Raw genomic sequence first — 534,906 nt, 5'->3', positions numbered from 1 at the left:
CGTGGCTGTATTGACGTTTCCGATGGTAGACTGGTCGCCAGCCAAGGCACGGAAATCGTCGAAGAAGGACTGCCATGAGGAAGGGTATAGAGCTACGAAGAGATAAGTGACAGTCTGCATCAGCTTGTTCTGGATATGGCTTGTGTCTGCAGCTCCACTGCCCGGGACGTAGGATCGGTGGATATGGCCCATGAGGGTATCCTTGATGTACGCAAGACTCTGCTCATCGAGGCGATGTTCTTGGATCGCGTTGTTCACAAGGTCGAGCGACGTATGGCGGACAAAGTCGGTGGGACGAGGGTCGCGCGCGAAGAGTGTGAGGGCAGCTTGCCATGCGGAGCCTTCGGCACGGAGCTGGTTCAGGTATTCGATAGCCTGACCGCGCAGCTCCTGGCTCGACGTCGGATTTGCGGCGATCTGGATGGCATTTTCGACCTTTGACATGGAGTGTGAGTATATGCTTCATGGATCGGGCAAACAATGGCACGTACCTGGGCCTCCATTTCCTCGTGTTGTCAAAGCTGAGCAAGCAGGGTTGAGTCACAGGTTGAGTCGGTGTGGTCTGCCCTATAGATTGTACATCGGACGTGGTGGGGTAGGAACTATGAGCGGATTGGTATGCTACCGGACCATGGAGCAAACTGTGGAAGACTGCATCACGAAAGCGTTACAGCGGTGTAGGCAGAGGCGGGGCACGAGGGGCTGACGTACGGCGTGTGCAAGGGTTCGTGCGTGAAAGAAACAATGACCAGAGCTCAGGGTCTATGTGCCAGGCGATTAGGGTACCGACTGGAAAAAGCAAAAGTTGTTCTCCGTCTTCGTCGAGGCGTCGAGGCCGAAAACAGCTGTGCAATGACTGAAGTGGCAGCGCCAAGCCCGGGCCTGGTGGGATGTTCTCGCGCCCAATTTGACCGTGTGACACGTGCGCACGAGATTTTGGTTTCGACACCGCCACGCGCATTGCTGGAGATTTAATCGTCATTTACGCTGCTTTCAGACAACGACCAGGTGCCCGTCGAGTATGAGAGCCCCCAGAAGGAGGGCCAGCAACGCAGTCGTCCCTCTATCATGCTTATACATTTGAAGCCCGCACTCTATAGCGAATTCACGGCGGCAAGAGCTGAGATACAATTCGGTGTTCACGTGCAAAAAGTTGATCAACCCAATAAATCACGAATGAGTAGTCAAGTCTTTCCAGATGTGTACGGATTCTATTAGGTTCTATAGTTTCTCTCTGATACACGAGCCGCTTCTGTAGTAGTGAGCAGACTGCTATTACAATCGGTGTCACGTCTACTTACTATGCGCCTAGATGCTTCGCCGCCCACTCGACGTGATCGTCAGCAAATGTGGCCATGAAGTAGTAGCTGTGATCGTAATCGGGCTGCATGCGCAGTTGAATGCCCTTGTCATTGCCAGCTTCCTTGGCTGCCTTGACGAAGTTCTCCGGTAGAAGCTGGCCTTGCTTATAGAAGTTGTCTCCAGTGCCCTAGCTCAGTTAGTAAAACGACACAAGACTGTCGCATATGATACGCACCACATCGATGAGCATCTCAAGAGGACCCTTCCATTGCTTGACCAGCTCTGACGCATCATGCTCCTTCCACTTTTGTTGCTGGTCCTCGCCAAAGTATCCCTTGAAAGCTTTTTGGCCCCATGGGCAGTTGATGGGGTTGGCGATGGGTGCGAATGCAGAGACAGACTTGTACATGCCGGGGTTCTTGAGGAACTATCGATGGTGGTCAGTCTAGTCCTCCTGGTATGCAAGCAGCTGACCAACCAGTGTCAATGCGCCGTGTCCACCCATGCTGTGCCCTGTGATGCTGACTTTGCTGGAATCTAGCTCTTTGAAAGACGAGAACAGCGCTTCGGGGAGCTCTTTGGTGATGTATGAGTACATGTTGTAGCCCTTTGACCATGGCTCCTTGGTGGCATCGACGTAGAAACCTGCGCCTGACCCGAAGTCGTATGACTCGTCTTCACCTTCGATCTGTAAGCCCCCTAGTGAGTGGGTTAGTCAAATGCTCCGCGTATAGTCTCACGGTAGGCACGCACTCGGTGAAGTATCAGGGTACACGACAGCGATGCCATGTTTGGCTGCGCCGTGCTGGAAAAAACCCTTTTCTGAGCAGTTATTGCCGGTGCATGTGAGGCCGGAAAGGTAGAAGAGAACTGGGACCTTGGCGCCGGACTTGAGTGCTTGTGGAGGCAGGAACACGTTCAGCTCCATGTCGGTGTTTGTGCTTGAGGACTTGTGCTTCAACTTGAGAAGCTTGCCGCCGAAGGATGCGATGGTGCCTGTGGTTTCGAAAGACATCTTGGACAATGTGGTATAGCGAGAAAAACGAACAGTAGGAGGTTGGAATGCAAACGCAGGTCGAGGGGCCCTTGGAAGTTTTGTGAGCAGGCGCATTGAGTGACGTTGTGCCTGAAATTAGTGCGGGGGACGAATAGCTATGTCGAGCTACCCCACCTCCCTCTAGACTTTTGGCTTGTTACAGAAATCTTATCCGCGGATCCGCACAGGCAACGGACAAGGCTTGGAATTAACGGAGATCGGGTGAGACTCGGGATATAATTGCGCAACCACTCAGAGACTCCTTTCGCCGAAATACCCCATATTTAGCCAAACAAAACTCCATAGCAAATGCAATCAGCCACACCACGCTTCATGTCAGAAGCTCTTCGCAAGTCCAGTCCTCGTAGAAACCATCGGGGAGGTACCGCCGTACAACAAGGGGAATCTTCTTCTCTTGGAGCTCTTTCGCAGCAATTTGCAGAGGGTCCGTCATTCCCTCTACGTCGATCAGCACGGGAGCGTTACCACTGCAATCTCATTAGTCCTTGTACATGCAACCTCCCTCTGAAGGTAGTCTACCTGATCTGAAGTGCTCTTGTGCCCAAGACGCGTGCCTTCTCGTACTTTGTCATGTATGGGGTGGTTGTGCGCTTGTCGTTCGGAACCTTCTTGTCCTTTTCGCTTGTGACTGTGTTCTTGGAGGCTTCCTTGGCAGCAGCTGCCGCGTTGGCATCGCCAGATACTACTACGTTGTCGTCGTTGGGTTCGGCATTGTCTGGGTCTTCACCGCCGCCAGGCTGGTCGTCTTCGTCGTCCATCAGATCAGGCTCGGCCTCTTCGTCGAACTCGATGAGGGGCTCGTCACTACTGAAGTTAGAATCGGCGGGACTGTCTCCTACCGTTCCCCTAGCTGATGCGCCCGGTGGAGGAAACCCAGAGATGGAGCTGAACGTACATGTCACCGGCGCCGCCGTCGTAGTCGTCACCGCCATAGTCGGACATGTTTGCAGCAAGTTTCTACGCGCGTGCGTGTCTGAGGAAGGGATGCCGAGAGATGGAGAGGTACGCGTGGAGTATGGGGTGTATGCCTGGTGCGATGCGACTGGCAAAGAAAGTTCGCGATCAGAAATCGCAGGGGTCGGCGTCTGCACTAGCGTGGGAAATCTTGGCGGTCGCAAAATACAGTGGAGCTCGACTTTCGTCCATGGTTCTGCGCATCCACGAGCCGCCTTGCAACCACGCGCACGTTGTATGCAATACTATGGCGCCGAAGCGGAGAAACACCGAAGACGCTGGTGTGGCGCCACAGAAGAGGTCTCGCAACAGTACCGTAACCCCGAGCACCGTGACGTCGATCCTGAAGGCTAACATTCTCGGAGGTGTTGCGGAGGACACACCCGACCAGGACTATGCGACAGACGACTCTGCTGATTACAAGGTCAATTTCACCGACAACGGCACTTTGAGGGCAGAGAGCGAGGCCCGTCGCCAATGGAACTACGTCTGCCCAACCTGCTCGCAACGCTTCAACCGACCATGTCGCCTCGAGACACACATGCGAAGCCACAACAAGGAGCGACCATTTATCTGTACCGAGCCCGGCTGCAACAAGACGTTCCCTCGTAAAGACCACTTACAGCGTCACCTCAAGAACGCCCATCGCGACCCTGCGACCGAGCGGACATTCACATGCGATTGGACCGGGTGTGGCAAGAGTTTCACCTCCAACGGCAGGCTCCAGAGGCACAGAGACGTCCACGAATCCAAATTCTACTGTACCGACTTCCCCCCGTGCAACGAGGCTTTTAGGAAGGCGAAGGCGTTGGAGGCACACGTCAAGATCCAGCACATGGACGTCAAGCCCTTCACTTGTTCTCACGTGGATCAAGAGAGCGGCGAGAAATGCGCGAGTGGCTTTCAGACTGAGGGCGCATTACAACGGCATATGGGCAAGACACATGCAGACATACAAGGGCAGGGCCACTTCTGCATGCTGTGTGCGACGGCTGGAGTAGACGCGGACACAATGCAGAGCGAGTCTGTTGACACATTCACCATCCCGCCACACTTACCGTCTTTCGCGACAAAAGACGAGCTGAACGTGCACACAGCCGAGTGTCACCCACCTGTATGTACACAGTGCGGTCAGAAGTTCAAGACTGCATCCAATCTCAAGACACACTTCGACACCGTCCATGGGCACCCACAAGAACAAACGCAGTTCGCTTGTCCCAGACTAGGCTGTGAGAGTGTCTTCAATCGGAAACACAACCTCACTGTTCACATTCAGACGGTCCACGACAAGCAGTTCAGGTACTCATGTACCCCCGATGCTCTGCAGAATTCAAAACACCCAGATCTCCAAGCCTGGAACGGAGAGAATGCCTGTGGCGCCTCCTTCAAGGCCAAGTCGTCTCTCGATCAGCATGTTCGGAAAAATCATCTTGGTCTCGGCAACCGCAAGCAGCTCCGGAAGGCCGCAAAGTCAAAGAAGAAGCCGGAGCCTTCGATGCTTACCATGCTTACCGGTGTTGGCTATGAGCAAGGCCGCGAGGTGCCCTGTTTGGTGAAGACGTGCGAGTACCGCTTCTACATGGACCGTGATTTACGCCGTCATCTGCTCGCAGAGCATTATATTCCCGAGGACGAGATCGAAGACATGATACAGGAGCGCGATGCTGTCAGTGGAGGGCAGTTCTGGATTGGTGGGTTCGACGACTCAATGAGCATGTTCGACTCTGCTACGCCCAGCATCCCAGAGACGCCTGCTCCATACCTCATGGAGAGCAACATGCCGATGCTACCATATTCTGACTTGAAGAGCATGGATGGGCAAAATGCTTTATTCGATCAGCAATTCGACCAGCTCTCACTCATAAAGGATGACGCTGAGATGGACATGGCGATGGGGTTGGGTCACCTGCCACCAGCCACGGACGCCCAAGAGAGTTTACAATGGGACATGCTAGCCCCCGTTGAGCAGTACAACAGCGATCTCTCTCGTGGCTGAGACAGCGATGCCTGTCAGAGCTGCCGAATGCAATCGTCTGTGGAAGTTGGTGGAGGTTTTCCCATGCCCGATGTGATGGCCGTCAATGATGTTTTCACGAGTTTCACGAGTTAGCAAGATACCCAAATAGTAATTAAATCATGTCAAATACGGGAGCGTCCGATACTCCTGCCATGAACCCCAGATCGCAAACTTCCCCATTCGGCCTGTCAATCATGCCAAGCCGTCGATTCTAGCGAACGGCGTTCGGTCGCTACTCGATCGCCGTAGGGGCGGGGAAAAGCTCCGTAGGATCCAGGCGATCGGGCTGCTAGTCCTAGTCTGCCACACCTTTTCTTCACGCCCAAAGCTATGGTTCACTAGTCGACGAGATTGTATTAGCAGAGACCTTATTCTAGTGTGGGCGCCTGGGTCAGACCAGATCTATGGGAGTATCGTTACATTTATATTTTGGCTTTCCAGAGACGGTGGGTTCAGTGGCTGCAGACTTCATTGTAAACTATCTCATTACAATATAACGTATAACTAGTTATCCAATCAAACAAGATTGGTCTGTTACATATAAGCGGAGCATTTCCCGTTTTAACAACATCTAAAAACCGTGTGAAGAAAATGCGTCTTTGCAAAGGTACAAAAAGGGTATAAAGTCGCGAAGATGGAAACCCGCCGATGCCGCAAAGGATGGAGAATGACTGTGCGTCTGAGCATTTGTGTTCAAGTAAACGCCTCGCTACGCTGTAAGATGCTGACGAAAATGGTGGTGCTGCCCAAATCGATGTCAATGGGACGAACAGATATCGCACAGACGGGAGGTGCGATGTTTCAGAAATCAAGAGCAGCCAAGGCCGTCGCATCATGCCGCAGCCTTGATGTACTGAGCTAGCAAACTTGCTTCAGGTATGGAAATCGTGTGATCTGCTTTGCGAGGTGGCCAGTCTTCGTGTTCGAGTTCTACCGTCAGAGTCGTGTCGTGCTGCGCTTCCCAGTCACGTCGCCATATTTCAAACCTGAGATCCCACCTTTGTAGAAGCCTCTTTCTTCTTAATTCGATAACGGTTTCAAGCCTTGCCAGCTCCTTGTGATATTCCGCTTCTTTTGCAAACTTCCTTTTCTCGTGCTCAATGCCTAATTGCTGTAGCTCTGCTTCTTGTGCTTCTAGTCTTCGTGCGGTGTCCATCTCTTGCCTTGCTCGTAAGACGTTGATTGCACTCGCGTGTCGTCTGGGAAGATCCTGTTGGATCAATCTTTGGTGGTCCAGCTTCTTCAAGTCTTCCTCCGACACAGCATGCACACGCTCTTGGTTGCTTCTCGTACGTAGGCAATACGCCTCAATATACTTTAGGGCTGTCGCTACGTTCTGTGTCTCTTGAGCTTGTGCTTTCAACAGGTCGTGTTCAGCGAGAAGTTGTCGTTCTTCTAATCGCTCCAGGTCCTCATTGTGCTACATCGCTTGAGTCAGCTGACGTATATCACATCAACACGAATTATACCTACCTGTCCGATCCGTTCGTTCTTATCAATCTCAAGCTGTTCTCCCAATTGTTGCATTGAACAATATTGGTACGCTGACAAGGCTTTTCTTTGGCTGCACTCGAACAGCGAGACACGTGCAAGCTCTTCCTTCTGTTGTGTCCTGTAACTTGCGAAAGCCTCTTTAGCTAACGCCAAGCCGATGCTGATCGCCTCGTGTCGGGTGCGCCTCATTGGAGATTGTGGCAAAGCGGAGGAAATGTCTGAAACTAGAGAGTCAATTATGGGATGGGAACTGTCAGCAGTTGAGGTAACAATTTCGCAATAGTCAGAGTCACGGGAAAGAGGCTCAGGCAGCTCGGTAGCAGTCTCCATAGCGAGCCTCGGGTCGTCTTTTGCTGGGACGCGCTCCAGAATGGATTGCGGTAATGCGCTTCCACAGCAATCGGGCGCTACGTGTGCGCCTCTCTTTAATGACTCTTGTATATGTGCGCGAACGTCGGCGTCAGACGATATGTGACCGCATACCAGCTTTGCGCCTCGAGGCCTGCTGTGATATCCGTGGTGCGGCGCGGACGTGGTGCAAGTACTACTAAAAAGACTTAGTAGGAAGCTGTCATAAGTCACTGTCCATAACGTACCCTGAATCCCTTCTGAACATGGAGAAAATGACGGAGCCCCGTTTCTTCCTTGGTTGCGCTTGCTGTGACGAGGCTGAGCTGGAGATGGCGGAAGGTGTGATGGACAGTGTCGATGATTGTCTTGACTGGAAATCAGATTCGGGACGGTCAACAAAGTCTCGAGACTTCTCAACAGGTGACGTAATCTGTGAGCGTGCTGGAGGTGCCCTTCTTGTGGTTGAGCCGTCAGTGGAGAAAATGAGGTCTCTGGAAGTTCGGGAAGGCGCGGATGTGAAGCTTGTTGACTGCGTTTCTTGAGAGTGAATTGATCTGGAACTTCTCTGATCGCTATCCAGCGTCATAGTCGAGATTGCGCGAGAGATGGTTTCTGGCGGGGGTACGAAACGATAAGAATCGGGGACACCAGATTCGCGAGCAAGCAGCGCCACCTCGGCGTCGAGATGGTCCTCATTCTGATTCATAGGCAGACCCAAGGCTTCGGCCAGATATATAGCATCGTCGAATATGGGAGCCGTGCCGAGCGCAACGGTTTCGTCCCATATACGGTCAGGCATTGCGCCGGAGCGCGCATGCACTTGGCTGTTGACTGATGTCAAGAGGTCGCTACCAAGACATGCGAGCGGCGCAAGGGTAGTCTCTTCTTGCGCAGGACAGGCGGCACCGTTGGGAGGGCGGCACACAAGCTTGGGCGACTAACAGAGGGGTGCAGCAAACAGAGGGCGGGTCAGGTGTCGAGGACGCACGACGGTGTGAGAACCTTGGAAGTGTGGTTCACATACGGATGGAAGGAGTGGGCGCTAGAGCATGGAAGACGGGCGCCCACACGCCCACTCTGCAGCAGGTGGATCATCTGCTGATGCTGCATTCAGCATGTCGCCTGCAAGCCATCCCACCCACCAAACACCGATATGACATCTGTCCATGGCCCGCTAATGAGTTTGCGCGCGCCCGTCGAACGCGGCTATCCGACCGACGTTGCGCCGTCCTTTTCGTCATGTCGCACGTTACATGTTTCGCGCCGCCAATCAGGCCCGCTTAGTGACGAGCTAAGTACCGTTGATATCACTTCGGCTGTCATGGCGGTGACGTGCATAGTTCGGCGCCTGTCAGTTCTCCATCTACGACTCGTAGTGGTGTAGCCGGAATACTGTGCCGGGAGCCCACTAGGTGGTTGGAGGATAGCTTCGGCATTGCCGCTTAGTTGCCATGATTTCCGATGTTCTGATGTTCCACCTAGGTGGTAGCCGTCCGTGTCGGGGTCATCCTGGAGCATGTGAAGATGATAATTCGGTTGCGACGTTGGTGATACTGCGCAGGGGCTATCGAGAATAAGAAGCGGTCGGATACGCACAACTGTCCAATTTGGTTTCAGCCTGTAGTCGTCGATCACACCGCCGCCTTGATGACGCAGGTGGTGGTCGTTGGCGCATGCTCCACCTGAGTGTACGAATTTGACCCAGAGTACACGCATTTGTATTGCAAGCTTCGTGATGGGCACTACTCTACTGTCCTAAGCGACTACCAAATCGCATGTTGTACATATGCAGCCAAGGCACGCAAGCAAATATGGTACAGTACACAACAGACATGGACCGAGCTACCGGGAAGCCTTCCACACCCAGCAAATCGTCCTGATGTCGCAAGTGAAAAGACGGGTTGAATTCATTAATAGTAGCTTATAACGGCTCGCTCATATGACGTAATGGTGATCATAAGCCAGGCCCAAAAGTGAAACATGCGACAAAAGAAATATATATAGATACATGTGAGAAGTGCGCAGCCTCGTATGCAATGGCTGCTCGTCCAGTTCGATGCCAGACCGAGCTGGTAGAAACGCCTGAAAATGCCGTAGCCATGAAGCGCAAATCTACCCAGAGATAAGGACCCAGAGCAAGAAAACTAAGACTTGTTAGTATGTTGTCAATGTACGAGTGTGCGGGTATACGTACAAATCATCAGCACACCAAACATCTTTGCGACAAGCCACCTGTTGCCTTGCACGCGGCTCCAGTACTTCATCAGCTCACGCTGGGCACCCTCGACGTTGTCTACAACGTCTTCGGTGTTGGCGTCAATGCGCTGGATCTGTTCTCCTTGTTCGGACACCATCTGGGCGAGCTGGCTGAAGATGCCTCCTAGTTCTTGAATAGTAGACTCTATCGACTCAATTGCTCGCCCCCTCTCTTGAATGTATGCGTTCTGGGGCTGGGCCTCTTCCATGAGCAGTAGTTGTGCGTCCGATTGCGGTGCGCCTCGCGTCAGAGCTGACGACCCAGAAGGTTCGAGCGAGAGCAGGTCTTGCTGCGCTGCATTGGTATTCCGGGCGAAGCCTCCTGGTGATCGACCTCGCTGGGGTGTTTGGTAAAGTGGAGAATCTGTCCGGCCTGGCTCGAGGTTGCTGTGGGATTGCTGCGCAGCTGTTGACAGGAATTGCTCCGTGCGGGATCGCGATGCCTGCATGTTCTTTGTTCGCACCTCCAAAACGTCCTTGAAGTTGGTCCCCACGTTGGTTAGTTTGTCGGACAACAGCTTGACGACTTGGCCGTTGTGCTCTCCTTCTTGGTCCACACCGGGTTTCGCCTTGGGGTGTTGCTTCGAGTTCATCTGCTGCAGTGCCCGCACCTGGCCTGACAGTGCAGTCATGTCCTGCTTGATGACAAAGGTGAGCTCGTCAAACTCAACTGGCCGATCGTCAAACAGCGTCTTGCGCTTGGCCAGCTGTGAAAGGCGCTCGAGCTTCTGCATGGTGCTCGCAACACCCCGCGCGACGTCGGCCGCATTGCGCGCAAATTCAGAGCGCTGACGCCGGGGGTTGGCATCTGCCTGTGTCTTCTCTTGTGCTGTGAGGAGCGACTGCCGTTGCGCGCCCGTCTTGGATTGCGCTTGCCGCCGACGAGCCTGTGCAAGAATCGAGCGGAACTCGTCGGTGCGGTCCTGTATCGACACAGCCATGTTGACGATTCGTTGTGGTGGGAGGGAGGGCGAGGGCGGAAAAGGGGAGGCGCACCACCTGTGGGCAGGACAGCAGGCGCTGCGGATGCACAGGCGACGTGGAAGTTGCGCCGAGGCGGGTGGCAGATTTGTGTGCAGTCGCGGATTTGCTCAGGCCCCGTTTGCTCGAGGATCCAGGGCAGCCACGGGCGAGATGCAATTGTGAGGTGATGGCGCGCGACACGCGGTTCGTAGACGGGGCGTGCGAGAGCTGGCGGCGGCGGCGGGGTTTGGCCTGCAGGAGTGACGAGAGACGCGGGATGCAGTCGTGCGCGGCGGTGAATCGGAAGCGGCGTGTTCCTGGCGAGTCGGGCAGAGAAAAGCGGAATGTGTTGAGGGTCGGGGTGAAATGGGGAATGGGGAAACGTAGTTAGTTCCGCGTCGGCCAAACTTGGACGCCCTGCGCCACACCTCCACGGCGCGCTATACTGGCCGTAGACCCGTCAGACCGCGCGGAGCAGCTGCATCAAGGGGAGTTGATCGCTAGCTCTCCTTACTCCTCCACCGCGTCCTCTGCGCCCATCCTCGCCTGCCCAGCTGCTCCCGTCGAGTGCGCCGTTGTCGTGATCACGTCGGGCCTTTCGCACGCGCAGGCAGGTGACGTATCCCCCGGAAGCTTGGTCGAGCCCTCATCAACCCTCCCGCCCGGCTCCAGCCACGCTGTCTATCACCACTCCGGCCACCTGCACCACCACTGCCTCGCTCCCCCGGCCCCCACCGTTGTCGCAGACTCCATCTCGGCAGGCTGCCCCTCGTGTCTCCCGGTTGCATGCGCTGCAGGACATAGCTGGCGTTGGGCTCGGCCCTAGTAGAGCGAGAGCGGTGCATCCTAGCCATCTCCGGACCCTCCTACGCCATCATGTCTGGCCCCTTCCGCTTCCAGCAAGAGGAAGCCAGGTCGCCGCTGTACGTACCGCCTCTGCACGCGCATGTCGCCTGCTGTCCTGAACTGACTCGTGTTAGCGATCGGACCGCGTCGCCCTTCTCCGCCGGCCAGCCTGTGTCGTTCAAGACCAATGTCAACCGTGCCAAAACGAAGAAATGGGTACAGGCGAAGAAGAACGCCTACGACGGCGACGATTGGGGCGGCTACGACGAGTACGACGAATACGGCGTCAACCAGGAGCCCGAGCAGCCACAGCCTCTGGCGCAGCGTTACTATGCCCAGCGGACGGAGCAACCATCGCGCAGCTTCACCGACCCCTCCCAGCAGGCGCCCCTCCCACGACCCCGAAGAAATTCCTTCGAGCACGGCGAGGAACAGCGCGCCTTCTCCTCAACAATACCGCAACCCCAACATGGACACGGCCACGAGCATGAGCAGGGCTACTCTGCCATACCCCCGCCTCTCCAGACTCGCATATCGCAGGTCCCTGCCGATTTCACCTCGCCGCTCAACACACAGTTTCCCCCGCGCAAGAGTAGCATAGGCCAGGGAGACATGCCAATGTCTACTTCGCCACGATCACGCAATGGCAGTCAGGCATCTGACAAGCCGCTACCCTTCATCAGACCAGCCGACATATACAAGCGGCACCAAGAGGAGCGGGAGCGGGCGTCAATGGAATCATCGCGACCAAGCCTGGACTCTCTTTCTTCTCCGATACAGGACAACGTGGTCTCTCCTCAAGAAGGCGGGCGATCGCTGCAGCCTATGGAAACCGTCGCTGAGCGCAAGAGCGAGTATCTGCCTGATTATGATGCAGCAGCCCCGCACGACAAACAACAACCCCAGCAAAATCAATCCCTTGCGTCACCACAGGATGACAAGGGTCTGCGCTCTGTTGTTGATCAGGCATTTACTCGCGCTGACGAATCGCGTTCCGTTCCGCCAACGCCCATATCAAACGACAACGATTCAACTTCAGACCTTCTGAGGAGCAATACTGGAAGCACTTCCGGAATCAGCCCAATCATGAGCCGCGTGCCCAGTTCAGCAGCCTCAGCACTGAGAAACCGTGATCAAGCAGAAAGCACCACACCCGCCATCGCAGAAGAACCAAGTGAAGTCACGACGCCCGTTACCCAGCCAACCTCTGCGAAGATCGTCGAGCCCATACACCACGTTCCACGAAAACCGTCCCCAGGTCACAATCGCAACTTCTCCAACTCTTCTCTACCGCGCAGCGGCCTCGCTACGCCCACACGCGGTGACAGTCCTGCACGATCCCCTATCTTAGCACCGAGCAGAGACGTACCCGAACCCTCCTCCGCCCTTGTTACCATGGAAAGCAACGAAACTCCGGGCGCAATGGAAGGCGGCCTTAATGGTCCATCCCCTGCATATGCTACTCGCGAGGCTGATATTGCTACTGCTGTCAGGGATGGTCCAGACAATGGCGCACCCGGACTGGGCGCTTCAGAGCTTCAATCACAGAACAACTTCCTCGAGTCGCATAACGCGCAAAGCCCTCTCGATGATGGCTTGCCGCGCGATCGCTCAGAGTCTCCAAGCAAGGGTCGTGTGCAGGCGTTGGCTGGCAAATTTGGAGAGGTGGCATCGTCGAGACGTGGCTCTACACAGTCCAATCGCTCGAGGAACAGTGTTCAATCGTGGGAACGGAGCAACGATAATTCACGTGCGGCGTCTCCAACGAAAGCTAGCCCTTCGAAACCCAGCAGTCCTGTCAAAGAATTTCGTCCCCATCTTCCAGGCCAGTGGGAGTCTTATGCTACTACCGCTATGACACCTTCGGATCTGGGCGAGCAAGACCGTCGATTAAGTTTCGCGAACAATGGTCCGAGTGCGCTCAACAAATCCGATCTGACGGCTACAACGGATAAGAAGCCACTTGCCGGGGCATTGTCGGCAGAGACGGACACTCCGGATCCGCTCGCCGCTCTTAGAGATGCTGGAGCTGCAATGGTCAATTCTATCCGCACAACCTTGGGTGCCGATGACCAAACATCCGAGACTCAACAGCAGCAAGCACGTCGTACTGACCACGGAAATATCTATTTACCAAGGCCTCTTCAGCTAGATCGTACTGGCACTTCCGGCTCAAGCGTGCCGCCAACTCCCCCCGCGAAAGACACCCCGGAATCAGAATTTCCGCCACCCCCGCCTTTGAAGGAGAGGCCCTCACAGCCCTTCAAGAGTCAGCCTAAACGACCGAGTCTTGATCCTCAGTTAAGTACTGACCCTTCTGCTGAAGACCAGGAAAGTGACCGTCTTCGCAAGGAGATTGTCGCCAGTCTCAGCCCTTTCAAGGCTCCAGCGTCGCCGGCCAGCGAGTCTAATCAAGCCTCGCTCCACCCCGCCAGCCCAGGCACAAATCGTGCTAGCTCTATTCTGCCCAGTGAGTATGATACCTACTGGGCAGATGAAGATCGGGCTTCTCGTCGATCTTCGCAGGATACTGAGCGCTATGCTCAAGATCAGCCATCCGATGCAGCCATGTCTTTTCTCCCACAATCGGAAGAACCGACCAAGCCTGTGATACTCAATCGATTTAGCTGGGAGGCAAGCAACCCGCAACCGCAAACACCAGACCAGCAAGCGCACGGTGTAGCCGCTGTTGAGCCTACAAAAGCCTCACAGGCAACGGAGAGTCGCCTTCCCACTGTGGAACGAGCTGCAGATCAAGAACGACAAGAGTGGTCAGAAGGCCTTCCGGACTCGTACTTTGGCCCAGAGCACACTTTCACGGTTACTAAACCTGACCCTAGTAGTAGCAGTGATATGCCGCAACGATCTGCTTCTCCAACCGTCGATACTGCGCGCCCCGGAACTAGCCCTGCTCGAGAAGAAACACGCTCCCCGGGACTTCATGTTGTCAACACAGAGCTCAATCCCGAAGCCGTGGATCTCCCACCACGTTTCAGTGCGGAGCATGAGCAGACTTCGGGACTCGGAGGATCCAGCTTGAACGAGAAGCAACGGATAGAGCAGCCTGCGGAACATCCCGCAATCGTAACATCTGACGACGAGCCGAAAACACCCATTGCCGTACAGGAGGAGCCTTCGCCGAAGTCGCCAATTACGGACAAGCCTCTGGGCGCTCGAGAAATAGCAACGCTTAACACTGCTGCTGAGCGAATTGACACCTACAACAAGACACGCGAGTACTGGGCGACAGTTGATCATGGCCTTAATGACTGGCTACGCTCTGCGCTCGAAGCAAACCCCGAGCTGGCTACGCAGACGTACCCAGTACAGCGTGTGCCTACAAGCTCGGCACGTCACAGGCACACTGGCTCTCTTGCACTGTTTGGCAAGCTTGGTGGTTCGAGTAGCTACGACGTGAGCGCCGACCAAAATAACAATGCTAGCGTACCAGTCCCCGCGAGCTCAGGCTCTCCCACTAATCCTGCATCATCTGGTTCAGGATTTGGCGGACGAATTGCAAATCAGCAGATGCAATTGAAAGGCAAGGACTTGCTTCATACTGCTAATGTGTTAGGAGGGAAAGGCATGACCAGTGCCAAGGGATTGTTTGCGAAAGGCAAGAGCCGTTTCGGCCGCGAAAAGGTAGATAAATGATCTCTTCTACCCATTTTCTTTGCTTGGCATTCTCATCGTATGTCACGACTACCATTTTCCTTGGTCCATGGACTACAGCGGGTGATTGGATGTACTCGTATGGACATTGAATGTGGCGTTTCTGACCTTGCTTTGGGCGTTTTCATTCTTTCGCCATTTACGATCGTAGTCCTCGCCTGTAGCTTCATAATCATCTCAACGTAATGCCAAGTCTGACTGAGGCGGCTCAGCTTCCTTACGACGGTGTTGTTTGCTGATGTGATGCGTGATTCAGACCTCCTCGTATAACCGGGCCGACTCTGCTCCTTCTTCGCGCGAAGCTTCTCAAGAGCCCGAGCTCGTCACACGAAGATCGAGAGCATCGTCAGGAGTGCAACTGCTACGCTCCATGACGGAAAAGGAAAAGAAGGGGGAAGTCTCGAACGAAGAGAAGAAGAAGCGTCGATTTTCATTCTCGTCCCAATTTCGGCGTGCCAGTCGCTCCAGAACCAGACCGAGTAGTGTGGCGCTGCCGAAAACTACTCCATCCGTCCTTGACTCGACATCTAAGACCTCGCCTCCCCGCGAGCTCCATCACTACCTGATGGGGGAACGTCGGCCGCATTCTTTCCATGCTCCAGACTCTTGGGTCGGCACTCCACCGGCTGCTCTCAACGAGTACTTCAATACTACAGCGATGCGAAGAAGCTCTTCGCAGGCGCATTTGGGCATATTGCCGTCGCCAGCAAAGAGTGCCTTTTCAAACCAGGACAAGGACGCTGAAGACTATGTTCCGCCCGTTCCCCCCATTCCAAACGAGGTTGCCATCAAGCATTATCGACGTAGGTCTAGTCAGGACAGTGCCAGCCATCGGATGTTGCAATCTGTTATTCGGCATTCAACCCCTCCTATTGTTCTGAATAGACATTCGATGCCAGCAGCGATTACGAGAGATCCAAAAAGCCTCGATTATCACCCAGCTTTTGCTGACGATAATAACATCTCTGGTGCGCAAGAAAGAGCGAATGACTATAAGACAATGCTTCGTGCCCCAGAGGGATCTTTCCAACCAGACCTACCTACAGCAGAATCTGATGATCTCCGACGCGATGGGTTTCAATTCGGGTTCAGTGACGAATCGCCAAAGAGGGTCAGAGATCATCGCATCGATGATGACGATCAACCGCCACAGTTGAATCACGACCCATTACCAACATCCTTGCGACATGGCCAGCAACCGCCTCCTATGTACACTAACAGACACATGGATGTGAGCGATGAAGACAGCGACAGGGAGCTTGTTCGTGGAAGAAGCTTGGCACCAGTGATAGCACTGAATGCGAAACAGGGATCTGACAGTGTCAGCCCTGTACTAGCTCCTGTGGGCAAATCTGCCAGTATTACATCAGATAAGAACGGGGATGTGGGGGATGTCGAGCGCGATGACCAAATGCGTGGAGCCCGGGTCATCAGGTATGAAGACACACCCTTTGTGCTGGCGCGACAGCCACCAGACAATGTCGCTGCTATAGAATGGCCGTCTATGGATCCTCTCAATACCCTAGGTTCGAAAGAAAGGGCCCAGGAGTCTGCAGAACACTCGTTCCTGGACATCGGACACGAGACGTTTGTTTACGGCAGCGCTTCGGTTCCGCAGCACCACACAGTCAACGAGCTCGCCAGCGCAGAACAAACGATCCGCCAGGGAGAACGTGCATCTAATGTTGAATCGCCTACTCTCGGTCTTCTTGATGATGCCTTTCGTACTGGCAAAGTCTGGCGAGTATCGTCGCTCGAAGCTAGTGTACCTGCATCCGAGGCGCCTTTTGATGTCAAAGACGACGAGGGCATGTCGAGAGATGAAAAGGCGGATGCGGAACGCGCTTTCAGTCCTGTGTGGTTTGCTAAGAGCGACTTGCAGCTTCCGACAAGCACTCGGGATCTTGGGAATGCAGATGGAAGCGCAGAAATCCGCGCGACAACATCTGGAGAAGAACGCGACGCGGACGCAGGCAGTCGAGTAATGGCCGTTGGCGCGATTGCAGCCCCAGCCCAGCAGGAAATACGAAGACATGGGGACCGGGAGCCTTCGCTTAGCCATACCCTTGCGGGGGCCAGTGCTGCGGCGGCTGACAGCGACACCTCGACGCGCTCCGCGCCGCCCTCCTTAGTTGTCGACGCCGCTGAAAAGCATACCGCCTCTGGATCACTTAGTCCATCATGGGGCCGCGGACACAGCATCATTGATCCACGCGTGGCTGAGCGCGCTTCCGATGAGATGGGGGACGAAAGCAACCTCGTCACGCCCGCCGGGCAGGTTCCGCGCATTACCACCCAGAACGGTCCGGAGACACCCAAGGCTGGACAACCGTACAGCGAGCATTCACGTCCCGCCATGTCAAACAGCCACTCCCATGGCCAGGCCAGCTTTCCGGACTTCAAGCACCAAGCACAGCAACTGCAGGTTTCAAATAGCGCTACGGCGGCTCCAGAACGGTCAAGATCCATGCTCTCGCAGATATCTGCCATGGTTTCTGACGAGGGAAGCAACCCTTACTCTCAAACATCTACTGGAAGATCAACCCCGTCAACAATTCGTCGCATGCAGCCAGAGTCCACCGTGAAGCCTTCGGCAGTCCCACCACAGATTCCAGAGGAGATTTTGATGTCGTATGGTGGCGACGATGGTTTTGATCTTTACGCAGATCATAACGGAGTCGTCAAGGATGTGCAAGACGAGCATGGCCAGCCTTTGCGACTTGGACATCTCCAGGTGCGAGGGGCAACTACCCAACAACAGCCATCACAGCCTTCAACTTCCGGTATTGCGACAGCGCCATCATCTCGCGATGGTGATCGCCCAAGATACAGTTTTGAAAGGCCAATGAGCTTCGTCTCAGGACCTGAAGACCAAGACGGCAAACCTCAAGATCAGATCAACCAGACCGCATCTGCAAATGCAACGCAATCTTCCCCTGTCGCTATGCAGCATCGTAATCAGTCCCAGCAATCACTACATATGGACACAGTGTACTCACCGAACCCGCTAGCAAACGTCGCACCGCCCTCGGATCGGAGCGCATTGAGGCACCAGCCAATGCTTGCATCTGGCCCATCTCCATCCAAGAATATCTTCCAAGCGGTAAAGTCAATCGACCCCAGTAACAAAACCACTCAGATTACCGTCAGTTCTTGGCGTCCTGCGGGCCATCAAGCTTCCCAGCAAGCAGTTTCCGGAAGTCCTGATCTTAACTGTCAGTTACCACAGGCCACTCAAGCTTCGGGTCGGGTTCCGCTAGCAGAACAAGAGAGGCCAGCAATTTCGGGGCCGCAGAGCAACCCGAATCGCGCACAAGGGCAGATGGAATCTCATGGACCCAGAAATCAATTTGAACTGCAACAGCAATTGTTGCAGAGGCAAGGGCAATACCAAGTTGCCGCGTTTAGACCACCCGCCAATTCTTCGTCTCAACCTGCCGAGCAAACATCAAGAAACCAGGAGAAGTCATCTTCGAAACCTCGGCTTACATCAATGTTCAAGAGCTTTGGTGGTAAGACACAGGCGAACCTCCAGCATACGACCAACTCTGGCAATACAGCCATAATCTCCCAGTCCAAGCCACTTCCGCCGGGTCCTAGTTCTGGTACTCCGCTTCACTCTGTAATGGACAGATTTATGCGCCCTAGGGAGGCATCGGCAGAAAAGCTTATCGACCAGCAACATCCTTTCTTGCCGCATAGTCGCCCAAACATGGGGCAGCCACCGGAGTTTGGGCAGGCTTCGTTACAGGTACACTCGGTAGAACCGCGTGTCGATTCGAGAACGCGCATTGCATCCGACCTTCCCAACGACTTTTCATCCCAGCAGCCACCGTCAATATCCAATGTTCAAGTCCAGGCCCATCAAGTATCATACTCGAAAAGACCAGAATCTGGCAAGAAGAAGAGATTTTCTGCGTTGGGCGCTCTGTTCATTCGAGGTGGTGTGAATGGTGATGGATCGGCTATGAAATACAAGATGTCAAAAGAAGGAAAGAAGGCACAGAAGAGTATACAGGCGACCGCTACTCCAGCTACTCCCAGCGCCTCTCATAGAGTACCTCAGCATCAGCAGAATAAGCCACAGCAGTCTGGGTTAGCATACTATCCTCCCGGACAACTTCCGCCTCATACCATACAAAGTAGGCCACCCCTGGGTCAAAAGCTTGGGCCATCGCAACCAGCACCCAACATGCATCCTCAAAAGCTACCTCAGCCGTATCAGCAACAAACGCAGCAAGTTCTGTCATCACGAGAGCCAATCTCTAGTTTACATTCAGAGGAAGCGTCTGCATTCCTTAAAACAAAGCAGCTAGCGATGGAACACCAAGCTCGGCAAAGCAGCTTACAATTGAATCAATCCCAAGCTTCCAAGCCTGGGATTGAAGCACAGCCCTATAGTGCACCATTCCAGAACACTCTTGCACACACGCGAGATCAAGATTCGGATCCACCTCCTGGAGGATACTATAATCATCGTGCTGAGCCAGCTCCAGCTGGGAGTGGAGCCTACGCAGCTTCTTTAGCCGCGCGGGGACAGGTAGATCAACGTAATCAACCGCAAACAGCTCACCAAGGAGTTTATACGGTCCCACAGGCTGAGCGACAGCAGCAACCCCCCGAAAAACAGCAGTCTGAGTACGAGCAGAGTGTTCAGAGGGACCATCAATATGAGCGACAACTAGAACAACAAGCACACCCCGAGACATCCCAGGACCACCTTGCCCATCATACCTGGCGAGCACAACGGGAGGAACTACTACGACAGGAGCGATCTGCACCAGAGCACAATAGGCCATGGCCGAACGACGATGCGTGGGTGCAACGACCGCGTCAGCAGCAACAACACCAATCTTTGGTAGAGTGGCAACCGAACGACTATCAACCTCAGCTTCCGTACCACAATGCGCACGGCTCAGGACCTCTTTTTGCTTCTCAAGATGATGAGCCGATATCTCCACCTGCAGTGTCCCCTACGCAAGAGCCGAGTTATGACGCACCTCCAATACCTGCGGCGTATAGTCATGTATCTGGGGCATTTGTATCGCCGCTTGATCGGCAACAGCAGTCGTTGTCACTCAGTCAGACGGATGCGCCCGTGCAACTTTCAGTGGATCAACACAATCGTCCGCTTTCGGAGTCAATAATGCAGGCTGTGTCGCCGCAAGTGTCTGCACACTCACAAGTACCTCCAAACGGTCGAATGCACTCGGATGCTAGCACAATGTCCCTCGTGTCGCCAATATCAAACTCTCCAGCAATGCCTAGCTACTCTCCAGCCCCTAGTAGCCAACGGTACCAGAATCCAAGGATGAGCAGCATATCAGAAGTCCATCAGCAGGATCTTCCATGGCATCTCGACTTCCCAGCAGGAGCAACCGAACAAGACATTGTTCGAGCACGACAGGGACAATACATGCAAGAACGCTTTACCGCCCAACAACAACAGCAGGACGAGAGAGCTGCCGGATCACCATCGCCTCATTTATCGCCCGAGCAGACTACGCTAAATACTGTACCTCCACATGCTCAAGCACACGGCGGTGGATTCAGGGAAATTCTGCCGCGAAGTTTCACGCAGCCCTATGCGACCTCGCAGGCAGCACAATCAAGTCAAAATCTTCAGCCCATTATCCGCCGCGACGCGACACCTGTACAGCCAACACCGATACATCCGGGACAATCCCCGCCACCCGCAGCGTATCCTCTGCCCATGTCTCCCGACCCTACGGTGATCAATAGTCCCCAGAATTTCATTGCAAGCGAATTTGCCCCACCTCCACCACCAAAAATAGCCCAAAGTCCTATGCGACCCGGACCTTCTAACGCCCAGCCTTTTTCATTTGAGGGTCAACGGCCGCATTCTCATAGCCCATCGTCGCCAAACTACGTCTATACCTCGTCACACGGGAATGGATCCCAGTATGATGTGAAAGCTCAAAATGAAGCCCCACCATCATATGACGGTCCTGGTGTGCCTAATAGTGGTTTAGATAAGAGTCGCCCCGAAGGACTTCGACCGCTCAATATCACAACGGATCTAGACGGTGAACCGCGTGATAGACAACCAGATTCTCGTCCACGTCAACCCTCGATTGGTATCCTGCAGCATCCACAACCCGCCTCAATGGCTGCTTCACCTCAACGCACATCACCAGACATGGGTGCGGAGTCGTTACGTCGCCAACTCCTACAGCAAGAGAATCTCGCCCACATGGAACGCGTCCAGCGCGAAAAGGAGAAGCGCGAGAGACATGAACGCGATAGGCAGGAACGCGAGGCTGCAAGAGCAAGAGCAAGAGAGCTTGAGCGCAGCGCGTCTGGTGGCGGGCAGGTTGGCAGCCTGAGAAGCATTGGCGGTAGCACTACCGGAGGAGCTTTAACCTGGGAGAGACGTGGGAGTCACAGCAATAGCAGACAGGTATTTGAGCTGCCTGCCGTGGAAGATGACGAGCCCACTATGAAGGCGACTAGTTATCCTGGACAGGAGTGGGTACCTCCCATGTGGGATGGTGACTGAGCCCCAGTCTTTAGTTCGCCCTTTTTCCTTGTGATCATCCCAAATTTGGTCCATTCGCGCTAATTCCCCCCGTTAATGTATTCGACGCGAAGTGATATGGTCGCACATTTCCTTCTGTGAATATCACACATCATTGCATCTTGGTTGATCTACGCGTTTTGAGCGAAATTCGGATACCCTCATCGTTTTTCCTGGTACACATTGGACAGTCTCGGTCTTCATCTTCTTTTCTTCGTCCAGCTTTGTTTCTACTTCTGTAAATTGTGGGTAATAGTAGATAAACCTTTTTACCTAGGGCAGTGCAGCGCCAGTTCCGCACTACACATCCCTTACAACATCGATTTAATTCACTATCTGCTCGGCAAGACAACGTATCCAGTTTCTTCCACAGTTCGGACCTGATGGGGAGTCAAACTCGTTGCCAACACCAAGATCTCTGTACCGTGGTCCTTAGGGGCCCACCTCTGACGATGAGAGAAGAGCAGAATATTACCAATCCAGACACAAACATTTGCTCAATCGACAAAGACGTAAAAGCTGCAACACACCATCTCGAACGTTTCGAACTTCGCGATCCGGCCGGGTTTTAGAGAGGCAAACACTAGCGGCGCCCAAACACTGTTAACGCATACCTACCTCAAACTTTTCACTCGTGTCTGGACAACGCTATGCGGGTATTGTGTGCGACGTCGTCTATACCAAGGGAAATTAAATCCCCTTCGCCCACTACCGATGGAGCCTTTTCCGCCGACGCTTGATCTTTCTAACGGTACAACTCACTCCTCTTTTCATCAGTCATTCTGCTCAACTCCGATAAACCACCCGTACGAGAACCTCTAGAAATAGCAGGCATAAATCATTCAATTAGAACGCCACAATGTTCCGCAAGATCTTCTCTGTACGAACAATGCGTCAACGCATAACACCTAGCGCCCAACCCATGTCGCGATTCGACAGTCTCCGTCCAAATACTCTCGACGCTGTTGAAGCTTCAAACGCCGAAACCGAAGAAGGTTTCGGCTTCATAGTCGCCTACTCAACTTTCCACCCGTGCTCAACGCGTCCCCTTTCTTTTCCGCTATGCAGCGGGATGGTAACGCCAATGCCTACAGTATTGGAATCCACGTCTCAAAAAAATGACATGAAGGAGACTATGAAGGATAGTAAGAGAGAGAAAGAGGAGGGTGTGGAGGAAGTAGCCTTTAAACCATGGCCATACTCCCTCCCGTCATGGCTTCGACCAAAAGCTAGTACAACCTTTTCACTCATGAGCGACAGGACCCTTCCGATTTCTGCTGTAGTAGATTCTGAGCGCACAGGCGTTCTACAGTTCATTCTCTACGGTGTCCCGAATCCAGAACGCTTCTCTTACAGCCAGGAACTAGTGGCGCCGGGTAGTCTTTTGCATAAGGTTCTCCATGGGATCAAGGAGATGGATGAGTGTGAGGGTACTGTTGCTAGTGTCACCGTTGTCGAAAGTGAGAACGTAGACTTGGGCGAGGAGAAAATCAAGAAGGAAGAAGATGAGGCCATAGTGGTGAAGGGTATGCAGAGCAAGGTTACAGTGGAAGATGTGCTGGAGAAGAATAATCATATGGGGCATGGGATGATAGCGAAGCAGCGCTTAGCTCCTTCTCAGAATTTAACTTATGATAAGCACAGTGCATGTAAATAAGGATGAGGACGAATACTTGCAGCCTAGAGCTGACATAAAGCTCAGATCGAATCTAAGCAACGTTCGTTACACCATGTGTCTACTGACTTGTATGTGGGCAAAGAAAAGTGACTAGGCAGCAGTTTTCCTGCTCCTAAACAATAAGTGTACGACACATTACACTAAGTTTTTAAACAATGTATCAGATAGCCATGAACGTTAAGATAAAATTCCTATTCTTAGCGCATGTGTCTTTCGCTTAATATGTGTTAGTTTCCTTCTATTCTAAGTTATATAGAGTGATACTAGTTCTAGTTAGAACTATTATGTTTGCTCTATACATGTATCTGTCGTAGACACGATGGCTTCTTTCTTATTCTATCTTTTGTGACACTACTTTACCTACCAACCTCAATTATCCTAAAGACATACAGATATTATGCAAGAGACTGACAAGCTCTCGGCTTCACTCACAGAAGGCACGGCTTAGCTGCATTAAGTCGGAGTCGGTCTCTGCAACTTTGTTATCTCTCGCGCGTTAATCTTCCCTTCTAATAGAAGCTAATGTGAACACTAACATTTAAATTAACAGCACTAATTTTCACCCTGCTACTCTCCAGTGCCGAAGAACTTAGAAAAGGCGCAGGAGACCGACGACCGCTGCTTACTCCGGCAGCGATGAACCCAGCATGTCTCCGAAGCTCCGTCAACTCGCGCCCAACCCTGTCCCTGCCAGTGTTCGTTATGTGCTAGCCAACTCTACTCCACCAAGCCAAAATGTTTCAATTCAACCCGACAACACTGCTATTGCGTCTGATACAGGCCCATCGAGCAAGACTGCCGAGAGACTCTCCATTTTACGCAAGAGGTCCACATACAAACCCATGTCCAAAACTCGCAAAAGAAGAAATGTGGCAAAAGATGCCCCCACAACACGTGAGTCGTCGGATAGTCCAGTTTGGCAATTGGAACGGTGACAGCCGGAGCAGTGAAAGACATGGAACCACACAAAGCGATGGAGGAACTACTGAGCTAGTTTGACGAGCATCAGCTGGGTTGGCACCGACATAGCGGTTCGTATGGATTGGCTAGCATGCCCTACATTGAGAGGGGACTGCCAGTGACATGGGCATGTGTGAAAATTGCGAAGAGAAAACAGCAGATGAGGGACGGCGACCTCTAGGGAGGTGATTAGAAGCACGACTGGTATAGAGAGAATTCATCGGAAAACATGAAGTCTACGACCGGAGGGGAAGCTACACAGTGGATGGAGCCGAATATGGGTTGAGCTGATGTGTGTTTGCGTAAAGATGACGTGCAAAAATGGGGCTATGAAGGTTTTTTCTCTGGGGCAGCCTTTCTCCCTGGTTTCTTATGCTCAGTGTCGTAGATGATGACACCAAGAATACCAGCATTGACGAGGAAAAAGAGTATGCTCGAAGCCCAGAGTCCGGGAACAAAGGTCGAACAACCGTTGAACTCAAGTTGAAAGCCCTGCTGGAGCCAGGCAACTTGGCCCACAAGCCAGAGCAGAAGTGCTGTGATCCCAATGGGCGCTGAATGCAGGAGAGTCGAATCTGGAAGGTAGTATGGGAGAAACATCATGTACCAGAGGAAGTACTCGACAGAGTTAGTATTCATGCAAGACCGACAATCCATCGTATCGCTTACCTGGCTTGTGCAGACCTTGTTGAAGGTAACGAAGGCAAACGTCTGGGCTAACATCGTGTTCGGAAGATCCTTCTTCGCTAGCGCTAGTGGTATAAAGAAAGCACTGAGAAGCAGTTGCGGAAGGAATGCCAAACGCTCCAGTCCGGAAGATAATGTGGTCGGCTCCAAGTTCGTAGGCGTTGGGGACGATTTCAGGTAGAGGAGCGTATTGTAAGGCGAAAAGTTGTGGCGGTGGTCCGTACGAGTCAGATGGTAAAAGTAACTGTGCTCGAGGAATGGCCATCCGTAAACCTTGTACATAAGCAGGTTCAAGCTCGCAAACGCAAGGAGACTGTAGAGTGCGAAATATATTCTCATGGGATTGAGAAAGTTGCGCGTTCTCTCAAGCAAGGAAGTCGATGGTTGCTGTCGGATATCTGCCCTTGTTGCGACTTGCGTGTCATCGAGGAACCAGACAATAGAGGCTGCGTAGATGAACGGGTAGATTTTGAAGTGCACTGCGAACCCGAGCAAGAACCCAGTAAGTGCTCTTTGCTTTGCCAACACCGCCCAAAGCAATGCAGTCACGAATACTCCAAGCAGTCCCTCGGAGCTACCTCTTGTACTGATAGTGGCCACCATTGGATTCAGCAGCCAAATGCTGGCAAATTTGAGGGCTCGCTCATTGCTCATCTTCTTGTACTGTTTCAAAATACGAAACATCATCCAACCTGTAGCGACATCGCCGATGGCGAACAGGACCTTTCCGAAAGAAAACCAGAATTGCCCAGACCATACAGTAGGGTAGATGAGCCACGCCAGGAGGGGCGTATAACGATACGTGTCCCGTGCGTAAGGGGATTGGCCGCGCGAGATGTAGCGCGCAGCATCCGTGAAGACATAATAGTCAATGTCGGTGTATTTCATAGGTGAATTCGCATCCTGCCAGAGTCCATATAACAGGAAGACAACTCTTAGGACGATTGACGTTGTGAAGACCAGTGGTGGACTGCGAAAGAAAAAGAAAAGAGCCATGTTGTCTCCGGCATTACAAAAGCCAAGTTGACCAGACAAGACGCTGAAAAAAGCGAACCCGATGATAGGAGGATCGGAACTGATTTCGCTGGGTGGTGTGTTGATGAAACCCTACAGGATGGACTCTCCAGGAGTGAGAGCAGCCGAAAGCGCCTTAGTCCGTAAACGCGATAGCGTCCACGTGAGGACGTGCACTAGCGGACAATCCCAGCGTTTGCCTGACGTTGAGTATAAGCTCACCATCCACGCAGATTCATGGGCCTCAAACGACCGAGAGACGCAGCAATGGCGGACGAGAAGCCAGAGCAATCTCCATCGCCCTTTGTGTCGATGTTTGAAGGCTTCCGCGCAGAGCTGGATGAACACCATGATCGACGAGAGAGAATCATCAAGGCGTCGCGTGACATCACCGCGTCGAGCAAGAAGATGTACTAGGCAATGTTCGAGGTTCTTGTGGCCGATTGCTAACAACTGTGCAGCATCTTCACTCTCCAGAGGTAGGTCTTCATGATGGCCTTACCAAACACACACTGACCTGACAAGGGTCCGCGCTGTTGGCCAAGCAGTACCACCATGGGTCACCAAGAAGAATGCGGAATACTGGGAGACGATTGAAGATCGCTACAAGAACATCGCCGCCGACCTTCAAGGCCTGAATGCTTACCGCTACTCGCACAACATCACGGGCGGCAATCAAGAGTTCATGGAAGCGCTTAGCTTCCAGCATTACCTTGAAACACAATCACTGATCTCGTACAATGAAGCCAAGGCCCGTATCGCTGCTATGAGCGGCGAAGCTGGACCTATCTCCTTTACGCCAGAAGACTACATTCTCGGTGTCTGCGATATGACTGGCGAGCTGATGCGCTTCTCTGTCACGAGCATGGCGACAAACGGCAAACTTCCGTCTGGCAAGCAAGCAGAGGCGAACAAAAGGCTGAAGCAAGGCAATGGCCAAGACGATGCTGGCGACAAGATGGACATCGACGAGGAAGCATCAGTTGCGAATGAAAGCCAGAAGCCGCGGACTGTCTTGGATGACCTGAGGGCGATCCGGCTGCAGCTCGAGATGTTCGACGCACCGGGAGGGTCCAAGTTTGCAGCAGAGTTGGAGACGAAGAAGATGCCCGTGATGCGCGAGTGCGTGGACAAGGTAGAGAAGGGTCTCTATGGTTTGACTGTGCGTGGAAACGAGCGTCCCAAGGGCTGGATGCCAGATATGAGCAGTGCCAGGGAGGTAGAAAGTTACTGAGCCAGACTACCAAGGCGAATGAAATGCAAGATATCATTCCTGTGCAGTTGTTCCGGTGTGGCTGGGTGGGTGGCGCGGCGCACCCCACTTGGCGTGGGCATCATGGTGCGGTGATGCAGGCCCGAACTTCACACGCCCGTGTCGGTGACAGTGACACCAACGACTATGGTCCTCTGCACCATGCCCAAGACTGATGACCTCGCTCCCGCGCTTCGACTGGCCAGCGCAAATCTAATGCGCACACCCTGAAATCCTGCGTCGACACCCATGGCACGTACTGGCGCCCAACAACAAACCCGCACTTAGCCCTGCTCCAGCCGGAACCGTGGTTCACCAACCAAGCTGCCTACTACTCCCATCCGCGCACCGCCATAGCCGATCGCTACTACACCCTCACTACCCGCGGCTGCGAGGCACATCGGCGATAATCATGCGTCGCAGTACCTGCCCCTCGCGGCCTGGCAAGCCCGAGGCCGCCACGCGCGCACCCGAGCCACCGAAGCGCAAGGTATTCAACTGCATCGTCGACGATACCGCTCTGATCGCCGGCGTCAAGAAGAGCACCCGCGATGGCATCCGCAAGTGGATCGCCCAGGACGCTATACGTCTTTATGTCCCGCTGCACAGTAGGCCATAGCATCGCAGCTTCCCTGTCCCCTTGACTAACGCACAACAAGCCCTTACCCAGCTCCACCGCCTCAAGAACGGCACTGAGCGCATCCACGCCGACGCCCGCGAAGCCGTCAAGTGGCTCGACGAAGTCACGTCCAATGAAGCCGCGAGCCGTGTCCAGCTCGAAGGCGTCGACGAAGCCTACACGACGTGGGGAGAGGTGGAGCACTTCCTGCTACCCGACACATTGCTCTCCATGGAGGATAGCGAGTCGGACGAGGACGACTACCACGAGGATCTCGAAAGCTCCTTCAACGCCCTCGACATGTCCGATGGCACATCCATCAGCTCTACGCACAGCTTCGAGAACGTGTCCAAGACTCCCGAGTCGCCTGGTTCGCGTTCGAGCACGGCGTCCGGGCCAGTCGACGCCACCCCACACACAGACAAGGCAGCCACGCTACTCAGAGCGTCCCCCGACCGTACCGCACGCAGCAGTACCGATATGGCTCGCGCTGACAAGACGACCAAAGGCTCCGTGCCTGTCTATCTCCAGCCCCTCTTCAATCACATCATGTGGCGCATCAACAAGGAGGGCAATCCAGATGCGGCCCTGGAGTCCTTCATCCTCCTCACCAATGATTCTGCCAAGCAGGCCATCGCTCAGAAGTTCGGCATCCGTGCTAAACGCCTTGAGCAGCTCCGAGATGCTGTTGCTCGTGAAGACCGCGAATACAAGAACCATCTGACCATCCACAAGCTAGAGGTCGAAGCGACCGCTGCTAAGAGCGCCTCTCCAATCGCACCCAAAGCCGCAGAGCGACCCAAGTCCAGCCCCATCCACACGAACGTAAACGAGACTAAGCCCGAAGACATCTCCGATGACGAGGACGAGGTACTTTTCAAGCGCGCCCCTCGAGGCCCTGCCGCCACTACCGGCAACCAACACGTCTTCGACCCCAACGATTTTGCTCGCACAAACCAGCAACAGTCCCTTCGCGGTGGACGTGGAGCTCATGCGGCGCCCCGCGGTCGCGGTGGACCAGCCTTCCGGGGCCGTGGTAACTTTGCATCGCGCGGCGCATACGTTCCTCCAGGCCCAGTCTTCCGAGCTCCACCAGCTCCTCGACATGATCCGAATGCGCCTCTCGATCCAGACTCTTTCTCTCGCCCTGCCCCCAAAGTGGGCCCCGTTCGCGGCGGTGGACGGCGAAAGCTATGGGAGCCCAACTAGCAAACCGAAAGATGAGCGTCAGTAGCAACGCAGTAGTCGAAATTCACAACGCCGCCATCGAACGAAACGTTGAACGCGATCAAGACATGAGCCATCAGCACACAAGGGGCTTTGAGCAGGATAGGACAGGTACTGGACAGTACGGTGACCTCGCGGCCCCTTAGTCTACATCACATCATGTCAACGCTGAGCGAAAAATGATCGCAGGTCTTAGCAACTGGTCCAACGGAGCATCATGTCCCACATCCTTCCACTCACAGTCAACCCAGAGCTGTCGCTACATCTAACGACTTGACCGGGGTCGACTACACTTTTCAAGAGCATACCTTGTTATTGGGTTTGTTCTCTACGAGCACTCTCTCCTTGTGTGGTTTTGCGCTCATTCTTGCTTTACAACAAAATTGCACAATTGCCTCGTTCGCTACATGGTCATGGTACTTCTGCCGCCCATTTACGGCTAAGAATGTTACCATCCACTTCGAACGAGGTTCTAATATTTGCTTTACCGCCTTCTTGTACGCTTGTCTGTGAGACTGAACGATAGTCTGCCGTAGGAAGCGCGTGCGGTATAAGGGAAGAAACGCCATAGCTATGATCAACTAGGAATAAATGTTTTGTTCTTGGAGGTTTCCACTCGCATGATAGGCTTGATGTCTCTTCGTGAAGTATCGTCAGATTAACTATATAGACACGAAAGAAAGGGCCACACGCCTCGTTCTCTCCTGCAGTACCATATTAATGCGCAAGAGAACGTGCATACCTAGGTGCCACGGGCGGCTACGTTATTATCCAGTTTGCTGCCTGCTCTAAACCTGATGTATTACAGTCTGTCAAGTAGCAGCATAATTAGTATTTATGTAACGGTTCAGTTTCGTGCTTGCACAAAGGAACATGAACACATCAGTATCGAGAGAGCAGCATGTATTTGAAATTATACAAAGAAGAGATAGACACAAAACTCTCTCAGAAACAAGACAAATGGCTATTTTCGCCATTCAAACCCCTACTTCAATCAATTTACTCCCTCACACCCCTTAGCAACCTTCCAAAAGCACTTTGCCTTTTCCTCTTCAGTTCGTTGAAGCTACCCTGTTCAACCACCCTTCCTTGATCCAACACAACAATGTGCTCAGCAATAGCCATCATCTCCCGCGCATGCGTAATGATGATGACTGTCATCCGTTTCTTCGGTCTGTTGCCCATATTACTACCACTGCCCACAGTCATCCGCTGCTGCAGGGGATATCCAACTTTGTAATCCCAATTCCCCTCTATCTCATCCCAAAACCAACCTGAACGGTTCCAGGGTGATGTGGGTGGGGATATAGTGGATCCAGTGTCTTCGATGCCGTGAACGAGACTGAGGATGGTGTCGCGGATGGTCTGAGCGGAAGTTACGTCTAGCGCGCTCGTTGCTTCGTCGAGGATGAGCACATCGGGGTTTCTAACGAGGGCGCGTGCGATTGAGACGCGTTGGGCTTGGCCTCCGGATAGACATGTGCCGCCTTCGCCGATAAGCGTGTTGTAGCCTTGGGGCAGGCTGTCGATGAACTCAGCTATGCCAGCTGCAGAGGCGGCTGCGCGGATGCTTTTGATGCTTGTTTCGGGAAGTAAACGGGATAGGCCGTAGGCGATGTTTTCTGCGACAGTGCCGGGAAAGAGGACGGGCGTTTGTGATACTATGGACATCCGGGAACGGAGGATGGTAGTATGCAAGGTCTTGATATCGTAATTCGAGACGGTCATATCGCTTGACGGGTTGGAGGATGCGAGTGGGTTGTTGCCTACTTGGTAAAGTTTGAGGAGGAGAGAGGCAATTGTAGATTTGCCTGCCCCCGAGGATCCGACGATAGCGGTGCAGCTCCCTTGTGGAATTTGAAACGACACGTCATGCAGTACTCGGGTCTCAGGTCGGGCTGGATAACTGAAGGTGACTTTGTTCAGCGAGATGTCACCTGCAGACTGTATCTGAATTTCGCCGGTGAGCTCGTGTGAATCCTTTGGTAGTCGTGCGAGACGTAGTAATCGTGACCCAGCATCCCTTGCCATGTTGACCTGAGTGACGTAGTTCGCCATATAGCTAACTTGATTGACACTGAGCATGAGGACCAAGAAGCATTCCAACACTTCATTGACAGTGTACTCATTTTTCGACATGAGATAACCTCCATACCAGTATAGCAGGATAGTTACGAAGATGACTCCAGTGAATGAAAGTCCGTGGATGGATGCACAGTATATTGCGCGCTTGATGCCGACATTCACGGCTTCGGTGGTTGCGTTGGTATACCTTTCCTTGAAGTAATCTTCCAAAACTAGGCATCGAACAGTCTTGATATTGACGAACGCGTCGTGGAGCACTTGACCAACCTTGTCAGCGGCCTCATTCTCCAATCTTTCCCAGCGGCTGCTGATAACGTTGTAGCACTTCGTGATTACGAAGAGAACAGGACCGGTTGCGAGAGCAGCCAGGGCCAACTCCCATGCTATGACCATGCTCCAAAAGATAGAAATACAAACCATAAGATTCATAGTGAGAAAGACACAAGCAAACCGGCCTGGAAGATTTCGAGCCTCTTCAGCAAAATGATCCAACGTCTCGGCAAGCCGCGACACGCTGTTTTCTTCCTTGTCGAAGAACTTCCGTGGTTGCATGAGGATGCGCCGCATGGCTTCCTTCTTCAGCGAAAGAGTCCACGCCTGCGCTACTGTATCTGAGAGGAAGAACATGAGGTAGCACGATAAACCATCGAGAGCGGCAATACCAAGAATGACGAGGGCATATTTTTGGGACATTTCCTTCCTAGCGCCAGACACGTAAAAGGTAGTCAAAAGCTGGGCGAAAACCCATGCAAATACTGGTGTGCATGCAGCATGAATCGTTGCGCTGAAGGATGCCGCTAAAATGAGGAGACGCGGACCCCAGCCTATAGCGGGCCACACAGACATGACTATCTCTTTCATGGGAAGAGAGGCGGCCGGGAAATCCTTGTCTTCACTAGGGTTCTTTTTGCGGAAGCGTTTGATTCTCTGAAGAAGCTTATCGTTTCTCGAAGATTTCTTCGGTGCGTCCGAAAGAACTGGGACAGACTCGTTGGTCGCAAAGGGTCGCGAGTACGGACCGATCGGCGAGACCGGTCGCGTAGATAGTTTGGGGTCTGAACGTGAGCTATGTTCTTTTGAAAACGACAGAGAGCGTCTGTGGAGATTCGACCTTGAAACAGGTCTCGAGCCATGGTCTTTCGATAAGATCCTTTTCTTGACAGGAGACGGCATAGACGGGAGATGTCTCGATGCCACAGAATCTGGAGATGCTTGATTCGTCTCAATGGGCTCCATCTTACCGCCTCTATCAGCCGTCTGTTCATGGATGGATAGCCTTGGGCCTGGGCCTACATCGACCGGTACAGTACAGTCCCAAGACGCGCGGGTATTCTCGGAATAAGTCTCCAGCACTGACTGTCCAAAGTGAACAGCAGATAGCGGACGTGTCATAGAAATGATCCGGGCTGTCCGTGACTCCTCGTGTAACACATTGCCGTCACCAGCTTCAGGCCCCCAATAGGAGTCGTCCTCATGATCATCAGACTCATCGTCTGTGTCAGCCTCGGTGTGCGTATCAAGAAAAGACTTGAAAGATCCATTTTGTGACTCGAGCTCTTTTCGACACCCCTGTTGTACTACCCGGGCGTTGTCCAGCAAGTACAGGAAGTCGTTGGGTCGGATCTGCGAGATGTCATGGGTAATGATAATCGTTGTCTTCCCTTTCCGCCAGCTTCGTATAGCGTCAAGCATCTCGGCTCGTGTAACGTAATCAAGAGAACTGGTTGATTCGTCCAGGATCAGCACCGGCGAGTTCCGAATCCTAGCTCGAGCTAGAGCCATTCTTTGTCTCTGCCCTCCACTCAATGAGCCGCCCTTCATGCCGAGTTCAGTATCCAGTCCATTGGGAAGGCTCTCCATAACAGGTTCTAGCATAGCAAACTTGACTGCATTGCGGATATCTTGCATATCCACTGCATCACCTAGCTGACCAAGAGCGAGATTGTGGCGGATAGTATCATTGAACAGTACGCTGTGCTGCTCAACAAGCGTGACATTCTGTCGTAACCATTTGACATCCAAATCTTCGAGTGGAACGTCATCCAGGAAGATCTGTCCTAAAGAAGGCCGATAGAAGCGGACGAGAAGTTGTCCTAGTGTGCTCTTTCCGGAACCGCTTTTGCCGACGACAAAGGTCGTCTCTCCAGCCCGGATCAGAAGCGAAGCATCTCGAATGGCAGTCTCGTCTGCGCGTGAAGGATATGAGAATGTGACCTGGTAAATAGTTAGTAAGGAGCATTGACGCGGCGTGAGAAGCATTACCTTTCGAAATTCGAGCTGGCCCGTACATCTCTCAGGCCGCAGTTTGCCTTGCGATTCGAATTGCTGATCGCTCGTTGAAATCAGCTTCATAAGCACACTTAATCTTGCACCGGCCATCTTTCCTTGCTGCAATACAATCAGCTGAGGCATTATCTGGGTCATCCCAGACATTGCCATAAGTGCTGCCCAGAACGTCGTGAGGACCTGTTTTGGGTCACTTTCCCCGGTCTCGACGAGGTGACTACCATACCAGAACCCTTGAACAAAAACGCTGATCGTAAAAAATTGCATAATGCCGATCTGCATAGAGCGGAAATTGGCCACGCTTCTGTATAAGCTCGCTGCAATGGTGACGATGCTGGTAAAGACGTGGAGTTCGTATCTTTCCCCGTTGAAGCATTTAACCGTCTCAATACTTGTTACTGCAGTCGTAATATATTTCAGTGCCGACTTCAAGTTCTCGGAATGCTCGTGTGCTCGTAGTGACAACCGCTTTGCCACTGAGGATTGAACCAAGTATAGAACTGGTATTGTACACAAGACGACCAATGTTAGATTCCACGAATAGTAGAAAGCGACCCCCAAGGATGCGACACCTTGCACGAGCGACTGGACAGCTTCGCCAAAAGGAGATGATACTGCAAGCTGCAAGTCGCGCACGTGCCTGTTCTTCGTTAGCGAACGTATTCCTACGGCGATTCCGACATTAGAGTGGCACCTACATCTGTACTGTCGGCAGAAATGCGGCGATTCCATCCTCCCGCGTATCGAACCAAGCCATATCCTTTTTGATAAGAGCATCGAAGATTCTGTTGCGAGCACTCCTCGCCTGGAGCTCTCCGAACATGAGAAAGAAGAGATAGTAGAAACTATTGGCAATCCAGTTGAGTGTTGCGAGAGCGGTAAGAATTACGCAGAACCTGGCCATGTTGCTCATGAGTTGGCTGCTGCTTATCGATCCTTCGCCATAGCTTGTGTATTGACCAAATACGAGACCGTAGAGGATTGCGAAAGCGGGCATGGACAGCGCAGCGACGGACGCCATCGCAATACCGCCAAGCAGTGCGGGCATATGCTGTTTTGTGGCGAAAGTGAACAACGTCCTCCATCCCACATTCGTTATATAATCCTGCTCCTCATCATTCAGAGATGGCGGCTTTTCGGAACGGGCGGTCGCATTTGGATTAATCGTCGTCGCCATCTTGGCCACTCGACGGCAGCGACTGCGAAAAGAGAGTGTAAGGTGGTGGAATCGACAAAAAGTAAGAGCGACCCGAAGGCGAGATGAAGTGAGAACAGAGAATAGGGAATTACCACATATGGACTAGTCGGTGGCGGCCATGTGGTCGTAGCCCTGGAAAGATGGTTTCCGCGCACCTGCTTTCGTCGCTTACTTTGTCTTTCCTTAACATTGTTCTCCAGCCACCAATCGCCGCCTTCACGGAAAGCCCAAAAATTGCATCCGCTCATGCGATCACTTTAGAACGAGATGAAACAGTGGCTTCCTCCGCGCAGGTCATCAGCGGATGGTGAGCTGAGAGCGACACACCTGATTCAGCGCTTTGTTGGTCTTGTAGTTGACATGCACAGTATAGGCCGGCGACTGACGAAGATTATACGTTCATCAATACGTCAATTATCAAGCCAATATGGTACTCCACCGATGATCCAGTGGCTTGCATGACAGATATTCATAGACGGTCATAGCTGGGCGGCCGACAAAGAACGTGAGCTCGTAAGCGACGAATAAGTGACGGGCCGGATGTCGACAATGCAGCCGCGTATTGGCGTCCCTTGCGAACAATAACTTGGAATTTAGAATTTCCAGGATCATCCTGCGGTGAACTACTTGCCCTGCGCCTTCTCGTATATCCAGTCATTCAGGCCTTCTCGGTTACTGCGCATGTCAGCATCGGGCGCGCCGCTAGATCCAGGGCATAGCTTACCGTGCGATTTCGATAGCGTAGAACTGCATCCGAACAGCGAATATTGTGCCTTCCTGGCTGTATTCCATCTTGGGACTTGCGCGCAGCATTGTGCCGAAATTGTAATCCTCGACCTTCTTCTCGTACTCACTGATGAACTTGCGCCATCGCTCCTTCCCCTCCTTGCTCTTCATCTCATCCTCGTTTAGTGTGGCTGATGCGTCGAACTCGGGGAATTCCGTCTTGAGGTGTTCGTAGATTTCGTCGTCGATCTTGGTGAGTCGCAGCTTGGAGCCGGGTACTTTCTCGAGGATCTTCCAGTATGTTTCCATGTGCTGCACAACTGTGTGATACTGTCAGCATGGTCGCGACCGGCAGGTCTCGTGATCTGTACCTTTGACCGCGAACTGCTTCTCGATCTGTAGACGCGGTTAGCGATGACTGTCGACGCGCTGGCTTTGGGGTACCTGCATCCTCAAAGTTCTCAGTCTCCTCTGGATTGATGCTCGTGCCTAGTGGGCCTGCGAGAGACATGTTGGCGATTTTGCTATGGAAATATTATCTATGAGCAGGTTGAATTGAGAGTGTAGAGAGTGATGTGGGTGCTTGTAGCAGCAATCAGCGCGGTGAAGGCCGACAAAAAATCGCGGAAACGCACTCCGTCATTGCCCCGCCACGCCCGCCACACTTCGCGGGGCGGACTCAACCCCAATTTTCCCATCATGAACACCAACCTCACATATGATTCTGGCGAGCCAATGTTGCCAACTCTACACGTGAGTCTGCGTTGCATCGAGCCAGACAGCAGCTAATCACCGCAGCATGAATGCATTCGCGTACCAGTGACAGCACTGGCCTCTTGCGGCGCTCTGCTGATCGCTGCAGAAGGCCCCTTTTTACGCTTCCACCATGCCAGCAACTCGCGGTACATCTCTTCGGAGCGCGTCTTCAAAGCTCAATCAATCCATGGAATACGCGTCTTTTCGGAAGAGCATGCGCACGTTATCAAACTGGTCATCTGGGGTGGAAGACTGATCCGCGCCCTTGAGATTGACTTTGCAGATCAAGTTGGCCAACAAGGCCTGAGCCTATGTTTCTCCAACGTCGCGAAAGCTTCAGATTGGATTCTTGATCTCGCTCCTCGTCCCAAAGGCCTGGATGACGATGCTCAGTACCGCAAAGGATCCTGCATTGCTGTCACTGCTCATAACGCACTGCTGCACGTTGAGATGGAACAAAGGACATCGGACGACTTCCACATAACCAAGTGCGCATACCACACATTGATCTGCTGGAGTATCATTTCCTTGCTGACATTTTGATTTCAGTTACATCGATGTAGCTGTATCTGATCTAACTTCAAGTTCTCGATCTATCCTCTACTCCGCTCACCTGTTCTGGGAGAATCTAAACCAGGTCCTCGTTGCTGCTGGTACAGCGTTCGGTGAAATTATATACTGGTCATGGTGCGACAATGGCGGCGGTGGATCCGCCTCCCGTATCCATCGCGTATTTTTGGGTCACGAGGGCTCAATTTTCGGGGTCCAGATTTCGGAAGAGCTACCCACTGAATGTTGTCAAAGACTGAGGCGGGTGGTAGCAAGCTGCAGCGATGACCGCACAATCCGAATATGGGACGTCTCGGATGTGAACACTAGTGCCACTACCTCGGAAGCTCATAGCAATGACTTGGAGATTCTGAGAACTCGTCATACCGGCTTTACCAACGAGGCTTTCGACTCAAATGAATTTAATAGCTCGAGCTGTCTCGCCATCGGGTGGGGTCATCTTTCACGCGTTTGGACGGTCCGCTTTCTCGAAGCATCGCCATGCAATGGATCACTGTTACTCCAGTCTGCCGGTGAAGATGCAACTGCAAGGACGTGGGAACTTGCGCCAAACCCCGGAAGTAGCACGAGCTTTCCTTACAGGTTGCTAGAACTTGACTGCACCGCGCATCATAGCGGGAAGAACTTGTGGTCGACTGTTGTTTCCAATGACTCAACAGGAATACAGCAGGTTATTGCAGGTGGCGCTGATAGTAAAGTCACCGCTACCCCGTTATTGCGCATCCTGCAGGCAGAGAAGAACTTACGTGGTGCGATCGCTGAGTATACTGTACACGACATATTATCATGGGCGCAAGTGGCCGAACCTGATTCAAACAGGCCTGAATTTGTGGACGGTCCAAAGTCCCCAAGGAAAGCAGAGTTCTTCAGAAGCTATTGCTTTGTCGATGAAACCTCATTTTTGCTTACTACTAACTCTGGAACCGTACTTATCGGCTCCATTTCGTCCAGGACAGCCCCAAGTCAGTCAAGCCTCCTTTCGAACTCGAAGTTAATCGATGAACTGGAAGATCTTTCTGGTTACTCTGTCTGCACGAGTGGCTGCCGTCCTGGTTTCGCTTACATCGCTGGTAGTAGCGGCAACATCTACGTGTACAATAAGGAGTCTAATACCCTGGCAAATCTGCATGCCATTGGTAGCAAAGTTGGAGACATCTTAGCTGTGGAGGTATCAGACACGGATGGTCCAAATACGGCGGCATTACTTGTGACCCTTGTTGGTCAAGGTGAAGCGCAATTGCTATACGTGGACCCTGATAGCAACACGAACGTTCTGAGAGTTGTGCAGATACCCATTGCAGAATCTTCGGCCGGTTCGGTCATCACGAGTATGACTTATGCAAGAATACCCGGGAGAGACATTCTCATCATTGGGTTCCGTCGGGGTTCGATCGCACTGTATGAAATCCGTAAAGGTGAGGGGGGTACGGATGTTGCTATCTTGCTACGGATCATTGAGAAAGCACACGGTGCGGAAGCAGTCACTTGTCTTACATGGTGTCCCTCATCTGGAGTCTCCGTAGGCTCCGTACACGGCCACCTGTTCTCCGTAGGAAGAGATGGGCGTCTCAGCGTACACCAGTTCGATGCATCTGCAAACGTTGTCGAGCTGGTGCATGATCTTGCGGTACCATTCGGACCAAACATTGAAGGTTTATACTTCCAGGACGGCCATCTCCTCATACACGGCTTCTCAAGCAAGAAATGGTATCTATACGATGTCACTAGCGAAGAGCAAGTCATGAGCATCGAAACCGGAGGAGCGCATAGAAGTTGGGCCTTCCGGTCACACTCGTCGCTAGGAGGTATCCTAGTATGGACTCGAGCCTCTAGTATGCATATATGCAGTCAAAACAGACCGAATCATGCTGTCGTTCGACGAGGGGGTCATGGACGCGAGATCAAGGCGCTCGCAGTTACATCGGAGATGAACGGTAGATCTCACCCGCTCATCGCCACAGGCGCCGAGGATACCGATATCAAGATTTTCCGCCATGTTGATGATGATCTGATATGCCAAAGGACTATTCGCAAGCACACCACGGGGATTCAGCATCTACAATGGTCGCAAGACGGTGACTATCTGTTCAGCAGTGGTGGCTGTGAAGAATGTAAGGTTTGGGTACAACGCTGCAAAGCTGCTGCTGACTTCCTTCACAGTCTATGTATGGCGGATCCGGGACTTACCCGCCTCCGCTCTTGACATTGGAATCGTGTGCGAACATGTGTACACCCCAGAAAGTGAGCACGCAGATTTGAGACTCATGTCTTTCGATGTGATCACGTCGGGATCCGCACATACTATCACGATGGTGTTCTCAGATTCCAGCATCAAGGTGAGCTGATCTCCGTATTCTCAATGTAGCATGGCGCTGATGTGACAAGATCTATCGTTATGATCCTGCCGCTACTATCACATGGCAGCCTCTTGGAAAGGGTCTCTACTTTACATCCTGTTTGACACAGTGCATGTTCCTCTCTAGAGAAAAGGTCTTGACAGCTGGTACCGATGGCCATATTGTAGTATGGCCGCTAATGGCAGATACCGAACGATCGCGTGGAAAATTCACTGGGTCAAATGATCATTTGACATGGCACCATCCGGCAAGGATACATCAAAGCTCCTCAAAAGCCATGACATCCCGAGCCATTAGTGCGGATACCTGGCTCATCGTATCCGGTGGTGACGATGGCAGTCTGGCGTGTATACTCGCACAGTCTACGTCTTTGCCGTCGTCGACTTCGCCTACGACAACCCATGTTCCGCCACCAATCCTCGTCAGTCGCGCACATGGCTCTGCAGTAACGTCGTGCGCTCTCTTCGGACATAAATCACACATTTTCCTTGTCACATCAGGAAATGACGAGTGGATCAGATTGTGGCGGATTGTACTGCGTAAGGCAAACTCCGAAGCTGGAGCTGAAACTGCAGCACAGCATGAAGGCGCTCTGACGGTCCAGAGGATAAATAGAATCAAGACCAATGTTGCAGATGCGTCGAGTATGGCGGTGCTTGATGAAGGCAATGGTGGTGGCGATGCGAGGGTGTTGGTCTGCGGAGTGGGCATGGAAGTCATACGTATAGCTTTGAATGGGTGATAGACAATCGATAGGCATGATGGTCATTCGTCCGCACCCAAGTGTCTGCTGCTGTGAGTTTGCACAGGGGCGATTGGCGGCCAAGCGATCCATGGATTGTTGCTGGAGCAACGCGTGTCCCGATGCGGCTAGTCGTCGTTCGCGCTTTGACAACACAACACGGCAAGCACGTCCACAACCTCGACTGAACCAGTCTCACCCCAGACCGACAACGACATACCACCAAGACAGCGAACATCGACAGACATCATGGTCGCTACACGTCGCGGTGCGAAAACCGCCCCAGAGGTCGCCTCTGCACCCCCCAACACGCTCAACGCCCCTCCCAAGCGCGGCAGGAAGAAGGCAGTCGAGGAAGCTGCTGAGCCAGCGCCTGCCCCGGCCAAACCCACAAAGACAACTGCTGTGAAACGCAAAGCCAGGGCTGAGCCTGAGGATGCTGAGCCGCCCATGGCCAAGAAGACTGTTGCGACAAAGGCCGCGCGCACCATCAAGGTCCAGACCAGAGCCGCACCCGCCCCTGCTCCAGCAGTGAGGGCGACGCGTGGTCGCAAAGCCGAGGAGCCTGCCGCTACAGAGGAGCCCGAAGCCATTGAAGAGGCCCCTAAGCCAACAGCCGCCCGTACGCGCAAGATCGCAGCAGTGAAAAAGGCACCTGTACCCAAGGTCGAGAAGCCTGCTGTCGCCCCAGAGCCTGCCGTCGAAGAAACTGCCAAGCCAGTATCAAGAGCTGTACGCAAAGCACCCGCAAAGAAGACACCCGTTTCCAAGAAGAGCGAGCCTGCATTTGTCGACAAGACCGTCGCCAGCGAGCCTGCTAAGCCAGCTCCCCGTACACGCAAAGCAGCAGTGCCAAAAGCCTCCGCACCCGCACCCGTCATTGTACCGAGAGCCACACGCGGTCGTAATGCCCCTGCAGTCCCACAGGAGTCGCCGCTCAAGGCTCCGGCCCGCAAGCTCACAAAGAAGGCTGCTGTTGTCACTAAGGCGAAGTCTGAGCCAGAGCCGGACGCTCAAACAGTCGAGGAGCCTGTTGCGGAGATCATCGAGCAATCTGTTGTAGAGGCAGATGAACATGCAGTCATGGAAGAGGTGGAGCAGCCTGTCGTGGAGGCAATCGAGAAACCGTTCGCAGATTTCCCTACCTACCCGACAACCCCCTCCCACATCACTGCCCCCATGACCTCAAGAGAGGCCATCGCCGAGCTTCCCGGCTACCCCACGACTCCCTCGCATATCCTCGCACCTTTGTCGAACAAGGCCGCTCTTACCGAACTCGCAGGATATCCCACGACACCTGCGCATATTGCTGCACCTGTCGCAATCGCTACACCCGAGGTTCAGGCCGAAATCATCGAGCAAGGGTATAATGATGTCGCCATGAGCGATGTTGAGGAGAAAGAAGCAGTCGACCAGATTGAGGCTTGTCATACTTCTACAGCTGCAGAGAGCGCGGTCGAGGCCACAATAGAAGTGCCAGAGGGCCCTCAGCTCGTCGAGAATCCGCACATTGTTGAAGAATCTGACTGCCAGGGCCGCCAGACTACGGCCGATGTCTCCTTGACACCGGATGCCAAGACCCAGGTATCGGTCCAGCTAAAGACACCATACTATGATGCGACGCCCGCCCAGCGTTCGTGTTCGGAGATTTCTGGCACTCCACCTGCACAGATCGTCTGGGGCGTCACCGATCAGGAAGCATTCGAGGAGCTTCCTGAGGCGTACCCTGCCACACCCGCCCACATCATCGCGCCCATCACCTCCAAAGCAGCACTGGCCGAACTCCCGGGTTACCCCAAAACACCAGCTCATATCAGCGCGCCTGTGACCTCCAAGGCAGCATTGGCCGAGCTCCCCGATTACCCCAAAACACCAGCTCATATTAAGGCACCAATGACTCCACGTCGCGCTCTCGCTGAACTGCCCGACTACCCCACAACACCAAGCCTGGCTCTCGAGGCTGCTCTCCAGGAAGAGATCACTGCTTCAGTCAAGAAACAGACACCGTCACCTATAAGATTCTCAACTCTGAAGAACGACTCGTTCGATCTCGAAGAACCAAGCGAGCTTGCCGACTTCACTGAGCTCACCGAAGCTAGCAAATACAGTGAGATCGCACCTACGGACACAGCTGTCGAGGCTTCTCCTTTTATTACTAATCCCACCATGCATCTGGCTCCGCTCAAACTTGCACCTACTTTTGCAGCCCTCGAGCCAGTGTCACCGAAGAAGTCCGCCTTGCGATCACCTCAGAAGGTCATGGACGCTAAGACTCCTAAGAAGACTGTCGCTTGGACAGACGTTCCAGCAGACGAGAGCGATCTATTCCTCTACGAAGGCATCCTTCAGGGCATGGTCTTCTACGTCGATGTCACACGGAACGGTAGGGAGCAGAACTTCTTGTTCCGCGGTCTGCTCGAGGATCTGGGCGCAAAGGTAGTACAAGACATATCGCATGCGTCTCTTAGCCACGTTCTCTTCAAGGATGGAAGCATGTCCACACTGGAGAAGTGCCTTGAAAGCAAGGGAGCCATCAAGTGTGTCAACGTGGGGTGGGTGTTGGATAGTGAGTCAAACAAGAAGCGTATGGACGAAGACCATTACCTGGTCGACCTATCCGTTGCGAAGCCAGCAACTCCTCTGCCTACTACTACGGCGAAGCCATTCACACCTTTCAAGACTCCTTCCAAGTACGCGCTGCCTCCTTCATCCCAGTGCAAGATGCCTAGCACTCCGACAAGTTCAGAGTTCGATCGCTCTTTCAATGACGACAAGGAAAACTGCGAAGTTGGCATGTTCTTCGACGACAAGAGCCCGCTTGCACCTCGCACACTTCCCGTCAAGAAGTCGTCTTTCTTGTTCAGCAGATCAGCCATCAAGACCCCATCAAAGTCCATCTTCCTTGGGGCGACGCCATCGAAAGCGACCTTGTCGGCTATGAAGCCTGCGCCTCAGGCCTTCACCACTGTCAAGAAGCGCCCCGCAGAGTCTTCCTTCTTCAACAGCTCCCTCGGTCCACCCAAGAAGCTGCGCCTCTTGTAGTCATGTCATCGATTCTGCTGGCATTCAAAATGCTTGTTTTGTTTACGGAGTTTGGAATATCATGCAGGCATTGGGTAGGCGTGGATGGATCAAGGTGTTTGGTATCCGTTTCGCAAAGTTTCGGTCGTGCTGTTGTCATCCCTGTCATCCCTTCATCGCGGCTTGAGGGTTTCCATTGAGTGCTGCCTCCCTTAAAGGGTTGGCCTTCGTGGGAATCCAACATAGCCAGATGAGGGCGCACATATGGCGTCTTTGCATACCTTGGCTCTTGCTTGTTCATTGTCTTTCTCTTGTGCGGTTACATGGAGTCTTGCATGTTATGGATGGACGATGCTGTACGAAACACAGTTGAGCATTCTTGGCGTTCCTGGACACACGGGCACTCCAATGGAGACGACCACGATTAGGGTCACCTGCTTTTGTCTTATATTACCTATTGTCTCGTTTCGGTACGAATGACAGCACGAATGCTCCATGCTTTTACTCAATGGGTTGGGCTTGCGTAGGACCCATTGTCAACTGGCGGCCTTGCGAGTAACTAGTGTAATTCATTCATTGTACTAGCATTACTTCTCATTCGAGAGCGCTGGTCGTATGGGTGTAAATGCAGTCCAATATGGTGCAGGCGCAAACACATCGAAAGTAACATCCCTGCAACATGTGCAATAGATGCATACTTTCTAAGCACGTTGGATTATCAGGGCTCAGGTGCTCTTCATTGTGATCAACTCGAGGGTCTAAGCCCTCCGATAATCCTATCCAAGCTACCGAAATTGGTCTAGTAGAAACACAGGCTGTCTATGTCGTTCATATCGCATGTAATGAAAATTTTGCGGTCCAGCGCCTGGCGCATCAGTATAGTGGTCGGGCGCATCTAGGCGCTGCCGTTGACCTTGCGTCCCTGGATGAGACCACGAATACCGCCCTTGCCACCTACTTCGCGAATGATGGCATTTATGCTCAGGTCGGCACCGATGTTGATCTGGACCTCGACCTTTCCTCCCTTCTTGACACCACGGACTGCAGCTTCGCTCAGCACTTGTCCAACCTTCCATGTCTTCTCCCGTAGCTCCTCTTCCTCTTCCTCGCTGTCGTCGTCGCTGTCATCCGAATCATCCTCGTCTTTTTCAGCCTTGGGCTTGGGCTCTGGCTTTGTGACCTTGATGTGTCGTGAGCCTTCCGCAAGCTTGATGAGCACGTCACCTCCCTCTCGTGGCGTTGCAATGGTCGCAGTGCGTCGGACAGGTAGTTGTGTCTCCGCGTCGACGATGGCATGGAAAACGCCAGAGGACTCATCGCCCGAGATGCACAGCACACCAACAGCGGTGGAAAGGTGGGGTGTCACAGTAACCATAGGGTGGGTGCTTTGTTCAATGTCCTCAAGCTCAAACTCCTGGATAAGGCTGGCTTGGATAGCAGCACCACGGGCTGACAATTCCGAGGGGTTGATGGCTGATGGGGATGTGGAAGGTGCGAGGACGGTGGTGGATTCCGGGAAGGCTGAGCGTACCGCAGAAGCGACCTTAGGAGTGTGAGAGTTACCGCCAGCCAAGATAATCTCGGAGATGTCGAGAGGATCCAAGTTGGCCTTCTCCACAGCTTGAGTGACAAGACGAGTAAAGGCAGAGAACAACTTGCTTCCCAGGAGATCGTAGCGGGTGCGGTTGATGGTCGCGGTGAAGTCGGTGCCGCCTACTAAGCTCTCGACGGAGAAGTTGGCGGTGGTACCAATGGAAAGCGCCTTCTTGACAGCTTCGCACTCAAGCTTCAACTTGGCCAACGATCGGTCGTTTTCCCGAGGGTCACCGGCCGACTTGTGCTTCTTGAGGAACTCCTTGGCGAAATGTTCCATGAGCACTTGGTCGAGCTTGGAGCCACTGACATCGTAGTCGTGTAGAGTGGCCAGGATGGTGTAGATGCCGCCACGGGACGCAACCACAGCCACGTCCGAACGGGTGCCTCCCAGATCGGCGACGACGATGATCTTGTCAGCCAACTGCGCACCAGGACGGGCATCATATGCTAGGACAGCAGCTGTGGGCTCGTGGATGAACTGTAGGACCTCGATGCCAGCGTTTGTCGACGCCTTCTTCAGGGCCTCCTTCTGGGCATCACTGAAGTTTGTGGGTACGGTGATGACGGCGGCGTTGACCTCCTTTCCAAGGTAGTCGGAGGCAGAGCTCCGTAGTCTCTTCAGGTGACGTGTTGTGGCATCGATAACGGATACGGTGTTCTCCTGCTCGTCGGCGGTATCGCGGATGTTGAACGCAACGCCGTCTTCGTGCTGTACGGGATGGGCCGACTGGTGGCATGGGGAGGGGTCTATCGATTTGTAGCTGCAGGGTGTCAGTCGACGTGGTTGGACAGGTGGGATAGGATTGCCTACTCTTGGCCGAGGAAGTCGCGGAAGTAGGCGACTGTGTTCTTCGCATTGCGGACGAATTGGGTCTTGGCCTGGCCTCCGTGTAGTTCTTCTCCTTCGACGTAGGACAGGGCGGTGGGGATTTGACGGTCTTTTCAAGTGTTAGCAGTCGAGGGGATCCAGGGCGTGCAACAGGCGGCGTACCTCCGTCTTCGTTGGCGATGACCTCTGCTTTGCCTTCCTGTTATGTGTCAGAAACATCCAGAGACATCAGCGACAGACATGGACACTTACACCCGAGGTGAAAGCAATGGAACTGTACGAGTTGCCGAAGGATATTCCTATCGCGACTCGCTGCGCGGGGTCCGCTTGCGCACTCATCTTGCGCGGGGAGACGTTTTTGGGTTACGGAAAGAGGGTTCGAGTCAAACGAAAGCCGTTCAGTATCGACAATAAAGCGGCAGGGGCAGGTGAACAGAAGATAGCCGGCTGTGGTAGCGTTTGTAGCGCGTGTGTTTCTTCGCGGCTAAGAAATTCAGAGTCGTGCATTTTTCTCGGAAGCGCACGGGCTTCTCGGAATGAGCTCACTCGAGGGACGGCGCATGTTACCAGGTGCTCTACCACACCCAAGGACACCACTTTGCGAGCACTACCATGGCAGCCTCAGCCACTATCGTACTGCCTGGCGACAACATCGCGCAGAGCGCCCTGCCAACTGGCACAGGCAAAAAGAAGACGCTCACCCTCGGACCCGGTTTGCGACACACGCCGCCAGACACGGTCACGGCCACGGTCGCGGGCGCGCTCGTGACGGACAACAAGAAGAATGCTGCTTCGATTGAGTACAACACTGGAAGGGTGAGAGATCTATTTCGTCTCTTCCACCGGCTTGCTAATCCCTTTGACAGTATCTTCCTTTTGCAGGCGACCTCGTCATCGCGACTGTGAATGGCTCTGCCGCCGAGAACTTCAATTGTCTCCTCACCCCGAACACGCCAGCTGCGACCCTTCCCCACCTAGCCTTCGAGGGCGCGACCAAGAAGACACGGCCCCAGCTGCCCCCAAACTCCCTGGTCTACTGTCGCGTCGCGAGTGCCGGCAAGGACCTACCATCAGAGCTCACCTGTGTCGATCCCTCCACGGGCAAGGGCGAAGGTCTTGGTCTGTTAAAGGGGGGTATGGTGTTCAAGATCAGCCTGGGTATGGCACGGAGGATGCTTGCAGCGCGCGGAGGCATATCTCTGTTGGAAACCCTGGGCTCCAAAATCGGCTTCGAGGTTACCGTCGGCCGAAACGGACTTGTGCACGTTGATGGAGGAAACGTCAAGACGACATTGGCAATTGGGCAGGCTATACAAGAGGTGGATGCCGCGGCCCTCGGGGACGAAGCACAGAAGAAGCTTGCTGCCGCGACGCTGAAGCAATGTTGAGGAAGATACGCGGATTGCTATGTCAGACTTTGCAATCGCACGATGAAAGGATGGCGCCATTGTCACGCACGTTGGTCTATGTGAAGACTGATCGTAGGCGGGCTATCAGCTGTTGGCGGATAACTGGCTATGAAGGGCAAAACTCGACGTTTGCGACTAGCACGCGCGACGCATGAGAGATCGGCGCCCATGTCAATGCCAGAATGGGTTGTCGACGGATCTTACATTGCCAGACTCCGTTGATCATCTGCGTCTGGTCGCACTGGATGAAGGCTGTTGGAATCTAGTGAGCCCGCTTGAGTGTATTAGAAGTATTCCAGCAAGAGCGCATCTGGAGTATCACGATTAGGTGGTCATAGGCGGCACATCCCGTTGGAAGCAAGCAGGTGTCGTAGAACAATTATTCGAAGGGGTAGTGTGTTTGTAGGCTGGATGATGAACATGTAATATATTTATATTTCTCTAGTAGCTGCGAGTGACACTACGGGCCATGAGCTCCATGAGACGCGACGCCGTCAATGAATCAATTCTCAATCCTTATCTCATGCCATACACGTCCGCTCTGAGACCATCAGCCAAACTCAGGACCCTTTTTGTACGAAAGGTGCTGTGTCTGCGCCAATCATCGTGACCCATCCCTGGTAAGCCGACGCTGTCGAGCAGTGTTTCATCGTTGTCTTTTAGCAGATTATGTTTAGGGCACAACACGCTGGGGGTCTCGGGGGAACAGGCTGCACATCCTGATGTTAGGCAATCCGAGCCAGAATTGTACAATCCTCTCCAGACCGAAACCACCTCCGGCGTGCGGCGGGCAACCGTACTTGAAGCAGTCTACGTAGTCCTTGGTTCCAGCACCGGCGGGATCAATCGGGGGATCATGCTTGCGCATCTGCTCTGCGAGCAGCTCTGAGTGATGGATACGCTGCGCGCCCGAGCAGATCTCTTGACCCCTCATGAACATGTCATAAGAGTTCGACAGAGCAGGGTCGGCGGGTGACGGCATTGTGTACGCGGGGCGGATAGCAAGAGGGAATTGGTCCAGAGTGTAGAAGTCGGTGTTGTATTTCTCGAGAACAAGACGGCCAAGCATCTTCTCTTGAGGTGTTCTGGAAACATTAGTCAAGCCTTTGAGGATTCCACCTTCGCACTTACGTCAGATCATCGTAGTCTCCAAGCTCCTCACCAGCTTCGCGCAGCATCTTGATACCTTCTTGGAAAGGAATTCTGGGAACGTTTCCGGACTGAGGAAGCTTAAACTCATCGACGTGGTATACTCCTCTTACAAGTTCCGTCTCTTTCTTGTACCGTGCGTTGAGCTCGTTGAAGATGAAGAGCATGAGGTCTTCCAGCACACTCATGACTTCATGGTAGTTCTCCTGGAATTCCATCTCAAGATCCAGTCCGGTGAACTCGGTCAAGTGACGGGCCGTGTTGGAGTTCTCGGCGCGGAATACAGGACCGATCTCCATGACCTTTTGGAAGCGGGAGGCGATCAACATTTGCTTATAGAACTGTGGTGACTGAGCAAGGTAGGCGGGGCGACCGAAGTACTTCAGCTCGAAGACATTAGCACCTCCTTCAGAGGCAGCTCCACTGAATGTCATATTAGTATCGGCAACGAACCACGACACGAGTAACGTACAGAATCTTTGGAGTATGCACCAGAACGAAACCCTTCTTCGAGAGGAACTCCTGGAACAAGGCGCAAACACCGCTCTTGATAACGAAGATAGATTGGTTGATCTTGGCTCGCAGATCAAGCGTCCGGTTGTTCAACCTTGTGTTCAGACTGACGAGTGGGCGCTCGCCACCTTCCCCCTCTTTCTGATCCTCTTCCGCAGCAGTCTCGGTTGGCATGGGCCGTTCTGCGTCCGACACTTGAAGCGGTAGCGGAATCTCAGCACTGGCCTCGACGAACAACTTCTGGACATGGATCTCGAAATCGGTGATACTGGCACTCTTGATGGGCTCCTTCACACGCTTCACTATACCCGTAACGACGAGTGTGCTCTCGGTGCTAACGCTGCCGCAGAACTTGACCATCTGCTTGCTCAGCTTGTCGCTGGCCGCAACGACAGCCTGCACAGTGTTGAGGTTTTGTCGCAGGTTCAAGAAAGCGAGCTTCGCAGATTGCACCCTTGCATTCTCAACCCAGCACCTGAATGTAATCTCCTTGTCCTCATTGTTGGCGACATCGTTAAGCTCAGTGCGCGGAGTTCCCGTAGGCTTGTACTCTTTGGATCCAATGAGGGGAAGTTCGCCGTATGCGTCTGCGGAAACATCGGCGCCGTCATCGGCTTCTTTCTTGGTACGCTCAGCGAGTTCGCGGGCTTTGGCTGCGGCCTTCTTCTCTGCCTGGGCTACTGTTAATATTATGGACTTGACGGGAAAGAGACTCTACTGACCTTCTCTTTCTCTTTCTGCGCCTTCTTCAGCGCGTTCTTGGAGGGCGGCTCAGCGCCAGCAGATGCAGCGTCACTCATTGTGGTTGGATTGGGGGGTTTTTGAGTCGCGTTGTTCTATAGTCAGATGTGTGCTGGGGGCTCACATTTCCATAGTGGGGCAGCCGTGGATGAATCACAGCCCCGCTATCCCCGCGGCGTCATAGCCCACTACGGGATCCTTGAACACCTGGGCTGTCTAAGTACAATACAATGCCCGCCTGATAGCTTCAATGGTTCCGATACATGTTACAACTTTCATACAATTACTGACTAATGTAGCTGGGTATAGTAAAAATTGTCATTCCCGCTCAAACCCAATGCTTCCCAGACGCCCTGCAGCAAAACAAGCCGCTATGCTTCATGGTTCAAAAAAAAAAAAAGGTCATGTCCTCAACGATCGTTTTGTGGTTCAGCCGACAGCGCAACTATCTCATTCTTTTTGCAGTCTCTCACTGCTGGGTGTCGTTGATAGCCGATCTTCAGCCAACGATGGACGTTCGACTGGAGGTCGACGCGCTCGCATTACCATCCCAAAGTTTCACTGTCTTGACAGCTGAATGCTTTGGTTCGTGACATGAGAATATATTGACGTGAGTGTCGTTCGCAGCCGCCGCAGCAATCATCAGTCGGTGAGGGTGAAATGCAGTGACCGAGATAGGGGCAGATCGATCGCGAAGGAAACCCGAATAGGGCTCAAGGTGCGACACAGGCTGGCCGTTGTTGATGTTGAAGATCTTCACACGATGCCGTTGCGTGCCACTACACACGTTAATGTTAACATGTTTCGTAATCTTGGAATGTGATGAGCACTTACGTGGCAAAAACGGGAGCATGTTCATGAACGCTGAGTGTTCGTAGGGTGTCGGAAGTTGCTTGGATAGTCTTTACGCTTCGATCCCAGCGTATGTCCCATAGCTTGACCTCACCGCCACGGCAGCCGCTCACAAGTTCACGCTGTCCACCGCGCTGCAGGTGAACGTTGGTGATCCATTGCTTGTGCTCTTTCCAGACCTTGACCATGGCGGTGGCGGGCTTTTGGCGTTGATCGTATACTCGGATGGCACCATCACCAAAACCAGCAACAAAGACGTCTCCCTCGACTTGATCAGAGGTTAAGGATGTAATGCAAGAGCCGGATCGTGCGGGAAGGTCCTACTCATGTCAGCTACGACATCACGGATGCAGAGAGCGCAACTTACATTGGTGCATACTTCGGTCCCAGCGTTCCACACGCGAATGACCTTCACGTCGCCAGCAACTAGGATGAGACCTCTTCCTTGCTGCCAATCGAATACCAGACCGGCGTTCTTGTTACTTGAAACAAGATCAGTAAGTGCGCGGAATCCTGTCACTAGTTCTGTCTCTCCTTTACGGTCGTAGTTGCGGAATATCTTGATTACACCATCCGAGGATCCTGTCATTAGGAGTGCCTGGTCGTCCTCGTTGATGAATCGCACGTCCGTTATTCTCGACTCGGGAGGGTTCCCGTTGGAGAAAGAGTTGATTCTGTTGACCGACTTTGAGTAGTCGAAAATGTTGACGGTATCCCGTGTATCTGTCACTACGAGATGGTCCTCAAACTGGTGGAAACACATCTTGGCAGGTTGGCTGAGGTTGTCGAAATATCCTCGTGGCACATCCCAACGATTGGAAACGGCAATGTCCTTCAACGGCTGAGTCTCGGCAATGATCCTGTCGTTACGGTTCCTCCGCCAAAGTCTGCCATTATAATCGGTACTTCCAGGTTCGTCGGCTTCCGTGGGCTTCATCTGAGGTTCGCGGAAGTACTCTACGGACCATTCGAAGAATACACTCTTTAGTGGGATTTCTGGTTTCTCCGTCAAGTTCCTGTTCTTGAACCCTCGTGAGGTTGGCTGCTCTACGGTATGATACTTTTCAGGTGTCTGAGGGCGAGAGACCGCGGGAGTGTGGGCATCATCGGCAGCAGATCTCCCCGAAGATTTCTGTCGAGGGCTTGCTGAGTCTTGGCCTGCCCAGAGATTCTTCAGCGAAGCACCGACACTCGTGGACTTTCGGATGCCGCCGAAGAGTGACAAGTAGGTTGAGTCTTTGGTCGGTGTTGGGGGATTCGAGGCCTTTTGCGGCGCAGAAGTCTCTTCTACTGCACGGCGCATGGGTCGAGGAGCTGGCGCGTTTTGGAGAGCTTCGTCTAGTTGGGGCTGTACAAACTTGGCTAGAGACGACTCGATGAGTGATATCAGGATGTAATCAACAACAATTCCAGCGTCTTTTGCGATCTCCGGATGCGGATCGACTGACATGACTAGCAACTCTTTCCAAATGGCAGAGTATATGGTATTTTGCGAACAAGACGTCGATTCGGAAGCACTGCTCGTAGCTCCTGTACGTGCTTTCATGTGGAGCGCATCGGGGTTCTTGTCATCAGATTGCTTTGTATCTGAGTTGGCGTAATCCTCCGATAGTTGCTCAAATGCGGCGACGATGAACCGGGTCTTGTAGCGGGCAACGAACGTTGAGAAGAAGATGAGGAGCTCTTTGCGCACCATACTATTACCGTCCATGGTCATAATGAGGATCATAGACGCGATGGACTCTTCGATGTTGGCCACCTGTGGGGTAACATCGCGGATACCAAGGAAGGACGCCAATGCATGCAGCATTGCTGCCCGTACCTCAGCAACGGGATCCACGATTAGCTCGCAAAGTCGTTCATGTGCCATGCACCGTATGCCGACCCACTTGGCTTCTTCGTAGTTGACCCAGAGCTTGCTCAGACAAAGGCACGACCACTGCCTGAGCAACGGGTTCTGCATATCTTTGAGATGATCCAAGCAGCTCTCTACAAGCTCTGTGCTTAGTGAAGCACGTTGTCCTTGGTTGTAGTCTTTGCAGAACATGGAGACTATGAAGGCGCACATTGCGCGGTGTTCGCTTGCGTTCTGAATAGGTATACCTGTTTGAGTTTAGCTAAAGGGCAGTCTTTTGGATTGAATCTTGAATACCAGAATTGGGATTGAATATGTTGATGAAGTACTGATAGCCGTTGTCCTTGAGAAGATCGGCTTGGCAGGATTGATCGACTGCAAGAATTCGGGCCCAGATGAATACCATGACTGGCTTGAGCTCATTGGCTTGCGATTGTAGTAGCTTGAGGACGTATGGGAAGATGCCAATGCTGAGTGCAAGATTTACAGCCCAGGGGCCATGATCTAAGAAACTCGACAATAGGATCAACGCTCGGAGACGATGCACTTGACTGAGTAGTACTTGGAGCACTATAGGAAGTTGTTCCGGTACCTTTTGCTCCACGGCGCCCTGTGTCAGGTATACCTCGAAAGCGGTCAGCTGTTCAGAGAAGAAGTCGGAGTGTTTGTAGTTGAAATCTTTCTCTCCGCGTGCTTCAGCCTGCAAATCCGGCAGCTGGGCCAGGATCAGCTCAACGGCCAAGTCCCAACTGCGCCAGAGCGGGTGGTTGTGTGTTTGGGGGATCTCGGGATGGGAGACGGGATTGCAGTGGTATGCGCGCATGACGCGCTGTGCAAGAAGATAGTTGCGGAATAGAGCAGCAACCATCAAGTCCTGACGGAACAGTTTCTTGAACAGAGGTTTGGAGAGAGAGTTCCACGCAATGGTGTCGGTAATGGCTGTGAAAATCCAGTTCAGCTCACCAATAGGCGTTCTACGCTCAGAGACTTTGCCTGGAATATTGTGGGCATCTCGTAGGCTGACCTTGCTCGGGAGTGGATTTTGCAAGATGAAGAAGCGTACTGCCATGGTTATGGGGTCAGTTAGACAGGATGTGAAGATATCAGCAGGCAGCTCGGGGTTAGTAGGGAGAGACTCGCGCTCTCTGCATGCTGCCAGATGGATGCAATCACTGAAATCGACATGCTCGACGCTGGGATCTCTCCGGCGCGCCTCCTCAAACTCGGCCTGGTGTTTCTCGGCAAAGCGGTTGAAGTTGCTGATGATGAGGCCAGCATCGGAGCAGTCGTAGACGAACAGACTAGGTGCGCCGATCCAGGATTGCAAGTCGTAGAGCGACAAGGGAATGTACTGCGTGTAGTTTCTGTTAAAGACCCAGATCTCGCCGGAAGACGTTGGTTTGGGCACGCCATGGCCGTTGTAGTGGAACAAGACTCGCTCATTGCGGGCATTCCGGCGCAGAGTTGACGCGTATTTCCTCGTCTCTTCGGTTGTGGGGTCTAGCAGCAGTTTGTAGCGCGTGCGCATGCTCAGCTGCTCGTACTGGGTCTGGAGGGCCTTTCCGATCTGGTTCATGGGCGTGTGGCCGGGCGTCTGGGAGGTGACCGTCGGGTCGATCCAGCACTCCTCCTTGGCACACGGATTGGTCTTGATGACGTCTGGGGGATCAACGCCAATGTTGAGGCAGAGGGCGAGGACAGCCGAGACGGTCTTGAGGCGGTCCCGCATGCGCCATTCTTGGACGGGGAAGGCACAGTCCTGGTTCTTGGGGTGGCCGCCCGTCTCGTGTTTCTTGTCGGTGTAGTACATGAAGAAGTTTGAGGTGAGCAGGTTGCTGTACTCCTCTGAGTTGAGCTGGTCGTCCCAGCCATGGCGGATCTTGAAGTGGCCGTCGACGCTTCCCTCGTCGGTGCTCTCGGGCGGGAGGGCAGGATGGCGCGGCCCAAAGTCGCTCTTCGCGCGCAACATGCTGGGACGGGCAGACTGAGGGCCTATCGAGGCAGGGCGGGCAGGCGGCGCATGTTCGTCGACGGGCGAGGCAGGCGCGGCATCGGCGGCGGCAGCGGTGCTGGGGCGCGAGGAGGCAGCGGGCTCCGGGTGGTGGGCGCCGTTCATGTCGAGGGGGGCGTGCGAGGCAAGCGGATTGGGGTGGGTGTGGCCGCTGGCAAGAGGTAGTTGGTCGGCGGTTCTCATGGTGAGCTTCAGCGAGCAGCGACGGTCGTGACGGGGCCCATAGCGCGAGGCGGTGGCAGCGGGACGCGTGTGGGTGAGAGCGGCAGGCACGAGTATGGGCTGTGGCAGTGGACGTCACGGCAATGGCACGTCTATTGCACAGTGCGCGTGGATCTAGGGCAGCAGAGGTGAGGGAGCTCGACAGTGCATGTCGTCGGCGCTAGGCCCGAGCCAGCGCGCGGTGAGAGATGCGCTCCACCTAGGCACCGCGACCACGGAAGGCCAGAGCTCGGGTGCAGCGCGGATGCAGTCAGTCTCGCATGGTTCGGTCGCAATGCTGGCTGGCCAACGGCGCAAACACTGGCTAGCCTCTGCACCATCGCGACGCGCCTCTGGCACTGAGGCGTCTTTGCAGGCCCGTATGCATGCTCCGGTGGCTGCAGCCAATGGCACGCCCGTAGCCTCGTCGGCGTCCGCTGATCCTCCCGGTCTCAGGGGCGCAAGGTGAACAGAGCAGACCGACCACCGTAACCCGTTGTCCGCCTGGTCGTCTTTCCTTGTGTGTCTACCGGACGTGTCGCCCTTGGAACTGCTGCGCCGTCGTCTGCCTCCGCATCCTCAGCAGGCCATAATACAGCCCCCCAAAAGCTGCCGCCGCCCATCCCTACCACGCTCTGCTGTCCTGTCCTCTCCCCAGCCGTACGACATGCGCGCGCGCCCCGTCCATTGCTCTGTCTAATTACCTCACCCTCGCCAGCCCAGCCTCTGCGTGCGCTCCGCCTCTCCTCCCTCTGTCTCTGTCTCTGTCTCCCAGGCCGAATGCGTGCGCGATAGGCCCCGGCCGCTCCTGTCCCACCGCCCTCGCACCACCGCCGCCGCCATGTCCTTTCTCTTCGGCAAGAAGAGCAAGCAGCAGTCGAATACGCTGCCGCCGGCAACACGGGAAATCACCTCGTCGCATGGCCCAGGCCAACCACCCCCCGCCGTCAATGGCACTGGCTCACGCGAACTCGAGAAGCCCCGTGGCGGCCCCCCGTCCCAGACACCCACGCCCGGCACCAGTGTGAACAACTCATTGAGCTCCCTCCAGAATCCTGCAAATGCGCCCACCCCCGAGCCCAAGGCCCTGCGGGAGAAGGCCGACACCAACATTCAGGTACGCGCCATCGCAACTTCCTCGTGCCGCGCCTGTGCTGACTGCGACAGAACACGAACCCCAGATTTGCCGGCAATTCGCCAGACTCGCCTTACCCCTGGTCCTCCCGCCGCCTGAACTTCACCGCAGGCAATCCGTTCCCGCGATACGGCGCCGCCATCAATGCCACGGCTTCCAAGGATGGCACCATCTACCTTATGGGTGGACTGGTGGGCGGCGCGACGGTCAAGGGTGATCTGTGGCTGACAGAAATGGGCAACGGCAGCATGGCCTGCTATCCCATCTCCACCACGGGAGACGGCCCTGGTCCCCGTGTCGGTCACGCCAGTTTGCTCGTTGGCAATGCTTTCATCGTCTTTGGAGGAGACACCAAACTGGCTGACAACGATGACCTGGACGATACCCTGTATCTCCTCAACACATGTGCGTAGAGCCTGGAATGCCCTATACCTCCGACTAACGTGTCGCAGCTACAAAACACTGGTCGCGCGCACTACCACAAGGCCCCCGTCCCACCGGTCGCTACGGACACACCCTAAACATCCTCGGCTCCAAGATATACATTTTCGGCGGACAGGTTGAGGGCTTCTTCTTCAACGATCTAGTAGCGTTCGACCTGAATTCATTGCAATCTTCGGCCAGCCGATGGGAAGTGTTACTACCAAACACCAAGGAACAGGCCTCTCCACAGGGCAGATCCCCACCAGCCCGCACCAATCACTCGGTGGTGACTTGGAACGACAAGCTCTATCTGTACGTATCCCAATTCCTTGCCTTGTTCGAACTTTGATTGACTGATTGTTTTCAGGTTCGGTGGCACAGACGGCATCACCTGGTTCAACGATGTCTGGACCTATGAGCCACGTTCCAACGCGTGGACGGAGCTCGACTGCATTGGTTACATTCCCGTAGCCCGCGAAGGCCATTCTGCCGCCCTCGTAAACGACACCATGTACATCTTTGGCGGGCGCACCCAGGAAGGCGTTGATTTGGGCGACCTTGCCGCATTCCGGATTTCCTCCCGCCGCTGGTACATGTTCCAAAACATGGGCCACTCCCCGTCAGCCCGATCAGGACATAGCATGACCGCATTTGGAAAGCACATCGTCGTTTTGGCTGGCGAGCCCAGCTCTTCAGTCAGTGACAGGAACGAGCTCAGCCTTAGTTACATACTGGACACATCCAAGATAAGGTATCCGCCCAATGAAAGTGCTCCTCCACCACAACCGCAGAACACCCAGCGGAAGATGAGTGGTGGTGAGAGAAGCAATGTTCCTCCCGCTAAAGTCGGCTCCCCTCCAACGCGCGAGAGCATGATGTCCGGCCCCCAAATGACAAGAGCCCCAGAGAATATGGGCAACGGCATTAGCCCAGGATCACGGCTGCCTCGTGCAGCTAATCAGGGGCCCCCAGGCCCTCCGCCACTTCAGCAGCCTCCGCAACCCCGTGAGAATGGCGTTGTCATACAGGGTGCCGCGAAGCCCAGGAGCAAAACTCCCACCAAAAACGAACGCGGATACGGCCCACCTATCGATACAGGCGCTGTATCCGCCGTGGACAGAGACAACATGTCACCCATGACCCGCGACAGCCCGTCTACGAATGACATGCAAAGGAAGGCTTCGGATGCTGTAAGCCAACGTACCCCGAAGGAGTCTATGGACACTATGCGCACCGCTAGCACCACCGTTTCACGTAACACGTCCAAGTCTCACCGTGCGCAAGCTTCTCAAGATAGCACAGACCAGGCAACGAGGCAGTCTTTCGAAACACAGCAGCATCGCGGCTTTGTCCGTGACGCTGATCAATTACCCAGCGAAGGCCTGAAGAACGCATCGCTCGCCAACGACCAGAGAAATGCTGACCTGGTCAGAGAACTTGAGCACGTCAAGAGTCGCAACGCATGGTACGCCTCCGAGCTTGCACTTGCCCGTCGAGCAGGTTACAGTTCGGGCAACTCCACAAGTCCTGTATTTGATGAACGATCGGCCGACGCGTTTCGGGATGAAGACAGACCTTTGCTGGAGGCGCTTCTTAAGATGAAGACCGAGCTTGAACGAGTGCAAACGTCAATCAAAGCCCAAGGCGACGATGCTGCAAAGAGGATCGCTGAAGTGGAGAGGCAGCGGGATGCAGCCGTCAGCGAAGCCATATACGCAAAGACTAAGTTAGCGGCTCATGGAGGCGGTAGTCAGAACGGAACCCCACAGCCAGATGGAGCTCGAAGCACAAGTACACCTGATGCCGATCGCCTCCAGGACATCAGTCGTCGATTAGCTACATCCTTGGCTGCTCAGGGCGACCTGGCTACCAAGGTGGAGCATTTGACTCGTCAGATTGACGCTGAAAAGAAGGCCAAGCAGCTAGCAGAGGAAACCGCGGAAGCTGCACAGAAACGCGTACAAGAACTGGACTCGACCCGACAAAAGGCCACGGCTGAATCAGAGAGTTTACGCGCCGAGTTGCACGAAGCTGAGCGTATCGCAAGAGAAGTTTCCACTAGCGCCGCAGAAGCGGAATCGGCATCAAAGCTGCTAGCCATCGACAAGCAAGAGCTGAGCGCCAGGGTTGCTAAGGTGTCCGAAGAATCGCAAACTCAGTCTTCCGTCATCCAATCTCTGCGCGATGCGGTTTTTGCATCTACAGAGAAGTCAACATTGTTGGAAAAGAAACTGAACGAGGAGCGGACGCAAAGCGAGAACCTGCGCCAGAAGTTGAGCCAGCTTCGTAGCGAATACGAGGCACGCGTTCTGGAACTGGAGACTACGACACAGAAGCTTCGCGATGCGGAGGAGCTAGCGGAGAGCCATGCAGAAGAGGCACGCCTTCATCGAGCCACTGTTTTCTCTGGTCTGCAAACGATGACGGAACGTTCCGAGCACGATGGCGCAAATGTCGATGAGCGCGTCGTGGTGCTGCAACAGCAAGTCGAAGCTGCAAACACCATGGCCCGCAAGAACCAGACAGCAGCTGATCAAGCGTCGGAGAAGCTTCGACGAGCAGAAGAACGAATCGCCGGTCTTGAGGCCTATCAAGAGCAATCTAGTCGTGAGGGACTGACCATCCGTAAACAATTACAACAGGCTATGCGAGATGTACAGCTCTCCGAAGCTGAACGTACCGAGCTTCGCCAACAACACGAACGTCTGCGTCTTGAGAGCAATGCGTTTGAAGTCCAGCTCAAGACTCTCCGCAATCTTCTTGATGAAAGAGGTGTGAACCCTGTCGACACGCGACGCTCGAGGGTACTAGACAGTCCAAACTCAAGATTTGGCACACCGGAGTTCAACCGCGTTCGCGAGCTGGAACAACAGGTGGATTCTATGACCAAAGCACATGAGGAGTTGCGTTCCATGTTCGAGGAGCGTGAGCATGAGGTCAGTAAAGAATGGGAGGAGAAGCTACAGGCGCTTCACAACGACCACCAAGCTGCCGTCAAGTACCTCCGTGGTACAGAGAAGATGCTCTCGAAGATGAAACAGGAGCTTGATCGTTACAAGAGCGCGAACCTGAAGCTCGAGGAAGAACTCACTCAAGCGAGACAAGACAAGCGTAGCCCTGCTGACGAAGCTAATCACGCCGAATTGGACGCAGAACGCACGGCACTCCGCTCGGAGTTGGACAAGTCGCGGGAGAACATGGAAGCTACCGTTTCGCGTTTCGAGACCCAGTTGTCCAAACTGCAGTCCGACCTGGCTTCCGCTCGCGCTGATGCCGAGACGGCAACGAATGCCACGAAGCAGGCCGAGCATCAGGCGGCTCAGTTCCAGGCAGACCTCGAATCGCTTCGCCGACAGTATGCACAGACAGAAGAGCGTGCACGCGAAGCTGAGAGCCGCGTCCAAATGTTCCTCGATCAGTTTGAGACATCGGTCGATAACTACCGCCGCCAATCCCAGGTTCCGGCTGAGAACGCCCACCCTGAACACAGTCGCCACCGGGCACACGATAGCGTTGCATCGGCCGAGTCTCTGTACAGCCACAACGATGGCTCCAGCACGCCAGAAGCCATACCCCGCCCTTCATCTTCTGCTACACGAAACTCCATGGCCCTTGACAATCTTGCTTCTGAGTTAGACGCACTTAGGAGTCACTGGGAAACTACCAACAAAGCTTACCGATTGAGCGACCGTTTTGATTTTGAACGCATGCCTGAAAACGATAACACTGACGATGTGGATGAACTTTCGCAATGGAGGAAGAGGGTGGAGAGCGACGATGGTCCACAGACTGCCACAGGCAACCAGGACCCGAAATCTGTTCAGCCGGCTGCAACCATGATCTCGCCTACACAAGTCCACGGATCTTCGTAAAGGCACACACGAACCTTGAAACGCTTTGCTGCTACTTGATGGGACATGTGTTCAGCGATTTGTAAGGCGTAATTTGGTTTTTTACACTTTCTCCTTCTCATGGTACCATCGTGTTTCGATGGGATTTCGTTTTATACCATTTTTGCTATTGCAGGATCATTGACTCAAGACTCTTGAGCTTCTTGCGCCTTGGTCCACTTTCTGGCACTCAGTTGACGTTGCTCAGTTTGCGCATCAATGACGTAGCGGTTTGCAAATCATGTCATGGATGTCAGAGGAGTTTATTGATTCAGGAACAACCACTGGCAAATGTAGGATTTTGATATCTTAATGTATATGATTTGGTATTTCAAAAAGTGAGCCTTTGGCGCGCGCAAATTTGTTCATTCTATTGTTCGAGAAAGAGGCTGTTGACTCTTCACAAAAAAGTGAAGGTGAAGGGGACTCGACTAGCGCCCCGACCTCGTCGCTCTCCCACGTGGTACAATAGGAACGACGGGCTGTGATTCGCCAGTATTGACCAAACAATACGGTGATATGAGATTTACAAGCATCTTCGAGCTCCAGAATGGGACTTTGTACAGGAAAAAATCACGCACTATTGTCCGACGTCTCGACAATGGAGAAAACGATACACACGGGGCAGCCCACGGGTCTAGGGCTAGTATAACATCTCTACAGCTTCTGGTCCTTCTCCTCCTTGCAACCTACTTTCTACTCACCAACTTCTATCTTTGCTCGATTTCTTCTTCTTCTTTCAACTTGCCTTGCTTTTGACGCTGGTCGTCGTTACATTCTCACACTCAAACTTCTTTATCACTCGGTCTGGTACCGCTTCTTTCGAGCTACCATGTCTTCACCCCAAACCCCTCACTCTCCGGCTCGCTCAGAGGCTCTGGATTCAGGTGCTGGTGGACGCAACGTTTCGACTGTTCTTCCTGATGTGCCTGTCGACGGCAACCCCGAGCTACCTGCCTTCAGCCCCTTCGAGCCCATTGATTCCGGTCTTCATCAACAAGACGACGGCTTGGGTGATCTTTCTGGGTTCGAGTTCGACGCCGACTTTGCTCAACACCAAGATCTCGGTCACAACGAACAGGCCAACAACCACGCCAACGATCACGCTGCTATCCACGATGCCTTCGCTACACTTGCAGCAGCATCCACCAACAACCTCGACTTCGACATTGGAAACATGGACTTTGACCACGGCCTGTTCGACAGCAACGAGTTCACCGGCAACCAAGACAACACCAACTTCACTGACACCAACTCGGAGCTATCCCTACAGCATACACTTGCTTCGACTCAGACTCAAGATGGAGGCTGCGTATCTACCATCGAGGAGCACACTACACAAGCCTGCAACGAGAAGCCGCAGGTTCCAAAGTACAGCAGTTCCGATGCCGAGTTCAACTTTGAGGAGTTCTGTGCACGCTTTCACTCTGGAGAACTCAGTCCAGCTCAACAGGTTAAGGCTGTCGCCGCCTTGACCGCGAAGAAGAAGAACGCCGTATACCAGGATCTGATGCGCTCTTTTGGATTCCAACCGGCCAAGCCACGTGCTCCGGTCCCGGAGGGAGCTCTCACCGAGGACAACTACTTACCCATTCCATGGGAGCCCGAGGTAGATGAGGATGGATATGAGATTATCCCCATCGAATTCGACGCTCCTGAGCCTGATCCGTCGGATCCACAGCCCATCTATCCAGCATTTAGCGGCCGCTTCAAGACCGGCGCAGCCGCTAGAGCATACCGCAAGCGCGCCCGCGTTCCAAAGAAGGGTCCAGCACCAGATGTCGAGCGCGTCAAGAAGTATGGACGTAAGTCACAGCATATTCATTACTGTTCCAACATGAACTAATCAGATCTTTTTCTAGGCATGTACTGGGTACGCCGTATCTACGACTCCATCATCGACGTCTCCGACGTCCGCGACAGCGAGAAATCGACCAAGCTCGTTCGCTTTGAGAAACAGGCGGTGTACGATCCCGCGGACATCGAGGCTACGGCTCACCACGTCTTCGACGAGGCCGTCGCCGTACACACGCGAGGCTGGGTTCGCCCCAATGTCTACCACAAGAAGGTGGTTCGCGGTAAGCTCACCGATGTCAGCGAGGGGAGCGCGGAGAGGCGCTTGGCCCGTATCTGTTTCTTGTTGAAGCACGTGAAGGCGGCGTGCGATGACGCCCTGCGTGGAGGTCTTACTCTTGCGCTCTTGTGCGACAACCCCGAGGCGAGGGGCTCCACCAAACACTCGAACAACAGTGGCAACGGAAAGCGTGGAAAGAGGTTGAAGGTTGTGACGAAGATGTTGAAGGCTGGGTACACGGTTGAGACAGATGACGAGACGTCTGACGAAGAGCATGGCGAGAACGAAGAAGAGGAAGGCGAAGGCGAGGAGCGAAGTGGTGATGAGGTTTGATGGTGATGGTGGCGGCGATGGATGCCAGATCTTCACTGCTTTTCGATCCATTCTTTTTGAGCTCTCTGCCTGAGCGGCTGGTCCGCACAAGAGGCTTAGATGTCCGTTCGATATCAACTTCCATATCACGTAGCCTTTTTCAAGCTCAGTAGAACTTCACACCTCCAACGCTTTCTACTTCTTGTTTCGTGAACTTGGTACTCGGTGTCTTTTGTTGGTCCTTATCCAGTGTTTGAGCAGTCTCTTGGATAGCAGCATCTCTCTGTGCCTTCCTCCTCTTCTTACTTTGGAAAAGAGCCTCTTCGTCCTGGATATCTTTCAGAACTATGACATGTCAGCTTTCAGACTGTCTCTAAACTTTCCGCGTTCCAGGGTGTTGGCTTACCCTCAGCCCATTCTCTTTCGTCGGCCTCATTGCCCGTTCCCAAAACCGCTTCTACAGAGACGTCTTCCCCTCTCTGAACACGCTCAATGACCTCTTTTAATACCCCAATCTTCGCTTCGGCTTTGCGAAGGTTGTGTGTCCTCTCCTGCTTCAACCATAATATCTGGATAGCCTGGCTGCCAACGAGCAATCCAAGAATAATGTACGGGGTAGCGGGGTTCCATTCTTTGCGCCTAGGTCTCTCAGAGCGCGTCTTGAGTGGCGTTGGTATCAGAGAGGCCCAGAAGCTCGGCTGGACGATGCGCGGGAGGGACATGAAGCGTGGGTGCGACAGCGGGGGTGCGAACATGGCGAAAGCGCGCGCATTCGGACGCGTAGGCGCGAGTAGGGCGGTACGGTGGCCTACGGGCATGCGTAGCAGCTGGCGGAAGAGTCCGGACGGATCCATGGCTAGACGTTGTTTCGATAGGTGTGCTTAGGGCGCGTGGGATGGAACTTTTGGTCTCTCTACCATATTTTCGGATGCAGCGGCCCAAAGTAGTTAGTGCTGTTGGAGATACCGAGGTCCCGCCCGCATGCATCTCGCATCATTGACACTGCTCCATCGGCGTCATGTCTCTTTACATTCACGACGCTCGAATATGAGTAAATTTGCAAACAAAGAAGGCGCAAGAGGGGCCGCAGGAGGCGACGAAGAGGATCTGTCGCCATTTCAGAAAGTCTCGCAATGGTTTGAGGCCATACGCGACAGTGATTACGATGCATGTCACCTTGTTGAGTCCATCACGCTGCTCTAATGCTATATCTGTAGGGCCACGATGCTATCCTTGCGCGAGAACTCAAGGTCGAATCGGTTACCTATGCGCCGACAAGCAGCAATCCTCACGAGTCGCGCAACGTCATGAGCTTCACGGTACCTAAGCAGCTGTGCAACGCTGGTGGTATGCTTCATGGCGGAGCCGTGGCTTTGATCTTTGATATTACGACTTCCATGGCCATTACTCCTTGTATCCGCGAAGGGTTCTGGGACGGCGGACATGTCTCACGTAACTGTAAGTGCAACCTTGAAGCACCCAAGAGGTTGGAATATGGAATGTGCTAACTCAGCATAGTGAATACGACCTACCTTAGGCCTGCGGCTGAAGGCTCAAAGGTCTTTGTCGAGAGCTGGGTCGTCCATCTTGGGAAACGATTAGGGCAGACGAGGGGGGTGATGAGGCTGGGGTCTGAAGACGGCAAAGTCGGCTATACCTGTGAACATGGGAAAGTGAGCCTGGGTAGTAATCTGTAATGAATGCAAATGTCGGAGGCTGATAGAAAGAAAGACGGCGCAATGAAGCGACATGTTGTGAGGTGATGGGGATTGCGACTAGTGGACCCTGTATGTCATAGGCGTGTGCAGCCAGCCCCAGCGCCAATGCATAGCTGCCATGGCCATACCGTAGGCTTCCCACTGCACCTGCGACTTCCACTACCACGACACCCACACACACCCAATCATTGCGCCAATGGACCTTGGAGATGAAGGGAGCTCTCCGTGGGGAGGTACGTGTCTCTTGTCCTGCCGACGACACTGCGCACAGCTGACAAGCCTCCAGATGTGCCCTCACGGTCGAGCCCTGCGCCGAGTACTCACAAAGTAGAGCAGAACGACAGCCTGGACGCCGAATCTTCCACGACCTCGTCCAAGCCAGCGACCGATGCTGCCCCTACAGCCTCCGCCGCCCCGCGCTCGCCCGCAGGACGCGGCCCCCGGCGGCGACAGTATGGCCTGCAATCCACCAAGCTTGAGGCTGTTGATGACCCGCTGGGCCCTCTGGGTGCTCCCTCGCCGTCGACAGGCCCTGAGGTTGCTCCTCCAGCGCCGCCTCAGAAGGAAGCTGCTGCGTCGCGCACCACTCGGGCCGCCCCCGACGCCTCCACGCCTTCGCTGCGCGGCATGATGGATTCGGTCGACCTTGATGACGACGACGCGCAGCTACGCTCTTCCCAAGGAGCCAGAGTACCGCCTCCAGTACAGGCTCCTTCGAATGCCACACCCCAGCGCCAGACACAGCCAAGCGTCAGCGTCGAGCAGGCCGCGAAGCCGTCCTTTGCCATTTCGGTCGGCGACCCTCACAAAGTCGGTGACCTCACGAGCTCGCACACAGAATACTCTGTTACTACCAAGACGACGTCCAAGGGCTACCGCAACCCCGAATTTACCGTCTCGCGCCGCTACCGTGACTTCCTCTGGCTATACACACAACTGCACAACAACAACCCCGGAGTCATTATCCCTCCACCACCGGAGAAACAGGCCGTTGGGCGCTTCGAAGCCGATTTTGTTGAGTCGCGACGCTCCGCTCTGGAGCGTATGCTTAACAAGGCGGCTGCGCATCCAGTATTGCAACACGACAGTGACTTGAAGCTGTTCCTCGAAAGCGAAGCCTTCAACATGGACATCAAGAACAAGGAGCGCAAAGATCCCGGCATAAGCGAAAGCAAGAGCATGTTCGGCTCTATGCTCTCTGGCAGCAGTGGTAAATTCGTTGAACACGACGACGTACGTACAACGTTTCTCAAGATTAGTCACTATACTAACGGTACCATAGTGGTTCCACGACCGCAGAATCTACCTCGATGCTCTAGAAGCACAGCTCAAAGCTCTTCTCAAGGCTACTGACTCTGTAGTCACACAGCGGAAAGGTCTAGCTGAGGCGTGTGGCGACTTCTCGGCTTCTCTGCATTCTTTGTCTGCTGTCGAGTTATCGCCATCTCTGTCTGGTCCGCTTGATAGCCTATCCGATATCCAGATTCGCATTCGAGAGCTTTACGAGCGCCAAGCCCAACAAGACATCCTCACCATGGGCATCGTAATAGACGAGTACATTCGTTTGATAGGTTCTGTAAAGACCGCGTTCCAGCAGCGGCAGAAGGCCTACCATTCCTGGCATTCTGCCGAACAGGAGCTACAGAAGCGGAAAACCAATCAGGACAAACTCTTGAGGCAAGGCAGATCACAGCAAGACCGTCTGAACCAGCTTAGCGCCGATGTTGCAGATGCCGAACGCAAGGTCCACCAAGCAAGGCTGCTTTTCGATGATATGGGTCGTCTGATGCGCAGCGAGCTAGAGCGCTTTGAGAGAGAAAAGGTCGAAGACTTCAAGTCAGGCGTGGAAACCTTCTTAGAGAGTGCTGTAGAAGCACAAAAGGAAGTGAGTTCATCTACCACATCTGATATTCCGGCTTACTGACTGGCGTACTAGCTCATCGAGATTTGGGAGACTTTCCTGATGCAATTAGACACGGACGAAGGCGATACTTTCGTCCCTCCCGCGGGTATCGTCGCTTCGTCGAACGTGGATGAGGCACCAAGTAACGATCCTACCAATAACCAAGACTCAGAAAGACAGGAAGTGGGCAATGAAGGTGTGTCAGAGGACCAAGACTAAAAGGGTTACACGAGTCGTGAAGCCTTTGCCATGTGGCAAGTGTGGGCGCGCCGTTGTGAGGATTAGCGCTCATGTCGGGATAACAACCCCCGATTCCCGTATATACCGCGCGGGTTAGAGATACTCGGTGCTCGCTAGACAGTATGTCAAGTGAGCCGCATGTGGATACTGGATAATTCATAACCTGGGATGCGTGGAGCACCTCCCTGTTTGGATTTGCTAAGATCATTGCAAGTAATCTAGCTCATGCTGAACTGCCTGATGGCCAAACTATGTGTACCATCAGGCCTTGACTCTACACATTGACAATTCACACCATTGGCTTTGAAGTTGTTAGCTATGCGTTTCGTTACATCCTACATGACAGTGACTTGCGTCATCATAATCGGAGATGCGCGTCTATCCACTCCAGTTTTCGCTTCCTTCGGCGTGATGTTGCATGTCGGGCCAGGCGCGGGGTTGAGAACACTGTATCGTCAGCTGTTGGCCAAGTAGGCGCCGGCAAAAGAGGCGGTTCGCAGCCGGCTAATTCATTGCGGGCAGTCGCCGATATCTTCGATGAGAAGCACCGTATATAGCTGAGCTGTCATGCGAGGGTATCGCAAACAATACACATAACGTCTAACCCACCATCATGCCGCTAGTTCGTAATCCCATCCTTCCAGGTTTCAACGCGGACCCATCGGTCCTGCGTGTTGGAAATGACGGTAAGATATTGTTGTGTTCAACTTGAGAAAATGAGCTAACCAGAGTACCATAGTGAGTATTACAGTTTCTACAACTCCCCGATTTCGACTGCGGGACTACCATGAAAGCCACCGTTGGGATTTTTTGATGTGATCTAGGGATTGTTGAACCTCAGACCTTAGAAGTAGGCCATGGCACATACTAATTGTGTCAAACTAGTACTACATCGCAACATCCACTTTCGAGTGGTTTCCAGGAGTGCAAATACACCACTCCACGGATCTCGCCAACTGGGAGCTCGTGACACGCCCGCTGAGCAGGAAGAGTCAATTGGATATGCGCGGTGACCCCGATAGTTGCGGTACGTATTCGATCAGAATTGAATATATCCGCGCATTTCTGACAGACTTTAGGTGTATGGGCACCTTGTCTCACACATGACGGCAGCAAATTCTGGTTGGTGTACACAGACGTCAAACGCAAGGATGGTTCCTTCAAAGACACGCCCAACTACATCGTGACTGCCGATCGCATCGAGGGTCCGTGGTCTGACCCCATTTACATCAACCACTCAGGATTCGATCCTTCACTGTACCATGATGACGATGGCAAGAAGTACTTCATAAATATGCTGCAAGACCACCGAAGACGTAAGCAGTTCTTCGTTGTAAGTGAATGCCTTCCAGCGACAAGTCGTTGCAGCAGATACCGAGCTCATGGATCTACTTGTAGGGAATCAGAATGCAGGAATGGGATCCTGAAACGAAGAAACTTGTTGGCCCATGGAAGACTATCTTCCCCGGTAGCGACTTAGCTCTGGTAGAAGGCCCACATCTGTACAAGCGGAACGGGTGGTACTACTTGTTGACTGCTGAGGGCGGCACAGCATATGAACACGCCTGTACCTTGGCACGATCCCGCGATATCTGGGGCCCATACGAATTACACCCTCAAAAGCACATCATCACTTCCAAAGACGCGCCGCTAGCTTCGCTACAAAGGGCGGGCCATGGAGATATAGTCGACACTCCGGACGGCAAGACGTACATCGTGCATCTGGCTGGCCGCCCTACCACACAATTCCGTCGCTGTGTTCTTGGGCGTGAATGCGCTATTCAAGAGGCTTACTGGGACAAGGATGATTGGCTATATGTCAAGAATGGGCCCGTTCCATCTCTTCATGTTGAACTGCCGGCAGCGCGCGACGACACCGCATACTGGGCTGAACAGCGCTACGAATTCAACAGGAAAGATGGTCTCCACAAAGACTTCCAGTGGCTCCGCACCCCGGAGCCAGAGCGCATCTTCAACGTCAAAGATGGTGCTCTTCAACTCATTGGGCGCGAGGCCGTTGGATCCTGGTTCGAACAAGCCCTTGTTGCACGCCGTCAAACGCATTTCTCGTATGATGCCGAAACAGTCGTTAGCTTCAGCCCAGACGACGAACGCACATTCGCAGGCCTGACTGCCTACTACTGTCGCTTCAACTTCTTCTACTTGACCGTCACGGCCGACTCTGATGGTAAGCGCGAACTGCTTATCTTGAGCTCGGAAGCTTCGTGGCCGGACGGCAATTTGAAACTCCCGCTCGCGGAGCCGGTGTCACTCCCACAAGAGGGCAAGGTACGATTGGCGCTGAGCATTCGGGGTAGAAAACTCCAGTTTAGCTATGCGCTAGAGGGACAAAAGGATCTGACAGAGATTGGACCGGTCTATGATGCTTCGATCCTTAGTGATGAGTGTGGTGGTCATCAAGCGTGAGTTACTTTCCTCTATCAATTACATGATGCATGCTGACTTTGCAAACACAGACATGGAAGCTTCACAGGCGCATTTGTGGGTATGGCGGCATCCGATTGCAACGGCACAGAGAAGGTGGCGTCGTTTGACTACTTCGTGTACAGGCCGGCTCACCACGAAACGGACCGCTACGATATGTGATAAGACAGTATATATTCGTCGGCACCCCGGTGTAGCACAGCTCCATTCAATATCGAAGATGCCCTGCTTGACATGGTGCACGCACAAGTCCGTAATCTCATCAGAAATGTATGCCTACAGCTTGGCTGAGGCATCTATTGCACGAGGGCACGAATACGTGTTAGACAGGATGTGATAACCGGTAGTGTTGATACAAGATCGCGGCTTGAAGTGTTTCAGACCAGCATCCGTAGCGCCGGGTCTGCTCTAGTCTGAACTATCGGCAAACGGCGCCATGACTCGCGTAGAATTTGGTGTTACACCATGGTGAGATGGGGCTCCAAGTGGAGCCTTTTCAAAAGTACGGACTCGAGGTGTTGTACCAAGTCGGAGTTGTGCAGTCCAAGGCTCAAAAGCAATCTCAGGCTGATACGGCTGTCGTTCATCTGTCTGTGTCGCAGATCTCTGTGTCCTGACCCCTGCGTCTCAGCACCGTTTCATAGCATGACCGCGAATCCACGATGGACTACATAGAGGCTGAGTTGAACCTCAACTTATCGACAGATATCAAATTCATCTTAATTACTAAGAGATCTAGCTGAGCTCAGCTTCTTCCTTCGATTAATCCGGCCCGCCATACACGCAGACGTTGCGCAGTACCCTTCCGATCACAACCACGGCATAAGATGTGGGCACCAAACCGCGTAACTCCAGGAGCGAAACGCACACCATCTGTCCATTCTATCGCATCCTTTCAATCAGGCAGTCGCCCCGTTTCCATGAGTTCACCTCAAATGCAGAGACGACCGACGAATTACGAGTCAGACAACTACTCTGACCTGGGTTCAGAGGACGAACAGCCACAGCCACAGCAATACTCCCGTCGTCCACAAGACACCTCAATGTCAGCCATGGCGCAAATGCAACGACAACAGCAACAACCTAACCCCACAGCACCTTTGTTCTCTCAGAAGAAGGCAAACGATGTCGTACACGTAGTCAACGCGAACATACCGCAATATCAAGACCAGCGAACCTTTGTTGAGCGGCCAGTGGACGATGATGCAACATCACGATCTTCCACCCTGGACGGCAACGAGGAGGACGTCCCCTATCCGTCGAAGAAGTCATTGGCGCCTTCAGCCACGAAGATGAGCCTCACAGGCCAGGAGCCGGTGTCTCCAGCACCCGCACCGCATGTCCCTGGTCCTCTGGAGTCGCAACTTGCCGCCCTAATGTCCAAGCTTGTCTACATCGAACAATCGAATCCTGCCATATCAGTCAAGCCTGAAGAGTACGAGCAGACGATGGCGCGTCTGAAAGCGTTGGAAGAGGAGAAGAAGACATGGTGGAAGCGACACGACGCCATCTGGGCCCTTCGAGACGAAGATGTAGAGAACAACATTAAGATTCGTGTAAGTGTGAAGACGATGGATCAGCGCAAGACATTAACTAACATGTCGATACAGAGACTGCTAGCTAGCTGTCGACGCGAACTGGACGCGACCAAAAAGCTGCGCGATGAAGATCTCATCAACGTGCAGATTGTACGGAGCAAGCTTGCTGAAAAGACAAGAGAGGTGGAGCGATTGCATGCACAGACTGGACGTAGCAGTCCAAGCCGGGGACGTCCAGGTAGCTTTCTCGAAAGGCGCGACACAACCGACCTCTTTACTGCGGCCAAGGTGGCAGCTCTCGAGCAGCGAGCTCTCGAATTGGAAAAGCGAAACTCTGATCTTGTCGCGCAATTAGGGGCGCCGCGAGGTGGCAGCATCGACGATCTAAACCGATCGACCGCTCACCAAGCGTGGAAAGGGACCGTTGCTGATCTTGAATCCAAGATCAGGGCCAAAGACGCTGAGCTCGAGCGACTACGGTCTCAGGGTGCTTCGGGAGGAAGCGGGCAGATGGACTGGTACCGAATCGAAGCCCTGCTCGAGGAACATGCCACCTACCGCGAGAGCATCGGAGGCAAGCTGCAGGCTCTCCGGTCGGAGAAGGAGGGACTCATGAGGGATCTACACCGCAAGGAGAATGATTGCCAAGTGTTGGAACTCAAAGTGCAGACGCTACAGAGACGGGCGAACGTGGTGTGACGAGACGGTGTGTGACGAGACTGTGTAATGCTAGAAGCGAGTTGGCTACCCAATACCCCTGGTTATTTGATTGTTTTTATTTTCACCGTATCCACCCATTGAGGAGCCGGAAGATGTGAGATGGTGGCTGACGTGGCTGGTGAGGTCAATGCGCAACCGCTGCCTTGGCAGGTACCTGGCAAACATCGTCATATCCCGTCGGTTGTGGTCGAGCACGACCTGCTTTCGGCTTTCTCCACAGCGTACGGCACGCTGGATCCGGACAATGACATCGTTTGCGCAGCCTGGGGCAGAGCTTAAAGGCGATCATGTATCCCAACTTTCCTAGGTACGGCTCGCGCTCTAGCCTACATTGCCCACCATGCAGTCGGCCCTCGTTTCCATCCTCGCAATTGCTAATGCAGCCACGGCACAGGCCGCCTACTCGTTCGACCCTCTGCAGCATCTTGCCGGCATTGCCCCGTACTTCGAGGATCCGCGTCTCGACCCCAAGCCGCCACAGGGCTGCAACGTAACGCGCGCGTCGTACCTCATTCGCCATGCCGCCATCTACGCCAACGACTTTGACTACGAGGAGTACATCGAGCCCTTCACCGACAAGCTGAAGAACACGACGGCCGACTGGCGAAGCGCGGGACCCCTGTCGTTCCTGTCCAAATGGCAGACACCCATTAGCGACGAGGAGCTAGAGGATCTCACCTCGGTCGGAAGGCTGCAATCATACAAGCTGGGTGTCGATGTCCGTCTGCGTTACCCTACGTTCAAGGACCCTGAGCGCGTATGGACATCAACGGCCGAGAGGACCGAGCTCAGTGCATCTTCCTTCATCGACGGCCTTGTGGCTGAGAGCAACGGCACCGAGCGCGTTTCCGTCCGCGAGGATGCTGCTCGGGGTGCAGACTCCCTGACGCCATACAAGGGTTGCCCCAAGTACAGCTCCTCATACGGTAGCGAGCAGTCATCTGTACGTAAACTCACCAAGACAACATGACTCCAACTAACAATAATCCTCCAGGAATATCAAGAAACGTACACCAAGCCCATCGTCGAACGTTTGAATGCGTACGCCCCTGCCTTCAACTTCACCAAGTCGGACATCGTAGGCATGCAGCAGCTGTGCGGATACGAGACAGTCATTCGTGGCTCTTCCCCCTTCTGTTCGCTCGACCTCTTCTCCCAGGACGAGTGGCTCTCCTTCGAGTACATGAACGATATCATGTACTTCTACAACACCGGCTATGGAAGCCCCGAGCTGTCGGGTGCTCTTGGTCTTCCCTGGCTTAACGCTACTGCCGTCGAGTTGCTCGCGGACGAGGCCGACCAGGATCTCTACGTCTCCTTCACTCACCGCGAGTTGCCTCCTACCGTCGTAGTTGCTATGGGTCTGTTCAACAACTCCGCTAATACCGGAGTAAACAACCCAAACATCACAATGCCCCTCGACAGGCCCAACCATGCGAGAGCGTGGAGATCATCGAGGATCCTACCCTTCTTGTCCAACATTGCTGTTGAGAAGATGTCATGCGACAGTTACGGATTCGCCGCTGACGAGTACATCCGCGTCCTCGTCAACAAAGACCCGCAGCCGCTGGCTTGTGCTGATGGCCCTGGAGAGAGTTGCTCCAAGAGCGCGTTCCAGGATTTCGTTCAAGAGAGGGCCGACATGTTTGGCGGATTTACTGAGGAATGTCAGCCCGAGTACTCCAACTCTACCGATGTTCTCACTATATTTAATTAAGACGACGTTCTGAGTCGCTAATAATATAATGTTGTAATGTTCAATCATCTTCTATGCATGCTGCAAGGTGAATGCCGAGCGTCGCTAGTGGACCCCACGATCGCGGGCACTTGTTGAAGCGTCGACGATCATCGTGAGATGAACAACACTAATAATCAAACATCTCTGAATAATCAAGTGACAGGTGTTTGCGCATGCGCCAAGTCTTTGGACAATCTCTTGTCCGCGGGCTTCCGCTCTAAGCTGCGCGCGGATAGCATATGTGAGCTACATTCGCGTGGCTTATCGGCTTCAACATCGCATGCAGGGGGCGGAAAACCATCCAAGGAAAGATGCCGATTAGGATTCAGACAGCCAGAAGCTTTCACGTGCAGCGCAAATGTGCCGATGCAACTCAACAATTGCCCAAGGTGCAAACTAGCCCTATTGATTTTTGTAGACGTCATGACTGGCAGTCTTGGTGTGGACTGATCCAGGAATACCCGAGCGTGGCGCGCTACAACGCGTCTTCTTCACAACGCTCATCGCAATTGTGCCGCCTCTCACACATCAATCCGTCTACTAAATGGGGGAGCATATCGAGAACAAGGGCACGCGCCCTAGCGCGATCGTCGTCGGTGCTGGTGCCGGAGGTGTCGCTACCGCAGCGCGGCTCGCAGCGGCAGGCTACAAAGTTACTGTAGTCGAGAAGAACGATTTCTCTGGCGGAAGATGCAGTTTGATACATCGTCACGGATATGTAAGTCGACGAACGTGCGGCAGCATTGCACGACTCAACGCTAATCGCTACGCAGAGGTTCGACCAAGGTCCGAGCTTACTACTCCTACCTCGATTCTTCCATGAGACATTCGAGGATCTGGGCACCTCGCTCGATGCAGAGGGCGTCAAGCTGGTCAAATGCGAACCGAACTACAATGTTCATTTTCACGATGATACTACCTTCAAACTCTCCACCGACATCTCCATCATGAAGGCTGAAGTCGAGCGGTTTGAAGGCAAAGACGGGTTCGAGCGGTACCTTGCTTTCCTGCAAGAATCACATCGACATTATGAGGTGTCCATCATCCATGTGCTGAAGAAGAATTTCTACTCGTTGCTGAGCATGGTCCGTTTCGACTTCTTGTTGCATCTCTTCGAGCTGCATCCTTTTGAGAGCATCTATTACCGGGCGAGCAAGTACTTCTGGACAGAGAGGTTACGGAGAGTCTTCACGTTTGCAAGCATGTATATGGGCATGAGCCCGTTTGACGCTCCGGGAACGTATAGTCTGCTGCAATACACGGAGCTGGCGGAGGGTATCTGGTATCCTATTGGCGGCTTCCACAAAGTTAGTGTGCTCCATTGCAGAAAATCCTCTTTACTAACGTGATCAGGTGGTCGAGTCTCTTGTCAACGTAGGTGAGCGTTTGGGTGTCGAATTCAAGTTCAACAGCCCGATTCGCAATATACAGATATCCGACGACGGGAAACGTGCGACCGGCGTGGTTTTCGAAGATGAGAGCCAGGAGCCATTGACTGCTGATGTGGTTGTCTGCAACGCTGATCTGGCCTACGCATACAACAACCTTCTCCCTTCCACCTCGTTTGGACGAGCTCTCCTGAAACGTCAAGCGTCTTGCTCAAGTATATCGTTCTACTGGGCGCTGGACCGACAATTCCCCGAACTAAGCGCTCACAACATCTTCCTCGCGGAAGACTACAAAGAGAGCTTTGACAGCATCTTCAAGAAGCACCTGATTCCAGATCAACCCAGCTTTTACGTCAACGTCCCCTCCCGCGTCGATCCTTCCGCCGCGCCAGAGGGCTGTGATTCCATCGTTATCCTGGTCCCAGTCGGTCACTTGGAAGGCTCATCCGATGACCAACACAAGGGTTCGGGGCACACCAAAGGCCTGACCCAAGACTGGGACTCCATGGTAGCATCAGCCCGTGAAACCATCATCAGAACCATGGAAAAGCGACTCAAGATCTCGCTCGGTTCCCACATCATCGAAGAGACCATCAACACGCCCGTGACATGGAAATCCACCTTCAACCTCGACCGTGGCGCCATTCTCGGTCTCAGCCACTCCTTCTTCAACGTGCTCAGCTTCAGGCCCAAGACGAAGCATCGCAGCATCGAGGATCTGTACTTTGTCGGTGCGAGCACCCACCCCGGTACGGGTGTCCCCATTGTACTTGCTGGTGCCAAGTTGGTCACCGAACAGATCCTCCATGACCGCAATGAAATGAGCCGCATCCCTTGGCGCCCGCTGGACGCCAAGTCAGAGCCCAAGCCAGCTCCTGGTCCGTTGGATCGCACTCAGAACGGACCGTATCTTAGCTGGCTTGTTTGGATATTGTTGAGCATTGCCCTTGTGTTTGTGACGGTACCGGGTGTTTTGGTGTATCAGAAGGCTGGTAATGGGTTGCTGGGCGATTGGTAGTGTTGTCGTATGTAGTTTACTGTAGATACGGGCGTAGATAAGGGCTTTTAGTATATTAATGTTGTTGGTATACATTGTACTTGATTTAATGACCACTTTTTGTCATGGAATCCTGAGGGGTCACGATTGTGGGTGAATAGATATGAGCAACAAACGTTGGCTAGCCTGTTCATCAACGTATGCGCGGGACTTGGAGAAAGGGTTGCGGAAGTTATATAGTGAACGAATACGGCACGAATGGTGAAAATTAATGGTGGGTGCAGAATGCATACTGTAGGCGCAGAAACATGGGTTGTACAATCGAATCTGCCTGTGTTGGTGGTATACATCAGCGGAGGGTTGGGTGGTTAGAGTATCTGATGGTCGTGCACTAGCTGTGAACATGTCAAATGAATGTATGCAGAATCATTCGGAAACACGTTTGACAAGGTAAAATATTAATTAAGTATCTACCAAAGAGGGTATCTTGAAAGTACTCATGATTCGATCCGCGTTACAACTCCACACTCTCATCCCCGAAGGGATTGCAGATGCGAAGGTCATCCTAACATTACAACTACCACCATACCTCTGATCTCTCCTCCTTATCAGAGGTCACTGTTCACCCTAAACCCAGAGATTCGTTTAGACAGTGTTGTCGACGTGAGGAGCAGTGCCGTTGTACCCATCGGGGTGGGTGGCAGTTGCGCCTGAGGCAGCAGTCTCAGGCTTGATCTTCTTCTCCTGAACAACAGCGTCGGCATCACCGTAGTCGTGGATGGCAAGACCCAAACGGGCAGGGTCGATGTTCCTGTGGCCCCACAGAAGGAGGGCACCGAAGCAGGGCTTGGCTAGGAAGTCAAGGACACCGTAGAAGACGGCTTCACTGTCGGGAGCGATGAGGTTGCTGTTCTGGTGTAAGTGACTGCACAATTATGATCATTGTTGGGTATAACTTACGCGCCCTCGCAGACTCCCCACGCGACAGGGTACAAGATCCAGAGCAAAGTAGTCAAACTTCCGCACATCATGAAGGTCCTCTCAACATCACGGCCGAATGACTTGGCGTGGATGCGCGATTCCCATGCGAGCTGGTAGACGATGTAGAAGAGAGCGACGCAGCCGAAAACGAAGTAAGCCCACTTGTAACGGCTCTCTACGAGAGCACCGACGAGACCAGTGATGACCATGATCTCATCAACGACAACAACCCACATGATGGTAGGCCATGGCATGCCGGCAGTGAGGAGCAAGTCGATGAGCAGAAGAGGCGTAGTGATGAACCAGTCGATGTATCGGACGTAGTAGATCGAACGGTAGGTTCCTGCTACCTTGGGGTCGCTACGGGGGAATTCGACTGCGATGGGTGTGAAGCCCAAGTTGGCTCCCATGGTGACTATGAAAGTGAAGATCAGTACACGTCTCTCATATTGTAATGGGAAACGCTTGACTTACAGTAGGCGATGCATGCGACGAAGACTACGGAAGCAGTGATGTAGTGGAAAAGACGGTCGCGACGCGCCTTGCGGTATCCAAGACCGATGAAGATGAATCCAGAAAGACCCATGGCGGCGCAGATAGCGAAGTAGAAGTCCGATCCATGTGTGGTAATGGCAATGTCTGCCGTCGCACCATTGACGGTGTTGTCATTGAGGTTCAGCGCATTGTTCCTGCGAAAGAGATCCATTGCGAAAACAGTGGTAAAATGCCAAATGAATAGTATGGGCTGGAATGTACCAAGAGGACTGCTTAACGAAAACAAGAGGTAGCAGGTACTGGTTATATCTTGGACTACGCGCCCATGAGATCCAGAGATGCCATCATGACGACATACCTCGAGCGGATTGGAGCTTGATCATGCAGCATGTCAAAACCCTCAATCGACCAGGGGCCCAGACTAGGCCGGGACTTGTCACTCGAGAGCCAGTGACGGTGAGTGACGGCCAGTCAGAAGCATGCGCTGCGTTTAGCATTTCCAGTTTCTCTTGTCCAAATGGCTGATTTCAGTGACGGCTGCTCGGTGCAATAGCCATGTCATACTAGGATGGATCATCATCATCGACGCTAAAGATTCTGAGCATAGCGCCCGGCCTTTCCGTCTCACCACCTGAGCGAGCGCCACTAGGATTAAGCTTTATGACGTTGATCTATTGAGCTTACTTCGACATCGACTTGCATCTGTTGCATAACGCCAGCCGAGTCAACTTAACGCTGGCGTTGAGTTGGCTCAAGGCTAGTTTGTGTTTCTTATCGTGTGTTGAGAGTGTTTTATGATGTTGACACAGAGTTTCGTTGTGAGATCGTGAGAAGGGCCTTTTGGATGCGCATCATGAGGGGAGAATGCGCATCGTGAGGGGAAGAAATGCATGGCAGCGTATCATTGCCTTAACGGCAATATCATGGTGGTGTGATGTTCTTGTCACTCACTGCCCAGGCAGGTATCGTTCCTATCGGGTGGTTTCCAAGGTTTACGTCAGTGCGGGAGTCGAGTAGATCAACACCTACGGCAGGGATCGGCGCAACGAAGCTTTCTGTACAAAGCGGGGCAAATCTAGATGCCGCATTGACTAGGGCAACGTCGCACATCACCAGGACAACACTCGGCACATGTGAAGAGCGGTAGTATGAAGCTTTGGATATTAAAACTCGCGGAAAGAGTTTGTCGACTACGTAAGAAGGTGGTAGCGCTAACGTCTCGAAACCAGTCGATCCGTTAGACAAGTGGTCCGAACACAGAGGCGTCACTAGCCCAGACAACTAACTAGAGCTTTTCGCAAATTGCTCGATCCTGCCTCAGACTGCGTTTCTGACACGGATCGCACGGTTGCGATTTCTCGCTGTTGAGCAATGTCCTCTTCTGTAAACCAGTTCCCGTGCAAGCCGTAGGGTATTCTAGCGCCGAGTTGGATCTTGCAGACGACAGTCTGCATGTCCCGTGCATCCAATACCCATAACTCGCTCTCTGCATCTGGCTTGCATTCCCCGTCTTCATCCAACTGGTCTTCGTTGAAGACGTAGAACAGCAGGTACCCGTCTTCTTCGACGAAACCCGCATCATCACCACTTGCACTCTGCGCTGAACGAGGTACAAACCTCGCTTCCTGTCCAAAGTGATTTGGTGGAAGGTGGAATGCTTTGATAGGATCATCGCGGTCGTCTGACGCAAGTATCTCATCTATTGTGCGGGTGTCGACGCAGCCGTCCACAGCCTGTGGAGGTGATTTCTGGGCACGATTGAGCAGCGTCTGCACATCAACTCTTACGAGTATGTCGATCTTTGTCGCCTTGCCTAATGCCGCGCCAAACGATTCGTCGGAAGTGCTACAGCCGTAAATGTACCGTGCGCGTGACATTTCAGTGAAGGGCGAGATGGTGGGGAATTCGAAAGGGATCGCTGCCAAGGCAAACTCATGTGTGATGGTGTTCGATGAGCCCGGCGCGAGTGAGAACCGGTAGTAATACAGCCGACATTGTTCCTCGTCGTCATGTGAGATGGGAACGTTGTGGGGCGCTTTTGATGACTCTGGTTCGTTGTGGACTCCTAGCAAAGGCGAAGTTTCATCTGAATGAGATTTCTCGGGATCCTGTACATGCTCTTCGTCATCGTATTTGGCGAAGAAAGACATGGGTCTGCTCGCTTGCTTGTGGCTTGGGTTTGGAGGCGGTTCAATGTTTCCGGCACTGAACACAAGAGATGCGGTAGTCAACCGACAGGCTAGCATGTTGACGGCTGATATATCGCCGGCGCTGTTGTACTCGTCCCAAGTGTTGGCCGTATGAAGGATACAACAGCCGTCTGTCTCGAACCAACGTACTAATTCCGGGTGTCGCCGGGGAAAGACACCGAACCTGGCTGGTTTCTCGGGTTGGTAAAAGACAATGGGCTTGTTCATTGCCAAATTTAATGGGGTAAGGGAGAGCGGCAGGTCCAATATAACGGTATTGTGTCGTGACACACCGAAATCGTGCATAAGCTTGCCGCCAGAGCACCCGGGCACTGGCGCGTTGATTAATCTGCTTCCCTCTGAACCTGATCTCTTTGCAACAGAGCCTGCTGCTGGAAGTAGGGAATAGTGAACGTAGGGCGCTACAAAGTTGCAATGGAACAGAACCATCTCGTTTGTGACCTTGTCGACCTTGGGATGACCCGTTGTCCACTCTTTCATCCAGCTCAGCACACCAGTTCCACCAAGAGCTTCAGGCTGTTTCTCGTCGTTCTTGTCCTTGTCGCCGGGTGTAGCCTCGCCTTCAGCCCGGTTACCGTCGAACCAGCCGACGGTTTCCAGGCTTGGCAACGCAATGCGCATTGGCGGCCCGCTCTCACATGTCGCCAACGCACGTCCGTCGTGGTATAGTATGCTGGTGTTGGCGACGCTGATGCGCTTGATAGCGCGTGCAGAGCCAGAGAGATGGGTCCAGAAGACGACCAGTACTGTACGTAGGATGCGCCAGAGGATAAGCAACAAGCTGGAGGCGGGGTTGACCAGGGTCGCGATGCTAGGTAGGATAGGCGTGCGCAGACTCGGGTTCTCAACGGCGGTGCGGTACACGTCGGTGGTGATGAATTGGTTGACAAACTTGACAGCGGGCTTGGTAGGGTCGGCGACAGAGCGACTGAACCAGACTCCAGCGAGCATGCCGTCGCCATCGAACCAATGCGCTTCACGTCCCAAGTCGGAATTGGTCACGGGATTGCCGCCGTTGCGGACGTACATGCCGCCCAGCAGCTCTGGTGGAATGCGGCCGGTCCATGAGACAGGCGTAGGAGGACATGTTGTCGAGACGGGCGCGAAGTTGCCAGAGAGATATCTGGAGCGGGTTAGTCAGGGCCGTGTAGGGCAATCACCATGAAAGCATACGGGTGTTTAGGCGTCGACTTGCTGCTGTTCGGTCCAGGCGTGGACATTACGGCGGTATTATTAGCTTGGCGGCATTGGAGAACGGTTTGGTTCAGGACAACGGCGCAGGCAATCCATTAGTACAGGGCGTGCAGTCTTCACGTGTGGCCGCGGCCGTGGGGAGGCAGGGCACGGAGGCAGGATCAGGAGCTGGTGACATGATATGATGCAACAATGGCAGGGCTGCCCGCTTCCACGGGTATCCGGTTGACATGTGCTCCACGGCCTTGGTCGTGATGGCGGCCGGGCAATCGTGATGTCATGTCGAGGCTTGCATGCCCGCTAGGCCGCTTGGGGCAGCGCGCATCCTTCACAGCCGCCCGAGCAGCGCCGTCTCAACCATGTTGCAAATATTCTCCATCATGGCCTCTCTTGCGCATTATCTTGTGCCTGACGCCCGCCGCGGCCTAGTCTCTCCCCCTGCCGCATTGGCTCCATGAGTGACGCCGATTGCACATCTCTCCGGCTACTCCCTTCTGCTCCCACGGTGCCATCATGGGCTTCGACTACGCGCTCGTGTACGTGACGCGCCTCCTACGTTACTCCAACATGGCTGACAGTGACGGCTAGTCATCTCAAGTACACGATCCCTCCGGCCGTGTTGCTCACCTGGCTATACCGCCCTTTCTTTACTAAACTCGACGTGTACAAGGTCGTCTATCTGATAGTGGTTGGTACGCGCATCCTCGTCAACATACTTCGTGCTAACACATCAGGTTGCCGTTGGCTCGACTATACCATGGGATTCCTACCTTATCCGCACCGGCATCTGGAGCTACCCCGCCCATGTCATTATCGGTCCAAAGCTGCTTGACATTCCACTGGAAGAGGTCTTCTTCTTTGTCGTGCAGACATACAATACATCAGTCTTGTACCTTCTCCTCAGTCGGCCCACCTTTCAGCCTGTCTATCTAAGTCCGGAACGTGGCGCGTCCAACACCCGATGGGCATACACGAAACGCATTGGCCAGGTCTTCTTTCTGGGTGTCATCGCCTGGGGATGGCGTTGCATCAAGGATGACAGCAAGGGTACATATACCGGTCTCATTCTGATATGGGCCGGCCCCTTCCTGCTGATGCTCTGGTAAGCCAATCGCTATTGCAATCCGGATACCTACTAATCAAACCTAGGAGTCTCGCCTATCAGTTCATTCTGGCCCTTCCTCTGACCAACACCGCGATACCCGTCATCCTTCCTACGCTCTACCTCTGGATTGTCGATACCCTAGCCCTGCGCAGAGGAACATGGGTAATCAACACAGGTACAAAATATGGTGTGCACTTGTGGGACGGTCTCGAGGTTGAAGAAGCCCTCTTCTTCCTCGTCACCAACTGCCTCATAGTGTTTGGTCAATTAGCATTTGACAATGCCCTTGCAGTGCTGTACACGTTCCCGGCCATGTTTGCGAAGCCCTCTTTGCTTCCATCACCCAAAACGCTGATGGGCGCTCTGCTCACTCCATGCTCCAAGTACGATGATGCCCGCCTTATAGGCCTTAGCGAGGCTGTGCAACGTCTCAAGCGTAAGAGCCGTAGTTTCTATCTGGCCTCCGCAACCTTTCCCGGACCTTTACGGGCAGACCTGCTGCTGCTCTACTCCTTCTGCCGCGTTGCTGACGATCTCGTGGACAATGCTTCCTCCGCTGATGAAGCCAAGGCCTGGATAGCGAAACTGCGCAAGTTCCTAAACAATACGTATAGCGATTCTCCATCCAAGTCTACAGTATATGACCAAGTTCGCGAGGACTTTCCTGCTGCCACACAATCTGCGCTCCTCCAGCTTCCAGCCGTTAAACTCTCGCATCAACCACTGGAGGATCTTCTACGCGGCTTCGAGATGGATCTTGCTTTCGAGAAGGGACCCCTGATCAAGAGCACGGAGGATTTGCGCTTGTATTCAGAGCGCGTAGCGGGCACTGTAGCTCAGATGTGTATTCAACTCATCTTCAACTGGTATCCCAGCGCCTTGCCCGCCGAAGAACAGCGTGCCATAGTCACTGCTGGGAACAGCATGGGTGTCGCCTTGCAATACGTCAACATTGCGCGAGATATACAAGTAGACGCTAAGATAGATCGAGTTTATCTTCCTTTGGAATGGTTGTCTGAAGTTGGATTGAGTTACGATGAGGTATTGAAGAAACCGGACCACGCACAGATCGAGACGCTACGTAAGCATCTTCTTAAGGACGCGTTTTCTTTGTATGAGAAAACCAAGGTTGCAATCGAGCAATTACCAGTTGAAGCGAGAGGGCCAATTCGGGTCGCGGTCGAGAGCTATATGGAGATTGGGAGGGTGTTGAAACAGGACAATTTTAAGGTCAAGGCCGGTCGCGCAACTGTGCCAAAGCCTAGGAGGATAATGGTCGCTTGGAGAACACTTAATCGTTAATAATACAACTCGAGATTTTGATATCCTGAAAGCTCGGACATAATTTCGGACATAATCGCGCCTATCCGCATTTGGCCGCACGTGCAGTAACGCGTTCCCCCGACTTAGCTCTAACCTGAACTGTCTCTTCACCATCAACCATATCTGCGGACAAACCGAACAAGTGTGACATGTACCAAAACCGGCTACTAGACCCAGCGGGCGCATCTCTCGCTGCTACTAGCAGGAAGAGGAAGGGTGGGCCGCGAATCGTAAACCGACCTGCAAAGGGCAATTACAAGAAACTACTATGGTTCAAGCAGCCCTGTGAGTGCTCACGCAGGCCTCGGTCTCGCATCTCCAACCAGGTCTGACGTATACAGTTCCCGATAACTACACAGATGAAACGACATTTCTTGATCATCTCCAGCGCAATCCAAGATTACAGCCCTACGAGTTCTGGTCGCTGATGGGTGATGCCACCGTTATTGTGCAGCATCTTGCAACAGTGGTCATCTTTTGTTGCTGTTTTGTGGCTATCATTCACGACAGAGTATCGCCTGTCGCAGTAGTGGGGTGGGCTACTTTGTGCACAGTTCTAGCCTGGTTCTTATGGGATCATTGGATGGGACAGGAATTCGAGACTGTCTCCAATGTGGCATCGACGCCCGCTTCAGACTCAGACCAAGCTGCAATCAAACCATCCTCGGCACTTTCAGGACGAACTCAACAGCGCCTGGCGACTGCCAAATCAGCGTTGCTGATTTATGCGGCTCTACTTGGACTCAGTCCAATTCTCAAGTCACTTACGCGCTCTACGACAAGCGATTCGATATGGGCGCTGAGTACGTGGCTTCTCATGATGAACGTTGCCTTTTTCGACTACAGCGCAGGCACGGGCGCACAGTATGAACGACACTAGTCTTTTGGATGTACGTACGGCTAAGTTGCATGTCTACAGATTACCAGCTTCGATATCCACGAATTCGGCCATGATGGCGTCCGCTGTTCTTGCATCACGCCTGCCGTCCACCACACACGTTTTCTCGTTGACCCTCTTCTCCATCGAAATATACGGTCTATTCCCAATCTTCCGTCGGCAGCTCCGCGCTCGATCTCCGTGGGGTCATCTCGCCCTCACCATCACTCTAGTAACCGGCGCGTGGGGTGGTCTTTTTGTCACCTTGACAGGTGGAGGTCGCAGTAAATTCTTCGCAGGTGCGATCGTAGGGGTCATCCTCACTGTGTTGAGCATGGGGGTCTGCAGTTGGTGGCTCATCGGTCTTCAGAAGTACAAGAATGAGATTTATGGTCCGTGGGACCCAGCGAGACCCATCATTCGGCGGCATTGGGATTAGATGTTTTATCCACGGACTCTTCTCCATAGGATTGGCGATTCTCGCAGGCAAAGAAGGAACATTCTCCGCTCGGCGGCAACAATTTTGCGCTGTTCTCGTTCTCTGGAGCTCGTAAACCTTGCGCGGTAACGCTTTCATGTAAACCCGGCTTGGAGGTTACTTCGAGTTGTAATCTGCCGTTTTGTCGCTGCCACTTGACGGCGTTGTCGCTGCCGGTTTTGGTGACACACTTGTTCATTCGAGTAAGCAAGTCGTGGGCTCCAACATCATCTCCACCAACAAAATGGACCGGCGACCATGGCAATCTTCGTTCCATTGCCTTGCCTCTGCTCGATCCAGTTACGACAATTTTTTCCAAGCCTTCGAGCTCCGACAGCATGTTTCGAAGAAAATTCCAGAGTTCACTCCGAATTACAGCAACTGCAAGTTGAAATGCCATGTCAGTATATATCTCACATGAAGTTATGATTGAGAGTACTCACTAACTGGCCACGCCTCTAGGTTGATCCGCAGACACCGTAGACCGGCTGCGTCAGCGCGCAATGAATTCAAGCCTCCATTCTTTGCTAGCGCAACGTACTGCAGCCACTCACGCGCAAGGTGAGGACGATCGGAGTTCAACTCTCGCAAGTCAATTTCGATGTCTTGGATGCGCGTTCTGTATTCCACAGGAAGCGCATGTAGGAAAGCCCGCATCCCGGTCAGATTTGAGAAGCGGAAGGTGTTCTGCGCGAATAGTGGACGGCGGTCGATCTCGTGGTAGGTTCTACGGCATGTCTGAAGCAGAGCAGCGCCTGGTGTCGTGCGAACGGCATTGTCATCTCGCGTTTTGGAACCGTCGATTCGGGGGTCGACTATGGGGGTGTCGGCAACGAAACACAATCCAAATATGATGTGTTTGATTTCTGCTGGCAATTGAAGGAGTGCAGATTGCGGCTGGAGATTACTAGGAGGTGGAATAACGACAGCCATGATTCTAATAGAATGCAAATAACGATTGTAACATTTGAAAATGGTATCACCTCAGCTTTAAGTGACAACTAGAATAGCGCGGCTCGTGCTGATGGTCACCGCGTATAAGCTGCTGTCATGGTTTGTTTATCTATGCATCGTGGCGCTCTGCCGATACACCACTTCAGCTCGAGCTGAAATCTTTTCACCAGACGGATAGGCTAAGCATTAAGGTACCAAGCATTCCCTGGTAATGTGCGTAGAATGCTCGATATTTCCATGTCAGGTAGCTGAAGCGGTGAGTTGAGACCCACAGTTCCTGTCTTCGCCGATGGCGACGTTAATATCGGCGCGTTACGGAGCTGGAGCGGCTCAACATAAGTTTCTGATAGAGGCTTTTCGGCGTTTCTAGCGCTCGCTCGAGGCTGTGACGCAAGATAAGAATCATGACTGTGATTCAGTGCGGACGGATGTACTGGAGTTGGGAAAGCCTCCCTCTCCACTTTCGACGTACTTGCATATCAGGACCAACGACATCTTTTGCATCGTGATGCTACAACAAGAACTCACGGAGCTGCTCCACGATGTGCGCAGGCGCCTACCCGATCTCCGGTGCCAGACAGAATGGCGACTTGAGCAATGGTTTTGGCCCCCAATGCAAACATGAGCGAGGCTGAAAGGAGCGGCAATGGTGTGGCAGCTTCCAGCCATCGCAATTTTCGTGGCGCCGTGCACTGGACCGAAGTGTTCAGCGCGTACACCTCGACCACGAGAATTGACATTAGTCTCATCAATTGAGCAGTGAAAGATCAAGGCCATGTCTTTGCGGCCAGACGACAAGTCAAGGCGCTCGCGGTCCAAATCGCCTGGGCGCGGTCGAGAGGGTGCGCGCTCACGCAGCCGTGACGGGCGCGAGCCTCAGCGATACAAAGGTGCAGCTGACAACGGCGCTGCAACCCCGCAGTATGAGATTAGGCAGCCGGGTCAGCAATATGCGACGTGAGTACTGCGCGAAATGCGTCTGCCAGATGTCTGCGACAGACATTGCGGGACTTGAACTGAGATATGGCGACCAGACCAGCCAGCGAACCCATTACCATGGGGAACTACACCGATCTCCCTCCCCACGAGAGACCAGGGTATACCCAGTCCGCCTCGTTCGCCCATCCTGCCACCACGGCAGCCAACTCGGCGGGCGTCGCGTATGCGCAGCCGGGCAACGTCCAGTATGCGCCGACCGCCCAAGGCTTTGCCTATACCGCAACGTCGGCATCCCACAACGCGCCGACGCGCACCCCGACGGCGACAGCGAAGACCAACGGCGCTTTTCAGTATGCGAGTCCGCCCACGAATATCCAGTATACCGCGAAACCTGTGGGCAGCAACAACCAGCCGCCAGTCGTGCGGCACAACTCCCAGCCCATAAGCCCTTCCTACCCCCCGACGCCCCAACTCCAATATACAGCCGTGCCGCAGGCTCCTTCCTCACAATCGCAGTATGCATCGCAAGCTCCCCCATCGCAGCCTCAGTATGCATCACATGCGCCGCCACCGCAGTCCCCGTACGCATCACAGGCCCCTCCATCGCCATCTCAGTATGCGACCATGCCACTGGCTCCTCAGCCGCCGCCGCCAGCCGACCAGTCCTTCTACCCGCCTCCTCCCATGGGCAGCCACTCGCCGCGCCCTGATCATCACCGCGCTGCTTCCTACTCGGGGCCAATGAGCACACACGACGGCCGCAATGTAGTAGAGATGCGTCCACAAGGTCACCTTGGCGCAGGCGACAGGCCGGATGGGCTGCGCATGGATAGGCTGTCCGTCAGCGGGAACAGACCCGATATACAAACTATCATTCCAGGAGGCATGCCTGGGGGATTCCCCTCCGGACTACCGCCGCCGAGTCCTCTGCTCGAAGCATACCATGGAACGTATCAGTCCATCAGTCCTATGCCTCAGGCGCTGATGTTAGATGACGATCTTGACCATCTGCCTCCTCTCGATACTCTCTCCCCTCGTGAGTCTGGTCATGGCCGCCGCCGCCGTGCTCATTCCACCTCCTCGCGACGAACGCCCAGCCCTTCAAGGTCCTCCAGACATACCGACAAGCTGGCAATGGCCGCATATGGCCGCGACGAGCGCCTCCCCGAAAAGGAGAAACGGAAAGCGAGAATATACGATGCCACTGATGACGCTCTAGCCCTTGTCGACGCACTGGCGGCGCGAACGCCAGATGTGGAGACTATATGCGAAATCCTCCCAATCCTCACACACGACCAGATGCTCGAGTTGCGAGCCGAGTACAAGCGACACTGCAAAGTACAAGGCAGGGGTATCAACATCGCCAAACACATCAAGTTGAAGACCAACGGTAATTTTGGCAAAATTGCCTACGTGACGGCCCTAGGCAAATACGAAGGCGAGGGCTACTGGGCAAACTACTGGTACCAGTCCAACTCGGCGAAGAGAGAGCTCCTCATCGAATCGCTAATGGGTCGACAAAACCACGAGATCCGCGAGATCAAAGATTCATTCAAAGACAAGCGCTACAGCGATTCCCTCATCCGATGCATGGACAAGGAGCTCAAAGCCGACAAGTTCCGTAAAGCTGTGCTGATGGCACTGGAAGCCAATCGGCAGGAAGAAAGCGATGTGTGGCCGGTGGAATATCGCAATCGCGATGTCGATACTCTATACAAAGCCATTCGAGCCAGGGAAGGTGGAGAAAGTGCCATGCTCAGTATTGTCATCATGCGGAGTGACGCACATTTGCGCGAGGTGCTGAGGACATATGAGAGAAAGTACCAAGGCAACTTTGCGAGAGACGCTCTCAAGAAGAGCAACAACTTGGTTGGTGAAGTCATTGCGCACATTCTCAATGGCGTCAGTAAGTGTTTGCCCCATTACTCCCAGGTCTTGGACATATACTAACTACGCGTCCCAGTCAACCGTCCTGCAAGAGATGCCATGCTCCTCCACCACGCTCTCGTCGACCTCATGGAGCCCGCAAACGACGGCCGCTCCTCCAACAGTCGTCTGTCCTCGCGCGAAGCAACATCCAGCAAGCATGAACGCCAACAACGAGTCGAACTACTCATCTCGCGTCTTGTGAGATTACATTGGGACCGCCAGCATCTTCTTAGAGTCAAGGCGGAGTACGAGGAGAAGTACGGCCGTATCGTTGAGGAGGATGTCGAAGAGGCTACTAGAGGAGACTTCCGAGAATTTGCACTTGCTATCTGCCAGACTGCGAGATAGTGGGTTTGATACATGGGAGGTTGGGAGCAAGTGATACCCGGGTTTATGTGGGAGAAGGGCATGGGTCATGTAGACAGGATGGATAGGTCTGCACTTGAGCTCTTGAGAGTACCGAATTGGAAAATTATACTGAAGTTTGTCGTTGTACCGAGCAGTCCCCACCATGCCAACATGAGGTGGCTATTTGACCTTCTACCTTCGTTCCCCACTGCCACATGCAACACATGAGCCTATGCTAAGATCGATGTCTATACATCCCATACGTCGGAACCCTCTCACCACCCAATAACCAACTATCCGCCTCAGGCAGCACCATCCCCCTCCCACCATCCATCTGCTGCTGCTGCTGTTGACCTCTCCCTCCTCCGATAAACCCATCCATCCCCCCATCACCACCACCACCGGACCCGCCCCCGCCAGCCCCCTTACCACCAAGACTACCACCAAGCCCATTTCCCGTCGACGCCGAAGCAGAAGCCGCAGAAGTAGCGGGCAAGGCATAGAGGGACGACGGATTCGCATCTGCCCAACGGAGAATATTCCGACTTAGTGTTATTGGGCTTTCGTCGCCAACGGTGCTCATGTCTTGTGTGAGGTCGGTGTCTGGGTCATCGAAGGGGAGGGTGGGGAGGGGGTCGGAGAGGTAGGAGGAGGGGTTGAAGGGTTTTAGGGCGGGGTTGAGATTATTGACGTTGTTGTTGGTGGTGGTGGTGTTGTTGGAGATCGGACAGTGTGATGGCATGGTTGTGGTTGGTCCGTTGTTGTTGAGGGAATGAATGTCTTTTCCTAGGATGGCAATGTCGTTCTGCGAGTGGCTTGATTTCGCGTGGTGTGAATGGTTCTGGAGTGGATTGTGGTCTTGCTGTTGCGAAGAATCGTCCTGTTTCTCTTGTTCTTGTTCTTGTGCTTGTTTCGATAGTGTACGTTCCTTCTCTTTTGCTTTGAGTTTGTATCCTGCTTTGGCGTACTTGTCTGGATACCGGATTCTGAATCGATCGCGTAGGTCTGTTGGATGCCGAGTTGCAAACCCTAGATCCTCGTCGTCGCGCATCGAGTGCCACACAGACCCGTATTTTTCGAAGCCCTTGAGTAGATTAACGTCATCGCGTGCGCTAAAGGCCCGGCGTGGTCGACGGGTGGTTTTTGAGAATGGTTCTCGGATACCGAGTTCGGCCAGATCCAGCTGCGTAGTAGCCTTATTGCGAGTAGCTCCACGTTGCTGGTTCTCGGTCGGGTTGGGAGAATTCGGAATGAGGTTGTTATCGGAGTACCGTTCGCTAATGGGAAGAGAATGCTGGTGAGTGTAAATGGCTTGATCTGGCAAATCCGGTGGTGTCTCAACCATGCTTATCTTCTCTTTTCCCTTGGTCTTTGGCTGCCGTGGCTTCAGACCTTCACCAGGGCAGCATACACGAAAGCGGTCTTTTAGATCAACGGCGGTGCGATTGTTAAATGCAAAGTCTTGGTCCTGTAGTATCTTCTTCCAGTTGCCTATACCGTACCTGCTGACACCTAAAAGCAGATCTTTGGTCTCTTGTTCAGACCACTTATTTCGCTTCTTCCCACGCTTGGGCTGTAACAGCGCTTCAGAGTCCTTGGAGGCGTTTGTTGCTACATCTGTCTCATGGGACACATCTATTACACTAGAAGATATAGGCGGAACTGACGCTTGGGAAAATGATGGGGTTTCGGCATGTTGAACAGCTCTGTTGTAGTCCATGACATTCCCTTCGAGAAAGGCATGCTCGTCCACATCCTTGGTCCTGGACTCTTCAAAACGTGCATCATACCCTCTGTCGCCCGCGAAAGCATTCTTTTCTCCAGTGATCGGTGGGAAGAGCCTGCCCTCAGGCGGCAGTGGCGGGGGTTGATGCAAGCCCTGTAGCAACGGCGGGATTCTAGGTCGCTTCGCTGTCCGCTTGGGAGGCTGCGGTAACCTCGGTAGTTTGATGACAGCTGGGCTGCATCCTGTATTGTCGGGCTGAAGAAACTGTTGCTCTTGATCCCATCTTTGCCTCGCGTGATCCGGGCTATCCAGAAGTAAATCAACTAGCCTTCCGCTGAAAGGTGTTGTTGATGGAGCAAAGGTGGATGGCACGGGTTGTGCGGCCTCGAGCACATTCGCCTCATCGTTCAATACCTGTGCTATCGGAGCACTGGGCATCGATCGTGTGGCATATAGCCTCTCCTGTCCGTCTCTTCGGAGGTCGTTCGACTGAGCAGTCTCAGGAGATGCGTTCGTTAGCATGAGCGCTTTTGGGCGCACGAAGCTGTGATTAATGTGGTGTGATGGTCGTTGCGAGCCAGGTGAGCTCATGTTCGATGGCTCTGTGAAGTACGACATGCTGCTTTGGTTCGAGATGTCCAGTAGCGTATTCAGGCGTGGCTCCATGATTGGAGGCCCTTCTTGTGGGCTATGTCGAAAGAGGTACAGATCCGTAGCGTTCGCGTTGTTTCCGTAGCGCCAAGCGGAAGCTAACGCGCATCCTTCGCAATGTCGCGACACGCTTGCGGCTGTATTATTTTACAGAAGTTCTGGGGCTTTTCCATCTTGCTAAAGTTATTTGTGAGCTCATGTAGGAATCGGAGGCCTGTTGCAAATCAAGGGACGAAGACCACCGTCTTTCGAACTAAGCTTCACGATACGCGCAGTGCCATCAGGTTCAAGGCAGCATTTGATTTAAAGTTTTGAACATTGTATAGAGTGGATTCTATTGGTATGATGGGCGTAGCTGAGCCGAAGACTGCAACAAGAAAGCCAAGGCGACAGCGGCAGAACAACACCGATCAATGCAACTAATCATAGATGAAAGACGAGACGCATATGCTAATATCGCACGACCAAAGCAAGCCGAAACATTTGCATTTCAAGAAGCCCCTGCAGGAAGGAAGATCAGCACACTGTTTCCGAAACACTGAAGTCTGGCCGGCCATGATCAACGCGCCGAAGAAGCCGTACCATTTGTCTTTGCGGCGACGTCAGACATCTTGGTGTCAGTATGGAGCTTTTCGAGGTATTCCTTGTTGCCTGCGGGGGTCGCTTTGATGGTTTCGTCACCCGGGTTCCAGTTAGCAGGGCAGACCTAGTGAAACTATGTTAGCATATAGCGTACTTGGGAGTGCATGGGAATAAGAAGCAACGTACCTCGCCGTATTTGTCGGTGAATTGGAAGGCATCGATCAGGCGAAGAGTCTCGTCGACCGATCTTCCAACAGGAAGGTCGTTGATGGTGATCTGTCGTACGATGCCGTTCGGGTCGATCAAGAACAGACCTCGCAACGCAATCCCCTCCTCTTCGATCAGCACACCGTAGTCCTTTGCAATGCTGTGGTTCTTGTCGCTCAGCAGAGGAATATTGATTTTGCCCAGGCCTCCTTCCTTCTTGCTTGCGTTTGTCCAAGCAAGCAAGCTATACTCGCTGTCTGTGCTGGAGAAAACGACGCTGGCGCCACGGGCAGCGAAATCGGATGCGCGTTCACTAAAGGCAAGGATCTCGGTCGGGCAAACGAAAGTCCAGGCCATGGGGACGAAACCGAGGACGAGCCATTGCTTGGTGGATGTATAGGCTGTTAAGCTGAGGTCTACGAGTTGTCAGTACGTTGTTCTGACGGATGGGCAATCGAATGGGTGAAGGAAGGAGAAAGGTGCAAGACGGTAAACAGTCGCATACCTTCAAATGTGCCATCGACGACTGCAGTGCCAGAGAAATGAGGCGCGGGCTTCTGGACCCGCGCCTTAGGTTGGTACGCTGTAAAAGCCATTGCGATTGTCCGTACAATACAGAAGGACGACGCGACAAGATTGGCGATACAGGTGGTATCAACACTGTTCGTAGGATTCGAGATAAGACGATTCGCGGGGACTCGTTATCAGTGTTGCACCTCGGCGGGATTGGCGTAGGTAAAGGATTGGCTGGGCCCTTGGATGTTCAACGGCTGCGGTAAACTTTGGGGTTGATGTAAAGTCGGACGTCGATCAAGGTGTCGGACTAGGTAGTTTTATGCTGCGACGGACGGAAAAGGGCGCGACACGTCAGGCGAATAGGAATAGAGGTAAAAGAGTATTCAAGATCAGCAGACAATTTGCGACAGATGTCAAAACGCGATGTCGAGGGCGACTAGCCGCAGGAAGGTAAGCGTCGACGCCTTGTGCACGTTTCCGAGGTATGAGGCTACTCTAGCTGGCACAGCGTGTCTTCGGCGACTTCGGGGGTTTGCGAGATTCTCGGAGAAGGCGCAGGCATCTGATCCCTCAAAGCTTTGCTAGTTCACCCCGGGCCGCAGCCGTTACACATGGCCTGACATATCGCACCAGCTAATATGTTCTTCTATCGGCGTCTTCGGCATGTTGAGTCGAGGCTCGGCCTGCTTACAGAACGGTCCCAGACCATCTGATGACTGACAACTGCAAGCCGCTAAAGTTCTTTCACCCAATGATCTCAAGTCATAACCACCCAACTGTTGCAGGCCGCTCGTGAGCAAACCCTTGCATAGTTTGATCCTTCTTTGAGCGGTCTGAGACATGTACTGCGGCGCAAACGTACCTGCATGCGCTCCAGACGGCGTGGCTTACACTGGTGCATCAGGCCACCCACTATTGGCCGATCAGCACGCCTGGTCACGGGAGAACGCGCGAGCGCGGCACATACGTGCGCAAGCGGCTTGGAGACGGATTGTTGCCATGTTTCTGGGTCCAAAAGTTTTTGATCAGCGGCCTATAGCCGCGCAATGTGCCTTCATCTAAATTCAAGCTTCGCATCTATATCGTACACTTCGTAGGTCATCTACCTATCCAGCAATCCTCCATGCCCTTAGCGGCAACGCCTGTATGCGCATAACGGCAGGTTTGATGTAGCCCCAGAACGTCACTACACCAACCACAATACACAGAATATTCACAATGTAGTATCCGTCACTCGTGACGTTGCAGACACCCCCGCCTGCCTGGCAGCGATGTTTCTCTGCCTCTAGGGAGCAAGAGAAGGCTTGTGTAATAAGTGGCCCCTTCAAAAGATCTGCCTTGGGAACATCCGTAGGTGGTATGCAGGTTGCCGAAGTGAACATGTCGACGGCTTTGAGGACAAAGTAGCGTGGGAATGTACCGCCGAGGTTGGAGACGCTATGATGTTGTTAATAATACATAGATAGAGCAGGGTAATGGAACTTACGTAGCGAGCAGCGTCATGTAGGTACCACCGATGAGCGGGTCGGAGATCTTTGCGTGGAACGCGCTGACTGCGACGAACATGACGGTATTCATGAAGGTCGATAGCACATGCTCAGCAATGACCAGCATCAGGAAACCAGACGATGCTCCTCCAGCCGGGAAGATGGACACGACAAACTGCGCGAACCCAGCAGCCACCAGGCGGCCGATGAAGGACCAACACCAGATGTGCATCGGCGGGTAGGTCTGACACCATTTTCCGATGTAATAGCCTAGGAAGACCTCGACAGGAAAGTCTACGAGAATAACGAGAGACAGCTGCTCCTGTTTGAGGCCCTTGTCTAGGAGCTTCAGACTTGTGACAGCATCGTTGGCTTGGAACCCAATCTTGGCGATGAGGTGGATGATGATGAAGCTTTGAATGTTCTTCAACTTCAAGATGCCCCACATGGTGCGGTAAACCTCGCTGATGCCATCGCCGTTCTTATCGCGGTCTTCGCGTTTCATGACCGCCAGTCCAAGAGTGACTATCAGGTATGCCCACCCCCAGAAGCTCAAGTAGCCATCAAGCTCCATGATGCCGGTGTCTGCAGGAGTGCTGCGGAACCACTTGTTCGCAAAGTCTTTGGAGTTGAAGGCCAGGAAGACGGTGTAGGAAAGGAACTGGCCTGCGGTCAGGCCGACGGTTTGCGCAGTCGATGCGTACGCGAGGTTCTCCTTGGAGAGAAGGGTCAGCGCCCAGCCTATTTGCAATTAGCTTTGCGCATATCAGTTTTGGGTGTTGCAATGTCTTACCATCCACGGCGATGTCCTGAGTGGCGCAAAGGAATACGAGTGCAAACCACCACCACGTAAAAGTCCAAACCCCGCTGTCGGTCTCGCCCGCCTCCTTCATCATGCGGTTGATGTTCTTGCCCAGCCAGATCATGGAGAAGCCAGAAATGGTCTGAATGGGCAAGATCCAACTCTTCCGGCGTCCGACTTTGGGTGACCATACCGCGTCCACGATTGGACTCCATAGAAGTTTTAGCGAGTACGGGTAGGCTGCGAGCGAGAAGACACCAATGGCAGCGTAGGACACGTTGTGTTTGAGCAGGAATGGCACAGAGCCGTGTGCCAGGCCCATGGGTATGCCCTGGAGGAAGTACAACAGCACGAGGAGGAGGAAGTTGCTCTGGTCCTTCTTGGACAGCTCGAAGAAACCCTTGGACGTTCCTTCGTCTTCTTGGCCCAGCTTGGGCACATCGTCGTCGAGCGAAAAGTTGGAGTTGCCCATGAGAGATGCAGCCTGGCTCGATGGCGAATTACTGTCAAATGACGAATGCTTGCGCCGATGTTCCAACATGGCGCTGTTCATGGCCGTGGAATTTGCATTTCCGTTCTTCTTCTCCTGCAACGAGTCGGTGGAGCTCTGCTCACGTAGTACAGAGCCGCGGTTCTTGGATCGCGAGGCGCGTTTGCTCATTTGGGTGCGTCGGTGGTGTGCGTCCGATGAGGAGGGGTTTTGGTGGTGGAGTTGGACAAGTGGGTAGGTAATAGGAGTCGCGCGGGTGATAGGTGGCTGAAGTCCGGCACTGAGACTGGCGAAGCGTGAGAAAGAAGACGCAAACTCTGGGTTGCGACGGACGTTTAGAGAGCGACTAGTGAATGACAAGAAACGTGTTGGCAGCCGGGCAACAGTATACCTACAGTAACGATGGCCACCGGCTTTGAATTACTGGGCGGATACGGAACCGTGTCCTCTAGTCTCGAGCTCGAGGGCGGAGCACTAGGCGAGTCGCGGGCTTCCATCCCACCTCCGGCCACCCCTGCTCGACGCTTAGTCACGTGTTAGCGCGTTATCTGCTCTACGCGATTCAACCTGGACACCGATGCGCCTCCGCGACAATACACTGCTTCACCATGGAGACTCCCGAACAGCTCGACGAAGACATTAGCAATCTCCATACACGACTAGCGACACTCCGTGCCCACCGTGCGAACCTATCCTCCGTCCTGCTGTCGCAACCCCACCTCGCAGCGCGTCTTCAAATCACCAACACAAACAACAAACCCGCGAATGAAGCCAATGATGTCATCACACGGCAGTCGAAACGCAACCTCGAAAACATCTACCGCGCCTGCGCCGGCGTGACTGCATACAAAGTCAAAGATCCCGACCCGCATGCGCTGAATGACGGCAACATCCTCGGCGTCAGCATAGACGTAGCACTGGGAGGCAGATTCGTCGAGACGTACCATGTCTTGCTCAGCGTCAAGCAAAAACATGACAAGAGAACCATGAAGATACACAAGCACACCATTCCACCATGTATACCTCTGCAGCACCTGTCGGACAAGTGGCTACCTGCGAGCGGCAAAGACGAAGAGAACGATCCAGAGCAAGACCTCGTGCGATTCGGAAGACTACTTAGGAAGGAACTCTTGAGCTGGCACCTGCGCGTCAACGCGGTGGAAGAACTACGGAAAGATGCTGGTCTGGCACAACCGAAAGAGGATAGTGAGAACGACGGTTTCGCATCCACTGGAAAGATTCTAAACGCTTTCGTAAGCGAGGACGAGGCCAGTTCAGATATCGAGCAAGACGATGCCGACTTCGGGAGCGCACGCATATTGGACATCGAAGCGGATGCGGCGATTAGGCAGGTTACCATTGTCTGGTCCGACAGACGGACAGCAGTCATGACCGTTACCAAAGACGGCAGGGTCGAGAGAGCCATGTGTAGAACAAGAGATGGGGCGAGAGATGCCGTCTTGAGCAAAAAGGCCGTGGGGCCTTTGAATGGCTTAGTCCGGAGACTACGGGCATGAATAAGAGAGGTTCTCACCAGATATCATGGTCCTTACGAAGGTCTAGGGGTCTCGGATATGCTAAGCATGGCGTTTATTGTTGTTATGATACCCTTTGATAGCAAGTCGTTCATCTTCATCGTTTGCATCAATCTTTCCCTTGAAGAATGACATACATGCGCATGTCCACTTCTGAAGGCGTGAACCTGCAACCTGATGCCGTCCTTATCACTATGCTCTGGGTCTATGACAATAGTGCGAGCAAATGGTGGGCGTTTCATGGACCTGGTTCAGTCGAGCTGTCATCTTGAAGTGGTGTGAAGATACTACAGTGCAGTGGGAGGCTGAACGTGCACTGGCCACGCCACTTCAACGACTGGTCACACGAGCCATCTTTTTCCGCCTTTTGAACGACCACGCTTCTTTCTCATCAACTATCACCATCTCTACCCACTCCACGCTCCAACTCACGTTTTCTATTCGCCGTCACTACATACTCATGTGCATCGGGCACTCAGCCCTGCCATCCGTGGGGGATCGGATCGGCGGGCAGCGGCCTGGCCATCCTGCTTCCGAGGTTACAGTCGCAGCCATGATGCATCGCGACGTGCGTACTGACCCCAGCAACTCTAAATCGTTATCAAGACATGGGCCGTACTATCGCTATAGCGCTTCTCTGATCTGCAACGACCCCAGCAAAGCACCGCGTGTCTCTAATCACAAGTGCACGAACGTGGGTAAATCCTTCTGATTGCACGCGAAAATGTGTCGAGAAAGGGTTTATTCGGAGCGCTTGACGCCTATCTCTTCGCAGATTGGCAAACTACAAGGTCGCTGCATCCAGGCCGGGTTTCCTTCTGTATCTGCTCATACCTCGCGTATGCACCGCGGCTTAATGCGGCCACCCGTCCGTCCCGCATGCCATCCTTCCCGTCAAGCACCCTTTCCTCGTGCGGCTTCAGTCCCCGCTCCGTCTCTACGATACGCTGCGGTCGACTCATCATCTGTTTCCACCTGGCGCTATTGCACTTCTCACAGTATTTTTGCTCGGCCTAAGCGACTACAATGTCCGACGACTTGACACACGCATGTGCACGCAAGAAGTGGAGACATAACATCACCCGCTGAATACTCAACCTGAGCTGACCATAGTCTCCTACAGCCTAAAGCTCGAATCCTCCGTCCACACCGTCTGTAGTGCAAACACCTAATTTCCCATCCCGGCTCAGGTGGTATCTACCGCATGCACCCTACTCGAGTACACCATCATATCTACTGCGCTCGCTTTCCACTCGACACTGGGATTATGTCTTCATGTGCCTATGCATGGTTTCACCCGTGGACTACCCAGCGAAACTATGCCGTTTTGAAAGATGCGCGTAGCAAGCGATATGGGATCACAGAGCAATCTGATGGTTATGTTGTATTTTGACGTTACACATCCTAACACCCCGAAACGGTCCAACGAGCAGTATGAGAGCTTTACACTACACACTTTCCATGGAGCGCCATCGCAACGAGAACCTTGAAGCCACTTACTACCTGAGCAACTTCTACACGTCCTTTCTGAGCGACTAATGAGCTGTCGTTCCGTTCCACATTATTTACTAGAGGAGTATGGAGAAGTGCACCGAAATCGCACTGCCGCTATCATAAGAGCCATGCGTTCTATATCCGATGGAGATGCCAAGTGCATTCATGTACCGAGTGTCCAAATTCTCTTGTCGCTCTTGTCTCCAACTCGACTAGTCAGAGCTTCAAGCAGTCTGTACTAGAGGCCTTTAACCGTCGTTCCCAGATCGTAGCCGTCTGTACCTGGTCGATCAAGGGCACACTCCATAAGGCTTCTAGATCTTGGAACTGACGTATCTTGTCAAATATGTATGTGCAAACAGCCTTGCTGCCCATGCTGCGCTTGCAGCATGATAGGCGCGCGTGGGCGAAGATATGTACCCTTGAGACCTGGGTCTCTGCTAGCTTTTAGGACCTCCTTCTCTCTTCCACTGTCACATTCCTTTCAGAGAACTTTCGTAGCATTCGCTAACTGCTCCTCCCTCGCTCCTTGGCCGTTGCATGGTCGAGTGACCCTCCTTTACGCTTTCTCACACACACCTTCAGTCGACTCGCCTTCGCCATAGCTTATCTTCAGTTATTCTTTGAGATATAAATATACGTTCTTTTGCCGGATATCAACGTCGCAAATCATACTTTTCTCGATTTCACTACACACTTGAGCTTTCGGCACTCATCTCAAGCCGAGTTCGTACCTGCACTAGCCCGCGCCACAGCCACGTAGCACAGCATAGCGCGCCACTAGCGACATCATAAGGATGCGCGCCGCCAACATGCTCGCGGGAGTAACATCATTACTCTCGATCTCCACCCTTGTACAAGCCATCGCGATTCCGCGTGGTACCAACGACACCATGACTACTATTTCAAGCGCATCAGGTTACAAGAACGTTGCTTACTTTGTCAATTGGGTATGTCGGCTGGTCCAAATGCGGAAGATCTACATTTAACATTACTTGCAGGCTATTTATGGTCGCAACTTCAATCCTCAAGACCTTCCTGCACAAGAGCTCACCCATGTTCTCTATGCCTTTGCCGATGTTCGGGATACCGGCGAAGTCTTCTTGACGGATTCCTGGTCTGACACTGAAAAGCATTATGCGACTGACTCGTGGAACGATGTGGGTACCAACATGTATGGATGCGCCAAGCAGTTGTATCTTCAAAAGAAGGGCAACCCCAAGTTGAAGGTACTCCTGTCGATAGGTGGCTGGACGTATTCTGCCCACTTCGCCCAGCCTGCGTCGACCCCAGAAGGTCGAGCCAGATTCGCGAGCAGCGCCGTTCAGATCTTACAGGATGTTGGTTTCGATGGCCTCGACATCGATTGGGAATATCCTACCAATGATGCGCAGGCAGAAGACATGGTTCTACTTCTACAGGAGACTCGTCGCGCTCTTACCGAATACTCTAAAAACCATGCGCCCGGTCAGAAATTACTCCTCACCGTTGCTTCACCCGCAGGCCCCACGAATTACAACAAAATGAAGCTCAAGGCAATGGATCAGTATCTTGACTTCTGGAACTTGGTTAGTACTTTTGACTCAACAATTCACACTGACTGCTAACACCAAGTACCAGATGGCCTACGACTACGCTGGATCCTGGGACGCCAACGCCGGCCACCAGGCCAACGTAAACCCGTCCTCTTCCAATCCCACCAGCACCCCCTTTAGTACGAAGAAGGCAGTTGACGACTACATCGCGGCGGGTATCAACCCTAACAACATCGTCCTAGGCATGCCCCTCTACGGCCGCTCTTTCGAAAACACCGATGGGCCTGGGAAGCCCTTCTCAGGCATCGGGCCCGGTACCTGGGAGAATGGTGTATTTGACTACAGCAAGCTTCCCGTTGCTGGTTGCCAGGAAAATTACGACGACAGCGTCATTGCTAGCTGGTGCTACGACCCGGCCAAAAGGTTCATGGTCAGCTACGACACACCTCAAGTCATCGCCAAGAAGACTGCGTACATCCGAGAGAGAGGACTGGGTGGCGGTATGTGGTGGGAGAGTTCGAGTGATAAGAAAGGTGACCAGAGTTTGATCTCTACGGTAAGTATTTTCAATTCTTGCGCTTTACCTCGATGTGTGTGCTAGTGAAAGAGGAAATGGCTGACATGTCGATATAGTTTGTCAAGAATATTGGCGGCATCGGTGCTCTGGATCAAACCAAGAATTTGCTCAGCTACCCGGTGAGCAAATATGAGAATCTGCGCGCTGGCATGCCGAACAACTAGGCGCATACCTGCGTTGTCTTCTTGATCTCGACGCTGGATGGACGTCTGCACGTTGTCGGAAGTTTGTGACCCACTAGGCGATGTCTTAGTGGGAACTGGATTTGTTTTTCTCGGAACTAGTTGCACTTTTTGGTTGGGTGTACACGCAGGGATCCTTTCTGTACATATGACGGTCGTTTATCTTTTCTTCCGCGCGATGTTTCGCCAAACGGCGTCTGGGAGGTTGGAGAGGTGTGGGTCGTTACACAGGAGACCTTTTGTAATGGTCTATACATATAAACACGTACGAAATCTCCCTTACTCACCAATCCTTTTTAGTGTTGATCGTAAGATGCGCAAAGATGCCTTGTTTCTCGATGCTTGTTGAGGCGTCGCATGGATTAAATGCTGTCAAACAGTTTATGTGGTCAGAAGAGGTGTTGTACATTGAACAGCCTGGTTGAAGCAGACTTCTACTCAGGATCGAGTTGAGGTAATCCCGAAGTCGCATGAAAGCGATGACTTATTCCCATGAATCTCCATACATCTACATATTTACAACGTCTTGCTAGTCTCTTCTGCGACACTGAGATCTGCGACTTCGCTCTTTCCTGCGTTGCCCATCCTCCGCTTCTTCAATACGTTCTCGATAAAGGCCTCGCCGGCCTTGTAACTTGAGCGTACGAGTGGGCCGGAGGCGCAGTATAAGAAACCCATGTCGAGGGCGCGCTGGCGCCAGAGTTCGAATTTATCGGGTGTGACGTAGTCGTGGACGGCCATGTGGCGCTTGGTGGGGCGCATGTATTGGCCAAAGGTTACGACGTCGACGTTATTTGCGCGGAGTTCTGTGTACACGTTAGTTTAGTCTCGTGGTACATCAGGTTGTATAAACGTACCCCTCAACGCATGCCAGAGGTCCTCATCCGTCTCGCCCAAGCCCAGCATCATGCTGGTCTTGGTGATGAGCTCAGGGCGCGCCTCCTTGGCTGACCTCAACACATCCAGACTCTGCCTGAACTTGGCTCTCCTGTCGCGGACAAACGGTGTGAGGCGCTCGGTTGTTTCGATGTTGTGCGCAAAGACATCGACACCACTCCGTGCGACTACCTTGGCCATCTCCAGATTGCCTCCGTAGTCTCCACCCAACAATTCAACAAGCTGCGTCGGGTTCTTTTGCTTGATCTTCATAATGGTCTCGGCAATGTGATGCGCTCCGGAATCCACGAGATCATCGCGGTCAACCACGGTGATGACGACGTAGCCCAGACCCCACCTCCGCAGCGCTTCAGCGGTGTTCTCTGGTTCGTGGGGATCCAGTGGTGGAGGTGCTTTGGACGTCTTTACGGCGCAGAATCGACAGCCTCGTGTACATGTGTCTCCCATGAGCATTATGGTCGCCGTCGCCGCACTCTTGGAACTTCCGCCCCAGCAGTCTGAGATGTTGGGACATCTTGCTTCCTCACAGACTGTGGCTAGATTCAGCCCGCGCAGGTCTTTCTTGATCTGCTTGTAGTTCTGGTTTGCGTTTGAGGGTATCGGCGTCCTCAGCCACTCTGGAAGTCGTGTGATGGTCTTCTTGCGGCCTTCCGGGCCCACTTGCACCGTCTTGATCTCATATGCTTCGGCCGGGGAGAGGGGTGCCTCGGGGTTGACGAAATCGCCAAACGATGGACCGGCATTCAGTGTATCGCTGAACGATGTCGGTGGTCGTGACCGCCTTGTGGGGGCTTCTGGTACTGCGGTTTGCGGCGTATCGGAGGTCGTGGCAAAAGTTCTAAGCGGCGTCCTTGAGCGAGGGACAGCTTTTAATGTGGAGGAAGAGAAGAGACATCGCGATCGTGGGATTGAGGCTGCCATGTCGTATGTTTGAGTGTACAAAAAGAGAGGAGGACAGTGAGTGAATGGATTGTTGGGTATATCTTGCGCGGCAGAGCCTTGAATACCCGCACCGCATTGAGTTGCGCATTCCGAGCGCCAAGCCCTGGAACATGCAAGAGCAGCCCACACGCCGACATCCCTGCAGGTGCACTTGCTCGCGCTGGTCGAGGGCATCTTCAACGTCGCCAATTCCAGACGGCCAGGCAAACACCACTGCGACTTCGCCCCGCCCCGCCCACGTCTCCTCGCCCACCAATTCCAATTGCAAGGCCGCACTTGGACACGTTTGCACCCCCCGTCGCAAGAGGCCACGTTAGGCGGAGGAAGAGCGGGACCAGTTTATACACACACCGCGAGCTAGCACGCGGAGCTGCACCACAACACCATGGACAAGAAGCACGAGGACGCCGGCGGAGTCGCCCAGATCGACAAGACGTCCGTCTTCCAAGAAGGTAGGGCACCTCCCGCATGCGCCAGAGGTTGGCGGGGGACGCTGACGCTGTCCAGCACGAGTATTCAACCAGAGCCCCATCTCGCCCAGGAAATGTAGAGTGATCCTGACCAAGCTGGCGCTGCTGCTCTTCACCGGCGAGAGCTGGGGACGCCAGGAAGCCACGACCCTCTTCTTTGGCATCTCCAAGCTGTTCCAGAACAAGGATGCCTCGCTCCGCCAGATGGTCTACCTGGTCATCAAGGAGCTCGCTGGCTCCGCCGACGATGTCATCATGGTCACTTCCTCGATCATGAAGGACACCTCCGTCGGCAGCGACGTCGTATACCGCCCCAACGCCATCCGCGCCCTCTGCCGTGTCATCGACGCCTCCACCGTCCAGGCCATCGAGCGTCTCGTCAAGACGTGCATAGTCGACAAGAACCCCTCAGTCTCCTCCGCCGCCCTCGTCTCCTCGTACCACCTCCTCCCAGTCGCCAAGGATGTCGTCCGAAGATGGCAGTCAGAGGCCGCCGAGGCCGCGTCAGGAAGCAAGTCGGGTGGTGGTTTCTTGGGAGGGTTTGGAGGGGGCTCACATACCACTCTCCAGGCCAGCACAAACTACATGACACAGTACCATGCCATTGGTCTCTTGTACCAGATGCGCGCCGGCGACAGGATGAGCTTGGTCAAGATGGTGCAGCAGTACTCTGCTGCTGGTGTCGTCAAGAGCCCTGCCGCTACTGTCTTGCTGGTCAGATTAGCAGCTAAGCTCGCTGAGGAGGACCCAAACTTGCGGAAGGTGAGCTACATCATCCCCACCGAAATATATCTACTAATAACCTTTACAGCCTATGATGCAACTCCTCGACGGCTGGTTGCGCCACAAGTCGGAGATGGTCAACTTCGAGGCTGCAAAGGCCATCTGCGACATGCGCGACGTTACCGATGCCGAGCTCGTACAAGCCGTCCACGTCCTGCAGCTCTTCCTCACCTCTCCTCGCGCCGTCACCAAGTTCGCCGCCCTCCGCATCCTGTCGCAAATGGCATCCTTCAAGCCAGACGCTGTTCGCTCATGCAACCAGGATATCGAATCGCTCATCACCAACTCGAACCGCAGCATCGCTACCTTCGCCATCACCACACTCCTCAAAACGGGCAACGAATCTTCGGTTGACAGGTTGATGAAGCAGATTACTGGCTTCATGGCTGAGATCACCGACGAGTTCAAGGTCACCATTGTAGAAGCTGTCCGAACATTGGCACTGAAGTTCAAGGCGAAGCAGTCTGGCTTCCTTGCTTTCCTCAGCGGCATTCTGCGCGACGAAGGCGGCTACGAGTTCAAGCGATCCGTTGTCGAGGCTATCATGGACCTCATTCGCTTTGTACCTGAGGCCAAGGAAGATGCGCTTGCCACACTTTGCGAGTTCATCGAAGATTGCGAATTCACAAAGCTTGCCGTCAGGATTCTGTTCGTACTTGGACGTGAAGGTCCCTCAACACCACACCCTACCAAATACATCCGTTACATCTACAACCGCGTAGTCCTAGAGAATGCGATCGTTAGGGCTGCGGCGACCTCTGCTCTGTCCAAGTTCGGCGTCGGACAAAAGGACCCCGAAATCAAGAAGTCTGTCCACGTCCTCCTCACAAGGTGTCTGGATGATGTTGATGACGAGGTCCGTGATCGCGCTGCGCTCAGTCTTCGTTTGATGGACCAGGAGGACGACGACATGGCTGTTAACTTCATTCGTAACGACTCCATGTTCTCTCTTCCTGTTCTTGAGCACCAGCTGGCTATGTACGTCAGTTCGGATTCCCGCGACACCTTCGAGACAGCCTTCGACATCACCAAAATCCCCACAGTCTCGCGCGAGCAAGCAGATGCAGCAGACCTTACCAAGAAAACTGAAGGCGCTACCCCAACCCTCAAAGCACCCAGTGCAACCAAGGCACCCTCGAAAGCTGGTGCCGATGCCGCCGCAAACGCAGCATCGAACGCGCAGAAATATGCTACGGAACTGCAAAAGATTCCAGAACTGGCTGCGCACGGCGGCGTGCTCAAGTCAAGCGATGTCGTCGAGCTCACAGAATCCGAGACCGAATACGTCGTCACTGCCATCAAGCACATCTTCAAGGACCACATTGTCATTCAGTACGACATCAAGAACACTCTTGAGGACACAGTATTGATGGATGTTGAGATGGTTGTTACACCGGAAGACGATGGTGACGTGCAATTAGAAGAAGAGTTTGTCATCCCAGCGCCAAAGCTCGTCACCAACGAGCCTGGTACAGTCTATGTATCCTTCAAGCGCTTGGAGACCGAATCGCAGTTCATCGCCGCCAGCTTCACCAACGTACTCAAGTTCACAAGCAAGGAAATCGATCCTAGCACAAACGAGCCAGAGGAAGGTGATGGGTATCCAGATGAGTACCAGGTTGAGGATCTGTACCTCACTGGTGCTGACTACGTTGTTCCGGCATATGCAGGCAGTTTTGATAATGTCTGGGAACAGTCGAATGGCGATTCGGCGACTGAAACACTGCAGCTGGGTAACATGAAGAGCATAACCGGTACGTCGACAAGGTTACGAGCTATCACTAATGACGAACGAATGACTGACTCGTTACAGATGCAACCGAGCAACTCACCAAGACTCTATCCCTCCAGCCTCTCGAAGGTACAGATGTCGCTTTGTCAACATCAACCCATACTCTCAAACTCTACGGCAAGACTATCACAGGTGGCAAGGTTGCTGCTACGGTACGGATGGCCTTCAGTGCCAAGACTGGTGTGACCATGAAGATTGATGTAAGAAGCGAGGAAGAGGGTGTTGCAGCATTGGTGGTGGGTAGCGTGGCATAGGTGATAAGATGGATGTTTGTTTAGTAGCGTGTCTTGAAAGCGTAAAAGGTCAACAGGCTTCTTAGTAGGACTCTTGGTATCCACAGCTCAATGATATATGACATAAATGTTGCAGATTGAGGAATTGAACCACAAGCGCTCTGAAATACCGAATCTTTCTCGCACGTTCCTATGAAGTAAGTGCGTCGATGGCCTTGTTAACAATACCCCGTATCTGTTTCCACCGTCTCACCACCGTCTCCCTCTGGCCTTCCGCAACCTCATCTCCCCCTTCGCCCAAGTCCAGCTGCTCTACCTCTTCCAAAGTATCCACTATCTCCCTCGAATACTTAGTCAACACATCCGCTAGGTACTTATTCAACCTGGCCTGATCCCTAACTCCATCATCATCTCCTGAAACAAACGCTGAATATCTCCTCGAATCCAGCACCAACAACCGAAGCACAGCTTGCGTCCTATAGCACACAATCTCCTCTTTACCCGCACCGAATAACGTGTAGTCCCCATGAAAGCCATCCTCCTTCAGCGCATCCACCTGCTGCTTATCCAGCAAAGGCAGCAACAAGTGATCCAAAGGCAGAGTATCATGAACGTTTTCCTCAAGGATGAAACCGTACTCCACGAGCAGAAAGTCGCTTGTGTGAGACCCATACGTGACAAAGACTTCTTCGCCTGCAGAATACGAGCGGTCGGCCGTCACAGAGTAACCCTGGCTGTTGTGTTCGGGATGGCATCCGTTGTCGGAGTGGTTGAAGTAGTCGATTAGCGGGCACATGCAGTAGCAGTCGTCTGCTGTTAGTTTTGCACGTCGTTTGGGTAGGCTGGGGTGGGCGTTGGGCAGATCTGGGTATTCCCAGTAGAAGGTTCGGGTGTTTACTATCAGCCAGGTGTATGTGTAGAGGGACTTTGTGATGGCGGGAGGAAGGTGCGGTGAGAGTGTTGACCAGTCTTTTTCTAGGTTGGAGCGCTGTTTCGCGAGGAGCGTTTTGCAGGCTGGTGGTAGGAGGGACTGGAGTGATACGGGGTAGTGAAATGGCATGGTTGATGCGAAGTCTTGTTGTGTGGGCCAGACGTCTTGCCAGAGTTGGTAGCCGTGTGGTTCCTGGCCGCTGTACCATAGGGAGAGGGAGGCGGCTAGTTTTCCATGGACGGTGGCATTTTCGGGGAGTTTGAAGGCTTGGATTGAAGGGAGGGCCACATGGACGAGAGATTTGTTGGAGACGTGGACTAACTTGTCCCCTTTCTTGATGATTTAGTTGAGGGGTTTGAGTTGGGGGTAGCTTTGGTGGGTTGGACTGACTTTGATATCTTTTGCGGCTACGATGCCCATTCCTCGACCGCTGAAGCGTGCTGGGGCTATTCCATCGATTTCAACGCCGTTGGATTTGGCCCAATCGACGAATTGGGTATGTTGTTCGCCGGGGTCTAGTGCTGCAGTCATGGCTGCGGTGGATGATGCTGATAGCCCAAAGGCCTGAAGTACTCCTTTGATCCTAACTCTCACATCTGTTAGAACTGTAGCTATCTCATTGGTTGAGACAGTCAATTATCGTACCGAAGGTTCCTTCCAGAAGCGGATACACAGTATCTTGATTTGAAGTTGTTCCTTGTAGGGTCAGGATCTGAAGAATTTGGCGCGCTACCTTGAAGGGAAGCCTATCCACTACAAAGTAAAATCTCGTTTATTGAAAAAGCAATCGAAGATGTTGCAGCTGACAAGTCCGGAAGTTGGACAAAGAGTCATCTGCTAATACTTTGGTGTGGCTGGTGCATGTGGCGTATCGATAAGAATCGCGTCATGATATCGGCTCGAACCAGATGAGAACCATCAAACCCACGCTGTCCGCAACCCTCCCCAAAACGCGTAAATGGCGAGAAGTGTGCGATCATGTCAGCTTCAAAGGCTGACGTCGGGCTCAATCTTCCAAGCGTCATCATTCGCGCAATCAACACGCTGTTTTTCCGTCCTCAATCGCCCTCCGCCGAATTATGAGGGTCACATACCATTGACGCGTACGGAAAGGTTAGGGCTGGCAATCGGCTCGGGTCTTGGAAGTTTCCTGGACCCGCGAAGAGGAGGTAGACACGATCCAGAGTCTCAATTTCATGGTTCGCTGCTTACACAAGCTAGACCTCATTGCATCCTTTGGCGAAGCCACCGCGCAACCCTACTTCATCTACAAGCTCCGTGATCGCATGCTTCTCAATCCAACGGGCCGACGAATACTACGCGACCGACCACGCTTAACGTCTACCTCACTCGATATTCCACGCCTCCGCAAACTCCCCCCGAACACATTGGGCTATGCATACGCGGCATGGCTTGACCGCGAGGGCGTCTCGCCAGACACACGAGCGCCAGTACAGTACATAGACGACGAGGAGTGTGCATATGTCATGCAGCGATATCGCGAATGCCACGACTTCTACCATGCCTTGGTCGGACTACCCGTCTTTCGTGAAGGCGAGGTCGCTCTCAAGGCATTCGAATTCGCCAATACCGGCCTGCCCATGACTGGCTTGGCTGTGTTTAGCGCTTTCACCCTGAAGAAGGCTGAATGGAGGCGTTTCTGGGACGTCTATGGGCCGTGGGCTACACGCAACGGCGCACAAAGTGACGATGTAATCAACATCTACTGGGAGGAAGAGCTGGAGACGGATATCGACGCGCTAAGAGCTAGATTCAGCATTGAGAAGCCGCCGGATCTGCGAGCTATGCGCAAGGCGGAACGTGAAGCGCGCAAGAAAGAAAAGGAGGCTAAAGAGACCATGGCACGGGCTGCCGTATGAGATTTCAACCATGTACATTATCGTGTAATAACCACCTAGCACATGCATCTCATACAAGAAAAAAAATGGACAGGCCTGCAGCCTACATCAACACCAAGTCATCTATCTTGTAGGGTTTTAAGTTGATGTAGGCTGCAGGCCTGTTCAGTTTTTTTCTTGGTTGGCGTGGAATCGTTCTTGATTTCTGTGCAAGCACCATGTCCGAATTCAAGGGTCTACTCCCATGGATGCGCGAAGATTGAGAACGTACGCCGAAACCATGCGATTGGTAGCAACGATGTACTGGTGAGCTTCAACACTGTCGCGCAATCTCGGGAAGGGTGCATAACTGCAGCTGCTGAGGTGTAGGTGGAGTACATGACCGAAGAATCCCATGGAGAGAAGGTGCGAATTGCACAGAGAAGTAGACGTTGTGGAAGGCGCACACCAGTCGAGGCAGTCTCGACCAAACTCCACATTTGATACGTTCATTGGAGCACAGAACAGTCACTATTTGGTTATCGAGGCAGATTATGGAGAGGGGAAGTCTGTAATCACTCTACTCTTCCATAGCATCCAACACGGCAATCTTCCCTCTCCACAACTCCTTCGCATTCCCCCAAAACACCTTCTCCTTCTCCTCAAACCTTAATTCTCCCGCCCATGCCAACCCATCAATATTAGCATCCACATCCCAAAACCCGATGCCATACGGATAATCCGTGCCAAACACCATCTGACTAACTGGAATACCCATTCCTTCCGTCAGCCCTTTGGCCTGATTTGGCCAAACTGGTCCTGCACTGTCGTACCAAAAGCGCGTTTTGTAGGCTTCCCTTGCTGCAGTCGAGATGTTGGGGAAGCCGAGAAGGAAACGCTCGGAGATATCGGGGAAAGCGCCTGCGCCGTGGGATATGCGGAAGTGGAGGGACGGGAACTTGAGGAATGTGGATGAGGCTGTTAGACTCGAGATGGCGCGCGCGGTTTCAAAGTAGAATTCTCCGAGACCGGAGCGAAGGGGTGCTGTGGCATGTTGTCAGCTCACTCTAACCCTTGGTCATTTGTGAGCCCGAGTTTGGGATAACAGAACTCACATGGTCGAGAGTTGATCAATCGGCCATCGTCGAGCTTGATGATGGGCTCCGTTGGATGCACAAAGACCACCTCCCTCCCATCGCTTCCCATCTTTGCGGATCTCTCCTGTAGGAACTCCCATAATGGATCAAAAGTCTCGTCTCCCGGGTACATGCCCTCGTGGTTTGTTAGCACACCGACACCCACAGGCTGTTTCCCCACCATTCCAAACACGCGCTTCAACTCCGTAATCGATTCTTCCACATGGGGTAGCGGCATAATGGCCAACCAACTAAATCTCTCCGGATAGATCCTGCGAAGTTCCGCTGTGAAGGAGTTGAGTAAACGCGCAAGGACAACTGTCTTCTTCTTTCTCAGCACTTCGTCTCTTTCAGTCAAGAAGGCGTTAGCCTGGGGTGTGGAGACGCAGAGTACAGAGTGAGCGATGTGGTGTTCACTCATGAATTTGAGGTGGGATGATACGTTCCAAGACGGCGTTGCGCGGCCTGCAGCGTTCAATTCGAGGGCTCGAAACCAGTCCGGGATGGGGCTATTGAGATTAGTCAGTATTACTATAAATGCAAGTGTCTTTGGTAATGTGTTGTGAAGCAATCGAGCTTACTGTGTATGCGTATCGACCCTCTTTGAAGTCGAGAAGTCAAATTCCTTCACATTCACCATGCTACTCGCTAGCGAAGCGATACTCGCAATAGCTTCTTTGGCAAAGGGCAATACCGTCAGGTCGATCCCGTCTACATATGCTTCGTATTGTATCTGCATCCAAAGTTTGTTTTCGTAATGTTGTGTACCATCCGAGGGCGTTGAGTGCGGCTTGCCGTAAGGATACGCCTTCGTCGCGTTAATATGTCTTGTCTAGTGACAATACGTGTAGTACCAGATAGATCTTGTTTGACTTTGAAGTACTTACATTTCTTTCGCTAGACGACATTCTGATATGAGGGAAGATGGTGACGATGCTTGCAGCTGTGGTTAGAGTTGAGATGTAGACTGCTCCACATGTCAGTAAAGATAAGGAAGGGATTCGCATGTTTGACAGCTGTAGCTCACTCACAGTCTCGCAAGCACGAAGCAAAACATGGTTCATGTATTCTTGTAGAGTGAACTAATCGTTGTTGTTGTTGTTGCTGTTGGCCCAGTGAGTTAGCTGCAGGTACTTAGCATGCGCATGTGCGGGGAGCCGCCACTTGCGGAAGTCGCACCTGCCTTGTCACTCCCTACCTGTAAGCTGCATGTATTTCAACTGCACTTATTACTAGATACATTAGTCTAGCAGCTTCGATGATATTTCAGACTTGTTCACGCACAACACAGACGTCACCAAGCGAACGTGCATACGCCCGGAACCTTACACACGTACATCTTAGAAAAGCACTTCCGTTCCAGCACGTACGTCTAGCTAACGCGCATTTATCAATCATGCGACCTCGGCAGTAGTAATAGCACTCTGATACTTCAAGTCCAGCTGCGGTGCTTCTACACCCTTTCCAGGAATATCACTAAGCCCCGCGGGCTCCACATAGTCTTCTTCCTTGTACCCATTAACCTTCAGCCTCAACTTTCTACTCTCGGCGTAAACTACCCTGCGCATTCGGTTGGTGCTTCCAAGCGGTTGATGCTCCTTCAACCCATGCCAGCTGTTTACCGTGATGCGATCATCCCACCATGTCCTAAACTCAGGTAGCCACGAATCCTGCGGCGGGAACTCAATGGTAGCAATCTGTTCAAACGGATATTTCTTGGGGTCCCATTCGATACCAATGTCGTCAACGGGCTGCTCAGTGAGGTCCTGCAAGAGTTGCGCGCAGAAGCTGTAGGTTATTGTGTTGTTCAGGTGGTGTGTGCGGAGGGTCTGCGAGAGGATGTTGATTGGGTCTGAGTCTTTGACTTCGGTGTTCTCAAGGTCCTTTTGAAACTTGCTATTGGGGAAGACGCCGTATTTGGCTACGTAAGCTCCGTGGCGGTAGGCTGATTGTGAGTACTCGGGCATAGCAACCATGTGTTGTTTCGGCAGTTGTCCACCGAGGGTTGCCACGTCGGCATCAACGCGTTTGCTCTGCTCGTCTGCAAAGGTAGGCAAGTCGTTCCAGTTTCGCTCCAGTGCATCTGCAATATCGTATGTGGTTTGAGGATCACGCAGCTCCAATACCGGGTAGTTGTTGAAGGTCCAGTCTTGCGTCTTCTTATCTTCTCCCCAGAGCTTCTCTCCTTCGATACCAAAGACCTTCATGCCAATGCCACGTGGGGCTGCCAGGTTGTCAGGCAAGATCTTAGGCGTCAAGGACGAGTATCGCATGATCACGTCGTAGGTGCCGGGTTTTGCGAACATTCCTTGGGCTAGATGTTTAGGTAGGTTGTCGTGCACCGTAAACTTGCCCATTACACACTGCCCATGTTATCAGTAAAGTTTATCCCAAGAAGCCTTACGAAATACTTACACCCTGAGTCTTCAAATGCGTGCCCCTCAAACAATGCATGTGCTCATTGAAGTTCATCATTTGGAAACGATTAAACTGGGCAGAAACCTCTTTAATCTTCTCTTGCTCATTGTCCGGAATGTTCTCAACACCTGGCGCATCCCATTTGATGTGTTCGCCAGTAGCCTTCTTGTCCTGCCCACCAGCTTTGATGGTGCCACTCGGTACTTTGCCGTTGTGGATGTTTTGAATTCGGTGGTACCCCATGGGGCATGTTTCGATCTTTGTTCCACTCATGCTGATGATTCGTTGGTAGTGTATAATCTCTTTATTCCGCCGTGTGCTGCTACATGGACGGCGGCCTTCTTAAGTCACCAACACAGTCCCGGTGGTCACCCCGCGACTGCATCTAGCTTCCGCCTCGCCGACATCTGCTCTTCTTCATGCTGCATTGCGGACGGGAAAGTGCGAAAGCATGCGGGGTAGCGCGTCAATGATTCCAGTTCTTCGATGTGTAGGCGTGCGATGGATGGCCGGAAGCCGCTCCGGAAGACCCTCTCCCGTCTGCGTCGTCGATCTAGTCCGCCGCACCTGACCAATGGATGAAACTGAATTGAAGATCAGGTCTCGAACGCATCTTCCCAGTGCATGATTTGGAAGCGTCATGGTCTGTCACGAGCGATCCGAACTACTTGCTGCAAGTCGCTTTCCGGGAACACTCCACACCAAAAGCGCGGAAGCTTGCAAGTACGTGCTTTGAAGCGTCCGTTGCTATGCGTGGGTTTACCTTTTGCATACCTATGTATCTAGTGAGCCTAGTCCGCATACTTATGTCCCTGCCCTCCGCATTGCCCGATGAACCCTCATCATGTTGAAACCGTGAGTTACTTCCCAACCGAGCTAGCAGCTTCCTCCTTTGCTTTCGCTTTACGCACTTTAAGCGCCGCAGCAACTTGCTTTCCTTTGTCACTTTCCCTGTACAGCTTGCCGGCTATCAGCCGTTTCTCTCTTCCTTTGACACTCTCCCTGTACGTCTTGTTGGCTATCCTCTGTGCCTCTTGTTTTTCTGTTCGTGCTATGTTCAGCTTCCGAGCTTCTCTGTCTCTTGCCTGTATTTCTTGTTTGTCTATCCTCTCTTTTGTTGACTTGTTGAACTTCCGCTGTTCCCGCTTTCGATCTTGATCGTCCTTCCTGGTATCGGCGGTTGGATTTGCGATCCCCATAATGTCGAGAACTCGAGGGGGATGGACCTCAGAAAGTGGTGATCCAAAGTTAAGGCCTGCGTAAGGTATCTTGTTCTGAGGCCAAAGTGACTGACTCGTCAGGCTACCATACGTGCTAGGCTTGATCGACCACAGCTTAGCTTGAAAGGTACCCTCAAGGAGTAGGATGAGTGCCCGGAGGAATTGGTAGTCTAGAGCGTTACCAGGAATTGTAGTGGATGCCAGACATGATGTTCCAGATCTTGTGTAACCGTCTGCGACAAGATCCCGAATATTCTGAGATATGTTTGATGGAGTAGCGCCACGGTCAAAGAACGAGTCGTATCTTTGAAGCCTTACATTTCCACCCTCTGAACTAGTCGCAGATCCGCAATATACACAGACAATGATTTCTCCGTCCTTTTCTAGGAATTGCAGGTAAATGACCCAGGTAGAAGAGGAAGCTGCATCCGAAGGAAGTGTGCATAGCTGCAGCTGCTGAGGTGTAGGTGGAGTACGTGACTGAAGAATCGCATGGAGAGAAGGTGCGAATTGCACAGAGAAGTAGTCGAGAGCTTCCAGGATGACCGAAGAGTTGTGATACATCGAGCGAAGCAGCCGGGTGGCGGATAGGTCAACACTCATAACATCCCAAGCAATGTTAGCAACCGTCTCGTATTCTGAGACCGCCATGATGAGTGCGAGAAGGGTGAGAGGATATGAGAAGGCAGAACGAAGCGGGGTTGAGATGTGTGACATACCTGAGAGCGGCAGTGACGACTTCGTCGTTGCCAAACAGACGTTGTGGAAGGCGCACACCAGTCGAGGCAGTCGCGACCACCTCCGTCCCATCGCCTCACATCTCGGGGAGCTGGTTGATGCTGACGATTGTGCGTGAACGCTTCTCTTCGCTTTGGATGATGTAGCTTGACGCGGCTTCTTGGTGCTGGTTGCGGAAGAGGCTCACGTCGGATATGTTTACCCCGGGAAGCGACGTAGATATGAATTGAGAAGCCGCAGATTGCTCCTCAGGGAGCACAGCTAGCAGATGCAGACTCATGGGACTGGGATGTGCTCCTTCAGGGTCGTGTCGTTGCAGCTGCGATAACACTTCTAGACTGTTTGCCGTGTTTCCTCCTCTTCTTCGCGTGAGAGCTTTGGCGCGTAATTTCTCATCTTCTATGGGGAAATGCGGGACTCTGAACACTCGAGAGTTAGCAAGCTTCTGATTCTTGGGGTTGTTGCAGAGCGTTGATACATACGTCAATATGGTGTCGATGTAGACGGCGCCAACGCATACAATATGGTTCTCGGTACCTTCGGACATGTTTCAACGCGTGAAGCGGTATGCGCAAATGACCGTGGTGTTGGCGACAAGTGGAGAAGTGTCAAATATGCCAGGTGATAGGCCAAGCCACGCAGGTGAATAGGTACAGGCCGGCTACGGAAGTAAGTAAGCCCGCTCTATCTGCTAAGGATAAAGTAGAGCGTGCATAGCTAAAAAGAGGCGTCTTACACCCTCTCTTGCAGCAGCAACAGGCTATAATAAATTATAAGAGGGCTATAAAAAGAAAGTAAAGGTGTAGGCTATTACTTCGCAAAAATTACAACTCTTATAGAGCTGCTGCGCAGAAAGTAGCAACTCTATATTGTATTATTAGATATTAGATGTATTGTTAGATAATAACCTTAAAAGTTTAATAATGTAGAGCTAGAGTGTTAAAGGTTACATTCGTTACATGTCCGTTAAACGAAAAACATAACCTTGAATAGTGTTACTAGATTACCTTATACAAGGGAAAAACTAGACAATTAGAAGCCTACGTAGCTATTAGGCTACTAACTTTATAAGCTTGTATTTTAATGTAGGCTCTAGGGTGTTTGGTTTTTTTTTGTATAGGGTGAGATAGTTAGTTAGCTAAGAAATTCGTTTTTAAGGGATGTGAGCCCAAAAAATCAAGTGATATTCAGAATCTTCTACACTACCACCATCTTACCTCTGGCCATCCAGGCCTTGCAGCCCCATAGCCTCTTTGGTAGCATCTATTTTCTCGGCCTCACCCTTCTCCCTAAGTGCTACCTTCTCTACCTCATCGAAAGCCTTGAGTGCATCGCCATACTGTTCAAAGACACCCTTCCTGTAGCCCTCACAGATCTTCTTGACAAAGCCCTCCTCATTCCATCGCGCCTCAAGGAAATCCTCAAACTTCTCCTGTGGAGACGAACGTTGTACGCCCCAGGCAGCTTTGTACGCGGCTCCAAGAGCGCAAGCATTTCCTCCAATCTCAAGCTTGTATACACCGTCAGACCCACCAAGAACTTGACCGGCAAGTTCGGCGATGGCGGGGTTCACGGCACCACCGCCAACCATGTAAATTCTGCGGGGTTGCGCAGGGAGGGAGCCCTGGGGTTCGACAAGGGACTGAGAGCGCAATCTCAATGACAGGAACTGCGATTCGAGGATTGCACGGGCGTCGGCTTGAGGAACGGGCCAAGATTTGTCCTCCGTCTTGCCTTGGGCAGCTTCTGGTGCTATGGGCGAGAGCTGATTATCTTTGGAAAGGAATCGCCATGTTCCTGCCTTGACGTTTGGTACAATTTCTGGTCGGGGGAAGAAGAGACCTAGACGCATAGGATCGGAGGGTTGGGCTTGGCCAAGTGCAGGAGTTGTGAGGGCTGTCTCGTTGAACTTGTCCCAGGACTTGTCGGATGAGCCTGAGGCTTTGTTGATGGCGTCGCGGATGTGCTCGCGTGCTAGGCCACCATTCTTGTAGCAGAGCATGAACATGTAGAGGCCTGCTGTAGTCGGGTGGTTCATGAAGTGGTATGCTGGGTCGGGCCTATACTGTGGTGTAGACATGAGGAATGTTGTTGAGGTCCCTAGCGAGACGATGGCGTCCGACGCGCGTAGAGGAAGGGCTAGGATGGTCGATGGGTTGTCACCGGTGAACGCGATGACCTGAGCCGACGATGGGAACCCGTAGCGCTTGCTGAAGTATGGTGAGACGGTACCGAAGCTTGAGCCACCATCTTCCGGGACGCTTCCGAGCTTCTTCTTGAGGTCCTCGACACCGTCACTGCCCCCAGCTGCAAGCGCAAGAAGATCCTCATGCCAGCGACCATTCTTGATATCCCACAGGTTGGCTCCGCATACGTCTCCGATATCGATGGGGGCGACTTTACCGAGAAAGACGGAGGCAAGGAAGGAGGATACGAGGGAGATGCGAGCGGTCGCTTTGTAGGCTTCGGGGTACTTGTCGTGGAAGCGAAGGATCTGAGGGCCACTGAAGCGCTGTCATGGTGTTAGCATTGATAAAGACTGGGAGGGTGTTGGCAACTTACGTGATGAGCACTGCTTCCAGTAGCTAGGGCCAGGTTCCTCGGTTCTTGCAGTGTCATATCAAAAGCTTCGCACTGCTTCTGTGTACTTGCGTCCTGCCAGTTTGGGCTGAATGGGTGGCTGAAGGCACCCTTCCTCTCGCCCTTTGCACCGCCTTCCAGCTGCTCGAGCAGTGTCTTGCCAGCATCCATACTGCCAAGTAGTGTCTCTGCATCGTTGCTCCAGAACACGGTACCATGTTGCATGCCAGCACCTGAGATACCCTGGATCTTGGAGAAGTCGGCACCCTGCTCCTTCAATCGCTGCAGGACAAGATCAATGGCTTCGAGCCACAGGGCGACGGGCGCGAAAACCTCCCCCTCAGCAGGGTTTGTGAGGACACCCTTCTCAATGCCATATTTGGAAAGATCGGCATCGAAATCGACCTTGGCTTCGTGGATAAGTTTGAGATCGGAACCGACAATGATACCTAGAACACGGCAGCGTCAGTCCAAGCTGGAAGACCAGATGGTGGGGTAGCTCTAGCGGGGTATTCGCACCTTTGAGTTGCTGAGTGCTCAAATCGAAGCCCAAGAACTGATCAGCCATGGTCGAAGTGTGTCAGTGCGGTTTCGAGCTGTGAGGATAATGTTAGGGTGTTATGTTGACGAGACATGGCTAAAATAAGCAGACCATATCTCGTAGTGTTAGAGGTCCCTGCCTCACATCCACGATACGGCTACGGCACACTTACGCAAGACCCACATTGACGGACGCGCTACATCACAGGCAGTTTTGCCGGCGGTGCCTGCAGAAGCGCCAGTACTTTGGCGCGGGATTATTGGATGGCGGATAAATTCGTGCCGAGACATCGTGAGTACAGCTGTGACTTTTTGGAGTTGCATCTCGGCCAAACGCCGATGCCAGCTAAGGAATTTCGTTAGCGTGGGGAAGTACGAGTCTAGAGCGTGGGCCGGGGTTGAATTCAGGTGATGGATATTCAGAATATATACAAGTGTCCCATGTCTCGTATATGCCGCCGGGTAGTTGCATTGCCCAACTCCAGAACGCCCAGCTATGCTTGTCTATAGGTGTACACCAATCATTTCCTTCGCCTTGCGGTGCCATCGGTAGTTTCGTGATCGTGGTCGTGGTCGTGGTCGTGGTGATGTTCTGCCTCGGATTTTTGGCTCGCCGCCGCAGCAGAGTCGCCAGGGATGAACTCGTCGAGAAAGTCTGGTGCTTGCGCCGAGTTGGTTACAAAGCGCACGCGCACCTTTTTCACGCCGCGCACATTGACACCGACGCGGTCCCGGATTGCGTTCTCGACGTCGCGTGTCTGGTCAACAGTCCAAGTGCCAGAAACGCCAATCTCGATATCCATGAGGTAGTTCTGGCCAGCTTTGACACCCTGAATCGCTCGCACATTGACTGGCTCTGATGCGGTAGTGACATCCTTGACAGCGTCAGTCGCTGCTTTCCGCACGTTGTCCTTCATCTCTTGGTCCACGCCGACGTCTGCCAGTTCGAGTAGCGCTTGCTTGGTGTTTCCCCAACCAGCTTGGACAACCATGAGCGAGATGACAAGCCCACCGATAGGGTCTAGCCACTTTGCATTGTTGAGGACGTTGGAGCCGGCGATGAGGAGGAGAGCGACGAAGGCAGTAAGGGAGTCGACGCGGTGGTGGTAGGCGTTGGAGGCGAGGACCGTCGATTTGCGCTCTTTGGCGATCTTGAGGGCTGGAGTGATTGTCAGCGGGCGCTTGCTACGTTATTATGGGTGTCCTTACTCGCTCTGTAGAGCCATTCCTTGATGACAATTGAGCCAGCAGCAAGCCATATAGCATTGATGTTGGGGCCCAGGTCGTCGATGCCGTGGTGGTGGTGGTGGTGTGGTATAAGCCCCCATTGCTCCGCTACCTCAGCGGCTTCGGGGAAGAATTGCTTGCAGAGGGCCAGCAGCGCGGTCCAGCCCATGAAGAAACCGCCTGCGAGCAATATGCCACTGACACCGAGCGAGCCCAGACTCTCCACCTTTCCATACCCGCTGGGAAAGCGGTCCGTAGGGGGCTTGAGGGACCAGCCGACTGTTGCCAGCGTCATGATGTCGCTCACGAGGTCGGTGAGGCTGTGGATGGCGTCGGCAATGAGTGCTGGCAGGCGTTAGTAGACGTTCGTATCAACGCGCCTAGCCATCTCACCCTGACTATTGAAGACGTAGCCTCCGAAGCCCTTGCTGACAGCCATGCCCAGGTTGACGTAGAGGCCAATCTTGGTAATGCGCACGCCGGCGTCATTCTTGTTCTTGGACAAGAGGAAGGTGTTGTCGTGGTTATGGTGGTGATGACCGGCGTGGCCTCTTTTCTGCGTGGCGCCCGTCATGGTGGAAGGGGAAAAGAGTGGTTTGCGGTGGACGGTCGTCGACCAGTTGCGGAGAGGCGCTGTATGCGACGGGATGGCGAGGTACTGGGCACCTTTGGTCGTCGTCTGCGTGCACAGGACGCGCAATTTGGGGCGGCAGGTGGGAGGTTTGTAGGCGTGACGTGATAGGACGTGTCGTCGCACCGAGGGTTGCGTAGAGGAGTCGTGGAGTGAGACGCGTGCACGCTGGCTAAACTGGACACGCAGGCCATGTCCATTGCTGCAGGCGGTGCGCAGTAACATGGGATGTGGTGGCAGCCGTTGCGCCTCTCAGTACTGCGGGATGCCTCAATGCCACTCGCTGCGAATACTTCCAAGACAATTTGGAGCCTCTTTCGCGGTTGCTATCGGCCCTCGAGCCTGGCCTCTCATGGCGCCTTTTGCGTCAACACACGGCAATTGTGGGGGCGCCACCATCCGTCCCACTCACGCAAGATGCACACTACCGCACTTCTAATAGCAGGACCAGGAGAACATAATGCCGGTGTATATTTTCAATCTGCAAGCAATCTCATGCTCTACCTGCCACAGGTGAAAAAAGGGGACAGTCCAATCAATAGTGATGACTTCTGTTGCGACCGATCACGAACGTTACCAAATTTAACAACCGCACACTATGTCATTGCAACCTTCATGCATCACTCCCGTGCCGTCGTCAATTTGCTGCAGGGACATGGGCCTGGAGATCCTCCGCCTTGCGCCTCGGGAGCCGCGCGTGTACGTACGAGTTGGGCCAAGCAATGCACACCTAAAGATAATCGTATCGTGATTACGTTGCCAGCGCGCTTGTTTCCTATTCTAGAGAGCTTATACACAGATTCATAGCCTTGGCTTCGCACTATCGTCACCCACAGGGTCCGTCACGCGAGCCAGTACCCAGTTTACAACGTCGTCCCGGAACACATCTTTATCAGGACTAGGCTCGTCGTGTACTGACAAGGTTAGTGCCAATACCGTGGACTGGGTCAGACATGTACTTACAGCGATGAAAGTGTCCGGCGTACGATTTGAACTCCTTGTCCTTGACTTGCAAGGCATCGAACAGGCGTTTCGAGGCGTGGTAGCTAGTGATACCATCCTGCTCGCCGTGAGCAATCCAGATCCTCGTCACGCCACCCTCTCCGACATTGTCAGGTATGATGATCTTCCCACTGGACAAAGCATTGGTTCGATCGAGCAATCCCGCGAGCCCCTCGAGTGTGCCGGTATCGTGGCAGAGCTCGTCTTCATCGAACCGCTTGCAGACCTCCGGGTCTCGCGAGATGAGTTTTGGATCCAGTTTGTTGGTCAACTGACGCTTTGCCATGAGCTTTCCAGCGACCCTACCGAAGAAGACCGTGATGGGTGATGGCTTGGACTTGGGGTCAAAGTCGATAAAGGGCGACTCCAAGAGGAAGCCGCGAATGTGCTTGAGCACCTCCTCCGGACCCTGTGCGGCATAGCAGAGCGTTTCACCGCCACCCATGGAATGCCCCATCATGAAGAGCGGGACAGGGCTCGGGATCAATGTCTTGATGAAGGAGGTAATGTCGTCCAGCACCTGGGTAGTCGGGCCCGTGTCTCCTCGCTCGGCGTGTTTTGCTACAGATCGGCCCCATCCTCTGTACCTTGTCAGTAGTGAATATTGGAAGCAGTGCACGTGCGCACCTCTGGTCGAACGTATAAACTTCAATGCCTCTAGACGCTAGATGGGGGAAGAAGTCGCCGTACGTGTTGACTTGACCTGTGTCAGAAGGGTATTATTCATGTAGCCAGATGGTCTCACCGTGCTAGAGGCAACGTTAGTCATGCATTCAGTATTGTGTCCATGGGACCCGTACGTCTGAGAATCCGTGGATGAACACAAGTCGGGCTTTGGCCGGACCGTCCGTCTGCTCATTGCGTTAATGTCGATCTTATTGCTATGGCTCCACCATACTTTGAATGTCTTCGTATACAGCTGCTTGCCATCAGCCAAGGCATGGGTGCCTTCCTCGACGGACATTGTGCCTGGATCAGGTAAGAGTTGGAGATATTGGAGGTGTTTGTCGGCTGAGCAGTAGAGTCAGTGACGATATGTCGTGTGTTGGGCAGTGCACGTGCAGATGAGTTCGTGTCAAAGGAGGGTGCAGAGCAATTGCTGTCTTATGGTGTTCAGCTCTCCGGTGGCAGCCGCGGCTCCCGCACGCGTCATAGCTTGCTTAGTACACGACGCACTCGCACATGTCAAACGCGACAGCTCAGCGTGCGACACGATGGCAGTCAGCCCATTCTCGGAGGCTCATGGCCAATGCCACTTGGCTATATTTGGAGGCCCGAGATGATGCCGATGCCGTGGTGAGGGTGAAGTCAGCTAGCCTTAACGGCTGTCGTCCAAGCTCCCGCCCAGTGGATCATCCTGCATAACGCATTGGACCCCTCTACCTGGTGTCCCCACTTACATTTTCCTCGTGGTAAGATACTTTCTTCTTGCTATGAGCCTTCCTGCCCGTCGACTCTTGTCCCATCACTCATTTCAGCGACGACTCTCCTCGCAGAGAAGCATGCTGAGCAGCATGCCACAAGCTCGCTCAGCAAAAGCGATCCTAAGCCACCAAGAGCGCACCGCGACGGAACCGCGAGAGAACGACCTGCACACGGCCACCGTCGCCAAAGTCACGCCCGTCAACGACCGGATCAAGCGCTTTAAATTCGAAATCAAGGAAAAGGACGGCTTCAACGTATGACGATCTCCATCTCGCTCGCGACATGCGCTGATGGATAAGTCAGTTCCTCCCCGGCCAATGGCTTGATGTCTTTGTGCCCGATGTAGACAAGGCCGGTGGCTTCACCATTACCTCGTCGCCCTCCGAAGCCCTGCCGCGGTCGGATCCCGATTTTGTTCCCTACTTCGAGCTAGCTGTCCAGAAGAGCCCTAATAACCCGCCGGCAGCATGGCTGTGGCAGCCGGCGGAGGAGATACTAGGCAAGGAGGTCACTGTGCGTGTAGGCGGAAGCTTCGTGTGGCCTCCCCCGTGTCTGGATATGAAGAAGATTAAGCGCGCCATCTTCATCGCTGGAGGTGTCGGAATTAAGTGCGTCCAGCTCTGCCGTGACCAAGTCGCACGCCTCGCCCGCTAACACCCCACAGCCCTATGATGTCAATGATGACCTACATAAACCAGAACTACCCGAACCTCGAAGTACGCTTCCTATACTCTACCAAAGTCCCTTCGCGCGAAACCGACCCGAGCGAAGTCCTCTTCCTGCAAGACGTGCTCGACCTGTTCCGCATACCCAGATTCAAGGTGACCAAAGACCGCCTTGAGCTTTTCTTTACAGGCACGTGGGACGGGTCAGAGATGGGCACAAATGAAGGTGACTTGATACATCCACTCATGTCTCTGACGCTGCCGCAAATTGACTCGGCTACCGAAGTGCCAGTGTGTGCCTGGACGCATCGCATTGACGATATTGCCCTCTCTAGCGCAGTTGGCAACAGGAAGGAAGCCCAATCCACCGTCTTCTACGTCTGCGGGCCCCCAGACATGACCGACGACATGGTGAAGTTTATCAAGGAGCAGGATAATGTCGCTCCAGAGAGAGTGCTGTGCGAGAAGTGGTGGTAATGGAAAGGTTAAGGTAATTTACCATTGGATAGTTCAAGGCGATCAATACTAGGTTTTGCATTCGACAATGATCCCGTCGCTGCGGCAAGCGCTGTTGTATGTACGACGCTCACACCATTAACTCGAATTTACGCGCCCACAAAGACCGTAAATTCCAGACGGCTCGTGATAGTCGAGGGACTGCTCCACTAGACTAGCTCCACATTTCAAAACTCAGTCTGGGAACCACGGCCATCAACGTTATTCGCGCCACACGCCGTTTCCTGCCCGAGGGCACTGTACGGCACAGCAAGCGATCGCTTGCGCCGTGCAACCCCGCGATAAGGCCTTCCACTTCATCCGACCTCTTACCTTGGAGTTCTATATTGAATTACCCGATTCGTCGATATTAACCCACATTCCTCGGTACAAGAGCAGGGATGGCGCAAGGAACAAGCCGTCTAGCTCCCGCATGCAGCGCCGTCCTGCAAGTCTGATTCGCCGTCACACCTAACAAGCTGTGTGATCGCGCAGCATGCGCGTGCCACTCAGCGCCTGCGATGGCTCTTCGCCCCTCAGCTCCCTCACTGGCGTCGGCTAAGATGGGGGCTTACATGGCTGTTAAGAGCGTGAAAGGCCCCGGAGAGCTGGATGCTGATGCTTTTCTTGTACGTCCGGACCTCGAGCACGAACAACGACTGTGTGCGACCATCGGAGGCTTTTGGTAGCATCTCCAGCTATCGACTTTCGGTTAACGACAATTGCGCAACAAGACTGGACGGCGCAGTTCAGCCTTATTCCGCAACCGCGATTCGTCCGAGCGTAGCTGAAAGCGCAGCATCACGTATACGGCAACGCCCACCACCACACATCACCGTCAAGCGTGACGGCTTCGAACGCCCGTCATGGGTTTTTTTATATCGCGAACATGGCGCCTGCCGAAAATCATCTACTTTCTCATGATTTTTGAACTGCCATTCACTGTGGCCAACCTTGCCCTTTTCGGTATCGCATCGCCAAACCTCTATCGCACCATTTTGTGGAGAGTGGGAGGCGAGTTTGGCTTCAACTCGAAGCCAAGCACCGTTTTGTACGCGGCTGCGAATTACCGGCCAGTAGACACACCTTTAGTATGGAGTAGCTTGTAAGTAACATGTCGAACCAACACTGCAGTCCATATCCTTGCTATCATTCCACTCGACTTCAAAACCTGAATAGTGTACTGACAATCATAGCAATACCCAATACCACCTCGTAATTGGCGTAGTATGCATGTTCTTCTGGCTCGTCAAAACAACCTTGTGGCTCCTCAAGGTCTTCTTCCCCATCCTCTCGCTCCTCCTCCACATCGCACTCATGGCCCTATGGGCATACGGCATCCACATCCAAACGGCGCCCGACACCATTGACCCAGAGCACGTAAACAACGGCGCACCCTGGTACCTCACCAAGAACTGCAACATCGTGGACGACAAGCACATAAAGAGTTACTGCATGCAAGCCAAGAGCAGTTTCGCCGTTAGCATTATCATGCTGTACGTCCCCTACCATCCGTATACATCCGAGTAAAGCGCTAACTCTATCCCAACAGCACCATCTACGTCGTCTTCTTCGCCCTGTCAGCCTACTCCCTCATCCCAACAACCGCACAGAAACAAGCCCACGCCGCCCGCAGAGCCGAAAAGAAAGCCGAGAAGGAGAAGTGGGCCTCATCGCCCTACGACAACGAGATGACTGCCGACGAACAATGGCAGCACATGTGGGAACTCCAACAACTACCTCGTACACCCGGTACCATTGGCGGCATGAAGTCGCCCATGACACCGCGCACACAAGCGTTCAACAACCTTGGCGGCGAGGAGGCTGCACACGGAGGAGGAGGCTACTACAGCAATGTGCCTGCGGGAGGGAACGGCTGGTATGGGCCGCCGCAGCACCAGCCAGGCTCTATAACCATCAGTCCGGTTATGGAGCAGGACGAATACTACTCGCCACATGAGGGCAAGGGGAAGACACCGGGTTGGGGCGGTAATGCGTACTAAGCACTTAACGCTTATCGACGTGCAATCATCTTCTTTTCTTGTCTGGGTTTGGCGTTTGAGCGTGGTTGTGTGTTTTTTTCGATGATACCAAATCTGGGAACTGGGCTTTTCACTCATTATGAGGTGTGAGGTGGAAACGGATAGTCTATCCATTTCAATATGTAACGTTACGTCTTCTGTGACACTGAAATTGATGGCTGTGCTGAGTACTTTCGACGATCTCGTCTGTGTGTGATTAACGTCACACCCTATTGAATGATGGGACTGGGAGAAGAGATTGTGAGGGCTGTAGCAGCTGGAATATGGACGTGCACGTATGCAAAGCCGAAGATGGGTATTAAGTGACTAAGGCGTAGTTAACATCAGGTGTAGGGTGGTTTGATAGGGTTTGGATCGTATTGGCTGTGCCAAAGGGCTGAAGGACGTTGTGGTTGTGGTGACACGAGACAAGCGCGCGAAATACGACCCCGCTTCCTGCATGCCGGGCACCCATGGCATCGATAACGAATTGATTCCTCGTTTTTAGATAGCTCTAGGCAGCAGCTCCTGAGCCAAGGCCATGTACCCGTCTTCTTCCAAATGCTCTACGACATAACCCGTATGGTTCGGCTCCTGCCAAGATGTTATGCGCCAATTGTTCAGATATCGATCTCATTGCGATCTTGAAAGGCAATCACGAAGGCATACCGCTAAAGAAGGGACATGAAGTGTGGATCACAAGATCTTCTGACCCTACCACTATCTGGATATGGAAGTCGCAGTCTGGTTGCGAGTTCTGTGAGTTCATTTTGGCGACAAAGGTCAATTTATTCCCGCGAAACGACTCGCTACAACCACGCTATCTCCAACTTGACCGCGGGAAAAGCCTGATGAGGGTATTTACGAAGTCTGGGCCCGTGACGAAGCTGTCGTCTCATGTCAATATATTCTATGACTTTGAAGACAGAAAGCCCGAGCTTCAGATTGCCAGCCATCCTAGCTTGGTAGTTCCTTTCGGTGTGTCCGCGGAGATGAAAACTCTAGAGCTTCAACCGTCCCCGCTACGAGTAAACGAAGTTCCGACCTGGCTTGATTCCAGCGCTACGAGACAATACCTACAGAATTGCTTAACCCATCATAGTACCTGCAATCAACAGAAGGAAACATTCAGTAGCCGGCCGAGTCAGCTTAGGGTGATTGATTGTCACACACGAGCAATCGTCAGACATTCTGGCGACATCCCTTATGCCGCGTTGAGTTATCGGTGGGGCAAAAGCAAGGGCGAGTCTCAGGATTGGCAAACAGACATGCTTCCAACAAGACTCCCTTCAACGGTAGAGGATGCTATTCGAGTAACCCAGAGTCTCGGCATTCGTTATCTTTGGATCGATGCATACTGCGTTCATCAGAAGAACGAAGATGATTTCAAGCATCAAATCCGCCAGATGCACCTTATCTATCGCTCTGCTCAGATCACGATAATAGCAGCCGGTGATGCGGACGCCAGTTCAGGACTGTTAGGCGTCTCGGTACCGCGGGAGAATGTGCAAACGAAAGGTCAATACAACGAGCTCAATCTGGTCACATTTTCGCCCTGGCCTTGGGCCTTGGTATATTACACCGAAGGATGGTTCAGACGTGGTTGGACGCTTCAGGAAGGCTACTTTTCAAGGCGGAGGCTCATCTTCACCGAGAAACAAGTACTATTCGATTGCGATGAAGGCGTCATTAGCGAAGACCTACAGCATTCTCAGATACGCTATCATTCCATGTTAGAGAAGTGGCAGTCAAATGTGGACGGAGAGATCATCTACGATTTGATTGAGTCGTATACTGAGAGAGCCCTCACCTACGATGTTGACATCCTCAATGCATTCGATGGCATTTTGGGCGAGTTCGAGCAACAAGAGCCACCTATCAGATCATACTGGGGTATACCTTTGCCTTTCGATGCATCCGGGTATCTGAACGGGCTTCTCATTGGGTTGTGCTGGCGCCATGATATCCAGAATGAGAAGATCAATCGCCGGTTAGGCTTCCCAAGTTATTCTTGGGCAGGATGGTTGCACAATCCAAATGCTGTGTATCATATACGAAGAACGCCGAACACGACCCTGGTGGTCCCAAAAGACCTAGCGATCCTATTTGAGAAAAAGGATGGGCTTTTGCAGTCTTTGCAACAGTTTGAGAAAGCCAGTCCGAATTCTACCCAGCGGCACCACTATTCTCAGCGGATATTTGTTTCAGCGCCATCATTCAAGGTTATGCTACGCAAGAGAGCTGTTGTTGGAAGACACCTTGGTCGCGTGGTACATGGCCACGATGCATCGGTATTGCGAGGTGGAGGCCATAACTACTGGTCAGAGATGGCGCGCCTCGACTGCCCATTCGAGAGCCTGGAGTTCTCACATGTTGGTGCTGGAGCGATTGAGATCAGAACTTGCTACGCTATATTTCTATTTCGCGCTGTCGATATGAAAGATCGGTACAATGAACCTGTGGAGACAGTTTTTGCTTTCCTCCTCGTATCCAGAGTAGGGACGAATTGGGAGCGAGTCGGTCTATGGTTGCAACCATTCAAGGCTAAGGCAGGGGCTGAAGATCCTCCAGTGTCTTCATCCTACAAGAAAAGGGACTTCTGGATTGCATGAGCTGTAAATTGGTGCTCAAAGTAACATCTCCAAGCGTGACTTCAACATTGTACGGTCAGCTTGGTGGATATTATTGTGTATAAGAGATTACCGGCTTTCAGTCCATACTCATGGTTTGGAGAAAATCTAAGTACGGCTTCTATCTCACTCCGCACCTACACAAGACGCCGATCTTCCAGCTCAAGACTTGCGGCATGATGCATACCACACTCGCTCCCACACTCATTCCCATGCTCGTGCGAAGCCGCTACTCTACCACTATTTTCACCTCTCTCGGTGCAAAAGTCCGCAGAAAGCTCAATCGTAGACTCCGTATCGGGACAGGTAGTTGTTAATGTGCGGCTACATCCCCTCTTAGGAGCACTACCAAAGGTCGGGGCGTAGTTTGGATTGCCGTAATTACTGGGTCCAATGGATCTTTTGTTTGTTCGGAGAGTGGTGAATATACCGCCGCAGGAGCGCAGGGCGGGTCGGAGGAGAGGGAGGGACGCTAGACGGTGAATGTCAGCGACCTGGTTCGAGGAAAAGCTTCAGCATAGATGACTGACTTGCAAAGGATGCCAGGTTCACATCGCATACTGCCCATATCTGGTCGTCGATGCCGTCGTATGTGAGATCTGGATGGGGGTTTCTTCCAAGGGCAACCGTGTGAGCAATGGTACCGAGTGCTGAGCCGCAGACCCTTCGAATCTATTATTAAGATGTTGATGTATTGGTTTTGTGCGACTTACAATAGGCCAGCTGCGAACATCGCCGCTACAGCAACCTTGCGTGCTGTCGAGATATGCAGTCTGGATATCTCATAGAGCGGACAGAGTAATATCGCGACCTCAAGGATGAAATGAGGTATGGCCGCGGCAAAGAGCGACATCATCGGCGGCAATGTGCACTTGCCTGGGATGTGTTTGTGCCAGAACCTCTGAATCGGCTGACATTGCATCGTGATGAGGACAACCTTGTGAGATCAGCGCACCGTACGCAGAAGTCGATATAGCTCGCCGACTTACCCTGACAATGATCCAACATGCCGAGCAAACGAAAAGGATTCTGATAGGCTGTCGGATCTTTGAAAGTGAAAACGTTCTCCAGTAGAAGCCTAGTATGACAAACTTGGAGAGGCCGACGGAAAACGTGTAGAACCACATGTCTACCCATAGTTCTAGGAAATAGTGGTACACAATCTCATCTTCTGCCATGTCGATAGCGTGTAGTGGCCTTCCAAGTCCCCATCGCATCTCTGGTCACCGTCAGCGCTTAGTTGTTAAGACTGCAGAATGTTACGTACTGTATATGCTGATGAAAGTGAAAGCACTTCCAGTGGACTGCCGAACTGTAAGTCTTGTGTCAATAAAAAGTCGAGTACACATACAAACGCAACTGCGGCCAAAACATCTTCCCATACCAACGGGTGGCTGGTTTGACGGCGTGCAACCAATCGAAAGACAAGCGCGACTGCAGCAGCAGTATAAGTTATAAGCGCCGCTGCGTAGAGTTCAGGTTGTCGGTTGTGTCCCATGGCGGGCCACAAAATGTGTCGCAAAAGGATAACACAGAAGGTCAACGATTGATATCTAGGTATAATGAGACAACGCTCGTTTGTACACTAGCGATGAACCTTGCTCTTTTGGGACTAGCGTGATGTTATACTGAGAATGTTTGGTTTTAGAATGAATGAAACAAGACACTGCATGCAAAGCTGATTCAGAGAATCAGATCGTATTAAGATGGCGAGATTAATGACGGGTCTGCGGACGTAGCGCTTCTCGCATCTCATAGCTGATGCTGGTAACAGTCGTGCAAGGCAGGACAGCCCTTACTCAAATCACAGCCGCAGCGGCCACCAGGGCGGTCGGTTGGTGACTGATAAGCGCAACGCACTCGATAGGATGCATCTACCCCAGAGATCGCGAAGCTGCACGATGTTATGGCTTGGACTGATGTGGATCTTGCCGGGCTCAGGTCACTTTGCAGGATCCCCAACTGCATATTCAGGTGATCTTAAGGTGAGCTATGATGCAAGGCTCGTGTTTGCCGGCAGGCGAACACTTGGGGTTCAGCCAGGATGTTTCGCAGCTCGAACATCTATTTGTTCAGCACGGTCTTACTACGTAGACCCTAGGGACTGATGTCTGAGCAGTGGTGATCATGGTGGTCTCTGCTCCGCAGGCGGGCAGTTGTGTTGATCGATAGACTTGAGATAGCATGCAGGCCGTGTTCGGTGGTATTGCCGCAACTTCTTCTGCATTCTGGTAGACTGTCGTGGGGTTCTCTGCGTGTAAATTATTATGCTGGTGCCAGTGGTAGTTGTGTGCGCATCGCCACACAAAAGCCCTCTCCGTCGTGTATTCGTAAACGCGGAATGAGTGCGCAGTCCAAGAATGCCAGGTATACGCTGCTGATGACCGACCGATTTTCAAATGTGGATCAACGGTCCTGCATCGAGATGCATCTACGGATTGTGATTGTTATTCCGTGTGGGAAGGATCCCATTCGCACGGATCTGTCCGCAGGGCGCCCTGGCGTAACAGCGAAAGAACTCAAGACCAGGTTCGTATCGGACGCTCGTAACGAGGCCTCGGGCCGGTCGTGTATACCGGTTGTCACAAATATCTTCCGATTGGCATGATGTCTTTGTGGCGTGGTTTAAGCCCGTGGGATTCCCTAAATCGAACCATGCCGCATTGCGATCGGTCTTCCTACGGAACTTCAGATGCCATCTCAGGGTCCGCGCGGCTATCATGGCTTGATGCTGAACCCTGGATGTGGAGATCTCCAGTCGTTACTCGTTGCTACTGGTGGACTAACGCCAGACGCAGGCTGAGGTGATTCATCTGCATATGCGTGGAAGATATGCGCAAGATCATTCTGCTGCATTAAAATGCGTGCCCTTTCCAACCCTCGTCGAACCAGAGGCAGATGCGTCCATGGCCGCAGTAATTCATATCCGTTGCGTATATGCTGCTCCTGCTTGGTTTCTTCGATGAAAGCGAGAGCCGCATGGTTGTACGCTATGAGTAAGGTTGCGAAGCACGCAAATGTCCTAGATAAAGTTAGTTAGACATCAACATGTTTGAACGCAGTGACCATACGGGTATAGTGTAAAGTGCGTTCCCATCTTTCTTCCCATGAGTTGCTCGTCCGCGACACTCAGAAGCAAGGCTGAACTCTTTATGCAGTGTCGCGCATGCTCCCTTGTGACGCCAATCGTTTCGTTTTCCTGAGCACTGGCCTCCCCTTCGCTGTTCTCGAGTATCCTAAGTACCGAAGGCCAGCCAAGAACTACATGTAGAGCCATGTACTGAATCCTTAGGAAAGACTTCCTTGAGTCAAACAGCGGCGTCGAATCCAAGGGAAACCGAACGGCAGAAGGTAGATGATGGTACCATTCGCGCACTTGTTTACGTAGCTCGCCAACGACGACGGGTGCGAAGATGACCTGTCCTGTAACTGGAAGGGGCGGTCGCATGGTAAGTGCACGTAGCAAAATTGACTCTGCAGAGACACTTACAGTAACCGACAACTTCAAGAGTCTGTGTCAGGAACTTCCTAAGGCTGATCTGCGCCAGAAAGAAGTAGAAGCCTGAATCCTCCTCTTCGAACTGGGGAAGTGGCACCAATTCATGGAAGTGGCGTAGTCCGATGGGATGCATTTTACATGTCGCCTCAAGTCTAAGCACATATTTACATTAGTAAAGTCTTTCGCTATCGAGGCTAACGATGCAAGCCGCGCTTGGATAGCTTACTCGTGCAGCACGGTGGAGCAAGCCCAAAACGCTCGGTTGAATGCTTCTTGGTCCGATGGGCTGTAGCGTTGCATAGTTCTGGAGCTCAAGATATGCATGCAGTCTCTCGCAGCCTGCGTGATGGAGTTCCATGTCTGCAGTGGTCTGATAGCGAACTTGAAGTACGAAGCTTGCAGTATCCGACACTGAAGGCTAGCTAGTCCGATGCGAAGCGATAGGTGCTCGAGGAGGCGACATCCACGTGCAAAGTACTCCAACCCTGGAGTGAGATTATTCGTATTCTCATTCCAATCTTCAGAGATTGCACCAAGGGCCAGTATCAGAAATGCTAGGCATGTTGATGCACTAGGGTGCTCAAAGCTACTTGAGTCTGCCTGTTCAAGCGCACTGACGCAGGTTCGTTGATCGAAAATAGGTGTCCACCGAAGGAAGTTTTCCACGAAAGATTGTTGGAGTCGTCGGCACGTTCGTCGAGATAGATCCACTGGACGTGAGATGACTGCGTCACACTGATCCGCCAGTTGTTCCCCGGCTAAGATCTCATCATCGTAAAAGTCAGCTGTGTAGTCCCAGCTCTCCACATGGATATAAGAAGGTGCGTGGAAAGTAGTGAGGCTAGGTCTCGGAGTTTTTCCTTCAGTGCTTGTCTGTCGATAAGCAAAGTCATACGATACCGGTGTACCAACTGATGGGACAGACATGGTGGAGTTGTTGATCGATTCAATTGCCATTCGATTAGCGCTCGAGTGTCGTGATCTGGACTCTGGGGGAGGGTGCATATCGCTATGAGTAGACGTGTTGGGTGAGAGTGCTGCAGAACCAGGCGCATATTGATGCGTAGATTCCAGCTTAGCTTCGACCTGCGCCAGTCGTCTTTCAATGCTTGACCAGGCCTCTGATGGGGGACCGACTGATTTTGTGCGGTCGCCAACTGTTGGCTTCCGGTAGGTGCACTCAATTCCGAGCTCAGTACAGAAACCACAAGACTGTAAATGTTAACGAGGGCATATATGAAAACAATTTTGTCTGACTAACCGGCTTCTGGGCGTCACAGCGTGTCTTCCGAAATCTACAAACGTTGCACTACAAGCTATGAGTAATTAATGTCGGAAGTCAAGGGTAGTGTTGCCCACAGCTATCGCTATACGTTTTCTGGGGTAGTTCTCGACGACTGTCAGGCTGCCCGCTGGACTGGTAGAAGGGCGGCCCTCATCGAATGGAAGTCGTGATTGGTCAGATCCGGGAGATTCGCCATGCTTCCGTTTTTCGGCCATGACAGCAGTCGATGATCGGAGATTGATGTAGGCAGCGAGCAAACTGCATGGTGCGGGTGGGTCGCGCTTTCATAGGAAATGGTCGTCTGGAGTGGACGATTCGGCTGGCGGGTGTCGTCCCGTGTGGAGACCCCGCATCCTTGTGTCGCCTGCTGGTTTGAGCAAGTAACCTGCATGGGACTTATCCTACGCAGATGACAGGCCAAGGTCGAGACATATGCTAGGTGGTTATTACACGATAATGTACATGGTCACCTTGGACAAGAAAAAACCTGAACAGGTCTAGAGCCTACATCGGCGTTAGGTCACCTACTTTGCACGTTTTTGTGTTGATGTAGGCTGCAGACCTGTTTAGTGTTTTCCTAGGTTGACGTGTGGTTGTAATCTCATACGGCAGCCCGTGCCAAGGTCTCTTTAGCCTCCTTCTCTTTCTGACATCCGCCACCATTCACGACAACAACAGCACCGACAACACGACATAAGATTATCACGAAGCGCCCAGGCGGGAATCGCGCGACATGATTGCCCACCAAAAGCAACATGCTTGTTGCAGATGCGGAAATCAGGACGACGGATCTCGCGCCCCACGAGTATAAGGTGCACCGAGTCGTGCAGGAGGCTAGAAAAATTGTTCAGCCTCAAGCATGGACAGCTATAGGTAAATATGCCTGACGTTCCACAACGACTCACACTAACCGATGGTTTTACAGAGAATCCTGATGCGTGTTACAAGTCTTCTGGGCGAGGCCCCGGACGCGATCGCCCGGCGCTTGCCGATGGGCCGGGGCACTCCACCAACTCCATATTGTCAGCAGAGGCAAACATCAAGAGAAAGTCAAGATGAGACGACATGGCATCCCTCAGCCCATGATTAGGCAGTCCGTCCGTCCGTCTAGTCCGTCAGCCAGAGCCGGATCACCATGACTTCAGCCATTCGCATTGTTCGGTAATCGTCCACGGGATGACGTTGATGACAAAACCTCAAACCATCGGGCGATTTCCAACCAACGCACAGCCGCGGAGTGCATGAGCATAGACGTCGTCCGAGCCTCAGAAGTAGCAAAACGTCTACTGCCGCCAAATGATTGGCGAGACTGCCTTACATAAGGCTGGGAGGAAGAGTTTTGCTCCACCATGTACTAGCGCGAATTGCGTGATCGCACGTCTTCACCCCCAGCTATCGCACCTTGCGGAGATGGTTACAAAGCGATCCCGATGGCGGCGCCCAATATATACTCCAGGCCGTGGTCGCTCTCCCTCTTCCCACCTCCAGACTCAAACGATTGATAATAGTAGTTTCTCCTGGGAAGCCTCCATTTAGACACCAACCCACAAAGACATACTCCTTCTGGCTTCTCCGCACGTGCCTGTCATACCCCAAACTTCCGCCACACCATCTTGAAGGATGTCGTCACCATTGTTCGCAAAGGTTGACGCCTACAAGCAGCCTACACTCCGCGAGGAGTCTGGCTATGCTTCAGCCGAATCCAGTCAGGAGAGCCTACCTGAGATCTACTTCACGAAGCCTCATTTGAAGTTCATCAACGCCCAGCTCCAGAAGCTTGAGCCGCAAGGTACGTGATGGCACTTTACTCCTGAAAATTTCCTGAACTAACTTGAGGTAGACATCCTCCGATGGTGCATCACATCTCTGCCTGGACTATTCCAGACCACAGCCTTTGGTCTTACTGGCCTGGTCACAGTGGACATGCTTTCGAAGCTCGATGGACCTTTGAAGCACAACATCGACTTGATCTTCCTAGACACTCTCTACCACTTCGACGAAACCTATGCCCTTGTTGACCGGGTAAGGAGGCGATACGGAACACCGGTACACGTCTACAAGCCTGCTGGCTGCGACAACGTCAACGACTTTACTGCCAAGCATGGCGACAAGCTGTGGGACACCAATGACGAACTTTACGACTACGTTGCGAAGGTGGAGCCTGCTGAGCGTGCCTACTCTGAACTCCAGGTCAAGGCTGTCTTGACTGGTCGCCGACGTAGCCAAGGTGGCAAGCGTGGAGACCTGGACATCATCGAGGTCGACGAGGCCGGCCTCATCAAGATCAACCCTCTCGCCAACTGGAACTTCGCCCAGGTCAAGGAATACGTCGACGCCAACGACGTCCCATACAACGACCTTCTCAACCAGGGCTACAAGAGTGTCGGTGACTGGCACTCTACACAGCCAGTAGCTGCCGGAGAGGACGAGCGAGCAGGACGCTGGAAGGGCAAGAACAAGTCCGAGTGCGGCATCCACAACCCCAAGTCGCGATATGCTCAGTTCCTCCAGGAGCAGGCGATGAAGCAGCAAAACGAGGACCTAGCCAACAAGCTGCAACAAGTCTCTTTGAACGTTTAGGGTGATGTAGGATGTCTTGATTCCTACTTGTTGTACCGCATTAGCATGGGCGTTTGGGTTATTTATGGGACATGGCATAGCATGGGGTTTGGGTCACGAAAGAATGGGGTTTGCGGCAGTCGCATCCGATTATGTATATACGGGGCCGAGATACCACCGACGCAGGAGCCAATGAAGCTCCGGCATGAATCAAACGAATTTCCAGCATTGCGCTAGACCTGTCATATACGTGAGGTGTTCCTGAAAATCGCTAAAGCGCAACACAAACTGCAGGACAAGGTGCTCCTTCTCCGCTCCGCTCACGTCACTGTGGTCGCGTCGCCCAACGAAAAGCCGGGTGAGACAGGCTCTAACTATCGCGTGCAATTGCGCAATCGCTTCCAAGATCTGCCGACCCATACAACAACCCGCTTTGTGCCCTAGTCTCTGCAAGCAGAGAAAATCCAGAGAAGCCTATGGTCAACAATCGGGGACATGGCGCCTGAAGTGTCCGTAGAACCCGGGGAATAAAAAGCCCTTTCCACCCGTCCCGCCTTGTAGTCCTTAGTCGCGCATCTTTCTGTCTGAGTGACCCAAAACCTCCTTCGCGAAGCCAGTCTTGTATAGTCAGGAACGACAGCAAGTCTTCGCCGAACTACCCGACCAAATCCACCACCGGATTCCATATTTCTCACTTATTCTTTAGACATGGCGAACGCACCCCATGGTGAGTCGATCAACAGAGTCGCTGGAGTTGGTCACGAATGCTGACGGAGGTGATCACAGGCGGCGTCCTCAAGGACCTGATCGCACGCGATGCGCCCCGACGCAAGGAGCTGTTCGAGGAGGCTGAGAAGCTTCCGGCTATTGTTCTGTCCGAGAGGCAGCTCTGCGACTTGGAGCTCATCCTAAATGGAGGTTTTTCACCTCTGGAGGGTAAGTCGTCATCCCGCAGCGCTAGGCGAGGGGCAGCGAAGGCGCCCCTCGTGTTTGCGATGTTTGCAGCAGCACGGCCCCTGACAGCATGATGCAGGTTTCATGAACCAGAAGGACTACAACGGCGTAGTGTCCGACAACCGTCTCGCCGACGGCAACCTCTTCTCCATTCCCATCACACTCGACATCTCGAAACAGACCATCGATGAGGTCGGCGTGAAGCAGGGCGCCCGCATCGCCCTGCGCGACTTCCGCGACGACCGCAACCTGGCCATCATCACCGTCGACGATGTCTACCAGCCGGACAAGGAGAAGGAGGCCCGCGAGGTCTTCGACAAGGACAACGACGTAGCACACCCCGCCATCAAGTACCTGTACGAGACGGTCAAGGAGTACTACGTGGGCGGCAAGCTCGAGGCCATCGACCGCCTGGAGCACTACGACTATGTCGGCCTGCGATACACCCCCGCGGAGCTGCGTCTGCACTTCGACAAGCTTGGCTGGTCCAAGGTCGTCGCGTTCCAGACGAGGAACCCCATGCACCGCGCTCACCGTGAGCTCACCGTCCGCGCTGCCCGCGCCCGCCAGGCCAACGTCCTCATCCACCCCGTTGTCGGCCTGACCAAGCCCGGTGACATTGACCACTTCACCCGTGTCCGTGTCTACCAGGCGCTGATGCCCCGCTACCCCAACGGCATGGCCGTCCTTGCTCTTCTACCTCTGGCTATGCGCATGGCTGGTCCCCGTGAGGCCATCTGGCACGCCATCATCCGCAAGAACCATGGTGCCACCCACTTCATTGTCGGCCGTGACCACGCTGGCCCAGGCAAGAACTCCAAGGGTGTCGACTTCTACGGTCCATACGACGCCCAGGACGCCGTCGAGAAGTACAGGGACGAGCTCGGCATCGAGGTTGTTCCCTTCCTCCAGATGACCTACCTTCCCGACTCGGACGAGTACAAGCCCAAGAACGAGGTTGAGCAGGGCATCAAGACCCTCGACATCTCCGGAACTGGTACGTCAATTGCATCTCCTTCATTTAGGGTTTGGAAACTAACAATGTGAACAGAGCTCCGCAAGCGCCTCCGAACCGGCCAGGAGATCCCAGAATGGTTCTCGTACCCCGAAGTCGTTCGCGTCCTTCGCGAATCCCACCCTCCCCGCAGCCAACAGGGTTTCACTGTCTTCCTGACAGGTTACCAGAACTCCGGCAAGGACGCCATCGCGCGCGCTCTCAACGTCACCCTCAACCAGCAGGGTGGTCGCTCCGTCTCGCTCCTTCTCGGTGACACCATCCGCAGTGAGCTCTCCAGCGAGCTGGGCTTCAGCCGATCCGACCGTGACAAGAACATTGCCCGCATCTCCTTTGTAGCCGCCGAGCTCACCAAGGCTGGTGCAGCAGCAATCGTTGCGCCCATCGCTCCTTTCGAGGACTCAAGAAAGGCAGCCCGCCAGACTGTAGAGCGATACGGATCCTTCTACCTGATCCACGTTTCTACCCCGCTTGAGCATGCGGAGAAGACCGACAAGCGGGGTGTATACGCCAAGGCGCGCGCCGGTGAGATCAAGGGTTTCACTGGTGTCGACGACCCGTACGAGGTGCCCGCCAACGCTGACCTGACTGTCGACCTGTCGACCACCAACGTCAGGACAGCCGTCCACCAGATTGTCTTGCTCTTGGAGAGCCAAGGTCTTCTGACACAGTTGTAGACATGCGAAAAAGCGTTTCGAAATGTTTTTGGATTTTAACGATTATGATTTGATGGATATGGAATCGACCTGGCTTAATGGTGCCGGGTTTTGAGATGCGCAGTATAGACGATGGGTTACCTAGACACAAGGTTTAGACCATGGGTTATGAATGGCAACTTTGTTGCTTTCTTGATTGCAAGGACGTGGCGTCACAGTGATGGATGTCTGATGTCGATGTGATGACATGAAGCTGTGCGTAGGAAACAAACGCAACATGCACTTGTAGTTGATTCCAGACTGATCATGCTTTTTTGTATGTTGCTAGCAATGTCTCGCTTCAGACTTCTCTCTTGTCCCTCTCCACTTTTCAGACCAACCACCCAGCAGCGACAGCCAACCCCCCAATCATAGCAGCAAACTGCGCGTCTACTCAGACATATTAGCATGTATTCCCGGACCATCAATACTCCCAATCAACATAAATGACGCAACTGGTTGAGCAGCCGAAGTAGCTTCTGCAGGTGCCTGGGTTTGAGGTGTTTAGTGTGTACCCTGAAGCGGTTGTCTCAGCGTCGGAGATGGGCTTGGTCCGGAGCGAAGGTGAGGATGGTGAAAGAGAGAAAAGAGGAGACTTGAGGCGGATGAAAGCAACGCATTGCGGACGGGTTTTTCTTATTGGCATTATTTGGTGGGTAGAAGAAGACGATGTTGGACAGTTCAGGCCTTGGAATAAACAACAGCCTTTGTATGCGGCGGTGTACGTAGTGCGAGAGATTGGAGTTGAGATTGAAGATAAAGTACCATGCCATCACCCACTTGTACATGTATATGTACGCAATCTTCTACATGCATCCAAATCGATAATATTGCATGACTTCACCTTGTCACATTCTTTCCCCGTCGCCTCCACGTACAGTCAAACAGCACAACCCATCTACATGGCCTCAGCCTCCTATCCCAAATCGTCAGGAATACAAGCTACAATCACCTTCCTCTCCAAGAGTACAATCAATCCTGGACGATAATCTCATCGCAGCGACATGTCACGGTAGTGGGCTGAGAGGAACCGTAGAAGGTGCGGGTACACAGACCACATGCGTTGATGCAGGTCCACAAATTGCCCTCTTTTTGGTCATGTGCCGAGTCCTTCGCATGTGTGTTATTCTGGGTGGGTGACTAGATGGCGCGAGGTGGTGTACGCAACGTCAAGCACCATCGCACGTGAGGTGCATCGCAAGGCAGATTGTAGGCTGAGAAAGCAGGCGGTGGCATGTCGGCGATGGGAGCTGTATACAGCGTTGGGGGTGGCCTGTTGATAGCTGTCGTCGTTGGCTATCGTTGGCTATTTGTCGTTCGGCCCACACGCTCCGCCCGTACCGCGCTGAGCTGTCAAGGGCTCCACATCACAACAGTGCAGCGCGACAACCCTCCGACGATGCCTGTTCAACGCACGGCCAGATGCAGGCGTGGGTCTCATATTGCCGCCTCAGGGTCGCTCTCATGATAGCGTCTTTTACCGTACCTCTGTGAGTGATGTGCCATAACGCGTGATTCGTGGAACTGGTTGTGCCCTTGTCACGTGATTCCTTGATGGGTACTTAGTTCCTCCTTCCACACTAGTTAGTCGGTAGACTTTACAATACAATAATACTTGCACCTATATCTCACAGCCCTTGTAATTAATATCCACAAAACTCAACACCCCCACAGCTCAACACCCCCACAACTCAACACTACAACATCGCTAGAAGAACATGTACAAAACGATGATCTCTTTCCAGAGAAGCTCGATGGACTCTTGGGTTATTCAGTCCCGAGATTCCATTATTACCTGAAAGCATGCTGGGAGTTCTGATTTCTATATTGTGGTGGATGGAGTAGGAAGCCCAAGAGATTCTGATGACGCTCGCCGCCTTTATCTAAGGATCGCCAGTAACCAATAGGCTTTTGATGATTATATGCGGCAATGAAAAGAAACGGAATAGCTTCGGTTTTGCTGTGGACGTTTAAGGAAAGATTGCAAAGGTGATTGAACACGACTATGCTGCTGACGTGGACGTAAGAAGTACCCCTGCCTTACAACAATGGCGCCTGGTTAAGAGGCGTATATGAAGGTGTTTATTGTCTGTATTCGCACAAAGACAACGGCCTGAACTCTACTCCCTTCTCTACTCTTGAACGGATCGTCATGATGGAAGCGAAGCAGGACATTGACCTTGGTTAGCTCTACGTGTCGTATACTTTAGATGAAACTAATCTTCCATTAGGGTTGTTCAACTCCAAAGACCACAATGGTTTTGTCTGGCCAGTCAGATACAGTCACGACTACATGCCAACAAATGAAGCGTCCATGCCACCTTTTGTCGACCTGTCCTGCTTCCCTGATCTGAAGGCTGAGACTATCAGTGTTGAGCCAGTCATCAACGCAGTTCAGATTGAAACTGGATACTTGATCAAGGAGTGTGAAAGACTTAGCATGAACAGCATTCCTGTCTTTCCTGTACATGCAAAACTTCCATGGTATTCTTCGATTCACCATGTAAGACAGAACATACACTGGCCAATGGCTGTAGAAGCAACACGAGTGCTGCTACAGCATTTTGCTTCCGACCAAACTGCGACAAGTATATTGAAGAATGGAGGCAAATCGTACTCTGAGATAGCCGCTAAGGAGCTGCCGATGTTACATGATAACTGGACTCGGTTCTGTGCTTATCTGTGGCCGGCTGCAAGCGAGGAGCGACTGAAACTCATCGCTGAGACTATTGTCTACATCTTCATCTTTGATGGTAAGCGGATTCTTACAAGAAATATTACTACTCTAATCACTTCTGGTACAGATGTATGGGAGATGAGTGACGAAAGTACAGTGAGTCGTTCCAAACTGTCGAGGCTCCACATATTTAACAGCTGAATGGCAGATCCAAACATTTCAGAACGAATTCGTATCACGACTAAAGGCTCAAATGCCTTACGGAGACGATGAACCAGTCTCAATCTTGCAGAAGGCCATGCATGCTACTATCCAAGGCCTTCATGATCAAGATGGCATCATCGGTGACGGAGGAGCCGAGGTAGTTGCAAGATTGATGGATTTCATCAATCACCCCCCGCCCCCCACCGAATTCCACAGTCTGAGAGAATTTCTGGACTACAGGATAATCGACGCAGCTGTCCCGTAAGTACGGATCAATAGTCTACACATTACGAAGGAAACTAATTATGAGTTCCAGTTACGTCATAGCGTGTACGAAGTTCTCTCTTTGTTCAACTGTCGACATTTCCAGCCCCAGAATTGCCAAATTTCTCAGGCTATTTGCGGACCATGTATCGATTTCAAATGACCTTGGTTCTTTCGATAAAGAGAAAAGAGCCTACGTAGAGAGAAAGGTGCACTACCTTGTGAACACAGTGGAAGAAGTTCGGAAGACTTATTCCCTTCCCAACGACGAAGCCGCGAAATTTGTCACGTTGGCTATCCAGGTGGAAGTGGAAAGAGAAATGGCAAGAGAACTTTCACAACTCAATGTCGATAGCAGCGTTCCTGAACCTGAGAAGGAATTCGCAAATGCGTTGGTATTCACAGTCAGTGGAAGTGTTTTGAGCTCAGTTGTCATGTCTCGATATGGTGGTAGATATATTGGCGGATGAGGAGTTAACCGAACTTGTACGAATCTTCTACATCCATCCAAATCCATACTATTGCATCACCCATCTCATCCCATCCTATCCCTATCCCCTCCAAATACAGTCCAGAAACCATGTCCATGACGCCCTGTTCCACCCATCAAACCACTCAAACAGCACAACCCATCTGCATGGCCTCAGCCTCTCGTCCCAAATCGTCAAGAACAAAAGCCACAATCACCCTTCCAAGAGTACAATCGCTCTTGGACGACGATCTCATTGCAGCAAGATGTCACGGCAGTGGGTTGGGAGGAACCATAGAGGTACGAGTACGAAGGCACATGCTTTGATGCAGGGCTGTTCAGTGGCTTGGGAGTGTCTTTGGAGCTAAGGGCGTGTCGAGGAACGTGGATGGTGGCGCGGTTGTAGATCGGGGTAATGATGCGAGCTTGGAAGTGATGACGTTCTAGGGGTCGGTCCGCGGAAGCTGGTGCGCGTGGGAGGCTGGGACGTTGCTTTTCTTGTGGGCTGCGGGCTCGGGTATTTGAGAATCGGAGAGATGGGGTAAAGTAAGCTTTTTCTTTTCTTTCGATGAAATTCTTGTAATGTGACATTCGTCTTCTGCTCTACGTAGATTGTAGAGTACGCTGTGGCGTTGTTGGTGCGGACGGTGCGACACCTACCTCCAACACCCGATTCTTATCATGTCCAACCATAATTCTACATGAACGCATTCAGCGCCGCACCTCCTACACCGAACAAAGCAGCATATTTTACTTCTGCAATAGGTCAGCTTTCTGATCTACCTAATAGTATCGCCTCCCGCAATCCATAAACCACGACAAAGACCAGAAGTCAGGGTCACGTACCGTGAGCGTTCGCCGCACCCGTGCTAGTCGCTTGAGCCGATGCATCAGATGGCGAAGACGCAGATACAATGGTTGCAGCTGAAGAGTAGACTGTGGGATTGATGCCACCGAGGCTCGTGACACCTGGGGGGACTTCTTGCGCCGCGGCTAGAACGCTGAAGAAGGCGATGAATATGTATAGTGGTGTTTTGAACATGATTGCAATTGTTTAGACCGACAGAGAGAGAGGGTGATGCGGGGACGGAAGTGATAACTTAGTTGGCTGCGGATACGTCCTTGAAGAGATGGAGCGATTGATCGTGCGACCTGTTGCTGAATCAAGCCCAGGTTTGTACTTACTGTATGTATGTACTGGCGTTTACCATGACGACTGCCACGTATGACGCAGACGTCTCGGTCCAGCGACAACTTAGACTTTCCATGGGCGATGCTTCTTCTCCTTTGCAACCTTCGTACTCCGGATAATGCGGTTAGCGATCTTCTTAGTGCGTGATAGCGCGGAACTAAAACGAGATCAAGACGTAAATGACGTGGTCAAGACGGAACTCGGGCCTTGGAATTGGACCCTTTTCAATACAAGTGTACAGGCCTTTCAACTTGGTGCGAAGAATATCACACATTCATTGTACGAGTGGAGCTAAACCATTGGTCGCGATTTGGACGCGATGCTGTGATATCGCTTGTTTCTAGGAATTGACACAAGCTGATTAGGGAGTTGGAGTAGTTGATTTAATACTTAGGTTGTGGAACTGTCTTTCTCTACGTACAAAAACCTATCATAGGGCATCAGCATCCTCTCATAATCCCACTAACAACCCATTCCCACACTTAAAATCGGTCATCTTCCCCATCCCCATCCCCAGCGCCCCCTAAGAGGATTCGTAATCCCACTTCCTTGCGCAGCTTTTGCCTGAACCTTCACTGGCTGTAATTGCTGCGCTTGGGATGACTTCACTGCTGCATCTGTCTCAGATACCTTTGCAGCTGCAGCTGATGCAGGCGCTAAGCCGGTCTTCGTGGCACCCAGTGGGGGTAGTTGCTGTTGCTTCTGTTGGCTCCCATTCCCAGGGCTAGCGCCCTTCTCTCGCCCGAAAAGTTCTGATATCCTTGACGTGGGACTGCGCCGTGGCTTTAGTGAGTCTCTACGAGTGAGCGCCGGGGGTTTGTGATCAGTATGTTGCGTCGCTGGTGACAGACTTGCGTTGGCATTTGAAGGGGCTAGGGCAGCTGCCTTCTGCGGTGCCTTCTTGGGCAAAGCATACGGATCACTGGAGCTGGACTCATACATTCCGTATGAGGTCACTCGGCGCGGCATTGCTGGCTTAGCATCTCTTGGTTCTGGTCGTGGGCTTGATTGGGTTTGTTGTTCTGAGATCTGGTCTGCGCGCTGGGTTGTACCCAATGAACCTTTCGGTGGTTGCATTCCGGCAGGAGAATTCCCCCTGTCGTAAGCTGGGACTGGCGATGTTGTACCACGCGACCCTTGTGATGTGGCCGACATAGGTCCGTCTCCCCCTCTCCTTGAGGCTCCAAATTCTGGTAACGCCGCTCTGGAGATTGGCGTACCTGTTCTAGTTGCAGTAGATGACCGTCGACCTGGTTGTACCGCGACAGGCGAGGCCGCACCTCTGGACTCTTGCCGCGGGGTTGATCTTGAGCTGCTTTCCTTTGTTGGTCTGGCTTGAATGTCTGGCAAAGCTTCTGGGGAGACTGCTGTACCCCTTCTAGGAGCGGCAGACCCTCGCCGGATGCTGGCTTGTCGAGATATTGAGGGGATCGTCGCCGATCGTGTCGGTGCTCTGGAGACCGTTGGTACTTCTGTGAGGATTGGCGCTGCTCTGTCTTCTCCGACTGCTGATGACTTCCGTCGCGTGTTCGTCCCCTTGACTGAAGACGATGGCCTTCGCGTGGCGGTTGTTGAATCTTTTCGTGCAGATTGTGAGGCTGTTGCGGAATCAGGCACTCGTCCTGAGGTTGCACGACGAGTGTTTGCTCGTGCGATTTGCGCTTCTTCTGGGTTTGCACCTGAAAGTCTTCGATCACCTTCATCTCCGGTGGATGTTCTTGGGATGGTCTTTGAGCGCGAGAGGTCAACCGTGCTGTTGATCCAGGCATTGTCATCTTCGAAGGGCCCGCTTGAGCTATCGATGCGACGGCGGGTGGGTATGTCTTCATCATGTGCACCCTTGGCGTCGGCAGGCGCAGGATCTCCTTCCATAACCACTTCAGTCCGCTTTTGTTCTTCGGTTCGTGCTGTTGGCTCTTGCTCTTGCTCTTGTCCCCTTGGCACTTGAGCACCAGACAGTTCCGGAAACCTGCTCGGCGAATGATCTGACTCTCCTTCGTCTGACGGGCCTTCTTTCTGGGGAACTGGAGAAAACTTTTGCCGCGTCTCAGGCGACTGAGCTCCTTCTTTGGGCGTTGCTTCTGCTTTCGAGGTTGGGTTTCCCATTCCAGTCGGTCTGCGTACGTCTCTCCGGACGGGTTCCTGGAAGTCTTCTTCATGGCGTTCTTGATTCGTCCGAGAAGTCTCGTCCTCAGTCTCCAGCTTATTTTGGAACGTAGGTGCTCTGGAACTGACTGCAACATCTTTCTGGATGTAGAGAGCTCCTTGGGATTGTGATTGGCGGCGGGAGGGGCCTGACGAGACGCGACGGAAGTACTGCGCACGCGGTTCGTGCTGAGGCGAATTCTCGGGTATTGAGGCTGATTGTGGGATGGAGTAACTGTTCCTTCGAGATGGTGAAGGCTGGAGCTGCGAACCGTTGTCAATGCGGTCTGGAAGGATCGGACTGACTGGGTAGTAGTCGCCCTTGTTAGCGTAGACGGAGGGTTGTCTTGTTCGAGTGTCGGCCCTTCGGATAGGAGGGGCACTGGAGTCTCGACGATAGGTAGCCTGTCTGGTTTGGTTCGGATAGCTGTTTTGCCTTTTTTGCGTTCCCCCTGGGGCTTCTGGCGACCCAGGTGCCGCGTCCAGAAATGGCTGCACTTCTGATGGGTCTAGGGCAGGCTGGCTTGATTGACGGGATTTGATTCCCTCTAACTCAGAAGACTCTTCTTCTGGCTTGGCCCCGAGATTAAGCCATCCTCTCCTCTTGGGCGGACTCTCAGCTTTCACCTTTGGTGATGGAGTCCGAGTGTCCGGCTTCGTCCATGAGGGAGTCTCCCGTAGGGGATATGCAGGCGCTGGCGGATATTGCTGCTCAGGTGGGTAGTTCGCACCTTGCTTCCGCTTCTTCGTCGGGCTTTTAGTTTGAGCTCCGACTTCTATGCCTTCAAGGATGGTCTGTGGAGGAGACGCTGTGATACCAGGGGCCGCACTGCTGCGTCGACGATCAGTTGTGCGAGGCTCTGTGGGCGCTACTCTCAATCTTCCCTGTACCTGCGGGGTCTCATCGAGCACAGCTTCGGCGCTGGAGTGTACTGAAGGCTCTGATCCTCGGGCGGATGGCATGAACCCTTGAGCAGCGCTACTTCGTCTTCGATTCGATTCGAGAGGTATTGTTGACGCCCGTGGTACATCGACTGAGAGTTCAGGTGAAGCCTGTGTCCTCACTCTTTCGAGAGGGACAGTCTTTGATGGCAGGCCTTCAGGGTCGATATATACCAATGGCTCCAGTGCTGGAGAGGATCGCATGGTAAGTGCTCTATCGAGTTGATCAGGAGCAGCATTGCTTTGTTTGCGCTCTACGTCGCGAGCTATTGTTACAGCCCGTGGTATGTTCGCTGGATACCCGGGTGAAGTCTGTGTGGCACGTCTCTCAACAGGGGGCATCGTGCCAGTCGGGCTTCGAGCTTTGACATGTTCCAAGGGCTCTACTGTCCGAGAGACTTGAGTAGTCAGTGCTCTCTCAATTTGACTAGCCATATCCTCAGTGCTGTTGGAGTTCGTCGGCGCAATAGCGTTGGGCTCAGGTTCTTCCCCAAGTGGCTCGTCGGCGATGCGTTGATATACGCGGAGCGCGAAAGAGTTCGGATTCGATAATACATTAGCAGTCGGTGCTCTCTGGATTCGACTACTCGTTGCCTCAATGACGTTGACATTGGTCGACGCGATAGCGCTTTGACTTTCAGTCTCAGAGTCCTCTTCAAGCGGTTCTTCGGCAATCCGTTGATAGACGTCAAGTGCGAGTAATTCGGGATCGAATGTAACATTCGCAGTGGATGCTCTTTCGAACTGACCAGCCTGTTCTTCGAGGTTGTTGACACCAACTGATGTAGCGCTTTGGCTCTCGGGCTCAAGTTCTTCTTCAGATGGCTCCTCGGCCATTCGCTGATACATGTGGAGCGCGAAAGGTTCCGAGTCAGCCTCGAAAGCGGTCGTGGGCGATCTCCCAACCTGATCAGTGTCCTCATCGCGGCCAGGGACGTGGGTTGATGCGGGAACCTCCTGCCTCTCAAGTTCTGTTTGTTCATCAAGCGGCGCTTCAACATCTTGCTCGGGACTTCGGAAAATCAGAGACCCAGTACGTAGGGTACGGAGCGGAAGACGGGCATACAAGGTTCTGTCAGCTATGGTGAGCCGCTCATTAGGTATCGTTTCCCTCCGAATGGTCCTTTGCCGTTCGAAAGAGCGCTGTGTAACTTCTGCCTCTGCCGAAGGCTCGGATGTGGCATCATTTACTTCTCTCGACGAATCCACAGGACTTTCAGATGTAGCAAGACTGCTCGCCATGCGCGTAGGCTGGGATGAGATAGAACGCGACAAGATCGCCGGCTCAAGGACGTCCTCTGTGTCCGATGGAGGCTCAGGCGACGGTGCACGATAAATATCGGCCTCACGGATAGTTACCTTACGCGTTGGCTGACGTGAAACCCGGCGAGATGGCATGGGCTGTGCAAGCGTATCCTATTCAGCAAGCGACAGATCGGGAGATGTGACAAGCTCATCTGTCGGAGCAGTGCCTGTGCGACGAACTTCGAGCGCAGTCTGACGTGTATCAGAGTATGCATATAGCTGATCAGGCAATTCGTCCATGGCAAGAGACAGGACTGGAGAGGTTTCGAGGCTTGGAGAGTCATTTGGCTGAGCAGTTGTCGGTACTGAGCTTCTTCGACGGACCTCCACCGTAGACTGGCGTGAATCAAGAGGCGGAAACGTCTGATCATTTACGTCATCCGCAGCGAGAGACAGGACGGTGGAGATTTCGGGCCTTGGAGAGTCGTTTCGCTGTACAACTGATGGTATCGTGCTTGTTCGACGCGACACCTGTGTAGGCTGTCGCGATGCCACACGAATGATAACTGGCATCCTAGATGAGATCTCTGCCGCAGGTGAGGGGGTGCGTATAGTCGAAGGCTGCCGCTGAATAGCCGGTGTCACTGTGCTTGTACGTTCAACTCTTTGCGTAGGCTGACGTGATGCTGCACGTAGAAGAACTGGCTGCCTAATCGATTCGTCTGCAACAGGTGATGACGTTGGTACAATGGAGTTCAGCCGCCGGGCAGTCGGTGATGTGGTATTTGTTCTATGGACGGGTAGCGTGGGTTGACGAGAAGCCATACGCAAGAGAGCCGGTTGCTCAAGCGAGGGCTCTGCCACAGAAAACGTGGTGGCTAACATCGACTCTTGCCGCTGAATAGTCGGTGATGTCGTATTTGTTCTATGGATGGGTAGCGTAGGCTGACGAGAAGTCACACGCAAGAGAGCCGGTTGCTCAAGCGAGGGCTCTGCCACAGGCAACGTGGTCGTTGAAATCGACTCTTGCTGTTGAATAGTCGGTGACATCGTACTTGTGCGACGAGCCATCAGCGTACCCTGCCGAGAGGCCGCAGGCGAGAGGGCCGGCTGCTCAAGCGAGGTTTCTGCTACAGGCAACGAGGTGGCTAACATCGACTCTTGCCGTCCAATAGTCGGCGACATCGTACTTGTTCGACGAACCAATAGCGTACCCTGTCGAGAAGCTGCACGCGAGAAGACGGGCTCTTCTTCCAAATCATCCATAGCAAGTGGTGATGTGGGCCTGGCAGAGTTTTGCCGCTGGACGCTACCTGTTGCGGTACTTGTTCGACGCATCCCTAACGTGCCCTGTTGTGTAGGCGCACGTGAGATGATTGGCTGTGCTTCCAAGTCATATGCAGTAGACGGAGAAGCGGGCCTGATAGAGTCTTGTCGCCTGTCGTTGGCTTTTGCACTGCTTGTGCGGCGGGTCTCTAGTGTAGGCTGGCGGAAAGTCGCACGCGAAATCACAGGTTGTGCTTCTGAATCATCCGCACTAGGTGGTGAAGCGGGCCTAACAGAGTCTTGTCGCTGAATCCTGGCTGTTGCTGTACTGGTACGGCGCCTTGCAAGCGTTGGCTGGCGTGAAGCTAGACTCAAGAGAATGGGTTGTTCAGATGCGTTATCAGCGACAGATAGTGGGCTTGAAGGACCTTGTCGTAACTGAGATGGCGACATGGTAGCTGTCCGGCGAGTACCAAGCGTAGGGGAGAACGAAGCCGTGCGTGATAAAACGGGCGATTCCGGTAAATCTTCCACTACGGAAGAATAACTGGAAGGTATCGAGACAGCTATTGAGCCAGGTATGAACGATTCTTGTCGTTGTGCAAGAGGTGGCGCTGTACTTCTTCGGCGAATTCGCTGCACAGGAGGCTGGAACTCAGGTTCTTCTTCAATGACCGGGGATACAGTATAGTGATCGCTGTAAGTATCAGACGTGGCTTCGCCGTATCCTTGGCTCACTTGACTCGGAAGTTGCGGCTCGATTTGAGGATCGTCCGTTGTATCATACTGCGGGTTATCTTGCGCTTCATATGCCAGCTCAACATGCTGATCGGGCTCCATAACGTCACTGATCTCGTCACTGGGCGCATGTTCAGCAGCTGGCAATGTCTGCAAGACGGCAGTGATCGAAGCAACAGCAGCCGGAAGCTCGTCTCTCGCCACTCGAAGCACCTCCTAGATCTCTTCAGGCGAAACGTCTTCAGCCTTGTATGGCTCTTGACCAGCAGACCGAGGCTCTTTCGGTTGGCTGAGAATCCGAGTAAGTGCGCGACTAAGCCGAAGCTCGTCAACACTGTTATCGACAACGCTCTGGATTTCATCTTCGGCGGTGTTGGGAGTCTTAGAACTGGGCCAGGTTGGCTTGCTCGAGATATTAGTGGATGCTTTACTGAGAACACGCTGCACCATTGCGGTAACCAGATCCCCCTGGTGATCCGAAACGTCAGCCCCGATGTCTTCAATGTCAACAGTCTTGTTGTCCTGCCATGTGGATGCGCGTGAGAAGCCAGAGGGCACCTTGCTGAGAACATTCCGTACGATTGTGGCGACCAGATCATCCTCATGGAGACCCGGATTGTCAGCTCCGGGCTCTTCATCTTCGACAGGTCTGTTACCGTGCCACGTAGATGCGCGTGAGAGGCTAGTGTTGACCTTCTCGAGTGTAGGCTGCGTAGGCTCCCCGAACGACTCGTCTTCATCGTCGTGCTGACCAGTCTGAGTAGTATCGAAGTCAGTAGGCGTATCCTCCTGCTATTCGGATTCGCGCGAGACGCTGGTAGGAGCCTTGCTGAGTCCACGCTCTACACTTTCAACAACGGCTTCGTCTACCGGTGCATCATCATCCTTTTGCCATGTAGAGTTGCGCGAGAGACCAGTAAGAGCCTTGCTGAGTACACGTTGTACGGGCTCGACGAAAGAATTGTCTGCTGGGTCGTCTCCCATGCTATGCCAAGTAGTATTGCGCAGGAGGCCAGTAAGAGGCTTACTGAGTACACGTCGCGTTGCGTCGACAGAAGCGTCCCTGATCCACGTAGAGGCCTGTAAGATACCAGGAGGTGACATGCTCAACACACGCTGCACTGGCTCGATGTCGGGGTCTTCTCCGGCCTCCTCGTCTTCTCCATGCCATGTAGAGCTGCGTGAGAGGCCAGTAGGAATCTTGCTGAGCACGCGTTGCACGCGCTGTACCGAGTCGACGATGGCATCTGCTTGCGATGTAGACGTGCGCGAGAAGTCTGCAGGGGTTGGGCTCAGTACACGCTGCACAAGTCCGAGACTGCGATTATCGACTGCTTCTTTCTCTTCCTCATCTCCGTCATCTTCTCTATGCCGTGTAGCGCTGCGTGAGAGGCCGGTGGGGATCTTACTGAGCACACGTTGCACACGTTGTACCGAGTCGATCATAGCATCTTTCTGCGAAGTAGACGTGCGTGGGAGACCGGTAGGAGCTTTGCTAGATCTGCGCTGTGCCAGGTTGAAGTCGAGGTCGTCAGCAGCCTCTCCCTGGCTCTGCTCATGCCACGTAGAGCTGCGTGAGATGCCAGTAGGCGCTTTACTGCAATCGAGGTCGTCCGCAGCCTCTTCTCCCTGACTCTGCTCATGCCATGTAGAGCTGCGTGAGATGCCAGTAGGCGCTTTGCTGAGCATACGCTGTACTGAGTCGATAAGAGCGTCTCTCTGTAACGTGGATGTACGCGCGAGACCCGTGGGAGCTTTGCTGAGTACACGGTGTGCATGTGGTGCATCCGAATCAGTCACCGACTCAACCTCTGGTTGGTCTCGAAATTTGACGTCGAGATCTCCAGCGATGGAATCCAGTTCGTCCATAAGCTGTTCTCGGGCCTCCGAGAGTTCGGTCAAGTGTCTACGCGTTTGCTGTAGCCAGCTGTCTTCGGTAAGCGGCTCGTCCTCCATAGCCCTGTTCTCTGCTGTTCCGATGGAGAAATCAGTGTGACGTGAGACAGAATTCACGGGTGTAGTCTCGTAAGGGGCATTATGGAACATATCATCGTCGGTCGCGGTGGGTCTTCGGTCAAGATCGAAGCCGAGATCGTCGGCTGCAGATTTGACAAGATCGACCAGGTCGGGTATTGACTGCACCTCGTCACGCAGGCTCGATTCAGGATCGTTGAGGTTCGGCTTGACTTGGCCTGTAGCCCCAACATTAAGTTTCTCTGCCGCTTTGGGTGGGAGATATGGGCAAGGTGGATGCCAATCATCGTCTCGTCGACAGGATGCTCGTGCTGGACGACATGATGTCTGGCAACGACTTCTATCACATCCGTTGGTATTGCATCGCTGAACAAGGTCTCCAGACACCCTTCGAAGCTGGTCGAGACTGGGCTGAGTGCTCTTGATGTTGCTGATGACATTCTGGAGTGTGTTTGCATGCTCTTCTAGAATATTGTCGATGATATGACCCAACTCATCAGCAAATCTATCTCCGCATCTGTCAAGCGACATGCTTTCAGAGTGACACCGACGACGCCTCTGCCGGCGGCAACAGTCATCTGTGGAGATTTTCGATGAAGGGGTTGTAGAGGTCAATGATTCTGATGAAGCACGTCTGCGTGTCCGCCGCTTCGTAGACAGTAGCTCTTCAAGCACTGGTACTCGGGTCGAACATTGCCGGCATATCTTCTCGTGTGCATGCTCGCGGTGCTCGGTTTTGCCCATGTATGAGAAGTGTCCGCACGCTCGCTTGGTCCAATTGCCAGGGTCTCGCAACGGTCGGCTTGTCTTGTTGATGCCATACGACTTGATCCGTGCGCCTGGGAAGCCAAAGTCTTGTGTGACGCGACGTCCATACCCTTGGCGGTTGTCGACATCGTCCGGCACTTCGGTCTCGCCATACTGCTCCTCGACACCAATGTTGGCAGTTGGTATCGAGCCTGAGATACAGCTTTGTCGGGAGACACTCATGTCGCTTGCACCGTCGTGGCCGAGATTCCTTGCCACGATCTCCTCAGCTCGTCTGCGCACACCAATGGACTTCCCAGACTGGTTGCGAGGATTTCCAACATCCGTACTCTGGGTCCACTCCGCGACACGATCGACGGGTTCCTTTGCTGAAGTACCACTCTCTGTCAAAGAAGCAGTGTGTGATCCACTGCGCCTGAGCCGTTTGGGAGAAATCCCGTTGTCTTCCTCGAAAGTCCTTCGAAGATCGCGACCAGACTTCGCACGTCTACCTTCCTGTTGCGACGGAGGGCTCGGATTGCTGGCTTGCCTGGTCTCAGCAGCTGGTATTGAACTGCGGGTAGCGAGGCGCCTCACAATCTCGTCAGAAGGATCCTTGTGACCGATTGGGTTGGCCCCGCCAGTGTCGGGAAGCGACGCCTTGGAGATGTTATCGCTCGCAAAGCTGTCCTGTCCAGTCTGTTGACCGAGACTTGGAAGCTTTGCACCGTCGGATTTACCTGCAAAGATGTTGGTAGACTTCCGCCGACCAATGGATTCTCGCTCTTTGTCGGAAAAGTACTGCTCCTCTCCCTGATCAGATGGTACGGCCGGGGGCGTTGCTTTCTGTGTCGTGATGATGGGACCACACTCGTCGGCTTCGCCTTGTTTGTAGGAGATCACAGACTGCACAGATTCGCGAGTATCGTAAAATTCCGTGAGAGAAGACAACAGCAGCCCAGTATCGAGGGCTTGCTCGTCAGCAGTAGAAGACAACTTCGGGTTGGGAGCATGGGCAGGAGATTCGAGAGAGGAACTAGAGGGGTAGGTTTGGGGTGCGAGCGCCTTCGCGGCACTGGTACCAGGAACTGAAGGTGGGGGACGGGATGCTGACGGACGTTGAAAGGCTTCCGTCTCGAAGAAGTTCTTGGCAGAGCGAACTGACTTGGGGACCTGTGGCTGTCTTGATGGCGGGTATGTTGTCTGGGTGCCGCGTCGACCCGGCTCTTGGGGCAGAGATTGTTGTTTGGAGTCTGTGACGCCTGCCGCAGGTGACCGTGAACCGATATTGGAGCCAGCTTGGGAAGGCGGTACAGGTGCTGTTGTCACTGCCTCGGGCTCCCGGTACGGATGCTGGACCTTGTCCAAGACTCGGCCATATGGGTTCCTGCCTTGCAAATAGGCAGGCGATTTGCGTCCGGAAGGAGGCAGTTGAGGTTCGCTCGATGCTTGTGGGAGGGGCAAAGCTGAGGGACTACTAGACTTGCGTCTGGACGTGGTCGGGTATGGTTGCTTCGCCTCTCCGGCTCCCGGTATCGTAGCAGGAGCTTCGAACCGACCCTGTCTAGTTCTTATGTTTGATGGTTGATTGCTCTGCTCGCGTAGTCCCGCATTGGTAGCTCGGGACGCAGAACTTGACGTGGGTTGGTCGAAGCCTCGGGGCATGAGACGCTAAACTTTTGGATAATGCGTTGCAGACGTGAGAAGGGTGATGTTGTAGACGCGTGATAACTGTTGATTGTGTGTAAGGAAAACTGCGATCGCTGTGGTGAAGTAAGACAAGCTGTAACGAAGTAAGACAGAGTAAGACTGGGTGCTAACGAAGTAAGACAAACTGATAGAAGGGTAATAATAAAAGTAGTGTAGCTCGTAGGGTTGCTGGTGGGCTAAGGTACGGTCGGTCAGGATTGCAGAGGAATGTGGTCAAGAGGAGCGAGACTGCAAGATGTTTGGAATGTTTTGGTCACCTCAGGGAGCTCCTTCTATTCTTTGACCACGGAAAGCACGCATGCTCTGTGCTTGCTACTATACATACCGCGCATGCCGTACTCAAGGAACGCTATTTACACATTTACTTCAATGCAGCCTGCAGGCTCTCGAGGACCTGGATCTTGTCAGCGCTTCTTGCTAGATGTGTTTGCGGTGCGTACCTCGAGCTCGATCTTGGCCTCAGCAATGTCAGCCTCACTGCCGTTTCCGCTGGCAATCTTCTGTGCCTCGCCGATCTGGTTCCTGACAGCCTATCTCCTTGTCAGTCGTTATTTCCCATCTCCGTGCATCCGCTCGTACCTCGGCGCTGAAGTCCTCCAATGGGTAGCCCTCGACGGCGTTGATGCTGAGGACGGAGTTGGGCTGCACAACAGCAAATCCACCAGACAGGAAGAATTGCTTGCTGCCACCCTGCTCCTCGATGATCTCGACTAGGCCGGGCTTCAGCTGCTCGATGGAGGCAACGTGGTTGGCCAGAACACCCATGTCACCGGTCTCCGCGGGGAGGTTGACCTGGACGCTGTAAAACATCTCATGTCAGTATTCGCGATTTCGCTTTGCGGGATCGGCCGGGGTCTCGAGCGACGTACACATCCTGGGACTTGTAGATAGACTGTTGACCACCAGTTAGCCTCTCAGTTCAGATGCCAATTGCAACCTGGGGCATGCCCCCGCATGTTGCGACAGCTGGTATGGCGTACCTGATGCGGGAGAGCTAGGGAGAGCTTGATCTTGTCATTGGCGACTTCGGCGTACCCTCTGCGCTGGATGGGGCGGGCAATGGCAGCGGGCCTCGCGCGGATGGCAGCTCGGGCGATGCGGAGAGAGCTCATGATGGACGGGGTGGTGGGGAAGATGTGGTCGGAGAATGTTCAATGTCGGTGTTCTGCGAGTTCTGCGCTCCCTCAGGTCACGGGGTTAGCCGACGCTAGCGCATCACCAGCATCTTGACCATCTGAACTGGGTATCACAACAACACCCGAAAACGCTTACTTTCTTCGCTTTATTACACGTTTAAAGCTATGCACTATCATTTGTAACTTGTTATCGTGGAACAAAGCACATGTCATTCGCGTCAACCCAAAGTGCTGATTCCGACTGCTGTGGGGGCATTCTTCACGCACCAGGCGTCCGAGGTTGAATGAAGATTCACGTCTTGTTGCATTCCTTGAGATTTCGTGGGTATAATATGGTGTCTGTATTGAACTACTCCGGGGTATCTTATTGTCAAAACGCCTATCCCAAGATTGTGAACTCATGCGGCCCATTCCATCACTGGTGGGCTAGCTGATGCTCTCGCTACCCAAATGTAGCAGAACATCAATCATCGTACAACTGCTGCGGCGCGGCCATGCTCATCCGCAACTGCCGCTCCCTCTGCTTCGCCTGCATCTCTAGCGTCTCTACGGCATAGCTAAGCCTATCCTTCTTCGCTTTCAAGGTCTTCATCCTCATCTCTTGTTGCGCGCTGATGGTCTTGCCTCCGCTTCGCGGTGCGGTCCTGCTTGCTGGTCTGGAGCCTGAGCTGCCATTGTTGTCGCGTCCGAGTCTGCCGTCGTTCAGATCGCATTTCGCTATCAAGGATTGCTCGCGACGCTCCAGCTTGTCGAGGTAGTTTTCTACACGCTTAAGAAGGTTATCGACTTCAGGGCGGATTTCTGAGAGGAGTGCTGATTGCGCGGTTTGGAGGTCAGACTCGGAGATGAGCTCGAAATGCTGTTCCAGGGTCAACACGATGAAGGTAGAATCATGTTCTTAACGTGTACACACCCGTGTCGTCTGCAGTACTTTGGCCAGACGGGGGAAGTCGCTCACGCCCTGGTCCAGTATGTTGATAGATGAATCGAGTAATTGCATACTACTGCGCAGCGAGCCTACGCATCCTTCCAGCGCCATGATTGCAAAAGGTTCGGCAATCGCAAGTGTAATCTGGACGCGAGCGAAGTGGGATGTTGCTCCCTCTTAGTACAAAGCAACGAGGGATCCGTGCGCAGACGCCAAGCATCTCCAGGGCTGTTCTTCGAGCGGAGCTCAACCCATCACCGCATCCCTCGCCGCAACCGTCAAATCAGTCCATTGCCTCTCCAACACACGTCACAATGCCTCTTCTCGGAAGGAAGTTCCCGGCGCAAATCGGTATGGCACCCTGCACACGACGATAGCGGAAAGTCGAGCTTGAAAAGATTGCTAACGAGGTACTATAGCCAAGCCCATGTGGCCCTTCTACGTCTCCGGTACGTCGCGCGACTTTGATTAGGGCAGGAAATATTCAAGGCGGCCCAATTGATGGATTGAAAGGAGATGGAATTGCTCGGAGGCTGAGGGTTCGCTGTGTGAGACAGGATTAACAAGAGTCAACAGGCCTCGTCATCCTCTACGGTGTCAACTCTGCCGCCAACGCCATGGCCCAGTGTACGTAATCCTCATCTCAGAGACCAAGCCATCCGGCTCGATATGTTCGCAGGCTGACCAGCACAGCCGACGAGTACAAGAACGACCCGCGCAACCCAGCCCTCAAGAACCAGGCGCCAAACCACTAAGCCGGATACTTCGCGATACGGGGAGCGATCTTTAAGCATACGAGTGCAATCAGTGGCAGTGTATAATAGCCGCGGAGGAAGAGGATCATTCAAGGTCTCCGACTGAGATGGCTGTATAGACTTGGCAAAATCAACCCATCACGAACATATCATCTCTCTTGTTCTGTGGCTCTGGTCATGCGAGTGCGTGTCAACTGAATTGCAGGCAACTTTCCACGCAGAGATCGCTACCACGTTGCCAGGGAGCGTACTTCGGCTCAACCCAAGAGGATCAGAGATATGGTGGGGTTTAATCCCATCTACCAGGCGGTTTCCGCATGCAGATCACCTGCTGCTAGACTATGTTTGACCTACAGACTGTTCCAAATTCCCTTCCAACCTGTTTGTCACTAGATGTTGATGGTGTACGCTGTCAAGATGGTATTCGGATGTTTCCGGTATCGAATGTTTCTGACATAGCTGAGCAGCTCTACAAAAGAGATTGTATAACTGTCCTCGCTATGAGAGGCAGAATGTGATGCTGTATCAGACCATGGGCACATGCTACGCGGTGCTTCATACAGTAGGCATAGCGGGTTCGGTCAGCAGGCATAACTACATAGTCCCGAAGAGTTTTGCCGACGTGATGTCACAGAGAGAGTCGAGAGATGGTGTTGGGACTGATTCTTTCCTTTGTTCCGAATGAAAAAGCATCTCGTCGAGCGCTATTGTGTTGTTGAAAGGGCTTGTACGCATATGCGGGACACTCTTGATGGGGTGGTTTCTGGCTTTGAACTATGAAACTGTTATACGCAAGTGGTGTTTGCCTAGGCTGAATAATGTGTTTGCCGTACCCGACCTTCGTCACGAGACAGTTTCGGGCCGCAGTCTTTCCAGAACATCGGCTACGACGAAATTTCATTCTAGCAGCGGGACGGCGTCTGCAGGACGTTCTTGGTCAAAGTCAAATATAGCGCAATCGGTTCGCGAACTGCGCGAGATGCATAAAGGGGCAGATCTGTGGCTCAGTCGCATGATGCGGCAGTCAGGCGACGGCATTTGAAACGGGCAGTGGCATCTCGACACTGACACCCTGGACATGTGCGGACACGCACGACGCAAACGGCGGTGCGATGGGTCGCGATGCCTCCGAGCGGCTCAGGGATGTGATGTGCGGTCCGCAGGCTTGATACACGGCGGCGGGCAGCGGGCAGCAGTCCACGGTGAAAGAGCTCGCTAGCGCGCCAAGCACGGTGGCCGAATACAAGGCAGGCTCTCTGCATCCATCCTGCCATCAGCGTTCCTTTGATACAGCACCACGATCACAGTGTGCTTGTTCCACCGGCCTCTTGTGCTGTCCCGTGCCCTGCAGCTGCCTCTCTGTGTCGTTTTCGCTAGAGTTGCAAACCTCGCCCGCCCGCCAGCCCGCACCTACGCTCGCCGGCATCGTTGATCGTTGGGCTCATTCACGCCCTACAGTAAGTCCTGCCCAGCTCGTCAGTCGGCTCCGCCCTCTGCCCCCCGTGCCCTATTTATCTCTCACCACGACGCACCTGCTCCGCTGGCCTTTCCTTTACCTGTCGGTCAACACGCTCGACTGCCTCCCCTAGCGTTTCTCGGCTGCCCGCTCCGCTTACTCACCGCCTTGTTGGCTAAAGCCTCATACTGACCGGTCCACCGCAGCAGGCTGATCCTCAAAACATCACCGCGCCCCCATCGTCACAACACTCGACCCACCCCCCTCAACACCTCCCTCCACCACAGGCCAACCTCCTCAAGGTTGCACCTCTGCAAGCATGACGACAATGGTACGCCCCGACCCCGCTTGCCGTCACCACGGCGGCCAAGCACCGCTCCGCAGGACCCCAGGCTGACAGTAGCAGGACCTCCGCGTCGGCAACAAGTACAGAATCGGCCGCAAGATTGGTAGCGGCAGTTTCGGTGACATCTACCTCGGTACGTAGCCGCCGCCCATCGCTCATCACCCCCAACACCGCTGACGTCTACAGGTACCAACATCATCTCTGGTGAGGAGATCGCCATCAAGCTCGAGAGCGTCAAGGCGAAGCACCCCCAGCTCGAATATGAGGCCCGCGTCTACAAGTCGCTCGCTGGCGGTGTCGGCATCCCCTTTGTCCGCTGGTTCGGAACCGAGTGCGACTACAACGCCATGGTCCTGGACCTGCTCGGCCCTTCCCTCGAGGATCTCTTCAACTTCTGCAACCGCAAGTTCTCCCTGAAGACTGTTCTGCTCCTCGCCGATCAGCTCATCTCCCGCATTGAGTACATCCACGCCAAGTCTTTCATCCACCGCGACATCAAGCCCGACAACTTCCTTATGGGCATTGGCAAGCGCGGCAACCAGGTCAATGTCATCGACTTTGGTCTGGCCAAGAAGTACCGCGATCCCAAGACGCACTTCCACATCCCGTACAGAGAGAACAAGAACTTGACTGGTACCGCCCGCTACGCCTCCATCAACACTCACTTGGGTGTCGGTACGTATCCCGCACACCATCCAGCTTGCTAAACTAACATGACCAGAACAATCCCGCCGTGACGACATGGAGTCTCTGGGCTATGTCATGCTTTACTTCTGCCGTGGATCCCTTCCCTGGCAGGGTCTTAAGGCGGCCACCAAGAAGCAGAAATACGACCGCATCATGGAGAAGAAGATGACGACTCCCACCGAGGTCCTCTGCCGTGGCTTCCCCAACGAGTTCGCCATCTACCTCAACTACACCCGTTCCCTCCGCTTCGATGACAAGCCCGACTACTCGTACCTCCGCAAGATTTTCCGCGACCTCTTCGTCCGTGAAGGCTTCCAGTACGACTACGTGTTCGACTGGACCGTCTACAAGTACCAGAAGAACGCCCAAGCCATCGCCCAGGCTGCCAACCAGGGCCAGGGCGAGGAAGACGACAAGGGCCGCGGACGCCACGTCACCACCACCGCCGCTGCCAACGCGGGCACGGCAGCTGGCACCAAGCGCGGTCCGGTCAACGCGCGCCAGGAGGGCACCGGAATGTGAGTTCGATATATCTGATCCTCGTAAGGGACCCTCTCCTTTGCGTTTGGTGTTGAGAACGCTTAGCGCGGGGGGCGCCAGATCCAGATTTTACTAACCTTCTTCCTTCTTTCAGGCAGCTTCGTTCGGCCAACAAGCGTGGCGGGGACCAGTATGCATCTGGTTACTGATTTGATGCGGCTTTCGATTCGTCATCTCAACTCTTGCGTGACCGCTTCTTCTGACGCGGCTCCGCACACACAACGAATGGGAAATGCGGCATTGCCGTCCTGGCAACATATTGGACGGCGTCGCTCCTTGATCAGTTCATGGGATCCATTCGTCAGACACCTCGTACGGACCTAGGAAGACATTCCACTGTCTTGCGTTTCTCATGGCCATGCGTCTCTGACGACTATCTCACACACATCTCTGGAAGCTCGACCCACACGGTATCTCCATTTGGCATTACAGTTCGGCTTGTAAACACATCTCAACTCCTTCCGGATTACAGCCAACCGATTATCTTGGTTGTCTTGCACAGCTAGTGTTACTGGGCAGCTCTCCAGCTGATGACTGATCTTTGTTTGACTTTACGGCTTTCACCTCGCATTAATTATCCCCTGCCCCCTCGTCCTTTCATGTGGTTCTTAGTACTTTCCTTGAGTTTCCCCCCTTCGGACATGTCTGCCAGCTTGTGGGGAGGTAAAGCTTAACAAGGGGACGATTTTAAATTGTATCTGGCGAAGAGTGTATGTGACTGAAGCTTGGCTGGTAGACTCGAAGGGTTGCAATGGGGTTGGCGGCTAGTAGTCCGCGCGATTGACAGATCTCCATCAAGGAGGCTGCTTCCAGGGACGGGAAAGGAACATCTAGCTCGCCACGACCATTGCGCTTGGAGATGGGGAAAGGGGACGTGTGGTGCGAGTGATGGTGCTTTTAGTTTTGTTTGCTTTGGAATTATATGCTTTTCTCGCATCGCTGATTGAATGTTTTGCGTGATGCCCGTGACTGGTATACTGCTTGTGACTTGACTTGCTTGATGGGCCAATGAAGAACTACGGATGGATACTCCAGCTAGACTTCGAGCTTCAGCGAGGATGTGATGCAGTTTTCTTTTCTTATATTCATCTGAGTCGGCTAGAGCTGCAATAACGCAGAGCGAAGAGCAACATCTTCATATTTCGAGTGTTACGGACTTTCCAGTGCCATTTGTGTCTGCCTTTCCAGGCTATCAGGACTTTGCGCGTAGAACATGAACAGGTGGTTTGGGACTGTAACAAAGATTTCGAATCACATGCTTTAGAATGGATTCACAAAAAGGCTAGGTGTTCTAGGGATACACCTTCACAGTACTACGGGTTATAGTTTTTGATGCTGTGCACCTTGTGCGAAATGTGGCTTAGATAGTGACTTTGCCTGCTTTACACGGAGTGTGCGCGTGCGCGTCATACGGTAAGTACGATTTACTATCTTAGAGTTCCTATCAGATCTCATTGAAACAAGCGCGAACGATCAAATTGATTCCGCACATGAGTCCGTTAAGGCTTCTGTGCTGTGCATGCGATGTTGTGGATGTAGTAGCCCGTGATGACGTGCCTCGTAACCCTGCCGAGGTAAAACGCGACATCGTTCTTCACAGTATCGTCAGCAACCCATGCACAGGTACGCGACTACATCACCTCGCTGCATCATCTCTCATCGCGCAATCAGCATCAAAGCATAACATCTAATTGCTTTGTTCTTTAGATCGCGTCTATATGGTCTGACTCGTCAATACACAACACGAGACTTCGTTCTGTCCGAACCGAGGCCTGTCGCGTCTTGCGGGGAAAGCTTACTATTCATCTTCCACAAGTACACTCCGTCTCGATAGTCTGGAGTTTCATCACCCATCTTACCATCCACCTACCTAAAACAGCGTGGTAATAGGAGAATCTTTGCGACATTGTGATCGGAGATCTGCTCTACCGTCTCGAAGAACAGCGCGAAAGAGCTAGGAAAATATAACATCATGACTTCTCCATCGGATTACTCGGATATTAAGTTCGAGATCAAGGGCAAGATCGGTATCATTAAGGTAATATTCAAAGACTCCATCATCAATTCGCGAGGCACAGTCCCGAATCCCTCCAGACGATCTTATCCGATCTACCCATGCGTAAACATCACAGTATGCGTCCGCTAACACATCCTTCAGTTCAACCGGCCCAAGGCCCTGAACTCTTTTGGCGGAAACCTCATTCCCGACATCATCGCCGGATTACGCGTTCTCAATGAGCACCCAGACACCATCTTCACCGTGCTCACAGGCGAGGGACGCTTCTTTTCTGCCGGCGCGGACGTAAAGGGGATCGCCGGGGGAGGTAGCGAAGCCTTCAAGAACGATGCTGAGAAGAAGCTGAGTTACATGTCAAGGTTCAGCTATGGTATGTCCACCCCTTGATCTTGCCTACGCCGCAACTTTGCTTTCATGTTGAAATGTGATGGCACTTCTGAATTATAGTACTAACTCTGACATGGGCACAGCAACGGAGCTTCTACGTTCGATGATCGAGTAAGTCTACATACACCCATGTATTCTCACACACCGAAACTGACACCCCACAGCCACCGCAAAGTCCTCATCCTCGCGCTCAACGGCCCCGCCGTCGGCGGCGGCGCAGCCTGGTTCCCGGGCATCGCCGACATCGTCCTCGCCTCCTCAACCGCCTGGCTACAATGTCCCTTCTCCGCCCTCGGTCTCGTCCCCGAAAACGGCTCCGCCCTCTCCTTCGCGCAATCCATCGGCATCCACCGCGCAAACGATTTCCTCATGTTCGGCCGCAAGCTCTCCGCGCAAGAGCTGCTCGATGCCGGCCTGTACAACTACGTGTGGGATGCTACTGGCGACGAATTCCATGGCAAGGTTGAGGCGTTCTTGGAGGAACAGCTTAAAGTGAATGATGGCAAGAGCATGATTGAGATGAAGAGGTTGCAGAATGCGCCGATTAGGGATGCGAGGTTGGTGGCTGTGGTTAATGCTGTGGATGCACTGGCGGAGCGGTTTGTGGAGGGGGCGCCTATGGAGAGGTTTGAGATTAAGAGGAGGGAGATGGAGGAGAAGAGTAAGGCGAGGTCGAAGATTTGATGTGAAGGTTTAGATGGGAAGGCTTCTCGTCCTCCAAGATTATCTGTATTCCATCACGCCATCCTCGTCAAGAATATGAAGATGCGTGTCGTTTCCTCGGGATCTACAACCAGTGATATCCACGCGACACGATAAGCTAACTCTTGTACGAACAATAGATCCAATACAATCGCCGTCGTCGACTTCTGATTTCGTATTCCAGTCTAGGAACCACAACAATTTCTGTACACAAGCTTCAAATCCTAAGTATAAGAATTGTGCAAGACCTTTATGCATTCGAAACATCAAACGAATAGTCCAAAGCACTATACATACATTCCCCATCAAGGTCCCCGTACCCACACCCTCAGCCCAATCCCTCAACCCACCCATCCACCTAAGCATACTCCACCGTATTCCTCAACGTCCCAATCTCGGGACTAAGCGTAACCTCCACGACATCCCCCGGTTTCAAAAACTGCGGCTCCCTCATCGCATACCCCACGCCCGCACACGTGCCCGTCATGAAAACCGTGCCCTTCTTCAGCGTAGTCCCCTGACTACAATAACTCACCAACGTCGGAATCTTGAAGCACAAATCATCGATCCCAGAACTCTGTCTCAGATCCCCGTTGACCACAGTCTTGAGATGCAATTTCGACGGGTCAGGGATCACGCGTGTGGAGACGAGTTGAGGGCCTAAAGGCGCGTACGTGTCGAAGCCTTTGGAAAAGTTCCATTGTGGGACTGTGCCTGCGAGGAGGGGGTCGCGTTGGAGTTTGCGGGATGAGACGTCGTTGCCGGAGGTGTAGCCGCCGATGTAGTTGAAGGCGTCGGCTTCGGAGACGTTTTTGGCGTCTTGCGAGATTATAAAGCAGAGTTCGCCTTCGTAGTCGGCTTGGTTGTCTTGGGCGAGTTTGGGGATGACGATGGGCGCGTTGTGGTCGTTTAGGCAGGTGTTGGCTTTGATGAAGGTTGAAGGGTAAGGAGGAAGGGTGCGGCCGCCTTCTTGGACTGGGCGTGGGGAGGTTAATGGGATGTCTTTTTTTTCTTGGAAAGGGACGAGATGACAGAGGAACTTACTGTGCTTGATGAAGTTTAGACCTATGCACCGGATGATGGGTACTTCGTCTGTGGTTACGGGGCCGAGTAGCTTCTTGACGGTGACTTCCTCATCGGTGACCTTGGTGGCGGGATCGAAGATGTCATTGTTCTTAACATCGATTACCTTGGCCTTTAGTCCCGTCTCTTCTGTCGTCGTACCGACATCGAATTCTGGCGAGGGGAGTATTGGTTGACCCCGCAGCTCACGCCCATCTGTGGCGATGAAGCGGATAAGTCTGTCCCAGTTTGGTGCCATTGTTTGCAGTAGATATGAGTTGATGATAGAAATTTCACTCTTGCTACAAGCAGTGTTCTATGTATTTGAAGGGCTAGGATCTGAGTCTATGGTGGATATATGTTCTACCGGCGCCTGCCTGACGCGATGCCGGAAAGATCCATGGATGTGGGGAGGTTCGGAAATGTCGAGCGGGATGCTAGTGCGGGGCATTCTTTGCGTGAACTTTGTTCAGGAACGCGCGGATTAGGTCTTTTTCGGGGCTTGTTATGAGACCGTAGTAGATGATGATTTCCAGTAGTCTCCACGGGGTTCGCTAAGTTTGGGAGTAGATGTTCGTGGTATACAAGCAGATGGTGACCGGAACAATTCTTTAACGGGTTAGCGATGCACTTACAAAACTAGGACTACCAATCCCATACCGTCATAATCCATGTCAGGCATTGCCTCGTATATGAGGGGAATTAAATATATTATACAGCTACTAGCCCTCAAAGACGCCATGTTGAAGATCAACACCAAAGTCCTTGGCCATGACACGCATGTGCGCTTCGATATCATCCTCCATGCCTCCGCCCACACCAACTAATTGCTTGAGCTTACTCCAGAGGAACACCGCATCGCTAAGTGTAAGCACGAACCGGAAGCGCAGATGCTGGATCCAGTTCTTCCATCTCTGGCTCACACTTAGATCCTTGGATTCAATCAAAGCCCTACTAGCCCATAGTCCAGTGATCTTGATGCGGTTGACGGGAGAACCGAGAAATTGGTTGTTGCCCTGTACGATGCGCAGGTTACGGCCGATGAAGAGGAGTTCACGGGGGAACTTTGCGTCGTCGCCGAGAATGAGCTTAATGGCGTCGCGGCCTTTGGCTTGCATTTCAAAGGCTCGCTCCGCTTGGTCTTTTCCTTTCATTTCAGATTTGAGAACACCTGCTACGCTCTTATCGCCACCTTCGTACGGACGCATGAGCGTTGCTGATGCGAAGATGTCGGCGTGCTTTACGCCCCAGCTGGTGACGATTTCCTCGATCTTGGCGTTGTCAAAAGCGAGGAGCGACTTCCAGAATTCAGCGTATTGGAGACGGAACTTGGGATCCATGCGGATATACAGGCCGTGATCAATCAGGACGACTTCCGGCTGTCCGTTGGGGAGGCGGCGGACGAAGATGTTGCCTGGATGGGGGTCGCAGTGTACCGCACCCCAGAGGAACATTTGTGCTGAGAAGAGATCGACGATAGTGTTCATGGTGGTCTTCAGGGAGACGCCGAGGCCGCCTTTCTCGTCGTTGCCTCTCCATGAACTACGGTCCGGCTTGAAGAACTCGTGTTGTGTGGCATCCTCCGGCGCATGTGTATCGATCTTAGCGTCTCGGGGGATAGGTGGTAGCTGGTTACCACCTGCACCGGGGCTGCCTCTGCGCCATCCACCCTTCCAGCTGTTTGTGATGCCCTCCTTGTCCCATAATCGTACACCTTCGATCCATTCCGCAGTCATGACACGCTTGCTTGAAAGCTCGCGGTATACTGCAGGTATGTAAACCCGCCCGTTGAGTCGCGGTTCTCCGGCCACCAGCCCCTTCATCTCTACCGCGTTGTCTGCCTCGTTCTCAAAATCCGTTTCCAGCATTAGGCGCTCCGAGATGTATGGAACCAGCGTGTAAACAGGGATGCCGAACCACCAGGTATACACTTTGGAAACGACCTTGAAAGCCCACAGGTCCCATCCCACCTGCTGCGCAATCTCTCTCTTCTGAATCTTGATGGCCACCTCTCTTCCATCTGCCAGTCTTGCCCAGTGTACTTGCGCAACACTCGCACTAGCCCTTGCAGTCTTTTCCATTATACCCCGACCGTCCTGTCCTTCCCGTGTGAAGCTGACACCGAAGACGTCCTCGACGCTTTTGCCAAAGTCCTCTCGTATGACTTGCTCGACTTCCCACCACTCGTTCTGCGGCGCATCGTCGAACATTTGCTGGAACATTTTCTGGAACTGTGGTGGTAATATCGCGCTCTGCATAGCAATCGCCTGGCCAATCTTCAAGTATAGTCCGCCATTGTATCGCAGCAGGTCGAATATCCTCTGCGCATTCCGCGCATGCAATTCTTCAATACTGTTCGCAAGCGGAGGATGCGCACGAAAGTTGATCTTGTAGTCTATGCCTATCAAAAGGCCGGTCTTGAATGTGCGCAAACTGCGTGTGATGGACGAGGCGTAGAATTGCCGGTCAGCTAGCCACCCAGCACCGAGCAGTGCAGAGATGACCGCAAGGCGGCGCACCCATTTCCGGCGGGTAAACGGAGGCTTGACTTTACGTTGTCGTGGTTTCGGTAGGTCTGCGGGGTTCGGAGGGCGCAGAGGCTCCCATTGCTGTGTTTGAAGGCGGCGCGCGAGTGGTGCCTGGTAGAGTCGCGTGGGGGAGAAGGTTGACGTCAGCAATCGTGATGTCGCATGTTGCGCAGGTGCTCTTCGAAGAGCAGACAAGCCATGTATCATGGCTGTCGGAAACAGGGTGAAGACAGCACGGAAAATGTGTAGTATGACATGAGGAGCACGTTGTGAGATTGCATTATCTGTCGCGCATTGTCGGACTTAAAGTCATGACGGCATTTTCAACGCCGCCAATTGCCCGCCTACAACCGTGATTTCGTCCGTGCACCATCTGAGGGTGTCAGCCTCATGCTCCGGTATAACCCGAACTTCTGCTTCTATCGTAGCTCTATCCACTCGTTCTTTGTAATCTTTGAGAGTTTCGTTATCTAGCCAAAACTTCTGACTTTGTGAAGCTGCGCGGGATGGGAAAGGATAGGACGTTGTCTGCGAATATTTGCCTCCCCTTATCCTATCTCAAGATGGTGTAGTTCTGCTTCATCTCCCGTCAACAGGAGGCTATCTCGTCCTCGAGCGAGCTATAGAGCTTTCTGATCGGATGCATGGAGAGGCGATTGCTGTGATTGCGTTGACACCACTTCAGCCCTTGCTGATGCAAGTAAAGCTTTGTCGTGATATCGATATACCATGGGAGGTGTGAGACTGCGAGAGAGCACCTAGATATCCTTCGGAGTCACTCATGCTTGTTCGTCCTGCGGCACTTGACTCTTCTCCACAGCCTTGAGATCAACGTCCCATCTCTTCGCCAGGTCCTCAACCAGGCCCATCCACTTCTTCACTACAGGATGCTGGTCCGAGACCTCCCTGAATGTAGGGTCGTCGTCATTTCCTACAACACCCCACTTCCATATACCCTCTTCGTCTACCCACTGGCGGCCTAGCAACTCCTCGATGGCGAGCTCTTTACGCGCAGAATCAAAGACTTGTGCGACTTCCTTGTGGACTTGCTCATCATGACCCCTCCAGGCCGCGACAAAGCCTTGTAGAACTCCTAGTATGTAGCCGACGCGTAGGCCTAGGTTGGCACCGAGAGAGTAGCCTTCATCGAATCCTTCTTGCACGTATTGGCCTTTGCTGTTTGCCAGACCCTCTCGGTATGCATCTGTGTCGAGCGCTCGTTGACGCGACGGGAGGTCGGATAGTATTTCGTGAGCGCGTACATGAGGGACGTTCGCTGTGAGGGTGGGTGAAGCGGGCGCCGAACCGTAAATATCGTCGAGTGCATTTTCGTGCGGAGGCGTGGGTGGAGCGTGTCCAGCAGCGAGTTGAGTCGGGTCCAAGGTAGGTGACATGTCACCGAATGCGTTCATGGTGGGCGTATTTCCTCTCCAGTGAGGACTGCGCGGAACGTGATTCTAGGCATGTTGCGAAAGATACTTGGTGGGGTGGAGGGTGAGGATCTGGTGGGACTAGCGCTGTCTTCGGCGGACGCGGAGGATTGAGCCTGTTCGAGTGGGAGCACCAGCTTCCTACCTGTACGCACCTTCAGCAATGCTCTTGAGCATAAAGTCTGAGTACAGAATGCCCCGCTAGAATCAGTCCGACACGAATAGTCTTGGGTAACTTCACAAACGCTATCTCCGTCGCCACGGACGAATATTGGGACGCACGGTTAAGCTGGCAGGACTGCATTCATCGGCAATAGATACTTCATTAACGACCGCCCTCGCGGTTCTTTACGCTTTCTAACTAGCATCGCATCTTCCTGTAAAACACTCTACTTCATTCCAATTATCGCCGTCATGGTTGCTCTTGACGTTGTTCGCGCTCACAACGCATCACTTAAAACCCTACCCCCGAATCTAGTCGCGGTATTCGTTGGAGGCACAAGTGGGATAGGCTTCTTCACTGCTCGCGAATTCGTTCGTACGACCACATCCCCACATGTCTATTTGATTGGCCGCAACGCGACAGAAGCCAGCAAGATTATGGATGAACTCAACTCGATCAACAGCTCGTCCCAGGTTAGCTTCATCCAAAAGGACATCTCGCTGTTGAAAAACGTGGACGAGGCATGCAGTGAGATCAAGAGCAAGGAGGAGCAAGTCAATGTGCTGTTTATGACGTGCGGATACCTCACGATGAAAGGAAGAGACGAGACAGCCGAGGGTCTGGACAGGAAGATGGCTGTGCAATACTACGCACGAATGCGATTCATCTCCCAACTCACACCGCTCCTCAACAAGGCCTCTGAGACTGGCAACCTGTCTCGCGTGGTCGCTGTCCTGGACCCGCAGGCTGGCTTGAGACTCGGAGGCCTTGACTATTCCGACCTCTCCCTCAGACATAACTTCAGTCTCAAGAACGTCCTGCTCCATGCAAGCTCTATGACGTCTCTCTCCATGGCTCACTTGGCAAACCAGAATCCAAAGATAGCATACATCCACGAATACCCATCTGGTGTCGAGACAGGCGTAACGCGAGAACTCTTCGGCCGCTTCAACGACACTGTCATGGCTACGCTGGGTGGATTATTTCGACGCTTTCTCTTCGTTCCACAAGTGGAAAGCGGCGAAAGACATTTGTTCGCTGCCACGGCGCCGCGATACGCCCCCAAAGCGGATAGCGCCAAGACAGACGTTATTGGAAGTGATGGTGTGAAAGGCAGTGGAAGCTATCTGCTGAATTGGAACGGGGACATCCTGGCAGATACCAAGAAAGCGCAGAAGCTGAGGGAGGACGGCGGGCTGGACAAGGTCTGGGGGCATACACAAGAGGTTATGGGCAAGATCGAGGAGAGTGGAAGGTTTTGACTTGAGCGGCAATCTGTTATTAGAGTTTGATCGCTGGGCTTGACGTAGGATGGAGCGGGCCGGGAGAGCAATCCATGGGACCAGGACGACTGAGTCGCGCTACGCGTGTGGGGCATATCGATAGGCGCACGTCTTCAAGGTTGCGTGATGCTGAGGCAATGTTGCTCGACATGCACGAGGCGCAGTTTGTTGGCGTTGGTGAAGTTTCTGCTCTATCTGGAATCAGCCAATATCAGACCTTGTTGTGTTTGTTGGAAAAAGAGAGCGCGATGACGCCAGATGTGGGCGCATATAGGGCGTCTGTCTTTCTGCGACGCGACATCGTGGGTGTCCCCAGGAGGGTTGTGTCGGATCGGAATGGCATTCATGCGCTCCTTGCCTACCAGAAACACCTGGCTTCTGCGCCCTCAGCGCGGCACTGGGCTCTCGAGATGAGCAGGCTAGCGTGAACCCCTATTCATGTGCGTGACGATCACCAGGGCCCGGGTCCCCAGCTGCATGTCGCCGGCGGACGATAACGATTACACAACACTGAGCTATCGCGTGCCGAATAATGACTGGCGCGCGTGCAAATTGGGCGCTGTCGCCCGTGGTTGTCTGGTTAGGCCAGCTGTTTCGCATTGATCTTTCGGGCGTGCCACCCCCGTCGGCGTCACCATCGTCGTTTCCCGCTGTGCATCCAACCTCGAGAAGCCGCGGCCAATGGCAGGCGCCGTCCAGCCTTCTCCTTCCCGAGACGCGTCACGCCGTGTTGACGTTGGGGTAGTCGTTGTGGCGGTCTGTTCTCCATTCGCCCTCCAGGGCTATTTGCATGCTCTCGTCCTCCTAAACTGCACTCTGTCGCAACGTTGCTACCGCGCATTCCTTTTTGTGCAGAATCCGGGGGTGCCATTGCGCGTATCGTTCCTGCAGTAGTGCCTCGGGCCTTAAGGTTAGTCAGAGGCTCTAACCAGACCCTGGGCCCCCGACCCGCACGCGCCATTTGGATGCGCGTTTGACCAAGTGCTGACCTTGGGATACAGCCGGCTGCTCCTCCTCCAATTTCACTTGCCCTCGCACTAGGACGCCAGACGCTTCCGAATTGCTGTGCCGTGCGCAGGACAGCCCAGCCCAGCAAGACCCAGCAGGACTGCTTACCCACTACGCTGCAGTCCTCGATTGCTAAGATTACACGCGCGCGAAGTGTGAGCCACTGATATTAAGAGCCCTCTGCTGCCCACCATGGCCACCACCACTGACGACCGGTCCCCTAATCCACCTAATACCGACGCCTACAAAGACGGCTCACCTGACCCCTCTGTCCGCCCCTCTGCAGCCCAGTCCCAGTCCCAGTCTTCCGCCGACCAAACAGGACCGCGCCGTTCCAGCTTCAACTTCCTGCGCCGAACCAGCGGAAAAAGCTCCTCTGAAATCCGCGGCAGCAGCACCAACCGAAGCGTCTCCGGCGGCAAGATGAGCAGGAAGCAAAAGGCCCTCGCCCAGGAGGAGGCTCTCCGCAGGCAGCGCGAAGCTACCATGCTGCCTAAGCAGCCGCCGCGCCTGCCTTCCCACTCGGCCCTTCCCCAGCTCGCGACGTTCGGAGGTGAGGACACGCGCCCAGACTCCATTGCCATTGTCTCCAACAAGGCCGGCACCTACAACCCCACTGCCCACAACTTCAGCCGCCCCTCGACCGACACCTACAGGATGGCTCCCGCTCAACCCAGCCCCGCTGTGGCGCCGCCCGTGCCAGGCTCCTCGCCTTCGACCTACATGGATTACGATCCCTACCCGAGGACCGAGAGCATGACCAACCGCGGTCGCTACAGCTACGCCAGCAGCCAGATCAGCACCGTCAACAGCCCCCGTCGTGTGCGAAGGAGGAAGGACCCCACGCCTTTCAAGTATGTTTTGTCACACACCTGTAGACACCGAGCTGACCGTTACCTAGCATCCTTGTCATTGGCACCAAGGGCTGCGGCAAGTCTTCTTTCATCGAGTTTCTCCGCACTGCGCTCGCGCTCCCGGCTCGAAAGCGCCCAAACACTCCCTCGCCGCCCGCTACCGCTGTAGGTGGTGGAGACTCGCCTTTCACTTCCGAATTCCTCGAGACCGAAGTTGATGGCGAGAGAGTCGGCGTCACGCTCTGGGACTCCGAGGGCCTCGAGAAGAACATTGTCGACTTCCAGCTGCCCATCATCACCTCGTTCCTCGAGTCCAAGTTCGAAGACACTTTCAGCGAGGAGCAGAAGGTCGTACGCGCGCCAGGTGTTAAGGATACACACATCCACTGTGTCTTCCTCGTTTTGGATCCGATTCGCCTCGACCAGAACATAGCCGAGGCTCGCAAGAAGTCCAACATTGTCAATGCTGGCAGCGCCATCTTCGGCGGTCTAGACGATCGTCTCGATCTCAACATACTTCGCGAGCTGCAAACCAGGACCACCGTCATCCCAGTCATTAGCAAGGCAGACACAATCACCGGCGCGCACATGCGCTATCTGAAGAAGACTGTCTGGGATACCATCAAGCGCGCAAAGTTGGACCCCTTGGAAGCTTTGAACCTGGACCTTGGCGACGATGACGAAGACCCCGACCGACTTGATGAGCGCGACGAGGACGAATACGAGCAGTCGTCTGAGGGCGAAGGCAAATCAGAAGTTCTGAACAAAATCCTCGAGCGATCTTCTTCCGAAGCTGCGCGCTCCATGGCTTCCTCTAGCTCTTCGACCAGGTCGCACTCCCCTCCCACGTCGCCCCCCAGCGCCAGGAAAGGTCACAGCCGTAAGCCGTCCGCCATGTCCGCCTCGATCCACAGCGAGAGTGCAGAGACTCCGTTTTTGCCTCTCAGCATCATCTCGCCAGATCCTTACGACCCCGAGGTTGTTGGTCGCAGATTCCCATGGGGCTTTGCCGATCCTTACAACCCAGAGCACTGTGACTTCGTCAAACTCAGGGAGAGCGTTTTCAGTGATTGGCGCTCTGAGCTCCGCGAGGCTTCCCGTGAGCAATGGTACGAGGGCTGGAGAACTACTCGACTGGAAAAGGGCAGGCGACGGGTCGTTACATCGGATGGACCCGCCTCCAGGCAGCTCTCTGTTCCTGCGACCAATGGACGGGCAGCCAGCGCTGGCAGCCGCGAGTATCGCCCGTATCGCCCTAGCAACGATTTCTAGATATCTCGACCCTCAGACCCCAGGCATCTTGCAATACCCGCGGCATCATCGAGTTGGATCCACGACAAGCAACATCGCTGCACAACGCGATCATTCAATCTCTACCCCACGAAGCATCTTCTGAACCTTCGTCATCCATCACAACTCACCGTACATGTTCACACTTGGAGGTCTCATACGCCTTTTCCTATATCAGTCTGCATCTGGAAGCTTGTGTTTTCATCTGATTTTAAAATTGCGCATACCCTTTTTCTTATTGTTTAGTATATTCTAGATTCATGCCGTTCCGACAAAGTTCATTCCGTTTCACAAAGGATCCGGGTGGTCGATACGTTATTCACGCTGAGCGTAGCCTTTGATAGTATTTGGAGCAATGCGGGAACAGCTTCAACGTGTATTTAGCAAGCGATCGAGGGATCGGTGGAGGGATTGTAGCATGCTGATCGTACGTTTTCGGGAAGCAGTAAAAAAATTGTATTTTATGAATCATTCGGGGCTCTTGCTTGCTGACTGTGACCATGCAAGCTAGTATTGCTCAACCAATACTCTCGAGAAACAAGACTGCTGGGAGAGAGAAAGATCGCTAGGATCAAGGTAGAACAGTATAATAAGTGCGAAGCCTTGGACCAGTGTCGGTAATGTTCGTTGTGTCTTATCCCGAGATACCAGTTGGCGGGCCAGACTCGTTGTCTCATTGACCAATCGCCATCTCGTACCTCGCATCGTGCATGTCTTGCGCGCAGCGACCATCGTCCGGCTCTCAACGCTCGTCATTAACGACGAGACCTTCTACATCTGCAATGGCTCCCGGTATCGCGCCTTGAGCGATTTATAAATACAAGGCATGCACCATGCTGTCTTTTCTGCTCTGGCAGCATTCGTTCTCGTCAGCACCGCGTTCACGCTCTTCTTTCGGCTGCCTCAGGATATCGATATGGCTTCCTCTCGCAGCTATCTAAAATTATTCTTTGCTTCCATAGCTACTAAAGCGGTAGCTCAGAATGTGACAAAGGTAGATCTGGGCTGGTACGCACCTAAGAAGAGCTGGGTTAATGATCTTGATCAAGTATTAAACGGGACGGGCACCAATGGGTTCGTGTTCAACAGCTCACAGCTGCCTGTCGGTGCAGAGTATGGGACGTACAACTGGTGCAATATGCCTCATGTACGGAAGAATGAGTATGTCAAGGTAGATGACGACTTTGAGCTGGCGTACGTGGAGGTGTAAGTTGTACTGTAATCCCAGTGAATCTAGAGCATCAACTCACATTCTGCGTAGTATTCATCGCCATCACAAGCGCACACCATATGCCTCGAATACCTTCCCCAAAGAGTCATACCCCTGGGATTGCTCTGACCAAGGTCTCTTCTACTACGGCGAGCCTCTCAATCCTGCTGGCAACACGTCGGCGTCAACATACTGGAGCGTCTACACCAATCCCATCAACCCCTTCGCCCAAAGTGGTTTCAACGGGTCGTGCCAATTCCCTCAAATCACACGTGAAGGGCTCGATGATTCTCTACAGCATGGCAAAGACCTCTTCAGCGTATACCACGACCTGCTCGGTTTCCTCCCCGACAACATCAACGAAAAGACAACCTGGCGCGTCTCCAACAACGTGATCACCAGCCAAGTCGCCGGCATGCTAATCGAAGGCATGTACAGCCCCAAAGAAAACGTGCCCCTACACGTCCAACCCTCCACCATCGACTCCCTCGCCCCATCCTATTCCTGCCCAGCCGCCTCCTCCCTCTACAGTTCCTACGGCGTCGGCAGCACAGCTACAAACTGGACGCGACATCTCATCGCTACAGCACCACTCTTCGCTTCTCTCGACGCCATAAGCGGCGTGCCCACTGATTCATCAGAATGGCACACCTGGTTCGACCACTACTACGACAATCTCTCCGCCCGCCAGTGCCACGCCAAACCCCTACCTTGCAACATCACCAACCCCGCTCTCTGCGTCTCCCAAAACCAGGCTGATACCGTTTACCGCCTGGGACAGTACGAGTACTCGTTTATTTACCGCGACTCACCGCTTTCCTTACAAGCGGCTGCTGCTTCCTACGGCGTCTACATGGCAGAATTGGTACAAAACATGCGTTCCGCACTAGCAGGTCAGAGTCCAGTTCTGTACAGACACAACGTAGCGCACGATGGGTCGTTGGCCCGGCTACTCAGTTTCCTGCAGGTTGAGCAGATGGTCTGGGTGGGCATGGGTTCGGAAGTCGTGTTTGAGGTTTACCGGAGGAAAGGGCATGAGACTACTGGTGGTACTAGTGGGCATGGAAAGGCGTATCTACGCATTCTTTGGGGTGGACGGGTGATGAGGAGTTCAAATCCTAGTCTGGGTAATAAGGATGGGGAGGTTGATATGATTGATCTGGAGGTGTTTTTGGCGTATGTGGATGGTTTGGTGGGGAGGCGGGCGAGTATGGTTGTTGGGAACTGTGCCGAGTAGGCATTGATGGATGAATTTTCTGCATGTATACGAGATTAATCGGGTCTTGGATAAGAAAGGAAGGAGTGATGACCGGTTTTGTTGTTGAGTCTCTCGTTGATACGAAGTAGGCCCCATGTTCGCACATCTAGTAACTCCAATCAGGGAACTGGATGTGACGGGTTTTCTTCTCGAGGCTAAGCTAGGCTTACTAAACGTGAAGGAAGCCGTGTAGGAGTCGTAAGCGAAGGATTTGTTAAGATGCAACATGCATGTAAGCATGCTGTCAGCTCGGAACCCGCCAATAGAACGAGACGCATTTGACTAGCGAACGGGGGCAAGGATCTCGCTACTTCTCGAACTTCTGATAACGTACTTCAAGCGGTTTGTTGAATGCAGCGATTTGGAATATACGCACTAGGGGTGACTCTGTTTATTCAGCAAAACAGCATGTTGGGCCTCTGCGTGATGTATATATTGGGTCGACGAGTCGCTTTGCTGCAGACAGTGTGTGTTGTTGCTGGCTTTGATCAACGATACTTTAGGTACATCTGGACAACTATTGCATCAAGGAAGAACTCGTAGATGCATTGATCATGCCACTTTCGACGAATGCCGAGGTGCTGGAGACGAGCAATGGTCTTGTGAGCACTCTTCGCGGTATGGCCGGTGGCGCGCCGCACAGTTTTAGACCAGGTATGTAATTCTTCCTTATTTTTTACCTTCTCCTTGCTTAACCCTTTCTGGGTCCCCGTTTTCATACGTAACCTATAGCTAACACACCCTCTACCAGCGCACGCAAAAGGACATCTCCTTACCGGAACGTTTACTCCCAGTGCCACGGTATCGGACCTCACTACAGCCCCGCACTTCAACACGCCCTCCACACCAATAACCGTTCGCTTCTCTTCCTCCACCGGTTTCCCCAAGATCGCAGACACAGACCCCAATGCCAATCCCCGCGGCATTGCCATTCGTTTTCACCTACCGCCCAAGGAAGACGGGCGAAGGCAACACACAGACATCGTTGCGCACTCGACGCCATACTTCCCCACACGTACCGGCGCCGAGTTTCTGGAGTTCCTCCAAGCGGCAACGGGGCAGAATGCGAGAGAAGCAGTGCCTGAGTTCCTTGGCCGCCATCCTGAGACGGCGAGGTTTCTACAGGCTGCGAAGCCTAGTCCTGAGAGCTTTGCGACGGAGAAGTTCTTCGGCGTGAATGCATTTAAGCTTGTCAAAGAGGACAAGGTCACTGTGGTGAGGTACAGGATTGTGCCTATCGCCGGAGAAAAACATCTCGACTCCGAGGAACTAAAGGAAAAGTCTGAATCCTACCTGTTCGACGAGTTGAAGCCGCGTTTACAGTCTGGACCGATTGGATTCAAGCTCTTGGCTCAAGTCGCCGAGGAAGGGGACGTGACGGATAATGCGACGGAAATATGGCCTGAGGAGAGGAGTGTTGTTGAGCTAGGCGAGATCCAGATTGAGAAGACAATGGACGACGCGGAGAGCGCGAAGCAGCAGAAGACCATCATCTTCGATCCTATTCCGCGGATTGATGGGTTACAACCGAGTGACGATCCGTTGTTGGAGGTGCGCGCTAGTATTTATCTCATTTCGGGAAAGCAAAGGAGATCTGCGGAGGAGCCGGCTAAGGCGGAGGATGCAGTTGCTACTGGTGCTGCGGTGGCTGCTACGTGAGGAGGTTCTTGGGGGCTGGATAGGCGGAAGGTACGAAGGTATGCGCGAAATGAAATGACTGGAATACACTCCTTTTCGCACATGAAATCAATCTTTTCTGTGACTGAACGAAATGCTGGTTGGATCGCTGTACCTGAAGAACTCGATTGCTGACGTTTACTTCGGCGACCTGAGTCCATTTGGTCATGTGGAAAGCGTCCAATGGAGATTGAAATGGGGTCACGTTCCAGTAGGAGTAGTAGTACCTTACTGTTCTTGGACCCTCGATCTGGCGCAGGGCTGATATGTAAGGGTGCAGCCATAGCCGCAGCAACAACGGCGAAGTCGTGCATCTGTTTTTGTGCCGAACGTTAACCTACTCCTACAATTGAGCGAGTGCCGTGCACAGACTCATAGCCATATACCCGGGACCCTCTAAGAGGGCTATCCTTCCAGCTGGTACTGGGATGGCAGTGTTTATTGGGAACTTAGTCGAATCCGGCGACACTCAGGGTAACCCTAGCAATACTACTGCCATTTTGAGCAACATCGCAAATTGATTTGCCATACAGCAGCGAGACCTTCGCCGCATGATCTTTCGCTGTCAATTTGGGCGAGTCGGGAATACACCGGTTGACTCGGAATAGTCAGCGCCCTTCGTCGTTGAGTATCGGCATGATCCGTCTCACCGGCAGGGTCGCGGTGGCCGAATTATGTTTCGTTTGCTGATCATGCGATGATCTAAGACCGCTCTTTGTTCTCTTATCTTTCCAACAAGAGGCTTGACTACTGTGCAGCATATTTCCAGTCAGCTTCGAGGGTGAAATGCTATTCGCTGGGTAATGGTTAGTGGTGGGTGAAGGAGTTTTGTGATAGGGCATCGTAGGCGAGAATAACCTTCTATCATAGAGAAAGAGCCACCGCTCTTAGCCTAGTGGAAAATGCTATGTGACCAGACGACTACGTGAGAGGTTGGTGGTGTGTGATGTGTTCCCTGATTGGTATGCTTCGTAAGCACTCTTTGCGTGTTAAACATCATCATCCTGGAACTGGTGATCGATAGTCCTAACCAACATCTGAATAGTATTGAGCTAGATCTCTGCTACCAGTCAGTTGGAAACGGTCCTTGCGAGACTGCACATTGCCGATGCCGTAGCATCCGAGGCTGTGCCGCAGCCGTGAGGTGATCCGATGCATCTGTATCTTACATGTCCAGCCTGCGCATACCGTACGCATCTAGCTAGTTGAAATCGAAGGCTCTTTGTTGTAGGGCAGAGGGTGCAGGCGCGACCGCAGTTTTGGAGGACGAGGACGTGCAGTGGTAAAGACTGCCGAATGAGATGAAAGTGGAGCTGCGGGGAAGATGACGGGCTGGCTTGGCACGTCCCACGTCGAGGTCTCGACGGCGTGCCTCCCAGATCGCAGACCTCTATTGGTATCATTTTTCTGCTATCGATTCTCTGGCCTCAGCTTTGTGGACTGCAAACAGCCTGCACGCCACAATACAGGGTTCTATCCTCACGAAAGCCAGTACGCAGCAATGGCTTACGGCAACCATGCTCTCCGCAAAGCTCGAGACAGTAGTAAGCTATATACCAGCCTACTTGAATGTAGGAAAGGATTGAGTTGTGTATTATCTTAATCCACTTCACGCTATTATTGACCATTCCTGTACCTCTTGTGCACACCCTGTGGAGCAGATTTACCACGCTACTGCCGTGCACAAAACTTCATTCGCCGGGAGACCGACTTACGAACCGACATAGTGGCTCAAGTTCATTTCTTGCATCTTTCCTTTCCTCTTGCGGACCCTGTACGACGTTGTGCGTAAGGGTTTCGTTGCGTTCGTAAGCGCGTTGTACACCAAATCTACGAAGCAATCTACATTCTTACAGGCGGAGAGTCCTTCCTCCTAGCTGGGAAGTCAATATTATTTGTCTCGATCACGTTATCCTGCGTTGTCAGTCGATCCGCTTCCAGATTCGAAGGTCTTTCATCCCGTTCATACCGGTTATCCTCCACACTCGACCACGGCCACCCTTGTTGACCCTTATATCGACTATACTGGCTGTTTGCGCATGGCTCCTCGCCTGAACTGTGCATCCCGTCGGCGAAGTCGTTCGTCCTGATTGCAGGGCCGATGCTGTGGCGCTCTCCGGGATATTTCACAAGTACTGCGGCGGTCGGCGGGATCAAATAACTACCAAACACGATTAGTCGCACTCGAGTGAATCCGGAAAATACTTTCAGTATCACTCACACGCTAGAAACGCACCAGATTAAGCCAACCTTGGCGCACACTTCCTTCTCTGCAAAGCACAACACGCTGTCTCGACGACTTCCAGACATGCCTACGCCACTATCACCCCACAAAGACTTTGCGCTTGTCATCGCCACGAGAGCGGCGTCCGGACTTTCCGTCATAGGCTCAACAATCATCATCACTACTTTCGTGTGTTTTCCCTTCTTCAGAAAACGTACGTTGACTTGCTTCGATGCGTTACAAGAGCTGATATCGCGCAGCAATTAACCGTCTGGTATTCTTCGCGACATTTGGGAATATCTTGACGAACATCGCGACTTTGATGTCAATTGCAGTCTTGCCAAAGGATTCTGAACCCCCGTCCGGTCTCTGCGAGTTCCAGGGTCTCATGATCCAATGGTTCCTGATCACAGATGCCCTCTTCTGTTTGTCGATGGCTACAAACGTATTCCTGGTGTTTTTCTATGGGTACGATGCCCAGCAACTTCGCCATTTGGAGAAGTGGTATGTCGCGTGTAGTTATGGGATCCCAGCTTTACCAGTCCTCGTCTACTTCATCTTGGGTAGAACGGGAAACGAGATTATTGGATCAGCAACTCTTTGGTGCTGGGTATCGTCTGATGTCGAGTGGATGCGGATCGCGTTTTTCTACGCTCCTACCTGGTAAGTCCAGTCCTCGTCAAGCCAAGCACAACTAATCTCGCCAGGATTGTTATCACTACGACTATCAGCATTTACATCATCACTGGCTATCGGATCTGGAAGAAGAGGGCCGAGCTACGCTCCGTTTCACGAAGCTCGCATCATTATCTAGCCAGAAACTCCTTCACTGCTGCTCCGGAGATCACTGCCCCGCATCCTTTTGTGGGTACAAACAACATCGTGGTGACGACACAGATCAAATGCCACGTCCAGCCGGAGGACGCCATCTCACGCTGTGTCTCTCCCGAGCCGGATCAAAGCTCCATCAATTCGTTTTCGAGCACGCGGTTGCTTTCCTCGCCCAGCAAACACAACGATACGGTGACGGAAACACTACCAGTCGTGGATGCTTCCCGCACTTCCAGAATACAGATCGAGGATGTTGAAGCGCAACGACATCCACACAATGGTACGAGAGGTCGAAATGGGTACAGGGCGACCGTCATTGCGACAAGCCCTGCAGAAACCTCGGCAACCCCGACCACATTGTTGACAACGCGTCCTGTCGCCAAGCGGACCGCAGAAGGTCATGCTGCAGCCATGGCATACTTCCAAGTCGCCTTCCTTATGTTCGTAGCTTTGCTTGTGGTCTGGCTACCCAGCAGCATCAACCGCATGTACCAGTTCACGCACAGAAACCGCTCGAGCTTCGCTCTCAATATCATCTCCGCGATCGTGTTGCCTCTTCAAGGAGCCTGGAACGCCACAATCTACATCTTCACAACCCGCTCCGAGTGTAGAAGAGCTTGGGGTACGGTCAAATCCAAGCTGACTGGCAGCCCATTACAACATCATCTGCGACGAGATGCCTACCGCAAGGAAACGATGACGAGCTCTCGCGACACGCAGGACTCTGGTACTGAGATTGCTCTAGATGATTTCCACAAGCACGACGTCCATGTACGTCACGCTGAGGTGTCGAATGGCCAAGCCACTGAAGAAGGCAAAGCTCAGCGTCATTCAGAGCCGTGGTGATGCGTCAATGTTTCTCCACGTCGTCGTACTACTGTGGCGTTTCAACAGTGCTACGTGGCTCGCGTCAGATCACTGTGTTCCGAGTCATCGTGCTTTGACCTTTTGTATCATCATTTCTTATTTTATCAATGGTTCTCTATTCTTGGGTTGCATGCAGCTTACTGTCATTCCGGGCGTTTCCAAGTTTCGGCGGATCATTCGTTTTGGAACTTGAGTTTTCAGTCAGTCGTTATCATGATACCCTAAGATTTGTGTACGGCGTTATACTAGATCTGGGGCGATCTATTGGGCTCAGGGCACACAGAAGAGGGCGGTACAGCCTCAATGGCTCTGGGGAACTTGATTATACTTGTGTTGCAGCGAGGAGAACGAAGTATGTGCTTTGTTCAAAGTCCCAATATCATTATATATTACGTGAAAGTAGTTGAGAAATTCATGAAATTACAGCCTCGCACTCGTCATTCCATGATAACATCGCCATCCTGCGCAACCTCATCCATACCCTCACTTCTCGGCACGAGGATACTCCTCAGAATGCAAAGCTGACCGTTATCCGGACAAATCTTCTCCCTGTTCAACTGCTTATCCACAGGTCCAGTCGGTCCACCCGAGAACTTAGCCTGCCCAAACAGCTTGACTTGTCTCGGATCACTCTCGGGATACTCCTCATCGCCCCATCTGCCCTTGAAGTTCAACCACGCCGTCGGCGCCTGACCATCATAAGCCGAGAAAGCGGACTTTCCGGCGTCGAATTTGTAGAAGTTGGCGGATAGGAGAGGATCCCACATCACACCTCGGTCTGTGTAGTCTTCCAAGACGCCGCCGGGAAGGTTGAGGTTGGGGATGGTGTGGTCGTGGGTTCCGGAGATTGCGTAGTTGGCATGCGACCCTTTGGAGGAGTATGCGATGGGTCTGTCACCAGTCTTTTCGACGGTGCCGTAGCGGAAGGCTTGGCCGTTCGCGTGTTGAGAGTACCAGATTGCCTCGGGAGAACCATTTGCGAAGCGGACCATTACGTGTTCCCAATCGCCTACGTGGTTGCCTTGATGGAGTGTTAGAGCTGAACAGTTTCATACTATGGATGGGAGAAGGCTGTACCAAAGTTCAATTTGCTCCATCCTAGTACCTCGCCGCCGTAGTTGTAGGCGTAAAAGTACATGTAGAAAGCATCAACGTTGCCGTTGCCCTTGTCGTTCACGATAATGGCCGCCGTGGTCGCTCCTTCGGTCTTGCCCTGCTCGTTGGGTTTTGTGCCTTTGATCCATGCAGGATCTTTGGTCACGTCGTCGTTGGATGTGAGCCAGACGTCGCTGCCCATCTGATCGAGGTTGGAAGTAGTTAGGGGCTTTGAAGGACCAGAAACCTCGTTGAACTCCACTCGCGGAGTCGTATGGTTCAGGAATGTTTGTATATCGGTAGGATAGTAGGCATCCTGCGAGTGGAGGTAGACGATAGGCGCTAAAGAGCAGTTAGTCGAATTCGATGTACAATAGCAGACGACAGAGCAGGAATATGCATCACTGCTTACCATACTTGAGCACATAATCGGGAACACCATTTGGCGCCTGCCTTTCGTCGAGTGCGAGCGGCGCGCAGCTGACCAAAGATACGGCCATGGTAGCCAGCGCAACAAGCGGTCTGAAAGCCATCGTGTCGTCTTTAGATATATAACGAAGGCAGTGGTTGTGAAGGGGATCTGTGTCGGTTTGCGCACAGGGAAAAGCCAGCTGCTGAATCACTGCTTCTCTTATACAAACGCCTACGCCCAGCTGACTACCGAGTCACCCCCTTCACGTCCGCATCAGACGAACGGTTTACCCACCCATTCTCCTCCACCAAACCCCATGCGCTAGCGACATACCGTCGATGCATGGCAGACATACTCGTACTAATTCGCCTGTGTTCCCAAGCAATAATCAGCTGCCCACGCCAATAGTCGGGGAGGCCGGCACACGTGCGAACACATTTGATGGGTGACCAAAAGCAAGCGTTCGGTTCGGTTGGAATTGACAGCGGGTGTGGCTTGGATGATTGGTTCTCGAGCGCTAGGGCCCTGATAGCGAGCCGGATGTGGCGATCCGCGCCAGAGGGATGTGCCGACATTGATAGGGTGAAGGCTAAAGTGATCCACGTCTGAAACATGGTGATGTTGAGTATGCACATGCGATAAGTTGTACTGGCAGAACTGATGCAGGGGCTGTGAGAGGGCTTTGGGTAAAATTGCCGGTCGCGCTTGGCGAAACTACGCAGGCGTAGGTGTTGTACAGCTCCATGGGTCATATCCTACAGCCAGTTGCTAGAATACAAAGGTTCGCGCAAACTTGCGATCCATCTCCTCATACTCCTCCTTGAGCATTTTGCTTCTGAGCTTGTTGAGCCGAAGAATGACGCCCTCTTCTTCACCCTCTAGGTTCTCCACGTCCTCATCCAGGGCCTTGGTGCCCTTGACCTTCCACACCAGTCCCTTCAGACCTCCGCTCTTTGCCTGATCCCGCTTCTCCCGGGCCTCAGCAGCCAAGTAAGTCATGATCTTTCCCCACGATTCGAGACCGACCTCCTCGCACTTTTCGCACTTTTTGCGGAGGTCGTCGTTGGCGCGTATGGGTTCGAGCGATTGCGCGAGCTTGGATGTAGAGACACCATCGCGCACCCATGAGAGGCCCTGTTGGCGTTGACTAGATGAGTTGCCGGCTGTCGCGAAAAGGATCTCGCCAATATAGTTCTTCAAGGCAGCTTCTTCGCAGCGGTCGCTTTCTTTGCGGAGGAGTGGTTCGTCACCTGAGGGTGGCACCTCTGGATAGTCGGGTTCGCGCAGCAAGCTGAACAGAGTACCGATGAGGGTAGAGTCCTTTTGTGCCTGGACCGCAGGAATATGCGCCTCCTGGGCTTCGATACGAGCACGGAGCAGCGAGACGAAGATTGGGAGTGCGGACGAGACTCTTCGTTGTTCCGCCAGAAAAGTAGCCAGGTTTGTCGCCGCGTAGAGGATGTTTGGTGTTACTGCTTCCTTAGGTGCCGTAGACGACAGAATGGCACTGTCTCGGTCGATGACTGTCGAAGGCTCGGGTGTGGGTAGGCCTGCAATGGCAATGTCAAGTGCCCATCTATACATTTCCTCCGCCGAGTCGGGGAGCTTTCTGAAGTTGAGCCAGTCGGCGTAGCTCAACGCAGCTGACAGCCGTTGATATGTTGTAAACCCCTTGGAGGTGATGACCTTGAGGTAGAACGTCTCTGGTGCTTCCGCCGCGGGAAAGCGATGCTCCTCATCTGGTGGTTCGGGCATGCCGGGAAGAACAGCTTTCGGTCGTGGATTCGAGGGTGATTGAATAAATTCTGGCGCCCACACGTTTCTCCTCCACTTGTCCGTCACCCATCCATCTAACCTCTCTGCAGCATTACCCATGCCCATCAAGACTTCGTAGTACCCTTGTCGCCACTCCTCGCTTTTGGTCGTCAGATCGAAGCCTGCCTTGCCTACGCCGGGCACCAAGATCCCTCCCTCTTCCTGGTCAGATAAACCCGCGCCATCCTTGTTCGGGTGTTCCAATCGATTCAGCGCATATTCCAGCTCTGAGTAGACCCGTGCCCAGTTGGGAAAACCCTCTTCCTCGTTATTTTCGGGCACCTGCCACCACTTTCCTCGCCGGAACCTGAATCGTGTAATCAGACTCCACTCATGCGGCGACGGAAACGCCCGCTCTTGCTGCTCGCTCAATATGCCCAGACTTGCGATACTGACGCATGATGAGAGGAGAAAGATGAGGATGCTGTATCGCACACTCAATTTCGCCGTCTCCTTGATGAATTTCTTGTGGTTGGCGCTAATGGAGAACAGACGTTGCAGTTGGCCATTGGAGAGGTGCTGGCCCGAGGGATATAGGAACGGTAGCTGTGGCCGGGGCGAGCCCTGGTGCGCGACGAGGAATTGGCGAGGATGTTTGTTCGAGAACTGGCGTGGACATGGGCGGTCAGAGGTACGCGATGTCGGGGGCCTCAGCGAGCCGTGTGGGAGCTTTGCTCGATGCGCCGGGGGCCGCATGATGCTTTGCGACTGCAATTCTGTCGCTTGAGGGGTGCATCGATGCCGTAGTTCACGCGCCAAGACAATCTTGCGCGACCGCCCGGCAGAAAAAGTTCAGGATCTCCATTCTCGTTTCGCGACGCTCCTACAGATCTACACCATTTTTGCGCGCCCACCATGTCCAAATCTAAAATTGACACCCCCGAGAAGAAGCGCAAGCGCGACGTCGAGGCAGCAGAAGATGCGCCGAAGAAGTCCAAAAAACCCAAGAAGACAGACAATGTCCAAGATGCGCCTCCAGTCGAAGCGACCGAGGTGAAGAAGGAAAAGAAAGACAAGAAGGATAAGAAGTCTAAGAAGTCCAAGGGCAATGTCGACACGTCGGCGGTCGAGGACGCCTTAGAAGACGCAAAGAAGGAGAAGAAGGAAAAGAAGTCCAAAAAGTCCAAGAAGTCCAAGGATGCGGATGTCCCTGAGGATGCGCAAGAGGCTGATCTTATCGATGAGATGAAGAACTCAGAGAACTTCATCAGCGTTAACGATGACGAGCCAATGCCCGATGCCAGCGAAGACGCGCCTGCGAAGAAGGAAAAGAAGTCCAAGAAAGAGAAGAAGGACAAGAAGTCGAAGAAGAGCAAAGACGCTGCCGCATCTGAGGACACACCTATGGAAGACGCAGCTGAGGAACAGAACGGCGTAGCTGAGGATACCCCAGCAGAGACAAACGGTGCAGACTCTGACTCCAAGGCTGCTAAGAAGGAGAAGAAGAAGGATAAGAAGGAGAAGAAGGACAAAAAAGAGAAGAAGGCAAAGAAGGCGGCAGAAGCAGAGACCAACGGCGAAATCTCTACTGAAGAGCCCAAGGCCGAGACCAACGGTGATGCCTCTGCAGAAGACGTAGATGTAGACGTCGAGGGTGGCGCCGAAGTCGAGGTAGAGGGAGAGGAAGCCCAAGCCGCAGTCGAGGCTAACAAGGGCCGCTTCATCGTCTTCGTCGGTACGTCCTGTGCACATTCCGATCTATCATACCCATCTAACGTGCAATTCAGGCAACCTTCCCTACAGTGCTACGAAAGAGCAAATCGAGAAGCATTTCGAAAAGATCAAGCCCACCGACATCCGTCTCCGCACATACAAGGGCACTGAGAAGTTCATGGGCACCTGCTTTATCGAATTCGACCGCTACGACCGCATGGTGACGTGCTTGAAGAAGTACCACCACTCCCTCTTCGCCGACCCCAAGAAGAAGGAGGGCAGGAAGATCAATGTTGAGCTGAGGTAAGATTTGAATCCTCTGGGTCTTCTACGCGCATCCCTGGTCCCCTACCACCCAACACAAAGCAACAGAACACACACTAACACCACCCAACAGCGCAGGAGGCGGCGGCAACAGCGAAGCCCGCAAGTCCAAAATCTCCGCCAAGAACGAGAAGCTACACGACGAGCGTGCCCGCGACCGCGTCAAGAAGACAGAACTCGAAATGAAGCAGAGCGAGCGCAAGGCGAAGAAGGAGGCCAAGTCGGGCAAGAAGGACGGCGATGACGCCGACACTGGAGAGGAGGCTGCTGCAGCAGACGAGCCCTCTGAGGCTGCTACGTTTGGCATGAACCCTGCGCGTTTGGCTATGATGCAGGGTCCTGAGCGACCGCAGCATAGGTCGAGATATTGAGGACTGGATCTACAGTGAGGATGGGGATAATGTACGAGAGAATTTGCTGCGATTTATCCGTTGGTTATATGAGTGGACTTGAACGTGATTTGGGGTTCACCATCTGGTCTCATCTCAGGATACACCAGCTTTAGAGCTTTGACATCATCCAAGTTAGAAGTTCGCAATTCAGCTTTGACATCATCGAAGTTAGAAGTTCGCAATTCGTGTCTTTGCGCTCTCTCTTTTGCCAAAATATGTTTATTGTTATGGATGCAGCTCTATCGCTGGGTAAGATGGTAGTCTAATGAGTGACTCAAGAATCGAAATGGGTCGTGAATCAACGCGCTCAAAACATAGTCCCTGCACAAGGAGTGTACCGCAGTTGGAGCTTGCGTCGCAATCAGTCGAGTTCATCGGTCCTGCTAGCTGCAGTGCTAGTTTCCTTCATGCGCGAAAGATCAAGGCTTAGTAGCCGTCGCCATAGCCGCCCTTGGACGTTGTGCAGACCGTGGTGGTGCCAGTGGTGATGTACGTGGTCGGCTTCTTTGCAGTCTCCGTGACGACAGACCCGGTGGTCTTTGAGCTTGTGATGGTCTCCTTAGCAGTGGAGACGCTGGTCTTGTAGGAAGTTCCGGTGGAGCTATATGCGTGTCAGCCAGCAGAACACCCCGAGCAGTAGCGGTCGTATACTTACACAACTGGCACGGTCTCAACCTTGGTAGCAGACTTGACTTCGCTCTCTACCTTGGTGTTGTAGATGGTAGTCACAGTCGAGTAGGTCTTGGTGGTCAGATAGGTGGTGAGCTGTGTGACCGTCTTGGTGCTGGTGCCGGTAGTGGTGTATGGGTAAGGTGCTGTGACGGTCGAGAGCTTCTCAGTAACAGTGGTGACAGGAATGACCACAGTCTTGGTAGACAGGTAGGTGGTCTTGCCCTCCCCGACGCTGGAGCTGACGTATGTGGCTGAGAGAAGTCAATCCAAGATCACAGGAAGCTACAGGTAACCACTTACACGGAGTGCAGATTGTTGTCTCTTTGGGAGGAGGCGCAGACGAAGTCTTTGGAGGGGGTACGTATGCGCTGGAAGAAGACTTGGGAGGCACTGCGGAGTAACCGGGGAAAGCAGCAGCGAGAGAAGCTGAAGCAGCGAGCGCGAATAGGTTCTTGAAGAGCATCCTGGGCTAAAGACTTGAGTGATCGAGAGTGAAGGTAAAGCAATTGGCGACAGATTTCGACTTGTAGCGAAAGAGTATCAACTAGACTGTTGCAGACTGTGAAGGCTGATGATGCTTTTGAAGCGCGACTATAGGGTTACTTTATACTTGAGCCTAGCTTCTCAACATACACAAAATCGACGCATCGTTGTCATCCTGTGCGGAGAAACGAGGCAGAGTCGTTCTCTGGTGGCCCGGATGATCGACGAAGCGATCCGTAGTACCTTGCACATCTCGCACGATGGCTTAGAAGAAGATACACCGCGGGCCTCGTACAGCAGGTAGAGTATCAAATGACAAAAATAGGTCAAGCATGTCGATGCGGGTCCAGATCAAGTCGTCCCATGGAAGCATGCATGCATGCAGTTGCCACGCTACCAGTGCCCACGAGTCCACCAGTCTAGTGACTAACGAAGGGAATGCATCTAGTATGTGTACGCAAGCCATGAAAAGCGATGAGTGGGGGAGTAGACTATGAGCCAACCGGATCTTCTGGTGTGGAGAAGAGAATTGGAAGCGCACTTGGCAAAAGTCTTTCTCTCATGGACTTGATGATGACCGAGAAACGTAAATCGTCGGTACCAACGACCCGGATAGCTGACGAGCATCTCTATGACTTGGAAGTACGAAATGATGCTCAGCTGTGTATCCAGGACTTGTACATCGAAGCACGTGTCGAATCAACGTGCTGTACGTCACGCACGTTTGTCCACCGGGTACCCTGGTGGTTCCAAGCAAGAGTCCCAGGAACCCGGAAACATCTGAGGTGGCAAAAAGCCGGGGAAGCGTAAGCTGAGTGTGTTGGTCGGGAACTAATAGTTAGTCGTCGGGTGTACCTGACGGTGATCACTGCATACTGCAGGTTGATATCGAATCTTCTTCTCGCCCGGTTTTAGTGAGGGGAAAGATGGGCAATACGAGGGAGGTGCGGCTGGAGCAATCAGCAGCTCTTACTTGAAGGCGTCATTCGCAACATGCGCGTCTGATCGATCACTTTGTCATGGCGAAAGCTTGTTTGTACATGACAGGGCATTGATGCGGTGGGTGAAGAGGGGTTCAGCCATTGTGGGGAATCTGGGCGCACGGCCCGAGACCCACCGACGCCGGCTTGCATCGCAACTTTTCTGTGACGGGCGGACGAAGATGTTTGCCCGGCCATTGTCTTCTCACGCCACGCCTTTGGCTAATAACACACTCGCTCCGGGTATATCCACGACGCTGCCTCGCCTGTACGACTCTCGGCAAGCCCAAATTCCCCTCCTCTGTCAGCAGAGACACGCTCGGGGGTCCGCAACGTCCGCAACGAATTCGGCATGCAACGCTAGTCCTGCAGTCACCCGACAGATTACCCCAGAACACTTGCAGTACGGCTCGAGAGGTTTATGGAAGCTGCTTAGAAGATTCCGATCTTGCGAATGATGTCCCGTCCAACGGCAGCGCCGGTCAACCCCCCTCCACGGCCGGCTGAAAGCACATACGACGGAACGCCGATTACGTCTTCACGATCATTACGCCAGCTTTCGATATACTTCCTCGGAAGCGCCTGCTTACTGGCCTCGACCGCAATAACGCGCAAGGCCGTATGGAGGCGGCAGCTCCGTGTCATGCCAAAGTTTTACGAAGCGAACACGAACCCGCACGAATACTTCAGTCCCTTCTCAGATGCCTGCCAGGCCTTGAACCTGGCCACGATGAACTGCGCCAGTGTTGGCATCATGGCGCTGGGTGGCGCAATGTGGACCTTTGATATTGCCAATCTGAGAGAAGCTCGCGCAGTTCTACGAGGCCGCTTGAACTACGATCGGATATACCAGTCCGAGGATGACGTACCGAATACCATCAGCGAGATGATAGCAGCATCCGGCCAGATGCGAATAATAGAGGAGGACGAGAAGGACGGTTCTGACAAGAACCAATAACGACCGTTAACGTGTACAAGTACGACTGTAAGATTAGTGTATACAACAGGAAGGCTGAGTGCCTAGTAGCTGCGCATGGTAGCACAAGCACGGCGCGCTCGAATTGCCTCATCGGAGCGACATTTGCAATCGAGGCACATTATTCTGCGCCCACTGGTACAACCCCGCCTTTATGTCAAGTCGAGACCCTCAACATTGTCGACGTGTCGTAGATTATGTAGGCTACTTGATGCTAATGCACCATGTGCAGAACGCCTCGCCAGAATGTTGAGAATGACGGCGTTGTCCTCCGATCGATTGCATCAGAGGCACGCGGTTGACAATTCTAGGGGAAGCCTCGAGCATTGAACTAGTTCGATATGCTTTCCGGTACGTTCCAAGGTTAGTTGGAACGGCTACGCGGAAGGGTCCCACAACATAAGCTGAGTGCAATGTCTATGATCGGCGTCTCACCGCGACAAAGTCCAGTCTCAATCATGTCTCAGCCAAAAACGGGTTGTGATGAGCAGCTACAACACGGCGTTGGGGCGCATACTATCTAGATGCAGCGTGGTCTGACATCACATTGATTTTCAGAGCCGCACTAGTGATTAGGGTCTTTCTGCCAATGGCATCTCTTCTAGACTAGATGGAACTAGCAATGTAGCTGCAAACGAAGATATAAGTGCAAATCTCTAGGGAAGTCCCAATGCGGCATATACAGCCAGCAACTTGAATCATACCCATCTCCACGACATACGTCGTAAGCTCGAAATGAGGAATAGTACAATATTACTCTATGCAAGGCGTTTTTACTGTACATACGCAGCATAAGCTTACAAAGCCCACTTTTCACTGCGCTTCATAGCCTTGGCACTAAACATGCTTCGCCTCGAAGTTGGTCCCCAAAATCGGTCTTATGTCACGAACTGAACATGTACCGTTCAGCATGTCACACTGCAGTATATCTATGTCGAGAGACCCGGGAGCTCAGCAAACTTCCACATCCGGCGACCATCTTGCAAATCCTCGTTTACTTTGGCGTTCTCTCCACCCCTACTTGGCGCCATCCTCTACCTTCACACCTTTCTGCCCATCCCTATTCGCCCTCCAAACTCCCTCCCCGCCTTCAAACCTCTCTAGCTTCCATATCTCGGCTTTGTCCTTTGTCTCTTCCAATGCCTCCTCACCCGCTCTCCACGCCGCTTGCCGGTGCGGTGCTGAAACCGCAATAACAATACTCTCTTCCCCAATCGGGCATTCGCCCAACATGTGAATGATGGCGATCTTGGTGCATGCGTGTTTTGTGAGGATAGAAGTAGCGATCTTGAACAGGGTTGAGATGGCAAGAGGGGCGTAGGAAGTGTAGGCTAAAGAGGAAACAGGCTCGTTGTTGAATGAGTCGCGTGTTGTGCCTATGAACAAGACTGTTGCGCCTGCTGATGGCGATCGGACGAATTTGGTTGCTGACAGGGAGTCTAGGTCGTGCGGGGTGAGTTCGACATGGATGGTGTCCGTGGTTTTGGTAACAGGGTCCGAGGGAATGTCTGGATTGTAGGACTGAGGTTCTGTGGTTGCCATGCTGGTAAGTACGCAAAGATCTTGTGTTTGGCTGTTGTATGATAAGCTGTTATCCAAGAAATAGTGTGTACACGGATCAGAGCATGGGGCAGAAGAGACGATTCCCACCGTTGTTGGTTTACTTTCGCATTGTAAATACATTTTCAACTGGAGCACTTACTTTTTTGCAATCGGGAAAGGGTAGTGAGTTCGAAGGAACCTCCCGAGGTCTAGTCCTTTAAGGTTTGAGTAGTTTCCCTTCTCTTGAAATTGTGTTGGTGAAATGTCGAAGATGCCGTCATAGCAGCGCGGGACAATGCTTTAGCGCCGATCAACGACGTGCACCTCACACGTGGAGCGTTAACTCCGGCCCCGCCCCTACCAAGCTCTAGTCGCGTCGAACCACTGACCCTGACCAAGTCCAAGCCAAGTAGTACTCGAGAACACCTCGCTGCCTGACGCTTGACTGCCTTATTTCTCCGACCAAACATTCGCGCGACGTACACGACCGACACCCGGACCCTTCGACCAGCGCTAGCATCACTCGCTACATTACTTGCTTCGACGCGCCGTGCCAACCGACTACTCTTCAACCAAACGCCCCGACACACATACAGAACCGACCACCTTCTACAATCGAACGTCGAACCGCTCAACGCACATGTACATGGCGAGGGATGGTCTACAACACCGCATAACACGTAACCCAAGATGAGTGGGGACTGGGGGTATGGAGCCGTATTCAAGATATTCCTATGGGGCTACCTCGTCGGAGGGTTGACGCTCCTGCCCGCTGTACTCGTAGCCGCATGGTTCTTGGGAACCAGAGCCGCGGAACAGGACAGCCACAACAACAACACTGCAGGCGACGGGGCAACTCCAGAACAGCGCAGGAAGTCGGACACGTCCGCAAACGGGAAGAACGACGACAACGTACAAGTCGGAGTGGGAATAGATGACGAGATACTGGAGAAGCTGAAGGGAAGGACCCATGAGCCAGATGCCTGCGCTGGATACTTTGCGGTGTGCCGGGAGTATGTGCCAGGCGGCGTCAACGGCAAACCTCCGGATCGAACGACGCCGGCCGGTGCTGTAGTAGCTGTGGAGAGCCCGAGCGTGTACCAGTCTATGTACAGGAGCATCTTTGACAGGAATAAGAACGCGAGTCCCACAATAGAAGCATCAAACGCGAAGAACAAGAAGGCCCGGAACGTCTTCTACGTTGTCCTACGGTATGTCTATATATTACGAGTACATGAAGTCAAACTAAGTCCAGACCAGTCTCGGCCACCTTATGCTATACGACAACGAAGACCAGCTCGAAGTACGCCATGTCATATCGCTCGCACATTACAAGGTAGACATATATGGTGGTGGAGAACGCATACCAGAGGGCGAGCTTTGGATCAAGAGGAACTGTATGCTAAGGTTCAAGCTCCTGTCATGTTTCCCCAGTGCTTACAGATACAGGCATTCGACTGGTTCAACAGGTAGACAGCAACAGCAATGTCGAAGCGAAAGGCTTCTATCTTTTCTCAGACAACTGTTCCGAGAAGGAGGATTTCTACCACGCGATGTTGCACGCCCAAGAGAATCAGAAAGACCCCACCGATACAGGCTCGCCGTCCGTTCCGCTCAAGTTCGATACACCTGATCTTGTCAAGCTAGTCCAGCAACTGCATGCTTCGGAGGAGAACCTACATACTCGCTGGATCAATGCGCTGATTGGTAGGGTGTTTCTCGCTCTATACAAAACCTCGCAAATCAAAGACTTTATCGCGAGTAAGATCAACAAGAAAATAGCCCGCGTGCCTAAGCCTGCCATCATCAGCAGCGTACAGCTACGTAAGGTCGACATGGGCACCTCGCCGCCCTTCATCACGAACCCCAAGCTCAAAGAGCTGACTGTCGATGGCGATCTCGTTGTGGAGGCAGATGTTAGCTATAAGGGAAGCTTCCGCATCGAGATATCAGCTACCGTACGAATCGACTTGGGCACTCGATTCAAAGCCCGCGAGGTGACACTTGTGTTGGCTGCCGTTTTGAAAAGGCTTGATGGACATATTCTCATAAGAGTCAAGCCCCCGCCTAGCAATAGACTCTGGATGACCTTTGAGACGCCCCCGAAGATGGAGTTTTCGCTTGAGCCAATCGTCAGTTCGCGTCAGATCACATATGGCGTTGTTCTGAGGGCCATTGAGAATCGCATTCGGGAGGTAGTGAACGAAACATTGGTGTTGCCCAATTGGGATGACATGCCGTTTACCGACACTATCGCGCAGGTCATAAGAGGTGGAATCTGGGAGGATAGCGCAAAGGATGATGAGGAAGACGCAGACAAGATCAAGCAAGACGAAGCCACACTGGAGAGTGCGATCTCGGATGCTGAGAAGCTTGATGAAAAGGCTGATGCGGCAAGTGCGCACTTCTCCATCGCCTCAAGTGTTGATTCAGAAGAAGTTGGCACTGGTGTTTCTACGTCGACAGACCACAAGTCATCCTCGGCGTCAATAAGACCCCGCGCAATGCGGTCGTCATCATCCGTGGCCCAAGTGAAGATTGACTCGTCGAATGCTTCTGCTGAGATGTCAAACGACCGCACCATGACGCCTACAAGTGTCAAGTCGCTTCCTGTCGCATCGCCGATGCAGTCGCCAATGCGGCCTGGCAATGCACGCCAAACGACAGAATCATCAGACAGCTCGTCGGAAGACACTTCTGCTGCCTCGGTCTACGCAGCGAGCATTGCCTCCGCACCAGTCCCGAACACGGATCACTCACGCACCAAGTCGAGGGAGCTATCTGCACAGGAAATTGCCGCTGCCGCTGCCGCAGCAGCAGGAGCAAGCAACATGGCGACAAAGAAACAGACCATTAACCAATCCCTCAACTCTGCCACAGCAGCAGCCAGGAACTGGCTCGCAGCCAAGCAGAACGCAAAGCCCAACACCAGTACCACCAACAGACCACCAACATCCGAGGGCCCGAGCATAGACCACGACTCATCGTCATCGTCATCTCTGGACCCTCGCCCGCAACTCCACTCCAATCCTTCCATCACGAAATCCCACTCGGAACCCATGGGCAGAGGCCAACCCCTCCCTCCCCCAGGCACACCTCTACCGCACCCCAAGAACGAAAAACGACAAACGTGGGCCATCCCCGCCGCAGCCTCCTCGACATTTGCGAATCTCACGAAACGCAAACCCGTCGTCCCTGGTCCCAGCTCACCAGCCGTCTCCAGCAAACACTCAGTCGAAGATCTCATCGACAGCCCAAAAACAGCACTAGGCACAGCCTCCCTCTTGCCCGCCGCACACTTCCCAGATCAAGACGCCAGGACGGGAGGGGGCGGAGATGACGATGACGGGGAAGATGTGTTTCGGGAGATGCGGCGGAGGAAAAGCAGTGCTGGCAGTGCTGGTACTGCGCATACTGCGAGTGAGCTCGCGACGCCGCCGCCGCCGTTGCCCAAACGCAGACAGAGACAGCCGAGTTTGAATCTGAGTGCGCATACGAGGCGGGCGAGTCAGAATCAGAATCTGCCGCAGCTTTGTGGGGAGGGCGAGGGGTTGTTGGTCGTGGAGGCGCCGGTTGTGGAGGGGAGTACGGGGAGGGACGATGAGGGGAGTAGGGAGAGGGGTGTTACGTGAGGAGGGTAGTGTTGAGGTAGTTCATGAATGTCATTCTCGGCACGAAAGCAAGGTCATGCAAGAAACCGAACTGAATGCATGCTGATAACTCGTGTAATATCTCTTTTGGCCTATCTGCTTGACGACCTTTTCTTGGGGTATAAATCTTCATCTCCAGGGATCATCGTCCTCATCCCATTTTCGCATTTGAAAAGTCCATCTCAGGGTGCTGCTTCTTGAACTGCTCCAGGATATCCGCCTTCTTCTGCTCGTCGCTCGTCGGCTTCCCTAGCTCCTTCTGCTTCTGGTCAAACATCATCTTCTCCACCATGCCGCGTGTCTCCCCGTCGAGGTCGCCCAGCTTGCTGTTCTCGGGCTGGATCTTGGAGGTGTCGATCTTGGGCGCTGTGGTGACGACGTGGGCCCACCACTCCATCTGGTTCACTTTGTCGAGGTGGATGGAGATCTCTTTCTGGGACCCGATGGAGGTCAGTGTCCAGGTGGAGTCGTCAACGCGTATGGCATGAGGCAGCTCGCCCTGGACAAAGCGTTAGCACATGCTTCTGCTGAGCGGAACAAGCAAGGACGAACGTCGATGAAAGGCTCCTGGCCCTTGATGCCGGCCTTGAGCGCGTTGCGGGTAATCTTGACATCCAGGTCCTTGCCCTTGTACTTGCCATCAATGGTGATGGCGATGTCGAGGTCCTTGATGGTCTGGTCCCACTTGTAGGGCAGGGCGGCCTGCTCGGCCTGCTCCTTTGCGCGGGCGTCGGCGTCGGCCTTCTCGCGCTCTTCGGGTGGGGGTGAGGCAGACATGGCGGCGTGTTTGGCGGCGTGGTGGGAAAAGTTTCAGTGTTTGGGAGGGGAGCGTGGGCGGGACACGATGACGCTCCTCCGCCGATCCATCGTTCGCAGCAAGCCCGACGCAAGCGCAAGCTCCACCATGCGCCCTGCTTCACTCCTCCTACCCCGGTCCACTCCAATAACGGACATGCTCCTCGGATTGCAATCTACGGGCCACCCTCTCCTCTATTGATAACGCGACGACTCCTATCCTTCTGCCGCGCCGTGATGCTCTCCTAGCACCGCCCGAGCCATTGCGACACCCGGCCACGACACCCGCACCCACCGCCAGCACGACGGCTACACGGCACCACCGAGCCCGCGGCCCAACCGGGCAGCCACCTGTGAACTCATGGCCAGCTCCTTCGAGAAGAGCGTCAAGGGCGGCACCAAGATCAAGGTAGCTATGCGCCCTCGCTCCTTCCGGCTGCTCCCCATGCGCCATCACGCTGGACTAACACACGATACAGCTCGCCGCGCCCAAATCCAAGTATGTCGAGCACATCCTCGTCGCGACGCATGCCGGCGAGGCAGGCGTGGCTGAGATCTTCCGCGCCCTCACGAACCGACTACGCGACTCGACATGGACCATCGTATTCAAGAGCTTGATCATCGTACATCTCATGATAAGAGAGGGCGAGCCCGAGGTCACGCTCAAATACCTGGCGCAGAACCCACACAGAAAGCTGGCCATCAACCATTTTACAGAGGGTACGTCTTGAGATTCACTTCCGGGCCGCCCAGCCAGGGTGATGTGGCTACAACACGGGCACGAATTGGGCAGCAACCGCGTCGCCCAATGCCCTGTATCTTGAGACGGATGTCATTTGGACTGCAACAGAGGGCATACACCAGGCGCTAACATTGCGTGCAATAGTACAGACCCAGGGCCACAACATCCGGACCTATTCCGAATACCTGCTGCGACGCGCGATCGAATATGGCGCCACCAAGGTCGACTACGTGCGCGGCGGCGAGGGGCGGCTTAAGCGGCTGACCGTGGAAAAAGGCCTTCTTCGTGAAGCCGAGAGTGTGCAGGACCAGATCAGATCACTGCTCAAGTGCCAGCCCTTCGACGACGAACCAGAAAACGAGATTACCATGACAGCGTTCCGATTGCTCACGATGGATTTATTGGTACTCTTCCATGTTATGAACGAGGGCACCATCAACATACTCGGTGAGTCCAACATGTCTTCTTGGTTTACAGGGTATTGATAAAGTAGAGCACTATTTCGAGCTGTCAAAGCCAGACGCAACGCGCGCGCTGGCAGTATACCGCACATTCGTCAAGCAGACCGAAGCTGTCGTCCAATACCTTAGTCTTGCAAGAGCGCACGAACACTCGACAAGACTGGAAATCCCCAAGATCAAGCATGCTCCTACCAGTCTGGCAGCATCCCTGGAAGAATATCTCAACGACAAGGACTTCGAGATCAACCGACGACAGTACATCGCCGAGAAGGAGGCGAAGAAGAACGGGGGCAAGCCCACCAATGGCGCTAGCAAACCCTTGGATACGAAGCCTTCCACGGCGAATGCACCCTCAAACAATACGAGCAGTCAGCAGCCAGCAGCAGCCTCGAAACCCTCCTCCAGCGCACCCTTGATTGACCTCTTTGCATCACTCGAGGACAACCAACAGACCATGGCCACGCAGCCCATGATGCAGCAGTATCCCCAACAAACAGGCTTCCAGGTTCCACAACAGACGGGATTTCCTCAACAGCAGCAACAGCCCTTTGCTATGCAGAATGGCCAGAGCACCAATCCATTCCAGATGCAGCAGCCACAGGCGCCGCAGATGCAGGCACCCCCGCTCCAGTCACAATTCACAGGCGCAGGCTTTGGAGGCTACTCGCCTCAACCGTTCGGCGTACAGAATACCATGCCTTCAATACCACAGAATGGTATGCCTGATTATTCACAACAGCAGCAAATGCAGATTCCTACAATTGCCGAACCCTTACAACCACAACAAACGTCAACAAACCCGTTCCGACAGTCAATGCTGCCCAGTGCCGAACCCAAGATGCTCACTAGCCCTACCAGCACAGGATCGCTCAACCGGTCATCCACGAACCCATTCGCAAAACAAAGTACCGGTTTCTCGCAGTCACAATCACCCATCAATTCTCCACCTTACTCCATGTCACCCATCCAAGAATCACCATTTGCTCCGATGCAGCAGCAGCCTTTACAGCCGACTCCAACCGGCACAAATCCATTTGCACGGCAGCCCTCGCCGCAGAGTGCCGCATCTCCACAAGGTGGCCTCACAGTGAACGCCACAGGCAGTACCAATCCCTTCCGGCAGAGCGCTTTTGTCAACCAGCAAACGGGGCAGGGTTGGCAGAACACAGGTAGCCAAGGGACGATGGGAGGGATGAGTCTGGATCAGGTACCCACAACGAGTGTCTTTCCACGGCCTGGACAGCAACAGCAGCAAAACTTTCTTGGCTAGGGTCAAGACATGATGATGGGGCAATGGTAGACTGCGACTGTACGAAGCTCAAAGGGCAATTCATACACTCGTAAACGGGCATTTTCATTAGGGATGGCGTTTCTAAATCGCTCGCCGCTGTAGTTATTACGTACTCGGTTGGACATAATCATGTTGCACTGCGCAAGGCTAGTTGTGTGTATATCGGTTTCTTGGAAGGGGCGTCGGGAGCCCGCTCAATGTCGGATGTCCAAGGGCAGATTGGGTTGTTTTGTGATAGATCATGTACCGACGATGTTGTCATTTGTTGACGAGCTGGGCTGAGGCCAGGAGGGGAAGCCCCTCACTAATGCATTATAATTACTGTTGCACACCCCACGTTGTCCTCCCACTGTGCAGAGCGTTGAGCCTTGACTCTGACTTTTGTGTTGGCAATTCTACCTGTGAGGTCGCGTCGAGTGGGGCTAAATAGTCGCCATTGCCTCTTAGGTAAATGCAGGGGTAATACAAGCCACGTGCCGACGCGTTGCCGTAGATTTAGCGCGACGGACACAACTTGCCTATCAAGCCTCACAGTCGGTACAACACTATCCCCAATCTCACTCACTCAACGCCACTCTATATGTACCACGGATGATCACGGTTTCTGCCATCTCTATCTGGACCCGCCTCCCATGACCTTATTGAAAGAGCGCAAATTTGTCGACTGGCGCTGGCAAGCCCGCATCAGCGTTATCAACAATGAAACCTGACGGGTCTCTGGACGCTCCCTTCACTTTGGATGACGACCCGCCTAGTTATGTACCTGCACCTACAGTGCGACGGCGCCATCGCCAAACGCTTGACCAAGATGGGCTTGAGGAGATCTCCGACGCGCAGCAAGCTGCAGCTGCATGGAAGGAGGTCGCCGCACGGAGACAAACGAAACAAAGACACGGGAAAAACATGAGCAATGATACGTCTGGAGGAGATAGTAGTACGAAGGACAGCAATCTCACAAACAAACCGCGAGACCGGACGTCGTCATCCACGAAGTCTGTTGAGATTGTTGATCTTTCCATCGATGAAGACGAACCGCCAGTATCCGGACAAGCAACACAATCAGGCGCAAGTACTAGAGTAAATCAGCGCCCAATTCAGGGACCACAGGGTTTTGTTCCTTTGCCTACTACGCGTCACGAAGCTGTGCTTCCTGAGCGAGCTAAGCCTGCTGAGTCTCCTAAGAGAACGAGTCGGATATTCTCTCTCCCCATGGAATCTCTAGCAACTCCGGCGTATTCCTCACATCATGCACCTCTATCATCGGTCGCACGAACAGCGGGGCCGTTCACGGGACTTTCAGAGCCCTCGACAACGCCGACTCATCACTCACACTTTGTGCCCAGCTCATCAGTGGTGCAAGCTACAGAACCAAGTGCGGAGCTTTCAAGGGGACCTTCAGCAAACGCAGTCTATCAACCACGCTACCTGCCTCGACCATCGGTCACACAAGGAGCGGGACCAAGTGCGGGAGTCTCCAAGGTCACGCCGCTGAACCGCTCGCCGTCAGCCGCACCAACACCAAGTACAGAACCGAGCGTTACCACTCAAGCGATCCTGGGGCATGAGAATCTTTCCCCTCAGCCTACGTACCGTGCGACGTCGGCCCTCGGAGCCTCAACCGACCGTACCGCACCCGACTTGGACCATGCCGTGGATCCATCGGCTCAGCCAACCAGTAATGTCTCCGAGACTCCACCTGAACAAGCCTCTTCAAGTCGCGGAGATACAATTCCGGAGTCGGACGACGCAACACCGGATGATGACAGCGGCAGCATGACTATCCCTTTGCCTAATAAGTCGCCCGAGCCAAGCCTTTCAGCAACACAAAGACTGCCGCAGAAACAGAAAGCCATCAAGTCAGTAAGACGAAGAGATGATGGGTTCTCGGGTTCACAGCTGCCTGTCAGAACACCGCGTCAGTCTGCGACTGATCATCGGGACGTAACAAACTTATCCTTCAAGCCTCTCGACCTGGGCTCGAGTAAGTCGAGGTCCGGGTCGCCTGTGGTAACACGTCGTAGCCAAAGCAAAACTCCAACGATAGATACTAGTATCATTGCTGATAGCGGGCCTGCGCAGACGGAGGAGGAATCCGTCAGGGCTGCCAGTCCTGTGGAACGCAGCACAACGCCGACACAATCGCCGCCACCGCCACCTCACGATGAGGCAGGCGAACCTGCACCAGGGCGTGCCATTAGCTCGACACCTTTACTGTCCCGTTCTGCCACCCCTACTGCCCTGTGTCCTGTCGAAGCATCAGCAGAGCCGACCCGGCCCTCTGAAGCGCCATTATCAGTCCCCGAAATTATGATCCCAGATGTACCAGCTCCGGCAACAGTCGTCAGTACTCATCCAACCATCCAACCCGAACACCTTCGGGTGCCTGTCGAGAACGATGGTGGTAGAACAAGCAAGAAGCCCCCACTGCAAGCAGATGTGCTCGTCACTACACGCTCAGCTGTAGAAGCGTGTTTGAAACGTCATGTGGCGGAACGACATGAATTACATGCATACCTGATGGAGACGAAGATGCGGAATCAGAGAACATTTCAAGAACAAGACCTACGCGCCCAGTCCCGTAAGCAGAAGCGTCCACAACAGCCAATCCTACCCGAAAAGTACATTCAGAAGACTTCCCCCTTTGAGAACATGCGTGCTATACAAGTGCCGTTCGACAGAGCCAACGCCAAGCGCCTCGTGGATATGAGTCAGGAAACATTCATCAAGGCCAAACCCAAGGACACAGTGGTCAAGTCAGGCTTAGCTGTGCCCACTACAAAGTACAAGAGTGATGCGCCAAAGATTCCTCCTTTCAAAGAGTATGTCAGTCTGAGGAACAACGTTCTTAAAGACAATGAGTCAAAATTACTCGCAACACCCTATTTCCAGGACGAAGACTATCGTGGTCGCGAGGTTCTGCTGGATACGCTTCCTTATATGTACGAGATGACGCATGACGAGAAGGGGCCGCTAGACTTCCGCAAGGAACAGTGCCGGTTCTACGATAAAGCCATCGAAGCATTCTTGTCTGAGATAGGCATCACGTGGAACGATATCCTGTTTTGGTTACTGGCCCGGGATGAAGACCTTGTACGAATCAACGACTCTTTGAATGGAAGCAAGCAGTTTGAAGCACAGCTCCTCGAAAGATCACGATATCACATTGAGGAGTTTGAGAGAGACGGTGAGCCGAAGAAGGCTATTCTGTTTGATCAGAACAACAAAAAGTGGGAAGAGTTCGTCGCACAGCTTGAAGAGCCGATCCCGAGTGCTCTGAGACTTGCGGCAACAGCTTCTGCAGCGGTATTCAAAGAATGTGAATTCAGCATCTGGTACCTGGCTCAACAGTCCAAAGCTGTACAGAGTCTCATACGGAAGAAGTCTGCACATGAGCAGTCTTCCAAGCATGCAACGTACAAAAAGATCATGTGCAGAGTATGCCATCAGTAAGTACCAATGCATGGATTTTGATGCCGAAATCCTAACCTTCTTGACAGACACGATTGCCTTCTTCATGGCGAGATCAGACAAGTACCTGAGGATTCCTGGAAGACGGACTCGGAAGACGAAGAACGAGCTACACAGGCGACTGATGATACCAGTCGTCGAGGCTCCAACAACAAAACTTCGCGCCGGGTGTCGAACTTTAGCAGAGACGACACCGACGATGAGAACGAACCGGGCGATCCCTTGCCCGCACACTTCGACTCCGACTCCGACATTGAGAAGGTCATTAATTATAAGCTCCCTGCAAACCCAAGCGCTTTCGAGTCTTGTTCAGAGACGGAGATGATTACTCCCAAAGGTGCAAAACCGCCACCTGGTAAGTTTAATAGCACTTGGTGGCTGAACCAGGATACAACGCAACATTGGGAGAAGAGGAAGCCTTTTTTCCCATGCAAGCACGAAGGCAGCTGCGAGAACGCGAAATGCCGGTGCTTCAGAGAAGGCATTAACTGTGAGAAAACATGCAAGTGCTCTCACTCTTGCAATCGACGTTATCCTGGTTGTAGTTGTGCAACAGCGTCAGGGAAGCGCGTGTGTCTTACACAGACATGTCTCTGCGTCAAATTCAACCGAGAGTGCGATGCAGACCTTTGTGGCTCTTGCGGAGCATCTGAAGTCCTTGACCCGGTGAATCGTTACAACGATGAATTGGTTCAACGTAATTGCTGCAATGTTGCGATACAGAGGGGTGTTCCTCGGAAAACATTGCTCGGTCATTCGGAAGTGCATGGCTTTGGACTCTATATGGGCGAGGACATCAAGAGTGGAGAGTATATTGGTGAATATACTGGCGAGGCCATCTCGGTTAAGGAAGGCGATCGCCGAGTGACGATATACGACTACCAGAAGACGATGTACCTGTTTCGTCTAAACTCGAGTGAGTTTCTTTATCATTCTTACGCGAATCAGATTGCTAACACCAACATGTAGAGCAGGAAGTTGATGCGACATACATGGGTAACAAACTACGCTTCATCAACAATGCCGACGACAAGTACACGAACTGCGGCCCCAAGAACTTGCTGTGCAACACAGTCTTTCGCATCGCGCTCTTCGCCACCAGAGACATCAAGGCAGGCACCGAACTGTTCTTCAACTACAACTATCCCAAGGAGAAAACAGAGCAATTCAAACAGCCGAATGCCAAGATCGTCGCGGTCAAACAGACCAAGCAAAAGACGAAGAAAAGGGAGTCACTCACCAGTCTGAGCCAGCCCATCGAGGACCGCTCACGTATCCTTGCCGCCACAGCAAAAGCCAGAGAGGCAAAAGCAGCGAAGCGGAAAGAGGCCATGCTGCAAGAGGGCGGCGTGGAGCCAGCCACAAGAAGGCGCTCTGGAACACTTCAAGCACGAAAGGCAGCTACGAGCAAACCCGGACGCAAAGCAGTGCGAAAGTCCAAGCGCGGAGGGCTCAATAGGAACGAGTCCACAGGTTCAGATACGGGTATGGATGTAGAGGCAAGCGACCCCGAAATCCCCGAAATCCCTCCCGTCATTGAGTCGCAGAGCACTCAGACTAGTCTGTACGTCCAGGACACGGAGGCGGAGGACGACGAATTCATCTTGCCAGATACCCAAGAAGACGAAGAGCAAGATGTGGCTGAGCCGGCCTCTGAGGATGATGAACCGCCCGGTCGATCTACGAGGTCTCGTCGTGGGCCGGGTCGACCGCGTAGGAGGGCGTCGGATGTGGCGCCGGTGGTTGCGGTCAAGCAGGCGGTTAAGCAGGCGGCCAAGCAGAAGAAGTCGAAGATGGGTGGTGCACGACCAGGTGCTGGCAGGAAGAGAAAACGACCCGTTATTGCTAACAGCGATGATGAGTGAGACCTCTGTGCTAGTAGTTGGGATTGTACATTGGTGAAAAGATGAGTGGGATGTCTGTTTGGTGTCCATTTTTGTGTTTAATACCCCATTCTATATTGCTCCAAGCAAAACATTACTACAGAAGAATTTTACGTGCCTGTGAAGTTTCCAGCCCAAATGCGCAAGGCGTGTCGGCACCCTCAGCGATGGAACTTGCATAACCTACTTAGCCACCCTTGCCACTGCGCAAGCAGCTGCGACACAAACCTCCAGAATCACAGCAGACCCGTGCATCCCCGCAACACCAAAGCCACTCCCTCACCCACCCCGTACCAAACCGCTGCCCTAATCCAGAAGAGCTGCCAGCCCACCCAACGGCCGCACCAATCTCCGGGACGCGACCCGCGCAAAACTGCAAGCCAGTACCGGGCGGCATGCTTACCCATCTCCAGGGCTAGTGTAACCACACCCAGCGATCTGCAACAGCGGGGAAAAGCAAACGAACATTCGTTCGAGACCGAGACTATCGAATCGAACGCTTAGGTAGCGGGAAGAGGGGGAATAAGCAGCGGCGGAGACTGGAGGTGTCATCCAGACGTGGGATTGACGCACAGGCGTGATAGGTAAGTAAGCTCAGCGGGAACAAGCAAAACCGTTGGTTTTGATCAATATTTCTAAGATGCATATGTGACCTGCACAAATGTTGAGATTGCGATTGCACTGTGCGCAATAACTCCTATCTATGCTATTTGATTTGGCATTCAGCATACTCGGGTTTACCAAACGCCCCATGCTGTGCGTGCGCCTCTTCCGGTGCGGATCGCTGCACCCACGCACGAGATGTGCTACAGGTATGTATGTAGCCAGCCGATGCGTTTAAGGTTTAGAGTGGGGCGGGGAAGGCCTGGCTGGGTGAGATGTCGGCGATGCAACAGGAACGCGTGGAAACGGCGGGATGGCATGGGTGAGATGGATCTTTGTAAGACTTGCTATGCAGCGGAGATGCCGTGTGAAAATGTGTGTGGTGTCGCACCTGATTAAGCCCGGTGCAAAGAAGAGGCGGGTAAAGACATAAATGAACGTCACGTGGGAGCTCCACCATCCATCTTCAGGGCTGGGCAATGTCTTGAACCTGATACATCGCAAGACGCGTCTTCACACATAGCCCAGCCCATGATTTCCCATCCATAGGCAGCGCTACGCACATACATCTCCGTCGACGTACGTCAACAAAACGTCTTTCTTTTTTACCCACACCCCTTAGCTCCGATGCGCGATCTGAAGCCCGAACATGGGAAGCACGAAAATACCCGAGACACAGACGCGGGCCAAGCTTGCACCAGAAAGGGAACGCACCTGCTACATTTAGCCTCTTTGCTCCGCAACCGGTGCTCCACCCACTCGTTGCTGCACTAGCCACACGCTCGGCCAACCTTCGCGCCCACGCCGCGGATTCAAGCTGTGGTGTGCGTGGTGTGTAGTCCGGCGCGCGTTTCTCTGCTACGTGAGAGGAGCAGTACATACATACAAGGAGGATGCAATACTACTATCCACGTATAAAATGAAAGAAGCAAGACGGCGGAACAAAAGCCCACGGAGACGTTCATCTCCGGCGTCGCGCATGCCGCAACGAGGTCTGGATCCACCCGGTGTGATTGGATGCTGATGTCATTGTACGCGGCTGGAGCGTGCACCCACTTTCACATGTCAGACGACGCTTCACGCATCAGCAGGACCCAGGTAGGTGCTGCAACACGGACAACGGCCCCACTGTCCAACTCGCGCAAATGATGGCGCGCTTCACTTGCCCTTCAGCTGGCGGTGCGTAACAAAAGCTTGGAGCAAACGTGTGCCAAACCTCACCTTGCTTGTCTGTCCGTCCTCCTGAGGCGTGTCTAGACTCGCTCGTCACTTTTTGTCTGAATTGTTCCGCGGAATAATTAACTGCAGTAACCAAGGGGGTTTGTGTTGTTGGAACTGGGTATTCTTTCTTGCCGGTATCCGCAGTGTTGCATGCAGCTGGATCTGTTCATCATCCATTCTCAGCCTTACTCCTCATTTCTCACCTGACGTCTTCCCGACTCCGCTTTCCATCACCACCCACCCACCAAACCAACCATCGGGGCACGCTGCCGGCACATCACCACATCCACTTTCAACCACACGTCTCGGTCTTTCTCGACGCACTTCACATCTCCTCGGCCAAATGGATTGTATAGAGGCCATGGGTGCGCGACGTGCCATGTCGCTCATGTTCACCGTTCCGGAGCGCTTCGTCGGCTTCGCGCACATGGACCAGAAGACTTTCTTCGAACTCTCGGACTGGATCCTCGCAAACGTCGCATCAACGATTACTACCGACATAAGTGTGGAAGAGTCGCTCTTCATATTCTTGGATATCGTGGCACAGGGGAACAGCTTCAGTACCGTGGCGTATGGATGGGATCACGACCTAGAGCTTACGCAAGGGTACGTTATCGAGCGAAAACTGTTTGCGTTGTATCGAGGTAGAGACTGACTGTCGCGCGTAGCATATTCCTCAACGTCCTCAACGCCCTCACGGTCCTGCGCGAAAGCAGGGAGATTGCCGATTCATGCCCGCCCTTCACACAAACCCGTAAGCGATGGGAAGTCGCTCGGAGATGGAACCAGAAGCGGGCGCGTATGGGCACCGGCGGTGTCGTCCGCATCGGCTACGACGAAATGTTGCGCGACGGCCTCGAGGTTGACCAAGAGTGTCTGAAAGAGGCGCTGATGGCGATGAACAACTTCATCCACGAGAACGCCGACCACGACGAATCATGATGGCGCACAAAATTGCTAGTTTCCTGCATTTGTTCCGGTGTTGGTTTGGCGTTTGGGTAACGACTTGGTAACGCATTGCATCGGTTGGGAGGGTTGAGCTTGGTGTTGACAGTCTTCTTTCGTTCTCGGTTCGTATGTACATATGTACGCTCTTTTGCAGGTCGAATTCGATCTCGACTGGCCATTCGGTGCCGCTCAATTCGCCTTCCTCAGATATGTCGTGTGTCGTGACGTCTTTCATATCGCCCGCTCAACCCAAGGCTACGGCTTCCACCGTGCCTTTGCCCAGCACACTCAGTCTCCCCCTCTTGATTCCCAATGCGTCTTCAATCCTCGCATCGGGCTCTCCCTTGCTTCGTCTCATCATCGCCAACGTTATGACACCAGCATCCACATACGTTCTTCCCTGGAACCCTCTCCTACCAACGTCTCGCAACTCATCTTCCGCCTGGTCTGCTATCCGTTGTCTTGCCTCCAGTACCCGGAGTACAGGGTTATTGCGCGGGTCGGGGAACGCAGACTGCGGTGGCGATTGCATCATCGTATCGGAGGGAAGATTCGGCGAGGTATTGCGGCGAGGGTCGAATTGCGAGGCAGACGAAGGCGAGAAATGAGGGTTCGGTTGGACAGCACCCAGACTGCTCAGGCGAGATGCAAAGGCAGGGTCGCGGGCATCTTGTAAAACAGCTAAACTAGAAATCAGTTTCGTGTCCCCATGTGCTGAAAGCGTGTGAACACATACCCTCGGTCTTCTCTCCAGTAGCCTGCACCTCGGGATGAACAGTCGGTCCCTTTATAGGATCCTGTGCGGGTGCGGAAGGCGCGGGAGCCCGTGTTGTAGTATTTGTAGGGGCTCTGGTAGGGTATTTACGAGCAGCAGAGCCCGCCGCCTTTGCGCCTTTGGAAGCCGAAGAACCCATTATCTCTGTTGGGAATACGTCGAGTGTGGGGTAGTTGCAGAATGTTGAGATGCGTGGTGATAACGGGGGCAAATAAGATGGACGTATGGGACTTTGTGAAGCTTGGACCACTCTGATGATGTAGTGGAGATCTTCCGCGTCATGAAAAGGGTTTACTACTTTGGGCGATGCTTGCGAAGGCTGCAACGAATCGTAATTTTGTTTTCGAACACATCGTGACATGCTAAATCTACCAAGGACTATTCTGGCCTATAGGAGCTTTTCGTCGGCACGGTAGTGTCCTGCGACCAGGAATGCCAACTCCAACGCCTGCTTCTCGTTCAACCTGGGATCGCAGTATGTGGTATAGTTCAGGCTTAGATCCTCGTCCACAAGTCCTTCACTTCCGCCAGTGCATTCCGTAACTGCATCGCCGGTGAGTTCCAGGTGCATGCCACCGAGGAAGGATCCGTGCTGCTTGTGAATCTTGAGCGCTGATGAGAGCTCAGAGAAGATGCTGTTGAAAGAGCGGGTCTTGATGCCAGTAGGCGTGCTGCGCGTGTTGCTATCGACACGTTAGTGGATGAAAGATTGCGTACCAAGACGACTTACCCGTGCATGGGATCGCACTGCCATACTACGACGTGTCCACTGCTCTTGACAGCTTCGATGTGCGCTCCAAGCATCGACTCAACCTTGTCCGCACCATATCGCGTGATCAATGTAATCTTGCCAATCTCCTTGTTCGGATTGACAATGTCGAGTAGCTCTACCAGCTCGTCGTTCTTCATGGAAGGACCGACCTTGATACCAATAGGGTTTTCAATACCGCGGAAGTACTCAACGTGGCCTCCGTCGATTTGACGAGTTCGGTCTCCGATCCAGATGAAGTGAGCAGAGGTATTGTACCAGCCCTTACCGTCATTTGAGGCCTGAGAAGGCTTGTAGCCTGAAGGGTGCTTGAGTCTCCTTGTCAAGCTCTGCTCGTACTCCAAAACGAGACCTTCGTGGCTGGTGAACAGGTCTACTGTCTGCAGCTGACCTGACGTGTCCGCACCGATAGTCTTCATGAAGCGCAACGAGTCGGAGATGCTGTGGACGATTTTCGAGTACTTGGTTTGTAGTTCCTCATCCCGAACGTGACCCAGTTCCCAGTCCAGAGGGTTGTGCAGATCAGCAATACCACTAGCTAGCTGTCCACGGATATAGTTCAGTGTCGTCGCGGAATGGAAGTAGGCGCTGACCAGCCTCTCAGGGTCAACTCTTCGAGCGTCAGGATCGTATCCATTGAGGATATCGCCACGGAAGCTAGGGACTTCCTTGCCGTTCAGCATCTCCGTCGGGCTCGATCTGGGCTTAGCATACTGTCCGGCTATACGGCCAATGCGAATGACCGGCTTGTTTGAACCCCAAATCAGTACCAAACTCATTTGCAGCAGAAGCTTGATCTTTGCATCGATTGGGTTGTCCGCGCAGTAAGAGAACAGTTCGGCGCAGTCGCCTCCTTGCAACAGGAAGGACTTTCCAAGTGCAGCATCGCGGAGACTGGCCTTGAGTCGCGCGATCTCTGTTGGTGTAACGATTGGCGGCAGACTCGAAAGCTTGGTCAGCGCAGAGGATACTGCTGCTTGATCTTCATATGTGACGACTTGCTTGATGGGCTTTGACCTCCAGGCTGTAATCGTTAGTACAGCAGCTTGAATAACCATGATCCCTCTTACAAGCTGGCGACCATTCTTGAGAGCCGACATCTGTCTCAGCTTCTTGCTTGGGCCTTTCCGGCAGTTGTGTTGAGTTTGCGCTCATCGTCGACAAGGTTGGTTGTGATTGTGTTTGGCCACTGGTTGCTGCCATGAACTGGGAAACGTAGTCGGTTAATTTTGCGTGCCCTTCGTTGTCCATAGTGTGTTCTTTTTCAGTTGATGTACCTAAGTACGCTTCTTGTGCTAGTTTGAGACTGTCTAGTTGCGACACGGAAGATCACCTTTGAGTCACTTGTTAATATGGCAGTTCGGCAAGGGTTCGCCTGCAAGGAGACGTGAGCAAAGGACGCAAACACATGACTCAAGGTACAAAATCTGCAACGAAAAGCGGACTGCGTGCGCAATACTTCATGACGTAACACAGCAAACTTACCCTAAATATGCTAATAGATGTGCAACGATCATGTCGCCGCTTCTGTGTTGGTATTCGAGTGTAAGGTCTATGTTCCTGCCGATGCGAGGTTTTATGCCAGAATGTAGGAATTAAAAGCGTGCATAACTCCAGAAAGTCAACCAATGGCGGCCACTCTCTTATCCCATTGGCCACATTTCCATAATCCTTAGCTACCCCACAACCCTCATCTCTCCGCATCTTCCACCGTTTGTACACGCCCTCTATATCCCCTCTGCGCTCTGTCAGCCTTCAAAACTGTATCACTCTACTCGCGTCATCCACAATGGCCGAGCCCCAGCCCTCCACCGTCCAAGAAGGCGCCGCCGAACCGCACGCACCCACAGGCACAGCCGATGACCGCAAAGCCGCCGCCGCCCTCTCCACCCTCGATGCGCCCCAAGAAGGCGAGAATGGGCCGAAGAAAGAAGTCGATGGCAAGGCACTAGACAAGGCGATGAAGGGACTGAATGTAAAGGACAAGAAGGAAGGCGAGAAGAAGAATGTCAAGATCGAGGCAGCCGATGTTAACCTGCTGGTACGTTCACCTTGGAATGGATGCGCAGACATACTGGAATCATTGGGCATAGACTGACAGTTGGACGAACAGGTCTCCGAACTTGAACTTACGAAGCCAAAAGCTATGGAGCTGTTGCGCGCGCATGATGGTAATGCGGTGAAAGCTATGACGGCGTTTGTCATGACAGCACCCTGAGCGACTGTATGGAAAGGACGATTATGCAAACACACAGAGCCGTCGCTAGTGTTTGAGGCTGCACATACTGAGGCGTCGAAGGGGGTGCGAGTATGGGACGAAATCCAGGCAGGCACTCGCATCTTCCGGGCTCAGGCCATCTGCTTGGACGATGTACAGCAACGGCCAATCTGCCCCCCGCCGCAACACAACTGGGCAACGCTAGATCGATGACTTTGAGAATAAGCGTTCAAGAACTGAAATAAATGGATTGTCACCGACAAGGCTTCCGTAGCATGAAAGACAAGACACCCACGAGAAGGTTTCGCGTTTCGAGACAAAAGAATTGATAGTCTACACTGGACTCTAGACATCCTCTACAAAGACAGATTCTCCTTAGCGATGATACGCCAGAAATCCACCACAAACTCTCCGCCCTCTTGCAACAGAGGTGCAAACGCTTCATGCTTCCCGATGGTCGACACTTCACAGGCTATGTACTCCACTACCAGCTTTCTGAGATCTTCGATGGATCCATCAGGCTTTCTGTCCTCGCCGTTATCATATGCGTATCTGGCCAATTCAACCACATCACCAACTCGTCGATCGTAGAGCTTGAACTTGAGGAGGGTTTGGTGGAGCTTGTGTAGAGCCAGGCGTTTGAGAGGGTCGATGAGACGCATGCAGGCGAAGGTATAGAGACGTGCGTGCGCTAAGAAGATAGGCGTGAAATCTTGTTCTGGCGCGGAGATCTCTGGGGGCAGGAAGCGTTCAAGCATTATGGTCTTGGGCTCTTGTGACATGAGGTATTCGCGCTGGCGGAAGCGTTGGCGCAATCTACGGGTTGCTTGGTTGAAGTCTGGATCCGAGACTTCCTCACCGCATAGAACTACTTCCGGTTTTTCGTCTGGTGAAACTTCCCAGTCATCTGCCGGTGGGACCTCATCATCGTAGGCAGCCCCATCGAAATCGTCTTTCTTCACTGCGCCCTCATCCAAGGTCCAAGGCGGTGCAGTGTAATCGTAACCTAAAGATGCGTGTACGAAGTCAGTGTTTGTCTCACACGCAATTCGTACATAGATAATTACTAACGATATGAGTACTCGATAAATCGAGCAAAGTCATCCGGCTCCATGTCCGGATACTCTACGGACCTTTCTTGCGACTGTACCATGCCATTGTTCACGAGTGCGTGAAAATGCCATGAGGTCGCGGCGACCGCTTTAGAGTGCACAACGAATGCTTTCTTCTCTTTGCCGATGTAGAAGGTGAACAGCTTCGATTGGATGAGACTATACACTGTCAGTCACCACGTTAAGTGACTGGTATTACGTACTTACTCCTCGAAGGAACATGACTCTGATGGATCACCCATCTTCGCACTTTCCGAATACCTCTGAAGTGCCTAGCGACCTAGGTAGGTACATGTTGGAGGCATTCTGCTATACATATTTTGAGAGATTACGCGCATTCAATGCGGGGTCGTACAGTGCATTCGCATACATGTAGTATGCGCCTGGTGTAGTACAGCATGATTTTTCTGCCTGTGGCGTCCAGACACGTCTTCTGAACATGCAGCTTTCTGCACTGTGCCGCAAACGTCAAACAGATACCCAAGTACCGTCACACACGAAAATAGAACAGAACCATACTTTCGGTCAAGTACAGGATACCATGATGATCGTGTCTGAGCAATAGTGCAATATGATCATCACTTTACGTTGGCATTACCCTAAAGATCGCAAAGCGCGAGTATGCTTGGAAGGGCGCTTCGATAAACGCGCCATAGCTCTTGCCGCTGTAAGAGTTGGAGAAAGCCGCATTATTTTACAGGCACCCAGGAAGCGCACATAAGGATAGCGAATATGAGCAGCGCGTGTAAGGCTAGCACTTGACGGGCGATTACTGCAAACCTACAAGCGTAAGCGAGCTCTGAGGCAACCGCAACCGCGTCTTGTCCGTTGCTTTTCCCATCTCAAAACAGGGTTCCATCACGCTGCGTCATCCGCGATCTTAGCAAGGTGATCGCGCGGGACGTTGCACATGGGGTTCCATGCTCGCCGCCGACGTTCTGGACGAATCGCGCGCTGCGAACCGCGATGATGTGCACCACGTACGTCACCGATCCGTGAACATGGTAGACGCTCCATACCTCACTACTCGTTGTTGAAGTCAACGTCCGGCAGCCAGATACACTAACGGCCGTCTACCAACTATCCATCTATCCTGTTTCTCTGCTTGCGCTACTAGCGCATACAAGCCGTCAACACGGCGCCTCAAGTCCCCTCTCGTCGCGCTCTCGCTGGCATTGCGCTCATCTCTGTATTGTCGGCCGTCGAGAAGCAGCGCAAGAAGAAGGTGAAAGGCAAAGAAGACCAGCACGAGTTCAATACGACCGAGGATATGTCCGGTGAACTACAAACGATACCTGCGCGCCATGGCGTCGCAACTTTTGTGCCCAGAGGCCGAACGATCAAGGTCATCAACACATACGGGAAGCAGGTAGTCAGTATGTGGGCGTTTAGTCTGGGGCCTCCGCCTGACGATGGAGACGGCGAGGAGGGTGAAGGAAATGAACTGGACGACGAACAACTCAAGAAAGAAGCAGAGCAGATGAAGAAGGCTGTTGAGGAAGAGGGAGAGAAAGATACAGAGGCGACAAAAGGAGAAGATGACGGAGCGAAGGAGCCGAAGAAGGAGGCAGATGGTAACGACAACGGTAAAGAGACGCAGTCTACCGAAGAAAAGGCCGAGGACTCAAAGCAAGAAGCTGCTGAGGACCCGCCCGAGCAGGCTCCCGATACACCCAACAACGAGAAGACGACCGAAAGCACAGATTCATCGTCAAAGCAGCCCAACAAGCGCACATGGGCGTCATACCTCCCTTCTATCCCGTACCGTAGCAAAGGTGGAGCGAGCAAGCAGGAAGCAGAGCAGAAGCCTAGCCCTGAGCAGGAGAAGAAGCAGAATGAGGAGAACACCAAGAAGTGGTCTTCGTACTTGCCGACTGGAAAGAGCTTCTCTAGTTACGTACCGAATGTCGAGGTACCAGACTCCAAATCTGTCGTGAGCGCGTTCAAGTCGAGCCATAATCGCGATCCGAACAAGAGCTACGCGGAGCAGTTGTACGATTTCTCGAAGACACCTGTGGGTGCTGGGACTATTGCCGGTAAGTCAACTGACGCGACACTACGTTGTGAGAATTTGCACTAACGTCGTGCAGCTGCAACAGGCTCAGGGTACGCATCCTCAGCTTACGCTGTATACTCCGCCTACGCTTCGACGAATCCCTCGAACTCCGAGCAACCTCCCATGGAGTACCTTTCTCTTCCACACACGCGCGCTGCCTCGCACAAACTCGTACCCGAAGTCGATGACGAACTCCTGACCAACCTGCGCAACCCGATCGTCACTCTCATCGAAGACACCTCGCCTGGTGCACACGATACACTGACGGCGGCGTGCGATGCGAACCAATACGCTGCTCTCGGTGTCGATAAGCCAGCGGAACATGGTAGCTGTGCCGAAAACCTCGTCCTCGCACTCAAGGAGATCAACGAAACAGCAGGACTGAAGGGCCCCAAAGCAGTCGGCGCAGACATCTCCGTCAATATCGCACCAACACCTCTTCATCTCTTCATGAATGCACCTCTGCAATCTGAAGGTACATCCCACAGCGACGGCGCAGGCACAAAGGGCGTGACACTCAGCGTCGATGAGCCCAAGGGCAAGAAACGCTGCCACGTCCGCTTCCGCGCTGAGCGAGACGTAGTCATAGTGTTCAGCGCCTGCCCCATGGACGTAGGCAAGCAGAACGGCGGACGCTGCATGGCAGCCAACTTCATGGTCGAAGACGTCCAAGAAGGCGAAGACCTCGCTTCATCCGTCGCATCCGGCAAAGCGAAGAAAGCACCGAAGAAGCTGAACCAGAAGGACAAGGCAGATGAGACGAAACCAAAGCCTAGAGAAGCGCAACAACCTAAGAAAGACGACACGGCGGAGGAGAAGGATGCACCAAAGAAGCCAGAGTTGAAGAAAACAGAGTCGAACAAGCAGGCGCCTAAGAAAGATGGCGATGCGGCTGATAAGAAGAATGCTCCTGCGCAGAAAGATGAGAAGCCAGATGGCTCCACGACATCTGAAGAGCCAAAGGCAAAGAAGAAGCCTAAGAAGCTTCAGGTGCGTAGCCAGGGGGCGTAGACACTAACACAGTCTTCATGAAACTGGCTGCGATTAGGCGCAGGTCGTAGTTATTGCCGTGGCTCAATTTGCCGGTTTGAGCATTGAAATTAGGATTTTGTACAATAGCTTTGGGTACTTCTGCCTTGATTTACGTAAACAAGTAATGTCTATGATACTTCTTGACTTTTGCGTGTATCCGTGGGTCTGCCAGTCTTGTGGTGAAGTTCTGCGGCGTTGGAGACGAACGGAAGTACATCCAACGTGGGAGCAGAGAGAATGAGTGAAAAAGTTGCACCGTAGCGAGCTGAAGGATGAGAGAAGTCATGAAGAAAGAAGATGAATTCTGGATACCGAGAAAACACGTCAGCGAGGGTATGTATGCTACATCCACCAATTTCCCACTCATGCACTCACACACGCACCCCCGCGCATCAATCCATCAACAAGCTCTCATACCATCTCCCTTCCTCCGTAACACAACACTTTCTCAAGCTCAAGCTCAAGCTCAAGCCGTAGCCTCAGCCCCCCTCCCCCTAACATAAACCGTCTCCATCCCCCTCGCCCTCGGCACAGCCGTAGGCTGCGCAACCGGCTCCCTCTTCCCCCACGAGATATACGTCGGCGGCGAAGGCTTGGGCCACGAGATACTCTGCCAAGGGAACTCCAGGCCAATACTGTTCTGCGGCGCTGGCACTGCTTTTCGCTCTGCGACAGTGCGAGCAGCGGGGGCGGCAGTAGGGTCAGGCGCGCGCTTCTTCTCTTTACCCCAGATGACGGTGTAGGTTGGGGGGTTAAGGCCGACGCTGTTGGGTTGCGTGGGCGCGGGGTTAGCGGGGATTTCTACGGGGCCGTCGGAGGGGAAGTCGTCGTCTTCGTTGTCCGCGGGGAGGTCAGGTGGAGATGTGGGTAAGGCATCATCGTCTTCTTGGCGCTTTTTGCCCCAGATTACGGTTACGGTGGGCGGGTTCAGTCCGATGCTGTTTGCTTGGGTTGGTTGGGAGGGAGGCGGAAAGTCATCTTCTGGGTACTCTGGGAAGGGCTCCTCTGGAAATGGCTCCTCCGGGAAGGGATCTTCTGGGTCGGAGGGGTAGGGCTCTTCTTCGGAGGGAGGGTTTGTTGGTTCGGGCTCGTCGTAGTCCCAGGTTACGCTGTAGTTGGGTGGACCTACGGTGATGTCTGCTGAACGTGTGGAGGTGGATGTGGAGGGAGGACTTGGGATTGTGGAAGGGGGAGGAGGACTGGGCGTCGGTGTTGGAGTGGGCCTTGGAGTGACAGATGGTGTTGGTGTTGGTGTAGGCGTAGGCTTGGGTGTATATGTAGGCTTAGGCGTTGTTGTAGCTGCTGAAGAAGACTTGGATGATGACTTGGAGGTAGACTTTGACGTGCTCTTTGACGTGCTCTTTGACGTGCTCTTCTTCGTGGTAGTCTTTGTCATCATAGTCTTACTCGTCTTAGACTTCTTGGTAGTCGTGGAAGTAGGCTTTGCGTTTCTCTTATTTAAATCCCAGCTCACGCTGAACTTGGGCGGAGAGAGGCTGATGATAGCGCTCTTGGTTGTTGAGGGAGCTGGAGCTGGCGAAGATGTTGGCTTAGCAGTCGTCGACGGCTTTGGCGTCGAAGTTGGCTTCTTCGTAGACGTCATAGTGGACTTTGCGGTGGACTTCATCGTCGTTGGCTTCGGTGGCCATGGGTTCCATGGAGGGTAGCCGGGTTTCTTGGTAGATGAAATCTTACTGGATGAAGCAGATTTGGTAGAAGAAGACACTGGAGGTTTGTAACTAGTGACGGAAGCGGAGCTAGTCATACTGGAGTTCGACCAGATAGGGGGAAGAGTTACGATGGAGGAGTACTTCGAAGTCGGCTTTGGCGTTGGCGTTGGTTCCGGTGTAGGTGTCGGTTCTGGCGTAGACGTCGAGGATGGACCTGGCCCATCTCCGTCCCAGGTAATACTGTAAGATGGTTTCCCGATACTGAATTGATCGCTAGGCTTAGGTGGAGGGTACCCAGGCTCCTCAGGCTCTTCCGGTTCAGGAGTTGGCTCGGGCCCATCAGTGGCCCAGCTTACCCAGAAGGATGGTTTACCGATGCTAAACTGATCCGTCGGCTTAGAAGGAGGAGGGTAGTCGGGTTCTTGGGGAGCAGGTGTGGGTGCAGGCCCGCTCGTCTCCCAGCTGATCCAGCCGGACGGTGTACCAATACTGAATTGATCAGTAGGCTTGGCTGGAGGCGGGTACTCAGGTTCTTCTGGAGCATCTGTGGGAGCTGGGCCGGTGGTTTCCCAGCTGATCCAGCCCGATGGTGCTCCAAGGCTAATCTCATCAGTTGGCTTGGATGGGACAACGGGCTCTTGTGGCTCTTCGGTGGGTTCTGAGTTGCCAGTGTCCCAAGAGACACTCTGTTTGGGTGGAAGAACGCCAATCTGGCGATGTTGTAAGCCAGCAGGTGCTGCGCGAATGCTATAAGAAGGTTAGTGAAAGCTTGCCAGCTTAGTAGACATGACTAACCTAATGGCAAGGCCTAGCAGTGCCAGCACAGTGTTCCTTGCAGGAGCCATGTTCAATCAGCAGAGTCTTACGAAGGATTGGTTGACAGGTTATAAGGACATCTCAGCATCAACTCAATGTTCGCGAATGTACGGCAGAGTTATAGACTTCGCTCGGCTCACCATTCTGGCCGGCCTGACCGCACAAGCGACGATACTGTCTGTAAATGAAAGATACGAGCCTAGACACCATCGTGCCGTACGGAACATCGCTTGCACGTGTGCGATACTCCAGACATTGCATTAGCGATGCTTGATAGTTGTGGTTCCGGGCTCTAGGTCGTGCTTTCGATCTCGCAGCGCAATATATCCAGATAGCCGTCGGGTACAGCTGTGGCATGACCTGGAAAGGCCTAAATTTAGCGATAAATCGTACTCTATAGAGCGTTGATTTGGCGAAACGAGGGACCGTCGGCAGAATTAAAGTGCACGTTGTTTGGCTAATTGCTGGATATTTGATGTGATCGTGACATGCATGCGAACAACCGAGAAGTCCGGGGTCGCTAACGCAATGCCCTTGCAGCTTCATATAAGACGGACCCAGCTCTACATCGGCCAACGTATTCAAAACGTTATCTGTATACCGTCCTCGCCTGGTCTGGAGGCGGACATGCTTGGCGCTTTCTTGTCCAGACTAAAATGGCAGGCGAGGATTTCAACACTCGCATTGGGAAAGGTGAAAGCTGGTAGCGACTTACTCCAGGGTACCATGCAGTCCATCTACGCTCCAGATCATCTATGTTTAGACAAGACGAGATCAATCTTGTAGATACTCGTACTGATAACGTCCTTGGCAGTTTTTCAGCCAGTGTGGCATCTGCTTGAAGCCAGCCATACTTTCCTGCCGGTAGCCGACGTGGTCTTGATAGATGCATGCCTGGCTGATGAAGAGTCAAATGCAGGCACCAGCTGATATCTTGTGTTTTGGCGAGGTGTCGAGGAATGCTCGCACAGTTTGTGCTGCATGCACGTGGTATGTGTCAAAGTTTTACCCGTCCGCCGGGGGATCCAACAGCTTGTCCAGAGGCCATTTGCGTATTGCCCTTATGCTGAGTGGGGAGACGTGACCCGCTTCATACATCTCGAGACCAGCCCAACCTATCATTGCAGCATTGTCGGTGCAGAACTTGGGCGGTGGAAAATGCAACTCAACATCCGGATAACCATGGGCGCAAAGCGTCTTCGCAAGTCTTACAGCCGTTAGCATCCCAGTCGACGATACTATATATTCTCGCTACTGCAGGCAGACTTACATGTGCCGGAGAAACGAGTTGGCAGCCACGCCACCAGCCATGACAACCGTAGGCACGGCTAGAGTATCTTGTTGAGTCTGCAAACCTAGAACTACTCGGGAAGCGACATGCTCAAAAGCTGCGCGCATGGTCTCGCGTGCAAGATCCATGCGCTCTTCAAGGCTAAAGTCTGCCGCCGTTCGCTCGACTTTGTTGAATTTCCTAGTGACCGGATCCATACCAAACCGAACGATGCGCTCAACCATTGTCGTGATACCTGAAAAGCTCAGCTCAAGACTGTTGATCTTGACACCTCCACCTGATTTAGTCAAGGGCCGATTAAGTGCCCAGCCCCATTTTGTCGCGCTCTTCTGCATGGCGTCTTCATGATTCAAAGGAACTTGGTACCAATCGTATAGGTGTCCACGAGTATCCAAGTATGTCTTGGCTGAATAGGTTGGTGGCCTCGTTACATGGGTTGATGCGTCGTCAGATATTGACTTGCGGGAGCGATCGGGCAACGAGAATGCCTCGAGGAGCGCTCCATACATGGTGCTCTTTGAGGTTTCTAGTAACTCTGTAGGCAGCACTACACGAGCGATCTTGTCCAAACACTCTCCCACAGCAATGTCTTTTGTAGCACCCAGCACGCGGTGGTCCGTCAAAGACGCCGAGTGTATGAGCAGCGTATGACCACCTGAGGCGAGGATGGATAGGAACGGGAACTTTGGCGTGGTTTGTATCGACGTCGAATCGTAGATGCCGCTGTGTTCAGGCTCGGTGTGGGCTTCGAGGGCGCTGACCATGCGTGGCGTAAGCGCATGAGCCTGCATGTGGTGGACTCCGACGAGAGGTTTCTAGTATCGCTATCAGCAGCAAGTCCGTAGAGAGAAGCTCGCGCAGTACCTGCCATGCTACAGCGAGTCCCTTGGCGGTATCAAGACCCGTGAAGAGATTACTGCGCATGCCTGGCCCACGAGTGACAGACACAAAATCAGGCAGCCTTCGTGTCGCGAGATCGACTGTGCTTGCTTGCGCATCTTCTGGAGGAATCCCTCCATCTCGCATCGGCAGAGAGCGCATAGCTTCATGGAGAAGCATGGCCAGGTTCTCTTGGTGCGACAGAAGGGACACCAGCGGGTGAACGCCCTGATAGACGGCATTGTCCGATGTCACTTTCTTGTGGAAGTGCAACTGCGCTGTCGTCCGGCCGTGCCGAGTCTCTTTTTCCACTATGGCGACCGAGGTATCATCGCAAGACGTCTCGATGGCCAGCGTCATCAGACAGCGGCGAGGCCTCCATTGCGGGGGCGGAAGGATTCGCGATCGGACGACGGCTTGGAGTGTTCTGCATCGAGGTCGCATGCCTCGCAGGTCGGCAAGGGCTTGGTGTCGGCGAGACGTGGTGTTGATGCACAATTCTGCATTACCGGCGGAAGGGTTCCGAGCGGCCTGGGCCCTGTGACGTACTGGCTAGCACCCGAAGCTTCGAGCCTCACATGCCAACGCGCCCATTTGACATCACCTGAGTCGTCTCCCCTAACCGTCTCGACGATGCGATTTACACCCGACGTTTCTCCCCCTCATGGCTGACGTAGACAAGAAGACGGATGGCCCCGAGCCATATTCCTCGACGGGCTTCGACTTCACCTTATTGCCAGACTACGCGAACGACTTCGTCGAAGAAGACCATTTTATCGAATTCGAGAAAGCCCTCGCTGCGCCTGAGAATTCACCATCCACCGAAGACCTCACGGCTCTGCCGCCCGATCGAACCTTCATCTCCGCCCAAAACGACTGGCGGCCGGTCCACCAGCGCGTCAAGCGGCGCAAGAAGAGCAAGGCGCCCCCGCGACGCGGCAAGGACGAGACGCGCGAAGGCTTCGTCTATGTGCTGCTCAAGTGGCCGCTGCTCCTGGTCGTGCTGGGGTGGCTGTTCTTCCTCAGCATCGCCTACGTCTTTACTCGCCTGTACATATACCTATACGAGCACTGGATCACATGGCGAGGCACACGGCAGAGACTAAGGCAGCGGCTGCAGGATGCGCGATCCTACCAAGAGTGGATTGAGGGCGCAAAGGAGCTCGACGCATATCTGGGCAACGAGTCGTGGAAGGAGAAGGCCGACTATGCCTATTACGACAGCAAGACGATTGCAAGAGTACACCAGCAGATGGTCAAACTGCGGGAAAAGGCCGAAGCAGAAGAGAAGAGCGGGCCAGGATCAAAAGCCTCACAAGGCCAACACACGGCTGTCGAGGACCTTCGTGCGCTCCTAGAAGGTAAGCGCCCCGTCTTTCCCACGCCGCAGAACACATCTAACGTCGCATTTAGCCTCCATGAAGAACAACTTCGTCGGCTTCGAGAACCCCCGACTGTACAGCGAGACGTACTACGGAACCAAAGACCTCGTCCAGAAATTCGTCGACGAAGCCGAGACGTCGCTCACTTTCCTCCTGCAAACCACACAGCTCGATGCAGAGAACAAGCGCGCCCTGTTCAAACACCTCGGCAGCAACTTCGGTCGTACTGCGCTATGTCTGTCTGGAGGAGCGACATTTGCATACTACCACTTCGGTGTGGCCAAGGCTCTCATGGATGCTGAATTGCTGCCCGAAGTCATCACTGGTACATCTGGTGGAGCTCTCGTAGCTGCACTGCTATGTACGAGGACCGACGATGAACTCAAGAAACTACTTGTACCCGCTCTGGCCCATCGCATCACGGCTTGCCACGAAGGTATCCTTACATGGTCAAAGAGATGGTACAAGACAGGAGCGAGATTCGACAGCGTCGATTGGGCAAAGAAGTGCGCCTGGATGACTCGTGGCAGTCTGACGTTCAAGGAAGCATATCAGAGGACTGGACGTATACTGAACGTCTCTTGTGTGCCCTCCGACCCCCACTCTCCGACCATCTTAGCCAACTACATCACGGCTCCGGACTGTGTTGTCTGGTCAGCAGTTTTGGCATCTGCTGCCGTCCCTGGAATTCTCAACCCAGTGGTCCTCATGAAAAAGAACAAGGACGGTACTCTTTCACCCTACTCTTTTGGACACAAGTGGAAGGATGGAAGTCTCCGGACAGACATTCCACTGAAAGCGCTGAACCTCCACTTTAATGTCCGATTTTCAATCGTTAGCCAGGTCAACCCTCATATCAATATCTTCTTCTTCTCATCTCGTGGCTCGGTTGGTCGGCCTGTCACCCATCGCCGTGGACGCGGATGGAGAGGTGGTTTCCTTGGTTCCGCCACAGAGCAGGTACGTCAGCCACACAACGGACTTACAATACGCATGCTAATCAACTGATTCAGTATCTCAAGCTCGATCTCAACAAATGGCTAAAGGTGCTTCGCCATCTCGAGCTTCTACCGCGACCACTAGGCCAGGACTGGAGTGAACTTTGGCTGCAACGCTTCAGTGGGACCATTACCATCTGGCCCAAGTCCATACCTTCAGACTTTTTGTATATCCTCACGGACCCAACCCCAGAGCGACTAGCACGCATGATACATGTTGGGCAACAGTCGGCTTTCCCCAAGCTGAAGTTCATCGCGAATCGTGCCAAGTTGGAATATGCCATTCAGGAAGGAAGACGGAGATTCAGACCTCGTGGGGCACGCGATGACGACATTGTCAACACTCTCAGCGAAGAAGACCTTCGTAGCTTGCTCAAGCGCACAGGGAGCGATGGCCCTGACGGTGAGGCTCTATACCCAGCTTCAGAATCAGAGTCCTCCTCCACTGCAGGACCATCGCGGCCTAGCTCGCCCGTGAATCTCCCTCTTGGTCTTACATTCGCGCGTAAAAAGAAGAACGCGCCAGCTGATCTAGCAAACACTGCTGAGAAGCCAGACACCCCCGACAGTCCATCGTTGGGAAAACGATTGAGTGGATGGTGGTCCGCTATGTCGCCTCAAGCCACAACACACTCCACAGCCCTCAGAGCTCGTCCCCGTGATTCGCCATTCAGTCACGATCGTCCTAATTCGATGTTCGAGTTCCGACCAAGCGGCGACATTATAGACGTCCCTACGGGAAGAAAGCAGAGTAGGGTTTTCGACGACTCGGATGATGCCGAGGAAAGTCAAGATGTATCAAGGCGCAGACAGCAGCACAAAGGAGGCATGTTTGGCGACACCGATGCTGGTATGAAAGACGCTGAGGATCATGGCGAGGCAGCAGATTTTGGCGACGACGAGGAAGACCGAGACGAAGTGCAAACTGTTGGAGTGGGTCTTGGTCTCGAGGGGCAGGGTTTATAGATTGCCGTCCTTCACCTTATACCTAGATTAGAATGTAAGAATATTAATGGCAAAGTTATTCATCTTCAGCTTATGACACACTTCTTAAGGCCGCGAAAGTCGCATAGAACGTAGACAGTGTACGAAGGCATGATCTAGCATCATCAATCCCCTTGCCTCATGATGGTTCTTCTATCTTTTCTTGAGACTTATATCTCGCATATGTCCGGATGCTCTCGCGACGACGCTAGCGCTTACGCACGTGATAGTCGCGTTTGGCAGGCTTGGCATGTCGTCATTGAGAACACGCTCTGAACGCGCGATCACACGGCAGCCTGCGCCTGTCAGAAATCAACTCGACGACCACTTCCACCCCTCCAAACAGATGGACAACGCCCCCAGAAGAGCGCCATGGGTGTCACTGGCCTTTGGACCGTTCTGCAGCCCTGCGCGCGGCCAATCAAGATCGAAACGCTGAACAAGAAGCGCCTCGCCGTCGATGCCTCCATCTGGATATACCAGTTCCTCAAGGCCGTGCGCGACAAGGAAGGAAACGCTTTACGGAACAGCCATATCGTTGGTTTCTTTCGCCGAGTATGCAAGCTTCTCTTCATCGGCATCAAGCCCGTCTTCGTCTTCGATGGCGGCGCACCGGCGTTGAAGCGACAAACCATCAACAACCGCAAGTCGCGACGTGAAGGTAGACGAGAAGATGCGGTCCGGACAGCTGGAAAGTTGCTGGCTATACAAATGCAGAGGGCTGCTGAGGAACAAGAGAAGAGGCGGAAGGAAGCTGCCAAGCATCCAAGAGAGGAGCCACCGCAACAGGAGGAAGAGATACCCGATAATCTGGTCTATGCGGAGGAACTTCTGCAGACGCCCCAGGAGCGAACAGAAAATCGCACCTTCAAGAAGAAGGACCAATATCACCTTCCGGACCTGGGCAAGTCCATGTCAGAAATGGGGGCTGCGAATGATCCCAGAGTCATGTCGCTCGAAGAGCTGGAGGATTACGCACGTCAATTTGACAGAGGCGAAGATATCAACGTCTATGACTTCTCCAAGATTGACTTCGATGGTCATTTTTTCCAGAGCCTGCCTCCGGCTGATAGGTACAATATCTTGAATGCAGCCAGGCTACGAAGTCGACTCAGGATGGGACACTCAAAAGAACAGCTTGATGCAATGTTTCCCGACAGGATGGCCTTCTCCAAGTTCCAAATCGAGCGTGTGCGCGAACGTAACGAACTTACGCAGCGATTAATGAACCTCAACGGGATGAACGACGATGCATTTGGCGCAGGCGGATTCAATCGCGTTGCGGGCGAGAGAGATAGGGAGTATGTTCTCGTCAAGAACGACGGAGTAGAAGGCGGTTGGGCCCTCGGAGTTGTGCTGAACAAGGAAGAGGGCAAAGCTCACAAGCCGATCAACGTGGACCTACCAGAGCGTCCTGCTGAAGAAGAACAAGAATGGGAGGACGATGAAGACTTCGAGGACGTTCCTATTGAGGGACTGAACAGGCTGCCAAAGCCCAAGGGGGGCTTGAGCGTTCAAGAGAAGGAGGGCCGTGAGTTCATCGCGAACGAGCTTGCGACACGACGCAGAAACCTTTACAAGTCGAGGAAAGAGAAGCCAGTACAGTCTAAACCGCAAAGGGCTACCCCGGTCAACCAGGATCCAGACTCGTTGTTCCTTGCGGATGATAACGAAGAAGAGGAAGACTGGGAGAACGTTCCGATGAACGGGGCGAACGATGTGGATGATGCAGGGGATGATGTTGAGAACGAGCAGTTACAGCAAGCCATTGCCTTGTCAATGCAGCCCGAGAAACAAGCTGTCGCTGAGGAATCTGACGACGATCCAGTGCGTGAAGCTTTCGAACAGAAGCGTGCCGCTGAAGCCAATCCTTTCGCTGGGACGAAGGGTTCTGGAATGGCTATCGCAAGGCTTGCCAATCAACGCAGTAACAAGCTTGCTCCAAAAGGTCCTTTCGAAGGAAGCGACAGTGAGGAGGATATGGACTTAAAGGCTGCACTAGCGGAGTCTCGCAAGTCCAAACGTCCAGTTAAGCCAAGGAAACCGTCATTTACACAACAGGACCCAACACCAGCACCCGCTATCAAGTCTGCGCCAAAGCCGAAGAACGCTGCCGGTTTTGACGGGCCGCTACCCTTCGAAAGACTCAACCTAGGCAACTCTCTTTTAGGCAAGAAGAAAATGGACAAGCTCGAAGAAGACAACGCAGGCGGTTTCGAGAAGGACTATGGGCAAGATAAGAAGGATGCCGTGCCACTTCCACCGTGGTTCAGCGGCCAAAGAGATATTGCAAAAGAAGTGAACGCTCAACGGCAAGAAGAGAAGGAACAGTGGGAAGAAGCACGTCAGGAGGAGAAGTCCAGATTCCAGTTCCAGCAGCTCCCAACCCTTCGAAAGCCAGAGACCAAAGAGGTTATCGATTTGGATGCGCCCGCTAGCCAGAATCAGGAGCAAGTGATTGCAATCGACTCGGACGACGAGGCTGATGCACAGATGGAAGACGTTCCAATTCAGGATCCCAAATTGAGGATGGGCGATCTCGCTGATAAAGTCAAGGCGGAGCCTCCTAAACCGCTTTCTCCGCAGCAGAAGTCGCCTCCCCGCCAAGATCCTAGTCTTGTGAAGAAGACCCCATTTGCGGATGATTCTGATGATGAGCCAGTGGATTGGTCTGAGAGCGAGCCTGAAGATGAAAGACATGTACAGCAGAAGTCCACCAGTGGAGAGAAGTCAGAGCCAACCGTTGTGCAGCCTCCAAGGTCTTCATCCGAAGAGTCTGAAGAGTTCGAGGATGTACCCATGCAAACAGAGACAGCCAATGTGACTGAACCTACGAAGTCGGCATCTCCAGAGTTTGAAGACGTGCCTATGCAGGGCGAACCTGTTGCAACAGCAGCTGTACAACCAAAGTCACCATCGCCAGTGTTTGAAGACGTTCCCATTCGCCAGGAACGACCACGTCGACCACCAAGGGAGCTATCGCCTTTACAAGGTCCAGACGATCTGACGAAGCCTATCGTCCCTCACAGTGGCGTAGCAGATGATAGCGCACCTCTGGATATGCCTGAAGACAACGAATCGGACCAGTACTCCGATCCCGAGGACGAAGAACTCTTCGCATCTCTAGCGAAAGAAGCAGAAGAGCATGCGCGATTCGCACAAGAACTGTCCAACAACACTGCAGCGCGGGTAAACTTCGATGACGAGCTCAAACAACTCCGCGCACAGCAGAAGAAGGATCGTCGAGACGCGGATGAAGTCACTCAAACTATGATATCCGAGTGCCAGCACTTGTTAACTTTGTTCGGACTGCCGTACATCACAGCGCCTATGGAAGCCGAAGCGCAATGCGCTGAACTGGTCACACTTGGCCTTGTGGACGGCATCGTGACCGACGACTCCGATACCTTCCTCTTCGGCGGCACGCGTGTCTACAAGAACATGTTCAACGCAGCCAAATTTGTCGAATGCTACCTCGCCCAAGACCTCACCAATGAATTCAGCCTCACACGCGAGAAGATGATTGCAATTGCCCAGTTACTCGGCAGTGATTACACAACAGGCATTCCAGGCATCGGGCCCGTAACCGCGCTAGAAATCCTCTCCGAGTTTCAAGACCTAGAGTCTTTCCGAACATGGTGGGATGGCGTCCAAAGTGGGACAATCAAGAAGGAAGAAGACGCAAAGAAACCGTTCCGAAAACGATTTCGCAAGAATCAGGCTACGAAACTCTTCCTACCACCAGGGTTCCCAGATCCTCGCGTAGCGGAAGCTTATCTTCATCCCGAGGTCGACAGTGACCCTGAGCCGTTCCAATGGGGCGTCCCCGATCTGGCTGCTTTGCGTTCTTTCTTGAGTTCTCAGATTGGATGGAGTCCTGAGAGGACGGATGAGGTGCTTGTCCCTGTTATCAAGGATATGAATCGCAGGGAGAAGGAGGGTACGCAGGCGAATATTACTCGGTTCTTTGAGGGGGGTGTCGGGGCTGGCGCTTTTGCGCCGAGAGTGAGGAATGCGGAGAGTGGGCCGAGTGGGAAGAAGAAGGGTACTGGGGCGGCTGGAAAGAGGTTGGGTGCTGCGTTGAATCGGTTGGCGGGGAAGGATGGAGTGGCAGGAGATGGAGTGGCGGCTGCAGGTGGAGAGGCAGAAGCTGTGCATGAGACGACTACTGGCGGGACAGGCAGGAAGAAGAGGAAGGCTGCAAGTAAGCCTGTGTCTTTGGCTGAAAAGGAGGATGGAGATGCGACAGCTAGTGTCGAGGAAGAGGAAGAAGATGAGCTTTACAAGGAGCCCACGGCGAAGAAACCAAGGAAGACGCGGAAGGGGAAAGCAGCCAAGTGACTTGGAACAATCTCAATATCGTCTATCATTACATCTACCCAACCCATATCTTACACAATACAACATCCATTCTAATGTCCTCATAACTTCACACTCCCGCCCTCGATCTTCTTCAAGTCCTCTACGGTGAACCTCTTATAAGTCCCGTCTCTCAACCAATACAACGTATCCCCCTTCTCCTCGACAACCCTCGGATCAATCCCCTCCTTCTGCAACTCGACCTTCTGTTGCTTATTAGTCCCCGTCAACTGCATCTCCCTGGTAACTCTGATCCAAACGGGCACCGCAAACGCCGGCAACTCCTTCTTAACATGCTGCGCCAGCTCCGCAAGTAACCTCTCCCCCACCTCACCAACCCCCTGCTCAAACACAATCGCCGCACACCCCGCGCGCCCATCATGTCCCGGTACACTAACACCGTATACATTCGCCTCGGCAACACTGTCGTGTTTGCCCACAGCCTCCGATACCTCAGCCGTAGACACATTCTCCGCTTTCCAACGAAACGTATCGCCAATGCGATCGACGAACCAGAACCTTCCTTCCGCGTCCCAGCGCATGAGATCGCCAGACCGGAAATACGCATCCCCTTTCGTCTTGACATCGCGAATAATCTTCGAGTTGGTCGCCTTCTCGTTGCCGTAGTAGCCTTGGAACCCGTCTTTTATATTGTCTGCATCCAGTTTACCGAGTAACTCGCCGGGCTCGTTGTAATCGCTGATGTGACACAAACCGGTTTTGGGGTCGCGGAGGGGCTCCGGGGGATCAGCGTTGGGATCCATACGCACGAGCGTGAGTTTGCGCGTCATGAGGAAGTTGGCGAGGAGGCCGTTGCGGGCGATTGCGCCGCTGGAAAAGGAGTTTGAAGAGCAGTTGAAGAGGCCGCCGGGGGCTTCGGTTGCGGCGTAGAATTCGTAGATGGTGCTGATGCCGAAGCGTTGTTTGAAGGGCTCCCAGACGTCTGGGCGCAGGCCGTTGCCAAAGGCGGCGCGCAGGTGGTGCTGTTTGTCGAGGGGGGAGGGCGGCGCGGAGAGCAGGTAGCGACATGTTTCGCCGACGTAGTGCAGGATTGTGGCGTGTGAGGAGCGGATTTCGGGCCAGAAGGTTTTGTGGGAGAATTTCTTGGATAGGTGGATTGTACTGCCCGCGCGGAGGACGGCGCAGGCGCCGAGGACGGAGGCGGAGCTGTGGTAGAGGGGCATGGAGGTGTAGACGATGTCGTTCTTTAGTGACATCCAGCTTGCGGCGAACTTTGCGCCGCCGCCGCATTTGCCCCAGGACATGACGGCGGGTTTGGGCAGGCCCGTCGTGCCGGATGTGTAGATGAGCATGGCCATGCTGCTGCGCTTCTGGTCGGAGCGAGCCGAGTCGGGGAGGCGCGTCGGCGGGTGCGTGAGGATGGTCGAGGTCAGGGCGTCGTCGAAGAAGATGATTTCGAGGTTTCGCTGCGCAGTCAACGGCTCAGAGACGGCGCCTGCTTCGACGGCGGCTTGGGGAGTCTGTGTCTGGTTCTTGACTGATTGTGGGACGTCGGACGGTTCCTGCTCAAACGTGTATTTGACCTTGTCTGCGTGGTGGACGCGAGTGAGGCCATGCTCCTTCAGCGCATCTTCGCTGAACTTGTCCCTGCTCTCCTGGTCCACCAGCACCAGGCGCGCGGTGCTCGTCTTGACCGTATGGACCAGCGGCTTGCCGGAGAGGTTGTAGTTGATAAAGGCGGGCTTCGCGCCAATGCTCCAGAGGCCAAACCAGACCCAGATGAAGACGTCCGAGTTGACAAAGTCCATTGCGACAATCTCATCCTTGTCCACGCCCTTGCTCTTCAACCAGTTCCCGTACCGCAGCACGGCGTCGTAAGCTTGCGCATACGTCCATGTCTTGCCCTGGAAGATGATCCAAGCACGGTCTGCGCGCGAGGAGGATTGGGCATGCGCCTCGAGTTCGTAGAAGAGGTTCAGCGTGTCGCGTCGTTCCTGCTGCGCGCCGACGATGCTGCTGCCGATAAAGGAGGACAAGAGGGGCCAGTCGTAGGTGAAGCCATGGCGGCCGTTAAGATACGCGAGACCAGCTGCGGCGGCGGGCAGCGCAAAGGGAAGAACTGGCAGTGCAATGTGTCAGCGAGCTGCGCCGTGTGGTTACAGGCTGAGTGACGCGAGATTACCTGACATAACCGGTAACCAATCGATCTGGAGCACCAACGAAACGTTTAAAAATGCTACAATCGCGCAATATCCAGTAATCGCATAGACAACAGATGAGACTTGATCAGATACAATCCACTCATCAACCTTCCGCGACACCCCGTTGTCGCCAGCTAGTGACGTTTGACCACACAGCTAGCGGCAGTGGGCACCATGGGAGCTGTGGAGCCGAGGCATTTAGGGGCACCCCAGTCGTCTCTCGAGTAAGCCTTCCCACCTGCCCTCCTCTATCCTGAAGTGGCTGCATTCCCCTCATCGCCCAGACATGGACAACCTCTTGCGTTGCCCATAGAAAGCCACATGCTGCTCCGCGTCGGTGGCATGTGAAGTATAGTAAACCATCGGCAAGACAATGGCTGCACGTCAAGTCTGGAAGTTGTGACACGCACAAAGAAGACATGTCAGTATGATAGTCAAACAATCTCAAGTAGGATTGCCGCTTGCGGCAGCCACCGCAGCTGTCTGCTTCAGATGGCCTTTGTCCAGTACCCGGCCATCATGACAAAGACGCCTACAGACTACTGCACACTCAAATGCCGTCCGGCATCATGGCAAGAGAGGTATCGGCTTTGCACTTGGTCAGGTTCAAGAGTCGTCTGAAGCATAGACGTCTTGGTATGTTTGCTACTTGCATGAATGAGATGTCACCTGCTAATGCGCTCAAGTGAACAAACACTGTGACAGCCCAAGACAGGCACTTCCAGTAGTACTTGGTCTCTGCAAATCGCAACCTTGAGATGACCCAATCCCCGGATCTCATGGATATCTCAGCCTTCGAAAACGTCCCCTCGGTCAGCGAGGAGGAGCTGACACAGCGAGAGATCAACGACAGACGATTAGCTCAAGCGATCCGCTACCTGGATAACGAAGGAGACGATGACACTGATAGCACTTACATGAATCACGTTGAGAGGATCGACGAGGACCTCCTCCAACGACTTCCTCCGCAAGAGCGCAACTTCGACGACCAGCTGTATGAGCGCGCGCAAGCTATGATTCGTCAAGCGCGGCTCGAATATGAGGAAGAGGTTGCGCGAGAAGATTCATCGTCTTCGTTAAGCGGGGATTCCCCTAGGTCGATGATGATAGAAGACGTACCAGACTCTTACACGCCTTCTGCAGCGCAAGCTCTTTATAGAAGAGGCGATACACCGGACGAACCTCATGCCATGCCCCGAAAACAAGTGCCTGCGGCAGAAACAAAGGTACGGCGCGAGGAACGGTTCAAGTACGGTGGCCCGAACAACGAACCGGAAAAGTGGCACAAAAACTATCCAGCCTCGCTGCCGTTTCCAGAGACTTTCCAGATGGCGCATTGGGAGAGTCTCAAGATTGACTTTGATCTTTCTGAGTCTGGCAAGAAGATGAAGGCAGAGGGCAAGATTGTCGAGACCAACATACCTTTTGATCGCCCTGAATTGGAGCAGTACAAGAACCTCCCGGTATACGAGTCTGGGTCACGCTTCAAGCTTCCGATACCCAGTGCCGAAGTTCAAGAGGAGATCAGCAAATTGGGAACTCCTGGAAGCCTGGAAGAGGTTGTGGAAGAATTGAACCGAAATGATGACAAAGTGCGCGCCGGCAACTATAAATATGCGCCACGAGTCTTCCTGGACAAATTCTCCGCAGGAACTCAAGGTGAGCAATGTAGTTTTCTTTTGGATGTGTCTCGCTAACATTAACCTAGTAGATCCTACAACGATCCGCGATGCTGTCAACACGACACCTGTCAAGTCTCGTACCGGTGCTATTCGCCGCAGTGTTGATCAGCCACGCCTGGAAGACGAGGATGCGCATGCTATAGGGGACAAAGCTCGTGCGGCACAGTCGGCAGCTCGCATAGCTCGTGAAAAGGTCCGTAAAGCAGAAGAAGCTCTCAACGCAGCAAAGCAGGCAAACCTGGATATACCTACACGAACCCCACAAACCACTTCACCTGTCGCTAGGAAGCTCAACCGAGAGCGGGCGACATCCCTCGAGCGTAGCCCGAGACGCCAAAGCGGTATCAGTACTGCAGCTCCCAGTCCTGCATCGCCGACTAAGACTAGTATCCATCCACAGGTGGTCATCCCGAACAAGCCAAATGGTCGTCAGCCAAAGTCTACCCAGGCTTCACCTCCCAAGACGCAGCCTACCACAGGCCAGACCAACGTCGCTACCCCCAAGACTACCACCAAGAAACAGCCCAAGCGTAAACGCAGTCTCAGCGAACAAAACTACACCCCCGAGACCAAGCGTTCCAAATCTATCGTCTCTTCTTCACGAAAAAGCAGCAGAACCAGGACGCAAAAGTCTCCAGGTAAAGCCGTCCACTTCCAACCCGATGAATCTGACGACTCCGACGAGCTTTCTGACGACGACCTCGCAAAAGATGTTCAGGAACTCACCACCGTTGTCACATCCACCAAGACCAAGCCTACCAGAAAGACCACCAAAACCACAGCGGTTACGAAGAAGGTGAGCAAAGCGGCTGCAGCAGGTAAAGCGGCGCGTAAAGCGAAGGCAGGGAAAGAGGTTGTTCTTGATGACGAACATGCGATGCAGATGGCGAAGGAGCGGAGATCGAAGTCGCCGGGGAGGGTTGTGAAGGGGGGTACGAGGAGTGGGGCGAAGTATTTGAAGGGGTGAGGTGGTAATACTTGGGGTAGTTACATTGGTGGTTTGGGGCTGGTTTGATGAGTTTGATAGAGTTTATTGTGTAATCATTCAATACTAAATTGTTTTTCCCTGCTCTCGAGATCACTCTTTGGGAACTTTGCATTGTTGCGAGGTAGCTTCGTCTGAGTTGTCATCCCCGCAGATGCAGCTCCGAACAACAAGCGGGGCATCACGCTAGGACAAAGACAAGTCCGGCAGCGCACGAAGAAAGAACCGCCTTCCGCCAGCGGTGCCCATGCAGCGCCGATGCAATGGTGAGTAGTCCCAAGTACCCCAGATCTTCAAGCTTGGCAGCCTTCTCATACGATCTAGAACGAATCTAGTGCTTTCCATCCGATTGCATGTGAGTCCTGTCGCAACAAGAAGTCAAAGGTCTTCGCCATCAACCAGCATTGCAACGCATCAACTAACGGACTACAGTGCGATCGCGAATTACCGATTTGCTCGCAATGTGTATCGGCAGGGACTTCGTGTCGGTATCCGCCGCTTAACAAAAGGTGTGAAGAGAGTGGTTTCTTGGAAGCGAAGCTAAGGTTGTAATAGAGGCATCCCATCGGGTTATATATCCTTCGTCGAACAGCGATTGCTCGAGACCGAGATTGTCGTGTTGGAGCTCCTTTCCACGATCTACAATTCTCAGGTACCGATTGAGATGCAACGTCTCTCTGACACAGATCGCCGTGTACTAGCAGAGAATGTGCAGAAGCAGGCCAAGTCGAACAGGATAGAAGAATGGAAGAGCCTTCCCCTCAACACGGACGAGGAACGTCTGTCTTGGTGGTCGAAAAGACAAGATCTCATGAGAAAAGGTATTGAAGCAGGGAACAGTTACGCATCTCAGGAAAGCCCTGCGCAAACGGAACCGTGGGTCATGGAGTCGAGTCCTGTGGTGGCACACTATGAGGATGTGCGGTCATCAGTCGTAGACGGATCAAACCTCCCATTTGCGCAGCAGCCTCGGTTGGCGCAAGCTGCGTGGCAGTTAGCACCAGCTGTACTCGATGTTCCAGAACCCGCGCCAGGTCCTCTTCATCAAGACCAAGATATGATGGCTATGTCGCCGCGAGGAAATTTAGGAAACGAAGCGTATTCGGCAGGCGATGGCAGATTAGAGCCTGTTGCACCTTCGGTGGGCACGTCGCTTGACTCGCGTCCTCCTACTGCAGAACAATGGCGTAAATATTTTTGAGATTGTACGAATCTTTGGGATCCTACGTGTATTTTTCCCATGTTGAAACGTGTTATGAAAACAGCATGTAGCAAGTAAAGCACACATTGACAGTGAATTTGCAACGCGAATTTCAGGCCAAGAAACTGACTCGCGTGGCACTAACGCCATGAGGCTGCCAGGGTTCATCGCTTGTCAAGCGTCATCTTCGTCGCGTCTGTCAGCTCAACCACATCCAGCCTCTTCTATTTCCATCAGCCACCCACAACTGCAGTGTATGACCGTCGCCGCGGCGATATCGATCCCAGTACAACTAAAGCTTGATATCCAAGCTTCATGTGTAGTGCATCCTCGGATAGATGATGGCCGAAGCCAATGCGAGGTCCAACAAGCGACAGGCTCTTCATGATGAGTCGGAATCTAACACAGCGGTGCCCGATGTCGGGGCGGTAAGGAAACGTAGAGCATTTCTTCAGACAATGGGCCAGCAGCTTCGGGAATTCGGGAATGAAGGAACAAGCCCTCAGGATCACAGTCGCAGTACATTCGGCACCAGCCCCGGCAGCAACCTCAGGCCTCCGTCCAGCGCAGGAAACATTGCCGCGAACCAGGCATCCGTGCGTCATGTCGATACCCCAGAGAGTGATGCTGCACCCGGAGAAGATGATCAGCTACCCGCAGGTGCTGCAAAGAGTGCTTCAAGATGGCTTTGGAAAACAGACGAAGTACGCCCGCTTGCACCAGAGAGCGTCACATCAGCTATCGCATTTGATGACCTTCTCGAATGGAGTCAGTCTTACTTCGACCATTGGCATCCCGCCTTTCCGTTTCTTCATGCGCCCTCTTTACTGGATTATTTTCGTCAAATCGTGTCGAGAGGCGTTCGCATCGCATCTCAATCTACAGCAAACGAACTCCAACACATCATACTTCGCTCCATCATGTCAATCTCCATTCACGACCGGCGACAAATGAATCTTACACACAAGCTAGTGCCTACAACACTCGTTTTCCATTCCGTCAACGACGCCATCAGGAGCGTCCAGTTGGTGCTGACTGAAGAGAGCTCGATCCTCTCTTTGCAGGCTCTTGTTAGCGTACAATTGTTCTTAATCACGATGCACAGGTACAACGCGGCGTCGCGTCTGGAAGGTTTGGCCGTTCGAATGGCCTTCCAGTTGAGTCTGCATCGCTGTCCGTTACAGTTATCAGTTCCAAGCAAAGAAGCAGAGCTAAGGAAGCGGCTTTTCTGGTCTGTAATATGCATCGATAGATATATTTGCATCCGGCTTGGTACGCCGCTCGGCATTAGGTCAGACGAGGCAAATGTCTGCTACCCACACACAGAGCGACACCTACGGGAGCCTGAGGAAGCTGGTATGTTTGTAGCAGATTGGGTTTCAAGGATTCTCGGCTAACTCACCTCAAGATCGCACCCGTGATGACCGACTAGATTTGTTGGACTTTCTAGCTCGCCATGCCGACATCCGTGGATCTATCATGCAAACGCGACACCAATCTATGCTGCATGGTAGCGCCGATGATGTCGATCAAGCCCTGGAAGTGGAGGCAGAGCATACTAAGTGGTGGAATATGGTCGATGAACACTTGTCTAATGACGAGCAGACGCAAACCATATCCAAAGCACATCAAGTCACACTCATCGTCCTTCGCTTCGAATCAGTGCTTGCTCTCCATCGTTCTGTGTTAGCAACGTCTAAGAAGAACGCTGCATACAACGCTGCTCTGCAACGCTGCATATCAGCCTCTCGCTCCATAATAAACACACTACACAAAGCCCTCCGGGGTTTCGGGGCGTTCGATGGCTCACCTGGTCAACATGGATACGAAAGAACTCCTCTGCTTTGGCCATCATTTACCTGGGCAGTATGGATGAGTACGTTTATTATCCTGTCTGCTGCTGCGGACGGACAGGTTACGCGCGACATCGCATTCAGGCTCTCAGACCGAAGCATTCAGATTCTCAAGCACCTGGCGCTGAGGGGTACGAGTTGGCCAGACGCATGCATAGTCGCTATTCAAAACCTTGTCACACGACTCGATAAGCCATGTAGCCGCGACCTTACGAACACGTCTAGGGACAGCTTGCGGCCGGCAACTCATGCTGCTCGCGACCCTTCCATTGGCATGGATAACTGGCAAGCTCAGAGACAAGTAACAGGAAATCGTTCGGGAAATTACGTGGCCTCAAGACACAATCCAGCAACAGGCACAGTAACGCCAACAGAACAGCTCCAGAGACTTACCGATCAGCCCCATGCAGTACCATATCCCGCAAGCTTCACAACCCAAGCGACAGAGTCAACCCTATCTAACGCCAACGCACAACCTGCCGATATGCAAAATGCCAACAGCCTTACATTCGACTATCTTGCGGGAGCAGGGAACTTTCTTGGTATTGCACAGCAATATTCAGACAATCCCTTACCCAACGAAGAGATCATGCATCTCTTCAACGGCGAAGACATCAATTACTGGTTCGGGAACGACCCTGCGATGACAGAAAATCCACTTTATCATGAACAAAGCTTTCATTGAGCGTCAAGAGGAATACTAATAATACCAATTACATACAATCAACCCGATTTTGGCGGTGTGACCTTGCCTAGCGAGGCTGACTTGAATGCAGCATGAATCTCCTGCTCTGCGCCGTCTTGTAATGGTAAAAGTCCACTTCGCACTGTCGCGTGCTCCAAGATACCCCTCGCCACTAGACCATGTTTGAGTGCAACAGTTCCCTCCATGTGCGAGCCACGATGGTAAACGTTCCTGGTGACTGGGAGCAGTCTGTCATGAACAGCTCTCGCACGAGGGTAGTCTCTCGCCTTGCCGGCTTCAATCATCTCAAGCAGCGGTTCGGGCGCGATGTTGCCGTACCCAACAAGCATGCCGTCGACGTCGAAGCATGTGTGTAGCAAGTACTCATCATGACATGTGAGGATAGTCAGGTCGGGGTTTTGCTTCTTGATAATGGGAATCTCGACGTCCCAACGGCGCATGTTGCGGACGCCGTTCTTCATAGCGATGACACCGGGCTGTGCGGCAATCTCGAGTAGCGTGTCCAGGTTGTAGGTAGCCTTGGTGTTGTCGGGATATTGGAACAGGATGAGAGGAAGTCCGGACTTCTCGTACACAGTCTTGTATCTGTCCTGGGGCGCTCCCGGCTGATATCCGAAGCGTAGCCAGCCATGGCTGGGGTACAAGAGACCTGCCTGCGCACCAGCAGCCTTGGCGCGTTGAGCTTCGAGCGCAGCCACCTCAGTGCCCTCTGTGGTGATACCAGCAATGATGGGGATCTTGTTGTCCACAGATTTGACAAAGGCCTTGATGACTTCTACCTGCTCTTCCTGGGTGAGGAAAGTGCCCTCGCCAGCGTGTCCCAGCACGACCAGACCCTTCACGCCTGGGATACTGCCGAGCCAGGAGCCAAGGCGCTGGATGGCTGCGTAGTCGACCGAGCCATCCTTGTTGAATGGAGTAACCGGCGCAGGGACGAGACCCGCGAGGTCGATCTGGGGAGCTTGCTTGACCTCAGGCATGGAACCCATTGTGGTGAGAGAAGTAGTGGGGTTTGGATAGGGAGTAAGAATTGATTGTAGGAGAGTGGATGAGTTTGATTTGCGTTGGATGATGCTGAATGTTGGATCGAAAGCTTGCGTTATATGTACTTCGCCCATCCATTACATGGAAATGCCGAGCGGCAAACGTTGGACGATCTCACTGCAGCATACGGCTTCGTGCTAGGTCTCGAGCGCATGTTTGGCAGGCGGACTTGAGAGAGTCCGCCAAAACGCCATGATGAATCGCTCCGGTTTGCTCTTTGGAGTCTCGATGGAGTCATGCGAGTAACGGGGACTTGCAATGTTCCGACGTAGTGCCACTGGCATGAGCCGATGTGCCGCTCAGGCGTACCGGACATGTCTTTGTCCGCGCTAGCGTCGTCCAGCCGCAAGCCGCTCTCCACCCTGGACAAGCGGACGACTCTCATGGCCAATTACCTAGTCTTCAACTTGACTCGTAGCGGACGCCGCGGGATGCTCTGGACATTGCCATGTTCCCCATGTTTTCTCCGCGCCGCAACGAAGAAGTTGGGGTCTGGGGAAAGTCCGGGGTCAAGCTTGCTCATGGACTTTCTGGGGAACGTTCGTCCAGCTGGGGTATATAGAAGGCGCTTCTCTTGAGAGGATTGACCTTTTGTGCTGTTCTTCAGGATACTCCAGAATCCTGCACATGACCGAGTCATCAATCCTGCGCTTCTGAAGATTGCCAAACATGGCCAACGCAAACACCGACCGTTACGAAGATACCGAGAAGAATGTGCCCCTGCAAATCGACGATGTCGCAACATCCGAAAAAGACCTCAAGGCGCAAGCTGCGCTCGATGGCGCCGACTACACTGGTGCGATTGCCAAGACAGATCCAGCAGAGATCGCGCTGGTACGCAAGCTGGACATGCGAGTGATGCCAGCGCTCTTTTGCATGTACTTTCTGTACGTCGCAAAAACCCTTCAATTTTCACATTGCTGACACTTGTGCTACCAGCAACAAGCTCGACCAGAATGCGATAGCAAACGCGCGCCTCAACGATCTCGAAGACGACCTTGGTCTAGTCGGAAACCAATACAACACCTGCATATCCATTCTTTACGTTGGCTATCTCTTTGCGCAGATACCCAGTAACATGCTCATGTCTTCCAAGAAAGTACGGCCTTCGCTCTACATGGCTCTGTGCTGCTCCGTCTGGGGCTGTGTAGCAGCTCTCACAGCTCTAGTCAAAAACTACACTGGACTGGTACTCGTACGTTTCTTCCTCGGGTTCGTCGAAGCCCCGTTCTATCCAGGCGCTCTATACATCTTGAGCATGTTCTACACGCGCAAGGAAATCGCTACAAGAGTATCTATCCTGTATGCCGGAAACATCTTCGCCGTCTCTTTCGCTGGACTCATCGCCGCGGCTACTTTCGCGACACTGGACGACAAGCATGGAATGCATGGATGGCAGTGGCTTTTCATCATCGAAGGCATCGTCACAGTCGGCGTGTCGATCGTCTGTGTCTTCTTACTACCGGATGAGCCGCTGACAACGAAGTGGCTCACACCTGAACAACGTCAGCTGGCGCACGATCGCATCCAGCGGGACACCGTTGGACTTGAGCCAAGCAAGGGAGTCAAAGCGGGTTTCATGCAGGCTCTGCGCGACCCAAGACTTTATCTTCTCGTCTTTATGCAGAATATGCATTTGAGCGCTACGTCTTTCAATCAGGTATGTCGCAATCAGCCATTCTTCGGATAACTCTCGTGTTACAGCTACTAACAAAACATAGTTCTTCCCTACTGTAGTCAGGTCTCTGGGCTTCAGTACAACCATCACGTTGGTCTTGACTGCTCCGCCGTCGCTCGTCGCCGGCGTGGTCGGCATATGCATTGGGATCTCGTCTGGCAAGTTCAACGATAGAACATGGCATATTACTTTCATGATGGGAATCGCAGTCGTTGGATTTGCTATCAGTGCTATCACGCTTAACACCGCTGCGCGCTACATCTCTTGCTTCCTCTTCGCTTCCGGTGCGTTGTCCCCTCCATCATCCCCGTCCTTCTTGACACTCCTATCGTGAGACCTACTACTAACATTGCTTGTTCCAGGCGTTTATTCGGTCAACTCAGTGATTTTGGGCTGGGTGTCAGGGACGCTAGGCCAGACCACGGAGAAAAAGGCCGTGTCACTGTCCATCGTCAATGTGGTTTCCATGGCTAGCTTCATCTACACGCCTTACCTGTATCCTGCGAGCGACGGACCCAAGTATGTAATTGCTATGAGTAGCAATGCGGCGTTTGCCGGGGCGTGTATTGCATCGGCCTGGGCGCTGAGGGCGTGGCTCCAGGTGACGAACCGGCGGCTGAAGAGGGATGGTGTCAACGTTTTCTACGCGTATTAATTGGACTTTCGAGTTCGGTCGAACCGTTCATATAGGATCCATGATAATATTCCAAAAGTATCAAATGAAAGTTCAACGCAGCCGATAATTACGAAAAGGGTATCACCAACGCCAATCATTAGAGCACCGAACAAAACATCAAACACCCCTCTACACCTCCACAATATCCGCATCCCTCTCCAACTCCTCACTCGCATGCTCCCTCCAAAGATGATCCATCAGCGCCTCGATACCCCTACACACGGTATCCGACTTCCTGAACCTGGCGCAAAGCACACATGCAAAGCCCCCACCTTCTCTATGGCTCTTGACAATAAAGCGGTTCTTGATGCGAAACGCTCGCGGTGCCGTTTTGCAATGACCGTGTTCGTATTTCTTCTTGTAGCCATCGACGACGAGCTCCCAGGCTTTTCCGGGTTGGATGGGGACGTGCGTGCGGCAGAAAGGACACTTGTGGTCGCCGGTGGGTCGGTAGGCGTCGGCGAGGTGGAGACGGGGGTTGTGTTGGAGGTCTTTGGCGTAGATGCAGAAGAGCCTCGTGCTGTAGCGTGAAGATGGGGGCTGAGGCTGGGGTGGAGGTGGAGGTGGAGGTATAGGCGTGGGCTTTGGTTTGGGCTTCACGATTGGTATCGGTTTTATCAAGACCTCTTTTGACTCGCATGAGGAGCTAGAGCTACTGTCCATGCGCTTCTTGTGCCGCAGTGGTCTTGACGGTGGTCGCGGATGGTCGGGCAGTGGGAATGCTCCAGGGACTCTTAAAGGTGCGTCGGGTTGTCGAGGTAATAGCGGTGATGGGAGTGGTGGCAGCATGCGTTCGTACTGCATGTTCAACGAAGCGATGGAAGCTGCACGCGCTGTACGAGCCGTCTGAATCAGACGTACAAGGTGCGAGTGCGAAGATGACGGCGCCATATACGTGCTTAGTAGCAGATCCTGCTGGATATTGATGACTGTCTGCTGAAGCTTTATAATCTGAGACTGGAGCTGGGTGTGCGTTGTAACTGTTCGACATCAGTACCTGGTAGTGTGGACTTGAATGAGAACATACCATCGCCACGCGCAAACGGCTCGCCCAGCTTCCGATACCCACGTTCGTACTCGGCTCGAATCTGGGAAGGAGAGGTGCATATGAGCTCTTCTTCGCTGTCACTGTAGTCGCCTTTCCTCTTCTCTGAGCCAAACATGGAGTCGCGACGACGCCTATGCCATGGCCCCTGAATATGATACTCATCTTCCTCGTCGTCGCTATCTTTCTTACCAGATCTACGCTTGAGCTTGCGGTATAGATCACTGGCAGAACCGAAAGATTCCGTCAAGGTCCGCACGAGGGAAACCACGACTACAAAGTCTTGGAGTAACCCTTTGGCCTAGGCAAGTTCGATCAGCACTTTGTCAAGGCATGCGATGACTATCATATAACGTACTGTCTCTACGGCTTTTTCTGCTTCTTCTTTCATGATGCTAGGCTATGGAATATACAATGGATAATGGATGAGGGGTGCGAAAGGTGACAGTGGAATGCATATTCAAACCTTGCGCTACAAGAACTCACCAGCCAAACAGTCATTCTGACAATGGATCACCTCGCCGCAGTTTGCTCAGCTGAAGTTTGTGTTCGCATTTGATGCATCATGAGTACCTTTTTTGTTTTGGTGCTGGGGTGGTCTCATGACCGCGCCAGTTCACGTGCCGTTCAACACCAGATGACTTACCCGGGCTTTCTACAAAATACAAACCGAGGTCATCGACACAACCTGTTACATACTGAAATCTTCGATGTTGTCTGTTTACTAGACGTTGCACGATCGTGCCCAAGTTCTCAAGACTTCTTCATGTTTGGCTGCGTTAGGTGGTTATCATTACTCGTGAGATATGCGGATGCGGCACATGCTCATTGTCGCATGCGCGTCACGTCTTAGACATTCGCGTCTCGTAAAGTGGCCATGGTATCACTCGTCCACATATTCATTTGCTTGTGATCTTTTTGGTGTGGATTTGGGGAAGGATGCAAGGACTCGCTCGTTCGCAATCGTACTCGACCCGCTTGGCTAGCGATGCTCCACGTGGATCCTACCTAGGTCCGGTCATATGTTGGATGAGCCGACTTTGGATGAAGGAGGTTTCGGAATGCCAATCGCACCCAGGATGCGGTCCAGCAGCCCTGGCTCGTGGCGTAGCATGTTCCACTCGTCTTGATGCTTGACCATCATCGTCCCTCCTAACGTTGTACCGTTCAGAGCGACGAAGCCGATCTCACTGCCGTCATCGCGGTGAAGCATCGTGCCCTCGGCACGTCTAGGCAGGATGACCATGCCTGCAGTCGTCATGGCAAGGTTGTAGCTCATGGGTAGATCGCCGTCGTCGGTGGGGTGCAGAGCGAAGTCGTTCGGATTCGCGGAAATGAAGGCGTCGACTGCGGCTTTCGCGGCGTCGTACAGACGGTTGTAGACATCGAGCAACTGGGTACCTGAAGGCTCAGATTCGAATGGGTAGGCAAAGTGCGTAAATGGCAGAGAAGGATGTTGCAGAAATGCGGGATGTTGTTCTTGGATGCGCGTTAGCTACGGCAAAGCGCAGAGTTGTCAGACGCCTACCAGTTGCCTTGGCTGCCGGGCTCGTCAAGATCAGATCTATGAGCAGGCCCCAGTCGCTAGCATTGTTGCTATCGCGCATTCCTTCCACAGGTAGAAACTGCAAGTGTCTGTGGGGCTGAGAGGCGCCGCTGTGGTCACCGGAGTTGAAGAAGGCGAGGAGACGCTTCTCGTCGCCGCCCGATTCTGCCTGCCATGCCTTCAAGACGGCGTAGGTCGCCTCCAGATCGTCCTGTTCGAGCACGTGTGTTTGCTTCTTGTTGGGTTTTGTCGCCAGGATGAAGTGCTCGGATATTATGGGGTACTTGTTGAGGACGAGGAAATGGGTTGGGTTGGCGGCTGGTATGTCGGCCAGGTGGAGGGCAGGTGGGGGGTTCTCGAACGGGTCGATCTTCTGTTTGGGCGTCGCATTCTGGAGCTTCGGAATGGGTTTCTTGGCGAGCGACGGGCAGTATCGTAATTGGAACTGCTGGCGTGTGAGCCTGGTGGTGGTGGCAGGGTCGGCATACTCACGGGAATGCCTGCAGATGAGCGGATGATGGCTAGCTCCGTGGGCGAGAACAGCAGATCCGACGATGCCTTTGCAGCCTCAAACTTCCGCTTCGTGATGCTCGGAAGAGCTTCAGATAGCCCGAGAATCATCTTCATTCGTTGTCACGTATCGATGACAGGTGGTGTGCGTGGGCAGTTCAACCGATGGAGCTTCCACCGCGAGCTAGCGCCAAAGTCTAGAATTGTTTTCACACCTCAGGACATCTCCTTCACTATCGTCATCACGTTTGTCACACAGGATCTGCTACGACGTGCCACATTCAATTCAAGGGATATTATATCGTCAAGAACCCGCTCAAAAGACCTCCCGAAACGACGTCATGCCACCGCCATGCTTTGCAGCTTCCCCATCTAGGCCATGGAGGCTTCTTACGCCCCCAAGATGCTGCTAAGACGAACATATTCGCCAACATTACCATCAACATAACAATAGAACAAGTTAGTACAGACAGGGAGTACGACTCCGGAAGTAACAGAACAAAGATGCTGCCATGCGACAATCTTCTGCGCATTTGCAGAAGACAGGTGCCCCTACAGCATCCCTCGGTGCCTCAACAGCAACAGTAACGCTGTGCAGTCGGGGAACGTTCCAGTGGTCGCAGTTTGTACCTTCAAAATGACCAGTACTTGACACCAGTCAAGTTTACTGGAGGATGAGGGTGTCGATGCCGTCGCTCGACATGCCCATGTATATCTCCGATCACTTGCGACCTTGGTTGCGCTCCAACCATTTCCTCTTGCACGTCGCGTTGCCGAAATGGTACGATCCGCCGTTGTCGGCGATAAACTCTGCGACCTTCTTCCAAGCGACTTTGAGGATCTTTTGCTCAAAGCTTAGCGAGTACGGGTTCTGGAGGTTGCTCTCGATACGATCAAACTCTTGCTGAACGGTCTCATTCAGGAGCTGTAGCTGTCGATGTGTCAGTCTACTATGACGGAAGTAAAGTCCCAACGGTCAGCTTACATCGATCATTGTCCAGACGGGCTTCCGGACGCGATCCTTTCTCGCCTTGGTCAAGGATCGGTAGCGGCCCCTCAGAGTAGACTCTGCAGGCTTCTCACCGACCATCTTCGACTTGATCTCCTTGTATGTCTCTCCTCTCTTCTTTCCATCGATGAGTAGCTGATCGTTGTGTTCTCGCTGGGCTTGGGCACCAGCACTGCGTGGAACGTGGAACCTGTCCTGGATACGGCTGTGGAGACCGCCATCCGGGCATGAAGTACCCCAGGGCGTCACAGGATACTGCGATGTGTTTGCTTCGTCTGTCGACGATATGCTAGTATTACTGGTTGGGTGATTGGAGCGCACAACGTCGCGGGTCCTGAACGCTAGATTGGAGTTGTTATACGCGAAGTTCTCACCGTACCACGGAGAATGGCCAGCGCTACTAGTCTGAGATCGCGAATAATCTGATCCAGAGTTGTATTCTTCCCCGAAAGAAGCAATCGGTCTTTGGTCCCTTCGGCTAGGATAGCCGGATGGCGCCGTGACCTTGGCCGTGTCCTCGTCCATCCTCGGGAGTCCTGAGTATCCAGTGTCGCCATCTGCGTCGTGTACAAGGAAAGACCTGCAGGGAGGTGAAAGGATGGCGGCGTTGGTGGTGGTCGCTGAAGGTATGCTCCAATTTCCGCATGGCGAAGATTGATCTAGCATCGACCCTGGACTGTAGGTGTTCTCGAAGTCGTCGCTGTGGTAACTCTTTGGCGACGGTGATATGCTCTTGTCCAGGATAGAGCTGTTGGCGGCCATCCCACGAGGCAGCCCATGGAGTTCCGACGACGGCCAGGGTATTGGGTCGCTAAAGCTCTTCGCGATACTGTTCTGTGTGATGGGCGTAGGGTTGTATGTCAGGACCTGATTCCGGCGGAATTGCGGGTCCGAAATTGGTACGACGTAAGGTTGCGTCTGTTGGATAGCATGGTGCCAGTCGAACGGGGGTGTAGGGACTCCGCTCCAGTGCTGGCCAGATGAGTACGCGAGGTTGTTGGAGCTCGGCGTGGCAGGTGCTGCGCCTGTCGACTTGGTGTCCTCCTGCTCGACCCTCTGCAGTGCATACGGCTGGGTCTGCACATAGTGACTTGCCTTCACAGTTGTCAGTTTCGGTGCCGCGACAGCATAGGCGTCACTTACCATCATTGAATCCGGCATTCCAGTATAGTCAGGGAAGTCGCGAAATTGATCCGCTGAGGTAGGTTCCGGGACGTAGACTAGGCGGGGCTGAAGCTGAGCAAGAGATTGAGGAAGAAGATACTTGCAATCCTGGGGGACTTCTTGAGCGAGAGCCATGACTGCTCTCGCGGCATCAGCCTCTTATGGGTACCCCAAGAGACGCTAACCTTACAATAGTATTGCAAGTCGGCGTGAATGCGCGATTACGCGAGGCCAAAACGGGCGGGATACCACCGCTGTGAAGTGGGCGTGACTGAAGATTGCGGGGTGCTGTCGAGATGTCGAGGCACACGGGCACGTTCAGTATTCACAGGAGTGACACTCTATCATTCGCTCAACGGACCTGACCGCTTCACGAGATTAGGCGGTGGGGATGCGGAGTTCGAGCGAGTACAAAGCTCTGCCAAGGTAGGTAGACAACAACGCTAAGTCTTGCAATTTCCAGACTTGGTATTGTGAATGGTCGGCCACAAAAGTGGAGGAGACGAGGCTGGCCCTGCTATCTATATGATGCAGCAGTGAGCCCACGCACGGTACCTAATCGATACACATCATCAGTACGCTAGGCCAGAGCGGTTACGTGAAGAGAGGTAGCCTCACCAGAATGTGCCACGAGATCAGAGGGACCAGGAGGAGCCCAAAGATGGAGGCAATGATCGTATGAACACGCAAACACACTAAGGTCTCTATCGGCGCCCTCTGGCTGGTGGAACGAGTCTTGTGGACAGCGGGGATGGAAAACGCACACGGTGAACTGACGATCCGGATCGTACACCAACAAGACAAAGCGTAAGGATGAAGCCGAAGCCAAATGATGAAACAGGCCCAATCACATATGTTGGGTATGTAGAGGTGAGGGACGATCCGCACAATTATAGTCCAAGACAGCCTTAGAACCTTGACTGAAGCGATGAGACTCACGTTTGAAATACGCCACACCCATGTCTTGCTACACTATGGTACGCGGAGTTAGAGGCCTAAGCTTTCGGGTAGACCCGCCATTTCTTTCAATCAGCAAAGTCTTCCGGAATCCGCGCGGAAGGGTAACGGGTTATCCGTATAGGCTAGACCACACTCCCTTCGTGCAGACTCATTGGGGTGCGAAAAGATTGTCAGAAGCAAGCATAACTCTCATCAAGCAACAGCACTGCCATCCCGCTACTCCGTGATGTTCAACGTGGCTAGCTCAAAGAAGGCAAATACCAGTTGCCTGACGGCTGTGTCGGTCTACGCTCCCCTCGCATGGCGGTTGGCAGACCTATAACGACGAGCTGTCAAGCGTCGAGCTGAAGAAAGATTGCTCGTTTAGTGCTAGCTGAGCTGGCGAAAAAAGTTCTACATCGTCTTGTTTGGCCGGCGTGCAGAAGCGAACGGTTATCTGCATGGCATGGCTTGGCAACAAGCCATTGTGTCTGGCGCACCAGTAGGAGACCAGCTGAGATGTCATGGCGTGCAGAGACGCAGGTACGTATGCAATCTGATGCGACTATGTTCGCTGGGTTGGCAGGAGCCTCGCGTGTATTACATGTGTCGTCGATCATGACGCTCACGTCACACATGCGCTTCGCAATCAGCCCTGGAGTACTCCGGACATCGCAACAATATGTTCCCACGACAGGGAAAAGGCCAAATTTGCTGAATTCCCCGGTGTCGGCTTGTCGCTGGTGAAGGCGGGGAAGCCTGTAAGTCTTTCCTATCAATACCGACTCAATACCGGCTAGACACTGCACATGCTTCGATATACTCACTAATGTGGCTAGTAATTACCCACGCATACAACGATCCACCTCCGAGCTCGCTTGTAATCCCCACGCCACCGGAAGGCCGCAGTCCAGCGACCGCCTGGTACCGGTGCCCGACCGCAATAGCGTGGATCTGGTCAGCCATGCGCATCGCGTGTGCGGTAAATACTTTCCGGTGGCGCATGATGCTGCCTTGACAGGTCGTGGAGACTTAATCTTGCATACGATTGCATATGTCTGGGGAAGCTTGTACCCGTCTCCGGTGGCTACACTACCACGCTTCGCCGTGAGTGGTACGAAACGGCAACCGTGCAGCGTGCATGCCGCGTGCGAGGACATGATGGTTGAAGGTACGATATGTAGGGTTGTGCGGGACGATTAGGACGTTCGAGCAGAGAAACAGGTCTGAGAAATTGAGCAAGAGGTAAAAAGTCTGAAATCTTGGAAGACATTTGCACTGACGCGCAGGATTGTCTAGACGCACGTACTGCGTAATCCGCCTTTCACCCCCGCGCCATTTCCGAACAATCCCCCACGCACTGGGATACCTATCAGCCTCCCGAAATCTTCTCGGTCAGATCTTCGCTTTTGCATCAGCCGGCGGCAACAGCTGAACATCCTTCCACGGCAATCCCAAGTACTCCCACATATAATGGAACCTATGTGGCATACCCGTTAGCGCGCCCCACAGCTCTCGAGTGTTCGTTCGCCATGTTTCAACTGTTCACAGCTCATTGTGTATCCGTTGCGGCATCTCCCCCGTAGCGGGCGCCTTACTGAACATGAATGTACTAGTAAAGGTCCAACCTCGTCAACCCACAATGGAACACACGAGCATGCTAAGCAAAAGGCAGGGCCGGGAATACTGATGAGAGAGCACGTACCTATCACTGCCAAAGAATGGTTCTTCTTCCCCTTTAGAGTTGCGCACAAGGAACCATGGGCAGCCAAAGGCACCCCGATCGAGGGCTTCTTTAGTATTATCGTTCAGCTGCTGCTTGTATGGCGGACTGTTTGCTTTTGCCATGACTTCCTGGGCTCCTTCTTCCTTCAGACGCTGCTTTAGAACTTCCGCAAGTACCTCTGGTTTACTGACATCCTTGCCGTTTTCCCACATTGCATGGTAGATGTCACGGAAGATAGCGACGAAGTTCTCTCCATGTGCTTCCTTCACGTAGCATAACGCCCGCTGTGGTAGCAATGAGAGGATCGGAAAGAAAGATGGTGTCTGCAGATTGGGAACGCCAAAGTGGTGTTTCGCTCGCGCGCCATCATACTGGCTGTAGTTCGCCTTTGCTGGCAGGGTCCACGGCGGCTTGTTGCCTGCGCTACAGTGTCAGGACTGATTTGGCATAGCGAGTACCGAATTTCCAGGCACTCCACATGGGAGGGGATGAGGGAGTGTTACCGCTGCCGACATTGATACCCCCTAGAAAGACGGGCACTACACTGTATGAAGTCAGTGATCATACTTGCTCTTGGCGAGAGCGCAGTCTTGTTGGTAGGGTTTCAGAGAAGGGAGTTCGTTTCGAGCTTTAGGTAATGAAACAACGGGTACTAACTCGATCTCTATATTGTGCGCTTCGAGAGTCTGCTTGTTCCTCTCCAGGTGCAGTAAAGCGTAGTATGAGTATGGAGATACTAGTCCATAATTAGCATGTGATGTCGATCAAGAGGACAGTAAGTACGCACCGCAATCTAGATAGCACGTAATTTTGCCTGCCATATTCGCAATACGTCCAAATGTACGAGATGAGAAATCAAGACCGTACTTGTAAAGATGCTGGCCTTGTCTTATGCGCGTCGTCGTTGGATCGGCGCACTGCCCAGGTGTCTTGGCTGCCGAGGTCTAGCATGGCCGGACTTTATCACTAATCGCAGCCACACCTCCGCCTTTCAGACCGCGAATGATGCGGATACCCCGGATTCTCGCCGCGCAGCTTATGCGTACCGCAGATGCAGTGCCATACGCATCGACCGAGGTTATAGAATGAATGCTCATTGCAATGTCATGTCTGCATGCGTTTCGTAGGCGCCTTTTGCTCATAGCAGCAAGCAACAACTCTCCCTGCGCGACGTAACCTTCAACCCTACGCAATACGCTCTCTCCACCATGCCAACGTCCAACAAACAAGTCGCACTCGTCGTCGGCGCTTCACGAGGCATCGGTCGACAAATCGCCATCGACCTAGCAAAAGACGGCTACGCAGGTGGACATAGCAACCACCTCCTCCGTCCAAGAGCCAAAGCACTAACAGCAACGCAGTCGTCGTAGCCGCCAAATCCACCTCCGACGCCTCCAAAAGCTCTCCTTTTCCACCCGACCCAAACTCGCCGGCGTCCACCATCTCCACCGTGACCCGCGAGATCCACGAGTCAGGCGGCGAAGCCACGGCCATAAGCGTCGATACACGAGACTATATCAGTATAGAGCGCATGGTCGCCGAGACAATAGCCAAGTACGGTCGTCTGGATGTACTTGTGTATAATAGCGGCGCGATATGGTGGGCAAGCGTAGCCAAGACCCCGATGAAGCGGTTCCAGCTCATGCAGCGCGTGAACGTCGAGGGACTATATGGCGTCGTACAAGCCTGTCTTCCGCACTTTGAACAGCGCGATGGGGCGTGGAGGGGCAGGATCATTATTGTCAGTCCGCCGATCTACTCGCGCTTCTTCCGTGGGAAGACGGCGTATGCGATGGGCAAGGTGGGTATGTCCGTTCTGACAAAGGGGCTAGCCATGGATTTCCAGCGTGAAGGAAAGAGTGAGATGGCGGTTACAAGCATTTGGCCTGCGACGGCGGTGCAGAGTGCTGCGACGCAGAATATGGCCCAGGAAGATGCCAAGGATCTTAGGACTGCGAATGTCTTCTCCGATGCGGTGTTGCAGATGATCAAGGCGCCTGTGGAAGAGATTAATGGAGAGTTATTGCTTGATGAGGATTTCTTGCGGATGAAGGGGGTTAGTGATTTTGAGAAGTATAATTTGGTGGAGGGGAGTAGGCCGAGGAGGATTATGCCTGCGGTGTTTCCGGATTTGAGAGTCAAGGAGCAGGATGATGAGGGAAGGAGGGTTGATAGTACGAAGCTTAGGGCTTCGAAACTGTGACACTAGGGTCGATTTATCTAGTTCTTGACATGACTGTACATGTTCAGTTCTTTAGTACTCTGCGTGGCTTCACCATTCATCACGCTGTCCCGGTCCTACCGATGCATCAGCCTGTCCCCACCATACCGAATCATCAGCCTGTCCCCAGCCATCATCCCTGGGCTCACCACCGCCGCTCACATCCCACGAACTAGCCAATGCTTCTTCGGCCTGTTCAGCCTCTTCAGCCTCTTGACGACTGCGCATGGACTTGTGAGCCTCGTAGCCATCAATCCATCCGCTGTTATAGCCCAGAGTTTTACCAGCCTGACGTTCGCTGTCGAGTCTCGGCTTGAAAGTTTCCTCAACCGCATCAACTCCGTTCTTGTGCGCTGCATCCAGTCGTCCGTCGAATCCGGCATTTGCATCGGCGTAGCCTTCGTTATATCCATTCTTCCGGACACCAGCTTTCCCTTGCGATCGTCCTGCAGTGACCCCTTGAGCGTACCCTTTGCTGTAACCTTTCTGGTGACCCTGAGACTGTCCGGCGTTCCGACCTTTCTCATATCCCTGGGCTTCACCATCTGCTTGTCCCCGAGTATACTCTTTCACACAGTCCGTATCGTTGCCCTCATGGTCCTGGCTATGAAGTCGTGGATAGGTCTTGCCATATTTGAATTGATGTTCAACGACAGTTTCCCTTTTGTGCCTAGAGCAAGTCATGTCTGAACAACAAGCAAAGACCCTTCGAACTGTTCCATCGGTCACATAGTCGATCTTTCGGATAGTAGACAAAAGAATCGTCTCGCGAGCGTAACCTGCATCTTCTTGGATCCTTGGAAGCTTCATCTCGTGCTCCACCTCAACCCAGTCCATCCCGAAAATTTTGCCTGTTTCATAACCAACGGAATAGCCATTGTCATAGGCTTCGCACTCAATCTCGCTCATATCAGCTGAAGCAATGCGTCTGCCTTCTGCAAGACCTTCGGTGTAACCGTCCTCGTAGCCTTGCTCTTTGGCGTTTGCGATGCTCTCGGACTCGTGTTCACCCCACTCCGCCTCTTGCAATGTCCAGATGTACCTTCGGGCTTCTTCCACAATGAGAGGCGTAATCTTTTCCAGTTGCTTTTCCACACAAACATTCAAAGTGAGCTTGAACTCCGTGTCGCTGAGTGTCTGGCCTCTCTGCAGATGCCACGCTTGTTTCTCTGCGAGAAACGCTTGTCGCTCGATTGCTAACCTCGCTCCCTCTTCCTCATTTTGGTCTCTTGTCTGACTGTGTGAAATCTCTTGCTCTTGTAAAGTCTTATTCAGCTCAGCATGCTCTTCTCGGTTCTTGTCTCGCTCTTGTTTGAGCTGCTCGTTGAGCTGAACGAGCCGGATGCTTGGCTCACAATACTGTCTTTCCCACTTCTCGAAGGCCGATTGCGGAGTGCTCTTGCGTGCTGCTGAGTTCTTCATATCGCGACTTGCCTTCTCGACTTTGGTGCCCATAGCCACGACCGCATCAGAGAGATCTTGGAATGTCTTGGACTTTGCTTGAAGGTGCTTAAGCTTTAACTTTGCAATCTTCAAAGCTTCCTCACGCTGTTCAAGCGAAGCCAGCTTGTCTTCAGCCACCATCATCCTCTTCTCGTATTCTTTCTTCTCTGCCGTGGCGCAACCAAAGTCGGTCACCGCCCTTCTGTTGTGTTGTTTCAGTTCGACCAAGTCATCGGCGGCTCTTTTTCTATCCTCAGCTCGTCCTATCTCGGCATGAACCATCCTCTTTTCTTGATCTTCCACCTTCTTTTCTAGCCACTCTATGAAGTCATGGCATCGCTTGTTCTCTTGGTGCAGACTTGCATTAGGTACTTTCTGGAACGTTGGTCGAATCGGTCGAGGTGGCTGTTCGGTCAATGAGAGTCGGGAGTAAGGAAACGCGGACTGCTTGAAGACAAGCTTGCCATCTTCGATATGTCAGTAATGTCAGGAAGAAGCAGATGTCATCTTACCTCGGCTAACATTGATCCATCGTCCGCCGCTGTTGCCCTCTGTACTCGCCGTGACAGCTCCAGATGTAGTAAGTGATTGAGATACAGCACCGCCGTCGGCGGTGGCTGTGGTAAGCCCTGGCATCGCGTACTCTCACTCCTGGCCGCGTGACCAGTGTCGCAAGGAACGAAAAAGAGAGGCAAGCACGCTCACTCCGGCGTATAGCTAGATGACGAGAGCACCTAAAGAAAGTGCTGTAAGAGGTGAGGGGACGGATGAGTCAGACATTGGACGCGAAAAGGTGAGGCTCAACGTAGTGACAGAAAGGGAAGGAGCAATGCTTGGCGCGCAATAGAGCGCGCAAGAAACGCGTCGAATGCGGACCAACGGGGTCGCGCAAGCTAAAAGAAGCTACGTGGCGTCTTCCAAAGAGCAAAGCCATTCGTCATCTCTAGTCCTTGGAGACATGCCTGCTTCATGGGCACTCGCCTTGGATCCACGAATATGTGCCAATGTGCACGTGACTTGTTCGACCCATCGCGAGTACACCAGTACTGAGGTGTGCAGATGTCCGCCCAATGGTGTACTCACCAAGCTCTCCATAACCAGAAAGAATGACGGCACATTTGAGAAGATTGTCCGCCGAAGACACATGCGAATGAAATTACATTAGGGAGAACTTTGACAAGAAAATGGTCACTACATCCTGAGAAGGAAACGGACCAAGACAAGAGACGTGACGAAAGACGAAAAGACGAGAATCTCAGAAACAGAAAACTTGAGGTTTATGCATTAGCTCACCCATCTCTCCAGTTCATTCAATCCATTAGACACTCAACCCCGATATTACTCCATCATGACGTACGGAGACTGCCCACCCTACCACCAAGTCCTCCTTCCATCATCCTTCAATCCAGCCCTATGCGAATGCCCGATAAACACCATGCTTGCTGGAAAGAGATTAAATCGCAAAACAAAAAAAGACAGTTCTACTAGTACAGGGAGCGGTCGTAGATGCAAGAATCAGCCATAGAGGGCCGGGGACGCTCGATTGAGATCTTGTAGAAGGGTATAAACGCAGGGGACCTGGTGTGTAATGCTCGCTGTAACATGTATGCCGAAACAATATATGCGTGTGCGGAATTCGATGTGGTGTGAAAATGGTCTGCAACACCGCGGTTCGAAAACAGTATGGTTGCAAAGCTCAAGCGCCTTTAGGATATTTCTGAAGACGAGGTTAGAGGGCGTGTGGTAACTATCCTTCTAATAGAGGCGTCCTCGGCTGGCCTGGCTTGCTCTGCTGGGCGACGTCCGGCTCCTCTCATCTTCCTCGGGAACGTCACTCAGTCTCGTAGGATGGTGATGTCTCATGCCTACCCACTCGTCACCGTAGCCATCACCACTGTAGTCGGGTGCACCGCCAGCGGTAGGGTGACCCTGGCGTGACGATCCCGCGCTCGAACTCGTGGCGTAGGCACCTGAAGACGTGGCAGTCGTGCCGTAGTGTTGCAGATGCTCAAGCTCGCGTCGACGTGCATCTTCTACATCATACTCATCCGATACTGGAGACTGAAGCGATCGAAACGGGATGCGGCGACCTGAATCATCGCGGATGAAGTTGCCTCTCTCGTCCAGGGCGTACTCGATGTCGCCTTCAGACTCCTCCGCCTGAGACGTGACGTATGACTGTTCGTCCTCGGGTAGACCAGACTCAGACTCTTGATGTAGATATGAACCTGGCTGCTGGTAGAACGCCTCAGGCTGAGACATGGCCGGTTGTGCAGGGGCTTGCTGTGCCTGAGACGTGTAATATGGATACTGTAATGGAGCAGGGGCTAGTGACTCGTCCGCGACTGAAGAGCCACCAGGTCGAGAGGAGGCGGCGGATGCTGCACCTGATGGGACGTAGGTTCCTTGAGCCACGTGTGCGGGGGGTTCGGGCTCGCGGTGCGCATGGCGAGCGCCTTCCGTGAAGGGATCGGTGTCAGTTGGAGACTGACCTTCCTCATACGAGTAGTGCTGTTCTATACCCGAGCCACTGCTCTGAGCACCGGCGTATGTGTCGTCCCCATGTCCCCTCCCTTGACGCCCCATGTTCTGCGCCATTGGTACCACCTGCACTCCGCCGACCAACGTAGGCTGCCCTTCTCTGAGTGAGAACGTGCGATCACGTTCCTCTTGCTCCCGTCTTCCAAGCTCCTCCCATGCTCGGCGTGCTTCCTCTTTCGAGATTTGAAGCTCACGCTTCATCTCCGACACCGCTCGTTCGGCGTTCTTCTTCTCGGTGGCCATGCGTTCCATGTTTGCCTCAGCCTCAAGTCGAGCCTCCTGCTCCGTGTTGATTTGTTCCGTCAGTTGAGCCTCACGCTCTTGAGCTCGTTCCTGATCCTGGCGATGCTCGTAGAACCATCTCTGGAACTTGCGCTCGGAAGATGCGCGTAGGCGCTGCAGCTCAACAACAGCATGGAAAAGGTTGGCACCAGCTGCAGACAGGTCGGTGATCTGGCGCGACATTTGCTGAGCCAGCGGCTCCCTGCGAACTTCATCGGTATTCTGCTCAAGCCGCCGTATCCAGTAAGAGGTAAGACCTTCCCAATGCGAGGATAGTGTTTCCCAGCGCTCAAACGCATGTGGAAAGTTTGAAGTGGTGGACTCGCGAACCTGTCCGGAGGACGAGCCTGGCGGAGGTGGTGGGCGTGCTGCAGCGGTGGAAGGGCCTGCTTGCGATGAAGCGGCCGTGGCACCAGACGGTCGCCTCGCATGCCCTGAGCCAGCTGGCCGTCTGCCTTGTTCCGCCGTCGTTGGTAGGCCTAGATTTGCCTGAGCGGGTCGAGACTGCTGCTGCTGTGCTTGCGAAGCTGCCCGGGGTCTGGATTGCGATGCGCCGGTAGTGGTCTCCTGCGCTTCGCTCATGGTGTTTTGTGATGGGATCGGCCTCTCTGGCTGACGAGGCACTCCACCCGATGATGTCGGGTATTGTACATACTGGTCGCCAGATCTCAGAGCTGTCGATTGGGGCTGCCTTTGGGTCCCGGGCTCCGTTGTTGGTGCTCCAGCTACACCAGAAACAGCTTGAGCTCTTCTTTCTGCGCTAGCTCTCCTGCGCTCCTCTTCAGCGGCCTTCCTTTGTTCCTCCACTTCAGCCCGTTGCCGTCTGGCGTTCATGATCTGCGTTGGCGTGCGTATGTTGGACCTGTCAACGGGCACAGGACCGCCTGTTGTGCGCGCGCCGCCATTGGCAGCGCGGCCACTTGTTAGATCGGACATGAGGGCGTTCTCTTCGACCAGATCCGGGGTGAAGGGATGTGGAAGTCGGAGTCCCTCTTCGAGCACAAAACGTATTGCCGAGGCAGTACGTTGACTGACGCGAAGGGCGGGGTGAGGCTCGGCGTAGGAGGTCGAGCGAGGGCGAGGTGTCTCGAAGCGAACGCGCTGCTGCTGTTGGCTCGGATCGACAGATCTCGCGCGCTCGAAGTTGGGCGTGCGGCGAAGACTGTTTGCGACGCTGCCGGTCGAGCTCGATGCTCTCGAGCGATTGTGCTGCGTGCGATAGAAGGCTTCGGCTTGCTCCTGGCGTAGCTGGAGGGAGGTTCGGTATTCGAACAGTGGCGCTGGGCCGTGGCGGTCGTGGTCTCGTGAAGATGGTTGTTGGGAGGGTAATATGTTGGCGAGCTCAGATGGGTCGCTGGACGTCACCGCGAAGTCAGGGACTCTCACTCAGGCCCAATTGCCCTTGCGCCGTCGAGGGGCACCCGCCGGGTTGGAGAAGATACCCAGCGGCTGGTTCTCTTGGGATTGGGTAAGCAACGCGCGATGGCTTGCTTATATCGAGAGGCACGAAAGCTGGCTGGAGAGGGTAATGTTAGAGACAGAGACTGCGGGAGGGCTAGCAGAGGAGCCATTGCTGCGGTGCGCCCTAGCAATTCCGCGCGCGAGGTAGGGTGGTTGGGAGGAGGTGAAGGGCTGGGAGGTGGCTGGGACGCTTCGTGAAATCAACTTACAGCTCTCACCGACAGTCCATGAAACAGCCAATGTACGTGTCTGGATGCGCGATTGGTGACTATGTATGCGCTGCGCTGCGCTGTGCTGTCGTCGTCGTGGTGCTGGTGGTTGTCCAATGCCTCGAGTTCTGCTGGCAGTGCCGAAACAGACGTCACCGGACGAAAAGCTGGCCCTCAGCCCCAGCGCTCGGAAGCGCGGCGCCTGCTGCAACGCGCGGGTGGGTAGAAAAGAGTGACGGAAGAGACAGAAGGTCTCGTTTGGATATGCATTGAAGTCGCGCGGCTGAGCAATCGCGGACGTGTGGTAGCGCTTTGAGCGCGAGCGGAGCTTCACCCGGGAAGCAAATACGCCAAACGCTGATATTTGCTGATGTGGAGTCGCACTGACCGACGTGCAGCGAGATGCATGCAAGCGACTGGACTGGGACGAGGATAGCGGACGTCGAGTTGGTGACGGCTACGATCGATTGCCAGCGTGCCAGCTCATCGTGCTTGTTCTGCTAAACCTGGCATGGGGCCAAGGTACAGCGCGAGCCGGAAAGCGGAAAGCCCATCGCCGTCATGACCGGCCGAACGAAGCAAGGCATTAGAAGCCAGCAGTCCAAGATTACAAAGAAGTCATGTAGTTGATAGCTAGAGATTTATTTGGCTCACGGCCTCTCTCATGCTCGTGGTCGCGGTTACCTCATCGCACCTGCCCACCCGCATGCGCCTGCCAATCAGCCGAGTTGTGAGGAAGGAGCGGCCCGTCTCCAGCGGGTCAAATCGTTACAGCATCTGGCCACGAGCGTCGTGCCTCTTCAACCTAACAACAAGCCGCCTTTGCCAAAGGCCCGCATCGTAACGACCAGCTGATGATGAAGTCGTTCGGTGTCTTGTACAGCCAACAAACATTCCATTATGTCCACCCCTGGAACCCGCATACACGACATGCAACTCCCAGCCTCGCCTATGCGTTAGACCCATGATCCTGCAGCAACGGAAGAACAAGGAAACATACTGCAGACGCAACGTTCACTAGACCCACAGAACAGCTGTCATCGTCAGACGTCGCCCGTCCCATTTGCGATGAAAAGAGGACGGCACACTTTGCGCACACCGCCTCACAACCTGAATCGCAAGCACATCGGACCGAGGCAGCAATCGGAGAGCTGTAGCACTTGCAAAGACGCCGAGATGTCAGCAACGACGGAGAAGCATCGACACAGCCAGGTTGTGGGATGTGTTTATTCGTGTAGATCCTAGGAAAGGGCGAGACTCTGGAGTGAGACCTAGCTACAAGGTTATTCCCAAATACCCTTTCCCAAGGCTTCCAAGCGCCAAAAGCTCCGCAGGCGCGTCGTGGTATCGTAGTTCATCCTCCGCTCCGTCATTGCCCAAGTCCGAATTGTCAATCGTTTGTCGTTCGTCATCCGCCGTCACCCGTCCGCCATTCATCTGTCGGTTCCTATGAAAGTTAAGCAAGGGTCTTTGGGTAGGACACATTCGCTGCTGCCAGCAAGTGCCATCCATGTCTCCTCACTCCCTTTGGTCAGCTGCATGATAAAGATAATGTCGAAACACCAAAAGCAAGCAGGACGCTGAGCAAAACCGGACCAAATTCATGAAGCAGCGCCAGAACCAGAACCAGACAACCAATCCCAAGATCTTCTTACCTTGTGCTTGAAGCTACCGTTCTTGACGGCTGTCGCAGCTTTTACCGAGGATTCGTCGATGTCTGCGGGCAGGATTTGGTCGAAGCTGCTATCATTGGAAACGATAGAGTCTTCGGAGGTCGCGCTGTCGACAAGTACCAGACTCGCGCCTGTCGGAGAGGTTTCGCCAGAAAACGTGTTTCCGTCTGCGGCAGGGCTTCCGGTCGTCGCAAGAGTGACAGGTGTCTCGCTATCAGTCACTGGGACATGAGGGAGACTTGCCGAAGACACGGTCTCTTGCGGTTGCAAATGGGAGGTGACAGCACTGCCTGGTGACCATGGTGACTGCGCTGAGAAGTAGCCGTCTTCTTTGGCTGCGCCATCCAAGGCCTCGCCTAGGTCCTTCATCTGGAGAGACTCCTTTGTCAGCGGTATCGGGTCACCACGATCATCAAACACTCCAGTCCAGTTAGGCCATTGGATCAGGCAACGGTTGTTGACGGCCTTGCCCTCTCTGTTGTATGGATTGCGGGAAGTATTTGGGGCTCGTAGGCCACTATCCACGCAATCTTTACCGCAGGTCAACAACGCGATACGAGAGAGCTCTTGTTCGAACGGAAGGTAGTCGACGACGAAGCCGTTGAGTTTGAGGCACCTAATAAACAAGTCAGTCTCATACCACTGGTTGCTGAGTTGCGCCACGTATACATCTGGGATGTATCTCGGTATTTGGGGCTTCGTTTGGCTCATGACCACCAGGATTCTCGAGATCATTCCACTTACCATAACGGGAACGGTTTGGCCTCTTCCAATCCAGCCGCAATACGTCCCTTGCGCATGCTGAAGTCATCGAGATACTCGCCGGTGCCGAAAGAGTAGTGTAATACTCCCTTTCCGTCTATGCCCCTGCAGTGTGTTAGCGACAGTACTTTATGGAACTCCGGATGCGCTCCTGTGCATGGGGACTCACTTGTACTCTTTTTCTTTTGAGTCTATCTTCGGAACGGTCAAGCCACGGACTTCCTCAGCCTTGTGCCAATGCTCTTTTCGCACGATCGGAGGCGCAGCCATGTCGAGATCTAGGACGCGCATGCCAGTCTTGGACGTATTGCGGAATACAGCCTCCCAGTAGATGGACTGAAGTGAGTCATGCATATGAAAGAGTCGCAGCTCCTCGAGCTCAGTCTGCTGGACAAGCGGCTTCATCTCCGCCGGGCTGATGTATGACTTGTACTCGTTCTCGCCGTCTTGCTGAAGGCGGACAGGTTGACCAAGGTCGAGGACAAGCTTTGTAAGCGAGGTGGACAACTTTGTCCAGGTGACAGCCATGAAGGGTAGAGCGGAGATCCATCTAGGTCTCATTAGCCAATAGGCACGTTGTAGTAAGAGATATACATACGTCAACTCTTTAAGCGCAGGCATCTGTTCTACCAGCTTCGCTATATGCTCGCCTGCGTCGCGCCACTCCTGCTCACGCTTGGTGAGCCACTGCGGCTGTCATTGCGTTAGCTTTATCGTCCTTATTATCACAGAGCCTTGCGCTTACCTCAATTGTGCAATGCGATTGCTCCTCCAGTATACTGGTTCGATCGGTGTCCTTCTTTGCCAGAGCCGACTTCCACTCGCCGACGACGTAGAGCTTTGTGACTGGGGTAACACGATCATAGACGTTGATGAGATAGTCGTCTACCTGCTCATTCACGTGCTTGAGGGAAGAAGTAACGTCGCCATTCTCGTCGCGACCGACATTGAGTACGTAGCAGGAGTCGTCAGCGCGGTCAGCCGCGAGCGTTGTCTCGAGGACGTAGGGACCAAGGTTGTCCTTGAGTTCGGCCATGGTCGCGATGCGCGAATGCGTTGTTTGGGTTGTTGTTGTAGGTGTAAGTGGTCGTATACAGGTGCGTGGAGGATTTTGTTACGACCGGTCTCGAGATTGTTGCGGTCCAAGTCGAAGGTGACGCGAGATTGGGGTCGAGCAGCCCTGATAGGGCTGATAAGAGTGTTTGCTATATAGATAGGAAGGCGCCCACGGTGAAGGTGCGACACAAACGATGACGTGAATGCGTCTTCGTCCGTTTGCAGGACGTGCTCAGTGGTCGCCGCAGCATGGTTGGAGCACGTGAATAGAACATGGTGAAATTGGGAATGCTGGTCGTTTGATTGGCCGGACTGCGACACTGCGCTACCATGGGAAGGTGCCCAAGTACAGAGTCGGAAATTGCGGTGGGTGACCGAGCGCAACTTCTAGAGGAGAATGAGACGGCTCTTTATACACGCAGGTGAATGACTTAATGACAAGTGCACATGCGCACCATGCGACAACACATGATCAGATATCAGTGTCATGTGCAGTAATATTCTTGCTCGAAACAACTCTCGTATGGTCCAATACACATCCAGTAACCTACCTAGCTTGTTGCTTTGTCTATTACCTTCACCGTTATGTCTATCCAGAACGACACCAAAAATTGAAGAGTCCAACTCCGCTCGATTGAACTGCATCTTGAGGTTCTCAATATCGGATCATGTATGCGTAGCGAAAAGTTTGGCACAGTGTCAAGTAAGAACTCTCACCTTTCTCATGTCATTTTGGCCATACTAGCGACGACTTGGACCGCGATTGAGGCATGTCTGCCGTAGCGATCAGGGCATCTCAAAGGAACAGACGTCTACAGCTCGCTTACTATCATTCTCTGTGCGATAGTAAAGAATGCGTTGGGTTACTCAGTGACAAACCTTCGACTATAACGCATTGTTTAGATCTAGTGAGATATCGCTGCGGATAGCTTCAGTATCGTATCATTCAGATGTCGCACAACGGGGGCAAGTCTCTTAAACAGCTAGTCTATCATCACCCGTCCTCATAATCGACATGCTATACTATGCACGTGCTTCATACTATCGACAACGGTTAGTTCACACATTTTTGCGCCCAGAAGTCACCGCATGTCTTCATTCCTTTTGTTTTGAACATCCACACTCTTAAGCTTTTTTTACAGGAGAGAGTACCTAGGTAGCCGTCGGAATCACTCGTGTCAGAGAAACGAAAGTTACCCACTACTGCCGTATCGCAGTACGTGTATCTTGGCATGGCATCCTCGAAGGAGTTGTTAATGTGTGTTAGAGCTGTTCACTATCTAGGTAGTTGTGGAAGGAAGTGTCTATCATGAGACACCTCAACTCGATACAACACCACTTCTTTGCCTTCTCCCGTTTACATTGATCATACATTGACCAAGCCAGGTAATAAAGTTCAACAGACCTGACTCGCTCAGTACACTGTAAGTCAATCCCAAGTTTAGCTGCATATAACGACGACGAATTGTATACCTTAACAAGTTAGTTTGGCTCTTCCACAACAAATCTTGGTGCCTGAATTCACCCTCCAATGAACATATACAATGGCTGCCGGACAAGAACGCCGAGCTTCGTCAGGGAAATCGGATCGAGATTCGACTTGCTTTTTGCTCATCCATGTGGAGGGGCGTAACCAGGGTTCGGGCTGACATTTGATATTGCTTTTTTGCCCGATCTATCAGCAACGTGGTGGCTTGTACGAAGTGATAATCCGCTTACCCTGGCCGACCCACGTGCTTGGTCTTAGTATACCCGCGCGGTACGGTACGGGTACACAGTTTCAGCCCGCTTGTGCTGCTCCTTGTACACGGCGGAAGCAACGCGACCAGTAGCATGGTCTACCCGAACATAGCAGTGACCTCCGCGCAGCAACACGATCTCGTACCGACATCTATTGTCTGCACAGAATGTAAGCAGGCAAATAAGCCGCTTCCAGCACGGTGGCCATTCCGAAATGTGGCATTACTGCCCAGGTGTGACGTGCGGCGTCTAAGCCTCGATGCCTCTATAACGCATGCGCATTTGCGAGACCGCCTAGCTAGATGCTATAGGTTGACTCAATATGTCGGTTATATTCTAGCGCATGTTGAATGCTGTGGGAATTTCGTGACATGGGCCGTATCTTCGGCCCCGGATGTGCAACGCAACCGCATTGGGTCGGCAATCGGATAGAGCTCAGGCGGCACGAATCGAGATCTGGATTCCAGGATTCTGCAGGTGGACAGTAAGCTTGCGCAAAAGTCGGTGACGGAGGCCCTAAGCTTTGAATCGACAATGTGTGTTTCTCGCTATACGCTCCTTGTCAGAGTAAGGAAAAGAAATAGTGTGTACCAGACCTTCCACCGCGGGTCGAAGCAGACCGCTCTTCGGAGCTTTTACCACGAATTTGTGGGCAATAGTGCGATTGGTTCGGAATTTGACAGTGATATCTACCGTTGTTGATGCCCAATGTCAGCCACATAGATCAGAGCGAGGCGCTAGATACCCCACAGTAACGTAGCCACGATCCGAAGCTATGACTGTGGGAACGTCATGTTTTCCTCGATACACTCCCCATCGTGTCATTTCTCGACCCGGGTCTCGTCCCGTGTGAAGCAATGCTTTTTCGAATCGAAGTTCCTCCATGCGACAGGGAAGGATTGCCGAATTGCCAGATATCCATGGATGCTTTTGGCAGCCGTTGGACGACCGTAGTAAGGCGAGATTGGCATGCGTTAGCGCGCACTGCAGAATAGTACAGCGTGCTATTGGAGTGGAGACGCCGATATTCCAAATATCTATACCTACCCTGTATGTGCCACATGGAGACCAAATGTATGAGCCTGCTTGACGATTAGACGTAGAGGTACTCTAATAGTTCTCAGCTCTGTGGGCATCTAGTGATAACCCACGACTATCTACGCATCTTCGCATTTGAGAAACGACCATTAGTCTGCGATTGAAGCAAGTATCCCAAGATGCTGCGGTTCTTGAATCGAACAAAACATGACATCGTCATCCGCGGACCGCCAGCTATGGTTTCGCTTCATGTACGCGTCGTATCGAGCATCGTTGCAACGAGGTCAGGCTAGACTCGTAGGGCGCTGAACGGAGACCCGAGTCAAAAGCAAAGGAAGGCATGCAGCCCCTCTGTAGCATGGAACACCGCGGAACCTTGAACTGTGGTCGCGCAGCTTCAGGGCTGCATGGGTTAGGCAGTCGTTGACATGTGGACGGCGAAAGAACCTGAATACCTAGGCTTGCATCAGGACAAGAAGGAAACTTCACTCGTGGCAATTCCGACGAAAGAGAATGTACATATGTTGACAATGCCATTGCGTTTCCATGCCTCCAGGGCTCCTGACGTGGGGCGCCTCATTCAGCGGGGCGGCGTTCACGCTTCTCCACATGGGCTACCAACGAAGGTGCCCAGTCTAGTAAATTATCCGTCTCGAGCCGCGCGTGCCACCAGCCGCGACGAAATCAGAGTAGGATGCTGCAGTCGCTAAAAAAGCAAAGAAGACCTCGGGATGGTTGCATACACAAGGGTGAATGTGCGGTAGATGGGATGAGGTCTGACATGTGGGTCCTAAGATGAGATCGGAAACACCCCCCACGCTAATCTAAGCGCCCATTCTAGTAGTAGTACCACCGGCAACGCGACCTAACTCCTGACTGTTTGATGGAGGATGCGACAACTCATGACACTCATATGTTGACTGCGCCGTCGGCGTGATCATCCCGCTGTAGCGGGAGTGGCTGTTGCCAAGAGAGTGGCATGGAATGACCCAATTTCCGGGTCAGTTGTGCATGCATAGGTTATGATTTCATGGTTTGTAGCGTTATGCGCCCCTTACTGGTGAGAACAAGTTGTGCAACGAGCCCATCGTCCTACCTATCTATGAGAGTGTCGGCATGCCGAACAAATCCGACGACGTTGGATGACCAAGCAGCTGCATTCGAGACCACGATGCTGGATCTCTCTTGGTTCTTGCTGGATCGCGCAATTTCCCATATCTGACATCGGAGTTTGTTACACGTTGATAGGTAAAACAGGCGTCCAAGGTCGCCAAGAGAAGAGGTAGGAGCGGTAGGAGCTGAGTGCGATTGAAACACATAGCTGAACGCTCACATCCGTGTCGTGCAGAGCTTTACAAAAGCAACATGATCGCGATTTCCGAAAGACAGTACGTGGAGTGGAAAATGTATGAGAGTTGGACTGTTTAATAAATTACTACTTCAGGAGGTATTACATGTTGGACAATGTGTACTGCAGCGGGTTGGCTGCGAGTGAGATCGTGGTGTTTATTGCGCAATTCCAATCATGGGTTTGTAGGAGGAAGCGCGTGCTCGTTGTTTCCGGCTCGCGACAAAGTGCTGGTGGCAATATTGGCGTTGCTTGGAGTATGTGATGCATTCGGGGTATGGATACAGTGTGGTAGCACCATAGTGCCAGTTTCGTCACATCCGGCCGGTGTGCTGTCGAGCGTTTGTTGCCTAGCGATATCGAATGACGATCGGATCGAATGGCGGCACCATCTGAGGGTCAAGGCCGTGAAGCGAAGATCTTTGGCAAGTGTGCTGGAAGTAGGGATAGTGTGGGCTCATGCCGAAACGGAGCCGTCTGCAACTCAGACACTACGTGAGGAACGACCATCTCTTATACCAACGTTTATTTTGTAATCTTCTTCGTCGTCCGAGTCCATTGAGTGGTCGATAGGAAAGCTTCTTAACCCATTCTCTAGCATCCGAAATGTTTCTGTGTAGGCCTTGGAAGGGACAGCGTCCGGTTGGATGAGAAGCGAAGCAACGTCCATCTTGATCGATCTGGGATAAGGAAGGTCGTTGGGATCTTTGACGAACCAACTGCGGTCTTGTGTAGTGTCGTGCTTTCGTACATGATGCGTGGCGAGATCCGAAAATCTTTCGTCTAGGATCTTGCGTAGCACACGCTCGACTTGCTCGTCCGTAGGCCCTTGTATGTTCTGTCTCTGTTCCAGAACCAGGATACGTTCGTGCATCTTCCGAAAACACAACTCTGTTCTACGCATGAACTCGTGGCTACCACTGATAAGCATCAATGCTTGACTAGGATGCGGAATGTGCTATGCTTACTACCATGCTGCAATCTGGTCGAAAGACTGATTGATCTTCTGCACCTGGAAGGTGAACGACATGTTTGAACTTGATTGGAATTGAAAAGTGAGGAGTAAATTGAGAGACTGGGTTGTGGAGGCTTCGCGAAAGTTGGGATTTAAGTGTAAGGACTTGAGACTGGAGAGACATGTATATGGAAAGAACCAAATGTGTACGGCAAGGAAGCGAACTCTGATATACATGTATGACCCTTGCAGGCGTGAATCACAGGGATACGTTTCAGGTGGGACCAACACGCCGCTTCTGATATGCAGTCAGGTGGGTAGCGCGGCAGGGTCCTCGGATGGCGGGAGACTTTGATGGGCCGGTCGGCCAGTGGGGGATGTAAGGTGGACGCCCAATCAGGGTCACGCAGGTATGCGGCTGTCTAAGTCTCCCGAATGGAGTGTTTTGGGGTCAGATACTCATATCTAGGTGCTTGTCGGATTACACGCAAGACGCTGACCGAAAGAGAGACCGCGGAGAACATCGTTCAATAGGACGTTGTAAGCTGTTCGGGCGAAGGAAAATTTCAAAGTACCTATGTATGGAAGAATGGTGACTGCCTCTACGGCATACACAGTCGAGGTGGCAGGGGCGTGCCATGGACACCGCCCCCATCGCCATGATCGACAATGCTAGCGACAAAGGTACGGGGTCAGCGTTGAGTGGCTCGCGTGTCTAGGCGTGCAAGGTGTCCGAATATTGTTGTCGGCCCATTCGATCACAGGTCGCGGCCACTTACCGCAAAGCAAAGGCGAGCTCGCGGGAACGGGTTTCTTTCCCAGCGGCGGTGCATGCAATGCAAGCCATCGAGTCAATCCGGTTATGGCCGTGCCCCTAGGCCAAGGCTGTCGCATCCGGTTTTCTTTTCTCCCACAGCTTTCTCGTTGTTCTGCCTGCGTAACGCCTGCCGATTGGTATCTTCAGCGACACTGGGAGAAGCTGCCGGTCGAACTGCGTCATCCGATGTTTGTAGATGCTAGCAAGGCTGTCAAATTGTGTTTGCTCGTGCCAGCTGGTTTGCACGTGCGTCATGATGCCGCTAGTCTCAAAGCCGCTAGACCCGCTCTTGCGTATTAGGTAGCGGGCCTCGGGAACGACTCTCGATTCCAGGGCCACTCTCGTCATCGGTCAACATCCTGCAAGCGAAGCGACCGGGCACGTTAATCCCGATAAACACCAGTTCCCCCTAGAACACTGCCGATTCCTAGCTCGGAAAGCTCAGAGTCAGTATTGTCAGGTGAGGTTAGAGCTGCGTACAGCGCAGAGCCAGCGCATCGCATCTGGCTTCTGACAAACAATCGGCGATGGCATTTACCATTTGGTATACGCGCTGCGCCGCCTCGCTACCTTTATTGACAACGTATCTGCCTAGTCAGTTGCTAAAGCAGGGTTATACCATGGCGAGCCACTCAAAATGATTCCGGCATGTACTGGCCGTCTCAAGTACCGACAAGGCATCTTCCTGAAATTCTCATTCAATCCATTCAACAGCTTTCTCTCGAATTTGTTAATGCCACCAAGAGAACAATGCCAAACTTCGTTCATATCTGAACATGGCTACTGTAACAATATCTGGGAATAGTTGTGGCCCTGGATGATCGCTGTCCGAAAGTTGGCGCCATGTATCCGTTGCAAAATGTCAGCATACATTCTGTGTGTATGCATTTCCTTCATGCATCTGAGCACAACGTATACACATAGACGACGATCCGCTAACAATTGACAACACTGAAGGGTAAGCTGCGCTTGTTGCAGCCTGCATGGATGCATATTGAAGCCTGGTCTATCGCTTACCCAAAGATTACGCACACACTCACTGAGGCCTTACGATCCTGTTTAGAGCTATGGCACCTCGACTTCGACATCTTTATCTACCGCAGGACTTTGTTAATGTGGACTTCTGTCGCTTACGATAACTGGAAACGGATCGACAAGGTCGAGGTGTCGACAGACTAGCCCACCAGGTCACCTCAGCCACTTCTACAGGGCTCTTATCCGTGCGCGTCGATCGCCCGTCACGACGTTCAATACCCCAGTGCATTCTTCGGAAATATAACGGTCTGCCTTCGCATACGGTAGCGTGGCACCGCTGATGACCCTCAAGCATCAGCGGATTACATGGCGCCATTGCTGAGCTGATAAGTCGAACGATTCTCAAACTGACAGGGCTTAAAACTCCCGACTGCAGGTATCTTAGCGCTTTGTGACCCGCCGCTTGACATCGGTAGTTGGGTTTAATCCCAGTTCACGGATCCTGTCACTTGCCTTGAGCTAATGCAGCCTCCCGAGCACCTTGCTTGGAGTATACGACGCACTGAGCTTTCGAGACGGCACTCGAGTTCGGTATATAATATCAGTATTTAATAGTTTCCTCACTTATGGATAAGCAGACTTTGGCCAGAGTGTAGGTATGTGTGCTTGAGTTGGATAATTCCTCAGCATTAAGAAAGCTGAGTTGCATAACGATACCAGATGACTTCTTTTCCTACGGCCTCAAGATCGAGGATTTCTTGATCCAGACCATATGCATGCTTCACCAGTTTTGGACAAGATAATCACATCGACGATGAGATACGGACGCTTCAGACAATCCACCGCTTCCGCCAGAACTAGAACACGACCCTTTTAGCAACTCATTTGATCACATTATATGCATACATCAGGTGGATCATTTTGTCGTCAACGTTGCAGAAGTTTCAGCAAGTACTGCGACCCGGGTCTCGAGCCGAATTTCCTACTCCAGAAATGATCTCATTTCCCGGGCTGTCGTTGCCCTGGCTTAGCGAAAAGCAGGGCGAACGACTACGCCGTACCAAGAGCCGGGTCGCTTGACACAAGCAGCAAGCGCTGGAATAGCGCGGCAAGCCCGCGATGCGTTTAATCCGCTTATACCAGCTATTCAGCTGTCTTTAATGCTTTCGAGGGATTCGAAACGACCGCCGGTGCCATATTTCCGGCACCTAGTGCTACTCCCGTATGGCCTTTGTTGTCGCGATTACTAGATCCTGCACCTTAGGCGGGAGCGGATATAGACGTTCCCACATCGACTCCACCCCAGCGAGGGCCTTCGTGGTGGGTCCAGAGCCCTCAAAGCTTTGTCAACACTGCGTGCTGCGTTGATCCGGTGACTGACTCGTGGGAATTGGCTAACGGATACCTGCCCTATCAAGACTTTGAATTGCCAGAAGAAGACACCTCGACCGTGTACGCGGAAAGGACATACGACTACAAGCTGCACAGCTCTCGGTGGAGCCGACAGCCCCATCATTGCTCGTGCGATGATACGGTGAATACTGCGTTCATCGCGTCGGAACCTAGCCTGGCGAGTCGTATGCAATGATGTTTTGCCGATGCGAAGGATTATAACAATGACCTTCCCAGGCATTGCCCCGCAAGCCTTCTCGGATGATTATTAAGGAGTTTCGTTCGATTCCTACGAAAAGTATCTCGGCCTAAAGGAAATCGAGGCACAGTAAAACGTTTTTGATCTTGGATGCATTTATCGGTAACACGCGATGATAAAGAAAAGAAGTGGTGCAAGCAAGAATGTGTAAGAAGACCAATCTTACAATGTTACGACGACACGTCATCCACACAACTATCCATAGATCATGGCACTATGACCGAATCAGGCCTTTGTGCCCGAGAGCCTACTTGAACAACTCTATCGCATCCAGAATCACGTTTGGGGCCAGGAACCCTTCTCCCGAACTCCCACTCGCACAGTTGATCTTGATGGTATTGCTCCCGCTGACCAACGTGCCAGCTGGAATGGCATAATTGTAGACTTCACCAAACCCTCGGTAGGCGCCGCGAGTCAAGCCACGCGAATCGATCTTCGTTGGTGCCGCAGGGACGGCAGCATTAAAGCTGTTGACTGTCACCGAGGGACGGCAGCCGGCGAAAGAGAGCGTAGTACCGATGCGAAGGGTCGCTACTGCAGTCGAGGTGCTCGAGAACTTGATGGTGAGGGGATTGGTGTCCTTGACTATGGCCATGGGAACACTGTCAAGAGTGCTGGAACCAACTGTATACGTCAAGGGCCCCCAGGATGCCATGCGCGAGTCTGTGGGGTGCATGCGCAGTTGCTTGTCTGCGTTTCGGAAGCCCTTTGGCTGACCATCCCACTCGCCAATGCGCCAAATGGAGGTCTTGGTTTCGGTGTCGGCGGCAATGTTGGCGGTAGTCGCTTTTCCAGCCGAGACTGTGACGCTAGCTGCCTTGACCTTGAATTCGCCTTGATAAAAGACCTGCGCATAGTTTCCGGGCTTCATTGCTGGCGAAGTGAACTTGCCACTGCTATCGGCGTACGCCCAGTACTGGGCTCCATCGTTGTACCAATGCAATACCCGTTGGAAACTGGAGCCTACACCTGTCGCCGTGCCGGTGACTGTTCCCCTAGCGGCTGGCGCCACGTAGCCTGTTATACCAAGGTCCTTGAAAAAAGTTGTATCCACATTGGAGCCACCTTCTGGTACACCAGAGCGGCTGAACGCTAGAGCATATGGTCCGTGTAGACCCTGGCGGAACGGCTCTGTTTGAACATGGCCACTGTTCATGTAGAAGGTCAATGATGTGTAGTCTCCTCCGTTATTAGTGTTAATATCGCGGTGGAAGGGGCCACCAGAGGAGCCTTCGTAAGAATATGAGTTCATGAGGAAGCATGCGTGGACTGCGTCGGCACCGTCTCGGTAGACGCAATGCTGTGTTGTGTCAGTAAAAGCTCATTGAAGCATGCTGACTGTGGTACCTACCGTAGTGTCGTCGATGAAGCGCTCACTTGAGTAGAATTTACTCCTCGTCTGACCAGCGACCACGAAGACGTCTGACCCCTCAACGGTCGACGTCGAACCAACGGTCGTCGATACCACGCCGAATGGGTACTCAAGTGGCAGAGCACTACTCTTGAGACGCGCGATGAATCGCAGTTCGCCAATGCTAGGCTCGGCAGTGGTGTATGTCGCCATATAAATCGTCGCTTCGCCAGCCTTAGCGACAAGGTAATGCGTCAAGGTACTAGTCGTGCAAGTAACCTTGACATATTGGCCTGTTGGACTCCGTTAGATTCTGTCGTCGAATGATTGAGGATACAACGAACTGCTTATCGTCTCATACTTGACAGTTGCACTACCCAGTCCAGAAGAGATATGCGATCCCTTGGACGACGACTGCAACTCCTCTCCACGATATTTGATCGATGTAATGTCGCAGCTCTTCGCGTTGACGGTAAAGACAAGGGCGTTCGTCGAGCCAGCGTCCACAACAATGTTGTCACCGCTTTTAGTAGCGCCGAATGCCGCCAGGACCGAGGAAGAATATGTGGCCGCAGCCAACAATGCGCTCTTCAGTAACATGTCAAGAAACGTAGCTGACGAGAATATAGATGGAGTGAATCTGAAGTGACTTGTCCGGCTTCGATATTGAACGGCGGCTCTATCCCTTACCTATAGGCCTTTCTTCCATACCAGCAGCAGGAGCTTACTACATTGCGCAAACACTCTCGGCGCCAAATGCACCGAAATATCAACAATTTCCACCCAGGACATCCACTAGCCAGATGCTTTCCACGACTGTTACCCAAGCGCAGCCACCTTTACAGTCATCTGACATCTTGCTTCACTAAGTTACGAAGTCGGGAGGGCGGGAGGAATGCTGATTACAGATAGTATTCGAGCTTAGGTACATGTACCTCGGTATGAAAGTGTTCGTTCATCCGGATCGAAAATGACGTGCGGCGGTGTTGATCTAAGAGCTAAAAGTGCCGTGAGGGGGGAGTCCGGGGTAAGATGCGCCTTTAGTGGCGGAAGATCTTGGCCTGTGAGACAAGCACTATGGAACAACTTGGCGCAGCTGCGAGAAGTACCCTGCTAGCTACATTGTAAGAAACGTCAGAAATACCGGCTAGAAGCGTGGAAAAGAGGTTTCATGTTAAGACGGAAATGTTATAAGAGGAGAGTGTCGCAGCAAATTGCCCGCAAATTGAAAGGGCTAAGACTCTACTGGATAAGGTTTGCGGAGAGCCTAGCCCCCACAGGAAACGAGGCACTCGGGAATAACAGAAAAGAAGGAAGAAGTATTACTAACAGCGATTCTGTCTGTCGAAAGCAGCCATACGAACCGGTCGATCCACCATCGCTCAATCATCGCCGCCTGAGCACTCATTCCTATACAACGGGTCAACTTCCACTTGTCGGCACCAGAGCGCCCAGGGTCTGGTCAAAGTGCCTGATAGTGACTCCCAGGCATCATGGCATTCCCTGTCGCTCAGATACTTTAGATTGCCGCCCTCAACCTTTGCATGTCCCGACTTGATTTTGCCACCGGCTTCGACGTCGACCTTGCCCTCGAGTGCATAGCCCGTGTGCGCATTCAGAACCGTCATAGCGGTAGTCTGCGCCTTGGCTGCTTCCTTCGTATATATTGCTTGGTAGACAGCCTCCTCGATGCCATGCGCGACGGTTGTGAAGCCATGGCCTTGTAGCAGGACGACAGCGTGATCGGGTTCCATCTTCGGCTCTGCAGATGAACCACCGAGCTGCGAGGGTAGAGCGGAGCGTACTTTGGAGTAGATGAAGCCGGTCGACGTGGCTGGTTTGAACGCAGCTGCAAGAGAGGCGCCGAGCGTGCTGTCGCGAACGAGCAGATCGTGCTTCGAACCGGAGGGGTAGCTGCTCGAGGCATCCCAGACTGGCACATTAGTACCTGCAGTGACATTATTAGCAAGAAGCTAGAAATGATGACCTAGGATACATACCCAAGAAGCCAGCCATGTGTATTGTGTTCTTTAAAGGCACACCGCTAACGCAGTACGGCAGAACATCGCCAGCATGGCTATGCACCACACTGTTGATGGCCGGAAACCTCTTGTATATCTCGCTGTGAATGTGACGCTCCAGATAACCTGGCTTCACGTCCTTCTCGACCGCTTCGGCGCCATCGACGTTGTATTCGACCAGATCGTCCTGCGAGCTGACCAATGCTGGCGGCATATTGCAAGGCATCCAGAACGTCGCGGGATTGTCGGGCGACCGGACAGAGATATGGCCATAAGCATCGAAGATGCCTAAAGCGATGGAAGCGCGAAGTCAGTGTGTGTTTCACGTGCACTCCGGACACCAGAACTTACCATTGTGGTCGAGGATGTGACAGGCAGTGACTAGACCTTTGAAAAGGTCCTCAAGACCGACCTTCTCCCGCTTTGGAAAGTATCCGGCAGACATATCGCAAACGTGTCGATAGTGTGTACGGCATCGTGGAGGGCGGAACGCATATGTTGTGTAGTGGTACTGTTCTTGCTTCAAGCGCTCGATGACGTGCGGGCGCGCGTGTGGGGCGGGGATGCACCGTTTCTTGGCAACGACCAGCCTCCGACCGTCCAGCCACACTCAGCATTCACAACATTGGTTATTCATCGCGCCTTAGCTACTAAGTTCGAGATTCCCTACCATTGATCGGATGAGATGCTCGAGGCTTGGAATTGGAAGGTCGAAACGGTCGTTGATCGATGTGCGCCAGGTCGCCGCCACCACATATCCCATGCCCGAGCTGGCATAGGCTCGTCCAAAGCGTGCTTGATACGACTCTTCGTCCAAATAAGGAGATATCCCAGAGGGTAACGATGACTACCTTCTGCACTCCGAGCCGAGAAAGAAGAACCATGGCTACCAATACTCACGCTGTCACTTGCCTGAAAGGATTGGTCGAGGTGCACTTTCTCTACAAAAGACTAGCTTACCCTTACTCACGTCCTTCGTGAAGGCCGCCATATACTCATGAGCCGCTTCCCTATGACATGAGCATCATATCTTTCCGTATTCATCCTACCTGGTTTCGCAACTTCTGCACTTCCTGCTGCTAACACGATCAACATTATCAACCCGACCTTTATCAATACTCTTCGCTCGCAAACCAGCGGTTATCAACCCTTCCAAGACCTACGACCAACATGCGCGTCATCGTAGCGTTTCCGGGGTTTCGATTCTGGTTATACAAATTGGAAGGCAAGCTCATCTGCACGCATTACATGCCGGACCAGCCACCACGACAATACACGATATCCAAAGTTGAGAACGATCGAGTAGAAGAGATGGAAGAAGGGGATAACCCACAGGACATAGTAGACCTTGGAGGAAAGCGGACGGTATTATCGACAAGCTTCGGGGAAGAGCTATCTATCGTCCTGATGAACCTCTGTGGAACGCTGGACATGGAGTATCATAACGACGAGCGGGGTTTCCAAGAAGTCATATTCAAAGGGGTTGGCCCTTGGCCGTCCGCAAATGGCATAACGCAACCAGACATTCAACACGCTCAACCTACGAACACGCCTGTTGTCGACAACGAGATGCTCTAACTTCAAATTCTCATGCTCCACCGGAAGTTCCCAAACACGCACAAAAGACACTGTCAGACGCACAACGGGCCTCAGCCAAGACACAGGTCGCTCCGCCAGATGAACAGCAGGACCTGCTAGATACAGAAGAATCGCCGACGGACACACCCGTAACTCCGCCAGACATAATCGAGTCCGTATCAGACTCACAAAAGCCTTTGCTAGGCATAGACGCATTCGACGAGTCTTGGATCTATTACTTGAAAAAGAACTTCTCGTAACCGTCGCCTCGAAGACAAACACGACCACTGAGAGCTGTCCCAGGCTCTGAGTCAGTCGGTCGTAGCGCAAGCATCAAAAGCTCGCCAGGGCTTCGACCTGGTCAGAGTAAGCATCTACATTCGCGATACCAGGGGGCGCGAATTGAAGCCATTCTTGTCGATTGCGATTGATAGTGGAGACTACAATACATTCATTGTCTGCATGCTCGTCCAGCCAACCAGGTGCCGGATCAACCTCCCCTCCTACGAAGTGATATACAGTTCGTTTGTTTTGTGTACCGTTGATGTGTCTATGCCATATGCAAACGCCGTGTTTCACCACGAGCGCGCAAGATAGATCGTTCGATGTGCCGGAGGTGTCTGTCCAAGTATTGGGGGCTGCTCTTTCGTCCGTTTCCTTTTTTTCTCCAAACCGGAACCCAAGGGAGTTCTCGGCCCGCGTCCTACGATGGTCTTGAATATGCATACCTCGAACGCCTGTTACGGTCGTTGTAGTACCCCGGCGGTATTGTATGTCCTTAGCTTCCTGAGCCGTTCTTGACTCTAATTCCACGCCTCCGTATGTGTCGACAGCAGATCCTGACCGCTACCCATGTTTGCCGCGGCTTCCTGGGTTCGCTGTTTGTGTCGTTGTATTCTCCTCATCAGCCCATGTCCACATCGCCGTCTGCCTCCCCATTGGCATCCACAAGATCGCTTTCGCCACTCTCACCACTCGTCTCCTCGCTATCGCTGTCTTCGTCCACAATCTTGCCTTCCACCTCACACTTTCGCGCAAAGCAGCTGCCACTCTTTTCGTCCTTGCCACCAACCCCTATCCCAATGTATAACCCTTTCTTCACCTCCTCGATAATCTTGTCGAGATCGACTGTACACTCGCCGTCGTTCTCGTAGATGATCTTCTTGGCTCGGCTGTTGGCTGCCGCTTTTGTGGAATGCACAGATGTGATGTGCGTGGTACCGACGTTGTTCTGAAAGCTATCGGCCGTGGGGTAGCAGGTATCGGTCACGATGTAGATTCTGTAGGGACCGGAGTGGGAGGCATTGACCATGTTGGCCATGGGTGGGTTGGGTTGTTCGATGCTTTGCTGGATGTAGGAATCGCCGTCGTGAACGTTGTTGTTGTTGTCGTTGTCGTACGAGCGTTGAGTGGGTGTAGGTCCATCTTTGCTGCGCGCGCAGTTGGCACACATGTGGTTGCCATCGGCCATGTGGGCGCTGTGCGAGTCAGGCGCCATTGCAGACGACGAGACGCCTGGTAGCAGAATAGGAACGCGGCGCAACAATGATCGCAGTACAATTAAAAGACAAGGGAGTAAAATTCAAGCCGCGAAAAGAAAACAAAAACCAGAGGGGGAGACGAACAGTCTCTCCCCAGAAAGAAACGCAGACACCAAAGTCGAGGGATGGAAAAGAGGGTTTCACGATGTCGTGAACATGGGAATCTGGCGCAAGTGAGAGGGGTATCTGGAAAAACGCGATGCGCGGCTAGACCGCATTGTTAATTTATAACCCTCACTGGTATGTCGTTTGTGTGTGAGTGTCTCGCTCCGCGGAGGCCAGTACGGCGAGGAGGAAGGCTTCTTTTTTAGCTCAACGCAAGTGGCGAACATTCCCACAAAGAGCGACATGAAGCTCGCGACACTTCCTCTGGTTTGCCACCAAGGCAAGCAGGGAAGAACTTGGGGGTCTTACGCGTATTACTGCCGAACCCTAGCCACAGCACTTCATGCCCAAAAGTCATGTTCCAGAAAATTCCTTTTTTTCTCCAAAGGTGATCTGTCGGCGAATTAGTAGTCAAAATGTCGTTGATCTGTGTCAAATAGGGTGTTGGTTCTGGTGGTCAGGCGGAGATCATGGACAGATTACATGACTTGTAGTAACTTTGCCCGAGCTGCTGCGTGACACATGCCCGACTTCGCCGCCGGGTGCAAGGAGTGGGGTTTCCTAACATTGCGAGGCCCGAAAAAAAGAAGAAGCTCCTGGCATGTGCAAGTAATACCTAGAAGCGATCGGCCACACGTTAGATCTAGAGCGTCCCCAGTTTGACCCTTGCTGCTAACGTATTCCAGCCCACTGTGGTCCCCTGTGGTCCCTGGACTCAAGACTGCGGCAAAAAGTTCCGATGACGAATCACAAGTTTTGGACATAATCCTAGTGCGATGGAGCACATTCCGGGATCAGATGCTAGTTTGTGAAGTTGCTCAAGGATACCCGCTCCCTGCATCTTGCACCGCGCCATCCGATCGCGGGAGAGCTGTCTAGCGGTTCATCCGGCAGATCGGATGAGATGAATTAGCCTGAGGCTGAGGGTCCTCGAGCCCGGGACGACAAGGCTTAGTCTGCAACTCATTGTCGCTAGCTTATCATGTCTTCGTTGCCGAGCCGCAAGAGTTACTGCAAACTGACAAGGACCTGTGGAGGTCTAGTGCCTCGCACCGGCCTTGCAAGCCACTGTGTCCTAGGCGCAATCATTCGACATTTTTCTCGTGCTTGCCAACGTTCTCTTGTCTTCCACACTCATACATAATGGTCATGCTTGCCTTGATGCATATAGAACAGCTAAGTTCCAGAGACAAATACGACGTGAGATGTCAGATTTTCGCAAAACACATTATATGTAATCATACAAGATCCAAGGCAAATGCAATCCACTTTCCATCTGCCGTTACGTGTGTTTGTCGTGCAAGACCGAGCGCCACCAGCTCCGTACGCTGCTAAATGTATCCGTCCCTATGGTACAAAAGAGAGAAATGAGACCATGTAAATGCCATGGGAAGAAGGAAAAAGGATTTACTCATCCTTTTGCGTTGCAGATTGAGCCTCACTTGCTGGCTGAGCATCGTCCTGATGCTGCTCAATGCTCTTCTCCTTCTGCTGATCTTCCACGACCTCGACAGTAGGCGGTGCCTCGCTGGCCTCGGGAGCATTAGCCTGCTCTTGTGTCTCAGGGTTACGGCCCTCAGCGTCTGGGTGGGGAGGTGCAACACCATTTTCTTCAGCGTCACCATGCGAGTCTACAAGGCCCTCGTAGATCTCGTGGCCTTCGCCATCGACGATACGGGTTCGGGTCTCGTAACGCGTCTTGAAGCTGACCTTTCCAGCAAGTGCTGATACCTCATCGTCATTGAGGATACGGCCGTTCTCGTCGCGGTACTCAATACGCTCTTCCTTGGAAACAACAGGTAGATCCTTGGGGGCCTCCTGAGGTGGCGGGGAAACTACCGCTTGCTCAGACATCACGTTCTCTTCCTTCGCTTCTTTTGGTTGCTCTGGCTGTTCCTTGGGCTGTTCTTGCTTGACCTCAGGGACGACTTCAGGTGCGACTGGAGCCGGAGGAGCAGGTGCTGCTGATGAAGGCACGGCGATGGATGCTACAGGCTCAGAGTGCATGACGTTGTATGCTTCGTACTACAACTTGTCAGCTGAAATTGGCCAGTCGTGATGCGAAGAGAACTTACAGAGTTTAGGAAGTTGTTGCAATCCCAGTCCCAAGTGTCGAACAGCTTAACGCTCTTGCAAGCATCCTTGGTCCATGCGTTGCCGTATGCTAGGGGAGAGTATACAGTGAAGACTGTGATAGCGACAGCGAGGAAACCGACAGCCGCTGCTTGGCCGATCGCGGGGTATTGCCTCAAACCAAAGACACTGAAGCGGTAGCTCACGAAGTCAAAGATCTGGCAAAGTGCAAGGATGGCAAAGTACAGAGCGGGCAGGTAGTGGTGCAAGAACAGCTGGCGCGCCATCAGGTAGAATGGGAAGTAGTGGAAAGCCCAACCGAGAATGCTCATGCCCACTTCGTAGTCGAAACGTTTGAAGGTGACGTTATTGTAATCACGGTAACCGCGCTGCCAACGGAGAATGGCGAAGCCTTTGATAGCGATGTATAGAGCGATGAGCGCGCTCGAGCTCCACCAGATCACCGGGTTACCCAGAAGATAGATCTGACGGTTATGCTTGCCCCAGAAGTTGATACCGCGGCGTAGAATGGGCCACGACGGAGGGCGCGAATCCCAGGCGTGCGATTCAGTAAGGCCAGCGTTGGTCTTCCACATGACCTTCTGCAACTCCCAAAACTTGCCGAAGAATCCGGGGTTGCGGTAGTTGACCTTTTCGACCTCTCCGTCCACCATCAAGGGATGAACATTGCCCTCGATGTACCAGATGCTGTTGGGCAATGTGCCTTGCCGAGCGCAAGTGACCTCTTGTTGCTCGAAACCCCAGTCAGGGAGCTTCACCTTGTGTGAGAATAGCGCACAACCAGTCATGACATGAACAAGCCTGAACTTGGTCTGGATAGTTCGGACGCGCTTCTTTGCCACGGCTCCATCAGACTTGCTCTTGACAATCTCAATGCGGAACAGATCGTTCGCATCACCCTCAAAGCCTTCGTAACCGTAGGCAGAAACCTCGTTTTGCCAGTCAGCCTCGGTAACAGGAGCACGAACATCGTGCGAGTGGAGGCGTCTGTCGGTGGTGATATGGTAGAGGCGAATGACACCGCCATCTTCAATGTAAGTAGGTCCAACGTTGTCCCAAGCTTTAGGGCTTGTGAGGTTTGGGCCAGTGTAGTCTTCCGGCATGATTGGCAGAGTTTGGTTTTCCATGATCCAGATGTTGTTTTCGTCCTTGTGGGGGTAGAGAGTAATCTGTTGCTGCTTGCTACCGGTGGGGTACATGTGGCTGTGGGAATGGAGATATCCGCCTTGAGTGTTCCAGTGGCGTAGAGAGACACGGCTTCCATAAGCGACGTCGGCGGGAACAGCTTGCATGCCCTTGGAGTTGAGCGTCGCCTGGAACTCAGAAGACATGAAGCCGTCACCCTCACCAGGGTTGACCAGACAGATGAAGTGGATTCCGAACATGGCCATGTAAAACGAGACGGGAATGACGATCAGGCAAAACATGCGTGCGAAGAAGTGCTTGAACCACAGGCGTGGCGTGACGTTCTTGGTATCTCCGAGAAGAACCCAGAGTTGTACCAGTGTCAAGCTACCAACCCAGGCGATGGTGAACAGGCCTACCCATTTGACACTGACTGTTGCACCGAGTCCGACACCGGTAGCAGCCAACCAAAACCACCAAGATGGCTGGAAGGCCTTGGAGGGTCCTTGTTCGTGCTGGTTCATGAAGCTTGTCCAGGCGAGTGCGGTGACGGCCGTGAAGATGATGAGCGGCGAGTCGAGGAGGATGAGGCGGGACTGGGTGACGAGCGCATTGTCTACAAGAAGTCAGTATGCATTACACCTCCCAAAAAGTGTGTCTTACCAAAGATGACAAGTCCAGCGCCCAGGGCCGCAGTGGTAGTACGGCAACCCGCAGCTTTGAGGGTGAGGAACATGGTCGGGATCGTCAACACTCCGCAGATAGCGGGCAGCATGCGCATGGTGACATATGGGACCTTGGGCTCCAGATAGTCTTTGCCGATGTCTTTGAAGTCGAAGTTTCCGTCAAATCCACCCAACCATCCTGCCAGTGTGATGAGGAGCTTCGCGAGTGGAGGGTGGACGTCCATGAAGAATCTGCCCTTGATGTATTTCGATGCGAATCCACCGAAGCTGGAATCAGTCAGCCAACATGTCTGTTGAGTTTGTTGTATGGTGACCACACTTACTGAACTTCATCGAAGACAACACTGGTAGGCTGTGAAATCCGGAAGAGTCGAACGCCGGCCGCAATGAAGGTCAAAACGGCCAGCAGTGACCAGTCTGAGCCAGGGAGGTTGAAGATATCATGGTCCTGCACTCCCTCGGAAGTGTAGCCTTGGACCTTCTGTTGCTGTGTGTTGGGCTGCTTGCGGCCATTCGGGGCTGGGGAGCGCGACTTGGAACGCGACTTGGATCTGCGAGACTTGGGCTTCTCGCCCAGGTAGGCGTTGGGTGCCGAGAGGCTCGCCATGACGGCGGGATGTGAAGAGGTGTCGCGGCTCGATCAGCTGGCGAGTGGAGCGCTGTACCAAAAGGTGGGAACGTTGCGGAGTTCCAGTCTACGTTGAAGGCGCCCGCGGCCTTGACGTCGTTGCAAAGAGAGTTAAAGAGAGTTGGAAAAGAGTCTCATCAAGGTGAGGGGGGAAGAGATGGAGGTCTCTGTGGTATGCGCAATGGTTCAGGCTAAGGGGAGAGAGTCCCGCGAGGAGCAGTGGTTGCGTACCGATTAATCCTAGTTGCAAGCTGTTCCTTACGACGGCCCTTTCCCAACTGGGAGAGCTGAAAATAGGTCCAGGTACATAGGGCTAGCATTCACTCCACCCAATTATCTACCAGTTTGGAGAAATCAGATTAGTCCTCCAGCGGCAGTGGTCTGACCTCCGACAGCCGTTTGCAAGCCGAGGCGTCTTGAGTATTACGCCGAGTGCTTCATTTCGAAAGCTGTGGCTTGGTTGTGGCGCAACTGTGGCTGGGGTTCGGCGCGGAACATCTTGTTGCCTACCCTGGAACTTTGCGATCTCCCGCATGTCGACGCCCAGTCGCAGCTACCAACAACCACGTCCACATTCACCCCACGCGATCTACGCGCAAGTCACTCGGAAGTAGGTAATCGCGACGGGAATCTGGTCACTGGCGTTTGAATTTCTCCCCTGTTCTTGCCCCGCGCAATCTGCGAGTACCTCACCTGCTTTTCGCGACTCATATACAGGACTGCCGACGACATCACTCGAAGCCGAGACGTACACCGACCACACGCGCCATGGCGAACCCCAACGGCAATGGCGTCGCCTCGGGATCTGTCGAGCTCGACGTGAAGCCGCCGTCGAACCTGGTCATCCCCCCGCCCAACGTGCGCGAAACGATTGCGAAGACGGCCGACTTCGTTGCCCGCCGAGGCGAATCACACTTCAACGGACTGAAGCAGCGTGTCACTACCGATCCTTCGGCCGCGAACAACCGCAACTTCGTCTTCGTCATGGAAGAGGATCCCTACAACGCCTACTTCCTGTGGTATCTCCAGCAACTGAAGGAGGGTCACGGACGGTCAGTTGGAAGTGCCAAGCAAGTCGTTGACAACAAGCCCAAGGGCCCCCCAGAACCGCCCAGGTTCCGCTTCTCTGCGCGCATGCCAAACATCAGCGCAAAGGACTTGGAGGTGCTGAAGCTCACAGCTCTATACACGGCCCGCGTGGGTGAGAACTGGCTGAAGGATCTGCGCAACCGTGAGTCTGGCAACTTCCAGTTTGACTTTCTCCGACCAAACCACAGCTTCTTCCAGTTCTTCCGATCGCTTGTTGAGCAGTACAAGATCCTACTTGAGGAAGAGGCGACAGTCGAGGCGCGTATCCAGGAGCTACAACAGAACATCAAGAACCGGTTCCATGTGCTAGATCGTGCCAAGGGACGTGCGGAGTACGTCAAGTACGTGACCGCCCAAAAAGAGAAAGAGGAAAAGAAGGTCGAGGCTGAGAAGCAAGAGTATGCGACTGTGGACTGGCACGACTTCACTGTCATTGCGACTGTGCTCTTTGACGAGGCTGACGATGCAGCGGACCTGCCTCCACCAGCACAACTGAACGATTTGCAGTCGCAGTCGCTCGAGCAAAAGGCAGCCGTCTCACTTTCTACAAGGCGTCTCGAGGAGGCCATGCCCGACGAGATGACTTACTACAACGTCACACAGCAGCAGGTACCCCCATCTCAGATGCCGCCAAACTACGCTCCCGCAGCGCCGCCCGTGCAGCCACCGTATGGTGTGCCGTCATACGCGCCTCCGCCTATGCCTGACTACCGAACGCCGGCACAGATATCGCGCGAAGAAGAGCAAGCTCGGCTGGCAAGAGAGCGCCAAGCGGAGAGCGAGCAGCGCGCACGCGCTCAGGCTGCTGCCAGAGGAGCACCTGGTCGCATTGTCACAGACTACGTTCCCCGTGCTGCCGCAAAGAAGGCAAACGTTCAAATGGCCGTGTGCCCTAACTGCAAGCAGCAAGTTCCCGCGAACGAGATGGATGAGCACATCAGAAGTAAGCCGACCCCATTCCTGTCCCTCAAAAGATCATCGCTAACACTGTATTCTAGTCGAACTGCTTGATCCGCGCTGGAAAGAACAGCGCGACAAGGCCGAAGCCCGATACTCTACAACCATCAACACCGCCGACGTCGCGAACAACCTCAAACGCTTTGCTAGTCAACGTGAGGATATCTACGATGGAGCTACTGGATTGCCGATATCTGCAGAGGAAGAAGCTCGGAGGAAGAAGGCTGCACTGTCGTACGATGGTCAGCTTGATCCTGCCAAAAATACTGCTCGTGTAGAGCAGATGCGGGACGTGAACGTCCAGGAGCAACTCCGCAAGATCCAAGAGAAGCACCGCCAAAAGTAGGGTTGCGAGTAGGTCTTGCTTTTTTTTCTCCAGACATCACACAGTCGCTTGAGATGATGATGGCTTTATTTGCATTGGGAGGCGTTTGTGCGAAGTCACTTGGGTATACCACTTTCATGGAGACCCGGAGCCGCAAGGCTTCCATTGATTCCAGTAGTTCTGGGACACTAGTTACTTGTAAAATATTAGTTCGTCAGGCATAATGAAAAATGTGCGTTCAGCGCTCAATCTCCTGTTCGATGCAGACTATTGTGGCGATGCAGCGTGGGGTAGGCTGCGGCAATCTGTATGCTCGGACTTTCGTAGCTTTCCTCCGACCTGCCCAAGACCTATGACCTAACCAGCGACTTTTATTCCCAAGTGCACCACTACCCTCCACGTTCCTCTGTACAGCCCGCGACCATGTCATTAGCACAGGCAACGAAAGGCGACATGGCCTACCAAGTGCGCTCACTCGTACGTATCCTCCTTGCGGTTTTCCGGACATCCGTTGCAGCCTACACTCATGGTGTCGCCGCCCTAGTGTCGCAATCCACACACCTACTCTGTAACTCTGCGTTTGAGATACACAGGCTTGCAGCGCGCTTATTTCCCATGGACTATGGAAGAGCACTGGCTGACCTCTGCACGTAGTACCGCTCCCTGCTGCGCCAAAGCGGGCAATTCGCCGCCTACAATTTCCGCGAGTATGCCAAACGGAGAACGCGCGATGCGTTCCGAGACAGCAAGAACATAACCGAGGAGCGGACAATACAGGAGTTGGTGCAGAAGGGCTTGAATGAATTGCAGATGCTAAAGGTGAGATATATACCCTGTGGTTCGGCAATGGAAGTGGAGGTTCGCAGCGCGTGGCAGAGAAGTGGTAGAGGCGAACGAGCCGCTATCTTGAGTGCCATCGGGCGACGTATGCGCTTGGGCGTGCCGCTGCAAGAAGCTCGGAACATGAAGTCGAGGTTGGATGCACAGGACTGAATGCTGACTCATTCCGCAGAGGCAAACGGTGATCAGCCAATTCTACCAGATCGACCGATTGGTCGTCGAAGGTGGAAGAGAGGGCAAGCAAAAAGGGGATAGAAGTGACATTGTCAGAGTGAAGGACCAGGGCTGGGATTGAGTGCCTCGCTCAAGAGAGCGGGTATGGACGACGAGACGAAATGGTCTTGTAACACTATGGCGTACATTGCATGGAGAGGCGAGAGCCTGTACGACAGCGGAGGAGCTGCGTCTACCTCAACAGCGATGATACGTTGAGAATGATGTACTGTATTATATTGAGCCTGCTCAACTCTTTGAAATGGAGTTCAGACTGAAAATAGGTCACCTCGTTGCACGTATCGGCAATACCCATGACTGTATGAGATCTCTGAATTGCCTGCAATGCCTGAAAGCATACATTCACCATCGATAATAGTCGGTCCGATATGGATCAATCTCTCTGGCGAGGCCCAGGCCCATAGTAATTCCAATCACGCGTCGCTGGATTCACAGTTCCGTTGATGCTTTTCTTCCTGCGTGGCATCGTTTGAAATACAGAAGTTGTAAGTGGTTCCCTACTGCGCTCCCTCACAAAACCAGCGAATGGCGACCAGAATTGGTCTTGGCCAAGTAAGTGAGTATGGTGTGATTAGAACTACCATGTATCTGGTACGACGATCGGCGCAAGAAGATCAAATAGGAGGTCTGTTACTTGCGTCTCAAGCCCTAGGCCGGTGCTCAGCCCCGGAGTCGCGAACGCACTCGAAGGGGTATAGCGGCGCACGGTTGCGCCTGCCATCTGCAAAGCGACGCGCCTCCCCTTCACGCATCGCGACTTCCCGTTGCATTGCGCCGACATCAATACCCACTTTCACCGCCTGCCCTAAAGCTCATCGAGGGCATCGCATGTCACTATGGCTCCGGTACGTCATCACATCTCCTTGCTCGAGCATGCGTCCTTGAGCTGCGTTTGCGACATCAATTCCCAGCCTCTGCACGCGCGCGACGCAACACCGCTATTTCTATCACGTGCATCGCATTTTTGATATTCCATCGGCTGTCACCGACGCGCCATTATCTCTTGGAAAACCGAGCGATCAGAGAGTAATCTCTAGATTCGCTTGCTTTAACGAGTGGTGATGAGCAGCTCTTCTGTACCTGCACCTCTCGCGCGACGACGCAGCCATAGCATCGCATCGTGTCCGGACAGCGTCCAAACGTGCACATATCTCTTCTAGACTCAAGCTGACATGATTTAACTAGTTTCGGAACAGGGATCGGTCCAACAGGTCAGGACGCGGCCAGATAGAGCACAATGTGCTGGAAGGATTGCCCATTAGTCAGTATCGGGAAGCTGAAATCACCATTGAGCCAAACTCGGCCGACAACAAGCCTTTGGACAAAGATGCTTGGCCCGAGCTGCCCATGCCTCGAGATTCTCACATGTTGCCTGAGCATTCTCAGCAATTGCTGCGAGCAGCACGCTCCGGGAAGTTGTACAAACCACCGGCTCCCCCAGAAGACGACAACGAGATGAAAGACGAGGAAGAAGAGACTAAAGAGATCCGTACCGGCTTCACTATCAAGAAGTACGTCAAAGTTGCACGGCATTTAGAAGTTTCGGAACCAGAGTATCTCGCAAAGAGAAGGAAAGGTCTCCCATCACCATACGTCAATGGTCAGGTTGCACAACCTGCGTTGCGGGAAACCAAGGTTAAGAAACTTGATGCAGATGGCAACGTGGCTGTTTACAAGGTACTTGTACCTGAAGGACAGGCTGTAGAAGGCGAAGTCCAGCCTGAAGATGCTGCAATTGAAGTTGCGCCAGCTACTGCGGCACCGGGAACAATCGTCGAGGGAGTCGGTGTTGTGAATGCGGAAGGTGTCGTCGTAGCTAACGACATCCTACAACAAACGCCACCTCGGCGGAGGCCGCCACCTCCTAAGAAGAAGGTCAAGCGTGGGGGCCCAGGCAGAGGCAAGAAGAAGGTCGTCTTTGTCGAAGGAGCAGAGCAAGGGACGCCAGCATCAACTGCCGGCGGTGACATGCTGGGTGTACCAGGCGTCAAACAAGAGGACGGATCGGTAGCTCCGTCAGATGGAGGTGATACGCCAATGGCAGACGCCGGTGGCGAGGAAGAAGAGGGGTCTGGCGAGGAGGGCTCGGAAGATGAAGATCAAGACATGGAGCATACCTCCAACCCAGCGACCCCTCAGGCGTCCTCTGTAGTCCCACCTAGTGCTCCAGCGACCGAAGCCCCCAATTTTGCGGACGCTACATTGACAGAGAGCACCGCACTAGCAAGCCATCCGCCGCCGGCTTCCAACGAGCCCTCTCAAGATACCGCAACGATCGAGAGGACCGCAATCGAAACCGCTCCAATCGACACGTCGCTGCAGACGCCGAAACGTGACCAGTCCAGCTCACCTGATCTGCCGCTTTCTGCCGTCTCCCATAGTCGCCAGAATTCCATGAACCAGATCTCGACTTCTACTACTACCACAGAAGCCATCGTTCCCGAGGAGGCCCCAAGCGAGGTTCCAGTCCCAGCTCCATCAGTGGAAGTGGAAGTGGACGCGGCACCAGCGCCTGTGGTCGTCCCGGAGCCCCAGCCCCAGCCTGAGCCTGTAGTTGAGGCCGAACCCAAACTTGAGGCTGAGCCTGTGCAACCTCAATCAGCTGCTCCTTCTGCACCAACTTCGGAACCAGACCTCATGGGAAGTCTGGAGAGGCAGCTTGAGGAACACGACAAGGACATGGCAGAGTCGTAGAATGGCAAAGCCCAATCCTCCCTCCCTCTACGAGCTTGTTACACATGCTGTATATTGGAATGGACGAATCGCGCACCTTTTGACGCAGCCGTCGGTCCTTGTCGCCACATGCGAGGAGTTTGAGATGTACGCATTCTGGGTCTAGAAGAAGGGTTTCGTTTGGCGTTGCGCACATCATTGTATTATTATCAACGAACGTATTCCTTTCCAGCTTACTCACATCAATACACGCACTTTTCAGCCACAGCTCCATCTATCGGCCTCGTACAGTCTTGCGCTGCTGCCGGCGGTATCGGCGTCGGAATCAACTACGCTACCCCACAATGCAACGCACGCTCATACGTCATTCTCGACTTTCCCCGTCGGGAACCGCATTTGTCAGAACAACACTAATCCAGCACGGGTATCACGACTGGACCTACTAACGCGACAAAGGCAGGTCGTTTACCGAGTTATCTACCGCAAGACTGGACGTATATATCAGCGACCAACTACAGATTATTTGCAATTCAGCCACCCATTCTTGTAAATATCGTGAAAGCATTGACGCAGATCATGCCTTCCATAAGTGAGATTGTCAAGGCACATCAGCCAGACTTGGCTTCATATGAAGAGCTCTGTGAGTGATCATGGTAACTGATCAATTTCATCGCTAATGAAGTTACAGACAAGTGGTTCCACACGCACCCGGAGCTGTCCTTCCAGGAAGCCAAGACAGCGGAAGCGATCGTCAAACATCTAGAGACTTTTAAAGCTTTCACGATTCATTCTTCCATCGGCGGTCACGGCGTCGCTGCGACGTTCTCCAATGGCCCCGGAAAGACACTTCTCTTACGTGCTGACATTGACGCGCTACCCGTGGAAGAGAAGACAGGCCTGAACTATGCCAGTACAGCGCGTATGAAGGATGTGGACGATGTTGAGAAGCCCGTGATGCATGCCTGTGGCCATGACATGCATATTACCGCGCTGCTTGCGGCGGCGGAAACTCTGGTTAAATGTAAAGAGGCGTGGAGCGGGGAGTTGATCTTGGTGTTCCAGCCAGCGGAAGAAAGAGCAGGTGGCGCACAGAACATGGTGGATGATGGTCTGTACAACAAAGTCAAAGAGCCGGACGTTGTGGTGGGCGCGCATGTCATGCCAGAAAGAGCTGGTGTTATTGGTACGAAGCATGGTTTAATCGCCAGCTCGGCTGATCGATTCCAGTAAATCCGCCCTCGTTCTTGACTCCTCATTCAAACTAACCCCTATAGACTCCGTATCGAAGGTCGACAAGCCCACGCCTCTACTCCCCATCGCGGCATCGATCCCATCCTACAAGCCGCATCCACAATAATGCGTCTCCAATCCATCGTAGCGCGAGAAGTAGACCCCCTAGACTTCGCCGTGGTAACAGTCTCCGCCTTCCACGCAGGCGACGCCGAAAACATCATCCCCTCGGAAGCCAACCTGAAAATCGACGTCCGCGCAGCTCTACCCCAAACCCGCGAACGCGTCCTCGCTAGCGTAAAACGTATCATCGCCGCCGAGGCCGAAGCATCCAACAACCCAAACACCCCCACCTTGACACCAACAACGCAGTTCCCCTTGCTCTTCAACGACGCTGACGTTACCAACGCGCTTGAACAGTCCTTCTCTGCGCACTTCCAGCCTGGAAAGCATTCGTATCAATCTGACATTGCGCGCCTACAGGGCTCGGAAGACTTTGGTATCCTGGCTACCGCCATTGGCAAGCCGAGTTGCTTTTTCTTGTATGGAGGGACGGATCCAGCGGTTTGGGATAAGGCGGAGAAGGAGGGCAGGCTGAGTGAGGATGTTCCTGGAAATCATAGTCCCTTTTTTGCGCCAGTTGTGCAGCCGACTTTGACGGTGGGCATGGAGGGGTATGTTGTTGCTGCTTTGACGTTCTTGAAGAAGTAGGGGTAGGAAGTTGGCGGAAACTCGATAGACTGGTAGTAGTGATCGCTCATCTGCTCAAAAGATGATGAAGTACTGTTTTCCGGCCTGTATCGCCTCTACAAACTCGTCTGGATGAGACACGATTGTGACAACATCTTCAAGCCCGAGATACTGAGACCTGTGAAGGTACATTGCCAACACGCAAATTACAGCGTTTGGCATGCCAATGAGCGAAGCCACTACAATTGCGGATCCATCGCATACTCTGTTCCACAGTAATGCGCTTCCGTGAAAGTCCTGGGGGCTTGCCAGCACCATGCTAGTAGCTGGTGGGATGAGACTTGGCAGCTCAGCGTCTGCCCAAGTCGCCCAATTTTTCGACTGTTCTAGCAGGTGGCGAGTCGTCTGTGGCTCTGACACTCGTTGGGCTTGATCTAATTCAATCGGGCATTGATGCAGACTCTCATCACGAGTAAGAACAGCTAAGACGCTCGAGAACGGCAGTGAATACACAATGCGGCCTTGGTGTCGATACACAAGCATGCTGCATTGAACGTCGTTGTCCCAGTCCGGTTCGATGTGAGGTGTGAAGTCAACCGCGTTGTCCGAATGGAGTCTGCGAATGAGCTCTTCGCCCTTGAAGTTGCTTTCTGATTCCGCGTCGACATCGCTCACGAGCAAGAACGACTTTAGGCCTTCTTGTACACAACCTGATGTGTTACATGGTATGAAACTTGTGTCGCAGTCCAGTAGACATAGTTGCGCCGAGTGTTTTCTTTCGAGCTGTGATCCCAGCATGACCCTCGGCAGAACGGAGATCTTCGACAGGATACCTATCGTGCTTGTTGCGCTAGCAATCGCTGTGCTACTTGTTGCTCCGTTGGCGACGGTGTTCGAATTTGGCTCCAAACCCGCGAACAGAAACCCGACTAGGTAGAGAATGGCCTCTCGTGGGTAGTGCCGACAGATCTCTCTATCGTCTTGATTGGGAAAACCACTGATGGGGCGACGTATCGACGCTGGACGATTCAGCCTCCCAATGGCGATCAGGAATCTACCACTTGTGTAGCCCCAAGCACCGTAGACTTCTTGTACACTGAGTCTAGTACAATCGACCAATGGTTGGAGTAAAGCGTAGTAATAACCCAGCAGCAGAGACTGCAGCTCGGCGTGCGCCGACAGCTGAAGGTGTAGTTGCGGAATATCGGTCTCTTTCGTCAGGTACCTTTCCATATCCTCTAGTTTGTTTGAGTCCCAACTCCCGAGTAGATTTTGGATGTGTTGCGAGACTTTGCCAGAAACCCCTGGAAGGAAAGCATCGATGACTCGGTATGCCAGTGTATCCAATCTGCGGTTTGCTGACCTTTGCGAGGGTTTATTCTTGGAGACGAGATAGCTGAAATTCCAGTCTGGAATATTTGCAAGAGCACTGATCATAACGCCATCTTCATCGACGGCAGCCATTCCGTCCAAGAATAGTGTGCGTAATCGAGCCGCGAAATCTCTTCCCTTAGGCCACAAAGACATGCATTCTTCCATGTTGTCCAACGGAATGGTCATTCCATTTCTTTTCGTGAGTGCATCTTCAGCGGTCTTGCCTCCCCTCGATGCTATTGAGGACCATCTAGTGTCCAAAGCCACGCAAATGACGCTTTCGTCGGTGTTGGTGTCGATATCGCTACTGGAGGTCAACATCTCCACTGTTGCGACTTGTTCGATACCAATCTCGTGTAATATCATCGCGAAGCAGAAAGCGTCGGTCGAGGCTGTAGTGAAAATCGTGCTTTTCTCTGTTGCGAGCCATAGCAGAAGACGCATGATCTCTTCGGATTCGGCAGATGGTATGCAACCCGGCCAATGCTGGCCTTGTTGGGCTAATTGCTTCCACAGATGATCGGTTTTGGTAATGATGCCACGAACGCAAGCGCTTGACCTCCAACCCTGGATATGTTGAGGTGCCTCTCGCATCAAATACTCCATGCCGTCTGGGCTGTTTTCGAACAGTCGCGATAAGAGGTTGATGACAAATTGGTGGACGTATGAGGGCCCGATCGCTGCATCCAGTGCTGCAAGTAACAAGGTCATGAACCAAGTGAACTTGTCCATGTTATCAACAACAGGTACTTGACTTCCAGCAGGATTTTCCACAGCCATGGGGAGTCCGTTTCGGAAGAGCGTGATTTTGCAATCCCAGCGCTTGTGTAGCTCCACCACATCTATCAAACCTTTCCTAGTGATGACAGTATCGATGTCGACTCTCAAGAACTCAACCAAATTGCGGTCTCGGGTCTGGGCCATGACCCAGTTGCCTACATTTCTTCCCGCACCAGCGATGACAGCAATGTCGCCAACACCAAACCCCCAGTTTGCCAGCTTTAGAGATCCGGAAGCGAAGGCGAGCGCCATGTTTGAAATTTTGTTTGTAGCGTGTTAGACCGATCCCGTTCGATTTTGGGGTGAAGAGGAAACGGAGGGCTTGTCAAAAGGCGTAGGTGTAAAAGATCCATGATTAGACGCGGCATAGATAAATGCCGCACCGGTCAACTCCTCATGATAAGGCTTATTCAAGGTGCAGCCTCGCCTGAATAGCCGACACTGTCGGATCCTGTGGCGTTTTCTGATGGCTAATCAACGATTCGACTCGTCTGCGCTCCAATGGGGGTAGCAGGTAAAGTCAGCATGACGTAGCCGAATCGTTGAATACCTTCTACGAGCTGACAGAGATTGAAGCAGATTAATTGTTGAACAATAACACTTGAACTGCTATCTGTTAACAACCTCAGGGTAATTACAACGCGAAATTGCTCCCCTCATAAGCGGCATTAATCTTCCAGGCGCGGGTGTCTTGCTGAACACCTCATAATAAAAAAGGGAGTATTCTGCTAACTCATGCTGAGTCGCTGCAGCACGAAGCTCAGTATACTAATTCTCGATAGGAAGCTCTTGACTGTTCTCCGATAACCCCTCGTACCACCTAGCACTCGGGAACACTACCCGTATAAGTGAGGGTATCTACAAGAGTGCTAGCTCTTTCGATTTGACGGGGAATTTCACAGCTCTTCTAACTGGCCTCGAATATGAAGCCCTCAGTGGAGCTCGGTAGAGCTCGGTAGTACCGGTTGACTCAGCGTTACCACATTTGGTACAAGTAAAGCTCTGCTACAAGTGCTCGGCAAAGAGCACCCTGAATTATATCAGTACGATCTACTTCAGCCTTGGGCTCGCTTCCACCTTTTGCATACGAGGAAAGCATTTCAGATGTTAGCTTCGGTTGGTAGAATCCGCCTTTGTTGACGCGCCGCCATGTACAGGGCCTGACATACAAGCCACATCGCTTCAATTGCATCATTGCAGGTCAATCACCAATGATATTGGTGGCTTGATGACGCGCCGATCTTGTACTGCTTCAAACTGTCAAGATCATGCAGTGTAACCTCAGCCTCGTGCTAGTTGCCCTGGCAGCCTATCGATACGCACAACAGTACGCCTTCGGGGCTGTCTCGACGGGTCATGACGGTGGTCCAATAGTATGATCCGCTGATTGAACTCGCTTCAGGTGGCAGGGCGCGTGTTGGAGACAACACCGAACGCGTCGATAGCTGCCGAGTGAACAAAGCCACCACAGAGCGTGCGGAATCAGGACAGAAGCGAGGGCAGTTTGCAAAGCATATTGACGAAACGTTTTGGCTAGGGATCATAAGATCACCTGCGGCATTTTAACCTTTCGCACCAGAAGTTGCGATGCGAAGCTTACGAATTGTATTCCTGTGATTCAATGCACCCGTCCCTCTCTTCCTCTTATCTGTGCCCAGGAAGCTCGTAGAGTGGTGGCGCGCCCTGCAACTCGGAAGGCGGTGCAAAGACCTCATGCGCTGCATGATGACCAGACTGCTTTTGAGCAGGGGCATTATCGACATAAGACACGGCGGGGACTGGCGCAGGAGTTGATGCAGCCTTATCTTTCCGGCGTTTTCGAAGGCAGAACACCACTCCGACAATGATGAGGATTCCCGCGACCACGAGCCCAACCGTCAGTCCGATTATAGTGTTTTTTCCGATACCCTTGTCTTCCGTGTCTTTTACTCCATCTGAGACCACTGTTGTCAGGGTGTCTGTTGCTGATGTGGTCGACGAGGGACTTGTTGACGATGTTGTTGGTGTTGAAGAAATCGGGTCTAGCGAGACCGATGAAGTCGACAACGACAAGGACGAAGACGAAGACGAAAATGCTTCCGATTCGCTTGCGACACCAGTCCGTTTGATGTACCAGCTAGTGCTCCAAAAACCGTCTATCCTTTGCTCCTCATCGGTGCCCTGGGCATTGACGACTCTAAATACGAAGGGGTTGGTCAGGTTGGCCTCTTCCGCGCGTACCTCCCATTGGTACCATTGACTTGCTAGATTGACTAAAGTCTCATTAGTACTTCATGTGATAATGAAGAAGCATGATTCCTCACCAGCGAGCTGCACTGAATTCGCGACCTTGCCTCTTTGGTAAAAGTATAAATTGATGTTTTTGTACGTGGTCGACCATGATATATTGATGCTGGAGCCTTCGCGGAAGTCTATCGGGTACGTTACTGGGAAGATGAATCCGCCGTCGCTTGAGTCCTGAGGTTCTGTCCAAATTCTTCCTTCTTCTTCTTCCTGTCTCGGCGAGACATGAGAGGCGAGTAACGTCGAGCTCATGACCCACAGCCTGACGATGAGTCTCCACATAGTTATCTGATACTATGGCAAAAGGGCTGATGGTATGGAAGCGAAAACAAGGGGACACTTAGCGGAAGAGTGCTCTGCACATACGCCTTTGGTTACACCGAGAGCCTGGAGGCGGGAGCCCTTCACCACGCCGCACCGGTTGAATGCGCATATCTCTTAGTTTAGGTGTTGAATCCCGTGGAACGGGTGAGCGGTTGGCTGAGATGCATTGTTTGAAGCAAGACGATAATGATGCAGGTCCTTGTCTGCTTTCGCCTACTCGATTCCCACCAATCACTATTCTGCCCAAACGCCACTGTCTCTGCTGTGCCACCTACTGCTCACTTTCAATTTCGCTACTTCCTTTCCGTCTGGAAAGCCATTCGGATAGAATGATATCGGGGGAAGAAAGCCAGTGGTTACTTGTCTGTTGAAATAACGCCAGCGTAGTCGTTCTTCTTTGAGAAGGGCACCGGGAATGCGTGTGGGTTGGCTTTCGAGTGTGACGCAGCGGTTGATTACATCGGAATGGAGGACCAGAAGCTGACAAGGATTACCAGCGCTAAGCGCCGGGCGGGAAACTCATACTGACACGCAGAGCTGCGGATTGAAGGGGCAAACCCCCAATAAAGTCGACTGAGCTTGTTCCTTCCAACGAGCCCCAATGTACTTGCGTTGAGTGAATGACGATGGCTGCAGGTAGGTCCCGGGGCAACTTCCGACGCAGATATCGAACTGCTATTGCTGCCTTGCTCATCTGTGGCTTCTTCATACACTCATATCGAAGATCGACACCCAGCGCCAGTATATCAAGCCAGCATCAGACCCCACTGTACTGTCCTCAGAACGCCATCGCGAAGGAAGTATTGGTCGTCCTTCGCACAGGTGCCACCGAGGTACTCGAGAAGCTGCCGATTCATCTCACTACCGTGTTGCGATGCATTCCAAACTACGCCATCTATTCCGACTTTGAAGAAGAATTTGGAGGACATCATATTCATGACGTTTTCGACGAGCTCGACCAGGATCTAAAAGACTCGGTGCCAGACTTTGAGCTTTACCACCAGCTGAAAACCAAAGGCAGAGATGGTCTCTCCATGGATGGTATCGCACACGATGGAAGTGGCGCATCAGGGTCGCTAAGCAACCCGGGGTGGAAACTTGACAAGTTCAAGTTCTTGCCGATGATAGATAAGGCTCTCCGCCAGATGCCACAAGCAAAGTGGTTCGTCTTCGTTGAACTTGACACGTACCTGATGTGGACCAACCTGCTCGACTATCTGTCCCAGTTCGATGTAGAAGCCTCGCATTATATCGGCAAGCAAATGTACATTGGCGACGTGCTTTTTGCTCACGGCGGCTCGGGATTTGTTCTGTCGGCACCAGCAATGAGGAAGGTGATCCATCATTGGAAATCGCATATGAAAGATCTGAATCAGTATACAATTGAGCAATGGGCCGGAGACATGGTCCTCGGAAAGGCGTTGAAGGATGCTCAAGTATCACTGCTGTGGGCATTTCCTCATTTCCAGGGTGATCCGGTTTCAACGCTCGACCACAACATTACGAAGATCAACAGACAACCGTGGTGCTATCCCGCGATTACATATCATCATATGCCGGAGAATGAGATCAGGTCTCTGTGGGAATTCGAACAAGAGTGGTATCGTAGGCGTCCAAGGAGCGCTCCTCTGAGGCATGCCGATGTGTTCAAGGGATATATATACCCTAATCTGAGCAGGGAAAGATCAGAATGGGACAGTTATTCCGTCGACAAGGCCTTCAGCAATGAGGTTTTGAAAGGCGAGGAGGTGCACAGCTCTTTCGAAGCTTGCAAATCGGCATGCGAAAGGAACATCCGCTGCCTGCAGTTCTCCTACCGCCCTTCCAGGTGTCTTGTGTCGCGTGAAGTGCGCTTGGGTCGAGCGTCGACATTACAATGCTCAGAGTATTCCACTGCCGCTTCGAGGTGTGAAAAGATGGAGGAGCCGGCGGCGGGAGGTCTGGTTCGTTCTGGTTGGATCGTGGACAGGTTGGAAGAGTACATGCGTACTATGGATCAGGCGTGCGATCGGATAGGCTGGATCACTTAGAAGTCACACAATTCGAACGAATCTTGTAGTTAGCTGTAATGTTAGTAGTAGAGCGTTGGTGTCTAATAGCTAGCGATTGTCATGCCGCTAGACCCTTGCTTAGGCAGAGGTTAGCTCTAAACGACGTAACCTGCCGCTCCAACAATCACTTGCAGACCACACACGGCTGCCTAGATATTGCAAGTAGCGGTCGACATCTACACCCAGTTCCAAGACGCTTTCTCCGTCGATTCCCCCTACACTATCCCCTCACGCGCCATGGCTGAGCCAAATCCTGCCCCGCACAGCGAGCGCGACCCCGCAGCGGCGACCGACGCGAACGAAACACGCGACGAAGACAACGACGACCACAAGCCACGCGACAGCAACGGCTGGGACGGGAAGTTGCGGATAGACAAGATGAGCATTGCCGACGAACCACGCGACCCCCATGCGCAGGTTGTGAGCGATCCAGAAGTATCAGACGACGAGGGCTCGCCTCCCGAGCAGCTGGCTGCAGACGAGGATTTGCTGGACGACACACCGGAAGATGAGGACGACATAGAGATTGTGCACTCCAAAGTCTCAGACATGTCGGCGTTACGGTTGGAGAGGTTCAAGCAGATGAAGGTATGCTGTGCTGTGGGCTGTAGATGAGTTTGCCTAACCTCCCAGCGTCTCTGCCTACGCCAAAACCGCATAGAAAGCATCGCGATACCCGACGAAGTCGCGCCGACTCTCACAGAAGTCGACCTCTACGACAACCTCATAGCGCACATCAAAGGCCTCGATGCCTTCACCGAACTCACCTCGCTCGACCTCTCCTTCAACAAGATCAAGCACATCAAACGCCTGAACCACATGACAAAGCTCAAGGATCTGTACTTTGTGCAGAACAAGATCAGCAAGATAGAAAACCTAGACGGGCTTTCCAACCTGCGGCAGATCGAGCTCGGCGCGAACAGGGTACGCGAGATTGAAGGACTGGAAACGCTGACGGGCTTGGAAGAGCTATGGTTGGGCAAGAACAAGATCACCGAGATCAAAGGCCTAGACACCCTCACCAACCTCAAGATTCTCAGCATTCAGTCGAATCGCCTGCGCTCGATAACGGGTCTGGAGAAGCTCGTCAACCTCGAAGAACTGCACATCTCGCACAACCTCCTCACAGAACTGTCAGGTCTAGAGAACAACGTCAACCTAAACGTCATCGACATCAGCGCGAACCCGATCGAACATCTATCTGGACTGAATGGCCTCAAGCACCTCACCGAGTTCTGGGCAAGCAACTGCAAGTTGAGCGACTTTGGAGAGGTCGAGAAGGAGTTGAGAGATAAGGAGGAGCTGGAGACGGTCTACTTCGAGGGCAACCCTCTTCAACGGGCACAACCGGCGCTATACAGGAACAAGATTCGGTTAGCGTTACCCCAGGTTGTACAGATCGATGCCAGTAAGTCCATACCAATCCCCCAACATCTCAGGACAGACGGTAACCTTGTAACAGCATTCGTGAAGCAAGTATAGGCGACCAAGCGGGAATGAAGATCAAACTGCAAAGGTGAACAAGGCATTTACACGGCGCACTAGGAAGAAGCTGCAGGCGTTCAGGCAAGCATACATCTAGCGTGGCGATATGGTGGTGATACCCTATGAATGCATGGTATTGTTGGCTATAACCGAGGCTTGCACTTATGATGTGAACTAATAAATCTAGTCCATGTCTTGCCGGTCTCGGATCTCAACCCGTGACCACAGCCAGATAAACATGCGGTCTGCAGCATTCCCATCAACCGTATTCGACCCGCGCCGCACCGTGCCGCCCCCGGTTTCGACGCTAGTACTTTATCCGCTGTATAGGAATCCTTCGGTCCTGCATAGAGTGGGTCTCTTTTTTCGCGGAGACAATACCCCATCTAGCTCAAGTCCAACGGCTTTCACGTCGTCTAGCTTGCTTCGCTCAAGGGTTCATGCCGTGCTTTCGGGATGTTTCGAGAGGCGTGTTGGCTGTGGATGCAACCGAACCGCGGCGAGCGTTATCCAAGACTTGGCTTGCGCTGCACGAACAAGGTTATTTGGATGCAAAAAATGGGTACCTCTGTCTGGAGATGCAAGTGAACTTCGAGTGGGTGACAGCTCGGTAATCAAGTGGGTGGCAAGCTCCTTGCAGCACTATCCATGGGGGCGTACTTGCAATCGATGTTCCTACACACTCTCGATTCGATATACGGATTCTTATCGCGGCTCGATTCCTGGAATCATGGTTTTCTTATGCGTTGGCGTGCTCTTTGTAGCCTCCGCCGCCGCCAGGTTCGCGCCTCGCTCTGCGGAACCCCCCATGCGTCTTGCCGATCGCCAGTCAGGCAACGTGGCGAATATCAAGCAAACAGCTGATGGGGCAATTCCCCGTTTCGAATGGGAACAGTCATTCTTGACGGATGCGACCCTCGAGGAAGCATTGACCTCGGTATCAGCCGACGCAAGGTCGCTTTTCCAGTTTGCTGCGCACAATATTGCCAGCGACTCCGTCCCTGAGACAGAGAGTACTTTCAACGGCCGCGAATGCAAGGTCTTCCCTGGCGATGAAGATTGGCCGGCGGACGCGAGCTGGTCGGCGCTCAACGATATCACCAACGGTGCTCTATTGAAGCCTCTCCCCCAAGCACATGTCTGCTACAACACTAGCCTGGCTGCTGCAGACCAGAGCGCTTGCGATGCCATGACCAAGTCGTGGACTGATCCGTTTTCCCAGTATGTAGCCTTTGAAGATTGCCTCCTCATAGCCATCGACTAACGTATATGAACAGGCTCGACGACCCACTTGAGATGTTAAGTCCGATGTACCAAGGCAGTACATGCCAACCACCTCAGCTCTACGATAGTAAAGAGTGCACCCAAGGAGGATACTCTCTCTACGTCGTAAATGCCTCGACTACCGCGCAGATCCAGCTAGCGCTTAACTTTGCGCGGAACACAGGCGTCCGCTTTGTAGTCCGGAATACAGGTCACGATTTTGCGGTAAGTGCTTCATCCATACCCAATCTTCCAATCGCTGATAGCTCTTAGGGCAAGAGCGGTGGTGCTGGCTCTCTTAGCGTATGGACTCATGGATTAAAAGACATTGCATTCCTCGATAACTACGAGTCTGGAGATTACACTGGACCGGCTATGAAGGCTGGCTCAGGTGCGCAAGGCTTTGAGCTTTACGCTGCTGCGAGAGACTTCGGCGGCACAGTCCTTGGCGGTGAATGTCAGTACTTACTTTCAAGCATGTCTCAATGTATACTGACTTTGCTTGATACACAGGCCCTACCGTTGGCGCAATGGGTGGATGGATCCAAGGTGGCGGCCACTCACCTTTGTCCGGCCACCTAGGCTTAGGCGCTGACCATGTGCTTTCCATGGAGGTCGTCTTGGCAGACGGTCGCTACGTGACTGCTGACAAGAACAACAACCCCGAGCTGTTCTGGTCATTACGCGGTGGCGGCGGTCTGACTTTCGGTGTCGTAACCTCCGTCACCGTCAAGGTACATCCAGACCAACCCATTGCCTCCGCCAACTGGGTTGTCACTACAGGCAAGAACGTCAGCACCGAAGCCTTCAAGCAAGGGCTCAAAGCCTACATGAAATATTTCCCACAGAACGCCGATAACAACACTTATGCCTATTGGAAAGTTTTCCCGGGCCCCGATTCCATCATGATGGATATGTCGCCTTTCTTCGCTCCCGGCAAGACCGTCGAAGAAGCCAAAGCTCTGGTCGACCCTTGGGTAAAAGACATGGCCGCACTTGGGATCACTGTCGCGCCCGAATGGACGCAGTACAACGGCTTCTACGATGCGTACAACGGCTCTTTCCCCGTGGAGGCCGTGAATAGTAATGGTGTAGCCACTACCTCACGCATGATCCCACGTTCCAACTGGGCCAACGAATCCATCTTCAACGAGACTTTCGAAGCCCTCTGGCAAGCCGTCGACGAGGATATGGCGCTGATCGGCTACAACATGGCGCCATCATGGGAGAAAGGCGGTCGCCCGGACAACTCTGTCAATCCAGCTTGGAGAGACATGCTCGGTTTCATCATTACTGGGACTGTGCTGAACATGACGAATCCAGCTGCGGAGATTGTCGAAGAGCGCCTCAATATGACTTATGGCGTTATGCAGAAGTGGCGCGATCTCACGCCCGGCTCCGGTTCGTACCTCTCCGAGGGAGATCGCCTTGAGCCCAACTTTCAGTGGTCGTTCTGGGGTAGCTTCTACCCGCGTCTTTTGAAGGCGAAGCGCAAGTTTGATCCGTTCAATCTCTTCTGGGCTGCTGGGGCAGTGGGCAGTGAGTTCTTCAATGTGCGTAGCATTGACGGTTTGCCGAATGAGAACGGGAGGCTTTGTGTTAATCCGAAGCCGACGCTCTACCAGGCTGAGGGTCCTGACTGGGTTCCACAGTAAATGGATGGTGTTATGGTGTCCAAATGTGTATAGATCTGAGATCAAGGGGTTCTCAGTTCATGCTGATAGGAAATACCATCGAGGCTGATGAACCGACGGACACCCGAAGAAGTTGAACACATTGAAGGCTTTGCTTTGTTCTTGGCAACGAAGTACATTACTAGCGTCGATGAGGTGCAAGGAATCGTCTTGATAATGATGGTCTACACCGAGAGCATCGTCTCTTGTACTGTCTAGGTATCATATGCACATGCCACGTCAACCTCGTCCAGGGCCAGTAAATGCTTCTCCCATAACTACATAACCTTCCTGTTGTTTCCATCCGATCCCAACTCCAAAATCAGACCATTCAAGTTCAAGCGTTGAATATTTCCGTTGTGTATGTCGCGGCGTCTTGCTTGGCATCATCATTCATGAACAGCCGAGGGGCTGCACTCAGAAGCTTGGGTTGCCGTTGATCTTGAGACCGCTCACACCGTTGGCAATGCCTTCAGCATCAAGCCCATTCGTCATGCCACTTTGGTAGTCGCGAGTGATCTCGTCGAGCATACCAGCACTAGCAGCGACGAAACCCAAGTAGGGCCTGCTCGGGTCCAGGACGCGGGACAGGTATTCCGGGTGGAACTGGACACCAACGAACCAGGGATGGTCCTTGATCTCAATAACCTCCATACGTACACCAGCTTCATCTTTGCCGACAAAGCTCAGACCGCCCTTCTCGAGCGTCTCAATGTAATCAGGGTTGACCTCATATCGGTGACGGTGGCGCTCTAGGATCTCCTCCTTGCCGGCGTACAAAGCGCGGAGACGAGACCACTCGCTGCCTGGCTGGAAGAGTGTGGGACGGAGACCGAGACGCATGGATGCGCCCATAGTGCTCTTGTCTACCTCTGGCATGAACATGATGAGCTTGTTCTGCGCCTCGCCGTTGAACTCCTCGGAGGTTGCGTCCTTGATGCCGCAAACGTTACGAGCGTACTCAATAACGGCAATCTGCATGCCGAGGCAGATACCAAGGTACGGCTTCTTATGCTCACGCGCCCAGGTGGCCGCTGAAATCATACCTTCTGTGGCACGTTGACCGAAGCCACCCGGTACCAGGATACCCGATGCCTTGACGACCTCGTGCCAAGCGTTGTGGTACTTTGCGGGGTCTGTCTTCTGACACTTGGGCTCCAGATGGTCTGAGTCCACCCAGCGAATGTCCAGCTTCCTCTTGCACCGCATCGTAGCGTGTTCCAGCGATTTGATGACTGACAGGTATGAGTCTTGGAGCTCCACGTACTTTCCGACGAGTGCGATCGTGACCGGGTCGTGGAAACGAGTGTCGTGGCCGGTCAGCGACTGCCATTGCGCCCAGGTATGGTTGCCCTTTTGCAGCATTGACGCTGAGACTGAAACTTGCTCGAGAGCAAGGAATTGGCGGACCATCGGAATCAGTCTTTGTTGTTCGAGAAGCATCGGTACTTGGTAGATGGATGGCATGTCACGGACAACAAGGACTTGTTCGTTCTCGACCTGGCAAAAGTGGGCGATCTTCTCGACAGCGGAGGCTTCGAGTTCGCGCTCGCAGCGGCAGGCAATCTAGTACTGTCAGTCATCCAAAGTAATGGCCAACGTGAAAGGCTTGACATACCAAATCTGGGATCAGACCATTACTCCTCACCGCCTTGATAGCCTGCTGCGTAGGCTTCGTCTTCTGCTCGCCGTGGATAACCGGGACATACGAGACGTGAATCTGCATGAAGTTGTTCTTGCCCGCACGCCTCCTCAGCTGGCTCATAGCCTCAATGAAGGGCATGCTCTCGATGTCGCCCACGGTTCCTCCCAGCTCAATTATGCAGACGTCCGGCTCCTCGCCTGAGTCATCGACGGGTATCCGCGAGACCTTCTCGATCCAATCTTGAATCGCATCGGTGATGTGTGGGACGACTTGTACGGTTTTACCCAGGTAGTCGCCCTTGCGCTCGCGTTCGATAACGTGCTGGTAGATCTTGCCAGTGGTGATGTTGTTGTCGCGGGTGAGGGTGATGTTGAGGTAGCGCTCGTAGTTGCCAAGATCGAGGTCGACTTCGCCGCCGTCGGAAAGGACGAATACTTCGCCATGCCTGGGTTTTTTTAGTCTATATTCACGGTACGGTTGGTGAAGCCTACTCCTTCGGGTTCATAGTTCCCGCATCGACATTGAGGTACGGGTCGACCTTGATCGACGAGACGTGCTGAGACGTCAGTATGGTCGGTAAACCGCGTCAGTTCATTGCACTTATCTTGAGGCCGATTGTCTTGAGGAGAAGTCCTGTAGAGGAGGCTGCGACGCGTCAATCAGCTACAGCACGCAAAAGAAGATCCTGACGTAGGAGATGATGTACAGTGGTGCACTTCGGCTACACACTGATAGCGATGGTCTCGTAGAGGCTGGTATGCTCTCATGAAAGTCAAACTTCGCGTGGAGCGTCATAGACGCGCGACACTTCTGGCCCATGTCAAATAGCTTACCTATGATACCCTGTGTGTACGCGTTAGTGGTGATCAAAGGCGCGGCAACCTGCAGCTTACCTTCCCCACGCCGCTGATGACGCCGCCAGACACAAGCACGTACTTCATGATGCTGTTTGGTGCCTCAATCGGTTATGGGGAAGGGGAGGGAAGGAAGAAAAGTCGAGATTTCGCACGCGTTAACTTTGAAAGAAAATCGGCGCATGGACCCTCTAGCGGGGCAGATCCGCCCGCACTAGCGCCCTCTCGAGGCTTGAGGCTTGCGACCATGATCCTGCAGCGAATCTTGATCCGAAGCTTCATTTCCTGAGAAAAACTGTCTCAAGCCCAGTGTCTTCTTATATTAACTTCAAATACGAGCTATCAAATGGTATCGTGCTCCCGTCCGTCGAATATCAAATGCATTACAATGTGACCGCCTCACCGAGTCTTCAGACCCCTCCTGTGTTGTATAAACGCCATGCAAACGTTCTCAACGCTGGCAACTTTGGAACTAAAATGAAACGTCCGAGGGGAATAGGGTTCGTTCATCATGTCGTCAAGATGCAAATCGGTATCTGCAAAAGATGCTCCAGATGACCCAAATAATAACCCACATCGCCCGCTGTAGATGATGCTCATGAAAATGTAGATGCCTGAGAGGTGTGGCGAGTTTGTCATTCTCTGCGCCGTCGCTTCAGCTCGTCCTCTTCCGTATTGTCGTGTTCTTGGCTCGCGGTGAGTCGTTTGCGTGCCAGTGCCTTTTCATTGCCCTTCTTCACTTGGATATTGCACCCTTGTAACTTCAATGCCCGGGTGAGCGCGCTGCTTGGTCGCATACCCGGAAAGTCTTTGGCTGTGTAGACTGTGAAGACATCGCTCAAGACCTCGGTGAGTATGGGCGAGAACCCTCCCACGTGGAGGTTCATAGGATCGATGCGCATGAGGACGAACCGGAGTCGGTACTTGCCATGTGTACGGCAAGAGAGGTCTGGAAAGCAGAAAAAGCAACCCTCGGCGTCATGCTCATCCTTTGCTACAGACGGAGAAGCTACGAGCTGGCCCATTAGTCGTCGCGTTGTTCGTCGGTCAGGCTGTATGAGTGCCGTCTCTTCGTTCGTCCCTTCTGCGTTCCAGAGCGTGCAATGAACCACGTTGAGCGAGTAACGAAGCTCTTCTTGTTCAGCAGCACCGGTCTTCGGATCCGTTACTAGTAGCTGGATGATTGGCGGAGGGTCAATCACCCTGCGGTCGCGTTCTCCGAACCCACATGCTCGCGCAGCGATGGGTTGTTGTCGCACACGAAGCTCGTAGTTTAGATTCCTATCTGTGTCAGTCAACGTTGACCTACCCAGGCGGGAGGGGTTCCTACAGTTGTTCGTTGTACACAGGCTGTGGTATCGAACCCGGCAACGGAATTGCTCGATGCTGTTTCTGGGGCGGAGGGGCTGTCGCAGGGGTCTCTGAATACGAAATAGATCCCAATGGCGCCGCTAGAGAGCCGCGATGTGATTGTGAGTGCTGATGGGAACCGACGGACCCGCGGAATGGAGTGCTACTTGATGCATAGCTTGGTGTGTACCCAGGCGAGGGCAGTGGAGGGTAGGCTCTTTGCTGCGAGGCTTCTACTGGAGAAGTGAGGGATGAGTAGGGCTGCTCGTGGTGTTGGCTGTGGGGTTGGTTGGGGTGATAGTGGCGGGGCTCCTCGTACGGATACCGGTGTTCAGTCAGTCTTCGCGGGCCTCTGCTGTCAAACTCGGAACGTGGTGAGATGGGGGGTCCATATTGCTGAGGAGAATATGGTGGGTCTGATCTAGGTGGAGTGTAAGGATTCGAGTGCTGCAGTAGCTTCTCGACGGGGGCTGCTGCTCTATGTAACGAGGACGGCTGAGGGTAGTCGTGTCGTGGGGGCAGTCCAGCATGGATCGAGGGCAGTTGATTGATGGGGGAGCGGAACTGGTGATCCGGGCGTGGTGGTACAGCGTCTGGCGGGATCTCCAGCGGGGGCAGTCGGCGATGGGAGTAGTCGAGAAAGCCAGGGGGCGAGAAGATGGGAAGTTTCTGGGTCTCGGTCATATCTGGAGCAGGACGAGAAGATGTTGTCAGAGGGAGCGACGGCGGCGGAGGTGGAGGTGGTTGGGACATGCGTGTATTATTATTTGGCCGGGCCAGGACACGATGCACGAAGCCGCATTGGGATGAGGGTTGTGTTCAGTTCGGAGGCTCTTTTCAAATTGGGAGCAACGGGTCGTGGTGCAGTGTTGGACAAGACGTCAGGAGTGGGAGCACTGCCTCGAGTGTGGCGGCGTGAGTAGTTTATAGTTGACGGTTCCCTGTAGTCAACCCTGTAGGTATCTGGATCGCCAGCAGCCAGATCGACGGTCGGATGCTTGGATTCAGCAATGGCGACGTTGAAGTGGAGGCGCTCAGACGCCTTAAAACAACGGGCGCCCGGGAAGGGGAAAGGATGCAGACGGGGGTGGGCCCGCAGCACCCTGTTCACTCGCAAGCCTCACGCCAACCGTCAAGAGTAGCCGGCTCGGAGCATAAATTTCAACAAGGACAGCGATAAGTGCAGCGATGGGAGGGCGGATCCGAGCTTGGCGGAGCGGTGCTAGTCCCCAGGTTTCTGACGTGGGCTGGGTGCAAGCGATATGAAGGCCGGGAGATGGGCACTGCTCGCAGGTGACGGAGTGGGGACATGTCATGGCCGACTGGCATGATCAAATGATGGTGATGGCGTCTGGCTGGTGCATGTGGCCTCAGCGGGCGCCATGCAGCAGGAAACTTTGGGAAGTCTAGCTCAGTGAACTGGCTTCGCAGTATTTTCGTGGGGCGTCCGTTGCAGGCTGGCGGCCGGGTAAAAGGTCGACAAACAACGGCGTCCCGGTTTCGCAGGCACGTCTGTTTCGAATCAAGGCGGGCCAGGGTGTTGCACACTGTAACCCGGCGGCAGCCAATATGGAGCAATATGCCAGATATCACGTAACTCGGTCGGTGGGCGCTGGCGGGCGACGCTTTCGGCGAGGGTCCAGATGGAGGTCAGGAGTGGCTGCAGCGCGAACCTGGGAACGGCCTGGAGGCCCATCTGTCAGCGGGCGCGGCGAATGGCGAGGCTGCAGCGGTGCGGCTAAAAGCGATCTGCCCTGCGACGCCTTTCTTGTCCGTCTCCGCGCACCCACTTGGGCTGGTGAACCCAGTCAGGACGGCTACCGGGCTTTTGGAAGACGGCTGCCGTCGCATGCGCCCATCCAGCAGTGACATGAGACAAAGCCTCCGCACCTGGCTATCGGACTCGATGGGCAACGGGCACGGCCGCTTATGTTGGTCGGTGGCTTGCGCTTGACCGCGGTGGGCGACCGTTGTCGTTAACAGCAGACAATTAAGACACGCAGTATGCTGCCAGTATCGCTGCCATGGCGGCGACACGAATCACGGCCCTTCGCTTGCGGCCCTGGAGAGAGTGGCAGCATATTGCAGTCATGGAAGGCACCCGTGGACAAACCCCATGACGCCCAAGTTGGACATGGGAGCAGTTGGACATGGGACGGCAGTTGTCGTCTATCTGTCTATCTGTCTACCACTCTACCACTACCAGACTACCACTACCACTCTATCACTGTCTCGCGTGGTCTACTCCACATCAGACGGCAGTCGACCGTTTAGAGTAACAGCTGGATTGTCTGAGTAACAGATTGCCCGAGTAACAACGTTGCAGCGGTCCTAGCGCCTCTCTTATTGCCTCGCTGCTCAGTCTGATATTGCGCCCGCACGGCGTACCTGCGTGTGTGCGCGCGCCTTAGGCTAGCCGCCTCCGCCGTGTGCTACCTCAGGCGGACGCATGTCTACTTTGACACACTCGTCCTCTGCTACCCCTCACCACCCATCGCGACGACGCTGCCCTCGGTGAGCGAGTCCGCCAATTGCTCTCCCTGGCACGTGTCGCAGCCAATCGTCCGCCCGGGCACCTGCCGTCTCTGCCCTCTACTCTACGCGACCACCCAACCGCCGCCCACGCCTCCCTCACCGCCCCGTCGTCTCCCACAGCTGCAACACTACTCTGCGCTGAATCACGTCGCCACTCCAGGGCTCGATCGACACGCTGCCCGCATGGCTGCTCACTTCGGCAACTACGTGGGTACGTGCGAGGCCACCTCACCCAGACGGGCTGTGGGCGTTCTGACGTGCCCTCTACCGTGGCTCAAAGCGGCCTCTGCTCGGCAATTGCTGCCCTGCCTCGATTCGTGCTGACGGCCTGCAGACTATAGTGGGGCCAAGCCTCCTGCCTCAGCGACTCACGTTCGCGACCCACGTCTGCACATCCTGGCGGCGACGATTCCGGAGATCTTCGCCAACAAGCACATTCTCGACATCGGCTGCAATGCTGGCAGCGTTTCGATCCAACTAGGTAAGTCCAGGAAGGATACCCCTGCCACCTGCTGCAACCGACTATTACCACCATCGACGAGATATTGATCAACTGCAGCCCTCGATTTCCACGCGGCTGCCGTCACTGGCGTCGATATCGATCCCAAGCTGATTGTCCAGGCCGAGAAGCTCCTGGCCTTGCGCGCTTCCCGTGCAACACCCCCCACGAGTTGCGACCCACCCGTCGTCGACTACTTTCCCATGTCGGCCGTGCTCACTCATGGCTACCGGATTGAACCGCACCGCAAGCCTGTCCACACGTCTTCCGCTGCGTCAGCTGCCTGGCCGCGTGTAACCTTCTTTTCTGCAGATTGGGTCCTGCCCTCTGACCAAGATGCTACCGACTCATACCATGTCATCCTGGCATTATCCGTCATTAAATGGATCCACCTCGAACATCGAGACGCTGGTCTGACGACGTTTTTCGCAAAGTGCTCATCGTCTTTGAAACCGGGCGGCTACCTAGTCATCGAGCTCCAGACCTGGGACTCATATCAAAAGGCCATTCGCCCCAATCATGCTCCGCATTTCCAAGAGACCCTCAAGGAGCTGCGACTACGGCCAGAGACATCGTTTGACACTCTCCTTGCCAATCACGGTCTGCACCTCTGCGCTTCGTCGGACGCACTCCCTCGTCGCATCAATGTCTATCAAAAGGCCTAAGAGCGGTTGGTAGACATATTGGTAGGGATTGACACTCTTCCACTAGCATCACGTTTCATGGCGTTCGGGTCCCAGTCTCTAGTATCGGGATTTACCATCTCGTCTCGCTCGGGAGACGTTGCAGGTCATCCATGGCATTATTCACGTTGACTAATCTCTACACTCGTGCCGCTGCAGCATCTACCGTATCTGGCTCTCCCATTCTATTAATCAAGGTACATATGTTAGATTGAACTCGCTATCCAGGCAAGTAGAAAAGTATCCCAATCCGCGGCTAGTTACTACAAACGGCTGGTCTGCGCTCCACTTTCTTGGTCTTCTCTCCGAGGCTGTTCCCTGTCCGCCGATCTTTGGCCCTCACCATCCCAGGTTCTATCAAGCCATGCATCGTACGATTGCGGCAGCTATGCAAGTAAAGATCGGCCGAATAACAGGCTTTTCAAACTTCCGGCCTCGATGTCCGCCTCAGTAGTGAGGCATGCAGCTACAACCTAATTGTGATTGCAGCCATGGCTCCGCAAACGTCTCTGGCGGGCCACGGTAGAGTAGTGAGGTTGCGACATTTGCATTAGCCGCGTTACTACACAACCCGCCACGCTAGCCAATGGCGGCTCGGAAGCTTTTCGGCTTATGCCGGGTACCCATCCTCTGGTTCTCCAGACATTAGATCACATGTCGTCCACTAATGCAAACCTTATTCCACTCCGGATCTCGTGCAGGCCGAGGTTTTCTGCTTATGCTGTTCAATAGTATATCTACTACCAGCCGTGCTATCCTCCTCGTAACGTCATCTCAGATGGCCGGCTCTAGATGTTTCGACAATTGATGATCGCTCACCGGTCCGTACATTGTGACAAAGTCTAGATGACAGGAGCGTAGGTTCGCCGACTCCATGGCAACATGGTTTAACCTAGCCGCCACTGACCGCTTATGAGCTGTCACAGAACGTGAAATTGCCAAACTCTCGTTGACAATATGACTGCTGATGCTGTGAAAGATGAGATATGACGTTGCATTTCCGTCAGAGAGCACCGATTCCCCGTCTGTACCATCTCAAACAGGTAAATCCCTCGAATTTCACGCTTTGGTCCCTGAAGCCTTGAGGACGGCGCAAAGGTTCGAGCGCTTGGTTTCCCTCATCAGCCGTAGATTCACCTTAGCTCGCACCTTGCGAACCACGTCGACTGTTGAGGAGCTCTCTGGGAGATTATGCCACACCAAGTACAAAGCTTGATGGAGTGGCTGAGTTACCTCTGGACCGGTGCTGCACGATGCCTTGCCCGCTGGATGCCATCTCATCAACATTTCGTTCGAGAACCAGGGACAGGCCGTATGCTTTGAAAATTGAGTTACTGGGTCCCGGTTGATGCGAGCTGGCGACTCGGTTGTCGATCCGTCAGAGCGGTAGGCTCATTCGACATAGTCTACAGATCTTGAGAGGTGCTCAATCTCGCAGGTGAAGTCGGCCCTCACGAAAACCCAATGCATTAGCTGGAACACAGCCAAGTCGTTATTCTGTTTTTACCGCATCTACATGGCTGCACAGCTTCGGTAGCTTGGTTTCTCTGAAAGCCGTGCCATGGAACGCCAGTGCAGTATCTGGCCAGTGTACCGTCCACTGCGGCGATTCAAGCAGACATGATCTTGTCGTTGGTGTGGGAACAAGTCCGATGATGCGCTCCCCTGCAGACCAGGCAGACTTGCGACTACTGTTGTCAGCAAGCATACGCCTATCGGGATGCAGCATCACTGCCTGCTTGGTCGCACGACAGCCAATACACTCACCGATGGATGCATCGGCAGTTTGTCTCTAGCCGAGAGGGTGAATCACAGTATATACTGTCATGTCGTGCGTGAAAGCGTCGACTCTGCTAGCCAATGACGATGCGATGCTGCCATCGTGAACGGTGTCGAGATTTGCGATCAACAGTTCGTCCAATATCTACAGCGCCTAAACGATATGCAGTTGCGCATGGAAGATTGACCACTAACGGGAACGCCCTGCGTAGGTATACAAGGAGGACGACCGAGGGATGTCGACTAAACGGGGCGGCCATTGATGGACAACGCATCCACGGATAGCTGCTTCGTGGACACACCACATACCGCACAGCAGCGCATTGCACAAGTGATGCTGCCCAAGAACATGTCGTGAGCTGGCTCGAGTGACAACAAAGCTCCTGCACCCTGCGCTTATCTCCTCGATGCGATCCGCCGACAACGATATGGAGTTGCAGGACATCGATGACGTTGAAGAGTCGCCATTGAGGTGCAGCATGTCGAGTAAGGCGTACTGCCGTCAGTCGTCATCACAACTTCTCATGTCGTTTCAATTTCCACGCCCGTTGCTGTTGTCATGTGTCGCCGTGCGCTCTTGCCGTCTTCGGAGCACGTCTCGCAGCTGCCTCGATTACGTAGGCCAGACAAGCCCAATGACAGCGAGGGTTCGTGCAGTTACCAGGGGCCATGCAGAACATAGTTCCTGTCGTGGAACCCTCCAGCACATCGCTCCTGCCTTGCCACGAACACTTGCATTCTGCCCCCGATACACGAAATCCACGTCGGCTAGTATTCTGGAGGAATGCGCTGCAGGGAGCTCGAAACGACCGTTGCCCGCGTCGCGTCGACGTGTTCAGACGAGAGCTTTCCGATGCTCCAGGTCGGCGGTGCGCGGGCTTGAGAAATAGCTTTTGGCCACCTCACCTTGCCGCATCGGAGACTTTTGTACCTTCAACAAATGCTCTTTCTCTCCTCCCCTGGGCCTCGCAGGGACCGACGCAAGACGATGCTAGCGACAGGTTGATCCCCGCCTCTGGAATGCGATGGCAATGATGTGTAGCTGCTGGAGCGTCTGCAGTGGCGGCACCTCCCAGCTTGGATGGACGTCCACTTGCAACTAGGCGGGAAGCCAAGCACTGCACCAGTCGGGCTATATAACCATCAAGCAGCGTCGAGGTACGTCTCACGCGAGACCTGTCGTCACTCCTGACCTGTGTACCGGCCCATGATTCAAGCAGCATAGCTTGCGCCGGAACTCCAGGCTGAGCCGAACAAAAACAACCATCTTCTTCCCTCAGCAGCGCCAGCGAGGTAAGCTCCAGAACCGCGCGTAGCATCAATGCGTCAGCACGTGTCCTGTTCACACCACAGCTGGGGGAGGCGCAAACGAGCGGGCGTCGTATACGGCGCTTAGGGGCATGAAACGGTTTGGTGCTGACCGTGCGATAGGCTTCCTTGACGAGTCTCGCGCGGGCGCTTCTCACGATCCCTCATGCAGATCTCTGGCTATTTGACATCCTGCCGAAGTCAGACGTAAGCTGGATCCTTGCTTTTGCCAAAGCGAATGACCATCCGAGCTTGGTCACACAGAGCTAGACAACACTCAACACGATTCGGCATCTTGCCGGAGCTACGGGATACACCACCTATACATACGCCATCAAAACCACTCGTAGAACAGAGCAGAGCCACGCCGAGCGCTCATCTCCGCCGACCGACCGCGAGCGCATCGAGCGCATCACCGACGATATGCCACCCGCGAGCGACTCCTTCATGCCCCTCAACATTGAAGACGACGTCGTGCCAGAATGGCTGGATTCCTTTACTCTGGTTGCGCCCCCAAACACCGATCTATGGAGAAGGCCATCTTCGGGCGACATCTCAACCGCTCCCATGCTCTACACTGCCTTGAGCAATCCCTTCATTGTAGCAGAAGTCACGGTCAAGGGAGACTGGCAGCTTGAATGGGATCAAGGAGGGCTGGTAATATTCGCAGGCGCACCGCCAGGACAGGCAGCGACGGCATCAACAACCGCAACGCCGACATTGCAGGTCCCAGATGTTGCAAACATCCGGTTGGACGACAGCGCGACGCCGAGCTCCGCCATCTCTCTCTCGCAAACCTCAAGTAATGAGAATGTTGAAAGCTGCGGCACGACAGCCTCACACAGCCCAACAGACGAGTCAGGACCCAGCCCCCAACTAGAACGTGGGCCGCCACCACCATACGACACTCCTGCGCCAGCACCCAAGTGGGTGAAAGTCGGGCTTGAGTTCTGCGGCAACGTATGCCACGCTACAGCTGTAGCCGCCAATAGTGAAGGTGCCGATTGGTCTTTGAGTTCGCTTCCTCCGCTTCAACAACGGCTCAAGGAACTGCGCGTCAAGATGGAGCGCATCGGCTACGCGCTGTGGGTGTCGTACGAGGAAGAACCGGGGATTTGGAGGAAATTGAGAGAAGTCACTTGGTTCTTCTGGGGTGTAGAAGACAAGGCCGTACGCGTTGGCGTCTACGCGAGTCGACCTGCAAACTTTGGCATCACCATGTGGGATCACAGACACCGTGTGGGACTCAGCAACGAACAGCGAAATTTATACGTCGAATTTGAAGATCTGGAAATCCATTAACCAGGCTCGCCGCCTTGTTTATTTCTGTCGGTCTATCATTGCATGCAGCGGCTGTTTGTGCAGCCCAGGATCACGAGCAGATGCTCTCTTTGCTTCACACATCCCTAGCATGTCTACATCTCTAATCGTCTCTTCGACCCCTACTTCGTAATCAGTTTTGAGTTTCGGTTCTATGTACCTATTCGCTTTTCGCCGTTCGCGGCGTTGCCTCGGCGCTTGCCACCATCTTCAGCTCATCGCAGCGTCGCATCCATCTGTGGCGACAATACCTGCACTGCAACTTCTCGCATACATATAGGGCTCATTTTACTGTAATCGCCTCTTTTCCTCACGGATGACGGATCATGTTGAGCGCAGATCTGTAATCTCGTTCTCAGCTCCGTCATCACAATCCAGTTTCGCTTGCCTTCTAGGATATATCTATTTATATAATAACACAATTATTCGGTATCTATGTCTACACGCTGCAATGTGCGGTTCTCAGTCCGACCTGGACCTCGTGTAAGAACGTGGGTCGGATGCGCCCTGCATGTGGAATGGTGGTGATCGGTACCCATGCGGAGCTGGCGCGTTTGGTGTCGCGTCTTCACGCCGCCCCGGTGCCCTTCACAGACGGTGTAAACTCAGCACACTAAAGTACCAACACAGGAGAGGGATCACAGTCTCGATCGATCCAAGTACTTGAATGGCAGGCCCGAATGATGCGTGCAAACGACAAAGCTGATGTTGAATCTCACAACTTTGAGAGACATGCTACTTCCACGACGAGTACCAGAGAGTTACGGATACGATCCAAACCTAAGTTTTCTGGTCGCTTTGAGGAGCTACCTACTCGATCCTTGCCGATTGGCTGGTCTTCCACCCAGAACCCCGTACTAGGAAACAACGATGTTGCTTGCCTATATCCTGTTGGGCCTTGCTAATCACGCAGCTTGTGGATACGGCGATACCATGAAGGATCGTCAGGCAGAGTATACTATGACTAAGGACGCTCACGGGAGCTACACCACAGCTCCGTCGGTAGAAAGAACGACTTCCTTCCCTGCATCCTCATCCAATGCGGCCAGCACTCAGATATCTAGCCTTCAGCCATCTCAGTCCGTACTACCGGCCAGTGTGCCCCCCACAGTTGCCTGCTGGGCGACACCGTACTGCGATTCTATCCTCGTGGACTTTGCGCACTGCTACAACATCTCTGGAACGCTGAAAAGTCCCAACGGCGACGATGGACGAAGCGAAGTTTACCAACGCTGTCTCTGCAACGACCGAGGAACTGTGTACAAAGAGTAAGCGTCCCTCGAACCACCTCCCTCTCCGGCTTCCTCTAACCGAACAAACAGCATCCTCACAAACTACCAAGAGCAAAACACAGACAACGTAACGCAGTGCTACGCATGCATGAAGCAAGCCGGCATCGAAGTAGACAAGAACAGCGAACCCAGCCTACAAATGAGATACAAGATCCATAATTTCTGCAACACCGCAGTGCCGAACCTGTACGATTTACTCGCTCTATTCCTCGTCTGGCTCAAGTCCACCGACGAGCCCGTGGACAATAACACCGAGCTGGGCAACATACCGTCGATAACTACTCTGGCCGATCGCTTCACAAAGACAGATGTAAATCAGGCTACTACAACGGTAGCCAGCTCGGCTCAGAACACGGAGACATCAGCGCTGGGGAGTACGCTTACTGCTGGCGACGTGATACCGACGCAGTACTTACAGCAACTACCGAAGCACTGGCCGTATACAAGCTACGGCGCGGCGAGAAAGGCAGGCCAGACTACCTCGTTCCCGTTGACAGACCCCAATTCGACAAGTCAAACGGTGGCATGGCTATTCCATGAGATGCTGTGGAATCCACGACCGCTTTTCACTCCGCCGTCGTCGAGGGGAGACACGTATGAACCAGGGCTTGAGGACTGGACACCAGTGTTCAGGAACGGTGCTGCCCTGACTGCTATCCCTTCTACCTCCGCCGCACCCGACATCTCAACGACGAACGTCGAGTCGAGCACTTCGGATCCCACAGCGACGGCAGCATCAGAAGGGAAGATGACGCTGGGTACTTCCATGGCTTCGACAACGCTGTCTTCATCTACGACGACCGCTCTTCTTACAACGTCCGTCGTCGTGTCCACGTCCATGTTGATAGCCTCCTCTGTTGCGATTCTAACAACAACGACAACAACATTACCGCCAACCTCTTCATCTCCTCCATCTTCTTCTTCTTCTTCTGCTTCTTCACTCACCTCACAAGCGCTCGTTCCTAATCGTCCAGAGTACACACAATACCCTGTTCTGAGCAAACCACACGATGCGAGAGACGTCACGACTGCGTCATCTCGAAAGGCACTTGTAGATGCCATGGCTGGGCCTAGGCAGGAAACTGGGGACAAGGAGTCAATTGAGCAATTGTGGGGTGAGATAAGAAGGGTGAAGAAAGAGATGAATCGCTGATACTCGATCGCGAGAATGCAACAGAGGGGAAGATGTAACAACAAACCAATATAAAGGCTATTCGTGTCATAATTACGTATTAACTATCTGTACTGCTTATATGTACCACCTCCCAAAATGAAGGGGTTTTCTAGACACGCTTTATACCGAAAACGCCAACCCATGCCCCTATATACAAGTCCTGTAATGAGACTCCATGAAGCGTATATACATAATGCCATCTACTTATTTTTCTTCCCCCTCTGCTTCACTACCTCTTCACCTCCGCAACAAGGTACGGGCCAATGACGCAAATAGCGGTCCAGACCACCATCGCACTCTCAACAACAATCGTGTACGGCGTCTTCCAAATAGGCACCTCCTGCAACCTGACGTAAATCGCGTAGAACGCAACGTAGAAGAAGTGGTAGACAAGCATCCAAGGGCGCGTGATCAGTCCCGCAAGCATACCACAGGGTTCACTGACGCTCTTTCCGCCGCGCAGGAAGTACTTGAAGCAGCCCTTCTTGATCAGCTCAAGGTACTGGTTGTTGGCGGCGAAGAGGCTGTATAGAGCCATGGCCAGGATGTTGATGACGGAAGATCCGTCCTTGCGCTTCCAGTGGAAGGTCGACATGGCGGCGAGGACGGCAGAGGTGTCTTCTAGTGTGGGTACGTTGGCGGGAGAGAGGAGGTTGGAGAGTAGGACGACGTCGTTGAACGCGACTGTCATGCCGCCGCCGGTCAGGGGATGGCGCATGTTCATTGAATCGCCGAGGAAGATGAGGCCGGCTTGTTTCTGCGTCGTAGGGGGTAGGAAGCTGTTGGGCATGGAGCGCAGTTTACCCGCTTCGATTGCTTTGCGGAAGGCGGGCTGGACACATGTGGGGAGTTGGGGCAGCGCCACATTGAGCATGTGGTTCTTGACACCCCCGTTCTTGGGGCTCGCCGAAGGTAGGTCCGCGGGTATATCGACAAGAATGCGCGTCTCGTGTGTACCGATTTGGTAGATGAGGATGGGGGGTGCGTCGGCGAGGATGACGTGGCCGTGGTTGGGCATGGGCAGCTCGGCGTCGATCATTTCGAGGCCCCAGAATTTACTGCGCACTTCGGGTTGATTGGGGATGTATTCTTTGCGGAACTTGGAGGCGTAGCCGTCTGCTACGAGGGTCACGGCGCCAAAGTAGTAGTCTTGCTCCCCGGCGGTTTGACATGATACGCCAACGACTTGGCCGGTGTAATCGCTCTTGACGACGGAAGTGACGGTGGTCTCGACGACGGTGACGTTGGGTGTGGACTGGGCCTTTGCTCGCAGTTTGGAGATGAAGCGGCCGTGGTGGAAGGAGCGTCCTTCTGGTGCTCTCGAGGGCCCGGAGGTGATGAGGTTGTCGGGGTAGGGGATGTGGACCTCCTCTTTGCCGTAGAAGATCTGGTAGCCGTGGCAGGGTATCGCATCGATGTCGTCGAGGCAATCTGGGGCCGGCTGTCAGCGTTTCACCCTAGACATGTGCTTGGAATGATTCAACGTACCCCTCATGCCCAGCTTCTCCAGAGCATTGACACCACCGGGCTGTAGCAGCTCTCCTACAATCCTGTCCGGCTCTTTCAGGCTCTTCTCCAGCAATAGGACGCTTCTGCCCTGCTTGCCGAATGCGACAGCAGCTGCGCACCCCACGATGCCCGCGCCAATGATGACGACATCGGCTTCATGGTGCACGCGCCGCCTCTCTTCGCGGGAGTCGCATGTGTGTGTGGCTTCGATAGTAGGGACGGATTGGGTCGATGTGCCTCTGTGTCGCAGCTGGGGGGACGGCGAGGCAGAAACTCCAGGCGGGAGCTCTGCAAGCTTGGAACCGGAGTACATTGTGAGCATGGTTGCGGTTGCTGGGGTCTATGGGAAGACCCTGTTGAGTGAAAGGTAAAGTTGATTGCGCAGAGGAAGGTGCGTTCCAAACTCAGTGGGGCGGGTGAGGCGCCGCGATAAATACTGGGCGATGTGCAGCGTGGAGAAGGAGTGTGTGTGGAGAAAGTCAATCAGCCTCGTCGAAACGTCACACGGGCGGCGCGAGGGTAGAAATAAACTTCGCGGAACGTCAGGTCTCGTGCAGATCAAGGGTCCGGCATGCAACCGCGTCGTCGAGAGAACGAATCCGAGTGGCGACCTCACGATCTTAAGCCGCGAGATTGATTGCAGGGATCGCGCTCACCGCCATGGCCCTTTCTGCCAGGGGTATCACTCCCACCTGGGCGATGTGGTGTGAAGATCATCTCATCTTGTCGGAATCCGATCTTGCTCGGCTTTTCCTCGAACCATGTCTGGTCTTCGGGCGGGTCTCCGGTCTCCGAAAGGTGTATGTGTTGTTCGTGAAGGGTGATTGTAGGGTGGGTCGGCAAAGACATGCACCTGCATAGCATTCACGTGTTGGCTACCAGGCACCCGCATCAAACTTAGAATCGTCGCAGGCACACCACAGCGACAAGTAGTCGATGCAAATCTCCTCTCTATGTAGTATATACGTTTCGCACAAACTCTATACATTGGGATTTCAGAAAGCAACTCTGCCGAGCTGAGTATATTCAAAGCGCTGCACAAACGGCGCCGCGTACGCTACGGTAGTTAATAGAAATTACAAATAAAGCCAGTACATGGTGTGATGTAGGTATATAGTGAATGAAGCAAGCATGCGTCTCGTCGTGGTGAACCCTCCGCCTTTTTGCCTTTGGCCACACAAGTCCGATTAATCCCCGAATCGTCCAAGCCATTGTGTCGTCGATGTGTGCCAGATGATCCGCCCAAACGAAGAAAAGGTAGGAACGAAGAGCCCCAAAGAATGTGCCAGTACGCCTCCAAGGCCCAGGGAAACGTCTCGCCAACAAGGGGCCTCCGCAATGCGTAAGAATTGGAAGGGACGACCGGTGGAAGTTATATGTACATATGTACGAATATACACAAGATCATGAATACGTCTTGATGTGTTGCTGAAGCTTGGCGGTATTGCTATCCAAGGCGTCTAGAAGGCAGAGCCGGGGCGCTGGCTCGAGGGGGAGAACATCGGCGATGCCATCGGGGTATCGACTTCCATGATGGTGGATTGCCGGTCAGCGAATTGTGTCTTGCTGTCGACAGGCTGGGCTGGGCCAAGGTGCGAGTTGCGGTAGTATGCCTCGTAAAACTCGCTCAGTCGAGCATCCTGCCCCTGTTGACCCGGTGCAAGCAGGTTGCTTGAGTGGGGACGGCGTTCCGCCTCGTCGTCAGTAGACGCAAGGATCGATGTGTGGCCGGATTCGACTGTCGAGGCGGCAGAGGCTGAGCGGCCCGCCTTTTGCTTTTGCAAAACCTGAGTATGCGAGTCCTTCTTTTGCGCTGCCTCCTGATAAGCTTGGTATGCTTGGAAAGTGCTTAGCCGGTTGCCACTGCTGTAGATGCTGCTCGCGTCGCTTCCGTCTCGTTCATGGTGTGGCGAGTAGGTTCGTGCCTGTAGTTGGGGTTGGAGAGCGGGTGACGAAGGTTCAGAGTCTTGGAAGAAAGTTAGGGATGGCCCGATATATATCTACTAAATGCTAAAAGTACAACAGACAACGCACCAGGAAATCGCGTTACCTACTCGGCTCGTGGACCTGCACGCGAGGGTAGTCGTACTCGGGCGATGGAGAGCGGGACTCCTTCCGCAAAGCATGGCCAGGGATGGATGGCAACTTGGCTGTGGGTGGGTTGTGGGGCGAGAGCGGTGTCGGTGATTGACCAGGCGAGTTGTGGTAGGATCCTTGCTGTGACTTGATGGCGTTCGCATCTCCGGAGTGGTGCGATACCATGAGAGCTGGCGCGTATTGCTGACGGTTCAAATCGGCTGGTGACATGGACCGGGGAGATGTGAAACCGTCGCTGTCGCTGTCGGAGCCACCAAAGTCAGGAGAGGTGGTACCACGCGGGTGACCGGGCGAAGGAGGAACTTGAAGAGACATGTCGACAGCGCCGTTGTGGTTGCGTCTTCCACTGAGCTCGGCCTCAGATGGGCGGAGCTTCATGGTAGGCGGTGAAGCTCGTCGTGTGGAGGGTTCTTTGATGGCGTTGAGGTTCAGGCTGAGCATGCTGTTGTTGTTGGACTGTCCCTTCATGAGCGGCGAGTTGACGCTCCCTCCGACCAAGGTGCTGGTGCTCATTGTTGGGTTATCGCCCATGACAGATCCTGCTCTTGAGGTAGGTCGCGACTGAGCGACTCCGGCGTAGAATCCGGCTTCGATGGCGCGAATACCAAACAGATCACCCTCATCCTTCTCGCGTTGGTTCAGTTCAACAGTGTCCTCCTTGGGTCCAGCCTCTAGCTCGGTTTGCTTCGCTTTCTTCAACCTTGCTATCGTTAGTTCACGTCAAGATGGTGTCAATATTGGTACTTACTTCTGACGGTTGTACAACACCTTGATGAATCCACCGAGGATAGTAATGACCAACAGTGACAAGAAGACAACACTGTGCAGTGTCAGTCGTTGTAACACTCTATATCCTCCTAATGACTTACATGTACTTGTATGCCAACTGCAAGTCGCCAAACCAGTTCGACATTATGATTAATACCTCGCGATGGCGGATAGTGCTCTTGGATTATGAATGTATTTTGCTGATATCCTCGTAGGCGGTACACTGGATGTATAGGCTAAACCGATTACTGTCGATCCAAGTAGTGTCTATCGTCGCATAGGTAGCGAAATGAGTGTCGGGTAAAAGCCGTGGGAATCCAAATAAGGAAGGCGCAGTGCAGGACGATGCTCGGAACGAGAGGACGTGTATACAAGATACACAAGAAAGAGTGACTGGGGTTGCAAGTCCTTGGAAGAGCGATGCAAAGACGAGCAGAGCTACGGGGGATAAAGAGTAAAAGAGCGTAGCTTCAGAGGCGCGCGCTGACTGCCTCAGTAGTTTGGCGCTATCTACACGACGTCGGCACGCATGGTTGAGATCTAAAAGCGGAGGCGACAGCCTAGGTCCTCATGCCCGCTCGTGAAGCGAGCGTCGAGGCCAATCAAAGCAAGCACGGTGCCCTAAACGGAAAGCGATTCAGGTGCGCTAACGGATTTAGTTGAGGGTTTGTTTGAAGGCGTTGTGACCCGGCATGTCCATGCAGAGCCAGCCCTGCCCTCGTGTCAGTGCCCTCCGAAGATTCGGAAAAGCTCTTAAGCTCTTGTTCGATGTCAGTCTGGGCGCTCGTACAGCGTAATGACGAGTCTCTCCACTGGCATTGATCCATTTGGTGGTGTTCTGTGTGCAAAGTAGAGGGCGTGGCGCTGATGATGCCATGGCAATAGGAGCGGCAGTGACGGCAACCGAGCAGTCAGAGCCTGTGATGGCACAGCTGTGGCGCATCAGGCGTGGAGCCATGTCGTGTTGACGGTTCACCTAAGCATGATTCGCTTCTCGTCCCGTCGTGCCCCTGACGGCGAGTTGGGATAGCGAGAGGAACAGGCATGGCGGCTGTTCAGGCGGCCTATTCGGTCCCACTTGAATGAGCTTGGCAGGGGAACAGGACTCCAAGTTGGACCTGGCGCCTGCGGAACTGGCCACTGCAGATGCTTTTTTCAGCACAACGTGCCCGACACCCACGCAGGGCATCCTTTTCTCGCGTTCTCGCCATGCGATGCCCATCTCCCGGAGTGCCTCCGCTTACTGCAATCTCCCGGGAACTCGGCAACAACTGTAGCATCGATTATCGATCTCGAACCTCCACTTCGAGTCGATCAGCATGCCCAGGTGTTCTGTGTAACGGTCACAGTCAAGACCTCAAACACCAAGGCGCGTGTTAAGAACGCAAGCGATGCAGCAAGTGCAGGGCGCAGCTGCAGTCGATCGCACGCTTGCTCTGAAAGATGCGTGACAGGAGTAAGACTTGTCGCACCAGGATGCAATGGGCCAATATCCGTTGAAACGAAACGTTGGCTATCCGCTTCTGACTCCTCCAGCGGCGCGGTAGCTTCTGTCACGACCGATGCATGCAGAGGAACAGAACCCTGTCCCGCGGTGTATAGCGAGTACGATGTGCCTTAGCACGCGGTTGCCGACTTCCGGACAGCGCGCTGCCTTCGGCTTCCGATGGCAGTAGACAACGACCAACAAATAGAGCACATGCATGAGAATGAGCAGATTGACAATGCCATTATTCTCCGGCGTCAGAGGAATGAGATGCCCTCAGCATTGCCTGGAAATACGGCGACCGTTGGCGGAAAGAGGGTCAGGCATTAGCTTGGCGGGACCTGGAGTTGAGCGGTTCCACTATTGCCAGTCCACCTCGTACTTTTTTTTCGCGCCGGCGGCGCCGCCTATGCCTATAGTATGAGCCTCAGGGACAAAACCTCATCTCACCCTGTTATGCGAAAAGGAGTAGGATGCCAAGTTGGAAATTGCATCCTCTGCACATGTCGCCAGTGGGTTCGACATGACCAATCGTGGGTGCCTGGCAAAGGCTCCGTCGCGCTATCGATTGTAACTTCGAGTCCGGGGCGCCATCACTTGGACAGCCATGTGTGGTGGTGTCATAGAGAACTTAGGTCCCACGGATGGGACGTAGCTCATCACCCAAGGTTCCGCTCCGTCTTGGTGTAAACAGTGCCAAGATCCCACACTTGCCTCAGTCCCCCTGAACCGCACGATGGCTTCTTTTGCGTCGCGTCCTGAGTGTTGAGGTCTGGGGAATACACCTGCAATGTGACCTGCAGAATCGCGCGAGCGCTGAGCTGAGGCTCGTGTATGTAACGAGGCAGAGAGATTGTCTACTCCGATACCTCAATCTCAACGCCCACTGGCCGCGCATTATCTTCGCGGAGAACGTCCAATAGACCGTTATGAAGAAAGTCACAGGCACAGCATCTCAAGCAAGCTTACGGCGTATAACAATCATTTTCAAATGGTAGGAGCGACTCGAATCTTGGGGATGTCATGCGCACAGCTATTAAGTATTCGAGGTGGGAGGTCTTGGCAGCTCGCGATGTATGGCGTCATACGCACCCTGTCTAGTGGCTACCCTTGTCAAGGGCGCCCCTCACACACTTTCCATCCTACTTAGCACGAGTCCGCCGGCTAAGTTGGATTACACAACAACCTACAGCTACGATGGTCTCGTCTCTTCAGACTTCCGATAATTCCAAAGTCGTCAAGACTGAGCCACTTGACAACAAAGACGCCAAGTGGGCGACACTCAAAAAGTATGTATCCGGCTGTTTCGAACGCCTCAAGCCATTCTCCAATGCCACCAATGCATCTCAGTCTATGGCATTCACAAAGAAATCACACCGGAGCCTCGCCGGACCGCCGCATCATACATCAGCCAACACTTTGCTGACAATTTCTAGAATCACCTACACTGACCCAAAAGGTGTTGAGCGCACATGGGAATCCGGAGAACGTCTCACCCGACCACCGGGATCTGACATCGACGGCGTAGGCGTTGCAGCCATCCTCCAGGACCCAGCGAAACCCAATGATGAGCCTCGAATTCTGCTGCAAAAGCAATGGCGTGCGCCCGTTGATGCGACCGTCATAGAAGTTCCGGCTGGCTTGATGGATCCGGATGAGACTGCAGAGTCCTGCGCCATCCGTGAGCTCAAGGAGGAAACGGGCTATGTCGGAGAACTCGTCCCAGATAAGACTGTAAGAAATCCTATCATCTACCATGCACCCACAAGCTGATAATATCTCTCTCATTCTAGTTTCAGGTTACTCCAATCATGTTTAATGGTAAGTAGTGCTCGGAAATGGCGCTTGCGACGTCATCAGTATGCCGCTCCTGAATCTTTTCTTTTGCATCCGGAAAGCTTCTTCGTAATGATGCCACACAGGCAATGGCCATGCACAATCGACATACGAGCGCCACACATACATTTCATCATACGCACACTAATCTCCATCCAGATCCAGGGTTCTGCAACACCAACCTCAGGATGATTCACGTCACAGTGGACATATCTCGCCCGGAGAACCAGAACCCACAGCCGGAGCTTGAAGAGAACGAGTTCATCGAAACCTTCTCTGTCCCGCTGAAAGATCTATGGGATGAATGTATCAAATTTACGGAACAAGGATATGTTATTGACGCAAGAGTCGGCTCACTGGCGGAGGGCATAGAATTCGCTAAGCGATGGAAGTTGGCATGACTAGCCGACAAGCCTGCGAGGCACTCTCGTTTATGAGGTACCACTTCATAGGCATCTATCAAAGAGCTGCTAGACTGCTACAGAATCTGCCGCGTATTCCTCGTGTACCAAAATGTTCTCACCACATAGCCCACAGACGACAACTGTCGAGACCCCATCAATCAAAATCAGTGTTGGTCGCAGCACCCTCCCACTCGTCCAACAGCTTCAAGGTGCTCTCGCACTTCTCCCTAATCACTTGATGCGCATCTTCTCCCAATACCACTCTTATCGGTATCTCTTTTCCTTCAGCACAGCCACTCATAGTCAACACATCGACTATAACCCGACAAGCTTTCGCAGTATCTCCTCTCTGTGTGCCATGTTTCCCTTCCAGCCATTTCCTCAGCTCTCCCACGTGGCCATCCTCATACACATCGATATGCTTCTCGCTCTGCACTTGCACTCCCTCTGCAAGAACAGCGGTACGATAGTAGCCTGGCTCAACGACGGTAACGGAGATACCTAGTGGAGCGAGCTCTGCGCGCAGTCCTTCCGTGATACCCGATACAGCCCATTTCGTTCCCGCGTATAGAGCGTAGCCCGCGCCGCCCTGCCAAGATACCACCGATCCAAAGTTTGAAATGGTTCGATGGCCAGATGTGGCACGTAGGTGGGGTAGGAAGGCTTTGACGACGTTGAGGGTACCGAGCACATTCGTAGTAAAGATTTTGAGATCTTGTTCCGGGCTGCATGTCGTCAGTAGGTCTACCAGCCTCGAGGTTAAGCTTGACGAGACACGTACGAGGTTTCTTCTACAGCGCCTACAAGCACGTAGCCTGCAACATTGGCAAGATGGGTGATGTATCCATATTTGTCGTTGGCTTCTTTTGCTACCCTCTCAAGCTCTTCCAGCGGGTATGTGACATCCAAAACCACTGTATCGGCGCCTGCTTCTTTGAGTTCGGCGATGCGCGAGAGACTCCTAGCGCTGGCAATGACCTTGTGGCCTCTCGCCAGGGCTTCGAGGGCCAAACATTTACCGAAGCCGCTTGAAGCTGCTGTGATGAACCAGACTGGGGTTGGAACGCTCATGTTGGAGTAATTCGCTCTTGCGACAGTGTAGAAAGAACTGGGCGAGAGGCGTCAAAGTGAATGAGAAGTACGCTGTTCAGTGCAGGTTCGACGGACGGCCTTTAAACAGCCTCATCGTTCGGCAGCCCCTGCACATGAAAGCTGTCATCGGTAAGAGCGACGCACACATTCTCGTCCAAGATTACGCATCATGCCCGCGGAGCGCCATCATCCATAGAACAGCCTTCCATGTGCCCACCAGCTGTTTGTTAAATGCTTGCAGGCGGTTGGGTAGAGTTCGCGTGGGTGCTTGCCTTGCATATGCACAGCTGACGGAAGCAAACGGAATACCAATCTAGGAAGCTGGAAAGCCGAACGAGTAAGAGGAAAAACGATCTTGTCAACGATTGGTCGGCTCATAGAACGGTGGCGCGCATCCCTGTACCAATGCAGCCTTGCAATAAACACGGATCTATCCTAAGACTGAATCTGACAACACCGCTCGTGGATGCGATAGCCAGATTTCCCACGGAGAGCCCAGATACCTTTCGATTAGGGTGAAGATAAAACGTCCAGCATCGCCGACTTGCCATAAATGTCTGCCAAAGTGTAGTAAGATGGCGTAGTAAGCAAGCACTACCAAAGCTACAGGCTGCTTCGCATCCAAGAGTCTGTTGAATCTTGGGGGAACCAGCATGGTCCACTCGCAGATCATTTGATACCGACTGATTGGCGAATCCTCGTCGCTTTGCACGGCATCGAGCCCGACTTGAAGGTAGCGCACTGCAGTTCGGCATGCGTGCTTTTCCTCTTCGCTCATGTCATCAGTGTGGTCGATGAGATTGCTAATAGAAGAACAATCATCGCCCTTTGGGAGCTGAGAAGTGAAGGTCCTACTCAATGAAAGTATCGGTTCGAGCTCCGACTTCATGAGTAGCGGCCACGCGGATGTAGCAATGGTATAGATACCTCTGTGCATATCTATACACTGCACGTAGTGTGTGATGAAACCGTCGATACCGGTTGAAGGACGTAACACAAGGGTGTCCGCCAGTAGGTGCTGACCCAGCATTGAAGAGAAAAGCAGTATTGGTACACAATTGGATTGGTCCACATCTACTCTGGCAGAATTGAATAGCGAAACAGCGCGTGTCTGTAGAGCCACGGATTGGTGACGAAAGTAGGCTGAGCGTTCTGGATTGACATGTGCCAGATGGCAGGCGGAAAAGGCGAGGATCTGGTGCATGAGGTATGACGCCTGCAGAGCGGTCTCGAAACCGAGAGCGATACCAGAACGATGGAACTTCTCAAAGCCGACGGCAAAATTGTACATTTCTTCATTCAGCATAGCATGGAGGAGGAGCTCCATGTGACCGGCATTGACGTGATCTTCGTGGTACGCTTGGCTACCATTTGTCGATGGAGTATCTGCTGTGCGACCGTCACAGAGCGCAGAACTTGTCGGAGGGTTATCGTTGGGTGTAACTGAAGCATTGAAGTCAAACTGATGCCCTGGGCTTACGGATCGAGGGTGTGCATCTGGGGCTGAGATGGATGTGAAGCTGCACGCGCGCTCAGAAACGGTACATAGCCGACAGCGAGGGCGGTTTTCATCGCACTGATAAGTATCAGGTTACCAATAACTTCAAGAGAGCTTTGAATCCAAAGCTTACCTTGATATGCCGTCGTTTACTACACGGACGTGTTAGTTGAACGAGAGGAGAGGAAGGACATTGTAAGACCAGGGGGTAAAGGACGCACCATTCCAGGCACCCGCCTTTGGACTTCCTGTGACTGCGCCGAAGCATGTTGGCTTCATGACTGTGAGAGATCAGGTAACACGCGTATTACATACGTGCAGACATTAGAAGCATGGACGAGCAACGGCGCTTGGCGGAGAAGGGGGCCTGATCTCTCGGGTAAGGCCTCCTGACTAGCGCCACCCTTCGCTGACGTAACACGCGTGTAAACCTGTTTGGGTCAAGCGCCAGCCCTCTTCTCATCCATTCCACCAACCCATCGATGATACCCTGCGCTTCAACGAACTGTTTTAGTCCATTCTCAGTACAACAAAGACTTGCACGGACGTAAAGGCAGCAACAATTCGCAAGCTCTACTCATTTCGGCCTGCCACTTCTTCCATGCTATGCGGCTATACATCGATCGCTGCACAGTTTTGCCCTGTGAGTATCTGAGCGTTATGGCTAGCAGAAGGCAGGCTCTTGGCGCTTCGCAAGGCAGGAGCAAGATAATATGATCTTCTGGGTGCGCGGTAAATTTCCCTACAAGTAGTCTCCAACTGCTTTGCTTGTGCTGCCTTCTCACTCGCAATCCCTGTTCCATTCCAAAACAAATTCCTTGTCGCCTGTCTCTGCAGTGCCATCATTTGAAGCCTCGTTTACTACCTTTGCACGCTTTTGCTCGATACGTCGTCGAGAATGCCGGCGCTTGAAACCTACAAAGGCGCCTACCTTTGGAAATACGTGCCCAACTTCGCAGCAGCCATAACGTTTGGAGTTCTTTTCCTCGTCTTGACTCTAGCACATACCTATAAAGCGTACAAACATCGAACATGGTACGCTATACCATTCATTACTGGTGGCTTCTGTACGTATTTCTTGGCTCTGGTCTGACTGGCATGCGTACGCCGGTAGACTGACATATCCAGCTGAGCCCATGGGTTATGCGTGTCGCGCAATAGCAACCCATCATACAGGCGCTTTAGTCCCCTTCCTTCTACAAGCGATCTTCCTCCTCCTTCCACCGTGTCTGTTTGCAGGCACACTGTACATGGTTTACTCGCGCGTAGTACGAGCCACGCATGGCGAACGCTTCTCTTATGTGTCACCTCGATGGTGCACTCGAATCTTCATCGCAGGCGACCTTCTTTGTCTTAACATCCAATCAACTGGGGCGGGGTTCCTTCCCAAGCCGAAATTGGTAAACGCTGGAAACGGTGTTATCGTCACAGGCTTGGGTCTACAAGTCCTCATCTTTGCCGGATTCATGTGGTGCTGCGTTCTTTTCCACCGCAAGTTCTCACTCCACCTCCGCAACACTGGCCAAACTGTCGATGTACCTTGGGAAAGTGTGCTCTGGATGCTATACGGGACTTCTGTTCTCATCTCAATACGAAACATCTTCCGCCTAGTCGAATTCATCGCTGGACACGACGGCTACCTAAACTCGAACGAGTGGACAGTATACGTATTCGATGGCGTCTTGATGCTCCTCGTCATGATCAGCTTTTACGTTTGGTACCCGCCACAGCTACAGATTGAGGAGATTGGCACAGAGAGTATGATTGAGCTCACGGGCGAAGATAACAATGTGCCACAAAACGAGCCGTCCAGGAAGTAGCTTGGATGCTGCGATACCAATATTCGACGACATAGTAGCCATATTGTAGTTCTCTACACTACAGTCTCTTTCAGATCAAACATAACGGGTCTCGTCTCCGCAAACTCCTTCCTCTGATCCAGTTCCTCGAACCACTTCGCCAACCCTTCGTACTTGCTTTTCCATCCGGGGCTCATGCTTCCGAAGTCGATAAACCCAACTGTACACACCACTGCAATATCGGCAATCGTCATCTCGTCACCAACGAGATAGGCCTTCTCTTGCTCTCTTATACTCCGGACCATCTCATCGAAAGCCTGCATTGCGCCACTGATCTTCCGCTTCTGTCGATCGAGCCAAAGCTGCGACTGCTTGTCTTTCTCTCGGCGAGCTTCAAACCGGGCTATCACGATGGCGTCCATGCAACCCACGCTCAAGACGACGATCTGTCGGATTTGTAGATCCAAGTCCATGTCGCCGGTGATTAGATTCGGGCCCCTGTCTGCATACTTGCGCACAATGTATTCTTGGATGTGCGCGCTATCGTAGACTGGCGGTCGGCCGTCAGGGAGAAGCAGGATGGGCAGTTTCTCCAATGGGTTGTATTTGGGTGTTTCTGTTGCGCTTTGCCATGGTATCTCATTCCTGAGCTCGAAGGGTATGCCTTTTAGAGTGAGCGCGATGCGGTTCATGCGTGCGAATGGCGATGGTGTTGCTGATATGAGGGTCAGTGGCGACATTTCTGCGGTGGAGCTGGACATCGTCGCTGGGCTTAATTTCGTATTCTAATGTCTTCAAAGGTTGCAGAGCATGCAGACTGATGTTGATGTATGAGCGCGGACTGCGGGGACGTGATGGGGTATGGATAATGTACTTGTCTAGGCGGAGATAAGCCCGCATCTCTACGTCATTGCTTCGCAGTGATATTTGAAATAGTTCAGTTCCTGTTGTCCGAAGGATCGTCGTTCGTGAACATGATGGCAGTTGTCTGCAAGGACTTCAGCTTACCCATTGGTCAACCGCTTTACAACCTTCATGCCCCATCCCGTTATCCCCCCTTCACCGTCTCTCCTACTATCTCCAATATCTCTCGCATCCATACGCCTGGCTCTCTGCACACTATCCACCAGGGCTCTAATAACATCTTCTACCTCCCCGCGCTCATTGGAACTAATCTCGAAATGCCGGAAACCCTGACTTGCAGCCCATTGTTCCGCCATGTCCTTTTTCACCTGCCTCTTTGATGCATCCTCATCGACCATGTCCTTTTTATTCCCCACTACTACACAACCGAACCTCTTCTTCACTCCTTGCATCCTCCCTTCTGTGCCGTCTTTGGTAAATATGGTGTTGCGACAGTGGTAGATGTGTGGATACGTGTATTTGATGAGTTCATCCCAAGACCATTGGGCAGTGATGTCGTATATCAGAACGACGCCATCAGCACTCCCAATGTATTCATTCAATACACGGCGATATGAGGGAGATATGGAGCCCTGGAGATCTATATCCATGAAAGAAAAGCTCCAGTTGTCATCAGCGTGCGAAATGGTCCTTGAAAGTAGTTCAGAGTCGACAGCGCTGTGGCGAATAAAGTGTTTCCCTTCGAGGAACTAGAGCCAGTGTCAATACTGATGCTACTGGAGGAGAAACGACAATGGGTAATGTTGACAGGACGGTCGCATACCATGTCAATGAAGCATGTTTTGCCTGATTGGGCCTCACCTAAGACGACCACCTTGAGCGGGTTTGGTTCTTTGGAAAACAACATGATGAGACCTGAAGCAAAAAAGGAACATGCGATGTTGCCCAAGTGTGTTGGACTGATCCATGGATATCGCGCTGATTGTCAAGGCGTGAATCCTTCGCGACTGCCTGGTCAGGTAGCGCTAAGCTTCGAAAGGATACAAGCGGCACGTATGCCCAGAACCACGGCGCACCACCTGCATCGAAATGGGCGCGCTTTCAACGCAGCGACTGCTCTATTTCACTGCCTAGATGCTTTGCCACGAAATGGGATGCAGACACGCGTGGATTACACGTGTGTAGCTAAAGTAGCGGCCCACGCTCCCGCCAAGTCCGCGTGCCGGCAGTCCGGGATCGACGCTGGGGTCAGCCAGCAAGGCTAGATGGGCTCGACAAACGCGAAACAGCAGCGGCGTTCTTATGGAGGCTCCTCGCCCGCCTGATCATGCCTCGATGACTTCCTGGCACACTCTACTGTATAATTGCCCCGACCCTGCCTCTAGAATTCTCGACTGCCACGACAGGAAGGACCTGCGCAAGAAACACCAAGCGCAAATGACCGCTCGGCCATAATAAAAAGGACTGGCATAACGCTGTCACTGCTTTCGCATTCTACGTCGTCGTATACAGTGCCTGTTTTCCTCGCTGTGAAGACTATCTCGAGATACGACGGCAGTGCGAGATTTTCCCCTTCGACCAAAACATCGCGATGACGTCGTACCGTGATCACCCCTATGCGCATGCGCAAAACCGCCCGCGACCCCTCATCGAGCAGATACCAGACTACCGCGACGACCTTGACGTATCCGACGAAGAAGAAGGCTTCTACGCACGCGACGACGATTTCTTGATTCCGCCAAAGTTCCAGGCGGCCATCGCACGCACAACCGACCGAATCCCCCGGAGGATAAAGCGCCACAGTGTCACGTATCTCGTAATCGCGGTTCTCTTTTTGATAAGTTGGTGGACATACTTTGGGCCTAGACACACAGCATACAGAACGGAGTTGCATCTCATGGACAACGCACCAACGATGAGCTACGGCAGCAATGTCCGGCCAGAGTTCAAGGGCATGATCCAGGTCAGCGACATGGACGAGCAGCATCTGCCTAAGAAGCACAGCAGACTCGTCTTCGTCGGCGATGTCCATGGCTGCAGAAAAGAACTGGAGCATCTCCTCAAGAAGATCGACCTCAACCACAAGCACGACCACCTCGTCATGACCGGCGACATGATAGCCAAGGGCCCGGACTCGCCAGGCGTCATCAAGCTCGCCCAAAAGATCGGCGCTTCCTGCGTGCGCGGAAACTGGGAAGACAAGCTCCTGCTCTCCATCGCCGACGCACAAGATCGTCACGTCCTCAAATTCACCCCCGACGACTCCCCCGACGCAAACATCGACTTTGTAGACGAAGTCAGCCAATCGCACGGCGACTACAAGCTACGCAAGCTAGCGAAACAATTCACCAAAAGAGAAATCGAATACCTCCGACAATGCCCCGTCATCCTCCGCGTCGGCACCGTCCCGACATTAGGCAACCTCGTAACCGTACACGCCGGCCTCGTCCCCGACACCCCGCTCGAACACCAAGACCCCTTCCACGTTATGAACATGCGGACTATCGATCTTAAGACGAGAATACCGAGTAGCAAACATGCGGGCACGCCTTGGGAGAAGTTCTGGAATCATCGCCAGGAGAAGCTGAAGCAGGAGGATAGGGCGACGGTGGTTTACGGACACAACAGAAAGAAGGGTCTCAATATACATGAGTATTCCTATGGTCTGGATACGGGGTGTGTTAGTGGGGGCAAGCTGACGGCGCTTGTGGTTGATGGAGACGGCAAGACGGAGTTGGTGCATGTCAAATGCGGCAAGGAGAGCGGGTATGCTAGTGATTAAGGGACCATGGTCTCTAGGATTAGATATGTGGGCGTTTGGGAGCTATAGAATACGCATTGGGCATTTTGGGAGTTGGTGTTGGATACACCGTTGCCTATACATACTTCTGTCGGCTTAGCGTTAGCATAGCATTGTTGTAATATCACGTTAGATTGTTGACTTTTCTCGATAAAGTCCTACGAATCATTAGAGTCATGGGTTGAAGAACACTCAAAGCAGCCGAGTAGATTGATACATGCATCATACGATTCACTGCGAATGAAGTTCTCGTCAAACCAGCGAGTGGAGACGTTTATTATTAGAAAAGGCTTGTACATGCTGTTGCGCATGGTAGATGAGCGCGTCGCTAGCCTAGACAGCGTAACTGGAGCACCACATCCACGAAGCTCAGGCTCGTGGCACTAAAGCTGGTACGTGAAGATCTGACGGCACGGAGCTGAACACCCTGAGGTGTGATCATCGCCATTTCGTTGGGTCTGAAAGTAATCAGGCGACTTGCCTCGCTCATAGTAGATCTCAACGCTCCTACAGGGCAGATACGCAGCACCCGTGTCCCAGTAGCTAGAACTGAAGTCCTACTCCTCCATTTCCACATCCTCAACCTTCATCACCGGAGCGCCCATGTCATCACTCCCGCCCTGTACATGCTGTTGAACAGGAGCATACGAATTCATCTCGGCACCCATTCCGTATGCAGCGAACTGTGTAGGCTGGGTCGTAGCCGCACCAATCCTCTGGAAGTCCGGAAACGCCTCACGCTCGCCGCTATCGTAAGTGGGCCGGCGACCTTGCATGCCAGGGTGATGAGTCGGGAACTGGTATTGCTGCATGCGGTTTCGCGACTCGTTTGGCATAGTGGGTTCTCGGACTGCTTCCAGACGGTCCATGAACGCGTTGCGCTGGACAGTTGGGCCACGTTGGATGCCGGGATGGAGGTTTGCAGTTGAATGACCAACGAAGGGGAAGGCATGAACACCACGACCAGTAGCCTGTGGATGACTGCTCTGCATCGATGCATTGTTGCGCTTGATCATATCACCGAGCATCTGGTTCTGCCTAGCCAACTCTGTCTTCTGGCGCTGGTTCTCAGATGTCAAGGTGTTGACCTGATTGCGCAACTCCATCATCTTACTCTCGACAATGCGGTTCCAGTTTGCAATGGTGCCGGCGTTCTGGAAGATCGGGGTCTCGCCATCAACGATGTCGATATTGTCTTCCGAAACCTGCGAGCCAGTAGGCGATAGCGGAGTTTCAATCCTGTTCCGGCCATGCTCGATCATGGTTACGAGGCGGGACTTGGCTTTCATGATCATGATGGTGTCCATATCTCGGAGCTTGATGTCGGGACGCTCGGGATCATGAACATCGCTGAAGATCATATCGTAGTCGATCTTGATGTAACGTGCTCCCATGTCATCATCCGGGCCACCTAGCGCGTATTGGTATATGAAGACCCAGTCTATGCCGTACTGTTTGCCTCGCTGTTGACAATAGTATTCCAAACGAGGGCCAAACTTCTGCGACGCGCGGATCGTGAGGATGGAGAAGATGGGAGTGCCATTGATGTCGTATGTATTGCTATGAATACGAAGTGTCATTACGGGATCGTTCTCGTCTGCTACGGGTAGAGCAGAACGTTGCAAAGCAATCTAAACTTGTCAGTGACTAGATTCTAGAGCCGGGAAACAATCCCACTTACTGGCTGTGTGAGCTCCCGAGCTACCGGTCTCTTCGTAGTCGGAGCAGCCGTATTCATCCCTTGAAGCTGCCCTTGTGTCGGCAAGTGCAAGTCGGCGGCTGGCTGGGCCGACGTCTGGCGAGAAGGCATGCGAGATCCAGGCGCGCTTGCAAGGAACTCGTTGGGCCGAAGGTTACGACGAGCAGCTTCCTCATACACCTTGAAGTTGGCGGATTGGATGGGTCGGAAGCGCGTCAAACGAGACTCAGGGGAATGTACATGATTGAACTGGCTGCGATGTTCGTCCTGTACCTGTGACGCTGGACGAGTCGGTACAGGCACACGCACTCCGTTGTTGTGTCGAGTTGCCATGGCTGCGATACGTCTCTGTTGCGCATTCAACTTCTTGAGCAACTCATCACCATCTATCGCAGATTGATTCAAGACCTCTCCATTTCGCCCCACAATATATGTCATACGACCAGAACTATTGTGGATGTGTGGCCAGCGAGCTAGAGCTTGCTGCGGAGTCATAACGTCGCGACCATCGTACTGTTGACCGGGTATCAAGGGTGGTATGGGAACCTGCTTCTGCAGAGCTAGGTATCCTCGGGCTTGATCTCGCTGTACGTGCTGAAACATGAGTGTCGACTGCGGGGGTAGTGTAGTTGGAACGTGATCGCGCGATTGTAGGTGAGTCGACGATCTCAAGCCGTCAACTGGAGCTGTTTTCATTAGCAGTCATTCAGAATAAGGAGTTTTTGGAGGCCACGTACTGTTCTCTTCGATATCCATATGATACTGGGGCGACCTCTCAAGGTCAGACTGCGACGCAAACGGAGGATACAAACGGCCAGCTTCCTGACTTGGTCCAGTGGCTGTAGTCGTCTCTTTCTTGGCAACAGCAGTTGCACGCTTGGCGACCGGCTTGGACTTTGGACGCGCACCTGGTGAGTCGGTGGCCTTACGCTTGCCTTTGTCGTCCTTGGCAACTGTGCCAGCGCGACTAGATCTAGGAGCTGATTTGTACGGCTGTGTGGGTGTATCTGTGAGCAACTCTGGGTTGCAGTCGGACACTTGTTCTTTGTGCTTGGTACATGCAAGTCCCTGCTGCAGGCAATGTTTACAGGCGTCGTCGGTATAATAGGCATCGCACGTCGACTTATGGCCCTTGCAACATTCGTCGCAAATCTTCCAGCATGAGTCTTTGATGTGCCGCTGATTCACAATTAGCGATGTTTATCTGAAGGATACGGACGGACGACAGACCTCTATAGAGTACTTCTTGGACATCTGGGCATCGCACCGTGGACAGGCAAAGGCGCTGTCACTCATGCTACCCCCGAGGCGCCTCTTTGCACATTTAGATCTGGTATCCCTTGTATGGCGCTATAGTTAGGTCAGTACGTGAAGATGAAACGTGGGCTTCTGATACGTACTTTGAGCTTCGCTTCGCTGACATATGTCTTGCCACAATACTGGCATGCGTATGGCTTCTTGGTGTTGGAACTTTCGTCCGTAGACTCTTCGCCGTCATCATTTTTGAGCGCTTCGACGCGTCCATCGTTACCTCGCATCGCGCTGCTCACTTCTAGAGAGGGAGTTTCGGGAAGTTCTGATAAAGGAGAGCTGTCTGCCATTGGGGACATGCCAGATGGCTGAGTCTGCGCCGCACTATATATTGTAAGCATTGATCTCAAAATATTCGCTAGTGAATACATACTCGCACTGATTTCGATCGCTATCCTGACTCCGCTCCATAGTGAACTGGTCTCAGGGCAGATTGTGAGTCGAAAGAGTGAGAGGAATCTTTCAAGCCAGAGGAGACGATATGCTCTTTATAGCAGCAGAGATGTGAAGGACGTGCAGAGAAAGTAGAAGAATCGAATCATCTGACTCAGGCGCAGAAGAGTGAAGAAGTTCAGCAGGCGCGTGTGATCGACGAAAGACTTCCGTTATAGGCACTGGTGAGCAGTGAGGGCTGATGAAAAGCCTTCAACAAGACCCTGAAAGAAATTTGCAAACGCTCACCACTCCTATCAACGTTGCCTGGAGCAGTCAAAGACCGTCCAGAACCGTCAGTGCGCTCAGTCAGTGAGAGCTTTCCTTGAAGCGATGACGCAACTTGTGGTCCGCGCGTCAAAATAGAGATAATGTGGTGTTCTGATCAGAACCACCTTATAGATTTTGTGACATATTCACGAGACAAAGACCGTACAGTCATGTTGCCGGTCGCTGTCTACTGACCCTAGTCAACAGGTATATCTGTCACGATCGATATGCGAACTGTGGAGATGCGTCGTGGATGCTAGATATCATATGTATCGGTAGAAAGATGAGGCGCGTTTTGACAGGATTCTGACAGTTGTAACATAAAACTGCTTAATCCCACAGGAACGCATACGAGTATACACCGGGCTCTGAAAAGCACGAGCGAAGGTGGAATAGTCTGGCACAGAAAGGCCGGAATAGGTGACTAAGAGAACCAAAGGATTTCGGGCTGTTGAAAATAGCCCTGAAGATACTGTAGTCCATCGGCTTGGTCTTCTTGCTTGTGAAGATGATGAATGTGCTGAGATGACAGCCGACATGAACTGCCATGGCGAAACCAAAGGGGTGAATTGAGATGGAGATGGAGATGGACTATCGGATCAGCACAAGCGCGTCGATAGCTTTGTCCTGTAGGATGCGCCCATATCGTGTACGACTTGGTGGTGGTGAAGTGAGGTGAAGAGGGCACACTTCCCGAGGTCTGGTTGACGCGAGAGATGACGCGCCGTGGACCCACTCTTGGCAGCGTTCCTACCTACGCGCCCGCGGTGCAGCCAGACTTAAGCTTTTAAGAACTCCACGAGAATGCTGTCGTGAACAGCGCAAGTGTTGTATGTTACAATTTTTCATATCACCACCTGGGCATGCAGGCCATGGGATGTTTCCTGGCTTTGTTTGATCAGCCCGCTCTTGGCTGATCAGGCAGCTCATCATGCAACAGCTACCGTACACGTGATTCATTCGTGGACACTCTTTCGCTACACTCATCCTGTTTGGAAGATCTATAGATCTCCTCCTTGGCTCGATCGAGATGGAGGCTTCAGGTAAATTGATGAACCATCACGACTGGATAATCACCTGACTTACCTAGGTACATAGTATCTCAACGCCCCAACAACCGCGAGATCCGCGTCTTGGACCTGCTACCTGGCTGTCCCGACGAAACAATTGAGTGCCATATCCGAAACGTCAGTGTCGATGGAGATGCGCAATACGAAGCGCTTTCATATGTTTGGGGTGACGCTAGCGAGAAAAGAAGCCTTCAAGTGTCAGGAAGCCCCGTCAACATCTCGCCAAACCTCCACGACGCCCTTCGACGCCTACGCTATCCAAACCAAATGCGCACACTATGGGTTGATCAGATATGCATCAACCAGTCGGATATGGAAGAGAAGGCCAGCCAAGTTGCCTTGATGCGAGAAATCTACAGTAAATGCGCACATTGCATCTTATGGCTGGGTGAGATCCAATATGCCAGACATGGCATAAATGAGGCGGACACACACGCAGTATTTGCGTTCTTTGAAGCTGTGGCCAACAGACCAGCAATTCGAAACGCATCAGCAGGAGAGGCCCACGACTTGTCTAGTAAAGGCGTCGATCACGAGGATGGTCTCCCTACGCTCTTCCAAGAAGGTGCCGCAGGCGTGACGGCTCGGAAGGCCTTTGCAGCCTTTGTTATGTATGGGAATACCTGGTGGGAGCGCATCTGGACAATTCAAGAGTCAATACTGCCCCGCTCAGCTGAGTTCAGATGGGGTCCACTCTCAGTGTCACGGCGCAGCATACTCCTAGTGGTACAGCACCTGCGTGGCGACAATCTTCGCTCTTTCCCACCCAGGTTTCGATATCAGCGCATCATGCATACCCCACTTCTCCGTAGTCTTCTGTATCCTGTCAATGGGTTTCTACATTCGACTGATGGCGAGTCGGGGTTAGACTTGTTCATGCGCTGGCGCCATCGGAAAGCTACCGATCCACGCGATAAAATCTATGGGCTATTGGGCTTGCTTGATGCGCGTCAGATTTCAGAGACTCTTCCACACGCTCAAGCGCGTAGCTACTCACTACCGGCATATTTATTATTTGCAAGGGTTACAAGCGATCTACTGCTATTTGGAGAAGGTCTTAGGCCTCTGATTGCGTCCAGCGAGATGCCGCATGTCACCCCCGATCTACCGAGTTGGTCAATCGACTTCGCATGCTCCAACCGTGTAGGCAAGCGCCAGCTGAAGTGGTGGAATCACTCGCATCGATACAGGCAGTTCTCGGCAGGTGGTAGAATCGACCGCGAACAAAAGCTCGAGAAGGGAGGCTCAGTACCGAAGGTATCAAGTGATTGGACATGTCTATCCTTACCAGGTCTGCTGGTCGACCAAGTAGAGCAAGTCAACAGCGTGTACGAGGTTTCCGATGAGGAATATCTTGACTATCGGAAGATACGGGACATAATGTCCGACGCAAGACAACTAGTGGAAGGACGGGATAGCTATAAACGTGATCCGGCACAGTCATGCGAAGCCCTGTGGCGGACCATGATCGGTGATCTCGTCATGGCTGAGTACCCTATCGAACGAGCGAAAGCCACACACGCTTCGGAATTTCTCGAGATCGAACGCGCACTCAACAATGAAGAATTCCCGCAACAAGGCCACCAGTCTAATTACCCTCCACACGGAATGAGCGGGCTATTTGAATCTCTCTGTGGTATGGTACCGAATCATGCTTTCTTCATTACAAAGAGAGGTTACCTCGGTATGGGCCCGCCTACTACCTTGCCGGGAGACCAGATCTGGGTCTTTTATAACGGCAACGTACCATTTGTCATGCGGAAAAGAAACACGGAAGAAGTTGAGAATGGATATCATGAACTTCGTCTTGTTGGAGACGCGTATGTACACGGCATCATGGACGGCCAGGCTATCTCAGGCGAGCACGTCACTCAGACAGCTCACATTTACTAAAGTGGAAGGTCTTCGCTTCTGTAATCACGTGGAATACTAGGTGGTTCGTCAATGGGAGTGACGGATATCGCATTGCCCACATCGGATGATCGTTGGATGGAGATCTTTCGGCTTTTCTGCCGGTTTTGTAAGGGAGGTATCAGAAGTACACGGTGTTTTGTTAAAGTGGAGTGATCGAGTTGATGCGAGGTGCTTCGCTCTATGCGACTTGGTCATTTACAGCATGGTCGTCCCCGCAACCTTGTGCCATACAGGCGTAACAAATGCAGTTCTTTGCAGTAGGTCTTTGCAGATATTCAAGCAGACACTTCGCCAAGTTCATCGACAGGTACCCAAAGTACCCTTGCCTCCCTCTGCAGGTCCTCCCCATCCAACTGCCTCTTCACAACCACGATGACCATGATGTCTCTCTTCTGCGACGGCCTGAGATCCCACCCCAGGACTTCCGGCCTCTGAACTTCATCTGCAAACGAAACATTCCACTGCAACTTGTTGGCGTTCTCGTGAAATACCGCCTCCCCGTCTACGAAGACCTCCAGTGACGTTGCTGGCGATGGATGGTCAGAGCCACCGTTGGCGACCATGGAGACTTGGATATTGAGGCCCGAGATAGTGTTGGAGACAGCTGCAACGGACTCAATTAGAGACTTGTTTTTGGGTGGCGAGGAGAATGCCTTTCGGATGATATCGGTGGGTAGGGCGGGAGTAAGGGGAGGCGGTATACGTCTCTTGGTCGCCCGTTCAAACGCACATGCATACTCCAATAGCTTCGTATCTTCGTAGGCTTTCCCAGCGAATGTGATGTTCACAGGCACGTTCTTGTCGCTCATGACACCCATTGGTACACTCATAGTAGGTACACCGAGATGCCTGATCGCGCGATTACCGTTGGAGTATTTCACGCCATTCTGGAGACTATGTGTCGTGCTGTCAATGTCGAATTCAAGATCTGCGAGACCGACGTCGCCTTGCGCAGGAAATGCAACGACATCCAGCCCATTTTTGTCCATCCAATCTTCTAGATCGCGTTTCCTTTGAGCTTCGAGAGCTTTGAGAGCTTGCTCCATACCCTGTATGTCATGTATACTACCATCTTGGACCATCTTGGGCAGACCGGGGTAATCAATCCAATTCCTCACTTCGAGAAAGCGATCCGGCTTGTAGTCTGGTGGCTTTGGGAATAGCATCGCGGGATCTTTGATGTCGGCTAAGCACTTGATGCTGGGATCATTGTTGTCTACGAGAAAAGCGTTCCACGCTTGGGCGATAAGAACGCCTCGCTCGAGGAGGTTCCAGTTCGCGGGACGTCCATCGACGTTGTTCGCCTCACCTGAACGGGAGTCGTTTTCGTAATTTGTTATTAGAGGGAAATCAGTATAGACGATTTCTGCCCCCATAGACTTAATGTCTTCCGCTGCCTGTTGCCATATTGCGACGACCTCTGGTGAGACGTAAGGATGCTTTGCGTGCGGATCTGAGTCTTTCTGGCCAATGTACATCTTCGGCACCCCGACCCTCTTATCTCGCAGCGCTTCGCCGTTTCGTAGAGTAGTGTAATCGATTGAAGGAGGCTGAGGTATCTGCACATGCTTTTGTTCGCGTATGAAGTCCCCTGATGTGTCTTCATCTGGAGTAGCGATGACATTTAGTATTTCCAACATGTCGTCCACCGATCGCGCATACGGGGTTGGCACATCGCATGTGATGTACAAAGGCCACAACCCGCGACAGCTTAAGAGTCCCTTCGATGGCGTATAGCATACGATGGCGTTATTGGACGCTGGACTTCGTCCGCTGCTGACGGTCTCGCTACCCATGCCGAAGACTGCCATGCTGGACGTCACAGATGTTGCAGCACCATTTGACGAACCAGATGAGAAGGCGCCGGTGAGGTACTTTGAGTTATACGGCGACTCTGCACGACCATACATGCCTCTCTGCATACCACCCGCAGCCATCGGTGGCATGTTAGTCTTTCCAATCAAGATCGCTCCCGCAGCTCGAAGCTTCTCAGCGATTGCAGAGTCGCCGCTTGACATGACACCTTTCAGAGCAGGTGAGCCATCTGTGACTGTCATGTCGGCAACTTTGTAGCTGTCTTTGATCGTATAAGGTATACCTTCCAAAGGTCGAGGCTTGAGACCTTGGGCACGCCGAGCATCGGAAGCTGCTGCATCTTGGAGGACCTTCTCGTTGAATACCGTAAAGGCATTCAGACCTTGGATAGTGTCGAACTTGGCAATGCGATTCAGACAGCTGATGACAAGATCCACGCTGGTAATCCGTTGTTCGTCGAGAGCTTCTAGATGATGACCGATACTAGCTTCGACAATGTTAAAGTCTTGAGGATTTAGACCAAGACTCTAGATCAGGAAATGAGTCAGTCAATGTCATGCCGTTGGTGGTCGCGAACATACACTATTGCCTGCCATGTTTCAGGAACAGCTTAGCTCAACGAAGGTGTTCCAAAAGGTAGTGAGTCCCAATTCTCGTGGGCGTGTGGTGACGCCAGCGTTGTCGATTGTATGTTCGTGGTCCCAGGCGGGAGCAGGATGGGCCGACGTAATCGTGTCTGGGAGATAGTCACTTCCCCACTTCTGGATAGTCGGTTGGGCTTTCCCTGTACGGCTAGCTCCACGTAGTGTAGAAGCAGGTGCGTTCCGTATCCATTCCGCATACGGCTTGTATCGCTCATAAAGATGCGTTCAGGGCAGGCGCAATCGCCGCGGCAGCACATGGTCACCATGACCGGACTGTGGAAAATGACATGGACAACGTAAGGGCTCATACTGCTCGAATACCTCAACTGTGAAAAAAGCTAAACGCTCGAATATATGTAAATTGTGCCGAAACCCAGTAAGCCCTCTTACCATGGTAACAAATCCCCTAGGCTGTACTTGCCCAGAGCGCCTTGAACCTCGTACTTCCAGCCACCAAACCACAGGCACCCATCCATCCCAGATTCCAGCCTGGCAAGCCTCCAGTCGTGCTGCTGAAGTGCAGCGCCATGGGCAACCACGCGCTTGCGATAACAAAGTCGGTCCACCACCTGTTGTCAAACTTCTTGTCCTCTTCGTCCTGATATTCCGCAATCGCGCGGCCATCGGCAACCATCTGTTGCCTAGTCACCCTCCTGCGGCCCTCGAGCTGCCACTCGCGCATCAAGCGGAGGAAGTCGCACGACACGCCGCCTAGCCAACAGCGGTAGGCATACAGGTATAAACGCGCAGTCGTCGAATCGCCGCGATTGAGGGTGGAGATGAAGCGGGGCGAGATGACGCCCGAGTCGGCGAGGAGGGAGATGTTCTCTAGGGCTTGGTAGGAGAAGTAGCTGCTCGCCTGCAGCATGGCGATGCGGTGCAGCACGACATCTGTGCCGGCTTTGGGGCCTGAGGCTAGCGAGCGCAACCAGGCGTACAGCGGGAAAAGACCAAACAGCCTCAGCGTTGTGCGCGCTTTCGAGATGAGGACGGCGAGCGCAGCGATGGGCGGCACCGTGCCGTTGTTCAACAGGGTTGCGGCGGAGATCTTTGCATCGTCGCAAGCGGGGCGGATCAGCGTGAGGAGCCGTGTCGCGAAGCTGGAAATGGACGGCGATTTGGTCTGCACGTAGGCGAGGATATAGAGGGAGTAGTTGAATGTGGAGAGGAATGCGGAGAGGCCGCCTGGGGAAGCTAGGAGTCTGCCCTACATTAGCTCATGCCTCTGACCCTCACAACGACACACGCTCGACCTGACGTACTTGTTCAGCCTCAGAATCGTTTGGTCCACTTTCTTGACGCCTGCAAGCAAGTCGGTCCTGTCCAGGTCCCTCGGATCCGCCCTGGGTGCGGCATCCGCTATCTTATCCACCACCTCCTTGACGTCAGGGGTGTCAGTCACATTGGACGCTCCGGGCTGGGTGGGCTTCTCGGTTTCGTCAGACATGGCGAGGTTGGTCCGTATATGTAATGATGAGCATGCAGGAGGTCAGGAAGTCTGGGTAGAATGAGGTAAAGGGCTATGCTTCTCCGCACGCAAGCCATGGGGAGCTCATTGCCGCTATCCCCGTGAGCCGAGGCACTGCCACCAGCCGTGTGCCATCCTCTCAACACCACCTGCATCGTGCTTTTTGACTTGGATCTTTTTGAACTTTGGTTTTTGTTTGCGACACGAGCGCAAATCTACAGACATGGACGCGCTTTGAATCTTATTATGAGCGGGAACCCCCGTCTCTTGCGCTCCGCACTTCATCAAACGCCTTCGACAAACCCCCGGGTTCCACGCCGCTCCACATCCTCTGCATCAAGCCTCTTGATCACATCCTCAATCTCCTCCCAAGCTGCGCGCCCTCGTTCCCCGGATTCGCTCTTTATTGCATCTAGCGTTCGTCTTCGCCGCTCCTTGGGCTCGCTCCTGAGTTGAGTGAGGAACAGGCGTTTCGACTCTTCGAGCTGGGTGCGAGCTTTGTCTAGCACTTGGTCCGTCGGCTTATTGTCTTGCTCAACGTCATTCAATCCACTCTCGAGAAATAGTAGACTGATGCGTGGACTGAGCGTTAGCTTGTTATTCCTCTCACTCTATGGGAAAATAGAGGACTCCCGTCAAAACATACCGCATCTGCGCCAGACTGTATAGCTTCTCTTCTATCTCAGCTCTGTCCCAGGTGCTCCTTGCCTGCCGCCATACCAGATGCCATTTCCCTGTTGCGACATTGCCAGGAAGCTTCCTTGCTATCTCCTTATCGAGATCGTCGAGCCGTTTGAAGAACTCAGTGCTGATAGCGTCTCTGCGTTCTATCGACCATGCAAAGTCTCGTAGTCGTGTCGCTTGCGCCTGCACTGCAGCCCAGTCGCTATCACTTTTCACTCGATAGAGCGCAGCTACCTGGTAAAGAGTGCCAGCTATCAGAATGTACGCGAATGTTAAGATGGAAAGGACGTTGGCGGTAGAAGAGAGTGCGCTGTCGCGACAGTCGCACGTTCTGTAAAGTGGTGTCTCCATGGGCTTGATATGAGACACGTCGATGTAGGTCTCACCAACGGAAGATCGGTGACTTGAGGAAGGCTGGGGAGCTTCGATGCATTCGAGAAGTTCCGCGCCAGCTTACTTGCGATAGTAGACTGCATACTGACTTACGTCGGTGTTGGTTCGGTTGCGGATAAGTGCCTGCAGCATGCATGTGCTCAGCCTTGTCGTCCAAGACTTGGGTAGGTGTATGGCCATGTTCCCCAGTTCACCTGTCTACGCTTTAGAACGACCCCAGTGTCTCGAATGGTTACAATATCACACAATGTAGTGAAAGACATCATAGGACCTGAGAACGCTCAAAGCCGTTCTATTAGCAAAGCTAACTAACGTGTTGTGACAAAGACATATTTCAACAATGCCAGCGCAAACACTACGAAAACAATATATCCACCCGTGGCCTGCCAGGGGGAATCTTTATCTTGCACGTCGAGATCATCCACCTGAGAAGCCATAATTCGATTCTGCACTCACTGCTGGCCATGGCCATTCCACAGACACAAGGCGCTAAAAGGGCGGGGGCCCCTCTGATAGATGGAAACCAGCGCACCAGAGAGTCTACCAGTGCACCAGAGCAAGCAGTCAAACGAGCCAAGAAGCACACGTTCGATACCCTCGCGCTCGGAAAGATGGGATACGACTTTAAAATACCAGCAATCATTGCCAGAATCCGTACTAATTCGGCTCAGCCCTTCGACGTGGGGATGGGGTTAGGGGTGATGCTGTACCACATCGTTCCGTTGATATCAACGCACTTGGAAAATCCTATGGAGTTCCACAACAAGGCGCCAACAGCCTTGCAATGGGCAACTGAGTTCGTCGAAGCGGTTGATCAGTATATCGCATACTTGCGTCTTACGGATGGTTGCTCAGAGAAATTTCCTAATGATGCAACCGTCGATCGCAAGAGTCGACGGCCACGGCGCAAATACATGGGGCGGTATACCCACCTCGTCGAGAATGCTTATAAGAATCATGTCCGCGAACAGCTCTGCGACATATTCCAATCGTGGAGCAAGGAACAAACGCAGCTCTTCAACAAGGGTATGGATAAAGCTCTCTCGGGAATACAGTGGGTCGTCTACCCGCAAGAAAATGTGGTTCTGGCTGCTGGCGACGACGAGTGGACGATTTGGCTTCGCGGAAGGTGCGAAGAACTAGGCATGATTGAAGCAAGGGCGGAGAGGAAGGTGTTTGAGGATATTTAGGGACGGGTCTGCCTGAATATGGTTTGAGTGTTTGTTGGTAGTAGTAGTAGACGCAAAGTATTGACCACGGACAGTCGAAGGAAACTAGCACAAGAAGGAATGTGAAAACAGAAGTTGCATTCTCGTGACCTCGGGACCGGCCTCAGGCCTCTCGTGCTAAGTCGTTAGTTGGAGATCGTGCTGCGAACATGCGGTTGCTGGGCTGGGGCTGCATAAACAGCTGCAAATTGGTGGATTGTCAGGTGGAGTGGTGGAGTGACGAGGGTGACTAGGGACCGTTGGCGAGATTGGAGCGGGCATCGCGGGCCCACCGCCAAGGCGCCTGCATAGGCATGCTGGGGGCAACTGCGTCCCAGGACTCGAAACACGCGCTCGAAACCGTCGCATTGCCCTCGCACCCACCGCAGCGCCTCTTATAGCCCAACGCCCGAGGCCCGAGAGTCTGTCATTCCTACACTCGCCACCACCCCCGTCACTGCCACCCGCAACCATGGCCGGCCGATTTGTGCGAGCGTCCAAGTACCGTGAGTGTTGATGTCCAACGCCCGCCCAGCCCAACATGCTAACAACGCCTGCCAGGCCACGTCTTTGGCAAGGGCACCAAAAAGGTACGCTCCAATGCCATCCATGGATCTAGCACGCACGTGTACTGACAGTCGTGCAGGAGCAATGCTACGATAACCTCCGCATCTCCAAGAATGCGTGGGACACCAACCTGATCAAGGTCAGCTCTCCCGCACGCGACCCCGTCGTACTTGCGCTCACCCCCCTAGGCCAACCCCGAATACATCTCGGTCAACTGGGAAGCCAGCGGCGGTGGCGCCTTTGCCGTCATCCCCATCAATGAGCGCGGCCGGGCGCCCGACCAGCTCCCTCTCTTCCGCGGCCACACTGCCGCCGTCCTCGACACCGACTGGTATGGTCGCACATGGCGTGACAGGGCCGAGTACGACGCTAACCGCGCGCAGGTCTCCCTTCAACGACTCTCTCATTTCCTCGGCCTCTGACGACGGCAAAGTCGGCATCTGGAAGGTGCCCGAGAACTTCACCCTGCACACCGATGCCGAGGAGCCCGCTGATGTCGCGCCTGTCGCCAAGCTGAGCGGCCACATGAGGTACGCCGATGCGCTCGGTCGAGATTTGCATCTAACACTGCCACAGGAAGGTCGGCCATGTCCTCTTCAACACCGCCGCCGAGAACGTCCTCGCCAGCGCGTCTGGCGACTACACCGTAAAGCTCTGGGACGTCGAGGCCGGTCTGCCACAGCTCACGCTCAAGCACAACGACATTGTCCAATCGCTCTCATGGAGCGCCGACGGATCGCTCCTCGTCACCACGAGCCGCGACAAGAAGCTGCGCGTATGGGATGTACGCCAGGAGAAGCCCGCCCAGGAGGTTCCCGGTCATCCTGGTGCCAAGAACAGCCGCGCTGTGTGGATGGGTGAGACCGACCGTATCGCGACCACTGGCTTCTCGCGCATGAGCGACCGTCAACTCGGTCTCTGGGACCCGCGCAACCCCAAGGAGCCCATTGGCGGCTTCCAGATCCTCGACTCCATCTCCGGTGTCTGCATGCCCTTCTGGGACGACGGTACACAGTGCTTGTACCTCGCCGGCAAGGGGTACGTCTGACCTCCCAATTTTATGGCCATACACTAACTTGCGCAGTGACGGCAACATCCGCTACTACGAATACGAGAACGACAAGTTCGAGTACCTCTCCGAATACAAGTCCGGCGACCCTCAGCGCGGTATCGCCTTCCTTCCCAAGCGGGGTATCAACCTGCACGAGAACGAGGTCCTGCGCTGCTTCAAGACTGTCAACGATGCCTACGTCGAGCCCGTATCATTCATCGTCCCCCGCCGTTCCGAGATGTTCCAGAGTGATATTTACCCGCCTACGACAGGTCTGAAGCCAGGTGTTTCGGCTGCCGATTGGTTCAGCGGAAAGACTGCAATGCCGCCCAAGATTTCACTTGAAAGCGTCTATGAGGGCGAAGCCCCCAAAGAGGTGGAAAACGACTACAAGCCTTCCCAGCCGGCCACCACTCAGCCATCCCCCGTCAAGGCCGAGCCGCCCAAGCCTGCGCCCGAGCCCATACCTACACCAGTCGCTTCTCGTGGTCCACCCCCATCTATGAAGGACAACAAGGATTCTATGGCGTCGGCAGCTTCCAAATTCGCGGACAAGGATGCTTCGGACAACGAGAGCGCGTCGAGCTTCGAAGAGATTCCCAAGCCAGCAGAGCGCCGCACTTTCACTGCTTCCCGCCAGGAAGAGAAGGTTAAGGGCCCCACTATCTCCAAGGAACCTGAGAGCGCGAAGTCCACTCACAGTCCCACACCTGCAGCATCCTCTACACCCACCTCATCTGCTGCACCTGCCTCTTCTACGCCCACTGCGGCCGCTACGACTTCCACACCTAGCGCCGGTGGCCCTGCTTCCGCTCTCCGCGATGCACTAGGCGACATCAAGTCACAGCTTGAGCAGCAAAACAGGGTCATGTCGGACCAAACCGATCAAATCGCACTCCTTCTGCGCGAAGTCTCAATGCTCAAGACCAAGGTTGCCAGCTCCGAGCCCTCGGACCGTGAAAAGGATGAGCGCATCAGGCAGTTAGAGCTCGAGCTTGAGGAAGCCAGGTCTTGAACATGAGGACCTTAACTTTCTCATGCTTGGTGCTGACGCTGTTAGAAAACTGAACGAGGACTATATGTATCTGATCACTCATCAGGGTGTTGCAAAGAAATCGTCGTTTGGATAATATCCCAGGGATATGAGTGGCATTATCCGGCTGGCGAGCTGTTGGTAGGGGCCGATGTACGATGATGGGGGGCTGTTCTGTGTATGCGTATCGTTTGTCTGTCGAACTTGCTTTCGTTAGCAAGGTGTTTGGGTTAGCGGCATTGTATGGCACAAAATTCATTACTTCTAGTTTAGTGACTATTTCCCCGCGGCCTCGACATCCGCTGAAAATGTACGCGCAATTCCTAGCGATCCTGTTGTTGGTTGACTCAGCAACATGGTCGCCATAACTAACGCTCCGGACCTCCTAATCTTGCACTCTCCAGGGCTTGCCTTCTCCTTCCCACCGTTAATTTTCCCAACCCATCTCGTCTCAATCTCCACACGTGGCGCGTTGCCAAGCCTGCCAATGTACGCAGACCGACTGCACCGAATCTATTGTTACCTCCACACAGAGCTCAACCGTCCCTGTACTTCGCGCCCGTCCACGGCTCACCATGGCAGCGCATATCAACCTTAACTTGCAAGGCACGTTACCAGTACAATACTATACACGGTCTGTTCTTCTAACGTAGAACGAGGGGCCTTCTATTTTGCTGGACATCGTTCTGCCGAAGATGACGCCATGCTGCAACTATTTTCGAGCAGGCTTGCGGGCGTAGCAAGAGGTGCGTAGTACCATCATCGCCCGGCATAGACGGCAAAAAGTGCTCATAGACGTAGAATCTACTTTTGATGTTTTGTACTCGCAGGTTGCCCGGGATTGGCAACAGCGGGACGACCTCCTCACACCCTTTAACGACCGCCGATGGAGTCACGTTAGAGCGGTCTGGACCTTTGACCTTGATCGCGATATTCTGCGATTGGACCAGACAGATCGCAACCTCTGGGTTTCTCTCGACCTTGTTCGCCAGCGTTCCATAACCATTTCCGATTTCGAGCCTTGCGAACCACCGCCGACACTTGCCAAACATGCCTTGCAATCCGTCTACTCAGCACGCCGCCCAGTGATGTTCTGGAAAATGAGACGCAAGAACATCGACCTGCCGCGCCTACAGCGGCGCAAGGCTTTCGTCTCTAGGATACTTGCCGACTTTGCATTTCAGTGGAGGCATGTTCTTTGCGGTCGTTACAACAACTCTACGTTTCGGAGGCTTGCCAATGCTATTGTCAGGATTGTTACCCTGGACTTTACCGTCGAAGAAGCAACGCTCGCACACCAAGCCATTGGCCGCTACCTGGTCTGGATAGACAATCTCCCAGAGTGGGACTTTGCAAGTGGACACATTGTTAGGGTCGGTGGAACGGCCATCGTCATATGCCAGCATACTCCGCACGCGATCACGCTGATTCGAAATGATTTCAGGAAGCAGATTATGTCTACTCCTGGTTCGGCAGGAAAAACCTCCACTTACCTCATACTCTCGGTGCGGGAACTTATTCTTTTTCGGATAAGCAGGGATTTCGAAAAATATACGGAACCCATGCCTCTATTTGATGGGGTGCATCCTCCATCTGAAGAAGCTATCGAGCTACTTCTCCAAGCCACGCAGACCAGCCCCACTATGGCTCCTCTTCGCAAGCTCCCCGTTGAGCTGCAGGATGCGATCATTGACAAGGTATCAGAGGAACCGATTGAGAGCGCCAGGGTTGGCTGCTTACTTGATGCTGGATCAGTTTTTACATGGAGATACAACGACCGAAATATTGAAAGACAAGTCAGCCATCGGTCCAGGACGCCTTTGTCACATATTTACTTTGGTGGCTACCCTAGTGGTATAGCATATAAGTAAAAGTGTTCAAAACGTCCGTTGTCAGATATCAATCTGAACTGTAAATTTATCGCACAATAGGAAGCTTGAAGATTGTATTGATCATCGATAGATCATGAACCGTACCTGTAGTAAAGCGATAGTTGCAAACGAGTCAGACCTTCCTAACTAATGATACACCCACAACACCTCAACGCAACAACGTGAACCTTGATCGAGACGTGCCTCAACCAACCTGCATCCCACCCGGCAACGCCGTCAGCCAACCATCAAAATTCTCGCCAACCATATCCTTTACATTGCACTTATTCTGCGTCGCAATATTCTGCTTCTTCAGCGTTGGCGCCGACACATAATTATTCCCATCCATAGCCTTCTGCAGCGAGTCGTCCTTCCAGCCGAACAGGTAGTCCGCATGCGTCGAGAAGCCAGTCGCGTCGCCGCTAGACCAGACAAAAGGCTGGCTACCATCGCTTGGCCAGTCGGCCTTGTTGTTGAACTGCTTCGTGTCCCAGACCGTCTCTAGCAGGATCTGGGGCAGGCGGACGGGGTGTGTGGATGGACACGCGCCGCCATTTTCAAATGTACCCGTCGCGGGATACGAGACGTGTTCGCGGTGATTTGGTGAATCGAGGTTCACGCCGTCCCAGCACTGGAAGCAGTCAGTACATACATGCAACGTACAATCGCAAAGTCGGAACTCTTACAGTTGGAAACCGATGGTTAATCATGATGCCGGCCGGGCAAGGCTGCTTCGGGAACTCGAGTGTTTCAGGCTCTCGGGTACCCTCGTTTTGCATGCAAATATATGTCAACTGTCGAAAGTCGCGCGCTTCATCGCGAGAACGGTACGAGACGTCGCCGATCAGCATGCGGAAACCGGGCTTGAAGGCTGTTACTTTTGTGGTTTGCGAGGTGCTGAAGAGGGCGTCGGTCATGTAGTATACGACCTGCAGGCATGTTAGACGTGGGATGTGATGGGGTGAGAAGAAGTTGTGTACCATGCCGCCGTTGGTACCTTCCATGCCCTGTTGCGCTCGTTGGGGTACGCGTTTGAAGGTGCCGTTCTTGGCTTTGAAGTAAACGACCGCGGTCCAGTAGTTGCCTACAATCGTCTCGTTAGCATCTCTCCGTCATCTAGAACAGTGTCGTAGTCCTCACTCAAGTCTTCGGAAAACTCGCACGTGGTGCATGTCGATTGTGCCGCCAAATCATGGCCTTTGGCTGGATCCATGGTGACGTTGAAGGAGTTCTGACGGTGTCAGCAGTAGAACGCTTGTTTGAAGAAGAGCTTCCTTACACCTCCGATGATCTGATGGAGATGCGGCGAGGGATTCGAGCCTGGGTTCACCAACGGGTCAAGTCTCTGGACTGTCAACTGCGCGCAGCCAAAGCGCAAAAGCCCTGCCTTCGCAGTCGCGACTAACCCGAAGGCAATGGCGAAGATGTGTAGTTTCATGTCGTTACGTCCCTGTGGTCTCCAGCGTTCCGGTGTTATCGACAGCTACCAAACAGCAGTTTGCAGCCCATGGCAAGTCTATCCTTCATACTATGGGTGCCACGATTTGATGTCCAAGATACTACCAACTGCCGTCTTTTACGAGCATCGATGCGAAGAGCCGAAGGCCAGGGTAATGTAAGCTAATATCGCGTAGCGAATGCGAGCTCAGATGCCAAGGAAGATCGAACGTCGTCGTTCCATGAAGGAGGTCATTCATCTGAAGCCTTCAAATGAGCAGACGCCTGGAATGAGTGTTCTCTAGAGTTGTTGAAAGCCAAGAGCTGAAAAGGTGCACGACGCGGGACGATCCGTCCGATGCCTACAGGAACTGCAGCTGACCGTGGGTGTAACCAGCATTCGTTCTCCTCCAAAATACCGCAAGCTGCATAGTACTTCCGGATATATTGTTCCAAGCGACCGGCACGAGTTGCAATCGGATACATGAGTCCGGGATGCGCAGTGCCTGTGACGTCCGATAACAGATACCTAGGTAGTTGAGCAGAGCAAAGCGGCACCACACAACGACAAACACTTCCCAACCAAGCATTCTCATCTTTTTCAATCACCTGAATCCGTCATGGTGCTCTTTCTCGCCGTCCTGGCAACTCTTCTCGCTCTCAGCGCCGCCCAAACATACCCAGAGTGCACTGCCGAAGTCGCACGGAGCGACGACTGCGCCGCGGTCATCAACGCAAACGCCTGCTACAACAAGTTTCGGTGGAACGCGCAGACCTTGACATGCATAGATGGAGATGATAACGCGGTAAAACAAAAGAAGGTAAGGCATTCAAAGGCTGACGATGGAGATTGTGGCGCTGACCACAGCGGTACATGACAGGTGTGCGCTTGTTGCAGCTGTGTCGGAAAAGTCATGTGTGACTGGGCGACGAAGCAAAAACATTGTTGAGATACTGAAGATTATCTGGGTTGCGTTGAGACGTAGGTAGTGAAGGACGCCTAGAAAACAGATCGAGTCCCCGGACATTTGTATACATTGACTTCTCTGTGACTGCCGCATGATCAGCACTCGTTGTATAAGAAGACTATACATCGAACCAAAACCAGTCCCGAGTCTGAGTTAAAGCCGCACCCTGATTCCGTAATACAATAGCATGGGTTTTAGCTATCGTTCCTGGCGACATCTGAATACGATCTGTAAGGGGTTCATGCGCCTTGTGATGTCTGCATCATTACGGCACGGGAGCCTTGGCAAGGCTGACAGCCACCGCAACCAGCCGCCTAGTGATTAAGGGGGTTATGAAGCTTACTGTTGAAATAGTTCTTGCTTCTGTACCCTCTCCCCGCCAGCTCTACGATGAAGGCGTTCTTTTGCCTGTCGTACCTAGCGGCGTCTGTTTTAGCCGAGTTCACAAACCCCAACTGGGTTAACGGGAAGAGATTTTGGTCCAAAGGCGAGGAGATAACTATCCGATGGGACGACAATTGGCCGAATTGGGGTGATGGGCCCGCCGGCGACGAGTCTCTCCTTGATCTCTGGATTACAGGCTATGCCGACGACGCATTTGTACGAAAACTACTTGGTACGTTGTAATCGACGTTGTTCATCCCGCCGCCCCTAGAAACTAATCGATATTCGCAATAGAACTGGATACGACCGATGTGCGGCAAGGTGGGCAGTGGAACTGGACGGTCGATGTTCCCGACGATCGCGCCAACGGCAGTAATCATGTGTTTCGATGGAAAGAGCATCGCGACGATGATATATGGGATAACCATTCGTGGGGATATCGGAGCATGATGTTTGCGGTATCCAGAGCTATTGAGCCTTCTTCATCGTCATCCACAACCACATCGAACTCAGGAGCAGAGTCTACGGCTATCTCGGATAGCATGACCACTTCGGACCACAACTTGTCCAACCCACCCAGTGGAATTCCAAGCCCCGAGAATACACCGTCAGGCAACGGTAGAGCTTCGCGCGGTACAAGTCCAGGTGTGATTGCAGGTGCGGTAGTTGGTAGTCTGGTCGGTCTCTTGGCTATTGTCGCGGCTTTCGTTCTGGGTCTAAAAAGAGGGAAGACAAGGGAGAAGGGAAAAGCGATCATCGATGACTCTGGCGATAGGGCGCAAAAGGATACGCCTGCTTCTGCGACAGCAACGCCAGCACCGATTGAGCATAACAAAGGGCGCTACAAGACGAGCGATTTACCCGAGTGGGTTGTACCGAGATAATTAGGGACTGAAACACATGCCTGTCGCCATAATGATGGCCACATTCGGATTTGTGCGTACATAGTCCCACTCTCAGCAAGTATCACCAGATAGTGTATCCCCCATCCACGATGATCTCGCTACCCGTGACGTAGCTGCTAGCATCACTGACCAACCAGACGGCCGCTCCGCGGAACTCCTCTGGCTTGGCGATCCTCTTCATGGGAATATCCTTCAACCACTCTTTGCTCAGTTTCTCCATCTCTTCGCCCTCGTTAGCCTCGGTCTGGATATATCCCGGGCTCAGTGCATTGACGCGGATGCCGTGCGGCGCCCACTCTGACGCCAGTGACTTCATGAGATGGGCCGATGCAGCTTTGGAAGCGTTGTATGCCGACTGCTTCTGCGGGCGGTTGACGATGGAGCCGGACATCGACGAGACGATCAGGATGCGGCCATCGACCTTGTTGTCGATCCACCATTTACCTGCTGTGCGAGAGAAGAGGAAGGTTCCAGTCAGATTGACGTCGATCATTCGTTTGAAGTCTTCGAAAGGGTAGTCCTCGGCTGGTGCGCCACCAGTAATACCAGCATTCGTAACGAGGATATCCACGGTCCCAAAGTCTTTGACAATCTTCTCCCACGTAGATTTGACGCCTTCCTCGGACGATGTGTCGCATTCGTAGCCATGCACCTTCGGGGGCGAGAGGCCCTGATTCTTAGCCTCTTCAATGAGGGCACTGGCTGACCTGTCGGCGCCTTCTTGCTTAAGGTCTACAATGGCTCCATGGGCGCCGGAAAGGGCGAAGGCGGCGAGGATCTGCTGACCAAGACCTTGAGAAGCACTGTATGGCACATTAGCTTGATTGTAACTGTGTTCGGTTTCTCGTGAGAGAGACACCAGGGGTAGCTAGGACTCGTATCGCATTCTGCTGCATACACACCAGTAAATGTTGACAAGTGAATACTTTCGAAGATGATGTATGCTTCTACGCAGGAAAAGTTTGCGACACGGATCGTAGCCACCGATAGCGCGGGTTGGTGGTCTCATACCCGGTAACTATAGCAAGTTAGTCATATTGTCAAGAAGCTCTCTTGACTACCTACCAACAGCGACCTTGCCCTCAAGCGAGAAGTCAGGCAAAGTCCTGCGCTGTGTGTGAGCAAAGCGAACAGTAGGTCTCAACCGATGCGAAAGCGTCTTCGAAGTCCTCAGGATAGCATCGCGGGCGACATACGGGGGCATTTTGAATGTTTGCTTTTGTGGTATGAGTAAGTGGGGGGTGAATTCTGGTGTCTGAAAAGCGTGGAGCCGTATGCTGTGAGACTGGAAGAGCCCGTGAGGCTCTTTTGATTGTTGCAACGTTTACCAGGTACGCTCTTGTGATGGAGGAATTACGTCACTTTTGCGTACACCTGTGCTCAACCGAGTCATGTCCGGGATGTTGTTACTTCGCGGTCAACAAAGGTATTAACAGGTAGGAACTTGATGTAGCGAGGTTTTGATGTATGGCAATAGCGTTGCAGGTCAGATGGGAATCGATGAGGTAGTGATTCGAGAGCACAGCAATTGGACTCAAGCCAAGAGAAAACAGTGGCTATATTCAACGGGTTGTAGCAAGCCTTCCTATGACGATGTTCGCTAGCTGACAGCACCTAGGTGTCCTTCAAGAAGTCGATCGTAACATCGTGACCGAGTATGAGGTTTCCTCGCCCTACATGACGGTGCACCAGCAGGACTCGTCGCAACCGCAGCAGTCGCACGACTCGCCGCACTTCGGGGCCGGTGAGGGCTTGATGATGGTCGAGATGGAAGAGGCGACACTGGCAGGCATCTTGATGGTATTGGTGTGGAGGTGATACTGGACGCAGTGTTAGTTGCGTAGCTGGTAGCATGCCTGGATCACTTACTGTAATAGTCTTGTTGGATGTGAAGAGAATCGAGAGCCCAAGAGCCAAACGTGCTGTATTTGTGTGTGGGTGCGATAGGTGAAATTCGTAGACAGCGAAGTGAAAAGGTGGTGGGAAGTGAGTGTTCTCCTTCGCGGATGTCCACGACTCTTTATATCACTAGGTCGCAGGTCAGCAGGCGTCACAGTCTTCCCCAGCTCGATAATTCCAGGATAGTAGCTTCCGTCATTGCGGCCTGCGCGCCTTGTCATTCGACCTCATCGGTGGCACACATCAAGCCCTGACCCTCAGGCATGCATGTCCATGTTTCAACATCTGCCAGTTGTCAGGCCTGGAACTGGTCGCTCGGCCCTGCTGCACCGCCTCACCGACGCCGCTATCTCTCGAGCAAACCCAGGATGCAAGTCTGGACGGTGTGACAGATGAAAACGGCCGCGGCTGGGGTGGCTCAGCTTGCTCACGGTCATGTCTTATGGCTTCTGATTGGTGTCACGTAGACGTTTGTCGTAACAATCTGCATTAGAGCATGCCAACCCTTGCGAGGTGCATGCACTGATTGCGTGGCTAAGCTCAACTAAGCTTTGTGGCGCCAATAAATCCCTCACAAAATCAAGGAACAAGCTTTGCCAAGCGGCAGCTGAGGGCTTGGCTGTGAATGTGTCGTGACGGGCTTTGTGGGTCGGTTCGTCTGCAAGTCAAGTTTAGACACTCGACTGTGCCACAATCGACGTGGTGCATGATGTCGTGTTGCAGTGGCTGCGTACCCGTTGGACATGGCGCTGAGGTTCGGCTGAGGCCACGCGTCGTAGCGGTGTCTCGGGTGGTGCTTATACGCGCTCAACTCTGCGGGCCGATATTAGAGACATGGGGACGCGTACAGTCATGGGAGGGTAAAAATAAGAATCGGTTGTAGAGCGTATATCACTTCGCGCACATGGTGCGCATCGTTGCTAAGTGATGATGAGGGATTTGAGGGGTTGGTGGAGCTGCGGTTGAGGCTTCCCCAGCTTCCGGCGATCGCGCCGACTGTCACTAAGAGCGCCCACAGACGTTCCTGACTCAACCTCTCCTTTACAACCCCATCGGCACATCCTCTCTGTCCAGCCCACACCATTGAACGCTCCTGGACCACAAAGCTTGTTGCATATCCACATCTAAGCTGTCCTGTGAGCTCTCGACTCTGTTATTCCCTTCGAAGTATCCCTCCTGCCCATCAAATTTGTCGGCTACTGCCACATCTACAAAGGCTGTTGCAGCTTGCTCGACGGTCACCAATCGAGGCTGAAAGTACCCAATCAACGGCAACAACCAAGTCACAACTGTCGCCATGATCTGAATGGTTCGCGGCACGTGCGGCTGGTGGAACGCCCGCGATGTAATCAGATCCAGAGGATCCACCGCAACCGCGCGGATGGACTTTAAATCTTTTTTCTAACGAAACAGTCAGGCTACAAGCCAAGCAGGGTATCCGATAATGGGAGACTTACGGCTTTCAGGCGACGATTGAGCTCGTACATCACCATGATGGAGACCAACTTGCTCACAGCATATCTTTGGAAGCCTCGTCCCAACTCTTCGCCTTCCTTGTCAGGTTCCGGATGAACCAATAGTTCCAAATCGTTTGGGACATGAGTTGGAAATCCCTTGACGAGGCTTGCTTCCTCCGGTCGATGTGCGCCGCTGCCCGAAAAGACGATACGGCCATGAATTGGGTCCATGGCACTCATGAGCCTGCAACACAAAGCAAAATGTGCAAGATGGTTGACCGCAATCGAAATTTCGTATCCGTCTTTCGAATACTTCGGCCCGCCGGACAAATTCCATGTCATCGCATTGCAGATAATCGACCGGATGGGTGGAAGCTGCTTGCCCTCAATCTCAACAGAGAGCGCTCTGCTGAATACCCGAACGTTTTCCAGCGAAGAGAGATCGAGCTTTCTTATAGACACCTGTCCGTTGGGGTGCTGGGCTACAAGTTGACGAAGTTTTAGCGTGTTTGCATCTTTCTCTGAATCGTCTCGGACGGTAAGAACCAGGTTGAAGGATGAGTATGCTTCCAACAGGTACTTGACTGATGGTAAAGCTAGCGAACCGCTCGCGCCGGTGATTAGGACTGTGCCTGCCATGATGCGCGTAGAAACGAGCGGATGAGAGGAGTGTTCTGGATGCGAAAGAGGCTTTGCAAGAGGGCGCGTCGAAGGAGTCTTCGTTGTTCTTATCTACCCCTTGGGCGCGGTTGCTGACAGGCGAATACGCCCCGTCGTATACCTCGATGCCGGCCTACCGTCTCGGAGCCATCAGTATATACGTAGTCGTCCCGGCATGGGATCTCTCTCCCAAATCCAGCAGGCTTAAATGTTCGTGACTGTGTACGTGCAAACAGTCATGGTATCATGTACACTACGAGTGCGGTTCTCTCAACCCTCACAATCGGTGGTGGTGTGGCCCAGGGCATGTGCGTTCGCTAGTCGCGCCGCCCCTCAACGGCACCTTTGTAACTCCATGGCGCGCATCCTTCCACTTTATGCATGGGCCACGGGCTAGGCAACACCTCTGGTCGCGGAGAGTCACCACATGCAAGAGGAGAAATTGAACTGCTCCGCAGACTACATCAGGATATCGCAAGCAAACTAGAAAAGTCGGTGGTAAGTTAGGCTCCTCGGTGCACATTTTCCCCCTAGGTTGACGTGGATGTGTCGCATTGCGGCCGACCCCCGAGCACGAAGGATCAAAATGTCTATTTGGCGACAGCAACCGGCTCCACTTTGCTACTCGTTCCCTTTTGGATACGACCCCGCATATCGTGCGATCTGAACAGTGCAATCCAGGGTCTTTCTCCCACAACCAAGTGTAGCCGGTCGCATAGGTTGGTGATTCAGTGTGCATACTCACTGATGATACAGCAAGCTATCTAGACATTATATTCATAATAATTCCTACGGATCATTGGAGTCGTTTCTGGCCTGCGAGCGTGGATAGAGGCATCGTAAATGGACCAAGCGGATTATCCAGGTTCCCCTCTATCCCGAGAGATGACACACGCACGATTGAGACTATAAGAATGCGTTCACGTTCTACGGCTCCACAAGTTTAGGCTAGTCATGAGCCAACTCTCACCAACTAAGTTACAGTGATGCTGCTACTTCCACTTGGCAGCAGCGTCCCGTTCGCAAATCCCTCCGTACAAAGAATCATATAGTCGTGACCGCCCAACCTCATCCCAGCCTTGTTCCACGCGTCAAAATGCTTCTGCGTAGTGATTGTACCGCCAACCCTTTTCTCTGTTCTCACCGACCAGAACTGTGTAAAGGTACGAGTCCCCTCAATAGACGGTTTGTTTACGCGCTGGCTAGTGTACAGATCGTAGGTGCCTTCTTCAAAAGTGAAGTTGCCTTTGCGCGTCCAAGGCTCACCTGGGGCAAGGATATCGTAAGACTCGATGATGTAGTATTCGATGAGGGGATTGCGTGTCCAGCCATAGAGGGCGAGGTAACCGGGGCCCTTGGCGTCGTATGTACCCGAGTATTTGACTGTCCTAGTACGATCTATCAGTACAGTTCTGGAAATCGACTTGGACCCGTTGCTGCTCTTACCTCGAACCCCCAGGCTTGAAACCTGTACCAGCGACGAAGCCACCACCAGGCTGTCCTGACCAGTTGCACGTGTATTTTCCGCCACCTTGTTGGTTGCAACGGAACGAGCCACTTCCTTCGGACCAAAAGGAGTAGTAGCCACCTTGACGGGCTTCGAGCTGCTTCCCAATTGTGTCATGATTGATAAGTGAAGCGATACCGCTCGGTGCAGTGAGAGCGAGAGGCAGACTGCCTAGCACGGCGGCGGCAAAGACCGCAAAAGAGACCATAATGCTGGAGCTGATGAGTAGATAGCAGAAAGTATCTGGCCACCAGGCCCGGCGGTCTGTATCTATAATATACCTACCTTGCATGTAGGGGCCCGGCATGGAAGTCTTGGTATCAAGTGCGCGTGATTCTTCGCGACTGTTTCTCGTTAATCAGCTAGTTGCGAGATCGCCTGGGGCTCACTGACAGCAGCGTATGCCAAGGACAGACCCGCCTCTTCCAGCAAGAAACATACTCTGCCAAGACTGGGGTGCATCTTCGTCAATATGTCCGATACTGCTGTGCCGGCTGTTCACTACCGAGCCAGGGGTGGTGCTTTCGAGCAGCCGTAAACATCAGGCTTCGATTTACCTTGATTAGAACTTGTTATCTGCCGATAGCATTTGGTACGACGATGCCCAGGTGGTCGAAATGACAGGTACCTGTCACCAATCGTAGGTGATGATCGTCGGGTGGACACATTGTTAATCAAGGAAAAGAGCATGTGGGGTATGGTATGCGATGAGGATGTTTCCACAGAAATTTAGCCGGGCGCTTCGATACCGTTATGACTTCGTCACGGCTCAGAACATAGCAGATCATGAAGCCGGGCAGCATGAATACAGTGTCGGAGCGATGGCGAAAGGCGCAATGCGGAGACAGGAGACGCGTGCAAGCTTGCTCAAATCGAGTCTAGCGTGTTATCTTAGCTGATCGCCGGGGCACTGGGCACCCGCGAACGTGCTGCAATCTGTGAACACGAACCAGACGCGCCGTGCCTGCGACATCCCCGCTCTAAGCCTGGCCACCACATATGAAAAAGACCAGACCTCCATCAACAGGTACCGAGCTAGACTTCCATCTCGTACCCCGGCAGATGATCGAGCCACCCATCCACCTCTTCGTCGACGGAGCTCTCAACCGCGCACGCGTTCATCTCCTCCACAGTCTGAGTCTTCAGCACACCCTGAATACCCGGACTTCCACAATTATGGAACATGCAACTATCGTTCATCACCCGCTGCAAGCTGTCCCCCTTCCACCCAAACACGTAGTCTGCATGAGTACCGTAGCCCTTGCTATCGGAATAACTCCACACAAACGGCTGAGAACCATCGGTTGGCCACATGTCGGCGAAGGCAGTTGTATTCCACATCGTTTCGTATGCTAGTTGAGGCATCTTGATGGGATGCGATGCAGGACACGGGTCCGCCGGACGGAAGCCACCCCGTGTGGTCGAGAACATGTGGGATTGATCTAAAGATTGGCGTACGAAGTCAGTTTTTATCTCACAGACAGTTCGCACAGGGAGATTACTGACGGTCGGGAGAGTCAAGGTCGACTCCGTTCCAGCAAGAGGGAAAATGGCTACACATGAAAGACGCAATTAGTAGGTTTCGTGGAAAAAGGAATGAGTTTCTCTTGGGAAAATACGCGTTGGCGGCAAGTGCGTAACACTTGTTTGCAGGAGCATGCTAACATCGCAGGGAGACTTACTGCCATACTGTCAGTACCCTGATCATAATGTTTGCTCAGGACCATTACTTACCTGGATGGCCATGATACCGGCAGGGCAGGGCTCTTTCGGGAAGTCAGGAGTCTCATAACCTCTAGTGAGGATGGTTTGCAAGCACGTGTATGCCAGGCCCTTCTTTGTGCCGTTGAGTGTGTTCGTTGACGGGTTACCAACGGTCATGCGGAAGCCCTTGACCCAATTAATCGCTTGTTCCACCGAGGGCCTGGATAGCATCACTCACCGGCGGAAAGGCTCTCACGGGATTGTCGAGGTCTGAGCTTTCGAAGTCTTTCTGGGTGTAGTATACCGTCATACCTCCCTTGATGTGGTCCGCATCTTGACCATCGAATCCTGATAAGGTTTAGCCTTTCAATGTGCTCCAGTGTAGGCATTGTCGGAGGGATACCTAGCTGAGCGTTTGGATAAATTGGAACGCGTTTGTACGAGCCGTTTTGGTGTTTGAAGTACATCGCCGCGGTCCAATAATTGGAAAAGTCTACATTCAATGTCAGCGATTGTAAAGAGACTGGAGTGAGGAACGCATGTCGTACCTTCAGTGTAAGCACATGTTGTGCAGCTGCCCTGTTCCCCAATATCACCGGCCATCGTAGCGTTGAAAGCATTACCGCCTGCGGGAACGTCAATGAGAGAAGCAGGGGCTATATCGTAAGTCCAACCTACCGACGATCTGGTGTACCTTTGCAGTTGTGTTAGTATATGGTCACCACTACGATCATAACACTAACATGAGACGATGGTACACGGCCAGGCTCGACTAGCGGATCCAGGCGCTGGATAGAAACACTGCTGCAACCAAAGCGGATCGCAGCTTGCACCGCGATAGCTTGGAAAAGGAGTACATATAACTTCATGCTGTTGTAGATATCTGTGCTTGATGTGGTGATTAGAATGTCTCAGTGTTGATGTACTGCGATGGGAATGGTTCGTAGTGGGTTTTGGAGGAGTATGTCCCACCGAGACAAATACATGCCGCTCTAGAAAATTCGTTGAGAATTTCTCGCATCGATGTATCCGATTCGCAGATGACAATGGTTCCAGCGCGCGACTGCCGGTGGGCAGCGCCAAGTCGTTGATGTTGCTCTTCATAAGCGCCGTCCTGTCGGGAAGGTGAATGTGGGGCATATTGATGGGATGATGCGACTGACTCTTTATCCCCGATATGTTGCCCAGACTGTTGGATTTATAGCAATCCATGTAAGGACAGTTGTTCAATCATCCGAAACGGTGAAAGGGAATCGGAACGGGAGTGACAACCGAATGGAGAGGTGACGTCAATGTGAACAGTATCTTACCCGATAGTACCAGGAGTCTAATGCATGCTCGGAGCGATGCGCAGATCTCAAGATCTCAGTTAGTCAAGGCCTGTCGGGCGTTGAAGAATACATGGGCTAGGAAAGAGTTTCAAGAGCAAAGGGAGGCATTTCGTAGGTATTATGACAACACACGTGTTAATTTGTGGAACTCTTTTATCGTCGAAGCGATCTCAGAACCAAGCCACAGCTTCCTCGTGGCCACGCTTTTCCCTCCAGTCCTTCAGTTTGTGATTGACCACCCAAGCCGGTAGTGGCGTTCTCCAATCATCCACATCATACGGCTCGGCCCACAGCCGTCCATCAATATCTTCAGGCTTCCAAAGATGAGACATGTAGTCTACTCCAGCCTTGCTGAACAAGTAGCAGCCATATTTTAGACACCTGTGATGACGCCGCTGACGTCGCTGACTCCGATGCTCATCTTCGGAAATCGGTTCCTGCTCGAGACGGTACCCTTCGACCCGCTGTACGAGCTGCAACGTGTCTAGACAGGGCGGTGGCACGAGCATATATGGAGACATATCAAACCGTGCAAAGGTGTTGTTGTGATGTTGAAGTAGGGTTTGGGAGCGGTATTGATAGTCGATTCGGATGGTTGCTAGAAATGGAGCTTTCTGTGCCAGCACAGAGACAAAACGCCGCGTAGTGTTCCACGTCCACTCATTCAGGTCTTCATGGCTGTTGGGGACGAGAATCGCGACGTGCCTGATGTAATGGCTGAAAAGTGTGTCTAAAGGTAGCGTGCGACGCTTGCGACTGGGTGGTGATTGATGCGGTGTATCTACAGGGCAGGGTCGTAGGCGGTCCCGATCGCAGATTGTGACGAAGACTCCTTGTTTCTCAGTGGTTTCAAGAGACTCTTCTCGCAGACGAGGATGAGCATGAAGTAGCGCGAGAGTCGGTGCGTTGTGGACGCGGTACAGGAGACAGAATGTAGGGAAAAGACTGGTTTCACACCAGTCAGATTCTCCTTCAGCTTGCAGGTACGAATATATCAAATCGCGCAATTCTCGAGGAAGAGTAAGGAGGGTGGAGGGTTGGGGTGCAGAGTCAGGCATGGTGATGATGGAGTACAAGTGGTGACAGCTGCGCTCGGTGGTGTCGAAGTTGCTTCAACGTGCAGGCCTAGTATGATGCTATCGGAGCTTACCGAACCTTGCACGTACCTTGGAAGTACCTAGGTAGTGGCATCGTGTGCGACTCGCAACGCAGGATCGCTGGCACTGTTGAGCCGTTGGGCCGCTCGGACCGTCAAGCTCGGTATACCTCGGCAGGCCAAGACGGCAATGGCGGCAACAATTTGAACTCCTTGGCGCAGAAAGAATAGAGTGCGCCTTTGTCCTAGACGCAAGTTCCCTATGTAGAAAGAAAAAAGCTCGGCAGTACTGTTGATACATGGGATAACCGGCATTTAAGAATACTCCACCGGGACACCGTCGGAAGTCGCGCGGACACATGACCGACTGCTGCCTGGGAAAGGCGCAATATAGAAGGAACTCGCGCTCCAGTGTTCCTAGTCTCCCCAACATGGCGAGCGACGATCCATCTCTTTACCCTTCAGTGGCACTCGGTCGATTACGCATCCCAGGGCCAGCAATCCCAATCATCCTAGTTGGCTCCCCTTTCTTCGTGCGACGACAAACTTCACGACAAAAGAAAGACCTTCAAAATTTACTGGTGGTCATACACCTTTTGCTATACATCTACAACCTCACGGAAATTTTTGGCAAGAAAGAGAAAGAGGGTGAAGGTGACGACACATTGCCGTTACTGGAACACCTCGTTCTGGCCTTCGGAGAACCTGCCTTACAGGAGGGACAGACATCTGTTTGGCCATACATATCGGTTGCCGTGGGATGGATCTTGTCTCGAGCGCTTGCTCACCCTCAGAGGGTGTGGATCTCTATCGTGCTATCTCTTCCCAGTGCTCTGAGGATGAGCAAGCAAGTCAATGTTGGAGTTAACTTGAGTGCACTTTCACTGCTCACCAGAATGACTTTCGTGGTATCGGGCTCTGAACATGGGCTCTCAATGGCGAATGTTGCTGGTGTTGCCCTCCCTGTGGCGCTGGCAAGACTTTGCTATCCGCTGTTCCTCAGGAAGCTTTGCCGAGCACTTCAAGTCCGGCCTCGACGCGTGCTAGAAGATAGCATTGGAGAACAATGTTTGAAGTGCATCCAGGCGCCATTCGCAGTATTCACTGTCGCTGGTGCGGGGTGGATAATAAGCAGCTTCGTATTCTCCTGTCTCCCATGGCGAAGGCTGTTCAAGGAGGAGGCGTCCAGGGCTCCATCGTGGACTGTGCTCTCGTTTGCTGGAGGGGTTGTGTTCCTTCCTCTTTTCTCGATCGTAAAGTTCATGAGGGTTCAAATTACAGGGAGGGAACCTGCAGCTGACTTGGGCGCCTTTGTGCAGTATCAGTTGGGAGACTGCGTGGCAGCGACGTGGTGGGTGAGCGTTGCGTATATCTTGCTGTGGCTGGGGTCGGAAGCGCTCTCATGGTGCGGCAAAATGTAAAGCTATGGGCCTTGGGAGTGGTGGCATCGTGTGCGACTCGTAACGCAGGATCGAGTGGTGTTCGTGCGACGATGGAAATAGCAACTGAACGCTTCATTACATAGATCCATGGATGGGTATAAAGCTAAATCCGATGCGCGGCCCTACATGCTACCATCACGCTGTCCTTACGACTCTAATCGCGCCTGCGACTCCCACTCCTACTATGTGTCCTACTCCGTGACCGGCTCCGCTCGCCTGGGCTGCGACTCCTCTCGCGATCACGACTATCGTAGCTTCGACTTCGACTTCTGCTGCGGCTGCGACTACGACTGCGACTGTCGTAGCTCCGACTCCTGCTCCTGCTGTCATAGCTCCTGCTTCTGTAGCTCCGCGCACTTCCATCACTCCTTCTGTCTAGTTCCTCATCCAGCTCATCGATTTCGTCACCCAACGGACTCTCCCTCGGCTCTAACATATCCAAGTCCTCCAAGTTCGCCCGCGACGGCAACTTCCACAGACTCGTCGCGCACATGCGGTCTTTTGTGAGGAGGTCATCGATGAACTGGTCGACGTAGGTGAGGGTAAAGGCATCCTTGAGGCGTCGTTTTATCTTGCGGTAATCGGTGAGGAGGGGTTCGAGGGTTTTGTAAATTTCGACGGGCTCCCAGGCAAGGCGAATGTAGAAGGCAGCGAGGCAGCGCAGGTATTTGAAGTCGCCAAGTTTGCCTGCAGCGTTTAGATCGAGCGCCTTCTTGGTTGGGTCTTCGTCCTCGGAGGTGTGGCCGTTTTCCTCCTTCTTGGCCTCGCCGTCCTGTGCTCCATCTTCCTCGTCGTCGCGAAAGTTGAGGTATTCAAGAATAATCTCCTTGTCCGGAACCAACTGCAGCATTTTGAATGCTAGGCACAAGAATGGTGTAGGCTTGCCCGTAATGCCAGTCGTGCCACCGATGAACTTGAGGTCGGCCGCGCGGTCGCACAAGGTCGCAGCGTTCAGACCGAAACATTGCTCTTTCCAGTAGTAGGACTCGGTGATGCGCTCGCGTACACCCTTTTCGAAGAGCAGCGCCGGGTTCTGCCCCCTGATGAGGGCTCCGCGATAGCCTCGGTCGTCGAGGAGCGCGCTGGCGTCTGCGCGGTCGAACTGCGGTTTTGACATGTGGAGATACCGAAAATTCGTTCCGTGGCTAGTTTGAGATCGGAATGGCCCTTGAATGTCTTCGGAAATGCGCGTGCAGTGTTGTGCGGTTTGGTGGTTCGGTGGATCGGTGGTGCTGCGGAGGACGCTCGCGTTGATGGTTGCGATAATTTGAGCCGGGGTGCTGCCAGCAATCGATAGTTGCCTGCTCAACACCAGCGATCAACATGCAGCCCTACGGAATCTAGATCCACGGGGCACGTCACACCCGCCCACTGCATGCGCTCTCCTGCACGAACTGCTCTTACTATTCTACATGCACACTTTTGAACCATCATAGCATTCTTATACCCTTCGCATCCAGCGTTTACTTGTAGCTATGGGGAGACTTCTCCTTACTTCGAGCCAGGTCTCTGTCATCCTGTCGGCAGCCATTGGTACGCATGGCCCACGACGGGCACGCACTCGCATTCGCTGACAGCCGCCGGTAGTTCTTCTCTTCACACTCGCCCTCTTCCTCTCGGGCTGGGTATTACAACAACGATACGTGCATTCTCTACAAGCCGCCATAAAGCCCCGATTACCCAAGCCTCTGCCCCCGCCCAAGCCGATAGAACCTCCGACATTGGACGTAAAATGGGCAAGACCGATGGGCGGCCGTCCGGAGGTGGACGAGACATATGCGCAGTATATTGCGGGGCAGACGATGGACTGGAGCCGCCTGGGCTATGTGCAGGTGGTGAGAGAGCATGTGGAACTTTGCAGTGCCGTGATGCTGCTGTCTGATCTACACAAGATGAAGAGCCCGGCCAAAAGGATACTGATGTTTCCCAAACTGTGGCTGGTGGAGTCTGAAGACGACAAATACGGCCCGCAAATGTCGACTACACGGCGACTGCTGCGGACAGCGGCGAGGCGGTATGGCGTCACTTTGATGCCCATGGAGCCTATTGTGGAAGGCGCAGACGGTGAGTGCTGAGCCCAGGAAGCTGCCCGCTGCAGTTACTAATAGAGCCAGACACACTGCCCTCTTCCTACTCACTAGCAAGCCTGTACTCACTGGTAGACTACGAGCGGCTACTCTACCTGCAAGGTCCGGGAGTGCTGCTCGACGCATCGGCTCTGGACTCGCTGCTGGCTTTCTCCAAGTCAGAGCCCATGGCAGCGTACCCCGCCACGCCAGAACGAACCGACATGTCGACATCACTCCTGATGATACACCCGTCACAACAGAGCTACAACCAGCTGAGGACACTGCGCACGACGAATCCGACGTCGGACCTCAACATGTTCCGCAAGACATTCACGGTGCCGGACTCATTGATCTCGGAGTGGTCGCTGTCCATGGGCAACGTGGTCTACGAATCGCAGAACCTGCGCAATGTCGTCGACGACTTCAACGCGACGGCGTTCGAGCAGGCGACGACGTTCGTGAGGCTGTCGGATCCCGAGATACCAGGACCGGAGTACGACATTCCTTTTTCTGAACGCGCCAAGCTGCGGCCTCAGAACGCACAGGCGCAAGAGGCGTGGAGCAAGCTGTACGAGAGATTCCGGCAACGGCGCATGGAAGTGTGCGGCCTTGACCTGGAGACGTACCAGCCGATCGTGGTGTCTGGTGGGGCCGATGAAACCCATGCGGTGGCTGATGAGCTGTGAAACGGCCAGGTTTTCTTTTGACGATGCAACGTGTGCCATTTGGGCGCTTTCGAGTCATGTTTGCGCAATAGTCTTTTGGGGTGTTTGTAGATGGGCCGGCGTTGGGTATGATGATGCATGTGTATTGGCGCGCATTGCTAGGCGTTGACGGGTTCGCGAGGAAGCGATTCGCAGTATAGGCAGGCTGGGTATAGCAGCCGGGACGACCACCTGGGCACGGTGCATGGTACGCATGACGCAACAAGCAGCGATGCTTCGCGTGCAGCCCGGGCGGGCGTGACACGATGTAATGAAGGGATGATGCATGCCATTGACTGCGGGCGCAAACACGGTGCCAGTGCAGGCGCGTGAAACATGGCTCTTTGACGAGCCGCAGGCGTCATGTTGTTGCCAATGCTGCCCGCGCGTGGTAGCTGCGACGCTTCTTCCCCGCGAGCGAGCGTCTACTGTCTAGCCCAACCTCCACCCATCACCTAGCCCAAAGCCTGCCTCGCCCGCCCACGCCGCCGACACTCCTCGCTGCTCTGCTGATGCCCGCGCACCTGCACACCCACTGCCCCTGAGCGCATCGCCTGCTGCCGTCTGCGCCGCGCCCCCGTCCCGAGCTCCCCGCGCATTCCTGGCCCCAGTGCTTGAGATCGCCCGAACTGCGTCGAGGAACAGGCAGGGCCGCGCCGCCGCACTCGTCGCGCCGCCCCTCCAATGCCTACCCTGGGCTTCCTCAAGAAGAAGCGGACCAAGGACTCGAACGGCTCCAAGGACCTCGATTCGCCGACGTCGCCCGTCAAGGACGCCCACTCGCCCATCACGCCCACGACGTCGCGCAAGTCGGGCTCCTTCCACCTGCACAAGACCAAGACCAACGAGTCGCTGACCAACACGGCGAGCAACACCAGCTCCACGGCCCCGGCCGCGCCTGCCGCCCCCTCCAAGCCGTCCGACTCGATGAACCCCGCCTACGCCCACCAGCAGCAACACCAGCCGCCGACGCCCTCGCACAACGTCCCCAGCATACAGAACCTGATACACCCCAGCAACACGCCCGCCCACGCTGCCGCCCCTAAGCATGCCGGCGCCGTCCAGTTCCAGACGCAGCCCCTCAACCAGGCGCGCGTCACCAAGGGCAAGTACTCGCTGACCGACTTCACCATCCAGCGCACCCTCGGCACCGGCAGCTTCGGCCGCGTCCACCTTGTCCAGTCCAAGCACAACCAGCGCTTCTATGCCGTCAAGGTGCTGAAGAAGGCCCAGGTCGTCAAGATGAAGCAGGTCGAGCACACCAACGACGAGCGCCGCATGCTGCAGCAGGTCAAGCACCCCTTCCTCATCACCCTGTGGGGCACCTTCCAGGACTCCAAGAACCTCTACATGGTCATGGACTTTGTCGAAGGAGGCGAGCTGTTTAGTCTGCTGCGAAAGTCTCAGGTATGTCGCATCCGTGCCTGGCATCATGTATCTGATACTAATTCCTCCAGCGCTTCCCCAACCCCGTCGCCAAGTTCTATGCCGCAGAGGTTACGCTCGCACTCGACTACCTGCACTCGCATAACATCATCTACCGCGACCTGAAACCCGAGAACCTGCTGCTGGATCGCCATGGCCATCTCAAGATCACCGATTTTGGCTTCGCGAAAGAGGTCCCCGACATCACATGGACGCTGTGCGGTACGCCTGACTACCTGGCGCCAGAGGTCGTCGCGTCAAAAGGCTACAACAAGTCCGTCGACTGGTAAGTAGCAATGTCTCCCCCGGCTCGAGTCGCACTAACAACGCCAGGTGGTCACTTGGCATCCTCATCTTCGAAATGCTCTGCGGCTTCACTCCCTTCTGGGACGGTGGCTCCCCCATGAAGATCTACGAAAACATCCTCAAGTCGAGAGTCAAGTACCCACCCTACATCCACCCTGACGCCCACGACCTGCTGCAAAAGCTCATCACACCCGACCTCACCAAGCGACTGGGCAACTTGCACGGCGGCAGCAAGGACGTTATGAACCACCCTTGGTTCGCCGAAGTAACGTGGGACCGACTACAAAAGAAGGATATTGATGCACCCTACGTGCCACCTGTGCGAGCTGGCGTTGGCGATGCCAGCCAATTCGATAAGTATCCGGAGGAGACGGAGGCATACGGTCAGGCAGGAGATGACCCGTGCGTGCAGAGTCCTCCTTATACTGTAGACCACATTCTGACGTGTCCGAATAGCCACGGGCACCTATTTCCCGACTTCTAAACCCATAATCGAAAAGAGATACGATATGCCTCTCCTTCAGAATCCAACTAGGCACGGCGATCCTGGTCTAGTACCCGTCGAAAGTCCGCGCCATTCGTCCTACCGTACTTCTCTGACCTTGACCCTCTCCGTGCTCTATCTTCGCGCGATGTTGATGCGCGTGGAATCCTCATTGTCTATTACTACTCCTATCTCTTGATTGCTGGGTGCCATTGGATATGGTTCGGTGTACATTGTTGGGCATGAATGACGGTGCACGATTGTTGAACAGTAACCGCCCGATCGAGCGCGGTGATTGAATTAATAATACGGAAACCTTGACTGGCTCTCCATCCTGAACTTTCTGTCTTGCTATGAGAAATGATGTCTGTATCAAAACGTAGAAACGGCGAGCATTGCAAGACTTGAGCCGAGAATGATCCTTGTTTGCTAGCTATCGATTCCTCGTGCCGTACCTTTGTGCGCATCTCAGATTGGTGCCATCCACGCCTCGCTCCATGCAGTGCCCACCTGAACTTTTCTGAGTTGGTTGTATACCTACTGCTTCAGAAAACATCGAATGTCCATCAAACGATGCGAAAGCCGAGGTGAATTTGTTCAGCTCTCCTGGCATAGCACTGACTATCTTGCTCAAAGTCTGTGCCTCTATCACTCCAAAATTGCTGCAATCAACACTTGAGCGCAGATTGCCTGGTTGAAATGCATCCATCTGGCAAACCTCACCTCAATTATGAGTGAGGTGGACATGCGTAGAAAGCAGAGGACTAACATGGTGGTGGTTGAGGATCCTCGCGATACAGAAACACACGGGCGAGCAAGGGCTGCCCAGATTTTACAGTCCCCAAGGATACGACATACGACAGGAAGAAGCATTTCCCATTACTTAGATACATCTTGGCCGCATCATAAGGAAATGAGAGGCGAAAGAGGTCCGCGGACTCATTGACTGCGTCACGGCCGTGCATAGCTTGGAAGCGTGGCGGCTTGGTGGTTAAACTTGTGGGTGACTATTGAGTAGGGCATGTCTTTGTCGGCACAAAAGCATTAGCCATCGACTTTCAGATCGCTCTCCCGTTCATAAAACCTTGAAAACATCGAGAAATTATTCGTTGGAGTCGGCATCAGCCTCAGTTGAGCTGAGCGGTATGACATCACAGACACGCCAAGACGCTAGAGAGAAAGCGGGGATTTTGGAGGGAAGCAACCATGGCGACGGGTATGGAACATCAACGACATTGCGACATGTTCAATTTGACGCGGACGGTAAGGAGACTCATCGTACGGATGAAACCCAGAACTCCGATGCGTTGATAGGCTGGGATGATCTCAGTGAGTTCGACTCTGCGCAACTCCCGGTGGATACTAGGAACGTCGTGAGCTAACGGCGTCAACGCAGTGCCCTGGCAGCGAGACAACGAGTTCATACTCACATCCCACCGGTACGTTTTCCGCGTCGTAGACGGCACACGGCTTGGGGCTAATAGTCACTAGACAAGCAACGTTCTCTTACCATCACTCACTCAGGGGCGTCTTCCAGGTCCACAATGAGACAGTCAACATCTGGTCACATATCCTGGGTACCGTTGCCTTCTTTTTGGTCGCTGTCGTGTTCTACCTGTCTGCTCGTCGGAGTCACCTAGATAGGTACAGTAGAAGCGGCGACGATGAAGCTGTCTACGTCTACTTTACCTCTGTCATAGCGTGCTTCTTCTTCTCGTTCTTGTAAGTACCTCTTGATACTCATCTTCAACCCTCATGCCTTGAGTTTGAAGAACAGATGGTACTGACGCTTGATAGACACCACATCTTCCTCGATCACAGCGAAAGTGTTCGCACCTGGACGGGTCGATTCGATTACCTTGGTATCGTGATACCACTGTATGGTACGACAATTGCCAGTACACACTTCACTTTCAAATGCGATCCTGTACTACAGGAAGCCTACAGTATCTTCGCTACTGTCGTGGGCCTTGCTTGCGCACTCACTACTCTGCACCCCACCTTTTCTGGTCCTCAGTCTCGTCATCTCCGTACGGCGCTTTATCTCCTGTTGGGAGCGTCTTCTTTCCTTCCAATAGCGCATGGTACCCACGTCTATGGCGTGGAAGAGATGGATAGTAGGATGAGCTTGGGCTACTATCTTGGACTAGGCGTTTGTCATGGCACCGGAGCTTTGTTGTACGCTGCGAGAGTGCCTGAGAGATGGTACCCTCGGCGTTGCGACGTAATTGGGAGTAGCCATCAGCTTATGCATGTGCTGGTGGTGTGCGGCGCTGCAATGTACGGGGTGGGTGTGCACATGGCGAGGAAGTATTGGGAATACAGCGCGCAGGAGTGTTTAACAACGTAGACATCCTCGGGTCCTGCTTCACATCAGCAGCTAACCCTTCGAAATCCTCCGTATGGCCCGAAACTTTTGACCAAGGTGTTCGGAAAGTATTCAGTCAAAGTCGTGTGATGACAGGTCGAGGAACGAGGTGGCTGGGTACCACTTTCTCAGGACGAGCGTAGGATCTCCGCGGATGAGGCTCAAAAGGCTGCAGCTGAGCCCACTGTGGAGCCTACCCACACTACACTACCATCTTTTTCGATATTCCCGGAGTTGCTTCGTCTTCTTGCACAGCATCTCAGTACCCAACATGCCTTCTCCGGCCCGTTTCCTCCGATATCGCTGCAGTGACTGTAGCAGCCACCGTACGTCAGGATCTAGGCCTAGAACCCCCGCTTGCGAAAACCTCTTGGAGTTTGGGATAAGTCGTCACATCCATCCAGCGTTGGCCTCCAAGTATCGACGAGCCTTGGCGTTGTGAGAGTCAAATACTGAGTTACCAAGGAGCGGATGACGTTACACTGAACTCTAGGCGTTTGAGGATCATATACCCTCCCAGATCATCGATGTGCTCCAAGAGTCCCTGTGCGTACTCCGTGTTGCCGGGGCGGAAGCTGCAGTCATGCGAGATAAGGCACTGAATCTTCGCTTGATTGGTGCAAGCATGTTTCACAGGCCATCAATATCCTGACAGGAGCTGATCGACAAACAATTAACGATCTCAAATCCAAGCTGGGATTGTAAGAGTTGTGCAACGGCGCGAATCCACCCACATGCCTAGTACAGCTGCCGTTGCACCAAGCTCTGTGCTTATCGGGCCACGTCTCCACACGCACGCGGCAGACACACAACTCCCGTCACACCAAGTTTGTACCATCACCAGAAGTCAAAAGCAAAGCTACTTTCCAGAAGCAAGAGTAAGTCTTGATCTTGAGTTGTCATTGTTGTTTGCTGCGTTACTTCCAGTCGTTTTTGTCAACGCCACTTCTTCGACACGAACAGTATGCTCGTACTAGGAACAGGAACCGTTGAGGCTGAAGAGGTATTAGCGACACAGGCATTTTGTCAAATGCTGACCGCGGAAAAGCAGCAACTCATATTATCTCCAGACGTTCTGATAAGGATCCTTGCTGGCATCGACTACAGTGAGTCTAGTCTCTCGCCTGGCTAGCGCCAAGAGATAAGAGAACGCCCCTGCCGTCCCCCACCATCCCGCGTCAAACCTCATCCCCAGCGAACCACGACTCATCGCATCGACATTCAGCCTTTCATGCTACATTTTAGCCAGTCGAGAAAGAGTCTCAATTCGCTACAACAGCATGTGGATCTCAAGTTGACGCCCTAGCGCTCATCGCACACATCGCCTGCACCCGAGAGCGCGGCAAAGCATACTTTCTCCGAAGCATTGGGCTTGCAGCTGCTGGGCATCGCCAACGAAGATAACGAATCCGCCAATATTACTGAATACAGACACGGAGAAGTCTGATCTCACTTGGCCTGGGGAACGAGTTGCGCCACAACCTTAGCCGTGCGTCACTGTGCTTCACCGCGGAAGTATCATTTTTGGAGTTTGTGCATCAATCTATATAACCTCCAGCTTCCGTTTGGAGCCACGGCTTCAGCAAGCGCCCGCTCCCAACTTCCATATTGCGTCTGTAAAGCATCGCCAGCTTTACACTCTCCCGACCTACCTTTTAGAAGTATCAGTATCGTAGTAGGGCTCGACCTCTCGGGTGGTACTCATCATGCCGTTCGCTATCAACATGCTCTGGTCGGCACCAGAGATCAACCCATACAACAAGAAGGCCACATCTATTCCCGTCTTGAATCCGATCAACAAATATGGTCGTGTATTCTTCTTCTCTTACCTGGGCTTCTTCATTGCTTTCTGGTCATGGTATGTCGTTCCCCACATGTGGGTCTCCTTCGTTGATGAGTGCTAATAATTTTCAGGTACGCGTTTCCACCTCTGGTATGGTCACCCGCAACCCACGAGACTGTCCGAATTGTACAGACTAACATCCCCACAGCTGAGTAAGAGTATCAAGGAGGACATGCATTTGTCACAAGATCAAATTGCCAACTCCAACATCGTCGCGCTATGTGCAACACTTTTGGTCCGCTTCATTGCGGGACCCATGTGCGACCACTTCGGCCCGCGCATTACATTTGCCAGCCTGCTATTCGCCGGTGCCATCCCGACCGCTCTGGCTGGTACTGCCCACAACGCTACGGGTTTATACTTCATCCGTTTCTTTGTTGGTATTCTCGGCGGCACCTTCGTACCATGCCAGGTCTGGACAACTGGATTCTACGACAGGAATGTTGTCGGCACTGCCAACGCTTTGGTCGGAGGCTGGGGTAACTCTGGCGGCGGTATCACATAGTAAGCGGGACGTCCCCTATGAAGCAGCTTCCACTGACTTTTCTTCAGCTTCGTCATGCCCGCTATCTACGACTCTTTGAAGAGGGACCAGGGTCTCTCCTCGCACGTCGCATGGAGAGTCTCCTTCATCGTTCCATTCATCATGATCAGTGCATGCGCTACCGGTCTCCTGCTGTTGACCGACGATACGCCTACCGGAAAGTGGTCTGAGCGTGGTGCAACCGTAGTGTCTAGCAGCGATCAAACCAACCAAGCTTCCGTGGTCCCCACGACCGGTGCCCTCGATGACAAGCCTGCGACCACTGGATCGATTTCCTCCAACGACGAAAAGAAGCGAGAGCAACCGGCCGCTGACGTAGAGGCTGGACGTGGTGATGTTCAAGTCATGGACGAATTCCAGCACGAAGTCGTAGTCAAGCCTACTTTGAAAGAGGGACTGAAGGTCATGTTCTCTCTCCAGACACTGATGCTCTGTGCGGGCTACTTCTGCTCCTTCGGCGGTGAACTCGCTATCAACTCTATCCTTGGTGCTTATTACCTCAAGAACTTCCAGTCCCTTGGTCAAACACAATCTGGACGCTGGGCAGCTATGTTCGGTCTCTTGAACGTTGTTACCAGACCGCTCGGTGGCTTTATTGCGGATCTTATCTACAAGGTTACCGGTCGCAACCTCTGGGCAAAGAAGTTCTGGATCCACTTCGTTGGCGTTATGTCTGGTATAATGTGCATCGTCATTGGAAAGGTGGATCCCCACAACCTCAGCGAGATGATCGGCCTCATTGCGGTCATGGCCATATTCCTTGAGGCGGGTAATGGTGCGAACTTCGCGCTCGTACCTCACATCCACCCTCACGCTAATGGTAAGTCCGATTGCTTCACTCATTTGAGAGAAGACCTACTAACATTTCCAAAGGCATCCTCTCCGGCATCGTTGGCGCGACTGGTAACTTTGGTGGTATCATCTTCGCCATCATCTTCCGCTACCACAAGACGGACTATGCGCAGGTTTTCTGGATTATTGGCATCATGATCATTGCGCTCAACTGCATGTTCATGTGGGTAAAGCCTCTTCCCAAGGGCCAGATTGGTGGTCGTTAGGATCAGACTATGGCTTTTTGTTTGCTGTTTTAGCGTCGCTTCGTACATATGATACCTTTGTTAATCGCAACTTGCATTCCTTGAGCAGTGGATGGTCGACTGTGACTTGATCAACGTCACCAAAATGCAGCATGACGGCGTGACTGCAGTGATAAGTATTAGCTCCGCCTGTTTGATCGCAAACATGGGGAGTGCTCTGACTGGCGATCTTGGCTAGCGTGTCTACAACGAAATGGCGCGCAGCGATCCTGCAACTGACACAAAAGCTATTCCTGTTGGACTCGGTTCGATGACCTTTTTGCTGCGTTTTGATACGACATGAATACGCCTAGGTACGTAGGTCGCAGCAATGAATATTACTGCAGCCTACGATGGTACGAAAGACAGCAATCTGCATGAAATAAAAGCTTTGTAGACTTCTCGACCCTCAGGTACATATGCGATCTGCTTCTTACGCGTTGTTGTATTCGACAGGGTAAGAAAGAGCTTAGGATTATCAGCGATATCGACACAGGGGCGCCAAGCCAAGGCTCGAGGCCGGAGGCTGTGCCGCATACACTAAACTCAATTCGCGTTGGACTCCATGCACGCCACCACCTAGTCGACACGAAGCCTTAGAGTTGCACTCTCGCGTTCCGTCAGCTGGATTCAGGCTTACTTTTGCACACCGCGTCCCCTCGTGCGTGTTGTTATAACCACGACATGTCTCCAGGATCGCACAATGACTTCTCTGGCACCGGTCCTAGTACCGCATCTAGCGTCGATACTAGAGTCTCATAGGCTCTTCCCTCTATCCTGGCTAGCTACCGGCGCACGGTCTTGAGGCCGCACCTTCGCACTCCTGCTGTGCTTGACCAGTGTCTATTGCCCACCGAAGGTGCAATACCAGGCCTGCAGGCCGCAGTATATAAGGATGACGAAAGACTGGGAGTTGGTGCAGGATGAGATCAAGGAGCTTTCTTTCATCCAGAAGAAGCCTCTGGAAGAGGTCAAGGAGCTCATGGAACGCAAACACAAATTCCGAGCTTCGTGAGTATTTGCAAAGATAATGATCTATCGTCTGTTGATAGCTGACGAGTGTTACAGGACACGAGCATATCGGATGAGGTTGAAAGAGTGGGGTATCATGAGGCACAAACCGCGAAAAGCCACGAAGTCGCGTCACAAAGCGAGGCTTCCCAGCGAGCAGAGTTCCGATGGCAACGCTGGGAACGACAACGAGTCAAGCGATTTCGCTGAACCCATTTCAATCGACTCGACTTCCAGAGAGCATTGTACAAAGACGGGTGGTTGGCAGGTTGTAGCTAGTCTACCCACTCTTATCGCCGATGAAGCCGGGACGGTCGCAGAGCCAATTTTTCTGGGTCTATTGAACCAGCCACAAGAGTATGTAGGTCTCTGATCATCCCAGATTCGTGCGCTCAGTGTGTATTGACCATATCGTAGTCTCCGGCCATCCTTCGAAGAGACATCGTCGCAAGATTCTAGGCAAGCCTCCGACATAGTACTAGACATGGTCGGTGCAGTCCTAGACGGCGATTTGGAAAAGTTGGAGAAGCTTATTGTCGACAATGTCGATCACATCAACCATTTCATTGGTCTGCCTTTCGATGAAGCAGGCGCACGATTCGTTGGCCACCCTGCTCTGAGCGAGATGGTTATCTTGCAGCATCCAAATCAGACCGTATTCGATATTGCGTGCGGTATGCCTTGCGGACCGATCATCTGGGTCTTACTTGCTTACGGCGCAAAAGGTTCCAAACATCCACTTGGAACAGACTTGGCCTTACATAATGCCATCAAAAACGGACGCACTTACACTGTTCAAGCACTGCTCCAACCTGGTCGTTCAGAGGTCAATGGACTTCCAGGTTCAAGCTGGACTCCTCTACGTCAAGCAGTCTTCTGGAATGTCCCTGAAATCGTGCGCATCCTTCTCAACCGAGGTGCCAGCGTCGAAGATGCTGGTCCATCGCCTGAGAAGCCTGGTGTTCACACAGCATTGCAACTATGCCTATTACACCGAATGAAGATCTACACAGACCCTGCGGCACGCAAGAACTGCCACACGCTTTTGGAAATGCTTCTTAGTGCTGGGGCAAATGTTCACCGCAAGCCTCCAGAACTTGTTGCCCAGTCAAACTTTGGCATGTTCATCATGGCATTGCAGAATCGCCCTTATTGGGCTGCCGAGCTTTCTTCAGACGAGCTTGAATGTCTCCGGCTGTTTGTTTGCAAGGGTGCTAGCTTCCCTCCGTTTTTGGGAGGTTATCCTTGCAAGTCTCTGTGTCGGGACAAGTTTGAGCATCAAGCGCTGTGGCATTCGACTCCAACTTTTGCGCGGTGGCTCATTGACACCTTTGTACCTACGCCGACGAACGACGGTACCTCGCTCCTATCTGAGGTTCTCGGCTGCTGTCCAGACGCAAAACGACATCCCACCGACACGCTACGCGATGTTGAAGTGCTTCTTGGGAAGGGCGTCGATCCGAACAGCACAGCTCATGGCGCCCTCAGTCCTTTGGGGAAGTGCATTGCGGATTGCCCAGCTGTTGATATCGTTCCGCGTCTCCGAATGCTTGTCAATGGCGGCGCCGACCCAGAATGCGAAGATGCGGACAGTGTTCAGCCATACGTCCGAGCGGCGGAATCTTTCGAAGAGCCGCTTCGTACCGAGGTCATGTCAGTGTTGGTCGCTAAGATCTCAGGCAGACATGTAAGGCGCGTCAATGATGCCTCCCACACATGGGCTGCAGGCCTTTTCCCCATCTCACAGACGCAGACTTATGATCAAGTCATGGCGTGCACGCGTCAAATGGGCGAGTTCATGCTCAACATGCGTAACATGGTACCAGAACATGTTCAGAGCATCTTTCAAAGAGCCTATTTCACTGTTATCAGCGAGTACTTCTTGAATACAATGACCAGAGTCGCAAAGACGAAGATGCTAAGCTCGAAAGAGAAGGATGAAATCGTCTGGATCGTTTCTATGCGAGATGGCGTCGATCTACCCAGGTACAGCTTCGACCAGAAACTCGTCATTGCGCTGCTGGACCCACAACCACTACCAAGTATGATGCTTGCACGAGATGACGATGTGTCTCCAGAGGACCGGATGCAATGCGGCACGGTCGATGTTGCTGCGGCTTCTCCGGCGTCTAGTACCACAATCACGGGGACTGCGACCGCGACTGCGACCGCGGCAACGGACCTTCAGCCCCATGCTCCATTCCAATTCAACTCCAACCGCGGGGCAACTTCGAATCATACATCGTCACCACCCAGGTCTCCGCAATGGCTCGATGACTTCTTTGTAGCCTCTACAACCCAGATTCGATGGCGCGATCCCTGCGCACCACCGAGGCCAGGCGACGCCCAGAAAGCTGTGGCAGCAGTGCTGATACACAAATGCATGACTTGCAATGACAACAGGCTGCTCACGAAAAGGGAATTGGAAAGACACGATGCTGAACATGTGCACACTGGAGATTGTGATATCATCGGCTGTAAGAGGCGCTTCTGTGCTGAGAAACGAACCAAGGAACATTTTGGAGGATGTCAAGATCATCTATTCAGTCATTGAGGGCCAGGTTTGCGAGTTCATCCCATTCAGCCTCACTATATTCGCCGACATCGGTACAAGAGTTCTTATCTCCGTGTGTACTCGGCTCACATGCCTCTGGCTGCTCCTCTTGCTCCAGCATACGTTCATGCGCTAGTCGTCTTACCTCCATATCAGTCGCTCGATGCCGCCAATGCTCGAAGTATCCTCGCATCTCTAGAGGTTCTAGCCGCCTGAGCACATGACGAGACCGATAACCGGTGTCAATCATGTTCAGCCGACAGAAGTAACGCATATGATTTGGACCGGTGTGTCTTAGTGTTACTGTTATTCCGACATCTTGGAATGCCTGGAAATGCGTAGCGGTGTGATCCAATCGCGCACGGTGGGGAGACTTTGCGTGGTCAGCTCCCATGCCCTCTTGCCCCATGTGATGGGTGTATACGATGAGGCTGCGCAACCTCGGCAATACTCCAGTGGCTTTTTGTGCGACGAGATGAGTCAGGAGACGGTCAAAGTCCCAGCATGTACCTCCGAGCGTAAGATGGGTTAATGTCTTCGGCAATACGCCAAGTTCGTAGTCAGGCTCGGATCCCCATGCCTTCCATTTAGGCGTCATCAGTTCATCGACGCATGTGGTCACGTGTGTGAGGTGAGCGTATTCGCTCAAATCGAAAGTCTGATGCCCGTTTACAGAGTCCCATAGCCCGCCGAAAGGGATCTCTAGCTTGTTCAACCGCGTTTTGAGTCGCTTTTTGATAACCTCTTTCAGATAGGGCCGACAGCGGTGGGCGTCTGAAGAAGCTACATTTGCGGTGGAGGCCGAGATTTTGAAGAACACTGGATCGAGGAAGCGGATATCACCATGCGACAACTCTCCTAGTAATAAGCGCTGTATGTTGGGGAGCTGTAGTAGGAGAAGAGCCATGTCTGCCTGCACGTTCTTTCGACGCAAGTCATACTTTAGCATCCGCTGGAGGCGCCTTGTAATGCCGGACGACCTCATGATAGGCTTATAAATACCCCGTTCCTTCCCTCGAGCTTTGCTCTCGGAAGCGCGCTCGTCGTGGGTGTCGGCGTCCCAGAAAAGGTCAATGCTCCTGACTAGTTGCGCGAGCTTGGGTTGGGCGGCATACAAAGAGACGAGTTTGTGTACTTTAGCTATGTCGACGCACACATCTTTATGGAGAACGTCTACTACGATGTCATCTATAAGGTGTCAGTGAGAAGGCAAGCTGGATGTCATTCTAGCATCCACTTACAAAAGCGCTTACACACCATTGCCAGCGAGACGAGTTCCGCGCGTCGGTCCCGAGGTAGACGAGGCAGATGGTCCGTGATATCGAGCAACAACTCGTTAGGTAGTGCGAAGAGATATGCCGACATTGCGAACTAAGAGGTGCACTATCGCGCGAGGTTGGTTACCTGTATAGCGAGGTATGGGTTGCTGGAAGGGTTGCTCCAGCGGTGCATGATGTGAGTCATGGGGTGTGACTGTACGGCCGTTGAAGAATAAAGAAACGACGCTTGCCGCTCATATGAGTCGTTGTGAGTGGTGAGGAGCTGACGTGACTGTGACTTCCTGAACTGTGAATGGGAAGGCTTGGCTCGCTTGAGTCAACCACGACTGCCACACAATGATCATTCATTAACAAAGGAGCAATCATTAACAAAGGAGCAATCAACAAAGGAGCACAAAGGGTATGTAAGACGTCTACCAGTATCTTTTCATGCATCTAGAATAAACGGAGACAAGTCACGTACATCTCAACAGCTTCCGTGCTGCCAACTACGCTTCGTCAAAACGTCTACGCACCCGGACCATGACACTAAACGTCAAACTATAGCGATACTCACATGAGGAGACTCTTTTTAAAATTATCACTGCTACTTAGCGATCTCTGTGCAATCGTCACAGCAAGCTTATCGCGCTCAGTGCGGCGAACAAACGGATCGACAGGATGGCGATCAGTCAACCACATTCTAGGTTCACACTCGAAGACGCCGAAACATCACTGGGCTGACACCAAGGTAGACAGGAATGACAATGTCATAACAAATCCAATTATATCTCTAAAAATACACCGCCGACCACTACAACCAAACTGATCCCTTACAACCCACTAAGCCCAAGCGCCAACGCACCAAGCACACTGTTCAACAACGCAATAACACCCACAAGCACAACATTAAGCACCAACTGAACCGCGAGGATCAAAAGACTCAACGCGCTCGTCAACGGGTTGATAAACACCAAAAGCCCAGCGAGACCCAAGATCGCCACCGCGGCGGTAATCGTAGCAAAGATCTCAACAATGATGAGCGCAAGAAGGGCACCAGCGGCGATCAACTGACGCTTCTCCTTGGGTTGAGGGACGTCGACGAGATCGGTAGAGGTAGACCGCTTCTGGTTGTCTTCGGCTGGCACCATGGGTTGCGTAGCGTTCGCAGGAGCGAGATCGCGGATTTGCGTTGTCGAAGCCGTGATGGCGGCGGTGATCTTGTTGAGTTGCTCGCCTACTTTGGGGATTGCGGCCGTCTTTTCCAGGAGAGATGAGGATGTGGAGAGGGGCGCGAGGGTAGCATCTAAGATGCATTTGTTAGTATAAGGCAGGTGATGGGTGATTTATTTTGGCTGGTGGCTCAAAAGGGGAGGTGGCGTACTGATGGCTCCGGTGTAGACTTGCACCGTGGCGAAGAGGTCGGTGAGGAGGGATTCTACGCTGCTGCTTTCCTGGCGCTTTTGCTGGACGACGGGGCTCGCGAGCGATAGGCCGCTTAGGGCGAAGACGGCGAGGTGGGAGAAACGCATTTTGGTGTTGGTGGTTACGACGACTATGAAGATAGTGAACGAGGTAAAGTATACACAGGAACGAAACTGAGCGAGTGAATCGTAGTAGAGACTGGTCAATTACAACGAGAACACGATACCTCTTATACGCCCCTGTGGTATTACCTGTAGTACCCTCCCCGAGTACAAACTGGTTTACAGCATGACAAGAAATCTCAACGCCTAGTTTCGCATGAGGAAATGCTCGTCATCGTCATTTCCTACATTGGTACAGGTTCCGGGTATGCGGTTCGGAGTGTTGTCTCGATGCGGCCAGGAGTGATCGTCATAGGCGGACCTGGATCTATTGATAATATACATCCTTGCTGTATATCGCTTCTACCCGCTTTTGTTCCTGCGCCAGAGAACCCCGATCTTTTCAGGGACGCCATGGGCTTTCTGTGTTGGTAATTATGCGAGGATACTGGTGTTGCGACTGGTAATGGGGCTTCTGGAGGATGTGACGCGATTGCCTTCCGTACAGCGCGTGATAAACTGCTGTGGGGGCAGGTACGTGCCTCCGATTCTGCGTTTCACATCGTTTATCAACCGCCCCGTTCAAGAAGAAAACCGTTGCGTACCATCACGCTTGTAGCCGGTATGCCGCACGCCATCATGCGCTATAGCGCCGTATACACCGTTTATACCTACTCCGCGGACCTTGTACCATGCCCGCCACGTTCGCTAGGCTGTGAAGGAAAAGGAGAAACAGCGTCATGGCAGAACCAGAACGTCAATGTCAAGGCTGGCAAACCTACAAGCCTCAAACACCGGTGGTAGAAACCCCTGGAGTCAATTGCTCATTGGCTGCGCGCAACTCCATTAGTGCTTCCTGATATCCGGCATCCCTGTCTCCGCTCTTGCTCTACGCGAGGTGATGGATGGGTCTGTGCGGTTCATGCGATGATGGCGTGGCTGGTGTTATTCGGACTGAGTAGCGCGCGGCGTGGGAGACTCAATCTCAAGATACTGTATAGTATGGTGAATGATGCAAGATCTTCATTGATACGCCTACGGATGCGCCTACGAATGCTATGTTTGCAAAACGCCCTGAGGATAATTACCCTCACCCACCTTTGATATCCCGTCCCGTTCGTCATGTACAACCCTTCCATGCTATCCTCCTTTTGTTCATCAGTCATATCCATCTAATCTAACGAGAGCCTTTTCGTCTCCCAAGCCCACGATCGCGACCTATACACTCAAACGAAAGATGCAATGATTTGCCATTCAGGGGAACACGAATCCTCCTGCGTATTGTAGGATTTTCGTCTGCTCAGTCTTCGCCGACGAGCCTGATCTCGGCAACTTCATCATCTTGCTGTGCGACGGGTGTGCCGACACCACCCCAGCCATTCTTGACACCGCCATCGTCATCAAAGTCTTGCATCCTTTCGCTCATCTCTCCATCACCTACGGAACCCATCGCTCCGGTATCAGACGCGGCACCGTCATCATCCGAGTCGTTACGGCGATCCATGTTCGCACTGCCAAGGCCGCTGAAGCTCCAAGCTGGTTGATCAGCGTCCATTTCCCAAGGAGTGGACGTGTAAGCACCGTCGTCAGCGTAGCCCTCATCGTCGCCATAGGATGGTAGCTCATCATCGTCACTCTGGCTCCCGGCTGCGACTCCGTTCTTTGGACGGTTCGCGGCTGCTGAGTGCGGATAACCACCCCCGCGCAGGGCTACGGCTCCCGCTGCGACTGCGCCAGCGCTCGACGACCCATTGCGGGACGAATCGTCGAGGCGCAAGCCGTTTCCCGCCGGTGACCGAGAGCGAAGTTGTTGGTCGTCTGCATCTTCATCAGAGTCGGGGTTGCTGTTGTCGCCGGTTACAATTTGCTGAAGAGAGGGAGGGCCTAAAGGGACGGGGGAACGGCGGCGGTAGAACAAAAGGTAGGCGTTTCTCGATACGGCCTTGCGGCCGGATTCACACCGAGACACTATGGAGTCTAGTGAAGTTAGCATCAATGTGACTGTGTGTAAAGGATATGCGGTCGGTAAAGCTTACCATTGTAGTCGTACCACTGCTTGTCGAAGAAGTTTTGAGCAGTGGCCGTGTAATGACCGCCTCCAAGCCCACCGTAGTGATTGTCGACTGCGAAGAGATCATAGGTGAGATCCTTGCCTTCAGGGAAACCGACTTTGCCGGACAGATCTAGTCCCTCTACAGGGAAGTCAACCAGATCTTCGATCTTGTCTCTCAGGTTTCTCGCCCCGCTAAAGCGCTTCAGATGGATAATCAAGATGTCAGGAACTGTCCAGATTTCGAGTGTCTTTGTCGCCCTGCGCCTCTCCTTGCAACGGCTGCAATACCATGCGTTGTCTTCGGAAAGAACCTCACTCTTAGAAGATTCGACAAAACATTCATCAAGATTGATGCCGGTTTTGCGACGAGCTGCGCGCCTCTCTTTCTTTTCGCGAAGCTCTGTGTCATCGAGAACCTCTATGTTCTTCATGACGTCCGCACCTCTGTCATCGTCCGTCGTAGAGGCGCCAAATAGAGCATCATAGGCCTCGGCATTCCAATCAAGGACAAGGGCCTCGCCCATTCGGAGCAATCTCTCATCCGACTCGTCGTCAGGTTCGTCAGGGTAGTTCGGCTGGTCTGGCACTTTGCCTGCTTTCTTACTCTTGAAGTTCTTGTTGTTTTTGTGCTTTCGCTCCATTTTGCGCTCATGCTTCCGCGCTTTCTTGCTCTTCTTCTTGTTCTGACGGCCCGAACGGGCAAACTCTTGTGCTGCCGGCTCGACTGATTGCATTTCCTCGTCGCTGCTGACGTTGGCGGCATCAATCGCTGCGTCGGCGTCGACAATCGTGGACTGTGACACGTCCTCGTCTTCGTCGCTAGACGTAGTTTCGCTTCCAGCAGCGGACGATTGTACAGACTCTTCTCGAGCTGGTGGTATCCTGACTCGTTTGGTGATAGGCTCAAGTGGCTTCGAATAATCGACGGTACTCCAACCTGTAGTAACAATCTCTGAGCTCTTTCTTGTGTGCTTCATCTCGAAAAGTGCCCTGTTCTAAGTCAGTATTTTGCTGCGCGAATCCAAGGTCGGTCCCGGAGCTGCGACCTTGCGTCACAAGCTTGGCGTGGAACTAGCTTGTACGTACCTGAACTCCGGATGAATGTAGCTACCTGGCCGAAGGACTTCCGGAACCTGGTTAGCCTCATCAACTTGAGCGAAACGCGTATCCTTTGCATCCGTCATCGTCACCTCCACAATGTCCTCGCCCTCAACAGAACCGTCATTGACTTGTGGATCGTTTGGCGACGCATCTTCTTCTGTTGTCAGTACAACATCAGACCCAGGGCGGGATTGTTCTGGCCCGCTGAGCTCACTAAGAATCTTGCGACTAGTCATCCCAGCGACTCTAGACAGAACCTTCCTCAGGATTGTGTCGTAATCCTTGGCTTCCTCCCGAGTGAGAACAATGAAGCTTGGCCAGAGCGCCATAGACTGCCCCGTGGCTCTATACGAGGATGTGCTTGGGATGCGGTGGAACAATGGAAAGATGACGCGATCGTGGAGTGGTGAAACGGTCTCCGGAATCTCCTCGTCGGAAGATTGCGAAAGCGTCATCCGGTACTTGGCGCCCTTCTTCTTAGGTGCAGGCCAATTACTTGGAGCCATTTCTAACTCATAGAAATATATTTCGTCCCGTGCTCCAATATTCGACTCCGCTATCGACGATGCATCGTCCAAGTGTCGATAGTATTTGTGACTATACACCTCGGACGCCATGATACGGTTGGCTGGAACGCCGCCGCAGCGCTTGCCGACGAACTCCTTCAAGGCTTTGATAGTGGCATTTTTGTCAAAGTCAAGCTCGATTCGACAAGGCTTCCCGTACAATGGCACGTATGTGACGGTATGGGACCAAGACTGCTCTACCGGCAGTTGCAGTGTAAGCTGGCTGTATGGGTCGAACGTGATGCTGACCTTCTCGCAATCCGGACAAACCATGGTGTTCTTGTAAAAACCACTAAACAGGTCCATGGCTACAGAATCGTTTCGAGCTCGGTGGTTCTCCCGATAGACCTCGCCGAGCTGCTTGACTGCCTCAGGGTCCCGGAAGGTATTGTCATCGGAATCAGGGTTCTCTCGGTACGGCTTTTTGTGTATACGGTTCAGATCTTCGTGGAGCGCATCGACTAGCCAGCTGACGAATTCTTGAGAGTCCTGTTGGCCATAACCAGAAAACATGGGATTCGCCCTACCAAGCTTGAGTTTGAAGTCTTTGGGCGAGACAGATGAGCTGTTGTCGAAGCCATAGATGGAGCTCAAAAGACCAGCGTACGACTTGGCAATTACACCTTTGAAGCCTATGGGGTTGTCGATGTTGACCTCGTCTTTCCATTTGTTATTCAGAAAGTACATGCTCAACTCTTCGACACTCCGTAGACATTGGAGAGCGGAATTCATGTAACAGGTGTTGCCAAGGTTCGTAAGTCCCACGTGGCCACGAACTTTGCCATTCTGCTTTCTTCCGCGCGTCATGGGGCCTCCCGTTGGAGTGCTCCTACCACTGTTGGGGTTGCTCTGCAGGCCCTTGCCAGCGAGGGCACCAGCCTTGTTCTTGGAAGCTGTTTTGGTGGTATCGGCAATGTATTCACCCTTGTCGTCGTGCTCCTCAAGTACAACGATCTGGTCCTGGGTCAGACCAGCGTCAGCCAGCGTCAGAGACGCGTTGAACGTCTCATTGGCCGTCTCGTCCTTGCCTGTGACCAGCTCACGCTCTGATCCAAAGGCAAGAGCACTGAAACTGTCGGCCGCCATCACGAGTGTAGGCCGTTGGGTGGGTGCAGGCGTAACAGGAGATCCGTTCTGGGGAGACGCGTCAGGTGTTAATATGCCGGATGGCTGTGCTGCTTGTGGCTGGTCTGTAGGGGCGGGCGTGAGAATGCGCCAAATGCGAACTTTGTTGTTGGGGTCAACGCCTGCGGCTTTCTTGGCAGCATCGACAAAGGCTACAAAGCTCTCGTAGCGGCTCGCGACGAACCTTGCGGCTGGTTTCGTGCTGTCAGCGGCGTTGGGAGTTTTCCGCACTTTCTGAATGGTAAAGATGGGAGGGTGCAGCTCGTAAGAAATATCCTCGCTGACTTGGCCCGGTACCGTGTTGTGGGCGTAGCGGCGTATGACGGGACTCGACTTCTCAAGCCCGTACCAGCTGAGGACCAGATCCCACGCTTTGCGGGGCACAATCTCGAAGTCTTGGCCCATGGTTGTCTCCTTGCTGAGCGCGACGAAGTCATCGCCATGCTGGTCGACCAAGTTCTCGTGCGCTAGTTCTGGGTCGACGAGGTGCGAGTTGTCGACAGGGCCCACGGGACCCAAGGTCGCGTTCCTGCTGAAGTCGTTGGGCCTGCCTCTGTTCTCCGACGTCCTTGCCCACACGCGCTCTAGCCACTGTTCGGAAATAATGTAGCCCTCCTGCCCTTCTACAAGGGCCTCGCCCGACATCATGCCCATGACGCGAGTCACCTGCACGTCGATGTCTGGGAGCCCCTGCTGCTCAGTGGCGTCATCGTCGCCGTCGCCGTCGAGGCTGCTGCCGGCGGGCGCGTCAGCCATCTCTACGGAATTTGCGCGTGCACTGCGCTGTGGTGTGCTGGTAGGCAGGGGCTTGCTGGCGCGGGCGGCCGACGGCGCGTCGCTGGTGCGCGTGCCGTGTGCGTCGGGCTTGTCGTCCATGTCGGAGTGGAGGCGCTTAGCGGGAGAGGATGCGCGTGGAGGGGGCCTTTGGGGATGTGCTTCGGTGGTGCGTGTGCGGTCCAGGTCGGTGACGGAGCCCTCGCGGCTGTCGAGGGTGAGGTTGGCGTAGGCTTCGCTGGGGGAGCTGGCCCCGGTGTAGCTGTCGCGCGCCGAGAGGGTGCCTGGGTCGGGCGTGTCGACCAAGACTTCGTCGTGCAGGTGCGGTGGCAGATAGCGTGGCGGCGATGCTGAGGGTTGCGGGGAGGAGCGAGGGGACCCTACACCGACGCTGCCCACATTCGGTGAATGCGTGCCGTCGCCGTTGGACGAGTCTCGTGCGGGGACCACGATCTTCCGCTTCTTGTTATTAGTGGAGGCCGTTTTGAAGCTGATTGCCTACCGTGAAGCCCGCGAAGAGCTTCAGGGCAGACGGTGCAGAGGGCGGACGAGCGAGGGTGAAAGCGCAAGCAAAAGGCGGACAAGGACTATGCAGCGGGCCGCAGTACCTGGGCAATGGCGCCTGTTCTTCACAAACACAGTAGCACGGCGGTGAACAAACGAGGGGTAACAGCGCAATGTCCGCAAAAATCAGAGCAGCGCCGTGACATGGGCCGTCGTCACTATCGCTGTCCGACCGCTCAGCCTTGCGGACACTACCTTGGTAAGCGAGCTTGGCGACGCGGTGAATGCTCCCCCCTGTCGCGTGTCCGAAGCTGCCAGAACACCATCTGTTTGTGTTTGGCGCATGTCACAATCGCCTAGACAACACCATGGGAAACCACAGCACATGCATGTGTAGAATTCATGACGCCATGTCAACAGTCTGTATTCTGTCCGGCGTTTGGTGTTACGTATGATACAAGCGCCGCATCGCGTTTCATTTTGACCCGCCACTGTTCAGCCATGCGAAAGCAGAGGCACCGCCTACTGGATTCGCAGATCGAGGCTTCGACAGGCCAGGCATGTTTTCCCTTGCTTTGTCCCCAGACACACTCCTCTTCACCGGAGGAGCCGCCGCAGGGTTGCTTGCTTCGCTCTCGCCTCTGCGCTTTCCATCATCAAAGAAGCGTGACTGCCCGGTCACAGGCGATGAGTTTGACGTCGACAGAGTACGCGTGGATTTAGAAGGTTTCAATACTTTGATGCCTGTATCACGTCGCTGGTAGCTGGGATCTGAGCTGGCGGTTTTACCCACGTTGGCCCAATCCAGAGAGCCCGTGTTTGTCTTCTCCGCTTGGTCACGGCGCCAGTTGCTCCAGATGGCTTGCGGTGCTCCTGATTGTGGAGCTCCAATTACAGAGCCCGGCTCCTGAGCATCCTTGTCAGAGCGACTTGACGCTGAGAGGCCTGGTTGTGGACGCTGTTCGAGACTCCTCCGGCCACTTGACCCGCCATCCTCAGAGTTGGTCACTGGGCCTGTGCCATTCGATTTCTCCACGGACGAATACCTCTCACGGGTCGGTGAAGTGCTAGACATCTGAGTTGTGTGATGCGCATGCGCTGAAGCCAGAGTCGAAGTAGCGCGGTTCGGATCCGTCGTAGAGGCACCGCTAGCGTGCAAGCACTTGAACGCGCGATCATCTTCAGGACGGACGAGTGGTACCTGAAGCTTGTTACGGTCATCATCATACAGAGTCAGTTGGTTGCATGAAAGAAGGAGGTCGGCATTATGTGCTCGAAGCATGTCGCTACCAAGGAAAATCTGAATGGCTTTTGGATTCACCTCAGCGTCGTGCTCCTCGATGACGGTGAAATCTACGCCTATCGAAGGAAGCTGCGGCGCCGGGCTGTCGGATCGTGAAGATGCTGAAACAGGCACAGCCTCTGGAAGGTAGACAGACAGCTTGATCTTGCGAACCCGGTCCTCGTCCAGAATGACCCGATCCTGAAAGCCCAGGTGTTCAATTGTGCACCAGTCCAGATAGGATGTGTATGAACCTGAACAGACTGCTGCATACAGCAACGTGTCGTGTTTGAAGTTGGTGTTGAGCCAGCAACGTATTATGGCAGGAACGGAGCCGAGAATGAACAAGCCAGGAGCCAGCCCTGGGACGTCTTGAGGCGTTGTCGGACCAAAGCTAGTGAGACTGTTGGCGCGACCCGAAGCCATAGAATGCACCGACTGGCCGGCAGAACTTTGCCTTCCGTCTGACTTGTGGGAGTAGCTGCGCTCGCTCATGACATGCCCGCCCATGCTGCTACCAGTGCGGGGTATCAAATCCAGCGACGATCTCGATGCATGCGCCCAGTGACCGTGATTGGCAGTCTCATCGAAGCGGACGCTGTTCGCGCGAGATGTGGCCCCTACACGGCGGGGTTCCTCGTCGGCGTCAAGTTGGAGATTGCCGATGAGATTGCTGGACTGGTCGTCGAAGTTCGTGAAGTGTTCGGCGGTTGGCTGCTGCAGGGGAACTAACAGTTTTCAGCTAAAGATGCACAAATTCAGGTGAAGCGTCTTACCCTGTTGGGGTGTTCCCCCCAGCACCGAAGGAAAGGGCGATGAAGTCCCCCAGACGTTCTTCAGACGCGAGTCGTCTTCCTGCTTGCGCTCCAGGCGGGCGACGCGATCGGCGAGTTCGGCTTGGTGCTCCTGCACACGTAGCATTTCGCTTTGAAAACGCCAGAAATCGTCGCGCGGCTGGAAGGCTACGCTCTGAGGATCCATGCCCGTGACTCTCTCATCCCTTGGTGACGTGCTCAACAAAGAGACACCCGCCTTCCCGTGGGGACTCCCCTACCTTCACCACCGAGCGACCGCTGCCCAGTAGCCCAGTTCTTTTGTGGCAGTCTCTCTTGTTTAGTAGAGTAGGCGTTTGCGGTGTGCGAGGGTCTGGGTCGTCGGTTGTGAGGAATCGAAATGAGTGCGTTTGAAGCCGACTATCAAGGTGCTCGGTGGGCAATTTGGAGGTAAAGGCAAGATCTGTGAAGAGATATCGGCCGTGCTACTATCTCAGACAGCAGGCGTTGGGTGTTGGGCGGTGTGATTAGTTGGACTTTTGGAGCAGAAGGTACGATGGTCGCAACAGCGGTCTTTGCCGAAGATCAGGCGGTTCCCGAGACGGCGCTAGAGGGAGCGAGATAATGTACAGTGTCCCAGAAAAGTTTGAACAGGAAAGGAAATAGGAACAGGAAAATCTGACTGCTGGTGTATTCTTGCGTCCTGTTGACGCGATGCTGAGCTGAGGTTCGTCGAGTGACGCTGCTAACCACAAGCTGCCGGAGTTATGCACCCTCGCCCGATTGGACACGACTTCCCCAGAGCCCCGCTTGATCGCGCAGCTGAAATCAAGCTTGCCCACATCCACCATGTCTACCACTTTTGCGCTAAATCGAAGAAGACTGAGCACTCTCCCACTGTTTCCACGCTTCCTGATCGTTCCACGGCGGCAGTACCATAGGCAGCTTCTCAGGCGACTGCAAAAGTGGAGGCACGAAGTCAGTATCTGCCTCATATGCATTCATACAGTCAGAACTTACCTGATCCGGCCACTGCTCTGCGATGACCTTGATCAACTCCTGGTAGAAGACCTCGTATCCTGCTGGGTTCAAGTGAAGCCCTGAAACGTGCAGTTAGCATGGCGAGAAAACAGGAAGGTTTTGCGACACTCTTACCATCGTACATGAGCTCCACCAAGTTGTCATTCTGCGAGACGTCTAAAGAACCCGGTAGATCATCGCCCAGCTTCCAAACATCTGCGCTGAAGCCCGTCTTCGCCATGAAGGCTCTCCAGAGATTTACGACAGGCAAGTCAAGCTCGGCGCCAAGTTGAACGACTGCATCGGCATATGTTTTGGTCGCACCCGCCAGGCGCGTCACGCTAGCATATCCGTTCGACTGGTCTCTTGGCCACCACAGATGCTCGTTGATTGGGGGAGGAGCCACTAGGATGATACGAGGGTCGTGGGCTTTGATCTGCGGGTGGAACAGGATGTCCTTTAGGTTCTTGATGAACTCATCAAGAGGAATATGCTGCTTGTTTGGCGCATCTGGTAACGATGAGTCGTTGGCGCCGAAGAAGATGGTCTGTATGGTCAGTCAGGGCTGCATCTAGCATGGACAAGTCTTACCATGAACCGAATCTTAGCCTGGTCCGGCGGGGGCACGATGGCGGGCAGTATCTGGAGAGCTTGGCGGGTGTTGTACCCACTGTCATGGTGTTAGCTGTCGGTGCGGTCGTAAAGGTAGGACGTCATAACCTGAAGCCGCGGTTGACTACATCAAGTCGCCTGATGTATGCTGCTGGAATCATTAGTGCCATTCACAGTCGCCCGAGCCAATGGCCGCCGCGGAAGCTTCACGAAGAGATGTTTTGCATGGGATAGTGATCGGGAGACATGATGATATTTGGACTGACCAGCTTGAAGGGCTGCAGAGAAGGCAAAGCCTCGCTCCTGGGAGAAGGAGTCTTGGGTTATGCTGTCTCCGAAGAGGAAAAACTGTTCATAGAGAGCAGGCTACAGTCATCAGCACGTAGTCCCAATGGCACTCAATGTCCAGCAGGACTCACCATCTTGAATGCTTTTAGAGAGGTGTAGGCACGATCGTCGTCAGACCTTCCGGAATGTCTGCTAGTACCTTGGATATCTCGCTCGGCGAAATCCCGGTGTTCCGAAACCGGCTTTCCCGAGTTGTGTCCTCTGTATCTTCAGATCAGCGGCTCAGCAGCAGATGGATGCACGGGCGGATAAGAAACGACAGATTGGCAGCCTCTACCCCCCAATTCTCCCGACCGCGAGACGCACGTCAGTGTGTAGTGGTGGGGCTGGGGGCTGCGATTGGCGGCTACGGCATCGCGCCTTCTCCGTGTAGGGTTAGCACCTTCCGTTTGCCCTGCATTCCGTCACCATCGCGTCCACGGGTGCACCCCAATAATCACATGGGACGCGCCTACCGCCATTTGCGATGGTGAGACACCTGAGGTCAGCCTCCGAGGGCTGCGCACCGCTGCCTGCTGGAGTTGCTCGAGCTGCTGCTTCTGCTGCTTTGTTCGCCTGGCCGCTCTGCACACGCAAGCCGTTCTGAAACAGCTGGCGGACCCGCGGCGGAGCCTATCTCGCCCCGGACACAGGACAACAACGCATCCTGGAGGGATCCGCGGCATAGTGGGGAGCAGCCATGGTGCCCAGCCATAACATATCCATCGTGACACCGCCATCGTTTTCCGGATGACCATGATAGCGGCCTCTGCTCGGCGACATGTCTCTGGCTGCCCTCGACACTAATAGACCGCCCCTGCCCCGATTGTAGCTGCTGCCTCCCTACCCACCGCCCTCGCCATGCCCAAGTCGATGCAGTCGTACCACAGCGTCGACGACTACGACGCCGACGATGACTACGCCGCCGAACAGCGCGAGCGCGACGACACCTTCAGCAGCACCACGCCCACGTCGCCCACGCTCACCTTCAGCGCCCAGCGCCCGATGCGTGCCTCGGACACGGACCTCACGAGGTCGACGGGCAGCGTCAACGAGCGGACCGCCCTGCTAGGAGTGCCCCATCTGCGGGGTGCCAGGTCCTACAAGAGCCTGCCCACCACCACGCCGGGCACCCCTCGCCCGGGCATGACGCGCAACAACAGCCAGCTGCCCACCAGCTCGCGCATGCGGAGCCGCCGGGGCTCCCTCACCGGCGGCCACACCTTCAGCCAGCGCCTCGTCAATGCCCTGGGCGAGCGGGGGGCGGGCCTCGAGCAGAGCATGCACTCCGCAAAGGCCTCCTTCTTCCAGGACAACCGCGTGTGGTACGATCAGTTCACGTCAACCGACTGGGTCCACGACAACATCGCTGACGCCTATCGCGTCAAGGCCCTGCGGAGCCGAAAGGACATCAGGGGCCGCCTAGCCGCGTGGTTCGACGGTGCGCAGGGCTGGATCCTGGTAGCTCTAATCGGCGTGCTCACTGCCGTGTGCGCCTACTTCGTCAACACCACCGAGACCACGCTGTTCGATCTGAAGCAGGGCTATTGCACTACCGGCTGGAACAAGAGCCGCAAGGCGTGCTGCCAAGGTGCCTCGATATGCGACAACTGGCTCAAGTGGTCCGAGGCGGTCCGCAATGACAGGCTGGACGTCGTCCAGACCCAATATGGCTTTTTCGTCCTCTCCGTCATCTTGCTCTCCATGGCCTCGTGTCTGCTCACGCTCACCACAAAAACAGTCATCCCTTCAGCCATCTCTCTGTCCACACTCGACGAAAACCTCGGCGCAGAAGTCCGGAGATACTCTGATCAGGCAGAGGAAGAAGACCGCAAGCGCAGCATCAGCCCAGAGTCAAGGTTCCAGGAAGTCCAGGCACGGCCACCCATGGTCTACTACTCCGCTGCTGGCAGTGGTGTAGCCGAAGTCAAGGTCATCCTCAGTGGTTTCGTTCTCCACGGTTACCTGGGTGTACGCACACTGCTCGTCAAGACGCTAGCTCTGATCCTCAGTGTTGCATCGGGCCTCAGTCTCGGTAAGGAGGGCCCATACGTGCACATTGCGACTTGCATAGGAAACATTGCGTGTCGTATATTCTCAAAGTATAGCAACAACGACGGCAAACGCAGGGAGATTCTCAGCGCTAGTGCCGCTAGTGGTGTTGCCGTAGCTTTCGGCGCTCCGATTGGCGGAGTGCTCTTCAGTTTGGAGGAAGTGAGCTACTACTTTCCGTCCAAGACGCTCTTCAGAACCTTCTTTTGCTGCATCGTAAGTCGCTAGTCCCTCCTCTCGACCTTGCTAATCGCTTATAGGCGGCTGCGTTATCTCTTAAATTCCTGGATCCATACGGCACCAAGAAGATCGTGCTTTTCGAGGTTCGTTATCATCTAGACTGGAAGTTTTTTGAACTGGCGACCTTTGTCTTCACTGGCGCTGTGGGCGGTGTTCTCGGCGCATTGTTCATCAAAGCATCTCGCATCTGGGCACGAACATTCCGTCGCATACCCGTTATCAAGAAGCATCCGCTCCTTGAGGTCTTCCTGGTTGCGCTTGTGACTGGTTTGATCAGTTTCTGGAACCGATACACCAAACTTCCCGTCACTGAACTCTTATTCGAACTGGCAAGTCCGTGCGACACGTACACAGACACCGGCGACGGTCTTTGTCCGACTCTAGAGCATATTCCGAGCGTACTCAAAACCTTGTTCTTCGCATTTGTCATCAAAGCTCTTCTGACTGTCGTCACCTTTGGTATCAAGGTCCCAGCCGGTATCTATGTACCTTCCATGGTCGTAGGCGGTCTCGCCGGGCGCTTCATCGGCCACACTGTTCAACTTGCTGCTCTACGCTTCAATCATCTGGGCGTCTTCGGAGAGTGCTCACCTGACGGTCCGCCAGGTTCATGCGTCGTTCCTGGAGTGTACGCGCTAGTGGCTGCTGGAGCAACAATGACCGGCGTCACTCGTCTCAGTATCACACTGGCCGTCATCTTGTTCGAGCTCACGGGTAGTCTGGATCACGTACTCCCTTTCTCTCTCGGCATCCTGGTCGCAAAATGGGTGGCGGATGCTATTGAACCGCTCAGTATCTACGACTTGCTCACAGACATGAACTCGTACCCATTCCTCGATAACAAAGTTCGACCCATCTTCACATCCGAGCTTGGCGACATCACTACTGGGAAGAGACAGGATCATATCATCGACATTTCAGAAGACGCGCTCATTCCTGCAGTCGAGCTGCGTGCAAAGCAACGTGGACTGCAAATGATAGGTGAACTGGACGGCGGCCTGTCCATCATAAAAAACGGCGTTCTTGTTGGCCTCATTCCTGCACCAGATCTAGAGTTTGCGCTCGATAAGCTGGAGAACGAAGAGAACACGCTTTGCCTCATGTCACCGCGAGTTGATTGGGCTGCAGGGCGTGAGCCCCAAGACGAAGAAGAGCAAGAAGCCTATGATCCAAGTGATTTCACTCCATATATTGACCCAGCACCTGTTGCATTGGATGTTCACTCACCGATGGACTTGGTATACGAATGCTTTGTAAAGCTCGGACTACGATATATATGCGTGCTCAGAGATGGCAAGTACGCTGGTCTGGTACGTATCACGTCAGAAGTTGAGATTGAGCAATACTAACTGCAAGTAGGTTCACAAGAAGACTTTCGTCAAGTACGTCAAAGAATTGGAGCATCAGGAAAAGAAAGGACGTGAGATCTAAGTCCTAGCGGCATTACATTTCCCTTCTTTGTTTCTTGCATAGCGTCATACCCTCATTATCATTCAGCGATCTTTTCCTTCACTTTCAGTTCGTTTTCACAAGCATATACTGCATTTAGACTGGCGTTACATGGCATGTCTTCGTAGATGACGCGGTATCACATGGCAAGCGTAGAGCATACATGGAATCATTCACTCAAAATGCTCACAGAATTGGTTCACAGCCTTCATCATTGCACCCGGTGTTTCTTTTATCAACATAGCTTGAGATGCCCGACTACTTGTTCTACAACATTTCACGCACTCTACAATTTGAGGTCGATGTGGTAGTGCAGCCGTTCGCACGGTCCCTGATGTGTGCGCACGCGATCGCGTCAACTTTCTACCTGACATCATGGCCTGAAATGGTTTTCTACGCAGCTGCAGTTTCACTTCTGGTGGAGTCGTGACCCTAGCGTCTACGCTGAATCATATCCATAGTCGAGTGAAATGTACATAAGGATCAGCCTGACAATTACGACCATTACCGCTACATATAAAACCGATCTCATCTGCCTGTCTACCAGGAATCGTTGCAATGCGTATGGCCTTGTTATTTCTCCTGTTCTTAGGGGTTCTTACATTAGTACTAGCCTCCACGAATCGGTACTGTCGAACCGGATCCGAAACTGCCGCCCTCGATCCAGGCTCTATCGGCCCCCAGGAGGGTAACATGAATCACTTCAAATTTGGTATCGCGCAACCCTGGCCTCCCATCAGCATCCCCAAGAAGGGCCGGATTCGTCTCCTTCGATATTGCTTTGCGACCGCCAAGGCCAAAGCGGAACTTGATTGTCCACTCCAGAAAGGGTTCAAGATATGGGCCGACGCGATCAAGACACCAGCCAGTGCTGCGAACGGCCATTGCCTCGGGTGGATGGAGATTCATGACGGCAACGAGGATAAAAATGAGAGAACGTATCCGACCTGCTACCTCGATGACTACAAGGACAAGAAAGAGCCTGGGACGTGGAACCCAAAAGTAAGCGCGGACGCTCTTGCAATACACCTTGGGGCAGAAGAAGAAGCGCCATACGCTAGCATTGGGTATGATCATCGCAAAACCACCGCTGGCCGTCATTACATGGTCATGGGCTCGAAAAGCACCGAGCCACATCGGGTAGCCCACGAAGTAAGTCTCCATGTTGCCGGCCGAACACACCTCGTCTCCAAGTCCGCTGACACGATGGCCAGATCGGCCACGTCCTCGGCATGGCTCACGAGCACTGCCGGTTTGACCGCGACGAAAACATCCTTTTCCGTTGCGACAAACTAGTAGGCTACAAAGACGCCCTCATCGCCGCCAGCGTCGCCGGCCACCAAGACGCCGCAGAACGCCTCTGCACCGAGCAAGGCTTTGCGAACGAATTCAACTTCGAAGCTGGTGCCCAGTACATCAAGAACGCCGCTTTCAACAGCATCTACGCTCCCATCATGGACGAGGGCCCCTTTGACCTCGGCTCCATCATGATTTATCCTTCGAATGCGTATGCCGCGGACTCTAATTGCTGGGAAAAGAACGATATCAGTGTTTGTCCGCTTGTTGCTGCGCGCTTTGGGTCTACGTGGGCGATTCAGGTTAATACGGCGCCGTCGGTGGGGGATGTTAATTTTGTCAGCGCGTGGTATCCGTGGCTTGACGAGCAGAAGGAACCTGGTGCTGAGAAGCCGACGACGGGTTCTGGTACTGTTGTTATTGGTAAGCGTAGGGGAGACGAAGCAGAGCGTGAGTTTGTTAGAGTTCACCGTCTTGGAATCAGAGATGGGAACGTTTTGGTGAAGGCATCGTAGAGGGAATTAGAAACGTCCATGGTGGTGGAAAGGAGACAACGGGTCGTGCCATGACTGGACGTTGGGGACACTGTCGCATGCCTGCTGTGAGAGACGCCGTTGCAGCTAGGGGTCGGAGAAGACTGTTCCCGTCGTTTGTAATTGTTCAATATCCTGCTTTTGATGTTGTCGCATAAGCAATAGAAGGATGAAGATGCATAAGCCCCACTTTGCCCCTCCACCACCACAATGCCGCAAAAAAGGACATTCTTCACAACAGAACCCCAGTACGACACCAGCAAAAAGGAATGGCGTCTGCCTGCTGCTGTAGTTGCCTTCCGCCAGAATTGAACCTTCACGGCACGTCAGCGTCGGTCGTCTCCTGCGTGCTTCGAATGGGGGTGTTACTCACTGACGACCTCGTCATTACTAGTGACGCGCTCTACCACTGAGCTAGGAAGGCTTGCTAGTTGGATGGCAAACGCTTCAAATCAACGTTTTATTATCTAATTCGTGGATGGCATCTATAACCTACATCTATACACCGGTCCTTGCATTCGCCGTGATCGGCCGCCAAAATGCGGTGTCGTGTCTAGCGGGGCAGAACCATCAGGGTCTAATCACAGAGCGGCACAAGCGGGTACATATGAAATATCCGCAGCTCAATTTGTGCTAGCTGCAATCAACGCTTATTTCCTCCCTCCAACACTACCCTTCCACCTCCCTCTCCCCAACTTGTCAGCCCCCGTCTTCTCCGCATCTGCGCCATTGAAGACAACGCTTCTCTCATCGCCCCTCGGCAGGACAACCTCCAGGTCCTTCCAATGCGGGACAAAGCCATCTTGCAATTTCTCCTCATATCGCACCAGTACCTGCGTGGCCGTTGACTCGAAGGATACTGTAAAGACGGAGATCCTGGCTGGCGGCGGCGAAACACCGTCGTCTTCGTACCAAGTAGACGTGTAGACTTTACCGTTGGAAGAAGCCTTTGGAGGGAAGATCTCTACCCCCCGGTAGTCGTCCAGGGGCAGGTTCGCCGGGTTGTTTGTTTCGCCTACAGAGAGGACTTGTTCCGCCCGTCCAACAGGTATCGCGCTTCCAACTTTCGCCAAAACAGGAACGCTGGACTGCCAGTGCGATGCAACATCAACCCACTGTCCCGCGCTGCAATACGTTTGTGGGTCGTTGTTCAGGTCCAGAAATGCGGCATCAGGGTCTGAAGCGTCCTTGGGAAGGTATATGCTAGCAGTCTTGGCACCAGGAGTGAAGACACCACCGACCAGTAGTGCATCACCAAGCCAGTACTGTGTTTCGCCATCGGTAAGTATCTTGTTGGTCCAAATCTCCGGATCACTCTCATATCCCCATCCAGTCCAACGCTGCGGTGGCGTGGCAGTCATGTGCGAATGCAGCGCTAGCGAGTAGAGATAGGGGATGAGTTCGTAGCGGCGCTTGATCGTGTCGCGGATTATGCTAGTCACCTCGGGATACATCCAAGGCTCGATAACATCGCCGACGCGGTTGTCCTTGCCCGTTTTGAAGCAATTGATGGCGAAGCGCGGACTGTAGATGCCTTGCTGGCACCAGCGGACGAGAAGCTCGGGACTGGGCTGTGGGCCTTCGAAACCGCCTATGTCGTGGCCGTAGCATTGCATTAGACACACGCCCGCGGTGAGGGACAGAGCGTTGGCGCCTTTCATGCCGGGCCAAGAGGTGACATTGTCTCCGCTCCAGGCACTTGCACAGTATCGAAGCGTTCCTGCTGTGGCGCTTCGGGTCAAGATGAAAGGGCGTTGCGCAGGTTCCATCTCCAAGGCCGCATCGTGCGAAGATCTCCCCATCAGTTCGGTGTTGAGGGCACGACCCCAGAATCCGATGCTGTTGCCATAGTGGTCGCTCTTGGGCTCTTGGGTAACTGCTGGCTCATCCAGTGCGCACTGCCAGCCATCGTGTGGGACAGTGTATTCGTTGTTGTCGTTCCAAATGCAGTCAATACCGACACGCTTCAGCTCGCGGATGCCGTCGTACCACCACTGGTACCCGGCCTTGGAAGTGAAGTCGATATGGCCACCGACTCCACTCTCACCTCCACCCGCGCTCCACAGTCTCGCTTCAGCCGATGCGAGTGTCAAAGAGTCCGTAAAGAATGCGCCAGCGTCTTTGAGCTTTTGATACTCGGGATGACTGCCCAATACATACGGCTTCACGTTTGCAATGAGCCGAATGCCTTCCTTGTGATAAGCATTGATCCAGCCTTTCGGATCAGGAAACCGATGCTTATTCCACGTAAACACGTTGCGCGTCTTGGGTTCTGTCTCTGCGACCGTATAGCCAGATGACATTTGCATGCCGGAGCAGGGAATGTCGTGTTCTTTAAGCTTGGCAGCAAACTCCATCATGCTCTGACTAGCAGGTGGGTCGTCCGTCATGGAGTACTTCATACCACCAGCCAGGTAACCGAATGCCCACCGCGGCACCAGAAGCGGATAGCCAACGAGGTCAGCGTAGATGCGCACAATATCCGGTAGTGTCTTTCCGACCAAGAGATACTCCTCGAGACCCCCATAGTCTTGACGATAGACTTTGAAGCGTCCCCACATCCCATCCATCTCAGAGCCGACCTGGTAAAAGAGGTCAGTATGTGTCTCAGATGCAGGTGTACAGCGGTATTTCTTACAGAGTAGAAGCCACGGGCATGTGACGTTGAGAAGACACCAACACAGCCATCTGGCGTGCAATTGATCAGGAGAGGAATGTGCTTATAGAGCGGGTCTGTGCGATAAACATCGTAGCCGAAAGAGTCGGTGGCGGAGAGAACGAAGTGACGATTTGATAAATCCATGGGTGCTGGCTTCTCGCCAAGTCCAAGGTGAAGGGTCCCATTATTGTAGCGTGTGTAGTGCGAAACCCCAGGCCCATCAGCAACATAGGAGCGATTGGGCAGATCGGTATGAATGGGTGTCTTTTGGCCAGGAAGCGTAAGTGATACTATGGGTACACCGCCTTCCCAATCCACATTGGCAGTGACTCCATCGACGGCGAACGCTTTTGAGGTGGTGCTTGATGATACCTGGGCCGCAGTCGTGTCGTCCAGGGTCTTGCTCGGTACTGGTGTGGCTCGGTGTGGCGGCAAAAGATGCTTGGGCGACGTGAAAGTTGTTCGGAAAAGTCCAGGTCGTAAGGCGTCGAATGTGAAAATAAAGCCCGAGTTTGACTGCAACTCAACGCTCGTATTAGACGATGCCGCCGCGGGAGCAGCTTGATAGCCGTTGGGGACGTGCTCAAGCATCGGCATGATGAATATAGAACGGGTTTAACAGTTAGCAATGCCTGTCTTCTTGCCAAGTATCATGAGCATCATGAATCATACTGTACTTATAGCAAGGCAGGCCATTGAACTTCGCCCGAAAGTACCATCGGAGAAAACCGAAGGATCCTACCCTCGTCACGAGGCTAAAGGCATCCATCCTTGGCTGCCGGTTTCTTCGGCCGTAGCTACGAGACCTAGCCCGAAGAGAGACAAGATCAGCGTCTGGGGTCCCCGTGGGGATGCGTATAAGTGCAGTCGGGCCATATTGACCTACTACTGCAGCATTATCTCAGACTCTTCCTGGGTTGATCATAGTCTTCCTGTTGAACATGTCGAAACCGGAGGTGACCGACGACGTCGCCGCGTCCAAGCCCAACGTCGAAACCACGGAGTCGCTTTACAAGCCAGCCAATGCGACGGACGGCAAAGGCAAAGACAAAGCCGCCGCACTTCTCGCCTCGAACGAACGCATCGTCGTAACATCTGCCGAGAACAAACGCGTCTTGAAGAAGATCGATCTTGTCATCTTGCCCATCCTACTCAGCGTCTACTTCCTCCAATCACTCGACAAGACCACGCTATCCTACGCCTCCGTCTTTGGCCTCATCGAAGATGCGAACCTCGATCCCAACAGTCAACAATACTCATGGCTCGGGAGTATCGTGTACATTGCGCAGCTAGTGGCACAGCCGCTGGTGGCCGTGTTGCTGGTCAAGCTCAGGATGGGGAAATTCATGGGTGTTATGGTGTTCACCTGGGGCTGCATATTATGCGGAATGGCGGGTGCCAGCAGCTTCGCCGGGCTGATGGCCACGCGATTCTTGTTGGGCGCTTTCGAAGCTGCCGTTGGTAAGCCAACTCTTCAAGCCATCGCGAAGACTATCGCTAACGCATCTAGCTCCTGCTTTCATCGCCGTTGTTCAAATGTGGTATAAGCGTGGCGAGCAAACGAACCGAAACGCAGCTTGGTACGCCATGCTGGGCATGGTCAACATCCTCGGCAGTCTGCTCTGCTACGGGTTGGGCCACATCCAGTCCAATCTTCTGTACTCATACCAGATCATCTTTCTCTTTTGTGGTCTCCTCACAGTCGTCGTTTCGGTATTTGTATGGTTGTTTATGCCCGACTCACCCATGGAGGCAAGTGGTTTCCCTATACGAGCCGATGTGAGAGATATACTGACTCCGTGCCCCAATCTTTAGGCCAAGTTCTTCAACGATCACGAAAAGCTCGTCGCTGTCGAACGTCTGCGTATGAACCAGATGGGCGTTGCATCTCGTGTCTGGAAGTGGGACCACGTACTGGAGGCATTCATGGATCCCAAGACATGGCTTTGGTTTTCCATGTTGACAGCGATCAGCATCCCGAGTGGTGGTATCAGTGCTTTCGGGCCTCTGATCATCCAGAGTAAGTCCAACGTTCCTGCAAGCTGCAAGTCTGAACTCCACTGATTGCTCGAATTTCAGGTTTTGGGTTTGGGCCCTTCGCTACGATCCTCTTCAACATGCCTTTTGGTGTCATCCAGATTATAGCTACCTGCGGTGGAGCTTGGCTAGCCACGTGGCTGAAACGGAAGTCGCCCGTGCTGATACTCTTATGTATACCACCAATCGCCGGCATCGTCATCCTCATGGTCGTTGGACGCGGCGACTCGAATCGTGGTGTACTTCTTCTCGGATACTACGTAAGTCATGGCAACGCCAAGCATGCAACCTACTAACCCTGTGCTTGCAGCTGACGTCCTTCTATCCCGGCATTTCACCTTTGATTTATAGCTGGTCCGGCCAAAACACAGGAGGCGACACAAAACGCAAAGTGACGACAAGTATCCTCTTCGTCGGCGCCAGCGCAGGCAACATCATCGGCCCACAGCTCTTCAAACCGTCAGAAAAACCACACTACTACCGAGGCCTCCGCGCCAACCTCGCTCTCTTCATCGCGATCGTCGTCCTTATCCTGCTTGCAATGTTCTGGATCAAGCTTCTGAACCGGAAGCATGCGGCAACAAGAGAGAGTATGGGGAAGTCGGCCATTGTCGTCGATACCAGCATGGGTTCTGCGCGCGAGGGTGATGCAGAAGGAGCTGAGAACGCACAAGCCAGCGGCGTGGGCGATAAGGCGTTTGATGATGTGACTGACATCAAGAACGAAGACTTCATCTATGTATATTGATCAATGGGTCGACGCTCGAAGCACGACTTTCTAAAGTTGTGGCTTAGCTACAATATACACTGAACGTACATAAAACATTTGCTCCATTGGCATGTGCATGTAAACACTGTTGATACTTCCAGGGTATGCTTGACCGTCGGATTCACGCACCATGCACGGCTCTTGTATGGCAGCCTGCCTTCCACGCATGCCTTTCGTCTAGAACAAGCTGTCGATATTGACAAAGAGGTCTTGCCATCCGAGCGGCATATGTTTTAGATTGAGCCCAGGAAAGTCTGCAGAGGTGGACATACGAAGTCAGTATAGATTTCACAAGCGTGTCTGCAGTCCAAACTTACCCCACTCGAAGACGAACTCGCTGGGAACGTAGCCCTGGAACTCGTCTTCAGCTACACTGCTTCTCGCTCCCGCCATCGAAGAGTCCTGGTCGGGTATCTGTTCCGCAGCATACTCTCGGAGAGCAGCTTCACACTTCTCGATGCTGGTTTGCAAGATCTGAAAGTATGCGATGTGGCCCACGGTAACAGTCTTTAGCTCTTCCAGTACGCGATGCGCGTCGCTGAGCAGCGCCATGACCGAAGGTACCGGGTCGCGGAGGAGAATGGCTAACTTGAGGACCAGCAAGACTGAGACGGCGCACTTAGCCCAGACATAGTCGAGTGTCCAGCGAAAAGTACTGAGATACGTTGAGCCAGAGGTCGAGGCATGAGACACCGGCGATGAAGTTGGTGTTGACGATGACTGAAGCATGTAGTGAAGGTGTCGATTCGCTGCCTCCTTGGCTTTGCGTATGAAGTCGCGCTGGAATTCGGTCATGATCGCAATGTTCTCGATCCCGGAAGAGCCTACCGCCTTTAGGTACATGGTCATCGTCGCCCAAGCTTGCTGTATACACAAGTTCTGCAACGCAAGAGTCCGTTGATGTGGCGCTGGTTCGGTCAGAGCAATGTTGGTCCATTCATCGAGCCACAGTGACAGCTCAACACAAGCCTCCTCTACCGTAGTCCGGAGTTGGTCTTCGCTGTGTTGACCCATAAAGTCATTACTCCGGCCCATGATCTTTGTATAAGCTTCCGTGCGGATGATGTTGAGCTCCACTTGCGAGAGAAGGCGGATGTCGGTAGATGTACGTTCTGGGTGAGCTAATAGACATCTGATCTTTCGAGATGACATTTGAAGAGAAAGGCCCGGCAGTTTACCGCCATCTAGAGAGAAACTTGGATGTTTTTAGCAGCGCTCTCCGATCAGGCTAACACGATACTCACAAGAGCTCAAGATTGCAGATTCCAAGCCAAACTCTGGATAGACGGTAAAGCTCTTGCTCATGGGCGGTCACGATCCCGGAACGTGCGTGACTTTTGGCGATGAGCTGATCGACAACATGAGGTAGCCCAAGCTGAATGGCAAAGCGAAGGGCCATGGCCACCAGAACGAACGCGTTCTCCGAGTACGCAGCCACCAGTGCGATGGCCTGTATATCCTCTACTGTAGGGGTATTGGTGTTGATGAATAGGTCGGTAAATTGATCACGGACTCGAGTCTGGAGGCGGCCTAGATATGGGTGTACAGCGTCAGCATTCGTCTCATATGCAGTTCATACAGGAAAATTACTGACGATAGATTCTGGTGTTGAAACCTTCGGCAGCGCGACATCCAATACTGACTATGGCGTCAAAAAGGATTGGACTCCGTGAAGCCACTGATGCGATGTTGTCATGCCTCTCGCAAAAGATGGGCACGAGGTATTGCTATGGCTTTTAGTATGGTTCACCAGGTGAATCGGGGCTTTCATACACTGCCCGAGAAGAAACTTTGTAAAATCAGTGATCTGGGCTCGAGAGGTGCAGTGAGTTTGTCTACCTTTGATACCAGTGGACAGCCTGTTCCCATGTGATGAGACCTGCGTCAACGGCCGTTGCGTTGCACTTGGGCATAGACCGGAGTGCGACTTCTGGCACTGTCCCAGTCGCATCCTCCATGGGTAACTGCATTCATTATCATGGTCAGCTAGCTTTCCGCTGATTCGCGCAGGACACCACCTCAAATAAGGAGGAAACAGAACACCCTGGAGCTACATTGGCGCCAGATGTTCTGATTTGCCTCCTTTATCCTAGTGTAGTCTTCAGGCCTACGTACACTCTTGTCTTGATGTCGCTGGATGCGCATGTGTTCACGAAGTGCAGCCATCTCATTCTCGAGCCTTTCGATTCGCAACACATTTTCGTCCTTTACGGCGTCAAAGTATTGGCAAGTTGCGCCATTCCGGTCACATCGTTGGCAAGGGCGGTTCCCGTCGCATCGTACTTTGGACGTTCGGCAACTGACGCATGCATTGATGGCACGGCGTTTGCGTGGTCGCGGCGAATCCATTGTTATCGGGAATTTCGCACGTACTGGATGGCCCGGTTTTTTGAAGTCGGGGGTGGGCCTGATGGAGATGCGGGGAAGCTACACATGAGTCGTGGCTCTGCGGCGGAATCTACATTCGGCAACGGAGGACGCGACATTCGTCCCGCGGCAGACTTGGGGGCTTGCAATTGTCCAGCCAGAACACCCTGTATCGTTAGTGACCGTGAGTCGCACGTAAAAGTAAGGATGAAGATGATGCGTATCATTCGTCAACACGACCTAATGCCGTCTCATAGGAAAGTGACGCTAAATCCTGTTCGGACTGATGACCAGTCTGCTGCAACGAAGAATACTCAGTTTGGCGCGACATATTCGTTAATTGTAGGCGCAGTGTTGAGATCAAGATCAATGCCGAATTGCCCTGTAGCCTGCCCGTAGCTAGCCTTGACAGCCTCTGTTGCGTATATTCGCATCTCTTTTTCATATGCTTCTGTGACACCCGTCCATCTATCGCCATCGCCTCTCTCACAGGCTTCGGCTATCAATCGACCGAGCAGAGCCGAGTCGCGCACAGCTGTGTTTGCGCCGTTACCTCCTGCTGGCGTCATAGCATGCACTGCATCACCGACCAGAGTGACACGAGGGTCATTGGGCCACTTCGGTACACCTTCTGGTGACGAACATGTTATCTTCCAGAAAGCTGCTTCCGACTCGGCCATGTTATCGAAGAGTGGCTTGACACGATCATGCCAGTGCGATGTAAGTGCCTTTGCTATCTGTGCGGCAGGCGGCCCAGTAATCGTGTAATTGTCGTTCGGCGCTTTGATGACGCCTGGAGAGCCGATCATGGTCCAGCCGAAGTTGACGTCGGGCTTGTCCATGTCGCCTGCGCGCACGTTTGTGATGACGAAGACCTTGCCGCCGTTCGGCTGTGATGTATCGTCGACGAGGCGGAAGACACCTTCGCCCAAGGCCTTGAAGGCTGCTGTCGGGGCTTGTCCATGTATTCCTCTGGAACCGAGATCGTAGACTTTGATCGCCCCATTGGACAGCTGACCAGCGACTGCACTCTTGACACCCTCACCCCCGATCAGCATAGAGCCCTCCTCGGACTTGGTACCGTCGGCGAAGACTAGTCGCACACCATTGTCCGTCCTCTCGTAGGCTGCGACCTGATGTTTCCAAACCACACGGTCCTCGATGCCGTCCATGAACAGCTTGCGCATATCACCGCGCGACACTCCAACGACCTTGCCGTCTCTGCTGGTCAAAGGCTCGCTCTTGACGCTCGGAGCATCTCCACCTATTGTCTTGCCTGTCAGCGGGTTCACTGCCGCGAATCCAGCCCCGCCAGTTTTGCCGCAAGCGTCGTAGAACGTCTTGAATCCTGCCGGACCGAGCACTTGCTCAATGGCGTCCAGACCCTGCGCTGAGAGTCTCAGCCTATAACCCTGCGCTCTGAAGACGATGGACGCGTCGCGTTCGAAGACGAGGAACGGGATCTTGGAACGGTGCAGCGAGCGGGCGAGGAGGAGCGAGGCGAGGCCGGCGCCGGAAATGAGAATAGGCTTCGGAGCGCTCATGGTGGACGGTGAATTGATATGGGGGATAGACGGCGTCTGGAAGGGCGTGGCATGGCTACTGTTATAGCAGTCGCGCTTGGGGGTGAGGCAGGCGCGATGCAGTGCGTCAAGTGCATCGTTGGGCAAGTGGGGGCCGCGTCGGATCTCCTGGGCCGCCGAAGCAACGTGATTGCTAAGCTGCCACACTCAAATGCCAGTAAGCGACTGTGGCCTCTTTCCGCACGGCGACATTTATAATACCATGCCGCTAAGCCATGCTGATGTTCTAGTCTTACGCAGCACTCGGGGATGCAGCTGTGTTGGAGACCACGTGAAGACGCGTCAAAGCCTTGGGCCGAATCATGGCACCCGCGCAATCTTTGGCCCATCAATCATTGTTGAAATCCGTCGATTTGGTAGCATACTCTATGGATCCATGCAGTTCCCCTTCGTCATCACATAACGACGCGAACGTGCTGTGTCGCACAGTGACTACTACCGTGTTGGTGCTATGATGCCATGTAATCCATAATGTAGTCGATCTTCGGCTTCATGAGCAGCAAGTAATGCTCTTCCGGGATAAGCGCCATAGGTTCCCGAGCCACGAAGACAGCCCAACTAGACTCTTTGTCAAAACTCCACTCCCAACATGTAGACTCGAAATTGGGGGCGTTCGGGGCATCGTATCTCTGGAAATGGTCTTCTTTGAGCAACTCGCCGAGTAATCTGATGTACCCATAGGGCTCTTTTGCAACACGATGGTTCGGGAAGAGGAGCTTGACTTGTTTGACGTTGCGCAGACGTCTGAGCAGACCCACGAGGGCTGTCCGGTTGGTAGAGTTGTCGAGTGGCATTACAAACTGTAGCTCATCGAGATGCATACATTGCCTGTTCAACGGGTGCTCGTACCATTTCCCGATGGTCTCATGGTCGCAGTGAATCCTCAACTTCTTTACATCTTGTAGAAGCTCTTCGACTTGCTGACCGGCAACTCGTGTGGAGTTCCTGGCGAGCACAAAGAGGGTACTGTGGATGGCAAGGCGACGGAACTCAGCGTTGAACTGGCGGCAAACCAGCCGTATCGCAAGGTTGGTACTAGCTTTGTACCTCTCATCTATCGTAGAACAAGTTCGTCCCTCATTGGACTCGTGGTGTTTCGTGAGTCCCGCGTCAGATTGTTCCAGCGCGTATGCGACAATCTCTAGGCGGAGCTCGATAGGTAAAGAGAGAAAGGTCGCCTTTGAGGCGGTGTGAGACATGACGTGGTGCCACAGGGGGTTAAGACAGCGAGTATGGCCGCTGCGTAAACTTTGTGCTCACAGACACTGGCCATTTGCAAGCTCGAAGCAACAACCCAGCTGACGCGAAAGAAGCGCGCCTGATGCCAGCGCGGGCCCGTGCGTAGACATCTGATAAGATTTCACGACCCCGCCAATCTCCGACTCCGAGCTTGCGTCGCCCCATCTTGTACCTCATCGCGTCCACTCATGCGCACTTCATCCATCTCCATCATTCTGTACACGCTTACAGGTGCATCACATGCTTTGTACTCGGGAAAGTACTGCCCTTTGGCATGTGAGACCGGCGTCAACTATGTAACCTTCAACGACACCGACCCTTCGCTTTCGAGCAAGATCCGAGGATGCCAAAGTGAATTACGCCTCACATCACTGTATCTGTGCTTCGACGAGTTCTGCATACAGAACGGTCAGACAGAAAAATGGATCGAGAACCAGAAACCCTGGTGTGAAGCACACGCGAACATTACATTACCTTCCTTTCGCGATATTCTGGACCAATGGACCCCTGACGACAAGGCTAGAGTGACACGACTGTCGGCTGAAGAGGCACTGAGTTTTCCAACCATTGATGAAGTTGTGATACCAAGTGATGAGCTTGTAAGGCGAGCTTTCACCACCATGGTACGTTCCTGCCTGTACGGCCGATAAGACTATGGGGTGCTAAATGTGGCGTACAGGAAGCGGCATTCTGGGAATACGAGATCCATCTCGTGTATGGGTAAGTCGAGCCTGTACCCCGTTAGGCGCGACTTCGCTAATATAATACCCATAGCTGGTACATGTACTACTTCTGGCTCGTAGTAGTGGCCGTTGGTGTAACGACGCGCATACTGTCACTTCTACGCAGTGAACAGCGCCACAAGTCATACAAAACAATCCCAGAAGTCGAATCCGGCCGGATTTCTGGACCTCGAAGTCCCTTGGTTTCCCTCCGAACATGGCTGAGGCGATACGTTACTACACCTGCCGCTTTTGGTGATCGTTGTTCTCGACCGTACGGCTGGTGTACCATCCCACCACGGATCCAGTCGCTTACCATCTTTCTTTTTGTCGCGCTCAACGTTGTTCTCTGCAGCTGCTCCTACCGTCTCACCGAAGGCAACCTTTATTGGCCGAAGAAGTCAGTGCAATTCCTCCGTTTTGTTTCGGATCGTACGGGAATCATATCGCTCGCGAACTTCCCACTCGTCTGGCTCTTTGGTATGCGCAACGATCTTTTGATCTGGGTGACTGGATGGGGTTTCGGTACCTACAACGCTTTCCATCGGTGGGCGGCAAGGGTTGCCACAGTACAAGCCGTAGTGCACAGTGTGGGATACACGCTGATGATACTGGAGCGCGGAGGATGGCCATCTTTCCTAAACTACTGGACGAAGCACTACTTTTGGAACGGCGAACTGTCAACCATCGCCATGTGTGGTCTTTTGGCGTTCTCGTTCTACGGTATCCGCCGTGCGCACTACGAGTTCTTCCTCGTCACGCACATAGCGCTCTCGATCGCAACCCTCTGGACTATGTACTACCATGTTGAGATTTTCACTAATGGCGAGTGGAACATATTCATCTGGCCATGCGTTGGTGTCTGGGTCTTTGACCGGATCATGCGCCTCTCACGAATCTTAGCTTTCAACCGCAGCCCGCTGAGTACCAAGGCTAGGGTTACTTATGACCCTAGCAGTAACCTCGTGCGCATGGAAGTCGATAGTAGTAAGAGCTTAGTAGCCCCAAGGCCTGGCTCTTACTACTACATCCACGTGTTGGATGATCTGTTCTATGCACATCAGAGCCATCCGTTCACGCTGGCATACAGTTCAAAAGATACGGACAATCCTCCATCTACGCCACTATCGCCGCTTTCAGCGAGGCCGGAACACTCGCGTACTTCATCAGCCTCAACCACAGAGTCGGATGCACTCCTTTCGTCTAAAGCCTCAGATGCCTCATCGAACATGGTGTTCCTTGTCCGACCGTACGACGGCTTCACATCCCGATTGAAGTCACATTGTCTCTTGCATCCCAAAAGACTCCACATCCTTGTGGAAGGGCCTTATGGACATACTGTTCCTCTCCGCAGTTCACAAAACATTTTGTTTGTAGTCGGTGGAACGGGTATCGCAGTCCCGCTATCACACCTAGCCCACGTTCTGGCCAGTACATCACGTGTACGGAGTGTGAAGATTGTATGGGCAGTACGCGAGTACGCGTTCCTCACTTCTGTTCTCCGCGACTTTAGAGGCTTGTTGGGTGATGAGAGAGTCGAGATGGAAGTGCACGTCACTCGGGATGATGAGGCAAAAGACGATGTGTTGGGCGAAGACCTGAAGAGCGTGAGAATCATGGCACACAGACCGGACGTACATGAAACAGTTCAAGAGGCTGCTAGAGATGCGGGCCAGCAACGTCTGGCGATTGTGGCTTGTGGGCCAGCTTTGATGGCGGATCAGGCTAGGAAAGCGAGTGTCCAGATGTTGGATAAAGGTTATAGAGGGGTGGAGTACTTTGAAGAAAGCTTCAAGTGGTAGAACGTACGACATTAGACTGATTCGATGGATTCAACTCGTCCTCAACATTGTCCCATTTTACACATCTGCTTTCTCCTCTGTTCTTTTGAGTCGGATATACCACTCCGCGACCTCTCTCACGCTATCCTCTAGCCCCCTGATCTTGCCACCATTCAGCAGCATCTTCTCAGTCATGCTTGATTCGACGCGGAATGGCATGTTGATGGGCACCTTCTGGCGTCCCACTCTGAACGCCCCAGCCTTGACCTCCTTCGAAAAGTCCCGCTCGATCATGTCCGCCACAGAGTTCCAGAGTTTGTCCCCATCTGACCCCTCCTCCACCGTCCCAGCGGCAACATACCACTTGGGCAGGTCCTCGCCTCTAACCCTCCCATCTAGTGCCTCGATATGAATGCGAGCGCAGTCTTGCACATGCACGAAACCAAACGCATACCGCGGGGCTATATCATCGAACAGCAATGCCTTGCTCTGTCGATCCATATGCGCACGTGCTTGCTCCGACGTTTTGCAAAACTCCGCAGGGCCAATAACGGTACCGGGTATGATTTGCGCGATAGAGAAGGGGAGCTCGTGGGAAGCTTGGAGATCAGCGAGGTAGGTCATACATTGGGCTTTTGCGGAGCAGTAGGCGTTATGAGGGGATTGGAGAGGGGGTCGGTATGCGAGGGATGTTTGCGAGACCTGAACTGCCTCTGTATCGGTCAGTAAGACGCATGAAGTGAGGCGCGAGGGCAGAAGCAAAGAGACGTACCGTTCAAGACGCGTTCCATACGCGTACCCAGTGTATCGCCGTCTTCAGAGTCAACAAGCCCCGCTCCAGCCTGCGTGAATACCATCCTCTTCACTGTGCCAGACTTCCGCCCTGCTTCTATCAAGCCCCTCGTCGACCTGATGTATGGATGGTAGATGTCGTTGTCAGGATCCAGATGGAGCATCGGCCATGCTCCTGCTATGTGCACAACATAGTCGACACCCGCAACAGCTTCATCGTATGCTCCCTTGACCGCATTGTCTGGCACGGCGACGTATTCGATTAGGTCGAGGTAGGGCTGCACAGAGGGCCCGGTTTTGATCGTTTCGATGGCGGAGGCGCGGCGCACGATGCACCGGACTCGATAGCCAGTTTGCAGCGCGTAGACCACACAGGCATAGCCTATTGTTCCGTTTGCGCCCGTTATCTAGGTACCCAGTCAGTTTCGTTGCGCTGGGGATGATGGAGATTGACTTACAGCGACAAGGCCTCGAGCTCCGCGATCGGCCGTCATGCTTCAGTGCCGCGACGGTGAAGTTTCCCAATATCGCGAATACTTCGGGCCTGGGTCAGAAGCTTGGAAATACATGGTTGATATGGGAAATGTCCGAGTCTTACTAAGATTCTTGCCGTTGGAGTGCAGCTTGGATGAATGGGAGGGCAAGCCGGGCCAAGCCGTTCCGAGCAGCGTTCCGATATCCCTCGGCATTTGGGGACGTTGAGCTGGTCGTCATTGGACGTTTATCCACCAACACCCCTAATCCACGCGATCATTGCGCGAAGGGAGCTTTATTATGCCTAACTTGCCTCCTTTCCATACAACAGATGGTTGGGATATTGGCTGAAGACACGTGTATTGGAACACGACAGCACGCAATCGCGAAGCTTTCCTCATGCCGCCATGAGAAGCTCAACATCATCGTCGTACGCTCCAGAACCCACGCGCGTTTCGTATCACGGGCATAAACTGGCGCCACCGGGCAGGCTGGAGCCTTTTCAGGCGACCTCGCCACTGTCCTCGCTCTCAGAGCACCTACACGCGCGCACGATGCCACGCTCCTCGAACGGAACCCGACCGCACTCGTCCACAACCAAGGTGCCGGGATCGTTGTAGGAAGCAATGTGCGCGTATCCTTCGAGCGTTATGATAGATGTAATTGCGGCTTGGCTGTTCCACGACTCGGAGGCAGCAGTTGGACAAAATGGCGAGCTTAACCATCAAGAAGATATGACAAGTTGGCATCTGGCATGCTACATGCCTATACAATGGCAAGCAATAGCCAGGCATACTGGCATGCTATAAGTTCGGCGGATACGAGCGACGGGATAGTAAGCCACAGGGAGCGGGGGCAGGACACAGCAGAGAGAAGCATGAAGTTCGGCAGTTCTAATCAGCATCAACAGTTGCCGCCGGATGCCCATATATATACATCGAGAAGAGATGTTGCCAGCATGGCCAATCGATAAGCTGAAGTAGCTACAATAATAACGCGGCATTCTGCAAGCTTCCCTTCTTTTAGGACCAGTCGCCTTCATCCTCAACCACTTCGCCACGTTCCGAGGCCCCCAGCAGCCCGCGGACGGTCCACGGTCTGTACTCATATCCCGGCGGTATGTTCGTGTTCAAGAACTCGACACCCGTGTCCAAATGCTCAGCACACTTGTGGTAGTTATCGTAAACGTACTTCTCGGGGTTGTGACAGACCAACCAATCTCCGACCATCTTGTGTTGCTTTGTCGGCGCCGCCTTTTCGTCTTTCCAGTCGGTGTTGTGAAAGATCTCACGATTCTTGAATCCTAGCTTCTGCGCGCAGGATACTCGCTCGTACCTACAATTTCGAAGTTAGTCGCTGGTGTTTCTCCACGATCTATATCGGCATACCTCAGCTTATTGTGCACCTTGGTTGCAAGCGCAACGTTTTGCTTCCCGGCAACATGTAGACAGGCTGCTAGCGAGTACGCGTCTTCCATGGCCATCGTGCCGCCACTGAACGACGTAGGCAAGAAGGGATGGGCAGCATCGCCCAGCTGCACGACATGGCCGCCTTTCGACACCCACTGCGGCTGTGGATCACGCCACATCAGCTTCCAGTCGAGCACCTGATTGTTCGGTGTCGCCTTGATCACCTCCGTAACAAAAGGATCCCAATCTTTTACAACATCCAGAATCCTATCCGTGGAAGTGGTTTTCGACCAGCTCTCTGTTGCCGTACCGTTCTCATCCTGATAGAAGTTAGCAACGATCTGCAAGGCCAATGAAGCAGCGACCACAAACCTTGCAAGTCAATAGATAGCACAGCTCGCCCTTGTCATGAGAAATAACCATGTGCGCGCCAGGACCAATATACATGAAACCACGGTGATCGTGCCCCAGAAACTCCCTCGCAACAAGGGGATACTCGTCCATCGCCGGCCCAGTAGGAAAAGAAGTCCGGTAGACAACAAAGCCAGAACTAATCGGCTTCTCTCTATTCCCGTCGATGATCTCGCGGGACCTAGAGCCTACACCATCTGCGGCTACCACCACATCTGCAGTTATCCTCTGACCACTTTTGAGAATAACACCGCCTGATGTGTTTGAGTCAAAGTATGCGTCCACTTTCGCGTCGTACGTGATGGGTATACCGAGCTCTTTGACGTAGGTATTCAGCAAACTATGCAGCCTCTTTCGGTAGATGCTCAAAGACGGATTTGCAGAGTCGCCAGGAGCATGGTGTTGGATGAATGTGCCGTCGTATTTGCGCAGGTCAAAGGTCGGTGGCGATGCGAGGGCCCTGAGGCGTTCTAAGAACCCTGGCCATTTCTTGGGCGTTTCGAGCGCTGAGCTGGTGATCATGATGATCTCACCTGTCGGTTTGTTAGTTTGGTTCGTTTGGAGGTCGATAGTTGGATGGGGTGGTACATACCGGAGTATTGACCTTCGTCATTCCGTTCAAGAACGCGCACATCGTGTCCTTTGCGGTGGGCCTCGATTGCAAATGTGAGTCCGCCGATGCCGCCTCCCACGACGAGAATGTCGATACCGGTTCTTGGTTCTCGTTTCATTTGGGGTTCCTGGATGTGTGGCATGTTTGATGCTGTTGTTTTGTTCGATGTGGCATTCTCTTCGCATAGATATACTTGAACATTTCTCACACGCCCCAGGGCTTTCATTGCAAACGGCGCAACAACATACCGGCGGGCGAAAGACTACGGACGGTTGAGGCGGACAGATCCGACAAAATTTCATGGACAGGTCCGCGTTGATCCCTTGGTGGGCCTCGCCTGCCCTGAGGGATGCGATGTTGCATCCGTTCACAAACGCCCCTTCCGGCGTCCCGAAGCTAGCTTCTCTTAAGCTTCTCAGGCATATGGCTACGTGCGTGAACCAAGGCTAAGCACAAACACATCTAGTACTGGCGGCGAAAATGTCTACGTTGGGTGGCAAGGCATTGTACATCATGTACGATGGCTTGTACAAACGCGGGCCCACATGGCAGTGGTAACATCGTACTATTCTCCACACGGCCATGCGATCAGAGATTGTGGGATGAGTATCAGCGTGACTCTGATTGATTTCAACATTAGACCAGTATGTGATGTCGACACTCGTGATTGACAAAGCCGATATCGCGAAGACATCTCTCATATCGGGTCTACTGGGCAATAAACTACGTTTGCATCTGTTTCTGCATCTCCTGCACAACGACTGCTTGAACCTCGCGCATATGTTTACTCACTATCGCGCCGCCGTATCCACCTTCCAGATCGTCGAGAAGATCTTCGCTGCCCTTGGGGAAGATGCCTACGCTTCTTCCACACAACTCTTGAACCGAAGCAAACCTCACCACAGCATCCACGACTCTGTCCATGGATACAAATCCTATGATGTTAAGAACAGCGCCGTTGTCCTCTACAAAGTCGGGTTGCTTGGCGATGCCGGTATCCACGTACCAGGGTGCAACAAGATTGATGCGGATCGAAGAGTGCATGGCGCGCTCGCGTAGGCTGTACAGAAGTCCTCGAACACCGAACTTGGACATGCTGTATGTGGTGCTATATGGGTATCCAATGTAGGCTGCAAGCGAGGCGATGAGAACGATGCTGGGCTTGAAAGTTGTTGCTGCTGTGCGCGGGAGGCGGAAGTGATGTAGTGCCAGATAGCAGGTATTGTATACTGCCTGAAGGTTGACGGACACGCAAGCAAAGCTTGGAGGAGGTGGTGGTGTGTCTCCTGGGTTTGGCAACGTGGCTGGCACCATGTCGAAGAGATTCTTCTCGGCAAGGATGCCTGCATTTGGGATCACCACATCAATCTGCCCTCCATAGTGTATTGCAGACTGAAACATGGAGGCTTGGTCTTCGTAGGATGTCATGTCGCATTGTACGAACTGCACCCTGAGGCCTCGAGTGGTTAGATCTGCAGAGGTGGGAGTACCAAGTTAGTATGTTTATCACATGCAATTTGCATGGTCAGAACTTACCCTGAATGACGCCCCCAGCCGTATCGTGTAGATCAGCCATGGTGACTATTGCGCCTGCTTCGGCCATCTTCATCGCGCAGGCTAGACCAATGCCAGATGCTGCGCCAGTGAGAAGCACCGAACGATCTTTCAGGTTGGATGTATCTAGCACACTGTTAAAGTCGATGGGAGTGGCCATGGTTGGAGTAGCGGTGTTCGCCATGTTGATCAAAGAGTGGCAAGTAGAAGGTTGTAGGCGTAAAACAATGATGCTTAGTCGAACGCAATCGCCTGGTAGATAAGTGAAGAATCGACGTCGCGCAGACGCTACGCAGTAGAATGCAAGGGTGGATAGCGAGAGGCTACAAAGCTGGGAAAGTGGCCAAGCAATCAGTGACGCTGGGCACAACTGAGAATCCCATGGTTGCCCAAAGAGACGCATGCGAGCAAATCGGGGCAAAGTTCAACATCTCGATGGGGGCTGCAGGAGGAGGCGGGGTTTGCCAAGATACAGTATGTCATGCGGGGAAGGAGCTACTCCATCACCAAACACACCCGGCCCGGGCAATTATTAGATTGCCGTTGAGTGAGGCATCGATCATGAGTGGGCCGATGAGTGCTCGTTTACAGCGGATATGTCCGACGTTCCAAGCTGGTACGTACGCATGGCACCCCGCCAGAGCGTAGCATTTGATCGGGGCAAAAGGTGCTTCTGAGGAGAGTTGCATCGGGATCGCATCAACCCAAAGTAAATGACCAGTTCCACTCTCTTACCACCTCTTCCCAGTCCCTTCTTTGCCCACCTTCAAGCTTCGGTCGCCACACTTCTTTCAACACCTTTTGGACACATTCAACGTTCTCGTACCGATTCCTATTCTGGATATCCTCTAGCCTCTGGAAGCACTTCTCGATGGCCGCTTCATCGTCTAGCTCGGCTCCAGCGAGAAATATTGGGTAGAGCAAACTTGACTCCGCGGCGCTTCCCGGTGGTATACGAGCGATAAACTCCATCGCGCGTGATGCACAGCCCGCAATATTGGCTGAATGGCTAGGCGAGGTGCGGTAGAGCTGAATGAGAGCTGCTAAACGGTAGGCTTCTGCCAAGGCGATGAGGTCGAGAGCTATAGGAGTATCGACGCCAAGTGCAAACGGGTTGTCGTAAGCCCAATTCTGTATACCCTTCTCGATCACGTTGAAAGACGCTTCGGTAGCGAGGGGAAACGCGGGACTCGAAGAGGTGACATACTGTATCCGTGAAATCAGGTCGCATAGCTGGTATGAAATGCCCATGAGCGGGTCGATTGTGCCTGGCATTAGGGCGGCGCTGATTGGTATCAAGCCCTGCTCTGCCGAACAGGCCTTTCCGGCGTTTGACACCCGCGCCATGAGCGAAGCAGAGGCGAAGTGGTAAGTGAAGTGTCGATGCAGAGAATCAACTTCAACACAGTCCATGATGCTCTGTTCCGGAGTGAGCGCACTAAGTATCCGTTGCACACTCTTCAGTTGCGATATCCATCTCGTAGTCTTGACACCGTTGAGTGCTTCTAGTCCTACCAGGATGAGAATTACCGCAGTGACCTGGTAGGTATCTTCTGGTAACCCACCCGACGGGTTCAAGCGCTCCTTGATGAACTGATAGCACTTCCTCTCGTGGCGGGAGGATACGGCGCGAAGATGTTTGGCGCGTTCTGCGTCCTGGCTTCGCCTCGCCAACTGAGCAGAAGATATAGCCAGGATAGCGTCAAGCATACCTTCGATCTGGAAAGACCAAGGCATGTAGAGGCTGGTGTAGAAACTCGTTGCAATAGGTGCTACTTGGACACTGGGTACAAACGCCTCGATGTAATACTGCAACAAATGCATCCGCTCCGCTCCTTCGTCGCCCGGTAGTGCATCCCATGGATCAAGAGACGAGCGCAGTGGGACTGCGACCTGGCGCTCCGGGCTCTTTGAGCTTGACTGGGACGAAGACGATTCCGAAACGATACTTCGTGGAGTTTGCCATTCGCATAACAGGTTGAGGCGCTTGCAGTTCGCACACTGAGGCTGGGCGCTATCGCACCTCTTCCGCCGGGTTCGGCATGTAAGGCAGCCCGTCCGTGACCTTGGCGCGAATTTGCGTTGACGCGGCTTGGATTCAGCCATGATCTGATGGATAGAAGTGCTGAGAGGAGCTTGATTCGGATAGTCACCGAGGGGACATGGAGACGTGCATCGTTGCGGGTGTGTTATTGGCAAAGATAGCTGAAGATTGAGTCAGTCAGATGCCGCGATCGCGGGTGCGGTATCGATAAGGCGTGACTAATCGGAGCATGCACCTCCGAAGGGCGACAGATGCATGGTCATCCACTGCTATCAACCTACGTCAACCGCAATTCACGCGAAGCTCGGGTCGAAACCATCGTATTTCGCATGCGCGAAGGATTGCATCCTACAATGGAGTTCCTTGGCCGCTGTGGCAGACCGCGCCTCCATGCGAAGAGACCACCCACGCCGTCGATGCTCCCACGTGCAGCTGGTTCCTGAGCATCCTTACCGCCTTAGGAAGCATCGCCAGAACTCATCTCCGAGGCTAAAGCAGGTGCTGAACTTGACAACACCACGATCAATCAACATGTCGGGTATAAAGATGATAGGCGTGCGCTCTATTCCTATCTGCACTTCGGAGCTCCTCTCATTTCTTAACGGTAATCATGAAGCTTCTTGCTCTTTCTCTCGCCGCTAGCAGTGCTGCTGTTGCAGCCCAAGACAACTTCAATGTCTTCCAGCATATCGGCGGCAACGGACAATGGTTCCCCGGCGAAGAGGTGGCGGGCATTTCGTCCGATATACCTACAGGATGCAAGGTCGATCTGGCAGGTAGGGCAGCTTGATACCGCGATTGAAGAATGCCAGACTAAGAACACATAGCTTTCTTCTCCCGTCACGGTTCGCGGTTCCCAGACCGGTAACTACTGCACGCGCTGTACATGAGGCATAGGCTGACTTTGTCTTTTTACTTTTATAGTGGCGCCTACAATGGGTGGGTTGAATTCGCCAATTACATCCAAGCCGCCGGAGACATCACCATCACCGACGAGAAGCTCGCGTTCCTCAAATCCTGGAAGCCGGTCCTCTCAGACCCGGACGCTCAAATCGCTAATCTGAGCCCGACCGGCTGGAAAGAACTACACGAGATGGGTACAACGTGGCGCCTTCGTTACCCCGACCTGTACAAGTACAACACCGCTTTTACTATGTGGGCAAACTACTATACGTCTGGTCCACGCGTTCGGGACAGCGCACGCCTGTTCGCTCAAGGTTTCGTGGGGCCCAACGCTACAGACCTCACTACAATCTATGCTCTCAACGCGAGCGACCCTGCCAGTTGGGGCAACACTCTTGCTCCCAGCGACCTGTGCAATGCCTACAACGACGCGGGTGGAGGTCCTGCCAAGGAGACGTGGGACTCTATGTACCTTCCCCCGATTGCCGCTAGGCTCAACGGGAAGATCCAAGGCCTGAACCTCACAACGAGTCAAGTCGACCAGATACCCTACTTGTGTGGATTCGAGACGCAAATCACCGGCCGTCGAAGCCCCTTTTGCGATATCTTCACGCAGGAAGAGATCTTGCAGTACGAATATGCGCAGGATTTGCGTTATTGGTACGGCACCGGTCTGGGATCCGATATCGAGAAGTATCAGATGTTGCCTATCGTTGACATGACTGTGCAACGCTTTGTCGATGGTCCAGACGCAACCTACAAGACGGGCAATGGCACTTTTGTCCCTCCAAAGATCATGGCCAATTTCGCAAATGATGGCCAAATCAACCAGCTGGCCGCTGCGATCGGTGTTTTCGACAACCGACAGCAGCTTCCTGGCAACATGTCGTTGTCGGACCGACTCTTCCGCTCCTCTCAGGTCGTGAAGATGCGCGGAACTGTTGCATTCGAACGCCTCTCTTGTCCTGCTGCTGCCCACAACAGCACATATGGCTCTGGCTATGCAGCCGACTACAACGGCACCGCCCCTGAAGAAACTTTCATGCGCATCCGCATTAACGAGGTTGTCTACCCTGTTGTGGATTGCACCAGTGGTCCTGGCTCATCTTGCCCCCTGTCTCAGTACCAAGATATCATCAAGGCGAAGCGTGCAGAGGCCGGTGACGTGACCAAGCTGTGCAACATGACGGGCGAAGGCCTTGCGGCACAGCCAAAAGCAACCTTTTTCTTCGACAACACACTTCCGTGGCAGACAGTTGTTAAGCCCTAGACACAAAATCAGGTGTTCGATAGTCCAAAATGATAATTTTCATCGCTGACGTTCCCACGTATGCTTCTGTGCCGCTTGATGTGTTTTTGTGCCGCGATAAGGCTGTTGTCAACGTTGCGCAATTGACGTGGGCCACACTCTCTACCCCAAGCACGGTCGAGTTGCTGAGATCGCAAGGCTCAACGTGCATCGCATTCATACAGCGGCTTCGGCCACCGACGATTGACATGTACAGGGCGCGCGCGTTCGTCACTAGGACGCGCCAGCCCCACTTTCCAGCTATTGGATCGCGCCTGTGCACAAGACGCACGCCCTACACCCCAATGACCCTGTTCCGCTCTTTACGCAAGCCAACCTGTACACCATGCAAGACAGATTACCAACAAGAGCTTCAGAAACGTACGGCGCGACCCTGCGGCGTCGTTGGCATGTGTCGATGTGACCTGGCTCTCGTACGACTAGCCTTTTACACCCGTGCCTCAGGAGTACAACACTCGCACCGCGCATTCTTTGCTACCCGTCGGGAAGTCCACATGCATTAGCGTATTCCGGGAGAAAGTGGCTCCAGCGCAAGTCTCCCATTGGACCCATCTGGCGCAATGCTGGCGTCAAACTGTCTCCACATTGCGCCTCGCAGGCGTATGGTCATGTTCTCGACAAGCAAAGCCGCTGAAACAAGCCTCTCACGCCTTTCAGGTCAATTACCGAAACAGTCAGCACCGCGACGGCAAAGTCATGTTGGTCCATGGAGTCATAGGGTGTGCGATTCTCGGATGTCTGAATCGGTACAGTGGCCTGAGCTGTGGGGTGAGTATAAAGGTGGTGTTGTACGCAGCTGAAGTGATCTAGACATTACCAGCACATTCTTCTTCTTACAGCGTGGGCTCAAACAAACCGACAGATTTGGTACCGGTCCCACAGAAAGGAGAAAGCACCCTGATCCACAATAATCAAACGAGTACGTTTGCCATCATACTCGACACGCAAGCTTCAAATCGGCATCAACATCGGCGTATCGAGCAAGGCTCATACATACACCACTACACCGCCTCTAGAGCCATCTGAATCGAAAGAAACACGCCCAAGTTCTCGTATATCGAAGATGTCAGGCTCTTCCGCGACGACTCCTCGCACTTCTTTCGAATACATCAAGACACCAGTCCAGGCATCTTCATCATCGACGTCTGTTGTTTCGTCATCGGCATCTACACTGAAGGAACCGAGCAAAGCTCGGGGCCTCTGGAACTCCATCAAGCGCCACGCGAAAGAGCACCATGAGGGCATGAACGCAGCATATGCTACATACTATGGCTCAGGCGCAGGCGCGATTGCGAACGAACAAGGGCAGGAAGTCTGGGAATATCGAAGAGGAAGCAAGCAGGGAACGACGGACATGAAGCGATAATAGTGACAGATGTGTTGGCATGGTTCCGCGTTTCAGGGTTGGATTCAGCAGCCTCAGCATGCTGCATGAGGCTCATGTGCTTCGATTGTATGTACTAGGGGGTTATTCGGCGTTGGAGTTGATGCGTGTATACCTGTTTTCTTCCTGGAAGTACTATTTTTTGCCGAATCGTATGATGACTCTTAGTCGCTTTACTTTGTGGCGTCGCTGCTGAACACGGCAGCGGTATGTGATTCGGCTCACAGGGGAAGTGCTGTTATAAGGCTTCCAACCCAGGACAGCCCGTGGACTTTTCCTAGACCCTCTTTGTGTTCGCCCGGAAGGGCGTATTATGGATTATCCTTGCGCTTCATTGGTGCACATGCGTTGAAACTATCATTACTACGCAGACCAGCGGATAAAACTCAATACAGCCGCCTCCAACATGCAACTATGCTATCTACTCCTGGCTCCTTTCTACTAGATCTTCGATCCCGGTTCTAACTCCCTCGATGATGTCACGCATGAGCTGCTTTTCCACGGCATCCTCAGCCCAGCAGAAGTTCAACGTCGCGTTTCCATCGCCACCTGTTACAACATTGAGTTTCAAAGCATTGGCCACAATATTGGGAGATTGGCTGAACACCATCCGACCGACAGTCCATACTCCTTCACTCTGAGTATGCTTCCAGACTCCTGCACTTGACAATTCTGCTGCAGACTTGCGAGGCTTACCTAATTTGTCGAAGAAATGTTGCTGCATAGAAGAGATGTATTTCAGCAGCGCAACGGGGTTATCGACGCCAGACTTGGCGACTTCTGTGGATATGGTGGATTTCACTGCGCGTGCAGTGTCCCATGAGAACTGCTGTAAGACACTCAGTCCTGCTGAATCTTTGAGTCTGGGTTCTCGAGATGCGACGCGCTCGTGAAGGTAGGCATATTCGGCAATCGTCATGGTCATCTGCTGTGCCTCCACATTTAGGAATTTCTTTATCGATATCGGGCCTTCAATGTGAAGCCTCTCACAGTCTTCTGCTGAAAGGCAGGTGAAGAGTGACGCGGCGAGAAGGCATTGTAATGTTGCTGTTACGCTTGTCTTTTCAGATCGGCTGACTTGAGCCAGCTTGTCCGTAGTCGCTTTCGACAGGACGAGCGTGCGATAATGTGGTGGCGGAATCGGCGTAGCGTTCGGCTGTATAGCGTTGCCCGCCCATAGCTTCGGAGGTCGCTTTGCGAATACCGAGGGTAACAAGGCACCAAGAATGGCCTTGATGAAGTAAGGCCACGTTATAGTCATTGGATGTAAGTCCTCTAATGGCGGCGCTAGATCCGCAGACGAAGATTTGACAATCGCATCTGCGATGCCTTCCGGAGTGTTGAGGCCAGCCAGGAATGATTTGTGAAACGAGAAGGCTGACGTTCCGTCTGCTAGCGCATGATGCCACATCCACGTCGCCGTGAACTTGGATGTGTCTTGTGCTGAAGTCAGGACCAGCAGCCGCCAGAAAGGCTTCGAGCCTATGTTGTCCTTAAAATCGCGGCTATGCTGCTGCACTAGGTATCGATCGAGCTCTTCGTCCGCCTCGCCATCGTTTGGGAATGGTGTCTTTCTCTCGCATATCTCTATGCAGGTACGTAGATCGATCTCAGGGAGTTGCGCGAAGTATACGTTGGGATAGGATTGATCTTCATTCAGCGTGATGGTCGTCAGGACCGGGTGCTGGGCAATAACTTTTCGGAGCGCAGTATAGATTCGCAGTTCGAGCGATGATTGAGAGTTCTTTGATGCCACATATTCTGCGGTAAAGCCAACGTTCTTGTAGAACCCGAGATGGTGTCGCGCGGTGCTGTATGTTTCTAGTCTGCCGCATGGGCGCAGCTTCTTGAGGTTTGAAAGGTCGGCCATTCTGTACAGGCGGGAGCGGCTCTGAGGAAGCAAGAGAACTCATGGGTATCGCAGCATCCTACAGACAATATGTAGATCTGTAAATCCCTCACACTCGCAAGGGACGCCGCAAGGGGATGGACGGATTACCAATGCAAGTACTGACTCGTGTCGCAACTCAACAGAGGACAGCGCGGCGAGAGCTCTTGCTACATCATGAAGAGTCGGACGTTCATCGCTGGCGAACTCCGCCTACTACGTACTCTCGTATACCCGTGGCTAGCTATACTGATGGTGTTGTGTTGATGCATTTGTTGTGGCATCGAACGCCGCCAAGATCAGGCAGGTGCTCCTACCTAGGTAGCTTTCCGACGGAATCATTCCCGGTTTTCCTACCTAGGTACGTTCGTGCATTGAAAAACACGACCAACACGACAAACACAATTCAACACATGACGACAGAGTCGCGAGACCCACCTGACAGTCCAACGGAGGGCTTCTTGGCTAGCTTTTGTCCTCCTACTATAGGGCTGAAGGATCAATTCAACCCCAAAGATGGGTTCACGACATGCGCAAGCGTGCACCAACGGCATGGGTCCAACATTAACCGGGGGCCAAAAGGACTAATGGGGCAAGCACCATACCTTGAGCGGCATAACACCACATCGACGGGCTCTGGAAGGTCCTCGTATCTGGAAATGCCCTCTAACCGGTATGATGAGTTCCCCAATCACGGCAGTCCTACAGAAAATGTATGCCTCCCGGCTTCAGCCTCGGATCGCCATCGCTTCAGCCACAGGCAGGCCGTGACTTTGATATAGAGAGAGCGATGAGATCAATGCTTCACACGGCGAGTGCATCGCTGTCCTGCCATTACCGGCCACCATGGCTCCCTACCCGACGCCTCTCGAGGCAACATTCACGTTGGATGCACGACTGGACTGGAAACTGGAGCCACGATCAACAGACAACGAGTCACCACCGTCCAAGAGTCCAGCAGAAGAAAGAGCTGCTGCCTCGATGTTTATTGGTATATGTCTGGCCGTCACATTTGTACTCGCAGCGCCTATAGTATGGGTATGGCTTGCGGATCGAATCAGAAGGCGGAAACTCGATCCGTTCAGGAAACTTAGGGATCTAGAGCGCGAACGGAAGCGCCCCGGAATTGATCCACCTCCTTATGCCAAAGCACCGCCCAAGGATTCGATATGGGCGAGGCAGGAGAAGTATGCAACCAAGAAACCGCCGAGAGTCATCACGGCCGATCAGGTTCTGGGCATCGACAAACGATCCTACCTGCAACGCATCATCCCTCAGAGTGGTTGGTCAACTCCATGCTTTGTCTTGGAGCTTCCATTGATATGTAGCTATAGAAGGATCATCACAACTACTCACCGTAGCGCCTGCACATTTTGGCTGGGCTAGACAAGCCGCCACTTCTTCGGTGGACGAGCAATACATCAGCCCATGGGACGCAGAGCATACCCCGAATCCAGTCATTTTTCCATGGCTCCAAAAGAAACGTCCATTCCAAAACGACATCACTAGCGAAAGCTCGGAGAGACTGCAGGTCATGGCCATGAGCAATACTTCATCACCACTTTTAGTCTCACCAGCGGGGCCCTCCTCATATGCTCAAGCTGACAACCCCTTCCTTGACTCCCCCACAGAATACACAAGCTCTCCACCTGACAGTGAGCAATCTTACGAGCCTTCAGAAACAGCTCCCAGAGATCGTCCGGCGTCCAACCAACTGAGCGATCAAGCGCAAAACGCCGATGGGTCTTCGAGCCTTTACCGATGTGACACATGTCAGACGACATACCATTCGCAGGGGCAGTTGAAGTAAGTCCCCAGCCTGGCGTTTCATTTGCAGATATTGAAAAGATCTGGAGCTAACACACTCGTAGTGTACACTTGAACCGCAAGCACCGACGGCGGTATCGATGCAGGCATTGCGATTCAGCTTTCGCACTCAAAGCTGATCTCAAGAGACATGAGCGCGGCGTTCACAAGGACATGTACGCAACGCAAAACTTCTATTGTCCCAACCCTATGTGTTCAATCCCCGAAAAGAAGTTCACGCGTAGGGATAATTTCGAAAGGCATGTACGAAGATGCCGTAGTCGCGAGATTTGACGGGTAGAAATGATCAAGACATGAGTAGTATCTCGAAGGACTTAATTGTCCAGTGGCAGTACGACTACATACACTACAACATCTCGGCGGACATGCTACGGCACGCATTGTGAGTAATGCTCGCTGCTTACTTTACACGTTCCTTGCGCACAGGTCGTTGGACCAGTCCACGTGGTGCCTCCACACTGCGCGTACAGTGCGGCTCCCGCAGCCGGCGCTTCTGGTGCTGGAGCTGGCTGTTGAGGCGCTGGTGTGGAGCCACTGCCGCCATCTTGCCCAGCCGCACAGGTCAGCGGCGCAGGCCCTGGAATGGAATAGGCCTTGCCACCCATGTAGGGCTTCCCAGTGGTGTCATAGATACTGAGTTGGATACCGGGGTCGTTGGCTTTGTAAGCACCAGGGAAAGAGACGAAGTTGGAGCCCTTGTTTGTGCCACTACCCGAGACGCGGATCTGTGCGCATTCCATGTAGAATTGGGCGCCGCCTGTTGAACATCAGCAGGTTGATAGTGCGATGGCCTGGGCTCATTACCTTGCGCCGAAGCGCTGTGGAGGGCGATGAGCTCGACACGCAGCAGATAGTCGCCCGGAGCAACACAAGTAGGCATGTTGAAGTAGTGCCAACCTCCGTTGGCAATCATCGTGTCCACAGCCCATTTTCCGTTACTCAGACCGTCTTGGGCAACCTTGAACCATTGAAGGCCTGTGGTGCCAGTAGTTGCGGCATTGTCTACCTTGGCAAGGTAGTATTGTATCGGCCCTGCGGTGGATACATTAGCTATCTGCTTCTACATGACCGAGAGAGCTATCATGAAGCGCCACCTACCTTTGTGGCTCGCAGCAATAGGATGATCGGGATCGTTAGCACCCTGCTTTCCACCTATGACGTGTCCCCACCTGTTCAGCGAAGTCAGTGTTCGTCTTCCATACAGTTCGTACATCGGAGTTCCCACCATGCGCCGACCTTTGCTCCAGCCGGAATGCTTATCACAGTGCTATCTGTATGCTTGATGTCTTTGTTGCAAGCGAAAGCCGCGTCGTTGACATTTGTGATAGGGTAGTCAGAATCGGGGGCGCGGACGCCCTTCAGTTGACCCTGTTCCACACCGTTGACAGAGACTTTCTGGAAAATAGTATGGGATGAGACGACACTTGCCAGCGCGGCGAGAATAAGATTCCTCATATTGGAGAAGTGTATTATGGTAGGGGTATGAGACTTGCTGGAGTGGATGGGAGTGCAGTGAAGTACCATCCAAGATACTGATGGTCATCATGATTTATCATGGATTATATTAGCTAGACAAATTGGAGCACGTGGCCTAAGCTGGTCGAAATGACTGATAATACGAATCTCGATAATGCGAGCCATGTGCTGTGGTCGTAGATTGCCGTACCGATCTTTGGGCGAGTCTTTGCAATCGTACACTATACATTAGATTATGGGTGGCTAAGATACCTTTATATGCTGGTCGGCCTGGGTGCTCCGTGTCTAATCGGACTAAGATTAGACGCCCCATAGTATGTCAAGTCATATGCAATATGTCGCTCGCGCAAGTTCTGACAGGGATGCGGACACACATGCTATGGCTGGTCGGAGTTGGCAACGCTCATGACGGGTTCTGTAAGTCTGACGATATAACAATCAGATGAAGTTTTGTATTGTGACCATTTCGAGGGCAAACCTCTTCAAACTACTGGCGCCTACTGGTACATTATCGCTGAGACATCTAGCAATGCAAGAGGACACTGGATTGATGCGTCCGTCTTGTTTTATTGTCTGAGCGCGGTTGCCCAGTACTTGACCGACAAAGCTCCATGGCTTTTCCCTGTTTCTGCTAGCAGACATGTCACCGACCGCTTCGGAGTGAACACATGGTTGGGCCTGAGCAGAAGAGGAGCACTTGCACAGCGTATCGTGACACCACAGTTTATCCCTCAATGCTGTCCGTCGGTTCTATTCCGTCTCCCACGAAAGACCTGAGTGTATGCGCAGCCAGCGGGTTGCAAGTCTGCGAGGTGGATGTGATGATGGAGCGCTGCGAGTAGCGGGTTGCGCGCCGGGAAGCGATGAGGCACGCTGTGGAGCAAACGTACGTTTTTTCGTGAAACAGAAGACTGCCTTTGACGAGGTTAGCAAAGTAGCTTGCGCAAGTGTAGTAGGTGAACTTACCTTTACGAACGATTGAACCGTTATAGTACGTGATCGCTGCCACTTCATCCAGACTTGCCGTGTTGTACACCTGACAGATTCGATATCACTACTCCATTGAGCCATCATGTTGGTACATGCATCATCAGGGTCGCCGGTGTTGTTCAGTTCTTGACCCGCCCAGTATGACGATCGCAGGTGTCAGTAACAGACAAGGTGTCGCTCGGTTCCTGATTACTCCAATTGCGAGTGTAGCGTTCCGAATAGAGAGTGACGCGACGCTGCGTGAACAAAAGATTTGCGGAGGCTTTGCGACCTGTTTCGTCCGTGGACATAATGGAGAGTCTCTACTCTTTCGATATCGGCACCGAGAGTTGAGTCGAGGTTCTGGACACGGAAGGTCGCGAAGCAGGCTCCTGTCGTGCCGGTGTCGCATCTCTCTTGAGCATTGACTGCCATTTCGATGTGGTGATCTTGAGTAGATCTTGGAACAATGTTTGGTCGGAAGGAGCCGGATTGCCGTCTAGGTGGTACATTATAGGCGAGGTAAACGACAGCGGAGAACAATGTTGAGGAGACGTGTAATGTGAAAAATGGATGAACGAGTACGGGGGAGCCGGTAAATACTTCGGAGCAAATTCCGATTTCGCACTACTCGTGCCTGGTGCCACCTGCAGGACGCGTCTTACATCTCCCAGCGGCACAGTCCAGCCCCGCGATTTTACGACGATCATCTGCAACCCCACGGTTGGGAGTTGGGGCTAGGCCGTGTCGCTGTCCGGGACGTTATTTAGTGGTAGTCACACCAATCAGTTCTGCGTTTGACTGTTGGTTGTCAGGCTTCCCGTGAGTCGAGGCGCCAAAACGAAATTCCAGTCCACGATGGTCGCCTTTGAGCCGTCGGTCTTGGTCACACGTCGGTTGCGATCTGGCGACACCGACAAATGATGCCCGCGTCATTACCTTACTGGTTGAGCGACTCACCGCCACCGAAGCCTCAGGAAAAAAGGAAAAAGTCCTTTCTGCAATAGAGCAAGAGGAATCCGTAAGCGACGTGGCAATCACACGCTCATTCCAAAGTGAGGCTGCAGCAGAGCCAAAGACGGAGACTACATCGGAGTAGCGCCGTAAGTATCCATTGTGCGACTTGCCCCAATTGCCATGATTCAGCCATAAAGAAGGTCGTATCATCTTCGAGCTTAATCTGATCGACTTTCACGTCTCGTTGAAAGAGCGGAGAATGACACCCCAGCGCTGCCGGACGAAGCGGTGAAAAGCTGCAAACAAGACATGCAGGTACGCGTATGCTGAAAAAGTACCTTTCGGAACGTGACGAGGGCCAAAGCTACGGGATCCCAGTTGGTGGTTGGGAAGTATCCTGGCCCCGCGCAAGAGCCAGCTGACGTAATCACCGGCGCGGAAGCTTGGGCGTGCATCTTCCCGCAAGCCTTCGAAGGCGCCCCATCGTACAATCGTATACATCACTTTTTCAGTTCCAGTGTCTCCATCAAAACCTAAAGTCGAAGGATAAATCGCACAATATGACAGCACGAGACGGCATAGGCTCATAAATCCGACGGGTGGCACTGTGCGGTGTTGGACCATCTGCACCTGCCCGGCTCATGACGAGAGACCGGACGCTTGCATGCGAAAGAGAAGCTACTCTTTGAGCCTCTGTGGATTCCTTCCTCACCAAGAGCAAGCACCTATAGAAACACCGGAAACGTGAACGTGTGTAGGTGAGAAAACGGGAAACCGGCACCTATGGCTACACCCATCTGTGGATGGGATCAGAACACATCTCCAATTTCTGAAGTAGCATGTGGGGACTCCAGATTCTGTTCCGGAGTTTTGGAGAAGAGCCCTGGCCTCGCGCGCGCGGCGAACGCAGCCATGGCTTCACGACTCGGGTACCTGTCTCTGCACCTGGTACCCGGGTCATCGTTCTCTGGCACTGAATCCACAATCCGGTCCTTCGTAACGTCACCTCATCCAAAAGAGCTCTTACTGAAACTTGGCACGCGGTAACGATACGAGTGCAACGCAGGCGTCACCACTTTGTAGAACAGCTGCTCAACCAACACTTGTGGATGTTGTATCAATGCGTGCTGTTGGATGACAGTAACCGCGCCCCATGAATCGAACACTCATTTCTCTTTGAAGTGTGGCAACCCCACTAATGGATTTTTGGTGTACAAACCCAGAAGGGTAGCACACAAAAACGCTGATCAAACACTACTGAGCATTCAAGACGCGATTACGTCTGCATACCTCCTTCCCGCACGGGCAGCCGCACCAGCAGGAACCGACAGATGGAGCACGTTTTCACCGCAACATTGGTAGGTATTGAGTAAGGTAACTGCAGGTCGACAGCAACTCACTCGTTATTGGGCTCTCGCGCTTGTCGCTACCACCGAACTTTCATTTCCTCGCTCTCCGAGGATCGCTTTACTAGCACGTAACGCGCTCTTCACTTATAGCCCGGCTTGGTCAATTCGCAGGCGAATTCACCATCTCTTCCCATTCTCTTATCGAACCAACGGCGGGCGAACGCAGTGCTCTGGTAGTGGAGCGAACCGCAACCATGAACGGGCAAGTCCTCGATCAACACCATGACAACCACCAGCACTGACGCTGAAGACAGTGCACCAAACAGCCCAGTATCACAGGCGTCCAGTACGAATGACACAAAGTCCGAGCATAATGTTTCTCGACTGCGGCGTGTCAGAGGTAGTATACCATGGCAGCTTTGGATCGTTGCTGTCATCGGGTTCTGGGAGAGGGCAACTTTCTGGGGACGTGAGTGTTTTGATCACACCGCAACATCATGCCTGAACTAGCACTGACTCTATTGCGGACAGTCACAGCCCCTTGGCGTATGTCGTTGCCAATACCTCGTCTCCATCAACTGTTCTGACTAGCTTGTTGTAGAAAACTACATGGAACATCCCCGGCATCACGATATGGAGCACACCCCTGGTGCGCTTAATCTTGGCCAGACGACGGCAACACGTATTTACTGTGGATTCTTCATAGTCTACTTCACAAGTCCGGTCTTCATAGCACCGTTGGCTGATAATCATCTGGGCCAATACAAGACTTTGCTGATCAGCTTGACGGTATATGCCCTGGGATGTCTTGCACTGGTCGTCAGCTCGCTACCCTCCATGCTCGGTCGAGGCGCGGGTCTGCCTGGTCTGATCATTGCAATGGTCCTGATAGCCCTTGGTGGGGGTGGTGTGAGTAAAGCAGTCAACAACCATTCTTACGCGTACTGAATTTCTTAGACCCAGGCCATCATGAGGTCTTTCATCGCCAACCAGTACACAGATAGAGCTCCACGAGAAATGACGCTTTGCGGAACGCAGAACCGTTTGCTTCAATGGCTGAGGAGACGCGTAGCGCGAACATGTCTTTCGAAGTACTTACCAGCATCGTCGAAAGGCGAACGGGTCGTCGTTGACAGCGAAATCACTCTTAAGTTCATTTACAATCTATACTTCTGGATTGGTAACGTAGGAGCTTTGTCGGCATTTCCTTGTGTCTACATTGAGAGGCACCATGATTTCGCTCCTTCGTATGCGCTGGGTCTTGGCTGTATCATCATCGCCCTTGGGATGCTGGTCTTCGGAAGGAAGTGTTTCGGTACGCATGATTCACTCATTTGGTACGCCTTATGCTAAAACATTACAGTCAACCCACCTCAGGAGGCAGATGTCATTGTACCTGCTGCGAAAGTTCTCAGCTGCGCCGTCCGCAACGGGTGCCGGATGGATCGTGCAGACCCATCATATCAGCGTTTGGAGAAATCCAAGGAAGTTCCATGGAGTAGCCAGTTCGTCGATGAACTGACACGTGCGTTGGGCGCTTGTCGCGTGCTGTAAGTGCTACCACTCTTGTTTCTCAAGCATACTAACATGTAGATTAGCCTGGCATTCATCGTCTTCTACATCTGCTTCGACCAAATGCAGAACAACTTGATCTCTCAAGCGAGCGATATGGATACTGGTAGTACACCCAACGATGTCCTGCCCGGCATGAACCAAGTGGCATGCATTATAGTCAGTCCGTTCGTGGAGTACGTCCTAAACCCCGTGCTAGCCAAGCGGCGCATATACCTGAAGCCAGTCACTCGCATTGCCATTGGCTTTTGCTTCGTCGTACTCTCGATGCTGCACGCAACTCTAGTGCAGCATTACATTTACGCATCCCCGCCCTGCTTCGACCACCCAACAGACTGCGGAGACCGCCAATCTGTCGCCCAAGACCGGCCTAATGTCTGGGTACAAGCGCCGCTTTATTTCCTCATCGCGACGGGCGAGGTTTTCGCTATGACGACAGCCATGGAATACGCAGAGAAGCATGCACCCAAGGAGATGAAAGTGCTCGTACAGGCCATCAACATGCTCATCACGGGCATAGGCTCTGCTATCGCGCTAGTCATCGCGGAAGGGGCGCGCGATCCATACCTTACTCGATTCTACGGTAGTCTGGCAGGAGCCATGGCCCTCACAACCATCATTTTCTACGTGGTGTTCCGCAACAACGACAATGACGACATTGCTCCATCGCCGCACGGTTCCGCAGATGTGGAAAAGGGAAACAGAGACGCCACGCCTACACCACCCTTGACAGCTTCACCGTTTCGATCACGCGAATCCTACCTGAGCGTTCCCACGACAGTTAAAGACGAGGGCATCGAATTAAGAGTGATTCCACCTTGCAGACTACGACAATAAGTGAGCGACACAACACCACTGCATCGTAGTCACGCGACGGAGCATACATTGCCCAGAATTTGCGTACGCCCCTTGGCTAGCACTAAGTAACGCGACTTTTCGTTACGGCTGTATATACGCAAGTGCAGGGTGGCTTTGATAAGGATGTTGCCGTGCAACGCCAGCGAAGGTTGGATTGGAGGCAACCATTACGTCTCCAAAGTTACATGAAGCCATTGACATGGACGGCTTTAGGTGTACCTTCTCGAGATCTCACCCCACCCAGGGATAGAAGTGGACCTGAATCTCCCCGCAAAGTAGTCTAAATAAATACTCATAAGCCTGCACTGTCTTACAATATTGCACACGTTTGTTTTAATACCCACAGATGTGGCTGAACTGATAAACATGCCTCAAATTGGTATCGTTGCTCACAGCCCCCGTAGATCCAGCTTTGCAACCCGTCCGCCAGACCCACTGGCCCAGCAAACGTCTCTCTCAACGCACTCGACAGCATCGAACGTTCCATTACCGATAGGAACCCAATTACTCCCTCCGTCGATAGTGATATCTGACCCACTAGTTCCAACTGCAACGGCTGTTTGTCTCCTCCCTGGCACCCAACTGACACCCGATCTATATCCGCGTGGAAACGAGTCAGCCTTTCGCCAGCTCACGCCGCCATCGTTCGACCAAGACGCCGTATTGTTGCTGGCTGTGGGTTTCTCATAATCTCCGCCGACTGCGATACCGTGAGACGTATCGCGAAAACGTACTGAGAACACACCGGCAGCGGCACCACCAGAGATGAACGAGTTCGCGACCTGCCAGCCATGACTGACGCTATCGGAAGTTGTGTAGAAAATTCTTCCAGGATCCACGCCGCCACTTGCGATGTACCATCGGCCCGCCGCAGCTTCAATGCATGTTCCGCTTGCTGCGAAGCCGAATTCGCCGTCCAGCGCTGGCGGCATCGTGTTGTTCGAAACAATAGACCAGTGCGCACCACCATCCCACGTTTCTAGCAGACGGAATTTGCCGTCGACAGGATCACTCATTGCAACGCCGTGGCCTTCTCTACCTCTTTTTGTCTCGAACGCCATGCAATCATAGAATGCTGTCTTTTCCTCATTGATGAACGTGGGTCTCCAGCTCTTTCCGCTGGACATTGGCGCGCGAAGTCAGTATACGTGTTGCATGTAATTTGTACATAGCAACTCACCCATTGTCCGTTTTGTAGATTCGTGACAAGTTTCCCTCACCGATCGATAAAGCAACGGCATTTTTCTTGGAGAAAGCCTGGATATCGCGGAATTGGAAGTCTGAAGCATTCTCGGACGCAAATCGCGGGGACACGTCGACCCACGTTGCCCCGGAGTTGGTGGTACGTAGAATGGTGCCAGATGTACCGGACACCCACAGTACCTTTTCGTCAACAGGCGAAAGGCCACGGAATTGTTGTGTACTGTTTGTGGGTGTAAGCGTCCATGAGAGAGGCTTTGTAGGCTTTGGATGCGCGAATGTGAACGAAGCGATCGAGAACAGGATGGATAATGTCTTCATGATGCAAGCACTCAGGAACAAGGCAATATTGTATACAACAGTCGTCTCAGAGTTAAAGAGATGATGCTGGAGAGATTAAGTACCTAATCAAGCGCAGCTATCGTGCCCCGCAACGGCCTTTAGCCTTGATAGGCAGGTGCGACATTCGCCACACCAAAGTAGTGGCATTGAACCCAGCATCAAAGACTTGATGAAATACATGTCTTTCGGACCATGATGGAGTATCTGCGCGAAGTACACAACTCTACGTCTAAGCAAAGCGTCCAACGATGTTGAATTTGATGTTGCTTGCACAGTTCACATATAGCGCAATGTAGGTTTCGGACCGAGATCGACCCAGCCGCCTGAAATGTAGCAACTTGAAGGTTGAGATGTGGGAGGGACCTTGCCATCATGACTTATATATCTGCATTCGCGTATTTGTTTCTGACATGATATACGGACGACGGAAGAGTTGTTCGCTCTGACTACTTGCGACACTTGTCTGAATACCGGAAACATGCGGCCTATATTGAGTATCGGTAGCCTACGTCTTCGGCATAGCCAGGCAAACTCCTAAAAAGACTGATTAGATAGGTGTCAATGGGTGACATTTTGGAAGTCGAGAGTTTGCATCACGCGAAGCTTGGAGAACCTCGATCATGCCAACGACAGCAAGCGGATTCAACGATGCATGTATCGAACATCTTGCAATTTAGAGCTAGGTGATAGAAGAGTTTGAAGAGAAAAGACGCAACACGCGTGCTCATTGATTAATCGCAGCTTCGGTAGCTTTCAAAGCTCCAACTACAGCAAAGCATATCATGGGGGTGACTGCGTAACTGATCTGCCGGTGGGTTAGTGGATGCTACCAGCTGACAGTATCTGATGGTTTCTTACTGTTAAGAATTTTGCAACAGTCATCTTCATCGACTCCGCTGCACCTGTAACATCGGCTAGCGCTACCAATATCATAGCAGGCGGACCGGTCGGCATGAGCATCATCGAGAACCAAAGCATAGGGTCTGCATCTAGAAGCTTCGTCTTCGAGGCGATTGCGTAGATCAAAGGTATGCTTATTCTGTTGCCGATTAGTCGAAGCTTCCTCCATGTAGCGGGTAAAGAATCTTACAAGGGCCAGATGATGAATCTAATCAGGGTCACGGTCGCCAGACTACCCTTGTGCACCTCCCCACTGTGCTCTCCGCGCTTCATGCGCAACAGGCTCTTGCTGAGCTTTACCCCAACAACAATGATCTGCAACGAAGCAAATAGATCGCCGATATTCTTTATCGCCGCCGTGATCGACGCGTTGAGATAACCACCCTCGTTGCTAGGACTGAAAAAGATTCGATGAAGCGCGGGCGTCAATCCAATTACTGCTCCGACGATAGCGCCGATCAAGGGAGCGTTGGCAAAATGCCATGTGATTTCCAGTGTCTCTTGTAGCCACGGAGACAAGTTGTTGAACCATGCTCTTGTCTTTAAATATCCTTTTACCTCCACGCGATTTGCGGGCTTGGTCAACTGGTGTGGGAGCAGCGAAGTCTCCTCATCGACGATCCCATCAGGACCTCGCTCCATATCACTACTCCCGCCGTCTCCGTTCGCTTCGCCGTTCTCCGAATCATCGTCCTCTCCATCTGGTTCATTGGATGCGTCCTCATCTCCTGGCCTCAACAAGCGCGGCCCAAGAGCAAAGGTAAGCGAGTTGCTAACCATTGCATTCACCAGGAAGTATGATTCGGCTCGATCCATGGCCTCACCGCCAGACTCGCCGCCAATGAGTATGGCATCGAGAACTTGGGTTTGCTTGAGAGACTGTATAAGGAGGAGGGGAAGAGAGGTCGTGTTATTGAAGGCGATTGCTGGTGCTACCCAAGCTGGCAGTTTGAAGAGGCGCGTAAGGACGCGGCCGACGAGGACGGAAAGTAGTGTATAGGATATCGACCATACTAACAATTGTGGTAAGCATATAGTTGACGAAGGCCCACAAAGTAGACTTACTCAGAACAGGCACATATCGCACTCCGGTGTCCTGATGCAGATTGGACCCGATTTTGTAGATCAACAAAGCCGGCAGAAACATGCGCACGCATAGCTTCGACACCTCCTTCGCCGCGTTGGGCGAAAGTAAGTTGCATTGTGCTGCGACAACACCAAAAGCAATGGTCAGGAGCACCGAGAAGGCAGCTTGAATGGCGCCGGTGAAAGGTACGATGAGTTCGCCTGCAGCCACACCCATGATGGGAAGAGACGTCTAGCAGTCGGTAGCGGAGGAAAGTCCGAGTCGATCGTGTGGTAGCGGAGGTCAGAATGATGTAAAGCGTCGAGTAGTCTGCAAGCGTGAAATTAGGAAGACAGAGTTTAGCATCATCGTCGTCGTCGCGCACGCGACCTGGGCCGCGTTCCTGGACCATGACGTCGGTGCAGCGGGTCGCCGTTGGAGACGCCAATCCCACGCCGCGGCGCTATCAGGCGGATTACTCCATCCATCGCGTCTCTTCAGACGTCCATTGGAGACCCCGAGATTCCGGTAGATCGTGTATCGGAGTTCCCGAAGATAGGTAGACTGCGAGCTGTGCGGTGGGCCAGAGTGCTCTTGAAGATGTAGCAGCGCCGGCACGCAAGACGCTTGGACGGTCGCGTCGGCGGATACGTGAGACGCTAGATTAGTCATCGGAGTTAGCCAAGCGCTTGGCGACTGCTAGAGCCTCACAGGCATGATAGGTTCACAGGCCAAATTCTCCACGCGTTTCGTCAAGAGACAGTGGTATTGATACACGATATAGGAAATCTAAATAGGAAATCTAAATTACGCCACCTATGCACAGCGTCCGCACAGAAACTCCGCTGGCCGTCGTCTTCGCCGCAACATTACCGACGCGTCCGTCTCGCATCTCATCCCATCTCTCAACACGACGCCCCTCTACGCCGCCTTCTTTGTAGCCTTGGTCCTCAACTTCATCATCAAGTACACCAGTGTGTAACTGCTCACCGAGAACAACACGACGATGCCGGCGTTCCTCCACCCATAATACTCCTCCGCAAGGTTCAGGGTCCGGAGAAAGTCCGCTCCGCTCTTGTACTGGCACACGCGGCAGTCGACGGTGGCATCGGGATTGAGCAGGTTGACACCGGATCCCATACCCTGCTGGTAGACTGAGAGGTATTCGCCGCAGGTCTGGTTGGCAGCAGGGTCGAAGATGGCGAGCTCGCTCGATTTGCAGTCCACATTCGCAGACCAGGTGGTGAACACCAAGAGAGAGGACATCAGGTAGTTGAACGGGTCCAGATAGTAAAGCCAGTACCTCCAGAACGGCTCGAGCTGACTGTAGGGAACCAGAACTCCGCAGAAAGACACCAGTGTCGTGACGAAGAGAGGGTTGACGAGCGAGGCGAATACGGCGTTTGGAGAGTAGGCTGCGATCATTTGCCCGATACCAGTATACAGGAACTCGTAAACAAGCTGCGATATGTCAGTTTCTGCACCGTCGACGCTGCCATGAGAGGGGGGTTGCCTACCACAACGAAAAATGTGCTGCCAGCGTACTTTGCTGCACCAGGCAAACCTGCCGTGAAGTACCAACACACATAGTACATGACCGCGCACACGACCAAATACGGAAGCTCCGAAACGATCAGTCCTGTCACGAATGGCGCCCAGTGGTATGTCTTGCTCTTCTTCTCGCGCGTTTCGTAAACATCGCGGCGTTGAATGAACAGCGGTTGTAGCTGGGAGATGACGCCAGGGGCCACGAAAATGAAGCTGAATACAGTGAACAGTCGCAACTGCAAGTCCTGAAGACTATCGCCAATCATCCAGAAGGTGAAGCCGTTGAGTAAAGCCAAGAGGATGTGCATAATCACCTTGTTGTTGACGTAATCGGTGTTGCGGAAAAGCGAGACGTTCATACGATGCGTAACTATTTTCACTTGCTCCCACATGGGCGAGGCAAACGCATAGCCATCATCGACAGTACCCGGTGGGCGAGCGGCGGCTTCCGCAACGATCCTGTCAAGCTCTTCGGTCACGTCGTTGTACTGTTGGGATTCGAGCCAAACCCTGTTCCAATCCGTGTTCTGAGACAAACTGCCGGAGACGACCTCTATCATGTGCTCGGCAGGGTTTGCCTCGCGTGGACATGGCGCTCCCTTGCTAGCGAAGTAGGATTTTACCGTACTTGCATCGTCACCGATATCGCCAAAGTAGACAGTCTTGCCACCCTTGGCGAGTAAGAGAAGCGTATCGAATTGCGCGAACAACTGGGCTGATGGTTGGTGGATCGTTACGAGGATGGCCTGTCCGACTTCCGCGAGCTTGCGCAAGAAGCGCACAGTGTTGTACGCAGCTTGCCCATCGAGGCCAGACGTCGGCTCGTCCAGGAATATCAGGATGCTGGGCTTCGCTACCAGTTCAACGCCGATCGTCAATCGTTTACGCTGCTCGATGGAAAGGCCAGCACCAGGTCGGCCGATGAGTGTATGCTCGAGGTCGTGGAGTTGTAAGAGGTCAATTATGGTGTCCACGTAGCGGAGCTTCTCGTCTCGTGGTGTTTCACGAGATTGTCGGAGAAGAGCGGAGAACTCCAAAGCCTCGCGTACCGTGGCCAACGACTCGTGTACGTCCATCTGTTCAACGTAGCCTGCCGATCGCTGGAACGATACCGGGAGGTCTCGTCCATCAACCATGATAGACCCATGGATCGTGCCGTCGGTCTTCCGCTGAGCGAGAACGTCGAGTAATGTCGTTTTGCCAGCCTACATACAGTGTTAGAGTTCAAGACGCTCACAGTGGACATTGAGGTATGACTTACGCCCGAAGATCCCATTAAAGCCCCAAGAGTTCCGGGCTTCACGAATCCCTGTACGTTGTCAAGGAGAACTCGATCGCCTGATGGAGTCTTGACAGTGTACGTAAGATTCTTCCAGGTAAAGATTGAAGTATTGCGGATGAGTTGGTTGGCGAGCGTGTTATCAGATCCGGAGGACGCGGAGCTAGCATGTGGCTTCTCATATGATTGAGACTCCTCGTCATCGACGTGGATATGCTGAGTCTTCTTCTGTTTCTCTCTTGGGATGAGGAGTCCACGGCCACCCTCACCCATCTCCTTCCATCTTGACGTGAACACTATCGTCAGAGCTACGAAGAAGACCCACCACGAGAGAATGATACCGAGATTGCGCCAGAGATGGCTATGACTGAAAGACATGGAGGCCAGGTAGTCATCCCCTGTGACGATGACTGCCCCGGGTCGTGCACCATTAACGCCAATACACGACTGCCCACCTAGGTCTGGCACGTATCCTGGCCCATTGGGAGCGAGATTGGGACCTACACACGGTATTTGTTGATCGTGAAACTCGTTGCCTAGCAAAGCCTCAAAGGCGTAGGCCATCGGGTTGATCCAAAAGATCCAGACAAACCAAGGCTTCATCTCAGGCTTGATGATCATGTAACCCATATACATGAACAGTGCCGAGACGAGGAGACCTGAAGCTTTCGTCGCTGCATCAAATGTCGGGAAGGCAGCACCGATCATGCGGAAACATGCAGTCATGGCCATGGCTGAAGCGAAGATGACGACCCAAAAGGTAAAGAAAGCTTCTGCGGTAGTCTGGAGTCCGACCATGAAGTATATGACGATTCCGAAGTGCGACATCTGGAACAACATCAATGGTATGTCGGTAGCGACCTGAGCGATGACGAAAGCGGCGGGGTAATGCAGTGCAAATGATCGATGTTTAGCCAGGACAGGCCGTCCAGTGAAAGAATCTGTCACCTCTGAGAGCCCCATGTAGGCAGGGTACAAAAGGCAAAAGAACAGTGCGCCACCTTTGAGGAACAGACCGGCCGAGTGATCCGGTGCGGCGTAGAACAACGAACCAGCGACAAGAGCTTGGATGAGGGTAGAGACTTGCTTGACGATTAACACGGGCTTATCACCCCACAGCACTTGGTACTGTCGAGTAACGGCCGTCTTGACCTGAGAGTAGAAGCTCGTAGTGACAGCGGCATTCTTTGGTAGAAACTTGTGCTTCTCTCGGGCTATCATCTCTTTGAAGTCGGTCGTGTTCAATTTCGCCTCCTCGCTGTCGGGGTAGTCGAGTTCCGCACTCATCGCTTGCTTGATGGACGATTGTTCGTACGCCGCACGTACTTCTTCGCCATTGCGCGGGAACTTCTCCTCATAGCCTTCGGCGACGGCTCGTACATCCGAGATCGTTACGCTGGTCAGGAAGTCGGCTTGGTTCGCGGCTGGGTCGCAAAGAAATCCGAGATCTTGCATGAAGGGCACTGCATCCTCTCTCGGTCCATAGTAGATCTGCTTTCCCTCATCGAGGATGAGCACTTTGTCGAACTGCTCATAGATACCGTTGCCGGCTTGGTACAAGGTTGCAATGGTAGTCAACCCAAGTATGTCGGTCATGGCACGCATAGCCTTCGTCCAATCCAGTGCTGTGCCAGCATCTAGGCCGCGCGTAGAGTTGTCCCAGCAAAAGACGCTGCCGCGCGTTGCGAGACATTCCAAGATGGAAACGCGTTTTCGCTCACCGCCTGAGACGCCGCGAATGTATTCGTCTCCGACCTTGGTGTCGTGTGTGTGCTCAATGCCGAGTGACTTGAGTAGAAACTCCTTGTAGACTTTCGCGTATTGTTCGGCAGAAGTGATGTCGGGCGGCAGATTGTAGGGGACTTTCATGCGTGTTGCGAAGTCGAGGGTCGCACCGACGGACATGGTAGGGAAAAAGATCTCATCTTCTGTGTTCATGACTGTGGGCAGGTCAGCATTTGAAGTATTGCTTCACCAGAAGACTACGCACCTATCTGACCGCGGTAGGACTTGGCTTCATCACTGGACATGGAGCCAAAGGAGACATCCCCGTCAATTTCGGCGTAGCCCTGTCGGTGATTCGACAATATGTTCAGCAGTGAGGTACAGCCTGCGCCCGGATTACCCAAGACGAGAAGCATTTCTGGAGAACTGTCAGCATCATTTGGTTCGCGCTTGATGAATAGGCGCGACATACCTCCAGGCTTCACACATCCATACGAGTTGTCGATGATTGTCTTCATTGGTGCACCCTTTCCCCTATTCCCGAACGGATTCAGCTGCGACAGCACGTTCTCGTTGAAGACGGCATCGTTGCTGATACCCTTGACTGTGAGATTCTTCCATGTCACACCCAACTTCCGGGCTTTGCCGCCATTAGCTTCGTCACGATCCCTGAGTACTCTGACTTCTTGCGAGATAGGCCATGTTTCGCTGTGGATGGGTGCACTCTTGGAAGTGGGTAAGTAGTCTTGATCGACGCGCTCGGTGCTGTACCCAGAACTAGGAGTCGTTGATTGCATTTGCAGTGCAAATTTGTGTATAGTAGGTACTTGAATCGATTGGAGGCCAAATGCTACAGCAGAAAGTTTGGTGTTGGCGGCTGAAAAGACAACGGACTGACGGCTGGATGGTGTGGACCAGAGGAACTGCAGGACCGGTAGTCCATATAGTCAAGTACCAAATTTGCTTATCTACATCATCTCTTCCATAGATCTGAAGCCACTCCGTGCGCCATCTGGCAAAGCTCTTGGCCGGAGAGAGGTCGAACCGCATAATCTGTTGTGGTGGAGGGCGTGCTGCAGTACGGCCGTAAGGCCTGGGTCGAAGACACGGCCGTACCCTTGCGCCTTCTCGGGCCGTCACATATGCCCACGAGAGTCGGAGGATCAACGCGCCGCCAGACGCCTGGCTCCGACTCCGTTCCATAACAGATTTGAAATATAACCGCGAAGACCCGATCGCTTACCTGACTGCTATTGTTTACTGATACATTTGTGGATATTGTGTTCTTAGTCATGAAGAATTCGCCGAAAACGTCAGCTTGGCTTTGGTCAAACAGCAATCTTTTGCGGATGTTCCTTGTGCGGTTAACATGTACTCGTATCGATGCGCCTGTATTGGAAAACATGTCAAAACCTTGAATGCCATCGCTTCTCGGGTGCTTCTTCAGTGCATCCCATGTACGTCGGACCGTGATGCGCAAGGCTGAGTATGTTTAGACCTCTCGGTGATCTTATAAATGTTTCCGCGCATGTATGCATCGTTATTGTGTGGGCTATAAGGTCGTAGACAAACCGTGCTGGCAAGCCGGAAGACAGAACGACTCGAAGATCGATGACATCATGTGATGATCGCCAATGATGACGACCTCGGCCCACGCTAACCAAGAGACACCCCAAACTTCCGAGAGCCTACGTTAACGTTGGATTATATATTTTGCATATTTCTATCTTGATGTAGGCTGCAGACCTGTTCAAGCTACTCCTTGTATGAGGTGGACCCACATAACACGCCTGAACAGCTGCGGATACCGCTTAGCTTGTCGGCGCACAAACGATGCGCAATCCGCGTCACGTAGGCGCCGAGATATATGGTAGGTAAGAACGCCCAGAAATTGAATCCTACGATTTGAGCGTCCGTGAATCAAGACTAGACGGTTGCAGCAATGCTTATAGCTCTATGATTTGAAAGCAGCTGACGCGAAGTTTGACCCTAGCCGAGCAAAGATGTTCTCCATCGGGCAAACAGGTACTGCGCATGAATGAATGGAAGAAAGACTACATAGCGTGGTGATATGAGAGAGCTACGAGCTTCTCCAGATCGGCTTACAGTATGCCAAATCGTGTCGCCATACAACCAACTCTTTTACTTCTTTATTCTCTCGCTTCGCCGGACGGGCTTTGCAAGGTTGTATATCACCAACGAGCATCGTAAGCATGTAGCACAATACGGTCCACGGAACATCCAGTCAAAAGCTGAATAAGGTTTAGTCTCCGAAGCCGACCACACGATCTCTCCACTGCGTGACATGCCTCTGTACATTACTGGCGCAGAGCGAAGTTTGACGGAAGAGGCTTAGTCTCCGAAGATTAAGGCCCCCAGCTAACCGTGTTTCGAACTCGCGCTTTTGAGGGCTTGACCTTGACGCATGCCAGAATTGCGAGATGATCTCGTGCGCCTATAGGCTGCTCGTTGGGCAACCATGTATATCACGTGCCAAACCATACGGTCAAGGTTGTAAGTAGCATACGAAGAATGCGCAAGTGCCTGTCAACTTGCGGTTGTATCCGGTTACCAAGGTGTCTGAGAATCTGCGAGATCATGCGGTACTCAGAGCCTCTTCCCATCGCTGTCGGAACTGTCCCTCTCCGCGCTGTATCTTGTACCAGAGCACTACTTCCAAATACGAACGAACCTCTACCCATGTATATAGTGCTAGATCATGAGCAAGAGTCGTGGCGTATGCACTGAACCAGCCAGATGTATCTGTGTCCTGCGATGCAACCATACCGATGGACAATACCCACAAGGCGATTTCAGCGTTTGCAGTTGCGAATGTAGGCATTAAGTCCTCGATATATCTCTTGAGTTCGATGACTAAGGTGGACTGTAGATGCGCATGCGAGAAGTATGTCGGTCCATGAATGATGAGCATGTATAATGCTATTGCGTATCGGATGCATTGGGAATTCGAACATGAGTTCGAGTATTTGAGTTGTGATTTCGATGGTGACCAGGAAAGTAATTTGTGCAAGACGAAGCATGTTAAGTCGTGCAGATGAGTAGTTGAAAGCTCTTGCTGGCGTGATACGTGGAACACATGTCGAAGCCGCGTGAATACATCGCCGATTGTGGGATCCATGTCGAGTTCCAAAAGGCCGAGTGAAGACTGGTCTTGAGAAGACGCTGGTAAATCCAACCATTTCGATATCGGGGCTATTCCGTCTCCAATATCCAGATGATCTTGGACGCTAAATTGCGGACTTTGCGTCAGTATCAATGAGACCCTGGATTAGAGGATTAGTAGAGCGACCGTAGATAGCGGACGATGAGTGACATGATTACCACGTGACCATTCGCGCTGTGAGGGGGCTTGTGAGTTTCAAAAGATGTATGCCGCCTCGCATTCGCACCATCTTCTTCACGCCATCGATGTGCATGTTACCAATTGTCAAATTGCCTTTGCCAAACTATAATTTCAGATGTCAGCGTATCAAATGAAGGGGCCCCAATGTTCAGAAGATCATCATACCTCTATGGCAGCAAGCGTTACGACCGAGTCCATGGTTTCGTCCTCATAAGCCTGAAGCGGGTCTTCAACTCGTCGCCGGACTAATGAAATGGAGTCTGCCATGAGAACCTCAGAGTTGTCGAATCCATTCTGAGCTCTCATCTCTATGTCCAACGACGCTGTCTGGAGGCTGACGTGGAACAAAGCGGAGTCATGTAGCGCAAGTGGCCACCATGACACAACGAAAGGGTTTGACATTGCGTTGAGATCCAATGGATAATACTGGAAGGCGATGTTTGATAAGACTATGGCGTATCAGTAAGCAGGGTAGTTGCAAGAACCTTCAGCAGGGAGGGATTCTTGACAATATACAAAACTAAGGGGGTCATGGTAGTTTTGCGAAGTTGTCAGCGCATCCGGTGCGGCTTTTGGTACGTACAATGAATCATGAGTTGCTGAACGCGAGCCCGGGGTAGTCTTGTGGCTGGGTAAGTGTCGAACGGGTCGAAGGCCTTATTTGCAGGATGGTTCCACAGTGCAGGTTGTTGGTTTCCATCCAACACAGGCGAGGTACTTGTGTCATTACGTATGCTCCGGGAAGTATAATTAGAAGGTACAGTCTCGGTGGACGACGAGGTAAGTGGCTCGTTTGCGTAGACACAGCTGGCTTTCCGTTTTCGACAGCGTGAGCATGTGGGTGTGCGTAGATCGCAGCTCAATTTCGATCTCGCACAAGCATCGCACGATCTCCTGAGCGTCCTACGCATTGTGAGGTACTCTCCGGAGGTTCAGGCATGACCTTTGTCTGTGATGAGGGGATGGAGTGCTGCGCATGCGGGAAGACGCGGGTCGCCCTCGCTTACATTAGCGTCGACAAGGGTTGGTGTGATGGGCTGAGCTCGTGTGCCCGTCATCAACGCCATTCTCCACCATCGGAAAATGAACTCTCTACGTGAGTCAGGCAACGCCTCCTTCTCAAAATCTCTCATTGCCGTGGCCGGTTTGTACTTCGGCAAGTCGCATATTTGTAGCCAGAGCGGTCGTATTTGAACAGCTCCTCACCTTGCAAAGGACTTTGGTTCATCTATGAGCTACTAAGCTGTTCACCTATGCACATTCGGCACTACAAGACAGCGGCGTGACCAGGGCATGGATCTCAGCACATTGCTTATAACATAAAGTTCTTCACTTATTTCCAAAACACGAGGATGCTCTTTACGCGAGAACACTCTTCGTAGACGCAATTTACACGTCGACCCCAGAGTAGTCAACCGTGACCCCGATCGCCACCCAGTCATATGCACTGCAGATCTGGCCCTTCCAGAAGTCTGACCCTGCTCGTTCTACGATATTGCGGAGAAGCCCAGAATAGCCCGATCGCCCACCAAGATTGCTGTCGTTCTCGTTGGTGGTGCCGGAGACAAGGGTCATAAGACCTGGATCGCGGCTCGCTTAATCTGGGTAAATGCCAATGGTATGTGGTCGAGAGCGGACGGAACGGCTATTGGATATTGGGCATAAAGGGACGACAAAGTGCTATACGGAGTCCATAATTCGTGGTTGTCTGGGAGGTATGCAGATCTCGTGGGAAATTCTGAGGCGGCATCGGTCTTTTCGAAAACTATTTCGGTATAAGAGCTCAGGATCGCGCTCTTTTTGAGAAGATGTTTGAGATACGTATTCTAACCTTATACTAAGTCATTACCTTTCGACACAAGTGCCGCACTCTAGACAACATCGTAGTCTTGTTACATCTGGCATCACTCCGCCGTTACCACCAACGATGCGTTCCCTCCTTCCCCTCGTCGTCCTTCCACTCCTAGCCCTCGCGGCCCCACCAACTTCTCCAACAATAACGCGGCTCGTTTTCTCGGGCTCAGGATGTCCTAATGACTCTGGTTCCGTGAAGTCTGACACCGCAACCCTCGGTGACAGCGCCGGCGTCTCCTTCACGCAACTCAAAGGCGACACAACAGATAACTGTGCTGTACACATTCAGTCAGCTGGAGCGAGCGAAGGCTGGCAAGTTGCGGTTCGACAAGTGGACTACGTGGGCGATGTGAATTTGAAGGGAAACAGCGGACTGGATACATATACCCAGGTCTTCTGGAGTGAAAATGCTGGAAATACTGTGAATAGTCATCATATCAAGGCTGAATGGAGAAACGCTGACGATATACAGGGCGTGCTCACAGGTGGTCTCGCATGTGCTGGCCCAGAGATCAAAGACTACATTACTGTGCGGAGCAGCACCGCGGATCTGAAGTGGTCAAAGTGTACTGGCGCAGATGGCAATCCTGGTATCTTGAACGTCAACTTTAGGCCAGTCGTTCAGGGGGACTTTGGTACATATGACTTCAAACATGCTGCGTGGAAGTTGGAATGGCGGAGATGCTAGAGTGGTATGAAGGTCTGCTTTTGAAGGAGACTAGAGAAGCGTGTGTACAACAAAACTCGGTGCATAAAATGGAAACGGAATGTGAATAAGCGCTCTTGGACTTCTTCTCATACCTCAGTGGACAACAGCCTCTCTGTTCTTGCCCAACTGCGTTGCTAACTACAGCCATGCTGAAGCTATCACTAGAACGTACCTAGGTATGCTGCATACGCAGGCTAGACAGTGATATCAGCTTGCCGATGGCGCTATTACCTCAGGAAAAAATGTGAACATGGGGAAGTTGAAGTCAGTATCCCCCTCCCCAGTCTCGGTTGGTGCGTCTTCCGCTGAGTGAGCTGATGTAGAGTGGCCTGGGATCAGGTATACCAATACTCGTCGGGTATCACTTCGCGCTCTGCATCGTTGACGTATCTGAGGGGCGCGATATGTTCCCCGAGGGACATGGCACGATGTAGACGCCGGTCGGTTGACCAGCTTCTAAAGGACGCGTTGAGCTGGCTAATGCAGGTAAACAGATCGCGAGAACGCAAGGGGCCAGACAGGATTAGATGAACAACCGACGCAGAAGGTTGGAGTTTGAAGCTCAGTGCCGTACGCTTGCTTGTTTTAGGTGCTGCTAAGGGTGGCTGTAGGATGCCAGTAGGAAAGCGCAGGTGGCGCTGCTGTCATCAGGCGGCGTAGCCAGAAGCGCCGCGGTTGCACTTGCCACGACACGCATCGACCCAGGAAGACGATCATAGCAGCCGCGGGTGTTGATGCCAGCCGAGGACACCTGAAGCAAATACGGTAGATGGATGGACTGCAGCGGCGAAGATGGCGTGTGGCTGCGCGCGACACGAACGCGTCTAGCGCGATCTCGGGATGCTCCCGAGGTCGGGGTGAACCAGCCGATCAACCTCAACTTGTCAAGGGCAACGAGGGCTTCATCACTGCCGTCACCCTTCGTACCTAGGTCTCATCCCAACGACACTTGGAAACAAATCCGTGGAGAAGGCACATCATCCTTGGAAGGAGTGCCCATGTACAGCATAGCAGGCAATAATCCACAAGCTCCGCACTAAGCGGAATTCCGCAACTATGCCCAGGTCCCAGTCATTTGTGAACATATGCCTGAGCCTACATAATGCCTCTGGCCGCAACCTGACCGTCGTATACAGCCCTAGCAAGTAAGATATCGGCGAGCAAGGAAGGACGCGTGATAGTGATTTGGGGCCATTATCGCATCAGGCTCCCATACTTTAGAGGCTCTCAGATACCGGTACACAATATCAAATCAAACAGCAAACAGCCTCAAGTATGGATCCTCGTACAGTCGGTACGGTACATCACCCGAATCCAAAGCCACCACTGACAAAACACCAAGACTTGTCTGCAGCAGCGCAAGATAGTTTCGCGACCTTTGTCAAGGACGAAGCCTTCTTCGCTCTCAACTTTTACCTAGCATGCAACAGCAACATCGAAGCTTGTGCGCCCATCCGCCAGAACCATGCATCTTTCCAACTCGAGCTGAACCAGCTTGAAAGCAGTCTTGATACGTCGAAGCCAGCGTACATCGTTCTCCGCCGCGGTGGCTCGCTCACGTTCATCACATACGTGCCATATCGCGCAAAGAACACCGTGCGAGACTTCCTCCTTCATCACAGACACGATGTTGTACGACAACTTGGCTCATCGCACATCTCAAGCTCGATAATATGTAAAGAGATCGCAGAGATTACAGACGCTCGATCGTGGGCAGAGCGAGATGCCGCTGCTACCCTGATAGACGACATAAGCATTCAAGGCAACAATCTAGAATCTCGTACGAGCGCCGCGCATGCTGAAGGCGCTCGAAAAGACCTAGGATACAGGAAGAACAAATGCCGCCTTTGCGATCGCCGCATGAAGAACAGAATATCGCCCGAAGCTCTTTCAGCGCTGAAGGTGCTTCAAGGCCCTGGGGCAGCCGTTCAGATCGTAAGACACACATTACAATAGTAGCTTTAAAGCGTGATAGCTGACCCGCCCCAGTCCGTTGACAGCAATACCGAGACCCTCAAGCTGAACTACATCAAGAACGAACTATCCCCGAAAGATGTTGCAGCAACCCTACCAACCGAAAAGCCTAGTTTCACCTTCTACCGTCACCCCGCCACCCATCTACTCTACTTCATCTTCCACTCGCCCGACCATGCCACAGTGCAGCAACGTATGAAGCACACAATGGCCATACCTGGTCTCATCAATGTCCACGCTCAAGACCAAGACGTGCATGTAGACCAGAAGATTGAGATTCATGAACCGGACGACTTGGTCTTTGGAGCCAAAGACGAGCGCATCGGCAGGTTCAGGAGCGTGTATCTGAGGAACGGGTTTGACGGGACGGAGAGCACGTATGATGGTTTAGAAGCCGACAAAGCTTTTTACGACGGGATAAAGTAGCGCATCTTTGATACATGACTTTTGTAAATAACACTCTCATCGTTCATCTACCTTGATTCTACCACACTCGTCTCACTACTTTACCTCGTGAATATACTCCGCTGGCTCGCCTCTTTCAGTTGAGCCTCTACGCTGACCAGCAAAGTTAAAGCCTTCTAGTACACATTATGCACATTGTAAGGTGACTGCGGAATTGACAGGAAGGTTTACACCAGCAAAGAGTAGTGGTGTTGAGGAACTGATCGGAAACTTATGCATACGCCCATATGATAAGGAAAGCAACCAAACTTTCCTCCTCGCTGAAATCCATCATCCATATATGACACATATCAGATTTTAAGGAGGCGTATCAGTCTAAAGCGTGTTTCTCATAGCCTATGGTATCGTACAGTACAGTAGATGCGCGAATGCTGCACGAAAAGAAAGACAAAACGCCATCTGCTTATATGCAAGTTTGTATGCCTTCACCCCAGTATGCAGCGGAGATGATGTGTGGAGGAAAAGAGTAGATAACACAGACATGACCGCGCCGATGCAGAAGTATAGACTAGAAAGCGATGAAATTGGAAATGAAAAGAACACCATGCAGAATGCTACCCCTTGTCTCAAAGTCAGGATGGGGAGAAACGTCTTTCCCTCCCAGCGCCGATGCAGGAATGTAGGAAAGACCTAGACCTAGATGGATGGAGATGTCGTGTGGGGATATCGAAATGACACTACGCGTTTGTGTGCGAAAGGAAAGACCCGCTTATGCATCTACATCGTCTTCCTGATACGCCTCCTCTTTCGCCCACTGTCGACTTCTACACTCGTGCTCATTGTATCCCGTGCACTCCGCGGGGTGGAAAACCGCTCACGGATGTGCTCCCGGATGACCTTCTTGGTCTTGTCGCGCTTCAACTGGCGCTCCTCGTCTGGGTCGACGAAGCGATGAACAGTGCGGTGATCGCGTATGCGCTCTTCCTTGTCGTGCTTGCCCTCCTTCTCCGTCTTGGGCCAGGGGAAGCCGTACAGTTTCGAGTGGCGCTCGCACCGTGGACATTCTTTACGCGTGTTGTAGCCGTCTTGTTGTACAAAGTCGACGTCGCATGTCTGGCAGTTGACCCACTTGGAGTACTTGGCTGACAGGAGAGCGTTCGATGTCATGTAGTCGCCCGGCTTTCGCGTGTTCTCGACATAGTCGGCTTCGTCTCCCTCTTCAATCGTGATTGGGGTACCAACGCGGTTCTGGACGTCGAAACGAGACTTTGAGCGTGTTGTTCGTAGTGTTGGGCGGGGTTTGCGCTTGACAATCTGCTGGTTCACATCGTCAAACTCGAAGCTCTCAGAAAGTTCGCTGAGATCGGACATGTATGCGTCTTCGTCTGCAGGCGGGGAGGGCCACGGGGCGTTTACCGTTGTCGTAGTGATTTCCTCCTTCACTATCGCCACTCCCATCGCTGGGCAATCTTGTATTGTCGTGGAGTCGACCTGCTCCTTGGGATCGCCGGTGTCGTGCGGGTGATCTTCGTCAATCGAGGTGGCATCTGTAGATGATTGAGTCGACTTGGGTGACGCTGCTGCTATGGACGATTGCGGGGATGCCTCTCGCGACGAGCTGGCCAAGTCCGTATTCACCGTAAGAACACCTTCGCTATGTTCATCGCGGACTTCTTGCGATATCTCTGGCGATGAGACCAAATTGGTCGCTGGATCCTCTATACTCGAAACCGGGAGCTCCTGACGCAGGGACGATGTGCTGTGTGCCTTCTTCAGCGTCGTCTTGCGCAGCAGATTCGATGTGTGCTGCTTGGATGGCGAAGTCTTCTGCTCAAATCTCGCTCGCTTTGGGGCAGGTGTTGAGTCACGCGAGGGGTCGTCGTCCGTTGAATCTTCCAGCGATCGCTTCTGAGAAATGGAGGCTGCATCGGAAGCGGTTTCGGCGGTCTGATCATGGCCTGCACCCTCCACCTCTTCATCATTCCCTTCGTCGTTGTGGACGACTCGCTTCATAGGTGCCCAGCCGTTTTGCTGCAGGCTTTCGCAAGTATTACACAAACACTCCTCATTATCGTCGCCAAAGTAGTCCTCGCCGTACGAGACTGTAATTTCTTCTCCTTCAAGAATCGGCTTCACTGCAACAATCTGCATGCCATCGTAGCCTTTGGTTGTGAGCTTTGCGTTTGCGTCGCAATCGTGATTGGCGAAGCGCGCGGGACCTAGGAACAAGGAGCGCGTCTTCTTGCGGCTTGAAATAACCAGACTGAAGTCCTTGCTCTGCAGCTCTAGAGTTTTCTCTTGCTCTTCAGTCATAGCTACTTGCACGCCGGTCAAATACTTGATTTCTTCGCGTGGGTTGATATCTCGTCGCGCGGTGATCGAGGCCTCGTGTTCCGTGATAATGTAGCGGTTGGTGGTGGTGACCTCGAATTGGCAGTCGGCCATGTAGATGTTGACGTATCTGCGGAGATGGCGCTTGAACTGATCCTGATCGCGCTCATCCTTCAGCGTGTTCATGAACCTGCGCAACCCCGGCAGTTGCACCAACTTGTGCACTGCCTCTGCAGGATCCCTCTCCCAGACTACGTGTCGTCGGATAACGTCGGCCACATCCTCCTCGTGTAATCCCCGCGAGCCTGTGAAGCGGCCACCTCTGTTCTTGCGAATCTTGGCCCAGAAGTAGAGTTTGTCCACGAGCGCGTCGGTGATGATGTCGTCGAAAGTGGCGAGCTTGTCCAGCGTCAGTTTCGTCGAGGGCGCCATGATGGCGCGATGGGGTGGATGAGTTCGAACGTGCCCGCGCAATCCGCCGCCGGTCGTGGAGATCGTAAGGAGTCGTGGGGTTTCGCGATTAAGGGGGAGGCTGGCAGGGCTGGCTGACGTTATGGTGGCCAGCAACGACAAGTCATTCACCGTCGCGTACAACAATAGCTGCACCACAAACGAAAAGAAAGAGCGTGCAGACGACGCGCGCAAGGGAAGGAGCGAGCGACGGCACGCACGGGGGATCCAGCACTCGCCCGATAGTTTACGGGAGTATGGACTCGACGGAACTAGCCCTGCAGGCTATCGAGACCCGCATGCGGCGCATGGGGTGAAGGGCTAAGCGAGCATCATCGGGGCCCCTGCCCATGTGCGGCTAAACTGCGGTGGCACGAGTCCGCCGGCTTGCGACTTTGACAGCGACCAAGACACACACCCCCGACGTCAACACCACCACGCCGCGCGCATCGAGGCAGGCAGTCGAGACCAGGATATCGGGAGAAGCCACACAGGATGATTCAATTAAAGGTGTGCTGGGCCGGTCACGGGCGGCAGAGCAAGGACTGATGGATGCCCTTCTAGACCCTCGTAAATTGCATCGACAACTCGGGCGCCGCCATAGTCGAGTGCGTCAATGTCCTGCGATCGAAGCGCCCCGCGAAAGTTGGTATGTGCGCGAAACTCCAAGGCACGGCACGAAGCTGATGGAAGCAGGCGACCGCATAGTAGTGGTTGTAAAGAAACAGCGAAATTTCGGCCCGGAAACCGGCAACAGCGTCTCCATCAGCGCAGCGAACAAAGTACGGCGAGGCGACGTCCGACACGCAGTTGTGGTACGGACAGCGAAGAAGTGGCAGCGGCCGGACGGCAGCGTGGTCAAGTTCGACGACAACGCCTGCGTACTTATCAACAAGGCCGGAGAGCCCATCGGATCGAGAGTCAGTGGTGTTGTCGCGGCAGAACTGAGGCAGAAGCAGTGGTCCAAGATCCTATCGCTGGCGCCCATGCACGTATAACGGCTGGCATGTGGGTGGGATGAAAGATGCATTTTTTGGGAGTCTATGAGCGCTTTGGAATGTAACATTATGTGTATGCCACTACAATTGTACCCATGGGTATCTCAACGGCTGTTCCCTAAACTCCTCGCAGCAAATATGTGAGAGTAAACGCCAGCTACATGCATCCATGTCGTTGTTCTCTTAGTTATCAGACGGGCGTGAGACGTGACCGCATCCGGCGCACACGTAATAAAGGGCCTGGACCGGTCAGAATGGCTTGCGAACATGGACGAGAAGCTTACCATGCCCGTCTCGGCGGTCCGCTGCTGCGACTGGAAGAAGACGGCTTCGTTCTCGCCGCACTCTGTGCATTGTTTCTGGATGCGCGGTAACTAGACGCAGGCACAGTCAGCGAGCACGCTCAAGAGCAAGCAAGCAACTGTACTGGTGGAAGACGCAGGAGGCGCTTTCAGGACGTGGGTTCGTCCCACATGTCCTCGTCAAAGTCGTCGTCGTAGTCTTCAAACATTTCATCCTCCTCGCGCATCTGCTGCTGGGGGCGCTCGGCTTGCGGGTCCTCGTCCTCGGCCTCGAGGGCAAAGCCAGGAGCCGATTCCTCGCCGCACTCCTGGCACATGATGGGCATGCCGCACATGGTGCAGCAGGGCATCTCCTCAGAGAGAGCGGCCTGGGCAGCTTGGGCATCGGACAGGGAGTAACCAACCGTGGGATCCTGAGCAACCTCGGCTGTGACACCAGCTGTGGCTCCGACTGTGGACGCGATTTCGTGGCGCATGACGCAGGATGAGGGCGCTTCTTCGGTGAAGTTGCATGTGCGGCAGGCGAAAAGCAGCTTGTTCTCGGACTTGTCTTCGCGGGGGAATAGCAGGTTGGAGCTGCGCGTGATTAGCCAGGCTTCGTGGTTGCAGAAGAGGCGACGCACCATTCTGAGCAGAAGCGGAAGAGAATGGGCTCCTTGCCGCCCTTGGAGCCGCCCATTTGCGCTGCTGGTGAAGCCATGCTGAGTGGACGTGAGGTCGTAAATCGTAAATGTGCGTGTGCGTGTGGATCGTCGTGACGGCTGTTATGCGCGTGTGAAGAGACAAAAGCGTCGAGGAAGCCTGCGCACAAAAGTTGGGTAGGTACAGAGACAGAGTCACGTCGGCGAGCGCGGGCCACCCGTCTTGATTCGCGCGGCTTCCGTTGCTGTAGCAGAGCCGCGTTCTTTGTTTGGCAGGCGCCCCCGCATTATCGACCTTGAGGCGCCGATCGCCCTGTCCACCGCCTGCAATTCTAGACGTCGCTCCACGCTGCACGCACAACTGCCCGTGCGGAGACTCCTATCAACCTCTGCACTGCTCGCCCTCCCCCTACCACAGTCTACTCCGTCCAGCGTCACGCATACATCGCCAGCAACCATGGTAAGCACTGCGCCCGTCGTCCCAACCCACCTCGCACCCCCTCACGCATCCTAGTCGTCCGCCGAAACTGGTCTCCCCGAGGGATGGGAGGTGCGCCGCTCCAACACCAAAAACCTCCCATACTACTTCCACGCCCAGACGAAAGACTCGCGATGGGAGCCACCAGCTGGAACCGATCCGGACAAGCTCAAGGCATACATGGCCGCCAACCACAGCTCCAAGGGCGTTGCGCCCGCAGCCTTCGCGCCGACTGAAGGCAAGATCCGATGTGCCCATCTCCTCGTCAAGCATCGCGACAGCAGGCGTCCGGCTAGTTGGCGGGAGCCCAAGATTACGCGCTCGGTCGAGGACGCCCGGGAGATGATACGGGACTACCAGAAGCAAATACAGGCGTACGAGAGGGGCCAGGAAGACGACACCGCCAAGTCTCTGTCTGAACTCGCGACGACCGAGTCGGACTGCAGCAGCGCTCGCAAGGGGGGCGATCTGTGAGTCTCTGCAGTGGGAGATGCGGCGGGAAACGCTAACGTCATCAGGGGCTTCTTTGGCAAGGGCGACATGCAGAAGGAGTTCGAGCAGGCTGCCTTCGCCCTCAACAAGGGCGAGGTGAGCGATCTGGTCGAGACGGCATCGGGGGTGCACTTGATCCAAAGGTGGGACGAATGCCACAGGTCTCAGTATGATGCTAACCATACGCAACGCAGGTTGGAATAGTCGATGCGTCGCGCCAAAACTAGGGCAAACAAAGCGTCATGTACTGTGGTGAGGGGTTTCCTGGGACGCGTGCGGGCTGTGCAGACGCGTCGTGGATACCCGCTCAACACCAAGACAATCATGGTAGTACTAGTAATACTACTATCATGAGACATGCATGTGAAGTCCAGGAGCGGGCGCAGCACGTTGGCCGTGTGTCGTGTGTGGTTGTGGTTGTTGTCTGTCTGCTAACATGATTACGTCCTTTGCAGCTCCCCCTTGGTCGATCCGCGTTGGTTAGGGACCGTACGTCGTTGCACGCGTGCTGACGACAAGCAGACCACAATCGAGAGGGCGATAGAGTTTGTGGGGCCGGAACCAGACGCCTTGAGATAAATTTTTCCCATCGCCCGCACACAGCCCACGGCGGCCAAATTCGCGCCCTGCTACAAAAGCGCGCACCAGGACATCGTCGTCGCATCCCGTCTCGCCGTACCGCTCTGCGCTTGGACAGAGACTTCGGCTAACGCGACTTCCCCCGCCAAAGCCATCGCTGCGCTACTGCAGTGAGTAGGCGCCGGCCTCCAAGTACCTCAGTCAGCTGACGTTCAGACTTGAAACCCGCATACTAAAGCCGTCTGGGAGCAGACCTCGAGCCGTCTCCCACTCACTTCGCCTCGCACTCGCACCGTTTCAGTGCGTGTGGCTGGTTTCGGCATCCCTCAGCCTGCGCCTCGCCCCCAAGCCAGCCCGGTTCCGGATCAGCCCGAGAAGACAAGGAAGCGGCGGCCCAGTGACGTATCATGTAAGTTGGCTGGTTTTATCCTTTTTTTGCATCAGCCCACCTCAGAAGACGAGGAGCAGCACCGTCGGGCGCAGGTTCTAGACATGGCCAGCAAGTTCGTTTTGGGAGCCTGCTGCAGCGCCGTAGTGTGGCGGGCATGCCGTGCAGCGACTGGGCGGCCATCATCCCGAGCGTCTGGGTGTCGTGCCCTAGCACCTTTTGCAAGGTCGGCGCACGCACAACGCTTTTCCCTGCGTCACAGTAGCCCGCAATTCGACTGTCAAGCTCCTGGGCATTTGGCCTCACCAACCACAGCGTTGCCGCCCCAAACCCTCCCTTCACCACCGCGCCGCTGTGCTTGCACGCCCACCCCGACCGCACCGCCCGTGCAGCTGCTCTCACTGTCCATTGACGTAGCTGCCCCGTCAGACTATATGGGAAAGTCCCGGGGCCGCACTTTCCCATTACCATCAGCTCACGCACCAACGCCGCCCGCAAAGTGCCCGCATACCCCTGCCGACTCCACACGGCGCCCTGTTTACTCCGCTAACACCTTCGATCACCAGCGCTTCCGCGATCTTTCACCCTTCCACCTCCACCACCTCACACAACCTTTTTGTCTAGAAGATTCCCGTCGTTCTCTACAAATATCACTCACGCTCCTTTGAGTCTTGACAGCGCCACTCACTGCAGTGCTCCCGCTACCCACTATCCTACTCCACCCTCCACTCTCCTTCGACCAAGACTCCACACAGACCTACTCAACCTACCTCGTTGCCGCTATGGCTGCTCCACTATCTCCCCACCCTGTCTACCACGACCCCATCCCAACATCCCGCCGTAACTCCAGTCGCAAGACCATCTCCTGCCTCTCACGCACTCCCTCCAACGTCGATGCTCCTCGCACTTTCTGCCCCAAGGACGGTGATGCATTCAGCTACGACCCCTCTCACCTCCGCCACTGGTACTGTCCCCAAGAGCTCTGGGACCGTCTTCCCAAGCAAGTCCAGTCCTGCCTCGGTGATGTTCAGCATGCGGGTGCCGCTGTTCTGACTGGTAAGTCCAAATACGTCTCAGGCACTTGATATCGTACTAACCCAAAACAGGCTTCGAGCGTCTCGACAAGCACCTCGACAACTTTGACGATAGTCAAGTCGACCCCAGGGCCACTGGAGACGAGCTTCTGGTCCACCTCGACGAGCTCCCGCCCCCAAAATTCCGCACAGTCAGCAACGCCAGCAGCGTCTTCCAGTCTGACACTTCTTCGCCTCTCACCAGCGCATCGTCCGCTTCTCAGTCAGGGAGCGCCTCTCCTTCCACTCCAGCCTTCTCTGTGTCTCAGATCATGTGCCCTGGTTCACCCATCTGCTTGGGTCCCTCGGAGCTCTCCCGCTCACGTGAGCGCTCCTTCTCTACGCCGCTTAGATCGCACGACGCCAAGTACGCCGCGGAGCTGTCGCACCTACGTACCGAGGCCCTGCCGCGTCTACGTCACAAGTCTTACAAGGTCGAGACTGAGTGGCAGGAGGCCAAGCGTGTCCCGGGCGCCATATCTGCAGATGACATCAACGCCTTCGAGAATTTCTGGGCCGAGAAGAAGTTGCTGATCCTCAGTCTTAATGAGCGGGGTAAGCGTCTTGCGAGTGCCGCTGGTCTTGCTACCACCGGACTCGGCTGGTGCGCCCCGTAGAGGCTAGTGAGGTGGATCTCCTCGACTTGGTCACTCGAAATGGTTCACTGAGCGCATCAGTTACGCGACATGGCGCAGCACCCCCAGCTACAGCCAGTCGACAACCATGAACTTCTTTTCTTTTTCCATTTTCTTGGAGTCCTGTTTCCTGGTTTCTGCTTCACTTCCTGTGCGTTACAAGCGAGGAGTTGGTCGGTCGGTATTTATTCATGTAGGCATCTACACAGCAGATCGGGAAGATCTACACTTGGAATGGACGTGCGTTCACGATAGATCTCATACACGCCCATGTCTTCACGACGGCGGTCTCACGAGAGATCCATTTTTGCCCATGGCGGCTGCTATGGGGCATTCTGGCGGGTTCAACCCGGCTCATCTTAGGCGTAAGGTCAGCTCAGCTCAAAATAACGAATCATAACATCTACATGACGACTTTGTTTGTGCATATTCCTGCTTATCGGTGATGCGCGTCGCTTTCGTCATTGGTCACTTCCGAGGGATGCTGGCTTGATACCCTTATATTGTGATGCCCAACACCGGCCATATCGAGCCAAAGGTGCATGAGTTGTGGCTGCCCAACATACACAAGTGAGTTCGACGCCTCTCGCCATCTCCGAGGAAAGCTGACAGGGCGCCCTGATATTGTCGACACGGGTCGTGCCAACTATGAGGTTGGTCATGTCGAGAGACGCAGCCAAGCCAAGGCAAGCGCAAGCCCGATGCTGCACGTTCCTCGGCACCGCAGCCTGCATCTGCCAGCAGCAGCCAGCTCAGGCCGCCCCGCCCCTGCCACAGCAACGAGAGGGGGTGTGTCCGCGCCCGCGGATCGACATGTTTCACTACCCAGGCCCCAACCACGCGAAACAGGGCGTTCTGACCGCATTTTGGATCGCTCTTATGGGCGAAACGTGACGCGCCCTGCTTTAAAATAAAAAGAAGAAGAACAAGACCAAATTTGGGTCCGTCGCAACGATTGGTCTGACCAGGCTAATATTGACCGAGACATACACACGTACGTACTATAGTAATGTTTCCGTGCCGTCTCTGCTTTGCTCACACATGGAGGACCAGGTGTTGCATATTCCTAATAAGCATCGTCGTCATCTGTATCAACTCGGGGCTGTTTGCCACGATCCAGACTGCCGTTGTTGTTGGTGTTGATGAGGTTGGCCCTCCTCCCAAGCGGACTGGCACCGAAGTCACGCCTGATCGGGCTATCCCTGTCTTGAACGCCTGGTCTCCTGGTGGTGCCACGCCCTAGAATGCAACAAGATTTAGTGTGCTGTACTGTACGTATCCCAAGAAACATCATGGTGGAATGATGACCATGATCATGGTCATGATGAAAGGTGGGTGACGGGGGCTTTTTACTTACCGGCCCGGTCACGGATTCCTCCTGCTCCGCCGCCGCCGCCGCCGCCGCCTTGTTCATGTCGTATGCCTGACGACCGCATCGAAGGTCCTGGTCCGAGATCGAACTCATCAGACGATGTGTCCAAGTGGACTCGTCTACCTCCTCCACCTCGATTGCGTCCACCGCCCATCATCATGCCTCCGCGGCCTCCAACCCCCATGGCTTTGGCGTACATGGCCGCCATCTGATCCATATCCATATCCATGCCCATACCCATGCCCCCATTGCCAAACTGCCTGCCTGCTTTGGCCGCCCCTCGATGCGACAGGAAGGGGTGCCGCATACCTCCATTCTTGCCTAGGAGACCGCCGCCGGCAGATTGCATATACGGATTCCCCATGTTCATGTTTAGCCCCATGTCGTCCATTTCTGACAACATGTCGTTTTCGATGCCCCCTCCCATGCCCATACCCATGCCCATGCCCATACCACCCATGCCATGATGCATCATACCCCGTTTACCACCCGTCACTGTTGGATTAGCCATGCCAGGTGGCATCCGACCCGTGGTGCCGTATGGATCACCGGACATCATGCCCATCTGCTGTGCCATTCGCGGATCCATATCCATGCCACCACCGCCATTGTTCATCATGGAAGCACTCTGGCCCATGTTCGGGCCGCCGAAAGGTTGTCTAGCGGGACTTTCGGAACTGTCACGCTGACGTCGTTGCTGTTGCTGACGACCGTCTTTCCTGAGATCTTGCAACGCTTCCAAGATGTCATCTTTGAGTGTGTCGAACTGGTCTTTGCGCTTCTTGTATTCTTTCTCATCCGACTTTCTCTTCGTCTTCTTCTTTCTCCTTTTGCTCTTTTCGTCTTTGCTACTGCTGCTGTCGCTTTCACTGCTGCTCTTTTTGCAGGCTGTGTGATCGCCGCAGTCTCGGCCCAGGTCGGTTTTCAGTATGTATCTGATCTCACCGCTAGTGCGGAGGTGGTCTTGTTCGTCTTCGTTGGAGTCGCTGCCATGGTGCTGGGGATCATTCTGGGCACGGTATAGTACGCGGTGGCTTTTCCGGCAGTTGCAGCCTGTGGTGCAGGTACAAGCATCAAGCCATGCGTTGTCGCCCTCGATCCACTCTTTCCCCGATGGTCCAACTTTCTTGTGAAAAGGTTGACCGCGGTTCAAACGGGCTGACGTTTGCGGCTCCGCCCGAGGCCGCCGTGGCTTCTCGGCGTTGGCATACGCGCCCATGGGGATGTGTTCGTAGTGTCTTGGCCTTCTGCCGGAGTGTCGTCGCGTCGCCTGAGGTGGATCAGGAACGCTACTCGATGACTGGCTGGATGGTGGTCCCGGGTGGTTTGTGTACGGGTTCATGCCTGGCCCCGACACACCTCCGCCAGCACCAAAGCGAGGAGGCATTGGTGGATTGGACGTGTATTCCGGCGGCATGCCAGATGGCGGTCTAACTCCCATTCCGCCCGCTCCAGCAGGCCCCATGCCACCGCCCAATCCCCCTAAACCTCTCATGCCACCTAGCCCCGGACTCCCGGGCATGCCCATCGGCATACCGCCCATCATGCCAGGATAGCCACCTACCTGTATTTCAGGCGCAGACCTAGGTCTTGCGTCCATTCCGTCGAAAAGCCCTCCTGGTCCACCTCTTCGGCCCACTCCTGGCATGCGACCTCCCATCATGTTACCTGGGTATTCGTTGGAGGGTTGTCGTCGCATACCCCTTGGGCCTATTCCCTCCATCATGTCGAGTGACGTACTTTCGCTCTCCTCACTGTCTTCCAAGATATCGAGATCTCGTCCCCCGTAGTGAGGTCTTTGTCTTGAGCGTAGTCGCCTGCCTGGTGAACAGGGTGTGTAGATGGGACCGCGTGTGTACGGCTCTGATCGTGATCGTGCGTAAGAAGGTGGGTGGACGGTGAATGCTGTACCTATAGACAACCTGTCAGTACCGTAAGTTTTAAGGTATACTAGAACCCGTGGTAGGTGGCAGGAAGAGAGGGAGGGTTACCAGGTGGAACCAGGACTTTGCCTCCTGGAGCGTTGACTTCAACAAGTGGTGGAGGCGTAGAATGCGATGCACCCATATCGGTCGCGTTGTACGGACCAATGCAGCAGACCGTTGTGCTGTGCTATAAAAGAAGACTCTCTTCGATGAGCCTACCTAGGTATATTGTCTTGATCGTCGTCGTTCTTCTGCTTTCTACACCGAGTGATACTTTTGCCTTCTATATCGATTTCATCTCAATCTGATCTTCTCCACTAATGACCTTGAACGTGTAATGGATAATGGCGGGTGAAGAAAGGAGTGTAAAGACTGATGTATTCCCTAACCCTCTTAATTCAGCACCTGCTAGCTTGAGCCATCTGCTGACATGCCAGCGGTTATTTGTTTGCTGTACTGTGCTCTAACGAGGACACACGAGTGTCGCGTCACGTTACACGACAGCATTCATTGTCGTGTCGCGGTTTGTGGCTTTACGCCAGGCGAGATTCTCAATTGTCCAACTTCCTCTCAACGTATGAGTGTGATTTCAGGGCAGTATCGAGAGAGCATTAGAGATCACAGTGGGGTTTACGTATGCGCGTATGTCTTACGGTGCCGTTGTCGGATGTATGAATGAGAGTGCTTCGCTTTTTGTCAAAGCAATGCATCATCATACTTGAGTGGAAAAATTATCACGCTGCGTCCGTGCGACGGAAAGCCCTGGGACACGGGAGATCAATAGAGAAGAATGCAATCATGCCGCTCCACAATACGCGCACCAAAGCGAGAGACTGTGGTTGCTGTATCTATTGATGCCCTGCCTGCGTAGAGACGAGGGCCCTGGAGGCAGCGGCAATCACACGATCCCCGCAGCGCATCACGCACAGCACACCCAGCAACAATCATGTAATATGAAAAAGTAGACTTTGGAGTCATGTTATGTTCTCATACACCTGATATAACTACTGCTCATACTCCATGCCTCGTCGCTATCAATCATTATGCAGTATCATAAACCCATAGCCGGCAACGCCGAGATGAATACAACGCCTATCCACACCAGACAGTAACAAGAACAGTGATAAGATGTGATACAAAGAAACAGACGCAACAGCACTCCTTCAACGTTTCCGCGGCTTTGTATGCAACAGCGAGAATGTGCCGAAGCGCCGCAGCTCAGCGAGATGGTGTATTCGACTCGGGAAACGGATGCGCAGCACCCGCACCTTTCAGATTTCTCCTCCCCTGTCGCCGTCTCCAAAACCCCAATCTTAGTCGATGAGAGAGAGAAGAGTATTGGCGAAGCTAAAACGCAAAGAAAAGCCAGTAAGTAATTGAACAATCAATGAAAGAGGGTGACTGGTATCAATGATGGAGATGGAAAGAGACACTAGAAAATCATCGATCGAACCTGCTCTCTGCGACCCGGCTTGCTGGACTCTTGCGTTCGCGGCCGTGGCGGCGGCGCATGCGACATGCGAACATCCTTAAGAGGTGGAGTCGGCGCGTGCGATTGAGTGCGGGCGTGGCCCTTTACCGGACTTGAAGGCGTGGACTTGATAGAGCCCAGTATATCGTGCGACTGAGTGCGCTGATGAGAAGGCCGGCGGTTAACGCTCGGTGAGCTCGTGACCATGGGATGCGACTTGGTTGGCGAGATTGGCGCACCAATCTGCGATCGCGTAGCCTTCTCCTTACGCTCCTTCTCGAGGACCATGGCCGCCCAGCCCTTGTTTTGAGCAATGTCCTTGCCAACGGTCTCCGAGAGCACCTTCATCCAGGCCTCTTTCTGTTCCCGACTGTCGGCGTAAAAGTCAATGACCTCACCGTTAGCGAACCGTATGCGGAAGCCCTCTTCAACGAACATATAGCCCTCCTCATCCTCGGCGAACCCGGACTTGCGCCGACCACCGGTCTTGGTTGCGGATGGTTGCTGGAGAGCGCTCTTGTCATCCATGAGCTTCGAAGCTTTGGCTAGATTGATGGTAGCACGCGGCTGCCGTGTGGACTCGTGGTAAGCCGTAAGCTTCGTGCCTTCCAAGCGGAAGAAACGACGTCGCCAGTACTGCAATGAATGTTAGCCATGTTTACGAATAATGTTGCAGGCTTTCAACTTACTGGACAGTCACCACCCTGTTGGCTCAGTGTACCTTCGAAGCTGATGTCCTTGACTTGCTCAGCCTCCTTGAGCTCGCGAATGCAGGCATTCATGCTCTTGGGCATGTCAGAGTCCTTTGCGTTCTTGGGCTTCGGGACGTATAGCAACTGAAGAGTGAGCTTGCCCACCCGGTAAGGTGGGCGGCGAACGACACCTCCGCGCTTGCTCTTGACACTGCTGGCGCCAGTATTATCGACGGCCCACTCATTGAAGCAAGGAATGTCAACAGTCAGCGGACGGCCATATGCTTGGTTCTCGTGGTTGTTGAGGCAAACATAGGCACGGGCGAAAGACCCATCAGGTCCGACGAGGTCATGGAGCAGGTCCCAAGCGGTGGCCTTTTGATTGCGCTTGGCAGCAGCTTGAGCCTCCTGCTGTTCCTGTTGAGCAATGCGGTCGGCTTCCTCTTGCGCTTTGCGTTCCTGCTCCTTTCTCTTCTTCGGCGATGAGAGAAGGTTCCGGAAGGCAGAGTGCGACTTCTTGTGGTTGACAGCCTTGGCTGGCGCGGCAACAATCTGAGGGACGGCTGGAGGCTCCAGCTTGGTCTGTAATGTGAGCTGGAATTCGAGATCATCCATGACGACAAGCTCAAACTCTTGTCCGATGGGAGCGGATTGGCCAAGCTCCAACCAAGACGTTGTAACGCAGTGCAGACCGTTGTCAAGTGTCAACTGGAAGTGGGTTCGCTCGTGCTTTGGTAGCGGAAGATCAAGGTCCTTGACACCGACGACCTTGACGAACACGAGACCGCGTTCCTCGCCCTCTTCAGGCTCACCGTCGTCTCCCTGTTCAGCGACTGAGTCTAGACCACCAGCAACAGCAGATTCTTGGCCAGGAAGAGGTGGTGCAGGACCCTCAGAGGTTCGAGTACGGCGACCGGATGCTGTCCGGATGCTCTTCCTGCGAGGCTTGCCATTCCAAGGCTCCTTTGTCCAGGCGGGCTTACGTTCGGCGCTCGTCTTACGAGAGACAGGCTTGGCAGCTGCATCGCTGGTGGGTTCGGTGGGGGTAGGCGGTTTCTCGTCGCTAAACTGTCGACTACTGGCGACAACGACTTTGGTGTTTTCGCGCATCAAGTATCCTTTCTGCTCGGGAATAGCATCGTTAGCGGGACTGTGCCTATAAACAAAACCTTCACCTGACATCTGGCAGGCCGCGTCGGAGACGGCAGCGGAAGATGTAGGGAATCTGGCGAAGGGGGGAATGGGGAAAAGGTTCTCTACCTTTTGTGACTCAATGATGTTATCAAACTCCTTGTCTAGCCCGAAGCTGAGATCGTTCGACTCGTCACCCAGGTCGAGATCACCGAGCTTCAGAGCTAGCATGCGGTTCTCCTTGGTGGTAATGCTCACTTGCGTATCGTCGTCATCGAAGTGACCTTCTTCGTCGGCATGGCCCAACTCTAGGCTCATTGACTGGCGCTTCGGGCTGCGCTCAGGGACTGGCGGTGCATGCTGGCCACTAACCTGGCGACGCGTAGCTGCCATGTCAACCTCATCAGGGATGAGCGACGGGCGAGTCTTGAGCTTTCCTCCGGCACCCCGGATTGTAGCTTCCCGTTGAGGAACCTCTGGGGCATTTTCCTGAGGCGGAGGGGAAAGAGCCACTGGATGCCGAATGACAGAGTCTGGGGTACCAGGCTCCTCAGACTCGGAACCGTCCTCCTCTGTCTCTTGAGCTTCAGGAGTAACAGGGCGGCGGAGGAAGTCGCGCATGGCATCCAGCTTGGGCGCGGTATCCAATGGACTGGCAACAGTCGCGAAAGAGGCCTTTAGAGGGTCCAAGCTAAGATCCATATCTTTACCTTCGAAAGTAGAGTACATCTCGTCCTGAGGCGCCTGCTTCTCACCTGAGACAGGAGAAGAGGGGGCAACGACGGGTGTTGGTGGACCTGATGAGTCGATAGTACTCTGGGAAGTAGGCTGCTCTTCAGGCTGAGGCGAGTACTGGCTGGTATCGTCTTCGTCGTCTGACTCCTGGGGCATAGGGTGACGGATGACAGACGACTCGCGCTCGTAGTCCTCGAGTTGAGAGATGGAACTGCCATCTACATCGGTGTCATCGGCATGATCGCCTTCATCTGGGTTGGCATAGCTGTAAGCGTCGACAACGCTGTCGGCCTCGCTGGCGGAGACACCTGAGACCTGACGCGGATGCTCGTCGAAGTTGGAAGAAGCTTCACGCGACGGAATAGGAACATCAGGGTCGAGGTCAGCGAGATCGCCATAGCTGCGCTCGGGGCTATACTCTGGCTCAAACTGGCTGTACTCTTCCTCTTCCTCATCGTCGTCCTCACCGTCCTCGAAGTTGCGGCTCTTGACGCGCCGGAGGATGGACTCGCGAGAAATGCGCGGGATCTTGGGCTCGTCAAGCGTTAGCTCGGACTCTGTAACGTCGACTTCTGCAACGTCAACTTCGACTGCCTTCTTCTTGTTCTGCATCTCCTGTGTTGGAGTGCTCGTATCGCGGTCGTCATCAAAGTTCATCAGACGCAACCGGTCCTCGAGCGACATGGACACCTCGCGCATGTTGAGCAAATCGCTCTTGGAGATGCCAGCTGCTTGCGGAAGCTGAGGAAGAGAACGCCGCCTGTCGCCAACTCGCTCTGCGGCAGCGGACAGGCCGATGCTCGAGTCGCGCCGCCGGTTGGGGCTGCCTGGTATGGCGGGAAGAGGAGGAAGCGGTCTTGAGTCGCTGTCGGAGGCTGTTGACCCCATGCGGGAGCCATTGGTCGTACCGTTGGGACGGGCACTGGGCATGGGACTGTTGTCGCGACCTTCAAAGACATCGTCGTAGAGATCGGTGAGCGAAGTGTCGGCAGCCTGCGGGCTCATGTGGCGCCAGTCCTCGGGCAGCACGACCGGCGTCTTGTCTGTGTCTTCTAGGGAGGCATCGAAGCTGTCGTCCTGGTCGAAGCTCATCTCCTCCTCTGTCTCGTCTTCGGAGTCGTAGCTGCCGTCGCGCGACATGGTGGCGACTGAAGGGTCGGGCGTGACCATCTCAAACTCGGTGATTTGAGGTGGAGCTGTGTCGAAGGTCACACTCTTAGCATGGCGGCGCAGCGGGCGGGGGGTCTGGTGGACGAGCTCCTCGTCATCAGACATGACAGCGCTCGAGTCGCCGTTGTACTGTGGGGAGTTGAAGCGACCGTTGCTGACGAGCGAAGATTTGGTGGGCGACATGCGCCCCTCGGACGGCGAGGGCTTGGAGGGTGAAGCGAAGGAAGACTGTGTGGGCAGCTTCGCGGGCGACGTCTTGGAGGGGCTGAGGATGGGAATCCGTGTCTGGCTCTCGGAGCGGCTGTGGTGGTGGCCCTGGGCCGCGCTCTCGACTTCGTTACGCATGCCGTGGAGGCCGCTGCCGCCATAGGCGTTGCCCTGGACAGCGGTGCTGAGTGGGCGTCCTGCGGCGAGCGGGCGGTCGAGCGGCTGGACCGAGTTGGGGTCGTACTCGTGCTTCTGCTCGCGTGCGAACATGCTGCTGTTCTTGACGCGCGACTGCTTCTTCAGGTTCTCGATCGAGTTGCGCTTGGGCGAGAGGGGCGAGCTGCCCTCGTACTCGTTCTCCGACGTGTCGAAGCGGCTCTTGGGCGACGTGGTCTGCTCCTTCCAGAAGAGACGCGGGCTGTGAGTGAATGGCGACGAGTCGCGGAAGGGCGAGCTCTCTTTGGTCAGGATGATCTTCTGGGCCGGGTTAGCAGGCAGGCGAGCGAGGCGGGCGCGGGCACATACCTTGGTTGTCTGGTTCCAGCTGGGAGAGTTCCTGCGGTGCTCATGGGGGCTGATTTCCGACAGGGGACGGCCGCTTCCCTTTGTGGGCGAGGAAGTGGGCGTCTTGTTGATGCGCAGCGGCGACACCTGAGGGCAGTGCGGTCAGCATCGCGCGCGCCCGACGTGAAACAGGCGAGTGCAAAAGGAAGTACGATGATGCTTACCGCTTCGTTGCGCGACATGTTGACTGCTACGTGCGCTCGCGCTGGGTGCGTCGTGGTGTGGACGCCGTGCCGTGCGCGGGCTCGCACTCGGGCGGACTGGGTCAAGAATGGGCTCCGTCGAGGAGTCGTGCAGGCTCAGCGGAGAAGGGCTGCGCGCTGAGGGGAAAGAGGCAGGCAAGAAGCGAAGGGCACCGACAGAGCGCGGGGGCAGATGTGCGATGGAGGAGCGGAGGAGGATGTGTGGGCGCGCGTAGTATTGATATGGCTGGGGCCGCGGGTGCTGCCCAGTGTTGATGGCCGGGATGCAAGCAAGGCGTCGGTGTTGGGCGGTTGGCCGGGCAACGTCCCGCTTATCGGCTGCCCTGTAGCGCCTCGAATTATCGCGCCATCGCCTGTGCAGCCCGCACGCCAGCGCGCATCCTTTAGTCAAGGTTTGGCCTAGCCGGCGCATGCTAGTCTAGCTGGCCGTCTTAATTCCATCCTGCCTGTAGAGCCTGCCGTTGCAGCCATGTTGCGCAGAGTCTCGGGCGTGTGCCCCCTCTGCCAGGTGCAGGCCCTTTCACGACGACCTCCGCCAGCCCACCACGTCCGCCCGTACACGCAGCTCCAGCGCGAACGCGGGGAACGCCATGGCGCAGCCTCTTCACGACCCCCGCGGCCCGTCCGCGGGCGTGACCATCCCAGGCCGTCGCGGATGATGCTCTCCGACGACGTCGCGCGCGCCGCAGACAGAGGGCCGGCGAGGAAGCCAGACGCCTTCGACTTCCTCAACAGGACCGAAGCACCACGGGGCCTGCAGCGCATGCGCGAGCAGCGAGAAGCCCGCGGGAGCCGCCCGGCCACTGGGCGCGACGACGGCAAGCGGCGCACGCGAGCAGAGCCCTTCCACGCCCTCAAGATGCAGAGTTCGCTGCACCAGGTGCCCTACAACAACCGCACCGCCGTCAAGCGCCAGCTCGACGAGTACGACTCGTTCGACAAGTTCCCCCTCGCCGAGCCCATCCTGCGTGCCGTCAACGATGCCCTGCCCGGCCTCGAGTACCGCAATCCCACCCCCGCACAAGCCGTCGCCATCCCCGCCCTCCTCGGCCTGCGCAAGGCGGTGCGCGCAAAAGTAAAGTCGACCAAGAGCGCGCCCGACTCGTTCCTCCTGGCAGCCGAGACGGGTTCAGGCAAGACGCTGGCCTACCTCCTGCCCACGCTGGACGCTATCAAGGCCGAGGAAGTGCGCGAGAAGGACGAGGCTGAGGAGCAGGCCCAGAGAGACGCCGCCGACGCCGCCGCCCACGAGCACGACAAGAGGACCGACATGTTCGCGGCCGAGGAGCCTGAGATCAACAAGGCGGTCGACCCAGCACGACCGCGCGCCATCATCCTCGTCCCCTCCGCCGAACTCGTCGCCCAGGTCGGCGCCGTCGCAAAGTCGCTGTCCCACACGGTCAAGTTCCGCGCTGCCCCAATCTCAGCCAAGATGTCTGCCACGGTCATCCGCAACCAGCTCTTCAACCCCAATGGCGTCGACGTCGTCATCAGCACGCCCCCGCTCCTCGCCAGCATCGCCGAAAGCAACCCAAACATCCTCGCCCGCGTCACCCACCTCATCTGCGACGAGGCAGACTCCCTCTTCGACCGCTCCTTCAAGCAAAGCACCACCGACATCCTCGACCGCGCGACGCCTTCCCTCAAGAAGCTCGTCCTCTGTTCCGCTACCATCCCAAAGTACCTCGACAAATACCTCGCAGACAGGTTCCCGGACATGCAGCGCCTCGTCACACCCAACCTCCACGCCATCCCGCGAAGAGTACAACTAGGTGTCGTAGACGTAAACAAAGACCCCTACCGCGGCAACAAGATGCTGGCCTGCGCCGACACCATATGGCAGATAGGCAAAGCATCCGTCGACTACGACCCCAACGAAGGCAAACAAGCCATTCCCACGAAGCGCGTCCTAGTCTTTGTCAACGAACGCGAAGACACGGAGCAAGTAGCCCAGTACCTCGTCAAGAAGGGCATCGACGCCCTCGCCTTCCACCGCGACACCGATCCCTCCCGCCAAGCCAAGATCCTCAAGTCCTTCACCAACGACGCATCAGCCAAGGAAGCCGAAGACAGCGAAGAGAACAAGGCGGAAGCGCCGAACAAACGCACGCTCCCCAACACCAAGGTCATTGTCACCACTGATCTGGGCTCAAGGGGTATCGACACCGTCTCCGTTCGCCACGTCATCCTCTACGACGTCCCACATACTACCATTGACTTTATCCATCGTCTGGGCCGGACTGGGCGAATGGGCAGGCGAGGAAGGGGCATCGTCTTGCTTGGACCCGGTGACCGAGCGGATGTAGTCAGAGAAGTCAGAGAAGCCATGTTTAGAGGCGAAGCTCTGATTTAGAAAAGATGGATATGCGTAACGACTTCAAAAGCTTCATGTACTATATACTGTTTTCTACTACGAGTACCTGCATCGCAGGAGTGTATCTATGCTTGTCCACGATATAATGACATTGATGAATGTACCGAATCCAGAAACACGAGCTAGTGAGATAACATGATGCCAAAGCGCGGCCTACTACATACGGTGGTCGTTCCCACCAGATCATCGTTATCAGCACGTCCCATGCTATTTCCGTCCTCGCTAACTCATTCGGTCAGCGCCATGGGATGATGCTCTGCAAGCCCACTTGTGGCGTTTTTTCCACTTCAACCCCGCCCGGAAGGGCTCCCGTATGGGGCTCCTTGTTTATCTGCGACTAGCGCCTGCGGGGTTCATCGTTGCTGCATGGCCTGGGTATGTACATAGTGTGTTGTGGTGTGTGTTATTCTTTTTATTTGGTCGTTAGGTTGTTTACTACCTACGCTTACATGCGGCCACCTTTCATTGTGGGGTCTCCGTCATTTCTGGTTTGTTTGTGATGGAGTGGCGCGTGTGATATGACTATTTGGGCCGTGTCGGTTTCTACGCACAACAAACATGTTTGGATGGAAGAGTCTCGGTTGCTAGTATGATGTACAAGTTTTGCCCTCTCGGCTTCATATGTGAGTTTCCCGTCGCCTTGGAAAGTAGATGGTTGGATGTCCCAGACCGTGATAGCAAGATAAGCAGGATAAGTGAGAAAGCATCCGACCCAAACCCGTAAACACCGCATCCCCTCCACAAATTCAAACACCCATGCCCCATCGCAACCCCGACGCAACCCAGTCTCGCACGCGAACATCAAAGATTCCTCGGTCCGCAAAGACTCGTCTTCTCCACCATGAGTTCCAGACTATCTCCGCCCAGTCCACAGGCGTTGAACCTGCTCTTCCAGCACCCACCTCCCTCGTCCGATGGCGACTGAAGTTGAACCACCTTTGCATTGAGCTCTTGAAGGTTTTTTTCCTGAAAGGCCTTGCTCAACGCATCTTTGGGTTCTTTCTCGTGGCTGAGTTGGATTTGAAGGGCGCGAGCTGCGCGGTTCGCGGCGGACAGGGTGGTGTAGATTTCAGGGCGGGTGTGGGCGTGGTAGGCACGGATTGGTTCTTGGGTTGGGGGATCGGGGGAGTCGGTGCCGGCGTCGGATGAGGAGGAAGAGGACGAGTCTTCAGCGTCGGCTTGTGTGATTAGTTTGAAGAGGCGGACAATGTAGCATGTGCTTGAGATGAACGATGTGCCTCTTATTGCCTGTGGGGTCTGGTTTGCGAGTGCGGATACAAGGTCGCGCTGTACCCAGATCTTGAGGTGGGAGGTGTTTGCGGGGTTGTCAAAAGGTGTGATGGAGCCAGTGAGGATGGAGCATCCGTGTTCGTCCCGATTGTTGCTCTTTCCGAAGATAACGTCGTTAAAGAGGGTGGCATTGTTTTGGAACACCTTTTCGGCTTGCGCGTTTGCGTCATCGAGGCTAGTGAAGGGTTGCACGGTGATCTCAGTCGCTGGGAGGGTGCTTTCGACCTGCTCGCCCTGCCAGGTCTTTTGAAAGACGGAATATTCAAAGTAAGGCTGTGCCTCGTTGGAAACATCAGGGAGGCCATTGAGGTGTAGGATCTCCTCATTCGTGTCTATCGTAGTCTCCAAAGGAAGCAGTCCTGGATCGGTTGTTGATACGGGTGGTGTCGCAGCAGTCTTGGTGGCGCTTACGATCGTCTTCGCTGACGAGGTAGGATTCAGATCCTTCATTGGGAGATCATTCCCTTTCTTTACGATCGCGACGTGTTCATCTACAGGATTGACATCAGTGGTCTTGGAAACAGATGATATACCAGTAGTCGCATGGTCTAAACTATCGACGTCCATCAATGTACTGGCTTCCGGTGACTGTTTCGAACCTCCAGGCATCCGAATCATTGAGTCGTTCAACGATTTCTCTATCTGAAGCGTAGAAGCCGCTCCGTGGGGTGCGTCTCCCTTTTTTGCGGGGGAACAAGGCACGTCGCTAGTCTTCGTAGGCACCTCACGCGAAGATGTTCTCGGGGCTACAACTGAGCCAGGGGTAATACCATCCTCTGATGCTGGTGTTGCACTACCTGGACGCTTCGAACCAGTGGTAGAGGTCAGAGTAGGCCTCTTGGATGCCGTACCGGTGATTTGTTCAGGTCCATCGGAAATGATGTCCAATTTTCGCTTTCGAGCTGGTTGTCCAGGAGCTGACGAAGCAGATTTTGAGTTCGCTGTATCCGCCTTGGATCCACTTGGTGTGGATCTCCTGGAATTTGAAGCAGATGTTTGTGCCTGATCCTGTGATCTTTTCGCTGCTTCAGGCCTCGATACCTTCAAAACATCTCCTGGGGAAAGTGAGTGCTTCTCAGGTGCTGCATCGTTCGTAGCGGTATTGTGGTTTTTCCCAGGTCCTTGAGCCGTCTTCCTGAATTTGCTGACTGGAGACGTCGAGATCGGACTTCTTTTGGCAATTCCCAGCTCGTTTCGGCCACTGGTCCGAGCCTTCGGAGATGGCTCACCCGTACCATCATTTCTTGCATCCATTAAAGCCAACTGGAGAAGACTCATAGGCTTAGTAGCAGGTGAGGCCTTGTGACTTGACGCATCATTCCCGTGACTTGGAAGCGTACTTTCATTCAACAGCTTGCGCGGTTGGATTACTGCGCTGGGCGAAGAACCTACAACAGCGGCGCTAGGGGGTAAGGGGTTTGAGCTGATCTGCTTTCGTACACTACCATAGGTTCTGATATTTGCGATAGGTTGCGCAGTCTCTTGGAAGATCGAGGTTGGTTTGCTCTCAGTCGTGGACATCGATGGACCCCTGACTTTAGGCTGTTGATCAAGGCTTTCTGCTGGTTTTGTCTCAGATACCGCAGCGGATCGTTTACCACGGTTTGTATCGCTACTACCGGTCGACTGCACAGGCGCTGAAGGTTGTGGGTTAAGTGGTGCAGTGAGACCCGGAGCAACGGCAGATGCGCGAACTGTTGCGACGGATTGTTGTGCATGCATAGCTAGTCGCTTCTCCTTGGTATTCGTCTTTGTGCCTTTAAATCTTCCCAAAAGCGCGTTAAGACGGTCTTTGTTCAACTGCTTAGTCGGTAGGTTTGTTGAAGTAGACTCAACCCTCAAGCTAGCCGGAAAAGAGTCTGGTTTTTCTGGTCCCCAGGATGGTCTTGGGACGGGTGATCTAGAAAGATTGCCATGCTTGCGGTCATCTTGATCGCTCTCGTCGCTGCCCTCGATATCGCTCTCGTCACTGCTCGTGACAACGAAACCGCCCTTCGTGCATGGGCGCTTCGCGGTGCTGGATGAGGCAAACGGCTCACTCGGACGTCTCTTGGCTGCCATGTTCTTCGTCTTGCCCACTTTGCTATCAGATCTTTTGTGGGTAACTGTTCCCATAACGCGCTTGTGCTGTCGGCGAGAAGTTGAGGTCTGAAGTTGCTTGCGTTTTGCAACCAAGGTTGGTGAAGAGAGCACTTGGCGAGATCGAGGACGGCTGCTTCGAGACTCACTGCTATCGCTTGCCGCAGTCTCAGCAGATTTGTACGCAACAGGCTTCTTGCGCCGGTCTTTCTTAATTAGTGGTATCGGAAGTTTTGCTGGCTCGTCTTCTTCACTTGTTGCATATCCAGCGAGCTGTCCCAGGGATCGAAGGCCTTGGGTAGACACTGCCTTAGTTGTAGAGATTGACGGCAGGGGAAACTTTGGTGGGTGAGAGGTTGGCTGGTGAGCCTTGTCAAGTTTGTCATGAGACAGGTGATTGCGCTCGATAGCAGAGCCCTCATCGACAGGGTCCTTGAACGAGGTGAGAGAACCACGCGTGAGCGCCATTACGGAAGACCGATCTTGCTGACTGTGATCTGCCTGTTCCAAGAGCGACTTCTTCAGTTGAAAGTTCGAAAGAATGGCATCCGACCAAATGAGAGGGAGTGGGTCACATATGGAGAAATCATACGATCGGGCGGTCCGAGAAAGTCTTTCCAGGCTTGCTGTGCCCCGGGGATGTCCTGCGGCGCCAGAGAAAGCGGTACTGTCGGCATCTCCGCTGTCAACGTACGAGGCTCCAGTAAGACTAACAGGCCTTTCATCGGGCGATGGAGTACAAAACAGTGGAGATTCGTTTCGCTCCCCGGTGTGGCGCCTTCCAACATGGGAAATGGCCATGATCAAATAACATCTGGTCGATTTCACCCAATTTACGTGATCACTACAGGGTAACGCTTGTTTTTCACTGGAAGAGTGGGATCTTGTCGTCTCCCAATACCCGACAGAAGCCCAACAAACGCCGAGACGCTTGCACAGCACCTGTCGGGCGGGACATGGCTTTGCTGTCAGGCAACGTTTGGGCCTTTTGAGCGCAAACAGCCATGAACCAGAAAGAAGCAATAGGCGGACCAGGCTGGTCCTATCAGGAGCGATCAGCAAGCTTCCAGCCTCGCCGTGAGGGCCTCGTATCGGATAGCGACTGCCAAGATATGGAAATGTTGTAGGAAGCAAACGGAATGCGCTGTTCAGTTCATTTCCCGGTTTGAAACTCTGTGCCGTACTGGCCGAGAAATCTCATATGCTTCGGAGCGCTATGTGACAAATGTATGCCTAGGTTACTCACGGAAGTGGGCTCGCCTGGATGATGGTAGTCATAAGGCAAGTCGTCCCGATCGAATATCATGCCAAAGAAAGATGATTAACGAGCATCGGTTCAAATCGCTGACTGTAACGCCTTTCGTAGGAGATACCTAGGTAATTGCTTCTTGGATACGAGATGCTAGAAGGCGCGTACCGAACGCGTGTCGAGGGTTAAAGGCGGGGCTGAGGGAGGGCGTTGAAGCAACAACACAGAAAATTCACGCTGAGTGAGTCGGTGTCGACAGTAAACAACGCGAAATTGGATAGTCAGGGCTTCGCAAAGGCGACGACGACGGGCCTCGGCGCGACGCGTGAAAGATCGAAGCGTCAGCGCACCATAAGAGATTCGCAGCTGACTAAGCTAGTGGGTCCACCTCGCGAATCTCCAGCCCTCGTCTTTCTGACCTACTAATTAGAACTGTCGACGCCCGTGCGAGATCGCTAATCTTCAGGGCCATGGCAGAAGGAACCGCACCAGCTGCTGAAGTCCCGGTCTCTGACAAGGCGTTGCGAGATGTGGCCAAGAATGTGGCGAAAATCTTGCCTAATTTCGCGGAGAAAGAGCCTGCAACTGCTCTGAAGTAAGGACGCAAAGTCCGTGAGCTTTGCTTTGTCGATGCCGAACCCCACTAACGTCTGAGTAGAGAGCTTCGTGTTATTCTCGATCCTGCTTTGGAAACTGCAGACCTCCCAGAACTAGAGAACAGCCATCGAGCAGCCGCATCCAATGCCTTGTGCGCAATCATTGAGTACTGCGCGGCTTCCGACTGCGCCTATGCACGGGAGGCGATCCTAGATGATTCCATATGGATGCGAGTATTCAACATATATCTTCAGCGGTCTGGAGATGCAAAGGGCAAGTCGATGAGGCAGATGCTCTTGGTCCTTACGGGTGTCATTACTAAAGATCAGAGTGCGCGTGCAATCGAACTTCGGACACGAGCTACGACCTCATTCCTGGACATTATCTGTGAGCGAGAAGACCGCATCAAAGTTAAACCAGCTTTGCAAGGCCTTGCGCATTTCCTGCTGCGGGATGTAATTTCCATCACGGATTTGGTCAGTCTGTTCGACGAGCAGCTGAAGCGAACATCAGATGCCATCCAGAGGCCGGTAACTTCGCGAACAGTGTTCACATCCTTCCTTGCCTGGGTCGTGCATCATGATACTTCCCTTTCAGCGGGACACTTGATTAAGAACTACTTACTACAGGCTCGCCGTATCACAAACTACGACGAACACCCCGACGATGGCTTAGTCTTACCTCCCTGGATAGAGCCGGTGATGCAGACGTTGCGCGACTGGCCAGACCGGATCCAGGAGTTTAAGACTCACGTCTTCCCTCACTGTTTTCTACCCAATCTCTCTGAGTACCTAAGGTTCCTCGCATATCTCAATTTCGAGTCCCATGTTCCGTATAAGCATGCGTTACCCAGCCAGCTTCGCCAGTCCGGCAGGCGCACATCATCTCTTGGTGGACTAGAAGAGTTCAGAATACTCCTAGCAGCGATCGCAACTGGAAAGGAACTCAACATCGTAAAAGATAATGGTAAGTGGATGTGATTGGCATATATCAATAACAAAGGCACTCGCTCATCTCTGTACTAGATCATAGAGCTCAAAGCACCATCCAAATCCGTGACGGGGCGCTCTATTTGCCGGACGACATATCAGGAGCCTGGATGGCGGACTCGGAACCAGAAGTCAGGCTTGCAGGCATGTTCCTGGGCGTGTATTCTACTTCTGTCACGAAAGCTATGAGTGGCGGTATTTTGCAGGCCTTGAAGCGCAACCTCCCCCATCTTCATACCGACACGGATGCAAATTTCCGCCGGGAGGTGCATGGTTATACACAAAAGCTATTTGATCGTCTGAGAGCTAGTACAGCTACTCTAGCAAAACCCATCACGAAGGTTACTTCTTCAGACCAGAGACGCCTCCCTTTCCCAGCGACAAGCTCTAGCCCACATGTTTCAATTGCGCGGGTTCCGCGACAAGATCCGCTTTCTGAGTCCCTAGCTTTCATCACCTGGTATGTGCAGTTCCTTGAGTGGGAGCTGCGCCCAACTGCCTCTTACCAGAGCCGCATCACCGCACTACGGTCCATCACCATCGTATTACGATCTGGGATAGATCCTGGGGTACCGTTTACCAGTCTCTCAAAGTCTGCGCAAGGTCAGCTAAACTGGGCTCACGGTCTCCAGTTCGGAAACCAGAAGCTGTGCCGAATACTGCTCGATTTAATACTGGATCCTTTTGACGATGTTCGAGACGCGGCTGTATCGGTCTTGCAGCTATGTCTAGTTGCGCTTCCGCAAACCGATAAGAAACGCATCATGTCAATGATTCCCCGATTCGTTACGAGAGCGGAGGCTACCATGCTCCGAACAGGGCGAGCGGATCAAGCGGACGGTGTTGCGCGTGCTTACGGGATGATCTTTGCGTTGGCTGGCGATGATCCAGGTGCCCCCACTGGCGAACACTTCTCTTCCAAGCAGCACCTCTTCGAATATCTGAGAACACAACTCGACGAAACGTTGACTCTGGCCCGCAGCGATCTTCCACGAGCCGTCGATGGTCGACCGGTACATGGTACATTTGCTGCATTACAATATGTGACCGATCAACCCGATTTTTACGCGTTCGTCTCGAGCTTGCCATCTGATCAGTTTGCGCACTGGAAAAAAGCGCATGGGGACATCGTAACAGGCATAGAGAGTCTGTGGTCTTGCGTCTATCACGTTCTGTGTGCGGATGCACCGGAAGGCCATGTTCCTGACGAAGTAGAAGATGAGAGTAGCTTAGACACTAAAGAGATTCTGAGTTACTCATGGAGAGGACTGAAGGAGGCTAGGTATTGATTCCTCGACTACACAGCCGACACTGCTAACTTCATCAGTGTGCTTTTACGAACGATCATCCTCAAAGCTCCTGTAGGTGACGGTGACAACGACCTTGTGACTCCAGAACTCTTCGAAAAGCTCGGCAGACTCTGCTTCACTCAGCTACTGGAGCTTCGTCATCGCGGTGCGTTTTCGACAGTCTCTCAGACATTTGCAGTCTTCTGTCGCCGCTGTGTCTTGTCGAACATATCCACATTACGTGCTTTACCAGAGATGTGGTATCAGGTTTGTACAGCCACCGTCGGCGTGATCTGGAAACTAAAAGTCTCTAGGAAACGCTACGATCCATCCAAGCAAAGTCAGACGCCATCACTCGGAGGTCGGCGGGCATACCAGCAGCCATGTCCGCTCTACTGGCAGCTGAGCCACAAACAGGAGGCAAACTCTTCCCTCGAGCTGTCAAAGATCTTGTCGCCGAAACTCTCGTGGAGGCGCAAAGCACAAATATAGAAGAAAGCCGTCTTCCTCAGGTGCATGCTCTGAACTGCATCAAGGAAATATTCACGACCTCGAAGCTGAGTATTGCATCGGAGACGTACATCGGGCAGGGTCTCGAGCTTGCTGCTAAAACTCTGAGCTCGCCCATGTCAGTGACACTTACACGGACATCACAGTTTCTAAGCTAACGAGTACTCAGATGGCCCCTTCGCAATTGCAGCTTGATGCTGTTCAAAGCTCTGATCGAACGACTACTCGGCAGCGACGAAGCTCAAGACTGGAAAGAACGAGAGCGAGCCAAAACGTCTCGGTTCTCCTACGACAACTATCCCAGTCTCGTGAAGATCCTGGTTGAACTGCTTGAGCCAAGCGGCGATCTCAAAATCATGGAGACACCCGAGAGTGGCAGTTCGCCAATGGATCTCCATGGTGCTGAAGGCGTGTTTCCCGCTCTCCAGATCTTGCGTCAGGCCCGGCCGCCGGGAGATCTTACCAAGATCCGCGGCTTGGTAAGGGACTTATTACCAAGCCCGCATTGGCATATGCGAGATATGGCGGCCAGAACATATGTGTCACTGGGCACTACTAACGAGAGCTACCATGAACTCTCTCCAATTCTAGATACGGTTACCAGCGATCACAATGAACAGCATGGGAGGCTCTTGGTAGTCAAGTATCTGCTGAGGAAGCTGTTGCGAGACGAAAACCAATGCAGTAAGTGGTGTCGTAAGCAGAAACTAAATATTCAGCTGTTGACTTCTGACAGCTTTGCAACACTTCTCATCGTTGATGCAGCAGCTCAGCCAACACGCAACGAGTTGGTACATCTCGAGTGATTGCCCTTTTGTACGAGCCGCCTTCCTCGATGTTGTGAGCCTATGCGGCATGGCCATGCTGCAAAGAGCGACCGCTGTCACAATACTTGGTGCGTGGATTGACCTCACTACGTCCATAGCCATTGGACCGGAGTACAATATCGGACCAAGTGATCACCACGGTGATGATCTACTCAGGACATCCCTCGCACAGGTATACTTCGTTGACCGGATCATTCTGCGTGAAAATTCGCTTCACAGCATGGTGTCGGACGATTATCAAAACATTGACGATGCGCTCATGCTTCTCGCAAACGAGGATCCGGATACCTGCATGGAAGCTCTGGAAGCTCTGGACTCCATATTACAGATGCAGACATCCAACGGACTAACCATTCCATTGTCGCTGGTCCTAGCGCATATCCATCGTGTAGTCCTGGAGGCCTGCGACCCAGAAGTCATCTCGAAAGCGCAAGCCGTTCTCGCCGACGCTCTTACCAAGGACCATTTGAAAAGCGACTTCTTCAGCCTGACGATGCAAGATCAAGTCATGCTCACCTTGACAAGGTTGGAAACACAGTGCGTTCATGGCCCACCATCAAATATGCAAAGCGCCCTGCATCTTCTAGGCTCATTCCTCGACCATGCTTACACCAGCTACTCACTCCACCGTGACGAGGTTCTCGCCCGTATCGCACGCTACATTCGCCTGCTACGCATGACAACCATCGATACCAACCCCTTCGACACTCGCTACGCAGCCATACAATCCCTGTCCGCGCTCAACTCCATCTTCTCCCTGGCCCCCAAAGGAAAAACAGGACCTCTGATCCTTGGGCTAGCCATCGTTCTCTACGACCTCCTCAACGACGATGACGACGAAATACGCGATCTAGCTGCCTCCACAGCAGGCATTCTCCTACGCTCACAGGGCGACCCACTGTTCAAGAACACGGTACCGATACTGACTACGCACCGGCTGGGGGCGTACCTGGTATCTGCATTTTCCACATCACGATTCCTCGCCAAGGAAGCAATACGCCGTCTAACCAACACGCCCTCACCCCATCGTCTCTTCTCCACGCCATTCGCCAACACTTTTGCACGGGAGAGGAAGGAAGATACGTCGCTTTTTGCGCAGGAGAAGCAGAATTTGTACAAAGACGACACATTGGACACTATGCTGTGGTCGCGCATTCTCCTCTCCCTGTCTGCCTCTGCTGTGCCGCTGAGCCTGCGCACCGATCTGACCAACTGGGTACTCGACGGTCTCACCGCACTCACACAAACAGCCGAGGGAGAAGGTGACGGCGCGCTGGGTTGGAGTACCAAAGCTGAGGTGTTTACGCTCGGTATGCGCATCTTCTGTGCGAGTGAAGTGGTGATGAGCTGGGGTGGTCAGGAAAGGGTAGAGGTAGTGAAGAGGGCGAGAGGGTTTGCTGATGTGGGTATTGAGAGAGGCGTTCATGGCCTGTGGATTGAGAGGGTCGAGAGGGTCTTGAACAAGGAAGTGGTGCGCATGCTACGCAGGGTCAAGGGAGGACTGTTGGAGATTGCAGGGTGAGCTAGGCAACGCATAATTGGTGATTCAACACGCCAATCCGACAATGAAAAGTATCTTTTGCGACTGGATGGGATAGAGTTGTATTGGACGTCCACAAAAATGACAACAAGCTCACTACGCGGAAGCTGGAAAAATTCGTACACTACCGCCGATAGAATACATTCACAGCACTCTCCCCCACACTCTTACTTACACTGCCATATTTTGCCTGCCAGGCAAAGAAATAAAGCAGCGCCGCGAGTGGCTGTCCCACGAGACAAAAGCTCATCCAGAAAATCATGTTACCTGCAACCCTCCCCTGGATCCATTTGACCTTTTGGATGACATCTGTGAGCGCAATGAGCGGGATCTGGAACATCATGCCAGCAAAAGCTACGCCAATAATGTTGTGTGTGGGGACGCCGACGAGCAGTTCGTGCAGGACGCCAGAAAAGAGGAAGACGAGGATCTGGGCCAGCGCGGGAGGCACACCGCGGCCGACAAGAGGTGAGTAGATGTGGCGGCGCATAAAGTTGGTCACGGGCTTGTTCCAGGTAGTCCAGTAGGTGCGGATGGACGAGACGTTCCACCAGTCGCCGTAGAACTCTCGGTCGCCGAACCGCATGACTTCGGCAAGCGCATTGAGAGCGGACTGGAAGAGGGCGAAGAAGCCGCACAGCCAGCAGAAGACGCTGATGGTGGATAGCTTCATGACGCGCTCAGCAATGGACGTAAAGTTCAACGTGAGGATCTTGTCGAGCGAGTTCTGCAACAGCGGCGCGGCGTATTGGGCGGAGGCGATCCAGATGACGATGCTGAGACCAGCGAGTTCGGCCAGACGTTTGAGGACAAAGTCCCAGCGGATCGTGTCGGTTCGGGGGTAGACGGGCTGGTAGACGAGGGTGGGTGCCCACCAGAAATAGCACAGGTTCTTCATGTTGATGTTCTGCGGATATGGGCATGCTTTGTAGAGCTCGGGCAGCGGATCGGCCTGCTTGGGGTGCAGGTAGGCATGGCGGAGGTCGCGGTTTGTGAGTGCGTAGGAGGCGCACTTGAGGAAGACGATGACGGCGTGCAGTTCGCAGAGGGTGCCGATGCCCGGGTGGTAGATGTCGTAGTAGACGTACTTGGTCGCGATGTAGAGGTTGGCGACTGCGTTGACGCTGTGGAAAAAGGCGACAATGTACCACGTCGAGTTGAAGCTGCGCAGGGCGGCGGCGTAGCTGGCGGGCGTGTCTTGGTCGCGTTGGTGGGAGATGCGGGCGTAGGCTCGGTTGGCCTGCCAGGCGGCGGCGAGCTCGATCAGGTAGGTGACGAAGAGGTGGGCGGGGACGAGCAGGTAGAGGAGCAGGCCGGTGACGACGTCGGAGCGGCGGTAGTCGTGGCAGGACAGACAGATGAGGACGCCGTACTTCTGCAGGTTCACGATCATCAAGCGCAGGTTGGAGACGACTGCAGTGGTCAGCGATGCGCGGCTACTGCCGGGAGTGGCGGCGTCGTACTCAGGACCAAGATCATGAGGTTCCTGAAGCCGACGAAGCTCGGGATCTTGTCTGCGCTCTCCTGGCTGAGACACGAGGTGCGTGACACGGAGTGCGTCGCAAAGACATGGCGGTACTTGGTGTCGCGCGCACGCTTGGTGGTGCCATTGGGAGTGGGAGCGGTCTTTCCGCGGTACACCGGGGAGCTGGCGTGCTGCATGTCGAGGGCAGAAGAGGCGGCCAGTTGGGTGAGGGTGGCCATGGCGGAGGGTTGGGCGCAATGGCTCGGGCGGAAGCAACTACAGCCAGCGAGGGACGACAGAACGAGGGCGGCGGGGGATTTGTAGTCGGGATAAGCGCGCCATGGCCGAGGGTTCTGGCACAATGGCGATAGAGTTATCAGGGCGTCTCGGGATTCTGTTGGGAGTCTGGTGAGCGGGGATCTGCACGGTGATGCAGCGCGCCCAGGTGTCGAGTGTGGCGCTGTGGCTGGGCTGTGGCCGACGTTCCCACGTCCAACGCGACGAGGCACGCGCTTCCACTGCACACAACACCTGCGCAGCACCCCGACTCACCACCGCGCACCCGACGCGCCCCCCATGGTGATCGAGTAAACGGCGTCTTCGGCAGCAGCACGCCATGGAGCGCGAATACCATCGTCCGGACTTTGAGGGAGGCTTGCGGCCCCGACCAAAACGTCAGTATGCCTGTTCATCATGCGCAGGATTCAAAGACTGACTACAACCACAGGCGCCGTGACCGACTATGGCTCAACGACCGTCCAGTGGATGCGCAACCGCCGCCCGCGCTACAAGAATGCGCCCGCGCCAGAGATGGAGCGGCCGAGCGCCAGCTACATCGTCGACATGCAGCCGCCCGCAGCACGTGTCGCCAGCGCCGCCGAGTCGATACCTGCCAAAGCCGTGCATTCGTCTCTGAACAAGGTCAAGCACCCCATCAACGTCGTCAAGTGGACGCCAGAGGGCCGCCGCCTGCTCACAGGCTCCACCAGCGGCGAGTTCACGCTGTGGAACGGCATGGGCTTCAACTTCGAGACCATTATGCAGGCCCACGAGGCTGCCATCCGCGCCGTCGAATACACATCCACCGACGACTGGCTCCTGTCAGCCGACCAGACCGGTGTCGTCAAGTACTGGCAGACCAACTTCAACAACGTCAAAGAGATTCAGGCCCACACCGAAGCTGTGCGAGGCCTGTCCATCGCGCCGACCGACACCAAATTCGTCACATGCGCCGACGACACCACGCTCAAGATCTGGGACTTTGCGTCGAGTACAGAAGAGTCGACGTTGACAGGACACGGGTGGGAGGTCAAGTCGGTCGACTGGCATCCGCACAAGGGACTGCTAGTATCAGGGTCCAAGGACCACCAGGTCAAGTTCTGGGACCCGCGCACAGGGCGCTGTCTGACGACGCTTCATGGACATAAAAACCCAATATCAAAAACCATGTTCGAGCCTGTCCAAGGAAACATGCTAGCAACATGCGCCCGTGACCACACAGCCCGCATCTTTGATCTCCGAATGATGCGCGACGTCTTACTGCTCAAGGGACATGAGAAGGACATCATCACCATGGCATGGCATCCCATGCACAAGAACCTGTTGTCTACCGGCGGCGTCGATGGTAGCATACACCACTATCTCCTCGACGAGCAGAACCCTCCCGCCGGCGTCGCACCCTCGATATCGCCCTACGACGCCGCCGACTCGCAAAACGCCCCCTCACAAACCATATACCCCGCGCACAGCCTGCAATATGCTCACGACTTCACTGTCTGGACCATGGACTGGCATCCGTTAGGCCACATCCTCGCCTCCGGCTCCAACGATAGGGTCACGCGCTTCTGGACGCGTCCACGGCCAGGCGACACCAACTACGTCAACGACCGTTACCACATTGGCCAAGCAGCAGCAGAGGCGCAAGGCACGTTCGACCGCGGTCAGGGCAGGCGGCAAAAGATGGAAGAAGAAGAGCAGGAGGCAGAAGACGAGGCCGAAGGTTTGGTCGACCAGAAGATGCCTTCAAAGAACCCAGGCGGTGGCTTCCTCCCACCTGGTCTTTCGCTGCCAGGACTCAACACAGCACCAGATGGCACTTCGAGTTCTCTACCGGGTATTGGGGGCACAAATCATCCACCAATCCCACCCCCACCAGGCGGTATGCCCTTTCCACCCCCACCAAATGCGGGCGGGGCGCCTATTCCTCCTTTCAACGGTATGGACCCCTCCCGCCTTGCACAACTCATCGCATCTGGCTCCCTACCACCCCCTCCTATACCCCATGGCCACGGACCTCCTCCACCAAACGCCAACGGAGCCTCTCCTTTTCCACCACCAAACTTTCCTGGCTTTCCACAAGGCATGCCGCCTGGTATGCCACCACTTCCTCCAGGCATGCCGCCTCCCGGATTCCCGGGCTTCCCTCCACCACCTGGCGGTATGGGTGCGCCGCCACCGGGATGGCCTGGTCCGCCCCCGCCGCCACAACAACAGCAAGGGTTTGCGGGTGGGCAGGGTGGAACTGCGGGTGTAGGTGCAGATGGTATCAGGAGAAGAGCGCCGTTACCGGATCAGCAGGATGCTTTGAAGGCAGAAATGAATCAGGGACGGTACAGAAAAGCAAGGTAGACGTATTTGGCGTTAGCGTTGACACAGGAATGTACGATCAAATCAAGTTGGAAGTCAGTGAGCGTTTGTGTTACGATAAAGGACAGGGAGTGACAAGTAAAAGGTGCAGTACTAGTCCCTTTTCTTCTCCAGGAATACCCAGATTGGCCATCTACATTTGCGCTTTCGTACTGCTTGTGTGATTCAAGACTCTTCATGTACACCTTCGTGGCCTCTACGCTCTCTACATATCCTCCACCAACCCAGGATCCTCCATGTCCTTGACGAACTCCACCTTGGCCACATCCTTCAACTCTACATCTCCCTTCACCACCCTTTCCCCATGATTCCACAACTCATCCAGAAAAGCCGGAACAAAAGTCCCCGGGCCTCTGACATCCTCCCTCTGCGCCGCAACCTCTGCCGCAATCTCATAATGCAGCAAACCCGCGACAGCAGCCAAGAGCTTATCCTCACGGTACGCAGCCAGATACGCAGATAACGTGGTACCCAACGTGCACCCACTGCCCGTGATCCTCCCCAGATACTCATGTCCATTCGCCACCGCATACGTGCGCGCGCCATCCGAAACAAGATCCGTAGCCCCCGTCATAAGCACAACCGTGCGTTCGCGAGCCGCAAGCCGGGAAACGATATGCGCCCTTTGGGGCAGCGAGAAGAGTGAAGCACCAGAGTCCACACCTCGCTGTTGCTGACTCGAACTATCAAGCGTATACCCACTCGCACGTGCAACGGCGAGAATCTCGCTCTCGTTCCCTTTGATCAAGTCGAAATACCCGGCGCCGAGGAGCTGGGCTAGAGCGTCTCGTCGTACACTTGTTGCGCCGGCGCCCACGGGATCGAGGATGATGGGTCCGCCGGCGGCGTTGTACGCGTTGATGGCTTGTTGGTAGTTTGCCAGTCCATCGGGTGTCACGGTGCCCATGTTTACTACCAGCGCGCCACCTAGTTTAGACAGGTCGGAGGCTTCGGCGCCGTAGTTTGCCATTATGGGGCTTGCGCCTACGCAGAGGGCGACGTTTGCGGCAAAGTTTTGGACAACGAGGTTCGTCATGTTGTGGGAGAGGGGGTTCATTCCTTTTACCTTTTTGGTTGCTGAGATGGCGGCTTTGAGGACAGAGGTTATTTCGTCGCGGGGGTTTTGGTGGTAGAAGTGTGGGAGTGGGGATTGGGGGGCAAAGGGCGGAGCTGTCTTGAGGAGATGGGTGAGGTGCGAAGATGCGCCTTTGGGGTCTTGAGCCCCGATTATGGCAGATACGATGGCAACGCCGTTGATGGTCTTGGGGTTTGCGTTGGCGGGAGTTGGGGCAAAGAGTTGGTATATTATGCGTTGGGTGTTTGAGGCGTTGATGCCGCCGATGCATACTGTTTTGACTTTGTTCTCCGCTTCGGTGCCTTGATCGAGATAGTGCAGTATCTTCCTTGTTCCGGTGATGCCGATGATGTCTTTGGTGTTCTTTTTGGTATTCGTGGCATACATCGTGCCGATGCCCAGGTAATCTGCTCCTTGCTCGACGGCTGTGCGCGCTTCCTGGATGGACGAGACGGTGACGCCGATGATTTTGTCTTCGCCTAGGATACGGCGGGCCTCGTGGGCGTTCATGTCATCTTGGCCAATGTGGACGCCCTCACAGCCCACTGCGAGGGCGACGTCTACGCGGTCGTTGATGAGCAGAGGGACGTTGTGTGCCTTGCATTTTTCGTGGAGCTTTTTTGCTGTCGCGACGAGGATGCTGGTGTCGGAGGTTTTGTCTCTGTATTGGACGATGGTGACACCTGCACATGTCGATCAACATCGTGGTATGTTGTATTACGGCTGACTAACCTCCTAGTAACGCCTGCTCAACCACGTCGACCAGGTCTCGGTTCCCGAGGATGGCCTCTGTAGAGTCTGTCACGAGATACAGCGAGTAGTCTACTTCCTGCCTAGTCATCTTGGCAAGTCGGCGTGCAGCTGGGGCAGAATGCTCGAGCTCGTCGTCGTTGAATGGGGGATGTTCGAAAAGCAACTAGCAGGTGTGACGCAATCTAGGCGCGGCTCGCCAAAGTCTGCGGCTGGTTTTGCAGGACCTGGTAGCGAGTGTCGACGTACTAAGCCACACAGGCTGCTGCGAGCCTTGGACCTGTTCAACGACGACTGCTGGGCGACCAACACGCTGGCCCACGTTGCTAGATGCGACATGGCTGGTGGTGTTTGCCGCGAGATGCGGGGCGTTCAGGGTGGATACAGGCCACATAGCAACTGCCAAACGCTTCCCCGGTTGCCTGCATGTATCGATGAAAGCACCGCAGAGCTGTTTGATGTCCCGCCGTTTGTGTAGACGGCCAGACGCTTTGTCCGTCGCCATGTGCAAGTGACAAAGCCAGGCAGCGCACGACGGCCTGAGTCAGGGCGGGGCTGATGGGGGCGTTTGGTATGCACGGTAGAACGCTCTGCTAGCGTGGCTCGGCAAGTTCGAAAAACTAAAGGCCGCGACCCCATATAACTTCCCTCGACCACCCGCAGCCCGCACACACTCCCCTTGGAACCAGCCAAAATCCATCCGTCGACCTCGCCCACACCAGTGACTGCCACTGGCAACAGCACCCGCCCACTCTGCCCTATCCGCCCAACCGCCTGCTCGTCGCCCGCCCGCGACCTGCCTGAACCGCCACCTCGACGTCCGCCTCCAGGCCCCAAGCACCAACCGCACCTCAGAGTCGCCCACGACAACAGGAGTATATGTATTCGCGCCAACGCTACGCCTTCCGAGTCGAACCTCCCCCCAAACTGCAAAAATTTCGCTGTATGCGGATACCAAGCAGCATCATCCACCAAACCAACGGCTAATCCACTGCCCCTCCTGACCCCGAGTCGCACACACACACCCAACCCACACGTACTAGAGACTGCTTCTGCGCATGTCTCTTTCGGCCCTCGTCAACATAGCTGATCCGACCCCGTTCGCCCGCCCGCCGCACCACCATTAACCACCCCCTCGCCCAGTCCCCGCACCACCGTCGCCATGGCTACCGTCAACATCCGCCGCGATGTCACCGACCCCTTCTACCGCTACAAGATGGAGCGCATCCAGTCCAAGATTGAAGGCAAGGGCAACGGCATCAAGACCGTCATTGTCAACCTGAGCAGCGTCGCTCAGTCCCTCGCCCGCCCGCCCGCTCACGTCATCAAGTACTTTGGCTTCGAGCTGGGCGCCCAGACCAACACGAGCCCCAACGACGACCGTTGGATCATCAACGGCGCCCACGACGCCAGCAAGCTCCAGGACTACCTCGACGGTTTCATCTCCAAGTTCGTCCTCTGCAAGAAGTGCAAGAACCCCGAGACCGACGTGCACATCAAAGATGGCAACATCACGCTCGACTGCAAGGCTTGCGGAAAGATTTCCGACGTAGACCCCCGCCTCAAGCTCAGCTCCTTCATCCTGAAGAACGAACCCAAGAAGGGCAAGAAGGACAAGTCCAGCAAGAAGGCTGAGCGCCGTGCCCGCAAGGAGGCTGAAGCCCGCGGCGAGGCTACCTCCCCCGACGGCGGCAGTCCCGGTGACAGCGCTGAGGAGAACGGTGACGATGGTGACATGGCACTCGAGGCCGGCAGCGACGACGAGCTGACCCGCCAGATCAACGAGGGCGCCAAGGAGATTGACGAGGAGGATGCCAAGGAAGTTGAGTGGTCCATCGACACCTCGGAGGCCGCCATCAGGGCTCGTGCCCAGGACCTTCCCGACGACCTCAAGCGTGCCCTTGTCATTGAGGATGACGACGAGGGCGGCTCCAGCTACGACACTTTCGGCAAGTGGATCATCGACACTGGCGCGGAGAAGGGCGGTGTTGAGAAGCTTGACAACGTCGACATCTACGTCAAGGCCAAAGAGCTCGGCATCGAAACCAAGCACCGCACACTTACCGTCATTCCCCAGACCCTCTTCACCGAGAAGATCGTCAAGCAGATGGATGGCCGTGCTCCCATGCTCAAGAAGATGATCACCTCGGACAAGCATGAGAAGGCTTTCCTTGGTGGCATTGAGCGCTTTGTCGGCAACGACAAGCCCGAGCTCATCCCTCAGGTCTCGGCCATCCTGTTGAAGGTGTACGAGAACGACCTCGTCTCGGAAGACCAGCTCAAGGGTTGGTGCTCCAAGGCCAGCAAAAAGTATGTCGACCTCAAGGTCAGCAAGTCTGTCCGCAAGTCGGCCGAGCAGTTCAAGGAGTGGCTTGAGAATGCGGACAGCGACGACGAGGACTCCGAATAGAACCTCGACTGCAGCGACACGTGCATGGTAATAGTACGCGGAATGTCCAACTGTTGTCAGTCATTACCTTTGGTCTTGCTTGTCTTGTTTTGATTTGTTTTAGACGGCGTGTAGGTAACTCTACTCCTGTTTCCGACACACGTTTGGGCCAGTCGCGATGACAGCCTCGTATTCTTCTCCCCTCTAGATAGCCTACTAAAGAAACTTTGCTCTCGCACCACCTCGCTTCAGTGTCCTGCATTGCTCTACACGAGCCCCACTTGCCGTTCGCCGTTATCATTTCCTTCCACCAGGTGCTCGGGCCCATCACTACTATGCGCCCGAAGTTTCTGCATGCACTGTGGCGAGCGCATTGGATTTGTGACAGTAGTTCCATCCGGGCTCGTGGATGCAGCTGCATGCCCCACCCCAATGATCGATCTTCGCTAAAGCCATGCAATCTCACCACGTAGTCTTGCCTCCGGTCCATTCACGATCAAATCCCTCAGCCTTTTTCACATTCAGCATGCACGATAACGCACGAAAAAGCAACATCGGGATTCGCCTAGTCTCAGCACGCGTGCATCGACATGCTCTCGCACCGGCCATCTCCACAAGGGTACATTAGTCTCCGAGGCTTAACCCCACCCAGGCAAGAACAAGCGGAGCTCCCATGCTCTGGACAGCAGGCCATGCACACTTTTTTCACCACCGCGCATGGTGGCCGGAGCGAGGGACGCGACTGGCGAGAACGAACGAGGGCAGCCCTCGTTGTTTAAAATGTGGCGGACCCCCACTTGGGGGATGAGTTGCAACCTCTCGCAGCCGCCAAATCGTACGCAACTGTACACCACCGTGAGCGACTTCTGGAGTTTTGCGCTCACGTCAATTGCGAAAAGCTCCACTTCACCACGCCGAGTCTCACGATCTTGCCGACAGGCTTTCGATAGCAGTGCCAAGCCTGTGCGCTCAGTTCCCGCGCTTTCGAACCCTCCAGGATCAAGAGAGCGGTCATGAATCCGATTCAAGCTTACCCTGCTGAGGGCGTGGTCGTTCAAGATGCTCATCACGGCCACTACGCGCCCGAGGCAGCTCATGACAAAACCGGTGCTGGCACATATGTGACATCTGAGAATGAGTCGCATAACGGTGCGGCCGGGAATGAGGTTCTAGAACGCGATGCGCAGACCAAAGGACGCTGGTTCCAATACCTCAAGACCAAACAATTCTGGATCACATTGGTCCTTGGGCAGGGTATGCACCAAACACACTATTACTGGATGTTCGAAATGTAGACTAACAAGGTATTACTTCCAGTCCTCGCTCTCTGCATCACCGGTACAAATACATTATCGTCTCTGCTCGCGGAAGAGGGTACATCGATACCCGCCTTCCAGTCCTTCTTCAACTACGTCCTCCTCAACATAATCTACACATCGTATACCCTCTACAAGTACGGCTTCAAGAAATGGGGGCGAGTCGTCATAAAAGACGGCTGGCGGTTCTTTATCCTCGCCTTCATGGATGTCGAGGGCAACTATTTCATCGTTCTGGCGTATCGTTACGTAGGTTCTTGTCCATTCTCTCGTGTAGACTTGCATGCTGACACACGACTAGACCACCATCCTCAGCGCCCAATTGATCAACTTCTGGGCCATCGCCGTTGTCGTAATAATTTCCTTCTTCTTCCTCAAGGTCCGCTACCACTACACGCAAATTTTCGGCATCTTTCTGTGCATCGGCGGTCTAGGCGTAATCTTCGGCTCTGATCACATCACCGGTACCAACAACTTTGGCGCTACGGACCAAGTCAAGGGCGATCTTTTTGCGCTTCTAGGCGCCACATTCTACGGTCTGTCCAACGTATTTGAAGAGTGGTTGGTTTCCGAACGGCCGCTGTATGAGGTTGTTGGCCAACTTGCTTTCTGGGGCATGTTCATCAACGGTACGCAAGCGGGTATCTTCGACCGCGCCGCCTTCCGCAGTGCGACTTGGAACGCCAAGGTTGGAGGCTACCTCACCGGATACACACTCATCCTTTCCCTCTTCTACTCCCTTGCACCGGTCCTGTTCCGTCTCAGCTCCGCTGCATTTTTCAACATCTCCCTTCTCACAGGAAGCTTCTGGGGTGTGGCGATTGGCGTCAAGGTCTTCGGACTGAACATTCACTGGATGTACCCCATCGCCTTTGTCCTCATTATTATTGGACAGGTGATCTACTTTCTGCGACAGAGTATGGTTGGTGAGGCGCTGAAGCCATGGTTGGGCAAGGATCAGGAAAGAGGCCATGCAGGTGTGGGTACGGCGAAGAAGAGGGTCGAGAGGCCTGAGGCTATTGTCTAGGAGTAGATGTTACGATGGCAACGCTAAAGTGATGATGTCGGCTTTGTTTATAAGATCAACTAAACACACGAACCCTAGTGAAAGACTCTGATAGCAAATGCTGGTCTTCTTAGTCGTCTCCATTGGCGAAGAAGACATGTAAACTCAATGTCTCAACCAGTTTAGTTGCTACGGAATGAGCATCCTCCGTTCGTACCACCCTTGTCTATCAGCCCATTCTATCGACCAGTTGCGATGCGCAGTGAAAGATTCCGTTGTGATGACGAATTAGCCGTGGTCTAATTGCGCAGCACACTTGACCCTGAGGTTCTGCTCAGGATCCCTTGATGACGTAGCTCCAATCGGGTATAATTGGTGAAAAGAGCCTATCTGGAATACGAATTGAAGCCAGTCGTTGCTTCAGGCTGACTAGCAAGGCATATAGGCCACACGGAAATGCGTGTGAGTTGTCCATCAAACTCGCTCTTATACAGTAAGACTAGAAGCTCGTGCGTAAGGGAAATGCTAAGCCACCGCGCTTCTCAACAACGACCAGTTTTCCTTTCTCACAAGTCCAAGAACTCGCCGATTTCTCTTTCTGCCGATTGGAAAAGCCGGAACCTGATTTCAAGAATGAGGGAAAGGAAGACGCCAGCCTCGACCCAGAATGCAAAAGTCGCAAAGTTCTTCCATGCAGTCCAACAAATGACATACGCGGTTGTTATGCCGAAGCCAGCAATGGCTGCGCTTGCAATCGGGGTTGTTGATAACCAGCCCTTTTCCGAAGCTGTCAAGATGAGATAACTGACTGCGAATGCTTCTAGCGGCAAAAACGCCATGACTAGGCACGTGAAGTCGTCGTTGGCTGGTAACGAGGGTGACACGTAGGCAATGGCGCCTGTTATGATCCAGCAGGCTAGATTTCCTGTAAATGCAAGAAGCATGGTACCGGCAGTCGGTTTGTGTGGAGATTCGTGTATGCGATGCGTTTGAGATCCGGCTGCGCCGTCTGCCTTGGTTGTAGTTGGAGGGCCTGCAACTTTTACATTGCTCATGGTGACGGAAAATGGTGAACTGTTTCTTTGAGAGGTTACGCTTGAATTTGCTTTACAGCGATTCGTTTTACGGTCTTTGGGACTTTCTTGGTTTGAATTTGCATGTAAGATGACGAACGCCAGGCCGTCACGTTCGTCTGGGTCGGATCGCACGGCATATCAGCAAATCAAAGGCATCGTTCTTCAATCTCAGATTCTTGAATTCGGCCTCTGAGTAATGTCACATGTGCACGAACACATTTAGTGACTGTACTGCGTTTGCGTGGAGCAGAGGCAGTTGAAGCTCTTGCCTAGGTAGTATTCGTTACTAGCCTGTCTTGGCTGACGCCACTTATCACCTGCACCAGCCACTTTCCAACCTTACTTCATCTATACTCTTCCTCAGCAAGCATTAAACCATCCTGCTCTATCCGTGGCAGCTCTCAACCTAAATATATACAAATCTCGCAGATCATGTCTTCGCGCGGTCTTCCCGACGTCTTGATGCAAAAGGTCGACGATTATGTCGATTCGCTGGCGCCCCAGATCCAGCCCCGCATCGCCTCCGAACTTGAAGTCTTCCAACAAAAGACTATCGACAGCCTGGAAACCCAGGTCGTAGACGCTTTTCGTTCACTGTTCGGTAAAGACAGGCCGTCTTCGTCGGATGGCAGCCGATCGGGCCCTTGGAATCTCAATGACGCAGCACCCGACGCCTATGGTGGACAGTCATTGCCTTTTGCGGATGAAATCGCCAAGTTGACGCGTAGCTTCGGTCAGATTTCTGATGAAGCGGGCGGGGATTTGCGCGATATATTCGATCTTACGGAGGGGAACCGAGGAGGCCCAGAGCAGTCTCGATCCGTAGACGGGGATTTCTCGTCTGGAGCTCGAGGTTTCCTTTCATCGGCTCTGAATGTCGTGCAAGATCATTTCGACGAAAGAGGGTCAAAGGGTGGTCAGTCCTTTGAGATTGGGGGTCTCCTCGGCATGATCAGTAGCACAATCAAGGACGCATCTCAGAACCCCGAGGAGAAGGCGAGACTTATCAGCCCAGAGATCAAGCAGACAGTTGGTGACAAGTTACGTCAACAGCACGCGCCTCTCGCTGAGCAGTTTACCCGCATAGCCCTGGAACACATCAAGCGCTGGCTTCGTGGAAACACAAGCACGCGTGACTTGGGTGATGGTGCGAAAGCCGAAATTGCCGAACAGGTGGGCGACCTGGTAAAGGGCCTTGGAAATTTGTTCGGGAGCAAAAAGAGCAGCAATGAGGAGACTTCGAGAGGCTTTGATGACTCTAGTCGTGATGGCGAGAGCAGTAGTGGTGGAGGCTTCTCCCGCGTCATCAGTGACAAGCTCAGCACGGGTCTCGCCAAAGTCCACCGAGAAGTGAGTAATATCCCTCCACGAGATTTGTGTGAGAAAAATACTGACATGACACACCCATCTTTAGGTTCGCTTGGAGTTCCGCAAGATCCTCGGAGCAATCGAGAAACAACTATTCGAATTGTTACCTGATCAATTCCAACGTCCGCTCGAGAAGATACTAGGTGGAAATCCTTTCGATTCACAGCTCGACCGCGATGCGTCCGGTCCAGCAGATCGCGGATTTGGAGATGACATCAAGTCCAAATTGCTCTCCAAGATCCGTGCTTTGGTACAAAAGGTACAAGAGACACTTCGAGAAAGCATACTGGGTGTAGTCAATGGTGGTCATCGCAAGTTTGAGCGTCAGAGCTGGGTCTTCGTGCAGGGCATGGTAGAACAGAAAGTACAAAGGTACCTGCCTGACGTTAAGATCAACGTTCCAGACGACATCGGAAACGAGAACGTAAGCGTCGGATCCCCGACTGCGAACACAAGCATGGGGGGAGGGTACCAACCTCCGTCACAACCGCCACACGGTGACCATGGTCCACCCCCCACGTCTGGCAGTTACAGTGGACAAGAACATGTGCCGCAGGGATACAACAACCCCCCACAGTACCAGAGCCATGACCAATACCGAGAGGAGCCTAGACGCGAGTACCAAGATCACCAGGCGTCACAATACCCACCACCGCCTCAAGACTATCGACCCGAGCATCACGGGCCACCTCATGAAGGCTACGCTCCTCAGCAATATCAACCGCCTCAACATCACCGCCCTGAATCATATCCATCTCAGGACTACCGATATGAGCACCATGCCCCACCTACACAGGGTTACCATCAAGGACCTCCAGACTATCGTTCGGAGCAGTACCCACCATCCCAACAAGGCTACCCTCAACAAGAGTATTCTCAGCGTGACTACCGCGGTGACGGGTATCGGAGGCAGGACTATTAAAAGAGTCGCGTAGGGGCACTAAACCATGTCAAGCGTAAAAGGTACAGGTGTCAGCTTGCGCGACTTCTTCCACGACCATACCTACGATTAGATAGAAATCAACTATAAAGCCATCGTTGACTTCCCGTCTGTAGCTCCCGGGCAGATGTATGTAAGCGTAAGATGTATGACTAGGACTGCAATATCTTTTCGGTAATCGTAAAAGCCGAATTCCGGCTGAAGATTCCTGGATTACGTCGCAGATACGATTACTATAATAACTAAGCGCTACCGACAACTCCATAAATGCAGGCCCAAAGAGATCCGTGGTATCATATATCTGTTCCTCCCAACAACCCGTACGCCTGAATGATCCGTCCCTTGTAATCCCCTTATGAGGACGATGACGCAGAATCTTCACCAGAGGGCGAAAGCGAGGCTCCACCGGCCCGAAGAGCTTTCAGCGCAACGTCAACTTCAGTGGTCGCCATCTTCTGCCATTTCTCCCGCGTGCCTTGATCCGCCAACGCATCAGCACCAGCTTCACCAACCTTTTCGTATAGCAAACGTGATACGTCGCGATTGACGTCGGTATACTCCTGTTTCGTGACTTCTTTCTTCAGGTAAATGGGTTTTAACACAGCTGTAACCATGCGCTGCAGTTCAGCTTTGGTAGAATACGAGAGGGTCGGCCGGCTAGGCGACGAGTCCTTCGAGCGAGGGGGGCTGCTGAGGCCGACAGAGCGATGCGCGAGTGTGCGACGTCCGGGGCGGTCGTCGTCTGCAGGGGAATACGGCGAGTAGGTTGGCGACAATTGCTGGTCCTGTTGTACAGGTGATGTGGTGCGAGTAAGATTAAGAGGCGGCGGTGTGGACATGCCGGGAGGTTTCTGGTAGACCGGCGACAGACCTGGGGAGGAATGTTGGGGAGAACAAGCGCGCTCCACGATGATGCGCCGGGGCTGTGGGGCGGCGATCTCCTTGTCGCGCTCGGCAAACCGGTCGACCTCGACCTCCTGAAGCAACGATTGCAGAAAACCAGGCGCGGGAGTTGAACTCTCACCGGTTGGAACTGCAGGGGGCGATGATGCAGCAGCAGCAGGAGCGTGCGTGCTAGCCACCGTGTTGCGGCGTGCGGCTGCCGATGATGACTCTCCGTTGTCCAGGTGCATACGGGTTCGAGGGCGCTTGAGCTTGCGTTCTGGCTTCTGCTCGCGAGGCTCAGAATCGGCAGGAGAGGAGTCGATGGACTTGCGTTTGCGGCCTCTTCGGCTACTGGTACTCGCTACGCTGGGGGCAGGACGTGCGTCACCTTGGGCTAGCTGCTCGCGCGCCTTCTCGAATTGGTTCCACGCCCGCAGTTCTTCCTGTGACTCTGGATCTTTTGGTGTCTTTGGTGGCTCGCGATGAAGCGTTCGATTCGTGGGTCGTGTAGCGGCGTTGGAGTTGCGGCGTCGACCGGTTACAACATTGTCAGTGGCGATTTGGAAGCGAGTGCCGGCTCCGGCCTGTCGTGCGACTCGCATGCGCTGCTCCCATCTACGGTCATCGCGTCGCGTGGCATCTGACTGGTTCTCAGACTGTTCTTCCTCGTCAAAGGGGAACTCGATGTCAAACTGCAATCGGTCCCAGACGCTCTGCCAGACGCCCACCCATTCGTCAGGGGCATGATTGTGACGCGGCACACGGCTCCGGCCGTTGATCCAGGCAGCGGGACCTCGTACTGCAGGTCGTCGTCGGGACGCGGCTTCCAGCAGACTAGGATTCTCAACACAGCCCTGGCAATACCAGGGCCCGCGAGATGGCATCCGGTCGAGTCCAGCACAGAAGACATGGCAGAGTTGTTCGCAGCTATGGCAGTACATGAGCTGCGATGCGTCGCCGAATTCATCACAGACCATGCATGCATCGTAGCTTCCGTCATCCTCCAGTATGTAGTCGTCGTCGATGATCATGGACGGATCGATATCGGCGACTTGCTGCTTGTCTTGCACGGCGTACTCGGATAGTTTGGGTCCTGGTGAGTTGTTAGTCGAAATTCCATGTCGACAGAGCCACCTTGTGCGGCAAGACATTGTAGGTTTGGGTAGAGGTCATGCTGAGCTTGACTGACCATTTAGCCAGTAGCTAGGCTACTATCAGCCAACAATAGCAGCGCCACAACCGCAGGGCTCCGTAGCATCCAGGACTGACATACCTCCAACGCGCGCGCTGAGCTCGACCATGTTGAAACTGGCTCGACATATAGGGCAACTGTTCGCTCGTTCGACCCAGGGCTTGAGACACTCGTTGTGCAGATCGTGGCCGCATGGCAGTAAATGTGCGACCAAATCGTCCTCCTTGGTAGACTCTACGGCCGCCATCTTATCCTTGGCATGTGATTGGAGGTCGACATCAGCGCCATCCTCAAGCGGCTTGGTCGCCAGCGATGATGCGGTGGCGGTAGGGCCGTCGTCGAGGGGGACGAGATCGCCGAGGCAGACTATACACGTCTCGGCCATTGGTGTGATGCTTGGAAGTAAAAGAGCGGAAGTACTCGTCGACGCGATTCATAAGTTGGGAAGATGATCAAGTCGAGAGAGCGGGGACTGTGGTTTAAGTAGCGGACGCTAGTGGCTTGGCCTGCAGCCACACTCCTAGGCAGTCGCAACCAACCCCGGAAACCCGTGATGTTTGCCAGGAAGAGGATGCCCAAGTGGAGACTAGTGGCGCCTTTGGTAGTGTAGAATGCGTGACGAGATCCAAAGCTGCTGCGGGCGGGCAGATGCTAGATGATCAGTCATTCTTCGCGCTTACCTTACCACGTGTTCGGGACCCGAAGGAGCAGTCCGGATGACTTGCGATGTCACCGAGTGGTTACCTATGGTGTAAATATGTTTCAGTTCAACCGCTTCGCTATCTCTTCAACTCTTGATTGTGTCAGATGCGCTTAGCCTCAAGGTGCTCGCATCGGTTTCCGTCTCGCGTCGATGGGGCATTCTGAAGTGGCAAGGCCGCGCATACAAGGCCGGACGGACTGGAGATCTGGACAATCTTATCTTCGCGAGAAGACGTCACTATGGAATGCACTGATAAGATAAACGACAGCTGCTGAATCTGGTGTTGATGGGCCGAACAATGTGTCTGCAGCGCAAGCTCCCTCGGCGTATGGTGACGTGCAGCGCTACCAATGCCAGCCCTTGTATATTCGATACTGCGTTGGAAGACGACTCGAAAGTTCCGCCTTTGTATGGACAAAGTAAAGCAATGTAACGGGTCTTGTATTTCTACGTGTAGCGCCTCGGGCGACCTTGTAGGCGCCGGACGAGGATACCGCGCGACGCGGGCGATGTGAGTTCGCGGTATGTTTGCGGCGGCTTCTTGCATGTAGCTACCATCATCTTGAATCCTGCTGTCAGGTCTTCCTGTGAGATTTGCATATTAGCGACACTGCGAGAAACGTGGGTGTCGCAGAAAGCAGACCGCTTCATCTGCACTGTCGCGCTCCTCCACCAGGCTTCTCTGCCTTCATTGCCCGATCCAGAGAGATGACTCAGTCGTGCGATTGGAGTACAACAGCTTGTGTGGAGGCCGAAAAGCCATTCAAGGATAGCGGTGAGGAATACAATTCATCGGCGTGGAGGGGCATTGCTCAAATTCAGCGTCTGTTGCCAAGGCGCTTAGAATATTTCGAGAATAGTGCATGTCCACATCGTGATCTATCCATGTAAAGGCTTACTCTGTACGTAGTATCGTTAGCTGGCGATCATTTTGATCTTGAACTGTATTGTAGTGCAACACTCGCGATGCGGCCTTCCTTCTTATGAGGTGTACTGCGAGCGGTGCAGATATTGTATCTACCGCGCACGCCGGCGCCTGCCTCGGCATGACCGCAGGCATCCAAAAGAAGGGTCTTGTCCGAGTCGCGTAGTATTCAATGATTAGGAATTTCCCCTAGCTGCACCCCGATTGACGTTTTCCTGTCTCCTCGTCTCTTCTTTGCTCAATCACACACCCTCATCAGGATGGCTCAAGAATCGCGACAATATGAGCTGATCTTGCTGGGAGCAACCGGATATACCGGAAAACTCGTTGCGGAATGGGTGACTACCCATCTGCCGGATGATCTCAAGTGGGCTGTTGCTGGACGCAATGCGAAGAAACTGCAAGCTGTAGTCGACGAATTGACGAAGCTAAAGCCAGATCGCAAGCAGCCAGGTATGTGGCGACAGAATCTGCGTTACAAACATGTGGCGGACAAAATCTGAGACGGGTCAGCTAACGAGACCTAGCTATCGAGACATGCGAGCTTGAGCGCCAACAGCTAGAAACGCTTGTTAAGAAGACAAAGCTCATCATCACGACGGTGGGCCCCTTCATGCACTATGGCGAGCCTGTCCTTGCCGCCTGTGTGAACAACGGCACACACTATCTAGACTCCACTGGTGAGGTGCCATGGATCTACGACATGGTTACCAAATACGATGAGCTTGCGAAGAAGAACAAGACCATCGTCATCCCCGAGTGTGGTCTCGACTCTGTTCCTGCAGATATCATGGCGTACGTCCTCGCTCGCGAGGTGCGCAAGCGCTACGACGCACCCTGCGAGCGCGCCATCATGACACTCTACGACTTCAAATCTGGAATCAGTGGTGGAACATCCCTTACTATGCTGGAACTCTTCAAGAAATACTCACTCAGTCATCTCGGAAAGTCGATGCACCCATACTCGCTGTCGCCGGTTAGCGCAGACAACGTCGTCGCAGCACCGTCGGGAAGCTTTCCATACAGTCTTTTCGGTCTACAAAGTATTCCTGAGCTTGGAGGCATCCAGACAACTGGACTCATGGCAAGCGTCGATGTATGCATTGCACATCGCTCGTGGGGTCTGTACCAGTCTTCGGGTGACGACACCCTGCAATATGGTCCCAAATTCCGGTTCAACGAGTACGCGCGTGCTCCCAGCTTCTTTGTTGGGCTAGCACAGAAGGTCGTTCTTACTTCAGTCGCCGTCCTGCTTGCCATACCAGTAACACGCTGGTTGTTGGAACCCGTCTTCAAGATGGTCATCCCAAGCCCAGGCCAAGGACCGTCGAAAGAGAGCATGAAGGATGACTTCATGCACTACCGTGGTGTTGGCACCACTGGGGACGGAAAGAAGGTGATTGCCAACCTCGAGGTCGCACATGGTGGGTATGTTGCCACGGCGATGACACTCAGTGCCGCCGCCTTAGTCGTTCTCCGAGGCAGGCTAGAGGACAGCGAGGCGGGTAAGCTAGGAGGTGGCATTCTTACACCCGCAACACTGGGAGATGAGTACGTGAAGACACTGAATGACTTTGGCATGAAGATCAGAGTGGACAAGTAAGATATTGAGCGGGAAGGCCTTTGGCCAACAATTGATCTCCAATATCCAATCTACAAAAAGTTCATTTGAACACAGCATGTACGAAACGAGCAGATCACATGCTTTGACCGTAACCTTACCGCACGTGGCTTCACCATACATCATCCCTGGTCTTCTCATCAAAGTGTCACGAGAGCGATGATGTCAATGAAAAATACGTTTAGCTAGTCTTGACGATGTACTCAGCTTGCTAATCAAGATCAATTATGCAAAAAGACTGGACCTATTCCTCTCACTTTCAATGCACCTACTCTCTCGACTATTGTCGTTTCCGTCTTCAGGTGACTGCCTCAGCAAATATACAGTAGAGACGTGATAGCTAAGCTATAGTCCCCTATTGCTGGGTTGTCGTTGATCGCTGCTTCGATTCCCCAACCCCTCTATAGTGGATATTGGAACGACAATGCATTAAACGGTACGATGGAATCTCCCCTTCTCGGGGAGCTCAAAGCAGTCGCCCGATTGTGTTCTGCCAGCCCCTACAGAAAGCCTCCAACACTAGTGCAGCGGCTACTTGGGCAAAAGCGGTTGGTTGAGGGTCAAATGGTAATTCCTGGTGCTGATGTAAGAAAGTGCTCGGGTATTAAACGCAAGTATCGCTCGTCCTCGTCCGCTACGCCTCCTCTCTGATCCACCGTCCGCATCCAACAGAGTAGACGCCAATAGCCCAGTGTGCTCATGACCCGCTGTGTGTCTCTTCCTTCTTGGTTGTACCATCTTCCTTCTGCCTCGCACCACCGGGTCCCTGCTTAGCCAAGGCTTCAATCATCTCCGCAACCGCAAGGGCCTTTGTCCGGTTCGCTTCTTCATCTGCGGGGTCTGAGAGGGTGTCGAGGCCGCCGAAGAGCCAGAGTTCTTGTAAATCGCGGATGAGGGTGGAGATGCCTTGTGCCGTTCGGATCTACGCACTGTTAGCCCAGCCCCGCTGCGTTGGGAAAGCTGGCGTGCGGTATGGAAGCTTGCGACGCACCAAGGCAGCACTTTGTTCTCTAATGACCAGCTCCCTTTGTGCAGACGTTGCATAGTCCAATGCCGGCGGAAACTCGGTTCGTGTGTCGTCTTCCGAGTAGTCGGTCGCATCCTGCATCTTCACGGCGCGAAGAATGGTGGAGAGGTAGCCGTCGCCGCCCCATGGGTCATCTTTCCGGTTGTCGACAATGGAAGTGCATAGTGCCTCGGTCTTTGCTGCAAGAGGGTTAGCATGCGCTTGACGGGCTCTCGTGTGTCTGCATCTCCATAGCGTATATGGCACATACCGAGAAGTGCCTCTTTCGTCCGCTCTGAAGGGTTCATAGCGGGGCTGCAGGTGTGTCTGGCGCACTGAGTTGCGGAGTTTCGGGAGTGACCTCCAGCCCGATCAAAGAGCTTATCGATAGCTGGCTCGCACAACTTGTGCTATGCAAACTTGGCTGCCGGCCCTGCATTCGACTTGATCCAAGCATGCGATCGCCACGGTGATCAACACGGGGGGCTTCAAGTCCCAGGGTCCGAGAGTGAAGATCACAGTCTCGCGACCCAAAACCTCGGCGTCGCGTCACGCTATTGATCGACCCGGGGCATGACGTCCTTCAAAGGGGCCCCGTGTGTCGCCAATCTGGGACCGAAGCATTTAACCATTTATCCCCGATGATACGATGGACCCGGTACCTGGTAGTATCGCGCCATGTCAAATCGAGTCCCAGGTGTCTGTTCACCCAAGGCATACACCTGGCCATGACGGCGACGTCGAAAGCTTCAGCGGCTCGTCACAAATTGGCTGACAATTTGTCAACGAGTCGTGCATGGGCATTTTGACGAGTTGGAAGCCCGCGGACAAAGTTGGGTTTAGACGTTCCGTGGACGTTCGGCCGTTCGCGTAATCGAAACCATCGTTACCAGCACGGATGATCGTCAGGAACGGCCGCCATACCCGTCTCCACCTGACGCCCGCTTGTGCTACAGGTCTTGTGTATCGTGCCGTCGTCGTCGTCGTGTCTTCGAGCAAAGCAGACATCTCACACATGGCCTGCTATCACGCAAGCTGAGACGGTCCGTCTCATTCATGGCCCGTGAACTGGGCCGCAGATAGCGACCCTGCATCCGAAAGCCACGTTCCTGGTTCAATGGCTGGCTGCCTAGGCGGTAGACCCGGGAACGCCGCACCTTATCGCGCAGCGACCACCTTCCACTAGCCTGTTTGACACGGACAATGTCCGATTTCTTGTTAGAGGGCCAACGGAGCGCCGACTACTGCAATACACTGTATTGCTGACCAGGTTCGGAACTTGTCCCGTCTGTGGCTTGCGCCTTGCATGCGTCGCGCATGTATCACTTCCAGCCATGTGGGTCTGCATCGATAACATGCTTGGGATGCATCGAAGAATCCGAGCGAGGCCTATGTTTGCCGAAACAGAGACGAGTCGACGCAGCGTGCGAAAGAAGCCATGTCATAAGATTGTCGTGATTGCTACTGGCAACTATCTACGTGGATGTGTAAAATTTGCGGTGGACCATGCTCACTAATGTCGTGTGCTGAAACACTTGCAAAAAAGCCAGGACTCCTGCGTCATTTGTGCTCCTTTAAACGCTCAAATCCTTCCCAGTCGTGATATAAGAATGAAATAGTTTAGAGGAGTAAGATATCGGCCCCAAGCGCTGTATTGCCAAAACGCCTTGGCCGATGTAAAATCACGCTAAAATGCAAGGTGCAGAGGTTCTCCAATAGGTCGAAAAATGGAGCCTTTGTGGTCAAAGCAATCAAACTTGCAGCACTCATACAGAGCACAGTATGCTGCGTCGGGAAAGGGTGTGCCATGAGCTGCGGCTCTTGGCACGCTGTGACGTAGGCCGCGAGTTGGGAGCAGAAGGTTGAGGCAAAGTCTGGGGTTCAGATATGTGTTTTCGCTTGACCAAAGTGGCTTTTGCAGGTTGTGGGTTGATGACGCGTACGATCTCGTCGTTATCGTCGTCGTCTTTGGACTCTTCAGACTTGGATGTGCCTGTCGCGAACATGAGCAGTTGAGCGTTGAATCAATTAGGGCTGCTTACGAGAAGAGGCTGAAGTACGTCTGGAAGTGTGAGAAGACGTCTCCGCCGAGTCTGCACCTAGGATTAGCGGGTTTGTTAACCATCAATGGCGTATTGCTTACCGTCTGGAGAAGAAACATTGGATAAAGGACTCCGTCGTTTGGTCATGGAAGACCTACTGCTCGCAGTCTGGCGCGGTCGTGGACGATAAGTCGCAGCAGGTGGGAATGCTGGTAGAGTGGGTACTGGCGGTATGTTGTCCGAAAGATGCAAAGGCTGGCCTGACACGGGTGGACCGCGTCCTCTAACACGGTTTTGCTCATCAATTTCCATGGACAGTCGCCGAATCACCGCGTCTATGGAAAGGCCCTCACGGCTCTTGGGTCTGTGGTTGACGGTACGAGTAGGGTTCGGTGTTACGCCGCTCCTGGCGCGCAAGGCTGGGTGTATGAGGTCGGACGAGTGGTCGAGTTTCCGTCGTACTGCTTCGGGCAGCGGTTGAGAGGCGGTTCTACTCCTTCTTGCGGCTTTGATCCGAGCCTGCAATTCTTCAGCGGCGACCAATTTGGGGTTCGCAGCAGGCGCATCCTCGTGTGCCAAAGGCTTGGAAAAATTGGTAAAGGGCGCGGACGTGGGTCTCGGAGGCTTTATCGTAGCAATGGGGTCTTTTTGGTTGAATGCTGCTGGTATGCTCCTGTGTTTCATGGACGTGGACATTATTGGTAGTTGGTGATGAACGGGGTGCAAATGTGTTAGGATCCAGGTCGAAGGGGTTTGCGGAAGGTGTTTGGCTTCTGGGGTAGCGTAATCTATAATGGATAATTATGATTTCCCAACAGTCGGGGCGGGAGAGGCACTTGCGTAGCGTGGGAACTGGGTTTCTGTCAATGCGCCGTTGCTTCTAGCGCTTCAGATGCAGATCCCTCTGTGAGGCGCAGCTGGTGAAACTCGAAAAGGCTAGCAGGCGTTGATAAACAATCCCAAGTTGCTTTAGCGACCGCCGACACAGCTCAGCTTCGTATAGGAGCACTTGAGCCTGGCCTCTCAGTATGCCACGGACTAACGAATGCGGCAATGGTCGCGGAACATGGCGCAACGTGTGCCATTGGTGATTGGCCTCCCGCGCTATCATCCCCAAACCCTGGAAGACTATGGCTAGACCATTGCCGATGCATCTACGTGTGCCGTGTCTATAGTTAGTAGTGTCGAGGCTCGTAGGATATATGACGAGGCGTCTGCCTAGGTAATGGTTCATCGAGCTGTTCGCAACGGTGACGGCTCGCGCAGTGCCATGGGCTCCCACGACGCACTGTGGCATTGGGATGGGCGCCGGGGGACGTTTGAAGGTGGGCGGGCGGCCAGCTATGGAGAAGCGCGTCCCGCAGCATGCATACTTGTGGCTGTCAGCTCTGCAGCTCGTGCACCACTTTCGCTATGGAAGGACGTATGTACAGCAAGTCGAGACTCTCGGATGCCAGCCCAGATAAGTCCAGGTAGACGCGCTGTGCATCTACCGGGAGTGGATCGTACGAGCCTTGCTTGTGAGGTAGTGGCGTGCGCGGCGAAGAGCCCCCGCCTCGTGGCATCGCAGGCCAAATGGCAATGGACAGCCCGGTCGCAGTGGGAGACAGCGAAGGTTGTCTGACCATGGTGCCTTCCTCTATAGTCATCCCCTCGCTTATCCACCCAGTGCACCGCCAACGGCACGTGACGAATGGATAGCCCCAGAGCTGCCTGCCTATCTGCCTACGTACTCTGGCAGGTAGCCCTGGAGACGAGGGCACAGAGCCAGTCGGGCAGGTGCGTGTGAAGGGCCATGGGCGTAGGTTGCGATGGGTGGTGCGGCGTCTGGTGGAGCTGTGGGTGCCAAGCTGATTGCGTCAGTGAAGCCGGCGTGGGCAAGCGCGCATCTCAGCGGGCGCCGTCATACGAGGCGAAAGCTGCACTCCTTCACACCAAGGCTGGCAACGGGTCGGGCGACTGCATACCGGATTACTACCCCGCAACACACACCTCGCAGACCGCGCCCACACATCGCCGCGCTCGCCAGGGTTCCGCGTGGTGGTTACCTGCCCAGGCACGCACTGGCATTGCGCTCCAAGCAGCTAGTGGCCAAGGCCCTGTGCGCTCTCCCGCCTTCGTTTTGCGACCCACGACGCGACAAAGTGTTCCGAGGCTGATCTCCATCACCCTGCCCCGTCACCGCGCCATCGCGTTGTACCATCGACTGCTGCGCGCGCCGGGCCTGCCCCATCCACGCCCTTCTTGTCGCGTTCCCGAGCTCTGCGATAGCCCGCAAGCGCCGCCGCGCCTCCTAATCGTCATCCGCCAGCACAACACGCAGCCGCCCCAATCGCCCACCCCCGACCTCCGCCCCATCCACCGCCAATTGTCCGCTGCACATTGCGCAAACGATCGCGACCGCCCGCCTGCCTCCGGAGGGTACACGCCCTAGCCGGAGAGTGTCGACACGCCGCCGCCGGTTATGGCAAACGTCGCTCCGCCGCCTGCGAGCGAACGAAAGCGCGTCAAGGTCTACGAACTCAAGAACAACGACTGGTTCGACAGAGGCACCGGCTTCTGCAAGGGCGTCGTCGCCAGCGTACGTTCCCCCACATGACCCGCGAGCCACCCTCACAGTTGGCGCACTTGTCGCGGTATCTGGCCCAACAGGCGTTCCAGGCTAACTTGTGCGACCGCAGCAGGAGGAAGCGAGGATCGTGGTCCTCTCCGAGGACGACCAGTCGCGACAACTCCTCGAGACGCGCATCTCCAAAGACGACGGCTACCAGAAACAGCAGGGTATGCGCCTGTCCGCGCCCATGGCATCGCAGCAGCTAAACATGTGCAGACACGCTCATTGTATGGACCGAGCAAAATGGCACCGACATGGCCCTCAGCTTCCAGGAGCCCGAGGGCTGTGCTAGCATATGGTGAGCCGCGTGTGCCTTTCCGAGTCCACGTCGTATGCTGACGCAGAACAGGGACTTTGTCAATGAAGTTCAATCGCGGCTGCAAGCCCTCGCTCAGGGTACGTGACATGAATCGTCCCCAGCTTCCAGCAAGCTAATGCTGACACAGACGATGGTCTTTCAGACGACATCGATCACATCAGTCCCATCCTACTTCCCAGTCCCGACCTCGGCAACCTCCACGAAATCGAGAACCACATGCGCGCTGCAAATTCGACCCCCGGCGGCCGCGAAGCCTTGGCCAAGTTCATACTCGCCCAAGATTATATACCAAAACTCATCCCCTTGGTGGATATGGCCGAAGACCTCGAAAGCGTGTCAGACCTCCATCGACTGTGCAGCATCGTAAAGATGCTTATCTTGCTCAACGATACCGCCATTATTGAATACGTCGTAACAGACCCGGTGGTTCTGGGTGTCGTTGGGGCTCTGGAATGTGAGTTTCGGCCCCCGCGACCTCTCACATGGCTTGCTGACATTGCGCAGACGACCCGGATTTTCCTCTGCACAAAGCCAACCATCGACAATATCTCGCTGATGAATCCAAGTTCAAGGAAGTCGTACGGATAGAAGACGAAAACATCAAACGGAAAATACATTACACGTACCGACTCCAATACCTCAAAGACGTGGTTCTTGCGCGCATCCTCGACGATCCTACTTTCAGCGTTCTGAACTCCCTCATCTTCTTTCACCAGGTCGACATCGTCCAGCATCTCCAAGCGAACGGCCCATTCTTGAAAGAGCTTTTCAGCATTTTCTCCCCCAAAGAGCAGAACTTGTCGAGGAAGAAGGACGCCGTCTTGTTCATCCAGCAATGCTGCGCAATTGCGAAGAGCTTGCAAGCCAACGTTAGGGCACAGCTATATCAGAACTTCATCAGCAGTGGCTTGCTGGAAGTGATACAATTTGCGCTCAAGCACCAGGACGCTTCAGTTCGCGTAGCAGGAACCGACATACTGGTGTCTCTGATCGACCATGATGCCTTGATGGTGCGAAGTTACATCTTCAAGGCCATTCAGGAAAAGTCAAAACCGCTCACCGATACCTTGATCGAGTTACTTCTCATTGAGGTAGACCTTGGGGTCAAAGCGCAGATGGCTGATGCGATCAAGATCCTCCTTGACCCCAATGCCAACTCAGCTTCCATAGAAGCCCTCGGGCGGACGAACAGCGACTTCCTGGCCAAAATGAGGGGGCAACTGCCATCTATACCCCAAACAGACTCCTTCATACAGAACTTCTATGACGAGTCTGCGAGGAAGTTGTTCCAGCCTCTCAAGGATCTTGAGGGCCGAGAGTCGAGTAAGTGTGATTGTTCGTCCCCTTGTGATTCAAACTAACATGCTGCAGTGGATGACTTATCCATGCAAGAAGTATCGCTTTACGCCCATTTAGTCGAGGTTCTGTGCTTCTTCATCCGTCAACATTCTTTCCGTAGCAAATACTTCATTCTATCAGAAGGTCTGGCAGTGCGGGTTGCCCAGCTCATGGGTTGCCCAGAGAAGCATCTGAAGCTTAGTGAGTCCCCCTACATCGATATGATGGCTTCCACTAACGGGTTCTAGCCGCTCTCAAGTACTTCCGCACTGTTCTCGGCTTTCACGATGAGACGCACAACCGCCAGATCATCCAGCACGAGCTGTTTGAACCGATCTTGAAGATACTATACGAGACCATGCCGCGCGATAATCTCCTCAACTCGGCGTGCTTGGAGTTGTTTGAATTCATCAGGCGCGAGAACATCAAGATGATTGTTCAGCATCTTGTCGAGACATATAGAGAAAGATTACAGGAGATTACGTACGTGGATACGTTCCAAAACCTGATACTCAAGTATGATCAGAACCATGAGCCGGTAACGACCCAAGAGATGGACAATTCCTTTACGAGTGTGGATAGCGACACACCTGCACGACATGCCGCGGCTGTCAATGGTGGCAAGTGGGGCCAAGGCCTGAAAGATGCAGACCCAGATGAGGAGGCATATTTCAACACATCAGACGATGAGGATGATCATTTGTCTGGGGCCGGAAAGTTGGCCATGAATGGCGCATCGCCAGTGCGACCCCTCGTCAACTATCCAGATGATGATGCCGACGATGCCGATATGGACGACCTCGCCACCGATATGCCCGCCTCCGCTCACAAAATGTCGACAACCCAGTTGCCAGAAGGAAGTACGTCCCCCAACTCGACCTCCGCAGGATCGCCACCAGAACGGATATCGGAGAAGCGCCGTAGAGAGGAGGACGAAGAGGACGAACTCCTCGCAAGCATATCCACCTCTGCTGGGCCAAAGCGACGCGCTTCCACATCTAGTAACGCCAGTTCTGGAAGTTTGCGGAGTTTGCGTCGGAAGTCGCCTAATGTCAACTCCGGCAAAGATGGTGGCACGCCAAAGAAGATATCGTTATCGATACCACTCAAGAGCAGTGGTGAAGGTGGCGAAAGCGGATAGTATGGCATGCCTCCTCCGCGATAGAGTAACCAGTATTCGAGTATGTGGAGGAAGTCTGGATTTTTGCTCTACAGCAAGCCTTAAAATAACCCAAAAGATACCCATTGGAAACTCGATAAACAAGAACGACGTTGCATGAAAGGGGTTGTACGAGGTTTTGCTTCTTCATGCAAATGGTTCCGATCTGGTAGCGGCATTGCGAAGGTGTAATTATTAGGCGTTCAATGTCTTGACCATTCCGGCGTGGGGGTTTGGAACGGCCACGATGGAATGATGCAGCGCAGCGTGTCGTATTGTCAGCGTGCGTTCAGGTGTTGGATTTTCTTGTGCATGATCGAAGGTATCCGGCCTGTGTATTATAACTCGTTTTCGTGCGGGAATGTCAACTCGTATGCAAGTCATCAATCATCCGTGCTGAACGTGAAGAGATGTGACACGTTTGCGCATTGTTGTGAAAATCCCAAGCATAAAATAGCATGGCGTGACACATGCAAACGTCCGTACCTCTGCGGCTGAATCACGTTCTGTTGTTTCCGCTAGCGCCGCTCGCAAGCCCGCGTGCAACTAATGCAACATCCCACGTCTAACCTTCATACAGCTTGCATTTCGGCTTCACAATCAAGCTCTCAGTGCCCGAAGCTTTTCCAATACCCAGACACGTCGTGCGATGCCGGACCAACGATCTTCTACCAAGCCGAACAACACGACATCGATGGAAAACTCAGCTACGCACAACATCAACGTCTCCGAAATGCCACCTAAACCACCAACTCTGACTCTCATTCTTGCAGTCACACCGAGTCTCGGAATTGGAAACGGTGGAGGCTTGCCATGGCCGCAGCTGAAAAAAGAGATGGGATTCTTTGCGCGAGTCACGAAGCGTACATCGCCTTCAGCGTCCACGGCGAGCATCAAGAAAGTAAACGCTGTGCTCATGGGTCGCAAGACGTGGGAGAGCATACCCCCCAAGTTTCGACCTCTGAAAGATCGCCTAAACATCGTCGTTACGTCGAAGCCAGAAGAGTTCAAAAGTAAATTAGACAAGAATACGGAGGTCGAAGGACCAATGGTCTGCTCCAGTGTGTTGGATGCGATAGCACAGCTCGAGAAGCAGGATGACAGCAAACTCCAAGGCTCAGCGATAGAGCTAGATAAGATTTTTGTTATTGGCGGAGCAACTATATACGAAACGGCGCTTCAACTTCCGCAGACAAAACGAGTTCTCCTCACGAAGATAAAGAAGGAATTCGAGTGCGACACATTTTTCCCTGTCAATCTGGGAGAGACGACAATTTGGAGGAACGCGAGCAGAGAGGAAGTGCAGACATTCACTGGAGAGGAGATCCAAGAGGGTGGGATTGAGGAGCAGGGTGTCGAATTCGAGTTCTGCATGTACGAGCGGGAGTGAGTCAATTAGAGTGAAAGAGCAGCAAACAAATATGATTCAACGGAATGATTCACATTTGATGGTCGTGCCCAACGTGAGGAAGGCGCGACGGAGGAGGCGCTCTCACCTCCACCCTGCCACGTCATAGCAATCGATTGTTCGCCTTAAGCCCTTCCACCCATCAATCTCTCCTGTTCCTCGGATCAAACTCTACCCGCAACCAGCATGTCAAAGCAAGATCCACCCATGCAGTCCGTATGGCAAGAGCTATGGCGGGGAAGTACGTTATCCAAAGCGACAAGCACAACACCCACTGACTCTGAACCCCAGATCTCCCTCTCTACCTAGCCATGAATCTCTCGACGACAGCCAACATCGCACTCGTTACTCTGCTCCTCGTCGCCATCTTTTCCATCGCTTTTGAGATCGCCCGCATCTGGCTATCCCGTCGCACCCGTCAGACGCATAGCTACGTTCTCGTCGACGACACCGTCGGGATCTCACCGCCGAATTCAGGACCAGTATCCTTGTTGGCACGCACCAACCGTGGTCCCCGCTCAATTGTGTATGCCAAGGCAGTCCTGCATGCTATCCTCTTTCTCGGCGTACAGGCAGTTCTCACTCTCCTCGTTGTCCAGATTGCGCGCCTCATAGCATCTACTTTCGCCACCGACCGCCGTCTTCGCAAGCAATGCGACCGTTTAGCGCAGAGGGGACTCGAGTGTCCGGCTGCAACACGCTATCACAATGTCCTGAACGTTCCGGTTGCCCTTGGTCTGTTTTGCTTGATCCGAGGTCTTCAATTGCACGCAGAACTGCCGACCCGCCCATCTCAGAACAGCAACCACAGCAACGGCTTCCTGACCCTCCAAGACACATGCCGACGGACGATGCAGAAGGTGCTTGCAGCGCCCATTGCCGTGGTCGTCCTACACTCCCGTGTGCCGGCGGATGAGCTGTGGAAGCATGCCAGGCTGATTTTTGTTCAGATTGCTGTGTCTGCCTGCATCTTCCTTTGTGGCAACATTCTCTGTTTACTTGCCGCGTTCCCAGTGAGTTTTTCCCGTCAGTTGACATGCAACTATCAAAGCGGCTAACCAGGTCTAGGATATACATGGTACTATACTCGCATTGGAGAAGTCAGGGCTCACTGGAAAGACGGAGGTGTAAAGTCGACCTCTAAATAGGAGCTTTGAGGTATATCGATTGCTGCAGTACGGCATGGTGTGTGAAATACACGTATGAAATTTTACATTGTAGATACGAAACCAAGTCAGGCTTAACTCGTGTTCTGCTAGACCCTGAAGCAGTGGATTGATACGGAACATCGGAGGTTTCCATAATACAAGAGAGTTCGAAGCCGTAGAGATAGGAACGGGACACATGCCATCTTCGTATTAAGCGGATTATTCTCATCGCAGATCACACCAAGTCAACATCTGACGAGGTGCAGATGGCGCCTGTCCGTGAAGTACCAAGACATGTTTTCCAACATCCTCAAGTACATTCCAGTACATCTCCAATCCAGCGTTCTGCCCCGTCTTCCATGCAACCTGCGTGTACCCACATACCCAGCCCACTCAAGCCATGACAAGATCGTAAGCCGCCTTGCCGCTCATAAGCACCATGGCATAGTGCGCAATCATCCACAGCGCGCCATAGTACCTCCCCTTGCCACCATCCTCGCCACTCCTGGTGTAACCCACCGCGTAAACCACGCGATTCACACTCCACACCGCGCCCAATACCGCCGCCGCAACAGGATATCTCAGTCCGCTGATGAGCATGGCGCCGAGGGCGGTGACGTGGTTCTCGTTGAAGTTCTGGTGCGCGCGCTGCGCCGAGTTGAAGGCCAGCATTGCGGCTTTGGATTGCGGCGACGCGGTTTGCACTTGTTCGTACGAGGCGTATTCGTAGGGGTAGGGGATCTTGGCTGCTTTGCGGAAGCCGCCGACGCGGCCGCCGTGCCAGGCGCCGACGAAGAAGGTGGAGACGCAGGCGGCGAGGACGAGACTGTGTGTGTGTGAATTAGTTTGTGGGTGGGCTTTGGTGAGGGGTCGTGGAAGGGAATGCATTGAGGTTTCTGCCGTTGCATTTGAACGTACCCGTACTCGCTGGGAATCTGGATAATCGCCATTTTGATTGTTGATGTAGTAATCGAGCCGAGGGAAGTCGTGTTGTTGTGTCGTCTTCAGTTGCGAGATGCGTGGAAGATATTCCGTAGAAGCGCCGTCCGCCTATGTTTTATACTTTTGTTGACGTCTTCCTGTATGTTGTCTAGCGTGATACTGTGTTCTCTTGACTTGGGCAGACGCAATGTGTCTCCAGTTGTTTGCGACGCGGACGAGTTTCAGCGGAAGGTAATCCGCAATCGGCGCAATTTCTCGCCGACGGCGTCCCGCAGGTGCTACCAGTATGCGACAACATGGCTGCCTGCATTGCTGAGTCGTACCGCGGATATTTTGTCGAGGGTACAGTCGTGGTTAGAGAGCGGGAAGAAGGATGTGATCAGCCATGGACGAACATGCACGGATGCGCTGCCTGGGTGAGGTAGAAGGTGAAGGCTGATTTGGCGGGTGAGCATGTGTAGTTCATCAGCACGCCTGACCTCGTCAACTGATCCTCGCCATGCGCATGAGTTGTTGCCCACCGGCCGCATGTGGGTATACGAGGACTTGTGGACGTCAGAAATTGGGCGTGTAGAGAACTTGACATTGGTAGAATACCATTGATTGATACACTGGGGAGCTGGCGGATATATGTCGTGGGGTGGAGATTACTAAACTACAAAGTGCTCCCTTCCGTCATCCCGCCCCGGAATGGCGACTTTACATTGATTGCAATCGTCAAAGGGAGATCGCGGAAGGGATACCTGGCTTGCTAGTACCTAGTCTGGGCTTGCTCCGTCAAATCATGGTGGTAGATTATGTTGCCCACGCATTCTCCTCCGCAACCCAGTGTATGCACGTCGCCAGAACGTTTAGATCTTTGCTTGACGGGATATGTATATATAACACCATGTTGGATAATTGAGCGCTGAACTACACACATTGACACACATAATGAAGAAGCAAGGTATCTTATGTATATATGTTTGGCGTTCGGCTAGTCTATAATGCCGAGCCGTAGGCGGAGATCTCTCACTGAGCCTAAAGAAAGTTTTCAAATACCGAATTGCCCTCTGTATGTCGTGCAGAGGCCATCGAGACGCGAACGGGCTGGTGTATTTCGAATCATCAACATGCACTCTAGCGTCCGTCTTGATCGTCGTGTACAGTCCAGTGGTCGTCATGCAACCCTGTAGATGAGACTTGTGTGAACCAAAGTTTTGGTGTATAAAGACTGTACCAATCATCATGCAAATGAACCCGTCTGCTTATCCCCAAACATCTTCTCTCTTGGGCCTGGGAAATTCACAATAGCATGACTCCAAATCTGGGGCGCATGTGCTTGGAAGACGTGAAAACAGGCAGTATAAGGACAGCAGATCAAGAAACTGGGTATATAGATTCATCGCTCATTCATTTCTGTGTGCGGTCATCAATTTCGTGTACAGCCATTTCAGCCACTCAGCACCCATTCGCGGTGACAGCCCTAACAGCCACGCTATCAATCCTTCTTTTGTAGACGGTCATCTGGTGTTTCAGCAAATCACCGTATACAACCTTCCTCAACATCTCGTCGTCCACCGTTACTGCCTCGATATCTTCCTCACTTCTGCTTCCGACTCGTTGTCTCAACACTACCAATCGCCCCGCAGGTGACAATGTACACTGCGGTATTGGCCATGCAGGCAAGGAAGAAGAAGTCGAGTTTGTAGTGTTCGTTTGTAGTGAAGATTTGGAGGGCCTGCTAAGGCGCGGGGCAAAACCATACTTCGATTTTGGTTTCGGTGGGGAAGACCGCGAAGGGTCTAGAAGGCTGGGTTTAGACATCGATGCAACGGTCGAAGCAAGGTTAGAAGCCGCGACAGGTGCTGGACTGGCATAGAGTTTCAGCAAGCTTTTCAGCACGCTCTTGTCCGCTCGCGGTATCGGGTCGCCTTCGTTGATGAAGGCATAGAAGAGACTTTTACGATGTCGCTTGTCATCAGGCTTCTTCAAAGGATGCAGACTGACTGGTGGCGCACCGAACGTGACACAGTGTACGCGCTTGAAGAAGCTGGTCAGGTAATTAAGCTCAGAATCGATCTTTGTGCTCATCATGTGTCCGTAAAGCAGTGCCGCGACTGCTCCGCCCGCGGAGTGTCCGGTGATGAGTAGACTGCAGTTTGAACGCGCGGGGTTTTCTTGGAGCAAGACCTTCAACCGTTCTGCCACGGGCTTGATCATCTTCTTGGCCACGTAGAGAAAGCCAGCGTGGCACAGGTTTGACGGGTCGTCAAGAAACTTCTCCGGGCTGTGGGGTGCCGAGTTGTAGTTGACAGCCCAGTCCATAAAGGTCTGGCTTCCGCGAATAGCGAAGACGATAGTATTCAGTTCTTCCACAGGGATGGACTTGAGTACCATGGCTTTTGTGCCGCTACGCCAATCAGCAGGAATGAAAGTCTCCATTTCAGGATTCTTCTTCGTGCCTGGCGGCGTGTACGCCTTCTCCGAGTAGGTTGCGGCCAAGCAAAGTAGAGGATACGTTGGTAGATATACCTTGAAAGGCGGCAGATGTGGTGGTAATCGGGAGTTGGAGTATAGCCACACTTTGGAGAAATGATTCGACCCTTTATCGCTACTAGAGTGGGATTGCACTTCGTGTTGGCGTCGGCGTCTTGGTTCACCAAGAGGAGGGCTCGTTCTCTGAGCCTCTTCTTGCTGCTGCTCGCTGAACTCCATCATGAGGTCTTGTTCTTTGCCGCTGAAGTGATCGTCATCAATGCTGGTGATGACTGCGTCGAACTTCGAACTAATCATATCGTATAGCGCAGCTCCGCGACACAACGTTTGCATGCTCTTTGTAGCGACAGCTGCGGTGGGCCGCTCAATGCAGTTGGTCGTCAGTTTCGTGACACTCTTTCCAGCCGTATCGCGAAGATTCAGGTAGGATTTGGCGGCCATTCGGTCGAGACTATTCCATTGTTGTTCGAAAGGGCCTTGACCGCGGGGTTCTTGGGGTGGCGGAGAAGCAAAGCGGATCGTTGATTGACTAGCGTATGGCTGAACAGGCTGCGGTGGCGGAGAGCCATATCGGTAACTGTCTTCTGGAAAGGACCCAGGCATCTGGCGATAAATGGAGTGCTGAGGCGGACTCGCGGCATAGCCATAGAGGGTCGGGGGAGGCCTCGTTGCTGCTGCACGCTGAGGAGAGGTCGCCTGGACCGGAGGCGCGTAATCTTGCAAGTACATGTCTGCCACTGAAGCCGAAACGCGTGGTTTCCTAGAAGAGGAGCGCGGCTTCGCAGTCTTGGACGAAGAGTGCGAGGACTTCTTCCTGCTCTTCCTCTCGACTTCGGTCGCCGCCATGTCGTCGCCCTAGTCTGTATACGGCTCTGCAAGAAAGTGAAAGAAAAAGTATAGGCAGTGTCGTAATGGCGGGGAAGTCGTGGGATCTGTTCAACGCGGTAATCGTCGTCGATGTCCTGTCCGCGACGTATGCCAAGTTTCAGTCATAGCCGCTGCGTGCTCCTGCGTTACGCTAATGAGGGTTGCATGACGGGCGTAGATCTTTGAAGCTCGATTCCAGATTGTGTTGCTTTTGTTGGGGAGCTCAAAGACGTCTGACAAACGAGGGGACACGTCAAAGGCCGAAGGAGTGAAAGGCTCTGAAGTCAGAATGGGCGCGGCCGGCTGTTAAGGGCGGGTCGATGCAGGCGCAAGGAAGCCGCGGTATAGCCACCGCGCTAGGCCCATCACTGGCTGGATACACAACGCTAGATGACAAGCAGGTGCGATTGGCTGCGTAGGATCTTGGCGCGTATTGGAGCGGTGGACATGTAGCCCTTCGCTGTCGGTGCATGTAGACCTCGTGACCATCTGTAAACGTCGCGAAAGCCGAAATTGCGACCCTGTAGCGGTCTGCAGGAACAGAAGACGGGATTGCTATTTCTGATGTTCCAGCGCACATCCATCCCCACACCCTCGATCAACGGCTAACTTGCCACCACAGCGATAGGACGCCATCCTTGCCATTCGCCGGGGCTTTGGAGTCCCGTTGCATCACCCGCAACTCGTCACACAATTAGAGTTTAGACTTTGTTCTGACAGGAACTACACCGTCCATGTGCGCGTGTGGAACATGGTGCTACAGCTTCTACACTCAGCTATCTATCGTGCGCGCCAATGAAGTCGTCGTGTTCCTCTTCTGGCGTACCGAGTAACCCTCTTTCTTCGCTCTCTTCGTCGTCATCACTCTCCTGCCTAAGACCTCCTCTCCCCCCCACCCCTGCACCACCTTCTTCGCGCTCTTCATCAACACCGTTCATTACGTACCACACGTCTTTTTTGGTAAGCAAGCCTTTCAGCATACCTCGGTCCGTAAACAAAACATAGCGTAGCCCAAGCTTTTGGAACATGGACACTGTAAGCTGAAAGCTGGCTCTAGCGTTGAGTGTGATGGGTGTTTGATCCATCCAAGGCCGAAGGTCCAGTGATGTTGCAGGATCAGAGAGCGGTTGGTGAGAAAAGTACGCTTCTGTTTCGGCGGCCAAGGTCCGGGCAGGCGTCAAGGCAAGTTGGAGTGCGTACTGCAATTCGGTCCTGGAGATGTAACCGAGGAGAAGTGCATCGCGGCTATTGTCTATGATAGGAAAGCCACGAAATCTGTGTTGAGATAGAAGCTGGCGCAGCGATCCGATAGTATGGCCAGTCGCAGTAATCGCAGTCAAGTCTTCGATGCGCGTCATTACATAACCTGCGCCAACATCTGGGATGCTGGAACCGTTGTCTTCGCGGTTGTCAAGAAAAGGATAGCCTTTGAAGTGTATCCAGGACTCATAGATACCACGTGGGGAGATTGCGTCGCCAATCCATTTACTTATCATGACCGCAATCATGATAGGCAGGACATAGGTGAGCGCTCCGGTAAGTTCGAACATGATGACTACAATTGAAACTGTCATACGTGTCGTTCCGGCAAGTGCGGATGCGGCACCGACGATAGCGTACGTGCCTGGGGTTACACAGGGTACGTCTGGTTCGCACGATTTGAAAACGAAAAGCGTTGGCCAGGCCGCCTGAACAACTTCGACAGAAAGTCCCACAGCACGGCCAAAGAGTCCTCCGATGGCCATAGAAGGGAGGATAATTCCAGCAGGTATCTGCAGGCCGAAAGTGAAGCCCGAAAGTATTATGCCCAGTCCTGAGGAGATGAGTAAGAGTGCAATAACTCCTGTGTTTGCTTTGCCAGATTTACATAGGCCCAGCGTATCCTCGGCGAGGTCGGCGCATTCGGCAAATAAGATGTGTACGAGTTCGGACGCTTGAGCGCGCATGAATTTGATGGGGAAGTTGATGAGTGCTGTGACGAAAGATACGATGACAACCTCTGTCACGGGACCTTTGAGATACTGTCGGTTCTTGCGCCACTCAGCAACGCCCATGTTGAGCTTGATGAAGAAGCCCCCAAAGAGCCCGCCCAAGATTCCAAGGAATGCGAAAGGGACCAACTCGAAGTCATGCCATCCGCTATGATACGTGACTTGGTACAACACGAGTTTTCCGGTGTGGAATGGATTGCAAGCCTGCAGGGTGACAGCAGCGACCATGGCGCAGACAAAGCTGCTCCACATAGTTTTATCCGGAAAGTAATATGAGAGTTGCTCAAGACTGAATAACACGCCACCAATGGGCGCACCGAAAGCGACCGAGATACCCGCTGCAGCCGCTGCGGAGAACACTTCTCGTTTCCGTGCTATTCTCCTGTCAGTACTTGGAGACCAGAGAATGGGGAACCACGCTGACCTTCATTGCCGTTCACATTACCAAAGAGTTTCATGAAAAGGTTCGCAGAGCAGCATGCGACGTGTACCAGCGGACCCTCCTTGCCTAGCCACAAGCCTGACGCGACTGCGAAGCACAAGCCAACCGTTTTTGTGACAAGTGTCCATCCGCCCAGAAAGTGTCGGATAACGAAGCCGCCCAGGACCGTCTTGATCTCGGGTATGCCACTATGCTTCGCGTACGGCGAGAACTCGCGCACCAGAAGACTGGCGCATGCTGCAAAGAGCACGGAGAAGAGCACGAAGAAGACGTACTCGACAACATACCGCCCTCCCACACTCCGAATACCCATAGCAGCGCCCCAGGAGTTCCAGTCATGACAGGCCTGCTCTTCCTCGATCCCCCAACAACAGAAGCTCTTGTTCAGGTAGAAGCGACCGTCTCCATCAACATTGTGGCAGTATCCCGTCTTGAGGTCCGCAAGCCAGTCACTAGCCACATCGATGAAGGCTGCGATGCCGCCGCTCAGTATACCAGCAGCGACCAGGATGATCCAGACCTGGCTTGCGTCTGCCAACTGCTTGAGGTGGCCAAGTACGCCGCTGGCGCCGGTGTAGAGATAGCGCAGCCTCTGTCGTTCTTTGGCGTATTCGAAGATCCAGTCGATTGCGGTAAGGTCGTCGTAGCCGACTCGTCGCCCGGGCCCTTCGACATACCAGTCCAGGCCGTTTGCATCTTTGGTGTCTTGGAGGTGTTCGCCTGCGTTGCCAGGCGTGTCGAGATAGTTGAGTATAAGCTCGGTGGAGCCGTTCGGGCGGTGCGATGGTGGCTGGGGCGAAGCGCGGTTGCTAGCTGATCCGAGAGGTGAGGCGAGGTATCGCGAGAAGCCGAAGGAGGATGCAGGCGGCTTGGGCCTGCGCTTGAAAGACAGCCTGGAGATGCGCGTTAGTATGGAGGTATACCAAGGGCGCTGTGTGCGCATACTGCTCAGGTAGGTCGCGTTCTAGTGGATCGTCCGCCAGCAGCGCCTCTTCATCGCTGTCGTCGTCCTCCACGACCGGCTGCTTCCCGTTGAATGTGCGCCTCGACGATGCTTCAGCCTGTCCATGGGACGACGGAATTGACGACGAGCTGGACATGCCCTCGACATATGCTCTTGTGTAGGCTGGGGCGCATTGCTCAAGCAACCATGACGTGCAGTGGAGGGATGTCGTCCCATTGCGGTATTTGGTGAGGCGTGGCTGGCGCTTGATCGCACACATGCCAAGGCCATTCAATCACATGCCAAACGAGCCCAGGCATCACCACCCGGCCACGTTCTCCACATCATGTCGTCGTAGAAATGCAACAAATTTACGTGTATCATTTCATTTACAGGTGAACTTTGCATCCCCTCTACTCCTGGTTGAAATCGACAACTGCCCGGCCAGCAATCTCTCCCCGCTTCAGCTTCTGCACCGCTTCGTTGAACTTGCTCAGCGGATACACAGTGTAGATGGGCTTCAACAGTCCTCGCTTCGCAAAATCGAGCGTCTTGTCGACGTCCGCCATGCTGCTCACGAGCGTACCCTGTACACTCTGTTTCCTGAAGCACATCTGGTTCGGGTCCACGTCGATGTGCTGAGTACCAGCCGGCGGCAACCCAATGCACATGACCTTTCCGCCTACACGGTTGCCCAGATAGGATATCGAGGACGGGTAGGTCTGCACGGCGGTGACGAAGACGCCATGGGCACCGATGCCGTCACACAACCTGACCACTTCCTCGCCTACGTTGTCGGTCTTCTTGAAATCGATAAAGTGCTCTGCGCCTCCAGTTTCCATACAGAGCTTTTGCTTATCATCGCCAGTATCAATGGCTATGGCGCGCAGACCCATAGCTTTCGCGAGCTGCACGCCTTGTAGACCGACGCCACCGCCTGCACCAGGGAACACGGCCCAGTCTCCGGGCCGCAGCTGTGACTCCTTGATTGATGTGTAGATTGTCGAAGCAGAGCACATGATAGGTCCAGCTATGTAGTCGTTTACACCGTCTGGGACGAGGGTTGTGTAACGTTCGGGCGAAACGATGTACTGCTTGTATGAGCCGTCGATCATCAGTCCAGTCAAGACTGCCTTTGCACAGTAGCATTCGTTGCCGTTGCGACAAAGCTCGCATGTGCCGCAAGTGTCTTGGATTGGCTGGAAACGTCAGCGTATGTTCTTCTGGAAAGGCTCTCCCTTCGCATCACTTCCTCCTCGATGCATGGGGGCATGATGTTCGGCCTGCTCACCTTATATCCAGCTCGCATTCCCGGCTTCAAGTTCTTGACCTGGTCTCCGACTTTGACGATGACACCGCTGCCTTCGTGGCCCGCGCATCGGACTCCTAAATCTGACATCTTGGGGAGAGCCCAGTCGTTGAGCATGAAGTGAAGATCGCTGTGGCAGATACCGGTCGCATTGAGCTTGATGAGCACGTCCGTCGGCCCTGGGAGCGTTGTCAACACCCGTCGATTCTCTGAACAGTGCTCGACACATACCACATTCTGGGACTGGAACATCCTGCACCTCAACGTGGAAATCTGGACCCTCGTTGACCACGACGCCAGCTTTGCATGTTTTCGGTATGTCAAAGGTTTGGATTTTTTCTTCTGTCATGTTGAGAGATTGGTGGTTGAGGAGGTTGGTACAAAGTCTATTAGTATGAAGGTGAACAGATCAAAACGGTGACAGCCCAACGACTAGAGAATGGTCTATACATGAACCCCTCAACATCATCCTACCCCTCATTTCATGAAATCGCACAGACTGTCCGCGCCGCAAGCTTCTCCAATGACGGAGTAGCAATTCACCTTGCGATTCCGCACAAGCCAATGGAATGCTAGCTAGACAACCTCGGTCTTGAACCTATGCCCATCTGTCCAGTAAAATATGGATCATCATCAACGCGACTCAGTAGGCTCGAATCGTCCCTCACATGAGGGAAGGCGGGGGTTTCCGCGTTGAAGGAGCGAAGTGGGCGGTTGTCGGAGCCGTGTACGTGTAGGCGCTTGGCCTTCCCCATACATGAGGCGCGTGTGGTGCGGGGTGATGTACGTGGGGTTGTCAGGCAAGTTAAGGTGGCGTGAGACCCATGTACATCGACTTCAGACTCGACTTCGGGCAAGCTTGCAACCACTGAGTTGTTTGACACGCAAGTCAATATGTATTGTCACGATGCAGCCTTTTCCACGCCAATGATACGAGGAGTTGCAAATCCGACGTTCTCAAGTGGCAAGAGATGGACGCATCAAACCATGTGCTGCTAGACGATGTTTCGGGATCGAAGGTCGTTAGCAGATTAGAATTCCACATAGTTCTATTTGCTGTCAGGCCCATGGATGATAGCATACCCGGTCGATCAGACGAGTTGGCGCGTCTAGCAGATTCCATGCATTACGCGATCTAGTATGGCGTGGCATCAGATGGCCTCGTCGGTGATGCGGTTGCTGCTCGACGGCTTACTCAAGGTCGGTGTCTGGCCTCGTCCAGCGCACCAAGCCGCCGATTTCCGCCATAGCTTCTTCTCGTCGTGACTTCGCGTCCACGAATGACAAGGCGAGTATTACCGTCATGGTAGCGGTTCCGAAAGCGGGGTCTAGAGGGCCCACATGCCGATCGAGGTCGTCATGCCATTGCGCGTGGCGGCGACAGAGATGCTGGCCTTTGACGAGAGCGTCTGATGGAGCGCGCCGAGGAGCACCAATGAGACGTGGTGCGACGAGCAGCACCGAGAAGTGCGGCTGCGTGCTTGGGTGAAGTCACGATAGTGGGGCGGAGCTTCTCGTGATGCTAGGCAGGATGGAGCTAACAGATGCGGGGGGCAAGCCAGGAAGGTGCTGGCCAGATTGGTCGTGCTTATGAATGCCCCGCTACTTATACACCCAGAGCAACCCGGCAGCGGCGAGCGCAGTTTGTTTCCCTCAAGCAGTCTCTTCCACCACACACGACACCACACCCCATCATGTCCCAAAGCGAGTGTCCCGTCAAGAAGACGCCCAACGTCGCTGGCGCCGGCACCCGGAACGCAGACTGGTGGCCCAACGAGCTCAGGACCAACATCCTCCGCCAGCACGACCCCAGACAGAACCCTCTCGGCGCCGACTTCAACTACGCCGACGAGTTTAAGAAGCTCGACTACGATGCGCTCAAGAAGGACCTCAATGCCCTCATGACCGACTCGCAGGACTGGTGGCCCGCCGACTTTGGCCACTATGGCGGTCTTTTGTACGTGCACCCCCCAATTGGCCCTAGCTACTTCCTCTAACATGCCCGTAGCATCCGTATGGCATGGCACTCGGCTGGTACCTACCGCGTCACCGACGGCCGTGGTGGCGGCGGTGAGGGACAGCAGCGCTTTGCTCCCCTCAACGCATGGCCCGACAACGTCTCCCTCGACAAGGCCCGCCGCCTGCTCTGGCCCATCAAGCAGAAGTACGGCAACAGGATCTCCTGGGCCGACTTGATGCTGCTGACTGGCAACGTCGCGCTCGAGTCCATGGGCTGCCCAACCTTTGGTTTCGCCGGTGGCCGCGCCGACACGTTCCAGTCGGACGAGTCCGTCTACTGGGGTGGCGAGACCGAGTGGCTCGGCAGCGACGTCCGCTACGCTGATGGTGCCAAGGGTGTCAAGGGCCAGGGCATCATGGACGGCGACCAGCACAAGGTCGACAAGGACGAGACCCACACATCGAGGGATCTCGAGAAGCCTTTGGCCGCCGCACACATGGGTCTCATCTACGTGAACCCAGAAGGTAAGCACACCCAGCCGGCATTCTGCTCCTTCCAACCTAACGCGCTCAGGTCCCGAGGGTGTTCCCGACCCCGTTGCCGCCGCTCACGACATCCGCACGACTTTCGGCCGCATGGCCATGAACGACGAGGAGACCGCCGCCCTCATCATCGGAGGCCACTCCTTCGGAAAGACACACGGTGCTGCTCCCACCGAGAACACCGGCCCAGACCCGAACTCTGAGGATCTTTCGACACAAGGATTTGGATGGATGAATAAGCACGGCCGCGGTAACGGTCCCGACACCATCACGAGTGGTCTGGAGGTTACCTGGACCGGCACACCCACCAAGTGGAGCAACAAGTACCTCGAGTACCTCTACAAGTACGAGTGGGAGCTGGAGAAGAGCCCTGCTGGCGCGAACCAGTGGGTCGCTAAGACCGAGGACAAGATCATTCCCGACGCCTACGACCAAGGCAAGAAGCACAAGCCGAGGATGTTGACTACCGATTTGTCCATGCGCATGGACCCTGCCTACGAGAAGATCACGCGTCGCTGGCTGGACCATCCCGAGGAGCTACACGACGCCTTTGTTCGCGCCTGGTTCAAGCTCCTCCACCGTGACATGGGTCCCCGCTCCAGGTGGTTGGGCCCGGAGATTCCTAAAGAGGTGCTCATCTGGGAGGACCCCGTTCCCCAGCCAGAGGGCGAGATCATCGGCGAGTCCGAAATCTCAACGCTGAAGAAGCAAATCCTTGACGCTGGCATTGAGCCTGCTAAGCTCATCCGCACTGCTTGGGCTTCAGCAGCTTCTTTCCGTGGCAGCGACAAGCGTGGAGGTGCCAACGGTGCCCGTATCCGCCTTGCTCCCCAGAAGGATTGGGAGGTCAACAACCCCAAGGAGCTTGCCGAGGTTCTCAAGGCCCTCGAAGGCATACAATCCAAGTTCAACGGTGGCAGCAAGAAGGTTTCTCTGGCTGACTTGATCGTCTTGGCTGGTACCGCTGCCGTCGAGAAGGCTGCCGGTGTATCCGTTCCCTTCACCCCCGGCCGCACCGACGCTTCGCAGGAGCAGACTGACGTTCAGTCTTTCGAGCACCTTGAGCCCGTCACTGACGGTTTCCGTAACTTTGGCAAGGGTACCGAGCGTGTCCGCACCGAACAACTCGACGTCGACAAGGCTCATCTTCTCCGCCTTACTGCCCCTGAGATGGTTGTCCTCACCGGTGGTATGCGCGCGCTGAACGCCAACTGGGACGGCTCATCCCACGGCGTCTTCACCAAGCGTCCTGGCCAACTCACCAACGACTTCTTCGTCAACCTCCTCGACAACAACACCGAGTGGAAGGCAACTGATGCAAGCAAGGAGCTGTACGAGGGCGTTGACCGCAAGTCCGGCCAGAAGAAGTGGACCGCCACTCGCCACGACCTTGTCTTCGGTGCGCATCCCGAGCTCCGCGCCGTCGCCGAGACATACGCCTCACCCGATAACGCGGACAAGTTTGTCAAGGAGTTTGTTGCCGGATGGGAGAAGATTATGAACAACGACCGATACGATGTCAAGAACAAGTCGGTGAGTGCACAATCGAGTGGAGCAAACAGGCCGCGTCTGTGAGAAGAATCACATGCAGTCACGGTCGCGTTTTCGTTCCCCTGTTTCCGCGCGTGTAACCTACCTTCTACTTTTCCTGAGTGGGTAGCATGGTGGTTGGGTTGTGTTACACTCGCTGACGTTTTCTTCACTAGACTTGAGTCTTGTCATTGTTTTTACATGAAGAAACCTTTGCCATGAGATATGAGATACCTAGGTAGTACCGCTGTGTCCCAACACACAGAAGGAATAAGACTATGATACAATGCACATTTACATCAAGAATGGATTTACGTGCTAATTGGGCGTGATTTTGCCGTCTTGACATTGGTTCTGGGTTGTGGTCTCACTGTCAAACACAAGATATTCATCGGAACAAACACGTACAGCAAACAAACACATTGATTTATTTGTCGACGCAAGATGAGGTTGTCGAGGTGGAAAGAGGAGAGAGAATGCTACATAAAACGCCAGCGCGCCCAAGCGCATGCTCTAACCCAGGTCATTAATCTCGTTATGCTCAACGCAGGTGTAGGAAAGTCCAATTCACGGCAACCCAATACCGCATCGCTATGCTCCTTCCGCGTTCGTCGTAATGTGAATCCCAGGTGTCGCAAGCTTGATCATCGTGCACTAGGCACAAGCTCATCTTGATGCTTTCGCAGCGTAATAGTAAGTCGCTGCACCAGTACCAAGAACAAGAGCGGAAGCACTGAAACTTTTGTGTTAGCAATGGCGTCACTCAATACTGTCATTGTGTGATGGAATTCGTACGAGGCAAGAGCGCCACAAGCCACATACTCAAGGATTCAGGGAGAAAAGGAAACGGTGTTCGCTCACCTAGCTCGCTTCCGATCGCCAAAACAAGCAGTCATGAGGTGACCGACGGGCCCAAACATGACTCGGAAGAAATGCTGAAGAAAGTTCTCGTTGTGATGATTCGGTCGCTGTGCAAGTGCAGGCTTCGCTGCCTCGACAATCTTGTCTTTGATACTCACACCATCTACCACTGCGCTTGTCGCATCTTCTGATGCCTCTGAAGAATCCTCAACTAGTACTCTGCGCTGCCGAAGGTCAGAATCCGGACCGGCTACAGGGTGCGCACCTGCGGCGGTAGCCTTGGGCTCAGACGTAACTTGATCCATGGCAGGTTTCTCGGTGTTGACAGATGTGGTGGTGGCATCTCGCAGAGCATTGGAAGCCCGAGAGACGTCTTTTGCACCATCATGCTTATCCACACTTTCCGCTTCGCTGGACTCGTAGGTATGATTACTCGACTCGTCATGTTTGGTGTCGACAGCGTACCCAAGTTGCTTGCTCTCATCAGGCAGTGGGGTTGCGTATGGGTCACGCACAAATCTGGCGGGCGGACTGGACATGCGGGTAGTATTGTGACTGATGTACACGGGCGATGGCATACTGTCTAGATCATGGTGGTCCTCCTCTTCGTCGCTGAATTCGTCTTCAGGTACAGAAGCTAGCGAGGTGTACGATTTGACAGGTACAAGATCGACAGAGGAGCACGCTTGAGATAGAACAGATGGCTGGGGAGAATGTGGCCGCTCGTGCATGGATTCATCTTCGGGAAGATGCATGCCAATTGTCGCTACACGTTCCAAGATTGATTGACGGCTAGTGGGAAATCGTTCCAACGATGGATCGTTCAGGTCATGATCTTCCGCATCTGATTGTGGTAGCCTGTGGGGAAGATTGCTTCCTGTTCGCCCTTTAAAAAAGTCGTGTCGGCCGGCTCCGCCGAACAATTCTCTCGCGTTGTCCGTCTCGTAACCAAAAGTCGGTTGCTTGTCCAGAGAAAAGGGGGTATCGTCCTCTGAAAAGACAGACCCAGTGCTACTGACAGCAGATGCTTCGCGTTCATGGGGGAGGAGAGGTGCATCGCCCTCTTCATTCTCAGCGTAGTCATCCTCGTCGTCCTCGTAGGCCCCGTAGTGACATGGCTCCGAAATTCCCGAGTTATCACTCTTAGTAACGATCTCGCTTCCCCTATAATCCGAGAAGCCACTTTCGTGTGATAGCAACGGATACCTGTCGAGCTCGTCCTCGTCATTTTCAGATTCGGTTGGAATTCTGCCGTCATCATGGAAGCCAGTCTCGTGAGGAAGGAGAGGAGCTCCACCGAAATCATCGTCATCGTCGTCGTCATCGTCGTTATCAGTTCCATGGGAAAAATGCGGACCGTCGCTCAGCCCCGCTCCGCCATTCTCGAAGCCCGTCTCGTGGCTAAGTAAGGGCGCTAGATGCAACTCGTCACTGTCGTCAGGCTCCGAAGGTGTATCTATGGCCTCTCCGGAACTAGTCTGGTCTGTCGATGATGGCGCAGACTCATCGTCGATGATTATAGCGGGAGCGATCTGAGGATCATGATCCGCTTGGAAAGACTCATGGCGAAACAATGGAGCAGCTTCGCCATCATCAGACTCTGGCTCCGTATGGGACTCGGGCACGATATTGAGCTGGTCTGGCAAGGAATCCGCGGCTCTCATGTCATGCGCAGCCTTTTGGGCGGTCGTAGCGCCGGCGCCGAAGTCATCTCCATATGCAGGCCGACGGTCAGTCTTGTCGACTACCAGAAGAGGAATCTCGGGTGTTTTCGGAGCTGCTGTCTCGACCGGGGAGTCTACCTTGGTTCCCTCAAGGTCAGGTTCTGAGTCGGCAGCGCGTTTAGCAACATGTTCAGGGAGATGGGCGTAGTGGGTTTGATCGTAAGCTAGCTGCTCCTGGTTTATTGTACTGTCTTTGCGGTCCTCGGGCATCTTTGAGGGATTCACGGGGGAAGTCTCTGGGGCGGCTGTGTTGGTGGTAGCTTCGGACGCTGGGCGCAGGGAGGTGCTCTCGCTGGCAGGCTTGACGTGGACAAGGTTGTTGCGAATGCCCTGGTCGACGGCAGCTGCGGAGAGTCAGCGGGACAGTCGACGAGGACGTAGAAGGACATACCGGTTTCTTTCGACTCGTCCAGCACCCAATGGTCCTCGCCGACGCGGATCTTGTACTGGTGGCTGCCTTCAGCGACGCCAGTGAACTCTCTGCTGAAGATGAGGTCGCCCGACGCCGTCTTGTCGTGCAGGGGCTGCATCTGCACCAGGGTCCAGTCGTTCAGGGAGGTGGTGACATAGACGGGCGGCTGCACGCCCGGCTGCGAGAAGGTGATGGTGGCGCGGGCGGCCATGGTGCCGTCGAGGGTCGGGTTGGGCAACGGCGGGGGTGGAGAGGGTGGAGGGAGCAGGGTGGGGTATGCAGGATGGCTCGCGTGCCTGGCAAGCCGCGGCGGGTCGTGGGCGAGGGGAGCGTCTACGGGCAGAGGAATATGGTCAGTGGTTGAGGATGGCGGTATGCTAGCAGGCCACAGAGGCCGGGGAGACTGGTGAGAGGTGTAGGCGGGCATGCAACGGGGCGGGAGAGGAACAGGTGCGATACAGAGGAGGGGAGCATGCCAGCTTACAGCGCAGTGACGCCAAATGTCGTGCCAGCGACCCGAGGCAGGCAGGCAGGCAGGCAGGCAAGTGTCGAGGCAGGCGGGCAAGCGTTGAGGCCGCCTCAGGGCAGGAGCGGCTCGCCTGGTGGGTTGCGGCTTCCCTGTTCCGTTGGGCAACACGCGCAGGCGTTGTGGCTGCGGCGGATGCCTCTGCTCTTCGCCCGCCCGCCTGTTGGAGCCTCGATGCTTTTCGTGCGGTGCTGCCAGAGTGACGTGAATGCAACGTCCAACACGCATCAGCGCTAGCCCGCCCGTAACCGAAACCAGGCTGCCTCCGCGGCGATCCTCGACCTCATGCTCCGAGTTTCTTCATCGCCCGCCATCTGATCGTCGGTCTACCCAACACCCGAGCAGCGCAAGCAGTGACTAGGCCCTTGTGAAAACCCCCCTGAGACGTCCAAGAAGACGTCTATGCCATCGTCACCAGCCACACCGGGATAGCCCGTCGGCCTGGTGCACGCGCGCGGCCAATTACCGTGTATCTCAGAAACACTCGAACCATTCGTTCAGCCTCCCGCCCACGCAACCCGAGGCCATGTTCTCCCACAAACCTCCGATACCATTGTGCCGGGATCGTGGCTCCAAACAAGGTTTCGAGATGCGCGCTGCGACAGGGCTTGCCGCACCATGACCACGCGACAACCCACAGTGCCGATGCCGACAAGAGGCATGCACAGGCCGCGTGGCTCTTTGTGCACCGTTTGATGTGCTTCTGGAAGGCAATCTTAGTTTCAACCAGCGCCGCCTCAATAATGCCGTGCCGAGTCTTGCAACGTGCCCATCGCCCTGTCGCACTTTGGGTGTCGTAACTCGTCCACGATGTATTAGATGTGTGTAGGTCCCGTCTGCCAGCCTCTAGTCTGGCCATCATCCTTCATCTTGCTTTTCGCTTCCTCTTCTCCAGTCGGGCGTTTGGAAACCTTGCGCCGTCGTAGCATCAACTCTCGTAGCCCCATGTCAAACCTTCGGACATCGTATAGCTCAACCAGGTACCGAACTCGCAATGGGGCACATCGTATACGTCGCGAACGGGCGTGACCAAGGGCCCGTCATAGGCCGAGTCAGTATGGCCATGTATACCGTCGCTGTGGCGTTTGTGGCTCTTCGGCAAGCACCCATCTTCGCCACGAGCAAATGTCGTATTGCTAACAAAATGTAGATGCTTCACGCGCGGATACGTTGTCAAGAAATTCGGCCTAGACGATCTCTTCATCGCCATCGCCGTTACCCTCGGAGCCGCACAGACAGTCACCATCATATTGCAAATCGAGCATGGCCAGGGACGACATGCATCGGAGCTTCACGTGGAGCAATTCGACGAGATGCTCATGGTATGTTCAACACACCTTGTGACACTCGACTTAGTACTGACAGTGGACTAGTACCAATGGATCAATATGCTCATCTACTTTGTCGCAAATTGGTATGCTGCAACATCGCTCTCGACATCAGCTTCCAAGATTAACTTTATTGCAGGGCTGTCAAGATGAGCATCCTATCTCTGTACTACCGAATCGGCTATGGAAAACAGGGCCTGCCATGGATCGTGCAGTCACCTGCTGTATGGACAGCGGCCGGCTTTATGACTGCCTTTAGTTTTTCCGTCTTCCTTGTGAGTATCATGCCCGTCTGTCTGTACGAGATGCACAACTGACAACGTCCGAAGGCTCAGTTGTTCATCTGCACACCAGTATCACGTGTCTGGGATATCGAAGCCCAACCCGATGGATGCATTAATGCTGCCATGTTCATGGTCATTTCGGGTGCCATCAATGTCGTCACTGATATTGTCTTGTTGATCTTCCCGTTGCCTTTGATATGGGTGATCAAATTCAACAAGAGACAAAGGAGTAAGTCGACGTCTTCATGTCTCTATGAACGCTCATTGTTGACCGTCCCTTCAGCGGCTCTAGCAGTCATTCTCTCTATCGGCGTCATCCCGGTCATAGCCAGCACCATGCGCCTTTGCGAGATTGTCATGTCGGACAGTCCCATCAGACCAGGAAGTACATGGCAAGAAGTCGATTTCAGCTGGTACGCCTTCGCCTAGCCCGTTCTCTTTACTAGTAGCACTTTCTGACAAATGAACCGCAGGGGCTGGTCTTGGGTTCCAGTATGGTCCCAAATCGAGGTTGACATTGGCATTCTGGCCGCCTCTCTTCCCTCACTGTCCCCTTTACTCAAACATGTTTTCCACTGTCCCGCTCGAGCCACCACACCTTCCGAGGTACCCACTCTACCAGGATACCGCGGGAGTTGGGGAGAAAAGAACCTGGTCAGCATGGACGACGAAGACGATATCGAGAAATCGCCATGGGACTTTGCATTACCCGAAGAGAAGAATGGCGCATTCGATTTCGATGTGGAGAGGAGATTGACCGTTACGGAGATTGAAATGGGAAAGGCTATGGATATGGGGAATAGTTACTTCGATGATACCGCGTCGGAGGTCGAGGAGAGAGAATCGGTAGGTAGACCGAGTATAGGGGTCGCAAGGACGGCGGATGTTCATGTTCTGTCTCGAACCGGGGTGCCGAGGCTAATAGAGTATAAGAAATTATGACATTACGTTACAATGTTTGCCCTGTGGCCCATAGCGCACTATCTGTTGGTTAGCTGGCATGTACCTTATGTACGTACCGATGCTTGCTTGCAACTGTTTGTAGCAAGCATACTTGCCTTTATAGGCAGTTCTCATCTCATGTTAGAGTAAATCATCAATTCATCTCATATCTACTCACATCCAAGACTATCTGGGATGGTTCAGGGATGGGACCTTCATTTCTTTCGTCTCGTGGTGCATCATGTTAGTGTAGTCATCAGGTGGTATACAGGGTGTTAGTACAAGTCTTCTACCGTCAAAGGGCTTCCGACGCTTCACCAGCGTCCGAAGCTATCGAACGCGGAGCTGAATTGAGTAGCTGGGTCGCGTCAGTCACAATCCTCATCATCACACCGTATGCGTGCGTTCACTTACCGTACCCACTCGTGACAGCGCATTCGCTCGCCTCAGCTTTCTCCATCGCCTTGGGCAGCCACTCCCTAATCTTCTCTTCCCTGTTGTGGTGACTCGGGTGCGTGCTCAGTATCTGCGGCGGCCCCGCCCCACCAGCCTTCTCCATGCGCGTCCAGAACTGCATTGCAGCTTCTGGTCGGTAGCAGCCCTGCGCCATCATCAAGAGACCAATGTAATCGGCTTCAGCTTCGTGCTTGCGGGAGGCGGGCATGGAGAGGAAGAGGTCGAGGAGCATTTTGCCCGAGTAAAAGGAGACATCGAAGAGAGATAGGGCGAGAACACCGAGGAGGATCAGAGGCGCTTGAGACATGCGTTCACTGTTCTTTGGTCAGTGCATGCTTCATCGGTCCGAGATAAGAGTACTAACGCAGTGTGATGCGCAACCACGTGCGCAATCTCATGTCCCAGCACGGCTGCAATGCCATCCTCATCCTTGCACAGAGGCAGAATCCCCGTAAACACAAAGACCTTGCCCCCCGGCGCTACAAACGCGTTCTGTTCCGGAGACTTGATGACGGTGACCTCCCACTGCAAGTCTTTCAACCCTTCGCCCTCGGCATACGGCAACAAACGCTCCAAAACCCTCTTCACCTGCTTCACCCGCGAATCGCTATCCGGTAGTATCCTGCCTTGGTATTCTTGCCGCACTTGCTCTACGGATGACCGTCCCAGCGCTTCTTCGATGCCAGGCGAGATGATGTTGAAGCGGCGGCGACCAGAGACGGGCACTTCTTCGAGATTGTACAGGTAGACTCCGCCAGTGCCCACACTGATCAGACCGACGTCACGGTAAAACGTTGGGCGGGCAGCCCAGCGAAATAGGAGACCGGAGAGGCCACCTGAGGGAGAGTTGAACCGTTTGTATTGCTGGCCACTGCGACCGAGTTGCTGGTAGGCACGGGATTGTGGAAGGCTACGGACATGCTGGATTGAGGGTTGAGACGTGCGAGGTAGACCGCGAATGGGTACGAATCGCGGTCGTATATGGTACATGGCGGCGTTGATGCGGTGTTTGGGTGAGGTTTGGGTGAGGTTTGGGCGAGGTTTGGCGATGAGATGGGGAAGGTGACGTGCATACCTATGAACTCCGCGGGAATGCCAAGACAGCCACAATTCGCTCCAAGGTCGTCAGCATTGGTCATGTTCGACTTGCGTGACGACCGCCTATCGGCCCAACAGACGGACAGGAACTCCAGTTCACATAGCGCAGTGTAGGGATCTATTTAAGGAGGTACAAAGCCGTTTCACCTACTTCTCCATAGGCTCACAGGCGTCATCTTGCATCGCGTATCGACAGGCTTGGAACATGGAAAAGTCGTAGCTCAATACGTTGAGCTAATACCGGCGATCCGCAACGTTCCCGTCGTTTACTCGCTCAGTGTTTCCAAATTCATTTCGGGATGCAACTTAAATGATACTCCTAGCTTCCGTCCAGATTGAAGTGGCCTTAACAAACAGATCGGACCTCGGGAACATCGAATGATGCGGCTACAACACGGTCACTTTACAAGAGGAGAGCTAGAGGAACAAGACTTTGAAGGTGGCAACACGTCGTATATATTGTCGCAATACTGTCGCTGCTGACAGCTTTTCGCATTGCACTGTAGTGGTGGTACTTGCTCCTTCGGCTCCATCTTGCTCAAACTATACGTAGGCATACTCTACGTGAACTTCAAGGACGCAGGCATCGGGCTTGTAGGGGACAGGCTCAGGGAAGGGAGAAACCATTGCCGGAGAGGTTGAGCAAGGCGTCTCAGCAGCAGAAGACTCAGCCTTAGTAGGTGTAGCAGACGCAGTGACCACGGCAGACGAGGTAGGAACGACGGCAGAAGACTGGGTGACGGCCGCACTGGTAGCGGAAGAGGCGGCAGCAGAGGATGATGAGCTGGTGGCACCGCACGACGGCAGAGGTGCGACACTGTCGATCTTGGAGACGACCCAGGATGAAGCATCGTCGGTGTAGAGTTCAAAGTAGTTCAAGTGGTCGGCCACAACGTTTCCGCCGGCGCAGACTGGGTCGCCGGCAGCACAGTAGGAGCGAAGGACGGGTGCGTAGCGATTGAGGCGAGCAAGATCCTCCGGCTTACGCCCGTTAGACTGCTTGTCGGCACCGTCAAGCACATTGTAGGGCTGGTTGGCGGTATGCATCACGTCTCCCCAGAGGAGAGCCGCGGCGACTGAAACATGTTAGGAAGGACATTGCCGTAGTATCGTCGAAGTCGCTTACCCGCTTTGCCTGCAGCAGAGTTGATGTCTAGGCCGGTCGAGACGAATGTGCATCCACCCTATATCGCAGTACGTAGTTAGCACATGCCTCACGGGTGCCCGGTTCTCGCGTGATGCTTACCGGTCCTCCAAGCACATCTCCGGCCACGTGAGCTCCCTCAGAGTACCCATTCACCACAATGTGCGAGCAAGGGCACTTCTCGTTGAAGGCGGTGATCTGAGAGATGCCATTGCGAGCGCCCTCGGCAACTTGGTTGCAGTAGTCTCCACCAAGGGTTACATCAAACTGGATGTCAATGTAGTCGCAGCTCTTGCCCTGAGCAGTCAACTTGCCGCAGGTGGCTTCGACGAAGGGGAAAGTGCGACCGTCATGGTATGGGGCGTCGTTGCCACGAGCCATGAATATGACCACATCGGCACAAGTTGCGTCGAGCTTCGGGGGCACGGTTTGCGCAGCAGCGAGGGCGGAGAAGGCGCCCAGGGCGATGGTGTTGCGAATACTGAACGACATGATTAAGGATTATGTTTGTATAGTAATGTACAGCGATTAGAGAGTGTGGAGGTGGAGACCGCAGGTAGGGCTGGAGCTGCAAAAAGAACGTGATGGGCCTTTTAGGGGTACCTGGGGTATCACATTGCAGCAAGAGGGGACAGCTTTAATACATGCAGTATACGAACACGTTAAATTTGATCGTTCACCTGGGCGTCAGCATCGCTTACGGTGGAGACGTCTATACGAGCCTGTTGTGGTTCCATCCCTTTTGCCCTGCATAGGTGCCCGAACAATCGTTGCGGTTGCTTGCATCCTCGAGCCACAATCTCGTTAGAGGATTACTAGAAGAAGAAGAAGCTACCAACAGCTGTGTTCTGTTGGCGTTAGTCCTGCCGGTAGCCCAGCCATAAAGGGATAGAACAGCATCAGTGCCACCGGGTATTCTGATATCTCGGCAACCCCTACAAAAAGCTTGGTACTTGAGATTTGGATAACACGGCAGTACGACAAGATGTATTCGTACATCGGCATCCCGTTGTTCTGCACATGGTGGGTCTCGATGAACGCGTTGCTTCTCAGCTAGAAGATGCTCATGTCACAGCAGCCGTGGTGACATAGCGACGTATCAGAATAGAAAGCGCCTCGCGACTAACGACGGCGCACAATCCTTGTGACTATGGCGCCTGAGTCCCATGAGTCTTTTGGCGACTGAGCCTATGTAGACGCTGTTCACGACTCGCGTCTGTACCTACCTTACAGTTCTCCGTCGTAATAACACTCCCATGGCAATCGGGGTTTCTTCCAATCATGCTAGTCGAGGAGTAGAACTTTCAAATATTGCCCAGCTAGGTCTTTCCAGGGATCTTGCACCTCATCCCACGACTTCCAGTGATCAACGCGCCAATAGGATTGCGATCCTTGAATAATCCAGGGGAACTGATCCCGCTGGAAGATAGCATCCGTTGCCGAGCCTGGAGATTCCATTTCTTAAGTTTGAGCATCTCGAGACTACTGTTGAGGCATCCATCAGAAATGGTAGTAAAGTGCTCTGGTCAGACACAGAGCGGAAGCGACTTGCAAGACCACGGCCCTCGCGAAGGGTTTATTTCCAATCACGTCAACGTACCGTCGAGACTCACAGACTTCTTCGTCCCCTTCGTGTTCGAACAAAATCTGCCGTTTTTGCTGCCTCTAGAACGACCTAGTTTTCTCTATCCAAAACGCTCTCCACGCAGGGTCGCACTGAGACTTTTTCAGTGTTTCGTCGTCGCGTTGATAGTACCGTCCCCCAAAGGCCGTCTCAGGTGCGAGTTCCAGCCCAATGCGATGAGAAAAGGGAGTGGCGTACTAGTATCTATCAATCACACACCGAAAGAACTCGGAATCTATCACCAGTTCAGCTAGCATCTAAAGCTTGACCAGATTTAGGAAGAAAGCGAGATATTTTAGCATCCGCGAGCACGACTCTTGATAGCTGTTTTTAACCAATTTTTGGACCGGCGAGTTCTCGTTCTTCTTCGAGCCATGATAAGTGAGCCCTAATGGTCGCGAAGACGCACCCAATGTACTATCAGCCGCAGTTCTACTTTGTAGAAAAAGAGTAGCCTGCATACTTAAGTGTTAAGATTAAGTAGTAGTAGTAGTACCTAGGTAGTACCTAGTAGAGCCATACGACAAGGTTCTGATTATCGTAAACTTGTTGCGTCACTCCGGCATCATGGATCTCTCCGGTCATATTCTCTTTAGCAAGACTTGACTCGCTGTAGCGGGCATCGTGGCTGCTTCTTTACGGTACTGATATCCGCGCGCGTTGCAGGACAGACCTCGGAAGCTGGAAGGCGCGCGCACATGATTGGCTGGGAGAGGCTGTGGGGTAACTCCGCCAAGTCTACCACTTCGCTGCGAACATCACCCTATTGCCACGAGGCTTTGTCCTAAGTAAGATGCGCAAACAATCATTCTGAAAGCCAAACCCAGAACCCATTGCGCGTACTGCGTTGTCTGAGCTACGTACCTAGGCATTCAATGCGCGAGGCTGGCTTCCGAGCGTTGCTTCAAGCGCAGTGGCAGAGCGTGCCGTATCCGACGTACTCGCCTCGCCTGGCCCGCCGGCAATGACCGCTGCGGCGGGCATCTTCCCGCCACCGATCCCCTCCTATTACCTCATAAATTCGGAAAACTGAGCTTGCAAAATTCGCCAAACTCGATCTCCCGCAAGACGTGACTCAGCAAAGTATGGGTCTGGGGAAGCAGAATCCTGGGGTCGACTGACCTTGCGGTCAAACATCATTTTTGCCGTGCAACAACATGGCCGCCATTGGACCGGATCCGCCAACTGAAGAGTTCAGCCAGATCGAAGAGGAGGATATTGCGCCAACCAAGCAAGAAGTATCTTCAACCTTTGATGTCACGAGAGTCGCATCTACCGAGCCGCCTCCCAATGGCGGATGGGTGGCATGGTCACAAGTGCTAGGTGGGCATATCATCACCTTCTTCACCTGGGGCTTCATCACATCATTTGGTATGTTCCAAGCGCACTATACCTCCATTGGACTGTCGACCGCGTCCAATATCTCATGGATCGGTGCACTCACCGTCTTCTTCCTGCTGTCCATCCCTCTTTGGTCTGGCGCCGCGTCAGACACCGGTCATTTCAAACTTGTTCTGCGCGTAGGCATTGGGCTATGGCTGGTCGGCATCTTCATGACAAGTATCTGCAAGGAGTACTGGCAGTTCGTGCTTGCGCAGGGGTTTTGCATCGGTTTCGCAAATGGATGCATGTTCGTGCCCATGGTATCCGTGATCTCGACATATTTCGATGCGACAAAGCGGAGTTTTGCAATTAGTATCACGTTATGCGGGTCGGGCACTGGTGGGCTAGTTATTCCGATCATGCTCAACAGGTTGATTGGTCGCATCGGGTTTGGATGGGCGGTGAGGACGTTGGGCTTCATGGCGCTGGTCATGCTATTGATTGCTGAACGGCTGCTAAAGAAGCGGCTTCCACCAAAGGTTGCGGTCAAGATGCTCGAACCGAGTGAGCTCAAGGATCCGGTCTTTGATCTTTTCGTAAGTGGTCTGATTCGACGAACCCGGGACGTCTTTGCTAACGTACACAGATTCTCGGCTCCGTCTTTTGCTTCGCAGGTCTTTGGTTCGCTTTCTTCTATGTAAGTAAATACCGCAATCTTCTTCAACCACATAGCTGACCTTACCCAGATCAATGCTTTCGCTCGAACAACGTTGGGTATGACGTTGGAAGAATCGATACCGCTCCTCTTGGTGCTAAACGGCGTCGGCATTCCGGGACGTCTGTTACCCGCGTACGTTGCTGGCCGCTATTGCCGGCCATTGACCATCAGCCTGATCGTCAGTTTCGTCACTGCTCTTCTACTATATTGTTGGATTGCGATCACTTCGACAGCAGGAATGTATGCCTTTGCGGCGCTTTACGGCTTGTTTGCTGCAGGCTTGCAAGCCATGTTCCCTGCAACACTCGCCGATCTTACCCTGGACAACAAGAAAATCGGAACAAGAATGGGCATGGGGTTTGCCTTGTCTAGTTTTGGTTGCCTTATCGGAGGTCCTGGTGGAGGTGCGTTGGTTGAGGTTGGCAACGGATCCTATCTGTATGGACAGGTACTTGCTGGCTCATGCGGTGTATTGGGCTTCATGTGTTTCTTGATAGCGGCATTGATACATAAGAGGCAGGCAAAGCTGTTCGATGGCGTCTAAAGAGGTGTTGTGGCGACTCATGTCCTCAAGGCTTTCGGCCGATGTCGTGAAGCGTTGCATCACATTCATGCAAAATGGGAGCCAAGATCTCGCCGCCCTGTCATTGCCTTATTTCCTCGCAAAAACCGCGAAAGCCAGAACGAAGAAGCTTAGATGGAAGGAGGTAGCCATTCATAGCATTGGGTCGTGTTTCTCATGCATGTTTTGTACACTACCTACGTTCGCCCGTTGTTGGCCCTTCCGCCAGACTGTGGAACGCGTTTGAATTATATATCTACGTGTTTATTCGTTCTCATAACACTTTGAATATGACCTAAAACACGCCCGGAATAGGTGGCCCCCAGATCTTGAGCGCCTGTGGCCCAGCAGGAACATGCGATACCTCCGTCTCAGCATTGACCAAATCGCCATCCGCATAGTGCTCCTTGTAACGCTGTTAGTATCATGCCAATCAAATTATGACAAGTGTTGCCTACCAATATGAACTCGCTGGTATCAAACCAGTAGTCAAAGACTTGACTTCCGAGGACATGCTGTTCCCGGTTAGCAGTTCGTCCACAACCATGGAGTTGATGTAACCAACTCTTCCCACACCCCAACAACTCTCGTATCCTTTCGACTCAAGATAGTCATGGCCCAAATGCTCGACGTCGAAGTCATGGGTCTCAAACGCAGAATGCGCAACAGTAGGTTCGTAGTCCGGTTTGACCCGCTTAAAGAAGAAGGCATGGTGATCCGTGTACTCCAAACCACGATCGACATGGAAGAAGCCTGTGATGGGCTTATCGTCTTTGTACACGATGTCCGATGGAGCGAGAGCGAGAGTCTTGGTTGACCAGTCATACATATGTTCATACGCGCCATCTGGATATGTCACACCGTAGTGACCCCAGCGATGAACGGGAGCTGGGCCGAGCTCAAAGCGCTGGAATTTGCCCTTTCGTGGCTTTTCGTCCTCGTAATTCACGACCAGTGTATTCAGAGCTGGCAGTTCGGCCTCACTCTTTTGTTGACCATGAATGAGATAGACATGGTGGCCTACAGAGTCGGTGAGCCTTAGATAATTCCCTCCTCCTCGAGCGTCGAGAGGTGCAACAGATGTAGATCGATCTATCTGACTTGCGCGCTCTAGCCCTTCTCTACCCTCTATTCTATATGCTGATTCTTTGAAGCTGCAGGTGGCGTGCAATGTATACGAGGAGCTCTACGCTATACACTTTGAAGAAGACTTGGAGCACAACTGTGACAAGAACGGTTGTCCTGGAGCGAAGGCGGCTTGGGCATTCGGTACGTTGGCTTTCTGTAGAACAGAGAGAGAGAGAGAGTGAAATGTATTGGTGGCTTGTGTGTCAATGGTGGAGCCTCATCGGCATGCAACACTAGTAATTCCAGCGTATCGTCGGTCGACGTACTACAGGTCAGAGGACTCTCGAGCAGCGACACGAATCATTCTACCTAGCATTTCATGGGCAAACAATGGAAGAACCACCGAAAGTGATCAAGACATGGCAACAGGACCTGACCATTGATCTTACAAACTACCACTATGCTGTAACGCTGGTGTCTGCTTCAGCTCAACAAATTATCGCACGCGTCAGCCAACCACTGGTAAGAGTGTAAATGGTTGCTCCACCCAAGTCTGCTCACTTTGTTGACGCTCAAGGTTGCTGACCACGTTCGCTGAAATGCCCAATCCTGGAAAGTGTTGGTTAGGCATCCTCTCACGTGATTCACTCACCACGAGTCACCAGCGTACTCACCAGCGCTTCCTTTCCTCTATATATACAGGGGCATACTCCTTCGTACATAGAACAACCACATGTGTGGGTAATGCGTCTTTGCGCGTTGGTCGCAGTTCCTTCCTAAATACGAAATAAGTGGAGAGGTTTCGCAAAGCCTTGCCAAATGGAGAGGCGACCACGTGCTGTAGGATCCTCCAGGATGAAAGCGCGTGTCGCAATGGCGGACCATATAACATCGCGGTCTTACTCTGCAGCTTCTGTTGAGACAGACGCTGTACGCTTCCCACAGTCATCGATGACATGTGGCACGACTGTCGACGCATGTACTGAAATTTCCGTCAAAAGGTGACTAGTCGCAGACATCACGACGGCTTCCCCAGCTTCATTTGCCGTGGGTTTCTCCCTTCGCCCTCGACCGATATCGCCCTATGCCAGAACATCAAGCAATCGACTAAGTTGTCGATTTCTAGAGTCCCGTCATGATTCCGTCTCCTTTATTGCGTTGGACGGTCCGCCGCTTCCAACCTTGGAAGGTTCGCTTAGAGCGAATGAAGCCGTGCACCGGACTGCACCGCATCGCGGGGTCGCCCCGGGATAGCGTTCGGCTCGTGTTTTGGATTTAGGACTATCGCGAGTTTTAGGCACACGCGAGGAATGCATAGTCTATACTTTGTTGGAAGAGAAGTTGTTCCATTGCAGTAAAGACGCGCGCCTGCTGGGCCGAGGAAGCGCCCGGAAAGCAACGAGCTCTTCGAACCCCTCATCACTTTCCGTCACTTTGGCACGAGGATGCCAGGGGAAGCACACGCGGGAAGGGCTGCAAAGCTTGGAAGCCAGCCGGTGATAGCGCTGACACCGCCACTACTGATTGGCCAACACCGTTGAATACGGGGTGCCTCTTGGCCATCGCCTCTAGCGGCCGCGTCTGCGGGCGGTGCGTGGTGTGCGCCCTTCACGGCCCTCGCCCCTAGCAGCCCAGTCCATACCGGAAAGACAGGAGACGGAACTACACATCAGCCATCTTGTGCCATATCTCATCGCATCCTCCCAGGTCTCAACAGTGGTGGTCCCACGGGTAGTCTCACAATGCCAAAGCGATCGGCTGGCTGCTTCGAGTGCAGGAAAAGAAAGGTTCGATGCGACGAGACCAAACCAGAGTGCAATACCTGCGTGAGGCGCGGAACAAAATGCCCTGGCTATCGGCCAGCACAGGCTTTTATTCTCCACAACTTCGATGCACATGGAGAAAAGCCATCCCTGATCAAGGAGGATGAGAATCGCTACAAGTACGCCAGTCAAGCTTCGTCAAGCTCACAAAACGACGCAACTTTCTCAAGCAAGGTCCTCGTACGCAGGGAAGATGCGCAAACGGAGCCTGAGGATGCGCCTCTGCCCAAGCAGGTCAGCGCAGTTGCCGCCGACAGAATACAGCATCTGGGAACCTTCATTGCCCTGTATTTGCCCAGAGCTGAGGGTCCGGCGTTGCCGCCCCCTTCAGCCCTGATGCTTGGCCTACCTACTATGCCCGCGAACAGCCCGGTACTCATGGCTGCAATTGATGCTCTCTCTGCAGCGCAACTGGCGGTGAACAACAGAAATCATCCGCTCATCCATCGCTCCAGGTCGCTATATGGCACAGCCCTGAGTCAGATGTTGCGCGCAATACAAGATCCAGTGACAGCACTCAAAGACGAAACACTGCTATCAACGTATATGCTCACGCTTTACGAGGTAGAAACGATCTCATCCAATGCTCTCGCTATCAGGTCTAACCGCTCGCATAGGTTTTCGTAGGTGTTACACAAGGTCATGGCTTTTTCTACCATGTCCAGGGACTTCTACATCTTCTTAAGCAGCGTGGGCCAGCTTCATTCGAGAGTCGATTGAGCATGCAAATTTTCCACGCCATACGGTACAATTCGGTATGAGGAATCGTATTGTCGTATGCTGCACAGCCTCGCTAATGCCTGCTAGCTGAGTATCGGCTACCACATGCGAAAGGCCTCAATGCTAGACAGCACGGAATGGTTAGCAGTGACTGCCAAAGCGGCAAAAGTGGATCCGTACGTGGCTCTGAACGACATCTGCATACACATCCCACGACTCCTGGAGCGCACGGACAAAGCCACCAGACCAGAATGTCCAAAGGAGGAGATTGATTCTCTCATTGAGGATTCGCAACAAGCCGCTAGCCGTGCTTTTGAGTGGCTCTCAACCTTTGAAAGACACGGTCCGCGATACGACACGGTAGACGTTGCCTTCATGGATGGCTTCCTGGATATTTGCGCAGACCGCGTATTCGATCCCGTCTTCTACTTCCACTACTTTGGGGCCGGCATTTGCTACCTTATCTACTGGATGAGCATGTTGATCTTGCAAGGCAACACATTCAAGTTGCTCCGGCAGCATCGACAACTCGATATGAAGCAATTGTACATGTGGGACCGCCAGCTCAGCAGCTATGCAGATTCGATATGTCGAAGCGTGCCGTACAACTGTCGGCCCGTCACTGGTTACACTGCAAAATTCGGATCATTGACACCGCTTATGGTTGCGAGAAAATACTACGAGATGAAGGGAGCACAGACCGAAGCAGGATGGTGCGCAAAAGTTTACATGGGCGCGAGAGTACCGGAGCTCTACCAAGCGCCCATCGCATTAGAACCTTTCGAGAATGTCAAGAAGACCGTGCAGGGCAACCCGCGGTATATTTGAAGGGTTCCGTGTAGACTATGACGAAATAAATAACGGCATCGCAGTTTTCTTCCTGTTACACTTGACAGAACTCTCCTTAATGACTCCGTTTGCAAGGCGTAGCTACTCTAACATGCGCATGTTACACTAAGTCTACAGCGTGGATCGTTTCGACGGAAGCTTGGGTGGTGCCACCACTTCTCCATTGGCGAGTACCTCAAGATGGGCCAACTCACAAGTATCGTTATGTCCTCATCATAGTTTGCAGGTTAGGGGTGGGCAAACTACCTATAGTCACTCAGAGGTCATCAACTATGACTTTCGTGTTCCTTCATATCACGCGACGCAGTGAAGACATCTTACACTCATACGGCGACTCATACCTGATTATAGAAGCTGCCTTCGATATTCTCCGCCGTCTCACTCAGAGTAAGTTTTGTCTACATTTGCTTATCATGATGCGCAGAAACCCATGTACAACAGTCAGCACCCGTTAAAGCGTCTACCCCCGAAGATAGCAATGACTCGTTACTCTTTGAAAGATACTCTATCTAAAGGTCAACAGCAGATATGATACAAGCTACAGTCATATAGAAGCCGTTTGCCATCAAGTTCAAGCATACAAGTCAAGCGAGTGCAACGGCAATGAGTGATTCAGTTGGACAAAGCGACTGCGAAGACTGAATTGGCCTATGGTTTACACGAAATGACATATGCTGTAGATATACATCTCCGGATATGCAAATGTCACACCTGTTCCTGTGCGATGCACGGTTTGAGTACTTTCCATTTGTAACATTGACTCAACATCTATGCAGTTGGTCTGATGCTAACCTAGGCCTGTACCTCCGTAACCAACTTGCCCGTGTTGCCACCCTGGAAAAGCATCATCCAAGTCTTGGGCACATCCTCAAACTTAGTCTTAACCACTGTCTCCGTTTCGGGCCCAACCTTGAGCTTACCCTCCTTGACTCCCTTGATCAACTCCTGGATATACTGACCAGCCTTGCCCGACTCAATAGCATCGATAACAATGAAGCCTCTGACCTCAATGCGATTGCTGATAATCTCGAACCAGTTCTTGACGCCGCTGTCGCCCATGGAGTTGTACGTTGCGACGGCGCCGCACGCAGCGATGCGTCCGTGGCGCTTCATACGACCCAGCATGAGCGACAAGATGTCGCCGCCAACATTGTCAAAGTAGACTTCTACGTAACCCTCCGTGGCTTTCTTAAGGTCAGCCTCGAAAGACGCGGCTTTGTAGTCGACGCAAACATCTGCGCCCAGACTCTCGACCCAGCGGCACTTCTTCTCACCACCGGCAATGCCGATGACGCGTTTACATCCAAGAACGTGCTTGGCGAGTTGCACAACCATGGAGCCGGTAGCTCCCGCAGCTCCGGAAACGACGACCGTGTCGGAGGAAGAGGCGCGCGCGATGTCGATGAGGCCGTAGTACGCGGTCAGGCCTGTTCCGCCGAGTGCACCGATGAAGTGCGTGGGGCGAATGCCGGCGCTCTCGTCGGCTTGGATGGGTCGAACGGCTTTGTTGGATACGACGGCATATTCTGTCCAGCCGAAGTCGCCCATGACGAGTTGACCCTTGGGCAGGCTATCGGTGCTGGATTCGACAATCTCGGCAATGGCGAAGGAACGCATTACTCCACCTTGCTTCACCGGCTCCACGTAGAGGCGCTCAGGGTCCATGTCTTTCTGGATCCTGTAGACACAAGTCAGTCGTGTTCTACGGGATTTTTTTGTGTAGTCAAACTCACCATCCTCTTTGTGCGGGGTCATTGGAGAAGTAGAGTACTTTGATGAGGACTTGATCAGCGGTTGGGCTTGGGAGGTCAATGGTTTGGAGCGAAAAGGTCGCGTCGTTGCCTTCAATGACGGGGTCGTTGAGTGGTGGGTTGGCAAGAACCCACTGGCGAGTTTGTTGGCCCGGCATCTTTCTGTATGTTATGAAATAGTGTTCTGTATGCAATTGGGTAGGTGATGTGGTAGTTTGCTGTCGAAAATGGAGATGATTGAAGAGAGCATGTACAGCGAGTACGAGATGCGGTCACCCTTTTAAGTACAACAGGAGCTAAACAGTCTCGAAGCTGCGGTGGGGTCTACTAGATCTTCCACGTTGATCCTGGACAACTTAAGCCCAGACGTAAGAGCATGTAAGGACTTGCTAGCTCTACTTAGTACTTGGCATAGAGTCGATTCGAGCTAATGTAGAGATGTTTACGGTGAACCTCGGCTTCTGGTGGTATCCAGTTTTCGCCCACTCTTGCGCGTAACGTGTCCATTGCGTGTAACAGTAGTCTTTCCGCTTTTCGTCCGACATATTTTAGATGAAGAATTACTGAATTGGAATGGTGATTGAGAAACGCATGCTTAGTGACGCGCTGTTCTGGTCATTGAAGAGATAGCGGGGTAGCTTCAAGTTCCCAGCAGCAAGCACGCATGTAGCAGGGGGGGGGGGGGGGTATCGAAGCACATTGCGCCGAAGCCATGCT

General features: G+C 53.5%; 188 protein-coding genes and 1 non-coding gene across 189 annotated transcripts in view; 84 read left to right on the top strand and 105 right to left on the bottom strand.

The window, feature by feature from the left end:
* Positions 1 to 444, bottom strand: part of LOS1 (pre-tRNA nuclear export protein) — a gene marked incomplete at both ends in the record, with an annotated part of 3,157 nt that extends 2,713 nt beyond the window's left edge. The window contains one exon of the mRNA XM_049378887.1: positions 1 to 444. This exon is cut by the window's left edge and continues 2,149 nt beyond it. Within this exon, the coding sequence (XP_049231549.1) occupies positions 1 to 444 (444 nt within the window).
* Positions 445 to 1,300: 856 nt separating this feature from the next.
* J4E87_007290 (uncharacterized protein) lies at positions 1,301 to 2,317 on the bottom strand (the record flags this gene model as incomplete). Its single annotated transcript, XM_049378886.1, has 4 exons — positions 1,301 to 1,489; positions 1,538 to 1,729; positions 1,781 to 2,001; positions 2,056 to 2,317. 4 exons carry the CDS (start codon positions 2,315 to 2,317, stop codon positions 1,301 to 1,303), a joined length of 864 nt encoding a protein of 287 aa, XP_049231548.1.
* Positions 2,318 to 2,669: 352 nt separating this feature from the next.
* J4E87_007289 (uncharacterized protein) lies at positions 2,670 to 3,301 on the bottom strand (the record flags this gene model as incomplete). The annotated part of the gene is made up of 3 exons (XM_049378885.1): positions 2,670 to 2,826; positions 2,879 to 3,163; positions 3,255 to 3,301. The coding sequence occupies 3 exons, from the start codon at positions 3,299 to 3,301 to the stop codon at positions 2,670 to 2,672; spliced, it is 489 nt and encodes a 162-aa protein (XP_049231547.1).
* A 259-nt stretch (positions 3,302 to 3,560) lies between these two features.
* J4E87_007288 (uncharacterized protein) lies at positions 3,561 to 5,309 on the top strand (the record flags this gene model as incomplete). The annotated part of the gene is made up of 1 exon (XM_049378884.1): positions 3,561 to 5,309. One exon carries the CDS (start codon positions 3,561 to 3,563, stop codon positions 5,307 to 5,309), a length of 1,749 nt encoding a protein of 582 aa, XP_049231546.1.
* An 853-nt stretch (positions 5,310 to 6,162) lies between these two features.
* Positions 6,163 to 7,974, bottom strand: J4E87_007287 (uncharacterized protein; the record flags this gene model as incomplete). The annotated part of the gene is made up of 3 exons (XM_049378883.1): positions 6,163 to 6,750; positions 6,804 to 7,326; positions 7,421 to 7,974. The coding sequence occupies 3 exons, from the start codon at positions 7,972 to 7,974 to the stop codon at positions 6,163 to 6,165; spliced, it is 1,665 nt and encodes a 554-aa protein (XP_049231545.1).
* A 1,313-nt stretch (positions 7,975 to 9,287) lies between these two features.
* Positions 9,288 to 10,372, bottom strand: J4E87_007286 (uncharacterized protein; the record flags this gene model as incomplete). The annotated part of the gene is made up of 2 exons (XM_049378882.1): positions 9,288 to 9,319; positions 9,370 to 10,372. The coding sequence occupies 2 exons, from the start codon at positions 10,370 to 10,372 to the stop codon at positions 9,288 to 9,290; spliced, it is 1,035 nt and encodes a 344-aa protein (XP_049231544.1).
* Positions 10,373 to 11,270: 898 nt separating this feature from the next.
* Positions 11,271 to 14,894, top strand: J4E87_007285 (uncharacterized protein; the record flags this gene model as incomplete). Its single annotated transcript, XM_049378881.1, has 1 exon — positions 11,271 to 14,894. The coding sequence occupies one exon, from the start codon at positions 11,271 to 11,273 to the stop codon at positions 14,892 to 14,894; it is 3,624 nt and encodes a 1,207-aa protein (XP_049231543.1).
* A 1,018-nt stretch (positions 14,895 to 15,912) lies between these two features.
* J4E87_007284 (uncharacterized protein) lies at positions 15,913 to 21,432 on the top strand (the record flags this gene model as incomplete). The annotated part of the gene is made up of 1 exon (XM_049378880.1): positions 15,913 to 21,432. The coding sequence occupies one exon, from the start codon at positions 15,913 to 15,915 to the stop codon at positions 21,430 to 21,432; it is 5,520 nt and encodes a 1,839-aa protein (XP_049231542.1).
* A 2,983-nt stretch (positions 21,433 to 24,415) lies between these two features.
* On the bottom strand, positions 24,416 to 25,663 carry J4E87_007283 (uncharacterized protein; the record flags this gene model as incomplete). Its single annotated transcript, XM_049378879.1, has 2 exons — positions 24,416 to 24,706; positions 24,758 to 25,663. 2 exons carry the CDS (start codon positions 25,661 to 25,663, stop codon positions 24,416 to 24,418), a joined length of 1,197 nt encoding a protein of 398 aa, XP_049231541.1.
* Positions 25,664 to 26,056: 393 nt separating this feature from the next.
* On the top strand, positions 26,057 to 27,023 carry J4E87_007282 (uncharacterized protein; the record flags this gene model as incomplete). Its single annotated transcript, XM_049378878.1, has 2 exons — positions 26,057 to 26,199; positions 26,315 to 27,023. The coding sequence occupies 2 exons, from the start codon at positions 26,057 to 26,059 to the stop codon at positions 27,021 to 27,023; spliced, it is 852 nt and encodes a 283-aa protein (XP_049231540.1).
* Positions 27,024 to 27,453: 430 nt separating this feature from the next.
* On the top strand, positions 27,454 to 28,869 carry J4E87_007281 (uncharacterized protein; the record flags this gene model as incomplete). Its single annotated transcript, XM_049378877.1, has 2 exons — positions 27,454 to 27,649; positions 27,701 to 28,869. 2 exons carry the CDS (start codon positions 27,454 to 27,456, stop codon positions 28,867 to 28,869), a joined length of 1,365 nt encoding a protein of 454 aa, XP_049231539.1.
* A 1,017-nt stretch (positions 28,870 to 29,886) lies between these two features.
* On the bottom strand, positions 29,887 to 34,306 carry J4E87_007280 (uncharacterized protein; the record flags this gene model as incomplete). Its single annotated transcript, XM_049378876.1, has 3 exons — positions 29,887 to 33,186; positions 33,589 to 33,898; positions 33,957 to 34,306. 3 exons carry the CDS (start codon positions 34,304 to 34,306, stop codon positions 29,887 to 29,889), a joined length of 3,960 nt encoding a protein of 1,319 aa, XP_049231538.1.
* A 773-nt stretch (positions 34,307 to 35,079) lies between these two features.
* J4E87_007279 (uncharacterized protein) lies at positions 35,080 to 35,693 on the bottom strand (the record flags this gene model as incomplete). Its single annotated transcript, XM_049378875.1, has 4 exons — positions 35,080 to 35,131; positions 35,181 to 35,502; positions 35,554 to 35,578; positions 35,631 to 35,693. The coding sequence occupies 4 exons, from the start codon at positions 35,691 to 35,693 to the stop codon at positions 35,080 to 35,082; spliced, it is 462 nt and encodes a 153-aa protein (XP_049231537.1).
* A 2,145-nt stretch (positions 35,694 to 37,838) lies between these two features.
* Positions 37,839 to 38,711, top strand: J4E87_007278 (uncharacterized protein; the record flags this gene model as incomplete). The annotated part of the gene is made up of 1 exon (XM_049378874.1): positions 37,839 to 38,711. One exon carries the CDS (start codon positions 37,839 to 37,841, stop codon positions 38,709 to 38,711), a length of 873 nt encoding a protein of 290 aa, XP_049231536.1.
* A 912-nt stretch (positions 38,712 to 39,623) lies between these two features.
* J4E87_007277 (uncharacterized protein) lies at positions 39,624 to 42,649 on the top strand (the record flags this gene model as incomplete). Its single annotated transcript, XM_049378873.1, has 2 exons — positions 39,624 to 39,629; positions 39,812 to 42,649. The coding sequence occupies 2 exons, from the start codon at positions 39,624 to 39,626 to the stop codon at positions 42,647 to 42,649; spliced, it is 2,844 nt and encodes a 947-aa protein (XP_049231535.1).
* An 874-nt stretch (positions 42,650 to 43,523) lies between these two features.
* Positions 43,524 to 45,392, bottom strand: J4E87_007276 (uncharacterized protein; the record flags this gene model as incomplete). Its single annotated transcript, XM_049378872.1, has 4 exons — positions 43,524 to 44,985; positions 45,036 to 45,162; positions 45,216 to 45,252; positions 45,306 to 45,392. The coding sequence occupies 4 exons, from the start codon at positions 45,390 to 45,392 to the stop codon at positions 43,524 to 43,526; spliced, it is 1,713 nt and encodes a 570-aa protein (XP_049231534.1).
* A 273-nt stretch (positions 45,393 to 45,665) lies between these two features.
* On the top strand, positions 45,666 to 46,441 carry J4E87_007275 (uncharacterized protein; the record flags this gene model as incomplete). Its single annotated transcript, XM_049378871.1, has 2 exons — positions 45,666 to 45,869; positions 45,920 to 46,441. The coding sequence occupies 2 exons, from the start codon at positions 45,666 to 45,668 to the stop codon at positions 46,439 to 46,441; spliced, it is 726 nt and encodes a 241-aa protein (XP_049231533.1).
* Positions 46,442 to 47,135: 694 nt separating this feature from the next.
* J4E87_007274 (uncharacterized protein) lies at positions 47,136 to 48,924 on the bottom strand (the record flags this gene model as incomplete). Its single annotated transcript, XM_049378870.1, has 4 exons — positions 47,136 to 47,547; positions 47,594 to 48,034; positions 48,084 to 48,796; positions 48,847 to 48,924. The coding sequence occupies 4 exons, from the start codon at positions 48,922 to 48,924 to the stop codon at positions 47,136 to 47,138; spliced, it is 1,644 nt and encodes a 547-aa protein (XP_049231532.1).
* A 440-nt stretch (positions 48,925 to 49,364) lies between these two features.
* Positions 49,365 to 53,766, bottom strand: J4E87_007273 (uncharacterized protein; the record flags this gene model as incomplete). The annotated part of the gene is made up of 4 exons (XM_049378869.1): positions 49,365 to 49,644; positions 49,700 to 50,037; positions 50,085 to 51,820; positions 51,870 to 53,766. 4 exons carry the CDS (start codon positions 53,764 to 53,766, stop codon positions 49,365 to 49,367), a joined length of 4,251 nt encoding a protein of 1,416 aa, XP_049231531.1.
* Positions 53,767 to 54,625: 859 nt separating this feature from the next.
* On the top strand, positions 54,626 to 59,214 carry J4E87_007272 (uncharacterized protein; the record flags this gene model as incomplete). Its single annotated transcript, XM_049378868.1, has 4 exons — positions 54,626 to 54,901; positions 54,952 to 55,324; positions 55,372 to 55,654; positions 55,710 to 59,214. 4 exons carry the CDS (start codon positions 54,626 to 54,628, stop codon positions 59,212 to 59,214), a joined length of 4,437 nt encoding a protein of 1,478 aa, XP_049231530.1.
* An 850-nt stretch (positions 59,215 to 60,064) lies between these two features.
* On the top strand, positions 60,065 to 61,639 carry J4E87_007271 (uncharacterized protein; the record flags this gene model as incomplete). The annotated part of the gene is made up of 2 exons (XM_049378867.1): positions 60,065 to 61,037; positions 61,095 to 61,639. 2 exons carry the CDS (start codon positions 60,065 to 60,067, stop codon positions 61,637 to 61,639), a joined length of 1,518 nt encoding a protein of 505 aa, XP_049231529.1.
* A 145-nt stretch (positions 61,640 to 61,784) lies between these two features.
* On the bottom strand, positions 61,785 to 62,472 carry J4E87_007270 (uncharacterized protein; the record flags this gene model as incomplete). Its single annotated transcript, XM_049378866.1, has 2 exons — positions 61,785 to 61,963; positions 62,025 to 62,472. 2 exons carry the CDS (start codon positions 62,470 to 62,472, stop codon positions 61,785 to 61,787), a joined length of 627 nt encoding a protein of 208 aa, XP_049231528.1.
* Positions 62,473 to 63,532: 1,060 nt separating this feature from the next.
* Positions 63,533 to 68,086, top strand: J4E87_007269 (uncharacterized protein; the record flags this gene model as incomplete). Its single annotated transcript, XM_049378865.1, has 8 exons — positions 63,533 to 63,569; positions 63,623 to 64,569; positions 64,619 to 65,221; positions 65,273 to 65,422; positions 66,365 to 66,506; positions 66,559 to 66,812; positions 66,878 to 67,902; positions 67,957 to 68,086. 8 exons carry the CDS (start codon positions 63,533 to 63,535, stop codon positions 68,084 to 68,086), a joined length of 3,288 nt encoding a protein of 1,095 aa, XP_049231527.1.
* Positions 68,087 to 68,859: 773 nt separating this feature from the next.
* J4E87_007268 (uncharacterized protein) lies at positions 68,860 to 70,161 on the top strand (the record flags this gene model as incomplete). Its single annotated transcript, XM_049378864.1, has 2 exons — positions 68,860 to 69,480; positions 69,535 to 70,161. The coding sequence occupies 2 exons, from the start codon at positions 68,860 to 68,862 to the stop codon at positions 70,159 to 70,161; spliced, it is 1,248 nt and encodes a 415-aa protein (XP_049231526.1).
* Positions 70,162 to 70,522: 361 nt separating this feature from the next.
* Positions 70,523 to 71,899, top strand: J4E87_007267 (uncharacterized protein; the record flags this gene model as incomplete). Its single annotated transcript, XM_049378863.1, has 2 exons — positions 70,523 to 71,125; positions 71,177 to 71,899. The coding sequence occupies 2 exons, from the start codon at positions 70,523 to 70,525 to the stop codon at positions 71,897 to 71,899; spliced, it is 1,326 nt and encodes a 441-aa protein (XP_049231525.1).
* Positions 71,900 to 72,464: 565 nt separating this feature from the next.
* Positions 72,465 to 74,326, top strand: J4E87_007266 (uncharacterized protein; the record flags this gene model as incomplete). The annotated part of the gene is made up of 3 exons (XM_049378862.1): positions 72,465 to 72,638; positions 72,694 to 73,227; positions 73,274 to 74,326. The coding sequence occupies 3 exons, from the start codon at positions 72,465 to 72,467 to the stop codon at positions 74,324 to 74,326; spliced, it is 1,761 nt and encodes a 586-aa protein (XP_049231524.1).
* Positions 74,327 to 74,950: 624 nt separating this feature from the next.
* J4E87_007265 (uncharacterized protein) lies at positions 74,951 to 75,992 on the bottom strand (the record flags this gene model as incomplete). Its single annotated transcript, XM_049378861.1, has 3 exons — positions 74,951 to 75,212; positions 75,266 to 75,701; positions 75,761 to 75,992. 3 exons carry the CDS (start codon positions 75,990 to 75,992, stop codon positions 74,951 to 74,953), a joined length of 930 nt encoding a protein of 309 aa, XP_049231523.1.
* Positions 75,993 to 77,049: 1,057 nt separating this feature from the next.
* Positions 77,050 to 79,211, bottom strand: J4E87_007264 (uncharacterized protein; the record flags this gene model as incomplete). The annotated part of the gene is made up of 2 exons (XM_049378860.1): positions 77,050 to 79,114; positions 79,165 to 79,211. The coding sequence occupies 2 exons, from the start codon at positions 79,209 to 79,211 to the stop codon at positions 77,050 to 77,052; spliced, it is 2,112 nt and encodes a 703-aa protein (XP_049231522.1).
* A 487-nt stretch (positions 79,212 to 79,698) lies between these two features.
* On the top strand, positions 79,699 to 81,592 carry J4E87_007263 (uncharacterized protein; the record flags this gene model as incomplete). Its single annotated transcript, XM_049378859.1, has 4 exons — positions 79,699 to 79,721; positions 79,774 to 79,873; positions 79,920 to 80,287; positions 80,335 to 81,592. 4 exons carry the CDS (start codon positions 79,699 to 79,701, stop codon positions 81,590 to 81,592), a joined length of 1,749 nt encoding a protein of 582 aa, XP_049231521.1.
* A 3,280-nt stretch (positions 81,593 to 84,872) lies between these two features.
* Positions 84,873 to 87,138, top strand: J4E87_007262 (uncharacterized protein; the record flags this gene model as incomplete). The annotated part of the gene is made up of 4 exons (XM_049378858.1): positions 84,873 to 84,879; positions 84,962 to 85,281; positions 85,456 to 86,767; positions 86,825 to 87,138. 4 exons carry the CDS (start codon positions 84,873 to 84,875, stop codon positions 87,136 to 87,138), a joined length of 1,953 nt encoding a protein of 650 aa, XP_049231520.1.
* Positions 87,139 to 87,373: 235 nt separating this feature from the next.
* J4E87_007261 (uncharacterized protein) lies at positions 87,374 to 89,530 on the bottom strand (the record flags this gene model as incomplete). The annotated part of the gene is made up of 1 exon (XM_049378857.1): positions 87,374 to 89,530. The coding sequence occupies one exon, from the start codon at positions 89,528 to 89,530 to the stop codon at positions 87,374 to 87,376; it is 2,157 nt and encodes a 718-aa protein (XP_049231519.1).
* Positions 89,531 to 90,074: 544 nt separating this feature from the next.
* TSA1B (Peroxiredoxin TSA1-B) lies at positions 90,075 to 90,900 on the bottom strand (the record flags this gene model as incomplete). The annotated part of the gene is made up of 3 exons (XM_049378856.1): positions 90,075 to 90,221; positions 90,284 to 90,720; positions 90,810 to 90,900. The coding sequence occupies 3 exons, from the start codon at positions 90,898 to 90,900 to the stop codon at positions 90,075 to 90,077; spliced, it is 675 nt and encodes a 224-aa protein (XP_049231518.1).
* A 1,026-nt stretch (positions 90,901 to 91,926) lies between these two features.
* J4E87_007259 (uncharacterized protein) lies at positions 91,927 to 93,770 on the bottom strand (the record flags this gene model as incomplete). Its single annotated transcript, XM_049378855.1, has 3 exons — positions 91,927 to 92,257; positions 92,307 to 93,048; positions 93,101 to 93,770. The coding sequence occupies 3 exons, from the start codon at positions 93,768 to 93,770 to the stop codon at positions 91,927 to 91,929; spliced, it is 1,743 nt and encodes a 580-aa protein (XP_049231517.1).
* A 437-nt stretch (positions 93,771 to 94,207) lies between these two features.
* On the top strand, positions 94,208 to 95,116 carry J4E87_007258 (uncharacterized protein; the record flags this gene model as incomplete). Its single annotated transcript, XM_049378854.1, has 1 exon — positions 94,208 to 95,116. The coding sequence occupies one exon, from the start codon at positions 94,208 to 94,210 to the stop codon at positions 95,114 to 95,116; it is 909 nt and encodes a 302-aa protein (XP_049231516.1).
* A 2,324-nt stretch (positions 95,117 to 97,440) lies between these two features.
* CHIB1 (Endochitinase B1) lies at positions 97,441 to 98,904 on the top strand (the record flags this gene model as incomplete). The annotated part of the gene is made up of 4 exons (XM_049378853.1): positions 97,441 to 97,578; positions 97,630 to 98,196; positions 98,249 to 98,719; positions 98,797 to 98,904. The coding sequence occupies 4 exons, from the start codon at positions 97,441 to 97,443 to the stop codon at positions 98,902 to 98,904; spliced, it is 1,284 nt and encodes a 427-aa protein (XP_049231515.1).
* A 534-nt stretch (positions 98,905 to 99,438) lies between these two features.
* J4E87_007256 (uncharacterized protein) lies at positions 99,439 to 100,740 on the bottom strand (the record flags this gene model as incomplete). The annotated part of the gene is made up of 2 exons (XM_049378852.1): positions 99,439 to 99,728; positions 99,780 to 100,740. 2 exons carry the CDS (start codon positions 100,738 to 100,740, stop codon positions 99,439 to 99,441), a joined length of 1,251 nt encoding a protein of 416 aa, XP_049231514.1.
* Positions 100,741 to 101,146: 406 nt separating this feature from the next.
* On the top strand, positions 101,147 to 104,060 carry J4E87_007255 (uncharacterized protein; the record flags this gene model as incomplete). The annotated part of the gene is made up of 4 exons (XM_049378851.1): positions 101,147 to 101,213; positions 101,269 to 101,993; positions 102,043 to 103,768; positions 103,828 to 104,060. The coding sequence occupies 4 exons, from the start codon at positions 101,147 to 101,149 to the stop codon at positions 104,058 to 104,060; spliced, it is 2,751 nt and encodes a 916-aa protein (XP_049231513.1).
* A 169-nt stretch (positions 104,061 to 104,229) lies between these two features.
* Positions 104,230 to 105,501, bottom strand: J4E87_007254 (uncharacterized protein; the record flags this gene model as incomplete). Its single annotated transcript, XM_049378850.1, has 2 exons — positions 104,230 to 105,303; positions 105,361 to 105,501. 2 exons carry the CDS (start codon positions 105,499 to 105,501, stop codon positions 104,230 to 104,232), a joined length of 1,215 nt encoding a protein of 404 aa, XP_049231512.1.
* A 427-nt stretch (positions 105,502 to 105,928) lies between these two features.
* On the top strand, positions 105,929 to 106,850 carry COQ4 (Ubiquinone biosynthesis protein; the record flags this gene model as incomplete). Its single annotated transcript, XM_049378849.1, has 2 exons — positions 105,929 to 106,139; positions 106,192 to 106,850. 2 exons carry the CDS (start codon positions 105,929 to 105,931, stop codon positions 106,848 to 106,850), a joined length of 870 nt encoding a protein of 289 aa, XP_049231511.1.
* Positions 106,851 to 107,388: 538 nt separating this feature from the next.
* J4E87_007252 (uncharacterized protein) lies at positions 107,389 to 108,852 on the bottom strand (the record flags this gene model as incomplete). Its single annotated transcript, XM_049378848.1, has 4 exons — positions 107,389 to 107,852; positions 107,924 to 108,453; positions 108,526 to 108,752; positions 108,832 to 108,852. 4 exons carry the CDS (start codon positions 108,850 to 108,852, stop codon positions 107,389 to 107,391), a joined length of 1,242 nt encoding a protein of 413 aa, XP_049231510.1.
* Positions 108,853 to 109,338: 486 nt separating this feature from the next.
* Positions 109,339 to 110,635, bottom strand: J4E87_007251 (uncharacterized protein; the record flags this gene model as incomplete). The annotated part of the gene is made up of 2 exons (XM_049378847.1): positions 109,339 to 110,307; positions 110,360 to 110,635. 2 exons carry the CDS (start codon positions 110,633 to 110,635, stop codon positions 109,339 to 109,341), a joined length of 1,245 nt encoding a protein of 414 aa, XP_049231509.1.
* A 587-nt stretch (positions 110,636 to 111,222) lies between these two features.
* On the bottom strand, positions 111,223 to 112,233 carry J4E87_007250 (uncharacterized protein; the record flags this gene model as incomplete). Its single annotated transcript, XM_049378846.1, has 2 exons — positions 111,223 to 112,029; positions 112,228 to 112,233. The coding sequence occupies 2 exons, from the start codon at positions 112,231 to 112,233 to the stop codon at positions 111,223 to 111,225; spliced, it is 813 nt and encodes a 270-aa protein (XP_049231508.1).
* A 163-nt stretch (positions 112,234 to 112,396) lies between these two features.
* On the bottom strand, positions 112,397 to 112,867 carry J4E87_007249 (uncharacterized protein; the record flags this gene model as incomplete). The annotated part of the gene is made up of 2 exons (XM_049378845.1): positions 112,397 to 112,739; positions 112,803 to 112,867. 2 exons carry the CDS (start codon positions 112,865 to 112,867, stop codon positions 112,397 to 112,399), a joined length of 408 nt encoding a protein of 135 aa, XP_049231507.1.
* Positions 112,868 to 113,533: 666 nt separating this feature from the next.
* On the bottom strand, positions 113,534 to 115,468 carry J4E87_007248 (uncharacterized protein; the record flags this gene model as incomplete). Its single annotated transcript, XM_049378844.1, has 3 exons — positions 113,534 to 114,832; positions 114,883 to 115,349; positions 115,420 to 115,468. 3 exons carry the CDS (start codon positions 115,466 to 115,468, stop codon positions 113,534 to 113,536), a joined length of 1,815 nt encoding a protein of 604 aa, XP_049231506.1.
* Positions 115,469 to 115,961: 493 nt separating this feature from the next.
* On the bottom strand, positions 115,962 to 117,492 carry J4E87_007247 (uncharacterized protein; the record flags this gene model as incomplete). The annotated part of the gene is made up of 4 exons (XM_049378843.1): positions 115,962 to 116,599; positions 116,650 to 117,012; positions 117,061 to 117,325; positions 117,484 to 117,492. 4 exons carry the CDS (start codon positions 117,490 to 117,492, stop codon positions 115,962 to 115,964), a joined length of 1,275 nt encoding a protein of 424 aa, XP_049231505.1.
* A 607-nt stretch (positions 117,493 to 118,099) lies between these two features.
* Positions 118,100 to 119,264, bottom strand: J4E87_007246 (uncharacterized protein; the record flags this gene model as incomplete). Its single annotated transcript, XM_049378842.1, has 5 exons — positions 118,100 to 118,212; positions 118,262 to 118,881; positions 118,928 to 118,997; positions 119,145 to 119,151; positions 119,199 to 119,264. The coding sequence occupies 5 exons, from the start codon at positions 119,262 to 119,264 to the stop codon at positions 118,100 to 118,102; spliced, it is 876 nt and encodes a 291-aa protein (XP_049231504.1).
* Positions 119,265 to 119,802: 538 nt separating this feature from the next.
* J4E87_007245 (uncharacterized protein) lies at positions 119,803 to 120,867 on the top strand (the record flags this gene model as incomplete). Its single annotated transcript, XM_049378841.1, has 3 exons — positions 119,803 to 119,979; positions 120,029 to 120,333; positions 120,390 to 120,867. The coding sequence occupies 3 exons, from the start codon at positions 119,803 to 119,805 to the stop codon at positions 120,865 to 120,867; spliced, it is 960 nt and encodes a 319-aa protein (XP_049231503.1).
* Positions 120,868 to 121,751: 884 nt separating this feature from the next.
* Positions 121,752 to 122,888, top strand: J4E87_007244 (uncharacterized protein; the record flags this gene model as incomplete). Its single annotated transcript, XM_049378840.1, has 3 exons — positions 121,752 to 121,990; positions 122,082 to 122,381; positions 122,438 to 122,888. 3 exons carry the CDS (start codon positions 121,752 to 121,754, stop codon positions 122,886 to 122,888), a joined length of 990 nt encoding a protein of 329 aa, XP_049231502.1.
* A 5,691-nt stretch (positions 122,889 to 128,579) lies between these two features.
* On the bottom strand, positions 128,580 to 129,168 carry J4E87_007243 (uncharacterized protein; the record flags this gene model as incomplete). Its single annotated transcript, XM_049378839.1, has 2 exons — positions 128,580 to 128,965; positions 129,027 to 129,168. 2 exons carry the CDS (start codon positions 129,166 to 129,168, stop codon positions 128,580 to 128,582), a joined length of 528 nt encoding a protein of 175 aa, XP_049231501.1.
* A 2,772-nt stretch (positions 129,169 to 131,940) lies between these two features.
* J4E87_007242 (uncharacterized protein) lies at positions 131,941 to 132,900 on the top strand (the record flags this gene model as incomplete). Its single annotated transcript, XM_049378838.1, has 2 exons — positions 131,941 to 132,109; positions 132,161 to 132,900. The coding sequence occupies 2 exons, from the start codon at positions 131,941 to 131,943 to the stop codon at positions 132,898 to 132,900; spliced, it is 909 nt and encodes a 302-aa protein (XP_049231500.1).
* A 687-nt stretch (positions 132,901 to 133,587) lies between these two features.
* MET3 (Sulfate adenylyltransferase) lies at positions 133,588 to 135,525 on the top strand (the record flags this gene model as incomplete). Its single annotated transcript, XM_049378837.1, has 4 exons — positions 133,588 to 133,606; positions 133,666 to 133,815; positions 133,913 to 134,830; positions 134,885 to 135,525. The coding sequence occupies 4 exons, from the start codon at positions 133,588 to 133,590 to the stop codon at positions 135,523 to 135,525; spliced, it is 1,728 nt and encodes a 575-aa protein (XP_049231499.1).
* A 2,545-nt stretch (positions 135,526 to 138,070) lies between these two features.
* Positions 138,071 to 138,689, top strand: J4E87_007240 (uncharacterized protein; the record flags this gene model as incomplete). Its single annotated transcript, XM_049378836.1, has 3 exons — positions 138,071 to 138,296; positions 138,348 to 138,376; positions 138,429 to 138,689. The coding sequence occupies 3 exons, from the start codon at positions 138,071 to 138,073 to the stop codon at positions 138,687 to 138,689; spliced, it is 516 nt and encodes a 171-aa protein (XP_049231498.1).
* Positions 138,690 to 141,302: 2,613 nt separating this feature from the next.
* Positions 141,303 to 144,678, bottom strand: J4E87_007239 (uncharacterized protein; the record flags this gene model as incomplete). Its single annotated transcript, XM_049378835.1, has 2 exons — positions 141,303 to 142,433; positions 142,474 to 144,678. The coding sequence occupies 2 exons, from the start codon at positions 144,676 to 144,678 to the stop codon at positions 141,303 to 141,305; spliced, it is 3,336 nt and encodes a 1,111-aa protein (XP_049231497.1).
* Positions 144,679 to 146,901: 2,223 nt separating this feature from the next.
* On the bottom strand, positions 146,902 to 151,071 carry J4E87_007238 (uncharacterized protein; the record flags this gene model as incomplete). Its single annotated transcript, XM_049378834.1, has 2 exons — positions 146,902 to 147,477; positions 147,499 to 151,071. 2 exons carry the CDS (start codon positions 151,069 to 151,071, stop codon positions 146,902 to 146,904), a joined length of 4,149 nt encoding a protein of 1,382 aa, XP_049231496.1.
* A 406-nt stretch (positions 151,072 to 151,477) lies between these two features.
* J4E87_007237 (uncharacterized protein) lies at positions 151,478 to 152,228 on the bottom strand (the record flags this gene model as incomplete). The annotated part of the gene is made up of 4 exons (XM_049378833.1): positions 151,478 to 151,510; positions 151,557 to 151,646; positions 151,696 to 151,908; positions 152,097 to 152,228. 4 exons carry the CDS (start codon positions 152,226 to 152,228, stop codon positions 151,478 to 151,480), a joined length of 468 nt encoding a protein of 155 aa, XP_049231495.1.
* A 487-nt stretch (positions 152,229 to 152,715) lies between these two features.
* J4E87_007236 (uncharacterized protein) lies at positions 152,716 to 153,291 on the bottom strand (the record flags this gene model as incomplete). Its single annotated transcript, XM_049378832.1, has 2 exons — positions 152,716 to 153,111; positions 153,166 to 153,291. 2 exons carry the CDS (start codon positions 153,289 to 153,291, stop codon positions 152,716 to 152,718), a joined length of 522 nt encoding a protein of 173 aa, XP_049231494.1.
* Positions 153,292 to 155,719: 2,428 nt separating this feature from the next.
* Positions 155,720 to 156,946, top strand: HHP1 (casein kinase I; the record flags this gene model as incomplete). Its single annotated transcript, XM_049378831.1, has 4 exons — positions 155,720 to 155,722; positions 155,798 to 155,870; positions 155,924 to 156,412; positions 156,459 to 156,946. 4 exons carry the CDS (start codon positions 155,720 to 155,722, stop codon positions 156,944 to 156,946), a joined length of 1,053 nt encoding a protein of 350 aa, XP_049231493.1.
* A 1,990-nt stretch (positions 156,947 to 158,936) lies between these two features.
* On the top strand, positions 158,937 to 160,052 carry J4E87_007234 (uncharacterized protein; the record flags this gene model as incomplete). Its single annotated transcript, XM_049378830.1, has 4 exons — positions 158,937 to 159,002; positions 159,123 to 159,351; positions 159,452 to 159,479; positions 159,533 to 160,052. 4 exons carry the CDS (start codon positions 158,937 to 158,939, stop codon positions 160,050 to 160,052), a joined length of 843 nt encoding a protein of 280 aa, XP_049231492.1.
* A 376-nt stretch (positions 160,053 to 160,428) lies between these two features.
* On the bottom strand, positions 160,429 to 161,391 carry J4E87_007233 (uncharacterized protein; the record flags this gene model as incomplete). Its single annotated transcript, XM_049378829.1, has 2 exons — positions 160,429 to 161,045; positions 161,115 to 161,391. The coding sequence occupies 2 exons, from the start codon at positions 161,389 to 161,391 to the stop codon at positions 160,429 to 160,431; spliced, it is 894 nt and encodes a 297-aa protein (XP_049231491.1).
* Positions 161,392 to 161,854: 463 nt separating this feature from the next.
* On the bottom strand, positions 161,855 to 163,867 carry J4E87_007232 (uncharacterized protein; the record flags this gene model as incomplete). The annotated part of the gene is made up of 1 exon (XM_049378828.1): positions 161,855 to 163,867. One exon carries the CDS (start codon positions 163,865 to 163,867, stop codon positions 161,855 to 161,857), a length of 2,013 nt encoding a protein of 670 aa, XP_049231490.1.
* A 572-nt stretch (positions 163,868 to 164,439) lies between these two features.
* On the bottom strand, positions 164,440 to 165,072 carry YAE1 (Essential protein Yae1, N terminal; the record flags this gene model as incomplete). The annotated part of the gene is made up of 1 exon (XM_049378827.1): positions 164,440 to 165,072. The coding sequence occupies one exon, from the start codon at positions 165,070 to 165,072 to the stop codon at positions 164,440 to 164,442; it is 633 nt and encodes a 210-aa protein (XP_049231489.1).
* Positions 165,073 to 165,504: 432 nt separating this feature from the next.
* J4E87_007230 (uncharacterized protein) lies at positions 165,505 to 166,515 on the top strand (the record flags this gene model as incomplete). The annotated part of the gene is made up of 1 exon (XM_049378826.1): positions 165,505 to 166,515. The coding sequence occupies one exon, from the start codon at positions 165,505 to 165,507 to the stop codon at positions 166,513 to 166,515; it is 1,011 nt and encodes a 336-aa protein (XP_049231488.1).
* Positions 166,516 to 167,736: 1,221 nt separating this feature from the next.
* Positions 167,737 to 169,670, top strand: J4E87_007229 (uncharacterized protein; the record flags this gene model as incomplete). The annotated part of the gene is made up of 2 exons (XM_049378825.1): positions 167,737 to 168,398; positions 168,446 to 169,670. 2 exons carry the CDS (start codon positions 167,737 to 167,739, stop codon positions 169,668 to 169,670), a joined length of 1,887 nt encoding a protein of 628 aa, XP_049231487.1.
* A 934-nt stretch (positions 169,671 to 170,604) lies between these two features.
* On the top strand, positions 170,605 to 172,135 carry J4E87_007228 (uncharacterized protein; the record flags this gene model as incomplete). Its single annotated transcript, XM_049378824.1, has 2 exons — positions 170,605 to 170,894; positions 170,950 to 172,135. The coding sequence occupies 2 exons, from the start codon at positions 170,605 to 170,607 to the stop codon at positions 172,133 to 172,135; spliced, it is 1,476 nt and encodes a 491-aa protein (XP_049231486.1).
* Positions 172,136 to 172,710: 575 nt separating this feature from the next.
* J4E87_007227 (uncharacterized protein) lies at positions 172,711 to 173,815 on the top strand (the record flags this gene model as incomplete). The annotated part of the gene is made up of 2 exons (XM_049378823.1): positions 172,711 to 172,810; positions 172,908 to 173,815. 2 exons carry the CDS (start codon positions 172,711 to 172,713, stop codon positions 173,813 to 173,815), a joined length of 1,008 nt encoding a protein of 335 aa, XP_049231485.1.
* Positions 173,816 to 176,379: 2,564 nt separating this feature from the next.
* J4E87_007226 (uncharacterized protein) lies at positions 176,380 to 177,734 on the top strand (the record flags this gene model as incomplete). The annotated part of the gene is made up of 2 exons (XM_049378822.1): positions 176,380 to 176,720; positions 176,765 to 177,734. 2 exons carry the CDS (start codon positions 176,380 to 176,382, stop codon positions 177,732 to 177,734), a joined length of 1,311 nt encoding a protein of 436 aa, XP_049231484.1.
* Positions 177,735 to 178,192: 458 nt separating this feature from the next.
* On the bottom strand, positions 178,193 to 179,383 carry J4E87_007225 (uncharacterized protein; the record flags this gene model as incomplete). Its single annotated transcript, XM_049378821.1, has 3 exons — positions 178,193 to 178,776; positions 178,833 to 179,192; positions 179,263 to 179,383. The coding sequence occupies 3 exons, from the start codon at positions 179,381 to 179,383 to the stop codon at positions 178,193 to 178,195; spliced, it is 1,065 nt and encodes a 354-aa protein (XP_049231483.1).
* Positions 179,384 to 180,030: 647 nt separating this feature from the next.
* Positions 180,031 to 181,773, bottom strand: J4E87_007224 (uncharacterized protein; the record flags this gene model as incomplete). The annotated part of the gene is made up of 1 exon (XM_049378820.1): positions 180,031 to 181,773. One exon carries the CDS (start codon positions 181,771 to 181,773, stop codon positions 180,031 to 180,033), a length of 1,743 nt encoding a protein of 580 aa, XP_049231482.1.
* A 159-nt stretch (positions 181,774 to 181,932) lies between these two features.
* J4E87_007223 (uncharacterized protein) lies at positions 181,933 to 183,425 on the top strand (the record flags this gene model as incomplete). Its single annotated transcript, XM_049378819.1, has 3 exons — positions 181,933 to 182,752; positions 182,805 to 183,033; positions 183,128 to 183,425. 3 exons carry the CDS (start codon positions 181,933 to 181,935, stop codon positions 183,423 to 183,425), a joined length of 1,347 nt encoding a protein of 448 aa, XP_049231481.1.
* Positions 183,426 to 183,872: 447 nt separating this feature from the next.
* Positions 183,873 to 184,581, bottom strand: J4E87_007222 (uncharacterized protein; the record flags this gene model as incomplete). The annotated part of the gene is made up of 3 exons (XM_049378818.1): positions 183,873 to 184,047; positions 184,102 to 184,369; positions 184,419 to 184,581. The coding sequence occupies 3 exons, from the start codon at positions 184,579 to 184,581 to the stop codon at positions 183,873 to 183,875; spliced, it is 606 nt and encodes a 201-aa protein (XP_049231480.1).
* Positions 184,582 to 186,038: 1,457 nt separating this feature from the next.
* J4E87_007221 (uncharacterized protein) lies at positions 186,039 to 186,539 on the top strand (the record flags this gene model as incomplete). Its single annotated transcript, XM_049378817.1, has 1 exon — positions 186,039 to 186,539. One exon carries the CDS (start codon positions 186,039 to 186,041, stop codon positions 186,537 to 186,539), a length of 501 nt encoding a protein of 166 aa, XP_049231479.1.
* A 1,035-nt stretch (positions 186,540 to 187,574) lies between these two features.
* On the bottom strand, positions 187,575 to 188,099 carry J4E87_007220 (uncharacterized protein; the record flags this gene model as incomplete). The annotated part of the gene is made up of 1 exon (XM_049378816.1): positions 187,575 to 188,099. The coding sequence occupies one exon, from the start codon at positions 188,097 to 188,099 to the stop codon at positions 187,575 to 187,577; it is 525 nt and encodes a 174-aa protein (XP_049231478.1).
* A 690-nt stretch (positions 188,100 to 188,789) lies between these two features.
* J4E87_007219 (uncharacterized protein) lies at positions 188,790 to 191,731 on the top strand (the record flags this gene model as incomplete). The annotated part of the gene is made up of 3 exons (XM_049378815.1): positions 188,790 to 189,310; positions 189,360 to 189,496; positions 189,549 to 191,731. 3 exons carry the CDS (start codon positions 188,790 to 188,792, stop codon positions 191,729 to 191,731), a joined length of 2,841 nt encoding a protein of 946 aa, XP_049231477.1.
* A 169-nt stretch (positions 191,732 to 191,900) lies between these two features.
* Positions 191,901 to 192,526, bottom strand: J4E87_007218 (uncharacterized protein; the record flags this gene model as incomplete). The annotated part of the gene is made up of 2 exons (XM_049378814.1): positions 191,901 to 192,248; positions 192,302 to 192,526. 2 exons carry the CDS (start codon positions 192,524 to 192,526, stop codon positions 191,901 to 191,903), a joined length of 573 nt encoding a protein of 190 aa, XP_049231476.1.
* A 379-nt stretch (positions 192,527 to 192,905) lies between these two features.
* On the top strand, positions 192,906 to 195,017 carry J4E87_007217 (uncharacterized protein; the record flags this gene model as incomplete). The annotated part of the gene is made up of 4 exons (XM_049378813.1): positions 192,906 to 192,953; positions 193,024 to 193,264; positions 193,431 to 193,733; positions 193,780 to 195,017. 4 exons carry the CDS (start codon positions 192,906 to 192,908, stop codon positions 195,015 to 195,017), a joined length of 1,830 nt encoding a protein of 609 aa, XP_049231475.1.
* Positions 195,018 to 196,683: 1,666 nt separating this feature from the next.
* J4E87_007216 (uncharacterized protein) lies at positions 196,684 to 200,371 on the top strand (the record flags this gene model as incomplete). Its single annotated transcript, XM_049378812.1, has 6 exons — positions 196,684 to 196,688; positions 196,715 to 197,019; positions 197,083 to 198,484; positions 198,536 to 198,861; positions 199,063 to 199,422; positions 199,476 to 200,371. 6 exons carry the CDS (start codon positions 196,684 to 196,686, stop codon positions 200,369 to 200,371), a joined length of 3,294 nt encoding a protein of 1,097 aa, XP_049231474.1.
* A 2,185-nt stretch (positions 200,372 to 202,556) lies between these two features.
* Positions 202,557 to 203,155, top strand: J4E87_007215 (uncharacterized protein; the record flags this gene model as incomplete). The annotated part of the gene is made up of 2 exons (XM_049378811.1): positions 202,557 to 202,819; positions 202,882 to 203,155. The coding sequence occupies 2 exons, from the start codon at positions 202,557 to 202,559 to the stop codon at positions 203,153 to 203,155; spliced, it is 537 nt and encodes a 178-aa protein (XP_049231473.1).
* A 250-nt stretch (positions 203,156 to 203,405) lies between these two features.
* On the bottom strand, positions 203,406 to 204,075 carry J4E87_007214 (uncharacterized protein; the record flags this gene model as incomplete). The annotated part of the gene is made up of 2 exons (XM_049378810.1): positions 203,406 to 203,842; positions 203,898 to 204,075. 2 exons carry the CDS (start codon positions 204,073 to 204,075, stop codon positions 203,406 to 203,408), a joined length of 615 nt encoding a protein of 204 aa, XP_049231472.1.
* Positions 204,076 to 204,324: 249 nt separating this feature from the next.
* On the bottom strand, positions 204,325 to 205,956 carry ARO8 (Aromatic/aminoadipate aminotransferase 1; the record flags this gene model as incomplete). Its single annotated transcript, XM_049378809.1, has 3 exons — positions 204,325 to 204,619; positions 204,667 to 205,729; positions 205,776 to 205,956. The coding sequence occupies 3 exons, from the start codon at positions 205,954 to 205,956 to the stop codon at positions 204,325 to 204,327; spliced, it is 1,539 nt and encodes a 512-aa protein (XP_049231471.1).
* Positions 205,957 to 206,494: 538 nt separating this feature from the next.
* On the top strand, positions 206,495 to 206,923 carry J4E87_007212 (uncharacterized protein; the record flags this gene model as incomplete). The annotated part of the gene is made up of 2 exons (XM_049378808.1): positions 206,495 to 206,746; positions 206,819 to 206,923. 2 exons carry the CDS (start codon positions 206,495 to 206,497, stop codon positions 206,921 to 206,923), a joined length of 357 nt encoding a protein of 118 aa, XP_049231470.1.
* Positions 206,924 to 207,279: 356 nt separating this feature from the next.
* J4E87_007211 (uncharacterized protein) lies at positions 207,280 to 208,277 on the bottom strand (the record flags this gene model as incomplete). The annotated part of the gene is made up of 3 exons (XM_049378807.1): positions 207,280 to 207,929; positions 207,995 to 208,194; positions 208,243 to 208,277. 3 exons carry the CDS (start codon positions 208,275 to 208,277, stop codon positions 207,280 to 207,282), a joined length of 885 nt encoding a protein of 294 aa, XP_049231469.1.
* A 678-nt stretch (positions 208,278 to 208,955) lies between these two features.
* Positions 208,956 to 211,102, top strand: J4E87_007210 (uncharacterized protein; the record flags this gene model as incomplete). The annotated part of the gene is made up of 3 exons (XM_049378806.1): positions 208,956 to 209,015; positions 209,153 to 210,071; positions 210,126 to 211,102. The coding sequence occupies 3 exons, from the start codon at positions 208,956 to 208,958 to the stop codon at positions 211,100 to 211,102; spliced, it is 1,956 nt and encodes a 651-aa protein (XP_049231468.1).
* A 487-nt stretch (positions 211,103 to 211,589) lies between these two features.
* J4E87_007209 (uncharacterized protein) lies at positions 211,590 to 213,638 on the bottom strand (the record flags this gene model as incomplete). The annotated part of the gene is made up of 2 exons (XM_049378805.1): positions 211,590 to 213,540; positions 213,589 to 213,638. The coding sequence occupies 2 exons, from the start codon at positions 213,636 to 213,638 to the stop codon at positions 211,590 to 211,592; spliced, it is 2,001 nt and encodes a 666-aa protein (XP_049231467.1).
* A 976-nt stretch (positions 213,639 to 214,614) lies between these two features.
* J4E87_007208 (uncharacterized protein) lies at positions 214,615 to 215,771 on the bottom strand (the record flags this gene model as incomplete). Its single annotated transcript, XM_049378804.1, has 3 exons — positions 214,615 to 214,816; positions 214,880 to 215,699; positions 215,765 to 215,771. The coding sequence occupies 3 exons, from the start codon at positions 215,769 to 215,771 to the stop codon at positions 214,615 to 214,617; spliced, it is 1,029 nt and encodes a 342-aa protein (XP_049231466.1).
* A 672-nt stretch (positions 215,772 to 216,443) lies between these two features.
* J4E87_007207 (uncharacterized protein) lies at positions 216,444 to 219,125 on the top strand (the record flags this gene model as incomplete). Its single annotated transcript, XM_049378803.1, has 3 exons — positions 216,444 to 217,140; positions 217,193 to 218,121; positions 218,175 to 219,125. 3 exons carry the CDS (start codon positions 216,444 to 216,446, stop codon positions 219,123 to 219,125), a joined length of 2,577 nt encoding a protein of 858 aa, XP_049231465.1.
* A 390-nt stretch (positions 219,126 to 219,515) lies between these two features.
* Positions 219,516 to 223,484, top strand: J4E87_007206 (uncharacterized protein; the record flags this gene model as incomplete). Its single annotated transcript, XM_049378802.1, has 1 exon — positions 219,516 to 223,484. The coding sequence occupies one exon, from the start codon at positions 219,516 to 219,518 to the stop codon at positions 223,482 to 223,484; it is 3,969 nt and encodes a 1,322-aa protein (XP_049231464.1).
* An 80-nt stretch (positions 223,485 to 223,564) lies between these two features.
* J4E87_007205 (uncharacterized protein) lies at positions 223,565 to 225,840 on the bottom strand (the record flags this gene model as incomplete). The annotated part of the gene is made up of 2 exons (XM_049378801.1): positions 223,565 to 225,582; positions 225,807 to 225,840. 2 exons carry the CDS (start codon positions 225,838 to 225,840, stop codon positions 223,565 to 223,567), a joined length of 2,052 nt encoding a protein of 683 aa, XP_049231463.1.
* A 582-nt stretch (positions 225,841 to 226,422) lies between these two features.
* J4E87_007204 (uncharacterized protein) lies at positions 226,423 to 228,313 on the top strand (the record flags this gene model as incomplete). The annotated part of the gene is made up of 2 exons (XM_049378800.1): positions 226,423 to 227,323; positions 227,376 to 228,313. The coding sequence occupies 2 exons, from the start codon at positions 226,423 to 226,425 to the stop codon at positions 228,311 to 228,313; spliced, it is 1,839 nt and encodes a 612-aa protein (XP_049231462.1).
* Positions 228,314 to 232,108: 3,795 nt separating this feature from the next.
* On the bottom strand, positions 232,109 to 233,080 carry J4E87_007203 (uncharacterized protein; the record flags this gene model as incomplete). Its single annotated transcript, XM_049378799.1, has 1 exon — positions 232,109 to 233,080. The coding sequence occupies one exon, from the start codon at positions 233,078 to 233,080 to the stop codon at positions 232,109 to 232,111; it is 972 nt and encodes a 323-aa protein (XP_049231461.1).
* A 724-nt stretch (positions 233,081 to 233,804) lies between these two features.
* On the top strand, positions 233,805 to 235,468 carry J4E87_007202 (uncharacterized protein; the record flags this gene model as incomplete). Its single annotated transcript, XM_049378798.1, has 4 exons — positions 233,805 to 234,022; positions 234,075 to 234,795; positions 234,857 to 235,097; positions 235,176 to 235,468. 4 exons carry the CDS (start codon positions 233,805 to 233,807, stop codon positions 235,466 to 235,468), a joined length of 1,473 nt encoding a protein of 490 aa, XP_049231460.1.
* Positions 235,469 to 235,618: 150 nt separating this feature from the next.
* Positions 235,619 to 236,925, bottom strand: J4E87_007201 (uncharacterized protein; the record flags this gene model as incomplete). The annotated part of the gene is made up of 3 exons (XM_049378797.1): positions 235,619 to 236,469; positions 236,517 to 236,835; positions 236,893 to 236,925. The coding sequence occupies 3 exons, from the start codon at positions 236,923 to 236,925 to the stop codon at positions 235,619 to 235,621; spliced, it is 1,203 nt and encodes a 400-aa protein (XP_049231459.1).
* Positions 236,926 to 237,552: 627 nt separating this feature from the next.
* J4E87_007200 (uncharacterized protein) lies at positions 237,553 to 238,707 on the bottom strand (the record flags this gene model as incomplete). Its single annotated transcript, XM_049378796.1, has 3 exons — positions 237,553 to 238,013; positions 238,063 to 238,525; positions 238,573 to 238,707. The coding sequence occupies 3 exons, from the start codon at positions 238,705 to 238,707 to the stop codon at positions 237,553 to 237,555; spliced, it is 1,059 nt and encodes a 352-aa protein (XP_049231458.1).
* A 604-nt stretch (positions 238,708 to 239,311) lies between these two features.
* On the bottom strand, positions 239,312 to 240,760 carry J4E87_007199 (uncharacterized protein; the record flags this gene model as incomplete). Its single annotated transcript, XM_049378795.1, has 3 exons — positions 239,312 to 239,521; positions 239,576 to 240,694; positions 240,743 to 240,760. The coding sequence occupies 3 exons, from the start codon at positions 240,758 to 240,760 to the stop codon at positions 239,312 to 239,314; spliced, it is 1,347 nt and encodes a 448-aa protein (XP_049231457.1).
* A 2,487-nt stretch (positions 240,761 to 243,247) lies between these two features.
* Positions 243,248 to 243,640, bottom strand: J4E87_007198 (uncharacterized protein; the record flags this gene model as incomplete). Its single annotated transcript, XM_049378794.1, has 2 exons — positions 243,248 to 243,299; positions 243,408 to 243,640. The coding sequence occupies 2 exons, from the start codon at positions 243,638 to 243,640 to the stop codon at positions 243,248 to 243,250; spliced, it is 285 nt and encodes a 94-aa protein (XP_049231456.1).
* A 996-nt stretch (positions 243,641 to 244,636) lies between these two features.
* On the top strand, positions 244,637 to 245,631 carry J4E87_007197 (uncharacterized protein; the record flags this gene model as incomplete). The annotated part of the gene is made up of 2 exons (XM_049378793.1): positions 244,637 to 244,733; positions 244,790 to 245,631. The coding sequence occupies 2 exons, from the start codon at positions 244,637 to 244,639 to the stop codon at positions 245,629 to 245,631; spliced, it is 939 nt and encodes a 312-aa protein (XP_049231455.1).
* Positions 245,632 to 248,847: 3,216 nt separating this feature from the next.
* J4E87_007196 (uncharacterized protein) lies at positions 248,848 to 251,605 on the bottom strand (the record flags this gene model as incomplete). The annotated part of the gene is made up of 3 exons (XM_049378792.1): positions 248,848 to 251,269; positions 251,358 to 251,427; positions 251,599 to 251,605. 3 exons carry the CDS (start codon positions 251,603 to 251,605, stop codon positions 248,848 to 248,850), a joined length of 2,499 nt encoding a protein of 832 aa, XP_049231454.1.
* A 1,388-nt stretch (positions 251,606 to 252,993) lies between these two features.
* Positions 252,994 to 255,056, bottom strand: J4E87_007195 (uncharacterized protein; the record flags this gene model as incomplete). Its single annotated transcript, XM_049378791.1, has 6 exons — positions 252,994 to 253,032; positions 253,241 to 253,874; positions 254,003 to 254,125; positions 254,190 to 254,570; positions 254,619 to 254,707; positions 254,766 to 255,056. 6 exons carry the CDS (start codon positions 255,054 to 255,056, stop codon positions 252,994 to 252,996), a joined length of 1,557 nt encoding a protein of 518 aa, XP_049231453.1.
* Positions 255,057 to 263,847: 8,791 nt separating this feature from the next.
* J4E87_007194 (uncharacterized protein) lies at positions 263,848 to 265,551 on the bottom strand (the record flags this gene model as incomplete). Its single annotated transcript, XM_049378790.1, has 3 exons — positions 263,848 to 264,900; positions 264,952 to 265,244; positions 265,296 to 265,551. The coding sequence occupies 3 exons, from the start codon at positions 265,549 to 265,551 to the stop codon at positions 263,848 to 263,850; spliced, it is 1,602 nt and encodes a 533-aa protein (XP_049231452.1).
* Positions 265,552 to 266,333: 782 nt separating this feature from the next.
* Positions 266,334 to 267,417, bottom strand: J4E87_007193 (uncharacterized protein; the record flags this gene model as incomplete). The annotated part of the gene is made up of 3 exons (XM_049378789.1): positions 266,334 to 266,899; positions 266,952 to 267,260; positions 267,324 to 267,417. 3 exons carry the CDS (start codon positions 267,415 to 267,417, stop codon positions 266,334 to 266,336), a joined length of 969 nt encoding a protein of 322 aa, XP_049231451.1.
* Positions 267,418 to 269,454: 2,037 nt separating this feature from the next.
* Positions 269,455 to 270,021, bottom strand: J4E87_007192 (uncharacterized protein; the record flags this gene model as incomplete). Its single annotated transcript, XM_049378788.1, has 1 exon — positions 269,455 to 270,021. One exon carries the CDS (start codon positions 270,019 to 270,021, stop codon positions 269,455 to 269,457), a length of 567 nt encoding a protein of 188 aa, XP_049231450.1.
* Positions 270,022 to 271,603: 1,582 nt separating this feature from the next.
* Positions 271,604 to 274,708, bottom strand: J4E87_007191 (uncharacterized protein; the record flags this gene model as incomplete). The annotated part of the gene is made up of 4 exons (XM_049378787.1): positions 271,604 to 272,221; positions 272,272 to 274,031; positions 274,079 to 274,368; positions 274,425 to 274,708. The coding sequence occupies 4 exons, from the start codon at positions 274,706 to 274,708 to the stop codon at positions 271,604 to 271,606; spliced, it is 2,952 nt and encodes a 983-aa protein (XP_049231449.1).
* Positions 274,709 to 275,497: 789 nt separating this feature from the next.
* On the top strand, positions 275,498 to 277,121 carry J4E87_007190 (uncharacterized protein; the record flags this gene model as incomplete). The annotated part of the gene is made up of 2 exons (XM_049378786.1): positions 275,498 to 276,761; positions 276,817 to 277,121. The coding sequence occupies 2 exons, from the start codon at positions 275,498 to 275,500 to the stop codon at positions 277,119 to 277,121; spliced, it is 1,569 nt and encodes a 522-aa protein (XP_049231448.1).
* A 402-nt stretch (positions 277,122 to 277,523) lies between these two features.
* Positions 277,524 to 278,235, top strand: J4E87_007189 (uncharacterized protein; the record flags this gene model as incomplete). The annotated part of the gene is made up of 3 exons (XM_049378785.1): positions 277,524 to 277,577; positions 277,755 to 277,919; positions 278,113 to 278,235. 3 exons carry the CDS (start codon positions 277,524 to 277,526, stop codon positions 278,233 to 278,235), a joined length of 342 nt encoding a protein of 113 aa, XP_049231447.1.
* Positions 278,236 to 279,010: 775 nt separating this feature from the next.
* Positions 279,011 to 280,868, top strand: J4E87_007188 (uncharacterized protein; the record flags this gene model as incomplete). The annotated part of the gene is made up of 2 exons (XM_049378784.1): positions 279,011 to 279,019; positions 279,360 to 280,868. 2 exons carry the CDS (start codon positions 279,011 to 279,013, stop codon positions 280,866 to 280,868), a joined length of 1,518 nt encoding a protein of 505 aa, XP_049231446.1.
* A 555-nt stretch (positions 280,869 to 281,423) lies between these two features.
* On the top strand, positions 281,424 to 282,788 carry J4E87_007187 (uncharacterized protein; the record flags this gene model as incomplete). Its single annotated transcript, XM_049378783.1, has 3 exons — positions 281,424 to 281,487; positions 281,536 to 282,073; positions 282,122 to 282,788. The coding sequence occupies 3 exons, from the start codon at positions 281,424 to 281,426 to the stop codon at positions 282,786 to 282,788; spliced, it is 1,269 nt and encodes a 422-aa protein (XP_049231445.1).
* A 54-nt stretch (positions 282,789 to 282,842) lies between these two features.
* Positions 282,843 to 285,173, bottom strand: J4E87_007186 (uncharacterized protein; the record flags this gene model as incomplete). Its single annotated transcript, XM_049378782.1, has 1 exon — positions 282,843 to 285,173. The coding sequence occupies one exon, from the start codon at positions 285,171 to 285,173 to the stop codon at positions 282,843 to 282,845; it is 2,331 nt and encodes a 776-aa protein (XP_049231444.1).
* A 2,770-nt stretch (positions 285,174 to 287,943) lies between these two features.
* Positions 287,944 to 291,061, top strand: J4E87_007185 (uncharacterized protein; the record flags this gene model as incomplete). Its single annotated transcript, XM_049378781.1, has 4 exons — positions 287,944 to 287,949; positions 288,290 to 289,471; positions 289,733 to 290,167; positions 290,213 to 291,061. 4 exons carry the CDS (start codon positions 287,944 to 287,946, stop codon positions 291,059 to 291,061), a joined length of 2,472 nt encoding a protein of 823 aa, XP_049231443.1.
* A 733-nt stretch (positions 291,062 to 291,794) lies between these two features.
* Positions 291,795 to 293,982, top strand: J4E87_007184 (uncharacterized protein; the record flags this gene model as incomplete). The annotated part of the gene is made up of 4 exons (XM_049378780.1): positions 291,795 to 292,285; positions 292,342 to 292,552; positions 292,601 to 292,784; positions 292,841 to 293,982. 4 exons carry the CDS (start codon positions 291,795 to 291,797, stop codon positions 293,980 to 293,982), a joined length of 2,028 nt encoding a protein of 675 aa, XP_049231442.1.
* Positions 293,983 to 294,417: 435 nt separating this feature from the next.
* PYR7 (CTP synthase) lies at positions 294,418 to 296,586 on the bottom strand (the record flags this gene model as incomplete). The annotated part of the gene is made up of 6 exons (XM_049378779.1): positions 294,418 to 295,566; positions 295,619 to 296,090; positions 296,137 to 296,201; positions 296,336 to 296,366; positions 296,445 to 296,488; positions 296,539 to 296,586. The coding sequence occupies 6 exons, from the start codon at positions 296,584 to 296,586 to the stop codon at positions 294,418 to 294,420; spliced, it is 1,809 nt and encodes a 602-aa protein (XP_049231441.1).
* Positions 296,587 to 297,134: 548 nt separating this feature from the next.
* On the bottom strand, positions 297,135 to 297,729 carry J4E87_007182 (uncharacterized protein; the record flags this gene model as incomplete). Its single annotated transcript, XM_049378778.1, has 2 exons — positions 297,135 to 297,674; positions 297,724 to 297,729. 2 exons carry the CDS (start codon positions 297,727 to 297,729, stop codon positions 297,135 to 297,137), a joined length of 546 nt encoding a protein of 181 aa, XP_049231440.1.
* A 2,838-nt stretch (positions 297,730 to 300,567) lies between these two features.
* On the top strand, positions 300,568 to 301,548 carry J4E87_007181 (uncharacterized protein; the record flags this gene model as incomplete). Its single annotated transcript, XM_049378777.1, has 3 exons — positions 300,568 to 300,595; positions 300,719 to 300,865; positions 300,944 to 301,548. The coding sequence occupies 3 exons, from the start codon at positions 300,568 to 300,570 to the stop codon at positions 301,546 to 301,548; spliced, it is 780 nt and encodes a 259-aa protein (XP_049231439.1).
* A 3,528-nt stretch (positions 301,549 to 305,076) lies between these two features.
* On the top strand, positions 305,077 to 305,955 carry J4E87_007180 (uncharacterized protein; the record flags this gene model as incomplete). The annotated part of the gene is made up of 1 exon (XM_049378776.1): positions 305,077 to 305,955. The coding sequence occupies one exon, from the start codon at positions 305,077 to 305,079 to the stop codon at positions 305,953 to 305,955; it is 879 nt and encodes a 292-aa protein (XP_049231438.1).
* Positions 305,956 to 308,668: 2,713 nt separating this feature from the next.
* J4E87_007179 (uncharacterized protein) lies at positions 308,669 to 310,270 on the bottom strand (the record flags this gene model as incomplete). Its single annotated transcript, XM_049378775.1, has 2 exons — positions 308,669 to 309,870; positions 309,928 to 310,270. 2 exons carry the CDS (start codon positions 310,268 to 310,270, stop codon positions 308,669 to 308,671), a joined length of 1,545 nt encoding a protein of 514 aa, XP_049231437.1.
* A 1,138-nt stretch (positions 310,271 to 311,408) lies between these two features.
* On the bottom strand, positions 311,409 to 312,958 carry J4E87_007178 (uncharacterized protein; the record flags this gene model as incomplete). Its single annotated transcript, XM_049378774.1, has 4 exons — positions 311,409 to 311,914; positions 312,003 to 312,745; positions 312,794 to 312,865; positions 312,915 to 312,958. The coding sequence occupies 4 exons, from the start codon at positions 312,956 to 312,958 to the stop codon at positions 311,409 to 311,411; spliced, it is 1,365 nt and encodes a 454-aa protein (XP_049231436.1).
* A 2,538-nt stretch (positions 312,959 to 315,496) lies between these two features.
* On the top strand, positions 315,497 to 316,536 carry J4E87_007177 (uncharacterized protein; the record flags this gene model as incomplete). The annotated part of the gene is made up of 4 exons (XM_049378773.1): positions 315,497 to 315,588; positions 315,736 to 316,033; positions 316,093 to 316,120; positions 316,295 to 316,536. The coding sequence occupies 4 exons, from the start codon at positions 315,497 to 315,499 to the stop codon at positions 316,534 to 316,536; spliced, it is 660 nt and encodes a 219-aa protein (XP_049231435.1).
* Positions 316,537 to 316,693: 157 nt separating this feature from the next.
* Positions 316,694 to 317,610, bottom strand: J4E87_007176 (uncharacterized protein; the record flags this gene model as incomplete). The annotated part of the gene is made up of 2 exons (XM_049378772.1): positions 316,694 to 317,264; positions 317,321 to 317,610. The coding sequence occupies 2 exons, from the start codon at positions 317,608 to 317,610 to the stop codon at positions 316,694 to 316,696; spliced, it is 861 nt and encodes a 286-aa protein (XP_049231434.1).
* Positions 317,611 to 320,027: 2,417 nt separating this feature from the next.
* Positions 320,028 to 320,949, top strand: J4E87_007175 (uncharacterized protein; the record flags this gene model as incomplete). Its single annotated transcript, XM_049378771.1, has 2 exons — positions 320,028 to 320,196; positions 320,258 to 320,949. The coding sequence occupies 2 exons, from the start codon at positions 320,028 to 320,030 to the stop codon at positions 320,947 to 320,949; spliced, it is 861 nt and encodes a 286-aa protein (XP_049231433.1).
* A 53-nt stretch (positions 320,950 to 321,002) lies between these two features.
* Positions 321,003 to 321,689, bottom strand: J4E87_007174 (uncharacterized protein; the record flags this gene model as incomplete). Its single annotated transcript, XM_049378770.1, has 1 exon — positions 321,003 to 321,689. One exon carries the CDS (start codon positions 321,687 to 321,689, stop codon positions 321,003 to 321,005), a length of 687 nt encoding a protein of 228 aa, XP_049231432.1.
* A 1,694-nt stretch (positions 321,690 to 323,383) lies between these two features.
* On the top strand, positions 323,384 to 324,574 carry J4E87_007173 (uncharacterized protein; the record flags this gene model as incomplete). The annotated part of the gene is made up of 1 exon (XM_049378769.1): positions 323,384 to 324,574. One exon carries the CDS (start codon positions 323,384 to 323,386, stop codon positions 324,572 to 324,574), a length of 1,191 nt encoding a protein of 396 aa, XP_049231431.1.
* Positions 324,575 to 325,149: 575 nt separating this feature from the next.
* On the bottom strand, positions 325,150 to 328,013 carry J4E87_007172 (uncharacterized protein; the record flags this gene model as incomplete). The annotated part of the gene is made up of 5 exons (XM_049378768.1): positions 325,150 to 326,223; positions 326,274 to 326,971; positions 327,029 to 327,359; positions 327,692 to 327,926; positions 327,976 to 328,013. The coding sequence occupies 5 exons, from the start codon at positions 328,011 to 328,013 to the stop codon at positions 325,150 to 325,152; spliced, it is 2,376 nt and encodes a 791-aa protein (XP_049231430.1).
* A 2,444-nt stretch (positions 328,014 to 330,457) lies between these two features.
* On the top strand, positions 330,458 to 331,267 carry J4E87_007171 (uncharacterized protein; the record flags this gene model as incomplete). The annotated part of the gene is made up of 1 exon (XM_049378767.1): positions 330,458 to 331,267. One exon carries the CDS (start codon positions 330,458 to 330,460, stop codon positions 331,265 to 331,267), a length of 810 nt encoding a protein of 269 aa, XP_049231429.1.
* Positions 331,268 to 331,563: 296 nt separating this feature from the next.
* On the bottom strand, positions 331,564 to 335,194 carry J4E87_007170 (uncharacterized protein; the record flags this gene model as incomplete). The annotated part of the gene is made up of 4 exons (XM_049378766.1): positions 331,564 to 333,630; positions 333,685 to 333,692; positions 334,192 to 334,949; positions 335,001 to 335,194. 4 exons carry the CDS (start codon positions 335,192 to 335,194, stop codon positions 331,564 to 331,566), a joined length of 3,027 nt encoding a protein of 1,008 aa, XP_049231428.1.
* Positions 335,195 to 335,499: 305 nt separating this feature from the next.
* Positions 335,500 to 335,866, bottom strand: J4E87_007169 (uncharacterized protein; the record flags this gene model as incomplete). The annotated part of the gene is made up of 2 exons (XM_049378765.1): positions 335,500 to 335,767; positions 335,862 to 335,866. 2 exons carry the CDS (start codon positions 335,864 to 335,866, stop codon positions 335,500 to 335,502), a joined length of 273 nt encoding a protein of 90 aa, XP_049231427.1.
* Positions 335,867 to 337,972: 2,106 nt separating this feature from the next.
* CRN1 (Coronin-like protein crn1) lies at positions 337,973 to 340,133 on the top strand (the record flags this gene model as incomplete). The annotated part of the gene is made up of 7 exons (XM_049378764.1): positions 337,973 to 338,006; positions 338,062 to 338,090; positions 338,147 to 338,206; positions 338,256 to 338,398; positions 338,451 to 338,597; positions 338,644 to 339,105; positions 339,152 to 340,133. 7 exons carry the CDS (start codon positions 337,973 to 337,975, stop codon positions 340,131 to 340,133), a joined length of 1,857 nt encoding a protein of 618 aa, XP_049231426.1.
* A 2,094-nt stretch (positions 340,134 to 342,227) lies between these two features.
* Positions 342,228 to 343,235, bottom strand: J4E87_007167 (uncharacterized protein; the record flags this gene model as incomplete). Its single annotated transcript, XM_049378763.1, has 4 exons — positions 342,228 to 342,653; positions 342,709 to 342,951; positions 343,003 to 343,106; positions 343,163 to 343,235. The coding sequence occupies 4 exons, from the start codon at positions 343,233 to 343,235 to the stop codon at positions 342,228 to 342,230; spliced, it is 846 nt and encodes a 281-aa protein (XP_049231425.1).
* Positions 343,236 to 345,777: 2,542 nt separating this feature from the next.
* J4E87_007166 (uncharacterized protein) lies at positions 345,778 to 346,920 on the bottom strand (the record flags this gene model as incomplete). The annotated part of the gene is made up of 3 exons (XM_049378762.1): positions 345,778 to 346,546; positions 346,728 to 346,734; positions 346,782 to 346,920. The coding sequence occupies 3 exons, from the start codon at positions 346,918 to 346,920 to the stop codon at positions 345,778 to 345,780; spliced, it is 915 nt and encodes a 304-aa protein (XP_049231424.1).
* A 3,903-nt stretch (positions 346,921 to 350,823) lies between these two features.
* J4E87_007165 (uncharacterized protein) lies at positions 350,824 to 351,447 on the bottom strand (the record flags this gene model as incomplete). The annotated part of the gene is given in 3 exon segments (XM_049378761.1): positions 350,824 to 350,885; positions 350,900 to 351,120; positions 351,179 to 351,447. The coding sequence occupies 3 exon segments, from the start codon at positions 351,445 to 351,447 to the stop codon at positions 350,824 to 350,826; spliced, it is 552 nt and encodes a 183-aa protein (XP_049231423.1).
* Positions 351,448 to 352,756: 1,309 nt separating this feature from the next.
* Positions 352,757 to 353,546, bottom strand: J4E87_007164 (uncharacterized protein; the record flags this gene model as incomplete). Its single annotated transcript, XM_049378760.1, has 4 exons — positions 352,757 to 352,792; positions 352,974 to 353,129; positions 353,182 to 353,291; positions 353,540 to 353,546. 4 exons carry the CDS (start codon positions 353,544 to 353,546, stop codon positions 352,757 to 352,759), a joined length of 309 nt encoding a protein of 102 aa, XP_049231422.1.
* A 3,412-nt stretch (positions 353,547 to 356,958) lies between these two features.
* On the bottom strand, positions 356,959 to 357,929 carry J4E87_007163 (uncharacterized protein; the record flags this gene model as incomplete). Its single annotated transcript, XM_049378759.1, is given in 3 exon segments — positions 356,959 to 356,991; positions 357,008 to 357,126; positions 357,170 to 357,929. The coding sequence occupies 3 exon segments, from the start codon at positions 357,927 to 357,929 to the stop codon at positions 356,959 to 356,961; spliced, it is 912 nt and encodes a 303-aa protein (XP_049231421.1).
* A 358-nt stretch (positions 357,930 to 358,287) lies between these two features.
* J4E87_007162 (uncharacterized protein) lies at positions 358,288 to 359,567 on the top strand (the record flags this gene model as incomplete). Its single annotated transcript, XM_049378758.1, has 3 exons — positions 358,288 to 358,345; positions 358,400 to 358,876; positions 358,927 to 359,567. The coding sequence occupies 3 exons, from the start codon at positions 358,288 to 358,290 to the stop codon at positions 359,565 to 359,567; spliced, it is 1,176 nt and encodes a 391-aa protein (XP_049231420.1).
* Positions 359,568 to 360,269: 702 nt separating this feature from the next.
* On the top strand, positions 360,270 to 361,800 carry TPK2 (cAMP-dependent protein kinase catalytic subunit; the record flags this gene model as incomplete). Its single annotated transcript, XM_049378757.1, has 3 exons — positions 360,270 to 360,992; positions 361,043 to 361,296; positions 361,344 to 361,800. 3 exons carry the CDS (start codon positions 360,270 to 360,272, stop codon positions 361,798 to 361,800), a joined length of 1,434 nt encoding a protein of 477 aa, XP_049231419.1.
* Positions 361,801 to 365,874: 4,074 nt separating this feature from the next.
* J4E87_007160 (uncharacterized protein) lies at positions 365,875 to 367,613 on the top strand (the record flags this gene model as incomplete). The annotated part of the gene is made up of 5 exons (XM_049378756.1): positions 365,875 to 366,026; positions 366,083 to 366,101; positions 366,160 to 366,515; positions 366,564 to 367,375; positions 367,429 to 367,613. 5 exons carry the CDS (start codon positions 365,875 to 365,877, stop codon positions 367,611 to 367,613), a joined length of 1,524 nt encoding a protein of 507 aa, XP_049231418.1.
* Positions 367,614 to 368,526: 913 nt separating this feature from the next.
* J4E87_007159 (uncharacterized protein) lies at positions 368,527 to 370,930 on the top strand (the record flags this gene model as incomplete). The annotated part of the gene is made up of 4 exons (XM_049378755.1): positions 368,527 to 368,642; positions 368,700 to 368,999; positions 369,060 to 370,774; positions 370,899 to 370,930. 4 exons carry the CDS (start codon positions 368,527 to 368,529, stop codon positions 370,928 to 370,930), a joined length of 2,163 nt encoding a protein of 720 aa, XP_049231417.1.
* Positions 370,931 to 373,288: 2,358 nt separating this feature from the next.
* J4E87_007158 (uncharacterized protein) lies at positions 373,289 to 373,987 on the bottom strand (the record flags this gene model as incomplete). The annotated part of the gene is made up of 2 exons (XM_049378754.1): positions 373,289 to 373,761; positions 373,840 to 373,987. 2 exons carry the CDS (start codon positions 373,985 to 373,987, stop codon positions 373,289 to 373,291), a joined length of 621 nt encoding a protein of 206 aa, XP_049231416.1.
* Positions 373,988 to 375,281: 1,294 nt separating this feature from the next.
* Positions 375,282 to 382,307, bottom strand: J4E87_007157 (uncharacterized protein; the record flags this gene model as incomplete). The annotated part of the gene is made up of 5 exons (XM_049378753.1): positions 375,282 to 375,958; positions 376,018 to 377,024; positions 377,121 to 380,059; positions 380,631 to 382,114; positions 382,163 to 382,307. The coding sequence occupies 5 exons, from the start codon at positions 382,305 to 382,307 to the stop codon at positions 375,282 to 375,284; spliced, it is 6,252 nt and encodes a 2,083-aa protein (XP_049231415.1).
* A 719-nt stretch (positions 382,308 to 383,026) lies between these two features.
* J4E87_007156 (uncharacterized protein) lies at positions 383,027 to 384,213 on the bottom strand (the record flags this gene model as incomplete). Its single annotated transcript, XM_049378752.1, has 7 exons — positions 383,027 to 383,116; positions 383,180 to 383,259; positions 383,315 to 383,726; positions 383,771 to 383,849; positions 383,900 to 383,939; positions 384,058 to 384,157; positions 384,211 to 384,213. 7 exons carry the CDS (start codon positions 384,211 to 384,213, stop codon positions 383,027 to 383,029), a joined length of 804 nt encoding a protein of 267 aa, XP_049231414.1.
* Positions 384,214 to 384,979: 766 nt separating this feature from the next.
* On the top strand, positions 384,980 to 389,670 carry J4E87_007155 (uncharacterized protein; the record flags this gene model as incomplete). The annotated part of the gene is made up of 5 exons (XM_049378751.1): positions 384,980 to 386,386; positions 386,431 to 387,720; positions 387,770 to 387,830; positions 388,473 to 389,011; positions 389,074 to 389,670. 5 exons carry the CDS (start codon positions 384,980 to 384,982, stop codon positions 389,668 to 389,670), a joined length of 3,894 nt encoding a protein of 1,297 aa, XP_049231413.1.
* Positions 389,671 to 389,981: 311 nt separating this feature from the next.
* On the bottom strand, positions 389,982 to 390,112 carry J4E87_007154. The gene has a single exon. It is a non-coding gene; the product is annotated as a tRNA-Thr (tRNA).
* Positions 390,113 to 390,338: 226 nt separating this feature from the next.
* On the bottom strand, positions 390,339 to 392,491 carry J4E87_007153 (uncharacterized protein; the record flags this gene model as incomplete). Its single annotated transcript, XM_049378750.1, has 2 exons — positions 390,339 to 392,270; positions 392,327 to 392,491. 2 exons carry the CDS (start codon positions 392,489 to 392,491, stop codon positions 390,339 to 390,341), a joined length of 2,097 nt encoding a protein of 698 aa, XP_049231412.1.
* Positions 392,492 to 393,288: 797 nt separating this feature from the next.
* On the top strand, positions 393,289 to 395,132 carry J4E87_007152 (uncharacterized protein; the record flags this gene model as incomplete). Its single annotated transcript, XM_049378749.1, has 5 exons — positions 393,289 to 393,808; positions 393,858 to 394,099; positions 394,163 to 394,367; positions 394,427 to 394,644; positions 394,695 to 395,132. The coding sequence occupies 5 exons, from the start codon at positions 393,289 to 393,291 to the stop codon at positions 395,130 to 395,132; spliced, it is 1,623 nt and encodes a 540-aa protein (XP_049231411.1).
* Positions 395,133 to 395,330: 198 nt separating this feature from the next.
* Positions 395,331 to 397,111, bottom strand: J4E87_007151 (uncharacterized protein; the record flags this gene model as incomplete). Its single annotated transcript, XM_049378748.1, has 5 exons — positions 395,331 to 395,407; positions 395,471 to 396,348; positions 396,398 to 396,683; positions 396,748 to 396,791; positions 396,993 to 397,111. The coding sequence occupies 5 exons, from the start codon at positions 397,109 to 397,111 to the stop codon at positions 395,331 to 395,333; spliced, it is 1,404 nt and encodes a 467-aa protein (XP_049231410.1).
* Positions 397,112 to 397,834: 723 nt separating this feature from the next.
* On the bottom strand, positions 397,835 to 399,064 carry J4E87_007150 (uncharacterized protein; the record flags this gene model as incomplete). The annotated part of the gene is made up of 1 exon (XM_049378747.1): positions 397,835 to 399,064. One exon carries the CDS (start codon positions 399,062 to 399,064, stop codon positions 397,835 to 397,837), a length of 1,230 nt encoding a protein of 409 aa, XP_049231409.1.
* A 488-nt stretch (positions 399,065 to 399,552) lies between these two features.
* J4E87_007149 (uncharacterized protein) lies at positions 399,553 to 400,302 on the bottom strand (the record flags this gene model as incomplete). The annotated part of the gene is made up of 1 exon (XM_049378746.1): positions 399,553 to 400,302. The coding sequence occupies one exon, from the start codon at positions 400,300 to 400,302 to the stop codon at positions 399,553 to 399,555; it is 750 nt and encodes a 249-aa protein (XP_049231408.1).
* Positions 400,303 to 400,530: 228 nt separating this feature from the next.
* Positions 400,531 to 402,866, top strand: J4E87_007148 (uncharacterized protein; the record flags this gene model as incomplete). Its single annotated transcript, XM_049378745.1, has 3 exons — positions 400,531 to 400,965; positions 401,022 to 401,062; positions 401,117 to 402,866. 3 exons carry the CDS (start codon positions 400,531 to 400,533, stop codon positions 402,864 to 402,866), a joined length of 2,226 nt encoding a protein of 741 aa, XP_049231407.1.
* Positions 402,867 to 402,923: 57 nt separating this feature from the next.
* J4E87_007147 (uncharacterized protein) lies at positions 402,924 to 404,131 on the bottom strand (the record flags this gene model as incomplete). Its single annotated transcript, XM_049378744.1, has 3 exons — positions 402,924 to 403,558; positions 403,618 to 404,044; positions 404,096 to 404,131. 3 exons carry the CDS (start codon positions 404,129 to 404,131, stop codon positions 402,924 to 402,926), a joined length of 1,098 nt encoding a protein of 365 aa, XP_049231406.1.
* Positions 404,132 to 405,133: 1,002 nt separating this feature from the next.
* J4E87_007146 (uncharacterized protein) lies at positions 405,134 to 406,662 on the bottom strand (the record flags this gene model as incomplete). The annotated part of the gene is made up of 4 exons (XM_049378743.1): positions 405,134 to 405,446; positions 405,500 to 405,840; positions 405,893 to 406,464; positions 406,524 to 406,662. 4 exons carry the CDS (start codon positions 406,660 to 406,662, stop codon positions 405,134 to 405,136), a joined length of 1,365 nt encoding a protein of 454 aa, XP_049231405.1.
* A 605-nt stretch (positions 406,663 to 407,267) lies between these two features.
* J4E87_007145 (uncharacterized protein) lies at positions 407,268 to 408,258 on the bottom strand (the record flags this gene model as incomplete). The annotated part of the gene is made up of 2 exons (XM_049378742.1): positions 407,268 to 408,016; positions 408,081 to 408,258. 2 exons carry the CDS (start codon positions 408,256 to 408,258, stop codon positions 407,268 to 407,270), a joined length of 927 nt encoding a protein of 308 aa, XP_049231404.1.
* Positions 408,259 to 408,797: 539 nt separating this feature from the next.
* Positions 408,798 to 410,204, bottom strand: J4E87_007144 (uncharacterized protein; the record flags this gene model as incomplete). Its single annotated transcript, XM_049378741.1, has 1 exon — positions 408,798 to 410,204. One exon carries the CDS (start codon positions 410,202 to 410,204, stop codon positions 408,798 to 408,800), a length of 1,407 nt encoding a protein of 468 aa, XP_049231403.1.
* A 548-nt stretch (positions 410,205 to 410,752) lies between these two features.
* On the top strand, positions 410,753 to 412,315 carry J4E87_007143 (uncharacterized protein; the record flags this gene model as incomplete). The annotated part of the gene is made up of 3 exons (XM_049378740.1): positions 410,753 to 410,918; positions 410,970 to 411,006; positions 411,067 to 412,315. 3 exons carry the CDS (start codon positions 410,753 to 410,755, stop codon positions 412,313 to 412,315), a joined length of 1,452 nt encoding a protein of 483 aa, XP_049231402.1.
* A 1,844-nt stretch (positions 412,316 to 414,159) lies between these two features.
* J4E87_007142 (uncharacterized protein) lies at positions 414,160 to 415,608 on the bottom strand (the record flags this gene model as incomplete). The annotated part of the gene is made up of 1 exon (XM_049378739.1): positions 414,160 to 415,608. The coding sequence occupies one exon, from the start codon at positions 415,606 to 415,608 to the stop codon at positions 414,160 to 414,162; it is 1,449 nt and encodes a 482-aa protein (XP_049231401.1).
* A 2,191-nt stretch (positions 415,609 to 417,799) lies between these two features.
* On the bottom strand, positions 417,800 to 418,908 carry J4E87_007141 (uncharacterized protein; the record flags this gene model as incomplete). The annotated part of the gene is made up of 5 exons (XM_049378738.1): positions 417,800 to 417,821; positions 417,922 to 418,210; positions 418,258 to 418,485; positions 418,552 to 418,622; positions 418,679 to 418,908. The coding sequence occupies 5 exons, from the start codon at positions 418,906 to 418,908 to the stop codon at positions 417,800 to 417,802; spliced, it is 840 nt and encodes a 279-aa protein (XP_049231400.1).
* A 3,929-nt stretch (positions 418,909 to 422,837) lies between these two features.
* Positions 422,838 to 424,613, top strand: J4E87_007140 (uncharacterized protein; the record flags this gene model as incomplete). The annotated part of the gene is made up of 4 exons (XM_049378737.1): positions 422,838 to 423,113; positions 423,162 to 423,519; positions 423,568 to 423,754; positions 423,803 to 424,613. The coding sequence occupies 4 exons, from the start codon at positions 422,838 to 422,840 to the stop codon at positions 424,611 to 424,613; spliced, it is 1,632 nt and encodes a 543-aa protein (XP_049231399.1).
* A 2,287-nt stretch (positions 424,614 to 426,900) lies between these two features.
* On the bottom strand, positions 426,901 to 428,379 carry J4E87_007139 (uncharacterized protein; the record flags this gene model as incomplete). The annotated part of the gene is made up of 4 exons (XM_049378736.1): positions 426,901 to 426,981; positions 427,035 to 427,215; positions 427,267 to 428,089; positions 428,142 to 428,379. 4 exons carry the CDS (start codon positions 428,377 to 428,379, stop codon positions 426,901 to 426,903), a joined length of 1,323 nt encoding a protein of 440 aa, XP_049231398.1.
* A 684-nt stretch (positions 428,380 to 429,063) lies between these two features.
* On the bottom strand, positions 429,064 to 433,491 carry J4E87_007138 (uncharacterized protein; the record flags this gene model as incomplete). The annotated part of the gene is made up of 5 exons (XM_049378735.1): positions 429,064 to 429,603; positions 429,660 to 430,895; positions 430,952 to 432,909; positions 432,960 to 433,112; positions 433,167 to 433,491. The coding sequence occupies 5 exons, from the start codon at positions 433,489 to 433,491 to the stop codon at positions 429,064 to 429,066; spliced, it is 4,212 nt and encodes a 1,403-aa protein (XP_049231397.1).
* Positions 433,492 to 437,985: 4,494 nt separating this feature from the next.
* On the top strand, positions 437,986 to 438,600 carry J4E87_007137 (uncharacterized protein; the record flags this gene model as incomplete). Its single annotated transcript, XM_049378734.1, has 2 exons — positions 437,986 to 438,333; positions 438,385 to 438,600. The coding sequence occupies 2 exons, from the start codon at positions 437,986 to 437,988 to the stop codon at positions 438,598 to 438,600; spliced, it is 564 nt and encodes a 187-aa protein (XP_049231396.1).
* Positions 438,601 to 439,677: 1,077 nt separating this feature from the next.
* Positions 439,678 to 441,021, top strand: J4E87_007136 (uncharacterized protein; the record flags this gene model as incomplete). The annotated part of the gene is made up of 4 exons (XM_049378733.1): positions 439,678 to 439,766; positions 439,889 to 439,920; positions 439,964 to 440,556; positions 440,611 to 441,021. The coding sequence occupies 4 exons, from the start codon at positions 439,678 to 439,680 to the stop codon at positions 441,019 to 441,021; spliced, it is 1,125 nt and encodes a 374-aa protein (XP_049231395.1).
* A 756-nt stretch (positions 441,022 to 441,777) lies between these two features.
* Positions 441,778 to 443,763, bottom strand: SET9 (Histone-lysine N-methyltransferase set9; the record flags this gene model as incomplete). The annotated part of the gene is made up of 1 exon (XM_049378732.1): positions 441,778 to 443,763. One exon carries the CDS (start codon positions 443,761 to 443,763, stop codon positions 441,778 to 441,780), a length of 1,986 nt encoding a protein of 661 aa, XP_049231394.1.
* Positions 443,764 to 444,276: 513 nt separating this feature from the next.
* J4E87_007134 (uncharacterized protein) lies at positions 444,277 to 444,779 on the top strand (the record flags this gene model as incomplete). The annotated part of the gene is made up of 3 exons (XM_049378731.1): positions 444,277 to 444,291; positions 444,346 to 444,430; positions 444,478 to 444,779. The coding sequence occupies 3 exons, from the start codon at positions 444,277 to 444,279 to the stop codon at positions 444,777 to 444,779; spliced, it is 402 nt and encodes a 133-aa protein (XP_049231393.1).
* Positions 444,780 to 445,230: 451 nt separating this feature from the next.
* On the bottom strand, positions 445,231 to 445,781 carry J4E87_007133 (uncharacterized protein; the record flags this gene model as incomplete). Its single annotated transcript, XM_049378730.1, has 2 exons — positions 445,231 to 445,657; positions 445,705 to 445,781. The coding sequence occupies 2 exons, from the start codon at positions 445,779 to 445,781 to the stop codon at positions 445,231 to 445,233; spliced, it is 504 nt and encodes a 167-aa protein (XP_049231392.1).
* Positions 445,782 to 446,179: 398 nt separating this feature from the next.
* On the top strand, positions 446,180 to 446,896 carry J4E87_007132 (uncharacterized protein; the record flags this gene model as incomplete). The annotated part of the gene is made up of 4 exons (XM_049378729.1): positions 446,180 to 446,182; positions 446,237 to 446,670; positions 446,719 to 446,835; positions 446,887 to 446,896. 4 exons carry the CDS (start codon positions 446,180 to 446,182, stop codon positions 446,894 to 446,896), a joined length of 564 nt encoding a protein of 187 aa, XP_049231391.1.
* Positions 446,897 to 448,441: 1,545 nt separating this feature from the next.
* On the top strand, positions 448,442 to 449,349 carry J4E87_007131 (uncharacterized protein; the record flags this gene model as incomplete). Its single annotated transcript, XM_049378728.1, has 2 exons — positions 448,442 to 448,715; positions 448,766 to 449,349. The coding sequence occupies 2 exons, from the start codon at positions 448,442 to 448,444 to the stop codon at positions 449,347 to 449,349; spliced, it is 858 nt and encodes a 285-aa protein (XP_049231390.1).
* A 1,367-nt stretch (positions 449,350 to 450,716) lies between these two features.
* On the bottom strand, positions 450,717 to 452,126 carry J4E87_007130 (uncharacterized protein; the record flags this gene model as incomplete). Its single annotated transcript, XM_049378727.1, has 1 exon — positions 450,717 to 452,126. One exon carries the CDS (start codon positions 452,124 to 452,126, stop codon positions 450,717 to 450,719), a length of 1,410 nt encoding a protein of 469 aa, XP_049231389.1.
* A 1,970-nt stretch (positions 452,127 to 454,096) lies between these two features.
* J4E87_007129 (uncharacterized protein) lies at positions 454,097 to 458,816 on the bottom strand (the record flags this gene model as incomplete). Its single annotated transcript, XM_049378726.1, has 4 exons — positions 454,097 to 454,771; positions 454,825 to 458,547; positions 458,596 to 458,721; positions 458,799 to 458,816. The coding sequence occupies 4 exons, from the start codon at positions 458,814 to 458,816 to the stop codon at positions 454,097 to 454,099; spliced, it is 4,542 nt and encodes a 1,513-aa protein (XP_049231388.1).
* A 490-nt stretch (positions 458,817 to 459,306) lies between these two features.
* MRH4 (RNA helicase) lies at positions 459,307 to 461,190 on the top strand (the record flags this gene model as incomplete). The annotated part of the gene is made up of 1 exon (XM_049378725.1): positions 459,307 to 461,190. One exon carries the CDS (start codon positions 459,307 to 459,309, stop codon positions 461,188 to 461,190), a length of 1,884 nt encoding a protein of 627 aa, XP_049231387.1.
* An 822-nt stretch (positions 461,191 to 462,012) lies between these two features.
* On the bottom strand, positions 462,013 to 463,742 carry J4E87_007127 (uncharacterized protein; the record flags this gene model as incomplete). The annotated part of the gene is made up of 2 exons (XM_049378724.1): positions 462,013 to 463,713; positions 463,737 to 463,742. 2 exons carry the CDS (start codon positions 463,740 to 463,742, stop codon positions 462,013 to 462,015), a joined length of 1,707 nt encoding a protein of 568 aa, XP_049231386.1.
* A 2,557-nt stretch (positions 463,743 to 466,299) lies between these two features.
* On the top strand, positions 466,300 to 471,563 carry J4E87_007126 (uncharacterized protein; the record flags this gene model as incomplete). The annotated part of the gene is made up of 7 exons (XM_049378723.1): positions 466,300 to 466,424; positions 466,488 to 467,392; positions 467,452 to 468,697; positions 468,743 to 468,971; positions 469,019 to 469,332; positions 469,384 to 469,898; positions 469,951 to 471,563. The coding sequence occupies 7 exons, from the start codon at positions 466,300 to 466,302 to the stop codon at positions 471,561 to 471,563; spliced, it is 4,947 nt and encodes a 1,648-aa protein (XP_049231385.1).
* Positions 471,564 to 471,705: 142 nt separating this feature from the next.
* Positions 471,706 to 473,285, bottom strand: J4E87_007125 (uncharacterized protein; the record flags this gene model as incomplete). The annotated part of the gene is made up of 2 exons (XM_049378722.1): positions 471,706 to 472,994; positions 473,045 to 473,285. The coding sequence occupies 2 exons, from the start codon at positions 473,283 to 473,285 to the stop codon at positions 471,706 to 471,708; spliced, it is 1,530 nt and encodes a 509-aa protein (XP_049231384.1).
* A 377-nt stretch (positions 473,286 to 473,662) lies between these two features.
* J4E87_007124 (uncharacterized protein) lies at positions 473,663 to 475,674 on the top strand (the record flags this gene model as incomplete). The annotated part of the gene is made up of 2 exons (XM_049378721.1): positions 473,663 to 473,720; positions 473,774 to 475,674. The coding sequence occupies 2 exons, from the start codon at positions 473,663 to 473,665 to the stop codon at positions 475,672 to 475,674; spliced, it is 1,959 nt and encodes a 652-aa protein (XP_049231383.1).
* A 223-nt stretch (positions 475,675 to 475,897) lies between these two features.
* J4E87_007123 (uncharacterized protein) lies at positions 475,898 to 477,856 on the bottom strand (the record flags this gene model as incomplete). The annotated part of the gene is made up of 3 exons (XM_049378720.1): positions 475,898 to 477,450; positions 477,500 to 477,683; positions 477,767 to 477,856. The coding sequence occupies 3 exons, from the start codon at positions 477,854 to 477,856 to the stop codon at positions 475,898 to 475,900; spliced, it is 1,827 nt and encodes a 608-aa protein (XP_049231382.1).
* An 823-nt stretch (positions 477,857 to 478,679) lies between these two features.
* J4E87_007122 (uncharacterized protein) lies at positions 478,680 to 479,927 on the top strand (the record flags this gene model as incomplete). Its single annotated transcript, XM_049378719.1, has 1 exon — positions 478,680 to 479,927. The coding sequence occupies one exon, from the start codon at positions 478,680 to 478,682 to the stop codon at positions 479,925 to 479,927; it is 1,248 nt and encodes a 415-aa protein (XP_049231381.1).
* Positions 479,928 to 480,919: 992 nt separating this feature from the next.
* On the top strand, positions 480,920 to 482,249 carry J4E87_007121 (uncharacterized protein; the record flags this gene model as incomplete). Its single annotated transcript, XM_049378718.1, has 3 exons — positions 480,920 to 481,160; positions 481,224 to 481,471; positions 481,524 to 482,249. The coding sequence occupies 3 exons, from the start codon at positions 480,920 to 480,922 to the stop codon at positions 482,247 to 482,249; spliced, it is 1,215 nt and encodes a 404-aa protein (XP_049231380.1).
* A 1,487-nt stretch (positions 482,250 to 483,736) lies between these two features.
* Positions 483,737 to 485,607, top strand: J4E87_007120 (uncharacterized protein; the record flags this gene model as incomplete). Its single annotated transcript, XM_049378717.1, has 3 exons — positions 483,737 to 484,654; positions 484,719 to 485,096; positions 485,215 to 485,607. 3 exons carry the CDS (start codon positions 483,737 to 483,739, stop codon positions 485,605 to 485,607), a joined length of 1,689 nt encoding a protein of 562 aa, XP_049231379.1.
* Positions 485,608 to 485,965: 358 nt separating this feature from the next.
* J4E87_007119 (uncharacterized protein) lies at positions 485,966 to 488,074 on the bottom strand (the record flags this gene model as incomplete). The annotated part of the gene is made up of 2 exons (XM_049378716.1): positions 485,966 to 487,590; positions 487,771 to 488,074. The coding sequence occupies 2 exons, from the start codon at positions 488,072 to 488,074 to the stop codon at positions 485,966 to 485,968; spliced, it is 1,929 nt and encodes a 642-aa protein (XP_049231378.1).
* A 1,503-nt stretch (positions 488,075 to 489,577) lies between these two features.
* On the top strand, positions 489,578 to 490,920 carry J4E87_007118 (uncharacterized protein; the record flags this gene model as incomplete). Its single annotated transcript, XM_049378715.1, has 2 exons — positions 489,578 to 489,770; positions 489,845 to 490,920. The coding sequence occupies 2 exons, from the start codon at positions 489,578 to 489,580 to the stop codon at positions 490,918 to 490,920; spliced, it is 1,269 nt and encodes a 422-aa protein (XP_049231377.1).
* A 715-nt stretch (positions 490,921 to 491,635) lies between these two features.
* Positions 491,636 to 492,252, bottom strand: J4E87_007117 (uncharacterized protein; the record flags this gene model as incomplete). Its single annotated transcript, XM_049378714.1, has 3 exons — positions 491,636 to 491,860; positions 491,930 to 492,144; positions 492,216 to 492,252. 3 exons carry the CDS (start codon positions 492,250 to 492,252, stop codon positions 491,636 to 491,638), a joined length of 477 nt encoding a protein of 158 aa, XP_049231376.1.
* Positions 492,253 to 496,450: 4,198 nt separating this feature from the next.
* J4E87_007116 (uncharacterized protein) lies at positions 496,451 to 499,398 on the top strand (the record flags this gene model as incomplete). Its single annotated transcript, XM_049378713.1, has 8 exons — positions 496,451 to 496,567; positions 496,668 to 496,767; positions 496,817 to 496,898; positions 496,950 to 496,996; positions 497,047 to 497,373; positions 497,424 to 498,242; positions 498,291 to 498,458; positions 498,506 to 499,398. 8 exons carry the CDS (start codon positions 496,451 to 496,453, stop codon positions 499,396 to 499,398), a joined length of 2,553 nt encoding a protein of 850 aa, XP_049231375.1.
* Positions 499,399 to 500,065: 667 nt separating this feature from the next.
* Positions 500,066 to 501,955, top strand: J4E87_007115 (uncharacterized protein; the record flags this gene model as incomplete). Its single annotated transcript, XM_049378712.1, has 4 exons — positions 500,066 to 500,802; positions 501,010 to 501,065; positions 501,116 to 501,837; positions 501,893 to 501,955. 4 exons carry the CDS (start codon positions 500,066 to 500,068, stop codon positions 501,953 to 501,955), a joined length of 1,578 nt encoding a protein of 525 aa, XP_049231374.1.
* A 410-nt stretch (positions 501,956 to 502,365) lies between these two features.
* On the bottom strand, positions 502,366 to 502,922 carry J4E87_007114 (uncharacterized protein; the record flags this gene model as incomplete). The annotated part of the gene is made up of 2 exons (XM_049378711.1): positions 502,366 to 502,798; positions 502,891 to 502,922. 2 exons carry the CDS (start codon positions 502,920 to 502,922, stop codon positions 502,366 to 502,368), a joined length of 465 nt encoding a protein of 154 aa, XP_049231373.1.
* A 1,574-nt stretch (positions 502,923 to 504,496) lies between these two features.
* Positions 504,497 to 506,238, bottom strand: J4E87_007113 (uncharacterized protein; the record flags this gene model as incomplete). Its single annotated transcript, XM_049378710.1, has 2 exons — positions 504,497 to 504,634; positions 504,799 to 506,238. 2 exons carry the CDS (start codon positions 506,236 to 506,238, stop codon positions 504,497 to 504,499), a joined length of 1,578 nt encoding a protein of 525 aa, XP_049231372.1.
* Positions 506,239 to 507,035: 797 nt separating this feature from the next.
* J4E87_007112 (uncharacterized protein) lies at positions 507,036 to 509,792 on the bottom strand (the record flags this gene model as incomplete). The annotated part of the gene is made up of 3 exons (XM_049378709.1): positions 507,036 to 508,624; positions 508,675 to 509,585; positions 509,638 to 509,792. 3 exons carry the CDS (start codon positions 509,790 to 509,792, stop codon positions 507,036 to 507,038), a joined length of 2,655 nt encoding a protein of 884 aa, XP_049231371.1.
* A 256-nt stretch (positions 509,793 to 510,048) lies between these two features.
* J4E87_007111 (uncharacterized protein) lies at positions 510,049 to 511,293 on the bottom strand (the record flags this gene model as incomplete). The annotated part of the gene is made up of 3 exons (XM_049378708.1): positions 510,049 to 510,834; positions 510,927 to 511,123; positions 511,176 to 511,293. The coding sequence occupies 3 exons, from the start codon at positions 511,291 to 511,293 to the stop codon at positions 510,049 to 510,051; spliced, it is 1,101 nt and encodes a 366-aa protein (XP_049231370.1).
* Positions 511,294 to 512,638: 1,345 nt separating this feature from the next.
* On the top strand, positions 512,639 to 515,021 carry J4E87_007110 (uncharacterized protein; the record flags this gene model as incomplete). The annotated part of the gene is made up of 3 exons (XM_049378707.1): positions 512,639 to 512,901; positions 512,953 to 513,428; positions 513,478 to 515,021. 3 exons carry the CDS (start codon positions 512,639 to 512,641, stop codon positions 515,019 to 515,021), a joined length of 2,283 nt encoding a protein of 760 aa, XP_049231369.1.
* An 812-nt stretch (positions 515,022 to 515,833) lies between these two features.
* Positions 515,834 to 518,184, bottom strand: J4E87_007109 (uncharacterized protein; the record flags this gene model as incomplete). Its single annotated transcript, XM_049378706.1, has 2 exons — positions 515,834 to 517,905; positions 517,953 to 518,184. 2 exons carry the CDS (start codon positions 518,182 to 518,184, stop codon positions 515,834 to 515,836), a joined length of 2,304 nt encoding a protein of 767 aa, XP_049231368.1.
* A 2,876-nt stretch (positions 518,185 to 521,060) lies between these two features.
* J4E87_007108 (uncharacterized protein) lies at positions 521,061 to 522,499 on the bottom strand (the record flags this gene model as incomplete). The annotated part of the gene is made up of 3 exons (XM_049378705.1): positions 521,061 to 521,095; positions 521,468 to 521,823; positions 521,874 to 522,499. The coding sequence occupies 3 exons, from the start codon at positions 522,497 to 522,499 to the stop codon at positions 521,061 to 521,063; spliced, it is 1,017 nt and encodes a 338-aa protein (XP_049231367.1).
* Positions 522,500 to 523,150: 651 nt separating this feature from the next.
* Positions 523,151 to 524,243, bottom strand: J4E87_007107 (uncharacterized protein; the record flags this gene model as incomplete). The annotated part of the gene is made up of 3 exons (XM_049378704.1): positions 523,151 to 523,683; positions 523,734 to 523,791; positions 523,854 to 524,243. 3 exons carry the CDS (start codon positions 524,241 to 524,243, stop codon positions 523,151 to 523,153), a joined length of 981 nt encoding a protein of 326 aa, XP_049231366.1.
* Positions 524,244 to 526,532: 2,289 nt separating this feature from the next.
* Positions 526,533 to 527,960, top strand: J4E87_007106 (uncharacterized protein; the record flags this gene model as incomplete). Its single annotated transcript, XM_049378703.1, has 3 exons — positions 526,533 to 527,294; positions 527,345 to 527,395; positions 527,445 to 527,960. The coding sequence occupies 3 exons, from the start codon at positions 526,533 to 526,535 to the stop codon at positions 527,958 to 527,960; spliced, it is 1,329 nt and encodes a 442-aa protein (XP_049231365.1).
* Positions 527,961 to 528,273: 313 nt separating this feature from the next.
* J4E87_007105 (uncharacterized protein) lies at positions 528,274 to 528,525 on the bottom strand (the record flags this gene model as incomplete). The annotated part of the gene is made up of 3 exons (XM_049378702.1): positions 528,274 to 528,384; positions 528,437 to 528,493; positions 528,520 to 528,525. The coding sequence occupies 3 exons, from the start codon at positions 528,523 to 528,525 to the stop codon at positions 528,274 to 528,276; spliced, it is 174 nt and encodes a 57-aa protein (XP_049231364.1).
* A 2,263-nt stretch (positions 528,526 to 530,788) lies between these two features.
* J4E87_007104 (uncharacterized protein) lies at positions 530,789 to 532,417 on the top strand (the record flags this gene model as incomplete). Its single annotated transcript, XM_049378701.1, has 3 exons — positions 530,789 to 531,433; positions 531,487 to 531,624; positions 531,677 to 532,417. The coding sequence occupies 3 exons, from the start codon at positions 530,789 to 530,791 to the stop codon at positions 532,415 to 532,417; spliced, it is 1,524 nt and encodes a 507-aa protein (XP_049231363.1).
* Positions 532,418 to 533,230: 813 nt separating this feature from the next.
* Positions 533,231 to 534,347, bottom strand: J4E87_007103 (uncharacterized protein; the record flags this gene model as incomplete). The annotated part of the gene is made up of 2 exons (XM_049378700.1): positions 533,231 to 534,116; positions 534,172 to 534,347. The coding sequence occupies 2 exons, from the start codon at positions 534,345 to 534,347 to the stop codon at positions 533,231 to 533,233; spliced, it is 1,062 nt and encodes a 353-aa protein (XP_049231362.1).
* Between the last annotated feature and the right edge of the window lie 559 nt (positions 534,348 to 534,906).

The sequence above is a fragment of the Alternaria ethzedia genome (assembly GCF_023757985.1).
Source record: "Alternaria ethzedia strain BMP 0044 chromosome Unknown scaffold_19, whole genome shotgun sequence".
In the NCBI taxonomy this organism is placed as follows: Eukaryota; Fungi; Ascomycota; class Dothideomycetes; order Pleosporales; family Pleosporaceae; genus Alternaria; species Alternaria ethzedia.
Note: the sequence above shows the minus strand (reverse complement) of the source record. Positions and strands in the feature narration are given on the sequence as shown.